We start from the raw sequence: 427,648 nt of genomic DNA on the forward strand, positions 1-427,648 counted from the left end.
AGGCCAGTGTTCTTTAAAAGTTCACATGCCTTCTATTTGCTCTCTAATTTAGACTCCTTCTGACCAAACAAAGGGAGGGGCAGAGGAATGAAAAATCATAGCTGTGTCAGTAAAAAATTCTAAGGGTTAACATAACATGATGTAAACTGTTTCATCTGTTCTTCTTACTTGCCCATTTAATCAGAAATGAGTAAGTAGAGCTTTTATGCACTGAACTTGAAGAATGCTAATGGGATGCCTGCATCATGTTGTACCCAGAGTACTTATGCCAGAATAGGAGAGCCTTTAATTCTGTAATTCTCTGAGGCAAGAAAAGCTTTCTGAAGAATTACTTTAAATTTAAACTCTCATTCTAATGTTAGGCAGCCTGTTGGATCTGAGTTAAAAATTGCTTCAGCTTTAGTTACTAGAGCCAGATGTAACATTGACCTTAAATGGTAAAAGCTCCCAAGAGTGAAAGAGAGGCTGGCCCGAGGGGAAAGAGAGGAATAACTGAAGTTTTAGGTAAGTAATCTCTGTAACCAGGAATAAGCTCTTTTTCAGCCTGAAACAGAACAGAACCGTTTTTCCTCCTTAAAGGTACAGTACCTTGTTCTTGTGATACTGAGGAGCTGCTTCTTTACTTCTTCTCCCCCACCCCTTCAAATTCTACCTCTTTGTCAGATTTTAGCTGCCTAAAAACTGAGTGTAGTCAATGCAACCTCGTTCTGCTTGCAAACTGTTTGGGACTATACAGGAATGAAAAAGGAAAAGCTGTGTTAATTATACTGAGACTTGAATAATAAAGGTATGTAGTCAGACATTCAAGGTAATCTGATTCCCAGATATTGTCATCTGTATTGTACTAACCAAGAGGGAGTCTTAGGAGCAATCCATGTTAGAGAGAAACAGATAAGTCACAGATTGCTCTTTTTCTTTTTATTATGGCTTTCCTTCCCTCATGCTTTTAACAGTGCTGGAGTGGTTCATGTTGGTGGATTATCTACTTGTCTGGAACTTATCTTTTAAAAAGGCATTTCCAGAGCCATGTCTTCATACAGTCTCTGTTTGAGTTTAGTCCTGTTAGATGTAAATTAATACCACAAAGTTGTATTTAATTGGAATGCTGTAAAGAGAAAAAGAAATATCTTTAAAGTGTTAAAACATGTTTCCTTTAGTACAAAAAATCTCATTATTTGCTTTTCCTGGTATTTTGGTTTTCAGTTTTATCTGTGCTATTTAGTAGCTATACTGCATTAAAGTGTATTTAATTTCCTTGATAAATTAAACCACATTTTTGTCTTACTGTTATGTATATCAAGGTCTTCTTTTGCTTTAGACAGCAGAATGTAAACAACATGAAAGAATGAGGTCAGTGCAAGGAAGTGATAACTGAAATTGGGGACTTATGTTTCTGTTACTAACATTACTAGCAACTTGTCTTAGTGAGTTGATTTTTCAAATCTGCATAGCATGGCTTCACCTGGTGAAAAATTCTCTGCAATCAGTAGTGAATTTCCATCTCTGCAGAGTGATTAGAGCATAGTTTTTAATTTCTGCCATACAGCGATTGGGTGAATTTAGAGTTCTGAGTGTGGACAGTGTTCTTGTGAGTGCTGACAGTTACTGCATTTATGTTTCATATGGTAGGTGTTGTGTACATTTTTGTGAAAGTTTTCTTCATGCAGATTCAGGAGGCTGTGAGAAATGAATCTTACTTGTTAAAGCATTTCAGATCTTATTACAAAACTTGTAATAGTTTTATTTTTCTCTGGACTGTCATTAGTGAACAGCTTAGTACATTTAAATTAAACTTCTAGCAGACCTTCATGTTTTACATCAACAGTAATACCGCAAATCAACAATTATACCACACTTGGAGCCTAATAATCTAATGATACAACTCACAGAAATCTAAGTTTATTAGAACAGTGGAAATTAAGAATCAGTCCAGTATATGAAATGCTGAATACTGAAGGTCCTCACTTATACAATGTTCTTGTATTTTGGGCCTCCAAAGACCTTGTTCTGATTTGTTGATCTTGCATGTGTTATTTTACTTGTGAAGTTTTATGTCACCCTTCAGCTTCTGCAAGGGTGTACAAGTTTAGACTGTATTCTAGAAGGTGTTTAAGTTTCCATGACTTATTTTTAACAATGTCTGAAGGTTGAGATAACTAATCAGTGTCTAACTCTTCCAAATCTGAACCAAGTATATATTTCTAATACATGATATGGCACTTCAACAACTATTATTCTTGTGTCACACAATTCTTTTATTTTGTAACTTAGAATATGTAATGAATTTACCTATGTGTAAATTTATCTTCCATAAAGATATTACGATGATAAAAGTAATCTAAATGTAAATTAAAATGTAAAATGTAATTTAATACATAAAGTACAATTTGATCATTTGTGTGCGGTGAACATTGTGTTAACATCAGCACTGATAAGTACCTAGGATTTTCATTGTATTTAACTTTTAGAAATCCATCTGCTTCACATTCTTCTGGATTAAGTTCTAAATTGTCTGTGAAACCTGTATGCCTCCCCGCCTCCTATCTTTTTATATGTCAGAGACAGTTTTAATGACTACTGTTCTATTTATCTAGGGCCAAAACATTGGAAACTAAGAATTATCTAGCAACCAGATTCATAACTCCAATGTTTAGCCCCAGCTGCTTCCATTCTCCTTTCAATCAGTCTGTTTCCTGATAGCTTTTAAGAATAGTTTGGTGTCAAATAACTTTTTAAAAAGTTATTTAGGACAGCGTACAGCAAGCTATAGGGAGTTGGACCTGGGAGAGACAGATATGAAAGCTTCTCCTTTCAAGGGTTGTATGTCTATGTTCCTCACATGGAGTTCTCCTTCCTCATCTATTTGCTGTTCTTAGACAAGTGTCTAAGTCCAGGAAAAAGAAGGATAAAATGGTTTGTGAGTGGAAGGGGAAAGAAAATCCTTGCTGTTTCAAGGTTTGTGGGCTATTTAAAGATCTGGGGGATTTGTGAGCAGAGATACATCTTTTTGTTGTCCTAACTTGCAGCCTTCCTGTAAAGTAAGCAGAAGAATTTCCTTGTGATGTGCTCTCTGCCTGTGCTCCCTTTGAAAAGTGGGTCAAAGAGATGTTTTGGATCTCAGTATCACTGACAGAAAGGAAATCTGAGTGGGTGATGGATCTCTGTAAGCTTCTAAACCAATGACTCAAGACGTGAATTACTGCTTATGTACAAGTGTAGAGCTGTTGTGGAGAGCTAAGACTGTGACTTATGGTAGTGCTTTAAATAATAACTCACTTTCCCTCCCTGGAAAGTAGATCCCAAGGATTCTGAAGAGGAGAGAGGGATTTGTTATTTAGAGTAAGTGGACTTGTAACCTCAGGTTTTGATGGAGAGCTTCAACTCTAATAGCATCCCTGGATTTAATTCTCTAATCTAAGTAGGTAGACGTAATGGATTTTTTGCTTTATATTTCTTTTCCTTTAGGTTAATTTCAGCGTGTCTATCATTAATTTTACAATCTTAAAAAACAATCTGAGAATTAAATTTTACTTAGGAATTGCAAAACCTATTAAATATCTAAAAGATTGAAACAAAACCAACAACAAAGATCACACACTCCCCTCCATTTCATAGCTGAAATCAAGAATGCCTTACCATGTGCTTTCACTTATCCTTAAAATGTGAGAAACACAAAACCTTTAGGTATCACAAGTAATCTGGAACCTGTAGTATTTTGGATATCTCTAGAGATCTGTGGATTTGGACAAGTAAGGCCTTTAGAGAATGATCTTTCCTGTGCTGACAGGGATTGCTGGGAGAGGATGAGAGGAGCAGGGAGGGAAGCATGCAAACCTGCCAGCTAACATATGTCAAGTGAGTATGTAAACCCGTAAGTCTTTTCCCCAACTGAAGCATATTCTGTTGTGTTTTGTTGTGATGCACATACATACTTTAGAGTCACTGTTGTCCCCTAATTTATGTGTGAATATGTCTGGTGATTGTCCAAAGAGAGCTGCAATCTCATGGCTATAAAATACAGCCCACTGGATTAGTTACTGGGATTTCTACAAAGAGCAAAGGAGTTGAAAAGTTGACCTAACAAACAGCAGTGGTGGGGAAAGCTTTTTATGTTGGAGCTGCGCACTCTTTTCTTACCCACTGTCACGTTTTGCATCCCAAAAATGAATGTGTGATAGAAATTCTGGGCTGCTGGGGCAAGTACAATAATTGCTTTGGGGTAGAGACTTGCCTTCTGAGTAAAATTATTGCTGTTTACATAATTCTGCAGAATGTTTTGTTAGGCTGAAGTTATACATGGGGAATTTGTCTCGGAGTCTTTGCTTTTGAAATCGTCAGCAAAGTTTCCATTGACTTCAGTGTTGCCAGAGGAGGGACTTAGTGAACACCACAAAGGTAAAGACTCTCTCAGGGCAATCTCAGTAGGAGAAGGTCTATTTTCATCAATCTTATTTTGGACTTAATTTGTACTAAAAAATTACAAAACCAGTAAAATGATAGCTTTTTCTGAAATTTTGGACAAGAAAAATCCTCTATTTCACTTTTAAATGTTCTTCCAGTTTCTCCAGTGTCTTTTAGAAGGTAGTAGAATATAGTAAGGTCTCACATATCAATTAATGTTTCCTGTTAAAACTTCCACACTTGTGCTGTAACTGCTGAAGAGAAAAATTAAAAATTAAGCTGAAGGAGAGCTTGTGGAGAGGAAGGGAAATAATTTGACAGTGTATGAAAATTGCTTCCCAATTTCAGCCGCTGAATTTCCCGTATTTTTATTTATAAATAACAAATGAAAGGCACTGATCTCTGGGCTCAGGAAAATAGAATTACATGACTGGGGCCTGGTTGCAGTGGAGGGTGGAGTTTGTCCCAGGGGGAGGTGCTAAATCAATCTGATGTTCTGCACATCACCTCAGACTGGAAAAGTCTTGGAAGCAGCCCTACATATTGTGCCATGTTCCCTTATGCCAGTGTAGTGGTGCCCATCCAGACTTCCCTGAGGGCTATTGCAGTTAAGAACTTATTTCTGTTTTCTGTAAGATAAAATTTTCAGCCTTGCTGCAAAAGCTCGTTTTAGTAACAGCAATAGTCAGTGGGGCAGACTGTTGAAACCAAAGCAGATTTATGAGAATTTCGAAGTATCTTAGGAACCTGAAGCAAGGTTAGGAGGGCTTGAAAAGGACTCAATGCATTAAGTAAACATATCTTTAAGGGACAGGGAGAAAGAATGTGTGGGATATAGTGTAAAACTCAGTTTTTATCTTTGTGTTGAGCTTTTGGGATCTGTTTGAAATGTCTTCTGCATAAAACACAGCATTAAAATGTCCCTTCCAAACCTCATATATTATGTGCTAATGGAATAGAGTCTCTGGAGTATTAACAACCTTGAACCCTTATAAGAAGCTCTTGATATTTCCTGTTGGATTCATTTTTTGTAGGACCTTGACATTTTCTGTTTAACAGATTGTTTTTCTTAGTAAAATGGCAGACATCAACCATCTCACTCTCTACAAAGCTGATGTATAATTGTAATGGAAGGGTGAATAATACCTAAAGATCCCCAAAGAAATCTGTCCTGTTGCTGTTTGGTATTTCTCTGTCTAGTAATGTGTTCAGAAATTACATTAAATACCAAGTGGTGGATTTTACTGATCACATTAGAATGAGGCTAAAATTAAGGACCCAGAGGAAAAATACAGCACACAAGAAAAATAGCCTGGGCTATCTTGGGAAGACTGTGGCCAGGAGGTTGAGAGAGGTGATCCTGCCCCTCTACTCAGCCACACCTGCAGTGCTGTGTCTGGTTCTGGGCTTCTCTGGACAAGAGAGACAAGGAGATACTGGATAGGATCCAGCAGAGGCCTCAAAGGGGATGTGAGGGGTCTGGAACATCTCTCCAGTGAGGAGAGGCTGCAGGAGCTGGGCCTGGTTAGCTGAGAGAAGGCTGAGAGGGATCTCATTAATGCTTATAAATATCTCAAAGGAGGGCTAAGAGCATGGTGCCAGTCACTTTTCAGTGGTGCCCAGGGACAGGATGAGGAGCAATGACCATAAACTAAAACACAGGGAGTTCCATCTCAACATGAGGAACTACTTCTTTACGTTGAGGGTGTCAGGGCACTGGGACAGGATGTCCAGGGGGATGGTGGAGTCTCTCTGGGTACATTCAAAACCCACCTGAATGCTTTCCTGTGTCACTGCTCCAGGTGACTCTGCTTTGGCAGGGAGGTTGGACTGGATGATCTCCAGAGGTCCCTCCCAGCTCTAATTATTCTGTGATTCTTATTATGAAAATGATGAGTTGTATTTCCTTAAACCATCTAGCAAGTCAGACTCTTGTAAATTGCTGTTCCCATTTGGATTGTGTGGAGCTTTACCCATGTACATGGCCTATGAGTCTGTCTCAGTGGACTTTGATCACTCCAGAGAATCTGGCTCCACTTAATATGAGGACAGTTTCTCTTTTTCTGTTGCTTAACAGGTAAAGATCAGAACTGATGGATATTTTTCCCTTCAGAGCAGGACTTGGTAAATTTCTTGTACAGCTTTTTACAAAATGAACAAAAATCCACCAGGTTTTCCACCTAATGTTATTCTTAGGTAGTAGTTGCTGATATGTTTTCTCAGAACAAAGTCTCTTAAACTCATGACAGAAACCTCACAAGTCACAATGTATCTTACACTCATCTGTCAGCTTATATGATTCAGAAGTTGTGAAGCTGGGAGGTTTTTTCTTCCTTTTGAAGGTGGGTACTGCACAATCATCCTGTGTACTTATCTTCTGAGCATCTGCTTGGAAAATAAAACAACGTGCCTTTTTGACATCCAAGAAAGTGCTATAAAAAGTCTGTTGCTATGTTTAAATGCCTACACTCAGTTGCTATAGCAATAAAAATATCAAAAATGATGTACAAATTGCCACAGTGCATTACTAGCCCTTTCCTGGACAGGGAGATTGTGGGACTGAGATTGTGACAGGGATGCTCAGTGTATTGGAGAGCAGGATTGCCCCATAGTTCCAGGTGCCCTATGGTGTCATCTGAGAGCAAAATGTGTCCCATGACAAATGTATCCCAAAATGTGTGAATCCCAAACTGGCTGGGTCAAATGGGACAGTTGGGTCCCTACTGAATTCAGTTGCTTCTTCATTACTTGTATGTTGAATATTTGGACCAAGTTCCCATTTCTCTGCAGGATAAACTGCTGAAAATGTTGACCTCTCTCTAAATTCTTTCAGTCCCATGAGAGCAAGTGTGAAAATCAGCTTACAGACTGCATCAGCCCATGTAGATTTTTCTCCCTGTAACATCCCAGTGGTGAAATGTCCTTGTTTCTTAGGCAGTTATGGGCACCCTGCTATGCAAAAGAAAAGAAATTAAATAGTAGCTAATGGAATCTTTAGCATCTCTCTGGGGCTCAAAGCCTTGAACATTCAGTTGCTTCTTGAAGAGAGCAGGAAATTCAACTTCCTTCATAAAACACAGCAAGCAGAGGAAGGCATGTTATTTTGGCAACTGTAAGTTTGGTTATGGAATTGAATTGTTTCCTCAGACATTTCTATGCCTCGTTCTCTTGTCTCCTGAGGAATGTTAGAGGAAAGTCTTGGAGAAATGGTAACCATGTTTGAAAGCAAGATAACTGGTTCTCTTTATTCCAATTAGCTTGAAGAATCCTCAAGGTTCAAATGAGATTGGCTCAAACTGCAGAACAGTGTACAGGTTAATTTGCATATGGTAATTCACAACAGTCAGGTAATTATTTCAAATATTTTCTTTAACATACTCTTAGAAGTCCATTTGAGAGGTCTGATATCAAGAGTGTATCAGTGGTAGAAATACATATGTTAAATTTTGGGTTCAGTTGTTATTGTTTAATGCTCTTTTTTCAAGAGTGTTATAAACATGTTTATGAAGTGATTCTTAGAGGCAATGATGATGCTCTGTACTTTGAAGGCCCACTTAAATTCTGCAGTACCTCTAAGTACATTTTGGGCTTTTTCATTTTTCTAAAAAAGACTGGATAAACTCCTGCCATGTACATGGATCACAGTTTTTCTCAAAATAAGGGCTGCAGTGTTGCATAGATAGTTGCACCCCTCTCATTTCTTCTAGCTTGTGTTTGCAATGTCACTACGGTATTTTTCTATAATGACTCTTGAGCATCTTTGGGATTTAATTGTAATGTTTCAGTTTTGGTTTTAAGTGTTGAAAAATGTGACAATTTGCAGCTTTACAGCTGCACAAACTCCAGTGAGTGTGGAAGCATGTCAACCTCTGTGGGGATTCTTTGTTTACTTTCCAGCTGTTCCACATGGAGTACTGGACAATAACCTGGGTTCATCCTTAAATGAGAAGGTCAACAGCACTGATTGTGGGTTTGGTTTGTTGATAGCTGCTTGGTTTTCAGGATTTTTTACAAATCTAATAGGGGAGTCCAAATGTTAGATCCATAAATATTTATTGATACTTGTTTATTGAAGTCCTGTGTAATTAAAATTCCAAAGGTTATCCTGTTATGTCAAGCTTGGGAGGTGCTTCTGTGGCTGCACACTGTTGTGTGCCTGTAAAACCAGCACATCTGCACTGCATTTACAGTATTGGAACTGTGACTGTTGAGAATATGTGGTCATGTATATAACCTAATTGGGGAAGGGGAGAGGACAACAGAGATGTGTGGAACTTAAAAACTATAGCCTTTATTTTTCATGACACTGTCAAATACTTGAGAACAAGAGACCTGATTTCTCTTAGATTTGTGTTTATAGCACCCTTACCACAGTTATGACATCAGTTTATTCTGTATTTCTAAGGTATTCTATATAGTCTCTGTTTCAGATACTGTACATCTGAACTTGCATCTGCCATGGAAATACAAACTCCTAATATCTGTTAATTCCTGCATCAGCTTAGCTTCAAACTCATCACCAGCTTATGGCAGTGCAGGAGGAAGAGGGAGACCTGAACACACAACATTAGCTGCATAAGCTTTTTTCTAGAGAAAAAGTATTACATGGCTCTTGTTTTAGAAGCACATTTCTCTTTATATGTTGTCCACTAACCTTCTTTAAGTGTTAGCTATGCATTTATTCTTTCCAAATCTATTTTTGGTATTGTTTTCCTTGGAGTAAAAATTATGCTTTTATTTTGGTGGTCAGCCAACTAACTTTCCTCCTTCTTCCCTGCCCTCCCTTCATTCCCTCCCAGCACCCTTTGAACTTGTCCGAGTTGTTGAATTTGGCAGGAGAGGATTGCAGAAGTATTAAACTCCTATAAGTGAAAATCAGTGGTGTGCTAAGAGAGGAGAGACCCAGCTTAGTGCTGCTAAGAGGAAAGGCTCCACTGTGAGCTGAAATTATCAGTCATTTTGTTTGATCTGCCAGCTGGCAACCTGGCATGTGTGAAGCTTAAAACCAGGCACAGCAAACGCTGTCTCTTGGCTCTCCAGACTGGTAGGAGACAAGGAGACATGTAAGCTTGCTGTGAGGGAGATAAGACACAAAATCATCAAAATAAAATACCCGAAGAACAGGTTTTTATAGCTCAGCTGCTTAGAAACAACCCATTTTTTAATGTAGGGAGACATAGGTTACTAAATTGTCTGTTTGTGCACTGCTATCTTTATTTTGGAAAAAATTCATAAATGTCTGTGAAACAGATTGTGAAAGCTGCAGGCTGATAACTCCTGTGATTTCACACCAAGTTCTAATAGTTGGTGGCAGTCCATATGTTTGTCTGCTTTCCAAAGTGGTGCAGAGCACTGTTAGTTTGTAACAGACACCCTCATCTATTTTGCAGATTTTTCCATCGAGGCCTAAAAGGAAAAGGTCTGAGGTTTCTGCAGGCTTTGGGAACAGGCTATAGACTCTGCTCAGCCTGCTCTTTAGGCATGTCACTCAGGTTCATGGGAATGTTGTTATGGACAGGTTCTTCCCATGGCAAGTAAATGTCAACCATCCGGGTAGAGGCAGCCATTCTAATTAGGCTTTCCTTATGCAACAGATGTTTTGAAGCTCAGCCAGGGAGAATAAAGTAATACCCAGAGACAGCAGCCCTTATCTGCTTTCTGGTCATTTAAAGAAGGCAGTTGGGGCTCAGGAATCTGTTCCCTGAAAACTTCCTTGCATTTGAAGTGGTTTTTCCACCAATTATGTCCTTTTGTGCATGTTCAAAGTCACGAGGCAAGCTCTAAGGCTGATGGAACTCCCGGAGTTCCACATCATAAATGTTGCTCACTTGGACTCACTACTTTAGGTGCCCTTTAAATCACTTGTCATAGGTTTAGGGGTCTATTTAGTTTTTTAATATATAGAAAAATACCGGTCTCTTTCCCTAAAGACTATTCAGAGTATGAAGATATTTGGTTTATGGATAAGGAGTGGTTTTGTTCTTCTCATTTTTTTAAAATAACATTGGGAAAACCAGCAACACTAAATGAATGCTCTCAACATGAGATAAGGGATCCTGTTAAAGAACTCCCGTTCTGTCTTCCTTCAGCTCACTTCAGAAGTTTGTGGAGATCCTTTTTGTTGAAGTAAACTTCAGTGAACAATGGCAGAATGAGATCTCATTTGCTCTTAAGCAAACTGACTGCAGACTTTGTTTCTGTTCCTCACTGATTTGTTAGTCTGTGATTATTTGAAAGAAATTAACCTGTGGTAGCATCCTGTTTTCTTTCTTTGCCTGATCATCTGCTTGGAAGAAGTTCTTCATTTGGCTTGACCAAACTAAAAATCCCACCCTTTTCTAGCTAGTATTGAATTTGTTTCTCTATATTTAAAACAGGAAGCTCCTGCTTACAGCATTCCAGCTATCAGCCTGCTGAATATTCATTATCCTTTTTTCACCTGTGCTGCAAGGCATTATGCTGACCATGAGAATTCCAGACCTTTAATTCCTCTGATAGGTAATAAGCTTTCTGCTTGCATTTTAAATTTTACTTCTGTAGTTTGAAACAGTTGGGCTAATTTCTTGATTGTGGGTCTCATCCAGTGCAGTGAGTAAGGAGCCCTGTACACATGAGAGTTGCACAGGTCAGTTGTTATTCTGACAATTTTCAACATATTTCAATTTTTTTTTCTTGTTTAACATATACATTACCCACTTGCTGTTTTTAAAAATAAAATGCTGCTTTATGAACAATTTCAATTAAACTGGTCAGTAAAAATTAAGGCTGGGGTCATAGATGAGAAGATATGAAACCCTAAAAAAATGTTCCTAGAATATAAAAATCATTGTTGGATTGCCTAACTAATATCCAAAAAGATATACTTTTATTTATATATCAAGCATTATTCCACTGAAGTGAATGCTCCACCTGTTGATAAAACTCAGGATGTAAGTGTGCTTTCCTGGTGCCTGGAAGTGCAAAGTGCTTCGGGTATGTGACAAAAGAGATTTAGTTTAGCAGTGCAAGAAATAAGACAACTATTTTTAGGTAACACAAAGAATTTTACTACAGTGAATTTAATCATTGGGACATAGCCTGAAGCAGTATTTATTCCACAGTGCCAACATCTGAGAAACAATTCAGGTGAAGAAGCAAGACTAGTGACCACTTTCACTTCATTGGAGTGATCATTTCTTCTTCACAGTAGTAAATCTTTGCTCTATTGGCAAGTGTTATTGGCAAGTGCTGAGATATTACATTCACAGTATTTTGAATGCTCTGAGGTTCTTAAAATGAAAAAAAAATCAGCTTTCCCAAAATATTTGTAGGACATAGTGAAAAATGTGTTGTTATACAGTGAAGACCCAAATCCCTTGAAGAGGTCAGGACTCAACTGTTGTATCCCGGACTTTCTTAAGCACAGTTCCGTTATTTTCTGCTGTGTTTGTGCTATGGAATAATGATTTAAGTGGGTGAAATTTAATGTTCTAGTCAGCTAATAAGATTAAATAATGTACCACTGCAAAGAATATTCAGCATGTTTTCAATATTCTGACCTTCCTCAGGAATATTAACCCATCAGAGTAAGGGCTGCAGCTGGGCAACTTTGTGAGAGTAACTGAACAAGTAACTGCTGCCTGTCTTTGCAGAGCAACCTGACTAGAAATCTTGTGTGATTTATAAATGCCTGACTTTTGGGTTGCTGTAGTTGAAGAAATAAAAATGAAGATGGAGTATGAGCCTAATGAGGGAACTAAATAAAATTCCATTACTCCACCTTGCTTAAAAAATGAAGAAAATTAAACTTTTAATGCCAAAAGCACTGATATAGTGTAATTGGTAACTCTATAGTTGAATATTTAATGAAGCTCTGCAGTCTGTTCATTGAAGGAACTGATTGTAATTCAAACAGTCTCTGTGATTCAAATTTGCTTTTTGCTTCACCTCACTTCAAAAGTACACTTAACACATTTAGAATTGAAGTGGATTTTTTCTGAGTGTGATAGAAAAGTGTGGTGCCATTCACACAGGTTGGCAAATTGTTATGGTAAGTACTGTAGTTGCCCTGTTTTTTAATCTTCGAAATTCCATTGTTTCTTCAAAAAATTGTTTCTGATTTAACTTGATAATGAGAATTTTAGAAAAAAAAAATCATAGCTGGCTCTGACTTTAAATTTGAATGTTTCCTTTAACAAAATTACATAAATGGCATGTTCAGTTAGTAACTTTATCCTCTTTGTTCTGTAAAAATATACTTTTTTGTTTTCAACAACCTTAAAAGCGCAACACTTGGAGGGAACACTTAGAAGATGAATTTGTAGGTTGTCTTTAAGTGCCATGGAAATTCAAATAAACATTATTCTAACTAAGAAACACAACAACAAAAAAGTTTGTGTTGGAAAAAATATTTACATGCCTTAGAAACCTGTTCAACACAATTTTATATCCTGTTATTTGCAGAGATCAAACCATATCATTGGTATTTATATTTAGATAGATTTAAATTTTTTTTTTTGCATAGGCATAGACATTATATATTTTGTTTGTTAGGCTAGCTTGGCAATTGTTACCTGTTTCTAGTCAGTTGTTGGATATAAAGAAGAAATGAAGGGAAGATGTGAAAAAAGATGAGTGGAACACATTAAATATTTCTAGAAAACCTTATAAACTTTAGTTCTAAGTTCTGGCTTTCTATTTCTCTCTTATTTCTTTTGATCTGTGAAGAAAAATATTGGGAAGATGATTTCCTAATTACTACAGCCTAGAATTTGGATACAACATTAATAAAGGGATTTAAGATTTTAGTTCTTAAGAATATAAATTCTTAGCCACTATAATTAAGAGAAGGATAGAAACTCTCTCTTTAGCTTACTATTCTTTCCACTGCCCCAAGAAAATTTTATGGAAGATAATCTGAAGTAAGTCACTTCAGGAAAGACTATTGTACAAAAATGATTATTTTTGACCTAACAAAGCTTATCTTGCTGGGCTTCTCTGTAGTCATCTGAGAAGCAAAATGTTCCTGCAGAATGTAATTCAGAGAGCCTAAATTAAATTCCTGATTTTAGGACAGGAAGTTAAGTTGATTCAAAAAGAAGAAAAAAAACCAACAAACCAACCCAAACCAATCTAACAGAAAAATTCAGGAGACAAATAGCCTTAGGCTAAAGTGAGTGCTCATGGCGGTTCCCTTTATACATATTCTCATGCCTGTCAGTATGTTGAAGGCAAGTGGTATTATCAATAATGCAGTAGTGAAGATGATGAACAGAATGAAATGGGTCTAGGCTCTTCTCTTGATCCTTCCCCACAAGGAACATCAACTTTGCTGTTATTGGTTTTGGTAGGAACACTTGAAAGAGTAGATCAGCATTTAGCAACTGTATCCAGCCGTATCCCCCCTGATGAATCTTTGAATGGAAACAGCAATTTCAGCTGACAAGTAAAAGCAGATATCTTCATTGTCTGTGAGACAATTGCTTCCTCAGCTTATCAAGTTTTAATTTTTTAATATCAACTCTAATAACTATAATAGGAGTAATGCAAAGGTAGTGTTCAGTTTTACTGAATTGATAAAGAGACACAAGCAAACTAGATAAAGTTTCATAAGGTTTAGCAAATCACAATACCGAAGGCAAAACTGAGCTTGAGAGCTTCAAGGGGAAGAGGGATGCTGAGGTGAGAATTTGGCTTTTGGGTGTTGGAAGAACTGTTTATGTTCCTTTACTTACCTCTACTCCCAGGATTTGATATTAGGGAGCTTTCTCTGCTTAGTCCTGTCCTGCAAGCCTTACAAAGGCAGGACAAGGTGTGACCTGCCAAGTTGAAGGCATAATTGTGTTGCAGCAAAAGAGCACAGGGAAAAGCTTCCGGTTTAGAGGCACACAAAATGTACAGTTTGTCTCTTCAAAGTAGAGAGTGGAAGCTTTGATTGTGCTTTGTGGAAAAAAAAAAGTAGGTTTCTCACAAAATTTTCTAGACAAGAATTAAATGTAGTTTGTTTTGATCTTGGGCATCTATGATGGAGTATCTAGCCATAGTGAATGAAAACTTGGAATGATATATATTATCTCTTTGTTAAAGCAACCTTATTGTGGAATTTGTTATAGATTGAGTTTTCTGGTGCACAAGGGAAATAATACTTAGAGTGTGAAATAACTTTTAGAATTGTAACATCATGTGGCCTTTTTCAAGTTTTTAATATCTCAGGGGGGAAGGCCATCCACTGTATCTTAGACAAATCCTCTATTTTTGTATTAAAACCTGATGTTTATACTGGCTGAACTAGTAAGAAATATTAGAGGAAGAGAAGAGGTATTTCAAGCCTCTATCCCAGAAAATGGATTTATTCCTACTGCTGTATATTCTGTAAGAGAAAACCAGTGGGAAGTGCAAGAGCATCTGAAAACATCTCCCCAGTTTGTACCATTGATTTGAGTTGAGATTATTCTCATGTTTTTTCTGACTCAGACACGTGTGAGGCTTTGGACCAGGAGTGCAGGCAGCATTGTACAGCTGAAGATGTGACGGGGAGAGGTGTCATCTCAAAATAAGACATTTTTGCAGTGAGAACAATCATTCACTGGTACAACCAACCCAGAGGTGTGGTAGTGTCCCCATTGCTGGAGGTTTTCAAAAGGCAGAGAGGATGCTCAATAATCTCATCCAGGCTCCTTTTCCCACAATGGATTGGGCAGGTCAATCTTTCAAGGTCCCTTCCAACCTGGGCTGTTCTGGGATTCAGTGATAATAAGTACAAAAAAGATGGACAACAGCAATAATGCTTTGTAATTGAGAGCTGTGTAAACCTTCACACCAGTCTCAGCTTCTGATTTTCTGGTAGTTTCTGTATTGATTTGCACCTATGTCTTCTATTAAAAGGCACTGAAGACAAATGGGATTTTCTTTACAGAGTCATAAAATGGGGGATGTCCTTTAGTGTGTGTGTAAGCAAATATGCCTGTGTGTGTAAGAGTGCAAATTTTGGGAAGTGCTGGTTTACTGTCATTTCTCCTGTGAAATTCAATTCTTTCTCTATGGTACATCTTAAAGAACTGAAAACACTTTCAGTGACCTGCCACCCAAATAGCCTCTTAAAAACATCTGAAGATTGCTCATCTGCAAGAATCTAAAACGTGACAAAGCAGGGAGATGCCAGACATTCTTCAGGCTGAGATATGTTTACTTCTTCATGGAAGCTGCTGAGGAATCCAGCACAGTATCATCCTGGGTCTTAGTCCTGGCTGTGCTCTTAGCATGTACTGTTTGTATTAACTAGAAAAATGTAAGAAAAAGTCCTTTTCTCCCATTGCTTTCTTCTGCGTTTTCTGTCCATCCATTTCTTCAGCATTGCCAATTTCACATGGTGAACAAAAAGGCACTTTTCCTTTGTTTACTTTCTCACAATCAGTTTCTTGCAGAAACTGAAGCTGCTTCCACCACTGAACATAAGGGCTGCACATCCAGGTCTTGCAAGCCATTCATCTGATCCTACATAAGGATCATGTTCATGCTATGCCAAAAACTGAACCCTTCTTTAGCACTCACTGTTCTCAACATCTGCAGCTCAGGCCTTTCCAGGTCCAGGGGCTGTATGGAATTACTACTGTACATCTCCTCTACATGCATCTGATCTCTGTTTGAACTGACTTCTGAGCTGCAATTATTTTTCAACTGTGGTAATAAATTCAATTATTTATTTGCATACTGTTGTGAAGGAACTTCTTTTCTACTCAAACAAAGTTGCCTAGTAACTGCTTTTGGCATTCTTATCCATATGTACTGTGAGGAATTGAGGGCAGGGCAAATAATTAATAGGCCGCCCTCTTCAGTCTATCAATCACTTTCTAACCTGTTTCTATCCAGAAGTGTATTTTTTACATGGAAACCATTAGCAATTGCTGACCAGTTTTTCTTCTATGAACCATTTGTTTTTATGTTGATGGGGGTTAGTTATTGTTCTTTTGGGGGATGTGTGTGCTTGTTTTGATTGTTTTTTTGTGTTTTTTGAGATGTGACTAGAACTGTTTTAAGGATTTGGTCTCATATTCTATGCTGTTTCCAGCACTTTCCTATTCTTGACATTTTTGCCTTTTTGGCTGCTGCTGAATGCTATTTTCAGAGAACTATTCAAAATTACTCTGAGCTCTTTCCTTACTTGTAAAACATAATGACAGACTCTTATTTAACTAAGTGTTTTTTATATTTGTTTTTTTGTCATGTGAATCTGCTTGCCTTTTTCACCTGACATTTTGTTATTTAGGTGCTCAATATTGCATAAACTACCTTGGCTGTCTTTAGCTCTGTTTTTCCCATCTCACCTATAATCAACTGTACAGACCTACTTTTTCGGATTCTTCAGGACTATGTTGAACACCTCGGCACCCATGGAAGTGTAATGTCTGCAGCACACAGAACTGCTTCTGTCCTTTTTCTTCCTTCAGTTACAGGAGGTATTTCTCTTTTGTCCTGTGGGAGCAGTTTCCTTTAGGTGCTTGATAGAAAGTTTTGTCCTAACCTCTCCTTGAAAAATACATGTTGCCTGTATTAAAATGCTTGTTGATTTCTGTAAAAGAATTTAATGAAATAACAAAGTTTAGACTGCTGGACAGTCCTGTATTAATTTATCATTCTTGTATCTGGATCTACTTAGTAATAAACTATTACATAAATTTCTTATCTAGGACAGTTATTATCTAAAAGTTAGGAACTAGGATGAAAGTCTTAAGTGATAATAAAGTTATAAAGCAATCAGTTCTCAAATCAGAAGTTTGTTTTGTTTGGGCAGAATAACAAAGCAGTTCAAGGTCAACATCAAAATATTGAAAGAGATGTTTGGAAAGAATGAGCGTCCTTCGTTGTGTGCCTTTATCTTGGTCTCTAAGTCTTTTTATTTGCCTTCCATTACCTCAGGTAGATATTGCACAGCATTTTTTTTCTTGGCATTTGTCAAAATGTTGTCCAGAGGCACTCTAAACCTCTAAAACTTTGATTAACAGTAGAACTTTGGAGGCACTCCAATTTCAGCATTTCTTTTGTTTACATTACTCTTATCTACGTAGATTTATGATATTGTTAAAATCGCAGTGAGTTCCTATATCTTCTTTTAAGAGATTTTCCAAATTTACCTGGTTTTGTATTTTTTATTCCATAATATATTAGAATCACTCAATCTTTTTTGTTCCCTAATTCTCTGCAAGTGTTTTAAATTTTAAATAATGGGTTCCATTACTTTAATGCAACCTTGTTTACTTTATTTGATATAAAGAAAGAAAAGAAAGGTAAGGTAATAAATCTTAATGTTTGTGGCTAATTTTATACTCATTGTTTATAAGTAGGCATATACTGAAGGCCATTTTGACTCATCATATATAAAGTTGTAAAATTAACATAATTAGATACACATGACAATTTCTTAGTAGAGCGATAAGAGCAATACTGAGTTGTAGCATAGTTTATACAGTGCAATAAAACTAAAACAGGACTAAGAAACATGAATTTGAGTCAGTTTAGCTCAGTATCGAGATGTGATTGCTGCTCCTTTCTCACTTTGTCTCCTTGCTCCTCTCCCAGGCTTTAAGCAGCTACAATGGAACAGGAGATGGTGTACAAACTCAGTCATTTGCTGGTAGTGAACTGAGGGACTGAAATGCAATTCTATGCCTTACTCACTGCTCTTACTGCAGATATGGAGTGCCCTGGAAAAACCAGACAATTGCAGTAGGTCTGATATTTTTGTGGCAAATCTTGACCCATGGCATGTCCTGGAGTTTTTTTAAAGCCTCATAGAATATGAATAACTCTGTTCCTTTTTATGCCCTTCTCACATCCCCTATTTTCATTTTAGGTTTTGAGGTAAAAATGTCCAAACTAGTATATGAAATGCAGCTCCCAAAGCATAGAATTCTTTCCCTGTAGAAATAGTTCTCTGGTTTAAGCTCATCTCTTTCCTAGGGCCTCTCTGTGCACAACACTGATTAAACCATTCCAAATGAATGTGGGGTTTTTTTAGATGTTGATGAGATGAGATTGTGCATAAAGCTGGTACATTATTTTTTGGATCAGCTCCTGGATATAATCAGGAATGGAATGGAATGGTGTTTTCTAAATAATTTTATCAGGGAAAGATTTTCACTGAAGGAAAAGAGGAACATTTTGCTCCACTTGGCTTGTGCTCTTCCAGAAGAGCAGAGCTGTTGTTTTCTTCAAAGCTTTTTTCTGAACTGTCTTATTACTCAGAAAAATGTGGGGTTTTGGTAAGGTATGTGCCAGTCAATGCATAAAAATTCCTTTCTTTTTCTGATAGTTTTGATTTTTATTATTAACTTTCCAAGTCCTAGGTTTTGAAAAACAGTAATTGAAAATGGCAGAAATAAGTTTAATAAACTATGTATTCTCAGAGTGTGGTATCTGGTAGCCTTCTGAAAGAAAATGAAGTTTTTTTCCTTACCATGTTTTCTAGGAGATGCAAGCCAATAAGGATAATTTTCCAATTAGAGTGCAAATTGTAAAGATCCTGAATCTAGAATTTTAACAAGCAGCCAAAATAGGCCTCATTTTCTTCCTTCTGAGAAGAGTTTAAAAATAAGAGGAATTCTGTGCTTCATTCACCTAAATCATCAAAGGTTAGCTTTGGAGATGCTGACTTCAGCTTGGTCCATATGCAGAATACACCACTGTGTCCTTAAAGTGAGGACACTGCAAGGAGATGGTTAAATTCTCCTTTAGGTCCTTGGTGTTAATACCTGGAAGACAAATAGAATGGTTGAGGTGCTTTTGAAGTGGAAGGTCTAAGAGAACATTCACTTCCTTACTTTTAAAGACACCTGAAAAATGAAAGGTTGAGTTGCTTTTAGCAATTTTTTGCTTTTTAGCATTACCATGTGCTCCCAGTCTTGAGATTCTGTGGGTAGAGGCTTTGTCAGATGTAGTGGAAAGGCAGCTCTGGAGCTGGTTTGGGGTGGTTTGTTTGGGTTTTTTTGGTACTGGCAATAATCTCGTGTCCCTTATTTTGGATTCTGATGGCATGCAGAACTTTGAGAACACAGGAAATGGGAACTTGCTTCTCTTTTCTCATAAACAACTGCTTGCTTTCATTTTCAGACCATCCTTTCTGCAAGTCAGCAAATCTGTTCTTTCTGAAGAGATGAAGCAGTGTGCTTTCTCCCTTTCCCCCACATTAAAATAAAGAGCTCAGGTTAAATTTTCCTGAAGCTACTGCATCTGGATTTCAAATAAGGATTAAAAAGGGCAAATTATTTACCCTATGATTTTGGCCAAGGATTCTTGATTGCAATCACTGGGAAGTCTCCTTCTGGCCACATATAGTTCAGGCCAAGTAGCTGATTTGGGGATCTAAAAGCAGGCGAGAACTGCAACACTTCTCAAGTCAGAGATGCAACCAGAGGTTACCTGAGAGAGGCTTGCAAGTGCTACCTGAGATTAAGAACCCCTTGGGATGCTGGTATTTTCAAACCAGGGACAGGAGGCAGAGCATTACTTTTCAGTAATCAGATAAAGCATCTGTGTAGTCACTCAGTTGTAATGGTGATATGATGCACTGCTCTGCTAAAAATTTTAGTCAGAACTCAGCTGTCCTCAGTCCTTTCATTTCAAGGCTTTGTTTGCACTGGGAGTGTGGACACTGTGTTTTCACACTATGAAGTTCTTAGAGCAAATTTTCCTAAACTGATGTACTTTTTAATTTAAATTTAATTTTTAGAAGTTGTGATATTTACAACACAATTCAATTTATCTACTATGTAAAGGCTGCTTGCAAAAAGGTTCATCTCACAAAGTTCACCAGATGTTATTTATGACTGAAGTTTAACTCAATGCTTGGCCTGTATTATAAAATAACCTTTTAAAGAATGCAAATTAACATATTACTGTGGGAGATATAATAACAGCCATGTCATGAGCATGCCTGATGGAACAGTCTCTGTGCTAACAGCTTGTTTCTATATGATGTGTGAATTTTGGAGGATTTATTTCACCTCTGTCTTAGTTACTATCATCCTGTCTATTGCAACACCTTCACAGCTCTCAAATTATTAAATCAAATATGCTTTGTTGGTTTCACCTTGAAATAAATAACTGCCTCAATTAGCCCAATTAGCAAAAGAGGGACTCTGAGGAATTTGTTGCTGATTCAGCATGTGCCTCACTGGAGGGTCATCCAATCCAATTCATTGCTAACTTGGCCAGGAAAATGCACATAGAATATCTTTGCTAAATGCATCAGTAACAAGGTGATCTTTCTGTCTCTGAATATTGTGGGCCTTAGCTTTTAAGTACCAGTTAAAAAAAACTAAACCAAACAAACCAACCAAGATCAGGCTTCATCCAAGCTACTGAAAGCCTGCCTTTACATAGTACATAAGTTGAATTGTGCTGTGAATATGCTGCCTCTTCCTATCACACCTTCTAAAAATTAAATTTAAATGAAGAAATGCATCAGTTTAGGAATGCTTACTGTAAGAAATTCGTAGTGTGAAAATAACACCGTGTGACTACATCTTGGGTTCTAGTCAGAGTATTTATGAGGTCCCAGAAGCACAGTCAGTAGCAAGGAATAACACAGCCCTCAGAAATCTGTAAATGATTCAGCAATACAGGCAAAAAAGTGTGTTTGCAGAATATTGTATTGCATTAATAGATCTTTTGAGAAAAAAAGAGCTTTTGGTTCCAATTTTGCCTTGACATCACACCTGGATGAGACACTGAGGACTTCTTCCCTCACCCCATCTCTTTGGGGAATACTAAAATTGAGCAGTCATCCTTTGTATGATTTTTTTTGTTGTTGTTTTTGTTGCTGTTATACCTGTTTTTAGAGCTAGATATTGATAAGAAGTTAGTGTTGCTGCTGCCCTCAAAATATCTATTTCTAGGAAAAAAGCTTAAAATGTGGCATTACAAAATATTACTGCTTTTTCACGCTTCGGTATTGTGGGCTGGCAGGAAGGAAGAGGTGACATGGTGAGCTTTGTTTTTTCACAGACAGCTAGGCCTGCAGGTTTCATGTATACTCTAGGAATAAAATTGGACTGTTCCTAGCAAAAGCAGCAATTCTTGTGACCTAACATACAGCATCCCCAGATCCAAACTGGGACATTGCAGCCTGGATGAGTGAACTAGCAGGTCTGTAGAAAAAAAGTAAGCAGTCAAAATCCACACAATGGCTGTTTATTTGAATAAGTTGATAGAGAAGATATTCCTGTCCTGGTGTACAGCAGTGCTTGAAAAAACATTCAGTGGACTAGGGGCCATAATTCTTTTCTCATAAAAAGGAAGTGAAACATCTTCATGCTCTTTTGGCGTGTGTTCATTTTTGCAATGCAAAAATAGATGTCCATGTATCACTAAAGTAAGCAAATGTCAATCTGATTGTGTCCAGCAAGGATAAAATGGGAATAAAATGCTTGTTTTGCTGCTTTGCCCTTTATCTATGCAAGATAAGAAAGCCAAGTATAATCTCCCTGATTGAAAGCCCACAATTGCATTTGAGATCCCAAAGAAAGCTATTTATTGTTGGTTTGTTCAACCAAGTTTGCCCTCTGGGATTACCCTTTGTGATTGGAAAAGAAAGAATTTAGTTTGATTTCTTCATTTGGAAAATTTTTTGCTTGACTAGCAACAAGACTCCTGGGTCACTAAGCAATAGTGTTCTGCCCTAATTGCCTTCAACTTATTTATGTTTCTAAGTCAGGCCATTGGTAGTAGTTTTTTCCAAATTATGCAAAGTTGATATCCTGCTGCCCTGCAAAGCAGAATAATTTATAGAATGTTTCTATGTAGAAATTGCTTTCAAACATTTTACTTCATATAGAAACCTTAAGGTTTTTCTTTAAAAAGTATGACTTGACACCAAGGAACACTGATTATTTTGTTTCCCCCCTAATCTTATCCATCTCCCCTCCACAAAAACTTATTTGTTCTCTTTTTACATTGACTAAGAATATAGACAAGTGGCAATTTGAGAAAATATCAACTCAATCTCCCAACTCTGCCTACACCGTAGACAAAAATAAATGTGTAACTAGAATGTGATGTATAATACATGCAGTCTATGAAACATATCTAAGTTTCTCCAAATCTGTGAGAAGGAGTAGAGGAAAGAAACCCAAGTGACTCTGTGTGACTGAGTACACGATGCTCATTTAGGCAAAAGCATGTTGGGTGGTATTATCATCTCCTGGTATTCTGAATGGTGCAATTTCTGTTGGGAGATCGATCAGTGCACAGGTCCTGCATCAGAGGGGTCCTTCAGCACCACACAATGAGACTGGCACTGCCTCCTAAACAATTCTGCTTTTAAATAGGAAGTTGTCTAGGAGGAGGAAGAGAGCAATGTTTTTTACTCACATATAGTTTCAACTTTTTTTTATTTATCCTGTTTTGAGTTCACTGCCTTTATGTTGTAATAAACTTTTGTCCAGGTACTTCCTAGCTCTGGGTTTGTTTGGAACTGTCCTCCTGAATGACATCAAGTGTACTGCTCTCCCACTCTTACCTTCACACTTCCTTATATGCTGTTCCTTATGCTTAGAAATCCTTGTTCTCCATGCCAAATATCCTCCCACTCTATCTTCAAGTTAAGAAATATAGCAACTATGCATTGAGATCTGACAGTGTTCTGATGATCAGATTTGCTACTGTTGGCTGAATTCTTTAACTTATACATAATACTGAATAAATCAGGGATTCATTCTTCCTTAATATCACATGTACCAGCTTTTTCACTATATATATACATATATATATATATATATATATACATAATTTTATTTTAAAGTACCTCAAAGTTCATCCCAATGGGTTTCCTAGAGGCCACCTGCCTGAGCAGTGCTTTTTGTTGTCTTCTCACTTTTCCAGCTGAAAGCCCATGATGAGGAAAAAAAAATAGGGCAGTAAGATGTCCTTCTCATAAGAGACCTGAGTCCAGTATCTTAGGTACAGACTTAACCAGATAAAATTGCCATTTTGGAGTTCTGTCTCAAAAATATTTGTTCAAAGAAAAGCCCCAGAATGAAAAAAAACTGCAAGTGAAGCAGAACATATTTTTTTCTGAACTTGTATGCAATTCTTAAAACCATTTGTTTTCATAGGGAGGTTGTGCTGCTTATAACCTCATTTCCTTATATTTTCATTAGTGCTAGATAAAAAGCCCTTGAAAATAAAAAAATTGCATCCAAACCAGAGTAATTTATAAAAGTTTGATTCATGCAACATTGACTCCTACTTGCCTCTAAAAAAAAGTGGAATTGGGAATTTTTCAGCCTATCTAAAATAGGCTTTCCTTAAAAGAAATATATATTTTAAAAATCTGGGTCCACTAGTCTAAAAAGCTAGTGAAATACTGAAATACTGCTCCTCAGTGTTTCTAAAATATGTACATTCTTCATCTGTTTGCTGATTGTCTGCAGCATAAAATTCAGCCTCGAATTCTTGCAAGGCAAAAAAAGTCATTGTAAGCCACTCCAAAAATGCTTTGCTGCAAGAGAAATAAATCTAAACACTGACTGCTAACAAAACAGAAACTGTAAAAACATTGTTAAAACAAATGAAGTTGACATTTTACAGAAAGAAAAGTGCTATTTTTGAGCACAGTTATGATCTTTTAGTAAGACTTAAATTTCCATTTAGCTATGTTAAAATGTTTGTCTGTGAGTGAAATAGGTCCAATTGCTTTTTCTCTTAATGTATCAAGGAAAAGCTAAAGCTGGGACCAGAATGGATCCTCTAGGAGTTAAGTGCAGAACTCCCAGAATAAATTTTCCACTAAATCTTTGGAATTAGTTTTCAGATTTCCTTAAACTCTGATGTAAATTTTTGATACATAATCAAACCAAAAGCCTTGTTGTAGGGGTTGGTCTTGTTGATAATGGAACAGCATCACCTTTCACCCCCAAACCTTTTGGTTTTCAGTCTTAACAGTGTCATAACTACCCATTATTGGAGATATTCTCCCAGGATGCATGTCAGGCTGGACATGCATCAAAACATTTTACTTTCTGCCTGACCTAACTTTTCCTTTCTCTCATTCAAGCAGATTATTGAAAGCCATCCAGTTTTATGTGTTCCTGAGCTATGAGGAAAACAGGAAGCAGAAAAGGAGATTCTTTCCTGTCATGCTGTTCTGTAAATCAAGTCCTACATGTGTAGCTTGTAGTTCCAAGGACATTTGTAACCACTGAGTTTGAGGAGAGTTTTTTAAAGAATTGTATTTTCTTTCAGCTTTTGCTAGTTTCTTCCTTTAAAATATTTTTGTGACAGAATTGTTCACATTCAACCCTTGTCTCTGAGGCTGCAACCTGGAAGTGTTCTGATTGTCAAGAAGTTTTATTGAAGTCACTCAGGAATCTCAATACTCAGGAATTAGTCTCAGAATGAGAACAGATCCTTTGAATTCACACAGTGGTTGCAGACACACTGCATGCCTCAATAGAATTGTTCTGTATCCTAAAAGCAGAAACACCACTTTGTCTTCCAGGTTTTCCCTCGAGCAGTTGCATGGATTTAGCGTGGCTGGAACTCATTGAAGTTATCACAGAGGTGCCTTATTTTTGTCCTGGGGCTGTGTCTCTGTGGTTTGGTAAATTGGCTGAAGCAGGATCTTGATATTTTGCAAAACTGGAGTATTTAACATGAAAAACCACTCTTTTGTCATAAAACTGAGATGCAGTAGGAAACTACTAGTCAATTTTTTTCCCCTGTGTTGCAGACAATAAAGAAAATGTCTCCCAGTTTCCATGTAGGACCTTTTGTCACAAAGGGCAAGAATGTACATGAGTCAGCTTCAGTTGTGGCATTCTTTTTCCTTTTCCCAGTGAATGTTCCTATTATACAAAGATCTTGGAGTCCTAATGCAAAATTTCAAAGTGTTTCTGTTTAGATATTCTGCATCTGTTTTTAGGGGGGTTGTTTCTTTTGTTGTGTTGAGGTTTTGGGTTTTTTAAATTTTAGGGGATAGTTAATGTATGCCAACAAACTGTATATCTTAAGCTATAATCATGCTTTGTGTTTGAAAACACTTTTTTGGTACAAGCATAAGAACACCCTGTTTTGCTCAGACTTTGTTTGAAGGAAGTTTACTGGGTCTTAAGTACGTCAAAGCTGCAAAATGTGATGTGAATTCCATGTGTTTTTACGGCTATACCAAAAGGAGTGCTAAAAGTTACCTTTTTAATTTGGTAGTGTTTTACAACCACTGTACAGGAAAAAAGTTGCAAAAAGCCACTCAGAATTGTGCAGTTCAGCTGCTGCACCATGAACAAGTAGCTCCTGTTTTGACAAACGAGACTTGACCACAGGCAGCATGAGGTCAAGAAATATTAATAAAATGCTTTCTTAAGTGTTTTTTTCTGCTCTTTTTTTGTGTCCCCTCATTAGGATGTGACAGAGCATTTCGGGTCGGGTGCCCAGCTATCAGTGGGGATGGAGTAAAGCACCTTTCTCTGAGCCCTTGCTGACATGGACTCAGCCATGACTCAGCCAGGGGAAGTTAACTGATTATACTTAACTTTCTCTGCTATGGTAAAATAAGTTGCAGAGAGAACACACTGAAAGCCAAAGGCCTCTAAATACTTTTCCCTTTTATGGAATAGAGCTCCCAGATCTCCATTTCCTGGGGATTGTACTCTAAGCCTACACAGTGGTAAAAGAAAGTTCTCTGCATTCACTGATCTGTATCTGACTACAAATTTGAGCTCAGGGTATAATTTTTTTCCTAACTATTTTAAGCAGTAAGTTTATAATAACAGACCAAAATGTTAGAAGCACTCCATCCTCTCTCTTATTTCTTTTCTTACTTTTTTTCTTTAGATTGTCTCCTCTTAGTGTGGGAATGAGCAGAATTTTGTGAAGTGGATAGGTAATTTGTTTGTGTGTTTTTTTCACTCATTTTGTAGGTGCACAAGGCTCGTGCATACTGAAACTGTAGATCTTCACCCACGTCCACTCTGCCTGTGACATGTGAGTTAATCTCTACAAGTATTTAATTTTAAAAGATAATTTTGAAGCTTTTGTCATTTCTGAAAGAGTTGAGTTTTGGGGGAGATCATTTACTTTGATAAAACATTAGAATAATCTAATTAAATCCTTTGATAAGATAGAGGCAGGCCAGCGGGAGCTTGATCAAAGAAGAAAAAAAAAGAAATAAGAGGATCTTGAAATTATCCCCATGCCTAGGATGCTAGTATGTGTTCATGCACCTTAACTGTTTTCAAAGTGCAGGTGTATTTTTTAAGTTCTCTTTTCAGAGTTTTCAGGGCCAATAATTACAGGTGTTTCAGTTGGTCCCTCACTGAATTGCAAATGTTGTTAACATCATTTCCTTCTTTGACTGAAAAGTGTCTGTTCTTGTGGAAAGGAGGCAAAGCTGGCAAAGCTCATGGCAGCACGATTCCAAAGGCTGTTCGGCTGGCAGGTGAGCCAGGTTTAGAAGCAGGCTAGTCAAACTCCACACATTCTAGCTCAGGGTTCAGTAAGGCTGTCAGCTGGTTTTGTAAATACAAGTGTGAATTTCTGTAAGCTCCAAGGCTGCACTCTGCCCTAATGCTCTGCTGAAAAAGAAAAAAATGTACCTTCTGGTGACATAAAATTTCCAAGGATATTTCTTTATCTGCTATCTACATTTTTGAGATGCAGATAAGCTCCTCTAATTCTTGGAGAGTGTTCTCACAAAACCTCTTATTTTTGTGCATTTTGACTCCATTTGACACTTACTGGGGCTGTTTTCATTGCCCAGCTAAAGGGGGCATAAGCTCACTTCAGCAGTGATGGAAGAACATTTATTCACTAATATTTAGATTTCCATCTTTTCTAAACCTTTGCCTTTCCTACCAGTGTAGGAGGCAGTAACTGATTAGAAAATGGCAGAACTCCTTGCAGACCATGGTATATCCACTTGCATTTGCAATATATGATGTTTGTGCTGGGTAAGCATCATAGTCTTTTAAAAATACGGGCTACTGACTTTAAGAACACTGCACAGGTTAAAATTAAGCTTTTAGTTTGAAAGTTAATTATTTTGGAATTCTAAATCATATAGTTTATTAATTATCACACATCCTTATACTGAAATACCAAAATGCAGTACCCCTCACTTTGGCAGTGTAGTGAACTGCAGAAATGCAGTTGAGATGTGCAAAGATGGTGTTTGATTCAAGAAGCCTAAGAATATGAATAATTATGTGTAAGCTTCCACTGCTCCAATACAGTCCTCAGCACTGGGGTTTTCTGGAGTGGTACTAGGAAAAAATGGAAAGTCAGAAGAAATTTTCCTACTGATCAGCACAGAGATTTGAAGCTTATTCCTATTTGCAAGATATCTCTGTAAGGAAATCAGAATAGGGTTTTAATTGTGTTGGAGACAGCCTGAACTCAGTCCACTCCAAATCTGGGGGTTGTTAAGGTGGCATAAATTCATCTTTCTACCCTCTGTTTTCCCTTGGCTGTACTTTCTGTGCTGCATCTCTAGGACAACACAGCTTGGGATTTGTCCCTTTCTATTCTTAGACAAGCCTGATGATTTATTTCTTTTTCTTTTAAAGTTTTTTTGCTTTTTAAATCTGAAAAATGAACTGAAACTTGATGTGCTTCATAGCTCTTTCTTGTTTCAAGATAAGTTGCATTACTTTAAGTTTAGTATGTACTAAGAACTCAGTTTAGACTGGGAATAAACCACTTTGGTGCAATAGCTTCTACAATTCCATGTAGGACTGCAAGCATGCTTTGGCCATGACTTGAAACATTCCTGATTTTTCAGGCCCAGCATTGGGTTGAATGTATCAGAACCATAATAAATTCATAAGGGAAACACTAAGAGGGATTAGATAAATAGCCAGATTTATATTTTTTCTTTCTCTCTCTTTTTTTTTTTTATTTGAAGTTGAGTTCTTGCAAACTCTGAAATTGCGTAGGATGGCAGAATTTTGTAACAGAGATTAAAAGTAAGTCTGTGTCCCTTTTTTTAGTTACCTTGTTTCCATCTCAGTTTCATGTGTTGCTAATAGTTGGTGACTGGGTTTGATACAAAAAAAACTTAATTGTTGAATCATACAGCTGTTCAGTATCTGTCTAACCTGTGGATTTATTAAAATATACATAATCATAAATAGGTCTTTTCCATCCTATTAGGGACTTTATTGTTTTGCCTTAATAGCCATTTAAAAAAAATTTATTCCTAGAAAGTTTGCTCTTATTTGAAGTCAAAGGGGGATAAAATCATGATACAAACACGAACTACCACTTTTGTAGAGTTAGAAAACCACCTGTAACAGGTACATGTCTAGAAAAGTTTGAAACATGCTCTCCCTACAGCATGCAGTGCTCTGAAAAATCTTTATGCCCACTGTTCAAAAAGAGTTAGAGTCTGTACCTTGGTCTTCATAACAATGTCACATGTGCTGCATCTTTTTCAGAGCTGTTATTGAGGAACTGCAATGATATAATTGCTTTTTTCTGAACACACGAATACTTGTGTAGGATCATTTTTACAATCTATTAATTCTGCATTATCATGTGAGATGGCCTTGTATTCCTCTTCTAGTGAAAGAGAAAATTAGGTTTCCAACATAATGTGAAATGAACATAATAAAAGCATGGGTCTTAGCTGCTTCCGTAGTCCAAAGTTTTCACACATTCTGTAGGTTTTACAACACAGATTTTCTTCTGTGAGAGCTGAGGTGAGGGACTTGTCACTACTGAGACTGCTTCAGTGTTTCTTGTGAATGGTTTCGCCTCTTTTTGCTTTAATTTTAAAGCAACAGATGTATTTTGACAAATGAAATTGGCAACCTCAATAAACCAGCATGTTCCTGAATACATTTCTTTGCCCACCCCTGAAATGGAAAGGAAAACTGTAGCAGGTTCCTTTCCAATGCAGTAGGCAGCAGTTCCTGGTGGAGACACAGTGTGGGCACCAGGTGGCCTCAGCTGTGTGTGTGTGTCCTGCAGGCACCGCCGGGGAGTGCAGTGAGGCATTCATGAGGACACTGCTGAGGACAGCTCCCTGACTCCTGGGCAGGTGTCACAGTAAGTATTGCAACCCATCCACTGCCAATCCAAGGACTGATTTGTGCTTTGCACTGCTGATCCTCAGACTTTGGTGCAGTGTTGCACTTTCATGCTGATGTTACCCTTGTGAATGCATTGCCCCCCTTTGATACTAATAATGAGAATTTTCTCACCTAATAGGCAGTGATTTTTTTTTTTTCCCCTTCTTTGGGCATTTCTGCTGTTTTGCTTTGGAAGTGTCTTGCACCTTGTTGTCTTGTGCAGAGGTACACCAAGTCTTTTCACAATTCACCTTGCTCAAAGGAGAAGTGCCACCCTCTAGGGTTCCAGTTTTGATCCTCTGAGATCAGAGATCATGCTCTGTAGCATTAAGGCTATTAGTTACTAAAGGCATATTATGGAAGAGATGACTGAGAGGGGACCCTAGCAGTGTCTGTCAGTATCTGGATGGAAGTGTCAGAGGATGGATCCAGACTCTGCTTGGTGGTGCTGAGCAATAGGAGAAGAGGCAGGGGCAGAAATGGATGCACAGGAAGTTCCACGTGAACATGAGGAAGAACTTCTGAGCAGATTGCACTGGAACAGATTGTCCAAAGAGGCTGTGGAGTCTCCTTCACTGGGGATATTCAGGAACTTTCTGGATGCAATTCTGTTCCATGAGCTCTGGGGTGACTCAGCTTGAGCAGGGAGGTTGGACCAGATGACCCTGTGGTCCCTTCCAACCTGAACCATTCTGATGTTCTGTGATATCCAGGATATGGTAACAGGATGCTGTTCACTTCTTAGAGGATATTTAGAGAAGGCAGTTTGGTCACATCATAATGACAAAATGAAAATTGTAAGATGGAGGAAAGAGATGGAAATAGCAACAAGAACAGAAGGTTGTCTGTTTTGAATGCATTTGCTAAGTTATACTTGACCTTGAAAGCTTTAGTTACTAAGACACAAGATAGCATTTTTAATTTAAACCCTAATACTGTTTGTTATTGTAAAGTGATCTCAGTTTTGGAGCATAGAGTTTTAAATGGATTTGATTTGTATTTTTGGAATCTAACCCAGCCTGCAGATCACGAGGCCTCGCAGAGCTTATGCCTTCAGGCTAACTTGAAACAGATACTGCCAGCAGTGCATGGTCCTCTTAGTCAACCTTGCAGCTCCACGTGCTTCACGCTGCCCACCATGCCAACCTTACCTGAAGACAAGGGACAAGCAAAAGAGGCCCAGCACAACAGCTCTCCTCCAGCCAAAGTAAGCTCTCTTACTTGCAAAGGTGTTTTCTGACACTTGCTGGAAACCTGAGGCTGAAACCTGTCTGTGTATATTTAGGGGTTTATGAAATCAAATCTATTTGTTTCTCTGTATTAGGGTGTTTTGCTTAATTGATGAAGCTATGAATGATCCTTCAGCTGAAATCCTTTGAGTTCCTCAAATATTTTATAGCCTAAGGGATGAGAACTTAAATTGCTCAAGTAGTTGTTTATCATTTTGAACTGGAGGCTTATAAATGGTTCAGAACAGACAGATATATATCAAAGCTGTCCAAAAATGACCTTTGTGATGTTATTAAAGCAAACTTTAAACTTTGAGAACAGAACTTAGGCTTGCACTTCAACAACTAGTGTTGCTTTTACAGATATAGAGGATGTTATGCAACTCATGTGTGTGTGAAAGATGGAGATGGGCTTTTTTGGTTTGCAGTGTTTCTCAGTGCTTTATTTGCCACAGCAGTAGATGATCAGACACTGGAACTAGTGAGAGGCAGGTGGGTGTTCCTCAGGCATTTCATCAGTTTGCTTCAAATTTGTGTGGCATCTCCATGTCTTGACGTGTTTTCATTCCAGATAAATATGAAAAATCAGTAACAGATGGGTCTTCCCTATTTGCAGTAATCTATACCACAGATAAAAAGTAGCTTCATGCTTTAATAAACTGAGGTTGGATTTTTTGTCTGTTGTTAGCTGAAGAACCTTACTGTGATTAGGAAATCACAGGCTAATCAAATAATTAGTTTTTATGCAAACTGGTGTAAAGAAAGAGAGGCTTTATTGTCTGGCACATCCTCAGTTAAAGATGAGACACTGCCATTGGTTTTGGGGACACTAAATTCCAGACTTTGGGTGAAAACATCCTCTACTTTAACATTGATGGAAAATACTGGCAGCAGTGAGCTCTGCAGTGATTTGTCCTGCCTTCCATCTAAGCTGCACATGTGCTGAGTGTTAATTTCCTGCCTTAAGATAACACCCCAGCTGGATACAAATTCATCAAGACTACCATCTGATAACATCTATTAGCTGAAGAAGATTTTATTGGGGGTTTTTAAACTCACCTATGTGAAAGGTATTTTAGTACAAAAGACTTGCTGTATAAAACCTATTTAGAGATGAAAAATATGAAAATCTAGCAAACATCAGTGATTCTAATCCTGAATGTGCTTGTCAAGTGGGAGAAATTAAAATTTCCAACCTCCTAATATAAAAGCATTAAAATTTTAATACATTTTTCAGGCCTTTTAGATGTAGGTCTTAAATGGGCTGTGGTAATGTGATCGTTCATGAATCAAGTCACTGTGCAATATGCTTCATTTTAGATAGTGATTATTTTTAGGTGCAAAATTGTGGTGGAATGATTCTAACCAAAACACTGCTCATAAGCCTACTTAAGGTTTGCTACTAGCCAATGCTGTGAAAATTTGGTCTTGTTCATAGCTGTTGTCACTCTTGGCCCTTGCTGCAGGTCAAGTTCTACAGCCTGACTGTAAGTCACTCTAAGTAAAACATCTTATTGTGAGGTAAGGACTTGCAAGCAAGGAGAGGGCATCAGAAGGAGCTGAAAGCTGGTGAATTTGTTTTCTGCCATTTAAAACTATTTTCAAAAAAAAGTTTGAAATTTCTTCTCATCTAGAGTGCTGTCTGGTGCCTATCACCTTCCTCATTCTCTTTCAGGAGAATCTTCCCCACCTTTTTCCTGCATGCCCAAATGCACAGATTGCAAAACAGTTCTGACAAAAAGAAAATGAATATCGCATGTTCATTTAATGTTTAATGTCAAATGTTACATCACATGTAGCTTTCTGCATGCTTCAAGTATGATCATGCTTTTACATGATGGGAAGGCCTGGGTTCTATGTCTCAAATTTATTTTGAGAAAACAAATGTTTTCATTTCAGTATTTCTTAATGCAGCCTGTGTTTTTCTGAAGTTCAGTCTAGACTTTTAATTAATATCTAAGAATATGGACAGGTTGCAGAGGGTTTTCTGTTTCCTAGTTTTCTGTTGTTTTGGGTTTTTTTCCGCAGTGCTTTAAAGAATTCAGGTGTTATGCAGTAAAGCTCTGTCACCTGGCATGGTAGGTCTTTCCGTAGAGTATCTTTGTATTCCTTCTCCCCTCACCATCCCGTTCATGTAAAAATCACCTGAATTTGTCTGGATTATAAACATTTCAAAAGCACATTCTCTGTATGCTTAGTGAGGGCCTGGTAGAACTTAACAGCCAGAATGTCTGGAGGTTCTACTTCCATCCCTGATCCTCGTGGTTGTTCTGTTATGGACCAAACTGCCTGTGCCACCCTCTCAGCCTTCCACATGCCTCCCTGCAAGTCTGGATGGCTCCTGGTCACCCATGTGGAGCAGTTCCCTCCTGAGCCACAGAGGTGGAGTCAGTTTTACCCCAATTTTTTTTTTTTTTTTATTTTTTTTTTATTTTATTTTTTTTTTTTTTTTGCGGGGGAGGGCTTTGGACAAAAAGGAAGCAAAGAGTTGGGTAGCAGGGAACCACTGGTAGTAGGAGATGAGGCAACTGTTGGGAATAGTTGAGGAGCAGACAGGTCTGGAAGCTCCCAAGGGAGCAGAGTTAAAGGCACACAAATAAGAAGATAATGGAAATCTTCTGTGACATCTCTGTAGGGTTGTACAGCACTGCACTGTTGTGAGGCAGCTTAAGCTTCCTGTTAAAGCTTCTCTTCCAAGGCCTGTGTAGGGCAGCCTGAGCACTGAGAATCTGTAACAATTCCTTGTGATTTGAGCCAGCTGGCCCTGCAAAGAGCTTCCTGCTCTGGCTGTTCCTGCCCCTCTCCTGGACAAGGCAGGCTTGGACAAACGGGGCCATGAGGTTTCACTTGTGTGGATCCTGAACTCCTATGGCTGCTGACCAGGATTAGTGTTTTCTACCTGACCTGAACTAGCCTTGACTGCAAACTCTTTTTTTTTTTTTTTTAATGAGCTGTTTTTAGAGTCCTAAAATGGGCTTGAGTGACTTCAAGGCTGTTACATCATTCAGAAGTTTTTGCTTTCTGGCAGTCACAAGATTAGTAAAAACACTGTGCATGTGTGTTCAGCTGCTTTGCCCTACAAGCAGGGGAGTCACCTGAGTTTTGTGACTGACAAAATATATTGTCACTTTTTAACGTTTTCAAGGATATTACTAAAAATTGCTTCCAAGCTATTGTCAAAAAATGTCACTTGTGCATTTGAATCACATATGCTTTGGGATTTTAACATTTTCAGAATTGCAATGATATTTTTCCTAAGTTTTAATCTTCACAGTGTTTTCTTGGCATGTTCCCCATCCTGCTCTCCTGTGACTGACAAAGTGAACTTGCCAAGGCAGTTCATATGAAAATTATGAGTATGGAAGTGTGAAGCTGCTTGAAAAAAATTTTAATAAAAAAAATTTGCTATTTACAGTAGAATCAAGAATCCTAACTCAGGTGTCCCAATCAAGGCCTATTTTTAGTTGCCTTTGAGAGGTAAAAGGGTTATGCTATGTATTTTAATGTTATGCCATTTCCCGTATATTGTAGAGTCCTTTTACTTGATCAGAAAATGTTCAAAAAGAAGAAAATGCAGCACTGGGAGAGATGTTGCAGGGAGTTCTATGGTAAATGACAGAAATTAGCAGTCAAGTAAGAATCAGCTTTCTTATGGAATAGAATAGAATGGTTTAGGACAGAAGAGACCTTTAAGGTCATGCAGTTCCAACTGCTCTGTTATGGACAGGGACCTTCCACTAGAGCAGGTAGCTCAGAGCTCCCCCCAGCCTGGCCTGGAACACTTCCAGAGTCTAAAACTGACTTACTAAACTGCAATTTATTCATTCTGTTAATGCCTAAATTAGTGCTATTGCCACAGATTTTTCTTACCTGCCTTACAAATTTCTTGTGAAGCTTTGGGATGTAGTTTCAAGGAAATTGTAGACTCCAAATAACAAACTAAAACAAAACTCTCATGTATATCAGTGCCTAGCAGAAGCAATTAGGATTTGAGAATTTACAAATTATTCTTTAAATTTTAGAAGTCACTTGACAGCAGCTCACTGCCTCTGCTGGGAAGCTTTCCCTTGAGCTGTTTTCTGGTTTTAATCTGAACACAATACTTGGGGTAGAAGTAATCATTTTCTTAGCACATATGAGACATCCACATTGATTTATGCCAACTTGATGCATCTCCGCTTGTGATATCTCACAGGAAATGGATTATTTTTCTTCAGCTGAATGGTATAATTATGCAGACGGTGTGAGATTAGGTTCTTGAGGCAAGGTCTCACATTTAAGCAGGCAAGCACATACTAATATTCAGTACCAGCTTGCCAGTTTCTTTTATCACTTAAAAATTATATTTTATTTAATTAAATTGTTAAATTATGTTTTTTTTAAATATGTTACCAAGTAATCTGAGGGAAAACCATGTGGTGCTCTTAACAAGATAACTTTAAATTATTTTCTGGAGTTTTGAGTATTGTGTACACTTAATACTGTGTTTTATTCAAGCTTTCATTATACATTACTATCATTTGGAGGGTTTGTGTGCTTAATTTAGCCCTGTTATACAGAGCCGCTTTTCACTCTTGCATTCAGCTCATAAATTCACCAAACTCTTGGACATGTACTTCACTAGAGGAATGGTTTGCTGTGTGCAAAACCAGTCTGTGACTGCATTTTTAAAGCTTTCTCATTAACTCCATGCTTATTGAATTTGGCTTGCGTGCATTAAAAGTTTTTAAAGAAAACAGATATTCCAGGTCTCCATCATGTCTTCAAGTTTGTTTTGTGAAATTACAGCTAATTATGTCTTTTTAAATTACTTTTTCTCTTTTAGGTAAATTGAGAAATACATATTGTTTTCCACACAGACAGTCAATGTTCAGTGGTTTAAATTTCTGTTTAACTTCATTTTTATATTTGTCATACACCATTCAGGACACAACTGTTGAAGGGACAACATGCAGCACACCTTCTATTGTTCTTCCAGAGAATGCTGTTACTCCAGATGTAGAATTTGATAAAAATCTGGTTAACAGGTACTGTATGATACATTACCAATCCATTCATCAATTTCAGGGGCTGTGTTTCTAAAACATTGCTCTGAAATGTATGTTGTGTGAAAATATTAATGCTGTATCTCTGTGAGTTGGTCATATTGCCTTTGCATTTTGAGAATGGTGTTTGGGATGCAGGTGGAGGAACAGGAATATAACTGAGACTAAAAGAGAAGAGTAACACAGAACATTGAGCCTGACAACCCCACTCACTGAGCTGGACAACTTAAATATCTAGTTTGACCACTGTGATACAATGGATTTAAAGCAGTTTTGGGCCCATTCACATAGATGGGACAAGAATACCACCTTGAGGTTAAGCATTTGTGAAAGTAAGTCATTGAATAGAAGTAGTAATCTTGTTTGAAGTTGAAAACTTCAATTCAGTTTTCAGTTATTATATTTACTCTGATAAAGCCTACTTCCTGACCTGGGCTTTTTAATTTTATTGACCTGCCACTAAACTTAAAATATGGGGAAAAAAACCATATAAAAATATATTTTGTAAATCTATAATTTGTTTGTATTTTAAAAAGTGTGCTGCTCCAAACTTCAAGATTAGGTTAGAGTCAGAATTTATCTGCAGCCCTTCAAAGGCAGAATTTTTGCAGGATCAGTATTTACATTTCTGCAGTTGTTTGAGACTTTTACTTGGTTTGCAGTTTAGAAAGATTCTATGGGAGTGTCAATGTGGGAGCCTAAGGAATTATTTTAGCCATAAAATTTAGTTAAAGAAGCAGTAAAAATTCAGAAAGACCAAGTCTTTTGGGGGTTTTTGTTGGTAATTGGTTTTTTGTTGGGCTTTTTGGGGTTTTTTTTGGTGTTTTTTTTTTTTTTTTTTTGTTTTTTTTGGGTTTGCGGGGGATTTTTGCTATATGCCATTTTTACATTATTTTTAAGTGATGGTAATAATCTACAGAAATGTACAGGTTTTTTCCAAAGAAATCAGGTTCACAGTGAATGAGATTAATAGCAAATTTTAGAATTTCTTTGTTGGATCAATTTCTGCAATTTTCCTTCTTTCCACAATCTCTTCCATTTTCCACTTGTTTGGAGATGAGAGAAACTGCAATACATGCTTTTTGTCTTAATTTTTAAATCAAAGGGCTTTCATTTTAATATTAATTTTTAATAGGTAATTATGACCTCTTTTTGGTGCCATACTCCATGATTTTTTTTTGTTCACTTTTCTCCATAGGCCTCGGAGTCCCCATAGGAGACATTCTAACCGTGCCACCAGGAATTCAACAAGTTCACTGACTTCTGTTGGTAAGAAGTGATTATTCATTTCAGTTAGGATGTATTCTCAGAAAATGTGGCATGCAATGAAAACCTGTATAGAGAGTCTGACTATTGACCACAATTTCTTTCTCTGTGCACACTGTATAATGCATGCACAGGGAACGCTGCTGGGATGTTGAATTGTGATCATGAGTTTGTAAGTGAACTGCATGCAGACCAATTTAGGGAAATACATACATTGTTATTTTCAGAAATTGTTAATTGGTGCATTAGCTTAACATCTTTAGAAGGCTCAACATATACATGCTTTATTTCTTGTAGAATACAAAATACTGGTTTTGCTACACTTGAGCTTCTCTTTTGTTGGCACAGGAAAAGTGTCATGGGACGTCTTGTCTCTCAAACTTCCAACACAAATTTGAGTTTAAACCAAAACAGATATTTCACTGAAATTAGATTGCTTTACATATTCAATCTATAAGTATGGTTTTTGACATCCTTGAAACTGAACTAAATTTAAGGAAATTAAAGCCAAAGGACTTCTCTCTCCCCCTCAAAAAATCAATCAAAAACTAATAGTGAAACAACTCCACACCCACAAACAAAAAACTCTTGAGTTTTTGCTGCTTGCTTAAATCCTTAACTTTTCTGAAAACTGATGGTTCTGTAATGGCTCTTGTCAAATTTTAAAATATTTTTCTCATATTACCTGATGACTTTCCTCCCCCTCATCCAAGCTGTTCTTTAGATGTTCATAAAGCCATTTAGACTGACTCACACAGAAAGGACCTTTCTGACAACTGCCTGCTTTCTTTGCTGCATCATAGGCTGGAGAAATGTAAAAATTGGTGCTCAAACTTTAGCGTTTTCAACCAATTTAAATGCCACAGATTAATGAAGTGTTAAATTAATTGTTAAAACTATCGTGCATAAATCTTTGCTGGCTGAGTTTGTGGGTTCTTAACCATGAAAAACTGAACATGAAAACTCCATGAAGAAGCTCAGTCTGCAACAGAAATGCCATTACTGTAAGTTGAGATGGATCTAATGGCACTTTTATTTAGAAATGAGAAAAACTGCATTGGAGACACAGCTGGAAAAGCCAGTTTCACATATTCAGAGAATTTTTCATCACAGTGAAATAATCTTAGTGGATTGCCTGTGGTTTTGAGGACTTGCTCTAAACTTGGGATTGTAACAACATAAGGAATGAGCAGACATTAATTTTTTGTTCCATGCAAGCTCAAAGCTAAATTTATAGGTATAAATTTACAGGCTTGCTTTGAACTTGTTGCTCTTAGATGCCACAATATACCTGGAAATGGAAGGTCCAGCTCTAATTCTAACATTTTCTACACAGACAATAGTGGTCATGTGATTGATCTGGTGAATGATCCACTACCAGATGTCAAAATCTCAGAGGAAGACAAAAAGAAGAACCTTGAATTGTTAGAAGAAGCAAAGAAAGTGAGTGAGAGGTTCCTAACACGCAGAGGCAGGAAGTCAAGAAGCAGCCTCTCAGAGTCACCCACAGGTAGGGGCAGATCCTGAAAACCAGATTTTATATTCTCCTTCAAACATCTCTAAAGGCAAACATCTCCTGCAATCTATACATTGCTGCTGTTGCCATACTCTTGGTTAATTTGAAGGTCAGAATCCCTCATGTCCTCCACAAGGTTGCACAAAAACAGAAATGCCCCATCCATGTACCCAGATGTGTCCGGGTAAAATGGTGTAAAGTTGCACTGCAAACAGTGTAACAAGGCATGAAATATTTCTATTGAAAAGTGAAAAATGCTCACAAATTGTTGTTTAAATGAAATTCCAGTGACTAGAATTCATCCTGGGAAAAACATCCCCTCCAGACACAATTACACTGCCTCTTATTCTGAACATAGCCATAAACTAAGGTAAATGGACCAGATCCTCCTTTAAAAACAGCAGAATAAACTGTTTTGTTCTAGAATGTCAGTTGAAATTACTTTTCCTTTTATTTGAAGTGTTTTAAAACTGGAACAAAATGCCATTTTACCATGAAATAGGACTTTCATTTTGCTTTGAAATGCCATTTCAAACTCTCTGGAGGAAAAAAAAAAAACCCCACAGCTATATATCACCTCTTTTTATCCTAAATTCCTCATGAATCGTGTCTTGTGCTGTCTCCCCTCAGTGCTTACAGTATCAGAAAACTGAAGAGAGCAAGGATTCCCTGTATCAATAGAAATTTATCAATTTTTGACAAGTATAAGACATGAAACATGCTTTAAACTCCTAATTGCCAAGTACAGCCTGGCAATTAAAATGACTTATCAGGTTCTGGACAAACACATGACTATGATGTTGAAGCTTTAATCTCATCTGAATTGTAAAAATACAGAAGGTACAAGCCTAGAAAGTAAAATCACCTTTTCATTTTGTTTATGCCTTTGTTCTAATGAAGCAGTTTCCCCTACTCTTAGTCCTAAAGTTGCACCCATAGCATCTCAGAGCAATTCTCTCTCTCCCACTTCCATCAAGTAAAATGATCATTAAGGGGAAAAAAAGACCTCCAAGATCATCAAATCCAATCATTTGCAGGCTCAAACTTTAACATATAAAAGCTCACAAAAAAAGCATTTGTTTAGTATTTCTTGAGAAGAGTAGATTTAAGCATCTGGTCCTGAATACGATGAAGCTCTGAATGCATACAAAATAGATTTTTAAATATACATATTTTTATTATATTTTTATTGCTGTGGTGTTGCAAGTTCACATGTTCTATTTTTTAAATTTTGTCAATACAGACTTTTGAGAAGCTTTAATGATGTTTCATTTGCTATGGGTTTGATTTTTTTTTTCCTGTTTCAATAGTATTTTTGGCATTTGAATTTTTGTCCATGTATTATTGGAAACTGTGCGATATGGATTTGGTAATGCTATGTTAGTAAAAATTTTGAGCAGAATACCAGGATATGCCCTAATTATATGTGTATCTTTCAGGATCTGATGCATGCACAGCCACTAGTATTGAGTCAGTGTCTTCAGGGCAGGTAAGAGCTGAATAGTCTGTGCAATAATCTGATTATTATTATAATATGTTGCCCTTTTAGTCCCTGATAAAAATTATATGTTTGGAAAACCATTTTATATATCAAAATTGGATTACTGGTACTTTCTCTGTACAGCAAGGGACAAATAAATATTTAGTCTGAAGACAGAAATCTATGAAGGAACAAGACCTGAAAGATCATGAAGATTTGTTAAGTGTGGAAAATAGAAAAAGATGCAATATAACCCTAATGTATGAAAAAGCTAATCCCTGAAGTTATTTCATAAATAAATACAATAAGCAATGTAAAAATGATGAGATTCAAAGTTCAGCTGTTAATATCTATATCTAATGTTAGATAGGTGTGAAACAGAACCTTGTAAGCAGTTTTTTCAATCTTTTTTGCTAGAATAACAGAATTGTGAAAGAGGATGACAGGCAAACTGCAGAGGTAAGTGTTTCACATTGAGAGCTGAACAGTGTGCTGGTTTGTCTTAGGACACATATGATTTACTGATGGGACTGAAAATGCTGAAAGATTGTTCACTGGGTGAAAAGAAAATTACACTGTTTTAAGCAATTATGAAGCATCTGCAAAAGAAGCGTAGGACAGTGGGCTTGCCATTTGATCTTTTCATCCTATCATGCACCCTGCTCTAGCTCAATTAAAATCAATATACTAAATAACTTTAAATATCTGCTATAGCCATTTTGGTGTATGTCAGTGGTTTAGACTTGCCATGACATTAACATGCTGAGGAGCTTGGCTTTAGGAGGATTGATGTAATTGACTCTGGAATGGGAGAGGTTAACTCAAAAGTTCAGAGAGGAGATTCCAAAGTCAATATTCTTTAAGTGCCTTTAAAAAATTATTTCTTTTGTCAAGAGCACATATTCAAAAGCAAATGTCACTGAAAAGGAAATGGCTTTTTACAATGAAAATCTGTCCTTGGGCAGGGGAAAAGAGGAATCTGGACTTGATTCTCTGTTTCATGTGTGTCCCTGTACTTTCAGAATGCTGCAAAAGGATTAATTGATCGAAGGCAGAATGATCAAAGAAAGATTTCTCAGGGAAGGTTGGTTCCTCGTTCTGTTGGCTTTGAAAACTCCAAAGAGAAGCTCTCACACCAAAAGGAAAACTTTGATCCACGTAAACATATGGATACTTTACCTAAATTCTCCCCTTCAGCTGGTGATGGTGGCAGAATGTCTCTTAATACTTGTGTGAATGTTTGTGAAAATGAACTTGGAAAATCATTCCTCAAGAAAGGGAAGGAAAATGATGTTCCTTTAAGAACCCATCTACCAGGACCAGGAATAGGAAATATGGACTCAAAGCTAAAAATTCCTGTTCCAGAAATGAGGGACCATAAAGTTCCATTTAAACCAGAATTTAAACTGTGTGGACTGCGTCCTCCTCTATTACGGGCTGTGTCCTGGGATAGCTTGGAGCCTGGACAGAAAGAGAAAAACCCTTTAAAATTACCCTCTGAGGAAGATAAAAGCTTTCTTGGTAATAAATCCAACAATCAGGTAAAAGCATTCAAAGACCTTCAAATCCAAGTTCAGCCAGTTCGAATGCAGAAGCTGACAAAGCTCAGAGAGGTAAGTTCTGTCATCAGCTGTATCCTGTTTTAAAAAGGCATTTTCATACCCTACTAAACTTTTAACTTGTTTAGAATTATTTTTATCACTGCAAGAAACAGACAGTGATAAATTGGGAAACAGTTTCAGCATAAACAACACAAAATTGATCATGTTTTTTCTTTGCAACTTTTCTTTACTAAATTGTAACCTGTAAGTAAATTCCATGGAATTACTCTATTTCTTAGTTCTCCTCAGGTATGCATCAAGTGCACTGTGGTACTTCACGGTGTACATATCCATGTGCTCTTGCATGTTTATATTTGAAGATCTCAGAGGACAGGAAATGGGTTTGTAATGATTAGTTGGTTATTGAACTGTCTCAGAAAATGTTTCAAAGTGTTCAGAGATGTAGAACTGGGCATCTCTGACAGCAAGGGCAGGTAGAGTATGTCCAGATTTACAGTTCCTAATTATAACCTGCTGCAAATCTGTCAGCTTCTAAATGAGTAATCTGTTGTTAAATAAATTCCTAAATAGTAAGTAATTAAATCCTAGGAAAAAAAGCAGAAACTTCATGAAATGATAAATCACCAATAGAAAGCAGTGAACATGTATCTATTGCTAATAATGCCTTTTGAAAGAAAAAAAAAAGAGGCAGCAGGTACTTTCCTGAACACCCTAATAAGGAGATTTTCCTTAACCCCCAGTAGTTAATATTTTAAGATGAATATAAGGCTGACAGGTGAGGACCTCAATTCTGAACTTTGATTAATTAATTCCTATTGTATTGTTTGGGAATGGCAGCTTCATTATTCATCTCTTCCTGTTGATATAACACACACATTCTTAGTGTGTATGTACTGGAAGTTTTGATTATAGGGCCCCATATAATTCCAGGAGCAATTCTTCCCTGTGAGGGGGCTGAGGCCCTGGCACAGGGTGCCCAGAGCAGCTGTGGCTGCCCCTGGATCCCTGGCAGTGTCCAAGGCCAGGCTGGATGGGGCTTGGAGCAGCCTGGGGTGGTGAAGCTGTCTCTGCCCATGGCAGGGGCTTTGTAACCATATGATCTTTAAGGTCCCTTTCAACCCAAGTCATTCTATAATTCTTTAATTCTATCATTTTGAATGACCTAGAAACTGATAAGCACAAATAAGAGAATAAAAAAAATTTTGCAACATGATCTATAATTCCAGTTAGGCAAGATTTGAGCTCTGTCTCCAGTGGGAATTGTCTACTCATAAACAAAACCAGGTATTTGTGAATTTAAACATGTGAGAATATGAAAGAAAATGAGGAGACGATAAAAGGAGAAATAAGACAACAAGGTTTAATCCTTGAGAGTGCATTTTTCCCTACCTGTAAGGAATAGAGGTAGAACACAGTAACAATGAAGTATCCCAAGTTCTGGTCTTAATAAAGTCAAAGTCTCATATGTAGGATTTTCTGAATTTATTGTGTTATCTGGGATACTTAGTTATTACTGTGGCTACATCAAAATTACTTTTTTATTGTCAGGTACTGAAGCTGTCACTTACCAAAATTCTACGTATCTACTTGAATAAGGGGCACATTTCACAAATCTCTGTTTGCATGACCAGGAATTTTTCTAAATAATGCCTGTATGGAATTTGAAATATGTAATATTCTAGAGTGTGTGTGAATTTATGAGTATCCTGGTATGTAGCATCTGACTGTAATGTAATGCAAATATCTCTATTATGTTTATTAACTAAAGTAAGTGTTTTATTTACATGTGGCAGGGATATTTAAATTGAGATTTGTAGTTTAGTTAGAAATATTGTTGTTTCTCTTCACAGGAGCATATTTTGATGAGAAATCAAAATTTAGTTGGACTTAAACTTCCTGAACTTAGTGAAGCAGCGGAACAGGAAAAAGGTGCAGTATCATAAAAACTGGAAAGAATGTTTGTTATATACTGATTTTTATAATTCACTGTTATGTGGGGGTGAGGAGAAAAAGTCTTAAAATCTTCAATTGCTAGAATAGTTAAAGCAGTCATGGAGAACAGCAATAAATTATCAACAAGAGAGACCAATAGTGGAAAGTACCTCATTTTCTTGATGATTAGAACCAAGAAGATACTGTAGGTATTATTACAACCAAGGGAAAAGATGCACATGTGGAATGGAGTCTGGCTTGTACCTAATAGCTGTAGGACTGAAGTTTCAGTAACTTTCTGTAAAAACATTTCAGCAGTGATGGACTAAATGGATGTAAGTTCTGCAAGATACTATGGTCATAAGGGTGAGTATTACCCCTGGGAGTATAAATAAGAGATGGGATGCTTTATTCTTTTTTTTTTAATTATTATTTTAGTGTATGTGTGGAAAGTATTGAAATGGCATTTTCACTTCTGGTCTACATTTCCATGTCAATGTCAATGACAAAATGTAAGGCCAGAAAAGAGTCATAAAGGTGTTTGAAGGACTGGAAAAATATGCCTTGCAATAAGTAGGATTTTTTTAACCTAAATTTCTGTGATTTTGAAAGAAAAATAAAGGAAAAGACTTTAAAACTCTACATAAATGAAGAAAAAAATCTGGCACCAAATATTTTCTCCAATCTAAAACAAGCAAAAAAGATTTGATGCCTGTAGCTGCATTTAAAAAGATTCAGAATAAAGAGTAAAGATATGAACCTGAGGATAATTCAACATGTGGAAGAGTTAATTAGCAGTACTGCTTAGCTAAAATATTTAAACCAAATATGTCAACCTAAAATATTTAAGCCAAAACTATATATTTGTTTGGAAGTAGTTAATTCAGAACTTGTTCAGTGTGACATTAACTGAAATGAAGATGGTTACTATGAAAGGAGCTGAAACTGATTGTCCAAGATTTAATCCAATGACAATTTCAATTTCTTTTAATACAGTAATACAATTTTGCTAATTCATACATTTGCACTGGGGCTAGCTCATCAGCTTTAAAGTTCCTGTTATATTCAGAGATGGTTGAGATACAACATTTCATGTTATGTCTGGAAATGGACTCATTTTCAGTGTGAATGAATAAAGATGAAAAAGGCTTCCTGTCCTCTATATTTAGTGATTGTATCTTTGAATTATTAGATATGATGATATTATTCCTGTCACTCTGTTAATGTATAATTTCCCAGAAATTATTTAGCAGGCTCTGTTTGAAACTATAAAATAGTTGCCATTTTACCAGCCTGCTACATAATTTTGGCAGATTTGGAAATCTTGAGGAAAACATTGTGAATAAAATAAGCATTTTTTTATCCAGCTTCTCAACATGGATCTCATGAGTATCAGAAGCTTTTTCTAGTCCAGTAAGTTTTCTAAATGGTAGCCAGAACTTTAAGGGTCAACTCCTTGTCCTCAGTGAGGAAAACAAGCAAGGGGTCAAATTCTTAGTGAATTTGTTAGGGAGACCTACTTCCTTACATTGTCATAGAAGCCACCTTTTCAACTGGAGTGGTAGTTTTGCTTAAACAATAGGAAATAGTCAGATACTTCATTATTACTGTTATGAATCCAATGTACTGTCTCCATCATGGTTTTTATCAATGACAAGTTACTGTCACCTGAGTAAACACAACTCTGCATCTACACCGCTAAGTGGAATGGATTAATTCTGGTGTCAGACTGGATTTTATGGGGATACATGTGACTGTTTTTAAGTAAATACTGGATTTTTTTTTAATATAAAGCAAATGCACAAAACTAAAATGTAGCTGGAAAGAATCTCTCCTTCCATTCCATCTTTCATGTTAATGCTCTCCAGATTGACACACTAATTACATGGCAAGTCTAAGAATTCTTCTGTTAAACTTATGAACAGGAGAACTGTTCAAAGATTCCTTCCCAAGTCTGGGATTCAGGCTGGGGAATCTGCCTTTCCAACAGGAGAGTCCTTCATGAAATTCTGGTAAGACAGAAGGAGATAAGGGAACTAATATATGTGAAATTAAATAGAATTAAAATATAGAAGCTAAGTAACAAGAATTTTAAAGAAGTGTTAGCCATGTCTTGGTCCTTATGAAAGTGACAGAATCAGAGAATGTAAGTATAACCTTTATATCCTGTTTCAATTGACATACAGTGCAAACAGGTACCTGATGAAATTTATAACAATAAATGGTGTACAAAATCTGTAGTATGGTACATTACACTACATCTTGGCAGGTGGCATTTAAAGCCTTAGAAAATTACAGTATTCCATTACAAAATCTCAGCTAAAATATTCCAGAAAAGAATGTGTGACTTTTCAAGTAACATAATTTTTTTTGATCTGAAAATGTCTTTAGGCCCTTCACCTCTGCCTTCACCCACTGAAGAGGAAGAGACAAAGAGCAGCTCTGATGTCATGCCCAGCATTCCTGATGTATTGCTGCGAAAACTAAGAGTGCACAAATCCCTTCCAGGAAGGTAAAAGCTCATTAGAAGAGGAAACACATCATCCAGGAGAAGGCACACTAATGGTCTCCAGCCAATTTCTCTCCATTCATTCATAGGGAGATAAATTATTGCATCTTAAAATGTGCAACACAGATTTACTGAAAAATTCTGGGGAATGCACCAGTTTCCAGTAACTGGCCAACTTTTAAAATTAGTTTGACAGTTCTACATAGGAAGCCTTTAACCTTAATTGCGTGCTACAAGTAGATTTTCATACAGATTTTTCCACTCCTGGTTTCCAGGACTGGTGCTGCAGATATGTACTCATATTGAAAATATTATTTCTCACCCCCATGAAAATTATCAGGCCAGATGATGCTTTCCAATGGTAGAATTTGGGCATGTAAAAGTTCTGCAATTTTTCTTCAGTTGACAATTTTTTAGAGAAACTGAGTTTATTTTGCAAATGTAGTTGAAGGACTCACTTGTGAATTCTCTGATTTGGACTTTCTGAAACGTTAAAACAATCCCAAAATATTCAGCCAAAAATGATTCCTCCATTCAGCCACATGGTTATGTAGCAAAACCACCAGAGCCTTCAATTTTCTGAGCTGTCAATAAGGATTCTCTGTGCAGGTGAAATAAATATTTAACAACTATGGTGAAGGAATTGTTATATACACTATTTTATATAAATGAATGCATGAGGTGAAGAACTTCTTAGAGACCATTGCTTGATTGTAATCGATACAGAAAAGTAGTGGAAAACTCTGGAAACTCAAACATAATTTTGTTGTTCAATTAAGTATTAGAATAGCTTTGTTTTTAGAGAAAAAACTCATTAAAATGTGAATTTTTAAATTTTTATTTCTAGCTCCCCACCACTCACTGAAAAAGAAGTTGAGGTAAGTATGCTATTATTTTAGATGTGTTCAAATTTTAAGTGCTTATTTTAAGTCAAAGTGTGGTTATTAGAATGAGGTAATTGGGTGATTATTTTTCCCCCAAAATATATTTCTCATTTAAAAAAAACCAATAACAAAACACATGGAACTCCATCAAGACAACAATTTTGTGAAATATGAGCAATAGAAATTGTAAAACAACAGAGTAGGAGTAAGCAAAATATTTGTGTTGTTCATAACAAAATAGTAATTCACTTTGGAAATAGTTTTAATATTCTAAAGTAGTAAAAAAAAAAGGAAAGAGATTAAATAAGACCAGAAACTCAGCAATTTAAATTGCATTTTTATTAGCTTTGGGGCATTTTTAAATAATATCCTGCTGTTAGTTTACATAATTTTTGCTTTCTCAGTTCAAGGCAATAATTTTGTTTGCAGGTCTCTCTTTATCTTGTAGCATTTTTTTTTTAATATTTTAAATCACATACCAGTGAAGAAAAAGATCTTTTTTTATAACACTGCAATTTACTGGAGCTGTTGGTGCCTTGTGCTTTGCAAAGTATTAATCCTAAGAAGTTAGGTAAAGAAAGAAATAATCTTTAAAAGCAGGGTGCAAGAGAATAAAAATGTTAATACTTCCAGGGGTAGGTGTTTATCCCTTAGATAAAACAATGCTCACGGTGAGCTCATCCCTGGACTTCCTCTGCACAGACTATCTGTTTAAAAACCCTGGGGACCCTTGGAGGAAGTCCAGCTAAAAAACAGATCCATTGTGAATTCTGGTGCTTCTGGTAGGCTGCTGCCTTCATTTTGTCTCTGCCCTACAGAGCTCCCAGAAAAACATTCAGGAAAAGAGGCAGCAACACATTTATTATTCCTATTTCAGTGGAAATAAATAGAAGTGATTTTTCAAAGAGAACAAATTTAAAAATACTTTCCATTTTTCTGTTTCAATACTTATTTAAGCGGCAAAGTTAGTTAAACATATACCTTATTCATAAGTTGTTATTGAAAATTATATTACTGTGGGACTTATTGGAAAATGTCTTTTTTAAATCCAACCAGAATGTATTTGTACAACTCTCCTTGGCCTTCAGAAATGATAGTTATACATTGGAGTCTAGAATTCAGCAGGCAGAGAGAGAGAGAAATCTTACTGAAGAGAATGCTGAGAAGGAACTGGAAAACTTTAAAGCAGCCATTACGGTAAGGAAACTGTGGGAATTCTTTTCCTGAACTGTAGTGTACCTGAGAGTGCACAAACATCACAAATGTGTTTGACTTGTAAATTCAGCCCCCAAACTTCATTTTCTGCTGCTCAGACTTCTTGCCACGAGCTGCCTACTACTCTGAGGGCATATTCTGCCAGAGTGGGCCAGCATTGCGGGAAATGCCTATGGCATGCTTCCCTGGTCTAGCAGATTTCAGGAATAAATACTAGGAATTTGCTGTTCAGTTCTTGAAATAAGCCTGTGACATAGCTAAGAGCATCCAGAACTGCAGTTGGAGCACTGCTCCATGCTCTCCTGAGCAAGACCTTCTTTACCAGTAAATTTGAAGTGTCCAGATATGAAAGATGCCAAAATAATTTGAAACTTGAATCCTGAGATCTGTAACTTGAAAGGCCTCTTAACTGCAAATACTAGAAGGCAGGCTGTGTGAAAGGAAACAGCAAGGAATACTTAGGGAATAGGTACAATCTCAGGCTCAGGTTCTAGGCCTGAGTACACTTTGATTCCAGCTGTCCCTTGGTGTTCCTTTACAGCAGTAGTTTCAGTCCTTCCTGCCAGCTTTCTCTAGGTTTTCTAACTGGAATAACAAAAAATTTGCTACAATGTGTCAACTGAAGTGCTGTGCGTGTCTTTGTGTGCAAAGGGAGGGATGGTTACACACCAGGCTGATAAATGAAATAGCCTTAGACCCAGCATGCATTATTGCAGGGAGGTGCTGCCATTCTTATGAGAATAGTGAGGAGAACATGTGATTCTCCCATTTACTTTATCAAGAATATCATCAGTTAAGAAAATATACAATTAAAGAAAGATTGTGGTCCCATCTTTTCATCTGGAATTCCAAATCTCTGTTTTCAAATTATTGTTTCTGTAAAAAAAACTATTGAGAATATTTTGCTGCTCTTCTCTCTGTTCCCTGTGTAAAGAGCAAGCAGAAACAGTCTATTAAATCTTAGGCTTTTCAGACTGAAACAAGTCTGTTAGATTTGCCATGGATTTCTGTCAAGAATCTCTAATTAGGCATCAAGTTTCATGTTGCCAGCATGGAACAAATGTGATTAGGATTTTCTTCCTTTGAGCAGTTCACACGCTACAGTCTGGCTTTTATAAGCTTTTTTACATGATTTATAGCAAAGTGGAAACTGCCTTCCCTATAAAAGCTTTTGTTCTGGACAATGGAATAAACTAAGAAGCAATTAAAAGCAGTGATGGCTTCTGTAAAATCTCTATCATACTAGACCTAGAGTTGTTCCAATCTCATTGAGAGGTTATCTTCATTTCTGTAGGACTGACACATATTTTATGGCTCAGTGACAGTTTTACCAATCTTTCTGATTTTTGAATCAGTCTTGTGATAATTGATGTGTTATTCAGAAACCTAATTTCAAGAAAAAGCTGATCTACATGAATTTCCAATGTTTTGGAGAAAATAAGGAGGTTACAGTTGTCAAGAAAGAAAAGGAAACTCTGATATTGTGTGTGTGATTTTTCCTAAACACATTCCCTTTTTCTTTTTCTTGCAGTCAAATTTTGGTTGCAATTTATTATCAAGGTAGCATTGCAATTCTTAAGACTGTCTTATTTTCCAAATAAGTGAAGTATCATGGAACTGAAAGAACACATGTGGCCTTCTTAATACTTGTGCATAGAAAATTAAAATGTTCTTTGTCTCTCAGCAATCATTTTTAAGTGCTAGTTGAAATGAACTTGGCATTTGTAGAGTTTACAGGTGGCAGAGCATGTTTCACTATAGATTTCAGAAGGGAAGTATCAGAAATGTGCTGAGCCCTCTCTAACTGCTCAAACTGTGTTCTTGCAGTGAAGCACCAGGGCAGCAGCAGCACTGTGAGCTGGGTGTGCTGGCAGTGCTGGCACCCCTTGAGGCTAATCTCTCAGTGGCGAGTTCTGCCTGGACATTTCTACCCCATTTTGAGGCTCTGGCCATTCCATTTGAACTAAAACCATGCTGATAGAGCTGCTGTATTTTTGCTTCAGTCTTCAGCTCACCTGTGGCACCACTATGAGCACAGGGAAGCATACCAGAGGCTCCTGGAGGACATCGCGGTGCTGCGGCGTTTGGCTGCCCGGCTCTCCAGCCGCGCCGAGATGGTCGGAGCCGTTCGCCAGGTGAGGGCATCCCGGTGTTTAACTCTGTCCTGGATCCACAGGTGCTCTCTTTGCCAGCCTGGGCTAGAGGTTGTGTTTTATTTGCCATTTTGACAGATTAAAGACATTAAATACAACATTGTATGTTGTATTGCATGAGGTAGCCTAATTGGACATCTACAACCTGTCCAGACACAGATTCTTACAGTTGTAGTGTCAGGTAACACACCCCTACAGCCTGGAAATAGAGTTCCAACAGAAGATTGTCCATTAAGCTATTTATTGTCTGTACAACAGAAACATATATTTTATTCAGAACGACAGCTGCATCACAAGAAACTAATTTCAAATCAGTGCAGCACATAATAAAAATATTAAGGGAAAAAAAAAGAAAAGAAAACTTATCTGGATCAAAAAACTCATCTAATTCAGTCACTTGCCTTTGGCAATAGCTCAGTCAATTACAAAGAGTGTGAGAACAGAATGAGTATAAGTAAGAACACATCATTACCCACCCAGATTTAAGAATGTTCCCTCTGCCCTCTAAAGTAACCAGATTGATGCCAGTGACTAAGACCTTTGAGAGTTTTAAAACAATTGCGGTATACCACATAAGTAATCAGATATACCCTGCCTCTGTGCCTGTGAATATATGACAACATCAACTGTTATGTTCTGTGAAATGCATATGAATTGGCATTTTCTTCTGTCTTAGGAATTTTCTGTCATGGAGGCACCAATATTTCCTTAAGAACAACAGCTCCAGATTTAGCCCTGACATGGAGCATATATATGGAGGCAAATGATTTGTTGGAGATGTGTAGAGGTTACCTGGATATTTCCCTCTTTTCTTCCTTAGGAGAAGCGTATGTCAAAGGCAACAGAAGTAATGATGCAGTATGTGGAAAATCTGAAAAGGACATATGAAAAGGATCATGCTGAACTAATGGAGTTCAAGAAACTTGCCAATCAGAATTCTAGCAGAACCTATGGTGCATCTGGTAAAGAAAAATAAAAATTTAGGGATTTGTCTTGCCTCTAATTCAGAGAGTTGTTGGTGCTATTAATGATTTAAAGTATTGTGAAGCCTGTCCATGAAGTTCTGATCTACAGGAGTAGATTTTCAAATGTTACAGAAATAAGATGCTTCATATGAGCCATACTTAATGCTACAGTACAGTAATTTGAATTCACTATCACTTATCAAATTCTGATGAGATTCAATCATATTTTCTCATGGCCTCTTGCAAATCCATGTACTCTGCACGATTTTAATGCAACTACCTTTTAGGTCCAGATGAAGGCAAAATTTCATTATTAAAAACACTTTTCTTTTTACAATTTCTTCTTTCCTTTGCTGGAAACTAAAACGTGAGGATTTTCCTTTGCAATTACTTGTACATGGAGGCCAACAGTGGGATTTTTGCCTGATTCAGTGAAAGTAGTACTGATTTGGTTATTTGCAATTATTTCAAATTTCTTGTGCATGTGTAGTTGAGAAGACAAGACAATTGAGAAGCTGTATGACAATAAATACATGGTCACTTACAGACCCTGTGTAAATATACTGTATCTGAGTTTGAAATATAAGCAAGGGCTCTATTAATATTGTTTAGAGATACTCACATAGTCTAAGACTGTTCTTTATCTTTGTTTCTGTGCAGAAGATGGGGTTCCTCGTTCATCTAGATCCATGTCTCTCACTGTTGGAAAGGTATTTCTGCAAGATAAAGAAAACTAACATTTTATGAAGTGAAATTTCTTTGTCTATACTCAGTTCTTTGTCTATTCTCAGTTCTTTAGGCTGTGGTCAAACAGTGCTGGTAAATTCTCAATATTCTTTATGCAATTTATTGCATGTGCTTTGCAATTTTGGATACACGACTTAGTATGGCTTTGTGCAATAATGGTAGTGCCTGATGTGAAACTCTAGTGTTTTATTTCTGCAAAACTTCCAAGTGTTGGAGATCAACTCTATCACAAAGCTTGCTAAAACAACCAGTGATTTGGGAGGCATGAGTCCCAGTATGACCATTATGAAATTTGGTGACCAGGTGCATTATACTCACTCTACTGTTTATTTTCATATTTTTATTTGATTGGTTCTTTAGGTTTAGTTTGTTCCTGCCACCTCTGAGTGTTGGGTATAAAGAATTACAACACAGAGCATGCAGAGGGCAAGATGGGATTTCAGAATGAGAACTCCATAGGTTGAAACAGAGGTCTCAAAAAAAAAAGAATAAATTTAACAGGGATGAGTCCAAATAATAGAGAGGAGACAAAAAAGAAGCCAAACACTAGAATGGACTTCCTACCATGGCTGCAGACTTCCCAAAGTATTTTTTCAGGAGTACATTAAATAAAACTGTCATTAATTAATAGATATGGTTGGTTTTGTCCAGAACCAGAATCATGGAGTATTCACTAAAGCTGTGTTCACTTCTTTCCTGTAAAGTTGTCTAAAGAGCAGAATCTTAGAAGTGTTTGTATATGCACTAAAACAAACCTGTTAGATATTATAAGTGTTTTGATGTTTTTACTTAGCTGGAAGCATAGATTTTACATAGATTTTATAGGATTAATCATTTGGCTACTTACCAAATGACAGCAAAAAGTTACATAATCTGTACCTGAGCTAGAATATAGCATGCAATTAGCATGTGTTTGGCATAAGAGAATTTTTATGGTCTTTGGGAAAGATAAGCAGTGTTGCACGATGCTATCTTACATATAATTAATGTTTACATGTAATTAATATATCATAGTGGGTACAGTATATCATAATAGGTACATAGAAAGATAAGAGTTTTATGTGTGACTTCATTATTTCCAGTCATTGTGACACTGGCACTTTCCCCAGTATCATTATGCATCTGCTTATCAAAGATAAAGGCCTATGATAAGAGCTGACAATATAAACTCAGAACATTTCTGTTGTGTGATTTAAACTGGGCTTTCAGTATGGAGGGAAAAGCATCAGCATCTCTGTGTCACATCTCATTTCACATTAAGCACTTGCCATACCAGGCAGTACAAGATGAATTTCTGGGAAAAACCATGACCTTTTATTTTACTTTTGCTCCCAACTCTCCTTTTCCCAAAGGAGACACTGACCTACATCTTTGCCCCACTAATTAACCCACAGAATTTTTCTTCATTCTGTCTTGTTGTATGGTAGAAAAAATAATTGTTGTTTCTCCCAGAATATGCCTCGAAGGAGAGTCAGTGTTGCTGTTGTTCCTAAATTTAACTCCTTGAACATTCCTGGTCAGTCACCAACAGCTTCACCTATACCTTCTATGCCATCCCTGGTAAGTAAAACCCACATTTTAAAGTTACCAGTTTTTGTCTAAACTATTTTTGCATAGGGGTAAGCCATGGTTACTGTAGAATGAAAGCTTTTTCATTGATTTAACTTGTTTTGGCTCCATCCTGAAGGGGGTGGACAGAGGTAATTCCTATTGTGTAAGGGGATATTGCAATCTACCTCCATGAATGATTCCCTTTAGGAAGAGCTGAATAGGGCAGGCTGCTGATCCACAGGCACTGGGCATTGGTGAGGCAATTTGCCTTTTAATCTGAAGTAACACACAGGAAAGAAATAATGAAAATAGCTGTACACTGTAGAAGAGAAATTTCAACCAGAAGCCACAGATCACAGCTGGACTGCTGTTCTTCATTGCCAAAAATCCAGCAAACAGCAATAAATGTAATTAATGTACAGAAATGTATGTGGTAGCAATTTAGAGGTTCTGTGATGATCTGGGATCGCTGGAGCCATCAGCCTCTATATTGAATTTTTTTTTGTTAAACTTTAATAAATTGAATGAAACCCTAATCTGAGCATAATAAATCCATACAAATGCTTTGGAGAAAACCTGCAAGACATACTCACTGTTCAGAGATGAGCTAAGATGGGACAATTAAAGTTATGGAGTTTTCTGTTAAAATATAGTGTTATTTAAATGAGGGTTTTGCTGAGAAGCTAAATCTATTTGTCTGTTTTACTTGTAAGAAAAGCATTTGTTTGCGCAATTTATTTATTATGTACTCCTAGTCAATTGTTTTTTTGCCGTGGTTTATTATGAATTATTTTTATTTAAAATTTCCCATTAAAAACTCAGCTAATAAATGCATCTTCTTAGGATAATAGGAGAGGAGCAAGAGAATAATTTTACTGTTCAGTGATCAATATATGAAGGAGAACATTTTCTGGGGAAAAATAAACAGGGTAGAAGGAAATGTCAGAGAAAATTCTTAGTGTGCAAGTCCATTGTTTGCTCTGGTTAATTGGAGCAATGTGGAAGCACCACATTAAAGATACTGTGCTTATGAATATGGGAAAGAAACCTGAGCAGCACACTGCCTTTGTTATTTTATTGAACACTCATTTGAAATTAATTAATAAATTTTAATTGGTATTAAATTATTTAGTCATGAATGTTAACTAATTGATGAATGTAACATTTATTGCTATGCTTTACTTACAGTCTGAATCACCCAGTAATGGAAGGAGCAGCCTAACATCTACTCCTGCTCTGCCAGCACTTCTAGAAAAGTGAGTTTTGTCTAGGTCATCTCAGTAACTATTAAATGATAGTACTAAATGATAATTTAAAGAATCATATTTTGAAATACTGTGATATTCCTACTACTCGTTAGAATGCTTTAAACATGCAAATTAAAAGCTTTCAACGTGTACATGACTACAAAATATTGAATTTCATGTATTTTAGATTAGTGCTGAGGCAGGACAAAATTTATCTTATGTCCTTGCTTTACCTTGTGCTTCGCTAAGAATGTAAGTATGCAACAACTGAGAAAACAAAAATGGGAAACCACAGCACTGGCTGCTACTATTCAAAAGAACTCTTCAATTTCTAGACCACTTTTGAAACTGCAGAGAATTTGTGAGAAAATACAACAACCAAAAAAACCTTATCAATATTTCATACCTAGGAAAACAAATCATGTTACCAAGTAACAGAGGCAGAACTTGAAATTCAAGTTTGAGCCTAAGTGTGTGTGCATGGACCAGCTGGTCTAGTAGTGTAGAATTACCCAGACCAGCACAGTTTTGTGTGTTTAAGCACTTCCAGCTTATACTCATGGTTTGTTTAAAGTCCAAGTGAAAATAATGTTTATTGTTAATATGACTTGAGAGAAAATCCATTGCCCACAGACTGTGTCTATCAGATTGAACTATTTTAGTGCCAGGAAAACAAGGCCTGTGAAAAGGGTGAGATTCCAGAAGTTGAAATGGGATCCATTGTTGAGCCCATTAAACCTTGATTTTGATAGATCTGCCATGTCTCAATCACCTAAACTTTCTGTCCCAGATAAAATAAATGACAGGAGAGCACTGCAGGAAGACAGCAATATAAACCAACTTATCTTCAGGCTAAATGCTCCAAAATTTACTTGAGAAAAGTTCTGGAAAGTCAGCACAGGAGAATACATAAAAGGCAAACAAAAACAATGTTTTGTTGAATTGGTATTTGACATTACTTCTGTTATGTTCCTCTTATGTGGCAGGTTACAATTTCTAAGATGAGTTTTAGAAAGTTGAGGGAAATGTTTTCATGAATAGCAAGTAAATGTCATGGATGAGCCAGGTAAGAAAGGTTCTTTTCTTTTTTAAAGAAGAATAAAAATGATAGTTTTCTTACCTTAGAAACATAATAATTACTGTTCTTAAATCACAACATCATGAAACAAATATTTTTCTTGTGTTCCACTTTTTTCTTTTGAGAGACATTTCTCCAATGTACATTAAAAAAGACAAATCATGACTCACAAAATTGCAGCGTACTCCAACTACAACACATTTCCCTGATGTTATTTTCTATCTGTCTGCTTCTTTTGTCTTGGCAGTGGGAAGTCAAACGGAGAACCTGACTGTGAAACCTCAACTCCTGTGCTGACACAGAGTGGGTTGGAAGAGATCAGTCCTGAAACTAAAGCCAAGATAGAAGAGGAAGCATATAACAAGGGGTGGGAATACCTGTTGTGAACTAAACCTGTAAAAATGTGCTACCAGATGAGGACATGTGTATTTAAAATTTAATTTTAAAAACAGTAGTTATGTTGTTGGTCTCACAAAATATTTCACAGAGCATGCTTTGGGGCAGTTTAAAACTTTGGGATCTATTGCTGAATGTCAAGCACAGAATTTTGCATTATGTGAAGAGTGAGACAAATTTTGATCCTCTCCTGCAGAATCCAGCATGCCATCTGACTTCAGCACTGAATTGCATTTATTCTCCAGGAAAAAAGAAGTATCTAGAGGATATTTAAAGTCATCTAGAGCTATAGAGAAATGTTTACCGGCTCCTTTACAATAGACAGAAATTGTTCTCTGTGGAGAACAACTTTTTTTGTTCAAAGTGATAAATTTGGTATCAGCTCTAATATAATCCTCTGTTCAGGAAGGGTGGCTGTCTGTGTGCCTTACTCACAGCCTTCAGCTAATTTTTACTCTTATTCAGGCGCTGCAACACTTCTACTTGTGTTTTATTACATGTAACAAAACATAAAGCTAATTTTTCATTAAGTAAGATCATGCTTATACATCCTATGCTAAGAAAGGTTTTATCTGCTAAAGATATCAGGAAGCCTTGAAGAAGGCCAAAGAACTTCAGGAACTGAAGGAAGAAGATGAAGAGACACCCAAAGAAAGTCATGAGGAACATGAAGAAAGTGAAAATGAAGATGAGATAAAAAATCTGAAAAGCAGGTGAGACAGTAGTGTACTATGTCCATATAAGAGAGGCCACTTTTTTCTACTTGTGATATTCAAGCAAGCGTTTTATCCTGTCCTTATGCCATGTTTTCCTCCTGGGGAAGCATATTAAAATAACAGTATTTCCACAGAAAGTAATATTCTAACACAAGATAGTTGCAAAACACAAAACTTTTGATTTTGATATTTCAGTTAAAGCTGTATGTTTACATCACGATGCTTCATCTTGCTGGGGTTTGGTTCTGATTTGAGGTAAAAGAATGGTCCATAAAAGTTCCTTAGATGCCAAAATGTATCCCTCTGTGAATATGTACTCCCTTATAAAGTTTGTAATTCAGAAGCACGAACTGGTGCTGGGTGTCATTCCTGTCACTGGAGAGACATTGCATCCATCTGCACCCAGTGCTCTCTGTCTGTACATTACAGAGGCATTGAATGCTGGCCAAAGCCAGTAATATGTCCAATCCCAGGTTAAGGCAGGGATCCTTGCCTAATCCAGAAGAATTCCTTTCCATTCCATAACCATTATAGCTATGAACGTCTGTTGGTTTGAGATTTCAGCCACCTTCAGAGAGCAACCATCTCATTAGTCATGACACTCTTGGAAAGAAATGTTTACCACATATTCCAATGTTTAATTTAGTTGATCAAGGTATGAACAGTGCAGAATTTTGCATGATACCAAGCTCTGAGATTTGCCAGCTGACAGGTGGGAGAAATAGGAGTCAAGTTTACAATCCCCAGCTGTCTCACAAGTATTACTCACATGGAATAGTTGGAGTTGAAATATCTGAGTGTACAGCTCTCCATAAAAGAACTCTACAGTTTGATTCTTCTTTGACAAGGTGTTTGTCTAAGGAAAAAAGATGGTGCCACCTATGGCATCTTCCAAACTGAAAAGCTCAAGATGAAAATATTGTATTTGATTAATATATAATAATTTTCTTTTCATTTTACAGCAGACTTGAAGTCATCGTTAATTATTTATATATCCTGTACCCCAAACTGTGCAAACACTGGAACGTGGTGTGGCTTGTGGTGGCTGCAATAGTCATTTTTGCTGTGGTGTTGGGAATCTACCACTCCTACAACTCCTGTGGTGAAAAGTCAGAGGCAGCTGAAGGGAAGGCCAGCTGCTCTGCGGCCCAGCAGTATTCCTGGTGGAGCTCAGGATTCCGACAGCCCCGACGCGCGGAATAACAGAGGGACAGCCGCGCCCTTGTGGTCCCTGAGCGAGTTTGGGTAGTAGAGCACCGTGTTTAAAGGTAGTGCTTAGTCATCCCTGTGGCTGCTCCGCTGATCCCTTAGGCAAATGAGTTACTCCACACCACCAGGTTTGGGATCCATGGTGAGCATTCCTTGCTAAGATGCCAATCTGATCAATAATCCTGCTTTTCCTCTTATTGTCAAGGACTCGTAGAAATAAAGTAGTGTTGAATCATGGTAAGGTTGTGGCAGTAATCAGCAACCTGCAAGACATTTAAAAGAATGATTTGCACAGGACATTGACATTTTGAAGACCATCATAAAACCCACATTTGCAGTTAATGCTTTACTTTTCATTTCCTGAATTTACTGTTGATTGTTGAAGTACTAATTGCATTTAGTCCTTTGGGTTTTAAGAGGCTAATTCATTTCCTTATTCATGACTATTGGGCAGAAATAGAAGCACTTCCATGGAAGAATATAATTATATTCTAAGACCAAATGCCTTGCTGCTAAAGTCATTTTATAAGAGGAATTATCTATATGATTATTTAAATGGAATGCTAAGTACATGCATAAATGTTTTTTATGATATTTTTTAAGAATGGGACCACCACTTTTTTTAAATGAGATACTCAACAGAACCTAAAATGGGGTCTAGGTGAAATAGGTGGCACAGCTGATATAATCCAATAAGTCTGGAAACTTCTGCTATATAAAAGTTTCCAAAAATGAATGTATGCCACTCAGTGTCAGTACTGGTTACAGCCAAAAGTGGTAGCTGCCTGGAAGGGTCCATGTGCTACCCAAGCCCAAAACACAACAATCTTGGACATGGGAAGCAATCTTCAATTCTTGATTGAAAATGAAAACAAATATCTTCAAACCTCTGTACAGAGGTGACCACAGCAAGTGGACTCTGCCCTCCTGCTAACACTGGAATAGGCATTCTTTGAGATCTGCAGCAGGAGCAGAGCTCTGAGAGCAGCCAAAACCCAACCTGTTCCTGCATGAGTCAGGCCATGGTGGCAGTGAGGCCTTAGGAGAGCTCACTGCATGTTTTCAGTAGTTCATTTTCAGAATCTGATGCCAAGAGCAAAACTGATCTGATACACTTCCAAAGCTGAGCTCATCTTTTGCCCAGATTTTTTGCCAGTTCTTCCTACTTGGGAGTTGTGAGTTCTTACACAAGAACATGAAAGCCTGAATTTTTCGGACAAGTAATTTGAAAATGGTGAAGGCATTACCTGTACAAAACCCAGCACTTAGGGCTGGGACCAAAATGTGTGTCAGTGGAGGTGTGTCATTTGTACCTGCTGAGCACCACTTCTGAGGGAAGGTGAACCATGTTTGTCTCTCCATAGCTATGGCCGCAATGGCAAATCCAGTGTGACCCTCGATTGCACTCCTGTCCTGCATCCTCCTGGCATTTTCTGGTTGAGAAATGGGTCTGTTTCCCATCAGAAGGATAAGAGTGTTATGAAGTACTGTAATTTCAGTTCTGATACAGTCAATATTGTCCTGTCTTCTTTTGGTGGGAACACTGAACTTTAAGCTAACTGTCAAAGAAAATAGGTTTCTAACTCAGTCAGAAATTTAGTTCACATACCTGGCACTAATAACAAATATCCTGCTGGTGAATTTTTGTTGGCCATGTGTTTCTTAGAAGATATTTATATGGGAAAAGAAAAAAAAAAAAAAAAAAGCAGACCACTACCACATTTTTAGGGGGTGGGGAAGGGAGTCTATAAGCAATTAAAAGGTGGGGTTTTTTTATTTTTTTTTAATTTTAAAGTATATATATTGAGGAATAGTGTGCTTAAGGAAGTTCAAAAAGGATAAAGGGGAAGTGTGATTTGGTCTAAAATTGCAATTGGTAAAGAATAAGGAGAAGGTTTCTTGCAAATTACTTGGAATCTGGTTTAGTTAGAATTTCTGACTATGAAGAACTACTGTGACCTTTCATGTACTTTCAGTATTTGAAGAAACTTGTCAGTTGTTTCTTGAATACTGTACTAAAATCAACTTCTTTAACTTAAGATTCTTTACAAATAATATTGCTATCTTAATAAGGCAATAAAATTGAAAGTAATTTCTCCTAAATATTTAGATTTTTCTATGCCAAAAATTATGGCACATATTTATGTGATTGTGGAAATGTTGGGCTGCCCTGAAGAAAATTAATTAACAGTGCCTGTAATTGAATTAATTTGTTTTTATTTACATCTGCACTGTTGTGAGTCCAACAACTTATTTTAAATACACATGGAAAGTTGTTGATATCAACAGAACTCTCTAATTGCTTAGTGTTAAGCGTGTGAAAAGGTCTTTTTGGTCAGTGGGGTGAATGAAGTCTCCGTCCACTCTTAAAATTCAGACCACTGGCTTTTTGTGGAATCAGTGCAAAGGGACAATTCCCATAAGTAGTTGTACTGATTTGAGCTGAACTACTTGCATGTCTGAGGTAAGTATAATTTAGTCACAAATGAACTGAAAGAGGCAAGAGATTTTAATGGGGGTGAAAAAATGAAGATAAAGTTTACTTTAAAAAAAAGTTCTTTTTATAACTACTTTGAGCAAACTGTCCACTAAAAATAACAAACCACAATGACTAACAGCACACTAAATAGCTATGCTTATATTTTTCAGTTATTTAATTAAACACCTTTTGTTTAATAGGAAACTAGATTAAACTCAAAAACTATTCAAACTATAATTTTATCTGTTGGATATTAGTTTGCTTTATCTGGAAAAAAAAGCCAAACAACCTCTTCCGTGTTCAAAGATCACATCAGATAACAAGAAACAGACCTATTATTTATGCTATTAACACTGAAATAGTTTTCTTGAGGTGCAATATTTATTTTTATGCTTTAACAAGACACATTTATGGTTTCTCTTGCACAGCACAAATGTTTCTAGCAAAAGGAATTTCAAAAGGGCACTATTTTTGTGTATCATATTTAAATTTGTAATATTGTAAGATTTTGCACAAGTGTGCTGGTATTGTACTGTATAGTATCACATACTTGAGTTTTGAAATAAAATTATGGTTTCAAAGTACTCAGTGTTTTTACCTTAAAGATTTGGGGTGCTCTGTCTGCATATTGATGGCCGTGTCCTCATGAAATAAGTCCTGCCTTGTCTACACTGTTACATGTTTGGAGGATCTTGCTCTTAGTCTTCCAGTTCTTCAGGAAAATGGTACAGAAGAGGAGAACGAGCTCCTGTGTCAATGGAGAAAGTGTTTGGAAGCAGGATCATCATCATCCCTGCCCTAGAAACCAGCTGAGAGAGGAAGCTGAAATATCCTGGGGAGAGTTTAACTCCTGCTTCGGAGGGAGGCCACGTGTCCCAGAGGAGGCTGAACATGGGAGCCACAAGGGAAATTGTAACCCAAGGGTTCTGGGTGTAAGGTCAGGAGTCTTTATTTGCTTTGTGGACTTGGGAGGTCTGGGAAGTCTAGTGGGGAGCAGACTTGCCTGATAGTGGGTAGGAGTCAATCCTAAAGTTCTGAATCTCTGATGGTCCCCCCAGGGACAAACTCTGGGACATCAACAACCTGGAAAAGAATTACTGTTTCCATGGACAGACACTGATATTTGAATTTTCTACATGAACAATTTTTTTGTTTCCTCTACTGTTGTTCAGATTTCAAGGTTCCTTTTGAAATTATTGTAGAGAACAGTTACATGTGTTCTGCCTTATCAAAAGTTTTCTGTTTAGCAATCCTCATCAGCGTTTTAAAACATGCTGACATAAAAGGTCAGGAATTTTTCATATAGGTTACAATAAGTATTTAGGTCAAAGACTAATTAATCATTCAGCATAAGTCTGCTTTTTTTTTTTTTACCACACTGATTATGAAGAAGACACACCAAAAGGTTAAAGACCTTTTGTACTGTTACAGTCCAGATAAGTGATCTTCCACGCAGTTTTGGAGCAACTGAACTATAAAAAGGAAGAAACACACAAAAACCAAAGTTATTTCAGTCTTGCTTTGTCATTCTAAAATTCTGTTCTCCCTCTCCTAATCTGGAAGACCTTGTGAAGGAGCTTGTATTGTTTGGTGTTGAAAGGTGTTTATCTCATTTTTACAGCCAAAAATCCTACTAAACATCAAGAGTTTGACTAAAGGAACTTTGCCACAGTACAAAATGTTGCGATCTGGCAGGACAAGTAGCATGCAATTTTAAAATGTCAGAAACCCAGCTATTTATTAGTTTTCATGGCAGGAAATACTTAGCAGATCAAGGTAAGTTTTTTCAACGGAAAGATTTCATTTAATGTTCTCAGTATTTTACAACCACAGTATGTAGTCCTTGAGACCTACAGAATAACTAATAATTTTTTCTGCTTCTACCTTGTAAATGCCAGTGAATCCTCTTACAGCCTTCTTCAAGCAGGAGCTAAGTCTGATTACAGTATCTGACTTGGCCATGGCTTTGTAGAAGCAGGTGAGTACAGCACAATAAGGGAGGGAAACAGAAATTGGAGCTAGAACTTTGTCTAAAGATCTCACTGAGTTTTACCAAATTCAGTTCCAAACCACAGCCCAAACACAACCCAATTTTCATTTCATCCTTGCTAATGGAGACATGATCTCACTGACCCCCAGCATTCTCTTCAGGCCCTGTCTGTGTTACAGAGCACCATCTAATAACCCTGTTACATGCTGCTGCAGGAGATGTGCCTGTGCCCCATTAAAAGTTAATATCCCATATATCAACTCTTTAACCACAGTTAAAGAGGTAGCTTTACACTGTTACACTTGTGTTTATAGGACTCTGAAAACAACCTGGAGACAGTGGACATCTGAAAGTTTGCTGAATCACAAGTTGAACATGATGTAAGAAAATCAGACTGTTGCAAAAATAAAAAGACTGACACCATTTTGAACTGTAAAGCAGATATAAAGCAATTTATTAATTAGTCTTGATATTGGCAAGGTATCGCATGGAGCAAGGGAGTGAGGCAGCAGGGGTTTCTCAGCTGAAAGAAAACTGGGAGCAGAGGCATAACTCTTTAGAAACATAAAATAGTTGCAAAACGTGAGGGAGTAAAGTATCTTCCATGTCCACTGCCAGCAGGAAATAAGTGATAGGCTTGTACCAGAGAATAGCTAAGTCAAGTTAGTGTAGGGAACACCTTTGAACTGTAAAGAACAGCAAGGCACTGAACAAGAGCATTAAAGGAAATGTTAGGAATGTGTCACTGGAAATCTTTGAGAGCAGGTTAGACAAACAGCTGTCAGGAATAACGTAGATACAGCAGACATGACTGACACTAAAGGAATTAGCCCATCCCTTGAACTCAATTCCTGCTTTGTGTTTATTGGAACCTCTGAAAAAAAAATCTGCTAAGACTTCTTGAAACTTTTAAAATTACAGCTGTGAGGACCATCTGTGTTTTGAATCAATCCAAGGGAATCACTGTTTGTTGGAATGTCACAGAAGGCAGCCGTGATTTGAAGTGGCTGCAACCTCTGTACCTATGGTCTCAAGGAATCCCATTTACAGTAGTCTATCTGCAAATCTCTTAAAAAATAAGTTTCATATAACATCTGTGTTATGGGAACTACTTTTGCATTGGAACTGTAAGGAAAAAAAAAGTAAAACTCCATCAAGGCAAATAGGACAATGGGGAATGGATGCCCTTCCAGTTCCAATAAAAAAAAAAAATCTTGTGTGGCATATTTTGTTACGATAGAAGATTTGTTTTATTTACCAGATGAATAGACAAACTGAATAATCTGTTCATCAGTAAACCAGGAAAAAACAGCAAAAGAAAACCTTATTTCGAAGTGTTTACTGACTTAGCAGTGTAACAGCCTTATCTCCCTTCCTCAGCCGTGCTTGTGAATCAGCAGCAGTGACATTTTCCAGCAATCCCACATGAAAGCTGGAGGAAAGGATGATGAGGGATTTCCGCTCCGTGACCTCGCCCTGCACTGGGACAGCCACCACGCTGCCTCTGCCATTCTTTCTATGAAGCACTGCACTGACAGCTGGAGTTGCTTTCCAGAAGTCATCTCATCATCTGACAGCATCCAATACCTTAACTTTCTTCAGCACAGGAGACAAACTACCTTGAATTTCCTACTTTTCTGAGTTTTCCAAGCTGCTGGCAATGGCAAATTATCTTGGAGTTACCTCAGCAGTGTCTTTCATCTGGGTTATGACATTCCTGGCTCAAAATTACTTTGTAACAGGTATGTAAAGTTCCACTTTTTAAAGTCTTGAAAAAAGTAGCTGGATTTACCAAAAAATGTGGAGAAGGAGCGTATGTAAATGTGTTTCTGGCAGAGAAAAATCACAGGGTTTTGAGAATACAGTGCAACAAAAACTGGGATATAGGGAAACTTTCACTGTTGATCTAATTCAATTGTTGAAAATGCTGAAGCCTTTGAATCTAAATGCTACAAAACTGCTTATTTCAAAGTATGGCATTTAGGTATGGCATTTAGGATTAAGCTCAGATCCATTGAAATGTAACTTCATTTTGTATCATTTTAAATACTAGAGCAAAACATGACACCAGTTCTCTTTCAAATTCCATTATTAACTTGACAGAATCCATCCTTACTGCAGTAGCTGCTGGGATATCTGCAGATGCTCAATGCATCCAGAAGCCTCCAGATGCTTTGCTGTTTTTTAAGGATTTAATATTTGTTCTATTTGTGTTAAAGATCATATACAGTTATTGCAGACAATTGACTTTTCTCACCTACTGAAAGACTTCTGGACTGAATGAATTAGATACTCAAGTCCTGCTGAAATTCCACAGGATTGGAGTACCTAACAACAGTAGTGTCCTCCAGCAAAACCAACACTGTACAACTTCCACCAGGGAAAGGGAGAGCTTGAGGAAGTGCCCTTCCTTGGGACACCTTCTCATGCACCCTCATGGCTCCAAGAGCTCCAGCTGAGCTCAGGGCTGATCTCCAGCTGTGTCTTGGAGCTGTTTTGTGGCATGTCCTATCCCCTTCTGTAGTGATTTGTTGTCTGGTCTTCACACATGCACTCTGGATTTAGGCTGTAGGTAACCTTGTCTCCAGGACAGACTTTCAGGCATGTGTAGAGCCATCTCCTGCTGCTCCCAAAGGGACTTTCTGGGTGTCTGACTCGTTGTCTTGCTCTCTGAGTGGCAGTGAAACCTGCCACCATCCCCACTGTGGTGCTGCTGAGATGCTGTGGGACTGTGCCTGTCACCCTGTACTCATGGTCCCCTTCCTTGTGGAGCAGCCTCATGCTTGCTGCTCCCTGACACCAGCAGCCAAAGGGAACTCTAATAAATCAGAGTGAAGGTTAGACACAAGGCAAAGAGAAAAACAACAGCTCCCCTCCAAAAAAAATCTAAAAAGGGAACTAATGCACATCAAGGCCAACATGCACAGCTTACAAAAGCTGAACAATTTTCTTCCTGTTCTATGGTAACTTTGTCTTGCTGTGATGGTCTTCTGTCTAGGTCTTCTCACTTATTTCAGTAAACCAAATTATTAACCCAAGACCAAAATACGGAGCAGAATGTACCAGTACTATGTTACCTAAATAGAGCAGAGCTTAAAGTACAGCTATGTGCAGCTCATGGACCAAAAAGGATAATGTACTTCTAAAGGATTAATCTGCCTCCTGTATAACTCAGTCATCTTCAGAACAGAGTTCAGAGGTGATTTAATGAGCTATGTAGAGACTTGAAGAGGTTACTGTTCTCTTTTTGGATTCCTTCCTCACAGTGGGAAATTCATATCTTTTACAAAATGTATCAATAAATCGCTGTTTTGTTTTAAAAGGCCTAGCAAATTTTAAGACACAACCTAGAGTCACTTTTCTTGCAATTTGCAACCTAAGTTTCTGGCACTGAATTTCTGTATTATGCTGTGTATCTATCCTGCAATACACATGTGACAATATTTGTCCTGTAATTGGATGACTAATGAGTGTAGCAGTTCACAAGTATCTAGGTAATTTTCTAAGATTTCCATATATTCCTTTCAGTCAGCTGTTCAGCTTTATTTGAAATTTGTGAAGTTGGTCGTTGAGAAGCTTTCTTTCTCAACATTACATTTTTTACAAGTTGTGTTGGCTCAAATCTGAAGACAGGAAAATAATAGACTGAAAAAGGTAGACTTGAAGTCCTTGCTAACAGCACACACACCTTCATGGAGCACCAGGGTTCTCTGCATCCCCCTGCAATGTGACTTATGTTCAGCTCAGGGCTGGATGCAGCCACAGTTTGTCTGAGAGGACTCCCCAAGGCATCAGTGTCTTTCCCTTTCTGCTGAGAAAAAGCCACCTGATTCAAAGATTGCTCTTCCAAATATTTAAACTAAATGTAAGGACAGCAGAGGCATCATTTTCCAAAAGCCATTTCCAGCCATTTCCCACATCCAGAGGGAGCAGGGGCTTAAAGCCTGTCTGCTTTCTTAGCACTCCATACAAGCTTAGTCATCTTTATCCCCTTCTCATCACAAGAGTAGCTTAGCTGCCAGTTCTATGTTTTCATTCACAAAATTCGGTTTAATTTGTCTTGTTAAGAAGTCATGGGGTGAGTATGGAGGCATCACTTCATCCTGTCTTGAGAGTTCATGGACTGTCTGTATTCTGAAGCACAGATTTTATGAAATACACATTAATGTACACAACTAGTGAGTACAGTCTGACAAACATATTAAGCAAGGAAGTATCACCTGTGGTTATCTGACATGTCTGCAATGAAATGCTGAAATGTTTCATTTGACAGGGCAATTACTGTATGCAACTCCAAAATAATTTTTTTTTTCCAGTAAATGCTCCCAGTAAAATATGGAGGCAAAATAGTAATACTCTTTTTCCTTATTTGTGCCAAATCCTGAATTATGTCCTATGCCCTTAACACAGATGAGAAAGAAGAGCTGGTGTAACCTGAGCTATGCACTTGCTGGTGCAGGTGTCACAAAGAGTGTGACAGCAGTGGCTATTTAAAAAGCTGCATGAACTGCCTGGAAAAGTGTTAAATTCACCTATCTCCTCTTTTCCTGCTCCCTGCCAAACACAATAAATGGAACACTTGACAGTGGCTGGGGGATGGAAGCATCATGCAAAGCTAGGAAAAGAAGAAAAAAGAGTTTAGAAGGAATAAGGAATATCAGAAATTATCAAATATTTTTTATTTTCTTATTGGTATATTAATTCCATGAGAAAATATGTGTATCTCCTTTTCTGTTATATACCTTACTATCTCAATAACAAGGGTGTAATAACAGTATGAATGCCTTGCTGCAACAGCTAGCTTCAATTTATTTTTAAAAAGAAAATAAAGTAAAAGGGCTGCATCTAGTCTAATGACAGTCAAACCATTTGAAATCCCAGACTACTATGTTTAAAAAATACATTCTATTTTTAAAAGGTCTTTTATGCTATAAATTAGTTTTCTGTTATCCTCAAGCTAGAAACTTTAAAACATGTTCAATTCAGTTGATCTTCAATTATTCAAATACTAACCTTGACTATTTTATGGCTCAATTACAGGTTCCATTAATTCACCTTGCAGGATCAAGGGTATAGGAATTTATCTTGATCAGAAAGCAAATTTCTCAGAAGCAAGTGATGGATGTAATCAATTCAACCTAGAGCTGGCCAGTAAAATACAAGTGGAAGAGGCTTTGAAACATGGCTTTGAAACATGCAAGTATGTGCCATCAGCTAGTGGCCCACTGCCTTTAGTGAGCACCTTCACACCCAGCTGAGGCTGGTGACAAACCTCACACTAAAAGCACTGATCCTTTTTGTTGCAGCTATGGATGGGTGAAAGATGGATTTGCTGTTATTCCTCGGATAACATCCAACCAGAGATGTGGTCAGGGAAAAACTGGAATAGTAAAATGGCACGCTAGCAAGGATACAAAATTTCATCTCTACTGCTTCAATTCCTCAGGTATGTAAGCATGACAACTGCATTGTCTGTGTGTTTTGGGTTATATTAGATTTTTTAAATCTACATGAAAAAATCATAGAAGTGAGTAATTTCCTATAATTTGTTGACCCTTTCCCCCAGTCTTAAATATTGTCAAGCTGTTCTTAGCTCAGAAACTTCCAAGAAATGCAAAAGGTGAATTCAGTTAATCCAAATTAATAATGTGGTGCTGCCATTAAAGCTCTTGAGGAAGAGTTGTGTTTACCATTATATAATGTTGACACAATGTTTTTAATGTGTTTTGATTATTTGGCATTATAATTTAAAAGAGCGTGATTGAATCTTTAACTAGGGTATCTGTGTGTGGCGTGTCTACTCTTGCAAAAAGGCTAGAGTGGGGTACTTCAGGAAAATTGGAATTTTTTTATAAAGGGAGGTCTATCCATTAAGCCAAATTAAATGATAAGCCAGATCTGCCAAGAGACCATAAAATTAATTAGATTCCTAATTGGTAAAATCCAACCGCTCTTTTTAATTTGCATCACCCTAGGTGTGAAAAGACCTGCCCTTCCCCTCACTGGCTATTTACAGACTGAAGTCCAACAGTAGAACTTGATATAAGTTAGATCTCAGCACAAGAGATCAATATTGTTTCCTAATGGCTTCTGTGGTATTAACTAAAAATAAGTAACTAGAGATATTATGTTCCTACGTGTCTCATATCTATGGTTATTACATAACAAATATTCCAATAATTACCCAAATAAAGCATCATTTCATTATTTATAATCAGTTCCTAGATTTGCCAGTGAGTTTTAGATAACAAGAGCAAGAGGATATGCAAAAAATCCTGAAAGTTTTGAGGAACACTGTGTGAACAAGGGTTGGAAAGTAGGAGAAAGATGGAAATGCAAACATGTAAAGACCTGTGATCCTGTGAAGAGTGGAGGCTCCAAAGAGACTGAGGATAAAGGTGTAGAGAGAAGGCCTCTGCCACATGGTGATTCACTGCATGAAATGTGTTATTCTGCACTGAAAGTGTTGGGTAGACTGGGTAATGCTACAGGGGCAGCAAGTAACTCCAAATTATTTGCTTTGTTTTGCTTTAATTAAAAGAAAATAAATACATATATGCTGTAAGAGTGTGTGAAGAAAGTTAAGCTTGCTCAATGGTTAGAAATCCATTTAATGTATATTTCACATTCTGCAGTCCTTTATCTTAATTTCCAAACTTTTGCCTGTTCTAGGCATTTCTTTGCATTCCATAATATTTGTCAGAAGCTCATTTTGTCAATTTTCTTGTGCCAAAAAACTTGCCAAAAGCTCTTGAAAAACCATAGTGGAAAAAGTGTCAAGGCCCTGCCCTTTGGCATTTCATTCTGTAAAGGTGACTGCGTCATCAGGCTCCCCATGGGGATTCACTTGGAAAACAGCACATACATCTTTTCCCTGTTATTTATGTTAACCTGGTTGTTACTTCAGTGAAATTTTTATAGCTTTACATAATACAGAATTTCACTAGCAAAGTAGAATTTTCACATTTTGACAGGAGCCTGATTCAGAGCTTAGCTCTTCCAATTCCATATAAAACTTCACTTGCACCTACATTTTTATATAGACAACATCCACTTCTATTAATTTATTTAATTTCTGGAAATTACTTATTTTTCTTCAAACCTGAAATTTTTTACTTCCCATCTTCTCCTCCCCACTTACAATCAAATCTTTTTATTATCTCACATTGGTGCCTGATTTATTTGGAACTTTTATGGGCTACATTTTTTTACAGGAAATCAAATTAATTTTCCAAGTATCAACAGTACATGCATATATTTTGAACATATATATAACATAATTGAAATATTTTTGCATATTGGATCTGCAGTTAAGTTGCTTCCTTCTCTGTGGGAAGTTATACTGTTGGGTTTTAAGTGCAGTATTACTCTGAGTAGTTTTCATGAGGGATATAGTCATTGGTTTGGAATCATAAAATGAGTACCATGGTTGCTCAAAGGAGTGTGTAACTATGTGAGTAATGATAAAAGCTGTAAAATCTAGGTTATAACCACATACTTGAAATAGGATGTATTTGCCTGGTTTGGGTAAAGCTTTTGTGAACAAAAAAATAAAAATTTCCAGAAGGGAAAGACTCAGGAACAATTTCAATAAATGTGTGTGCTGTAAGTACAAAACTGGCATCTAACAGAAGTTTTATGGATTTCTTTTCCCTGCTGCAGATGTCCGGATTAATTCCTGTCAACCAGACCCAACTACACCTCCTTCATCAACTGCATCAAGTGATGTAACTGCATCTTCAGCCTCTGATTTGACTGAGAACACCACAGCAGTGTCTGCTGAGGCTGTGACAGAGGCAGGACAATTCCTGAGAAAGAGATTCCGTGTGGTGTGCGTGACTGAAACGCTCTCACCAACAGAGGCGCCCACCACCACACCAGTGCCAGAGGAGCCCTTCTCCACTGACTCTCCCAAGCTCACTCCCCACCTGGCCTTTAAGAATGATCCTGTTGTTTTTGGAGGTAAAGGATGTGGTAGATATTTAATGAAAAGAGCTATTTATGTGGAAGTCAGTAGACAAACTGTTCACAGCTATTTTTATTGCTGCTCCACCATCTATTTTGATATAGCTGAACCTAGAAGCAGAATAGGATTATTTTGGTTTTGCAGAGCAAGGCTTATAGGGCAGAGGATTTAAAAATCATTTTTAAGAAGAACTAAGATCTGATTTTATACTTTATGATAAATTTTAATGTGAAATTGTGTAAGTTCTTTCTGGTTAATGTGATTTGAGGTAAAAAAAATTCAGAAAAAATCTTGGCAAACACTTTCAGTGTAATGGAAAACTCACCAGCAGGCTCTTTAAAACCAAAAGAAGCCAAGAAAGTTCGAAGGCTAATTGTTCTTGAGATACAAGGTGAATAAGCAATCCTAATGCCAGCAGTGGAGAAACAGACCAAACATGAGGAAAGGCATGCTAACTGTAAGGATAGTTAATAACAAGAATGTGTTCTCCAAACAGGTTGTAAAAACTCTCCAATGAGCAGATTAGACAAATATCTGTCAGGGATGTCCTAAACACCAGTTTTAGGCTATCCTGAAAGAAATGAACAGGAGTAACTCAGCTTTTGATCTTACTAACATTCTATTCTTCAGTTCATGTCTATGTACTGTTATATGAGGCTGGTTTTAGAAGAATCCAGATTTTTGTTCTTAAGTCTTCAGGACATCAGCTTTAAGTACATAAATAAAAAATCTGTGCTTGTATCACTTTTATCTCCAGGTATCCCCACTGCACTTCTTGTACTGGCAATCATCTTCTTCATTATCTCAGTTGTTCTAGCAGTCTGTTATATCAAAAAGTAAGTTGCTTTTTTTTTTTTTTTTCTCTTTTGGAGTGAATTAATACCTAGAGTGCAATCACTGAATATTTAAAATATATACTAAAGAACAGAGAAGTAGTCATGATAACATAATAGTGCTGCACAAATTTTAAAAATCTTAAACCCTGTTTTTATGCAGATAAGTTTGTTGTTGCTATAAAAAAGGAACACAAAAAATATTGCCTGCTTTTAATTGGTCAATCATGCCTAGTGTGAAATATTTCCAAATGTGTTAAAATAGCAACACTGAAATGTGCATCAATTCACACATAAACCAGTTTTATCCTTCTCTTTTTTTTAAATGTCATACTCAAGGTGAAAGTTTTTATTATTGCACTATGATTTTGCTCAGAAAAAAATAATTGTTGAACTCATTTGTCAAACTTAAAGACCTTCAACACAGTGCATTATTAAATGTTACTTAAAAGTGTGCAGTTCTCACACCCTAGCCCAGACAGCTTTATCATTGTGTACCACAAATCCTGAATATGCCTTGTCTGTTTTTAAAAAAAATACCAAAATATTTCTTTAGAAAGCACACTGCTGGAAAAAGTACAATGATCTAGCATGCCACTATCCTCTGAGAGACTTCTGCTTGAGTATGGTAATTTAATTCTAGCTGTTTGAGTGATACTACCAAACTATCCCAATATTTCTGCTTTACTGTCTTTTTTTCTTTTTAAAGGTACAAGAAAACCTTACCATTTATAAACAAGAAGCAGCAAAAAGAAACAGTTGTAACTACCACTCTCAAAGAGACAAAATCCAATGACCAAACACCTGAGAAGGAAACACAGAATAATGGAAATAAGGTAGAAGAGTGTAAAACTAAGCCTGAGGGCACAGTAAAGTGTCTAGAAGCAGAAGTTTAAAGGAAAGAATGTACAGTTCCTGATGGAAGCATAAAATAAAGCACACAGAACTTGGCAGTGCTTTTAAACATAAGTGATTGTAAATACTCATATTTTCTCCATCTTTAACATATGAAACCTTGTTTTTTTAATGATTACATCTTTGGCAACAAATATTCTTGCAGAAGAACATGGTATCCTATTTACTTGAAATAAATTCTACAAATTCATATTACAGCTCATTTTTCATATTTAATAAAGAAGCAATTAGGAATATGCTATTAACCACATGCACTACATTAACTATTTGCATGGAATTTAGATCAATATATAACAAAAAGGTTTTTATGTCTGGCTGGAGGATGTCTGCTAGCTTAATGCCTAAAATAAAAACTGGCACTGTAGTTCTTCCTCATGTAGATTAGCTTATTTGCATTCAGTAGTTGCATGCTGCTTTAAAAAAAAATGTCTGTTTACAAACAGAAGAAACAGTTCTGTTTACAAGGGAGTAAAAACTCAAAGGATTAACCCACTGTCATTCAAATGCCCAAAGAAGGGTACAAAGATGCTGATGTGTGTATGTGTATATACACACAGCAATGAATAACTTAGAAACCTCCATTGTATCATAAGTTACTGTTTTATTTATTGAAACCATTATCATTCTTCTACATGAGATATTTGACAGAGGGAGACAAAAAGTCCTTGAACAAGACTTATACTGGAGATCTTTTTTGTGTATTTATGTGTGGCTTTCATAATAAAGGTCTCAGGTGACATGGGATGTCTACAATACTCCCTAAAAAATAAACTATGGTGGATATGTTGGTCTGGACAATTTAGTCTCATGAAAACTGTCTCATGGTAAAAAGAATTGATATAACCATAATGTTACAGAAATAATTAGTTGTTATAACAACACTAGCAGTTTATCAAATATTTTTCTGAATAAATAATTTAGATAACTTATCTTTATGTTTGAAGGAAGTTGTTATGCCAAAGGAAGTTTTCTTCCTTCATCAGGCAGCTTGAGAAACATAGTCTTAGTTAATAATAATTTTTAAAATAGCAAACTAGCAATAGAACTGGTCACATATATTGTGTTTTCAACAGTGTAGGATACTGGGTTATGAACTTGGATATTTTTCATTTACATAAATTTTAACATTTCCAGTGTTTATACGTTCCACTAGTAATGACTTATAGTGTATTTCTAGCATTATGCTTACATTATAAATACTTAAGAGATTCCCTGGGTTGTTTTTTGTTTTCTCTTTTTGCCTTTTTTTTTTTTGATAGTTCAGAAATATTTTATGGCTCCAAGTGATTCAGTGCAGCTCTAAAAACTGCTCATTTCAGATGTCCATCAGCAGAATTTTAGCAGAAAAATGTGCAACAGAGGACAGCACTAGTTACAGCTTTCCCAGCCAGTTAAGTAACTCCCCTCCTGGCCAAACATCACAGTAACACCTTGTGTCCTGAATGAAGTGCTCTGTGAGGAGTAGCCAGCACAAGTAAGGCCATCAGGAGGAGCCACAGCCAGCAGTCATGAAGGTGCAGAGTAGCAAATGGGCCTGAGGGCACAGGCAAACGTAGTGGATTCCAGGTAGTTTGGGAAATTTTTTAAATCTTCCTTCTGCCTCTCTTTTCCATGTTTTAGAGATTAGAAATTATCTGTTTCTCAATTCTTTTCTCTACAGCCAAGAGATAATTATAATGTTGCTTCTGTTTTAGAGCTAAATAAGGGCACTTTTTTCCTCTGAAGTGTTTACTTGCTAAAAAACATGTATTCTGTTTTAATAATATATTGTCTTAATCTTTAAGTGTCTTATTTTATCATGCACCTTAAAAACTCAGCATTCATCCTGACCTTGCTACTGCTACCTGACCAATGCACATGGTTTGATCTGCCTTTCCATTTCACTACACAATTTATGCCAACACCACAAGGGCTAAAGGAGCTGTTACATTGTTCTGTATAGAATTAAGGCAACTGTAAGTACTAATCAACAAGTTCTCTATTTGATATTGTCTCTATGTAGTTAGCACAACTCAGTCACATTGGAAAGTACAAAACATTCCTGCTCATTGTTCAATGTAATTGCAAGGGATGCACCTACTACAAGGCAAACAGGAAACATTTATTCAAGTATCTAGATCAAGAGTGTCAAACACCAAACCCTTAACTAGAGGTAGAAGAAACTTAAGAGAAATTCTTCATTATGTTTCTGATTTTTCTCAAGTGTTGTGCTCTTTTTTTTTTTTTTTTAATGAGACCTTCTCAACAGTTCTGAAGCTCCTTGATGTGCCAGAGCTGCTCAAGCACCATGGACTAATAACTCATCCCACTGAGCAGGAGAGCACAGTCTGTTCTTGTCACTTGGTGGTAACACCACTCAGATTCCCACACTGAGGCTGCAGATGTCTGCTGACCTTAGGCAAAAGGGGTGCTTGGCCTGCAGGAAACACAGCAAGGTTTCCAGTCCAGCCCAATCCCTGCCTGGAATATAGGGATGCCTTTGGCGTGGGAAGTACGTGTGTCCATGTGTGAACAGAAGCAGGCAGGAAGGGGAAGTACTACTCCTTTTCTCCTCTTAAAATTAAGAAAAAAAAAAAAAGTAGAATTAAATATTACAGCATCAGGATGTGCATGACCCATAGGATGTTCCAGGATGTCTGTTTCTCAATGGCTTGTTGACGTTTATGGGTGTTGGGTTTTTTTGTGAAGAGGTCAGCCAGCATTGACCCTTGCCACTCACATCCACCGCCCACATCCTCCCTGCAGACCGGGGTTTGCACCAGCAGCTGTGGCCTGGGATGATCCCACTGAGCCAGGCACCCAGACTCCATTAAGCATCATTTAAATCACTATTTAATAGAGCTCATAGTTAAGAGTGAAGGCACTGTGAATCCAGGACAGTGCAGCACTGAGTGTGCATCTCCTGAGGGTGCAGCAAGGCAAAAAGTGATCCTGTTATTGTCAGCCCAGCTATTACAGAGTTTTTCTTACACAAACCAGCTCTATACAGCACTTCTGCTGTGTATCAGAATGGATAATAGTGTTGCCAGCAGGGCAGGGACTGTCCCCCTTCACTGGGCACTGGTGAGGCCACACATTGAGTGCTGTGACCTGTTCTGGACCCATTAGGAAGGACAGTGAGGGACTGGAACGAGCCCAGAGAAGGGCAGTGGAGCTGGAGAAGGGTCGGGAGCAAAATTATTATGAGGGAGCTGGAGGTGTTTAGCCTGGGGAAAGGGAGGCTCAGGGATGCCCTTATCACTCCCTACAACTGCCTGAAAGGAGGCTGTGACCAGGAGAGGGTTGGTCTCTTCTCCCAGGAAAGCAGCGACAGGATGAGAGGACGTAGGCTGTGCCAGGGGAGGTTCAGGTTCGACAGTAGCAGGAATTTCTTCACAGAAGGGTTGATAGACATTGAAATGGGCAGCCCAGGGCCGTGCTGGAGTCACCGTCCCTGGAGGTGTTTAGGGAACGACCTGGACGTGGCACTCAGTGCCATGGTCTAAGTGACAGGGTGCTGTTCGGTCACAGGTTGGACTCGACGATCTCAGACCTTTTCCAACCTAATCGACCCGATTGATGTTTAGGCGGGGCCCGCTCCTCTAGGCGACAACGCCACCGCACCGCTGGGTGCAGCGGCCTTACAGCCGGGACCGGGACAGAGGGAAGGAGGCCGAGGGCCGTGAGAGCGGCGGCGAGGGCAGGGCCGGCGGGGTCCCGCCGTGAGAGCCGCGGCGAGGGCAGAGCCGCCCGGGCCCCGCCGTGAGAGCGGCGGCGAGGGCAGAGCCACCCGGGCCCCGCCGTGAGAGCGGCGGCGAGGGCAGAGCCACCCGGGCCCCGGCGTGAGAGCGGCGGCGAGGGCAGAGCCGCCCGGGCCCCGCCGTGAGAGCGGCGGCGAGGGCAGAGCCACCCGGGCCCCGCCGTGAGAGCGGCGGCGAGGGCAGAGCCGCCCGGGCCCCGCGTCCGCCGTGTCCCGGCAACAAGGGCGCGAGCCGCGCGCTTGCGTCACCCCCGCGCGCCGCCGCCGAGCGCGCGCCTGCGCGGCGCGGGGGAGCGGGCGCGGCGCTGCGGTGCCCGTGGGGCGGCGGCGGCTCCTCCGCGGGACGTGTCGGGGATGCGGTGAGCGGGGACCCGCCCCCCGCCGCCCCTCGGCGCCGAGCGCAAGGCCCGGCCCGGGGGAAGCCGGCGGGTGCAGGCAGGGCCGGGCGGGGGGAGCGGGCGGGGCGGCCGTGACGCAGCCGGGCTGAGCGCGGCCCGTCCCGCGCTGAGGGCCGGCACCGGGGGAGGGCGGGCGGGGCGCGCCTGGGGCGTGAGGGGCCGTGCCGGGGCCCGTCCGCGCTGCTGGGGGCGCCTCGTGGGTCTGCGGGTGACGCGGGGTGTGTGAGGTCTTGAAGGGTGAACAATAGGGAACATTTCATGGAGTGCCTTGTCGGAAGGGATTCACAGGGATCAAAGTCCAGCTCCTGGCCGTGCACAGGACACCCCAAGAGTCATCCCCATGTTCCTGAGAGTGTTCTTCGAACGCTTCTTGAACTCTCTCAGAGTCGCTGCTGTGATGACCACTTCCCTGGAGAGCCTGCTCAGTGCTCGACCACCCTCGGGTGAAACTTTCCCGATATCCAGTTCTGCAAACGCCCTCGCAGGTGTTTCTCCCCGAACTTTTCAGTGCTGCGGTGTAGGTGCTGAGCTGGGCAGCCCGCAGGAGGCACGGCGCTCCCTCAGGGGCTCGGGGGAGCAGAGCCCGGCGGGTCCGGGAGGAGGTGTCCGCAGGTGCCAGGTTGTGCTGCTGACGTGCGGGCCTGGCCGTGTGCTCACCGAACCCCGGAGAGCGGGGCAGGAGGCGCTGGAGCCTTATCGGGAAGGAGAAACGTCACTGGAGGGGGAGCATGTGTGGGAACAGAATTAAGTCACAATTCCAGCCATTAACTGGAACCTTACTGTGGTGAAATTGCATAGTACTTCAGTATGCTCGCTTGGTGTGCTGTGTTTTTCTCGCACCGTGCTGAGATCTCAACAGCTGTGAATTTTGTTCTGGGCGGGGTTGAGCCCAAGTGCTGCTGCAGCTGCCTGCAGGACAAAGTGCTGCTTTCTCTGTGGTGCCTCCCTTCAGGAGTTTGTAACGCAGCTCATTCAGACTGCTCCTGTGTGAGTTTAGGTGGATGTTCTGCAGTTCCCTTGCCCTCACATACCTCCGTCTGTAGAAGTCTTAAAAGGGCCTGACACAACTGGTTTGCTTGACGAACAATGAACTCTGCAAAGAGGCATTTTGGGGGAAGTCAGATGCAGGGGGATGAAGGGGAGTAAGTAGATAAATACTCAGAGGGCATGGCATTGATCCTTCGGCAGATTTTTGGGGAAAAAGATTTGGGTGTGAAGGAAAGGTGAAGTAATTCAGAGTTGGAGACATTTGAGCAAGTCAGTTCTGTAATACAGCCTGAAGTTGAGTGTTTTGTGTGGATAGGGAGGTCTCTAAATTGGTTTACACTGACACAGATTCCTTGGCTTACCAGTTTCAGAATGCCATGGGAGTTCTTTTGATCTGCTAATGTAAGTTTGATGTAAGAAAGCTGATTCCTAATGTGGTGTCTATGTATAAAGAGACATTGATGTGCCTACTTGCAAACATTCTGATATTCACACTCACAAATATTTAGAATAAACAAAGTTTGTCATAAATTACCATTGTCATCTTAAGATTTTTTTTTCCCATTCCATTGAATGTATTTATATATGTGTGTGTTGGAGCTGAATCTGTGTGGAAAGTTATGTCAATTTAATATAAGTATTGCTGTAAGCAAAACAGTACATTTTTAGTAAGATTATAATGCCACATTCCAGACTCTTTGAAGTGTTCTGCATTGTTTCTGATGTAACTATTCAGTTACTTGTGGAATAATTATTGTAGGCTAAAAGAAAGTGAGGGAGTAGCCATTCACAAACACACAAATGTAACTCTCAAATATTTTTGGCAGAGACTCCACAAGTGAATGAGAACTTCTCTCTGCAAAACTGAGGTGAAGAGCTTCACCATGGGTCAACAGATTTCAAACCACACACAAACTGTAATTAACAAGTTGCCAGAAAAAGTAGCAAAGCATGCCTCTTTGGTTCAAGAAAGTGGTTTCCTAACCTATGAAGAGTTTCTGGGAAGAGTAGCTGAACTCAATGATATGTAAGCTTTACTTTGCTTCTTTTTTTTTTTTTTTTTTTGTATTTTACAAAGACCTTGTGTGCAATATATTATTGTGTGCTGGTAAGCCAGAACTGGCCCAATGGTTTTGAAATTATCCTTCATTTCTTTATGTTTTTATAATGGTTGTAATTACACTCCAAACCCAAGCCTTTTCTCCTTAAATTCCCTTCTCTGCAGTCCTCTTCTTCCAGCAAGTGTTGCTCTCTCTTAACAGTTCACAAGAGGTGGTTTAGAGTCATCTTTGTGTTAGTGTCACCTGTGTCCCTTATTGTTCTCCCTTCCACCTGAAGAGGCAATGCTGCTTCCTCTCTGCCTGTCAGTTTGGGTGGGAAGGAGCAGCAGGAGCCTGCCAGGGACAGCAGATCCACGTGGGCAGGGTGGCACCTGGGACAGAGCTGTTGGTGACCATCCCTGGCACCTCTGCAGACGTGCCAGGCTGCTCCTCATTAAGGATGAGCTGTATCTTACTGTCCCAAACCAGTGACCTAGATAATCCCAAACAACAGGCTGCTTTTTTGTCTGATTTTTCATAGCCTGCCTTTTGCTAGAGCAGCACAATGACAGTAAAAGGAAATGAGCAAAAAAGCAGTGTTGTCATGTTTAGCCTGTATTTATGGTACACTGTGAGAGTGATAAAATGAAGTGGAAACACACACACACTGAATAAGGGCTTTGTAATGTTTGCTGTTTAGCTAAAATGTGAATTTGTATTCAGTTTAGAAATTATCTTGGAGAGGGTCACACTTTTTTGAATGACCTTGAAAAACACACAGCTGTCTTCTGGGTAGGCACATAAATAGATTTTGAAGAACGTAACCTGATGTTTTGCCTGAGACTCCAGGCATATATTAGTATAATTCACTCTAAATTACTGTCATTCAAGTAGTTTCTTTCTTTCCAGTGTTTACCTAAACCTGAAAATACTCTGATTCTTGTGGACTAGAATGTTGTGTCTGTGTCCCATTAAAGAAACAAGTCTTAGGTCACCTGACACGTTCACCTGACTACTCATTATTAATATATACTAACAAAAAGTCACCTCATCAGCATATGCTGGTACTCACAGGCTTTTTTTTTTACATACCTGTTGAGGAAATAACTTTTCAGATTGGAGAAGAGATTGTGTGATTAGTGTAATAAACAGTGAGAGTATATGTGAATTTAAATGTCTATGAAGTACACCTGCTTGCTGGTGCTGGATCAGAAGACTTGCTCAACATTTTCTGAAGTTTGCTGTGCAGTTTAAAATGAAATGGATTGAGTATTCAATGACATGCTAAGAAAGTCATACTCTATAATTTGATGCCCCTGGGCAGTATTGCTAAAATCTCTTTTAGGGATAGAGAGGAGACAGGTGAACCATAAATAATCACACTTGGCTGAGGCTGCTGATCTTTGCAGGTCCAGCACATGGCTTTAAACTGATGTTGCTTTGTTTCAGTACTGCAAAATTGGCTTCTGGACAAGACAAACATCTGTTGTTTGAAGTGCAGCCTGGGTCTGATTCTTCTGCTTTCTGGAAGGTGATCGTTAGGATAATATGTACCAAAGTAAGTGTGAACATTTTAATTTGATGCACAGATTTGAGGACTGTCAGTTTTACTTGTAAAATCCAACACCTGCTTCAGGTGTTTTGATACAGATGATGCATTCAAAGATGCTGTTGGAGATAAATTAAGTCTAAATGCTAAGTTTCTGCAAAAAGCACGACAACAAAAACATAGTTATAACTAAGTTTAAAGGAGTGATGCCTTCCAGTGGAGCTCTTACAGCCTTTAGTTACAAATGCAGGTGATTTGTGAGGTCAAGTAATCAAATGGTACAACAAACTGCCAACTGTAGATTTTGAAATTAGTAGTAGAAATTAATCAGGTTTTCAGGCATTATCAGTTGAGCTAGTGTGCCTGTACATAGTCTGATCCCTTAGAAAACCAATCTAAAGATTAAATGTTTTAATTAATGACAAAACCTTATGAAGTTTGCTCTGTCTAATGAGGAGATTTTCCCCTCTCTATCCTGTCCTTAAAGGTAAAGTCCTTTAATGATCCTGAGTGCCCTGAGCAATCTTAATGTGTGGTTAAACAAGGCAAACTCTGTTTGAAACCAACAGTTGGTACTTTGCTGTTTACTCCTAGTTTTTGTTAAGGCAGCCATCACTGTAGGCAATTTTGAGTTCAGATATTAAATAACTGATTTTCCTGTGCCTGGTTCTAAGTTCAGCCCATTTCTTTGGATGTTAGGTCCCTACTCACACCTGAATCCATTGGAGTAGTGTTGGAAATGTCCTTGCCCTAAAATTGTGGTGCTGCCTGTGGTGTTCCTCACTCTGCAGCTGTGGGCAGTCCTGACGTGCTGAGGCAGATTGCAGCTTGTTAATGTGGTGAAGGGCACTGAGGAAGGAGGCTGCTGCCTTACATGAGAACTGCAGGGCTGTACAAACATTCTGAGCAATGCCAAGTTAAAACCTGATAAGTAATTGTAAACAATTCTCATATCTTAAGATAAATAAAACAAGTGGCATCGTGGAAGCTTCCAGAATCTTGAACTTGTATCAGTTCACTCAGCTTTATAAAGACATCACCAATCAAGCAGCAGGAGTTCTTGCACAGAGTGATACTTCTGAAGAAGCTGCTGAGAGCTGGAGGTCTCTGTCTTCGTGTCAGGCCAGCTTGTGGATGGGAAGGTATTTGGATACACAGTTACAGCATAAGCATTTTGGGAGTTGTGCTTCAAACCTGAACTGCAAATACCTGCTTGTTCTTGATAGCTGCAGAGCTTTGTACCATCACAAACAGGAACAGACACCTTCCCTTGCACCAAGGGAGCTGCAGTGCACTTGGGTTAATTCCTGAAATCTGGTGCTACCACACCTTAGCTTCAGCAGAGCCCTTTTAGAGATCAGTTCTAGTAGGAACATAGTAAATGCTGAGTGTCCTGAATAAGGGAACAGGAGGAAACGGAATCAGCTGCAGCTACAAATCCAGGGGGTTTGACAGTGTTTGTTTAAACACATTTTGTTATTGTTCCACTTAAACTTTCTCTTCCTCTTACATTTGGCATGTGGAAGTTCCCATCTGTTGCCACTAGAAACCCATCCATTATGGTAATAATTTAACTTGCAAGACTGGAAAAATGTGAATTGTCTCACTCATGCTGACCTTCTGCTTTGTTAACCAGAGGAAAAACAAAAGACTGAGGTCAACACCTGCAATAACTTGAGTTCAAACTGAATGTAAAAGCAAGAAGCCTGTCACCCTTTCCCTGTGTGGAAGTGTTGCTGCTACCAGTAGTTCCTTACTTTTCCTGAATAAGTTCATGGTCCTAACTCAGTTTAAAGTGAGGTAGAGCTAGGTTTTACAGGAAAAGGTAGTAAATGGTAGAGTTCTCTGTGTTCACCAGTGAAGAGCTGGCAGCCAGGTATTTTCATGAAACAGCCTGAGTGTCACTCTTCAGCTGTTGAAAGGAAAAAGGGGTCACCTGTGTTGTCACTCCATAGAGCCCTTTGGTTTTTCTGTCAGTGGATTGCAGAAGGTATTATTTTATTTTCATTTAATTTCCTGTAAATTGTGAACATGTTTGAGAAAGAACAGGAAAATTGCTTTCTCACACATTTTTCTGGAAATGGTCTTTTGCTTCAAACAACAAATCAAATAACTTAGACCTCAGTTACTTTGGCAAAACAACTTTATATATTGCTAAAGTCAATAAGGAGAATAAAAGATTTCCTATATGAGTTTCTTTTTCAGTTTTTCAGACTTGGAGACAGAGGAGATCCTTCTTGTTTGTAAACTTCATTACTCGAGGCAGTATCATTCACAAATAAAAACAGAACATACTTTGCTAATATGATGAAGTTTGGTGAGCTTGTGTCTTACCCAAGTTTTGCAAGTTACTAAGGAAAATATAAGCTGAAGCACCTTCAAGTATTCTGCACCAATGAAATCTTCTGTATATTTTTCTGTGAAAACCACCCATTTGCCTAAGTTCTTCTCACCTTCAGACATTTTTCAGCTCTGCAAAGTTAGCCTTCACTATCTAAAAATAGCAAGTGTTATCTGTTCAATTCTTAACTTTTTCCCCTGGAATAATACCCCATATCTCTACAACATCCACTTCCTATTCAGAGCATTCAAAATATGCCTAAGTGGTTTATACATTCTGATAACAAAGAGATAAGCATTTCCTTTGTCTGTCACTCCTTTATTTTACTGTTTCTTCAGGAACTTAGTACTGTGACTAAAGCTGACTTTGCAGAAGCTTTATAAATAGGCCTTTTATAATTGCTTGTGTAGACACCAGCAAATCTCAAAAATTCAAGTGCTATTGAAGGTTAGTACTGAGAATTGCATGGGGGAGAAAAACGAGAAGGGAACAGGTCTAAAGAACCCAGTGAGCAGGCTTCTTGGAAATTGTTGTCCTCATTGTATGCAAACTGCCATCTGTAAAAAAAAATCTATCACTTTAAAGTATTTCTCCAACAGCAAATTAAAAAGGAAACCCCAAGGACTTACTGAAAGAGAGAACAAAGTCATGTTGACTGCTGTTTAGTAGCTGGCTATTCTGTACAGGTCAAAAATGAATCTGTATTTGACAAGCTCCCTTAGATACCTAAGCAAAAATTGTCTGGTCAGTAGTCATTAAGGTGGACTAACTCCTGAAATGCCATTTTTTTCTAGAATGCTATCTCTGTCCCTCAGGTCAGAACAGGGATTCCCAAATTAGGGTTTTTGGAACAACCCATGCATTTTAGAACAGTTCCTTGGTTGTTTTGGAAGTGAGCTGTGACCATAAAATTGCAAACTTTACATGTCTGGTTAGGCCAGTGAAAGCTGAGGATGCTCTGCATCTTTTTGCCCTTGAGAAGTCTTGATGGTGCCAGCATTTGAGATACTCCTGCTAAGAACATTAGATAAAGATACCTCATATTTGGGGAAAAGATATAAAATGTCAACATCTGTCTTTGGTAGTGAGATAATTTTTAAGCTTCCCCACCAACAAAAACACCAGGGAGTTTAACTGGAAAAGCTGTGGTAACAATCATCTTGAGAGTCCTAATTTGGGGAGCACTCATATGGAGCATATTGCAAGCTAAAATCAGCCTTTTCAATCTAGTGAGTAGTTCAGCCCCTGGCATTTTGATGCCATGTGAAATGAGTGAAGCTGCATTCTGGTAGTGATCCTCTTGACGTGCATGTTTTTGTCTAGGATATAAACCAGCACACAGAAATTTGGAAAGTGCATTATGAATTAGTTCAGCCTGAGGTGCAGTGACAGGAAGGAAGGCAGGTTCTTCTCCTGCCTTTAATGTAAACAGTGTTTCTGTTCTTTTCCCAGTCATGTGATATGAAACAGTTACAACTCCTCACACTTCCTTGTTGATATGAAAAGGAATTTACAGAACCCTTGGCAACACCAAAAGCAGCTGACACAAATACTAACACAAAAAATAAATGCACATTCTGGCTTAGTTTAGTTCACTGCTGACATAGGCTGGGATGACATAAGTAGCCCATTCACAAATTAAAAGCACAGGTGTTTCTTTCTGGCCATCAGTAATTATTATGAAAAATGTAATAACTGATGTAGTTACTGGGGCATAAATATCAAACATCTGGAAGAAAACAGTGTCTTCTCTTCTGCAGGGTTAAACAGCTGACAGATGAAGAGGAATGTTGCATCTGCATGGATGGGCGTGCTGATCTCATCCTGCCGTGTGCTCACAGTTTCTGCCAGAAATGCATTGATAAATGGTAATATACACAAAAGAACATTCATTATTTTATAGTATGCGTGTTTCAGTTTGATTTGACAGATTCTGTGGTTGCCAAATAATTTAAAATTGAGTAAAAGCAGACTGAAGCAGAAGGAAGGCAGGAAATTTTGTAAAAAAGAGATGTGAAAATGCTGTTCAGCATTTGTTTTGTAATTTCTTACATCTTTTTATTCTTCTAAAATTGAATTGTTACAGTCTTGCTCAGAAACTTGAGAAGATGGTATATGCAATGCTGGCATGTTATGCTTCACAAATCTCATTTAAGGCTTGTTAAGACTGTGCAAGTATGAAGGCAAGTTGGACTGTCTGTCACTTACTTGGGAAATAACTATCAGGGAGGTTTTTTTCCATATGTTATGCTTTCACTTCAGATAAACAGCATACAATTTACTCATTTAACTATATCAGACTCTTCCAGGAAAATATTTCTTCTCCATGGCAGCACCTTCAAATTTATAACAATGTATATAATGTGTACCTTACAGTGTTCAGCTTCACAGTAAATTGAACACCTTTTCAGCTTCTGCATCTCTGATACATCAGTTCTTGGAAAAGTGGGAGAGAAGAACTTCTTTGTGGAGGAATACAGCTCTTGTCTGACCATACAGGCCTTCAGGGATTAGGGAAGTGTCCAGGCAGTCTAGCATTAGGAGACACAGACCTGCTCTGTTCAAAAAGGGTTTTGTTGGCTAGTTAATGCAAATGGATTTGCACATAATTTGTGCATAAGAATTTGTTTTGTGGCTTTTTGAAAGTCTTACCAGGGAAGTTACTCTTGTAACAAACACCAGGCTTCCACAAGGAAAAACATTGTAAAAATCATTGGATCTCAGAATACAGCAAGTCATTTCTCTCGTCTGGGAAAATGTCCTAACATCGATCAGCAGGACAGGGCTTAGTTTAGTGACTGTGCTGGAGAGTGGATTATACACTGCTTTGGTTGATGAATCAGCTGAACTCCTCACTAAATTCCAGCTGCACCAAGCTTTTTTTTGGTCTGCAATTGTTAAGGTTGATCTCCTCTTAATTAAGGCATAATGGAGGCTCCCAGCTCAAAAGTTGGGATTCCACGGGACCAGTTCTAAACCTCTGTGGGCTGCATGACCCAGGAAAAGGCTCCTTCTTCTCTTTATCTTGGAAGCCTGTGGAGATGGGTTTCTAAGGACCTTAGCTGAATTCCTGAAGATAGGAAGAATTAATTTAGACAGTGAATTTCCATTTAAACTTTCTGGCCAGGTAGCCAGATGATCCTGTCTGACCTGAGCAAAGGATTAGGAGGAACATGATTCCAAATTTTCACTCAAAGAATGGAGCTGCATTCAGAAATCTTCCTCACAAAGAAAGAAGTTTTTAAACAAGCAAAATAGATAGGTGGCTTAATCCAGTTAATGTGATCATTCTTGAAGTTCTCACTGGGCTGGTTTTTGTTTGGGTTTTGTTTGTCCTTTTGGGGGCTCTTTTGGCTTTTTGTGGCCAGCGAAAAGCACTCATTTCTGTGCCTTCCTAACAGGAGTGACCGCCACAGAAACTGTCCCGTGTGCCGCCGGCAGGTGACTGGGGCAGGAGACTCCTGGGTGGTGTCAGAGGCCCCTACAGAAGATGACATTGCCACTTACATCCTTAACATGGTGGATGAGGCTGGGCAGCCCCACAGACCCTGACCCTGCCCACAGGCTGATCGTGGCACAACCACTTGAAGCTTTTCTTTTCCCCAGCGTCTGGTTTTCCCCCTCCTTGCCGTTCTTCACAGTCTGTCCTTCCCTTCTCCCCTCGGCTGCTGTGAATCTGCGCTGCTCTCCTAAAGCACAGGGGATCTGAGCAAGTCTCTGTGTGTGCAGTCCTCGTTATTGAACTGTTCTTTCAGCAAACTCTTGGATCATTAACACAGTTTACTTTAACAACAACGTTTGATGTTAATTAACAGTTCAACTACTCGACGAAGCAACTTGTAACAGCACAACTACAACTGCAAACTGCTGTTTGAGCATCGCAGTGTCCTGCTACAGAGATGAACCGTGGCAGATGGCTTGACCTCACAGTTCCTACCCTTCAAAGCAGTCCCTTATTCACAACTAATGTGAATAAAGATGATGAGTTAGCACTAGTGGTTATTAATTTGAAATTTTACTGTTGAAACTTGAAGATGTCCCACTGCCTGTTCTTCAGTAGGAAGTTATTGCTGCTCTTAGTGTTTACAGATACTTAATCTGATCTGTTATAACTTTTAGTATTAATTATTTTAAATCTGTTTTTGAGAGTGTAGGCAGGTCTGTAAATGTACTTGTGCACTTCCCCTTATTCTTCTAACAAGACTTATCTCTTAGAATATTTTTTTAAATATGATATTTAGCATAGTCTTATTAGCTTGGAAACATTAAATTCGTACACAATCCTAAAAGCAGTAAATCAGCTTCAGTAGTTTTTGATAAAGAACAGCTATAATTATTTCTAAACATTGGGCATATCTGAAGAGAATGCCTTTATTTGAATTAGCACTTAAGGTGTAGTTTAGTGTGATGCTGTGGCTTTATCTGCTCCTCTTGAGTTTTTGAAGTGATGAGATCAGAGTTAAAAGGTATATGAAGAGTTACAAGTGATAATCTAAGTAAGGGTGCTCTACTTTCTATCTACAAGTGCAATATGCTTTTATGTAGCAGAGGGAAACTAACAATAGTGTGGCTTGGACTGAGATGCACATGTGACAGCTTGGAAAAGGGATATCTCAACTGGAGTGCAACAGTATTTTGTGTCTAGCAGAATAAAGCCTTTAAGAGCTGAGTTTAGACAGTCTAAAATTGTTAGTATTCAGGAAACCCATCTTAGGCCTCTTTTGCATAAATAGTGTTATGGAAATGAGTGGCTACTGTAGAGAATTAATTTTATATATATATATGTATATTAACAAGTATTACTTTTTCTCACTCAGTAACCTCAAGTTAAAATATTCAAGTGTAGCATTTGAAGGAATAACAGCATAGATCTTGCTTACTGTGAGACTGCATTTTTCCTTACCATACCTGTTAAAATTCCATGATGCCCTAAGGATTAAGTCCTTTTATCACAGACAGGTTCTGAACTAAAAGGCATGTGTGCATGTAGATATGCACATTTAGGTTATTTTTCTTAATTGGCTACAAAATAACTTAATTACATCAATTTGTTAAAGAATGTGCACAGAGTATGGCACCTGTTTGAGCTTGGCTTGTGACACCATTGTCAGATTTATCATAGGTTTTATGACAAAGGAGCAACGTACCCTTCATGTTTCTGTCACCTGAGAGCCAGTATGGCTTAGTGTGTAAATCTGTATTTAGCTATGGAAAAATCCTTTTAGGAGTGTATACAGCTGAGAACTCTTTTTTTTTTTCCCCTTTTCTTAAGCCGTTGATAGCAATGAGATATTCTTCAGTAAATGTATAGAGTGTTTGGTTGCATAAAGGCAGTTGTTGTTTGGGCTGGAAATCGTTTCTGGCCCAGGATTTCCCACTAAAACATGTGCAGGTGTTCCTAATAATGCACCAGTTTGGTTTCTTTTTGTGTTTTGAGGTTGCATTAGTCCATGTTCAGAACTTTCAGATAATCTTTGAATTTTTTAAACTTTTTATATCACTGGAACAGAAAGAGCATCTAAATGAAAGACTCAAGCTAACTTTATTTTTCAAGTACTTCAAGAATTATACTTCTGAACTGAAATTTTATAAGTTGATTTTCTGCTGAGAACTTACATGAACTTCTTAAAATGTAATTTTATAATGATGCAAACAAGTTAATTGCAGCATAATGACAATTACAATATAAACTAATGCAAAAATTATTTAAATAGTGCAAAAGTAAACTTTGTATTCTGTACAGCTTTTTTAAATTAAGTTGCTGTAATTCACACTGCTGTGATGTAGATACTGTAATGTGTGCCTTGTAAAATAAATGTACTGTATGTTATATGGAGAAATAGATACTTTAACACTGAAAACCTAGTTATTTGGTACTGGTTGGTATTACTTAGTCTGAAGTGCAACATTTAGCAAACAATTTTGGAAAAGGAATCCATTGGTATGGACATGGCAATGAGTTCCAGAAGTTAGACCTTGAAAATGTGAATTACTGCAAATAGCTGTTGGTGGGGGGCATTAGAATAAATTAACTTTCTTGTGTTAAGTGAACATTTCTTACAGGTTTAATGTGAAATTGTAACTTAAACATTAGAGATGGTATTAATAGCTAAGAACATTCCACTATATTAAACTTTGTCTATGAATTGTGCAATAAAGTTACTTTGGAAGAAATGTTAGAGTTCTTTTAAGCTTAAGGAATCTCTTGGCTTTGGTACCAGAGAATTGTGAAAACTGAGTTTTGATCCAAATACAATTGCATTGTACAGGTGGTGTGGTTGAAAGTGTGGTGAGTCAGAGCTGTCAAACTTTGAAGGGTTGTATCAACAAGGTACCTCAATGCAGCTCTGCAAAAAAAGAAACTGGCTCTGATTTGACCTCTTCTAGGGACACAAATAAATTGGAACATTCTGAGATTATGGGAAAAATTAAACAACTCTAATTCTTACAGGACAATATTGAGGAACATGTTTGTTTGGGGAAAGGATTTTTATTTTCAGAGAAGTGTGGTACACTTTTACCCCAAGTAATTTCATCATGTTTCTGATGGTATTTTGAAGTTTAAGAATGCTGAGGTTTGGAGTATTTTTTTCTTAATTTTTCCTTGTTTTATGTAAGAATTAAAATATGTAATTAATGTAACTCTTTCCTCTGTCTAGTTACTTGGCTTATCTGTTTGGATCTTTCGAAGCCAAGGCAGAAATGGGAGCAGAATTCATTAACAGATCAGGAAATTAGAATGGATAAAATGACCAGTTGACAGGCACAGCAGGAGGTAGGTGTACCAGAGCAATTAGCAAAGCTTTATATTTACTAGGTTTCAACTTTAGGCACCATATCAGTGTGATGATAGGCTGCTTTTTTGGGTTTTGGTTTTTTGTTTTTTTTTTTGGAAATACACCGTTTCCCACCATTTTGTGGGAAATGGTGTATTTAGCTTCCTTCTCTTTCCTTTAAATAAAATTCTATACATAATTAGAAAGGTTTTTTCATCCATACTCTTTCCAGTTCTGGAAACCAGGCCAACCACTGAGATCTCTGTGTTACAGGTTTGAACTGAGCTGTTCAGTCCCACCCCTGTAGAGCTGTATGTGCCAAATGGTTTATTTTTGGAAGGAACATACTGGCCACGGTTATTTGTGCTTTGCATCCAGATAGATCCTGGAAGAACAGCCTGTCAGGGAGCCCTAAGGATGTTTGATGTAAGTAGGAGCTGTATGTTAACCTGCCTGGCCTTAATCCTTACACTGCATATACAAATGCTTTGATTTTGTATTCACACACACTCTGGAATGGAAGTAATATGACAGTAATTATTTTCTTTGGGCTTCTGTTGTTGAATCATCCCTGAAGATAACTTGCCAGAGGTTTTATTCTCACTGTTTTAAGTGTGTGAACAGAATTTTGCTTTATGAGTGTGTCTTAAACATCAGTCATTTCAATTTTTGTTCGCTGTCATTTCTTCCAATGCTTGATTCCAAGGCATAGAATTTATCATATAGCAATATTCTTTAAGGACTGAAAACTTTTCCTGCTGGATGTGTCACTGGAATTAGCCTGGATGGGGCTGTGTGCTTTCCAGTGACCACAGTGTGTGACCACCAGGTAATGTTTCACTCTGAGCCAGCCAGTGTTACAGCTGTGAGGGATAGGACAGCACATTCTGCTTTTGTGTCTGAGCTGCCAAGATGTTCATTAGCAGATCTGTACTTACCTCACTAACCCATCAAAATCCAAATAGTAAACACTGGGCATGGGATTTGTAGGTTTAACATTAGAAGGAATGATCAGTTTTGTGAACCTAGATAGAACTTTGCACTGTGTGTCTGCTGGAATGAAGAATACAATCCAATAGGTGATTAAATGAGCACTCTTCTTTAGTTCAAAGTGCTATTTAAAAATGCTGGGTGTTTTCACAAAGTAAATCTAAAGTATTTGGAAACCTGCACCTCTGAAATTTGTAAGTGTAAGAAGGTAGGAGTTTGATACAACAATCTGTGCTTCCATGCTGATGTGGTTCTGACCCATTTTAACAGCCCTTCAAAAACATTTGATGTGAGACCTGTCAGTCATGGTGCGTGACTAATGAAGCAGTGGTGTTGGTGTCTCAGTTACATACAGACTGTGCTGTTTAACAGTGGTGTTCAGTGCTTTGAGAGGTGTGGGGGAGAAATGCACATGTTGTCATATAGTGCAAGGGGTCCATATTGCCAGAGTTTTGTACCTTCTTGATGTTTCTTGTAGGCATCTCCTCTAGACACTGACTCTTCCTTGTCCTCACAGCAGCCAACTGACTCCAGTCCCCTCAACCAACCAATCCACTCTTGTATAACTCTTCTGATTTGCTACAGGTGTGGCCTGTTAAAATCAGGCCTGCTCCTAATCCTTAATAATTGGCTCAGCTGCAACTCTTTAGGGGGCTAAGATTACTTTCTATACTACCTTTATTTACTTATGTTCTATCCCCCTGCATGCACATTTCTCAATTACAGACGAACTGTGCTCCTGTGCTTCACCAGTGCTGCTCGTGTACAGAACTAAAGTTTGTGTACAGAAAGGGATGATTTTCTAATCTTAATCCAAAAATCTTGACTCCCTTTCTTATTGAAGTGGTTTGTGTTATGCTTTTCCTCAAAAGTCATGGTGACTGTAGCAGGATATCTGTGTTGATACTATTTATTTAAATGTGTCACTTGTTGGCTTCTTAGTTGGGTTTTGTCAGATAAATCTGTTGTGCATGCTCACAAAATCACAGAACCTTGAACTGCTCTGCCCTGAGGGTCAGGGCTGCTTTCCTGCTCCCAGGCTGGGTGCCTTGACTCTCAGTTCAAATCCACATGAGGCTCCAGGATCAGCAGGAGCTGCTGCATGCCCTGCCCTGGGGCCCAGCTTGGATGGGCATGGAAGCAGGGGGGGCACCAAGACATGGTGGGGGCAGCAATGCAGTTTCACTTTCAGAATTTTATGGCAGGTCTCGGTGGTTGTTTTGCATTAATACTGAATTGTTTTAAGCCAGATAAGCCTTTAGCCTCTTCTCCTAAATAGTGCTCACTGTCTTCCCTATCTCCACTGTTTGTTTTTGTTTTTAGTTTTCATGCTTTATTTAGGTTTAGTCAATTTAATTGTGATGGTTTTAGTTCTCCTTAAATGTGGGGATTGGGAGGACCTACACTTCTTTTGAGAGATATACACACAAAATCCATAATCATATTCTTTTACAAGTCATTCATTAGTGTAATGTTTAATGCTTCCACAAGTGGCAAAAGATAAACATAATGTAACTTAGGCACAGAAAGAAAAAGCAGTTTTTACAGACACCTTTTCAGACTTAGATTTTAACTAGGCAAAGAGAACAGAAATGTTTAGCCACACATAAAGAACAATGATATGAGACAATAAGGTGGCTCTGGGCTGTGAAAAAAAAAGTATTCTCCAGTCGCAGAGAAAATGCTTTAAGTTTGCTAAAGTAACAGAACAGAAAGAATTGTTCAGGTTGTAAACATCAAATAACCATAATTAACCATTTCAGGTTGAAAGTATAAAATGCTTTTGAACCAACAGATTTAAGGAAGCCTCGAATAATGTTTGAGCCTCTCTCCTAATGAAGCAAAGAGTAAGTAGGATGTTCTTCCATCCTGCAGCAGTACTTACCCAGCTGCCACCTGCAGTGATGTTCTTCCAGCCCCTGAGTCAAACCAGCTGTGTTCTAACTGGGTTTGACCTCAGCACAGCTGGGGGGATCAGCCACTGCCCTGTCCTGCACTGATGTCTGTGTGTACAGCAGTGACTTGTGCTGCATCTGTCTTTCCATTCCAGCCACAGCCTGAGCCCTCAAGATTACTCTGAACAGCCTCACATTAGTAAAAAAGTGAAACTTTCAAAAAACAAAACAAGGCAAAGCTTAAGAACTGAACTTGGCAATCAGTAACATTTGCCCAATTAAAGGATGACCAGGAGAAATGTAGTAGTGGAAGCTTGAAAGGATGTCTGTTTATATTTCCCAAATATAATGCTATAAGCCCAATTTCCCCTTAAAAGCAGCACACAAGAAAGCAGAACTTGTGGTCATGATCACTTATGTGTTACTGTGGTTATTGTCAGAATCACAGTTACTGTTCATTCACTGGATATGCAAATCCAGCTGGTTTTTTTTCAATAACAGCTACAGACCTATTAGAACCTGAGGTAAGGAAAGCTGAAAAGGTATTAAATATATACACAAATTTGGTGTAATTTTAAGGAAACTAAAAAAACGTATAGTGACAACAAAAGCAGCACTAATAGGTGAAACTACCCAAGTAAAGCAATGTTTATCTGATGGAAATACTTAAAATTGAAATTCTTCATACCAAGCATGTTGCTTATTTAGCCTGGATGCAGATGTTTTTTCCAAATAATGTTATGTTGATAACAGTTTATTAGGAAGTTGTACTGATTACAAAACAAGACATTTGCATTTGATGCAGCTGAACAGTTTAAGCCACTTTCTCAGACTTCATCCTAAACAAATGACACCAATCCTGAGACTGCATTCTGTGAGCTGCTAAAGTTCCCAACAGTGAGGCCAACAGGAGCTGCTGACTGAGAACTTGGGACAATTTTGCTCTCATACAGTTGAACAGCATAGTGTGGTTTCACATAATTTTTAGGGGTACAAGGAATACAAAATGTGGCACATTGCAGACATTAGGATGGGCACTGAAGAGCAGAAGTAAAATTCTCACCACCTGTCTGCAGCCCTGGTTTTGGATGAAAAGCCTCTGCAATCACTGCAGCTCCCTCTGCATGACATTGGCCAACTGTGATGGTAAGTGGATGGCCAGAGCTCTCCCTCTTGTGCCTTGGATTCCCTCAGAGCAGCCTTAATTCCAGGCTGCTTCCTGACATCTTTAGGTTTATCTCTGTCTTGGGGTGTTCTTGCAAGGCTGCACAGCTATAGGAGGTGATAAGGAATTCATCCTTCCCCTGCTTTAGTGCCATTTCCTTGCACAGGAGAGGGGCCTGGCCTAGGAAATACAAGTGGCACAAGACATCTGGCTGAGCACAACATGCAGGGTTCAAAGGCAGCTGAACCTTGATGGGCCAGTATCAGTTACTGGCTTTTTATGCATTAATGCTGAATGCCTGTTTGAAGAAGCCCAGTGTCCCTATGCAGGATATTAGACAGCCATAACCCTGGCCTCAGATCCTGCCTCAGGGACTGGAGGCCTTTGAGCTGAGTTGCTCTGCTGGACTCATAGGCATCCACACCCTCTGCTTCCCCAGCCTCGAGTCTTTTTTGGTGTGAAACTGTGCAGCTTCTACAAGGCATAGCTGCCATCATGTTATCACCTTTAATCCTTTCTGAAGTACTGTGTCATAAAGATGATGAAACAGAAAAAAGACTGAAAGTGATAAATACTCCAGTAGCTGTATTTTACTAACCACTTCCTCATAAACAGATAGTTTAACATAACATACCATGATTTGAAATGACAGATTTCAAGTGGGCTGGCTTCTGTATAAATAGACAGCTTGACTTCCCATTCAGCTGTAGTTGACTAAAATACAGACTAAAACAAATGTGTAAAAATATGTCAGAAGTAGGACCAGAACCAGGTCTGGCATTTCTACCACTGATTCATAAGAACACTTCCCTTTTTCAAGTAAAAAATTTCTTTTTACATGCAACCAGAATTATCTGCATAAATTTCTAAGTAATTGGAATGGGCATATCCACATATTCCCATTACAAAGCAATAAAAAAATGTTCTCAACTTTCAAGGCAAAATTTTTTTGATGTAATTGGATTCATTACAATCTATAATAGTGATTTTGACACGATGCTTTCCATTTGCTAGATTAAAAAGCATTCATCTGCTGTTCTTCACTGACATCCTACATAACAACAGCAATTAATTAGTCATTGAACAAGATTACCCAATGTTGCTTTTTCTTGTTTTCCAATGTAACTGCTGAAACATTGAATTAAAAACTATATCAGAACACCTTCCAGAATGAAAGGGCAGCCTCAAAATTCTGCACCCCATAAAAACTGGTAATGAAAAAAAAAGGTTAAAATGGTTAAAATTAAAAGTGTTAAAAGCCATGACTGGTACTGAGACTTGCAGAACCAACTCAGGTGGGTGCATGCTGTCAGCATCTGTGGGATCCTCAGGTGCACAGCACAGCTGCTCTACAGATACGCTTTCTGGTTTCCCAGGCTACGCAGCAGGGCACAGTTAAGACAGTATGAAACAAATAGTACGTGATTCTGAGTTTGCATTTAATATTTACAGCAATCTTAAAAAGCCTAATGTTCGTAGAAACCGAAATCTTTGCAACGAGAATAATGCAGTAACAGGTGGTGGCAAACGCTGTTTACCTTCCACAGATACTCCCTTTGTCTCTGTACTGTTCAGTTATGTCTCTGTAGCATCAAAGACAGGTGATTTGAGGTTAATTAGCATCTTATCCTGCTTAAGAGGAACATATTCTGGTTTCTCTGAGTTTGTAACTACTTGGACAGACTAGAAATATCTTCTGTTCTCATGGCATCAGCCAGGAAGCTGAGTTCATTGCACAGAGTCTCGTACCTGAAGGCCATCCGGATCTGGGCGACATTTGTCTTTCGAATGTCATTTCCCTCAGGCCCTTCCTTGCAATAATTCACCCCTAAGAATTTCTGCTTTTCCTGTGAACGGGATTAAAAGTCAAAAGGAAGAAGTCAGTTCAACTGCTTTGACTTATTGCAGAAATAAGTGTTAGCTGAATGAGTCCAGCACAAGTGAAAAGAGCAGTTTCAACCAGCTGGCTGTTGAACTCTTCCTCAGAGTCTTAACCAGTTTAGGAGATTTTAAGGCCAAAGTTTATCCATATAATCACTGAAAAGTACACTCAGTCTGGCTTGCTAAAACCCTCTGTGTTAGTGTTCAGCCTTCACTGCCACATCTTGCATGTGAGAGGGCGAAAAGAGGCTTAGGTCTCTTCTGTTGGTTAAATGTCACACAAGAGGAAAATGAGTAGTTGTCAGCAGGGAATACTGGAAGCAACAGAATATACTCATGAAGCCCTTTCAAATACCAGTTCCTTCAGAGAAATGTTCTAAAGTGACACAGAAGAAAGAACGGTCTAAAGTAAGTCCTAAAGAAAGCCTTGGCTCTATAGAATTTTAAAGCCAAAAGGGAATTTAATCTAATCTGACAGCCTATTTAAACCAGAATATTTTCTGTAGTACTCCCTTTTAAGTAAAAAACCATGTCTTACTTATGACAGGCAGTTTGTTTTTACTTAATGCTAAGACATGGTGCAGAAAATCACTGGCAGAAGGGTATTACCCAAATAATTAAAAGTTTGTGACTGGAAGGACAACTGAGTATAAACAGACATCTGGTCTCTCTACATATTTTAAGAATTCCAAAACAAAGCTAATGGGGAAAAGTAATATTAATACTTTACTTGTAATGTAAGACTGCATAGCAGATAGTTTGTGACTATTTATGGAAAAGAGGACAGAAATGAGCCCAAATACATCACTCAGCACCTGCCATTCAGTGCTCAGACTATTGACTTCTGGGATCCTGCTTGCCTTAATATTCACAGGAGAGGTTTTCCAGCCATACTTACCTTATCTGACAATCCACTCTGTAGAACGCTGTTTCTTGCTATTTCACACAAGTCACACGTGCTTAGTTTCCACACCTGAGCTGCAATAGCATATTCTTCCATGAGAGCTTCCTGCAGCACCAAAATACATTTGAGAATAAATTATATGTAAATAAGATATAAATGGGGATACATACTCATTACTAGTAAGGATTTTATCCATGCTCTTTAGACAGCTGTGAAAAATTAGAAGTTTGAAACTTTAAAATCACAACTACTATGAAAAGAATTGTTCGTGTCAAATTTCCCAAGGACTACTGGTTAATAATTAATAGGCATTGGGTATCCAGTTAGCTTAGTCTAAGAAATTGCAGCCTGAAGTCCAGATCCTTGGAGGCATTTCTTAGGCAGTTCCAAAGGAGCCCCCAGGGTACACAAACCCCCTGGAGCACCCAGTTGTAAAGCCTGAGTGATTTTGCACATGGACATGTAGCAGGGCAATTTCTCGCTCCGGCCCTGCCCCGTGGGGCGGGCGGGTGTGGCCCCGGCGGGCTGGCCCAGCCCAGGCCGGTGCAGGCTCCGTGGGACTGCAGCCGTGTCCGGGCCGGCAGCGGCTCCGTGCCCCGGGCCAAGGCTAGCGGGGCTCGGCTTGTCCTGGGACACGGAGCTGAGCGATGGATGGGCCTCTCTGGGCACAGCTCAGATCGGTGCCAGCCACAAACCAGGGCATTGCAGCCAGTGACCAGGCACTCCTGTCCTGCCAGACCACCCAAGGGCAGGAATCTGTTCCAGCTCACTGAGCAAGCACCTCGTATGTCATCATGAGATTCCACATCGTGTTTTTGTTATGTACTTCCCCAGACTTATTAGAGTAAGGAAACTGGACTTTCCTGGCACTCTAGAGGATTGTTTATGAAGGCTCAAACCTCCCTTCAGCCTCATCCTTCATTTTATACTTCAACAGCCAACACTGGAGAGGCAAGAGTACAAAAGAAACATAATTAGGAAATCAGACATTTCCTTCTGAAGCCTAACAGTGAGTAGTAGACAGAGAATGAGGAGGGAGAATGAATGAAGTGACTGAAAGGCATGACAATATGTCCTAAGCAATGAAATAAAACAGCTTTCAGGTCATTTTGGACCCTTGTGGTGCTGTTGCCAAATTCAAAGCTGGTGCTTTTTGCAGTTCCTACCTTTGTATAATGAAACTGCATAGGATCATCTGTGGAGAGGGAGACATGCAGGCCCTTATGGAGAAATTCCCGTAGCGGATTTTTGGAGTACTCCAGGAATAGGCTGTTGTTACTAAGTGGGGACATAGCAATGGGTATTTGTGCAAGATAATACAGATACTGGAGGACAGGACTCTGAAAAACAAAACACAGTCAGCATTTAATGGTACTATGGGATAATGGAAAAGAGAAGGATTTCCCTTGGATAAAATGGAAATAGCAATACAGGGGGAAAACCTCAGATCAAAAAATTTAGGTTGACCATGACTTCTCCAGGAAATATTTAAAAGTCTGAATTTTAATCTTACTGATCTTTATAAAAATAATTTATGTTCTTAAATTAGTCTGTTTAAAAATACAATGACTATTATTACTGTAGATTAGTAAGTGTATATATGACCATTATGGGCATTGCATTTGATATCAGCTGCTTATCAGCCCCAAAACCTGAAAGTCACAGAAAATAAATGGGGAAGAACTGCTAAGCAATTTTTTATTTCCAAAGCTCCAGTCCAATAGATAAATTTTAGGAGCAAAAGAAGTTTTAAGTTACAACAAGTCATGTGTTGCTGTTGTACATAATCTAAATAATCTGTGATCACATCATCTTTATGACTGTTTTGCCTTAGCTAACCTATGAACCTCACAAGTGCCTTTATTAATGTTACTATTATTAGAACCTGCTATGCCATCTTATCACACCAGGCCATGCAAGAGAGAGGGAAGAGGAGAATGCTTTGGTCACACACTGCTTTAGTGCTATTCTGTCTGGGTCTAATTTTATGAATTATTATTCTTGAGCATAGTATAAGACATGATTTTAGGTATATTTTTTCTCTGTTCTTGGTTACGTTGAAGAATACAGAGAATTTTCCAGCATTAACCAGAAAAAACTCACTTATAAAGGAACTACTGAAAAATTACAGTAAACTCAGTACAAGTCTGCCACCCACTGACCAATTATTTTAATTATGAAACAGTGCCCTGAGGATGGGATGAGTGATGGTTTTCATTAACTAATGTGCCAGGAACAGCATTTGCTCTGTCATAAAACATTTGTTCTATCTAGAATATTGTTGTGTCAAACAGCTATGTTGCATTTCTTGATCAAAATAATCAAATCCTTAAAGCACTTCTGAAAGAACCCTGAAGTACAGAAATGCCAATCAGAGAAAATGACCTTTGTTCCCATAGAGAAAAAATGAGAGCTTTCCTTAACTTCTTCTGGGACTAAACCAGGGAGCAGTAGCAAGTCTAAAGTTTTAGATTTTGTTCACATAATTTTAACTCTGCTTGGAGTATCCAAAAATGGGTGCTGCCAAGTCTTTGACATATCTGAACAGTTGTTCTTCCTTCCCTGTGAAGACAAAGCTGTCTTTTTGTGCCTAAGGAAGTTCAGTAAAACTTATTTATTTCATGGAATCATGAAATAGTTTGGTTTATAAGGAAGTTCAAATGAGCTTATTTATTTCACTGAATCTTGAAATAGTTTAATTTGTAAGGGACCTTAGAGATCATCTGGTTCCAACCCCCATCAGTGGGAAGACACACCTCCCACTGGACCAGGTGGCTCAAAGCCTCATCCAACCTGGCTTTGAACACTCCCAGGGATGGGGCAGTGACAGCTTCTGGGCAACCTGTGCCAGGGCCTCATCATCCTCACAGTAAAGAATTTCTTTCTAATATCTCATCTAAACCTACTCTCTTTCAACTCCCCCTTGTCCTGTCACTACCTGCCCTTGCAAAAAATCCCTCTCCAGCTCTCTTGTAACCCCCATTTAGCTACTGGAAGGTCTCCCTGGAGCCTTCACTTTTCCAGGCTGCACAACCCCAACGCTCTCAGCCTTTCCTCACAGGAGAGGTGCTCCAGCCCTCTGAACATCTTCATGGCCTCCTCCAGACTACCTCCAGCAGGTCCACGTGTTCTGGTGTTGGGGGGGATCTGGGTGGAGTTTCTGACCAAACTGAAGAGTTACTTGTGCCTTGCTAAGAAAGTGAACTAATGAAAAATGCCCATTTGGTGCCTTCTGTTTGAACCAGTGATGGATGTCTGAGCACACAGTGATTAGTTTAGGAGCAATACCTTTTTCAGGAGCAATCCATGAGAGATGTTGTCTGCTGTCAGAAAGGCAGAAACAAGGTGTGTGATAGACCCAGCTTCTCCACAGTGAGGTCGAAACAGGAAGGTGCACATGCCTCTTTCCCTGAAGAGATTAAAAGCAAGTTTCACTTAAAAGAAAGCACTGTTCTTTATCTATTTTGGTATATAACTGCCAGTAATATGTAGATTTAAAAAGAAGAAAATTAAGTTATATATTCTCATACAGTTTGATGTGACATCTACCCAAGTTCTGCCTGTAGTGGGCTGCTCAAAAGGGCAGTTCCTTCTGCCACCAGACATATTTGTGTCTTCTTGCCTTCCCCAGTTACACCTCATTTAGCAACTGTCTACCCATTGGCTGAACAGCTACTGAATGGATTTCAGTGGAGTGAACTGACAGATGGAAAATTCAGTTAACCCATGCAACCTGTGGCTGCAGAATTCCTGCTTCAAAATGAGGGAAGAAGGGGAAGCACATTGCCAAGAGTTAGCTAACAGTACCTGGTGTGATCAGAGCCTGCCATCTCAACAGGTTTAGTGTAGCATAAAACCACACCTTCAGAAACAGAGGTGATCTAGGAATGTTAGTTATTACACCAGACTTCCACTGTAATTTCTAGAATTACTGAATTATTACCTGCATTAAAAATGATGCTGGGTTTGAGATCACAATGGACCCTGTTACTCAGTGCAGACAAATGTCCCACAAATATTTGGAGATATTCAAAACAGAATTTCAAAAAGGAGTGTTAGAATATAAGGCAATTCTAGGGTGGAAGTCAGTAGCATTGCTCCTGATGTGAGGATGTAATCCATCCTTGCTGATATTACCAAAGATATAAAACAGTCTTGTCAGGGCTGTGTTGACTCAAGCAGGGTGATTAACAGGGTGAACAGTTAGTGACTCATTGGTGAGTTCTGTCAGTATCTCAGCTGTAAGGAATATTTAATGATTATCTGGGGGCATTTTAATACAGTAGTCAAAATGATCTTGAGGTAAAAAAGAAATGCATTAGTTCTGGCAGAATCTCTCTTTGGAACAGAAAAAGCATGTAGACTACAGAGAATGTAAAGGAAGTCAGGAGAAAGGGATGACTTTCCTGCAGCTACCTGCTGTGTGTCCTTTTCATTATAGAATTAAAACAGCTACACCTGATTGTTGCACATATGAGGTAATTTGAGGTGGGTGTTTGCATTATGAGTTTTGATCAAATAGGATGATTAAAAAAATGCTTGAAGTAGCAGTGGGAGAGGAGAAATAACATTTTGAATGCTAACTTGGATAAAACTGTAAAATGACAAATCTGTGCACCTTCTATAAGAAAATCCAAAAATGTTTTCTACATAACTAAAGTAATCTAAATAATGAAATGAAGTGAACCAAATCCCTTCAGGGTAAGTGATGACACTCTCACACTAGTGGATAACCTCACTGCCTTGGCTGGAGCTGTGCAGGTCAATGAGTCAGCTGCAAATTTAGCAATATAACCTCACATTGAATTTCAGGCGTTCCTGAGCCTGATGCCAAAATCTGCTCTGACAGGCTGATGTCACGTAACTCTCTGCATTACTTGCCCAGACGTTGGTCTCAAAAATATTAAACTGAGTTGAGTCAAGAAGCCTGCTAAAGGAAGTTAGCTGGATGTGAAGTTTGTAGTTGTGTCCTACTTGGTCTGTCTTAATTCAGCAGCCCCTAAGCCAGTGTGCCACAATATTACTTTGTGTCTCAAATTACCAGGAGATAGCCAGGCACCAAGAGACAGGTGCACTGTATTTGGGAATCTGCTGCAAAGCCAAGCAAAGGGCAGTGAGTGGGTTTTGTGGGGTTTCTTTTGTTTCATTTGGTATATGCAGTTTTAAGGAGTTAAAAACCCCCAAAACACACAAAAATATCAAACCAAGACCTTAATCTGATGCCTCTACACCTTCTGAATTCTTTGTTTGAATTAATTCTATCATTAGTATTTTCAAAATATCTCAAGTACTCAACTCTGTAATTCAAAATAACCCTTGCTTCAGAAGATCTGTAATCTAGACACTGAAATTCTGAGAGAAAGATACTGATTTTCTGGGAGCTTGTAAAATACAAAAGTGTCTACTTACCTTCTAAGGTTGTTTAGCAACATGATGTTGACATACATATAATACAAATAATAGCTATATGGGGGATTCTTCTCACTGGTCCAGAGGTCAGGGTTAAGGCTCTTGTCAGAGAACATATGGCCACTGTGTTTGGATTCATCATCAACACTGTCAAAGCCAGTCACCTGGTGGGAGAAGAAATTCCCAGAAATAAGGGGCTTCAAGAAGTAAACTTCAGCGCCACTTACTCTTGCTTCAGGACTTGTTTGAACAAGCATCCAGTCCCTCCTCCTTCATTTCCATCCCTATCCTAGCAGTCCTGCTGCTCTGCATCCTACCATACCATGCACACAGCAGGAATAACATGTTTTGTCAAAGTTTTACCCTGAAACAAACAGGAAGCCCAGGTGCACAAAAGCCTTCAGGCTCCTGTGGGGGTTTGCGGAGCTGCAAAACTCCCTAAGATCCAGACTAGAATCCTTTGAACTCATCTGCTGTCTTTGATAAGCAGCTGGAAGCAGGAGGTTCCCAGCAAACCTCAGAGCTGTGATCTGAGGCACACTCAGAAATGTCTGTGTTAACCTTGTCCCAGCAGCAACATCCCACTTCTCTCCTGAGATCCATCACAGTCCACACAAAGCTTCCTTCCAGCTGCCTCCTTCTTGGAGACGAGTTCAGAAACAGCTCAAAGTGCCCATCCTGGATGATGATGCACAAGAGCATGTAAACATTTTTGGTCATTAATGAAAGGACAAATAAGTAGCTGCTGAGCTGTTTCTGAAGAAATAAACAGGTTATGTGACAATAGGACCTCACACAGACTTGTACTAAATTATGTGTCAGGGCTTTGAATCAATAATAACACAAGCAATCTGTGGAGAAGGAAACTTTTTTAATGTGTGGGAACAGAAAAATAACAGTAGAGGATCCATTTCATACGAGAAAGAAAACCCAAACATACTTACATATTTGAGGAATAGGTGCAATTCTTTGTGGTCTTTGGGATTGATTGTTGCTTCAAATAAGGGTACAAAGATGTTCTCCAACATCTTCCCAAAACTAGGCAGAATATTTTTGGACCTAAATATGTCACTGAAGGGGAAAAAATAGACACATTCTTTAATAAGCTTGTGTTGTCCTTCACTTTCGTATTTTCTGTTATTTGTGTACATTCTAGAGCTTCAGTTCCACCAGGATTCAGAAATTCAAAGTTTATGTCAGGGCAGATTGTCTCTGTGCTCTGTTTCCTGCACTGCCTGGCACTCTGCTTCATCCAGGCTCTACTGAAGCTCTCAAGTGCTCCAAAAATAGAGACAGCATGCAGGGGCAGATGCTGCTTCAGAGCAGTGACCCTGTCCTTCACAGACATCCAGTTACTACCAGGGAAGATAATGAGCCACCTCTCATGAAGGATTCTGTTTCCTAAAGCTGTAACTACTCCAAATGAAAGCAGAACACTGTGCTCTGGTGAGCCTCAGAAATAAGGGATAGTACTACCACGTGCCACTAGGTGCAGGGCTTATTCCAAGTGCTGACTGTACCATGCATGTCAGAAATTGCTATGTAAGAAACTGAAGGAGAGAAACTTTCTCCCCAGTGAAAAGCACACTCTGGGGGGATATATGTGACTATGACAGCTCCTTCTCTACTCATACCCCAGCTGAGACTTTTCAAAACATGAAGCTCAGCTATTAAGTCTGACAAAATTATCTGGGGAGACTGTATTACAACACACAGTATTGGAAACAAAGAAATAAAGTCCCAAAGGAAGATTAAAAACTGAAAAGATCTGACAAGGATTTAAGTTTGGAAATCATCAGTCTGGGTTGTTTCCAAGTTCACTGTCATTTAGTCACTAAACTTGATGATAACAATTTGACAGAGCATTTTCTACTCCTTCATGGAATTCAAGAGTTGATTTATTCTTATTACTAATTGTATTTTAATTGGCCTTTGAATGCAGCTTGATTTCACCCAGTTGTAATTTTTGGTTTCAAAGTCTTCAGACCTACAAATAATTCACAGTAGTTTTGAATTGCTTCATAAAGAGTAGATTCAATCCCCATCTCCTGTCTTCCACCCCCAGACTGTCAGGAAAACTGCACCAATGTCAAAAATAAATCTCCCAAACTATTGCTTATAAATAGAACTATAGGACAGCTAATAAGCCATCTAAATATTATCAGAAATTAAGTCAGTGGTATGATTTCAAACTATTAAGATTACCAAGAGCTCCTGATTACTTACTAGATTCTGGGAACCTGAATTATCCAGCGCATATTAGGGGAATAAACTTTATGCTTAATGAACCATTTTGCCAAGTTCAGCCATTCATCTGGAGACCGTCCATAAATGGATAAGCGGGGTTCTGTGTACTGGTACTTACTTTCTTCTAGTTCACGGGCTACTTCCTAGTAAGTAATAAATATATTTGCTTTAATATGGACACTGAGATCATTTACAGCTAGAAATATATGTATCATTGCATTTTCCTCAGAGCAGACATAACTGTATTGGCATCCCTTTAAAGAAAGGGAATCTCTTGTCTTTCAATCTATTGTTTTATTTTAGGCATCTAAATACTCTACTGGCAAGCTAGCTCAAATATCATGTGAATATAACTTAATTGTACATATAACTGGGAATAACTCTAACACCTCCTTTTAAAGGACAATGTTCTTCGGCAGTCCTTACTAAAACCTCTGCCAAACCTACTTTTAAGAGAGATAAATCAGAATTAGACTATTTAAACTACAGCAAACATCTACATAAAATACAATGGAGAACAATGGAGAATCTGACTCACAATCTATAGTAGCAAGCAGTTTTACAGCAATTAATTTTAGACAATACTTCTGTATATTCAAGAAGAGCTGACATCTACTACTAATTTTTTTGTTATAAGAAATTATTTGAAGCCTGTTGCATGCATGTGCAGATGCAGATTTATGCAGAGGCACTTCCCTAGCAGCTCCCTCCCTAGCAACTATCAGTAGCCAAATAAATCCTAACAAAATACTAAACCAGTGAATTGACCCTCAGCTCCTCTCCATTAGTTTAAAACTACCCACAACTCAACTTTGAACTCATACACAGTTTATGTGTACATTTCTACCTCATAAAACTGTTCAGAAAGCAGCAGGAGCTGGCTTAGCAGAGGTCTTCCTCTGAGGAATTGCTGGAGCAAGCCCAATACTTGGAATCACTTAACCATACTGTTAGGTCTGTATGCAATTATGACAAATCTATTACAAACCTTCATTTCTCTACAGCTGGAAAAGCTTGAAACTTATTTACCTTGACCATCCGAGCAAAATATTCACCACCAATATAATTCTCAGTCTTCAAATACAAGTCCCTCAGCTCACTGGCACCAACTGGATTGTACTTGGAATTGAATTTGTCAAATCGATGGAATGTTTGACGTCCCTGGAGGAGGAAAAAACCCCAAATAACCATAGTTTTAAGAACACACAATAGTTCATAAATCAAATTGCCCAGCATTAAAAGGCACAGAAAAGAAAAATCCTGTGATAACTTCTTTCAAACACGCACTGTAATACATGAAGTCAAATTCTGATTTAGTAAGTTATCATGCAAACATTGTAGGAACTAGAATTTTACACTTGGAAAACTTAGCTTTTTCCCATTTGTTTTGTCATTTCACTAGACTTACTGCATGGACATCTAAAGAGTCTACAGTGAGGTCATAGGGGTCCATGTGAAGGCTTTCGAAGACTTGCTTTAAAGTCATCTTCTTGCCTTTTTTCTCTGCAACAATCCTGTCAGGCTCCGTTTGATACGTGTGCTTAATGAACCTCAGTAAGTGCTTCTGGTTCATGCAGGCAGCAGCATGGATATGAGTGTCAACCTGAAATCAAAAGGTTATTTATGCTTATCATCCATCTACATAGACTTAATTAGCAAAGTACCTATGTCACTGACAACAGTAAAGCCTTATAAAATATTCCTTAAGCAACAAATGGTTTAGTGCCTAAGCAAATCAAAATGTTTCAGAACCCTGAGATTTTGATTTTGGTTAAATTAGTCAGTAAGGAGAACTGTAAGTAAAGTAGCCCTCAATTAGTAGTTTCCTATTTAAATAGGAACATTTTCAACAAGATACATTCTGAGTGCTAATCAATGACCCTGGGTTCAGATTAAACTTGATATTCCTTAAAGGACACCCTGACCCCTTAGTATCCTTTTACTTCATTAATGAATCAACAATGCCTCTCTAGTTATACACTGTGGTTATAACTATCCTTACCGACTGAAGGGACTTGGAATTCTCAGCCATTTCCAAAAGCAGAATTCATTTTTTCAATGATATTTCAACCATATGAAACATCTTACGTCACTAGTACTGAAGAATATTCATCTGAGATTTTTGTCACCATTTTTTCCAAGTTTAATTATAATACAGCAACTCATAACACTGACAGACTGTTCAGATCTTTTTTCTTAGACATCTCTTCACACTCTAAGGGGAGTGCAAATTCACAGAAGGGCTGAGAGTACTCCTTCAGGTTTTGTTGACAAATAAAGTATTGACAAGAAACAAATTATTTCCACAGGTCTTCTTTGCTTTTGCTCAGAAGCTTGCACTGCTACCTGAGCAGCCTCTATTGGAACGCAAACCAAAGAAACAACTCACAAGATATGAGGGTGAGTTGCCATGTAAGTTTTCCCTGTGTAAGTCCTTAGTTAACACTAAAAGAACTTCTCAAATAAACCAAACACTCTGATAAGCCAGCTATAAGGAGCCACTGAACTAAATGTCTGAAAGGACTCTCATGCAGGACTCCTCTGTCCAGGAAACTGCAAACATGGACAGGAAAAAAGTGAGCCCAACACATTCCCCTTTGTGCAGTGACTCTGCAGTTTCACATTCTGCCAACAGAACTAATCAACATCCTTATCTGCTTTTAAGGATCAGCAGGAAACACATCACAGAGCACATGAATAAGCCACCCTCCTGCAGTGTAAACCTGGGTTTATGCTATGACATCCAGGCCACAGGAATGCCACTGCTTCACTTGACACCTGGAGTAATTTTATTTGCATATTATATATACACAAGTTGTTGCAGCTTCACCCTGTGAATGTCAGTAGCATAAATAAAGACCAGGACATAAAACTGAATCCTAAACGTTTAATTGTTAATCACTGTCTAATTCAAATATACCAGACACATTAAAGCTAAATGAAAAAGCAAGAAACATATTGCTGTCTCAAAGTACAGAGCATAATGTACATTATTAATGCACAGGAAACAATGATGTGTATAAACAGTAAACACACCTCCACACAATGTATTCTCACTCTCCTCAGAGTACTTGTATAGACATTTGAGCCCAAGTGCATTTTATACATGAGCTTACTCAGGTTAATAAACATTCTCTGGGTTAGGCACTAATGTTGTTTACTGTAAACTTCCTGGAGCAGTGAAATACTACTAGGCTTGGTCAACTTGTTCAGTGAACAGCAGTTACCAGGCTTTAAATGCTAATGAAAAGCAAGTCATAAACAGAGAATGCAGGTGCAGGGACCCTGAAAAAGTGTAGTTTACTGAATTTCAGAATGCAGTGGTTCCAGTAGTGGCTCAGCTACTGGAATTAATGAGTCCTGAAAAAAGTCAGAACAAACAAGACACAGCACTTCCTCCTTATGTAAATCAGCATGAATTCATTGCTGTTAGGAGGACAAGGATGGAAAGCAAGGAGGCTTTTTGTTTCTTTTGTTTGCTTGTGTGCAAAGATCACATTGCTTTTAAAATCCTGCTTCCTGTTGAGAAATAATTCGCTGGAGTGTACATTTGCTGTTCAGTGAGCTCCTGTGACATCTTCTCCAGTCCCCACAAACACATCACACACAGCCCTAGAGCTGAGCTAACCACAGTAGGTTTATTCTGAGAACAAAGATCTGCCTTTATATATTTACTTTTTTTTGTTTTTACCTCTTCCTCCTCCTTCAACCTAAACATACATATCCACCAAAAGTTAAGAGACCCTTCTGGAATCTCCTTCATGCTTTTTCCAGAGAATATTCACTACTTTAGCTACCTTTTTTTACTACCCAGTATAATTTGACCTTAAAGAAAACAACAACTTCAGTAACAAAAAGTCATAGAAGACTCAAGTCTAAAGTCATAAGAGTATCACACAGCTTTTCTTCTCTATTGTATTTTTAGCATAAATGCAACTTTTTGGAAGGTTTCAAGGACTTGAGCTTTGAACTACCCTAGCACATATTTAGTGTGTATGCTCTTGTACATTTTTACCATGCAGGGTGCAATCCTACCTATTGAGGTATCTGAATACAGAATCATCAGGCAGAGCTTAAGTGGGCTGATTTGGTTAGGCAGGTTATTGTCATTATCGTTATTGTTATGTGAAATGTTATAATGCTAAAATATTGTTACTAATTTTATTGCTATTTATTATGAAAGGCTTCTACTAAAACAATTTGAACAGACTGAATTCATACAAGGCTGACAAATACCCCCTTTGCCTCCTTCCTCCCCCCCATAAAAGACAAAGCCACTCCCAGTTTAAGATGTTACTATTTTGTTCCTCATACAATACATAAAATAAGCTGATGCTTTTCTGGACCATGAGTAACACAGCCCCACCACAAGGTTTATTTGTTTCTATTTGCAAACATTCTCCTTCCATTTTCAAATTCGCTTTAGTGCCATTGCAGCCCAGTTTCTCCTTAGTGGAAAAAAAAACCCCGGCTGCATTCCCTTAACCAGACTTCCTGTTGCACTGCTTATTGTCCCCTCCCCCAGCAGAAAACCTTTCTCTCAAGGTCACATTAATCTTCCATGGAAAGAAAAACAGAATGACTGACAGAAGCCTGTCTTGGAACACAGTATTATACCTTCAGTGAACTCACCCTTGTAACAAAAGGAAACAGTTGTTTACATAAAGGTTAAATTCTTGTAATTCCATCATTCAAGTGATGGTGGACATCAGCTTCCTTGCACTTAAAGGATGGTAGAATTCCCTTCACTCAGCAATTCTCCATGTAATGCAGCCAGGCTTTCTTTCTCTGCAGATTCCTACTGTGTACAACTTACAGCTTGAAGGAGTTCTCCTTGCCCTCCACATCTAAGCAGCACCAGCCTCCCTCAGCCACTCTGCCTCCTCCCTTTTCTTCCTGCATTCCTCCTCTTTCCTTCCACTGTCACTCAGATCCCCACAAAAGCTCCATCTCAGATCTGTTTTATGGATGCTTGTCTGTGCATATCACAGACAGTGCTGCACTGAATTGGGCATATGAGCTGGATTCAGACTGATAAATACAGCAAAAAGAAATGCCAAGGCCAGCCCTTTTAATAACACTGAACTTCTCCAGGGCATGGATTAGTAGCATCCACAGCTGTAAACTGCCACATTTTCTAAACACGTACACTTTCATTTGTAAATACTTCTAACCCAATAGCTATGGGCTGTATGAACTGGACACTGAATCCTCTGCAGGCTTCAGTGCTGATGTGAAGGGGAATCATTCCTCATCCCACTGCTAGATTCCCTGCTCGTCAATACATTCATACTGCATCAGCTTTTCTGACAGGATGCAAAGCTTTATACAGTGGGATTGATTTTCTCCTTGCAGTTCTTTAACAGGCATGAGAGTCAGAGGCACAAAATAAAAACTCTGTCCTCAGGTAGTGCAGGAATGCTCCTGGCAGCAGAAATAGTCCCTAGAGCTGTGCAGAGCTCCTTGGGAGCTTGTCTAATTCATATTTATGCCATGCAGAGCAACCCAGAAACCAGGAGAGATGAGAAGAGGATCTCTGCAAATCCAACTTCTTGTCTGGCTGCAGAATCCAACCTGAGTGTTTGTATTCACACAAATACAGAAATACACTGCTGTGAAGAGAAAATCTCCTGTTCTTTTAATTACTAAAAGAAAAGAGAGAGGAAGAGCTTTCTTTATGGTCTCAACAAAATTTTTGCATCATAATCATTGGTGCCTTTACAACTGATTGTATTTTGTGCTCACTTGCAAGACTGAGGGTAGAGACAAGAATTTACCTCAGCATCTCTGCAAGGCAGGAGGGGAGAAGCAGCACTCAGAGCTCTGAAAGCACAACAGCATAAGAGCTTTGCTACCAGCTAACAGTGGCAAGGCACCATTCCATGTCATGCTGAAGGGACATTCCCTTTGGATCTGATGCTAACCCCTAGGTCTTCACATTCACTGTCATTTACATGATGAAACTATTTCATCACCTAAGTCAGTTAAGTAGCTACTGGGGGAAACAAAAGAAACCAAAAAAAAAGCAAACTTAGAATGAATCAAAGCTTAGAGAAGATGAGGTATAGGTTCACTGTTCACTCACAAGGCTTGTAATCAAATGTTTAAAAAGCAGACATCTGCTACTTTCATTCAGCATTTTTTGAGATCTATAGGATTTAGTAGCATTTAACCCCACTCTAACTTTCCTTCTTACAGGTACAACTAGTGGTATTTCAACTCTGTGGTCATAAAAAGCAGCTAGAATTTACTTCCTCTTTGTGTAACCAATAATTAAAAAAAAAAAAATCGGTTGCAACGCCCTCGTCCAATGGATGTCACAGCAGCTGTTGCAATGACATTCAGTGAGCATTCAGTAGGGCTGTAAATGCAGAAACTGCATTCTCCCACGCACAGCTTCCCACACAAGGTTGGGCACCTGCACTAGTGAGCCTGCAGGCAGGAAGGTGATGTGTAAAAGTCACTGCTAGGACATATCCTCAGGTCTAGTTTGCTAACACACTGAAATAGTGGCTATAGAAAGAAAGAATATCCAAAGAGGCTTAGGCTGGGATTTTTTTCATCTTTAGAAACTGTATCAAAGCTATTTGCAGTGAAGGACACCTGCAATTCAGTACATGGATATCCATTACAAAGGTAGCAAATAATGTTAGGTAAAAAAATCTCTTGGCTTCACCAAAAAAGAGAAGAGGTGTCTGCTCTGAATTATCTGAGGCTGTTGGGCCCAGAGGTCTACAGGAAGCCCTTCTCAAACAAACATATAGACAAGACACACGCTGGTACGCTGGTATACAAACACAAAAACACAAACTCAGTTCTGAGTTTGTGTACCATAGAGCTAAACTCTTGTTCCTTCATTTCATTCTTCATGCAGGCAGTGCTATGTGGGAAATGTGTGTTGCCTGCACTTTGCTGTGCATCAGCTGGAGGACATGAGGAATCCTGCTGATGGCAGACTCAAGAGTCTCCTCTAAAGTTAGTGTTTTCCTCACTGACAGCTGTTCACCTCCTGTGGAGAGCCAAGGGCAGCCAGCCACACTGTCTCACCACCTGTGGGTTCTTGTCTGTCTACAGAAATACCTGTGTCCTTAGTAAAGGGCAGTTTTCCAGCTCCAGCTTGCAAAACTATGCAAAACATATCTTGGGCTGCATTCCAGTTAAGTTCAATATGCAAGATATAAACATGCATGTCCCTTATTTAAGATGAGCCTTGTCTTGGGTTTTAAGAATAGATGATCTCACTGGAGGAAAACTCCTATTAAATCAGGAAAAAAGTGGGGAAGGGGGTAGGAGGCAGGGGAAAACCAGTAATGGTTGGTTGTCATGCTAGCAATTGTTCCTGGCCAGCCTTGTACTGCACCTTTCTAAATGCAGCAGTGCACGTTCACTGACTGACCTTGCCACTCCATTCATCTGTTCTAATTTTGGCATTTCCCAGCCATTACTTCGGCTCTTTCATATAAGCAGATTGTACCAGGACCTCCACACTTGTGTCTGAGGGATGTGATACACAAACTTCACCAACAGCCTTTGGGAAGGTGAATCCTGTTCCTTCCTTTCCTTGTGAGCAGTAAGCACTTAGGATTGACTTAACAGAGACACATGTTGTAAACAGAAGCTGAGAAGTGTGGCTTTCAAATGTTTCACTGCTGATACTGTTATTAACAAGGAAGCACTCCCGGGAAGTTACAGTTCCAAACATTACTGGGGTTAGCAAGACACAGGGAAAAAAGATCATCTGGGGGCTTACAAGAATTGTGTCTACAATGCAGTTTAATTTCCAGAAAAGTACTACTTGTGAGCTTGCTTCACAAAAATACTTAGGCAAGATGAACTGTGTGCAGCAGGAATTTCTCAAGCAGTACCTGGCAGTAGGAATGGTCTCCAGCACAGCAGAGCAGGCTGGTTCCTGCTCTCTGGAACGTGCTCATTGCCAGAGGTGAAGCAACACGCATTTTGGGCTTTTGAGCAATATGAATCTTTTTGTAGAGTGGCTTATTCAACAGCAGGTAATTAAAAAATAATTAAGATATGCCCAGAGACATTGAACATTTGCTTCTAGATCAAAAGCTGAACTTAGCAAGTACAATCCTGTTAATTACAACTTCTCACTAATCAAACTGATTGTGGTAGTCACCTAATCCACACCTCTGCATGCCTCAGTCACCATGTGTTTTATTATTAAAGTCTCTGTCAGCTACTGAAGTGTTTTCTCTCAATGTGGCACGTTGCAAATGTCTTTCCAGGGTTATGCAAGAAAACTGTCAGGCTGGGAGCTGAGTCTCTGCCACCTGAGTGAATTAGCTGACAGATCTCCCATCCATACATTTAACAGTCAGAAGGATGAAATCCATTAGAACTTGCCTGACAACTCATCTGCTTCCACACTTGTGATGGACCCTGGGACAGTTTATTACCACAACACTAGCATTTTAGGGAAAAGCCAAGAGGACTTTTTGATGAACCAGTGCTAACCAAAATGTAACAAGAAGGATTAGTAAACCCTGAAGTTGCAAAATAGAGAATTACCTGTTCCACTTGTGTAGAGAAACAATGCAAAATGGACCCAAAGTGGTTAAAACCACCAGCAACAATTGTGAAGAAATTTCACCTATCAAAATGAAGCAGTAACTCCAGTAACTTCTTCTCCACTTCAGGAAAGGGAAGCAGCCTAACACTGTTGCTTCCATGCTTTGAAGGGAATGCATCTCCCTTGGGTGTCAGGAAATTAAATCAGCTCCTTGATTCCCCTACCTGTCTCCTCATTATAGCCCAGTGTATCTCAGAGGGAGCCAAGAATACAACTCAGATAATCTTTTTACTTAATATATCAGAGACTTTTTTTACCAGATACTGATGGCAGCATGAACCCTCAGTTTAGTTTCTGTGGGAGGTCTTTTGACATGTATTTAAACATCTATTTTCAATATGAAATGAAATTATCATCTAAAATCTATACAGCTATTCCTACTACAGTCTAGTAGGACGTACCTACATGAAAGCAGAAAAATGCACTTGAATGTCTTTGAGTTCATTAAAATTAATTAAACCTCCATAAGGATATTTTTATTCATAATCCAAATGAGCTTCATTTGTTTGACTCTGTTTCACTCTTTTAAAGCAATCTACACACAATTAAGCCCCTTTGATTCTGAATAAGTAAACAAATTAGTTTGGCATAATCCAATTAACCCACGCACATTCAAGTTCATTTTCCTGGAGAGCTCCCATGTAGAAAAACATTAACGTTCTTAAAATAACTTAATTCAGTTGAGTGGTATGCACACACTACTTTGTGCATGTCATCTACACCTCCCATAAGAAAAGCAAAACTGCTGGAACTCCTACTAAAACCGGTGTCATGCCTTTAATCCTTGTCACACTTACCTTTCTCACATTATAAAAGTCTCGATGGGGATTACTCTTCAGTTCTTTAAATTCCGACATCTCATTTAACATCTCGTGTAAGCTAAATTTAGATTCTAAAAAGTTAAGCCTCCGATGACAATATGTTTTTCTGTGAAAGAAAACACAAAAATGAACTGCAACTTAAAACTAGTTGTATTTCAAATTCATAAAGAACATCAGAGTTTCCACAGTAAAAACAAAGTTGGGGTGTTTTATGAGGTCCAAGACAGATCCATTCTTTTTATCCTACTGGTTAACAAAAATGTAAGCAAATTTCAGACCAAAGTTACTAGTGAAATCTCTAACAGAACTCTACATAAGCATGTTATGTCCTTCAACTTGTCCAAGTATTCATCACTATACCTGTACATAAACTGCAGTCCTTTTAGTAATAATGACCAAAGCATGAAACCTATAATCAAATGGATGGATGGCAATTGCAACTTCTCTAAAATGGTACCTCCAACAGAACAATCTTCTCATGTATAACAGAAACAACTTGTCATCCAGCCTTACTCATTATGAATTTTTTTTAATCTTCCAAATTTATTTGCTTTTTCAATTTAATGTGAGAAGCCAAGATAAGATCCAATATGCTTTCATCTTTCATGCCTTGAGAACATGTATGTTGTGTAGAAATACTTTTTTCCAAAATAATTTCTTGTGCCCTTTATAGAAAATATGCTTTTTTGTTCCTGCTTGCCTACTCAGAGCTCCATCTTCACTTTCATCTTCTGTCATGTTTCTCCTTCTATTTTTAACCAATGACATGGTTTTTCTCTTCACCATCTGTCAATTCTTATTGACTCCACAATATTTTGGTAGCACTGTTAATGTAATAGCCTTCTTTTTCCTGCATTATTGTTGCCAATCTCTCCTCAATAGAACACAAATCCCATTATGGTTTTGGAAGCCTGTTTCAAACCCAGTCTCACAGAACCCAATACTAATCAATACCTGTTTGTCCATGCAGAAAGTCTGTTAAGTCATACTGTTGTCAAAAGAGCACAAGTCTGAGGAATAGGGGTCAGATTTCATCGCTTTACCAGCAGCAAAGATTAAAGAACAATGGTTCCTGATCTCTGAGCAGCTTCACATGTGATGGGCATAAATGACAGGAAAGCACTTGCTGCAAACAGCTAAACAACACCAAAAGAAGAGCTTCTGCAACAGGATTATGGGAAAGACCTTTTTCTTTTGGGCTGTGCTTTATTAGAGAGTGTGGACAAGCCTGCAAAAGCTTACTCTGAATTAGAGAAATGAGCAGGTGAGTGACCTACATTCACCACAATGCTGAGTGTTCTGACTTGTCCTACTACAGCCCCTCTTACTTAGGGCTTGCTGTTACAACTGTGAGGTCTAAGGCTTCAGTGCAAACTGCAGAAGGGCCTTCAGCATGACTCATGTTTCTGGTTTTTCTCCTCATCCTTTTATCTTCATTGTCTGTCTGGGAATGTAACACCCTGTAACTGGAATGTATTTGCCCATTGCTCTGTAACCAAAGCCTGGCACTGATTTGGGGCTGATAAGGCTGGCAGGAGCACAGGAGCTAGCTCCTGAGAAAAGGCTTAGGGAATGGGCCAGGCTTATTCTGCCACTGTCACTGCATGAGGCAGACAGACTGACAGACAGGGGAAAGAATGCACCAGGTGGGGGCTAACTGGCCACAGTGTCAGTGATGATCTTTCCCAGGCAAAGGATCAGCAATGCAGTGCTGGCACACAGGGCAAATAGCTCAGAACAGTTCAGGTTCCTGCTTAGTTCCATCCTAGAGTGGATTCTTTTCCTTTCCTGGTGTTGAGGCCATGAGAGATGGTGCTGTTTCCAATGCTCAGCCAGGAAGTAAACTTCAAACTGGATGCACGTGCTTTCATCATGCACTAGGCAAGGACATTGCTCTGTCATGAGTGTCACTGACTAAAGCTGTACTATAGTTGTTACATTTCTAGTTTTTAGAGACTTCACAAGAATTTGGCACTTCTGGGAAATTTTGGACTTACTTTGATTGTGCATACATAGGTCAGTTTTGCAGCATATGAGCAGTTAATTAACATCTGGAACAAATCAGACAATATTTATGTTGCTGATATGTATGCTCTACATATGCAGGGTTTCTCTTGAAGCAGCCAGAGCAGAACAGACATGAAGAAATTTAGGACAACTGTTTAAAAACCTCAGGTTCAGCATAGGCCAAAACAAAATTAAATTAAAAAAAAAAAATTCAAGTTTCAGTTCCCATGCTTCAAGAAGTTTGGGTCAGATTTGACTTGAATGGAAACTCTTGACCAATTTCTTGATGTTTTTCTGTTAACCCCTTTTTGCCATGGTTGATGCTAAGAAACCAAATGAATGAAAGGTAGCCATAGGTGGCATTGTATTTTTTCCTTTTTAAGATTTTTCATTGTGCATTAATGCTTGAGAAAGGCAAAACAAAACATTACTATAGAATGGGTATGCTGAGGAATTAAATGTCACAGAAGTGAGAAGTACTAAGCCACAGGTAAGCAGCAGCCTGAAGGGGCAGAGTAACAAAAGAGGAACATACGTGGGGCCATCTGCAATTAGAGCAAGAACGTGGCTCAGGTCAAGGGTGTAGGTCTGCAGGTCAGGATATGGCAAACTCCGAGGCTCATTGAGCTCCATCATCTCTTTGCTGTCATAAACAAAGGGAATGCCACCTTTCAGCTTGATAACATAATCCAAATTGTCTGGAGCATCATCCAAATTATAAGGATCTTCATTTTCTTCTGGGGGTGAATGGAAATCTGAAAACAAATTTACATTCCAGTTAGAAGAACTAACTTACACAAAAGGCAAAATAACTACAGAAAGAACTTCCTGCTTCTATAAAGCTTAATTTCTAACAGATCTCAGTATTTTCATTAAAATCACATTCAGTTACTATAAAAATCTGGTGTTACAACAAAGGTTTTTTCTGACAGGCTTTCGTTGCAGCCCCTCTCTAAAGGGACCTACCTTAATTCAAATGTTGTATGTTATTAGAGTTCTCTGAACCAATGCATACAGATTTAATACTATTCTTTATTAATGTGTGTTGGAATGAGTTTGAAAATGAGTTGGCAGAAGTATTTATAATTAGGATGGTTGAAGTACAGTTGAGATTTTTGAACAATAAAGTAGTTGATGCCTTCAGACCCACATTCATTATTTTCTTTTCACATTCTGACTCATTGTAGCAATTTTGGAAGTTTGTATTTAAGCATAGAATCAGTTGGGTTTGTTATGTTTTGATTGGAGTTTTTTAGTTTGTGGGGGTTGGTTTGTTTATATGTGGTTTTCTCGGGTGAGTGTTTTGTTTGAGGTTTTTTTAAGAATTTTTTTAATAGACTCAAGAAGCATAGAAGCCAAAAATTGTACAACACAAACCCACTTTATCTCTTGGCCTTCTGATCATAAATAAAATCACAAAGTACCAGAAGCACAATTGGGATTTGTTCAGTACAGTTTTGTAAAGCCTTTAAAAAGTTCACACACACTTCCAGGAGATTTAGCTAGTGTGAACACTCAAACATTGTTCATAACAGGAGTGACAATCATCACTTCTTTTACAACATCCTATTAAAGCAACCAGCACAAAGTGCCCTGACTGCATTTATATCAACTGAACTATATTCTTTGGCTCAGTCTTAAGGAGTTTCTTCTTTTACCTGTTCAGTTAAGCCACCACAGAAAAGTAATTACCAGTCCTTTTATTCATCTACATCACCTGAATGTATGTTATAAACTAATATCATCCTTATCTCTAATATTCATAACTATCTAGTTCAAACTTCTGCTAATTAAGACATTGTGTAACAAGATTTCATTTTTTGTGTTGCAAGTTTAAAATCCTAACTGTAAGTAAGTTATTAACCTAATAATAACTTGGAAATATCTCCCTGGCAGCTGTTCCAAAATATCTTCCCTGTCTTGAATATTCAGTATACTCTGTCCTCTTTACACTCTTCCTGGAAAACAAACACTTGAAAACATATTTAGTCACCCTCTTTCAACCACTAAGCCAGTAATTGATTTAAAATGTCACTTCAATGCTGAAAATCAGTTGTCAGCACCATGGACACAACTACAGTGGCCCATCTGTACAGACCAAAGGTTGCTCCTCACAGCCTAATCCAGAAATGGGCAGTGCAAACAGTTTAATGCACAAGCAAAGCTTTCAAGACACAACCCACCTAAAAGACAAAAATAATTTGTGACACACATAGTGGGGAATATGTTCCCCCTAATAAGCCTCGTTGAGAGATCAGTTTATTTACCCAGGCAGAATGCCCAACAAATATGACTCTACAGCTTCCAGTCTTGACCTGGCAAGTGTAGCCTGCCTGTAAAATTCCTGACTCAGGGCTTGCTAACTGCCATGTCTGTATCATGCTTCAATTTATGATGTAGATGAGCTCATCACCCCTTTTAGTTCCATATGCCAAGATGAGGAGGAATGACTTCACTTTAAACCACAGCCATACAGCTTTTTCCTGAGGGAGCATAAGCATGCTACTTAACATCCCATTTGCTTAGGAAATAAAGTAATCAATGAGAGTGTAGTCTTGGTTTTTAGGTTTTGACAGCTTTAAAGTTCCAAATTAGATACAGGATTTATAACTTAGGCCTGTTAGTGATTCCCCACTCAATAACAGAATAAATTACAGAGACAGTCAGAAGATATCATCACAAAAATACAACTTTCCTTTACTACAGTATTGCATGGATTTAATTCTATATTTTAAAATAATGTTTGAATTTTTTAGAACATAATTGAATATTTTTAAAAGGCTATTCACCTGGGTACACCTCATCTTCAACCTTCCATTTTTGATCCCTCATGCTGCACAGGTACTGGGATGTTGTTCTCGGGAAGCGATGGTAGGCAAGGCGTGAGTACTTCTCTCGGATGAGCAGAGCTTTCACCAGGCTCTTGGCAGCTTGTTCATAGTCATCCACTGTAACCTGGAAGGAAAACCTGGATAAATACCGGGAAAAAATAGCAGTTCTAGCATAGAAGTGTGTGGGGTTTGACCATAAGGATCTTGCCCAAGGTGTCAGTAAGCCAGTGACAGAAGCAGAATCCAAACACAATATACAAAACACAAATGTTTTTATTCTACTGTATATTACCTATTTATTGAACATCTGATTATGTTTTGATCCAATTTATTATTAAAAAGAGTATAAAACAACCTGACCTTCACTGTCTAACAAATCCCTGTATTCATAAAGCCATTTAGATTTTATTGCAGAGAGCCATCATATTGGCATTTTATACTTGATGTACATATATGGGACCTTTTTTACACCCTCTAGATACAGAAAGTGGGAAAACAATTTCTTACCCCTGCACAGTAGTCCCCACTAATTGAAACTCTCTGGAATTCTGGTACATCATATGGCACTTGGACTGGCACAAAAGCACTTGGAAGAACTGGTGTTGCAGGAGACAGCACAGGTTTGGCCGGTGGTGCTTTCCATTCCTGAGGTGGAATTTGTAATGACAAAGACTGGGATCTAATCATCTTGAAACTTTTCTTCCTAAGAATTTATGGTATAAAACATAAAATAAGCCATGGTATAAAACATTTAATACACCGGAAAACTGATTACAGCAAAGAAATCACCCCCTAGGAAACTTTACTAATGAAAAATACAACAGAAAAATGCTGATTTTTTTCATACCACAGAAAAAACACTGCTCAGAAAGTACTTGTGCTTTTAGCTTCTCTGTATTGACATTTCACATGATCTACACCAGACACAATTGCATTTACCCTCTAGATGAGTCCAATATGCCACAATTTATTTACAATTACTCTAAGATACCCTAAGGTTTTTGTTTCACTTCTCACAACTTCAGTTTCAGCAGAAGTGACTGTGCAGAAGGAAAAGGTGATCACTGTGCTCTCTTTGGTAAGGGTCAATTCTTACAGACTGACAGCATCAGAACTCATGAAGGATCAGACAGAAACAAGTCAATGCTACATATGGAAATTGTTCTAAGTTATCATGCTGTTACACACACTTCCCATTCTTCCCAAAATTTGCAAGACCTAAAGCTCATCTAGTTGTCAGACAAGAGTAGGCAACAAAATTTCACATACAGTCATTCAGTTCAACTCTTAAGGAAAAGGAGGAGCACCTATTTATTCCTTAGGCAGTGTTTGATGAGACTTGAGCAGAAGGCTGATGTGGTTATCAGAGTGATACCACAGCATGGTTTTGATACACAAGTCCATTCCTCCCTTCAGGTGGAACTCACATAAATTTAAAAATGCTGCCTTTTCTCATGAAAGCTGTGATAGATGTGCACCTCAGATAAACCAGCTAAAAAAGAATGCTGTGTTTTCCAATGAAGTAATTGTAATACCTCAAGTGGAGCTTTGGAATATCTCTGAAGATGGAATTAATTTTCCTTACTCAGTTTAAATGTGCTCATGTGTATTTTAAATGTTCATATAATATATAAATAGTATGTTATAAATTACCTGTGATAACCATTTCTTTTGCACTGAAATGGTCCCTACTTTTCTAAGTTAGATACCAAAACCTTAAAATGTTAGTAAGAATCACTAACAAAGAAAAAGGAACACTGGAACATTCTCTAAAGCTTCATATTACTTCTGTGGTATTCTTAAGAATAAGAACATGCAGTGCTGGTACAATTAACACCCAAATTTCATCCTCTAAAGTACTTGTAGCCACCTTGGAAATCAGCATCAGTTTTGAAAGGCAGTGTTTGATCAACTGAAACTGGAAACAGCACAAGCTGTACTTGTGTCACTGTCCCTTCAGTCCTGCAGGACAGGGATGAACACTTGTTCTGTTCCTACATGTAAACAAAATACCTATAATACCCTTTCCTGCAGTTAAACCTGTACAAAACCTGAGTTTGTTTCCATGAGACAAATTTTCCAAATTAAAAATGAAACACACTACTTCAGGAGGAAATATATACCAAACGTTTGTTTGACTGGAAACATCTGGTTTTCCCTTCTGTGCCTCTTTATGTCTATGAACATGCCAACTGGGAAATCCACTTGCACAATTCCAAACCCGAAGTCTCAGCTTGTATCATCAGTGAGTCATACCTTAATTTAACTAAATTGACTCTTCTCCCTTCTGTTCCAGAAACATGATTCCAAGTGTTGCCCAACTGTCTTTCTGCAGCTAACCAGGTACATGTGTTTAGCTATCACTTTCAAATGCTTTCTTGCCTGCCTGCTTTTTGAAGAGTCTGTACACGTCCAGCCCATTTGGTGTCAGGCTGCTGCTGAGCTCATGCGACTCCAGAAACAGCCCAGCAGTCCTGTGAAGCAAGACACTGGAACAGGCTGACATCAGGAGAAAGCTGCCTCTCTTACAGAACAAAAAAAAAACCCAAACTCACAAACCAAAGCAAGTCTGCCTTTATTAAAGCCATAGGTAAACCAAAGGTAGAATGCAATTTTTTTTTGTTTAACGTGCACTTTTGTGGCTGACAGTGGTTAGATTTTATCTCTGTGAGTAAAGGAAACCTACAAATAACCTCATTATGCCAATACCACTTTTCACCTTACCCCTTGATCTTAAATATAAATTCTTTGCTTTCATCTATTTTTGCAGAGACTAAAGGAAGTATCATGCCACTGTCATTTTCTCTGTGTTAAAATTTTCTGTTTCTCTTAATGAAACTAGAAAAAGAGGAGGCAGTGTTTCTTTTTCTGACTCTTCTTACATTAAAGATTCTTAGGGCTTTGTTCATTTCTACCCAGCTATGCTGTTTATTAAATTTGCATGAGCAATATCTGTGCTATTGCTGGGAACAGAGCTGAGACAACCTGACCACTCCAAGCTCCCTGGGGCCCATCTAATACCTCCATACCTCCTTCACAGGACAGAAAGACATCCCAGGGGGGGTCCTGGTGCCTGCTGCTGACCCTTCTCCTGGAGCAGTAAGAGGCAGAACGCTGTTTGCCGGGTATTTCAATACTAACTCAAACTCATTTCAAAAACTCTTTTCCATGAAGAAAGCAACTACAGAACAAACCTTTTAGCTGTTTCCACAGACTGCTGTTCTGCCAGCTCCTTCTGCAGCTCCCTCTCCTTGGCCTCCTTCTGCCCAATAGGGCAGTCTTCAGGCACGGTGAAGAGTGACAAGGCATCCTTGCTGTCTTCTTCTCGCAGGACTTTGGCAAACACCTTCTCTGCCAGGAGCCGCACCTGCTCGTCCACCTCGGAAATGTTCAGCTTGGGAAACTGCCGGGGCATCTCGCCTGAGAGGAGCACAGGTGAGAAAGTTAGAGCTACAGCATGAGGGATGAGGAAGATGTGCAAGAGATTGGGGGTTTTTCCATGGTATGCCTATCAAAATTCCGAGCTTGGAGCAAAATCAGAAGAAAGTAGAACAGCTCTGCAGAATTTAAACTAGCATGCAGTACACAAGAACCACAAAGCAGCTCTACTTTTGGAACCATGCTAATTTGTGCATCAGGAACCTTGTGGTATACCCACAAAAATTCCTAAGCAATTTATGTAGAGATTTACCAGGAGATTTCACTTACTTGCACAGTCAGACAGACACTTATTTGTGATACAATGGATACTCAGCTGTGTGTCCTTGCACTGAACCTGGAAATCACACTCACTCAGTTGCTTGCCTTCTTCCTTGCTCAGTGACTTCAAGCCAATAGACAAGTTAGAAAAGAAGGTTGTACATTTCCACCTCACCCCATCCCTTGCACAAATCAGAAAGTCACAGAACTGCTGGGAAGTGGAATAGTTGCACAACAAGAACAAAGGTACTATAGTTAACTCGGTGACTCTTTTTTCCATTTGTAGTAGTTCATATCACATTTTTGAGTGCATGTGGCATGCAGATACGTCATGGACTTCTATTCTTTTTGAAAAGTAAGATTTAAATGCCAAGTAGAAATGGGTCTTATGTTTTAAAATTTTAAGTAGCTAGGCTTTCATCATAAAATATTTCCGTTTTATGCTAGCATCACTACTAAAATGCCATCTTTATTGTTTCTTCTGTGGTCTCCAGGCTTTACTTTTATCCCATTTTCATACAATCCAGAATGTGCATTTAGCACAAATGGAAGCATTCCAGAGAGGAAAAAACACAGTGCTGATAAGCTACAGACCAGCATTATTTGTTATGTACTATAAAGCTTTCTGAATGCCTTCAGTATGATGGAGTTTATAACAAATAAGATTAAATTCTTATTACATAAGTTAAAAATAGCTGCGAACATGTCACAGCAAATGGATCCAAGCACTGCCAGAATGTGAAGTCTGGGTCCAAAATTGGCATTTCAGAATTTCTAACCATTTTTTGGTTAGAAAAATGCAAATGTATTTTGTGAGATAGCCTTCATTTAAATAACGACACACCCTGGAAGCATGGAGTGTGGCAGTTTTTTCTCTCTCCAGGCACAACTTATCAGGGCCCCCATTACAATTTTTCTGTAGGCATGCTGCAGGTTTCACATGTTGATATGTGATCCTTTTGATATGTGATCCTGTTGGTTTCAACCTAAAAGACTCTAATTAATGTCCACCTGTTTTCACAGTTGCTTTGAGAACATTTTTGCTTTCATTCTAAAAGCAAATGTAGTATGAAAATGTGGCAAGAATTAAATTGGACCATAACACAGCAATTTAGCGGTCCCCTACATTACTTTGCATTCTTATTTTATAAGAACCCATTCACATCCCCAAAGAAAAGCATCTCTGTTTTTAAAGAGCTGTGGATCTGACTGTGTTGTTTTCTGCACAGGAGAGTATTTGTTTTGCAATTAGTATTTATCTTTGTAAAGTCTTTGTAAAATCAAGTATAGCTACATAGGAAATTTAAAGATACATATATTTTTAGCTGAATAATTCAGTGACAATGCACTACCATATCTTAGTAGCATCCAAACTTAGGTTTGGTTTCTCAACATCAACCGCCAAGGAAGTCATGGGAGTCTGTCTCCTGACCTCACTGAACACAGTTCAGTGAGGCTCAGCAGCAGAGCCTGCCACACATGCAGCTGCCAGCAGCAAGAGCCTTTTGGGCTGCTTCAGCCAGGGAAAAACTCCCTTTATGCTTACTCAACTACAGTAAGAGTGCTAACAATACTAGTACAATGTGAAATAATAATGTGTTTTCGACTGAGCAGAAAATGCTGAGCATTTTCCTAATTTAAATAGACTTTTTCCCAGAGAATTGTGATCACAAACAGAAATGCAGTAAGAAACACACTGCCTGAGAAGCCACACTGTGTTTTAAATCCTTACAATATGCTAGTGAAGAGACAGAGAGTATAGATGGAAGTACAATCCTTTACTGACACCAAAGTTTTTTTTTTTTTTCTTACAGAACCCAAGCTCATGCTCTCCAGTCGAGCATAAGATGCTAAGACACAGAATAGTTTGAAATGTACATTCACCCACATCACTGCTAGCTCATGGCACTGAAATGAGCCGAATAAACCTAAAACAGTCATGAGGCACCTCAAGCAATACTTGTGCAAGCTGTGCCATGCTGAATTGGAAGAGAGGCTTTTGTATCCAGTATCCTTCTATTGAGCTGCTGTCCTTTACCCAAGGTGAGCAACACCTAGACGTTTTTATGGGATGGGAAATGATATAAATGCCACCCAGTAAATGCTCTTTTCCTAAATATCTCGATCTAATAGAAAGATTGGTTGCTCATTAGGTCTGCACCTATACAGAAGAAAAGAACGCTTGAAACATGCTGCAGTAAAAAAAATATTAATAGATGGCATGATTACTTTAAAAGCAATTATCGATCAGGCATTTAACGGCCTAGAACCTATACCAAGCACATGCCAGAGCCGCCTCCGAGCCCCGCGGGCAGCGCCGCATCCCAGCGCCGCGAGCAGGTGCGGCCGGGCCCGCGGGCGCTGCCGCCGCAGGAGCCCCGCACGGCTCCGGCCCAAGGTCACCGCCAGCGCCCCGGGCCAGCCCGGCACGGCGCGGCACTTACCGAGCGCCCCCGGGAGAGCCATGCTGGGCAGGGCCGGGCCGCCGCCGGCCGGAGAGACGCTGCCCGGAGCCACCGGCGGAGGAGGCGGCGGCGGCGGGGGAGGAGCCGCTCCCGCCAGCTGCCGCCGCTCCCCGCTGCCGCATCCACCCGCGGGCCGCCCGGTACCGCAGTGCCGCGCCGCCCGTGCCCGGCCCTTTATGGCCCGCGGGCGGAGGAGCCCGCTCGCCGCGCCCCCGGCCCCGCCGGGCCGCCCGGCTGCCCCCGGGGCGGCTGCATCGCGGCCGGGGCGGCTCCGCGGCGGGCGGGGGGCGCAGCCCGTGGGGCGGGGGGGCTGCCCCGGTCTGTCCTGCCCCGGCCGGCCCCGCCCCGGCGCGGGGGGCGAGCGGCGGGCGGGGCGCCCTGTCCGTACCTCTGTGAGCGCCGGCGCTGTCGCTCCGGGCGCCGGCTGCACCTGTGGCGGGGCACGGGCGGCGCCTCTCCCGCGGGGCCGCAGCCTCAACGGCAGCCGGAACACCGGGGAAAGTGTGGCCCCTTCCCCTTCCCCTTCGGCGGCTTGAAGGCAGAAGTCGCGCTGTCACATGGCCCCCGGCCGGCGCGACAGGCAGGCAGGCAGGGAAGGAGGGGCAGGAGCTCAGCCCCACCTGGATTCGCCTCAGCGGTGCCGCCTTCCCGAGCGGCTGTTTCAAAACTCCTCCAAAAGCGCTTTAATGTAGAGAACTTGGGTTCGAGACCAGAAAGTCGTGAGGCCAGTGCAGAATGACAGCCGGTAAGTGTGCTGGCGATGTGTCCCAATCAGAAGTGTTTTCAACAGCGTCTGCCCTTCAGTGTAGCAACGCGGTCCAGGTGCTCATCTATATTAAAAAATAAACAAACAAAACCCCAAGAAATTTTCCGGGTGCATAGGCCAAAGTAAATAATTGAAGCTCAAACCCAGCGTGACTCAGCAGGAATGAGGATATTAACATGTAAAATAATTTGACCTTATTTCAAGAGATTCTGGGCCCTGAAGCTGAAAGTTCTAGGGACATTTTTTGTGACTTTGGGTTACAATTCTTGGGGACTAACCTGAAAACATTTAGATATAAAAGTATCTTTACCATGCAGGAAAGCACTGGGAATTCAGTGAGTGAAAGTAGTTGGTGTAAAAAGGCGAGCAGAGTTAAAGATAGATGTCCCAAAACTGAGGGAGCAGGTAATTTTGTGTCCCCCCAGCTTGGTAGGCATAGAAATGCTCCATGTGTAAACCTCAGGGGATTTTGGCTTTGGAAACTCCTTTACTTCACACAGCTAGTGAAGAAATGAAGTGAAAAGAAAGGAGTTTTCCATCCAAAAAGTCTGAGTTGCAAAGAAGAGCGGATATTTTGATTCTTAGACAAGTGGCAGCCCCTTCACCCTGGTGTGGTCATAAAAAAGGCTAAGAATTATGGCCACAGCTGTTGTATGAGACACATAGCAATCCAAAGCATTCAAAAATGAGTCAGCCATAATAATAAAAGAAATATTTAAAAACAATATTAATACTACAAAAATAGGCATTGTTTCTCAGCATGGAGAAAGGACTTATGCTGCGTGTACGTGCTTTTCCCACAGTAACTCTGGATGTCTTCATCAGCTGCTGCTGGCAACACCCTGACAAAATATCTGCCACCCAGGAAACCACATACTGTAAGTGTCTGTACCTGTGACTCACAGCTGCCCTGCCCATTTGAGATGTGAGTAAAGCACACCTGTTGCTGCTGGCCATTCAATACACCCCTTAATTCCTGTTAGTTCTGCTTCTTTCCTTTCTCCCAGCCAGCTGTCTGAACTTGCTCAAACTGCTATCAGGGCAGTTTGTCTGGAAGGTTAAGCTTGGTGTCCATCGTATCATTATTCTGCCCTGCCTGCTGGATTCAGGTGTCCCACAGCCTTTTGGTTTTCTGTCCTCAGCTTGGCACATCAGCCTTGCCTCTGCACTTGATTTAATCTCTTCTGTGGGATGCAAGAGCTTGGCAGAGTTCCGTGTCGTGCTGACTTTGTGCCAACCGCAGTGAAAAAATAACGGTTTGGGAGATAACTGTTTCTCAGCTTTGTTACACACAAACGGGCAGCTCCACGTGCCCCCAGTGAAGAGAGAGAACGTTGCAGTGTGAGCTCACATGTTGGCAAAGCTAGAAAGGAGAACTTAAAATGCATTAGCAAAGAAAAGGCTTCTCTGACTGCTGAAGTACAAATCCCTAAGTGTATAGGATCCCTAAGTACAGGGCACTTGTTGTAGGTGACCATGAGTGTTTAAATGAGCTTTCCTTTTGTAACAAATGGGAAAACTTCAAAAGCAAACTGACATCATAGCTGAGTAAATGCATCTACAGTAATTGAGGCATTAAGAAAATACTGTTGCAAGATCTCTAATAAGAGCAGGATGGATTGTAAGGGTAGGGTAATGGCAACAAATTAACAAGAAAATACTTCAAGTGCTCTCATATTTTGCAGAAACAATTACTATGGTCAATTACCTAAGAGCAAACATTTGACTGGTGGGTCCAGTTTCCTGTCAAGTCTCTGCTCTCCTAATGAACAGTTCACATGCATGCTTAGGGAATGGCAGTAACACTGAGCTGACGGTGAAATAGACACAGATGTTGTTGTTTGTACTCTTCCATTGGCACCTACAAAACCTCAACCACTAAACCTTAGAATGCCTCAGTGATGCCACTCAGCACCTTGTCTGCCCCATGAGGAGCCTGTCTGCCAGCCCTGTTTGTAGGTAGGCTGTACTTTTACACACCACATGCTGAAAGTAGTGCAAGTGTCTCCGGAGTTATTTTAAATGTTGGGATTTCCACTGTAAAATGTCAGTACTTTCTGAAGCCACCTGGGTGTTGGTTCACTTCTGTTGTGCAGCAAGCACTGCAGGTAAATTTTGCACTTTGTAAAAATGTGTTTATTTTAGTCTTTTAAATCTTGCTACACAAGAAAAAGTTATCCATGTCTTTACCAAATTACAGCTGATCACATTTATTTTTATTATTTTTTAAAATATGTATTTCTAGTATGCCTTCAACTTACTTTTAGTCCTACTTTACAGACTATTTTGGTGACAGTAATACATTCATGATTATTTCAGTGCACATGGTATTTTCTCTTCTGCAGTCTGTCTATTTTAACAAGAGGAAATGCAGTAAAAGTTTTAAATGTCAACATTTACAGAGGAATGGAATAAAATAATAAACTTCCCCTAAATTTACATCTGTATTATTAACATTTATTTTTAGAAACAGACAAGTCTTGTCTGGGAGATGATTACTGCTGGAATGCATATTCATCAAAATGGTCTCTCATTTTCACTTGTAATTGTTTCAGCTGTTGTAGGAGACTGCTTTCATTTGAGCAGTGCCTTAAAAGCTAAAGGAGTTTGAATTCATTTTGTAAATAGATTCATACAACTGCCTGTGGTATTGATAACAGCAAAACACTAATGGATCAAATGAAATGTTTCACTCTATAAAGTACCCATTAGTGGCACCCAAGTGATCTTAGATCTAGTATTGTTTTTCTGATCTTCAATCAGTTCAGTTAATGATATGCTTGGCACACGTGCATTTACTTACTGAAGACTTACTGATATTCCAACAGAAAAAAACCCCTCACAGTTAAATGAAGTTATCTCCAAAAGCTACAGGGGAGGTTTTTGCCAAATGTGAAATGCAGTTGAATTGTGTTATCAAATATTCTTCACTGTAAAGGAAGAATGATTCCTTTTTTAAACCAAATAATATAGGAAATTTTACTAATTCATAAACTGGGAAAATTGCTCCACTGAATGATTGAATGATACAAAGCCAATCATGTCTGTCAGTTTCATGAAGTCAGTAAATCAAAAAGCATCATGTTTCTTATCCACTGCTTTTCAAAAAGCTTGCAGAAATGAATTGGGCATATGAGTATTCAGTCCTGTAATTGAATTAGAGCAGCTAAGAACTCTTGGTACAGATGTTTTGGTCTTTCTCAGTATTGAGTTAAGGAAGAATTTGTAAATCTAGAAGTTTGTCTCCTACTCTAAATAAAAACAACAAATTTCTTGTGTTTTGGAGATTGTTCAAGGCCATCCCAGAAAGTGGGATATGAGATGAGAACTAAGAGGAGAAATTTTGATTAGACCATGCTTTTCCATAAACTCCATCTTCAGTAGCTGGAATATGTACATACAAGATACTACTAGGCTTATATAAAATGCAAAATGTTTTTTAAAGTATTTGTAGTGACATTAGAACTGAGATTTCTAGGTGTGGAATCCACTTCCTGGGGGGTTTTCAGCCAAGTGACATTCTCCCTTCTGAAAGGATCCCTGTGAGTATAATTGATCTGTAGTATAATTATTATAAGGTAAAACACATGGAGTATGCAAACATAAACCAGAAATGGAAGTGAGAACCACAGAAATTGCAAAAGGATGTGACTGTTCAGCCACTGCTTTAAAAATAAACTGGGAAAGTACCTAATAATTAGTGCAGTCCTAATAATTAGAGTCTGAAGCAACATAAAAGAAGTTTTCTGTCAGTTTATAAATAGAATACACTGTAATACTTTGTTGCACAAGAAAGGTTTACAAGCAAGATGGGACTCTGATATGTTTGGAATTGTAAGTCATCATGTGGATGTTTGGAAAGATTTCTTTCCAGCCACTTGGCAAATTCTTTGCTGGCATCTGCTAACTGCCTTTGGCACAACAGCCGTGTAAAATGCTGGTTTAAAACCTGTTTGTCTCAAACCTGCTTAGCTTGGACTTTGCAAGTAGTTACCCCAGATGGAAGTCTGACTTTTTCTGACTTTATACATAATTTATCTGAAATTCTGGAGCTGTTCAAAGAAGGAGAGATCTGAATGCAGCAGATAAACCTGTACGTGTAGCTGAGTGACCTTAAATCTGATTTATAAAACAGAATTTTCTGAAAGTTACATTTCAAATCTATCTCTACTACATTTCAATGTAGTGGAAATAGTTTTAAAGCATAACTCTGATGTACAATGCCCTTTTACTCAACTTTGTTTTAAGAGGAATTTTATTTGCTCGGAATGCACATAAAATAAAATATTCAGCAAGCAACACTCTAATAAATTAGACACTGGCAGTGCATGATAAATAATAAAACAGTGTAATTACAGCTCACAGAGGAGAACTCTGTGGTCTGTTTTGGGGAACCCTAAAATAAAAGTATTCTGAATTAGGTGATTCCTGCAAAAATCAGTACAGAAATCTAACCTGTATGTTTAGAATTAGTTTACATATTATGTTTGTAGGGAAATGCAAACAGTTAAGTGCTACTCAGTTCTGCATTTGTATTATTATTGGCCATTAAGTTTTCTGTAATCATTTGTGATAAGAGTTTGCATCTGGGTCCTTTGGCCCTCACATTGGAAGTTTCCTTCCCAAAGAACAGGTATCTGTGGGATGCAGATGGAGCACGTAACTGCCCAGGAACTGGGAAATGCAAGATAGGGTTTAAACATGACTTTACACAAAGGTCACATATCCTTAAATAAACCCTGGGCTAAGTGTTGCTGAACTTTTGTCCTTACATCAACTCCAGGCAAGGTGCTGCTGAACTGTAGCTTTCCCTGTCCCCAAATTATCCCCCATCTTCTCTTTGTTTTACAAGTGTATTTTTCAAGGCTCTCCTTTCCCAAGTGTCAGTGAAACTCTGCAACCTCCAACCTGAGTTCATTTGTACATGGGGATTCCTAGTGACCATTTACAGCCCAAATAAACTTTCTCTGTGTTCCTTGCCTAGTGCTAAGCAAGCAGAGTTGGCAAGAAGTCCAACAGAAAAATCTCTCATTCTCCTGCAGAAACTTAAACTTTCACTGGGAGTGGGAAGTGTTTTGTCCAATCTGCCTGTGTAAAATCGCTGTGGCCAGGCCTGTGTTGTATTTATGTTTTCACTGTTTGGATGGTCAGATGTTGGAATGGATGGTCAGATGTTGGAATGGGCTGTCCAGGGAGGTGGTGGAATCACCTGGAGGTGTTCCAGGTGTGTCTGGGTGATGTGGCTTAGGGGTTACAGGGCAGTGCTGGCATTATGGGGGACCAGATGATCCTGAAGGTCTCTTCCAAACTTGATGCTTCCATGATTCCATATGAAAAACTAGTTCAAAACCTCCTGTCTTCTTTCCATAAAGCCCATCTAACCTATCAGCTATGGGAATCTGCAGTCTGGGACATCTCCCATCTTTTTTCTTTCCTTTCCTTTAGGCAGAACCAGCGCGTTTCCTTTGCGGTGTGGCGGGCAGTGCCGGGCGCTCCGCTCCGCTCCGCGGGTGCCGCTGCCGCTGTCCCCGCTCGGGGGCCGGGGCCGGGGTTATGTAAAGAGCCGAGTTACGCAAGGAATGCAGATTTTCCCTTACGTAACCGCCCGCCCCTGGCGGAGCCGTCCCTGTTGATGCCGGCGCGGATATACATTAAGGGAGGGGAAGGCGGTGCTGGCGGGCTTGGAGCATCTCTGGCTCCATCCGCACTGGCTCTTCGCTGCGGTGGCTCTTTCCACTCGCGTTTCGTGAAAGTCCCGCCTCCTCCTTAACCTGCAGGACATTTCCTTCCATTAAAATAAACAGCACACATACTTACGTCGTATTTGTCCCCTATTCTGAGTCTAGGAAAGACTTTGTTAATTTCCAGTTACTGCACGGAGTGAAGTTAATCAGTGTGGACAGAGAGATGTTACAAAGTTCTGTGACCTCCAGATCTGTGTTTCAGCTGCAGCCACAATTGAAGGACCTGATTCCAATGCCTGTGTCCAAAGACAGATTTCCAAGCCACTTCAGTGCCAGCAGGGCTAGAAGAAAAGAGCCCCATAGCTCAGAACTCTGTCTGTAGCAGATATGAGGGAAGATTGCAGAGATGCTGGGACCTGTTGCTGTTTGCTTGTCCCCTCATGTGCAGGCAGAGCACCATCAGGTGGGATCATCACTTGGGATCCTGTCATGGAGCAGTAGATGCTGTCAGGGCTTCTGTGCTTGATGCCTTACTCAACTCCCTCTATACTGATTTCTGATCCTGCAGCTTTGCACAACTTCCCTTTCAGATTTAGTTACCCTGATAAGTTGGGGTGGGTGGTTTGCTCAGGGGTTTTTTGGTTGCTTGGGTTTATATTAGTTTCAGGGGTTTTCCCCCTTTTCCTTGCCCTTGTTTCTCCATGGAAAGGCCTTGAATTTCATGGACACCTTGAAGGATTGGTGTAAAGGAGTGCTCTGCTGAGGGCTTTGTTCTACTTGGACATTTTTGACCATACACTTTCATACCCCTTCCCTTTTTCATGTGTTCCTAAAGCCCAGGATCTCTGGGAGGGTCTCTGTATGTAATAAACTCTTTGCTGGATCATGTAGTAGAAAAGAAGAGATTTCCAAAGGGAGCAGCTCCAGCATGGATAAATCTCTTGGAGTGTAGCAATAGAGGTTGGAGCAGATGGCAGAAGGTGTGGAATGGAAGGTGACCTGCAGGATTAGTCAGTGTTTGAGTGGCTTATTCCTATCACCACCTTTACAGTTAGCTGAGGATAGGGAAACAGCCAGGCTTCTCAAATCTAGACTAAAGGGGAAGACAAGAAGAGGTGTTGAACTCAATATCTGCCTTCCCTAATATTTAATTTCTCAGTTTCAACAACCTTTTGTTTAAAAAAAAAAAGGAATATCAGAGGAATTTAGAACTTAAATGAGTAGATGATTTAAAAAATGAACTTATCATGTTGGCATTGCTTCAACTTTGTTTTTTCAGATCAATTTAGTTTTTCTTCATATGAATGAAGGATACATTTTAGTTATATCTGCTACTCCAAAACAATGGGAAAAGGTAAATTTGCTGTATGGAAACATTCATTTAGTAATCTGGTACCGAAACTGGATATTTGCTAAAAGAGCAAGAGTAAACTTCACCATCCCTCAAGATAACCTGCCAGCATTTTGCAGTGCAGCAGGAAGGAATGGCTGCTGCCATGACTTTTCCTTGTGCCAGTGTGACACAGATAGGTGCAAAAGGTTGGAAGAGCTATCAACAGCTTAAAACCACTTTTGCCAACTCTCTCCATGCAAGGGGCCAGAACCCTTTGTTTTCCATCCTTAGGCACTTGCAGGTATCCTGTGGACAAAATTAACTGTGAAAATTCCGTATAATACAGGGGAGGAACTGAAAGCCTTTTTGCCCCTTGTACTGGCTATCAGTTCCACATTGCTCAAAGGATAAAGACAATTATTATTTTTTTCTTTTTTCTTTTCTTTTTTTTAGTGGTATCTGTGACTGTCAATGGAACACACTCTGAAGGTTATTTACTTTTCAAAACTCTGTGCAAGCGTGGGAAAAGCTGCGTTTAAAAATCCAATGGAGCCACCTAGCGTTTAAAAATTACAATTCCACGGTGTTTGGACTTGTGTGTGCAAGACAACAGGTACAGTCTTCATGGTCAGAGAGAGAAAACAACTCACAATATTTCATATTAATCCCTGGGAGCCCTTGATTCTTACAAAATGTACAGTTATGGGTGCCAGAATTGACAGTGTTAAATTGCATGTGGTGATTTCCATTACTTCACTAGAGACACTCAAGTCTAGACAAAAAGGTTTGCTTATATTTATGCTCAGCCATATATCATCATATATCATCATTTTCAGTTATATATTTTCATTTCTGCTTGGCATTTAGAACCTTCCAATATCTGTGCTGCTCCCTTGCCTGCTGTTTCAGGGCATGCACACAAGACACATTCACACAGCTCACAATTTACATTGGTTTTTTTTCCTCATAATGTCTCATGCTGAGCTCAGATATAATTCTTCACATTTGTCATCCACAGTCCTTTCCCCACTACACATTCACATGGTCATTTTCTGCATTTTTGGATAACTTCTAGAGACAAAGAAAGACGATTGTTATATGTTTAAATAATTGGGCTGGCTTTATTCTCCTAATGTAACCTAGGAAGGTGATTGCAGATCAACTACTCAACAAAAAGACTAAAGAGAATTTTGCTGCTCTATGGAGAAAAAATTGACATCAAAGCAGAGACTGGGCCAACCTGTCAGCTTCTGCTGGCATGGCAGATGTAGGACAGAGGACAGGGGGTATCACACCAGGGAGAGCCACTGATGTTTTCAGACAAACCACCTCTTCCTGGGTCTATGGCAGAAGTCAGTGTCCCGTAATAATTTTTCTTTTTCTTCCTTTCTTTCTTTTTCTTTTTTATTTTTTATTCCTGTCCAAGTCTAGTCTAATCATGCAAATTTGGTAGACATAATGCAGTGATTAATTTAAATCCTAATGTGCACTTAGCAATCTAAAATATGTATAATTCAAAGGTAGGGCAAACTTCGGGCATGGGAGCTGGCCTGACCTAGCTTTGGATGTTTGAAAGATAGGGGCTAAATTTAAGCTGGTGTTCTTTATAGTCCATAAGAGGAAGCAACAGAAGGGTTTAATCAGATCTCCAAATAGGTGCCTAAGAATCCTGGAGCCAATCCCACATGGCCAGCAGTAACTACTGAAAATCAGCTGCTTACCAGGAATCTCAGAGTGAGTCAGAGTTATCGTACTTCGTTTGGAAGCTACTTCTGGATGGCCATCTTAGGCAGGAGAGGCATGATTCTAAGAATCACTCAACAGATGGATTCCTTTCAGTGGTTGCCCAGTGTGGTCAGGAAAGAAAACTGAGTCTTGTGCTTTATAAACCTGTTTTGGTTATTATTGGTGGTTCTTCTGTCCACTATACATTTTAAGTTTTTTAAAACAGTGTTTCTTCACTGGTAATTTTGCCAAAAAGTCAAAATTAAGGCCCTGATAATACCACAGTGCACTGCTGCTGTATTGTATTTACTGAATCCCTTCAAAGGGACTATCATATTATCACTGTGACCTCAAAAAAATGTTAGTCTTGTTTAATCATTAGAACAAAGAGCTGGAGGCCAGAAAGTTCATAATATCACAGTTAGGGGCAGAGGAGAGCCAACAGTGTGGTTTAGAGAAAGGAGACCAGAAAAGACCTGTCTGAGTCAGTGGAGTGTTTCCATTCTCCCCAGCTGATGTAGTGCACAAACCCATGATATATCCAGTTTCTCCAGACTTTCAGTTTACATTAAAGCAGGTCCTGTGCCAAGCTGTCCTGTTTACAAAGCTTCTGTCTGCACAAGGAAATCAACTGATAGAGCTCTCATGGCATAAAATGAGCTTTTCTAAAAGCTGTAACTAGATATTTAAGGGCAACTATTGTGGAATAGCTTATGCTACAGTGGTTACACCCATCACCTTCCCAGGAGAGAAGAAAATCCATTTCAATATTCTAAACATGAACTCATTGGACACTTTTGCAGCATTTTCTTCAGAGCTCTACAAATAGGCCACTTAAAATAACATTCTGAATTACATTAGTTATCTTTGAACAGTTAACTCTAAAATCCAATTACATGACTTGGAATGCTTAGCAAAACTTTGATTGGAGGCAATTAGAATTAAGAATGAGAAGAAAGAGGAATTATCAAAGGGAGGAAAGCTCCAAAGGACAGGGAATGAATAGCAACAAAAGGAAAACTCTAAAGGAGAAAATCAAAGCCAGAATTAACAGTCAAAATGGGAATGTTTCCTCAGCTGAGATAAGATGGTGGTTGTAAGCCTGAGTGAGCTACAGCAGCACAAAAGGATAGGATATCCTGTAGATCTTAATGCCTGTACCCCACTGATATCAGTGTGCACCTTGCTGGTTTAAGTGCATCACAGAGTCCTCAATTCAGGCAAGCAGTTGTTAAACATGGAATCTGGCCTTCTCTGCAGAATGACTTTTCATATCCCCAGTGCCAGGGCAGTATTTTCCCCACATCATGGCCATGTTTGTTCTGCCAGCCTTTTCACTGCTTGCTTCACTTATTCCCAATCTGTCAGAGCCCAACTCTGACATTTCACTCTGAGGATCTTTTAAAAGAACTGGGTTTTGCATCTGGTTTGAACAGGACAGAGCAACCTGCTGGTTGTTTCCCTCCCTGTGGCAGACACTTCTGTCCTCTAAGCAGACTTAAATACTGTGACAGATTTAAGGAAAAGTGAGTTATTTCCAGATGTGTGGCAGGAGCTGTGGAGCAGGGGAAATGACAAGAACCTGAGCTGTGCGACAGGAACAAGCTGTGCAACAAGGACAGAACAGGGCAGCAGAGCCTCCTCTCTCAGACCTGCCCTGAGAGGCTGTCTGAGCTGGTGTGCATGAGTCTGTCAGTCTCCCACACAGTCCACAGACAGGATTTTCAATCCTTGAAAGACCAGGAACTAAAATGATTTTACAGAAATGTTGCTTCTTTTATTGTCATGATTCAGGAGCAGATAAAAGTTACCCTGATCAAAAAAATATAATTTTTTGTGATATTTGAGGGAATGTTATCTATGTAATGGAAATTTATCTCCCTGTTTTTAATGTTCAGGTGTGTTTTTAATACCTGTACATGAATGTGTATCCACATCTGCTAGGAAAGCCTTTCTGTCTGACATTAGGAATGAAAGGGAGTACTTTGTTTTAAATCTTAGTTTCACCAAGTAAGACAAGGAAGTTAGAGGAGTGTTTTACTCCAAATGTTTCTTCAGGGGAACAAAACTTCAAAAAATTGGAAACATGGGACAGGAAGTCTGAATTAGCTGCATGAAGTGAGACCAGAGCAAGTGGACTGGACAGGAGAGACTCTGCCTGGAGCTTTCAAAGCCAGGTTCTAGATAACTCCAGACAATGTGAAATGATAAATGTATCTACTTGTAACAAGTGACTTAGGAGGCGTCAGGAAAATGCACAGTGTATTTCTTGGGTTATCCACATGAAGAGCAGCAAAGTGCTCCAAGTGACACGAAATCCAGCACAGCAGTTTGGGGGGCACACCCTGGTGCAGTTTGGACAGATCTGTGCACCAAGGGTGAGGAGATTGCTCCACAAAGAATTCCTTTGTGTGAAGTTATCACAACACAACTTTAATATTGTGGAAAGAGGTAAAAATGAGAGCCAAAGGCAGTAGGGGGAAAGCAGCAAATTCAAAGTATGAGAAGCTTGTGTGCTATTTATCAGTGTGTGTGATTAATAGGTGTTGAGGAAGGTGCTGATTGTTCACCTCTTGATGCTGTCACTCCAAAGCAGCAGTGTACCTTTCCTGAAGCAGAGCTTCAGCTGAACAGAGCTGTGGATCTCAGCATGGTAATGAATGGGTAAAATGGAATTGCCTTCACGAATCAGAGAGCTGTTGTTCCATCCTGCCCTTAAATTCTCTCAGTCTGTGAAATTTCTTAGACAGTTTTGACTTCCTCACCCAAGATTTCATATTGCTTCTTTCTGCATGTAGTTTAATGTTCTAAATTTGTGCCTGAAGGCCAGAGGTGCCTTTTTTGTTCTTGTTCCTTAACACTAACTTGAAGGCTGAAAACATTCCTGTTTTTCCAAATCTGGAAAAATGCAAAATGGTCATATTACCAAAGGGAGAGAGAGGAGGGAAAAAAAAGAAAAGGAATACTGTGTACCCAACAAAATAGAGGCAAGAATGCAAGAATGCAGGAATGTAAATGTGTTACAGGCTGTTATTAGGATTTTGGATGCAAAATAAAACTTAGAAAAGACTGAAGATTTGAAAAGGCATAATACAATCCAATTTATTTAGACTAGGAATTGCCCTCCCTAGATTGCTAAGGTGACAGGAAAGATTATTAAAAGAAGATAATCATATTTGTTTCAAGTCTGGCACTTTCCACTGAAATGCCTGTCTCTCCATAATAGTTTTTTTGAAGGAAGTGCCTTGGGGAATTACTAGAAAAATGATCTTTATTAAGTGTTCATGGCCATCTGAACTATCCACCCATCCAGTATAAATGTGTTCTGGCAAAACAAGTGTTTGTGTTGCCATGGCCTTTCCCATGATGTTATTTTCTTAAGCAAAAGCATTTTTCTAGCTGAGATCTTAACAAGGACACAGGCAGGGCGCCATGATTCAGTCCTTGAAGAGAAAAATAATGATTTGGAAGGAATGGTGAAGGAAAAAGATGGTCTCAGAGGGGGTAGAACACAAGACTTGGATATCTGGTGTCTCTTTTGCCCAACAGAAGCAGTGATTCCTTTCACTAATCACCCCAGTTGTGCAGGAGAGCAGTGCAGCCTCCACCAGCTCTGCAAAAACGCTGATGAGCCCAGTGCTGAGATTCTCCTGAGGCATCCTCAGGATAGGGAAAATCTTCCTTTAAAATAGCAGCTCAATTATTATTTGCTGAGCAAATCACATGCCTCAGATACAGGCTTCCAAAAATCAGGTCATAGGGCCCTGTGCTGTGCAAAGGTGCAGAGATTCTGCACAAAAACTATTTTCCCAAGGTCTGTGTGGATCTGGGTGTTGTGTTTGCAAGGTTTTAACTGTGCTGTGTCCTTGGGTTTGGGGTTTTTTCTGCCTTTGTCCTGCAAAATCTCTTTGGGAAGGTGCTGCCTAAGGGTTTCTAGGGTGCTGCCTAAGGATTTCATTTGCCAAGGTGCTGCCTTGGTTTCTGTTCTCTGGTGAATATCTCTGCAAATGAAAGTGATTGAATTTTACTTTGTTTATGGATTTATGCTCTGGGTTTAGATTAACATCAAAGTGTTTTAGCATAAAAACAGGTGAACAGATCTCATAAGCATTGAACAATGTTATTTTAAAGTCACAGTGATTAAAGCAAAACTAATGAGTGTTTATATAAAGTGAACAAGGAGAAGGCAGGTATTGAGTCCCCCTTTCTCTGCATATCTTCCCAAATTGCAGTAATCACCACTTTCTGAGGCAGAGGTCATCTCTGAATCTGTCTGCTTCCCATTCCCCAAGTGGCCACAAATTCCTTTCAAAAGGAATAAAATCCAAAAAATGAAGAACAGCAGGACCAAAGGCTGGGGCTTAGCTCTCATGGGGTTTTGATTAGATTTGGGCTTTTTCCTTCCTTCAGCTCCTGTGAGACACCTCTCTCAAACTGCTTTTATAACCCTGTAGCTCCACAAGTCACATCAGAATACCGATCTCAACAGAAAATATAAAGGGAATAAGGTCCATGAGTACTGAATGTAGGTCCAAATCCAGTTATGTATCCATTTGTAGATGAGAACAAATTACCAAAAAAACAAACCAAAGCAAACAGAAAAAACCCAACAAGTAACAAAAAATAGAGTAGGCCTGTAAAAATAGAATAAGCAGGGTCATCATGAGAGGGTGAGTTCACATCTCCCTGATACCTGAACACAGCTCTATTTTAGCAAAGAGATCAATTACAGAACTATGACAAAACAAATAAAGCAACACAGATCATTTTATTTGCCATTAAATGCAACTTCTTAGTGTGACACTAAGGCAGCAAATAGCATTTGATGTAAAGAATAGAATATGTTAGAACTTTGCTCCAGTGTGTAATGTGTTCCCCTGACTACTGAGACCCACTCACTCTCATGCTCCTGCACTGAAATTACTTTCAGAAATCCCAGGAGCAGAGCTCTGCTCCATCTTCTGGGAAGGAATTCCTCAGCCTACCACCTCACAATAAGTTCTTCCTGTTCAACTCAACACTTATTTGCCATCTCACTGATATTGCTGAAGTACCTTCAATAACATGTACTTGGCATCTTTCATATTGACACTCACTGAAAAAAAATCACAAGATATCTAAAGCTAAACATCCACAGAATCAACATGAGGAGCATGAGTTAAATCCAGTTTGCTTTATGCAACTAATTCCAATGAAATTAAAAGGCTGTTATGGGGGGGGAACAAGCTTACAGCATTACAAAACACCAGTCATATCTTTTTTTAAACAACCTTTTGAAATTAGATTAGAGAGAAAATTCCAAGTTAAAATTGATTCAATTAATTCTCTTGCTCTTGCAGTTCAAGAGGGACATGTCTGATGCATGAAGCAATAATGGAGCTGCATGCTGAGGGATGGATCTGGCTCATGACTAAATCCTAACTGGATTTAGTTGTCACAGTGTGGTGCAGGGAGCTTGCAAGCTCCATTCAGCAAGAAAAGGGTTGACCTGGATAGTGGTTCTGGAACAGAGGGAAATGACAAGGCTGGCAGGAGAGCAGCAAGGATCACCCAGAATGTATCACTTAAAGGGAAGCATTCCTAAGTTCATGCTGACAGGAATTCAGAGATGTGGGTGAATCAAAAAAAATTAACAGGCTTGAGATAAGGCTCTAAATTGAGTTTACTGGTGCTTATCTGCTGCTACAAATATTGACAGTAATTTATAGGTGTGCCTATCATTTATAGTTGTCAGGAAAAAATGAGTTAAAATAACCCATGAAAAATGAAAGCTTGTGAAATAGTCCACCTTCAAGAAAATGCTGGATAACACAATGTAATTACAATTTACTTCCAAGTATGTACTTTATTTTTATGAAAATTAATAAGACATTTATTTAATACAGAATCATTAGGAACTAAACATTTTACTGAGGAAATAATTATGAATTTCTGAATATTAGATATAAATTATGTGGTGCCTGTGATAAAATATTTTAGCTGTTTATCTTATGAAAGTATTTAGAATTGTCCCAGTTGCTTTACTGGTAAATAATTTATTTCATTAAATACTTTAAAACTCTTCCTCCATAACTTGTGGAGAGCACACCAGTTCTCAACCCTCCTCCCTGTTCACTCATCCAGTCCCCATTTCCTGAGTTTGCCTGTGAGGATGTTGTGAGAGACAGTGTCCAAAGCCTTGCTGAAATGGGGGCAGACAACATCCCAAAATCCACTGCTCTCCCCTCACCTCTCCAGGCAGTTATTTTATCATAAAAGGCAATCAGGTTGGCCAAGCAGGATGAACCCAAAGTGAATCCATCTGATTCCACCTTCTTGTGTTCCCTGTGGAGAGATGGCCTCCAGAATGAGGCTCTGTTTTCTTCCCAGGGATTGAGGTGGGGATGACTGGCTGGTAGCTCCCTGGGTTCTCCTTCTTGAAGAGAGGGGTGACATTTCTTCCAGCCCTGAGACACCTGTCCTGATCACTGGCACTTCTCAAAGATTATCATGGGCAGCCTCACTATGAGGTCTGCCAGCTCTCAGCACTTGTGGATGCATCCCATCAGGGCCCATGGATTTGTGGATGTCAAGTTTGTTTAGATGTTCTCTAACCCAATCCTCCTTGAGAAAGGGAAGGTCTTCCTTCCAACATTCCTTTACCCTGGTCTCAATATTCTATGATCTTTGCAATTTAAACTAACATTTAAAATTTAAATTATTCAAAATTCTCTTACTTTGCAATGTGTTAGCTTCTTCCCAGTATGCATTGGGCGCTAATCAGACCCCCAGTTCTCTTCATATTTCCAAATAAGTTATGTGATTCAAAATTTAGAGTAAGATTTGACCCAGAACCTTGTTTATTATGTAAATTAACAGTAACTTAACTCTTTTTCTTAGGACTTGAGGATGGGCAGTGGGAGACATGGATTCTAATTTACAACCTGACTGTTAATCACGAAAAAGCTGTTAAGAACCAACATTTATTTGATGTCTTGATGGTTTGTCTGTCAGTCAATTAGCTGTCCTTTATGATCTACTATCATGGCCCTTCTGATGCAAGCTGAATGACAATAATCCAGTTGTATATCTCTTATGTTTTGGATAAGAATGATCTGGCAATGTATTTCACTTTTAATTAGCAATTGAACAGCACAAGTTCATTTTTCCACTTTTTTAAATGCCAGTACCTGGTGTAAATAGCTTAAGAATGACTGTCATCATTGGTCTGTCACAGGGAGGTATTATTCATGTCCTGAGTCCCTGGGGGAATTAAATTCTCTGCTCAGATTCATGAACAATAAGTTGTTAATGTTTTGCATGGAAATTAAGACAGTTGTGAATACCTAGTTGACACAGTGGGATTCAGCAGCAAGGAAAGGCCTTCCCAATGCCTATGACTTGCTTCTTCAAAGATTCTACACCTCTGCTGTAAGGACAGTTGAACTGCATGAAAAACTGGTCCCAGATCACCACCTTCTATAGCACAGAATCAGTGGTTTTGGAGTCAAACAGCTTAGAAACCATAGAGTCATAGAATGACTTGAGTTGAGAAGGTACCTTAAAGATCATCTGGTTCCAACACCTCACCATGGGCAGGGACATTTTTCACCAGACCAGGTTGCTCAGAACTCCACCCAGCTTGGCCTTGAACACTTGCAGGGATGGATGGATTATTCAATTTCCATTTCCCTGCTGTGGGATGGATTATTCCATTTCCCTGTTGTGTGAAAGAGCAAAGGACAATCATAGAGACAGGCAGCTGAAGGCCACCATCAGTTAAATCTGCCAACTGCTACATGTACTGGATCCCTGCTTTCCAGAAGGTGGCTGGGCATGGCCTGCTGTTGGGAAGTAGAGAATTAATCTTTGGTTTTTCCTTTGCACACAGCCTTTAGTTTTGCTTTATTAAGTTGCCTTTACCTTGATCCACAAGTTCTGTCCTGTCTTTACTTTCTCCTCCTCTGTCCTAAAGAGATCGGTAATAGAGCAACTTGGTGGGGATCTGGCTGCCAGACAAGGTCAAACTCCTGCACTATCTGATAGATTTTTTGCAAGTGTTGTGATGGATTTTATTTTGGTTGGATACATTTTTATACCTGTAGAGATTGTGATAAGACCAAGAAATGGAAGTGCATTCTTGTCCAAATCCTGTGTTTATCCTCTGTGTTTGAAGGACTGAATGAGATTTGCCCAACTATTCAGTTGTTGGTCAAAAGTTGGAGGAGCTACCAGAACATGCTCCTCTAATAGTTATGAACAATATGATTTCAAGCATCTTGTTGCCAGGATTTGAAATAGTGCTAAGGTCTCTAAATCTCTGGTATAATCCAGAAATTAACTAATTGTGAATCTAATCAGTTCCAGAAGGAAATCAACTGCCTTAGAACACTGAGGCCCCTCATTGATGTTATTGAGAAGATGTTTGTGGCAAGTGGTCTCTGATTTGAGACTCCTAAGAAAGGATTTGAGAACAGGGGTCACATATCTCTAACACAGTGGTGAAATGGGAGAAGGGGGTGTTTATTTGGGGGTTTCTTAAGTTATTTTTGCCCTAAGCCAAATTAGCTATCAAGGTGTTACCAGTTTTGTGAAACAATGAAACCTCTTGTTGTGGCCTCTGGGATTTCCTGTAATTGCATGAATGGAAGACAAAGAACAGGGGCTGTGTACATTGGAACCTTCAGAAAGGGGACTGAGGCCAGTGGTGGTGTCTCCTCCTTTCAGGAGGTTGTGATGTGGTGATGAGACCTGGAGATTGGTTTGTGTTCCCATACTATCTGAGAGACAACCACTACAAAATTCAGCCATGTCAGTGTTGGTATGCACCTGACAGCCAGGCTGCTTGGTGCTGGGCCATTCTGCAGAGCCTGCCCTGGGAGATATCCCAAGGATACCCACGGAGTATGAAAGGAGCAATCAGCCAAGAAAAGCAAGAAAAAGTGTTCTTCTGTAGTGGGGGAAGGGATGCTGTTTGTTTTCTGATTTTAATCTGCAGAAGTCCAAGAAAGGGAACCAAAAAATTACAGAGTGGGAGGACTGAACTGGAGGGGAGGAGAGTAAAAGTATCTTTTTACATTAAGAATAGCCAGACCACTGTTTAAGCCTTGGAACTTCGTTTTTCTTCATCCAGCTGGCAGTGTGTTAGAAGAATCCTCCTGACTCCTGGGTATACAGATTTTGGAGAAATGCAGGTTTTCCCATTTCCACTGTTGCAAGAGTAACAATTTCCATGCCAGAAACACCAACATGGGGAAAGCTATGTATCTGGAACCCTAGAGTAAGGTCAGAGAGAGCTCAGCTGCTGCTTCAGGAGCCCAGAGGGGACATCCAGGACAAAGCCAAGAACTGTCAGTGTTGGTGTTAAAGACAGGTAGCCAACTGCCCTGTGTCTCCGTGCACAGAGATTCCCTCAAAGTGCCATATTAGCCACAGCTCTGCTGTGCTGTCCAAGTCAGAACTCCAAGGGTTAACTGCTCTCTGGCAGGAGAAGCTGGTTTCTGTCTCCTGGTTTCCTGCAGAGCGTTCAGAAGCAGAACATAAGCTGTCACCGGAGCGGCAGGAAGCGTGTGGTTTGTCCTGTCTGGCAGCCCCTGCAAAGCCACATCTTCCCTGGTGCTTTTTGGCCTAAGTGGTTGAAAACATGTCACTGAAAGGTGCTTGCAGGCAATGGACATTTCTCTTTACTGCTTCAGTAAAAATGTCCATCCTGGCAAAGTGCACTGAGACAAGCTGTGGTGCTGCCTGAAGAAGAAGCACCAGCCATGGCTTTGTTCTGTGGTCAGTGACAAGGGGAGCAGAAATTACAGCTCTCAAGGTAAAGTGTCTGCATCTTGCTTGACAGCTGATCCAGGCTGAAGTGTGCCTTGATACTGCTGTGAGACCAGGATGTCTTTCTCTTTATTGTCTGTGCTCTTTTCAGTGCCTTGTAGTAACCAAAAAGACAGGCAAGAGATCCATCCAGTGGCATGTGATAGAGAGAAAATGAAATGTGGGGCAGAATTAAACACTTTTCTGGAGAAAAACTGGGGACTGGGGGAGATAAACTGAGCTTGATTTTGTTATTGTGTTAAATTCAGCAATATAAACCACAAGCCCGTAACTTTTAAATATAGTTCTCTTTTGTAATATAAAATAGTCTTTATGAACTCTCTTACCACTTTGTATTTCAAGGCATTTTGAATTTTAAAGTCTTCAGCCCAAGCAAGAGCATGTCCACATGCACTACCTAACCTGTTTAACCATGCATATAGGCAACTTTTTAAAGAATTGTATATAGAGGGGAACTAACCAAAATAATAAAAACAGATAGTCCTGAAAACCTAACACTGTAGATTCAAAATTTATGCAGTTCCCATTTTCTTACATTTCCAACCAGCTTTTTCCAAAGTAAAAGAGAAACATCAGACACTGCCATGCATGTGTAGATTTCATTTGGAATTTTCAAAGGTCAGTGCAGAGCAACTATGTACTGTGGAAATCCATTTAGGGGCACAGATACTGTTCTTAAATAGTAAACAAATGAAGATGGACTCCTATGCCTCTAGCTAAACATTCCACAAATTTACAAAGAAGTCCACACCTAAATATATCTGATACTACATATTGTGGTATTCTGAGATTCTATATATTTTATCACTTCTTAGATACATTTATTTAATTCTTGTTATCAATAAGAGGTGTCCCTGTTCAGATATGTCATTTCCCAACTACTCAGATCTGGGTTAGGCATTGTTGTCCATAGTGCGTGCTGTTACTTGCACTTTTTTTTTTTTTTTGACAACTTTTATTGCACAAGGAACCTGAATTGTTGTTCTGTGAAGTGTACACAACACAGAAGTACAAGAAACAGGAAACAATGTTACCAAGCCCAGTAAAAGTAAGGTTTTGGTAAAAGAAGTAACTTAATTCAGGGGCAGAGATGCTCCCACAAGCTCACAGAACAGGAGGGCCCCATACCAGCTCATCTTTCTGATTCTGTGGTTTGTGAAATTTTCATCAAATGTAGCTGTGTTGAAGATTGGTTCCTCAATCCCTAGGTCATCTCTATAGCCACATTCTTTATAGGTAGCAGTGAGGCAGGAAAGCAATTGTGATTTAGCATTTGGGAAGTTGGCACATGCTTTTATATCAGCTTCCCTTTTTAGGTAAATGCTGTTTCAAAACTCTTCCAAGCTAGACGTGGATAAAAATAAATCAAAGATTGGAGGAGTTTTTCAGACAGGAGTTAACTAAACAAAAAAATCCTGCTCTATCTCTACCCAGGACAAGCAATATTTGAATATTCCAGGCATTTTCACAACAGTTGGAGTTGCAGAAAATCTGTACTGAACACAGACCATAATCCTTCTAATGGCATGTTAAATTTGTTGAGCACTCTGGCAGTGAGCCAGCTGTCTGCTAATGTTAGGAAGGGGTTAGGTCAGAATGACCTAGACACATGCAGAGAAATCATTACCTTCCCAAGGCATTCTGCTTGGGATAATCATTCTGAAACCTCCAACAAGGAATGCCATGGCAGTGAGCTTAGACAGGAACAACTGGGCTAATAAATGCTACAAAAGAGACAAAAGCCCTCTGCTCTGAGAGTTTCTGATATATTTACTTTTTTATCTTGTTTCTGTGGCATTAAATATTTGAGAGAAGTCCCAGGAAATCCAGAACAAAACACTAAATATATCATGGCAAGCAAAAATATTTTTCTCCTCCTCTTGATTCCAAGGCTGTGAGCTAAATCAGGATATTTACTTTCCTTTGCCATCCACTTCTAACACATAAATAAAGCAACCACTCCTCTGTTGCAATGTCTCTGAGGTAGCTGTAATCATCCTGTTGACTGACAGTAATTGGTATTTGCTTCGGTCATCTTTAAAGTCATGCTAATTAAAAGTGATCATCCTACTCACATATTGAAAGAAACCAGTATCTGGAGGCAAGATCATCTGGGGAAAATGTTAATAAATCCTCAGGCACCAGTGTGTGCCTCCCTCAGAGCTGGCAGCAGTGGTGTTCCTGTTCCCGAGGGACACTTTGTCATGGTGCTGTGGCTTCACCCCAGCCACCACCAAGCCCCAGGCAGCCGCTCCTCGCTGTCCCATGGGGTCAGGGAGAGAATCAGAAGGGGAAAGGCTGCAAAACTCATGGGGTTGAAATAAAGACAGTTTAATGGAAATGCAAAAGCTGTACAAAACACAAGCAAAGCGAAAGGAGGAGTGAATCCCCTTCTTCCTGTGGGCAGGCAGGTGTTCATCCATCTCCAGGAGAGCAGGGTCCCCTCACAGTACCAGTGACTTGGGGAGGCAAAGGCCATCACTCCAAATGTCCTCCTGTTTCCTTATTCTTCCCCCTCTTTCCATACTGAGCATGATGCCATACAACATGGAACATCCTTTGGTCACTTGGGGTCACACAGTCCTGGGCTGTGTCCCCCTGCCAGCTTCTTGTGCACCTGCAGCTCCCTCACCAGCAGGGCCTACGGAAAGAAGGCCTCAGTTCTGTGCAAGCCCTGCTCAGCAATAACAAAAACATCTCTGTATTATCAACTTTGTATTGATAATCAGCACAAATCCAAAGCACAGCTCCATTTCAGCCACTGTGCAGACAATTACCTCAGTCCCAATGCAGCACACATCTTGTGTAAGCTCTTGTCTTCTCCATGTGCATCAGTGATTCTACCATTAGGACCAGGAAAGCTGATTATGCTGCATAACAAACCAGCACATATTGATGGCCATGTGAAAGCCAAAGATGTTCACGTTTTTCTTGAAGTTTCCTTTCTCCAGTTCTTCATGGGAGCATTTCTTGATCATCCCCAGAGACATGCAGAATAGGGAATAGAAAACACAGAGCAGGAAGAGCTAGGGAATACAGTGTGCAATTCCTCAGGTGTGAGCCTTAGTCAGGACACTGGGATCAGTACCAAATGCCCAATAAACTCTTTAATTATGGCATGGTTTAGCACTGCCTTGAGGTACCCTCAGCAGTGTGTGGCAATGCTAGCTGAGCTGGTTTGTTACGGAGTCAGCGGGAAGTGCTCACCTTGGAGCCCAGCCTGTGGCTGGCTGTGCTGGTTCAGCTGGTGCTGGCCAGCCATCACTCACTGGCCACTCACGCTGGGTCAGAGGAGACTGCACTCAGAGGTGCACAGCAATAGCATGTCCTTGTTCTCTAGCCTCTGTAAAGGCTTCAAGGTGGTTTGAAATCAGGCAGCATAGTTTTCAGAGGATGACTTGCAGTTTCATAAGATGTTACGTGCTTTCCCTTACAAAAATGTGAAATAGCTGCCAGGAAAACTGAAATAAAGAACTTGAAAACCAGATTAAATAGATACCAGTGAATTTTCCAGGATTCTTCCATCCTTCTTTTTCTAACTTGTTAATACAAATGCATTGCAAGTAGGTCAGCACTAACAAGAAAGTTATAGTGTTTGCATTTTGTCCAATTTTAGCTAATGCTGTTATTTCATCAGTGTTTTTTGTAAACCACTGATAAAACTAAAGATGTACTTGCTTTAACATCCTCCATAAGATGTTGCCAAACTCACATTAAGTATATACAAAGATTTTGTAACTAATGATACACGTGCATCATTTTATGTATGTTATCATTTGACAGCATTGTCATAAAATGCTACTTCTAGTGCCACTGTTGTCTCCTTTAGTAATTTTATTTTTTGTTATTCTGGCAAATGCAAAACTTGTCAGAAAATATACAAAGAACCACAAAAATTGTGGGTTCCAAATGACAATAAAAGCTACAAGTTGTCATGATTAATCCCGATTTACAACATGAATGTTAGCTTTTCATTACTCTGTAGTAGAGGACCATACAAAGAAAATAAACTTATTATGTTGGTGTCAGACATTTTGACAGCTTAGTAGACATTGCATTCCTATTTTCTTTCCTGTCTCATGTGGCACTGCTGTCTTCCATACCATTTAGCAGTTGCATAATTGTTCCCTTTCAAGCATACAAACAATGAGGTCAACTTGAGTCATGTCAAATAACTGGAGCAAATACCACATATGAAACCATTTAAGATAACAAGTCATGTAATCACATATATTACCCCTTGCCTGGATTTTCTGGATCATGCTAGAAGTGTACTAGAATGCACAAAAGCAACAGAGCTCACCAACTCTCTGTTTTGCCTATGATAGGCAGCTAATGAGCAATTTATTTCAAAGTATTTAATACAGACAAGCTAGAATTGAAAGTTACCTTCCTCTACATCACCATGCTGCTTCTTTGCTCTGACCTTTTCAAGGCAAAACCTGTGTTTTCCTGCAGAAAAAAAAAATGTGACAGGGATGAAGGTTTAATTTTATATTAGTGGTTTTAATAACATGCAGCTATGTTACATTTTAAAGCTGCCTAATTATCAGATGTAACATCTGGGATACAGTATCTATTAGACTGTGTTTTATCCAAACTGGGCACAGATACAAGGAAGTGTTATTTGTGTTTATTAACTCGAACATAGAGAGAAAGGTCAACACTTTCCCTATTCATCCTTCATCATGCTGAGAGGCTGGTAAGAAAGCAGGGTAAAAGTAAAACCCTTAATCAACAAAAACTTTTGCCTTCAAATATATGCAAGGCACATGAAAGCAAAGAAGAAGCTTCTCACCTGTGCATTTTTTTCTTTTATTGAATCATTCAGTTAAGCTACAGAGCACATCACAGATCTCTTCTGTTCTCAACTGAAGTCAAAAGAAGTGGTTTCTCTCTTGCTACAGTGGTTGACAAGAAGCCCTGACACACTGTTCATAAACAAGCAGCAATTAAGAGATAGCAGAACATGGCTAGAATAATTCCTATTCATATGTTTTATTCCACTCTGCAGCACTTTTGAAGTAGTTAAACAGTTGTTTCTATAATCCTCCCAAGTGCTTGTGACAGTAGTAACAATTACTGACTCTTCAATGCCAGTTGTTCTGCCTCCAGAGATTTTGAGTCTCTCTTTTTATCTGCACTGCAAGGCCTCACTGAGAACAGGTAACTTTCTTCTAACCTTTCAGCCCTAGGGAGTTTCAGGCTGCTGCTGGAGGGTGTGTGGGCACACAGATTGAGCAGCCCTGTTGGTATCTGTTATGGTGTGTGTGTTTCTAACCCCACACACCCTCATTAGCCAGTTTCCAGTCATCTGCTACAGCCCAGCCAGCATTCACATTCTCAGTAGAGCACAGCAGAGTGGCTCTTCCTGCATGGAGGGGATGCTCAACACAGGGGCTTTATTCACAACAACACAGAATTGTTGTTAGACACTTCTGGCTGGGTTAGAGCCCCAGCCTGGCTGGGCCAATGTGCTGGGCCAGTCTCCTGCAGTGGAAGCAGGTGCTGTTCAGGGACATTGTGTGAACCTGGCCACTTCCTGTGGTCTGTTCTCATCCTCTCCCAACATCACTGGATTAGGAGGCACTCCTCTGCCTATTGCCTGTAGCATTTGCTTTGGTACTGTTATCTGTGACACCATTCCTCTGTTAGTTTCAGTGCCTTCTCCGCCCCCCAGCTCCGTTGTAATATTGCAGGATTTGATGAGTGACAATTCACATTCATTCACCTCATCTAACACCTTAATGATTCTCAGTGTGTGTCCTGATGATGTCCAACATACTGACTTCTTGCTGCTGCTGGACACTGAGCTGGAAGGTCACTTTTCTCCCTCAGCATCTCTGATGTGGCCTATCACACAACTCTGGTCCCTTTCTCCATCATAGATTTTTTTTGTCTCCATTCCCATTTACACTGAATACATGAGAGCTGTCAGAGTTAAAATCCAGTCTAGTTTAGCAACTGGTGGCTTCAAAGTGCTGTGGTTTTAGTCAGAAAATAAAATGGAATCTTAACTGGAAAATAAAACAAGACCTAGAACAGAATTTGAAATAGCATTTTGAAACCCTTTCCAGCCATACTTATATATAAAAGCTAGTATTTCAAAATTCTAATTTGACTGAAATGTGGATTCCCCTAGCAACTATTTTTGCAGTAGAAGGACTGTTTAGACTGGGTTTTGCACAGGCCTTTGTTTCAGGACTGAAGGAAGGGTGCCCTGGCTGCTGAGTGCTGCTCTTTAGGCTCTCAGTGGGCTTTGGGTTCTCACTTGGGGGCCTCCTCCAGTGACCTCCAGGCTTTGATGGAAGAGTGCTCACATATGTGTGGGTTGCATGGCTATTACTGATGCCATGCCCTGGGGGTGACAGCAGGCCTGTTTCTCAAGCCTGGGCAGGTGTGTTTACTTGTCTGTGTTTGTGTGCTTCCATGATCTATATGAAGTCCATGAAGTAATGTCCTGGCTGCAGGTCCATGGTGTGCCCTAACTAGTGAATGCCTGTGCATCCAGGAGAGAGCAAAGGTAACCAGCACTGATTCCAAACCATTTCAGCTACTATTTTAAACCCATTATGAATAAAGGGTTGAATCTTCTATATCAGCATTATGCAGAATACAATTTTTGATGAAACTCTACAGTCATAGAGATTAAAAGAATTATGTTGATGGAAGGTCCATTTTCTGATGCCTGGTTGAGTTACTAGGCAGGATTAAAAATAAAATTTAAAAATCCCTCATATCAGCCAAGAGATCTTTACAATCTTTTAAAAGCCATTTCTGCTGTCTCTAGCTCCCTCAGGTAGAATTCAAAGCAGCCTTTCTTACCAGATATGATATTTCCTTCTTGTGTGTTTTTGGATTATATGTTATAATGAAAATATTTTGCAACATGCCATTAATTAAAATAAGAGTACTTGTATTAGATTAAGTGTGTATAAGTTACATAATTATGTAGAGTAAATACAACTGTGATTTCAATCCAACACAATTTTTTTTCTGAAATTAATCCCTTCTGTTTATAACAGTTAGATGTACAACTTCAATTCTTTGTGGAAGCTGACAGCTCATACCTGACTACTGCTGAGATGATGTTGTTTATGCCTGAGGCAGGGAAACAGGTCAGTCTGACTCAGCACACTGTCCTAACTCCTGCCTTTGAAAGAGCTCTGTGTGTAGAAATGAAGCACATGTGCACATCTCTCTGACCATGACTTCTCCTGAAAAGGCACTTCTGGTCTTTTCTAACTTCAGCCTTCTTTACTCTTTGGTAAATAGGTCCTTCCTGCAGCACAGGAGTATGTGTTCTCTTTTACCTCTTCATGTCACACCTTGAAAGCAGTATTTTCTCAAAAAATGCTGCCACTGTTCTCTTGGTAGCCCAGAGTGGCAAAAGTGGTATCAGGATAGTTCCTTTCTCCATCTTCTCAGAGTATGTAAAGGTATTGTGCTGTTCCTGCTTTTTCTGAGTAAAGCTCAGCAGGAATGAAAAATCTGAGTCTCTGCCTTACTCAGCATATTGAGTAACCAGCCCAGGGCAGCTATAAAACACTTTTAAAGCCAGGCCTCCCTCCCCACTGGCAGCAGCTCCGTGCCACTGGCATCCAGCTCTCATTTCAGAGTGATTTGTTTGTCTTCAGGAGGCAGCAGATGGCAGCAAAGTTGTACAGATGCACCAGGAGAAGGAAAATATCTTTGTGCACACACTCTAACAACATTCCATGGAAAAAACGTATCATTTGTTTCTGTCTGTCTTGCAGTGTGGTTAAGACAATAAATCAGGTTTATTTGCCCTTGTGCACTTGTAACATAAGGGGTTGTTTTTCCCCCATTACCAGGAGTTAATTAAATCAGGTTGGGGTGAGAGGACATGAACTATTTCCCAGTAAATCATCTTCATCTCTGTAGGACTCACTTCTTTGTGCAAATCTCTTTATATCCTTCATTAAACAGATACTGATGGCCTTGTGCAAATATTGTAACAAAGTGCTGGTGTGTGCACTTTGATTGACTGCCAGTCTCTGCTGTGAGCTATGGAATTCCTCTCTCACTTGGGCTGTCCAGATACATCCTTTTCCAACACTTCAAAATAGGTAGCAAGATTTTTTTTTTCAAACATAAAGAGAAAAAAGAGGAGGAAGGAAATGCTACTGTATAAAGTCTTACTGTTTAAAACACTCCAAAGTCCCACTGCATTAAATAAATAATGAAGTCTGGGTTTTGGACAAGAGCACTGGAAGTTTCTGGGATTCCATCTCTGCTCATGAACACATTTAGTGACGCACTTGACACATGTATGTTTGCTGAAGTTGTCACTGCCAGCAGCACCACATCCACTCAGAGCAGCAGCAATAAGCATACATTGCTGAACACATTTCAGATTAAATGGAGAGTCTGGATTTGTGTTGCTTCTTTTTGACAGGGATCCCATTCCTTACTTGTATCTTTTAGTAGTTTCTTCAGTGTTCAAAACCAGAAATTGGGAATAAATTAAGTATAAAGCAAAATTTACAATACAGTCTTTTGGTATAAAAATAGACATGTTTTTGAAAGAAAGCTGGAGCTTAGATTTTCTTCCTGCTGAAGTCAGTAGAAGTTTTGTTTCAATTAGATGGGATCAGTCTCAGGTCTGGGATTTGTTGCTAAGATTCCTATCTGGCTCACCAGTTCATCACACCAGCATGTCTGATGTCTCTAGGCAGTAAGGGGACTAATGATATATGCCAGTTACATATTTTTCATGTTGTTTATCAATAAAGGCCAGACTATGAATGTGTTCCTTATGCAGAATGAGATGCAAGGCTGCACAGCCTCAGGAAAAAAAATACTTAGGAAAAGGGACTTAAAATCCCTTAATTTTTCCTTGTCTCTAAAGAGAACAGACATATTTTACAAGGTGCAGCTGTCCTGTTCCAGTGTGCAGCTCAGACCTGCTCCTGAGCCCTCATGGGCAGGCAGGGAAGCGTGGTGGCCTCTGAGAGTTTGGTGCTTTCCAGCAGAGAGACACCAGGGCTGGGTCACATCAGGGGAAAGGAGGAGAGCACACACCCTCCTGTGCTGGGCTGGAACAGCAGGGGGATGAGTTACACGGTGCCTTTCAGTCTTGGAGTGATTCAGCGTCATGGAACTCCTGTCACAGTAAGCACCTCTTAAAAGGACAATAAGCATGTTTGTTTGGTGAACTGCTCAGTGTGCTCCTGAACTAACAGATAAGATCCGGTTTGTTTGTTCTCCCATTTCTGCCCATACTGCTGGACATCAGAGATTAAGACCCAGACATCTGTTTGTTTGTTTTTTACACCCTGTTAGAAAAGTATGAAGAAAATAAAATCTTTTTATAACTGATGGAAAAGTTGAATGTAATTTTCAAAGAAGTGTCAACTTACTGAAAGTATTGGAAGAATACTCATTTTGCAAACCTCTTCTCAGAGTCAGAATTTATTACAAAATATGTGCCTTCAGTGGGGAGAACAGATCTTTCTTGACTTTGGAAAACCCCAGGATTTTCTAAGTTGATGAGAGACTCAAGGAGGTCTAGTTAAATATTTTGTAAAAGTTATCACAGAATCAAAAAAAGTTTAAAAATTCATTTGGCATCCTCATTGCTGTTGTGTTTGCTGGGAACGTTGCATGCAAAACACTCCAGTCTTATCATTAACATTGATTCCAGTCTAAGTGGAACCATTTGTTTTTCATTTGGAGACATTACCAAGCATTTTGACTAGTGTACATAGCTTGCAGTAAAAAGGCTTTTACATAGCAAAGTTTTTTACCTCATGAACAAATTATGCTCCTTCTTCTCATGAAGGATACATGGCCTCACTCCAGAGTATTTAAAGATTAAAACAATTTCAAAGCTGACACAAATTATTTAGTGAATAAAAGCCCTATTCCTTAAACAATATTTGGATAATAAAAGCAAACTCTTGTGAATGCAATAAATAGATTTTAATTAGGCATAATTGGATTTACTTATTGGTTGTAGTCAGTCATGCTGGAATTCTTTCTCCTGATGCCTGTGTGCTCCACACTGCTTAAGTATGATGTGAGATAATATGAAACGGTGAATTGACGGCACAAGGAAACTATTTGGATGGCTGTCTGGAGTTGCCATTATTGGCTTTAATTATGACTTGCTGTCCTTTGGGTACTCAATGAGCCAGAAAAGGCTTCATATGTGCCAAAGTATTCATTAGTATTCCCCCTTCTGTCATTGTGCTTGCAGAAAGAGTTTCTATCTGGCACCTGACTGCAGTTCTTCCTAGCACGGACCGAGATGCTTTGCAGATTCTGATAATCATCTGAAAGTACACCAGTGTCTCTACTTTTTGGATGCAGTAGAAATTGTTCCTAGGTAACAGTGGAAGAACTCTGACCACTTTCTGATGTAACTGGAGAACAAACAATTTTTGCGGTTGGTCACGTGACATGGCTGCTTAAAGAAAATTTTGTGGTACCAGCTGGAGAAAGAAAAATAATTCCTTGTTTTCCTCTTCCAGGTTTGGGGACCTGTACAAGGGCTTCATGGGGAAGTCCTTGTATATATCAGCATTTTAGGCACTTTGCCATCATTCCATGTAGAACAAATAATGAAGCCCAAAAAGCTTCCTGAAATAAAAATAGCCATTGGAATCCATTTTGGTAATGAAAAATTGTCTATAGTGAAGAATTTTGGATAGAATAGAATAGATTGATTAAATAGAATAGAATTAAATGGAATAGATGTTTTGTCTGCCATAGGGTGTCCCTAGGGTAGGTACAAAGTACATTAATCACTCCTAAAGAATACTCCATGAACTCTTCTGTGCTGAGAATGGTGACCACTCCTTTGGGATCTGCTCTTGAACAGACTGGTGAACAAGGATAAATTCCTGCTCCAATACATATTTACCATTGCAAAACTTAATTTTAATTTAGAGCCTTGTTTGAACTTCAAGTCTTGTTTTTAGCAGCCTTTGAAATACTGTCCTGTGGGACACCAGACTGTTCTTAGAAACTAATATTTTAACTAAGGTGGTGTGTAAACAGAGACTCCTGATTTGGGAGGCATTTGATGACATCTTCCACTTCTCATCTGACACATTACAGCATAAGCTGGCTTTGAGCTAAGTACAGAGTTCTTGAACTTCTATTATAGGAGGATGCTCTCTTTCATGTGCTGTTTCACAGTCCTGCTCTCCCTGAAACCCCAAATCCTTACACTTGTCAGAGATTTTAATCTAGATTATGGATGAATTTCAGCCACTATTTAAGCATTCATGCCCAACATTTTGCTTTATGGGATGAAGTGAAAAGCTGCTGCACCAGGGTTTTTCAGTATCATCCCCTGCTTGGCCAGGAGGAAGAGCTTTCACCTGGGCAGGTTACACCTGGGGCTGGTGCAGGAATTGATGAAAAGAGAGGATGCTGTCCTGATATATTCTGCCCCTTATAAACCCATTCCCTGAAACCTAAAACTGAGGCTGGGATATGGGAAAGAGTCCCTGCCTGCCATTCTCCTGCTCTGCCCTTCTTCTCCAGCTTATCTAGCCTAGGTTAGCAAAATCCACTGACATTGTGTTTCCAGGGTTTCCTTGTCTGCTCTTTCCACTCAAAGAGTGTGCCATCTTTGGGCTGCTCACTACTTTCTGACTTCTCTCCTTCAGCAGTGCTTTAAAACACATGGTTTCAAAGATTGGTGGGGGAATGGAGGGAACAAAAAAAACCCCAGTCTTTCTTTTCTTTGCTTGCTGTTTATTGCAGAGAGTTTTGCTTCTCCTTACAGGCGCGGCAGGTGGTGCTCTTGGTCCTTCCAAACACAAGCTGCACTTCCTAAACCCCAGTCAGATCAGAATTGTGCCATCCTGCACCAGCTGGCTGGTTTGAGCCCTGTCTGGTTCTGGGCAGGGTCTTTCAGCTTTGAGTGAAGTGTTTTCCACCAGTGAAGAGGAAAGGAGGGAAGAAAAGGTACTCTGTGTGGGGTTTTGGCAGGAAATGAAGAAAAGATCAGTACAAACAAAAGGAACTAGTTGGCAAGTACATACTTAACCACACTGTAGCCCAATCCAGCCCTCTGTCCCAAATTTAGATGGTAAAAATATTAACTGTGGAATTTACAAGGAAAACGTTGTAGCTATTAAATGGGATGGTTCTGCTGCCGTTGTTTTCTTGTGCTGTGTACATTGAGTAGGATCATGCTTTCACCTACACATTGTAACTTCTCACTGCAAGCACCACAGAACTTGTAACAGCAACAATTTTAATTTCCACTTGTTTGTTTCTCAGCTGGCAGCTATACCTTGTCCATGGATTTGTGTCATCCCTTACATCTTGCAAAATCTGGATCAGAAAGGCCAAGGGCAGGAGACGGGTAAGTTCTCTTCCAGCTGTTAACAAACAGGTAATTAAAACTGGCAAGGTGTCATTATCTTTGATTTTCTTTCTTTTTTAAATAATGTTTCAAGTGGAAAACCTACCTCTCAGGATTTCAAAAATCTTAGTTGAAAGTGCTTAGAAAGTAACTAAAAATAGGCAATTCTGAGCAGAACTTCAAAGTTTGGAATGAAAAATCATGAATACTAGCCAGCTATCTCATCAATAGATCTCTACCCAAGGTTTTTGCAGCAGTTTCCTGGAAAGGTGTCATTGCCAGTTCTTTTCAATTTTTCTCATAAACATATGTTCTTGAGAAATTTAATATTAGGTTAAAAAACAATTAAATCCCCACGTCATTTATTCTAAAGGCACAGAGTTCTGCTGTTCCCTAGTCCTCTCCTGTATATGTTAACTATGTTCAGAGATATGGTAAAATAGAGGAAATGCTTCATTTCACCCAAGAAGTTATTCAAATACACATGCAAATATTTGTTTAGGTTTTAGGTTTGTTTTCTTGGAGTGCAAGGAACAGGCACCAATAGATGGTGCTGGTGGTGCATTAATAAGGTTCAGTTTCACATTTGTTTTCTGGTCTGTGCTTGGAATTTGTTAAAAAAAAAAAAAAGAGAGAACAAAACAAAACAACAAAAAAGAACAAAACAACAAAATCCCTCATGCTAAGCTTTTATCCAAAATGTTCTCCCTGCACTGAACCGGTCACCGTTTAACTTTAACCTGAACTGTGGCCCAGGAAATCCTTCAACATAAATAACCTTGGAAGCTGCCATGACCATTTTTGGAACGTGCTGCCTCAATAAATCTGTTACTTTGTTGTGCAATGTTGAAGTGTGCAGTTGTTTCTCTGATTAATTAGGGCAAAAAATAAACTTGGACGATCAATCCAAGCTGTGACACGTTTCAGCCCTGGCTTGAACGTGTGGGCAGAAAAGAACCTTAGAGCCTTCTCCACAGACCTGCCCTGGAATTTTAGGATGCATTGCTGGCTCGGAGTTTACTCCATTTGATGAGATAAGGTGGCTGCTAACAAAATTCGCAAGGGAAGAGTTTTGGTCTGTCCCAGGACTGCCATTCTAGCTTAGCATGAGTAGGACTGAACACAGTGAGAAATGATTCATCGTGACCACTGCCCCCACTAAAGACAACATAACTGAAGTGTTTTATGTAATTGTGTTTATTTTATTTCACATATTACCCATGGAGAACAGCTGATACATTCTCTATATCTTTCACCAGTCTGGAATGCAAGATAAAAAAGGTATGGATAAAGAGTTTAACGTTTGACATTCACAATATGAAAAATAGAGGGGATACAATGTTTTAAAATGCCCTTATGCAATATATATATATTTATATATATATATATAAACCGTATAAAAATAAAATATATTTTTTCCAAAAAAAAAAAAAAAAAGACATGGCACAGAACAATCTTAAATACCAATGCATATCTCGTGATCCACACACACCGCACTTATAATTAACAAAAACCACGTACAATTGCACTTTTCCTCTCTGTGACGTTCAAGTATATCGCAGTCCCCGCAGGGACTAATGAGTGTCCGATTCCCTGCCGGGTGCACATAACGCAGAGGGTAGAGCAGATGTGGGCGGCCTGTCCGTGCCCACGGCTGACGCGCACCCTCCAACCCTCGGGGGCGGAGGGCGAGGCCGGGGCCCGTCGCCCACCGGCGGGTCCCCCCCTGAGCATCCCCTCCTCGGGGCGGCGGGGCGCGGGAGGGCGGCCAGGGCCGCCCGGCCCCCCGAGAGCAGCGGCGGCGCCTTCGCGTCGCGGGCGGCGGCGGCTGCGGGAGCCGGCGGTGCCCGGCCCGGAGTCCGTGGCGGGCGGGGGGCGCAGCGTCCGCTGCCCTTCTCAGCTCCCCGCGGAGGGCGCGCCGGGGTCCCGCCCGGGCAGGCGCTCTCCGCGATCCTGGCGGATCTCAGCCCGTGCCTCAGTCCATCCGTCGAGGCGGCCTCGGCCGGCTCCTGCGGCGCTTCAGACTCCGAGGAAGGCGGCGAGGGGCTGCGCCCGGCGCGTCCGTGGGCGCCGCCCGGAGCTGGGGGAGCGCGCTGGGCTGCGGGGCTCGGGCAGGGAACGCCGCCGGCGGCCGTAGCCCTGGGGGCTGATCTTGTTTGGGGGGGCGGCATCGTTCCTGTCGTTGACGGCCGCCCTGTGGAGCTCGTCGACCAGCCAATGCACCGTGCACGTCCCGAAGCGGCACGCCTTTGTTTGGAAGTGGGGGAATCTGTTAATGCTCTGGCGGTAGCGCTTGACGCGGATGTGAGCATCCTCCCGGTTGCTGCAGGAAGAGAGAGAGCGGGCATGAGAAGAGCGCCGTGGGGGCCCGGAGGAGGGGACCCGGTGGGCGAGGGAAGGGGAGGGTCTGCAGGGCAGGGAGCCCCAGGCTGGAGATGGGCTCGTCCCGACGGTGCCCGGCTGTCCCCCAGCAGTCCCGGCTGTGCCTTGCGCGGGAGCGCCGAGCGAAGCCGGCTGCCCATGCAAGGAGAGGCCCCGCCGGTTTACGGCTGTTACTTTTTCCTAAGCATCCAGGGCTCGAGTTACTATTTATATCTGACTTTCGCAGCAAAGGCGCTACTATCTCCCGCCAGCTAAAGAGCGCGGGGAAAGGAAGGCGGGAGGCTGCTTTCAGCGCGATGGGCAGCCCGGGCAGGACCTGCCTCTGGGGCGGGGAGGATCGACAGCAAGAATAACCCTGAACACACGGAAACCTGGGGACCCCGAAACTTTCTACTGCCTCGAGCAAGTGCCCGAGCCCAGGAAGGGCTGGAATTTACCTGGGAGGCGAGACTCGGGAATCCTCCTTCACGTCCTGGGTGCGGATGAGAGGCAGCACGTCGGCGGCTGCCCCCAGCCCTCGGAGCAAGCCCGCAGGCTTCACGTCCCTCTTGGCTCGGCTTAGTGCCCATTTCGTCCATCTGAAAGAGCACAAGAGAAGAGGAGAGCCTGTTATCGCAAGTCTGCAGGGCGGGAGCCAAACCAAATAGATTCGAGCGAGGGGCGAAAATCTTTGCCAGCGCCGAGATTTTTTTCCTTTTTTTTTTTTTTTTCTTCTTCTCCACCCCCCCCCCCCCCCCCCCCACAATGTTTTCTGAAAGGGCACGAGGCCTTTAAGGAGCTGAGCAATTCCTGCAGGGAATCAGGGAATCCAGTGCCTCTGACGGCTGCCGGGGCGCTGGCAGGAGGGCGCGCTCCGATACTCACTTTCTTTTGAACTCTGTCGCTACGTCCACCCTTGCAGCATCCACCCCGAAGAAGGTCACGGAGCCGAGATAGAGCAGGGCTATGTGAACTAGTTTCATTCTGGCTGGGCTCCTGCTGGAAGGAAAAGAGAAGAACTATAAGCATGCTTGCTAATAAAAGTCAAGTAAGGACTGTCCTTTATTCCTGGTGGTTCCAGAGAGCTCCTTCCCTCGCAGAGCCCCCAGGCTACCGGGGACTTTGTGTCTGATATGAACCAGAAGCTAATATTTGCTCAACAACTTATCACAGAGTAAATAACAGAGCCTCCAAAGTTTACGTTTGTCGAGAGTTTAGTTGCAGAGGCGGCTGAAAACCAGCAGGATTTCCAGAATACCCCCAGCGGCTTGCACTAGGATTTAGCAAACCCATAAGATCAGAGAGAGCTGGCTATCGGACACATCGTTTCCAAACTCCAGCAAGTGTTTTGCTGCCGGGAAGTTTATTCCCTGATAGCTCCTCTTCCCACTTCACATGCAGAACCAGCTAGGTCTGGATCTTATGTTGTAAACTGCAGCTGATGCCAAGAGCCAGTGCAAGACTCCACAGCATAACTCCAAACTCTTCAAAACAGTCCAAATTTAGTAGAGTTTTACTTGCGTTCCACCTCCCCTGAATCTTTTGTTGTTGCCAAGGGCGGGAAAAAAAAAATAGTTCTTACCTGACAGTGAGGATAATCCACTGAGACAAATGTTTTTGTAGTAGCGATCCGAGCTTGCAGGGTTTCCTGAGGAGCGAGAACTCCTCCTTTGTGTGTGTGTGTGTGTGTGTGAAGTAATCACTGCCGAGCTCTGCGCTCCTCTGCTCGCTTTTATAGAGAGCGCTGAGAAGTGGGTGGACCTTGGCGTGGCTGGGCGAGCTCTCTCTTGGCACCCCCCACCCCCACATTTCAAGCACTCCTTAAGCATTCTGACCTGGATTGGGGGCAACACTGGGGGGGGGGGGGGGGAGTAAGAGGATTATTGGAAATTATCTTAAACAACCCCCTTGGTGTTTTGTTAATTATAACGGCAGCTTTTAGGATTCTGAGTCATGACACAACTTGCAAAATCCGATGAGCCCCTCAGCCTGTTTTACTGGGGACAGAGGTTTTAACCGCCAAAATATAATTGTATTTATGCTGTCTGTAGAATAATTTCTCATTCTAGACATCTTAGCCTCAGGTGGGTGAAAGCAGGGGAGTGGAAACCATATTCAATCCATTCCAAAATCCATGAGAATCCATCAAATATCAAAGTTCCAAAAATAAACCCATATTTGGACAACGTGAATTTATAATGAGTAACTGGAATGACAGCCTTCTTTACATAAGTAATGAGGTGGCAAATCGGGCATCATTAATATTTATGACTAAACTTGGGTGCATTTTTTATCTAACAAAATGAATTTTATTTACTTGATCGATTCAAGTAGATCACGATTCAAATGGTTTTGGCAGATGAAGGTCAGAGCCCAGTTCTGCGCCTTGGAACAGAGCAAGTGGCGTTGCTTTGGGGCGAACACGGGGTCACTGAAACGCCTGGGGTTACGGGGCTGGGAAGATCCTCCGTGCCTTGTGCTGTTCCCAATCCGCAAACCTCACGGATGTGAGTGCAGTTACTTCCCGGTCAGAAAGCTGAACCGGTGCAGGATCGGGATCTCTAACAGCATTCTCTCGGCTGGCCAGCAGCAAAACCTTAGTCTGACCACCTTGTTATTGGGTTTTTTACAGTCTTTAGCGTCTTTGCTCCGTGACGCTTCAGAAATGCAGCGGTCCGGCTTGGCAGGGGGTGCTGGCAGCCAGCAGCGGATGCACCGTGTCTCCGCTGACTTGTCGCGGTGCAAATTCGGCGGCACCGAGGGAAATGCCCCGGGAGATCTGCGCCCTGGGGCAACAGGGTCCCCTGGCCAGCGAGAGACGCTCGGCAGGAAGGAATGAGTGGTGAGATGCTTCTCTCGCATCTTGCCCCAAGCAAAGTGTTTCAAAAGTCAGGTGAGTGAGCGTCTGCTCGTGACTCTGCCTTTCTAGATAACCGCGGTGTATAACAACACCCCGGAGAGGTATGTGCAGGGGGATGACGGAAACTTTCCTGTGCATGGCTCACTCGGTGCTCTCTCCCTCCCTCCCCTGGCTCTCCAGCAGCGTCCAGACATCTGGAGCCTTCTGTCTCCGGCATCTACCTGTGCGGGACAGGCTGGCCGGGGAGCTGCCACCGCCCGGCCGGCGGGAGGGCAAGCGCTGCCTGTCGCTGCTCCCCATCGCATCAGCCGGCTGCCCCTCTGCCCCGAGCCCCTGCGCGGCTCCGCGGGGCGAGGCCGTTCCCCGGCCCGGTTCCGCTGCCCGCCGCACGTGCCCGGCCGAGCACCGGCGGGGCTGCCCCGGCTCAGCCCCGTCCCTGCCGCCCGCAGCTCCGCCGAGCCGCAGCCCCGCTGCCCGCGCCTCGGACCGTGCTCCGGAGCGCAGAGCGGGAGGCTTGGGGGCAAAACAGGGAGGAAGAGATGGGAAAATAAGTGTTCTAGAACGGGACCGTATCATGCCCGGAGCTGCACGACTGGCTGGATTTTAGAGACCTCATGAGGCAGCTCAAGCTCGTGCGAGTTCAAGCATTTCCTTGATTAGCAGAAGTTGAAACTGAATCTAACTTTTTCCGAATGAGAAGGCAGGATTTTATGTGATAAGTATTGCTTTGACTCAGATTAAGTCTCCCATTCCAGTAAAAAAAAAAAAAAAAAATCACACGTTTCCTCAAATGCTGGAAAATCCCTCATTAAAATCTTTGGCTTAAACGGGAAGTGTATTTTGTATACTCTGAGACAAACAATGCAGAAAAAAAAAATTCTATGTTGATTTAGGAATATTAATAACAGTAGTAACACAACTCTCACGTTTCTTCCATACTGACTGTAACTATCATCTCAGTGATAAAAAATTACTTCATGTAAATTTATGAGGTGGCAAACTCTGACACATAAATGATCAGTTTGTTGATGATGTGATTTGTGAAAGGGCGTCAGCAGGTAAAGCTGGTTCAAATCTACCACAAAACATCATGTTCTTTGTTCAGAGGCTCATTTTGTTCTTTCTATGAACTTGCATTCTCGTGCAGTTTGGAAATGAGCAATAGTCACTGAATTGGTACTGTGATGTAACAGTGACCAATTTTTTTAAAATTATACCACAAATAGTTATTTCCTTAAAAAAAAAAAAAAAAAAACAAACCAAAAAACCACCCCAGCTTCCCAAGCTGTGAGTCTGAGGCAATGCCAAGCAGTTCAGCAAGAGCAGTGTGTGATGTGAAGTGCAGGGTCTCCCAGATGCTGCCTCATCCATGATGGGAAGCAGCCAGCTCCTGTTTACTGCCTATCTTGGGTGTACCATTCAACCTCTTGGTGTTCTGAAGACCTTACAGCAAGTATCTGCTCTGGCAGAGACATGGTGAAGATGAGTTGCTGTTTATAGAGCATTTTATTCAGGCTGAGATTTGTTCAAAAAGAAAAGGTCTAAAATCTGTGGCTAGCAATGGGGAATCAGTGTGAGGCAAATATTCTGTGCTGATGATGGAAGAAAACTGTTGTTTGAAGCCAGTGGAAGTGCCTTTGCATGTTTCACTTTGTTTAAACAAATTGTTCTGAATTCATATGCCATGAGTATGAATAGACCTGATTGTATTTCAGGCTGCGTGAAATCAGCAGAAAGATAATACTAATAGAAGAATGGCACCCCCTGAAGGGTCTAAAACCTCGCTCAAGCTCCACACAGAAAAACCTCACTGTTAGTACCTGCACCAGAGCTCTCCGTGCCAAGAGCACAGTGACAAAGGGGTGATTCCATTTCAATAGTCCTGCTGGAGGTGCTCAGTGTACACCAAACAAAGCCTCCCAAGTGAGTGAGGGATGTCTATTGGTAGGGGAAATCTGGTCAGGGTCATGGCTGCCCCCCTGTTCTGGCATGGGTTGGCAGAGTGTGAATTCCCTGTTTCCTGAAGGAGGAGGGAACTGTAGAAGGTATTGTGAACATTCACACCTTGTTGTTGGCAAGGGCACAATGTGAGTGTGGCAACCCCTTGAGTGCTTTGGGGCTCTTGGGAGAGGCTGCAGCCTTGCAATTCTTCCCCTGGGGGAAGTCCATGACCAGGGGCTTGTGGAGACAGGTCCCTTGGTGTCCTCTGTGAGCCCCTGCTTCTCCTGTGAGGAGCTAGGCTGCAAGTGAGGGAATTAAGCCTTGGTGGTCTGGATGAGCATTCAGTTTCACTTTTCATTAGAATTTAGGTGAGCAAACACTGTGTCTGCTCCACTTCTTCATTTGTCCTATAAGAACATAAGATTGCTCTATTCTTAAAGGAAGTTGCCCAGAGAAATTGTGGATGCCACATCCCTGAAAGTGTTCATGGCGTGGTTGGATGGGTCTGAGCAACCTGGTCTAATGGCATGTGTCCCTGCCTGTAGCAAAGGGGTTGGAACAGGATGATCTTTAAGATCCCTCCTGACCCAAAACCTTCTGTGATTTTGTAAAATAAATAAGCTCAACTACACTTCCTATTTCTTATTTAAGATGTGCCATTTCTTATAAACTTTACAAAATTTGGCTGTACTGATCTAGATGGCAGAAGGAGCAAGGCTGTAAAGTGAACACTAGCAGTACTGGGAAATCACTAAATAAACATCTTGCTCTTGAACATTTATTTATTGCTCTTGAGCATTTATTAATGCTCTGGGAAAGGTGTGAGTGATTCTCTCCTACTAGAGATGCTGTGTTAAAAAAGCAGTGAGATTTCACTATTGAGATTTGTAATTGCATATTGAATCTTTTTATCAGTGTAGATATGATAACACTAAGGACCCATTTCAGCTCCAAATTAGGTAATTTCTCAGTGTCTTTAAACTTTGTCTCCAGGTTTAGCTGTACAGAACATTATCCTTTGCTTCTGTGAACTGTGTCCTGCAACCAAAATGCCTATGCATAACTTAACAAAATCCTGCATGACTTAACCTAACTCCTACGTAGAAGTCACTGACCCCACAGAGTGCATCTCTTTCTCAAAAAGTATGGTCAATCTTTTTGATGTACATATGACACATTTTTCTTTACTCCTAAACAAGGAAATGTATTAGGATTGGATCCTTACACATGTCATTTGCTTCAAAACAGCTAAATTACGAAGCTGATGACTCCCAGGAGATGTCAACCTCTGCCCTCCACTGAGAAGGCACAAGCGGGAACACTGCTTGAAGCTTCCTGACCAATTTGCATCTGGCTTATCAGCAAGACACTGCATCACTATGTTCCAGCTAAGAGGTGTAAGAACGGTGTGTTTGAAACAGAAATGTCTCTGAGACCACTTCTGACTGTCTGCTGGGTCCCTCGTCAGGGTGGATCGTCAGGAGCTAATCCAGTTTGCTGCACTTCCACACTCAGCCCGGCACCCACGACTGGTCCTCGCTGGAATGCCACCCACGTCCTCCGCGCTGGTTCTTCTCTCTGTGCTGTCAAACGGGACGTCCATGGAAGCTTATCAGAGTGGTTTTTGCAGGCTCTGCCAGCTATCCAAGCGCTGTACTGTCCGCTCCTTTATCCTCAGCATCTCCGCGACTGCTGGCAAAGTCCACCGAGCTTTCGAGGGCCACGGTCCAGAAGGTGCCTGCCTCATCTGCACGTTATAAACAGCACCACGGCAGCTCCCGGCGCGGCTCGCTGAGCGCCCCAGCGGCCACCGCCCGTGCCCGGGCCGGCACGTCCGGGGCCACGCGGGTCACGCCGAGGCACCGCCGGCCAGTGCCCTGCCAGCAGCAGGGAGCAGCAGGGCCGGGCCGGGCCGGGCAGCACAGCCCGCTCCGGGCCGGGGGTGCTGCTGTGAGGGGGCCGGGGCCGAGACCCCCGCGCCGACCCTCGGCACCGCCACAGAGCCCAGCGGGGCGGCGGCACGGCTCCCCCCGCGGCGGCACGTCCCGAACACCCCGGACAAAACGTGACCGGGACACATTCGGGACGCGCAATCCCCGATTCCCCGGGCCGGGCTGGCGGGGCCGCCGTTATCTGGCCGCCGGCTTGCATATCCGCGGAGCCTCGGTGAGGGCGATGCCCGGCCCCGGCAGCTCCAGGCGGGAGCGGCGAGGTGCAGCCCCGCTCAACACTTGGGTCTCCCCGGGCACGGAGAGCGCTCCGACCCGCCGCGAGTGTCTTTTGTGAGGGGAACGGGCTCCGGACCCGCTGCTCCCCGGGCGGCCACCGCACTGGGGGAGGCTGCCGAGAGACAAAGCCCCGCTCGGGCGGGGCGCGGACCTCCCCCGCCGGACCCTCCCCGCCCGCGGGGGGCTGCGAAGGGAGGCCGCGGCGCTGGCAGCGGCGTCCCGGCACGGCGGCCGGCCCGGGGCAGCGGCACTGCGGGACAGCCGGGCCGGGCCGCCCCAGCCCCCGCCCAGCCCCGGGGTCACGGCGAGCGGTCCGGGCGGCGCGCAGGCGCACGGCGTGCCCGCGCCTCCAACATGGCTGAGGTGGTGCCGTTCCTCCTGCGGCGGGCGCGGAGCGGAGGATGCTGAGCCTGCCCCGAGCCGCCGCCGCAGCCGCTGGGGTGGTGAGGCCGAGGCGCGCCCCGCGCAGCCATGGCCAGGCTGGCCGACTACTTCATCGTGGTGGGCTATGACCACGAGAAGACAGGTAGGTGTGGCTGCGCGCAGCGCTGCCCCGCCGTGCCTGGCCGCTCCCCGCGCTCCTGCCCGGCCCCGGCCCCCGCCCGCCTCCGGCCGGGCCGCGGGAGGAGGAGACTGCGGCGCGCACGGGGCGCGCGTCCGGCCGGGGGAGGAGGGGGTGAGGGCAGCGGGGCGAGCCAAGGGTTAATCCCCCTTTCCCGAGGGGGGAAGCGGAGGGACTCCCGCACCGCCCGGCCGGGGCAGCCCCGGCCCGCCCCGCCTGCCGGGAGCGGCTGCGGCTCCTTCCCCGAAGCGCGGGCAGGTTCAAACGGGGCCCGCGGCCGTGCCGGGCCCGGCGGCCAGAGCCGCGGGGCAGGGCCGGAGCCGCCGGTCCCCACCTGTGTCCCGGCGGCTGGGGCGCGCCAGCCGCGCCTCCCGGGAGAACAAAGGCTGCGTTCCGCCGGCGGCGGGGCTTGCCCGGCTCGCCGCTCATCCATCGCCTGTTGAGCGGCGCCGCGAGTCCCCCGGGCAGCGCCGTGGCACCGAACGGGGATGGAACGGGCGCTCCTCCTAAAGCCTCGGGATACCGAATTCTGTGTGCTGGGGGGAAGGGAAGTGCTGTTATCTGCTGTCGTTTGTGGGCAAAGAGAGAGTGGTTTGTGTTACGTAACTCTCCGTTATGGTACCAGCTTTGTTGCTGCAGAGATCTCAAATCAGTGTTTAAGCTGACTGGAAAACGAAGTGATTGTCAATTGGAATGTGTTTGTGCTGCGTATTTCAGAGCGCTCCTTTGAATGTATGCTGTTAATAAACAATATTTGAAACAGTCGAATGTTCCCTAATTTATTTGACTATGCATAAACCAAACAACACTCAAGTTTGTTACTCAGAGTAATTCTTTGAAGTAGCAATTGCGTGTAGTCTGTATCTGTTCATTCAAAAAGTGCAGCTAATAAACTCGGACTGTGAGATTTTTTTAAAAGAAATATAATTTTTAGAGAAACTGTTACATTTGCGTGTTTAAAGATGCAGTGTCTCACAAAGTTCTGCTAAGGGTCTCTTGGATTTTACTATTCTGCAATTGTTATTCCATTGATTACATCCTGGTTACCCCTCCCATCCCATTTGATCGTAGGTTTGTCCTAATTGTACTGTCAAAATCAAGCCATGTGAAATGGGAAGGATTTTATTTTAAAAATAAAGACCTTTCCTTTTGCCTCTCCTGTTTGGAACATTTTCCCTGACAAAGTAGAGAAAACCCAAATCAAAACAAAGAAGCAACCAAAAAACCCAGATGTGCTTTTAAGAAGACGAATCAAATAGGCTTCTTACTTCATTGAAGTGAAATTACAGATTGCGTTGGAAAGCTTTATGTCTGTAAAATGTCTTCATCTGTAGGATTTAAGTATGTGTTTAACTTCCCATACATAAACTCTTTCATGAAGTTTGGTAGAATTGCTTGCCTGGGTGAAATTGAGCAGATTCAGAAATAACTCCTGAACCTTAATTGAAAAAGGTCGTGCCCAGAAAGTAATTGTTTAGACTTTATTATTTAAATGACTTGTTGCTACTTTAATGCTTCATAAGAAAAATGCTTGAAGGAACAACATTCTGTTGAAGACTAGGCATGCATTGTTTTCCAAATTCCTTTACCCCCACATGCAATCCCATAATACATGGAGTACTGACCTTTATTTTTCTTATAAAACTGTAGTTTTTTGATGCATTTATTATGCTTCCTTCTATATGAAAAGCAGGGACAAGCATTTCTAGGATTATAGACTAGCTACTCTTGAAGCATTTATATTTTTAAGTATGTTCCTTTTCTTTCTATCCTATTTGTTTTTCATCAGCAGCTACCTTCTGGCCTGGTTTTAATGTGCTTGATTTTAATGCTGAGTGTAATTATGTTTGTAGTGTTTTTTTTTTTTTTCTTTTTTTCCCAGGCATAATCTGTGGAATAGCTTTGTGTAAACAAGCAAACAAAAATGCTGTACCCTTCCCCCCAATCTGTGTGTCAGCAGCATTTGGATGATAAACACTTGTGGTTTGTAGGGAAGGGTGTTTATAGTAGTGACTGCTCTCCCAGGAAAGCCCCACTGGGTCTGCTGGCTCTCCCCTCACTGCTTATATGGATTTATTTACATGGGCCAATATCTTACCCCTGAAAATGGGATAAAGGTGCTGATTTTCTGGCTTTACTCAAAAAACATTTGCTGTAAATATCTAAAATGCAGTGTTTATGCAGTTTAGGAGCAGATCTGTAGATTTTTTCTTGTTTTGGAACAGCTTTGTAAGTGATGCTACAAGTTTTTATCCAGCATAGTCTTCAGGGGAGGTGAAGGGTTTTATTGTCCTCAAATAAACCAGAGTGTGTCCTTTGGGAATCAACATGTGAAAGTCCATTCCTGTTCTGGTCCAGGCCTGTGTAAATTGATGTTACAGCAGTCCTGGTGCTGCCATTCCTATTGTGCTAAACCTTCCTTTGGATCCAGCTCACTTTAGGATGCTGACCCATCCAAAAGACCTTTCTTGCTGGGTGTGTTACCTGTGTTGCTGTATTGTCCTTGGATTACTTTCCTGCTCATTTTTCAAACAGTGTTGGCTCACCAGGATGTCAGATGAATGCCAGTACTGGCATAAAGGAGGGTCAGGAGCATGCTGGAAGACAGATCAATGCACCCTGAATTTCTATCAGCTGAAATGTTCCTAGAGCCTTGGGCACAAAGATGTTAGTGAGGTGCCTTAGTGTCCTACATGCTCCAAGGAAACTGATGGGAGCCCTTGGATAATTTGCCTCGCAGGCAGTTCATTCATGCTTGGCGAGTTGCAGAGGCTCTGCCTGAGTGGAGAATGAGCTTTGCTGTTGACAAGTGTCAGAAGAGTTGCAGGCACTTAGGAGCTGAGAAGTCTTTGTGCTGTGGAGGATGACCTGAATCACCCAGCTTTTTCTGTCTTTCAGGTGCCCTGGTCTGTGTTCCCACTTAGGTTGCTCAGTCTGTGTCTCACCATAAAACAGCTTCCATGGATCATAGTTTTAATGGCTGTTGTGTATTTTAAGCACTCATTCTGAGCCACTGCTCAGAACTGCAGCAGACAGTAGCTGCTGTCAGAAGTGCATGTTGAGTGTCCTGACAGAGTTATAGAAACCAGATTTGTAAATCCCCCAGCTTTACTAAACCCTTTTCTTTTTTTTTTTGCTCTAACAGTGATACTTTTTCAGAATAAAGCAATCAACCTTGGTGTATTTTGTCTTCAGCTGAACCTTGGCTGAGGTAGACAACCACACTTTCCCCAGCATATCAGCACAATATAAAGCTGTTACATAACTGGCTACAAAAGGCACTTACAGAAGTCTCTGAACGGAGCAAAGGTGCTACCAAATGTAGGCATTCTGGGTTAACAGCTAGGAGAAATCCCAGGAGCCCTTACTGTTCATGCATTTTATTTTTTCATGGATTTTGAAGTGTGTCTGATGTGCTTCACCAAAAAATTCTCATTTAATATGTCTGAATAATGGAATGTGGATGGGATTTAGGAAGAACACAGATGTTTGTAAGGATCACAGAAGGGCATGAGAAAATGCCTTTTTTGTTTTGTTTGTTTTTGGTTTTGCTGGTATAAACCCTAATCATAAATCTATCCTTAGAATTTACATACAGTGCTTCTTGGAAAAGGTAAAAGAGAGAACATTCTGTGTCTTCCTTAGCTCAGAAGCTGAAAGGTGAGAGGATAAAGAAGAGAGGATCCAAAGACTGGATTTGATTAATTTTCCCATACACCCGTGGCAGCTTTCCTGTAGGATGCTGTTTTAAACCCAGAAGTTAAAGGAGAAAACCTGTGAGGTGAAACAGGATGTTTTCTGCGAGGTTTGGTTGCTCTAAGAGGACAGAGGAATGGTTTGTTCTTGATTCTGTGTGCAGTTGCAATGTGTAGGACAGAAGGCTTCCAACAGTATAGCAGTTTTATTTGGCTGTTGTCACAACTGATAAATGCTGGTATAACATGTGTAGGCTCTGTTGTGGTTGTTTCTGTTCTGATTTTTATCAACTCCTCTTCAGGGAAGCCTTTATTATGTAACATAGCTTTGTATCTCAGAGGATTTTGAAACAAGACAAGTGATTGTTGATGGAGTGGGAGAAATTTCTAAATGGAGTTGTCTGATTCTTTTATTTTTTTTTCCTGTGAGCAGATTTTTCCTGTGAAGAATATAGTATCATTAGGATTTTCTGGTGTATTTGCTGTATATTCACAGGCATTTCACTGAGCTGGTGTGTGTATAAGGAGTGAATGACTGCTTGATGCCATGGCATGAAATCTCTGTAAAAACAAAATGTAGAAAAATAAAGGAATAAAGTTGTTACTTCAGTGGCTTTCTTATCTGTGCTGCAGTTTAATTTGATTCAAATGCAATCCAGGGAAATCTCAAAGGGATTAAAAAAAGCAACAAAAACTAAATCCTTCTTATTGTGGCAGGGGAATTCTTGTAGGTGCAGTGGAATGAAGCATCAAGTGCAGTGCTGGAAGTGGAGCAGGATGCAGGAGTGAGCCTGGGACATGGCTCTGGGTGGCTGTGGCTGCGTAGGGCATGGCACCCCAAAGACTTGTAAACAAATTAATTGCTCCTTTCAATGAAATCTCTTCCTCCAAACCTTGTGCTTTACTTTTCAAATGCAACAGGTTCCACAATACCGTGCTGAAACAGAATGAGGAAGAAATATTTCCATCGCACGTGGTTTTGTTTGTTTCGATTGTGGTCATGTTTATTCCTTTGTTTGTTTCTTTGTTCGTTTCTTGGGGTTTTTTGTTTGTTTGTTTTTTGGTTTTTTTTGGGGTGAGATAAAGCTCTCTTGAAAGTCTGCTTGGAAGACCCCCACTATTTTTTGATAGCATGTATTCCTAAAAGATATCCAAGCAGTTTCTTCTAGTAAATAATGTGGGCTTAAAAAAAAAATTATTTTGGTTTATGGATTTATCATTTTGGAGAAATCTTATAATCAACAGAGATCATGGAGATCTTCTTTCCCTCGCATGTCTGTAATGAATATTTCTAAAGAACTTGGATTTCAGACTCTTTACTCACTCAGTCTTGCCATCATAGTAACAACAACACTAAAAATACTTCTTTTTCAGCCTTTAATTTTAAACTAAAATATTCCTGGAGGCTTTTTTTCTCTGCAAGCTGTCTGCATTTGGTCTGAAATAGAACACAGATTATGTTGAGGGAAGTAGCATTTCCTATCTTTGTGACTAAACTGCAGTCAAGGAACTCTTTCTTCCCTGTTCTGTCCTGGATTAACTTTGTGGATTATCTGACAAAAAGTCACTTTTCCTGCAGCTTGTTCATGGCAAACAGTTTGTTATGCAAGACTGAATACTGTGTAAGCCCTGGCCTTCTATAACCACAATCATATTTTTAAGTGGAGGGACAATGAGACTGACATTTAACTTCTCCAATGCCCCAAACATAACACTCTTGTCTTGTAACAGCAAGGAAGAGAATTACACTGCTGTGGTAGCTCTCTTACATCAATTTAAAGAACGAACTACCTCCCCAGTTACTGCTGCTCACAAAGGAAAGCCACAGTCACTGTGGAATCATTTGTAAAATGTGTAAAAGCAGACTCACACTCCAGCCTTGATAACTGCCAGTGAAAGTTGTAGCCTGCAAATATCCACTGGTGAGTGGGAGGTTTTCCTTTGGTTCATCTCTCCTCTTACTCCTCTTTGCAGTAGCATGAGACTTTTGGGCTCCTTGCTTCCCTAGTGAAAAAAATGATTTCTAACAATAGCATTATCAGTATTGATGAGATTCATTTTCTTCTGCTCGGCGTTTTGGGAATTGTGTTCCATTTATATGTGTTTGTTGAAATAAATCACTCCTGTGGTGTCAGTGGTACGTTCTGAAGTCAAGGACAATCCAATTAGTGTTGATTGGGATTTGGCAGCTAAATCCCTGCTCATTGAGCCAAGAACATGCTGGTTATTGCTTATCTGCTAGTGACTAGATAGATCCTGATTTTATGTCTCTAATGTTTACAGTTCTCAGTTTTCAATCTTCTGCAGATTGAATACTATGAAAAAATGCAATCATTGAACAGAGCTTGAATTCTTTGTTTCCTTTCTGGGAGTGTTGTGTTCTAGGTGTCAGAGTAACCACAACATTTGCACTGAGCTGGACGTGGGTGATGGGCTGTCACTGCTGCAGCCAGAACCAGCACTTGGTGACAGTATGGTCTGGGATTGTGTGTAGCTGTTGTGGGGGAAAGCTGAGAGACAGAAAAAACAAACTCATCATAATTCTGGATACAAATTCAGGATAGTTGCATGCAAAACCCCATTGGATCATGGGAGACCTCAGTGGATAAAAAGAGACAAAGGAATGTTACTGGGCTTATAAAATCAATCACTCAGGAAGAAATTCAAGGGGGGAAAAAATAGAAGATAGGAAAAATGTCCTTATCATGTCCTTTTACTGTGGTTCATGTGTTGTTTTCTAGGATTTAAAACTCCAGAAAATCCATTATCTGACACTTGGATTGATCTTCAGCAAGATAGAAAATTTCTTTTTTAAATGTTAGAGTGTCAGGTTGGGTCACTGGAATAGCAGCTGGAAGGAAGATGAGACATTCTGGCAGAGGATTTCTCAGATGCTTGTCGGGGAAAAGGGATGACAGCTCTTCTTTCTGGAACCTTGACTTCAGCTGTTGAAGGTTGTGGATTTTGTTGAGCTCCTTTTGCCAGCTGCTGTGGACAGTGATGCCAGGAGTGTTGTCAGACTCTGTAGTGGCTGCATGTCCTTCCTTGTGGCTCAGGAACCCTTTACAAGACATTGGCCACTCCTCCTGCTTACTCTATTTGGCACATTCTGGTATTTCAGAATGCTTTCTGTCTTCTAGTTTTATTCCAGAAGAATCTCTGCCTTATCATCTCTCTCACTTTCCCCTTCCTTCTCTCACTCTCAGTATCCATTTAACTCTCTTTATCTACTCTGTGGTTTTCTGAGATGAAGTCTTCTTGGCCACTCAGTCTGATTTCTTATGGTTTTCATCTTTAAATAAACAAATTCCAGTTCATCACGCAAACACCAGGGCCAGGTTTTGTCCCTTCTGTAAATTTTGGGCCTGAAAGCGTGTTTGGCAGAATTTTAGTTTAGGCCAAAAAAAAAAATCCTTTTCTCTCCAGTCTTATTTCTTGGAAGCAGAAAAAGTATTTGGTGTGAAATTTTACTGAAATAATTGAGCTGGAAACAGATGCCAACCATTGAGACTTTGTATGGTGCATTAAGTTTAAGTAAAAAATAATTGAAAATAGTTACAGAACAAGATAGAGCCCAATTAGAAATGCCTATAGCTGTTAGTTATTTGTGTATCTAAAAACATCACTCTCTTGTTTCTTAGTTTGTTATAACTGCACCAGTTAAAGTCCAGTAAAACTTTTAGTTTGACCACTGTGTTGTTGAAGTCTTCCACAGTTTAGATTTGTACATTTAACATGTGTATTTTTGTTTTGGACAAAGAAATGCAGACGCTGGTCCTTTTTTTGTGACTATTGTTCTCTGGGCTGTAAATCTAATTCCTAAATGGCAGTGAGAATAAGCTGTATGTGTGACTAACAAAATACTCAAGACTCAAAAGACAAAGTTGTGACCTTGTCATAAATTCAACTGTAATGGAATTTTAATTCTTGAAATATTGTTGAATTGGCATACTGTACTTTAAAAAAAAAAATTAAAGAAGCTGTGTTTTTGAATTCTATTACACATACTGCTTTTCATAATCATGCAAATTGCAATTGCATAAAAATAGAAGAAGGCCACATGCTTTGTTCCTGTGGAGCTGTTTCTTCATAATTAATGTATTTTCCCAGAAAAACACATAGTTGTTTTATGAAGCTTGTGTGATGACTGGGCTGTTACTGGTCTATATTGTTGGTGTGCTATTTTTAAACTAGGTTTAGTACAAAACATTCCAGTAGAACTTAGAAGAGGATTTCCATTTTCTTTCTTCTTGTTTTATAGTTTGTGAAGAGAGAATTAGTAGGTTTGGTAATTTTTAAGAATATATAATTTTTAAAAGAAGATTTCAAAGAAAAATTGGTGATAAAACCAATTTTAAAAGCCTTCCTAAAACATGCATTTAAACCCACATTTCCCCCCATAATTTTTTGGGGCAATTTAATCTATTTAGAGTCTTCCTCTTTTGGGCTGCAAGTTCTTAGAATCTTCATCCTGTGAGAGTTTTTTTCCTTCAGTGTATTTTGTTCAGTGGGCTGCCAGGCAGAATTTGCTTTTTGTGAAGTGTCTTAGCCTGGGGCCTCTGCCTGAGCCATAGGTTGTGCCCAGCTGCAGCTGAGGAACAAGTTGGAATTTCCTGTAAAGGGAGGGAAGAGCTGCTGCCTTTGGGATTCACCCTACATTTCTTACAAGTGCAATTATTGAATTATTCTTATTTTAGAATAATTCCTTTAATGCCTTTCGAGAGCTGCTTGCTTTTGCAAAATAGGAAGCTAATGAGCATGTGTCTCTCATGTTCAGTAAGTTTCAGCAGTGGTAGAAAGCCCAAGGTTTGAATGGATGCTTTTAGTGATATTTCCAAAATAAATAAGATAACGAGGCATACACACAGAATAAAAGGATGTTTTCTGTGGTAGTAAGTATTCAGTTTGTGTTCAGAAATCCATGCAAGTGTTCAAGGTGTTGCAGAGGAATGTTTCTCCCCATGGTAATTTATAGTGACTAAAACTGAAATGCTGATTTTCAGTGATAAATTCTGGTCCACTTTGCTGCAGTGAGTTCAGAGAACACCTGTGGAGGTCTCAGGTTTGCCCTTTAGCTGGAGGCAGCGATTTCAGACCCTGGTGCCAGTTCTGTGCTGAGGTTTGGACTCAAGCTACCTGTAAGCATGCTTGAAGCTGAGGCACCTGGGTTTGGAGTAGTGACAGTGTGTGTTCCCTTTTCCAGCTCTGAGGGTTGGTTCTTTCCAGCAGAGAGAGCTGGAGCATCCCAGAGCCCCTCACTGAGAGGGTGTGCTCAGCCTGCAGCTGTGGCTGCACTGCGCTTCAGCAGCACAGCCAAAGCAAGTGGCCCTGTTGTTTCAGCCACAGGCAACTGAAAAGAAAACAAAGCCATAGAGAGCCACATGTTTGTGATTCGGAATTCAAAACTCTTCTTTCAAAAGATTCCCTTTCCTGTTTGATCAGCGTGCATAAATAATGATACCGGGTTTGCCCCTGAGTAAACGGCGTCCGCTCAAGTTGTGGTGCTCCTGTAAGGTTGTTGTTTCAGCACCGTGTTTTCCAAATATTTTGTTTGTAGTGTTTATTATTAAAAGAGATGAGATCATACATGTTTAACAAAATAATCTCCTGGAGGCTGTTTTTTATCATTTTGTTCTCTTTTGCCACATGGCATCTTTTTGGAAGAGGCAAGACTGTCACTAATTTTTTGTGAGAGAGAAAAGACCTCAGAAAACATGCTTTGTGCCTTTCTGACTTTGTAAGATGTTTTTGCATTCTTACAAAATTATTTACATGCTTGTTTATGGGTTTCTTTATTATTATTTTTTTACTTTACAAAAATGTGGCCAGTTTTAGTAAATAGCCTTTTTTGGAAAACTGCAGTTCAAAAACATGGGGGTTCCCTGGTCTAGTCTCTGGCCATAGTTATTGGTAATCAGAGCTGCTCTTCTTGCTGATAGCCTAGTAGAAGACAGAAGGTAGCAGTTTACATCCATACTTAATTCTAATAAAAATGAGGATTGTTGCTCTTTACAGTGAGGTAGGATTTGAGAGGCCTAACTCAGAAGACCGTTGTTTTCATAATCTTTTGTTTTCTTGTGAATATGCCTAGCATTATTTGACATTAGAAAACCCAGAGGTAAGATTCAGATACAAGTAATAATAACAATAATATTTTTTTTTAAGAAAGGCCTTAACTGGTCTGCAGCTCATTGTTTCTGTCTTGTGGAAGAGACCTTGGAGATGTTTCAATTCCCAAGTTGTGATGGTTAAGGAGAGGATGCTGAAAAGTAAAACCTATGGATCTCCTATCTTCCTTTGTAACTGAGTTGTGTGTTCTGCTTATTCTCAGCCACTGTTCTTAAACTTATAATAAAGTCTGTGGGTTGAGTTGTTTCCTGTCCCTAACTTCTTTTCTCCTTCTCCTTCCTGACTCCCCAAAAATCAGTAATTCTTTTTAAGTTTCATATGAAAACAAGAAGAGTCATGGCTACTAATAAAATTCTGAAGCAGAAGACTCAGAATATAGTTCTGTTTAAAAATCCCCATATAAAGTCTAGAAATGAGCAGTAGAAAACCCTCATTACTTACTGTCTGTCTGGTATGTACTCCCTACCTAGTCTTAACTGTTCTCTTAAAGCTTTGAAAATAGACTTGCAGAGACCAAAACATAAATTGTATGTTTTATTAGATTTGATTTATGGTCTTATGAAAACTCTGGAGTTTTTTTATTCTTTTGCACTTGATGGTTACTGAGAGGAGCTTTGGACTTCAGTGATCTTCATGTAGTTGTATAAAGCACCATATGCTTTCTGCAGTTTTCACAGCAGATGGACCAAGGTTTTGTCCACATGGTCTTGCCAAACTTAATTAGCAGCAAATTTTCATGTCTGAATCTAAGCTATTCCTGATTTAATGGTGAGAGTCCCAAGAGTTATGTACAGATTAAAGGATCATAGAATGGTTTTGGTTGGAAGGGACCTTAAAGATCCTCTGGTTCCATGGGCAGGGTTCCCAACTTTCCACTGGATTGGATTGTCCTTCCTCTGTTGGGACCTCCAGAGGTGGTGGAGCACCCCAGGTGAACTCTCAGGAGAGCAGAGGAGGAGGAGGGAATCACCTCTCTTGACCTGCTGGTGAAGGACGGGTGCAAGTGGTCACTGTTCCTGGGCAAAATTGGTAGCATGGACCCCCAAAATTAATTTTGCAGACCTTTTTTTGTTCAACCTGTAAATATCAAGTAAAAAAGGAAGTGGAATGCTTAATGCTTAAGACTTTTAGATGATTAAAAGACAGTAATTAAAATAATTCTGAATAGCTGAATCTAAAGCTTGTGGTGAAGGGCTTCAGACAGAGCTCATGATACTGAGTGACTAGAATGTTCAAATTTCATTCAAATGAAATGCATTTTTATAAATACAAGCCAAAGTACATTTAGTGGTGAGAAAGAATTCATAGCAATGGTCTCTAATTTAGCTGTTGTCACTAAGTGGAAAAGTTCTTGGAATTTGTTGGGACAGTTCTCTGTAAAACTTCAGCCTGAAGTCTGGTATGGCATTAGTAAACTCAGAAATAAACAGTGTGGAATTGTGAAAAAACCCACCCAAAACCCCTGTGGTGTTGGGACTTGCAGCTCAGGGGCAGGAATGGGTTAGGTGAACCCCAGAGGTCCTGCTCAGCCCTGATCTCTGTGATCCAGACCCCTAAGACTGCACAGGACCAGTGGCAATTGCCTGGTCCCTTCTCCTCTCCCGAGGCTCAGCTGCTGCAGCCTTTGCTGCTCTGCCTGGGCAGACCCTGACTCATTCTTAGAGCCCTCCACACCAGCCCTTCACACCTCCTCTGGCAGCCTATTCCAGCTCCTCTGGCTGACTTTCAGGAGACTTTTCAGTGTTTGAGTCCTGTGGGTTTGGGTACAGTTGTCAGCCTGTTACTGCTCTTCTCCTTGAACTGTGGGGACCCAACTGGATGTGGTAATTTACATGAAATCTTACCAAAATACAGAGTGAGACTGGTACTTGCTGGTTTTGTGGGCAGTTCTGTGACGTCACTCTGAGCTTTTTATTATTATTATTTTTTTTTTTTAGCTCTCAGCATCACAACACTGAGGGTCACTTTGTGGTCTGCATTAAACTCTGCATCCCTTTTACCTAAACCACATTTGGGCCTTCCCCTATATGTGGAGTCAGGTGTTCTGGCCTAACTCTGCAGCTTTGCAGTTCTCCTTAGTCACACTCTTAACATTTTTTCATAACTTTTTTCCCCAGTCTTTCAGGATCACTTTGAATTCTTATCTTGTCCTCTACTCTATTATCTTCATTTTCAGAAAAGAAATAATTTCTGTATATATAAATATTTTTGTAAATATATATGTTTATATATTAATAGAATAGGTGCAGTTATATTCTGTGCTTCAGCCTGCAGCAACTTCCATCAAAACTAAACCAAAACCCACTTCAAACCAAAACCCAAGCATTGGACCCCACAATGGCTCACATATCGTGTCTGAGAGATAGAATTAGTGCTGCTGTAAATATGATTGAGTGTGTGTAGTGGATAAATTTGCAGAAAGCACATTCAGATGGTGTCCCTAGGCACACTAAATTTTGGGTTGTTTGGGGAGCATTTAAGTAGGGTGATATTTTAAGAGTCAGAGACTTCAAGAAACAAGTTGGCCAATTATTTCCTGAACAGCAGAACTAGTGACGTGTTTCTGCACATTTTTGTCTTTTGTCTGGAATGGCCCTGGTAGTGCTGCTCCAGACAAGGAACAGGGTGTCTTGAACACTAACTTTTCTTCAGCTCAGGGTCGCTCTGTGTTTATTTATTTATTTGGGTTAAAGGCCATTGGTCACACAGACGTCGTTTCTGTAGGAAACCTCTCTGCAAGGAGCAGCTTTACTTGTGAGAACACCATTTAGGAGAATGTTTGCCTGCCTTTGTGGCAGACACATTATAATATGCTCCAGTTAAGACTCTGGGCCTGCCACAGCCTCAGAAGGGAGAGGTTGTGTTCTATTAATTAATTACGGGCCCATAGTCAAGTGGCATTTAATTGTTTGCTAGGACATGGAGGTGACTCTGTTTTCTTTGTTTGTGCTCTCATTTTAGGCAACCAGTTCCTTTGGTTTCTTGCAATTGCAAAATATGCATTGAGAAGTTAAAAAATTACTATTTTTACTGCTAATGGGGCATGCACTGGAAGTGCATTTGGATGTGCAAAATCTTGGCAGTGTAGCTTATTTATGGGGCAGGAGATGGCAGTAAGGAAATAGGTGATTTAGCAGAAGCACAGAACCATACTCTATTCTTACATTATGGTTTCAAGAGAACTCTCAAAACCCCTGAAATACCATAATAATCATTCAAATTTACACGTTTATGTTTATTTTGTGCCTTCCTGTTTGATTTTTTTTGGGGGTCCTTTTCCAATCAGGTATTTACCAGCATTTGCAATGCTTGTTTAGAGATCAGGTGAAATATTCTGTGCTACGTGAGCCAAATGCAATTCACAGTTCAGCTTTAGAGAAAACTGCTGGAGTTAGAAGTAATACAAATACACAGTAACACTTGTGATGTTTCAAAGTTTGTGTCTGTGGATTTCAAAGAAATTTGCATACAGCATTATTTTTAACGATTCACATTCTTTGTGCTGATTTTTAATTTAAGTCACTCTGGCAGCTGGTTCTGCGGGCAAGGAGGGAATAGGGAATGAAATGCTGATAACCTCTGTGAGCCAGAGCACAAACAAACAGTGTTTAACTTGGGGACAGCTGAGGGTTTTCCAGACAATGGTGTTAATTTTGATTGCCTGTTTGAAGTAGCCCCATGCTTTTTGTTCTCATTTCGGAAGCCAAACACGTTGTTTGGAACTGGTGTGCAGCTGTGAAGAACAAAGTTTGTCATGCAGGAGCTGAGCAGGATGACATCAGGGGATGATGGTGGCTGCTGTGGCAGCGTGCTGCTGTTTGTCCCTGCTGTGGGAGCGTGACCACGGCCATGGATTCCTTTCATTTGGGGGCAGGCAGGCAGGCAGGGTGGGATTGCATTCTCTGGTATTTTTGGACCCCTTGTTAACGGGGGCTGCTGTTGTTTTGGGGCGCTGTTGCAGGGTGTTCCCCAGGGCAGTGCTCCTGCAGGGGCAGCTCAGGCTGTTTGCATGGTGACACTCCAGCCCTTTGCAATTTAGCCATAATTGTGGAGCCTTCTCACATCCCCTGCACATCCCCAGCTTATGGAGTGCTGCAGAACGTGGAGCAAAACGTGCCTAAACCCTCAGGGCCCAGTTCTCTTGAGGGAGAATGCTGCTTTGGAGTCCTGGCTTGCACAGGGCAGTGTGGGCTCAGCTGGTACCTGGGCTGAGCAGCCTGAGAGTTGGCACTGGTGCCATTCAGGCAGGTGGGTAAGGAGCTGGTTTTTGCTAAATACATATGGGCCATAAGATATGCTCAGCTTACTGGAAGCTCTTTGTGTTTTTTCCCTGTTTTTAGTCTATAGTCAGTCCAGACAAAATATTTGGCCTACCAGGATATGTGAATCATTCTTCTTTGTAAAGCATCATTTATCATCTGTGTTCTGAAAGGGTTTTGTATGAGGAAAACATTGAATACACTCAGAAATTTTTATTGTCAACGTGCGTTTTTACAGCTGTTGTATAAAAATCTTGCTTTGTTGAGATCAAAATATTATTTAATTGTTTTAGCCTATTGGGATCACAGGAAATATACAGGGTGGGAAACTCCCAAATGACTTGTCACTCTCCATCATCTGTAGGTGAGCAGTGGCACGCAGACTTAAATAAACAAATCTTAGCAGCTGGTTAGTTCTGGGAAAAAAGAGAAAACTTGCTTCCTCATCCTTTATCATTGCTTATACTTATGTGTTGAGTAGAAGAAAAGCTTTGAAACTTACCTAATCAATGCAAAAATATATGTACAGTACAAATCTGTTGTTAAGGATTGAGTGAACAGGTTGAAATCAACTTCTGTTGATTTTTTTGTCTTTTAGTCTTGTTTTAAATTAAACTAAGCCAGGTTTTGAAAGAAACTAATGCACGTGAGGAGGGTACTGTCTAAAATTCTGTGGGGACTTTCAGTGAGCATCTCAGTACCCACAGATCTGTGGCAGCTGCTGTGAAGTTGAGGGAAAAATAATGTTGTAGTAGACAGTTGAGATGGCCTTCCAGTCACAGAATTCTGTTTGAACAGATTTTGTATCGAGTATGATGCAAGGAAGTTTGCTGACGTGATACATGTGAATGATACCTGCTGGGTGGGAGTTGTATGGATCCATGTTCCAGTTCCTTCATTAAAGGGCTGTGGCTCTGCAAATGCTTAGAGGCAGGAAGCATTATGGAAAAACAGTTTTTAAGTAACTAAGGAATGGAAAAGGGCAGCGGAAGAGGAACTGTGAGATGACAAACATTGTCTATTAGAGATCAAGAGTGCAGTGTACAGAGGAACAATCCTGTGAGGGTGGTGGAGAGGGAACAGGGACTTGGAAGTTGGGGCAGATTCTTATTGCAGAGGACTGGAAAGTAGATCAGGAGGAAGTGAGTTGCAGAGCTAACATCTTGCATGTTGGGGTTTGCTAAGTAATATTTACAGGTTGGGTTGAGATGTGGGTAGTTTGTGCAAGCTCCAGAACAGGAATTTGCAGTGAGGTATGGGATTACAAATAAAGACTGCATTTAAGGCTAAAGAGAGGGAGTTGGAGAAATGAGTTGCATGTTATCTCTGCAGCGCTGTCACTGCGTGGGATGTCAGAAGGGCTCTTATGAGGAGGATTCTCCTTTACACATTTCAGATTTGAGGAGGATTGTTTTGATCTGAGGCAGATGAAAAAGAGATGTGTGTGAATATACAGCTTTTGAAAGAAAGAAGTGAGGACAGAGGGGATTTATCTGTCTCTGCTGCCTGAATTGTGTTGTTCACAGGCCCTGGGTTGAAAATTTCAGATGAACTGGCTTAGTCATGTATTGCAAGAATATCTTGAATTTATCAAGATGTTAACTTTTAACACAGTTGGCAAATAGTATCCAAAAGGGATTTTAAATTTTTGCAGGACCTGATAATTCCCTAGCTCTAGGGTGACAGTGTGTCCAGTGTAAAACATCATTAAGTTACATTTATGTTGCAATTTAGCAGGAAACGTGCATCTCTCACGTAAGATCTTTCCTTTGATTCCAAGCAAGTGCTTTTTACTAAAATCAATGAGGTTTTATTTGATATTGTGGAAATACTTTTTTATTGATCAACTACCCAACCTTGAAATGCTTTCAGAAGTGATGATTGTTTTGCTTCAAAGTGTGTCACACCAACTTTAACGAGTTGCACTCTGCTGTTTATGTGGAGCGTCTTTCTGGTATTGAAAACATCAACCCACACCATGTCTAATCTTAGAGTAGACTGAGAGCTTTGGAAACCTTCACCTTGAAAATTTCAGAAAGTTCACTGCCTTCTGTATAAAGAATGTTATTTACAAAGGATTTTTCCACGTATTTGAGAGCAAGATGTGTGCTGTAATGCACGCTTACTTTGCTTTCTGGTTTCTTGGCTTCAAGGAGGAGCTGCTTTTTTGCTGCTGTATCTTTTACACAGATGTGTGTTTTGCTTAATTTTACTCTAATCCTTCATGTATACTTTTGATGACAAAGAAGTAACAGATCCTCCTTTGCAAAGCGTTTGGATACTTTACTGTGTACAAAAGCATCACTTTGAACTCTGAAAAAATTACTGTAATGAAAGAGCTGAGTTCCAAACGTGTCAGGGTTGAGCTTGAGAATAAACGTTCTGCATTTTTAGCTGCTCTGTGCAAAGACAGTCTTTTTGAACATGAAATATGTGATTACTATGTGTGAGAAGGTGCAAAGCACTTTTTATTTGATGTAAACACTGTCATAATGCTGCATGTTCTGCTTTACTCCAGTGTTTATGATTACACTTTGTATTATTTGGTAAGGAGGCATAAAGATCTTCTAAAGAAGCATCACAAAATAGTCTAAATTATGTCAAGGATAAAATTGATTGAAAACCAGAAAAAAGCCTTTGCCTTTTCAGTCATTAAGCAGACATTAAGCCCAAATGCTCAAGCTGAGGGAAGAATAGTGCTCTGGTGTAGGCACACAGTTTGTGGGAATTGGGAGTGGGGCTGTGGCTGAGCCCCATCCCCAATGGGCTGCAGCTGTGAAAGGCAGGTGAGCAGTGTTGGAGGTGCTGAGCCAGGGAGTGCTGAGGGGTTACTGACCAATCACCAAAGGGAGCACAGGGCTCACAGGTGCAGTGCATCAGCAGGTATGAAGGGTATGAAAGGTTGGGCCAAAGAAGGAGAAGGGCACAGGCTTGCACTCTTCTGAGGTGAGATGATGTTACTCTGTATGGGCAGATACCTGAAGCCTTCTGATGAGGTAGGGTGATACTGTGAATGGGTTGGAGCTTTCTGAAATTATTTGGTGATTCTCTGTGTGTAGTGACCCTCTCAAGTGTGACCTGTGCTCTGGTGTGTGCTGTGGCACTCTGTCACAACAGAACTTGCCATCCTGGTATGGAGAGGTCTGTAGAGCTTGTGAGCGCAGTCCATGGCAAATCCTGCCCTGTCAGTGGGATGGTGCAGAGGGACAGCTGAAGGAATGTCCTGGAGGATAGGCCTGCAGAAGGTCTCCACTGTGGGTGTTGCCATGGAGTATACAGTTTGCATGTGGAAGGCTCTGCAGAAATACCTGGAAAATCTGGTTTAAAACTCTGATCAGTTCCTTTCTGCCTATAAAGATGCAGCTCTGAGGTAGCAGATGTATGTGGAATTCCTGGGCAGCGCCCAAGAGAGGGTGTAGGAATCCCAGGTGTGCACTGCTGTAGGTGAGGCCCTTCTGCTGCAGGGGGAGGTTGCTGGGGCTGTTGAGAACTGCTCTGGTAGATTTGCTCTACATCTCCCCTCATCCTGCAAGTAACATGGGTTGAACTTGGGCATTCAGGCTGCGGAAATACAGAATACATTCTAGGTCCTTTCTTTTATTTCTATAGGGCTGCCTTGTTAGGTTTTGCAGCACTGAACTGATGTTTTGTCCTTAGTGGAGAACATTAGAGGAGTGGCTTTGGGCTCTTCAGTTTAAACTGAAGGTCATAATTAAACTTTTTCAATAGTTGTTCTGTTTGGTTATGTTCTGGTTTGAGTCATGAAGGAGTTGCCGAGTTGCCTTTTTTATTTATTCTGATGGACACAATAGAGTTGGGGTCTGGTAGGATTAGTAAGACAAGAAAAATTCTTGTTGGCGATATATCCAGAAATTGGAGGTTTTTTCTTTTTTTTTTTTCTCCTGGAGGAGAAAGATGTTCTTAAGAATAAATCAGGCTCCAGACATTTAGCATAAGTTTTATTTTTTCTTCTTTTAAATTGAGGGTACTTATCCTACTTCATGTACCTGCATCAGAAAAGTTGGGAGTTTGCCATTTTAGTTCCAAAGCAATGGCTAAGCAGTCTAAAGTTTCTCTTAGTGCAAACATGGGATTTTTTTAATTCAGATTTTGAATGTCAGTTTTAAACTTTGAAAGTACTGAAGCTTGAGTACTCAGTCTCCAGCAAGTTCTTTTTGCCTCTGCTTTTCCATTGACAATCAACTTAACAAGAAAGTCCATGAGGCTGAGGCTAAATAAATAACAGCAGGTACAAATCCAGGGTAAGGGTAACAGGATGATATGTGCAAATCTTGTAGCTCTTTTTTGCACATTTCTGTTAAAATAAGTTCTTAAGTAATACAAGTCCTCAGAGGTCTCCTCTGTGTGAAATGTGTATTTAGCACTTGAAAGTCATGGTGATGCCAAAGAACATAGGAAGTTCTATAAAAATTAACACCATTTACTGTTTAATAGGGCACAAAATGTACTGTATAGCCAGGGATACAGTTTCATGATTGCTGGGTTTTCCATGTATTATCATTTGAGACTTCTGAAAAGCAGCTTTTTACCAGCGGCTAATAAATTATTTCTGTATGACTGTGTTGCTAAAACAAAAAAATGGCAACAAATTATGAATGTTCAGTAGCAGGTCTGTATCTTCTCTATCTTCAGGTGTTCTCAATAATTGTCAAAATACTTTTATTCTTTAGAAAGCTTTAAGTAACTTTCCTATTCTGCCACTTGAACAGAAGTCAACCCCAAAAGCCAGCCCTGCTGAGCTGCATGAAACCAAGGGAGGCAAACAAGTACACAAATACCATCTCAGAAAATGTACCAAACCACAACCCACAAACCACCACCCCAGAAAAAAACTGCTCAAAACAAACCAAGAAAACTCCCCAAGTAAAAACCCCCAAACCCCAGGAAATGACTTGTTTCATTTCCTGCATGTTTTCTAGAGAAGTTTGGGGCTGTCAGACTCACAAGTGGGTTCTATCATTTCATTTGCTGAGGGAATGGGTAGCAATAGGTTTGATAATGTTTGTGTTCAGTCACCTGAGGGGGTAATGCATGGGAAGGATAAAAAGGTACCGCCTGCTTCTGCCACACAAGAGGGTTTTTACCTCTGTGCCAGGAAGAAATTTTTGTTAAATATTGTTCAGTGTTTGGGCAGTGACATGCATTGTCTTATGTCCAACTTCTCTTCTGCAAGCTGCATAAGAAAAGTTTGTGCCTCACTTGGTGATCTGTACTCTGCATGTAAATTGAAATAGTTCTGTGTTTCCAGGATAGGGGAAGGAGAAAAACAGTAGATATACATATATATATGGACATCTACATGGTGTGTATATATATATATACTATATATATAAAAATAATTTTTTTGCGTGTGTGTATGAACTGCTTTTTTAGGGAGTGCTTTGGATATTTTCCTGTTTTATTTCATTGTACCTCTGAATTGAAATCTTTCTCACTTGTGTTAATTTCAAGTTAATGTGTTTTTTTGATTGTGTTGTGCGTAAGTAGGGCACAGCCCAAAACCTGGCTGGAGTACATGGAAATTTGCTCCAGTTTAAAGACAAATGATTGCTTTGTAAGTTGCACCTTTGAATATTTGTGCTGCCATATTAATTGTGGTTTTGTCTTAGTAATAGACTTGCTGTGGCCCAGTAAGTCTGTCAAGGGCCACCTTACCTGCTATCCACAGCACTTTTAGGATTTAAAGAAAAAATTCAAAGTCATTGGTGGATGTTTTTTTCCTCTCTTACATTCTTTCACAGTGTATGAGAAAGTAACAAATGGTGAAGCTAATCTAGCAAGTTTTTTTTTCCTGATTAATTTATTAATCAGGAGTTAATAAAACTAATTATTCAGTGCCATACCAGTTAGAGATTCAGAACTGAAGAACAGGTTTGAAATGGTAACTCAGACTTTGCTGTGGCAGGGCAATAATAGTGACTCTGTCATGGGGACTGCACAAAGGTAAGAGGATGAGTAATGAGATGGGTTGGGGAAGATTTCCTTGGGTAAAGTTGACACTGGGGTTAGGTGGAAAATAAAGATGTGCAGGTTGTGTGCCTGGGGGAGCTGGGTGGGTAGGAGCTGTGCTGTTACCTTAATAACCACTGAAATCAACTTAGATTTTGTACTTTCAGGTAGCTCCTTCTGTTTTGTTACTAATGATGCTCTTCAGACTCTTCTTTCATTCTGACAGAGAGGTTCTGTTTTCCCCTCAGGTCTCCATGGAGACTTTTGGAGTTCAAGTTAGGAGAGGTTATGTACACACAGTGTTGTCTTGTCATCCGTAACTTCTCTGTTCTCTAAACTAATCCCAAGCACTGAAGTGTGTGATGGCTCCACTGCAGCCCTGTACGTAAGAAAAGACATGCTGGGGAGGAGAAGGCTGTTTGTCTTGGACACTGCTTTCCTGCCATGCTCTTTTTGTGGTGTCAGGCTTCTGAATAATGCCAAATGCTGACTGGATTAGTAAAAAACCTTGCTGTTTATAAATTCAGAGAGCAGCTCTCATACATATCTCAATTATTTGGCTTACTAAGCCAGAAAATCAGATAAAGAAATCTCAACGTGTTGGTACTTTGGCTGGTTAACAGAGTGATAAAAATTTTTACTTTAGCAAACAGATTGTTTACAAGATGGGATTTTTGGTTTTGCTGACAATATTGATCACATACATTACCTGCTAATTCTTTCTTGCTGTGGCCCAGGCTTACATGCTAAAATACCTTTTATACAAAGGCCAGCAGAAGCAATTTCCAGTGTATTATATGTTGTATATTCTGAGTTGTAAGTTTACAGTCATTACTTAGTTCAAAAATAAGATACTAAAATACGTATTTCAGTGTATAATGTATATTTCTATATGCTGTGTATGGATGTATTTTTGGATAACACTGTCATCCTGAACAAACTAATAGACTGTAGTAAGTTTTTTTTTCCTGTCATGGTGCCTGTATCAGGTGTCCCAGTAAAAGAGATGTAGTTTGAGAAATTTATCTGTGTTGTAAAGGGATTTTTTTTTCTCCTCCCCCAATCCTTCCAGTAGCCACTGGTTATGTAGAGAAGGAAAGGATAAAGTGTAGTGTACCTGAAAGTGTAGGTCATTTGCCTTACATTGTAAAAAGAATTTCCTTAATGAATAAAGCAGTTAAACAAGATCTTGCAGGTCCAGTGAAGAGAAATTCAGGCTTGATGATGCTGACAGTTATTACTATGGAATTATAAAGCTGGAAGCTTTCACATTACATCAGAAGTAAATGTGACATGAATATGCTGGTTGTCAGTGGATTCATTAACTTAAAAAGGAGAGATTTTACACTGGCTGCTCCTGCTGATGTGTTTGGTTGTAGTTCAGTGGTAGAAGAGTTTTGTACTTAGGTTAGGGAAGGCAGAGGGTTGGAATTGTGTGGATGCACAGTAATTTTATAGCTGATGGATCACTGCTGAAAGCAGCTCTTGTGCTGCAGTGCTGTCCTGGCAGCTCTCAGCTCTCAGAGAGCCCCTTGAAGGGCAAGTGTAGGAAAGGTCTAGGAACTGCCCTTGGGCTTTCTGAGCACAACTCTGAGGATTGGTCTTATTCCTACCAGGCAAAGGGTAAAGGAAGTGGAAAGTGGCTCATAACCAACTTCCACTTGCCCTCTGGCCCTGTGCTGCTGCTCTGGGGCTCTGGGCCAAGCATACATCATGTGGAAGACGTGCTAGTAAACCACATCATTTGAAGATAGAGAACGTATGCCATCTGCAATTTGCAACAATTTGTACAGATTGTGGAGGAAGTTGCATTTAATATGTAGCTTACAAGCAAAGTTATGTTACAGACTTGTTTAAGTGTGTCAGTGTTTTATAATAATGGGCAGTTTGCATCTCAGTAGCCTTTAACAAAATAGTCCAAGTGCTTCCAGACACATTAGTCTCATGTGACAGACTCTTCATTCATCAGGAGCTGAAGTCTTGCCTGTCTTTCCCCCTTACTAGAAAGTAGTAGCTCCCTTGTAAATCCCAAAGGCATTGTGCATTCTAAAGAATGTGAAAGGTATTTCTCAAAGTAAATTCTTTCGTGCTCAGAGGAAGTGTTTACCTCCACTGCTGAAATGTTTAAGCTTGACTGAGGAATAAAATAATATTTTAGGATTGTTTGTGATTTACTTGGGTTGTGTCATTTTGGTGGTTCTGTACATCTGATGTGCAAGACTTGAGATGGTTACCAGTGGAGGATTATTTTCAGTGTATCAAGACCTAATTTTGCCTTTATTCACTATATTAATTTGTGTCCTTTGAAGCCAGTTTTTAAGTGTGTCCTGTCTTTGGCATGCTCAGCTACAGCATTAGCTGTTCTCCAGAATGTAATTAAATGATTGGAAGTTATTGCTACTAAGGGAAAGAAAATATCTACCGTTCACCCAGAACTAAAACATTATAACAATTCAAGCCAAATAGGATAAATAGCCCCAGGCTATTCTTCTTAAAATGTCTAGGTCAAATGCCTAAGCTTTAATCGTGAAACTTGTTGGTATGTATGGAGATATTTACAGATATTTCTCTGTTTTTCTCTTCAGACCTGACTTAGGTTTGAAGGTTTTTTTTACTGTTAGTGAAAACAATAAAATTCTGTGTTGGTATGCATTGGTTTAAATGTATAGCATATTTATGTAATAACCCAGCTTTTATGAGTTTGTTTTCTTGCTTTTGTGAAATGCTGTGTGATGTAAAATATTTTGATGCTTTTACTCATGCAGAAGGGCTGCTGAAGTTGAATCTGTTGCGGTTACTGTGCAAATTGGAATTGAGCCAGTAGAGAAATCCTTCAGGTAGTCCATCAGAATCCATGAAGTTGCTAAAAAAATTACTGTATTTAAGCTAATGAGTAATTGCATCACCTCTAAAAAAAGAGTAGCAAGATATAGGTGAGAATAAAAAAGAAATCAAAGCTTAACATTTTTAGGAGTTAAGTCCATTCCTTTTTTTGTGAACTGAAAAGAAATGAAAAGTTTCATTTCTTAAGGTAATGTTTACTTTTAAACCTATGGTAACCTTCCTCTAGAGTGTGCATTGTCTACTTCAAAGCAGCATTAGGTCATTCATTCTTTCATTAATGAATCACTAGAATTATTTGCTTGACAATGAATCACAAAGCAGGTTTGAATGAAGCTTTTGAGGAGTGTATTATTATCAAATTTGCATCACAAATGCTGCAGCACGTATTTCATTTGTGCTCATTGACTTCCTGATCCTGTTTTCCCTGCTGCTCCTTTCCCCCCACCCTGCCTCATTTTATCTCATTCTCTGAAAGCACAGCTGAAATTCAAACTTATTGCCTTTTATAGCAGTTTCTTTTTCTTTTCTATTGATTTTATGGGATAATTTTTCAGCCCATCACTTCTGTAGATTAGAATCTGTCTTGGCTATACAGTACATCATTTACTAACAGTATTTCTTACAAGTGAGGTTACAGGTAGGAATGATTACACTGAAATTACCTGGGTAAATGTTCAGAAACCTATAAAATGCAGAATTTTACAGCCTGAAATTAGCCAAGAATGTAGATATTATTTTCTGAGTCATATTAAAGAAAATATGAGATGCCTGGAAGCAGTCTACACTTCTGTGTAGTTTGTGGAAGTCTATTATTCAAGTTCAGTTATTATTCAGGTAGTTTATAATACTGCCTTTTTGGGGTTTTCTGTATCAGAAGTCAGTTTTCCTGTGTCTCAGGTTTGAGTTACAGGTGTGTTTTGACTTTCAGTAAATTCTTTGTTATTTTCAGGAGCTTTCTTCTGTTCTTCAGACTTGCAGTAGTGTCCCTGTTAGAACAGTGCCATGGGTGGCATTAACAGCCCATCACATCTGTGAGAAATAACATTCTGAACATGTTGGCCAGTCAGGAAGCCCCCAAAATATGTCTGTCCAATCAGTTCAGCATCTCTGGCTGTTTCTGGATGCACTTCATTATTGAATGAAGAACATTGGCTAAGTGGAGTAGTGTTTGGGGGGTGACCTGGAAGTTAATAATGTGTTGAGTTCCTCATTTGTCCTGCTTCCTTTTGTGTGGTTCGTAATGCCCTGGGCAGTTGGCTGGTGGATGTTCTCAGTGGAGTAGTGGGGATTTAGTGCTAAGGACACATTCAGAAGGGCTGCACGATCTTTATTTGCCTTGGTATTTGGTTGAGTTTGTTCTAGATTTTGTGTGATTGTTCGGTGGTTTTTACTTTTCAGAAAAGGAAAAACTTTTAAAAGTCAAAATAACAGAAAAGATTTGGCACAATATAGAATTTATGGATGAACAAAAAGCCAAGTGTATATGTATTCTATTGATAGGCATTCTGTTTTGGTTTACTGTGTGGCAATATTTGAGTTTGTGTCTGAACTGGAGTTTTTTTCCCTGAAAACCTGTGAGCTGTACGATGTGCAGTCAGGCTGTGTACCTTTTCCCCATGTTCATACCCTCCCTTTTGTTTCTCCATGCTCGTGTCAGGATGTCCAGGATGCAGCCCTGGAGATGTGGAGCTGTTTCTTAGCAGGTGTGAGGTTTGAGACTGAGCACAGCAGCAGCCTCTGCTGCCCTCTCCTGCTGTGCTTTCTGGCTTGTGTGCTTGGAGCAGGCAGTGACTCCCAGGGTGGAGCCAGGACAAAATGGGCTTTCAGCTCTGGAAACTGATAGGGCAGAGAGTTCCATGCACCCTGATGATCTGTGAAACAGAAATATTTATAGCTTAATACAGGGTACCCAGTCTCCTCCTCAGTGTTCATTATGGGCTGGGGAGAAAGTCCTCAAACACATTACTTAAATTATCATGGAGGGGAATAAAATCCATGTAAAATTCTCAGGGTAGTTGTCATGGGGATGTAGTTTGTGACACTTCAAGTAGACTAATCTTGCATGTTCAGTGACTTATAATGTATTTTTTGTACCCATGGGTCACAGGTAGTAAAAAACCTTCTTAAATATATTAGTGGTACAAGAGAAAAAGATACTGAGTGTATATGTTCATAATTTGAGTGATCTAGGCAATGTTTGACCAGATGCAGGCTAGATTAACACTTTACTTTCCTTTTAAAAATGCCATAATCTGTCATTTCATAAAATGTTTGCATAGCTGGATATGCACTAATAAGGGAATAAGAAAAATTTTATTTATTGAAAGGTTTGAAAATGAAAATTCTATGTAAAAATATATAAGATATGAATACCTCTCTGGTAATTCCTTTCTAGGAATTAATTTCTCTGAGGATAGTTGGTGGGAGCACTAAGGAAGGGATTAAAAGTGTCATGGAATAAGAGCCATGTGGGATTTTGTATGGATGCCATTAAATGGTTTGACAGTAGTTTAAGGGCTCCTGTTTTGGATAACATAGAAGCACAGTTTGGAGAGAGTGCTTGAAAACTCATTTAACTGAGCATTGTATATAATAATATATGGACTGAAAACAACTGGGACTTGGATGACATTGCACAGGACAAAGAATACTTTAAGTGCAGAGCTCTGTGTTAGAAGTAGTGTTTATTTCAGAAAGGATGGGCTGCCAGTTTGATAAATAAAGTTTAACTAGTGTAAATTGCTGTTATAAAAGTCTCCTTATGTGAAGGTATTGCTGGCATCTAACTGTGTAGTGAAACACATCTGAATCTGAGGTGGTGAGTATCTGTTTGCTCCTTTTTATCCATCTGTCCTAGCCAGCTGTATTACAAAATGTTTTATTTTTCCAGCATACTTTTGGCTTTCAAATTCTGGTACAAAAGGCTGCCGCACACTGTGCTAATTCAGAAGGCATGTGTCCTATGTGGAAATAGGTCTGACAATCCTGAAAATAAAAATACCTTGTAAGTTGTTATCTTTCCTCTGGGGAACATTGGAGGTGCATTTATGATGTTATCAGTGGCTGTTGGCAGGTGCTTGCCTGAGATCACAGGATCATGTTCTTCCCACAGCCAGACAAGTTTGTTTTCCTCTGTGCCGCAGGTGATGAGGACTCCCCCAAAGGATTTGGGAAGTTGTACATTCTGCAGTAGGTGTTGAGTCATTAGCTGGGTGTCTAGTGCACACTGATTGACACTCATTTTCTGAGTCTAATTTGGGTCAAAACTCATTCTAGAAGAAAAGAGTCTCGATGGTTTAAAGGTAAAGCTGGGTAAAGTCATGTTTAACTCAAGGTGCTTTGCTGAATAGTGTGACTGTGCCTGTTGGTGTGCTGTGCCCAGTTCTGGGCTCCTCAGGACAAGAGACACAGAGCTCCTGGAGCAGGAGAAGGGAAGGGTGACAGAGCTTGTGAAGGGGCTGGAGCATCTCTCCAGTGAGGAGAGGCTGAGGGAGCTGGGCTGTTCAGCCTGGAGGAGGCACTGAGAGGGCACCCAGCAATGTCTGTCTGTGCCTGCAGGGAGGGCAGAGCATGCACCAGGCTCTGCTCAGTGGTGCTGGGCAATGGGACAAGAGGAAAGGGCAGAAACTGATGCACAGGAAGGTCCATGTGGACATGAGGAAGAACTTCACTGTGCAGTGACCAAGCACTGGGACAGATCACCCAGAGAGGTTTTGGAGTTTCCCTCACTGGAGATGTTCCAGAACCATCTGGACTCAATCCTACCCCATGTGCTCTGGGATTCCCCTGCTCAAGCAGGGAGGTTGGACCAGGTGATCAGCTGTGCCCCATCCTGTGATTCTGTGACAGCATTTGGTAGGTTTAGGACAGCCCTGAAACTGAAAAAAAATCCCCACTGAATTAAGGTTCGAATGTGTGAGGAAGGATATCTTGGAACAGTTCAGTGTGGCACTTGCAGCATACACAGGAATTCTTGCCTCTTTATAGTTGTGTTGATCTGGAAGGATTCATTTAAGAGCAGTTGGAAATAATTTGGCAACTTGATGCTCAGACTGTACTGCACATGCAAATCCCACAGGATTTCGGAGTTTGTAGGGATTTTGCACTTGAATATCCTTTTGCATGTGATGGCAGGGCTGGATAATAGCACAGCACTTGACTTTGGAGGTTACATATTAAAACCAGTGGTGCCTGTAGCCCCTGGAGGTCTTCAGTGATAGCCTTCTAGAGCAGGAATCTGTGAAGCAATGCCATACTAGTTTGCTTTGATTTTGATTTTAGTGTTGTAAAACCAGGAGAGCTACTTCTGATTGAGGATTTCTAGTGGAGTTTCAGTTTAGTGATAGAGCTCTGAATAAAAGCAGTTGAATGCTCAAATGTATGTGGTTCTGGGTAATGACTTAACATTTCTATGGAGTGTTATGGTTGTTGCATGTGGTGAATCCAATTAATGGCAATTATTGTTGGACTTGTACATGTAGACACTCAGGAATGGCCTAAAGATGAGCTAGAAGGTGTGCTAGAGCCACAGCCAGTAGTGGGATTGGATATGGTAGTTTGTCTGCAGACATGAATGCTATTTTTTTCTTTTTTGTTTATAGATAGCATAACTTTAATAGTAACAAATCTGGTGTGCCACAGTTCTTCACCATTTTGCAAAATGTGCGTATGGGTTAGATACAAAAGTGAAGCAATCCCTGCTTTTGCTAGTCATTAATCATTTATAGCACTTTTGTGTTTTTTTTCAGCGTGTTTGGATTAACAGCTTAGAGTTTAAGATGATTCTAGCCTAAGTCAATGCTCTTTATATACAGGTGATTCCTGTTTCTGGAAGAGTTTTATGATAAGTTTTTCCACAGTTGAACTCCTGTCCAGTGATTTTCCTTTGAAACAGTTGCAATTTTCATTTAGGGACATAAGAGTGGAGTCTTGGCTTTGGTTTCTTTCTTAGACTAGCTTTTTTTCCCTCAGGTTTTTTTTTTTTTAATGCTTTAAAGTGTTCTCTCTAGTGACTGTGGCTTGTCACTGATAGATAGGCAGCTCTCCCAATTTTAAATATTTAAACTTTAGTCATGTTTAGTCATGTAAAGCAGATACTGCTGGAGTGTGCCAGAAGGAAAGGACTTGCTCTGATACATCTGGTTCTGTTTCAGTATTGAAATTCTTGTAGGGTTCAAAAATAAGAACAAAAGGTAACAGAGAACACCAGTACAAGAACAGTTGTCCCTGGTTGTAACTCTTTGCCCTTTGTTCCAGAGGGGTAAAAATCCTTTTGGGCAGAATTGATAAAGTTTTTTTATGGAGTTAGTGTAGAAGGAGGGCTTCCTCAGACTTTCAATAATAATATAATTTTTTAATAATACACTTTTCATTTTAAGTGCCACAGAATTTGTAGTTCTGTATCTGAATGTGGCTCACATGAATCTGAACATGCCACTGACACTTGCAGACTTGAGACAGGAGAATGTTTTCCCTGTGCAGGCTCTGGAGATGGAACATTCATGCTCCATGCATGGAGAATGAGAACACATGGACACGTTAGCTGGAATGCATCTGGCACGGCTCTTCCTTGGGGAGATGGAGTGTTCCATAGCTGTGAGTTGTTTTCTTTTCGGAGTGGCAGAAAGTTGTTCCATATTTGTTCTTTTTCCAAGATGTTCTGGCTTCCCAAATTCTTCTTTTGCGACTTGAGAACTGATTCCATCTTGTACTCAACATGTGTTGTATCCTTATTTCCACAGAGATGAAAAGGTCAAGGTACTCCACCATTCATCTTTCATCAAAACAAAAGTGGGTGAGACCTTTACCTTGGAAGATTTTTCTCCTTGAAAGGGCATTGAAGGGCCCATGGATGTCTCAAGGTGGCATTGCCTAAAGTCAGAGCCTTTAGCAGTGTCTTTAGAGGCAGACAAGTTCTTGTCAGCCAGCTCCTTGGGTGCTGCCATCCTAACAACTCCATTTTTTGAGGGTACTCCCTCTCTGTCTACATGATAAATTTGACAACTGTTCAGCACTGGGTTATTCAGTAAAATCCAAAAGACAAAAGTTAATGTATGCTCACAGTGCTCTGTTCTTGTGTCTTGGAGGGCATGGCTGCTTGTGGCAGGGACATGGAACTGAGAAGCCAGAATTGTGGCAGGAGCAGTTGTCCTCATTCCCTGTGAGCTCTAGATATGCCTCCGCAAGACTTGTGTTCCTTTTCTGTGGCTACAGACCAGGCATTCAGCCAGTGCATGTTTGTATAATACACTTTCACAAAGAAAAATAGTAAAAATTTATTTGAAGCAGGTTTATCTTTACTTTTGCAATGAGAATTCCCCACCTTCATGGAATGAGTATCTCAGAACCTTTCCAGTGGTCAGTGTCTGTCAGAACCATTATGTTATTCTTGGGAAAGGTGTGCTGCAGTGATGAAACTTGCTTAAATAAACAGAGGATCCTACTGAGAAGGAGTGCCTCTGTGTGGAGGTAGAGCCATGCTTTGTGGTGTAGTTTTGTTATCTGCCTGCAGCCTGGAGGTCATTGCCTGCAAAGGAAATCTGATCAACCTTCTGAACCTTCTGTGGTGGGTTGACCCTGGCCAGGCTAAGTCCCCATCCAGGTGTTGGCTCACTCCTCTACAGCAGTATTGGGGAGAGAAGGGCAGAAGTGAGTAAAAGCTTTGTGAGAAACAAAGAAAGCCTTGGTGCTGCGCTCAGAGTTTGGTTTATTATCAGCACTGCTGCAGTCACTGTGTCTGAAAGACAGCACCATTCAGGGACTTTGAAGGAAATTCACTTCACTGTAACTATACCCTGTACATTCTGTCCCTGAAAGTCTCCAAATTCTGTTACTTCACTGCTCACAGAGTAAGTGGGGAGTACCTGTTTTTAAGCAAGTGAGCACTTGCTTTAATCATTCTTAGCTAAACCCCCCCAGGTTCAGAAGCATTTGCAGCACGAGGCTGATTTCAGTAAAGGCATTTGTTCCTTTGCCTCAGTGCAGTTGGGCTGTCAGATTATTTCACACTGCTTTCCTGAAGTGACCAAGCTGTTCCTCTTTGACTTCCTGCCCACTGAAACCAGACAGAATTACTACTTCTTCCAAGTTGTCTCCAGGGCATTTCTTCAGGAGCTGTTAAGAGACCTAGATGGTGCTGCTCTGTGGAGTTAGCTGTTGTGCGAAAGCTTAGACACTGTCCCAGTGCAAGTTGTGGAGCAACTGGATGTATTCTTGATTCCTGGAGAGGAGAGGTCTATTTCCTATAAAACTGATAGCAGTCTGTGAGTTTGATTGTGTGATTGCATACTCAGCTAACCACTATGGTAAATCAGAATGTCCTCCTTCTGAAATAGATGACCCATTTATCCTATGTGACTCATTGCACCAAATGTTACCTCGGATGACTTGAAGTATCTGGAATTGTTCTGAGTATTTCTGGCAAGTATTCCTTTGGTGAATGGGTCAACATTGTTGAGATTTGTTGTAGTAATACTGTTCAGCACTTGAACTTCCCTGAATCCTCCAAAGAAGTGACATCAGATTGTTTTGTGACAGTTGGGAAGCTCATTTTCAGTGATGTTGTGCAAGGTCTGTGGTCGTGGTTGGAAGAGACATTTTGCATTTGCAATGCTGTGGAGCTGTGCAGTCTTGGAAATGGGTGGACAACCTCACTGCCTAATACCAGACTGACAGGTAACAAAATGCAGTCATTTCTCTTTTAATAAGAAAATTGGGATTTGGGATAGGTACCTGGAAATTTGCTTGCCAGCAGTGCACACAAGTGAAGCTTCAAACTCTCATATGTAAATTTGAGGTATCTGGTTCCTTGGCCATGAGCTGCAGATTCTAATTAAAATATAGAAAGTGAGGTATCAATCTGTTTTTCTTCCTACAGCAACTGGAGGCTCTTCTGCTCCTTAATGAGTTCTCAGCCGAATGTTCTTGGATATGCTCCCAATGACATCAGGGTGTCTGGCCATATTTGTTCTGGTTCCACTGTTGCAAATCTTTCTAGCCCAAGGAAAGACTGTGTATGGCACTGGTTATCCATTTCTTTTTATATAGGTGAGAAAATGTTGATATTTGGACCCTCTGCTATTTTTGTTTTGTGTGAAAGAGTAGAGAAAACTTAAGGCCTTGCTTACCCTTGTGGTCCTTCATGTGTATTTATGTGCATTATTTTTCAAGACTGGTTGAATGCATTTCTTATTGTATGTTATAATGTTTTCCAGACTCAGGTGACAGCGTATTCAGCACTGCATGAACACTGCTTAGGTTCTGGTTCTTGATCTGTAAACTTCCTGTAGAGTTATTCCATCTCTGTTCTTCCCTGATGTTGTGTGGAGTGTAGAAGACTGAAACAGTCCCAGTAGTTTGCCTTATTCTGTGCCAAATAACTGAGTTGTGAGGCTTTCTATGAGTCAGGATTCATATTAGGATTCATTTAATTCATATCCTGGTAGGAATTCAGAGACATTTAAGAGTGTTCCTGGCTGATGTTTACTTCAAAACTACTGCATAACCAGGAGTGTTATTGGAGAATCACCATGTAGTGCCTGTCGTAACACTGAATTCTTCTGCATCCTCTATATGGGGCCTACATAAGAAAAGCACAAAACTTAAAAGAATCATGTGTTAAAGCTCTGTTTTTAGGCCACAGTTGAGAACAGCTTATGACAAGAATGGTTTTCTGTGTAGTACTCATTAATAAAAATGGGTTTTGTAAGAGTTTATCTCAGTGGGGACACAGACACTTAAACCCTTAGTGGAAATATTGCAGTTGGATGTAAGTAGATGTAGTGCTGTCATTTTTGGTGTTCAGTAATTAATCTGACACAAAATGGGGGTGTCCCTGTTCTGACAGGTCATTTGTCTTTGGCTAGAAGTGTTGTGATACTATGATGGAAAGTATTTTACAAGTTGAAACAGTAATTTTGTGTTCTGACATCTGGCACAAGGAAAATGTCATTTGAGAGCAGCTGTTAGGCTGAAGAAAAATGAGTAGTCAATAACTTGAAAATTAAAGTTTCTCTTTAAATATGATAGTCCAAGATAATGATGTATTTAGCAGGCCAAAAAAAAAAGTGGAAGTGATGAGCTATTAGCTTCTGTCTCTGTGAGTCACCTGTGACAGAAGAGCCTCATGGACACTTTCTCTTACACCTCGTGATGTGGCCACTGCTGGATCACAGCCAGTTTTCTGCCCTGAGGTTCAGGGCTGCATCTGCACTTGGTGTGGGATAGGTATTTTACATCACACTAATGAAGCACCCCAGTCATCATGGGAGCTGTCATTGTGAGATTTGGAAATAAAGCTTTGTTTTATAGGAGCTGTAGTAGTAAATACAGATGCTGCTTCTTTATATAGAAGTTACTAGAAGTAAAATGTTTCAGACCTGAAGCTGATATGATTCTGTTCCTGTAACAAAAACCAAATTCAATAACCAGTGTTAGATCTGTGTGTGCATGTGCTGATACAATTTAACTAAAAGGATTCTGCCTATTAAAGTTTGTAAGGTCAAGCTCATCTTGGGGAAAACAAGAGCTGAGGGATATCTTATATTCCTTCCTACTTATGAGTACCTAAGCACTGCATATTAAATCTGAGCCTTAAATTTTTGCTTCTGTTACTTTCTAGATTTAACACAGAGCATTCCTGCATTCCTTCCCCTTGACTCTCCTTAAAAATCATAGAATCCTAGAATGGTTTGAGTTGGAAGAGACCTTAAAGGTTGTCTGTTTCCAATACCACCACCATAGATAGGGAGACCAGGTTTCTCGAAGTCCCATCCAGCCTGGCCTTGAACACTTCCAGGGACAACCCTCCACAGCTTCTCTGGAAGAGAAGCATCCTTAATAAAGAATTTCTTCCTAATAACTAATTGAAACCCACTCTCTTTTGGCCTAAGGCCATTCCCCCAGGTCCTGTCACTACATGCCCTTGTTAAAGGACCCTCTCCAGCTCTCTTGTAGCCCCCTGGGGTACTGGCAGGTGCTGTAAGGTCTCCCTGGAGCCTTCTCTTCTCCAGGCTGACCAGCCCCAACTCTGTCTTCATAGGAGAGCTGCTCCAGCCCTTGGAGCAGCTTTGTGGCCTCTGGACTCACCCCAACAGGTCCATGTCTTCATGCTGAGAGCCCCAGAGCTGGATGCTGTGTTCCAGCTGGGATCTCAGAGAGCAGAAGAGAGGAGCAGATTCACCCCCATCACCTGCTGTCCACTCTCCTTTTAATGCAGCCTAGGACATGTTTGGCTCTCTGGGCTGCAAGTGCACATTGCTGGGTGATGCTGAGCTTTCCATCACTCAACACTCCCAAGTCCTTTCTCCTCAGGCTGCTCTCAGTCCATTCTCTGTTTGTGCTTTATGCTTGGAATTGTGTATGTTCAGTTTAAAACAGGATAAAAGATTTCTGCTTTGTAGCAAAGATTAGTCTTCAAAAATAGAGTCCAGATCTTCTGTTGCAAATATGTGAACTTGGCATAGCTAGAGCTGTCTTCTGCTGCTGTGCTTGCTTTTCCTCATGGGATGGAAAAATCTTTCCAGAATCGTCCTTTTGTCTCTCAGAACTATCCTCTCTGCTCACTTGTCATGGGTCTGTGTGTTGGTGAGCCCTAGGTTGAAATGCAGTTATCAGCCAGCTCTGGGAAATGCTTTGCTTACTCTTTTGCAACATTGCATTCCCTGTTAATTAGATAGATCCGACTCTCTGGTGCCTTTGAAACAAGTCAACGCTTGAGAAGGCACTTTTGGCCTTGTGCAGTGACAGTTTTCCTCATCAGCAGAATTTTCAGGTGATAGTTCACACTGGTAGTCTAATTTTATCTTTTCAGATGTAGAATGTGGTAGGAATGAGATTGTTCTTGCAATCTGAGTGTTTACTTGGAGTCCTGACAGGGTCTAAATGATGTTATACAAACTTCTAATTTTTCAAGCAAAAAATATTTGTGTTCTACTTAGTGCCTGTTAACAGGGAAAGTGTGTAATTTCACACAGCTTTTGAGAACCCATTTGCGTGTCATTCCTTCCACTTTTTATTTTGAGATACAACAGGCATGAAGACCTTGTCTTTGCTTTTGGAATGATGTTTCCAATCATTTTTGAAAGATTTCATTTCAGAGCTCTCTACTTTTTTGTCTGAATTTGAACTCTGTGACTGTCTCCCTCAAAGGCAACCACTTGTTCAGACCATTGGATACAAATGTGAGCCTCAGGGGAAGTTTCCTTGTTTGCCTTAGAAAACTGTCTTTGTCCAGGAGTTTATGCCTCTTTTACAACACAAGATCCAACCTCAAACTTGGTGTGGTTGGGGTTGGAGCTTATTCTACCCTGTGTACCCTGCTACTCCTAATTTACTCTTCCAAAGAGACCAGATCTAATATTTTTCTGTTAGCATATGCATCACTTCTGGAAGAACTTGTTGAACTCGAAACCCTGTCTCTGTAAAATGATTTTCCCTACTCTAATCTTAGAATAAGCAATAGAATAAGTGTGATGATGGGTTGAACTGAATAGCAACAGTGATGTATTTAATGGTTTGTGTTCCTGCTTTGTTGTGAGTGTGTTGATGGCTGAGAGCTGAAGGGAGTGGGGAGAAGCTGTGGGCTGACCCAATGTGCCCTACAGAAACCTTTCCTTAGGAAAGCAGCTGGGGAGGGTGGAGAGATCCTGTTGGAGCAGAAAGCTCAGGGGCAGGAGGTGCTGAGAGCACTGAGCTCTGATGGGTTTTTGGGAAGAAGGAAGACCCAGCAGCAGAACTATGCAAGTGTTCAAAGCCTGCCGTGCAATAACACCAATGCTGCTGTGGAGCAGGTGCTGCAGGGACGGGAAAAATTGATCAGAGCCATGGACTGAGGTTCTGGGAGGGATCAAGACCTTTAGGAATTTAGGAATTCAGGCATCAGTAGCTTGGTGCTCACAGTATGACTTTATCTTCCTCCCTGTCCAGTTTTTTTTTGGGTTTTTTTTGGTAGTTATTACTTTGATTTTTGACTTTTTTACCTGCCCCCCCCCCCTTACTTTAAATTCTTATTGAGCACTTTTTAAAATACAAATAGAACCCCACAGGGAGTGGGGTTCTTCAGGCTTTTTGTCGAGGATTTAGTCTGCAACTTTCTTATATTCATCTTATTAAAATGTTAATAAGCCTGAAAAGGCTTATTAACTTATTAATTTCCTGATCAGATATATAGGCTTTCCAAATAAATTATTATGGCACTTAAAATGAAATTACTTTGAGCATAATTTCATTTTTTACTTTGTCATGTCACTCTCATTTTCCCCCAGGATGTCATAAGAAGGAATCTCTTGTTATCAGTGTTCACACAAGTGTGAGTGAGGAGGATTTCCAAAAACCACTGAACCATATTATTAACATTTTTAATAGAGCACAGTAGCAAATTTCCATATTCAGTTGAATGTGCCAGAATTTTGTTTAGTATTTTTATCTGTATTGTGCCTCACATAGATCTAATTATGACTTTTTCTGACTAGAACCAGCCATGATTAGACACTTCCAGAAGTTATTTTGTGTATCTGAACAAATAGTGTAGAGTCAGTAAAATGATAAATGTGGGATTCCTACCCCATGGCCCCAGATTATCTCTGTAGGTGCTGCTCCTTGGAAAAAGAATTACATAATAGGAAAAAACCCCAAACCATAGTAGAAGATAAAACATGACTGTACTTAAATAGTAAACCAAGTGTTGAAACATCTTTGTTTTAAGTATTGCATTGCAAACTTATGTTTTACATAAATTACATTGCAAACATTACAAACTTACTTTGCAAACTCATGTTTTAAGTGTTGCATTTAGACCTGAATCTTCATATTCAGGAATCCTGTACATAAATATTGATACAGAAGAACTGTTATACATAGACTGCTTTACCTATTATAGTCCAATAAAGTGATTTAGAAAAGTAAGTTTTAGCACATGAACAGACTTTTAAAAGAGAAAATGTAGAAAGCCTTTTCATGAAGTTGTTTCTTTGCTAAATTTTAGAGTATGAATAACTTTCCTTTATACTCCACAAAATCAGGTTACAGTAACAGCTACTTACATCTCTGGAGTGTAAATATCTGAAATCTGATTCTAACCTTGCCATCTGTGTTTGGTTAAAAAAAAAACAACTATGCAAAAAGTAAAAAAAGGTATAAGAAGTATTTGCACAGGCTGTTTTTTAAATGTATTCACATGTGTGCTGATTAAAATGTTGAAAGTACAATATTGAAAATGTAAAAATTTTTTGGTAAAATTAGAATCTTACATTTGTGTTCAGGAAATTTTGAAGTGGAGCTTTTTAAAAATTCATTTGGTATATCAGTTAAAATAATCCCAAGGGATGGTTGCAGAAGGAAGATAACTTATTGAAAAGAGTAATCATATTTAGTAAATAGAACAGGGTTATTTTTAAAGCTGGGCAAGTAAACATAAGAACTGAGAAGCTGCCTAATATTTTTTTAACGTTTAAGACATTGATTCAGGGTACAAAGCTGAGTATGGCTTTGGCATCCTGATTTTTATACCTTCCTCGAAAATAACTATTTTCTCCAAGACAGTTGGGAAGTCTTTTTCAGTTTGGTGTGTTCAAAAGACTGTTTGTTTAATATAGAGTGTTTATTTGAAGTCTGATCTTCTCTTCCTATGCAGAAGCTGGCAAAAGTGATTTGTTTGCAAACAAAAAGGGGAGTTGTTGATGAGCAGGAAACTTTCTCCCTGCCAGCTGCCCAAGCCTTTTTCATATTTCTTGAATATTATGCCAACTGTTGAGTACGGAGTTACTTGAAAATTTAACATTCATTGTTGTTTTCTTGTCTGTTATTTTTTAAGGCTTTTGCAAAAGCGCTGTCCACCCAGCAAAAATAGAGTGTTTGTCCAGGAGTGTGTTATGTCCCAAACTCCTGTCTGAAAGGAAGAGTCCTGAGGTGCAGCTGTCCCAGCCAGGCTGCATTCATTGTACCAGTAACTTATCTAGATAAAATGCTGTGGGAGTTGGAATCCTGCTGAAAGGTGGGGGATGATGGTCTGAAAATGGTTCTTCAGGAGCAGCTGGCACTTCACAGGTGAAGGCCAGAAAAGCTTTTCCAAGGACGGCTGGTGCCTGGGCAGGAGTTCCACTCTTGGAAATGAGAGATGCAATGGCAGCAAAGTCACGTCGTAACTTTGTACAGAGCTCTGCCAAGGGCCAGTGAGTTCATTGCCACTGGTCACTGAGGTTTTGTTCTCAGAAGTGGCCTTCAGCATGAAGCAGCACTTTGCAGACAGTTTTCCAAGGATAGTACTGAGTTTGTGGCATTTGGCACGTTTCTCCACAAGGCTTAGAAGCTGGGGTGGGCTTGGCTGACCAAATCCCTGGTTAGAGGATTAGGGGGACACTGCTGCTGCAGCTGAATGGGCCTCTAACCTGTGGTGCTGATTGTAACATTCCTATTCATTCCTCATTCTGCTTCCCTTTGCTCCATTTCCTTCCTCTTCTGCTCTTTATGGTATTTATCTGTTTTCATTTCACTTGGCACTGGTGCAATTTCAGTGGATGAAGTTCATCCCTAAATGTCAAATTCCCCTACAAGATCTGTTTTAGAGTACCAGTGGCTAACCTCCCTTCAGAAAAAACACCAACTTTAGTGGATTTAGTGGAATGAGATATGGCATGTTTTGCCATGTTCCCACTTTACCTTAATTAAAATACAAGCTAGAATATTGTCCCTCCTTTATTTACAAAGCGCAGAAGTGATTTCTGATAGCCAAGAGCAAGGAAGATGTTGGCCTGCCTAGAAGAGTATCTATTGCAATAGTGGGAAGGATGATCCTGCAATTAAGATGCCAATCTATGGTTTGGGTGGTAATGATTGAGCCTGTTTCTTGTACATCCCTTTCTTTGTGCTCTGCAAATTACAAAAGTACAAAAAGCAAATAAATACCAAGACATCCAGGACTTTGGACCATCCCAAGTATTTCAGGTAGTCCTGACTGCAGTGCCAGTACATTTGGGGGAAGATGGAAATGCTTTTTTTTTTCCTGCTAAGTTCAACAAATTTTTCCTGTTTACAAAGAAAAGAGCCTGAGGGTTGCCTTATCCCATTATTTGCTGCATCCTTGATGATCCTGCCAGCCTCCAGAATGGCTGTTGTTCAGATTCCCAGGATTGTTGTGTGCATCTCTTTGACCTGGTTCAGATGAACTGACTTCTGAGCTGTGCCAGTTGTACAAAGACTGTCCTTGGTCTTGGTGGAAGCCTGTTTTCATTCCTAAATGTGCCAGCATTTTGTCTAACCTTTAGTGGCCATAGACTGCAATAAAGTCTTTATTCTCTTGAATAAATCAGAATTAAATGCTCTTAATGTAAACTTCCATATCCAGACTTTAAGATGCACATGGCCTGTGATGTGCTGGTGGGGGTTGGACAGATTTTTTTCAGAATTTCATGTATTTTAGGCCTATCAAAGAAATATTTTTCTTTCTAGGTGTTTAATTTTAGCTCTCCTTTGGCTTCTTGTTCCCTTTAGTTTCAGCACTGGCTTCTGTATAGGGACTGAGTTAAAATGGGGATATCTTCTGTAGTGTTTTCTGTCTTCTGGCATCAAGATTTGTTGTGATGTTTGTAAAGGTACAGATCTCAGGTACATTTGTTCCCAAGGTGGAACATCAGTTGTCTTCATGCTTCCATGAAAAGCATTTCCAAAACACCTAAAAGTGACAAGAGTCCTGAATAGTTTAAAACTCCTTCAAGGTTCAAATTAAGAGCCTTGCTATAAAGAGAATTTTCCTTCAGAGCAGATTTTAGGGATGTCTTTAGCACTGGGTCCTGTTTTGAAAAGGTTCAGAGGTTCTGTGCTCTGCCACCTGCCTGTGCATCTTTCACACTGACAAGGGTGTTCCCAACTCTGAACATGTAAAGTTGTACTTCTGAATAATTGAAATTATTTCTTACCTTGACATCACCTTTATACTTACAGTGGTCATTTTAAACAATTTTCCATGCCATGAGCTACTGATGTTCTTTGTGATCTGTTGTTTTTTCTTCAGGCCTGGAAATGATACCTCTTGTAACAGATCACTGAAGTGCTTCCACTCAAAGCTTTGCATGTTAACAATACTTGGTGCTCAGATGCATTTTTATCAGGGGTTTGTGAGTGAAAAGACAGTGTATCGCAGTCCTCATTAATTTGGAATGTAAGTTACATGAACAGCTTGCTTCTGGAATTTCAAGGGCGAGCAAGAGATGGCATGTGACCTTTCCTGGGGAAAGATTTATATAAGAAGGGAGTTTAGGGGACTAGGGTTCAGGAACCAGCAAATTATGCCAGAATTTTAATGTGTTGCATGTTTGTACTGTTTAAAGAAAAAGATGGGAAAAGGAGAAGGAGAAAGAGGGCAGATGAGAGGAAGTTAGCTGGGAAGACAAGTTGCTTGTCCCTTAGTAGTTTAAGGTATAGACTGGCATTCAGAATTCCTACAGGCTGAAATTTGGGGTTTGGTCTTGGCAATTCACTTGGTGTGTGTACTATACATGGCAAAGAATGTAATGTCTGAAAATATGAAGCCTAATTTATTTTGTGGTCAACTGTGATTCTTAATGGATTAAGGAGTTAAGCTCTCTTAAAGGCAGCATAACTATTGGATGAGGGTGATAATGATTATTTTAACCTGGCACCTTTAGTGAAAATGCAATTCATTGCTATAGGTGCCAAATTACGGTTTTGAAAAATGGCTGCAATGTTTTTACAACTTTTGTATTTCACTTTATGCAACAAAACTTTACAACAAAATGAAAGAAAAAAATTGCAATTCAGTTGAAATACAGGAATAGTTTTGCTTTTTTAGGAATGACTATTAAGGTAACAATATGAGTGTTTAATGACAATAATAATATAATGGCAGTAGTTTTGTTAGGAATATGTCTCCTGTTACTGCCAGGCACATTTTGTAGATGTAATTAATAATGAGAGCAATTCCTATTTTACATGGAGCATGCTTTTAATGTGCAGTGATTGCCCATGCTGTGCTCACACTCACAAATACTGCATTTGGTAGATTGTTGTCTGAGTGATGTCTGGAGTGCATCTGAGTTGAAGTGGTTTAAAAACCTCCAGAAGCTTCTGTCTGACTGCTCTGAATTCAGAGAGCAGTGCTAGCCATGGGCTTTCCACCATGTGCTGATGATTGTTGTGGTGATGATGGTTTTCCACCCATGGTTTTGGGCAGGTTGTGTGTTATTTGGAAGGACACCAAAAGACAAACATTCCTTCATTGCTGATACAGGGGCTCTTCCTGGTGGCTGTGGCTCTCTGAAGCCATTGACACTGCAATGAACAAGTTTTCCAGGTCAGAAACAAGGTGTCAGTGTTAATGAGTTAATCAGTTCACAGAATCATTTAGGTTGGAAAAGACCTTTGAGATCATCAAGTCCAACCTGTGACCACAATGCCAAGCAGACCATGGCACTGAGTGCCGCATCCAGGGATGGTGACCCCACCACCTCCCTGGGCGGCCCATTCTGGTGCCTAATCACCCCTTCCATGAAGAAATTCTTCCTAATGTTCTCAAAACCTCTGAAATCTTGGTAGGTCTGTAGAGCAGATACTATCAGGCACAAACTGAGGAAGTTGCTACTGGTGTTCACTGTGTGCATGTTTTTAATGTGGTGTCACATTTGTTTAATTAGCTTTAGTTAACAGGAATTTCACCAGAATGCTGAGGGAATGTCCTTTGAGTGTTAAGAATTAATAAAAGGGGCTCGAAAGAAGACTAGATGCAGAGTCAAGGGGTTGTGGTCAAAATGTGAAGTTATTAATAGGAAAATCTGAATCACCTTTATAATTTTTTCCTCATGTGGTTTCAATATTTTTGCAAAGTTGTCAGTAGTTATCAGTAGCATATATTGAAAAAAATGATAGTTTTTGAAATCCCGTGACCTGATATTTTGTTTCTTCCTGTTGTGCTAAAGCAGTCAAAAATGCAAATTCACTTGGGTGTTGAGTTGCAGCCACCTCTTGAATAATCTGTTATCTTCAGAGACAACTGCTCTGCTGAAAGTTGGATGATTTAATAAAAGTCAGCTGAAGGCAGATAGTGTCCACACCCTCTCACCCCAAACCATGGGCTTTAGGCACTTACTGTAATTCTGCTGTTATTTTGAGAAATTCTGCTGATTGGATTGAAAAATGTCAACAGAGAATCAGCAGTAATTGAAGTATAAAGTATTGGGGAAATGTGGTGAGCATATGGTACTGAACTGGGTTTGTTATTAAAGGAAGTGCAGCTGCTGGGTCTTCTCTTGTGCAGGAGATTCTTTCAAGTGCTCTGGGTCTCAGCTTTTCCCAAAGAAGGCAACTTGCAGTTCAGTAACTTTTGTAATTGACAAGAATAATTTTATTTATTTTTCAAATTTATAAAATTACAATTAATTCTGCCTTGTGATTGCAAACATAGAAAACTCTGAGATCATGAAGAATTGCCCTAATTTTGAAGGAGTGCAGATTCATTTAAAAAAGCCAACCAAACAATCCCCCCCAAGCTAAACCAAATTTTAGTGGGATGGGAAGAGTGTTTTCTACCTATCTGTATTGTATTCAACTTAAGAAATCATGTGAAATAGTTAGATTTTATGTATTATAAGTAGATTTGTAAATCTGTATCACAGGACCTTTCTGTTGAAGGATTAACAGTGCTCCTTCTGTTGGTGTTTTTTTATTTTTTTACTCATACCTGGTGGATGTGAATACTCTTCTAATCCTTGTATCTTGAACACAGAACTATAGGGAAGTGATTCCCTTTTTTTCCCCTTTAAAATATTGCATTTCTATGAAGCATCCTTCAATTACTGTTCCATGAGCTTTTTGAGAATTTTAGTCTTTCTCTGTATTTAAGTTGATGTTTTCCTGAAGATTCAGCTTTACTGCTGTGGGCCTGAAGTTTGTTGAACACCTGTAATGTTTGTGAGGCTTCTGTGAGCTGTTCTGAACAGGATCCTTTTCCAAATTATTTGAGAACTCAGGTACTAAATCAGTTGGGCCTGAACTAGAGGGAGACAGAAAGTGTTTTTGGTTTCCAGGTGTTTTCCCAGCAGTGGGGACAGGCTGGGGACACAAGGAGGAATGTGGTTCTGCACCTCCTGGAGGGAGCTGCTCCCTGGAGTGGTTTCTCTCTGGTCCCAGAGGTGACCCTAAGTACAAGTTCAGGCAGCATGAGAGGTTTGTGTGGCTTTCAGAAAATGCTCAGCAGTACATCATTTTCTTCAGGGAAATCCCTATGGAGGTTTAGAATCCTTCTTGAAAGCAAAATGGAATTACATGCAGCAAACTCTAACGCTGGTGGCCAGCGTTAGTGGCCTTTTAAGGAAAGCAGCCTAAAAAACCTGGTAAGCTTTTGACATAAAGGAGAGAATATGAAAAACTTTAAAAAATGTACATCTCTCAATTCTGAATTAAGAGCTTCCTATACTGTGATGTAGGGAGAGTCTTTGTAGCAGTCAAGTAAAAGGAGAACTAGAAAAGGGTTGATAGCTTCAGAACATGAGGAAGTAGAAGAAATTTTGAGCTACTTTCCTGGATGTCATTATATATAACTGTAGTTGGTAGTGTCAGAGGTTTCAGTCTCTTGTAAACTGAATTCAGAGTTAAAAAGTCACCTGTGTTCCCACAGAGAAACTTGCATAGTAGGCACTGTTTGCTGCTGTAACTCTCTGATATTTCCTTTTCCAGAAGTCTGGATACCTCTGTTCAGCTCAGTCCTGCCCTTTCTGCAGGCTGAGCTCTGCCTGGAGGATGTTTGTGCTCACCCCTGCTTTGGGTGCATTTGTTTGCTGTCTTTATGCCACATGCCAGCCCTAGAACAAGTGCAGGAAGAAGAGATTTGACAGAGATATTGTGACAGTGTTCACAGGGGCTCTTGGATGAGGGAAGAGATGAGAATGTTGACTCCATGTTTCAGAAGGCTTCATTTATTATTCATTATATATATATATTACATTTTAACTATACTAAAATAAATAGAAGGAAAGGTTTCATCTCAGAAGGCTAGCTAAGCTAAGAATAGAATAGAAAAGAATGAAAACAAAGGCAGCTGGCTCGGACAGAGAGCGAGAGCCAGCTCTGCCATGTCTGGTCACTAAATACAAACGTCCACATGAGACCAATCACAGATCCACCTTTTGCATTCCACAGCAGCAGATAACCATTGTTTTCATTTTGTTTCTGAGGCCTCAGCTTCTCAGAAGGGAAAAAACCCTAAGGATTTTCACAAAAAGATGTCTGTGACAAGATATGACTTAGGATGAGCAGATAATGTGGTAATTTGAGACTTGAACTCAGCAAGGGGAGAAGTTCTGACACTGAGTCAGTGAAGGAGCAGCCCCTTTGTGCAGTCACCTACTCCACAGTCACTGCTACTGTCTGCAAAAAGGAATGGAAATGCTTTGGTAGAGAACATGAGGGGAACGCTTAACAGTGGATCAGTGGCTGGTGACCCTGTTCAGTTATTGCAGTCTAACAGAGAGCTCCTTTCCCTTACACAAACTTCAGCTGGAGCCACCTCTGAATTTGTTCCTCAGGCTCTGGCACATCCTGGCTCTGCCTTCTGAGCATCTCTGCAGCTCCTCTAGAATGTGATACTTCCTTTGCCTTTACTTTCTGACCTCCTGCACAGAGCTCCCAGCTAACCCTGTGTGACTGCAGTCTGTGAGCAGGCTGCCCTTGGCAGCCACACTGTGTGCTGCCTTGGGGCTGAGATTGCTTTTGGGACTCTCACTCCTTGTAGTTTGTATGGCCATTGTACCAAGAACATCTGCTCTGAGGTTATTCCCAAGGCACAGTCACAGAATGTTAAGTGTAAATATGCACAAATTGGAGAAAATTCTGCCTGCTGACCCATCAGATTGTTCTGCCCAATTGTCTTGTAGGATGTTTTGTGGGTTTTAAGATAGCAGCAAACTCAAACTGTAAATTAGCAGGAAGCTTAGAGGAAGCCTGTTTTTTTTGTCACTGTAGCACTGATTTATGCTAGCGGACTTGAGTTGTGTCAGACTGAAAATGGTTTTTTGTGGTAAAGCCAGGAGAATAATGTATTCACTGCTGCTGCCTGGGTGTCTGCATAGGAGGCAGCACATATGGACTGCTACTACTAATACATCAATAGGACTGCTTCATAATAGCAGAGTACAGCTTTGAGAAGATGATCTTTGAGAAGATTGTCTTCGACAAGAAAATGTTCAACAATTTTAATGCTTAACCTCAACATTTTGTGATACAACTTTACAGAAAAGATGATTCAATTAGATAGGACAGGTCAGCTATTAAAAGGTGTTTTAAATAGTTGCAAATTTCAACTTTGCCATTGATGTATGGACAGATTGAAGAACGAAGACCCTGCAGAGCAGCCCTGTGGAAAGGGACCTGGGGCCATTGAAGTTACAGCTTGTTCATGGTCTCCTCTCTGGTGGCCAGCAGCAGACCTGATGGAATGGCCTCAAGCTCAGTCAGGGGAGGTTAGGTTGGATAGCAGGGAAAAGTTTCTCCAGGATTTCAGAGGGTGAAGAACAAAATTGCTGTTTGTAATTCTGTGCATTCCTGGACCATTCAGGGTGACACAGTGCTGCAATTTTGGGGTATTTGTGGTGTTTCCAAAATTGATCTATAGCACTGTTGCTTCCAAAAAAAGGAACATGTGAAAAAAGAACACAGTTGCATCAGAAAAGTTACCAGAAATTACCAGCTTTTCTTCACATCTTTCTGTGTGGAAAACCACTGCTGACTTGTCCAAGGAAATCGGTGTGAAATACTGACAAAGAGCAAGTGCATCCTGCATCAATCATGGGGGATTCTAATCTGCAGATTTATGTCAATATATAGGCTTCTTTTGGAAGACTGCTTCTTGAGAAATTATTGCTTTCTCTTTTAAATATCACATTATCCATTATATTAAACTCAGTGCTCTTTGTAGAGAGAGACCAAAATTACCAATAATCACCTGTCATTTTAAAAACATGAAAGGTAGAGGCTGGATGCAGCTTGTATCTTCATTTCATGTAGTGATTCCTGGTGTTAGTGCTGGAAAATGTTAGGATTGTCTTTATTAAATGACTTGCAGGACACATTTGAGGAGTGTGTTCTGCCTCTCATGGCGAAAAACTTACTAATATTGGGTATATTTTGAAAATATTCTCAAATGTGTGGTGATTTCAATTCCACCAGTTTGCCTTTAAGTAATTGGATTTTATCTTTCAGCAGGACCAACAGAAGGTTTGGGGAAGATAATACAAAGGTTTCCCCAGAAGGACTGGGAAGACACTCCTTTTCCACAGGGAATAGAGTTGGTAAGTTTGCACTACATTTCGCGAGTTTTAGCATTTCTTTTGCATGCATTTGGAACATAAATATCCCTTCATGTAATGATCTGTATTGTTTAACCCAACAGGGCATGGGTAGAAATTAGTGAGCATAGGGGATAGATTGTAGGTTTAAGAATAACAATTTTGGCTAACAGAAGATAATTTATTCTGGTATGCACAGCTAAGTAAATATTCCTTGAATATAGAAAATGTCTGCTGCAGATTTATAAACTGTGTGTTTAAAAGAAATGCTTATTTGTGCTCCTGTGTTTTGTGAGCCTTCAGATGGCAGATGACTTCTCATTATCATGTTCAAATAATTACAAATGCATATTTGTATAATGTAGATTTAAAAAGAAATTAATATAATATCCCAATAAACTGGATTTACTAAAATGGTCAGCAAGGCTGGTGTGCGGGGATCTATTTTAAACAGGGAATTCCCAAGGTGCTGCTGTTTTCCCTTCCTTGGTCTCTTCTTGTGGGATGCAATGAAAAGGTGGATCAGGGATTCACTCAGCATATTGTCTCTAAAAATCCTGAAGAGAAAGGAAGGACTGTGGTCATATTCTGAAATGAGGTTTCTGAGAAGTCAGAGCGAAACTTTTACTGGTGTGAACTGAGCAACATCTGGGGCAGGATGAGCTGTGGGAGGAGATGGGCTCTAGGAAATGTTGCAATGGGAGTCTCTGTGCTGTGGGGCACAATCAGCTGCAGAGGACAAGGACACCAAGTCTTCACTGAATTTATTGCACAGCCAACAGAGCAGGCTTTTCCCAGTCTGGCACCTTCCAGGAGTGTTCAGCTCCCTGCCCCGTGCCACTGCCACGTGCTGTGCTCTCATGAGGGACAGGAAGGGGACTGGGCTTGGCTCCCTCCCTGAGCTCACGGCCACGCTCTCCTTCTCTCCTCCTCTGGGCTTTCATTTCAGCCCCAGCCTGGCCTTCCAGGGCTTGCCCTGCCCTGCTCTTTGGGGTGAGCAGGATTTCTCCCCCTGTGGTGGGGAATTGCAGCCTCTTGGTGCACTTGCACAAGCCCAGGTTTGGCAATGCCGAGCTCTGCTGAAAAGGGGGAGCTCCAAGGTTCAGCCAGGAGGGTTCATCTTGCCTCAAACAACCCCAGGGGCTGAGTCATGGGGAGGTTTACTCTGTGCCACAGATCTAAATCTCAGATCTTCCTGGCCTTGTTCAGAGAGAGCAGTGGGTCTGACTAGCTGTGAAGATGTGAAAAATAAATAAAATAAATAGGCACACCTTCTCTTGAAGCAGTGAATCTTAATCTGTGCTCAGGTGTTTTCTCCCATTTAAGTTTAATTGTAGGATTTTAGCCCTACAAGAAACACCTTTCTAAAGAAATATTTATTTTTTTTTTTAATGAGACAAAACGTTATTTCTGTATTGATTCTCAAATGACTCATTAGGCCAAGCCATTAAAACTTTAAACTTTCCAAATAAAACAAAATCTGACAATTTAACAACATCAATTCAGCCAGTTGGCAAAATCAGTCAAGTTTTGATCTGCTTTCCAAGTGTGGCAAATAAAATTTTAGTTAATGAAGATTGAGGAGTTAGTGCAAAGATCAAATACTGAAGTAAATCACTTAGGAGAGTCAGATGTTGGCAGGAATTTTTTTCAAGGTTTTGGATGTATCTAACAAGAATCAAAATTAATTCATGGAAAGGAAAGAAGAAAAGCGGTGTTACCATGTTCTGTCATCTCAAGATTTAATATCATTAAGGGGGTAATAGGCACACCTTAAGAAATGGGGAAAAGGTTGAGAATAGATTAGTTGACAAATATATACGTGACTGAAGAGAGACATATTTATTAATAGCACTTAGTTCTGTGGTAAGTTTGAGTTAATATCCTCTTAAATGTACTTGCTCTTCTTTGAAAGACCTGTTTGGTTTCTGTTAAATGGAAAAAAAGCCATGGTTTATATCTGAAAAACGTGTCAAGCTCTCTTCACTGTGTTCTCATGAAGGAAAAAAGCCAAAGCTTTTCATGCTTAATGATAGGATTGAAGGGAGTGTTGGTTTTTTTTGAGCCGAGTTTTGCTAAACAGGCACCTGTGGGACAAACTGGGTCTACTGGACTTGCCCTTGACTAAATGAAGAGGGATCATTTTGAGAACATCTCTAGGAATGATGACTCAATTTCACCTTTCACTTTGACTGTATTTTGTAGTTTTGGTAGTTTGACAAAAATATAGAGAATTGGGTCATTATAAAATGTGATTTCAGTCTGAATTTCACTGAAGGGTGTTGTGTTTGGTGTGTATGTGTTCTGGATTAAAGGATTAAGAGTTATTCAAATGTGTCTGTTTTTATGTGAGCAACATGATAGCTGTGTTCTGGTCACAAACACATGAGCTGGGAGTAAGCACATTGTCCAGAATTCAACAGAAATAAACTCTATTCCATTTTATTCAAGTCAGGTACTTTAATTTATCTTGTTCAATAAATTGTGTGTCTTGTGGTTGTCAGTGGTGAGCAAAACCATGAGTGTCTGCTGAGGGGATGATGCTGTCAGGAGGTGTTGGTCAGTGTTTTCTTACTCCTCTTACTTGTCTGCATCCTCTGAAATTACCTAAAGAGGTTTTTCTTAATATTTTTGCATTTGCTACTTCACAGAGAACTTCACAGCTTTAAACTTTGTTCTGTTTGTAGCTGAATGCAGAAACTTTGATAAGACCTCTGCAAATTGCTGTGAAACATACCTGAAATCTTCTGCAATGGATTATTGATAATTATAGTAGCTGTTAAGGGGCTGAAAACATTTTATTGTGTGATGTAACTGTGAATAGGATACAGTATTTCATAATGTTATATATATATTGAGTGTTACTTCAAAAGCAATAAAATCCACTTCTTCCATTTGTTAGAACCTTTTGTGGACTATTCAAGAGAAATTTAAGGAACAATTTCAGTTTACAATCTGAGGATCTTCATTTTACTGACCAAGAGCAGTCCATCTGCAATTTATTGACAAATGCAAGTCAGAGTGAGTTTCTTCCAGTTCCATGGAAGTAAGCTGACTTTGAGGGGTAATGAGAGATTTATGCTCATTCTTAAAGATAATAAAATATTTGGCTCAGAAAAGCATTTCAGTCACTGGTTTTTTGAAAGCATGCAGTTACAACACCCCAATCTGATAGCTGCCCCCCATGATATTTAAAATTAACATGTTTTGGTATCCTTCTCCATAGTTTGTCTATTTCTGGAAAGTTTTTTTCAGATGCAGCTTAAGTGTAGAAATAACCCTGTGAAGTCAGCTGAGGCATACAGAGCAGTGTCAGGTTAGGACAATCAAACTTCCTGATCTTGCTTGTAGAAAGAATGCTGGAGAGAGCGTGTTGGTTGAATGAGTTAGCTTTACATTTCCGCACATTTTTCCTATTTCTAATGCAGTTTTAATTTCACTGTGTAACTTTCTAGACATCATAATTAGTTATGCATCAGAGGAAGCTTTGGTATGTAATGTTATATTGTAAAGTCATTTTTGTCCCAGGGCTAAATTAGCTAAACTAATTCACCTGCATTACTCAGGGTTGGGAGACTGCTCTTAATGAGGCCAAGGGAAGTCATACCTAGAAACTCATCATATCCAGTTCCAACTCCAGACAAGGTAACTGTTCCTGAGTAGCAGGGAAGGAAATTTCCCACTGTAACTGCTGCTGGTGTTAGCAGTAGTGTCATGATTCAGTAATTTGAATTTCAAGTGTGGTCAAGTATAGAAATTAACATGTATTTCTAGACAAGATAATCACCTATCCAAAGAATGACTTCAATTATAAAATGCATTTTTAATTGGTAAAAAGTGCTGTTTAATACAACCATTTGAAGACCACTTACACAAGTTATGAGACTAAGAGAGAAAGGCTGCAGGTATCCCTTTGGGATGTGTAAGTTTGCCTGCTTCCTTCTAAAGGAGGAGTTGGAGTTGTTGGAATCAGTTTATTCCTCCTTTGTGTACAGCCCTTGCTGTGGAGCTCAGCATTTCTGCACCCTTGTTTTGCTTCAGACATAAACTCTTAAATGGATGTGGAATATGTCTTTTATGAAAAACTGGATTCAACTTTTAAATTCCAACTAACCTGAGATACAAGAAAACCCCATGAGTTTTGTAAAATGAGAGCAAGGAATGGCATTTTCAAAGTGTATTTGTATTCTGACTGATCTAGTTGGTCTTGTACAAATTTCCACTTCATTTTTGCATACATGATTTATGAGTTACAGCTCTACCTCTGAGATCTTAACTGATATTTACTTCTCTTGAAGCTTTACACTTGGAATGGGGAGAAAAAATCTGTCACGAAAACCCCACCAAAACCGCTCATTTGTCTTCCAAGTTGCACTCTACTGAAGACATTTAAAAGAAGGCCAAATTTTAAAGTGGAAAAGTTTTTCAGAACTCCTAAACTTCTGAAAATTTCCACTGCAGAGTCTCTGGAAGTCATTACACATTCAGTCAGAAGCAATACTTTCAAAATTCAAGTGCTGATCTCTTAGTTTTGTTTTGCCACCTTGGTATAAGGCATCTTTTCTGAGAAAAAATCTGATGCTTGACCATTCCACTACTTATTTTAAATAAGACATAAGAGACAACTGGGGGTGCAGATTAGACATTTAAAGCCTGAAGTGATTAAAGTTTTAAAGGAGTTAATCTTTGAATGCTTCAGTCTTAGCTAGCTGATCTGTAAGCCAATTTTTCTCAAACATTAATGCTTTTAAGGACCTGAATAAAGAGTTGTCTACAACATCCATTTAACCTTCAGTGCACCTGCTCAGCTGCAGAGATTTTTTGTTTGGTGGGGGATTTTTTGCTCCTCTTTCCCCTCAAACACTTTTTACCTCTCAAAGCTCATTACATATGTAATTCTTCAATGGACAACTGCACTGCAGAGCTCAGTGAAGCACTTGGAAATGTCTTGTGTTGTTTTTATTCCCATATTGCAGAACAGGTGCTTTCAGCACTTAGTAGGAAACAGATGATAGCCAAACTACAGAGATTTTTTTTTTGGTCAGAGTGTTTTTGGACTCAGCTTATATTCTTTGGACATATTAGCCTCCACTAGACAACTTAGAGTGCCCTTAATGTGGTGTATTTTACAGTTGCATTTCTGCTGTGCTGTAAAACAACTACATTGTGGTTTTAGAATCTAGTCTTACTGAATGGATGTTAGCTTCTGGATTTTGTAAACTAATGTGATAATTTGATTTTGTACCTAAGCACATGGAAGTAGTCCTTGTGTAGTATAGCTTTGTCTCACTTGACTAAATGCTGTCAAAGAGTTCAATTAATCTGCTTTATCCACTCTTAGTTTTGTTTTGAGTTGGAAAAATAATCACATCAGAGCATACAGTCAGCAGTTTTGGTAGGAATGATAAAATATTGAAGTGACACCTGTTTGGAATTTCAACTTTTCCAACTCTCTAATCTTTCAATGGAGTATATTGAAGTGTAACCTTTTTTGCATCTATCACAGTGTTTTAGAACCACATACTTGCATTTTAAGTTAAATTCTTTTCAGATCCCTGGAGGAGAAAGCCATTTTTACAAGCTTTTTAAAGAAATACAGATATTTTTAGACTCACAGAGTGATTTGGGTTGGTTTTCTTCCTTGTCCAGTTCTGTCATCTCCACAGATAGTACTTGACTGCCTGAGATGGTTTTGTCCACCCAAGCTTTTTGTGTGATACAGCATCTTTCTTACCTCTCCATAAGTTTTTCTCATCTTGTTTAAAAATTAGAGGCAAGACTGCAATGTGGGCTTCTCTGAGTCTCTGCTTTGGGGTTTTTGTGTAACAGTCTGCAGAGGAGATTCTGAGACCCCCCCAGTTAAGCCATGAGGTGTTGTAACATTCACAAAATTCTGGGAGTGTTTTGGTATTTCCACCTTGTAACTTACAGACTTGTCTGTGTACAGTAAGTCTCCTGGGAGACCCTGCTTTTCCCAAAGGTTCTGAATTTTAAATATTAAATGTTTTTTGTTGTTCCTTGGTTGATTTTTTTTTTTCAGCTCTTGAAAAAACTCTTGACTAAAAAGGGAGAGCAGCATGCGTCTCAAACACGTGATGTGAAAATGGGCTGTATCCCCAGAAACCAAAACTGAAGAGCAGAAATCCTATTGTTTTTCATGTGATATCAAAAATTGTGGAGGAAAAAATAATGGTTTTAATTATTTTCAACTTTATGATTAGCCTGGTTACAGATGTGCTTTGTGTTTTTAAAAAACATTAGTTTATCCTTGAAAGTTCACTTGGATGAATGCAGCACATGACTGTGGAGTGACACATGTTCTTGAAAAGCTGAGCATGTCCTTAACATCAGAGGAGGTTCTTTAGCCTAAGTGACCTGTTCCACTTTGGACTAATCATCACTGATTATTTCAGAATAATTCTATATGATCATAAATCCATGGAAGTTTGGGATGCAAACAACAAAAGAGCAATTTATCTGGAGAGCCACAAACCAATGTCCATTTCTAAGGCAATTAAAACTCCTGTGAGTGCTGCACCCTCTGGATTTACTGTTTTTATGTTGGCCCAAGCACACAGAAATGAATTGAAATGAATTTTTGTGCACTATAACATCAGTTGTGTTGCTATACAAAGCTCCTGTTTCCAGTTTTGCCTCATGCCATGTGCAGATGTACCTCTCCAAGTTATTTGTGTAGTGTCTACATTTCCCCATCTGTTGTCTCCACAAATTAAAAAGTGGAGCTCAGCATGAATCAAAGGAGTTTAACTGTTGAATAAAGGTAAGCACTCTTCTGAAATGGCCAGAGGTTGGACTTGAGAAGACTTCAGATAAATAAAATGAAGAGGATAAGCTGTTCTCCTTGTCCTTTGAGAATATGGTGAGTGAATGGATTCTCTAGCAAAGGAGATTTGGTGTAACCAGTAACAAATATTTAAATAGATGGAGCACATGCTATTTAGAATGAAAATTTTGAGCAGTCTTATTTGTTTCTGATGGAGAATGACATGTGTGAGGCTAACAGTGTGGCATGGAAAGGGGAATTGCTTGGATAATCTCCTGAGGTTCTCCTTAGATCTGTTAATCTGAAAAGCAAAGGCCCTGGCTCTCTTGTGTGCCTTCCATGGGACCAGGCTGGGGCATCAGAATTGAGTTGAATGAAGAAATATTGTGGAAAATGAGAAATACCGTGGGAGATGAGACCTGGTCTCTGGGGGGGATTGTCAGGTGTTTCTCTCTCTGTTAAGTACAGCAAACTCTGACACCACTGGGTCATCTTCCTGTAAGTGCCAGAGAGGAAGAGAGAAATTGGACAAATATAACAATCCTGAAAACCACTGAATTACCTCAGAACCACTTTGCAGTTTGTTGTTTGAAATCCTATGTTTTGTTTCAGCTCCTTATTACAGATTGTCTGTCAGCTTTCTGTAAGAAGTTGGAACTTCTTTTGCTCTTGAAGTTCTGTAATTGAGACAATTGTTGGGCTGACGTTTCTGGGGTTTTTTGTTTGGTTGGTTTGGTTTTTCTGTGTGTTTGTGCAGGGAGCTGAGAATTGGTGTGGTTTTGGAGAAAACCAGCCAGCAAGAGCATTGTGTGTTGAATTTACAACTCTATATCCAGTTGTCACAAAGGGATCCTCTCTGGGGTTGTGCAGAAAGGCAGATGATGTGCAGCTAATCAAACACAGCCTATTGGGCTGGAGACAAGATTGTGAAACTTGAACTGGGTCGGTGAATGTGTTCTGGGAATCCAGAAATAATTTATCTATGAAGTTGATTCCTATGACTGTAAATCACTTTGGAATGTTTTCTAATAGTTCAAGAAAACAGATTAATGGAAAATAAGGGTATTTTATTTTTTTAAAATTGTTAGTGGTTTGTTAAAACTGATACTTTTCATGCTAAGAATTTCTAATCAGTAGTAATTGTAAATCATTATGTTCCCCCAACTCCCCAGTTTGACCGACCTTTTAGTTTGTACTCTATGTAAATTTTGGTGTGTTTTGATGCAGGTTTCTTCTGCTGGCTTGAATCATCTTAGTGGTTTTAAAGCTTGGCTTCTTAAACCATGAAAACTTTTTTGAAGCCTTTATGCAGTGTAAATGCTTATTAATAATAAATTATAAAAGGGGTGTCCTAGTTGTGCTCACCAAAGAACAGAAAAGAACATTAACAAATCTTGTGATGATACTTCACAATTTTGTGCATTCCATGAGCCACAGCTCATTTAGTCATTGCATTATCCAGTTTGAAGGCAAGCAGAAAGAGCAGAGTCTTTCTGCACCTCCCAGTTGGTGTAATTCCTGATTTCCAGATTCCATGAAGGTCGGAGTGGCTCCAGGCATGCACCTGACAGCACCAATGCAGAAAGCAGCAGCTGATTCCACTGTTCCAGTGCCTGGCTGGGGCTGTGCCATGTGGAATTCCTGGGAAAGGACTTGGACCAATATTTTAAATTTTTCCCCCAAAAAGTAGTCCGTCAGCCTCCAGCACCACTACTAACTGAAGTCTCAAACAGAGCTCAGTTTATGAATCCTGAGGTTGGGATGTTTTGTTTGTTTATAAAGCAAACACTAAATGTTGTTTCAGTACAGCGTGGTGGTGCTGGCTTTTGGGTGGTTGCATGGAACTGGCAGAACCACTTTGAAACTTGCAGGTTTTGTTGTCCAACCTTTTTGAACTCTTTGTAGATACCCCAGTAACATGTAACAAATTGTTTTCTTTTATACAAAACCTGGTGCTTGGAGATGGAAAAAAAGTAGTTTATGAATGAACTTCAAGGTTAGAAGATACAAAAGGTGGCCAGGCTGTTTACATGGCCTTTTTCTTCTAGTATTATTCTTTAGTAATAAAGTGGTATTTTATACTATCTGGTATGCTTCTGATCCTGATTTCAGTATGGATTTGGTGACTATGAGAATTTTACTGAAGAAATCTTATTTTAAGTAGAAGTCAATAAATGATAATTTACTGTATTTTTGTTATAAGAGGAGTTTAGGCATGGTCATAGTAAGGTAAAAGAGTAAAGAAATAATGTGCTTTTATATGAAAAATACAGCTTCTATTAAGAGGAAGAAGAGAAATATAACTATATTCAGATGTGATTTGTAAGTGCTGATTTTAGGGCTAGTGACCAAGAAGAGTTTTGTCTTTGAACTTTTCCTGAGTGGGGATCTGCTACAAGCAGGACTTCTTGTAATGAATTCCAAGTGTGGAACCAGTAGTTTTGCCTGCAGTTTACCTGGACTGCTCCTAACAAAACCTTTCCTTTTTTCTCACTCCTCAGGCATTGCTCTGTGGATGTCAGAATTAAATCAGTGCAGGCCAAAACTCTGAGAAGTGATAAATTTTTCAGATGAGTGCTCATGGTGCAGCTGATCCACGGAGTGTTAGAACTTTATTAAATGTTGCTAAGAGAGACCTCTCTGGGCTCTCTGGGGTTGCAGTGTCTCTGTTTTTCAAGGACACACTGTCAAAGCATCTCTTGAGCAGGTGCTTTTATTTAGCTGTCATGGATACCAGCACAAACTAAAAAGGGAAAAAAAAAATCAAAAATAGAGTAATAAATGAGGCATTTCAACTGGCTGCTAATGCTGCTAATGTGAATCAATGAAGCTCCAGCTTGCAGGTTTGGACAGGAGGCACTTGAGGCTTTGCTTGTGGCTAAGGCTGCTTGTGTGGTGATCCTTGCAGAGTCTGTAGCTGTTGCTCAGCCTGCAATTAATTAAATCTGAGCTGTGCAGTGAACCTGGGCAAGGAGGGAGAACTCTGACACCCAAGTCTTCTCTTGGATGGTGTTTGGAGCTTGAGCTTCCCTGGCTGGATATCACAAATCTTGCAGGTTTGTGTCCTTTAAAATATCACCTGCTCTCAGCATGTTTCCCTAGAAAAGAGCAAATTCCTCGTGCTCCCTGCCCTGCCCATCCTGGGTTTATGTTTCTAACATAAAAGTTACTGCTGCTCTAAGGTATACTGAATGCTTTTGAAGAAATTTTTCTGTCCAGATTTTGTCATAAAGCTCTCCCCAACTGCTTGCACATCTTTCCTTTACATTGGCTGGTTCCTTCACTCGGATGTGAAATGATCTTTTATTTATGTCAACAAAAGGAGATTAGAAAAACAGATCATGCTCTGTTACTCACCAGTCTTGGTTATACTCAAGTCAAAAATGTCTTTTTTCTTTTTTGTTGAAAGTATATTTCTGATTTGAATCTCTGCCAAGTTACTTGGACAAATGCAGCTAGTACATATATATAAAATTGGGACTAAAGTAATTTTAATATAATACACAATAGTAGTCACACCTCTCAATAAAATGATTTGCTGTTTTACTGAGCTGCTAGTATTTCTGCTGTCAGTCTGCCATAAGTTGTGGGGAATTTAATATAAGAAGTGGCTTTAACTTTGTGCTTGTGTCCCTTTCCCCCTTCTCCCCTGGTCTGTCTTCAAAGCTTCATTTAGCTGTTTATCTAAGTAAAGGCAGTTGAACACAAATCCATTCTAGTGTGTGTGAAAGACTGGTAGGACAAGGCTGGATTATGTAACTACTTTGTGTGGATTCATGCAGTACATTACACTGAATTATAAGCAATCAAAATATTCTTTTAGTAATAAAATGCCCAGTGCAGTTGTGGTTTTGGTGCTTTTTCTTAGGCTTACCTGTGAGCTAGGAGTGCAGGGAGCATTATTCTAAAAAAATGTAAATAAATTCAAAGTTTTGATCCAAGAGAGATGATCTGGTTTTTAGTTTACTGACAGATCTATGGTGTGATGTATTATTTTAAAAACAAGCAATACTCCTGTTACGTACATGGCATATGCAGAATCAACTTCACTTCATTTTTTAACTATATTGTTTCTTTTTTGACATGTGTTACAGCAGTGGACAAGAGAGATGTTCATTAAAATCACAGTTTATAAGCTTAGAATGAAGAATGAATTAGATTTAATGTCAAAATAGTGGGATAAGAAGTGAGTACTAAAGTTACAGTGTGCATTCGTGACCTCGATGTTTTTAACATTCCTGGAATACCAGATTTGTCCAGTTCTCTGCATCACCTCATGATTATTTGCTATAACTGCATACCAGAAAACCTTATTTCACAAGGATTTTCCTGCATTCTGGCCTGGTAATATACTTGTAGAGACTTGTTGGCATTTGCAATTTTGAAGATTTGTTGTTGGACCATTTTCATATCTGGCTCATGTCTTGTATATTGGATTTGAGCTGCTTCTCCTAAAAAGCAGAGGAACTGGCAAGACCTCTCAAAAAGTGGGTGGAGAGTGCATTCTCCCCCTCCTCCCAATTTAAATATTTTGCTCCTATGACCAATGTGTGTTCACAGCAGCCACTTCTGCTTAAGCAGATTTTCAGCATCCACAGCGAGTTATTGAATTGGCACTGAGGAGCAAAAAGGACTCTGAAAAGTTGCTTGCTGCTTTGGGTTATGGCTGAATCATTTATAAAAGCATGGCTGAAGTTTTCTAGTTTGAAATTCAAGATTTGATTCTTGTTACACTTACAGCCTTTTAAGTAACAATGTTGATGTGTTTTGGTCATTTAATGTCTGAATGTCTTTCATCCAAAAGATTAGCAGCATTTCCAGCTGTGTAGCTGGAAAACTGACTATTGTAATAATTATATATATCTACAGTTTTCTCTGGGTTTGGGTAATAGAATTATGAAAAATTTACATTATTTGGGAAACTTAATAACCAAAGAATGATGGATTGAATGGAAATATGTTAAATAACAATAACATTGTGAAGTTTGATGCGGCCTGAAAGATTGTTGATATCGTTTTTTTGTACTAAGTGTGCCTTAGCTGGAGCAAGTAACTATTTGTGTTCCTATGTCTGAGAAAGATGTTTTGCAGTAATAACTTCTGTGGAATCTTATGCAATTAATAAATAAATATATTTTAGCTTGGTTTAAAATGAAGGCAACACCACTGTTAAATTTGGTTTATTTTGGCTGCCACAAACATAATTATATTTGTATTTTGTGTGGCAAAGTAGATAGTATTCAGTGAAGTGTTCAGTAATATATTTTCCAAAAGGTTTCAGTTTGTTCCAAGGTGAACAATGATATAATTAAGGAAAATGTAGTCAAATGTCAGATTTTTGTGCTGACTTTGGCTTTAGACTGCAAGAAGTATTGTGTATGAGAGTTCAGCTAAAGCCACCTAACTCCAGCCCCTGAGTTCAGACAGAGAATTAACAGAGATAACCTAAGTGGGATGTTTTTACTGAACTATTTCTTTGGTTGCTGAAATGGAAAGACAGAAGCAATTTAACAAAAAAAAAGGGAAGAACTTAATTAACTTTCTTTCAAAATTCCTCATTAAGCTTTCAAGAACACTTCAAAATTACAGAAAATGAAATTTTCATTGGCTCTCCTTCCTTTTTTAACTTCTTCTTTTCTTCTTGCAGGATCTGAATACGTTTAATGATGCCAGTATTTTTTAACAGTCTGTATTTGTAGTTTGATTATGAAAAGAAATGGCTGGAAAGCATTACCTGAAAAGGAATATTTGGTGGCATGTTTTATGTATTGGCTGGGTTTTTTTTTAATGAAACATTTTGAGCTTATCAGCCACTAAATAAACATCTTTTCTAAGTATCCTAATTTCATTTGTTAAATACATAGATGGAATCTATGCTGAAGCATTTTAGGGTGTGTAGTATGGGATAATAGTTGACATACTTCTTATATTATTAAGGTGTGTCATTATTACAGCATATGCACACCCTCTTATGTCTTATTGCTTAAATATGATAGTGCTTATAAGCTTTCCTTTTAAAGTATGAATTTACTACTGTGAATTAGGTAACAGCATTTTTATGTGCACGATTTCACCTATTATGGGTAATGCCTTACGTGTCTGTTGCAAGAGCCTCACTAGAGTGGCAGCAGTATTTAAATGAGGGATTGAATTTAGTGGTGGTTTCTGAAGTTCAAAGAAGGAAATGTAATGACTCCTGTCTCTTCAGATGACTGGCTTTAAGTGTGGCAGAAAAGAATGTGCTGTTTCAGTTTCACAGTATGTGATGTGTTGCACTGAGTGAGGCAAGAATGGGGTGCCCAGGAGTTGTCTATAATTTCCTTTTAGTTTGAGGAACCCTTTCTTTGGGTTTTCCTGTTGGAGAGGCTGCACTGATCCACAGGGAGAGGAGAAAGGAGATCACAGGGTTAGAGCCCCTCTCCTGTAAGGAAGGGCTGAGAGAACTGGGGTTGTGCAGCCTGGAGAAGAGAAAGCCAAGGGAAACCTGGCAGCCTTCCAGTGCCTGAAGTGGTGCTACAAGAGAGCTGGAGAGAGACTCTTTACAAGGGCAGGTAGAGATAGGACAAGGGGGAATGGCTTCAAACTGAAGGAAAATGGGTTTAGATGAGGTGATAGGGAAGGGTCACTGAGGGAGTGGTGAGGCACTGGAACAGGTTGCCCAGAGCAGCTGTGGATGCTCCATCCCTGAAGTGTTCAAGGCAGGGTTGGATGGGACTCTGAGCCACATGGGGGAGTGGAAACTGTCCCTGCTCCTGGGCAGGGAGTTGGATTTAGAAGATCTTTAGGAGATATTACACTGTTGATAGTTGAGCTAATGTGGTTAAAGTGAACCATGTTTCAGGTTCCATTTCCTGAGTGGCAACAAGAGGTCTGGTTCTTCTGAAGATGCATATGCATCTTCAGGATTCTTTTTTCATGTGCTTTAGTTTCTTCTTTGCACTTAGGGAACTGACTGCTTACCCAATTGCTTGGTATTGTAAGACCCTCTATGTACAAACATAGAAGACTTTAGTATTGACTGTTCCAGATTCTTTTACTGTCCCCAGACTTGATGAATTTACTGTTGAATGTTTGTGATATGTTCAGAAATTATGTGTAGGAAACAAACAATAAACCCCCTAAGTAAGTCAGCCCCTATGACACATGCACAGGGCCCAGCAGAGATCTAATTTGCATCTCTTGGGGAAAAACACCCATTTATTACTTTTAAAAATAGCTTATTACTTCAAAAGAGAACTGTTCTCCCATACCATGACAATTTAATTGGATTGAGAGTTCTTTTGAATGTTCCTTCTAAAAGACTTTTTACTAAGTGACTCTATTGTGTGGAGTGCATCAATTTGCTTTTGTTGAAGAGCTGTTAATAGATGGATGATTTATGATCTAGCTGTAGAGAAGCCTTTCTGATTCTTTTCCAGTGTAATTTGCTTTTCTGTAGGGTTATGAGTTCTGTAATTTGATGTCTTCTGCACATTTGCTGCTTGAAAGCAAAGATTCTGGATAATGCTTTTATAAACAGATTAGACATTTGCCTACTTCCAATAACCCTATGTTGTCTTGTCTTCAGAAATCCACAATTTAGAGTTACCTAATTTTATATTTTGATTACACAGAACACTTGGAATCATGCTCTCTGATACTTTCATTTTTATTTTCCAAAATCTTTTCTATCTTCCCATCCAAAATACAGTTTTGTACTGGGAACTTCCCCAGGAACCCATCTGAGGAACTATAACATAGAAAGACTTCATAGAGGGTTTTTTTCATTCCTCCTTGAGGGATTTTACCTTTGCTCTTATTTTAGCCATTGTCATCATCAGTTTTCAGAAGCTTTCTCCTTCTGATGCATGATGAAACAAATCTTAGTAGTAATTGAGGGGATTGTTCATTCTGCTCTGCACTGGGGTGACCTCACCTCGAGTCCTGTGTGCACTTTGGGATCTACAATATAGGAAAATTATAAAGTTATTAGAGAGTGACCAAAGGAGGGTGTGAAGATGAGGGACTGGGAGGTGGGAGGGGAGGCTCTTTGAGGAGTGGCTGAGGTCACTTGGTCTCTTCAGCCTGGAGAAAAGGGTCTGAGGAGAGACCTCAGTGCAGGTAAAACTTCCTGAGGAGGGCATGAGGAGGGGCAGGCACTGGTCTCTTCTCTGTGGTGACAGTGAGAGAAGTGAAGGTCCTGGCCTGAAGTTGTGCCAGGAATATTTGGGTTGGATATCAGGAAAAGGTTCTTCACCCACTGAATGGTTGGGCACTGGAACAGCTCCCCAGGGCAGTGCTCTCAGCACCAGCCTGACAGAGCTCAAGAGTGTTTGGACAATGCCCTCAGGCACATGTGGGACTCCTGCGGATGGTCCTGAGCTGGGCTTTGGTGATCCTGATGGGTCTCTTCTAACTCAGAATATTCTGTGATTTGAGGATTCTAATCCTCATGCCTTAGCAGATTTCTCTGCCACGTTTCTCAGTAATTTTCAGATGTAGTTTTATATGTAACTTGCTGGAGTTTTTGTGTACTTCCATTTTCCTTATCTTGGACAGAACTTTTCTCCCTCTGACAGTTAATTTATTGTTTTCAAAAGATACTTATGACTGCTGAGTGATGCACTCTGACAGCAACAGGCTTCAGACTCATCACCGCTTCCTAGACTGAAACCAGTCAAGTCTACGTGAGGTTTATCACATTTTCCAACAAACAAATTGCTACAGGTTCTTGCTGGTATGAGTTACAGTCCTACTCCCCTGCCTTTAGAACTTGCTTTTCCTTCCAAGCTGGGCTCATTGCTACTGTGAGAGTGTCCTCTGTGCAAAGAGGGTCAAGGCTGCTGGTGGGGTTCTATCTTGGAGTAATGCTCTCTTAATGTGAGACTTCTCTGTGCTGAGGGAGAGCCAGGGCTTGCAGTGGGACTGTGCTGTGTGGCCTGGCTGGCCCAGCACGCTCTGACCTGCTCCTTTCCTGGCAGCAGCACAGCCCAAGGAGCAGTGCCTGGGCACAGCTCCCCAGGGGAACTATGTGGGCCACCACTGGGATGTGGCAGGAGGAGGAGGGAATGGTTATTGTGGATGCTGATCTTTCAGTTTGTATGTACTTGCTGTCAATTTTTTTTTTTTTGACTTTTCAATTTCTGTCTGATACAGGAACATGTGATTAAAAAGTGTGGAAATGTTGAAAAAAACCGACTGTTTTAATGAAGTTTTCCAAGCAGGGGTTTTGTCTCTAAACTTTTCAATCAGGCTGGCAAGTGTGCTTTAAAGGCCTGTGGCCAGCTCACTTGTGTTCATTCGGAGCAGAACTCTGGAGCTTGGGTTGCTGGTCACTGCCTGAATGTTCCTAAGTAGGAGCAGTATTGGAATTCCCATACTGAACCTCCTGTGGTTATCCTTCCTCTTTGAAATTAGTTTGTGCATGTTTTCACTGCATATTGTATATTTGTACTGTGCTTACATTTTCTTCAGGTTTTACTTGAAGGTAATGTACCTTTCCTGAAAATACCTGAGGTGATGTAAAGGATGTTAATTTGTTTTGCTCTGGTAGGTATTTCAGGTATTTTAGTAAAGGAATATCACACATTTTCATAGAGTGGGAAGACTGTACATGGTGCTGTTAAACTTGAGTGCTTGTCCGTACTTGTTTATACATCCTCTTTGGGATGCAGCTGTGCCACACTTGTGGGAAAACACAGAGGTCTTTCTTAAAAGCTGTGGCAATATTGGGGCACAAAAGTACTGGTTTGGGGGGGCTTTAGGAGGGGGTTTGTTTCTTTTAAGATTACAGGCTCTAGTTTCACTGCCACATGCCATAAATTTTGCACAAGACTGCAATTTATGTGCAATGTTTTCAACTACAGTAAACATTATTAATAACCTCATCTAGGAAAGAATTAAAATGCTCTGAGGTCATGAACCTAATTCCTTGGAACGCCAAGGGTCGCAGTTGGAGTTGACTTTAGTCAGTGTGATTGAATTAATATGTGTATGAATAGATGTAATATAAAAATCTGATAGTTTTTATCCCTTACTTTTTAGAATTTCTGCGTTGGGAAAGAGGCAGTGACTTTGAAAGTTTTATTGTGTTTTTACCATGGCTTTTAAAATGCATATAAATAAGTAATATCATGCTTTACATGGAAGCAACATCAATGCACAGAGTGCTCTTTACTATTTTTGTCTTACATACACTTTCTCAATATGTTGTATTCAATGAACACAGTAATTTCTTCACTCTTCAGAACAGTAGCAAATATTTTATGTTTAATTTGATTTTATTTTGTAGCAAATCAATCTTGGTCTTTAACAGAGTTTAAGACAAAAGTCTGTGTAGTACTATGGAGCAGGGGGGAAAAGCTTGTTAAAGGTTCTTCGGTGTTGATGGTACATTTCCACAGGGCTTTGTGAACACTTTCATGTGGATTCTTTGGAAATGACCAGGCAGAGTATTTTTCTTAGATTTTTTTTTTCCTTTCAGTTGGCAGTATTTCCTTCTAAGATTTTCCTTTACTGAGGATACTATTTCTATTACAAACCCACAAACCTGCTGGCTCTGGAAGCAATTATTTCAGATGAGGCTTTAGAATTATAGATAAATATGGACACTTCAATTTTTTTCTCAACTATGAACACTTGATAATTTACTCCTTATATATTTTGAAAAGTAAGTTTACTCATTACTCTTGATATTATAATTTGCTCTTTAAAACATCATTATTAGCATGAGTTTTGCAAATAGGTTAACAGGTATTATGGGAGTCAGTCATGAGTCCTGGAGGCACATTTTTTTAATAGGATGTAGTGCATTCGTGACTATAAAATTCTCTCTTGTGCTTTTTTTGTTTCTGGTGTTGGCATTAAAGGCATGCATTTAGTCAGGTATTTACCATCTAAATTTCGCTGTTTTCACTGTCTCATTTCAAATATCTGACCAGTTGGTGCTCCAGGCTGTCTTGATTGAAGTGAATTGATATTTAAGAAGGTCCCTGCTGCAGCAGCCAGTAGAAGTTGGTTAGCACTGGTTACAGGAAGAAACCACAAGGCTCTGGCTTCCAGCAGATACTGGAATCTGGTGCTAGAGGATGTTGGAGTGGATACACTCAGGGGCAGGGATCCCATACAGAGAGCTTGTGCAGGCTGCAGGAGTGAGCCAGGGAAAGCACTCTGAAATGAATCAGGGAAAAATGCAAAGCCCGTGTTTGGGAGGGAAGAACCACGTGTCGTGTTTCATGCTGGAGACTGGCTGGCTGGGAAGGCTCTCTGCTGAAAATGACCTCGAGGTCCTGCTGGACAGCAAGCTAAACGTGAGCCAGAGTGTGCCCTGGCAGCCAGGATCCCCAGCAGCATCCCAAATGGCATTCACAGGATCACAGCCAGGAGCCTGAGGGAGCTGAAGTCCTTAACTCAGCACTTTATTTACGATCTGAAAGGCTGCATCTGGTTTTGGGCTCCCCAGTACAAGAAAGATGTCCATGAAATGGAGCTGTTCTGCAGGAGGGCAGCCAAGAGGGTCTGGTCAGGGCCCAGAAGACTTGTCCCAGGAGGAGAGGCTGCAGGAGCGGGGAGAGTCTGCAAACTGGAGAAGGGACATCTTTGGGATGACTGAACAGCAGCTTCCCAGTGCCTGCATGGAGGCTGTCGAGATGGAGCCAGGTTCTGCTCAGTGCCACGAGATGGCAGAACAAGACACAATGGGTATAAATTAAAATTATAAAGAGAGATTATTAGCCAAGCAGTGGGAAAGCTTGCATCATAAGGAGAGTCAAGCATTGGGATAAGTTGTCCAGGAGACTTCATGGTCTCCATCCTTGGAGGTTTTCAAGACTGACTTTATAAATCCATGAGCAATCTGGTTTGAATTTGGTGTTTATCATACTTAGAGCAGGAGGTTGGACTGTCCAGCTCCTGAAGTGCCTTCCCCAGGACCTCCAGTTGTCAGCAGCCTTACATATCACCGTGTGCAGAGGCTGATGAGGAGAAGGAAGAGCTCAGTGGGATTACATCTCTGTTCAAGCAGCTCCTGCTGCTGAGCAAGAGAGGCAGAGCTGCATCCCAGCACACAGCTCCATTCAGCCAGGTCACACACATACTGGGGTTAACTTTGCAGTTGATTTCTCACAGGTAACTCTGAAGAGTGGTTTTCCACCTCTGTGCCCAACATCCTGAGGCTGATTAATCTGGGAACTGGTTCTGGATGTTGTCCATCAGTCTGGCCCTCAGCACCAGGAGATGTTCTTCAGCTGCTGCATTCACTGCTAACAAAACCAAAGTGTGCATTGTACCTTTTAAAAGACCTTGTTGGAAATAATTACTTTTTAAAAATATAGGAGATGGACCTGTTTATTGCAAGATCTCCAACGTTTTGATCTAACTTGGTTGCTTAACTGACAGCTCTGCATTTGAAAAAAGATGGGGAAGAAAATGATTAATTTTAAAATACATTTTTTCATCTTAATATTTAAATTAGTGATAGGCTGTGGTATGGTTTTCATTACTCCATCCAGTCACTTGATTTCTGTCACTTTCTCATGTGTAGAGCCAGATACGCAAGATGTTTTTGTTGTAATTTAGTGCCTTGGTTCTGTGGTATTCGTCAACAGCATCTGTTTTATAGCAATGTGCATGTTCCTAGGAACCTGTAGAAGCAGAAAAGCCCCCTCTGACTTGCCAAATCTCTTGATCAAAAGTTATTAAAGGTCTGGAAGTTCTTCCCTGTAGACTGGCTATCAGCTCTATCTAGAAACAGTAAATATGCTTCATTAACTCAAGGTAGCTGTTCTTATGATAAATCATTCTGATTAGTTGGTAGGGTGGTGTTTGTTGGGTGAGCATGGTTGTCTGCTGAAAAGGCAAAGGTGAAAATGAACAGGTGGAAAAAGTTAATGAACAATTGGTCTGAATACGTTTTCACGTTTTGCTCTAGAAGGAGTTGCATGTTTTCCATGGAAGAGGTGAGGGTGGTGGTAGTGTACAGTGTGGCCTTTCTGTGCATCACACATGTATTGCTTTTAGTTATGGCATTTGGAATGTGAGAAACAGCAGCTGCAAAGAATGGAGAAATAAATTTGTCTGCTTTATCACACAGTCATTTTATTTTTCAGGAAAAGAAATCCTAAGCAGAAATTTGTTTTGTTGTCAGCATGTCAACTTGCTAGTTTTCTTTGCCCCTTTATTGACAGTATTTTTCTCTATAAAAGTATTAAATGATTGCTCTGTTCATCCTTCACAGCAGTATGTTTGGCTTTCACAAAATGCCTATGTAAAGTTCTGTGGGAATAGCTTTGATATATATCTAAATACCTTAGAGATGTAAATTGTGAAAATGTTCTTACATCCTAGAGTGGAAATCTAATTAAACTGATGTTTTCTCGTTGAAAATAAGTAGTTTTTTAATATGCTATCTTGAAAAAGTGGTTTTAAAAGTGAAAGCATTTATATGAAAATATCTCCATATTCCATTTGTTAGTACTAAAAGATTTCTTTTACTCCAGAAAGGAAGTGCTTAGCTTCAGGCAAGACTCTATTCCAGGCTTAATTTGTGTTTCAAGAATTTCAGGGAATTAGAAGTTCCATGAGGGAAATGAAAATCAAACTCAGACTTGCACCCCATTGCCTCAAACAAGACTGTGATTTAGATAAAGGCAACTTTACAGGTTATCTGCAGTTCATGTAAATATTTTTTTTAAACCCGCCGTGTTTCTGTGTCTTATTGCATGTGAGGCTTGCAGGGCTAAACCTGGCTGGGGGCTCAGCAGATAGTTGTGCATGGAGGTATTAATCTGACAGAGACTGCTTGACTTTTTAAACTCAGCTCATTGTTGCAGCTCGGTCCCAGCTGTAATGTGGAATGCAGCCGGAGCTTCCGGGAAGTGCTGGAATTCTGCTCCAGCCCGGCCTCCATGGGAGGCAGAGCCGCACCGGTGACCAAGGGCAGCTGAGCTCAGCTTAGCAATTCCTCAGTTCTGCTGGTTTCCTGTGCTCTTGGCAATGGCTGTGGTGATAAAGGAAAGGAAAGGTGAAGCAGCTCCTGGAGCAGGAACTGTGGGAGGCTGTGTTTGTTTCTCTTTCTTGTTTGGTAATGAAATCTGTTGTTGCAGGGAATAAGCACGGGGCAATGACATGCAGACTCGCACGTTCTAGGGAGACACTGACCTGCCAAGATTCCTTTCATTTATAACATATTCCAGAAAAAACTTTAGACCAGAAGCATCATGTTACTGCTTAGAAAGCCCATCTCAGAACACGACAGCCTAGTATTTCTGTGGTTTTACATCTTAGTGTAAGAGGTTGGTGTGATGGTTATAATCAGCAGAGTTGGTTTGTTTATGTACTGTTGTAAAATTCAGTATTTTACATGTTGTTTTAGTTACTGCACTATGTACTACTTATAGTTTTAATATTTGGTCACATTGTAGTAAACTTGTGAAAGTTCATTTTGATTTTTCCACTACTGTAGGATCATTCACGTGAAAAATGGTACCTTTGATTTTTCCTTGCACCTTGAAAGGGGTTATTTTGGTGCTGTTTTTACTGATGATTCATTGGAGTTGGAATTCATTTTAGTTGATACATTTATCTTGCAGATGGTGAATTAAGTCTTTTATTTATGTGAGTAGCAATGCTTTCATGACACAAAAGAATTTATGGTTATGTGTATGAGCTGCTTACTTTCTCCTAGTAATACACTCACTGCTTACATATTTCTAGTAATTAAGAACACAAAATCATGCAGGAAGGACATCATTACTACATAAAATACACTGAATGATTTAATAAGTACTGTACATGTCAGGCCTTAATTGCACAGGTGATTAGAGCTCTGGATGGAGAGTGAAATGGGCACTATTCCTTAGAGACCATTTAGTGCATTCCTTTTGTGTTAATAAAAGCTTCAAATCTTTGAAGTGTGTGCACTGAAAAGATGGTAGAACTTAACCAGAACAACTAATGAAACTGATCAAACAGCAGATTTTTTTTTTTAATAAAGATAAAGAAGATATCAAAGAAGAAGTTAATTGTTTCAGAAAGGAAAACTCCCTGTGAATCTGTTCCTGTTTGAGTGCACATTCAGAACTGGATCCAGCTGCACTGTGGATGGAGAGGCTGCTCAGTCCCTGCAGCTCATCCCTTTATCTTGTGACCTGGAGTGTGACACAGCGGATAAGGGATTCATTCCTCTGTCCTGCATTCCATGGCAGTAAATCCTTCCATACCCAGCACCTCATCCAAAGCACTTTTTTTTCTCTCTCCTTTTTTTTTTTCTTTTTGTCGGTTTGAAGTTATTTAGGGAAAGCCCAGAAACAACGTAGGATAAAGGAGGATGCATCCTGCTGACATCTTCTTCCTTTTCCAGGAACTGACGTGCTCCTTGCGTTGAGTGACACACGTTGAGTTTTTAATAATCGTGTGAAATAAAATCAAAAGGGGGAGGGTGAACTGCAGTATTTGGGAATTTGGAGGAGAACTTCAGTTCCAGTCTCAGGAGTTGCTCCATTTTGCAATCAGGCTGCTAATTAAAATATGCAGTTTCAGAAAACTGTAGCTGAACAAAATTCTCTCGGTTTCACAAAGCAAACTATGCTAATCTATTAATATTCTCTGAGTGCATAAAGCAAACAGTGGATCCAGCTGAATCACTGGCATCGTTTATTTGAAGATTCCAAGTCCTTTGCCAAACCCCTTCAAAATAGGTCAAGGAAATTACAAGGCAAGGGATGGTCAGGAATCAGGTGCTGACCAGGAGAGCTGAAAGAAATTGAAAGGTGCAAACCAAAAGTGTTCATCACAGCAGAAGTGCTCCTTGCTAGAGATGAGAATGTTTATATGCAATAAATATCAGTTACACGATTAATGAAATCGCAGATATTAGAACTATTTATCTAGTTGGGATCAGAGGAAACCCTTGGGAGAATTTTGTGAGTGCAAATCAGTTGGATGAGTGGCAAGATGGCAGATGAAATTCAGTGCTGATGAATGCAAACTCATGCATAGTGAAGGAAGTAATATGAACTGTGCATAAGCTTTGCTGTGTTAGGAATTAATTTGACAAATTTAGAATACATCTGAGCAATGTTTTGGACAGCAGGGTTGGAGATCTCTGGCTCAGTAAGCAGCAGTTTGTGAAAAAAAGCAAAAGCTAAGATTTATTAAAGATAGAATTGTGGAAATAAAATGCATAAATAAATAGTTCCTGTGTTGTCTGGAACTGCACAAACAAGAAATTTGGGCATGATTACTTGAATGACAAGGTAGATGAAAAGCTTGTGGAGATGTATAACAAATATGTTGGATATGTCTTTCTTCACCTTCTGGAACCTGGTATATTTTTCTCTCTTGTAGAACACAAAAGTTGGAAGCAATGTTAAATGCTCAGAAAAACTTTTTTTGGAGAAGATATTTTTAGGGGAAGAATAAGTTCCTTCTTTTCACCAATAGATTCTTGCATTTCCATTTTCATATACAAAGCATTCACAGTTTAAGGATTTGCAGGTTAATGAACAAAACCTTTTTTAGTTCAGCAGTAGTAAATTTTTCCAAATCCCTTAACTCTGATAAACTTATTTTTGGAGAGAAATTCTGCATGTAGGGGAATGACTTTTTTTTTTTTTTTGTATTAGCTGTACTTCTGTAACAGCCTGTGAGATTGTGTATTTGCAGTGAGGTACCTCTTGTCACTCAGGCTGGAGCTGAATTTTTGTTCATACACTGCCTCCTCAATGTCTTATTTAGTGCCCATCCTTGTGCTTTAGACTGGTGCTGGAGTCTTTTATATAAAAGTTGTAGTTTATTAGAGGAATTGTATCTGAGCATCTCACACAAACATTAACAAATGTTTTTCCTGCTTGGAACAAGTAAAGCAGAAATCCTTTTAAAAAATTACACTGCTAATCACTGAGAATGGGTGCTTTTGATTTAAATAATGCCTATAAGTAAATCCTTTTTAATACTAATCAATCTTGGTAGATGGATGCAATTAAATTTGAGGTTCACAGTGAACTTTAGAAACAGCCAGATGCAGTAAATATATTAAATTCATTTCTGAGCAGCAGAAGAACCAGTTTTAAAAAGCTTTCTCTGGCTCAAGTGAATTTCTGCCAATAGATATTTTCTGGTTGCCTTCTCAATGTTGAGAATGGTTGTTATTCAGAAATACAGAGTGCCATAGCTGTTGCTTGTCCTTCTGATTCAAGGCTCTCACTTGGCATCAGTTCTGTCAGTGCTGCATGGAGAAAGAGACCAACCCCACCTGACGACAACCACCCTTCAGGCATTTGTAGAGAGTGATAAGGTCACTCCTGAGCCCCTTTTTCTCCAGGCTGAGCACCCCCAGCTCCCTCAGCGTTTCCTCACAGGGTTTGTGTTCCAGGCCCCTCTCCAGCCTCGTTGCCTCCTGGGTGTGCTCCAGCGTCTCAATGTCCTTCCCAGACTGCGGGGCCAGAACTGGACATGGCACTCAAGGCCAAGTTCAGGGGCTGAATGACCTCCCTGCTCCTGCTGCCCACACCATTCCTGATCCAGGCCTGGTCCATTGCACTTCTTGGCCACCAGGATGCTCTGCTGGCTCATGTTCAGCTGGCTGTCACCAGCACCCCCAGGTCCCTTTCCTCCTGGGCACTGTCCTGCCACACTGGCCCCAGCCTGTCACATTGTAGGGGGTTATTGTGGCCAAAAGGCAGGACTTGGCACCTGGACTTATTAAACTTCATTCTCTTGGACTCTGCCCATCCATGCAACCATTCCAAGTCTCTCCTGCACAGCTTGCCTATCTTCCACCAGATTGACGCATGCTCCCAGCTTAGTGTCATCTGCAGATTTACTAATGAGAGACTGAATACCCTCATCCATGTCATCAGTAAAGATGTCAAACAGAACAGACCCCAGCACAGAGCCCTGAGGGACACCACTGGTGCCTGCCCTCAGCTGGATGCACCATTCACCACCACCCTCTGGGCCCAGCCAGTTCCTAACCCAGCACAGAGTGCTCCTGTCCCAGCCCTGGGCTGCAGCTTTTCCAGGACTCAGCTGTGGGTGACAGTGCCAAAGGCCTTGCTGGAGTCCAAATAGACAACATCTGCAGCCTTTCCTGCATCCACCAGGAGGGTCACCTGGTCATGAAAGGAGACCAGGTTGGTCAAACACAGCCTACTCCTCCTAAGCCCTGCTGGCTGGGTCTGATACCGTGGCCATCCAGGGGGTAATGAATAAGAGTTCTCAAGCTCAATGAATCCTTCTATTTGGTGCTGTAAAACTGCTTTTGATATCCCCAAAGGCTACTTTTCAAAGTGTCTTTTCTGCATTTCACAGCATGAGTTTAATGTATGGAGTACTGACATGTCTGGAATGTGTTTTTGTGGAAAGCAAAGCCTGCTTATCCTGGATAAAACCACAAATGCAGTAGCAAGTGCAGAGATTTGCAGTTAGTAATAATGCTCCCAGTGCTCAGCAGGTGCAGGGTGTCCCCTTCTCTCTCCAAGGGCTGGGGATTGGGAGCTCTGTGAATGCCCCATCACTCAGCTCAGCTCTTCACTCTGCAGCTGAGCTCTGACGCTTCTCTCTTCAAAGCAGCTCCTCTGAGCAGCCTGCTGTGCTCCTCATTAGAGAGCTGCCCTGCTTAGGTGGTCAGCAGTTTCCTGAAGAAGGTACTGGCTCTGCCTCTGTGCCTAAAGCTGGATGGCCCTAAACATCAATCCCTTTTAATGCTGGTAATAACTGTAGTAAGGGAGGTTTTTCTGCAGCGAGGGGTTATGTCAGCAGGTTACTGTCTCAGAGGCTACAAATTAAAAATGCAACAAACCAGAAAAGCCTGCCACCAGCAGCCAGAAAACCCTTGAAAGTCCTCAAGGCTTTACCAAGCCTCATTAGGCATGGCATCAGTAAGAGAACTTAAGGGTGTGGATGCAGCGCCTGTGCCAGAACAGGAACTCATGCACAGAAACGTGTGGAATATTTGACATCTCAGCTGGGCAGCACAAAAGCACTGGTAAGCAATGGGTGGCAGGTTAGCTCAGGATTTTGGTGTTGGTTAAATGCATTCGGCTAAGAGTGTACAGGGAGCTGTGTTTGTTTGTGTGAAAAAGAAATTCTTTGGCTTATGAAGCTGAATTCAATCTATATATGCTTGTGTGTGTTTAAGTCATGCAGAAATGATCAGCTTTTGTGACTTGCCACCTGTTTTGAGTTAGAGAAAATCTAAGGTTGTCTGAAGGCACATATTTCAGGCCTCATTTTCTTTGGCAAAAATGCAGGCAGGAGATGCATGTTCTGTTGTAAGAATACTGGCTGGTTACATTTAGGCATTTTCTTTAATTCGTGTATACGCTGTGTTTGACTACATAGCAAAACTTCAGTCTTTTCTAGAAGACTAAATACTTTTCTCTGCAGAGCTGGATAATGTCTTAATGCTCTTGTGGATGTCTGAATTTCAGTTTTGTCATCTAGAACATTTATTTGTGAATCATGTTCAAATGAGGGTATCACATTCTAGCTTTGACTCAGTTGACAAGTTCAGGATACGAGAATACATCTGTATGTGTAGTTTCATATATGTCTGTCTCTCTAATCCACGCTGTTATCAACCTTTATTAATGCCAATATTTTTACACATTATAATTGCATTTTTAAAAATCCAGTCCTCCTTTCAGTCTTGTATCAGTTTCAGGCAAGAGTGACTGCTACTAAAAGCGCTCTGCTAATTAAAAATAACTTCTCTGTTTAAATGCTTACAGTGCTTTATCTTGTACAGACTGGTGATTTGCACTGAAGTGGTCATACCAACATTTTCATGCCAGTGAAATACTTTTAAACACCTACATTGCTTGGAGGATTAAGTGTTCCTTATATCATGAAGCTCTTCATAAAACAAACAAATAAACTTCAAGGTTTGGAATGTAGTCTCTAGTATCACATTGCCTATTTGTCTCTGTACTGCTTATGCAACTGCTTATGCATTGTGCTTTTTTAGTCAGAGGAATGTATGGTGGTTAATTTCAACTTTTGTTTTCAATTTATTTGTTTTATAAGTCTAACCCAATTATTTGTCCTTTTGAAAGAGGAGAAACTAAAGATACATATACAAAAATTAGAACTATGCTTTTAATGTACTGTACATTAATGTACATGGCAAAACCTACTAAAAATTGTAATTTACTGAATTATCCCACATGTCTTTGTTTTTCATGCTGAAACTTGTCCCCGTTGCCTAGAAAAATATGTATGTTGTGTCCATCATCAAAAACTGTGAAAATCAGTGTCTGGAGAAGGCAGACTGTAGCACAGTCAGATTTTTAGATGATGCAAAACTGAGGGGTGCAGTTGAATGCAGAGATGTCATTCAGATCGACCTGGAGAGGCTGAAGGAATGTACTGACAGGAACCCCAGGAAATTCAGCAAACATTTTTGTATGGGTCATCTCTCTAAGTTTATAGAGCTAAATGAAGCCACCATTCATGTCCAAAACCTCTCAATGTTAGACTCTGATATCTGGTTCAGTTACTAATTCCATGATAAAGTTTTTGGGGCAGCTCATCTTGGTTTCTTTATTTTGGGGTATAGAAACCTGTGAAAGAGTCCTGCTGAGTTGCTGTCCTTTTTGAGAACAGCCCCACTTCACTGATCAGCAGCTCCCAGAGTGTGGGCAAACAGCTGAAGGTGCCAAACCCTTTGGATTTTCTGGGAGTGTTTAAGGCCAGGTTGGATGGGGCTCTGAGCCACCTGGTCTAGAGGAAGGTGTCCCTACCCATGGCAGGGGTTTGGACCTAGATGATCTTGAGGGTCCTTTCCAACCAAAACTATTCTATTTTCCTATAAAATTTTAGAAACTGCTGGCTGCTAGGTGTGCTGCATCCCTGTGTAATTCTTCATAGAGAACCATTTTCACCTTTTCCTCTCTTGGGTCTGAGTTTATTCTTTCACTTCAGCAGCTGGAGAAGCAGTGACCAGCAATGCCTGGTGTTGCATGCTTCATCACTGACAGAAGGCACTGGTAATGCTAAAAAGTAGAGATTTCTGTAGCTGTGAATGGTTCCTATTAAACAGAAGGACTTTTCTATCTGTTGGGTTTGACTGACTAAAAATAACTGTCTGATAAGCAGAATTTATAGTCATGGTGTAATTTTTGAATTTATAATGCATTTCTGTTGATACTAAAAAAAAGGAAGTTAATTTTTCATCTAGATATACTGACCTCAAAAGTTGCGGAATGTAGTAAAGATTACAGCAAGATTATGACATTCTTAGTCAGGATAAATATGCACCATGATGGTTTTATGCTTTTGTAAAGTCTGCTAAACCTTCAGCAGTGCATTGACAACCATCCAGAGTGAATTTTCATTACACTTATCCAAACAATTTTTATAATCTTAGCAAGCATACTCCATCTCGGGGTTTATTTAGATGAATAATGCTTCAGATTTAGCTGATCAAGATAAGTGCTTGGGAAAAAAATAGCTCTTTATGTGGAAAGATTGCTGTCCTTTTCACTGCTGGTCTCTGTGTTTGCTGGTACTGGGCTTAATAAAAATAACCTTCTTCACCACTCCTCACAGGGTAGGTGTGTGTTTCAAAGGCCTGCGAGCCCAGCACTGCACTGAGTGTGGAGCCAGCTGTAAGAATGCAAACTTTTCCAGCTCAGGGGAAGTTTCCAGAGCAAACTGGATAATCTCTCTGTTGTCTCTTCACAGACTGACTAGGCTGGAAGAGATCATCGAGTCCAACCCATGCCCCAACACCTCAACCAAACCATGGCACTGAGTGCCACATCCAGTCTTTTTTTAAACACATCCAGGGGTGGTGAATCCATCACCTCCCCTGGCAGGCCATTCCAGAACTTTATCACTCTTTCAGTAAAAAACTTTTTCCTAATATCCAACCTATATTTCCCTTGGTGCAGCTTGAGACTGTGTCCTCTGGTTCTCCCACTTGCTGCCTGAAGAAAGAGACCAACCCCCACCTGACCACAACCACCCTTCAGGGAGTGTAAAGAGTGATAATTTCACCCCTGAGTCTCCTTTTCTCGCGCTCACTCAGTGGTTCCTCATAGGGCTTGTGTTCCAAGAGCTCTTCAGCTCTTCTGGCTGTTTGGTGTTTTCTAAATTTTCACAGGAAACTTCCCCATTGCTTCCAGTTTTCCAGGATTCATCTGTGGGCTACCCCTGGTAGAGCACCGAAGGATTTTTACTGGGGAACATGGCTTTAGCCTCTCTGGCAGACTCTAAACTTTAATGTGTGGTTCAGGAGATTATTTTTCTATAGGCATTTTCTCAGTTTTAAAAGAAAAGCATATTCTTGGGAAAGGCTGTTGTTTTCAGGACTTGTGCCCAGAGGACTTTGGTGTCTAGGATCACTTGGGAGGATGGGAGGTGGCAGAGCTGGATGATTTTGGGAAATTGGACCGTGTTGGAATGGTTCTTCTTTCAGACTGGCTTCCTGTCCTCTGCTGTCCAGCAGAGATTGGGGTTGTGACAGGGAGAGTGTTTGTTCCTGAGGTCACTTCTGTTCAGGGCTCCAGATATTAGGGTATTCCTCCTCTTCCTGCTGGTCTGGGGGCTTGGGGAGTACCTGTGTGCCTGCTGGGCCACCAGGAGCCCTGTTGTCAGCTTTGGAGCTGCACGGGGCTGTTTGCATTGCCAAAGATAGATGGCTTTCCAAAATTGCAATTTGAATAATCAACAGGAGGCAGGTAGTGAAACGGTAGATTTCATGTGAGCTGAGGAACTGAAAAATAAGGCATGACAGTTTTATTATGCATTCCATAAAAATGGAAAAAATTCTGATAAAGTGGCCTGATTTGCATCTCCAGAGATGTTGTCCTGTTTTAAGCTTTATTTACAATAGAAGAGATTCTAATTCCTGTACAGTGAGTGAAGTTAAACTGCCTTGCTGAGAAGCTGAGATTCTTTTTCTTTGTATTCTTACATCCATGTTTTATTTCTTAGAGTTTTATGCCACAGCTTTACTGCTTCACAGAGCTTTGGTCATTTGTGGTACATTTTCTGTAGGAACAGAATTGTTCCATCTGCCAGAGAAATGCAATTTAGCACAAGTGCAAAAGGATTCAATGCAAATAATGTGGAAGGTTCCATATGATAAGCTTTTTGCAAAAAGGAAATCGCTAATTAAAAATACAGCTGTTAAAAGCAGATTTATTGATTCAATCAAGATTCAATGAAACTTGATAATGCTACCTCAGATTTATCAAAAAGATACGTATCTTTCTATTTGCATACCAGTTTCTTATTATGGCAGGACCTTGGATGTGCTTCCTGGGAAAGCAGAGTAAGAATGCTTTCCTGAGCTGCACAGGTGCTCTGACACTGGACACTCATATCCTTACCCAGAGCTGTCCAGGCTTTGAGCATTTGAGTTACTCATTGCCTGTGTCCTTGCTGTTCCCGTGAAGTGGTCACTGTCCAGCTTCCATGTTGGCCTGCTCTGGGAAGCAGTCCCAGCCCTTTGTGCCTCTGTGAAGGGGAAGTGATGCTGGCCTGGGGCTGGTTCTGCCTCCAGTCTCTTGGGAAGTCTGCATGTTGTGTTTCTAAATCTGGAGCAGCAGCACGTGCAGCGTGGAAATGATTGCAGCGGTTTCTGCATTGTCAGCTGCAGCCTCTCTGGGGTTGTCAGGTTCAGATATGAGCTCAATCCCTGGGAGAATATTCCCACAACATTCACTTTGCAATGCTCAGACTCAGGCAAGCTGTTCAGAATTGGGGTCGCTCTTGAGTGAAATTACTAAGTTCCACCCTGGGGAAAATGTGAAAGCTCTCCCCAAATGGCAGTGGTGTTATGAGGCTTATTGATCTGTAAGAAATTTTGTCATCAGTTTGTAACCTAATGGGGTGAAAAACAGAAAACTTGAGTCTCTGAGTGAAGCTGAAGGAGGGTTGTTGTTTTGTTGGTTTGTTTTTTTCTCTTTTGTTTCTGGGCTTAGGAAGGAACGCAGTCGATTGAATTCACATCTGGTTGGCTGATTTTCTTAGTGGAAAAACTCCAAATTCATTGTGAAGATTAGAGTAAGCGTTTATGGGTTTTCAGGATTTTGAATGGAATTTGAAGTATTGTGTTTTCAAGCAGTGGACAAATCAGTTTTCTCATAGGTATTTGTTCATGTTCTAATTTTGGCATTTCTTTGTCTATTTTCTAATTCTAAAAATTGTTTTATGCTTCGTGTTGTGTCTTGGGATTTCATAATGTGCTTGCTCTTTTTGCAAAAAATGCACACAAATTCATTGAAGTTCCTCATGGCAAAAAGTTTCTTATCTAAAAATCGTTGCCAAGTTAGTTGGAATCAACATATTTATCAAAAATAAGCTGCTTGTTAATGAGAGTGGAATTTGCAAATAATAAAAATTGATGAGTGTGTTAATATGGAAGATTTGCTTTAAAAGAGTACAAACATGCTCTCGTACCATTGCCTTATTTTCTTTATAATAATGGTTAACAAATGTATCTCAAAGAGGTCTCGTGAGCAAGATAAAGAAAAATTGGTTAGCCTGTGAAAAGTGCTTGGCAGCTAAAAATGTCTTTTCTCTCAAGTTTTATCAATCCCCTCTTCTGCATTTAAATTCATAAATTGTAAATTATATGGGTTTGGGGTATTTTTTGTGCAAATTCCTCTGGAATTTTAAATGTCCAGCATTGCAAAACTTCAGAGTTTTTTGTAGTTTTGGGTGAATGTTATTGACTAGTTTCTGGCATATCTCTACATTTTTATTCATATTTATTTCCTATAAGTGTTCTGTTTTCCAAGAAATTCAGATTCTGGAATCTCCTGATAAACTCTTCTTGATCTTCTCTGTCTGAAAACTGAAATTTTTCTTTGATTATAATTATTTCAAAATACCACTTCACTTAGATTCTTGTGCTTTGTGTTTTAGATATTTGTTGTTTTAAAGTGTAAGACTGTGTGGAAGTTGTTGTCTGGTCCATGCATCTCTCTGCTTATACAGTAGCCAAAAATTGTGTTTGAACCTTGCTGCTGTTTTATGCAGGCAGACCAGTTAGACTACATTATTTCATTTCAAAAACCAACCATTTTAGCCATCAGACTGATAAAAAAATCATAAGTATCTTTATAAAACAAAACAGCTGTGTGTTAAGGATACACAAGAATGGAATGCAGGTATCACTAATGTACTTAATTACTCGTTTTAATAATTGTGGTACAAATGGCAGCCATGTAAAATGATTATGTGGTCTTATTTGAGATTTTAATTGGTTGGTTGAAGACATTTTCTTTATTCTTGCTAAAGAATCACAGAATCACAGAATGGTTCAGGTTGGAAAGGACCACAGGGGTCATCTGGTGCAACCTCCCTGCTCAAGCAGGGTCGTTCCAGAGCACATGGCACAGGATTGCATCCAGATGGTTCTGGAATATCTCCATGAGAGAGAGTCTCCTCTCTGGGAGATTCTCCTCTCTGGGCAACCCATTAAATGCTTGGTCACTGCAGAGTAAAGAAATTCTTCCTCATGTCCAGGTGGAAGTTCCTTGTGGATCAATTTCTGCCCATTGCCTCTTGTCCTGTTAAAGAGGGTACCCCTTTGGGAGTTCAGTTCCTAAGGAGCCTTGACAATTTTCTGGCTTTTTTCAAACTATATTTTATTTAGTTTCAGCAGGAACTTGAATATTGTCAACAGCTTGTTGCGAAACATCTGTACACCTGAAATCGAAAGACTTAGCTGCAGTTTAAAAGTCTGACTTTTCTGCCAGTGCCAACTGTTTTTGTGCGGAAGACTTGAGGAGGTTTAATTACTTTAATATTTCTGGGGCTTTTCTCCCAAGTCCTCCATACACATCATAAAGCCATTGTATTAATTTCTCTAAAACTCCTTGGTTAACCTTGTCAAAAGAGAAGAATCCTCAGGAGACTTTTGTTGCAATTCTCTACAATCTAGAGACAGGGCTACCCCAAACAGTAACCCAGTGTGCTTTCTAATTTCATTTTAATTTCCACCCTCTCTTGAAAGAACATTTCCAGACTTGTTTAGACCTTGAGGTAATTCAAGTACGGGGATACCAACAGAACGATGCTGTGCTGGATTGATGACCAAGTCCACATTGCACAAATTCTCTGGTGTTGATCTGGTGTCCCTAAAAAGTTGTCACCATCAAGCTATCATAGTTGATGAAATTAACCTAAAATATAATATTTTAAAATTTTTATTTTCATTCTGCTTAGAAACTCAAGCAGACATCAACAGAATGAATTCATTTCGGTCATGCTTCCATGTATTTGGTCATGCTTCCATGTATTCCTCACAGTTCTGTGGGGATGTAAAGTTTTTGTTCCAATAGAGGTAGAGAATTGATTTGGTTCATATTACAACACAAAGAGGGTATTGAGGTGTGACTAGGGCTGTAACCTTGTTCTAGAAATGGGTTTCACCACTTTGTCCTACAGTTCACTCTTTTTTATTGTGTGTGGATTTTTCCCCTGAAGATAAGAACTAGAAAGTCTTAACTTTCTGTTGATTAGAATAAATTTTACTTCAATACTCATGCTGAAGTAGTGAATCCCTTAGAGATGATCAGGAATGGGTAAGATCACTCAAGGTCCTGGGTAAATCCAGATCATAATTTCTTACCACAGCCTCTGATGTGTTGAAGGCCATTGTGGAAGGGTCTGAAGTTACTTTCTTTCCTATAAATTGCTGTTCCTGATGCAGGAACAGTTCCCTGGGGTTCCTGTACTCGAGGCTCAGACCACATTTTTTTACTGAGATTTGACAATTTTAAGTCTGCAACAATTTTGCCAAATCTGAAATATCTATGACCCAATTTTTCAGTACTACTAATATTGCAAATGAAAGCATTCTGGAAAGAATGTCGGCTCAGCATTTCTGAGAATCTGGCCCTGACTGTAGTGTCCAGCTGCAGCAATTGGGGAATGCTTGTAAGAAGTGTCTTCACAGCATCACACAGAAAATTGGTGGCAGGGGCACGGGGTTGTGTGCTGGTTCCCAAAGCAGCAGCTGGTCACCTGTGTGGCTGATCAAACACAAGCACTGTTTACCATACAAACGCTTCCCTTGGTTTCTTTTCTGCTTATGATTCCCACCCATACCTGTTTTCCTCCTTTCTTGGCAGCAATGAATCTTCTTTGGAGTGGTTGCATGCTTAGCACTGGAATTAGAAAACCATCTTTAAATTTCAGCAGTGTCAACTCTCAGCAGGAACTTCAGTGATGCAGAGGAAGCTCAATGTCTATTAAATGTCAGTGTTTTCTATCCAAATCACTTCACCTCTTCTTTTATCAGATGATGTGCACAGCTTTTCCCTGCTCCTTCTCTTCTCTGAAGCTTGTTTTGCTCACTTACAAGTAGCACATTTACAGGGGCTGAATTTGCAAGTAAAATTGGTGTGCTGGGCAACAAGGAATTGTGAAGTCATTTTATAATCCATCTGAATTCCCTCTTTTCTATAAAATGTTTCTAGTAAAATCATTAGCAAATGGATGTAGTCATTTGTTCAGGGAGTTGGGTAATTTTCCACTCCCAGCTTTCTATTACCGGGAAGTAGTAGCAGTATCAGTTCATACTCTACTTTCTGGAGTTTGGAAATGTTTCCAAATCAGTGTGGAAATACTGGATTTGAAATAGTTCCCTGGTTTTGTATGGCTTTCTGATAGGCTGAAAGATGCAAAGTACGTAGCTGAACATCATCTTGTCTCCTTAAACTTGTTTAGAACTATAGTTGCGAAATATAAAAAAAAAACAAAAGAGAAAAGAAAAGGGGGGGAAGACATTTTATAATTCTGTAATGGTTTTAGAGTAGTGCAAGCCATTAGAGCAATTGAGAACAGTTCTTGTTGCATTTAAGTAGTGCAGTAGGTGGATGGCACTTTGCAGACACAGTTGATTATTGAAAATGTTAAGTAAAGGAGAAGTATTATGGTGCGATTTTTAAATATATACTGAAGATACATTTCATGTTACTTGAAGATTCATAGCTTTTTAATCCTGAGAATATTGGCATCAAATCACAAAGTGCATCATTAAATATGCATTTCACTCATGAAATGTGTCTGGTAATTACACAGCTGTTAGCAAGTCATGGGGTTTATAGAAACAAGGATATGATCCAGACTTGCTGTTTAGCATTTTTTTTTTCCTTCTAGTAACTTGTTTTGCAAAATGTTGAGTTGCAAGCTGTCATTAATACTGGACACTTTTTTAAGGCGTGTACGTAACTCATAATATCAAAAGATATATCATTCCATACATCATTTTCTCCTTTAGCTATAAAGTTTCTTCTTCACTGTGGACAGTTAACTGTTAAAACTTGGAAGAGTACCTCTCAGTGTAATAGTCCCTTTTTTTTGTTTAATTCCCAATTTAAATCCTTTGTAGACCAGAGTAGCTACTTTTGCAATTTTCTCCTTTTCTACTCTGTTATAAACAAGACATTGTTCTTGATCTTTGTTTTCTACTGCACTTTTTACTTTACCCTTCAAGCACAGCTTGATCTGCTGTATAAGCTGTCTTGGTGGCTGGTGCTGAGCAGTTGGAAGCAAAAGGAGAAAAAGGGCAATAGAATGGTAGTTTTGGGGAAAAAGTGGACTTAAAGAATATTGTGATAAGAAGAGCAACTCTAGTTTTAATTGTAACCACATTTATTGGCTGTCATGCTTTAAACATCACTGTGTCTGGGGATTTCAATTAAATCATGTAGAAATAGATTCATTTGAGTTTAGAGAAAGAAGACTGGGGGAGTTTTTTTAGGTGCTGCCATTGCACTGGTAGCTGTGAATACATTATAGAATATACCACATTCTCAGTGCTGGAGTGTTTTGCTACATTTTTACCACCAAAAAAATCAAATAATTAAGGAAAAACCTTTAACAATAGAAATTAAAGATGTTAGTGAAGATCTGCCTTACTTCACCTAGGAAAATTAAGCAAGTATTCTTAACCAGAAAAGCCTTGAAGCATTTAGCTGAGCCCAAATGCACCTCACTGAAAGCAGAGTCACAGGGCAGGGGAAGAACGCCCGGATTGTGAATCCCCTCCTGTCATTCCAGAGGTTGGAATCACTGCTGTTCCGGCTCCAGGGTGCGGTCAGTGCTCCAGGCACAAAGTCACGAGTCACACTCTGCTCTGCCAGTTTGGTGGAGATGAGTTTGCAGATGTGGCCAGCATCAGGCAGTTTAAATTGTCCCTAATTTTGTTATTAATGTGTGTTGGAAGATCTGTGCCTTGTAATCTGCAACTAAAGAAGTACAAAATGTGATGGCGTTTGCTTCTTGATGTTTAGATTTTGTGTTTAGGAGATTTCCTGGTTTTCTTTCTGCAGCATACCAATTTCACTTTTACAAGATGAGAATTCTGTTAAGGAATTGCTCATCTCTGAGACTCTGTGGGGTAGGGTACTCAATTTAGGCAAAGAAACATAAAATAAAATTTACAATAGTAAAAGGGAGGGAAAAGATGACATTTCCCTCAGGACTGAGTTATGGCTACAGCATCGCTGTCTCTTTGTGCTTTTGGGGCAATGTTTTTTGGAATGACAGCTTTCAGTGAGTCAAAAAATTGAGATATGCCCATTTTAGGCACTCAAGAACTGTCCATGCAAAAGTAGGAACATTATTCAATTTGTTTTACTTATATTTCTTTCTTGAGTAATGATGTTCTCCCTGTATTTTTCCAGCAGCTTTTCTGTGAAATGTGTTGTGTCCAGCTTGAAAACAGTTTTGAAATTCCTAAATTGAGGAAAAGGTTTCAACAAGGGCATATTAGTTGCTCTTCATAAATGGGATGCCTCCAAAGTCTCTGATCAAAGTGAGCACTGTTGAAACTCAAGCTGAATTGAATTGGAAAAGGTTGTGAAGAGAGTTCTTGAGCTTTCCAGATGGCTACAAAAGAAGAAAATTAAGAAAAGGAATACCTGCATCAAAAAAATGGGTTATTCTTAAGTGTGAACAAGTGTAAGAGTTTGTGGAAGGCATAAGTAAATTCTTGGTCTAGGTATTAAAATCTTAGCATGGCTGTCCAAAAGGTAACACAAGAAAGGATTCTGCAAAGGAGCTGATGCAATTGAAGCAAAGAAAGTTGCTGAGCAGTATTTTTAAGAGAATCAGTTCAAATTATAGGGCTTGACTTCCTCAATACACTGAAGAACTTATGTAATTATAAATAGAATATAAAAGAAAGATATTTATTAGAGGTTATAAAGGAAATGGTACAAGATAAAGAAATTTTAGTGTCAGAGGTAAGCGAAGAATGGGTCAAAAAGATGTGAGTCAGCAGTGACAGGAAGAGTAGGTGGTCAGCTATGGCAGAAAACTACATTTTCTTGGATGCGGGTGGGAATACCAACTGACAGACTGTGGATAGTGACTCAGGTTTTGGTCTGCCACTCACTCTGTACATGTTTGTATATCCAGCTCTTACTCTGAAGTGTTGAGAGATCTTTGTACATTGCTTTTGTGGGGTTTTTTTTTTGGATTGAAGGTAATGAAATAGATGACATGTCTTTGACCTTTCCCTTTTTCCCTGGTTTTGCTTTTTATCTCCCTGGTTTTGAAGGGTAAGTTATCTGAATCAGTTGGTGCATGGAGAGCAGGGGATGTCAGTTGTGTGCCTGGCAGCCTGGAGGGGGCTGTTTCACAGCCCTGCTATTCCATGTGACACTTGATGGCAACTTCTGTGACTCGGAGGTGCTGCTTAGCTGTGGTTTACAAATGAAGAGCGCCAGTCTGTGAGCTCTCCCATAACCTGCAGTTCCAGAAAATGTTGTCTGGATCCTGGGAGAACTGTTCCCTCTGCCTCATTTTGTTCTGGTATTGTGGTATGTTTTTCTTTCCTGTATCCGGTGCTTATCCGCTTAAGTCACTTTTCTTGTGCTTCACTGTTTGATTTTAATTTTCTTTAGAAAAACGGATATAGGAATGTTTTTAAAATGCGTCAGTTGTTCCATGGTAATACAAATTACATATTTTCTGTTTTCATTATGAAGTGATGAGAATTCAGAATTTTGATAATGTAGTATGTTGCAGTAATTTCTTGGGGAAGGCTACAAACATTTTGAGTAGGCTCTTGTGTCAACCAATCTTTGTTTGCTGTAATGGATTCCTTTCCATATCTTCAGGGAACAGAAAGTAAAACTAGGTAATTAAAAATCACTGCACAATAACAAGTCAATGTACTTGTGTGGTTTTCTCGTGAAAAATCCCTTCCCAGGTGAAGGACTTGGCATTTGCTTTGTTGAACTTGATGAGAACTTCTTTATGTGTAAATTGATTCTGGTCACTTTTTAAACATCACCTCCTAAAGGGCAATGAAGCAGCAATTCCCAAATGTCACAAGTCAAGCAGATGAGGCAGAAAACTGGCTTGGCTGAGCAGGATCTTCTCTTGGAAATAAGGCAGAAAAAGGAAGGTGTGCAGAGTGGAAGCAAGGCCAGGTGACCTGGCAAGAATACAGCAGTGCTGCTTGCCACTGGAGGGAGGAAATTCTTGTGGCCAAAGCTCAGCTGGAGTTGAAGCTGGCCAGAGCTGTGGGGGACAATTAGAAGAGTTTTTTAAATACATTAACAGCAATAGGCAAAATAACTGGCCCATTACAGGATGAGGAGGATCACTGCAAACAGGGCCAGGGACAAGGCAAAAGTGTTTAATGCATTCTTTGTCTTTGTCTGCAACCAGGATGATGGACCAGGGGAGGATGGTGAAGGCTCTGAAGGGGAAGCTGCATGAGGAGTGGCTGAGGTCACTTGGGCTGTTCGGCCTGGAGGAGACTGAGGGGAGACCTCAAAATTCCTCCTTAGGGGAAGAGGAGGGGCAGGCACTGATCTCTACTCTTTGGTGACCTGTGACAGGACCTGAGGGAATGGCCTGAAGTTGATTCAGGAGAGGTTTAGGTTGGGTATCAGGAAAAGGTTCTTCCCCAGAGGGTGCTTGGGTGCTGGGACTGGGCATTGGTCACAGCACCAGACTGACAGAGCTCAGGAGTGCTTGGACAATGCCCTCAGGCACACGTGGGACTCCCAGGGGTGTCCTGTGCAGGGCCAGGAGCTCGACTCCATGATCCTTGTGGGTCCCTTCCAGCTCAGAATATTCTGTGATTCTGTGATGTATTTGAGAATTGAGCTCAATGAAAAATAGATTAACATGTAGTTCTGGCTCTGCGTGAAGAATTCTTTTCGTTTTGGGTGAAATGTAGCTTTCAAAATGAAGTGCAGTGACTTTCGGACCATTGCAGAAGTGTGTAGGCCTGTATTTATGACTTGAGCTCTACACCAGTGTTTTCAAGCTGTAGCAGCTGAGATTTTTAAGGACATAGTATCCTGAGTACCTGGGGGGTAGGAAATACTCTTTTGTGAAGAACAGTCTGTTGGTTTCTATTTTGGTACAAATCTGTGCATAATCAAAAAACCATTCTGGCAATCTACTCTGAGTTCATCTGTGTGGGCCAAAACCATTTGATAAAGTATCTACAGCCTGCTGCACCTTCTTGTAAGAAAATGAAGGCGTTTCTTAGGTCGCATGGTGTTGACTAGGAAAAACAGAAATAGCAGGACATTTTTGTGATGTTTTACAGGGTCCTTGAATCCCTAATTACTCTGAAAGATTCCTTCTTTTCTGTGCTGCTGGAAGTTGTGCGTAGGACACTGTTCTTTGCTGTTCAAGTGTCGTAGGTCAACACATGTTTCCTGGTATGCAACTGTTGAAAAGGGGGGTGTTTGCTTGTTTTTTGGTTATTTTTTTTTTCTAATGTAACCCATACACACATTGTCAAAACTCATCTATTATTCTTTTAATGTTTGTCCAGTACTACACAGTTATTTTCAAATTTTCACTTAATTTGTTTGGAGTTTGCAGCGAATACTTTTCGTATTATTTTTCTTTCGTACGATCTGTTTCATATTTGGGAGACTCAGGAATGTAGGAAACATTGATGCACCAGGAAGTGCTGCCTGCACTGGGGTATTTCTGCTCATCTTGTATCATTTCTCCTGAGACAAATGAATGACTGTGCTAATATTTGTAGGCAGCTCTGCATCCTTGCTGCTCAGACAGGACCATCATGTCTGAGATGTTGTCATCGTCGGCGCTTACGCCGTGCTCGCCGTCCTACTGTCTGTGTTCAGACTTCCAGCCTTCCATAAACCAAATTTTAGTTTTACTAGCTTGAATTTTAGTGTTACTCTGAGTGTATTGCTAAGCTGTATGTTATGATTTCTCTATTGAAGTGTTACCAGCCATTTTCTGTTGTTTAAAGCAAAGGCTTCAGACTTTTTGTGGCACCGTAGATGTCCATGTTGAACTCCTTGATGCATTTTAGACCTCAGGTTTCAGTCTCTTTTCAAGCCAGACCATAGCAGCAGTGATTTGCTTGGCTCTGGGTAACTTCAGACAGTTTCAGAGTCTTCTAAAGATGGCTTATGCCAATATATTAATATTTTATTTTAGATGAGGAGAACAATAGAAGAGCCAAAAGTAGTTCAGTGTTTTACTGATCTAGTGTAGTATTTATTTTTAGTAGTTCAGAAAAATCCCAAACTTTTTCAGGTGATTTTTGTGTTGCCTGTATCATGAAGGAATAAGTAGTCATTCTTTTAAAAGAACATGCTGTCCTTTTGGATAGCTGTATTGCACAAGTGATGTCCAAGGCAAAAGAGTGGGTTTTTTTTCTTGTTTTACTTTTTATTTTTCCTGCAGATGGCTTCCTCTTGGGTATAATTTGGAATAAAATTCAGTACTGTTAAGTGTTTTGGCTCTTTATTTTATTCAAAGTATGTAAGACATTACAGATGCCTTGAAATATTTCTATTTCCTCTGAATGCTTGTGGGACAATAGAAGGGAACCCCCCATGGTCGACTGGTGTTTCTATTTTTATATAGAAGAGTACCACTAACATTTGATTAATTTGGGGAAGGAAACATGTTAGTTATTTAATTTTTTTCAATGAGATCATGATATTTACAATGTAATTTTCCATGTATTAATTCCTACTCTTCAATAGCCTCTTCTATTGTGTAGTAATTATTTGGTAATAATTTGACAGGCAGAATAATAACAATAATGTATTTTCCCCACCTCTTGTGCAATTTAGATGATAAAAATGTAGTTTATGTTTCTGCTCCCTGTATTTTATGAGAGGATCTGTAATTGTTGATGTTCAGTAAATGTTTACTTTCAAAGAACAATAAGGGCAGCCCAGGTCCCTTTGGATATAAGGGACTGGAATTCTCCCACCAGTAAAGAGGTAAAGAGAAGGCCCTTTCTGGGCATCCTGACCCTGCAGAGGGCACTTTGATGCAGCTGAAGTGCAGTGCTTATATTTTGTCTGCACTTGTTAACCTACTTGGGACAGAGGGGGAAATGCATGGTTTTTCTGAGCAGTGAAGTTACCAGCTTACATTTTTCAATTCTCTTCACATGGCATTGTTTTAATTAATTACCAATAAGTGGCATTTATAAGCAGTAAACCCTTTTGCAAGTATAATTTGCAAGTATAATTTGACCAATTATTTTGCATTAAATTATGAAGACAAGATAGAATTATCTAATCCCTACCAATCCATTTGAAAAATATTTATTCCTTCATATACAATCCTACTCAAATCTTTCCAAGAACTAAATTTTATGGTATGAAATGATATAATGTTTTGGATATGTTGCACACAAGCAATGAAGTTTGCTGTCCTTTTAAAACATTTCAGTTTATTTTTAAAAACTTCCACCCCCCCTCTTTTTGGCTTCATGGAGGAGACCATATGTGATACATCAGCTTATTTAGTCTGACCAGGGTCTATTAATTAGCACCACTGATTTGTGATACAATGTCCAACAATTCTAGTTATTCCAGCTAGTTTCAGTCCTGTCCAATTTGATAGTGTTCTTGAGATTAGGAGGAAACCAGAGCATCTCCTGAGCTTAGGGGAATTGATTACACTGATGATGCTAACATGCCATATGCTACAAAGGAAAACAAACAAGTTAAATAAATCCCTGAATCCCTCTCAGCTTGATTTGGTAGAAAATTCCATCTCAGCCCTTGATTTGGCATGTAGTTTATAGTCACATAAGCGAGACAGGCCAGCCAGAGCTCTCTGGGTACCTGCCAGCCCCACGAAGTGCTGGATGGCTGCCACTGGCTCTCCTGCAAAAACTCCCATGTCCAATTAGGTATCCAGGTGGAAGTGCTGTCTAAATCTCTCTGCTTGAGTGGCTGAAGCTCTGAAGTATGAGATCTGATTATAGCTGTGTAATCATGGAAAGCTGCAAGTGTTACGAGCACATCCAGCCCCTGAAGTTTCAGAGGTTTCATGTACACATTTCCAGGTCCCTCACGGGTCTGAGCTGACTTGTGCTGACACACATGGACAAAAGAATTTCTTCCAAAAGCTGTTCAGTTTTACTTGAAAGACTCCAGCTCCAGCTGAGGAGAGCACAATGCTTACTGTGATAACCTGACTTTATTTTCCATCCCCTTCACTGACTAGAGTATGAGTATTTAGAGATTTGAAATTTTATGATAATGAATTCTGAACACTAATCTGAAATCCTCTTACTAGCAAACACCTTATCTGCAAATACCCACTCTATAATGTGTTTCTCAGCTCTCTGCAGTGAACTCCAAAAGCTGAGCTCTTTTAAACTCATGCTATGACACTTGTTTTCCAGCACAAGTGTTGGGGCTTTTTTTTGTCTTACTTGGAAAATTCTCTTTGTATTCTCTACACCATGTTCCAAAGTGATTTTTTGGCAGGTCTGTGCCTGCCCAATTAGGACACATGGGACAGGATGAGACTTTTTGGCTGGGAGCAGGGCTGGGTATTAGATAATGCTTCTTCAGTAGAGGTGCCTTCACTGATGTGTGTCACTGGTAACAAAGATGGGTTATCTTTTCCAGTCCCTCAGCAGGCTTGTCTTTAATCTGTGGAATGTGTTTTTAAAACAGTAATTGCCACAAAGCATCAAATCACTTTAAAGAAAGAAAAAAATTCAGGTATACTTATGTAATTATGATTGTATTTGTTAGCTGCATTGTATTGCTATTACCCTACCCTGAAAAACCATTTTAATGCCTTGTTTTTTACAGAAACATATTAGTCATCATTCTGTTTGTATCTTGATTTTGGCTCTGATGCTGCTTTAAATTACCTTCTGCTAATTTACAGAGTTGACTGTTGTGCTGAACTAGTCAGTAATTTCCTATGGACATTCTTTTTTACCTCCTTAATGCATAAAAATTATTCCTTTGGTATCTGGGCCTCTGGGAATTCCTCCTTTTGGAATAGTGAGTTTAGTGATGAAGAACTCCTCAGTTCTTTTCTGCTGCATGCAAGTTGCTTGAGCCAGTTTGCTTGACAATACTGACTTTTATCAGAAGTGCTCACATTCTCTATTTTTTTTTTGTTGTTCCAGTAACGTCTTACATCAGAAGTCTGCTCCCCATAAAAAGTTGTGATGCTCTGTTTTAATTGCCATATAGTGGAGATCAGAGCACATGTGTGTTTGGGGTACCAGTTGTTGGTTTCTCTGGGTCTGCACTGAGGGCACTTGAGACAGTAGCTCATGTTTGGACTCAGGTTTATTATTTCTTATCACTAAAACAGTCTCACCACCATGAGTTCGGCAGCTTTTCATTAGAAGGCGCAAAATGGCCAACAATCTCTTGTTACAAGGTCTTTTAAGGCTAAACTATCCAATTAAGAACTGACGCCTGGATTATTTTCCCTTTTAACCCAATAACTGATCCCAGAGAGCTGCAATGCAGACTTTTCTGCCCAATTACAAAATGCCACCCAAACCCATGAAGAAGAAACCCAGGTTGCCATCCTGTGCCCTCCATCTTGCTTCCATCCACAACATGCTAAAAATCCCAAAAGCTGAATTTCTCACCAAGTGCTACACCTCCACTGCTCTCTATAATCTATTTCACACTTTTATGGATTCTAGTCTATCTTGAAGTCTAGGAAGCTTTCTCCATGAATGAGGGTCTAAGTCAGTGCTTCCCTGGGGGTCAGGGCACCCCAGAACAGACAGGGAAATATTCCCAGTGCCCTGGGTTTCCACACATGCAAGCTGCAGTCCCGTGGTGATTGTGCAAAGCTCCAGTTTTACGTGTTGTCCAAACGTGGGGTGCACTGGAGAGCTGCCAGAAGGGAGGAAAAGTGGCTGCCATGAATAGATAGGGACTTAGAAGCACAAACTTCCTCAGTGCCAAACCTCTCTCAAGCTTCATTCTGATGAGTTTTTGAATCTTGTGCTGCAGAAACTGCTAAATTCAGCAAGCCTACCTGGAGGAAATAGTCTCTTGCTCCAAGTAGCTGTTTCCTGCCATGCCAGCTGTGCACATGGAAGCATCTGCAGTGGCACAAAGGCTTCTTGTTTACACTGGGGCCTTTGGCAGACACGCTCTCCTACCACAGCCCTGAGAGATATCCTGTAGTCAGGCCAGCTCTAATGCCCACTCTTGTGTGACAATAATAATTCAGGCCCCAGTGTTGTGGGAAGAGAGGACGAGTATGTCTCATGTTGTTGATCCCAGTTCTCTGCACAGGAAACTGAAACTCAGTGGAAAGCACCAAACTTTTCAGCTGTCTTTTCATGCTACGTATTTGACTGTGTTCCTGGTGAGAATGCTGACAGGAAATACATTCCATATTTTTCTTAATTGGAAGCTGTGGAAATGTAGAATTCAGTAGTAGCAACCAGTGTACAGAACTTCATTGGTGGAGTATGTTCATATTGCAATCCAGTTGTTTGGTATTTTTTATTTTAGCTCCCAGCCCAGTCTTTCACTTATTTAAGATGTTTCTTGGTGGGATTTTTAGTCACATTTAATTTTTCTATGTTTATGCATTTTTCTGTTCCTTTGTAGAAACTCACACCTGCAAAAGGGGAAATCAATTGTGACCTTAAGTGGGAAACAATAATATGAGTCATGTAAGAAGTATTGTTAAATTCCCAAAATACCAGACCAGCAATGTACTCCCTTTCTATAGTTTCCTTTGTTTATTTTTAATTTAACTTTTCCTGGCTGAGTCAAGCTTTTGGTGCAGGGAGCTGCTGTAGCTCTGTGTGTCCTTTGCATGTCTGTGGATGTGAGGCTGATGGAGCAGTGTCAGGTGTGCTGCTGCTGGAATGGCTGCGTGTGACAAGGGGGAGGTTTTAGGAGTGCCCTCCCTTCAGACCTTCCAGCCCTGACATGGCTACAGGGCTCCTGCTGGCCTAGGCCAGTGCTGAACCTTTTAAACTTCCCCAGCTGCATCATGAAGGGATAGATTTCCAAAAGAAATTGGTTATCACTTTGCACTGAGCACTTTTTTTTAGGGAGTTTTAGGTATGTGTTACCCTTTTTGTGGTTTGCTCCACAAGTGTATGTTCCAGTTGAATTTCTGCTATTTTAAAAGCAAATTCTGACATCAAATGAATTTGCCTGTTTCAAGACTTCCTGTTCTGTATTCTGTCCTCTTGAGGCTGTTGGCATCTCTTTTGAATCTCTTAAGTCTATTTTGCTGCAGCAGTCCCAGGCCTTTCGGTGGTTGGGTCTCTGTCAGGTCACATCAATGTTCTCTCCAGTGTACACTGCAGTGCCATGTGCTTACACACACTGCCCCCAACTCCCACGTGCTTTTTTCTGAGTGTGGAGACTTGAACACATCTCTGGCACATTATTCTGAGGAGTTTTAAGATGATGGATACAAAAATCCTAACATCTATTAGCACAAAGCTGCTTTTTTACAATTGCTAGAGAGCAGCAGACTATCTCGAAACTGTAGCATGATATTATCAGTGTGGTTTAATGTCTGATTGTGCAGGTGTGACTGGTAAAAATGAGATAATGAGGACTTTGTGTATTATGGTAGTATTTTATAGAACATTGACCTGGAGTAGTATTAATCATTAACATAAATAAAACTTTATGTTCCTGTAAATTGCTTACTGGGTGCCAGTTGTAATTGTTGAGTGATGTATGCTAATTACCCTGCTTTATTGCTATTTTTTCTTTCTTGGACATTCAACCAATGCAGTAATTGCACATGCTGTTGTGTTTCAAAGCTAGTTTATGGTTTATCTAGCAAATGAATTAGGCAGTCACTGAAGACTGGGAAATGTTTATGGCTGCTGTTATAACAGGGCTACTGCTGCCAAAAGAGAAAAAGAAAGAGGAAAGGAGAGAGAGAAGAGGAGCAAAAGGAGTGCAATAGGCAAGGTTAATATTTCGTGCTTCACTGATAATTGTGCATAAAATGCTCAATTATGTTTTTAAATAGAAACTGTATTTCTAGGCTTGTCTACTTCAGATGACTACTGATCTTTTAAAAGGTCAGGGGTCATTACAATAGGAATAAAACCAAACCTCAAAACAAAAAAGCAAGCAAAAACCCCTTCCCAAATGAATTAACCATTAGTATAATGTCACAATGCATTTTCAAAACCACTCCTGAAAAATGGTTGTGGAAAAGGTTAAGAGGGACACAGATGCTTCTTTATGTACTTTGTGATGAGAATTAAAACACAGGCATTGAATACAAGGAATCAGTTTCTTTGATAGTATTATCTTTTTATAGTCCTTCTTTAAGTATTCTTAATATCAGAAATTCTCCTTTCATACTGTCGTTTTTGTCTATAACAAACACAGTGCACACTAGAACTGTATTATTCTGTATTCACTGAACTGTGACTGAAGTATAAATTGCTAAAGTCATGTCTTACTTGGATTTATTGCTGTGTTGTAGTTGTCTTTTCTGCTTTCATGTTGAACAATTAATTTCCAGACTTCTCTTATTCCTTTGACCTGTGGTACCATGAGCAGCAGTTATTGCTGACCAGCAAGGATTGCCTTGTAAAAGGAATTCTGAAGGCAGGCCCTGGGTTCCTGAATTTTGGGTGCAAGACCCAAGTTTAAATTTATGACTTCTTAACTGTTTGATGAAGTTTAAAATGTATGGTTTGTTTTTTTTTTAAAGTACCTGAAATTCTCTGGTGTAATGTATATGCTTCAGATACTCAATGTATGGATATTTGGGTTTCCATACTGATGTACATCTGAGAATTCCTGGTGGTTGTCCACAGCTATCTGAGATAGCCCAGAGCAGTGTTGGGTTTTGCTCTGGGTGGGTGAGGTAAGGAAAGATTCTGGGTCCAAGGGTCTCAGAGTTTTTAAATTTCCGTAAGATTATCTTGGTAACACTTGGCTGAAATCAACAGGATGGACCACTGTTTAAATAGGTTAAAAAAAGGAAAAAAAGTTGCACAAGCCTGCCAATTCCACATTCTTACTAAATTTCATTAGAATGGAGATGTTGGAAGTTTTTTTTGTGAAGAAAAACCCATTCAATGCCATTATTAATCCTGTACTATTTCTGAAATAAAGGCATTAGCTGGCAGTACTTAGTCATCAATCACCATTTCTGTAGACTAGCCTGGTTTTGTTCAGAAATGGTCAGAAGAGTATTTGACAGCTTTTTGTTGTCGTTGTTTTAAATAAGCCACTGGAATGGCAATACTAAGTGTTCTGAAAACACAAGAAGGAGCTGTTTTCCCAGTGGGTGCAGTTTTCTTTCTAAAAGCCAGTTCAGTTTGTTTTATTTTTTCAGAAGATAAACTAGGAGTACAGTTGCTGCACAAGTGCTGTTCTCCAATTTGAGTTTTCATTATAGCAGCTCATTGAGGAAAGGTGTTTAAATGACACAATGTTATGTTATGAGGTTTTAAAAAGGCAAAGCAATGAACTTGAAACTGATTTTTTTTCCAAGTGCATGTGTAGATGTGCACCCAGAATTATATATTTACTGGTGTATTGGGAAGATTAACTGATGAATTTCAGAAAAATACTTTTCTGTCTTTGACTTTGGAGGATGAATTGACTGTTTTTAATTGAGATGTTCCTGCATATTTTAGGTTTTCTTGCTTTGTGGAACTTTGCTGCAGGGTCTCTGTGACAAGCTAGGGCTGGTTATTGAGCATCACTTTAATGTGCAGCTCCAATGAGAGAATTCCCGGTCTGCCCCTTTATGCAGGATTAGTGCCACTGAGAGATCTTCCAGCAACTTTCAGCCTTAGGAAGATCAAGGATGTGGTTGTGGATCTTTCCTCTGAAAGGAAATGTTGCTTAATGTCTGTTTTTATGTGGCTTTAAGGGTTTGAGTGAGGAGCTGAGGTGGAAATGTCCTCAGCACCTGGGCAGAGAGGGAAGGATTATTCACCTGTAATACATATCATTCACAGCAGCACAGCTCACAGGTGACTCCAGGTGATTATGTAAAGGTTTCTCTTGGAGAATGCTGCATTTCAGTTCCTTCCATGGTAGAAATTTTAAAAAGGCCTTTATTTTTTATTTCTTTAGAGTTTTAGGATTAAAAGCTGTTGCTTTGTTTGTGAGTTTAATTGTTTACAGTTGATCACCAGAACATTATGCAACACTGCAAATGGGCTTTTACCTGGACATAATTTGGATTGTATCTTAAGTGCCCTGGCTTTATTTTAGACCAGGATAAGGACAAATACATGGTTTCTTGGATACAAGGTATTGAAAGGCAGGAAGCTGTTACAAAATTCAGTCTATACTTTGTGTTCTGTTTACATCCAGAGATATCCAAAAGCTCCGGGCGTTTCTTCATATTTACAGCTTCATAACATTGCTTTTTTCATCATGCCAGTGAACATTGTAATTGTTTTGTTTTAAGTAGAGGTATGCATCTGAGAGAGAAAATTCCCTTTGCCAAAATTCCATACATAAGTGAACGGAGAAATGGTGAAATACTCAGCAGCTGGTGCTAGGTCATGCAAGTCCAGATGGAACAAACTTCCTTCACATAATGTCCAGAACATGGTTCTTTATTTTTAGGGAGGTTTGCAGGAAGGATGATGATGATACATGTTAAAAACAAAGCACAGTTACTTGAATAATAAGAGCCTACAGAAGCAGGCTTAATGAAGTGAATCTTTGTGCCCAGAGTGGTTCAAGGGAGAATTCAATGTTTGGTGAAAGAGTTGAATTAGAAAGGAAAGTGGATATCTCTGTCAGATGTTTTAAATTTTAAAATAATTTTGGGACCTTTTAATTCAAGTTTTGTCAATAAATCTCAAGTGCTTTCTATTTTATGTGCATCCTAGATAGCTTTGGATTTTATTTGATGAGGAACAAGTGCACAAATATATTTTGAAGAAAAAAATACATTGTGAGAAGATGTCTTAAATATAATTATTCAAGTGCAGGATTCTGTCACAGAATCTGTCTACTGCTCTGTGTAAACCCTTCCCAAAATACTTTCCAAGGATGACTTGCAAAGAATATTTCATGTTGTAAACTTTCTGAACAAGCTTTTTTTCCCTTTCTCCCTCGGTCATGCCATCAGAGGTGGTGGATTTGTGATGGAAAGCTGAGCAGCTCATTGATACAGCAGACAATGTAAAGTGCAGAGGGAGCAGTCTGTGGCTGCACAGACCCAGCTAGAACATTGGTTTGGGTTTTTGTTGTGGACTGGTTGTGCTCAGGCTGCAAGGCCAGAAGAAAATGATGAATTTCTAATGTGCAGTTCAGCAGCTGGGTCATTTCTGATCAAATTTCTGACATATAGATATAATGGTTTTGCATGGTAAGGATACAAAGGACTGAAATTTTTCTTTTATGAAACTTGAACACTTTAGAATTACTGTTCATTATCATGATATTTAATCTTCATATTTATGGTAACCAACAAGCCTTCTTCCTCCAGTGCTTTAATAGAAACTGTGACAATTTCAACTTTTTCTTCAATTTTTCAACATGCTTTAAAGTGCTCCTTGGGGAAGTTGTCATAGCCTCAAACCACTGGGTGTTCAAGCCCATCTTTGGATAAAGTCCAGCATTTCAATGCCCTTTTTCAAGTGAGGGCACTCAGGAGGATCTGTTTCATGACCTGTCCCTTCCCATTCAGGATGTCCCAGGATTCTGGACACCAAAGCTGTGTACAGTATATCTAGGAGATATGCTGATTTATGCAAATGATTTATTTCAAAAGGGAGGGACAAGACAACCAGTAGCAGTACAGCTCTAGCTCTAGGTTAGAGAGAGGGAACAAATCTGTGAATCAAGCAAGGATGATGTGTTTAGCTTATAAAAATCAGAAGTAAGAAATGTCACTTTTAAACTGATTAATCATGTCTAGACTTTAGCAAGAAGGCTTGTGGTGATGACATACAAATTTTTTGAAGGTAACAAACCCAGTTACACTGGTTTAAAACGCCATGCGTCATTTTAAAATCTGTCTGGTTTCTTGTTTAGTCTGAAGGCATTTGTGGGAAGAACTGAGAGAAAGTTCTTTGCTTCAGTGGGCACCTGCAGTTTCAGACAATGTGTAAAGTGTAATTTCAGCACCTGCACTGTAAGATGTATTGCATATTGTTCAGTGCAATTTCTGCATATCTGCAGCAAATGTTAGAAGGCAATCAGTTCTAACATGGAGTCTGTTGGAAGCACTCGCCCAGCATTAAGGGTTTGTTCTTACAGATTGTGAGTTGGACATTCTGCTTCATTCTTATTTTCACTGCCTTTGATAGGAGTTGTAGTCTGTTTCCAAGAATTCTGGCAAATAAGTGAAACAATATGGAAGGGTGTTGGTTTTTAAACTGTTGGGGTTTTTCTTGTTTACTGGAGAAGCCACATGACCTTTGGCTTATATTCACAATGATGCTTTTGTCTGTTTTGGTGAAGCATCTGGTTTGGTATGGAAACATTTTCTTCTTCTTAGTAGCCAGAGAGTGCTGGTAATCATCCTGGAGGGTAACTTGTATTTATACTGGTTTGGAAAGTTCTTCTCAATGTTGCTTGCATTTCAAATATTGCGCTAATATTTATTACCTTATTTTAAGGAAACTGAGAAACAGTCATTGTTTAATCTCGTGGGGGAGCCTGTTGTCTTTATCCTCCATCTCTTTATTTATAAATTTCTTGTAGTTTATTTGAAAACACAGACTCTCTGTGTAGCCAGTGGATGTACTCTACTTCAGCTGTTTTCCTCAACAATCACTAATTGTTGTTTTCTAGTAAAATGGTTAAATGTAGAATGCATGTTTTGATGCCTGATGAAGGCTGACCTAGGACAGAGGCTAGATGGAATTAAAGAATAAAGTAGGGACTTATTATGAGGCCTCAATGGATCCACCTTGGGCAGCACAAGAGCCCAGCCAGGGCTACACCCAAGATGAACCAAAATGGTCACAAAATGCACAGCCGGTCACGGGGTCTCTCACTTTTATAAGTTCTGGTCCATTTGCATTGGAGTTAATTGTCCAATTACAGCTTTAGCCCATGAAGTCCCATCCTTCTTGTTTTTCTCTCTTCAGTCCACTGTGGTTTATGCCCTTGGATCTGAAATTTGGATCATTTGTCCTTGGTCCCCAGCTAGAGCAGGAATTGTTTTGTCTCCTACTCTGTGAAGAGACCTCACCATCCCCTAATATGAACTACACAGCAAAGTAGTACAGAACCTGAAAAACATAAAAGCTAAAGCCTGAGGCATCATTTTGTGCACCAGATCACTTTGAAATAGGGGAGAACTCTCATCTGTGATATGAGTAGGTTTTAGACATGCATAGATTGAGAGGTTGCTATTGACAGCAGCCTGCCCATATCCAAAGTCTCCGCTGGCAGTTCGAAGTGTAGCTGTAGGGTTTCCCTTTGCATTTCCCAGTTTACAGGGCAGATGTTGGAATAGATTTTATGCAGCAGACCTGCTAATAATGTATTTTCCCAAAAAAGAATTGTTTTCAAACAATACCAAATCGCTTCTGTGCCTTTAGTAGGGCAGGGCTTGGAATAGGCAGAGTGGGGCTTTGTCCAGGAATTCCATACTCTCAAAAATCTGAGATTGTTGTTTCCAGGTGTGAGATGGGCATCACCTGTGAAGCTGAAAGGCAGTGGCACCAGCAAGGAGCTCCTGTCAGAACTGGGAGACTGGGCAGATCTGGAGGAGTGTTTGGATCTTACGAAGCCTGAGCTTCATGAACGGCCTTAATTTGACCGACCTTGTAGGAATAATTTGGTTTTAATGGCATATCATGGAAAAGCTTTATTTATTATTAGGCTCTTGCTCCATTCTTTGCATTTTGGCTCATATTTGTTGAGCAAATAGCAAATCACAGTTTTGGGGGTTATCTTGTTGAACTGTGGATTCCAGGCTTCATTTATTACACAGACACCCCTCAAACTCTGCAATTCATGGAGAACTCTTAATGATTTTTTATTGTCAAACTTTTTAATGATGTTTTTGTTATAATGTCTGTATATATTGGCCATATTACATTATCTTTATAGCAGTCCTGCAAGATTAATAGCAGTATCTTCTTATTTTTAACTGACATGGGATGAAAAACAAAAGGAGATTAAGCCAGTATTATCAAAATCGTGGACTAATACTGGATGCTTAACTTGGAATGACTAGGATGTCTTTCACAGAGTACTTTTTGATGTCCAGAGCAGTTATTCTCAGATGTAGAAGGGAGCACTTAGCACTTCTAAGGATGCAGACTCACAAGTGTTAAGCCGACTATCTAGAATTTGAAGAATGTAACATGAGAAAACTTTGGTTTTGAAGATTTTCCCAGGATCATAAAAGAAACTGCATATCAGAGGCAGAGTTTTAACTGGTGTTCACCTAAGACTACCCAGGTTTTATGGTAGAGGTTCTAAAGATGAATCTGTAGAAAGTGTTTGTTTACAACTTACTCTTCATGCTCTTTCAGTCTTTTAACATCTGTCTAGAGGAATGAAGTAATTCTGGAAACTTGAGATTTTGTCCTATCTGTTTGGTTCCTTTGGTATCTGCATTGTTTAACAATTCTAGGAATTTATTGTGGGTTTTTATTATTGTTACTACTCCTAATACATACAGGGGTTATTGCTTTTTTGTCTAAATTTTAGGTTTATAATTTTGCTATTAGAAATGCACTTGTGATTTTTTTGTGGATGTGATCCTAGCCTTCAGTAAAAGAAAGGAGGGATAAAGGCCATCCCAGGTATCTTCAGCAAACTGATGCCTGAATTTCAGCACACTCTTGCATTAGGGACTATTCATTTAAAAAAGAAAAAAACCCTCACAATTTCCACTTTGCTGTTGAGCTGTAGTTCTGTTTGTTCATGCTGCTTGTGTGTGTAAAATTTCAAATGTTTACAATGAAGTTTACAGAAGTAATCAATAAATAGGTGAAAAATATTTTTCTGTAGTATTCTTTTTAGGAATGAGTATTGAGCTCACTTCCCATTTTGCAAGTAGGTGCAAGGGATATATATCTATGTTTGATTAGATAAATTATTAGTGAAATAAGTGAAGAAATTAAAAATGTAGAGTTGTTTTGAGACACAAGAATTTTAGCTTCAGATTCTAACCTTTTATCCAAATGAAATCTGCTTCATGTGTCAATTTATTCCTGTTATTTCCTGTTCAACACCACAAAGATGCTCTTAAATGCTGACTGTATTTAAAGGAATACATTTTCTTTTTATAGTGTTTATTCTCTCCCTAATGTTTATAGAGCTAAATTTTTCTCAGTCTTACCAAGTTCAAGACATATTGGGTTTTCCCCATTTTCTTCAAATTTTGCAACCCTGCATATGTTCACTTTAAACGAAATGATCCTTGATGATGCAGAAATATTTTTCATATTTCTGACAACAGCAAGTGTCCCTGCTCACCTGTGTGTGTCTGCTTGCTCCCTTAGTTTTGCCAGCCTGGAGGATGGCAGCTCTCCAAGGAGAGGAAGCAGCCAACGTTCTTCGTGGTGGTTCTGACGGACATCGACTCGGAGAGGCACTACTGCTCCTGCCTGACTTTCTATGAAGCAGAGATCAACCTGCAGGTAAGACATTTACAGCAAGGAACAGAAATGCAGGAAGAAGTGCCTATAAACTATGGATCTGTGTCATAGGCAGCAACTTGAGAAAATATTTTGGTGTTCCTGCTAAGGGTGCATTTCTCTGTCCTATAGAATTCCATGTGTTCTTGCAAAAGGTGAGCTCGACGCAGTTTTTTGTGTGTTTGGAGTTTTCATCTGCTATGAAACAAAAAAAAAACCCAGCCAAAACTACGTCATAGAATTTCCTTTTCTCCACCACATTTTTCTTTAAAAATGGGATAAGCAATATGGTGTTGGTTTCATTTCCTTTCGTGTTTGACATAGCATGGATGAGTCTCAGCCTTGTTCTAGGAGAGGGTTTATTAACTTCTGCTCCCTCTGCTGGCCTGCTCTGTCAGAACAGATGTGCACTCCAAAAGGATGCTGGAGCGTGCATCCATATTTCTGTAAGTGCATTTATTGGCAAGATTTTAAAAACTGATGGAATAATTATTCAGTTTTCAGTTGGGTCAGATTGGAGGTGTCAGCTACTTGGCACTGTTTGTTTTTAAACATGTATTTCATTTTTATTTGGCAACCTGTCTTTCAAAAATAGACATTTTGTTTCCCATTTGATGTAAAGTACTTCCCAGAATATCTGCTGTGACTTAATACTTGAAATCTTTAGAATCTAGAACCTAGGGAAAACCTAATCCAATATGTAATTGCAGACTGCCATTGTTATGTTTTGAAATATCTTCTTTCCTACGTGAAAATTAAAAAAATAAGTAAAACCTTGGCACTAAGCATAATGGAATTAGCTGAGATTAAATAAATAGCTGAGTAAAGTAATTACTTGTTCTTTTAGGGAAGAACTGTATCATTATTGATTATTTTAAGAAAATGTTTTTAATAATCCAAGAGCACTATGTTCATTTAATACTGGAGCTGAAAGATTACCCTGTTTGTAGAATAATTGAAAGATGTGTTGTAGTAATAATAATAATGGTGTGTGTTTTCTGGGCACAGTTGGGAGCCAGAGAATAATAGTTATTCTCATTTCTTTAGTGCTGCAGTTTAGTTGGATGTTTTTGTGGACTTTTAGAAGGATTTGAAACCAGAAATGTACCCCAATATTAGATGTACTTTAGTCTTAAGCTTTAGTGTAGATTAGCTGACACATTCCTCTTAAAAATTTCATGTCTGTCATATTTCCTTTATTTTATAAGTAGAGAGTGAAATATTCTATAGTAATTCTTTCCCAGCTGATAAAAATTTACAATGGCTGACTCTTCCTTCACTCTATGTATTTCATAACATAAACTAAATTTAGCAAACTTGTTATTTATTCTGTGGTTTCCAGCAGCTGCTTTTGATTCCCTATCCACATCTTTGAAGTAATGCTCATCACAAAACATCCAGTATTAACTAAAATGTTTTTTTTTTCCCTTACATTGCCTAAGTATTAATACAAAATAACCCAATGTAAAAAACAATAAAAAACTGAGTGCAGCAGGATGTTGGTTCTCATAATGCCATTCCTGGCTGTGTTGTAAAGAATGCATATTTTTCAGATGAACTTGCTGTGGTGAAATTTATTCTATGACTGCATTGTTTATAGCAAAACTTCCTGTTTCTTTCTGAAACCCAAAGAGAATAATTGAACGTGCCCTGTTCCATGGTCATTAGACAAGAATCCAGCACGTGTACAATCTGTAATGAAACCTGAGCTCACACAGCATTGGGCTAGGGCACTACTATTGATTTAACCATTCAGATGCATGCTTAATTAAATAATCTATGAAACATCGTGGCCAGGAACTTGAAATGAAATCTAGACAGTGCTTTGCACAGATAAATACAGATCAGTTTTTCTTTAACTGACAGATATAACTTACTGAGGCAAAAGGAAGTTTAAATTTCAGTAAAAAACCCACAAAACCACTTCTTTCCCAGTAGCCTTCACCAGGTAGACCTTGCTGATACATGAGGCTGGTCAGAATTCCGCCAGAGCAGCAGATGAGATGTTTGACTTGGCAGAATCATCTTCACAAAAAAGAATTAAAAAAAGGAATAAACCACTTGGAAGTTTCTGTGGTTAATTAAACTGGGAATTGAAAACAAACTCATTTCTCAGCCTGTGAATGCTCCAAGAGAACCATCAAACGTTTTTGGAACCTTCTGCATAATAATACAAACCCTTTAGACACAGTTGAGTCTGAGAAGACTCAAGGGAGGACTCAAGTCAAGAAGACTTCTGTTGTTTTGGTTCCCTTCATCCCTGCTTCTGTTGTTTGTTGCAGGATAATTTGTAAATAAATGCTACCAGAAGTGTAAGGAGTTTGTATTCACATGGAATACATAAGTGATACCATGATAACCTAGGGTGCAAGATTAATATAGCAGCTGTACAAACTACACAGTCTACAGGAAAAAGTATCCTCCCTGCTATCTCTGGAACTCTTGGATTCAGTGTGGTCTCTTGGCAGTTGCATGCCATAACAAGGTTTCCAGAGGAAAGCACAGGCTCCAGTAATCAATCAGCTGATGGCCTATTTTCAACTTCTTACCCCTGGCCAGAAAATAGAATGCTGTTTTCTTTGGTGGCATCTCTGAATCATCCTTTGCATTGTTGCAGTTCTGACTGACCTAGAATTTATTACCTGCATGGGTGCTGGTCAGATTGCTTACCAATCAGCTCTCAAAAAAGTGTGATAATATAAAAAAATATTATTGTTAACTTTAGTCTGATTAATTCTCCATATCTGTAGGCACAGGTGAGATGAACACACTCCATTGAACAGGGGAATGGAGCTCCCTTGGTGCTGTGTGATTTCAGGTGACACAGCTTTGCCATGGAGTCCTTCACGAGTTGTTCTGGTTTGGGGTGCTAGTCTCACTTATTTGTCCCAGTAACATTTGCTAAAGCTAAATAAGGATATATTCCTCATCTGGGTTTAAAATGAAGCAGTAGAAAGTTTGACCTTAAGAGCAGAAAAGGTTGGATTGTGGGCAGACACTTCCAGAGGCAGTTCAATTAACAGTGATAGAGCTGCTGTCATTCAGAGGCATCCTGAGCATCTTGCAGGGCAGTTCTGTGTGCAAGGTTCCCCTCCCACCTCAAGTTCCTACATGAGTGTAAACAAATCTGAGCTACTGCTCTGCTTCTTGGTCCTTCCAGCTTCTTGTGTTTCCAGCACGTGCTTGGCTGTATCCACGTTTCTGTCTGGCTTAAGGTGCTGTTTAGAGACTCCAGCAAACAGAGCTGGGGGCCTCATTCACTGCCATGTGCCTGCAGCAATTAGGAGGAGGAGAGTGAGTCAAAATATCTCTGTTTCCCTTCCTCTCACAGTGCCTTCAAAGTTGGCTGTTTTTTTCAGAGGGGCTGGGAGGATGTGGAGGTGTGTGATGTCCCATTGCTGCATTTTGATTGCTTTTGTGGACTTGAAACTTCCTAGGTTTGAAATCCACTTGAAATGTCATTGATTTGGAAAAACCTTGTTCTACCAACCAGAAAAAAAAAGTCTATTAGTTTATTTTTCTGGCAGCTAAAGCAGAAACTGTTGAGCAGCCAAAGTGTGTTCAGAAGAATCATAACCTACATCTACAGAATTCACCCATAAAACTCAGTTTCTCTATGTTTGTAGCTTTATTAATAATTTTTAAAAGTATATATTTGTATACCTATATCTGCATACATTAACATGTTTAGTTCTGTGGGGTGTACACATTTTGCTAAAATGAGGTTCTTATTTCTAACAGCAATTTCTGCATGTTACTACTTGAGGAGACAAGGGCTTGATTTAATACTTTTGACTCAGCAGATACTTGCAGTGACCTCAGTTGTGCTTCTTACCAGTTGCACAGTTGAATTTATATTAACAATGTTTGGAAGAGCACCACAGATAGAATCTTTCTTAAAAAATGTTGACTCAGACAATTTAGGAACATAATGGTCAATTTGTACATTGCTTTGCACTTGGAAAGAAATTTGCCCTCTCTTCCCAACCCCACCATCAACAAATTAGAGGATGATTTATGCCAGCAATTGAGCCTGTGCAACTGCATTTCTTGCATTGCAGAAAATCTACTCAGTGAGATCAGCACAACACCCCAAACATTTGTTTATAACAATCTTATTACAAGATTGGCTTGTGCTTGTGTGTTCTCTCAAGTGTGTGTGTGTTTGTGTTAAAATATTGCAATCACAAATATAGGATTAAATCTATTGCTCTGGAAAATTGGCATAAGTAATAATTCACAGCTCTCCTGTTTCCTGCCATTCACATTCTCTTCCTCTCTCTGCCCTCCCCTGCAAAAGGAGGAAAAAGAACTTGTAAAAATCCCAAACCATAAAATGGCAGATTCACAACATTCATAGATATTTCCTGAGTCAAGGGAAAAACTGCCAACAAAATGATTGTGCTTCAAAAAGTTGTGATTTTTCAGCTTGGACTGGAGCTTTGGTGATCCTGCTGTGCTCAGGCAGGAGCTGCTCAATGAGTCACTGATGTTTTACCAGGGACTGAGAACACTCAGTTCAGTTGTACCTGTTTTGTGTGGGAAATCTGACCCCCCCTTTGGATATTAAATTAGTATGTTCTTCCTAAAATGAAGTTTAATAATTTTTTGTTAGTATTCCAAATGCTGAATTTATTCTGAAAGTTTCTTCATATAGTCAATGCCCCAAAGCACATTTTGGGTAAAAAGCACCCCAATTTTAAGAGCAATGTTTAGTATGTTGTATCATCATCTTTCTGAATCTACTGAAAAATGACTGTTGTGACATTGTATGGAGATTTAAGTAGTGCCTTATTTCCTTTCTGGTCTGGTGTAAAGGCCAGATTGCAGATAATTTTCTATATAAGAAACAGACTTGTATTTTAATGTCCTTTTATACATTTAAGATAACCATCAGAACTTAAGATGAGAATAGTTGTACAGAGGAAATCATATTTCCATCTTAATAACTCTGGCAATAATTTCTCCTGCCCCGTTCATCCCCTGGCTCGTGCATTTGCACACACATCCCCAAGCTGAACTCGTGCTTTTGCAGGGTACAAAAACTTGCGTTGGGTAAAGGTCACCTTGTCCTCTTAACTCCTGTGTTGTTGAACAGAGGCCCCAAGTTCAGCTCACAGACAAGGAGATGCTATCTTTTCAGCAGAGGCATTTCTTTGTCAGTAGAGATCAGATTCAGCTGACTTTCAAACAGTAGTGTAATACTAATTCAGCACTTCACTGGAAGTCCTTCAATGCATTTCCCCATATGCAGTTCAAAGGGATTAGTTGTTTTAATTAACCAAAACAATCTGTGTTTGTAAAATTTTGCCTTGGTATATGTCTATATATGCTGTTCTATATTATTTATCAAAAACATTACAGTGAGTTCAAATAGGGCATGAATTACAGCATTCTTAGATTTGAGTTTTGCCTTTTGTTCTGCGTGTATTTCATAGGTGTCTGCAGTTTTCTCACCTTAGTTTAGGGGTGTGTGTGAATTCATGAATCAGGTGAGCTGCCTTTGGGAAAATTCAGAAAGTTTTAGTAAATTTGAAGCTTTGGAATGATGTTTGCTTCTGCATAATTCTTGCTGAGGACCTGGTGCTGCAGTTCTTTGCTACTCCTCAGGGGTAAGGTTAACACAGTAAAAGCAGTTATTAATGCTATCGATTATTGACATTCCAGCAGGGCAACTCAGTGGCATCATCTTGGACTTCCCAGATCCTTTGGAGCTTGCACATCCTATTTCAGAGAGACACTTTGGCTGGAAAGCTGCACTGAGATGTGCAAAGTGTGGGTGTGAGGTTACTTTGGTTCCAGAGTGCTTTCAGTGGTTTTGTGTGATAATCCATATCAACACCTTCTGGAGATTTTCAAAGTGAGGGTATTAAATGGCAAACATCTAATAGATGGTGGTGGTGTCAATTTTGTGTAATGCTGGAAGGTGCATTGCAAACCCTTTCCTATCACATTTGTACTCTGAAGTGTCAGTAGTACACAGGGAGTGAGCCAGCTGACCTGTCATAAAACCTTGAGATTACTCTATTTGATAAGTTTATGATCTTCAAGTAATTTTCTGTCTTTGATCCTTATCTTTTTTTAGTTGATAGGCTCCTTACTGTGCATTACTACATTGTATTATCCCCATTTTGAAATAATTAAATCAAGATAATGGCTTTTATGCTGGTTTAATTTTTTCCAGGATAGGTTTAGCTGCAGTGGTATGGTTCTGTGCACACGGCAAACCACAAAGCAGATCTGTTCACCTGTGGTTTTAGCTCAGTACAGCACATTGCAGGCAGGCTGCAGATTTGACTTCTGGCTGCAGGCAGCTTAGTTTATTTTAACTTTCCTACATGTGTTAGAATTTATTGGATACATGCATTTATATACTCTGACAAGTAAATAAAATTAATTGATGCTGAATGTTTTTTGGCCTTTGATTGTTAGTAAAGCAGCTAGGGCTGTGTTTGGCTGCAAATAAGACAAACAGAGACCAAGTCACATAAGGAGAAAGGGATCTGTCCCAAATGAGTAATTGGCATAAGATTACTAAAGTAAACTCCAAATAATTTTTCCTAAAATAAGAAATTGAACATGGTCTCTTAATCTTTGCTGGGCAGTTAGTAGAAAAACAACAGGCTTGGTGAACTTGGCATAATTTCAATGCAGAATTTTGCATAGGGCAAACTGGTTTTGACATAGTGAAGTACTAGAGAGCAAGTTTTGGAATGAGAGAAATTTGTTCTCTTTCGAAGGGTGAACACATTATTAAAGCACAACTCTAACTTCAGTTTCTGCTCACATTTGATTTCCTTTGAGTTTCAAATAATGTCTGCCAGCTTCCTTCCACCCTCAGAATAGCACAGCTACCTCTAAAGCCTCGTGTTTCTTCTAACTTTTCTATTAGTACCTCAGTTTAAATTGCTTTTCCTCCCTCTGACATGAAGATAAGCCTAATTTTTCTCTGCTCAACATGGATCAGAACTAGCATTCCAGATTCTGAAGACTAGGGTGAAAACATAGGAGAAGGGTGGCTGTGGTTCATGTGTGCTGTAATTCAGCTGCATGTTGATGGAGCAAATGATAATGCTGCACAAATGATAAGCAGGGAGAATTTTTTTTGACCATATTGGTAGGTCCTTTTCATCTTTCATAATTGACTTTGGTTCCTAATGTTGATTTTGGCTAGATAGCTATCTTTAAGTTAAATGTCAATATTTAGAAACAGAAACGACATCTTAAAATAATGTGATTGTTGTGGCAAAATCAGGTTTATAAAAGTTCAAGAGGAAACCTTAAAGTTTGAAGGCTAGGTCATGGCAATTACTATCTCTGTTTAATAAAAGAATATAAGGTTAATATGAGTAAAGTTGGTTTTAAAACTCCATTTGTTTTTTGGCTGCCCCATCTGTTGCCTTTAAAGGAGCTGCAGTTTCTCACTGAAGTAGCACAAAATCAGTCACCTTTTTCTTCTGGAAGTTTTAACAGTTTTTTTAAGCAGAAATTGAGACTTGCATGAGAATGTCTGGTTTTGTCCTGATTTACCCCATGCAACATTGAAACCCTTCCAGTGTCAGCCAGATGTGGCTCACAGGAAATGCAATTTCATGGAAGTGAGTGGGAAGCACAGAGATTTCAGAGTCCATTGCCACTCAATGGAAAACTTGGAGTGTAAGCTCAGCCTTGATCAGGTAACCCACAAATGTGTTAACATACACATAAATGTACATGAAATAAAAATAATTAGTGGCTGTGAGTACCTATTTTCTTGTTACATGCAGGATGCAGCTATTTATTAATATTTATTATATTTAATTTATTTAATATACATTTTGCTGTAAAGTATTTTGCTCTTGATCAACTCCCATTTATTTGAGGGAAATATGCAATATTTTATTATCATAATTACCTTTTGTTTAATACTTTTTTTTTCTAATACTAAGCTTTCAAACTCTTCTCTCGTTACTTGATAAAATGCTGCAAACTTTTTCACTTTACACTGCTCAGCTTTACACTTTTTTATAGATGTAGAGGGATTTTTAGAGCAAAAGGACACTGATTAAACAAAGCAATACCTGACTTAATATAAGGTATATAAACCCCACAATATTCAATTTTAACTACAATGATTGAGAAGGTATTAAAGCTTTTTCTAGGATCTGGGACATCATGCCTGATCTGCTGGTGACTGCAGTTGTCAGTTAACTTCCTCATTAAAAAAATGTTTGAATACTAAAACTGAATTTGTCTAGTTTGGGCTTGATGCCATGTACATCCCTTGGCTAACCTGAGGAACAAATTGTTTTCAGAAAACAAGGAAACAAACAAATAGCAGAGTGATGATGAAGAGTGGTTATCACAGTTAATTTTTCTAAACTGTTGGTTATCAGTCAGGGATCAAAGCTGCTTTAATGCATTTATTAATTCAGCTGCTTTATAGAACAAGTTCATAAACTATGGAGTGATGCTGTAAGTTCAACTGTTTGGTTATTGCATATTTTAATATACCCCTTCACTTGAGGTCACAAATATGTTCAGGGGCTGCTTCTCCTATAAAAGAAGAAAGGCCAACAATTGCAATGCATACGCTCTCAAGTTCTGTGCTCTCATTTTTGTAATAACCTGTGAAACTGATTGTTGTGTCGTTATGGGAATTTTATGTATGTATATATATCTATATTTATTTATTTATTTATATACATGCATATATTTTAGTGTAGATGTGGATGTGAACATTTGTTAAAATAGAAGAAAACATTTGAGTTTAAATATGTGAATTGCTGTGCTTTTAGTGTACTGAGCACACACACAGACATATTTTGGCCAGTCTTTTAAGAGACCACTTTATGGCTATAGCAGCCAAGGTAAGCAGAATGAAATTGCATCCTGTGACATTTAAAAGAGGTTTCACCATTTTCTGAGTTTGTTTATAAAATATTATTAATATAATTAAAAAACAAACAGAAAAAGAGATGGGAAGAAAAAACCCAGCAAGTAAATAAATCAAACATTTTGTTGTAAAACCAGGTAAGATTTTTCTGTTCAAACTTATGACATATCTTCAACCATGTTCAACCTATATAAGAAATAATTGCTTGTTTAATTGTATTTCATTTTTTCCAAGGATTTAATATTGGTTTTAGTTTTAAAACTGGCTATCTTAATTTTTCCTATACATTCTTTTGATCTCGTGTGACATAAATGTTAACATTCAATACTGTCATGTTGCCTGTAAGTTTTTGTGATAGTTTGTAACATTCAGGAAATTTTTTGGGAAAACTTCTCTAAGGAGATATGTCAGCCATAGTTTACAGATCTCTGCATTATATTCTTCTTTTAACTTTAGAAACCATGTCAGGGTGCAGAAGAAAAGAGGATTCTGGGTGTGACAGGCAGGGAACAGGACCCTGATGGGCTTTGGCTTTAAGTGCAAAAGACTGAGTGTTTTAAGCATGGTGAAATTGTGTATAACCACAGCTCGTGCAGTTCTTTGATTCAGTTAGATCTGCCTTAGTTACCTATTCTGTAGTTTATGGAAAAGTTTTTTTCAGGACTTTATTAATTGGATGGTAAAAAGACAAATTATTAATTTGCCTTCTCAAGGCACAGGTATTTCTGGATTAGATTTTAGATGTTTATCACCTGTTAAACTAAATGGATTGTTAAGGATCTGAAACATTGGTTTGCTCTCTAGTGGTACTATTTTCTAAATTCAGCTGTTCTCAAAGTTTGCTTATTTCAAATAAATATAAAGAGAAAAATGGAAGGACAAAAAAAAAAGGAATATTTTTCAGTATTAATTAACCAAGGCAAATTCAGGGGAGGGCAGTAGGGCTGGGAAGGGTCTGGAGCCCAGGTCTGATGAGGAGCTGCAGGGGCAGTTGGGGGTGTTCAGCCTGGGGAGAAGGAGGCTCAGAGGGGACTTGACCACCCTACAGCTCCATGGAAGGTGCTTGGGGAAGCCAGGCGGGGATCAGTCTCTTCTCTCAGGCAGTGAGTGCCAGGATGAGAGGACACACCTCGAGGGGAGGTGCAGGTTGGACATCAGGAGGAATTTCTTCACAGAAAGGGTGATCAGACTCTGGAATGGGCTGCCCAGGGAGGTGCTGCTGTCACCATCCCTGGAGATGCTCCAGAATATGCTGTGCATGGCACTCAGTGCTGTGTAATTGGCAGGGTGGTATTCACTCAGAGGCTGAACTCGCTCATCTCAGAGATCTTTTCCAACCCAAATGATTCTGTGGCTCTATGATTCTGTAATTTAAATTCATCTTTCAATCTATGTATCCTTAGCAAGCTTACCATACCATCCATTTATTCTTAGGTAAGTTGTAAACTGAATGCGGCACATATAAAATAAAAATTTATTGTAAAAAGACCCCAACATAACAAACTCTTTCATTTTGTTATTTTTTATTGGACAGTATTTTTTCCTTAGGTGGAAAAAGGGATAAAGAAAGATGAAATGTGTGTGTGTCTGAACAGAAGTGTAAATACAATCACATTTGTGGCTTTAGTGCTCTGTAATTACTTTTGGTACAGAATGCTTATGTTGTTAATACTTTGCTTGAGAAGTAGGTTAAAAGTCATGTGTTTGAAATGATTATCTACTTAGTCTAGTGACTCCTAATAATGTGCCTGTGTGCCTGTCAGAATGTTGAGCTGGGTAAGAAGCACAGCAGTCACATTGCATTTTTCTGTAAATCTTTAGTGAAGTAGGAGAGAGCAGTTGAAGAGTATAAATGCTTTATCAATCAATATTGTGCTGCTGATGTGCCCCAAAAGCTTTACATCTTAATTTTGAATTAATTCAAGACTTGGTCTGAAGTTGTCAGATTTTATTAGAAAGGTCTTGCATGGAAAGCTCCTCCCTGCCTGAGCACCCTGAGGTTTCATTATCTCAGTACCATGGAATATGGAGGAGCTTCCATGTTCCCTTGCCTTGAGGAATGTGGAATGTGTTTTAATTTCATTTTTCCTAATGTAAAAGCCCACAATTTGTCAGATATCCAGAAACTGTTGTCTTTATGCCTGGAACTCATACTTGCTCTTTAGAATGGTTGATACAGTAAACTTCTGCTGATAATTAAAAAATCTGGGGATTTTGGGGGCAGAGGGAGGGAACTGTAATTCCTGTAAAAGCTCTCCCTGTCAGGATTAAAATGGGTGAAAATAAATGAACCTGAGTGGGATGTGTGACTGTTGAGTTACTGTGTTTCTTTTTTATTTGTGAAATTTGTGAATCACAATTTTATCTTAGAAATGAAGTGCAGACTCAACCAAGAACATACAATGCAAATGCATTGCTTGATATTTAGGTAAAATTCAATGTACAAAGCCAAGCGTTTGCCCATATGTGTATGTGTACTGTTGAACTGGTTTTATTTTGGTATGAAAGTATTATACTGTATTAACCAAGGTATTCTGATTAAAACCCAAGTACTCACTTTTTATATCATTTTAACTTGAATTCTGAATTGTGGGTTAGCATTTCTGTACATTCTGAATTGAAGTTGTGAAATAAAGCTCATGAGTTTGTAGCATTCCTGGCATTTAAGAGCATTTTTATCAGATTTCGTCCATTTAGGAGAAATGTTGGATTTTTTTTTAAGGAACTGAAATGATGAGTAGTAATGTGACAGAAATAGAAGGCAGATTTTTCATGTTGTCATATGAAAATGGACAAAATTTTTCTCGTGTTCCTAATTAAGATAATGGAGTGATTTTTGCTTGGAAGAATGCTTGGTCAGAAGAACAAATAAAAGAAATTTGGTGGGTGGTGCAAGGTTGGAGAGAATTACATCCAGAAATTGGAAAGCAAGGACATTCTGTCATCTGAAAACTTGAATTGTCAAAGAATGTATGGAATTTTAGAAATGAAAATATTTAGTGACATCTTCAGTTTTGGCTATGAATAATAATAAACTGTTTGTGATTGAATAAGTTCTGGCAAGAAGGTTATAGCCACTTGCACAATATCATGAGCAACTGCAAATTTATCTGCACTGTGCTGTTCTCTCTCTTTTTTTTTTTTTTGTAACCTTAATGGTTCCTAAGTGTGAGCGATTTTTTTGAGAAATCTGAGCCAGTTTTCTGGTGAAGAAATATCTTTAAATTCCAAATTCTCTAGGTCAAGCTGGAGATGACATTACAGATAATTTCAGCTGTAATGTTAATGGGAATTCTGTAAGAACTTGAATTATATTAATATGAGGAGGACAGCCATTCTTTTGTGAAATGCATGATCTCTATATTTGGAGAGATTGCAGATCAGCCACACTTTGATGTGGAAGGATCTTGTTCTATCATCCACTTCACCATCTAAAATGTGCCACAGGGAGTATTTAATGTGGAACTGTGTCCTGTTAAACTGTTGTTTAAGAGAACTTTATTTTAGGTACATTGTGTTTTTTAGGTAAATTGTGGGGGGTTTTTAGGTAAATTTTTATTTTAGGTAAATTGAGTTTTAATAAACTGAATTACATCGAGAACCTTCAGGGAGTTGGGGCAACCATTGGAGTGTGCTCCTGTTACCTGATTTTGTTTCCAGTTTCAAATAATGCAGTACTTTTCTGAAGCTCTGAGAAATGCTAACTTCTGGTAAAAATGCTAACATTGTGGTTTGAGTTTTCTTCCTCCTTATTAATTGAAGTGTTTCTGTTTTCAAGGGAACAAAAGAAATTGAAGGTGAAGAGGAGTCTGGTTTAATTCAGCCTGCAGAAGTATTTGCTCCTAAAAGTCTGGTGCTGGTGTCCAGATTGGATTATCCAGAAATTTTCAGGGTAAAGAACTTGCAATTGCTATTTACAATATATCAGAAAAAAAATCTGGTTTTAAATGAGTAACAATGACAGCACTTTTGATGAAACAGATCTCACTCAGGATTGATCTGGGAATTTAAAAGCAAAAGTAGCTTTAGATTGAACTAGATAAAATTCAACATCTGTGACAGTAAATAGCCCCTATAGGTTCAAGTAGTGCCTTTTTACCCTCCAAGCATTTTTAAAACTGCACAGAAGGAGTAGTAGAGATTTTTTTGGGCTCAGTGACTCTCTAATGAGAGGAGTTACTAGGACAAAAGCAGACAATATTTGACTAACTATATAATGGTAAATTAACAGTGAAAATCTAGCTCTCCTCCCTATATAATTGTAAATTAACAGTGAAAATCTAGCTCTCCTCCATATATAAAGCAAAATGTCCAAGCCTCTTCCAGACCAAATTAAAATGCATGACCAAGATTTAGGACCTTGGATTACTTTCAGCTGGTGAAATATGACTTATCTGGGATAAATGAAAAGCTTAAATTTCTCCTAAGCTAATGCATATGAACAGAAACAAATAAAGTTCAGTTTACAGATGAAGGGAGGAAATCATTCAGCAGTTGTCTGTAGACATTAAGGATGACTGCACCATGGGAGATTAAAAGTCCTCGGAGCCAGGATCTTGTCTCTCACAGTGGCCCATGGCAAGTGCAAAGCAAAGGGGGTAAGAATAGAGCAGGCTGTAGAAATAATTCCATAAAATGCTTTCCTCATTCAATGTGAATAATAGTTAAATGACATCCTGAACCAGAGGTGTTGTTCCTGTGGATTTTTCAGTAATTAGTTCACTTTCTTAACATTCATATTTTACAACAACCCATGGCACAGAGTTTCACTGTTTAACTATGTGTGATATGAAAAGTTACTGTTGGAATTGTTTCTGAGTAGAGAACTACTAAAATATTTGCTGATAATCAAAGTTACAACAGTGAAAAGGCAAAAGATGCTGTGGAGGAGTTATTTCCTTTTGTCCAAAGGCTTCTTAGAGTGTCACGTTGATCTGGATTGAATTATTAGTAAAAATGCTAAAGCTGTATCTGTGATTTCTCAATCAAAATTTGATCCACTAATAAAGTATGTTGAAATATTAATGTAATATTAATATAAATGTATTTACATTGATATAACAAAATTAGGGATGTAAGTTAGATAACATATGGAATTGTTAGTGGTTTATACTAGTCTTAAAATGAGCCTCAGAAGCTCATTGATTAATCAGTGTTATACCCTGGAAACCAGTCAGGTTTTAGTCCATTAGAGTTCAAAGCACAGATGAAGCTGTGTTGATTTTTATATTTTTTAACAGTAACTTATAATAAACTTATAACAAACAAAGCAAAAACGTTATACCTAGAATTTCTTTTAAAAAACCATACATCCCTTGCAAGTAGCCAAGCTAATTTTTAAAAATGAATTATTACCTCTGTGGCAAATTACTTTTGTTGGAGGTTACTTCACTGCACTAGTAACTATTAAGAACTTATTTTTTTGAAGATGATATACATAGATCTTTGAATAATTTGACCTATATTGCAGTCTGATATATTTTGTCAACCTTTCCAGGCTTGCCTTGGTTTGATCTACACCGTGTATGTGGACAGCCTGAATGTGTCACTGGAGACTCTCATTGCAAATCTCTGTTCATGCCTTGTCCCTGCTTCTGGAGGGTCTCAGGTAAGTGGGGAGGGGGGCTAGGGGGGAAAAGGGTATTTTTCCAGTTAATTTAATTTATGAAGAAAACAAAAAATAAATTCTTGAGATATTTTTGAAGAAAAAAAGATCATAGTTCAGCTGAGTGCTTTCCCTGTGGCCTGTGAGCGCTTTCCCTGTGGCCTGTCTTCTAAAGACAGCAAAAATTCCATTCCAGGATAAGGTCAAAGGGTTAATTTTGTCACTGAGTTGGCTTTTACAGGGCACATTAACAAATTAAGCAGTTTGTATAAGTTTAGTTTTTAAATAATAAAGTGTTCAAGAATATTTTTGCTTGCTACAGAAATTTTTTTAAAGGCATTTTTTTTTTACCATTTTCTGACATAAGCTTCATATCTGTTCATTTATGCCTGTTTGTTCCTTGATGGAATTTAGGATTCCACTGTCATTTCTTTGATAACTCATTTTAATTTCTATTTTCATGATTTGTTTTTGAAATGGTAAAAAGTAACTCAAGTGGGGTTTCCTCAGAGGAATTAAATATTGCAAATTGCCCATGTTTTCAAAAATTAAAGTTTTCTAGCTAGCAGACTTCTTTCTAATTTTCACTTGTGCTTTCTGTGAGCAGAAAGTCAGGTTTGTTTCTTGATTTACTTTTTATAAAATATTCCTGTACATTTGTGAGGTTTTGGTAAGCCAGTTGAGTCTTCTGTGTTTGTTTTTTGCTTTATGCTGTGACCCTGATGGGAAATTATGGTCCTTACTATGAAACATACCAGAAAACTATATGTGCAGATGGCAGCATTTTAAAGTCAATTACATACACAACTTCCCCCTCAACCTACGGGGTTTTCAACCCTCCTGAAATCCTATAACTTCCTAATTCTGTTCTGGTTTTGCCCTGTCCCTGGCTGCTGTGGGACTGCTCTTGGTGCAGGAAGAGTCAGGGTGTCCTGTCAGCTCAGTCAGGCTCTGCCTTGCTGCTCTCCAGGCTGCCACCTCTGCTTTTTCTGTCCTTATTTTTGGTTTTGAAGGGGTGTAATCAGATTTTAACTCCTCATCAGAAACCCTCTTTTCCAGTGGTATTCGAGCCTCTTATTTTTGGTTTTGGTGATCCACTTAAACTTCTGGCTGTGCTTCTGTCCTCACTTTTTTCTCCCTGTCCAGGAATGCAGCTTTTCTCTGTGGCTTTGCTCTGTTAGAAGGGGAAGGAAAAGTCTTGCTGCTGTGGTTGTTCTTCCTTCTGCTTTCTCTCTTCTAGTAAAATGCTCACTCATTTCCAACTAAAATTTGCTACTGTCAAACTATCATTTAAATCAGAAATTAAGTGTTTCTGCTTTTTAAAGCTTTATGCTTGCAGGACTGAAGGTGAATTATAGTGAATTATATCTTTTAGGGTGGGAACAGTCTTGCAGCATTTATTTCCAGAAACAATCAGCTGTGAAATGGGTTACTGACCTGCACCCAGGCCTGCTGCTGCAGTGCTGGGCAGAGCATCTCTGCTACAGCTCAGGGACTTGTTTGGGTTTGCTGGGGAGATTTTTAAATACCTGCTGTGCGGCAGGCAGAGCTTGCTGCCTTCCTACATTCCCCACCTTTGCTGCCATACAGAGTGAAGATTTACACACAGAAATGCCCCCAGCCCATGGGAGTCTGGTGAGAGGGAGCTGCTTGGCATCACTCACTGCCTGAGTGCCATGTGGGTTTGCTCACAGCAAAGTGAGGGTGTTTTGCAATTGCAGAGCTGTTTGGGATGTGATACTCAAGTGCACTCCTTTCCCTCCCATTTCCTGCCTCCCTCCAGGGAGTGTTCTTGTGCTGGAAAGGTAACTGAAGCTGTGATTGTGCTTCAATGTGCAGAGCAGGGGCACAGGAGTAGCAGAAGTGCCCTCTTCAGTACCCACATGTCACAAGTATGTTCATACTCAACACACACCTGAGGATGGTAGAGAGCAAAGTAATTCAGTTAGTAGTACTGCGCATTTTTCTGATTTAAATGGATTTGAAACCTTTTTATTCCCTGGGAGATTTTTTATTGTATTAATAGAAATGTTTTTATTGTATTAATAGAAATGTACTTTTAACTGCCTTCAAAGCCATAACTCTTTAACTAAGTCAGTGTAAATGCAAGGGAGACACTGTCATGCTCTACATTCAAGGGGACATATCACTGTGGCCAAATTATATTTCAGATCTCTGTTTGACTTTAAATTTCTGTATACAAAATAAATAATTTTTGCAGTATAAATCACTTGTCTGTATGTTGACAGCTTGTTCATTCTATATAAATTAAATTTTAAAAAATTCTTTCTACAGAAATTGTTTTCTTTGGGAGCTGGAGACCGACAGCTGATACAGACTCCTCTACATGACAGCCTTCCTGTCACAGGCACCAGTGTGGCTCTTCTCTTTCAGCAACTGGGTATGTCTAGGCCTGCTTTGAAAAAACCCTATTTTTCTAAATTATAAAATGAGGTATTTTCTGTTCTAATTCAATTCTAATCATGTGCCAAGAAAGCTGCATGGTAAATATTAATTTCTTTCGAATGAAAGAATGACTGACTGGCTTTAAACCCCTAATCAGACATTCAGAGAACCTTTTTGTGCAGCCTGCCTGTGGTAAGTTATCTCCAGTATTAGAGAATCATGGAATTGTTTGGGTTGGAAGGAACCTTTAAAGGTCATCTAGTCCAATCCCACCATGTAGTATCTGTAAGTTACAGGGGGCAGAAGTGAGCGTGGCCCCTGCATAATCACAAAAACATTCCTGTAAAAAGATTCCCTGCTCCACTCCCCTTGGATACTGTACAAACTCCAGAGAACACCAGGGAGGTTTGTAAAAAAGCTGGTGAGACCAAAAAGTTCCTATAGTGCTGTTGTTGTCTGTTACTGCCAGTTAGAGCAAGAAGATGCTCTAACACAACCCTCTCCAAATGTTTTCTTGCTCATGACAATTCCAATGCTGCATCTCTGTTATCTGGGTACCTCAGTCCTGGTCTTGTCTGTCATTAAATCCTGACACTTTTAGTCTTCATTCCATTGGTTTGTGAAGGGACTTTGAATCATGAAGGTGTAGCAGCACTGGATAAAGGCACAATTAATAATCTTTTCTGATCCTGTGAACCTCAGTTTTACTCTCAAGCAACCAAATGGCCTCAGGATGTGTTGTCATCCATTCTTCTCTCAAACAGGCAGTAAGAATGGATGGAAACCACAAAAACATTGGTGAGCAACACTAAGCTTATGCCACAGAAAGCAGTATCAGATCTGATGAGCTCAATGCCATCTCTTACTAGGATGATTTAATTGTATCCTTCCAAAAAGAATATCATTCCAAAAGGAAGATTTTCATTTTTTAAATAGTAGTTTAAACAAAAGCAAAATTGTGGCTAAAATGGTATATAGGTGCTACTTAACTGCTCACTGAGGTTTTACTTATTATGTCAAGATTCATTAGGATTGCTCTGATCAGATTGCAGGCAATGTTTTGAATGTGGACAGACCTAACTAATTTTTCCCCTAACTTTGCTCCTTTTTTGAAGACATAAAATGTGGTGTGAGGTACCATAAGTGCAGCAGGTTACACCATGTGGTGTGGTATGTTCTTCTTTAAGTATATTGTATGTGATAACTGATTTGAGGCAGCTTTTTAATCAGTTCTACTGAAAGTTGCTATAAATGCACAGTTCAGAAGATGTCAAAGAAATTGAGGCTTTCAGTTAGTTCTTAGGTGGTTATCCTGTCTTCTGGCACTTGGCTTTTGAGTGGCAAATTGGGATTGGAGTGTTTTGTCACAGGATCAGGCTGAGGAAGCCAATGAGGACAAATCTGAAAAGTCATTGTATGCATGAGATTTATAGAGGAAGCCATGAAGGTGGAGTGGGAATGTAAATATATGGAAAACTAAAGCCAATCTTTTTTTCTTGTCTTACTGAGAGCATATTTTGCAGGGCAAGTTTTTTAAATTCCTCTTGTTGTGTATAGAAAGGAATAATAAAGGAATAACATATGAGAATTTAGCATTCTTTCCAACACATACGGTTTAATTTAATGTTGTTAACCACATGTTATTAGAGGGTTAATGTATACAGATGGATGTCATGTAAATTCCTAAACCCACTGTAGCAGAGTAGTGAAGAGTTTGGAGTTTAACTAGGACTAGATTGTTGTGCTAACAATCAAAAATCCTTTACCTTTATATTTTGAATTTGTGTCATTTCATATTAGTTCCCATATACTTTTCAATAGCTATACCCCCAATTTACTCTTTGTCTACCATCTCATCCTTCTTTTCCCATAGTCCATTAGCCTTTTTGCTGTCTGTGGTTTCGCTGCTCTTCTGCCTTATTTTGTCCTCCTGACTTCCAGTAAATGTTTGGAGGTTTTGTCTTTCTGGCTTTTTGGTGCCTTGTAAGAAGTATGAGTCAGTAAGCCCGTGTTCACCAGATGTCCTTTCCAGGGCACATGAGGATATGAAGATCAGCAGAAGGAGGGGGAGAGAAAGGGAGATAAGGAAGGAAAACTCAGTGCTCGGTTTTCTAGTTACTGATGCTTCAACTGGCCTGAAGAAGGGAGAGACTGAGGAAAGTGCATGGTTATAAAACTTGGCAAATCTTGTCACGAGAAGTTTATAGGCTCACATCCTGTTTCCCTGAAGGGGATCATGTAAGCTCCTGGACAAAAAGAAAAGTTGTCTCCCTTAATTTCTGTTGCAACTTTGTCTTTTTCAAGACTATAAGAGCAATCAGGAATAGTTTGTCTAATGGCCTTGTGTGGACCCTCTTGTTGTGTCTCTCTATTTTTTGGTGTGGCAAGAGTGGAAGAGCTGCCTAGGAATGGGCCTGGTATTAGTTAAGGAATGTGCAAATAAGTTGGCAGGTAGATTTTTTTAAAGCAAGTACTTGAACTCTTTGTAAAAGGCTGATTTCCCCCCCTCCTAATATTGACCACTGATTTTTTTTTTTTTTTTTGTTTCTTTATGTTTTGGGGGGGTTGTTTGGGTTTTCTTCCCATATGTGCCTCAGTTGCCAGTTGATGTATTTAAGTATCTGGGGATACAGCACAATGGTAAAATTGTCTTGTGTCTCAAAGGACACAGATTAGAAAATGTTTGTGTTTTCATAGTGAACCTCACTTTTCCAGAACAGCCCAAAATTCCATTCCCATGTAGGTGATGGGCTGTCATCATGTTCTTAGTGCCAAGGCTGGTTAATTCCAAGTTTCTGTCTGGATTTACTAAAAAAAGAGTTGTTAATACAGCTACACGTGCCTGTTTGCAATGGTTGCTAACACGAAAAGGAGGACCAGGAAATATGAACTAACTGTTTTATAAATAAATTCTTATTTATTCTCACCTTTCATGTAGTCTTATGAAGAGTTAAAGGCAGTGAATCCAGAGGAGTGTGGTAGAAGCCACTGGCTCATCCCTTTGAGAAAATTTATTTTCCTAAGATAAGGCCTAATTCTTTCTGCTGGAGATCACAGCTGAACTTGTCAGAAGTTTTTGTGCTTTTTGGAACAATATTCACACTTGCTTTGTTTCCCTTGCCTGGTTGGAACAGGAGCTTAATGTGTATTTGTCTCTACAACCTGGGTTAAAGCTTTCTAGTATTTTTTTTTGTTCAGTACTTCAGTAGCAGCTGTTGTCCCCTCCAGTCTGGTGTTCAGGACACAAATATTGACCAGAGCATTTGTCCAATAACGACACATTCAGTGATTTCTCTGCTGGCACAGGCACTTCATCCTATCTCAGTGATTAATAGAAAATTGAAGAGTAGCTAGAAAAATATTTGTGAACTGCATAAATCACCTTTTTAAAAATAGCTCTTTCTCGGAGAAAGGTGGGCAGCAAGACAACATGTATCACTATGAATAGATACAAAAGTAATTTCAACATTTATTTTGAGAAATATTGTGCAATAGTAGCCTCATCATGCTTTTTCTGCTTGGCAGGATAACACCATGTCAGCAGATGACCCTCCCTGCATTACCAAGTGCACAGCATATCTGGAAACAGACCTTATTTGTGCTTAGGCGTTAAACTGCAGTTGGGAAAAATATCCCCAAAGGTTTTAAGCTTAGTAATAAGGAACAGAAGTCTTTGACATTTTAAATCATACCTTCTTTTTTTTGTTTTTTTTTTTTTTTTTTTTTTTTTTTGTTTTTTTTTTTTAAAGCGTAATATATAGGAATAGTGTGACAAAAACCAGGCCTGTAGCTGGATCACTAGAAATTATTTAATCAATAAAGGATTAGGTAGAAAAACAGGAATCATAAAGTTACTTTTAAAAATAATGTGTGGCAGCAAGAAGACTTTCAGTGCTCTTCTATTTCTTGTTGTCTGTTGGTAAGATGGTAGGTATCTATAGAAGCTTCAAAATGCAGTAGCTTTCTTCAGGCTCAAAGGAGATTTAGGTTATATTGAGGTTATATTTCTCTCCTGTCTCACTGCATTAACTGTACATTCCTAAGTTTCTGCCTTAAGCTCTTTTCTCCAGACTCCAACCCTACTTGCCTTCTCCATGTGGGTATTCAGCAGGGATGTGTTCAATCCTTTGAGTCTAAGACATACACCTCCATCTTCCCCAAGAGACAGCTTTTTACCCAAAAGAAGCCAGGACAAAAAAATTAGTGACCTAAGGAGCAAAACAAAAGCCTATGGTTTAGCCAGCATATTTCATTTTTGCACATTTCAAGGCCTGGTAGCATGAATCACACTGCTAAGCTGAGAAGAAATTACAAACATTTATTTTCCTGAAGAATTTCTCTCTCCTTTCCAAGTAATTAATCAAAGACAAAAGAGTTTTCCTTCCTTTCCTTCTTGTTTAGACTCATATCAGGTCTTCTTTCCTATGTCCTTATTTCCCCTGTACTGCTTTGTTTGCTTGTGCTTGTTTTCCTCCTATCTTAAATTCACCACTCAAGTATTTTCTGTAAAATATTATAGACTTTGTGTTAAAAAGAAAGTAATTTTTTAAGTGGTGAAAATGACACATTGAAGTAAATTCTGCTTTGAATCTTCTGGATGAAGACACAAGGTAAGGGTGCTTTGGAATCCAGGGCTGTGTAGAATAGATTAAAACATGGAATGACACAAACATGAATGGTCATGGTAGGTGGAGCCAGGTTGGTTGCTTGGCAAGTTTGTCTTTGATTTGTCCAAACTGTGATGAAACTGGAAGTGTTAAACACCATTATCCTTCAGCCTTTTTATGTGTCTTAAAGTATTTTTAACTAGAAATTGAGTGTGTGCCATTAGACAGTATATGGAGCCTCTGAAAAAGGGTACTCAAAAATAATATAGTATGGTTGAAGACTGCAGTGTCATGAAATATCTGTAATTCCAGATCTCAAAAGTGATTGATTGATTAAACTTCTAAAGATTATTACAGTTGCACAAAATATAAATACTAGGGCAGATGTTTGTGGTGATGGGGGAGTTGCTAAGCAGAGAAGTACTTCAGTACAAGCACTTTAAATGCTCCACTCCAGCACTGATGTATTTTCTTAATGTGACTGTTCAATTCCAAATTTCAACACTGTGACTTGGGACTCAGAAGTTCAGAGTGTTCTCTGTCCTTTTGCCCTGCTTGCATGTTCTTGCCCTTCTTTTGCATCAGAGCAGATACTTCTCTTATATCACAGAGAGCTGCTTAAAATTAAATAATTAAACAACAAGAAGCAAGCAGAAAGAAGTGAATTATTATCCATGTGTCCATGGAGTGACACTGACACAGATGACTTTTGTTGGTTTAAACAGTCATGGAGCCAAACCCTGTTACTGTTACATGGTGATAAATCCAGTCAAAACATAATGATGGGATTGTATATTAGCTGTCATACCTGTTTAGAATTTTTTGGAGTTGTGTATTCAAGTGTACAGAAGTAAAGGAAATGCTGTGTTTTCTAATTTTTCAAATTTGCTAAAAGTTAATGAAGAATGGTGGAGATGTATGTGGATTTTTTTTTAAATATAATGAATATACTGTAATTATTTTATGTTCAAAAATTTGTTTGGACAAAATCTTAATTGCAGCAGCATTATTTTAATTATTTTTTAAATGACATGTGCTGCTCCAGCTCTGTTTAGAAGTAGATATTTGTATGTGCCAAGGGATTTGAAGCTGACACGCTGCACTTTACAGCTTTGGCTAACTCATGAAAACCACATTTTTAGGATGGTTCTGTAGTTGTGCCAGTATCACACAGCAGATGTTCTGCTCAGAAGAAATCTGTGCACAGGCTGGAGCTGAGCAGGCTCTGTCCTTGGTTCTTACAGGTCCTGTTTCCTTTGGAAGCTGCTGTGGCACTGGGCAGCCCCAGGCCCTCCTGGCTGGGAGGGCACCGCAGCTTCTGGTGTGATTCATTCTGGGGAAGAGAACAAGATTTTAAAATTGTATTATTTTCTTCATCTTAAAATGTGAACACTGATCAGTTTCTGCATTCTGCACTAAAAATGCCTCCATCTGTTAACTGTCTTTCCAATGTTTTATTGCTTCCCAAGCCCATGCCTCAGAAATTATGATGTGAGCTACGGGGGCTATAAACAGTGAAAGTGTCCAGCCTATAGAGTAACATAAACAGTGTCACCTTACTGTGATAATTAGAAAATAACCTATCAAATCAAAAGGAGAAAAACTGAATTGTGGTGTGCCTCAAATGAGTTTATTTTTGTGGTAGCTAATTTTTAAGCTCACAGTATTTGCAGGACATGCAATGCTTTACATTTTTATTTTGAATGACAGTAAAAGTAGCCCTACTGCTTAAAAAGTGTAACTTCCTTTAGAAAACATAAATACCCAAATAAGGTAGAGTCTGAAATTAATATTTAAATTGTTGGTCATGTTACAGCTCATACTGGATTCTAGGGACTGCTGTTTGAGCAGTGTTAGGGTTTTCTGCTGTACTCTATCTTTGTAGTTTACTCTGTAACATAGCCCATAAGTATTTGCCATTTGCTGATTTTTACATCAGTATTGTTCAGGGAGAAGTCACAAGTTAGAGAAACAGGTGAGCACCAAGAACAGGCTCATACAAAAAGATCATGAGTTATTTAAGGTTGGAAGTTAAAAGATAATTTCTAACTGTAGGACAAGAAACATCCTGAAACACCTCCTGTTGGGAATAGTAATGCAAAGCATTATCAGTGTATTTAAGATGAAGCTTGATCAGTTTGGGGTTGTCTGATATAGCCATGATAGGAAAAGGCTGGAATCTTTCACTGTTTATAGGCCCTTCAGTCCCATATATTCTAAATCCAGGATATATTAAAATACCCAGAATTTTTGCTTTTGGCTTCGTTTGTTGACACTTTGAGTAATGTTTTCTGTAATAAAATAACTTCTCATTATTTTAATTCTGGTTTAGGGGAGATAAAATGTTCAGCCTCTCATGTAATGTATTTTATGCCAACAGATGACAATACCAAATTACTGTATAAATGGGAAAAGACATTCCTGATGAATATATATGTGTATTTGTATGGCTGGGAGACATTATGAAAGGGTCACTGCACAGTCAGCACGTGAGCTGGCTTATACTTGTTGACTAAGAAAATCCTGGTGTCTTTGACATACAGCAAGAATATTTTAATATTTCATTATGTAGGGCAGCAAAGCAATGAGAGATGTAATCTGCAGAGCATGTGAAGAGTCCAAGTGCAGGCATTTTCATACATCAATACCTATAACAGGGAAATGCACTAAGGGTCGATGTGGTGCCCTTTCCACATCTTATCTTTATGAGATTTCAGTGATATGAACCAGAACTTTTTTTACTGTCAGGTTGTTTACAAACTTCTCACCCAACTCAGTCAATTTCTTTCCTTTCCATGAAACATCACGTATCCTGTGATGGGAGCATATATAACTTTTGTTGGTTTTTAGCAGCATGTGTAAAATGGTACAAATATGTTAAATGTTTAACACACTAAAGCATGTTAAATGAGGACTGTTCTATTTAAGTGTATACACTTCTAATCAGTGTTTGATCTTAATAAATTGTAGACTCTCCAGCCTATGGGACCTGGCATCACATGAGTGGATGCTGTTGGCTTATGTTCCAATTTCAGTTTAAATCCCACTGGCTGGTGAGCTGCAATTAGCTCCATAACCCAGCCAGAGAGAATTTACCATTCAGGCTTTCCAAGTAGATTTGTGTAGTCCATCAAAGAACAAATAGATTATGAAGGGATTTGATGTGGCATTTACTGCTAATGGGGCCTTACTGCTGCAAGAGCAGAACAAAAGGAAAGTGTTCTTTTAGATGCTGTTGGAAATAAAGGGACATTGTCATAGTGAGTTTTGTACAGGGACTCTTCTGCCTTTCCCAGTAAAGGCACTTTGTGGACAGTCACTGAGGCTTCATTTCCCCAGCAGCCAAGCAGATGATCCTGTCTGGAATGTCCATTTCCAGTTGCACAGTGCTGCCCCATCTCCTTTGCTGAAGTGGTGCTTGACTCAGCCATGCCGAGCAGTTTTAGCTCACCAGGTTAACAGAAAATATTTGGAGGGTGGAAGGAGGAAGGATCCCATCTGTTTTGTGTCAGCAGTCTCAGGTTTGGTTTGATGCTGTGGTTAAATCCTGATGGCCCAGGGCTGCAGTGGGAGCAGACCCATCCCTCTGCTGGCCTGAGCTCACTCACTGCTCTGAGCTGTGCTGCAGGTGCAAGGGAAGCAGCAGCAGCAGCATCCCTGCCAGGGAGAGCCAGAGATTCCAGGCAGGTAATGCCAGACCATTCCTTCAGTGCATCCTGCTCTGGTTCTGCTTGTTTGACACCCTGGGGGCTTGGTCAGCCCCCCCTGAGATGCTGCTGCTGTGCTGGCAGGAGTCTGAAATGAGTTGGAGGCACTGGAGTTCTTATATCAAATATTTCTTGCAGTGTTCCATGTTTTTCAGCCCAGCCAAGCACATAAGATGCTCACTTATATCCACTCTGAACTTTTATTACTCTTTTACTGAGACAAATCATGCAGTAGTTTATTTTAAGCAAATTATTAATCTAAGAAAGAAAAGTTATCTGGCATAAGTTAATCAGCTTAAAGCTGTGTATTTGATAAAGTGCTGTAGTTAATGAGCTTTTTTTAAAAGAAAACATTTCAAATAAGAGAAAAAAAAATTACAGAACAGCTCTATAACAATTCAATGAAATTTATTTAAAATATTAGGTGAAAATTTGTTTTGAGGTATTTGAGAAGAGAGTTATTTTCTATTCACAGCAGGACTTCAGAAAGCGCATCTCCGAAGAGTGCAAACAAATAATTGTTTTTCAGAGATGAGCAAAATGTAAGTTCCAAAAAGCAAATGTCTAATAAATAGACAAAATTTAAAAATACACAAATAAAGCTTGTCTCTGCTTATAGAAAATACTGAAAGGGATCCTCCTGGGAACAGATGGCTTTTCTTTCTATTTTTGCTGGTATGAGTGCAGGCAGAACTTTTCTCACTATTCCAAAGCAGGCTTGGTAGTTGTCATACCATCAGAACTTGCAAAACTGCATTTTCCAAACTTTGGTGTTAATACTTATGGTGAGAGGAAAAGAAAAACATTTCTATAGACCTTTACTTCCATACATTTGGTATTGTAAATTCACATTTAAAGTTCTGCTCTTTAGTTGCATTTTGGGCTGAAGTATCTCTGTCTCAGGAGGCCAGGAAAATCTCAGAGAATTTGATATAGAATTTTTAAAATTTCATAAATATTTTGAAGCATGATCTTTAAAGAAAATAAAGAGATTTTAAAAATTTTTCGTGGTCACACCATTTCACAGTTTCTTCAGTTGAATATTTGTTCTTTATGCTCTCTCAATATCAACCAACAGTGGCTGAAGATTGCTCTCACAGAATATCCTGATCAGCCACATCTGTTCTTGTTGGCTTTGCATTTATTTGGTTATGTTCACATAATGCTTCTGTAGTAAAGTTCCTTGAGAATGGCTTTGTAGTCCTCAGACAGGAAACAGGTATGTTTGCAGTTCCTTCTGTATCCTTGACCATTTTTCCTGTGTACACTTCAAGACAGACAATACTCTTCTCATTCTTAGATACTTACTTTCTAAGGATCCTACTGGTATTGCCCTCACTCTGAATTGCTTTGTTGAAGAACACTTTTTCTGCTTTAAGTGAATCCAGACAAATTATACAATCTTAGAGACAAATCAGGTTTCTTAAGAAGTTTTAATGCTCCTTTTGAATTTTAAAATGTCTGTTGGTGGCTGAACAGAATCCTCCTTTACTTTCTACCATGTATGAATCAATTTGGAGGTATGGTAAACTGCTCTGGTTTTGATTACTTAAATACATCAGCAGCTGCAAATAATTTCTCAAATCTCAATTTTAGATTTGCTCTCAGGATACAAAGAGATAATTTTGGCTAATCAAACTGTTATCAATAATTTTTATAATGTGTGCTTATTTTTATGACGTATCTTTTGATGTAAATGGGAAAAAAAGTTTCACAAAACATTTGGTTCAAACAATAAAATCATCATTCTTGAAAGGGCAATTCTAAAGAATGAATGAAAGAAGTTCACCTTTAAAAATTTCTAGAAATGTGGGACTCTTTCAGTAGCACTCTTCCACCTCTACTCATGGAAATTGGGCAGCATTTCAATTCATTAGTGTATATACTTTATCTCAGTCCACTCAAAATTCTTTTACAGAATTTCATTGAGTTTCTGCTAGTGTGAACCTGTGAGGGTTACACAGAAATTCTATATCCTGATATCAGTAATTATCCAAGTAATTAGCAATTAGTACACAGATTACCAGTAATTATACAGGATTACTGTTTACCTTTCTTTATGATTTTGGGATAATAGATATTTATGGGATTAATATCCAAAACAAATAGCATCCTATTTTAATTGCCATCCTAGATAACTAAATAAGCAGAAGATGAGATGGGAAATCAGACAAGAAATGAAACCATATTTCAGCAGAATATACTATTACTCAAATCTTAACACCTGTGTGCATAACACACTGTAGGACAACAGAACCTTCTGGTTTAATTTGATATTTAACAGTTCAATATTTAGAAATACTGCTTGCTGCCCTCCCTCTAGGAAAAAAATTTTAGTCTCATATCTGATTTCTGTGAAGATTCTTCCCCTTAAATAAATCTATTTTTTGTAGCGTCATTCAAATATAACCTGTTTATATGGTCCAGACATACAATCAGTAGCAAACTTTTAACAGGTAATGCAGGTTATGTTTGTAAATTTGTGTAATTCAGCTTACCACCTTCACATAGAATTGGCATTTACCTCCCTGCTACATGAATACTTTCTGTATGTGAAAGGGTTATTTGTCTGGTTTACCTTCCTATGTCTTTTCTGCTTTGTCAAGAAAATTCACTTAACACAGTCATATTCATCTTGAGCTTATCAATCTCCCTTTGGGTATGTAAAGCTTTAAAATACATATAAGAAATGGTATTGCTCTTATCTTTTTCAGGAATGAAAACCTTATCTAAGTCTTCTACTAAAAATTGTATTTAGCTTTATCATTGTCTCTGGAAAATAAAAAATTAGTGATTATTTCACTCAGTGTATTGGCACAGTTGTATTTGGAGGCTCAAGAAAGCCAGAGGTTTCTGCTGCTTCTTTGAGTAGGTCTGCAGAGGGATTTAAGGAAATTGGCAATAATGGGGTGATATCAACATGCAAATGACAGACAGACTGACTGTTCTCTGAGCAGATCATATGCTGTGCTTAATCCCTGTTTCTTTGTGCCTGTGTGATTTAGGGTTTGGAGAACAAATACCTGCTTGGCTCGGTGTAGACAGCACAGAGTGGATACTGTTGAACTTTGGGGGAGTGATAGCTGGAGGAATATTTATCCAACAGCTGAAGACATATTTTTTATATATATCTCCTCATTTTCACAGTCTTTTTGATAGCTTTTAATGATCAGTTGGCTTTTGTGGTGTTTGTACCAGAATCTCTTTATATGGTCCCTCTGTTTCCTCTTCCCACCCTCCCCAGCTGCTGGTTTGTAGGGAAGCCTTGATTCCACCCTTCTTACAAAGAACATGCAGAATTCATGGTTCAGTTTCTGAATTGCCTTCAGTTCAGTTCTCAAATCAGAAATGCATCTCTAAAAATGGAGGTTGGCTTCAGTAGTGCATGTCAGAGCCATGTTTCCTTCTGTGGGCTCAGAATTGGGGATGTATTCATGAAATGCTGGATTCTTGGAGTGAGTCTCAGCTGAAGGCTCCATGCTCTAGGGATTGCTTCTCTTCCTCCTGAGTCAGACAAAGCCCAAATAAGTTAATCCCTTGGGGTTCTCATCTGACTCATGTCCTCTGTTTCCCAGCCAAAAGCAGGATAAATTCCCCCTCCCAAAGCTCTCTGCTGGCACAGGCAGGCTGCTCCCCACTTGTGAGCAGGCTTGGCTGGGGTTCAGCCATGAGTGTGCGCTCCTGCTCTAACAGCAGACCTGCATGCTTTCCTAAATGCAGATTGATCCTCAGATGAGTGACATAGCAATTTGGGTTTCACTCTGTGTAGTTGATTGGAGATACTGTTTGATTTTTGGGTGGACAAATCAATGGAATTTGGCACAGATTACCTGTTTGAGTGTTGAGTACAGTTGTTGCCTCTTATTTACTAGTTAAGCTTGTATTTTGGTGATTAGCAGAGTTATGCAGCCACATCTAAAAATAAATATGAAAAGAGTTTTGTTTTTCTCTACTCTTTTCCTAGTTATCTTTAGAGCTTGACACTGCCTGGCACAGAACTTGTACTATGCAGTCTCCAGTGGCCTTTCAGAAAGGCTTTTCAGGCTTTGTTGACCCATTTCCTGGATTAGTCTGGCTAAGTTATGGATTATTTTGTCTATTAAGCTTTTTCTTGTGTCCAGTAATTCAAGAATGGCATATTGGCATAATAATGTATTCAATTAGTTGAGTTTCTGAATCCATGTTTATAACTCTTTACAAAAGTCTCAAGAAGTAAGTGGTAATAATTTGATTTCATGCAATGTAGAAGACAGTAGCCTGTCAAGTAGACTTTGTGTTTGGTGGGTTTTTTTTAATCATGCTTAAATAAGTACTTAAATTCTAGAACAACAGGAAGCAGGCAGAATGATACATTTGTTGATGTAGGATGTCAGATAATTTAGTACAAATTACAGATTCTTTAAATACTTGAAAACAGTGAAGGTCAGGAAGCCTCCATTCAAAATTTTCCAGCGTATGTATAATATTTTACAGGATGTCTGTCTGTGGGCTGCAAAGGAGCAATCTGTAAAAATCAACTTGTTTGTTGTTTTTCATGTTGTCTATTTATGCCCTGACAAATGAGCATCGGATGTAGTGTGGAGTCTGCAGAGCAGCAGAGGGTTCAAGGTTACAGCCAGCCACGATTGTGTCCTGCAGCACGAGGAAACTGGGCTCAGGCTGTCATTTGGAATGGTTTGGTTTCAGTAAACAACTTGGAGGGCTTGGAACAACACCTTGGTGGCTTCCTCAAACAGATTCATCAATGGTTTAGAAAAGGAAAGTAATCAAAAGTCCTGGTGTGCATAATTTGTTTGATTCTATCAGACAAAAATTTCCCTGATATTCCTGAAAACATGCATTTCAAAGTGCATGTGGAGCAACAATTTTGTATTGAGTTAGTGGCTGTCATCTTGAAAATAAGAAAGTTCCAGATTAGCCGCCTGTATTGCACACTTAATTTTATTTATGTTATGTATTTTATATTCTTCTGTATTGCATACACAGCATTTAAAGAAAGAACGAAGGAAAGAAAGAGGGAAAGAGAAGGTAAACATTTGATACAAAGAAGCTGTGTGGGCTCCACAAGCTTTTCAGTCAGTGAAAGGTGGTTAGCCAGGGTTTTATTGCCCAAGTGTGTTGGATGCTCTCAAGTTTGGTCTCTTCCATAGGTTGTGCAAGTCAAGCAGTGTTTTTCTCTAGCTCAGCACAGCTGGGGCTGCATCAGGTGCATTCACATCCCAGTAAACATTCCAAATTGACCTTCCATGGCCAGCTGGAGTGTAGTGAACATCTGGGAGACCAACTCCCAGAATGCAGTGAAAACATTTGCAGTTTGTGTTCTGCTCTGGGACATCAAGTTAAGCTGTGGGAAGCACTTGCTGAAAGCAGTCATTTAAATATCAGCTTGGAGTGGTGCTGGTTAAGATGCACTGACAAATGCCTTTGTGGAGTACAAACTGAAGCTTTATCTGTGGCCACTAAAATGCAGCAAAACCAGATTTAATTTCCCTAGTGAAACTATGAAAGCCTCACAAACCATACCATCACTGCTGAGTAATTTAAATAAATTTCTATTGACTGACATCCAGAACCTTCTGTAAAAAATGCTGACAGAATCCATTTTTTGCAGTGGTAAAAGCAGATAATAATCAGACAGATATACCCTTTAACACCATGCAGGAACATGAAGATTACCTTTATTATTTATACAAAAGTGTATCATTTTACTAGTCCCTAGGAGAGACACTGTCATCTACAACTACTGTGTTCAAATACTGTGAAGTACTTGCAGGTGTCCTCTTTATACATAAGAAAAATTCTGATTTCCTCTTCTTTTGTGCTTTTTGTTTGTAAAATTTTTGCAGAAGTGTTCAGTTATTATGTACTCTGCAGAATTGAGTGTTGTTTTGTGTCTGGTGAGGAAGCCTGTATTCAGAAGAGATTTGAAATTAAAAATGCTGATACTGGATAAGTTTTATGACTTTCAAAGGTGTTAGAATTAAAATACTCCTTCTAGACTCTTGAATCATCATAATTCACAGCAAAATAATTTTTCACAGCTTGGTTTCAGTTGAGTCTTCTACATTAGTAAATGAATGTTCTAATTCTTTCCAAAACAAAGGTGGAAGTCAGTGACATCCAGAAAGTATTTTAGAACTCTTACCTTTCAGAACTCAGGTTTGGGTTTTAAGATGTGCAAACTGAAAACCATCGCTTTCAAAAATTTTCAATTATATTGGAAGTATTTTTATGACAGGAAGGGCTTTTTTAGAGCATTTTATTGTACCGAATATTTTGAATATTTGTGAGGGGTTTTGGAATTATTTTCCTCAGTAATACCTGCCAAAATGTTATAGGTTTTTAGAGCACTGTTTGAAAATCTTTCTATCTGATTGTAGGAAAAAATTGTCAGATGTTTAATAAATAGCTATTCCTAGATAGCTATTTATTGTCTTCAGACATTTGGTGTGGAATGGAAGGGAGTGAGAAGCCCAGTTGAAAACAAAAACTTAGTTTAAAAGAGAAAATATACTCCACAATATCTATTAAAAATTTTCTGGGAAAGAAACAAGGGCAGTTGTGCATAAAAGGGGCAATTTGACTTTTTAAATTTTTACTGAGATTTTTTTCCAAGCAGGCAGCAGTTTCTAACCTTGTGTTTAAAGGACACTTTTCCAGTTCCCTTCTAACCATTCACTGCTGGGTGCTGTTTCATTCACCTGAGGAAACAAATTGGACTTTTTATCATCATCCTTACCTTGTGTGTGTGTTCCTCAGCAGTTTGTTTTCTATTAGCACAATATTAATTATGCCACTGACATTAATATCAAACTTTTACAGCAGTAATTCACTGAGCCTTGTAGCAAAGCCCTCTATCCTCAGCCCTCTCCTTTGGTTGTGTGAGTTCTGTGGGACTCTTGGAGAATGGAGTTGGAAGCACAAGCTGTTATTTTGTGGTTTGACTTTTTTGTCCTTAGAATGAATTCTTCTTTTCCTAAACAACCCTCTCCAAATCTTTGTCCCACTGTGTTTATGAGCTGAGCTTTACTCCAGCCAAGAAAATCTGCATACATTATGGAAGAAAAAAGATTTGTCAAAACATGTAATAAAAAAAATTACTTAAAAAAACAAAGTGTTAATTATCATGTGGATATAGTGGCACTCCACAGTCACACTTCTTTTTGGGGACATTATTGCTAGATAAGCAGTAGCTTTGGGAAGGTAATACAGGCTGTCTCACTGATAACACAAGCCATGTCCTAAGGGAAACATCATACATTCCAGCATATTTCAGGAAATTTCATAAATTTCAGCATATCTCACATGTGTCAGGCATGTCTGCTTCTCAGGATGGGACTTTTTTTTCTAAAGGAAATATATTTTTGGTTTTCCCTGAAAGCACATGGCTTTGTCTCCTAGGTAAATTACACTGTCTTAAAAAATCCCCAAAAGCATCCCATCATCTGATTCATCAGTCTTACCCTAAATCTAATGGGATTTTTTAAAACATTCAGATCCTCCTTTAAGTATCTCTAAGGATGAATACTCCCTTACTGCCCTCTTTTAACCTCTTGACTCCTAGAATGGATAAGACATGAATGTATTCACTAGGAATCTTTTCATTTTCTTTGGAACTTGGCAGTATGATTTTATTTTTCCCCCCCCTGCTTGGAGTTACAAAGAGGTTTAGAAGTTAAGCCTGGATCAGTGACCAGAATTGAGTGCTGCAAACACAGAAGGCTGTGCAGAAGATGCTCATAATGCTGTTTGAAGCCATGATTAAGCACTGCTGGGATTTGTGCTGAGAAGTGGAAATCCTTGCAAGTGGTATTGAAAGGGAGATGTAATACAGTGTATCTGAAATGTAGGAATACATTCAGATATTGTTACAGCAAGGTGGAAAACAGAAGCTGCACTAGTCAAATAAAAGGTAGAATAACTTGGAACTTGGCAATTCATGTGTTTATCATATGATTTTTGAAAATCCCTCCAGAAAATGCTACATTTTAATGTAGTTTTGAATTTTTGGCATGTTGTTACAGTGCTTTCTTATTATTTTGTTTTTTTTTAAGGAATCCAAAATGTGCTCAGCTTATTCTGTGCCGTGCTTACAGAAAATAAGGTTCTCTTTCACTCAGCAAGTTTTCAAAGGCTCAGTGATGCCTGTAGGGCTCTGGAGTCTTTGATGTTTCCTCTGAAATACAGGTGAGTTAAGTTTGCTTTCCTTGAACTTGTTAAATAATTTTATGACTCATTTTGTAACTTTTATTACAAACACAAATACAATTTATTACAAAAACAAATTACTTTTATTTTTTGTCTCAAACAAAAGGAGTTGTCCTATACTTGGTAAAATAAGCAGAGCTTTTAATGATGCAAATCCTGGTGTGTACACATATTGACAAAAATCAGGTTGCATTGTGTCAATGGAAACAATTAAGGGAGAAATTCCACGTGCAAGTGTAGGGTAGAAACACTCCTCACAATCCAGAAGATTCTGTGACTCAAAGATAGCAGCTACATTAGGGTGTATCAGTTTTAAGTCACTGACAAATGTCCACCAGAGAATGAATTTAAGTCAACAAATCCTCTCTGAAGTCAACTGATCCTCTCTAAAAAGCCACAGGTGGATCCAGAATTTTGAAATGGAAAACTTAATGTCAATCAATTTGGTTTTTTTTAGGAAGAAAACATTTAATTGACTCATCTGTTTCAAACTATGCTTGTATTTTAATAGCTTGTTTTATTTAAAATATTTCAGTTATTGATTTCATTATAATATACAATAAAAAGAAAGAACTGCAAATTTAGTTTTGGAATATGTTTCTTAATGTTTAACTAATAATAAATGTAAACTTCTAATAACTATAAATTAGGTGTAGAAATTCATTGATCAATTTAGATCCAGCTCTTGATGTTGTTTTGATGAACACACAGAGTTTTTAAAATTGTCAAACCAAGTAAACAGTGCCTGAAATGGTGTTGTTCAGTTGTCATTTCAGGATGAAAACAAAATATTTCCTTTAAAGACTTCTTATAAAATTATATTTTACAAAAGGCTGAAGTGTAGGTATATGGCCACAAACAAATCATGTTTTTAAAATGAATGTATTGTTTATGACTTGAGTGTCCCTGACTCCTAACAGGAAGATTTTTTAAAGAGAAAAAGTTGCCTTATGCCTTATGAAAGGATACTCAGAAGCTTTTATTCTATTTAATTTATTCTTTTCACAGTTATCCCTACATCCCAATTCTCCCTGCCCAGCTGCTGGAGGTTCTCAGCTCCCCCACCCCTTTCATCATTGGGGTGCACTCTGTGTTTCGCAATGACATCCACGAGCTGGTGAGTGCTGCTGCCCCGCCAGCCCAGAGCCTGCCCTGGGCTCAGCTCTGAGCCCTGCTGGGGGCTTTGGAGCTGTTTGTGGGAATAATTCACATCTCTTTTTTGGGTTTTTTGTGATTTTTTTTTTTTTTTTTTTTGTAAATGCATTGATTCTGTAAAGTGGAGGGAAATTATTTGATTCTAGTGCAGGAGGAGGAGGAGGAGTGGATCCATTTCTGGCTTTGTCCTCTATTTGTCCTGAGTTTGAACAATTCACTTAGGATTTTCAAGTGTATTTTCAATTGTTTTATTTTACCCTTTTTAAGTATGTGTTTGAAGAAAGTGAACCAGGGTTGCAAAAGGTGCTTAGAAACATGAAATTATACTTCTAGTTGCCCTCACTGTATTCCTTTGCAAGCAGCTTATTTGATATCTCATGTCTCTGAACACAGACCTGGAACATCCAGAAACAAAAGTCAAAGTCACTTTTGAAAGTTTAGCCTAATTTCATTTTCTTTGGTTTAATTTCATTTTTCAGGGCTAGATTCGGTAATAGAAAGTATTTGGAGTATTTCCTGTATCAAAAACATTCTGTACATTAAAGTTGGTACTGTTTTAATTTGTTTTAGTAAACTTATGTGCAGATCATTGTGCAGAAATTTGAACTGTTGTGCTTTTTTAAGCTATGCTCACTCTATGCACTTTTACTATTTATCCCTTACAGTTAGATGTAATCATAGCAGACCTGGATGGAGGAACAATTAAAATTCCTGAATGTATTCATCTGTCCCAGCTGCCAGAGCCACTGCTACATCAGACTCAAATGGCACTTTCTCTGGTATGTTTAGATAAAATCCCCACTTTTCACCCTCTCACCTATTTGTAAAGAATGAAAAATTTCAATATTAAGCTTTCAAGCACACTGGAAATGAGATTTAATAGAATGATTCATGCAACATTGGTGTTTTTAGAAGAGTTAATTCTCTGTAGTTCAAGTTAATATTTTCAGTAATGGAAATCTAAAATGTCTTTTCACTGTTCAAGAGGTAGAGATTTTTCCTTTATAATGATTTTTAATAAGAGTATTTGAGCAGCATTATTACTACTCTGTTCTGCTGCCTTTCTGTGTTTATATATTCATTTAAACTGTATATTTTCTTGAAATTTAGCAAATTAATAACCCTTTAAATTTTATCTGTGTGATTCCCCTGTTTCAGAATTTAGGAATGATGAATTCTTCATTAGGGAATTGCTATAAAAAGTACATCAGTTTGTCTTTTTGCTATCATTGTAATAACATAGAAATCACCTTATTTGGAGGCTTCTGAGCAAATCTTGCCTTCAACAGAAAAGTTTTTAGTCTGTTAATCTGTTTCAGATGAATTATCTCTAAAATCCCTAATGATATTGATCAGTTTCATGGACTGTGGTAGGAGTTTTTGATAAATAACTCCCATATAGAATCCTGAAGCTGAGAAGTTAATTCCGTCTTTATTTCCATATAGTCTTCACAATTTAACTCAATTTATTATTTGAGGTACTCAATGTCAGTGAATTTGAGAAAGGGGGAAAAAAAGTCTTTTTCTCAGCAAAATGAAGGGAGAAAGATTGAAAAAATATTATGTTTTCAAAACTCTCTAGGTTTTGCATCCTGATTTGGAAACAGCAGATTATGCATTCCCTCCCCCACGAACAGCTTTATCACACTCAAAAATGCTGGTAAGATTTCTGTCTTATTTTCTGTGTCTGACTTTCATAAGTGAAAAACTGTTGAAATTTTAGACTAGCTTCCTTTTAAGAATTTGTGTTTGCTTTTCCATATATTTATAGTATTACTGGTGCGGCCAAGAAATGCATTTTTCCCTCTAATGGCATTCTGACGAGTTAGAAGTTATATAAAATTCAAAAGCCAATTCAATTTAGGAACACGCATTGGGGCTTTTTGGGTAGATGTTCTTGAAAATGTGAAACTCTTAGGTGGTACAATGTATTTGTTGTACTTATTTCTGGCTTTAAGATTGAGATTTTTCATTGCTGAAGACAGGGAATGTCATGCAGACTTCATCTAAACTAATGGAAGAATTCAGCTAAGATCTCAGTTTGAGTAAGAAAGTTTCAAATTAATATAATTTTGTATCAAAATAAGAATTTTGTGAAATTTGAAAGAAATTACCATGTTTTCAAATAGTCAAAGAAGTCAGGGTACAAATGTACCTGTTAAAATCCTAGAGAGCAGCAGAAAATGAGCGTATCTGTCAGTAAAGTCAGCCATACAGAATTTGAGTTAAAAATAGAACAACATGGATCATGTTCCAGTGCAGAATAAACAACCATCTAGTAAAATACTCCAATAATATATTCCAGCTTTATATCATTTTATATATTCCTTTTATCTCTAAAAATAAATTCCAGGCTGTAATTTACTTAATTTGGTTGTTACTTAACTGATGAGCTGGTTATCTGATAGTAAATATTGTGTGTAATATTTAAAGTTACAGTTTGTAACATAACACCACAAAACCTGAGGTAATAAAGGAATTTTTGGGACCTCAGGTTTTTTGAGATGGCTGCTGAGGTAAAATAACAGGGTGGCCCAGGATTTGATGTCAGTCTTTAGTGGCATCTGGGCCAGGTGGAGATGTCACTGCCCCAGCTGTTCACATAATTTCTATTAATCTGGTGGTGTGTATTTTAACACTCTCTTAAATAAATAATCCAGAACTTTAAAGCCCTAGTATTTTAAACTTTTTACAGTAACTGGTGGCAGCAGCAGTGCCTCCTCAGGCTCCTGCTATTCCCTGCTGCCCCTGCCCTCTCTGAAGACACTGCCTGTGTAGTGCTTCAAGCCACAGTTATTTTAGGGAATGAATCCAGGCTAAAATAGCCTTTTTCCTTTATTTCACATCAGGTTTCTGTCATGGCAGCTCGTTTGAGCACCCCTCAGTCCCCCTGGCTTTGCCCAGAGCCTGTGCTGCAGGCACAGCAAACACCAGCAGGGGTGGAGGGTGCAGAATCTGCCATGGCCATCTGGGGACAGGGCAGGGCATCCTGGTGGCCTTTAAGGTCCCTTCCAGCCCCAACCATTCTGTGACACAACCTCATCCCTGTGCAAATATCTCTGCTTCATGTGCTGCACTGCTGCACTCACGGAGCTGTAGGCATTTCTCATACAGATTCTTACAAAGTCTGGAGAAATTTAGGATGTGAGGACGCTTTGACAATTCAGTTTCTGCTTGCAGGACAAAGAAGTGCGAGCAATCTTCCTCAGGCTCTTTGCACAGCTCTTCCAGGGATACAGGTCGTGTCTTCAGCTGATCAGGATTCATGCTGAACCTGTCATTCACTTCCACAAGGTAAAGGAGGAGCAGTTCTGTGTATTTATGGTGTTCCTTTGTGCCATGTTATTCCCACAAGCCTGCCTTTTGAAAAACTGTTGAAGTTTAAAAATGTAAATAAAGTTATCTCCATGTGATAAGCACATCATTTTGGCATAGCACAATATCAGTCTGTTTTAGTGGGACTAATTGCAGGGACAGGACAGAAATGTACAACAAAGTTAGCACTGAAATTTAATACAAATAAACATTTGAGGAATCACTGTGGAATTTTGAAAACCTCTATGTGTAATAACACATTGCTTGAAGGTACTAGTTTTCCTTTTTATTACCTGTGAGATTTAAAAAATGTGTGCATCAAATTTCAAATTTTTAGGTATAGAAAGGTCCTATGTACAGTAGAAGATTTAATTAGAAAGCACCACTTACTAGCATAAGCTGATAGGCTGGTGAAAATGTTTAACTAATATGTAACAGTTGTTTGTAATTGCAAGTTTGATGCTGATTAAAAAAGGTGAATTTTTTTCTCTTTTTGTTGCAGGCAGCCTTCTTGGGCCAGCGAGGCTTAATTGAGAATGACTTTCTAACCAAAGTGCTCAATGGAATGGCATTTGCTGGCTTTGTGTCAGAGAGGGGTCCTCCCTTCAGAACCTGTGATCTTTTTGATGAGGTGAAAACTCTTTCTGTATTCCCAAATGAATTACAATTTACTGTCATATTTCAGCATGGGAAAAGCTACTGGAATGCTTCTGAATCCCCAATGTTTATTGTATCAAGTTTATACTAATCATCTCAACTCTTATTTTCTGCTAAGGAGATATTTCTAGCTTACTTCCATAAAATTATACCCCCTCATATGTATGAAGCTAAATAGTTGTATAAACTTTGGTAATGCTGTTCCTGTTGTCAGATCTGTAGTTTCACAGTACATTGCATGTGCTAGTACAGAATTATTTTCAATAATTTAATTATATTCTCTGAAATGTTAACAACCTCAGGGAGACATATTACATTAAATACATATCCAAGAATGTAAACTGAGACAAAAAAATTTCATTTTAAAAAGCAATGTTGTAGTTTTTACTGTGTTGGTTTTGAGTTAAAGGTAGAGTAAAAATAGAGTGTGATATAAATTCTGTGTTGTAGTAGTAGTACCTATGAGAAATTTGGATTGAGGTATAGAAATGTGAAAGGATTGATTTAGGTAGGACTTTCTGTCTGGTAACAAATGCTGCACATGGAACTGAAAATGTCTCATGTTCCAGAGCAATGTGGCCTCACACATTTTTCACTGTTCAACTTTCTTTCCTTGGTTTCAATTTAAGATTAACATTTCATAACTTAAATAGGAAATAATTTTTTTTAGTTGAATTATCAACATTTTTATTCTTTCTTCTTTTAAAAAAAGTTGGTGGCCTTTGAAGTCGAAAGAATTAAAGCTGAAGAGGGCAATCCACCAAAAATGATAAAGCACGTCAGAGAACTTGCAGAACAGCTCTTCAAAAATGTAAGTTGTAACTGTTGCATCTGGAGAGTTGAGATGGTAACATTGAAAATCTGATTTCTCAGATTGAGCCAGTGTCCTGAAAATGGAAGTGACTGCTTGTGTAGTCATCATCTTCATTATGGCAAAAGACTTTGGGACTTTAAAGATCATTAAATTTGTACATGCAAAGGAAATTCAGTATGATACTATTGATTTATTAATGCTAATATTGATTTAGATATAGCTACAACTACTAATCTATTTCTAGTGTGTATCACATAAGGTCTATAAACTGCTGTTTTTCTCTGCTGCAGCCTATGCCAAATACATCTCTTTTCTTGCTTCTTAACAGTTTTCCATATGAAAATTATACATTTGTAATGTGTGTAATATAATATATATAATATGTGTATATGATACAATGTGGCATAATGTGTACTTTCAGCAGTTCTTTCCTGACCCAGTCACCCTGGTTTGCGTGCTCAGCAGGCATTATTTCATTTTTTACAGCCTGTTTCTTGAACAACTCCATTTCCAGTTTTAATTTTTGCCTTCATATCATGTTTATTTTACATAATGCTTTTATAAAGTCTCTTGCCATTCCATTAGCTGGTTCTGGGATGGGTTTTTTTGTTTGTGGGTTTTAGATTTTTTGTTTGCTTTGAGGTTTGTGGGCTTTTATGGCATAGACTGATCTCCCGCCCCCTCACGCTTCTGTGGTTATTCAGCTCCACAGAGCATTATCTATTACACCATCAGCTGACACCTTTGTCACCCTTTCTTTTCTACATCCCACTTCCCCAAAACTGTGCTTTACATCTACAATTCTGAAAAAATCCCACAAGAACTACCAAATGCTGCTAAGTTCTGGGATTTCTTTTGTGTTCTGTGTGTCTTTTCTGATTATGAGCTTTATTTGTATCATTGTGACTGACCTGCTCCTTCACTACCACTAAGTCAGTGACTTCACAGGAGCACACACTGGTATTCACTAACTCTATGGCTTTGTGCATTGAGAATTCAGATTTCTGGTAGTTTGTGCATGGACCTGTCTTTGAGTAAACATAGGTGATGAGTAACACTGCTGAAGCTGCGCCTGGAGGTGCCTGATTTTAAACAGATTGCTTGATGTGTTTTGACATCTTGTTTCACAGTTGTAATAATCACAATATTGTAGCTGTGACAGTTTAGATACAAGGGAGAGACAAGATCTGTTGGGGAGGGATAATGTTTGCATGAGTCTTGTTGGCACAGGTGGACAATCCAAGGCATTGGACCTTTAGTTAGCCCAATAGCATGTACATCTGACACGACATTTGTGATGTCCAAGATAAAAGTAACTTTTCCTGTGTATTTCTTCTGAATCTTTCCTCTCACTGAAATGGATTTTGGAGCAATTACTCTCCTTTTCTGGAGTTTTCTGCCCTCTGTCTTCTGTTACTCCCTCCTGAGTCTGTGTTCCCTTTCTCTCTCTTGTTTCCCCTGGCATCTGCTCCTCTCATGCCCCTGGATTCTTGGCTTGTTCCATAAAATTTTCCTTTGCAGAGAATCCATGTGGCTAAGTAACTGCTCTGTTTTGTCTGCTGTTTCTCAAGTTGATGCACTTGATCTCCTTGTTGCCTTTTTCTCCTGTAAACAACAGTATTAAGCTCCTGTTTACAAGTTTTCTTCCAAACTTTTTGAGCATTTACAAGAGAGCCCTCATTGATGGATAGCACTCTTTGGCAGTGGTATGTAGCCAGTAACAGCATAGAGTCAAATTGGACAGCAGCAAATTCAGATGTGATTAATGGTAACCCCAGAATAACTGAATGAAGAGATGAAAACACCCCATTTTGTTTGATTACTGCACCCTGGAAATGTGAGCTGTGATCCTATGCATGGTGTAAATAGCGTCTCTAATGAGGAGCTTGACTGTCGCACCAGTTTATATTCAAGTCATTAATTTGCATAAAATCAGCATAAGTTAAGCAGGGATTTTGTTTTGCACTTGTTTTGAGTTTTGCACATTGACAAAAATAATTTTATAAAAACCTTTAAGAAAGTTGAGAATATTAATGAGTCAAGGGCGATATGAATATGAAACATTTTATTGATCATCTGCATTAGATATCTGACTTCTTAGTCTTTCAGGTGTGGGAGATTGTCCAGACAGCAGCAAAACTCGGTGAGGCAGACGGTAGCACTGCAGGATTGCTTTGGTGCGTGACGCTTTGCTCTCGCCCTGCAGGAGAACCCCAACCCGCACATGGCGTTCCAGAAGGTGCCGCGGCCCACGGAGGGCTCGCACCTGCGCGTGCACGTCCTGCCCTTCCCGCGCATCAACGAGGGCCGCGTGCAGGAGCTGCTGCAGGAGGGGCTGGCCAGGAGCCAGGGCGCTCCCCCTGCCACCCGCGGCGACAAGAAGTGCGTGGTTCCAGCGGGTCCCCCCGTGGGTACGTTCATTTGTGCCTGGTGCTGGTGATTAGCATTTCTGCTAATGTGTGGTGCTCCCTATTTCGTGTTCATGTTGTGTTTTTAGTGGTCGTGGCAAGCTGGTGTGTAGACTCCAGTGGCCTTTGCCATTCTGAAAGCCCTTTTTAATCTGCCTTTACTAAGGCAGATATTGTATTATCTGCCTTCCTCTTTACTAAGAAGTCAAGCATCCTGAGAGTGAGGGGTGTAACTACTAATAACGAAAGTGAATTTGATCTGAATTAGATGTTGAGTTGAACAATTAAACTAGATACTGAGTTGAACAATTAAACCAGATATTGTACTCAGCCAGGCCTGTTTAATATCACCACAGGTCACTCATAGCACTGGCTGAACCAAGCTTTGAACCGTTTGAGTTCCTCTTTGATACCCAGTGAAAGGCATGTAAATTACTGGGAAAAGGCAAAGAGCAAAGCTAGCATCTGTCTCAAAAGAAATATGCCTATATTTAAGCATAAAGAGCAGATGAGGACATTGTAGGCCTGTCGTTTTAATTTTAATGCCAGAAAGTTCTATTACTCATAGTCATACTCATCCTTGTGAATGGTGGCATAAACCAGTATGGTTAGTCAACTTGCACGTGAAGAGCTTGCAAAACTTTTGAAGGATGGGCTAAGAATTCAAATCCATCTTTGAAAATTACGTATCTAACCACAAGACTCCAATGAATTTTTTCCTTCTCTACTGCTTTTCTTCAAATAAGGTATGGCACTTGCATAGGCAGGCTCGCCTGACTAGGCAGCAGCTCTTCAGAAATTAATTTGGGAACTTTAATGACTGTAGGGCAAACATGACCCAGCGATATCAAGCTACTGCAAAAAAGCCAAACATCTTAGTGGGATGTATAAACAGGAGTGCAGTCAGTGAACCCCATGGAGGAATCTTTTCATTGTGCCCAGTAAGACCTCAGCTGGATGTTTGTGTCCATGTTTGGACACTGGAAAGCTGTCTCCATTTTTGGCTCTGTTGGAGGGAGTCCATAAGAAAGCAACAGGAATGACCAGTGGTCCAGAGAATGTGACCTACAAGGAAAGATGGGGAGTTGTTTAGACTGAAAACTAGGAGACTGAGGGGACACAGAATAGCAGGCTTCAATTATACAAGAGACAGAGAGAAAAAGAAGGGGAGTAATCTGTGATGATAAGAAATAATGGGTTTAATTGCAGCACAAAAATAGAGTTATTTGTCAGCAAGGCATGGTAAAATGAGGATGGTGAGGCAGTTGAGTGGATTTCTTGTGCAGCCATGGAGTGAGTCTCTCTTATCACAGAACATTGGGAACATATTAGACAAACATGAGAAATAACATAAATAGAGTTGATCCTGTCTAGGGACAGCAGGGTGAACTAGATGGCCTCTTGAGGCCCTGCCCAGGCCTGTTTCTCTTTGGGTTTATGCAAGAAGAGGATGAACTCTCTTCACCTGCTTTGCTGTTGACTGTATCATTGAATCTGATACTTACAGAAAATTTAAAGGATGTGTGGTTGTGTTCTGTTGTCTTTCTTGAGAAGGCTAGTTGCAAGAGAAGGGGCTTTTTTTAAATAAATTAATTTCTGTGTCAAAGCAGGAGGTTTGCTGGTTTTTTGTTTTTTTTTCCTGAGGAACAACTTTCACTATTACACTCCCTACTGAACACTGTCTCAGAATCCTTGGATATAAGTAGCTCATTATTATCTACTAGAAAGGCATAGCCTGAATTAAGTTACTATTTATTTGATATTATAGAGAAAAAGAGAATGTTATTTCTTGCTTTCTGAATTTTGTTGTAAAATCAGGGTAAAACAGTTGATTAAGAAAATAAGATCTCAACAGTTTGGAATCAAGATAAGAGAACAGGTTTGTCAGGTTTAATTCCATGTTGCAGAATTCTTGTCATGGCCATCTAAAAATAGTTATCTACTGCTACAAAATATGCAAGGCTATGTAACTCACTGCAGATCACACACATTTATTATTAATTTGTGTTTTTTTATGTATTTCATCAGTGTGTTAGAGGTCATAATCTCTTTGTGCCTGTATGAGACAACAAGAACAAACAGATAAGAGAATCAACTAATGCAGTTACAGTTCAGAGCACTCCCCTTTTCAGATGGAATAGGAAAACCAGAGATTTGAGATCTTGTGTTCCCATCTGCCCGCAAATGGTATTTACCTAACAAAATAAAAGGGAGGACACAGTAATTATTTTTTTCAAGAAATTTGTGGTATTCTTTGTGGTTCTTGCAGGCATTTCACAGATGTATATTCTTTTTCTTTGTTAGTTTCCATAATGGAAAAAGGAAGCACAGTTTTCAACAGTGCTCAAAGGCTGGAAGTTGTTAGAAACTGCATCGCATTCATTTTTGAAAACAAATTTCTGGAGACTGAAAAGGTAATAAAATGAAATTTTAACTCTCCCAAATTACTCTCTATTCTGTTAATGAGCAAATGGAGACTGACCTAATCACAAAGTACATTTTGAAGTCTTGCTACAAATGCTAAGGATTATTTTGGCCATTTAAATGAATGAACCAAGCAATAAAAATCATCATCTAAATACAATATTGTGTGTAATATGAGGCTAATGGATTTGAAAACCTGTTTCTAATCCTACATGGGCGAGTTGAAAACCCTTTTTGCAAAATTCATTACTGTTGTAAGTAGCATTGTCCGCATAACTTTTTTTAAGAGGTGGATTGGTCTAGCAGCATTAATTAGAAGGAATGCAAACAAAAGGCATATAAATGTGCTTTGGTGTTTAACAGCCAATGCTCCTTGGAAATTTTCACTACAGTCAATTTTGCTGGTTTTAAAAGCCAGTAATATGATAGAACTCAGAGATGAATATAAATATTTGGCATGTCTGCCTTCACTGAAATGTGCTAGTGTACTCTTATCCCTGAGATTCTTATTTTCTCTTCACTGAGAAGTTGCCAGGTTTTGTACATGCTGTCCATAGAGTTTTCTGTTATTGATTGTAGAAAAATCACTCAAACTTACAATCAAATCTAATTCTACAAATGAAATAATTATACACAGAATTATTTTAAGAAGTACCACCTGTATATCTCTGATGCTGTGCAGATCAAGATAGAAAATGAGCTTTGCTTAATTTATGAGTTATGGTGTCACATGGGAAAAGTCCTAATCAAGTGTGTAACACTTTTAAAGAGTTTTTACCCAAGCAGAGCACAGTAGTTTTTAACCTCATTCAACTTCCAGACACATGGGCAAGTTCAGTGGGTTTTTTGTCCCTCTATATGGTAAATTTTTCCTTAGCAAATAGGCTGCCTTTTCTTACTTACCTGGTACCTCCAGCCTAAAGGACCACAACTGATAATCACTGTTGTAGCATTTGCTGCATCTTTAAAACTTTGATATAAATACTCTGGTGGCCCTGGTTTAGGATAAACTGCATGACAATCTAGTGGCCTCACTGCTATGAGAGCTATGCCACTCCTAACCCATTTGTCATTCGTTGCTTATCCCAAAATGTGCTGCTCAGCCTTGACAGGCAAACTCCAGTCCTGGCCTGGCTGTACAGAGCAGAGCACTTGCTTTCATCCACAGTAATCCATTTCTGATTTCACATCCATTGAATGCCTGGATTTCTATTTACAGATGTAGGTGAGAAATGCTGTTTAATGCATTTGGAAAAAAAAATGGGAAAAATTTAGTACTTGGTAACTCAGGCTAAATCACCCATTATGTGAAAGTTTGATAGTCAAGCTAATGGATAATTTCCAGAGCTGTTCTTTACTGTCACTTGCAGTTTTTTAATAAAAAATGAATGCTGTTTAGTATGAGTAGTGCCATTGAATTCCATTTCCATCAGTGAGATGTTGTTCTCTGCAGACCCTGCCTGCAGCCCTGAGAGCCCTGAAGGGCAAAGCAGCTCGGCACTGCCTGACCCAGGAGCTGGGCCAGCACGTCAAGGAGAACCGAGCCATCCTGGACCACCAGCAGTTCGACTACATCGTCAGAATGATGAACTGTGCTTTGCAGGTACAGCATGGCAGGGCTTTGGTCTTGGTTGACTTTCTCTTCTTTAGGATTAGGACAAGCAAAATTGCTTAGAGGAGCAAATTTGCTTCTTGTGGAGAAGCAAAATAATTAAATTACTCAACCGCATCCTACAGTGATGTGGGAGATACTGCTTGATGGTGGATTGAGGATATTTTGTTGTTGAAAGAATAAAACATTCAGGTCTGTACAGATCTGCTTGATATGACAAGCAGACAGAAAACTGTTCCTACTATTAATAACTTAGATACAATTTAGTTTTGATACGTAGTAAAATGATTTAACTTAATGGCTTGAAGTGCTTTATTTTAAATGAGTGGGTCTTGGCTTTTTCCAGGTCGCTTTCAACCCAGAGTTCCTAAAATGTGTATCAACCACTGGTCACTTAAAATTCTCAGAAGTTTGCCTTCCTTGTTTAAACAGAGTTTAAGAAAGCATAGTTTCTGCTTCTGTGGCTCATGGTGCAGTTCTGCTTGTCACACTTTGTCAGAAACTCACTGCAAGTGTTTGCAGTTCATCTCCAAATTTAATTCTACTGACAAATTATTATGTGCTGAATAAGCATCAACATACGGGGCAGCTACCTATGAAAGCAAAATATGTGGGTGACTTCTTTTGACTTTCATTTCAATATTTTGTCCTTTTTACCTTCACTTGTTCTCAATTCATCATCTGAAATATTTTATAGTCTTAAATGTTTTCTTACACGCCTCTTGTCTGAGAATGTAGAGGTATATTTATTAGTTTGTAATGTAATCACATTTGGTTATAATTTTTCTTTTGTTGACCCTGTCTAAGTTATTGTATCAAATTAGGGACTTGATGGAGGCCTTAGTATTTTAATCCCACTCTCCTCAAACCTAAAACCCACTGAAATTATTCTGCAACAATTTATAAGAGGTTGACCCACATTTTTTAAAAGGTGAGTGCTAAATGCCACTTTCACTGAAGTGTAGAAATAAATTAACATTAACTGAGCAAATGCTACCTCAGGTCACCATCAAATGCAAGTTTTGCTGTCTGTTGCCTTTTTTTGTTTGTTCACAGTAAGGTATTTTTCTGCTATTGTGAAAGAAGTCCATCTTTGAGCAGTGTTCCTAAAAGCAAAACTACTGCAGTCAGCAGATGAAAACTGAAGTTGACTGGCTAAAATTACACAGCACCTAGAATCTGCTTTTTGACACAGTTCTTCACCTTTTCCAAGACCTAAATTTAGCCTTAGAGTTGGAAGAAAAATTGAATTCATCTGTGAAACTCTATTTCTCTGTCCAAAATCATGACTAATGGAATATTGCACCTGCTGTGTATTCCAGAGCTAGAAATTTTCTTTCAAACCAGAAGGCAGGATTGTCTAGACATGTCACAGATTTTGCTTTTACTTTTTCAATCATTCCTTGGTTAAAAAAACATCCAGATGTTTTTAGACAATACGAACAAAATACAAATCCCCTTTATTTCTGTATCTTAGAGAAATGATAGCAGAAGAAAACGAAATTTACTTTTCTGAGGAAAGAAATACTGACATCACCTTTTAATAAAATAATTAAAGCAAATTTTGCTCTGGAAGAAAAGCTTTTCTTCCCATCTCAGTGATTTCAAGGCCCAAGAAGGAGCTCAAGTTCCAGGAAATGAATGTGACTAAAGAGTTACTGAAATTAAAATAGGCTTGTTTTTCTTCAATAAAAATTAGGCTCATTTTCCTTCAATAAAACTAGCAAATATAACTCAAATTATGCAGGGGAATTACTGGAATTGTAGATCAAATAAGGAGGCACAGTTTCTATGTCTCCCTCCCCGCACCAAGAGTATTTTCATATCTTTGAAAATATGAAATGAAAATTTTCATTTCTCAGAAGTAAGTATGGCCAACATGAAAACATCTGAACTCCTGACACTGGGCAGTGAGTTGGAAGCAAGTATTTTTAACATCTACTTCTATGACATATGAAGTTATTTATTAAGATAAAACCATGAATTATAATTTGTCTGTGCACTTTGCTCAAGTGTGTTACTTGAAACAATGTGTAAATTGTGACATTTTGGAGCTTCCCTGTATCACTTCAAGAAAAAAGAAGTTAAATAAGTTTGCCCTTGCTGCAGTGGGCTGCAGCAAGTCAGCATTTTGCTGTAAACACATGAATTCTGTTAGCTGCAGGTCATAGGACCAAGTAATTTAAGCAGTGTCTGTTAAAAGACACAAAAACCTAAGAATTAGAAGAGATGCAGGTTGTCCATGTCTAGGAATTCTTTGTCTTACTGTGAAGTGCCAGGTGTTACAAAATCAGGAAGATTGCACTCTGCAAGTCTAATGCAGAGCCCTCCATTGCTAGTCAAGATTTTTCTGATTGTCTAATGGCAGGTGTTTTCATTTAGTAGAATTTAATCTCTTTTTTAGTGGAGTCCACAAAAATAAAGGTCAGATGCTTTTTCAGAGCCCCTGTATACTCATTTTGTGCATGAAGAGCAGTATGTTAACAAAATGCTTGTGATAATCCCACCATGTATATTTTTGCTGGTCTCATGTCTGTCTGGCTTGAGAAGAGATTAAGGAACTGGAATAAATTGCTCCTACTATTGCTTCAAGTGAATAGCTGTTTGATTTTAGTGAACAATTCCTCAGGCTGTATTTCCCCAAGGATCTGATCTAGCCATTTTGCAGCTGGGAAGAAGTGAGGGTGGTATTTTACCAATTTCGCTAGAGATGGCAAAACTTGAATTTGCCACATCTCTGGTGGTTGTCAGCTTGAGTTCTCTCAGTCCAAGAGGGACATTGTTTTAAACTGTTTTTCTTTCAACTGATAACAGGTAGAACCTGCAGATTGTAATAGGCTTATGATTTGTGGAATAATGTTTTAGAGTTTCATGTTAATCTGCCTTCTTTAGCACCTGTGGTAGACTGTAGGAGGCCTTACAAATAAAATTAAAGTGAGGTATGATGCAGCAAGTCAGTATTCAAGTGTTAAACATGCTCTTCTGTGTCTGAGAGGTATTGGCAATTACTGCTGCTGCTAAAATAGAAAAGAGAGAAGTATTTCTGATAGATTTTAGTGGTAGGAAGATCAAAATTACCTGGAGATTGTAATGGTCATGGATGAAAGCAGATACCTTCTGATGAGGACAGGTAAATTCCCAGTCACTTTATTTTATCTCTGCTAGGAATTATCACTGACTTGCTGAAAACTTTGTGGTCATGCTCTGATTAAGACTTTTTCCCCTGAAAAATCATGTCCTGTGGCAAACATTTGAATCAGCCTGTCTTACCAGAGTGATTATTACCTTTGCTAGAGGAGCCAGGAGCATTGTGTTCTGTTCCATGTATTCTGTTCCACTGTATGACTAAACTACTGATAAAAAAACTGCAGTGTTGTGACAGCTTAACATTGATTGGCAATTCAGTTTATTCAAACAGATACTACTGCAGATAAAAATGTGAAATTATAGCTCTAAACACTATTTCAGTCAGACTTGCTCTCCTCTGCTGTGGTTACCTCAGAAAAATTTGCAGTTCCACATAAATTGCTATTTCAAACATTTTTCTTTATGTTTTAATTTTCTATAATAACATCTGCAGAAATCTCAGAAAAAAATACTTAACTTTTTGCAACTAAAAAGCCCTTTTTTTTTAGCAGAGAAACACTTCTATGTAATTATATTTTCAACAACACATTGTACTTTTAATACTTGTTCAGAAATCATGGCAGAAACCATCTCAAGGTTCAATTTGCATATTTCTCCATTTATTTATTGCAGTCATAACTTGTCCAGAATTTCATTTGTCTCTCTAACTTTCATCTGGCAGCAAAAGTGAACGCTGTATTTTGAAATGTAGTTGCACTTAATTTGGTAAATTAAATGGTAGTAAAAGCAAGAAGAGGCCTGAATACTTTGTGGGGGTTGTATTTGATGACCTGAAATTATTTTGATATTAAAAGGATATTCAAAGCAATTTGCATAAAATATTTAACAGTAACAATTAGTCTTGCTAAGAAAATTTATTTCTGGGGAAAGATTCTCTTCAGATAATGCAGGACACCTTTGTTGGGTAGTTGGAACAGATGAAACTTTATGTTTCAAAGGAAGAGCTCCAGGATGCTGCAGTACAACACTGCCTCTAAGATGATGGTCAGTAATATTGCCTAACTGCATATTAATGCTTTTGTTTGGCAAATGTGAGTCAAATTGGAAAACACATCTGCCCCAGACATCTGGATTCTCAATCTAAATGTGGTTCAAGTGGAAAAATTGTGCATAAAACTGATAAATACGTAAATACTCAAAATTCTGGTCTTAAGCTGCAGGGAAGGAGTGAGGTCTTCTTGTGATGTGATTTAATGTGACAGTTACAGAGTCACCAGTGCTGCTTTGGGACCTGCTCCAGAGTCACATCTGTGCCAGTAAACACATGGTGTACCTCTGTAACTGAGAGAATATCTTTAATAGTCAACTAATTAGTCATTGTTTCAGTGCTTTAGGTAGATCACTGTGGCTTTCCATAGTGGCAACAACCAGGTGTTTATCTTTCAAATAGATTATACTGAATATTCTAGAAGTATACTTGTAGTGTACAGTGTGAAACACAACTTAATAGCAACCAGGACAAAATTAAAAATGTAACCTGTATTGGGTTACAACAAAGGCACATCTGGGCCATCATGTGTTCTCCAACATTGGCCAGAAGCAGATGGAAGATAATACTGATTTATTTTGCCTCTAGAACTTTGCTTGTGATTCTTCTGTGTCACTTCAGTGACTTCTGTCACTTCTGTGCCACAGTGTAAGAAGGGCCTCTTTGTAGCACTTGCTATGCAGTCTGTTGTGAAAGAAACTTTGATAAGCAAAATTAAAAACAGTGGCATTCTATAACTAATACTAAATTTATTTTTCTAAGGCAAGTGACTTTTGTATTGTATTTTGCCACCAGATATAAAGTTTAAAAACCTATCAGTCAGTTCTCAGAATTCAGAGGTTTGCAAATACTGTCCAATAACAAGAAAGATTTTATTATTCCTGAGAGAAAATCAGCTCGGTGTGTGTGTCATATGATTCAAATTCTTGGCAATATGAAGGTTACATGAGATAGCATTTCTCATATTTTATGTTGAAAACTATGTTGCTAAACATCTTTATTTTGGAGGGTTACAGTAGATTTCTCCCCTTTTGGATTTTTATTTCGTGACCTGTCTTTTGTTACTCATTTTGACTTGCATTCCTGGAAGCAGAGTCTCAGAATTCATGTTTGAAAAACAGCACTATTTAAAAATATTTAGAGGTATTTTAAAGCATAGAAGGTCAGACATGAAGAGAAATCCTGAGAGTTCAACAGGTCCACACTTAATTCTACTAATTCATCAGTAATTATCAGTTTGAACTTTCTCGTCATGTTAGATGTAGTAATGGTATTGTTTAAGTGAGGGGAAAAGGAGATTCCAGTGTTTAAGGCTTGGGCTTCAAGCTTCCAGGTTTAATTCTGTATTGTGCTTAACATGATTTTGGTATGGTTTTTTGGTCACATCATATGGTTTAGACAAAACCATGTATCAGAGGATACATGATTTCCAAAAAGTTGAAATAACAGCATTGTCATCCTGATGACTTTTTAGAGATCTACCTGTAAAATTCTGGACTTAGTAAAATAAGTTGCTATTCTTGAATATTTCTGATAATGTCTTTTTCCCAGGAGGTTGCACAATACCAGAATGTCATTGTACTGACATTGAACTGATAGTGCTCACATAATTTCTCTGAAAAAAACAAATGGAAATACACTGTAAAAGATTGTATTGTTGATCAGTTTTCATTTTTCCTTCCTTTGCTCTGAGGAACATTCTGTTTGTTATACTCAAATAGGATGGCTGCAGAGTTCTGGGAGATTGCCGTCAAGGGTGTCTCTTTGTCAAACCCAGAGAACAGAGTTGATTTCTTGGCAAGGCTACATCATGGAGTGGGTGTGTGTGTGCTGCTGTCATGGCACTGCTTCCCTACCCCTGCTGGAAGGCCTGTCACTATTCCCTACACTGCAGGTGCCAAGAGAGGTGACCCCTTTGGCATGGCAGCAACATTCCTTGGGCCAGGACTCTCCCTGTGTCAGTGACAGTGTCCAGGTAATTCCCTGTGGCATCCTTGGGGACATTAGTGTGTGCAGGGGTGTCCCCAGCGAGGTGTCTGGCTGGTTCTGCCTGTGTCCCCATGCCCCAGGGGGTGTCTCCAGCTCTGTCAAACTGCCTCTGTGGTTTTAGCAAGGATGGGTTTTTGATGACCAGGCAGCAGAAAATCATGGCTGCTTGTCACACTGGGGCTGTGTCAGCAGTGCTGTTCAGGAATGAGCTCGTGTGTGGCAGGGAAATTCTTAAATTGCTTTTTTCCTGCAGATTTCCAAGCCCCTGCTTCTGTTAATCTTGACTTCTGCACGGGCCTGCCCTGCATGGCTATTGCACAAGACTCTTACTTAAGGAAAGGAAAAGAGAGGGATTAGCAGAAATGAGAGTCCCATGGCGTGCTGTCCATTCCTGCATCTGCCTTCAACTTCGCTCCCCTTCCTCCTGGCTTCTGCCCACAACATGTTGTGTCCACACACTTCCTCCTGCCCTCAGTGTGTGCACATCATGTGTAGAGGCATGCCAGAGCAGGGCCAGCCTTGTTTTAAGTGTCTTTTCTTAATATGGTACAAAAATATCAAATGATAGGGGTGTGGTTTCTTTAATACAAGCACAAGCAGAACTACACATGAGCAGTGGCCCCAGCAGCTCCTCTGGCTGGTTGCAGCTTTGGGGCTCACAGGGGAATTTCCCTGAGCAGGGTGAGGAGGATGCTACAAACCCATCCATCCCAGATGGGTCTCTGTGCTGTTGGGCAGCTGGAGCAGGCTTTACTCAGGCTTTACTCTTCGTGGATGTCTCCTTGTTGCTGGCCTTCAGCAACCCTCTCCCATTTGCTGCTGGTGCAGGATGTGCTCCCCTGTGTTTGCTCACACACAGGTACCTCACTGAAGCCATGGAGCTCCTTGGAGTGTTGGCATGGTAAGCTCTGACTGCTCTGAAGTGATCATTGCTGCTAATTGTGGCCTTGTGGTTGCCAAGTGTCCCTAATAACTCCATGTTCTGAATATTTTTGGTCGTCGTGATGAAAAGCAGACATGTGTTTGTGCTCTGCTCACTGCTGTAAATAAAACAAGTCTGGCTTAGGAATTGTGTTGGGCTGCTGTGCAGTTGCTCTCCAGCCTGGCTGGGAAGGAGGTGAACTGATGAAAGGTGGTAAAAAACAAACCAAAACAAAAAGTCTTTCATGTTGGAAAGAAGAGGCACTTTGCTGATATTACAGGCTATGTGAAATCAGTGCCTTCTGTTTTTATAGTTTTTATATCTCTAAAAAGGAGGAAGTAACACATGGAATTTTGGTTTCATCTAAGATGTTAGGTATGTTTATAAAGTGTATTTCAGTATAGGTCCATCATTCCTTATAGAAATGTGTATAAAACACTGTTAATTATGTGTACATGCACTTCATCTGCTCTGAGTGCCATTCAGTGTGTACAAATGGCAGAATATTGCATGGTATTGATTTGCTGTACCCATGCAGTGACTGCACCACATGTGCACAGTCTGTTTTTAGGAAAAGGAATTCCTGTGTGTTGTGGTGTCTGCTCTTCCTTCCCCTGCACTTCACCCTTCAAGCAGCTGGTAAGCTCAGGTGGAGAAGCTGCAGTGAGACATTTCTGCAAAGTGTGCTGCCCTGGCCACCAGGAGAAACATGCCAGGTGGACATGTTTACTTTGTTGTTTCTATAAGGAATTTTATGAAGTTTCTAAGTGTTTGATTTTACAGGAATTTGCATAAAAATTCCTAATGGGTGGCTGCAAGAGCCTCATTATTTTTCACATGCAGCCATTTCTGAAGCAGACAGAAGATGGAATATCCAAAGCCTTCTAATCATTTGGCTGCTGTCATGTTTGCATAACCTTTGGTTTAAACAATTGAGATCTCAGCAACTTGCATTCAAAAACTGAAGTGTGGTGCTGAGATAAATACCATAAAACACAGCCAGTTCTGGGGTTTGTCAGTATCTTGTGTAAACTTTGACAAATACATTAATATGACAAACAAACAGTAGTGAACTGTGTGACATTTTAGAATGATTTCTAAAGAAAAAGGCATAAGGATCAATTCTTTACAGTAAGAGTTACCTCTGCTGTTACATTAAAAGTGTGTGCCATTCTAGAACAAGAGCACAAAATAAAGGTGTAAACAAAAGAGCATTTGACAATCTGCACATGTTGTAAAAAATTCTTGCAGCTGTTCACATTCTTTTTCAATATTACAGCCCAGAATTATGACTTAAATTAATTGGCTTTTAGGATTCATGGAAAATGCCATGTAAACATGCTTTAATGAGGATTATTTTTAGTAATTCCTCCCTGTACTCAGTCACGGGGGCAGGCTTTGGAATCTAGTGATCCAACAAAGTATTTAAAAATTACTTTACCTAATGTCTATAGATAAAACAAACAAACAAATCCCACAAGCCCCTTTCTCCGCCTCTCCCCTAGTTCTTGAACTCTGAGGTCCAAAACTCCACTTGGGAGCTAAGAATTGGAATTGGATGTTTAACAGTCTAAAGTCCCACAATGTTTGTAAATAAACAAATTGATTTGATTTTCTATACAGATTATTTGACTTTTGAGGACAAACCCAGCTTCTTTTGATTAAATTAAGTCCTTTAGTCAGTTGAACACCTTATAAAATCTTTACTTGGAATGTTAATTGGTTAAACATCACTTTAGAGAATACAAATCCTTTGTTATACCTAAGTAAATTCCATACAATTGGCATGTAATATTCTCTATCTTTTTCGAGTATATGGAATGAAATATCTTTCTAGATCTTACTCTTACTGTAGTAATAACAACAACAACAACAATAATAATAATAATAATAACTGTATTATTAGTAATAATAATAACTGTAGTAATAATATTAATAATACACTTAAAATCAACTTGGATTATGAGGGTGCTATGATTTTCAGCCCTTCTTCTTTAGAAACTTTATATTTTTCTTTGTCTGCATTATAATACATTGTTAGTAATATTCTAATTTCCAAATTCAAGATACAACCTGCACATGAAAACAGTAGGCATCAGAACTGCTTAATTTAAAATCAGTCCAGCAAATAATAATTGATTATTCCAGCCAGTTCAATGATAAGGTATTTTGTAGAGATTTTCATCAAAATTAGGTCTGTAGCACCTCTGCTGTTGTTAAAGCAGTGGTGAATTTTGGCTGCATCATCACATTCATGTCTTGTTGCACCAGTGGGCTCCAGCAGATGACACAGCAGCATCGTGCTGATGCAGCCAGCTCTCACGCTGTGTATTCATTTAGAAAATGCATGAATTTAGTTTCTGTGCATAAGAGAGGATTTGAAGAAGAAAGAAGGGTGGTAAGTAAGAGTATTTGAAATTTGGAGTAAGTTGTTGACTAGCAGCACCCGGCAGGATGTCTCACAGGACTGAACCAGAAAGCTGCATTACTAAATGTCCTTGAAAAACAGGAAAGAACAAGATCTAAAATTTTAGCAGCATGAGGAACTTGGACAAAAAGTGGCTTCAACACAAGTGTGGTACTGAAAGAGAAGGTGAGGGGTACTGTGGGATTTATGTGAGCTGTGATAGTGATGGTCTTCCTGAAAGCTTGAGGGTTTCTTTGCTACTTAGAACTACGGTAAGATAAAAGGAACAAGAAGATGGTCAAATGCATCAGGATATCTACTCATATTTCTTGTTAGGAGGAGATACAGATAAGAAATACTTATCATTGGAGTCATCACATTTATTGTACATGGCTGATAGTTCTTGCTGATACAGGGTGTTTCATTCAGTATGTGCACACTGTAATGCCACACTGTCCAGAAATTATCTGTTGATCTTCAGAATTGTGTTCTGCACTCATTGGTGATTTGCTTGTGTGTTCTCTGGAGTTGGAGTCATGCTGGTTTTGGGATGCCAAAGCCATTGCTAATGCTTGAACTTCTCAGTTTTTGTTTTCGCTACCCATTCTTTTTTATCCAGCCATTGCAATCTGGCTCACCCTTCTGAAAGCTCTAAATATGAATTGTGAGGAAAGAATTTCAAACAGTATGATTATAATTTGGACTTAGAACTTCACCAGTATTTCACTGTACCCCAAGGTACAGAAGTTTTTATTAAACTTCTCCTTGCCATGTACTGTAATTACATAGCAGAACTACCCTTTCTGCATTTTTTCTTGAAATGTCAATGAAATAAGAACAAAACAGGTGTTTGGAACAAAACCTTCTGGAAGGAAGATCAGATAGCCTAGGAGAAGATTTGTCAGGGTTTTAAAATGGATTCGCTGGCAATCCAAAATCTGGCAAAGATGGCTTTCTCTGTGGCTAGTTAGCTGGCTGTTGCTACTAGCAATGGTTTAGAAGGCTGTGGAACAGAAAGGGATTGTACCAAGATTTCCTAGAATTTGTACCAAAGAAATAATTTTGCTGGAAGGAATGCTAGTGCACTTCTGCCTCTTTCGTCCCAGCAGCAAGCTCAAGGATGTCTTCTTTCCTTTGGCTGTGTTTGCCCTGCCAAACAGTTTTTACAGAGAACAGGAATTTTTTTAAGGACATCCAAACATGCTTCTTTAACTAGATGACCAACTAATATGTTTTGGGAGTTTACTTTTTCACTTCTGTAACCAAAGTTAGAGCAATTACCTCCTGGAATTCTAACCTTATTTCCTGAAGCCATTTTTAAATGTATCAATTCAAAGAAAAAGATCAATTCAGCAAGCTTTAAGACTGAAGGATTCTGAGGGTAGTTCTACAATTGCCAGTTCACAATTGGTTTACTGATTCTCCATTGCCTTTATCTCTTACAAAAAATGCTTCATGCTTGATTTCACTTGGATTCCTAGAAAAGCAAACATTTCATTAATTACAAAGAAATTAATTTTTAATAAATGTTTCATAATAAACAGTCCCCACATCTCCTGTACATTGAACTACCAAAAAGTGTAAGATTTCAAATAAAACCTGTGTCTGTATGAAAGAGGTGGCTGCTGTCAATGTAAAAGTAGAATCAGAAAGTTGAAAATACTTAACATTAAGTTAAATGAAAATATTTTATTTTCTGTGTTTTCCTTTTTCATAGTCTAAATATTTGTATTAGAATATATATTCAGTTGATGGATGCTGTCTTGGAGGGAGCACTTTACTAAATCAAGCAGGCTTGAAATCTCAGAATCTCTTGGGCTTTTCAGGCTTTGTAGCAACATTCTTCCTTGATCACACAGATTTGATGTGTTAATCAAGGTGGACACTGCTCTACAACATGCTACTTAATCATGCACAACATATGTCTTCCAGTTCCCAAATTTGCTTCAAGTATTCTTTTCTATGAACTGTTTACCCTTGAAATGACTTTATGGCTGGAATTTCTTTTCTCCAGAAAAATGGGATATGTCTGATGACTGCTCTAGTAACATGATTTTTTCATGATGTGCAGTGTGCCTAATTCTGGTTGTTGCTTCAAGGTTGGTTTTTGGATTAAGCAATTTCTACAGCAGCTTCCATTAACGCTGTTAAAGCTGCACTACTCTTTGAAGCATAACTGGAGATTTACATTCCAGCCTATTAAGGAGCAGAGAGGTCTGGCAGTGGAGTTGGCAGGAGGGATTTTAGGTTCTGTCAAGTTCACCAGCACAGCTAACTCGGTGTGTCATCTGTGCCTGAGCGTGGAAAAGCCGTCGCTGGCTGGATTCGAGATTCAGAACCTTTTAATCACAATTTCCTCAGAAAAACCCACAAAACGCCACTTGTCATCCTTGAAATTCTGCAGCCATTGCAGGTCATCCCAGAAATATCCTCTTCCAGCAGCTGACACTTGTTTCATGGATCCAGAAATGGGGCTGCACCAGCAGAGCTGATCCAAGAAAACTTCTTCCAGGAGCAGCTGGTCAGTGTCGGTCCTGTTGTCCTTTGGTGCAGCTGTGCACAGAACATCTGGTGCCCCTGCCAAAAGTGGAGGAAAGCTTTTCAGTAATATCCAGGTTGGTTTAAAAGGCCCAAAGCTGTCCTGCAGCATGATGTCAAATATGTACTGAAGAGACCCCACTGTGGGCAGTTGGTGGAAAATGCCTCTGCCAGGGGCAGTGCTACAGCGAGGCAAACATGGGCTTGGGTTCACCTGCCAGAACCCTGTGGATGCATTGGACCTAGATATAGATACATAAAACTGGCATCAGCTTTCTTGCCAATAATTTCTGTCTCTGTTGGTTGAACATGCTCTTTTTATATCTTTATTTAGGTTTTTGAGATTCTTTCAGTTGTGCTTTGTCCTGATAGTCTCTTCGTTCAGGTCCATAAACTTCCCCATTATTTTGTTCTTTTGCCCCTGCTATAACTCTGTGTGAGACTGATGTTGTAGGATTTTTGACTTGGTTTGACATGTATAGCACAGCTATACATGGCTCCTAGTGCTCTCCCTTTGTTGTCCATGTTTCCACATGGAGTTACCCTGTCCCTTGTACAGAACTTTCTCTTTGGGAGGCTCAGGAGGCTCTTTCAGTCTGTGTCTGCCAGGCTGTGATGCCAGTCAGCAGCAGTCCTGCTCTCCAGCATGTTTACCACTCTCCCAGATTTGGTGTCAGTCAGAAATGTGATGAGGGTGCATTTCAAGCCATTTTCCATGTTGTTGATGAAAACATTCACCACAGTATCAGGCCCTGAAAAGAGGATTCAGAACCACCTGCCTGCTAAACCTTGAGCCTGACAATGCAGTCAGTTTTCCACTCTTTCCTCCAGACTTTCTCTCCCAGCTTGTCCCCAAGGGTACCAAAGGAGCCTGCAAAAGACAGGCTGCTCTTTCCTTAGATACAGAGCTTGGTATTTCATTGAAGAAAATGATCCTGTTTTCCTTGGTCAGTTGTTTTTTTGTGTTCTAAATCACTTTTGTGTTCTTCCTGTGTCTGGAAATGCTCTCTATGAGGACTTGCTGCCTACTGTCCAGCCTGTAGCTCCCCCAAACCTGTTCCTTGCCTTCTTTGAATTTTTGTCAAAGGTTTTATTTCTGGTTCTCCAGAAAATCAATTGGCAAGAGACTGAGTCTCCCAAGGGGAGAACCTTAAGGATTAGAAGTTCTCTTTCCTATGATGTCATTGAGGGTTCTTAGCATAAATAAAAAATTATTTTGCTATCACGTGCTATTCAGTGGAAAATTTTCAGTGAGCTCTACTTCCAAGTTACATTTCATCAGAAACTGTTCAGTTTCTCCATGGTGAACTAGACCCAAAATTTTTTGGTAGCTGCTCTGAACTGAGCGTCAGCTCATTGCATGACAGAAGATGGATGCAAAATTCCATTTCTCTCCAAATGTTTTTCTTCTAAAGTGAAAAACTGATTTTTCAGTGAATCACTTTACCATATATACCCATATAAATCTGATTAATTTTTTTTAGGAGTTCATTCCTGTTAAGTTGTAAAAATTGTATAGAATGTGCTCTGATGATGTGATGCATTTTTATTAAAAGTATGTGAAATTGGAAAATCACATGAAACTTAGAAAAGAACAGTCAAATTAAAGTTAAGCAAGGTGAATGTATTAGTACATATTTGAAAGTTCATGAAAGTATATATATTCGCAAGTTTTTGCTTTAAAATTTAGGAGAGGAGATGCTGCTGGGAGTAAGGATGTATCCTGTGTACTTGTGAACTGATTTGGAAATATGTAATTGGACTATACTGTAATAAGGCATCTATTTTATTAGTTCTTTTAGTGTCTTAAGCATTTCTCTGTTCCCTAACTCAATTAAACAGGCTGTCTGTACAGCAGTTTACAGAGTATCCTATGTTAATGTTTTGCAGTGGCTGCAGAAGTGTTTTGGTCTGCCAGGGCTCCAGGAGCACCCTGCAGTTCCTAGATATATTATCAATTAATCACCCCCTCCAACTGAGCAGTTAATGGATATTGATCACTTTTTTATCGTGAATTGCAATGTATTCTATCATTTGAGTGTTGTTTGTCAAAACTTTTTACAAATTGCTGTGCAGGACCTTGTATCACAGCTGGTGTAGTTTAAGGTTTGGACAGAGTCACTGTGAATGAAGCCCTGCTGTGAAATAAAAGTCAAAAGGCATCTTGGCATCCCAACCATTTCCTTGGGAGAAGATTACAGCCTGAGTATGTTGAACTTTATTGCCATGGGCCTCATGACAGTATTCAGAAACATGCATGGCATTTCTGTTAAAGAAACTCAGATGTGCTGAGACGCGAGGGATGGCATTCTTGTTTTTATCAGTATCTTGCAAAAAAAGTTACATGTTTTTAGGCTTCTAGGGTACAGAAAAATACAGTGACAAATGTGTAATTTATGCACATAAAAATGGAGGTTCCTGATCTCCTAGAAGTAATTTGTAAAGAGGAGGAGGAAATGACTAACCTCAAGCCTAGACGGAAATGTGTTTATTGAGAAAGCGTGGGGGTTGGGGCGCTTGACAGCTCTCCTATGAGTGAAATGTTGTTCCTTGTTTTCACTTGCTGTGAGATCAGGAGTAGGACGAGACTGCACAGAGAAAATCTGTAGCGTTTGCTAGCTTGTGAGTGTGTGGAGTAAAGCAAAAGGAAACTTAAAAATCATTGAACTCTATGTGCTTGTGTAATTGCATTTGCTCTGCCTTGACTGAATCCTGTTCCTTATACCACTGTGCTTCAAGGGCAGGCAAACTTACGATGATTCAGGGCCAGGTGAAGACAAACATGAAGTTCCTCAGGAAGTAGAATACCTCAAATAAAACTGGGTCTCCTGCCTGGAATGACAGCTCTACAATAACTTGCATCCTGTTGCTGACAGGATGGGTTCCTTAATTAAATGGTCATTGCAAAAGCTTCTGATCAGGCAGAAAGACCAAAAAGTCAAAACAAATTGGTGAGGATTCTCCTGGGTTGGGTGCCTTGGTCTTCTGCACTGGCATCACTCTGAGATGGCCATAGAGGGTGAAGGCATTGTTACATGTGGCAGAATTCAGAGCACGGGTCAAGTCTGAGATCTGGACTTGGTGTTCAGTTCTTGCTGTCAGCCCAGGCAGCAGAATGAGAAGCTGCTCATCAAAAGCCCAGAGGTCTGATCAGTGCTAAACCTGGAAACCACAGACAATAAGTGTGTCCTTGTCTTGGTTTTATTAACTGTGAATCTCTGCACCAGTGTTTAGGCAGAATACAAAATAAAATTAAAAGCTTGTGTTAATGAGCGACACATAAAATGTACTAGGGTCATGTATGAAGGAAGAGTTGGTTTTTGCAGATTAATACTTATGAAAAGCTCTTTACACTCTTATCAAGACAAGAAGTATTAAAAATAATGAGAATTTTGTAGGGCAGTATCTCCCAAATTTGAGTTTGTTCTTACAGTTCTGTCAAAAGATAAGGTAGTCAGCTCTGTGGACTTTCTCAATATGTCTACTTTTCATCCTGTTTCTCAGGTCCCAGAAGAGTTCTACTTAATAAAATTGTAGCTGCTTCAATAAGGTTTGATTTCACCTTTGTCAACAAAAAAAAAAGGAAAAGTTTGATCCCACTGTAAAGCAGAGCAGCAGCTGGCATTGATGGTGACTTCACTAGACAAAGCTCTGTATGAATATTAGCAAGAAAGCAAATGTGCATGAATTTTCACCAAAAAAAGCAATTTTGCTTATGATTCTAATAGTAATATTTAAACTTTCATGTTAATTATGGGATGCTAGTAAAGGTAATATAAGTGATTATTGTCATATTGGCATTTATTTCAGCAAACTCTGTAATTTTAACTGTGGCTTTATCTGTGAAGTTAAAACTTGTAAGTTAAATACTTTTAAAAGTTATTTTGGAAGTTCCAAGTTGGACTGTGGTTTTTCAAGGCAGCATATAATTATATTAGCTATAATCTGATATTTTTGAATTGGCAGTTTATTTACTTGCATTTTTGATTCTGCAAAGACTGAATATAAAAGACATTGATGGTAACATCAGTTTACATAGAAGAGGATTTCTTTGATGAAAACTCATTTGTAATAGTTCAATTGCATTAATTGAATGAAGAAGATGAATGAGAAGATGAATTTGTAGGTGAATGAGTAAGATCTATGCAGCTTATCTAATAAAAATGAAAAATAACCTCATTAATATTAAGGCATGATTATGAATAACACTGCAGTTCTACCTGATGAATCTCTATTCCTTTTAGCAAACAAAACATTTTTCCAAGCTGGGCTGTTGAATTCCTTTACTGCTTTAGACAAAAGTAGTAGCTTGTGCGTTAGGATTGACAGTTCGTATTTCCAAAATATAAACTGCATCAATAATAAAAATTCTGTGATTTAGTAAAACCCTGCCCACATAATACATCTGTTAGAATTGGGATTAAAACCTGGCACCAGTGAAGTAATCTGTTGAATTTGTAACTAATGTTTCACCTGTAACTTGTAGCTGATGTTCTGCGCATAGTTACACGTGCTGACTTAACAGTTCTTGGTTTAGTGCTTTAAAAACACATCTGACCCTAAAGTTTCTGGCTCTTTTTTTTTTTTTTTTTCTGGATTCATTTTGAGCTTAGTCCTGCAGGGTGATGAATGCTCTTTGTATGCCTGAAAATTGACTTCAGTTATTCTCAGGAGGGACAGTGCAGTGTTGAGCAGCATTTTTAACAGAGCATGCACGCATCCTCCTGTGCTGCCAAAAAGGTATGGATCAAGTGCTGCCATTTTCAGCTTTCTAGTTTTTTTAGTTTGGATGCATTCACTGCATGCTACAGTGATTTCATGTGATAGTCAGGCCTGTGGGGAATTCCATGTATTTGTGGTGTTCCTGAAAGTAAGGCAAAATTGGATCCCAAGTTTTTGGCATACTCAGATTTCTGCAGATTATTAAAAATGTGGGGTGTGTTTAAAAAGCTTAGTGCCTAAAGCAGAATGGGTTTTAATGCAGGAAGATGCTGTATCAGGTAGCAGTTAATGAGGGAGAATATCAAGATGAATTTAAGAAGAAAATTCCACCTCAAATGTTATCTAGATGTTCCATACATGTCTTCTAGATTTTTATCATGTGACTAAGAGAAAGCAGAAATCCCTGAGTGTAAGTTTATGTTTAATGGAAGAACAAAGGTCATTTTTCTGCACTGTTGTGGTGCTTCACTGGCTTGGGCTTGTTCTTGTGGGATATCAGAGGGGGCTTAGCAGCCTTCTTGAGCCTGCATGTCCAGGAGCAGATCAGGGAAGATCTTTTCCTGGGGTGACTTTCCCCAGCTGTTCATCACTAGGACCACACTGCAGAGGGTGTCTCAGCTTTGTGATGGTGTACAGTTCATGATTGTGTACAAGTCATGATGATGTACAGTTCCTGATGGTGTGCAGTTCCTGATGGTGTGCAGTTCCTGATGGTGTGCAGTTCCTGATGGTGTACAGTTCCTGATGGTGTGCAATTCATGATTATGTGCAATTCATGATGATGTACAGTTCATGATGATGTACAGTTCATAAGGATGTACAGTTCATGATTGTGTACAATTCCTGATAGTGTAAAATTCATGATAATGTACAGTTCCTGATAATGTACAGTTTCTGATGGTGTACAGTTCCTGATGAATTCCTGTTCATCACTAGGACAACACTGCAGAGGGCATCTCAGGTTCATGATGATGTACAATTCATGATGGTGTATAGTTCCTGATTGTGTACAATTCATGATAATGTACAGTTCAAGGTAGTGTACAATTCCTGATGGTGTGCAATACCTTGCTTTCCAAGCAAGCATTCCAACTTGTTCTGAAATCAAGAGAGAGGAGCAGAGTTGACTCTCTCCTCCAGCACCAGAAGCCTAAGCCACCTATCAGATTCCAAAAGCTCCCCCGAATCAGTCCCATGTGTCCAGCCAAGCAGCCAAAATCTGTAACTTCCAAGCTCTCAGCTCTACAATCTAATGGCAATATGGAACCACCAAAGTTTTGATGCATATTTAAACTGACTGGAGTATAAAAGTCATTCACGTGCGTTGTCAAAGTAAGTGATGTAAGGAAAAACATTCTGCTTTTATTATTCACTTGTCAATTCAGCGTAGCAAAGCTATTTCAAGTGTACATGAATTTCTGCAACCCTTCCAATCTGCTACAGAGTTCAGCAACTGTCTGGATATAGGATCAGTATGGCCAGAGCAATGTGCCAGGTTTTCACTCAATTAGGCATACATTCAAAGCAGTACTCTGCATATGTCATGGTGGAAGTCTGTATTTCACTGTCAAAGGACATTGGTGTTTTGGTGATTAATTTGCTGAAAATAATTTTTGTTCCCCAGATGTGTTTCAGCTTCCTTTTGTGCAAATTAGGTGGAAAAGCTTTGATTATTTTATGGTATTTGATTTTTGTCTACTTTTGTAGCAGCAGTAAGAGTATTTTTCACAATTGGTAAAGACATTATATATAAGGCAGCTGGATTGCATTGTTTCAGGGGTCTAAATTAATTGCCTACAACACATATATGACATTTCCAGTACTTTGGTTTGTCTGTAAAATTGAGAAGCTCAGATTTCAGTGCAACATCTCTTTTAACTTTGGCCTTCTGTCTTGCAGCTACAATGCAAGTAAACAATTAATTAGTTCCACTCATCTTAAAACAACAGTGTTGCAATTTAATCCTGAGATAATTTTGTATTCCTTGTCATATACAGGAGAAGAAAAAAATATAGAGAGGTAATACTTCCACACTACAAGTCCATGTACTGCTGACATGGAATATGTGGAGAATTTCATACTTGAAGGAAGGAATGGAAAAATAATCTAATGTGTTGTTTATATGGTGATGATATATATCTTTGAGACATATGTTAGCTCTTGGAGTATTGAATGCTCTCTAGGTGAAGATACATTGCTCAGTTTTTATAAAGATATTTTTATGTATATTTTGGATAAAAGCCCAAACTCTTTCAAATAATTTGAGCTAAGGGATTAAGTAGGTAACCTGAAATTGAGGATGGATTATTTTATACCTGGTTATAAATAATCATGTACAGAAATAAGATATTTATTTCTTTGAAAGCTGTTGCACATTTCTAAAGATTGGAAAGTCAAATTTTAAGTGGGAAGCATTCTTGTTAAGTGAAAAAGTTCTAAGAATATTTATCATATATTGAACTAAAAATATGTATGCTAACTTTCAAATGGGGATTAAGGCTGTGGATAACAATAGGGAATAATGCAAAAATGGAAAATTGAAAGCAGCTGAGGCTGTGTCCTTTAGCCTTATGCTCTGAGATCTTACAAACTAATTTGGGTTTGCTACATACGTGTTGCAATACCAAGAGGCATCATTGAAACATTTATTGAGTTTTTCAGTGTCTATTTTTGTTAGTTTTCCTCTGCCAGGTTGGAAGTGTGTTATGGAGTGTGAGCGCTTGCCAAACTCGTGTTGTCCATGCACAGTGAGCATTCAGGCATTTGTGCAGAGTTAGACACATTGGAACCCTCAGTAACTCTGTGCAGAAATAAACCTTCGCAACTGTGAACTGGTTGTGTCCCTTTTCAGAATTAATGTGTCAGCAGTTTTCTAAATGCTGCTGTATTTAACTATAATGGACATTGCTATTCCATTTAGGTGAGCTTGATTAAAGCAAAAGAAGATGAAGGATTAGTTATTGAGAAATCATAAAGGTTAAAATAGACTTTAAAATGATGAGAAGCAAAATAATCTTGTGAAGAGATTTTTGGTCTGTTGTTTTAAACCTCCAATCCACAGTCACTCTGCAGCCATTTAAGAAAAAGAATGAGATGGATACAAATAACATCCTAATAATCCATAACATTGTTGGTTTTGTAAAGCAGATTTCATAGTTCTGCTATCACAATTGGCTGGTGCCAGGTTTCTGCTAGTTGCTCTGTTTTAGATAACTGATATGTTGAAGTAATAAATGTAAATTCTGGCAGAGGAACACTTGAGATATTTCAATTTTGGCATTTGGTCGGTTGTTACAGTTAACAGGAGTGGTTTGAGTTGCAGGGTGCCCACTGTAACAATCATGTTAACAATTTTAAAATTAATTGTTCAACTGGAAATGTTGGTTGTCCATTGATCATCCAGGGGCACAATGGTGATACATTTGTCAACTGTATGAGTATGTGCATTATTGTGTTCTTTAGTAGTGGCAAAAAGAGCTACTGAAAAAACACCTGATCACGTTTTTAAAAAGTATAATTTTTAACTCTTGGGTATTTTTTGTTCTTTTTTTTATGGTCATAAAAATTCAAGTAGTTTGTTTTTTAAATATCAAGTTACATTCCAATTCTGCTTTCTTTTAAAAGACTTCCGTAATAAAATCACGACTTTCATCAGCACAATTACTGGTTGATTTACTTTGGCATACCCTTCTCTGCCTAGAGAGACATGAATGACACACTTGACTGTTGAATGAGGCATTCAGAGACTTGAAGAGAATGGGTTTTCATCTTCTTTTAAAGTTAACCTTGTGCCAAACTTTTGTAGAGGCTGTGGAGGTGATTATTTCATATTGCATAAATGTCACTTCCTTCATGTAGACATTTTGAAAGGGCATTCTTTGGTCATCACATCACTTCCATTTTAGTCAGGTTTGCTCTTGACCCAAATGGAAGCAAACTACCTTTTTGTTGTTTCCTAAATGAGGAAAACTTTCCTTATTATGTATTTCAGACATATGAATGAGAAATTGGGTAATAAATTTCTAAAGTGGGAAGAATCACAGCAATACCTGTCTAGGAGAAATCATGAGAAAGTACATTGATAGATAGATAGAAAGATGTATATATATATATATGTATACATACACATAAATATGTGTTATTTTTACATTATATCGAATGATTAAAGATTCCATTTTGTGTCAGGAGGATGCCAGAGGGACTCCATAAGGCAGAAATGAATTTGCAGTGCATAAACTGTTTTTTTCTTATTTTCTTCTTTGTTTTTTTTTCTTGCAGGATTGTTCATCTTCAGAAGAATACAGCATTGCTGCAGCACTGCTACCCCTGACAACTGCCTTCTATAGGGTGAGTGTCTATTGCAACTACTGCTATCTTGTATTTTTTTTACATCACATACATTGTTAAAATGGAGAAAGAGATGACAGGAGATACATGACAGGCAGGAATATTAATTCTAAAATTTATTAATGTCAATGGAAATCATCAAATGGACTGATATGGACATTACTCCAGAAGGACACTTATTAATGTTGGGTCATTAAGACTGTGAGACATCCCCAGAACTAAAAGCAGGCTATATGATGGGTTAGAGAATTATATTGAATTTTAGTCACTCTGATGTTACAATGTAAAAACTATTTATTGCAGTACTACTGTGTTTAATTTGGCATGTTAAACATGCACTGGCCAATATAATACGATGGTCACTGTAGTACAGTTGGCCAATAAAGTACTTGGCCAAAAGTACAAGTGAAGTTTTCAGGCTGTGTAGTTGTTAATTTTGGAGGATATTGTGACTGGGTTGTTTTAACTGTGTATTTGTTTTCAATTTCTTGTTTTGGTTTCTTTTTGGGTGGAAAAGTACATAATGTTTGATAGTGGCATAATACAGTATGATAGTAAATACAAAAATGTAAACAATTTTGTAAGTAATTATTTCAGAAGCAGAGCTCTTGTAGTATGACTGTACTTATTTCAATGTCCGAATACAATAGCATTTTCACCAGTTCTGGGTAGCTCCAATCCTGCTTTTTGGGATGTACATACCTGAGGAGATAAGTTTAGAATGTGGACTGGCTTGCAGTATTAAATAACTTTGTTTAATGTGCATGTTGTTATACAACCCAGTTTGGGAAATAAGTGCTTGGTCATTTGGTACACTGGGATAGTGCAAAACAATAATTGCTTTGACAACTTATCTACATATTAATAATATAGCAATTGAAAAATGCAACCTTCCACCTTCAGTCAGTCATTTTTGGTCTAAATTATATATTACAATCAATTTCTGGATTTTTTTAAACTAGAAAAAGATTCTGTCATGTTGTTTTTAGAATAAAAAATGTCAAACTTTTCCAATCACAGAAACCAGAATCATCTGTTGAAGGCAAGAGCAATTTTGACAAACTTAAGTGTGTAGAAGATTTCCTGACATTTCTTATTTAAATTAGTACTTAACAACGTGTATGGAGCATGAAGTGGCAGGGTTTTTTCCTCTTCTAAGTATTTGAATTGTAAAAATCTTTATTTAAATGTGGTTTAGTTTATAGCTGTACATACCCCACAACTGCTTTTAGGGAAGAGGGTACAGAGTATTTTAAAAAATACTCTGTACACTCTTCCCTAAAGTAAAGTAGCATGGTGAGATGCTAAATTTTTCAGTCCCAGCAAACTGACTTTCTCCCATCTTTAGATCCAAGTTTATATTTCCCTGTTCCCTCTGTTTTGAGTCCTTCAGTAGCAGAGTTGTTGTTTCACATTTGCTGCTGCCACAAATACTTAATTTTAGGGAGGAGATAATGAGCTATAGAAATTTGCCTCTTGCCTATTTTACTCTTACTTATTTACTGCATAAATTCTACATTTTTAAGAAGCTTCTGCTTTCTTTTATTTTCTGGTTTTTAGTTTTGCTTATAAGAATAGCCAAGAGAGTCCACATAGCTCTTTACCTTGAGAGTAGTTTGGGCTGTTGGTGCAGTTTGGTTAGATTCCTACCTTGGTAAAGTCTGATCAAGTAGGCAAAAAAAAAAAAGAGAGACAATAAAACCAGACTTTTTAATGTAGTATCAGGAGTTTTGAAATAAGCTTAAACAAGTTTTGATTTCACCATCAAGCAGGGCAAAAATCTGGATTGAATATAAAATATATTTAAGTAATTTCATCTACACATTTGTATTTTTTGGTAGAGGTACCAAGATCTCACACCATTTCTCTCGCAGAAAGTTCTCTGAAATCTTTTTTTAATAGCCTGGACTATTTAACTCTAAAAATACACTCAGGAAACTGTGAGTCCCTTGATGGAAGAAGCATGATGAGTTTTTTAATGTGTCTGACCTGAATTAAAAATTAAAATAACCTGACTATTAACTTGCAAAAGCCAGCTGTTAATGCATAATAGAAAAAGAATTTTGTTTTTCCCAGATCTAATCCTCAGGTTCAGTGATGGTCCCCTTTGGTATGTCCCATTAGATACAATTCTTTGGCAAAAGCACTTATTTTGGCATACAACTGTTCATACTAAACACAAACTGACATGCTGTTCGGAACATAAGATTATTGCACTGACTTTGCAGTGATTAGTTAAAAGTCAGATTAACAGTTTAAGGTTCAGTTTGAGTAGAACTTATGCTTTTGAGTAAACTGATTATTTTTGAGTAAAAAATTATACTTTTTGGAGGATCTTTCAGATTCTCTAGAGGTTTTCAAAATTGTGCCATAGACAAGAGTGAATATATTCTACTTGGCATGAGGCTGTGCTTCAACATGAAGAATTATCTTACCTGTTCCATATGATTGTGTTGATACTTCCCAAGGAGGAAGCAGTGCTTGGCAGGGCGCAGATGTTTTATTGGTGTTTCTGTTCTCCGAGTACCATGTTTAAGGTCAGCAGCCTGTTAAATCTCATTTCACCCACCCCTTTTGAGACTGGGCAATGTTGTTAGCAGCCAGAAATAGACAGGAGTTGTGCATCTGACAGTGGCACAGGTTCCATTTGTGTGCCATTGGTGTCATTGCACAGGCAGGGCTCCAAATCAAGTTATCAGTGACAAAATCTGTAGTAAATCTAAAAGTGCAGTAGAGTTCTAAGAGTTTATAGAGTTCAGGCCAGTCTGATATTTTACCATCTATGTTTGCTGTAGCATTTTGATGGGAAATTGTGATGGGATTTCATGTCACAGCATTTCATTGTCAGAGTAATTCCTCTTGCTTCCAATGAAGTAGTGTAAAGAAGTTGCACGACTTCACAGTTCCTTTATGGAACTACTGTTGTGTTCATGAAATGTTAGGTTTCATTTTATTTATCCAAGACAAAGCAGAGCACAAATGGAACAATTACCTGTTCTTCCTAAATAACTTCACTGTGTTTTACTGAACACAGTGCAGACAGCAAGTGTTTGAGGTGTATAAGTAATGAGAAGGACATGGTTGAGTCCAGCAGATAAGCCAAGAAACTGAGCAGTAACACAACTTAAAACTTGGAGGTGATGTTGGTAAGATTCTGGAATGGTTGTGTCATGCATTAGCCTTGAGGGATTTTAAAATATTTTTGGTAAAATAGCAGAAAATTTAAAGGAGGGAGCAAGCTGGCATGATGTAACCCATCTTGTCTTAATGCCTTTGCTTATTTAAAAACTAGTCTAGGGTATTTCTACACAGATCCAATTAAAATTACAAGAAACATCACGCTGTGTACAGCGTGCTAGGAGCTCTTGGGATGTCTGGTGAAATTTCAGAATTCTCCCTGAAGTCTGGTGAGTGATCTATTGTGAAACTTGATCAGGCAGGATTTGATCACACTCTAAGTCAGAGCTGATGGGATTAAAGTCATAGACAGGAAGTCAGCACTGGTTGCATATTTGTGGCCTGGAGTAATAATTGAATTTTTCTAGAAAAAATAGTCCCAATGCTTTTTAAAAATTTTAAATATTGGACACAAGCTGTTAGCAAAATGTGACTCATCAGTGACAGTGGACTTTGGTGTGTACTGTTAATGTCACAAAAACAAACAAATTTTTGCTTCTGGGTTAGAAAAAGGTTTTAGTTTACCATTAGTAATACCGTTGGAATTTTGTTTAAAATTGAAACAATATAAATAAAATGTATTTATACGTGACGATAAAAGAATTTTTCCATGTTTTCATGGTACCAGTGACCCATGCCTAATTGGTAGATGCTCACTTCTGCTGTGTATAAAGTGGAAATGCAGTATTCCTTGGTGCTGTGGAAAAGAGGTCTTGTTCTGCATGGGGGAAGAGAGGAGAGGAGGAAAGGGACCTGTTTTAATCATGTTTTCCTTGCATTAACCCATCCAGGAACAGTTTGGTGCTTGCACAACCAGCGCTGTCCCATCCCCAGGCTTTGGGCTCGCTGTTTGTGCCTGGCTCCCTGCCAGGCTGGCAGGATGTGGTGAGCCCCACGCTGCCTTTCTGCAGGCTCCAGGGCAGCCAGGCAGGAGCAGGGCAGGCTCCAGTTCCAGCCTGTCCTGGGCAATGTCAGGGACAATGGCACAGCCGCCCCCCCAGGGTCCCCAGTGCTGCCCCTCCGTCCGCCCTCCCCGCGGCTCAGCCGATCCCTGGCGCTCTGGTCAGTCCCTCTTGCATCCCTCACCCACTGAATGTTAGACAAACAAATGTTAGACACAGTTGTGTTCCCCTCTCAACTTGATTGTACAGATTATAGTAAAATTTTCCACCCCTCATGGATCTTTTCCAAAATTTTATGACTAAAATGTTGTGGTTAAACTGTGTATGATCATGTGTTCCCATACCTTTCTACCACATTGCACAGTCCACAGTAAGACGCTTGCAAATCTTCTGTTGTTTGGCATTTTGAAGTGTTTGAGTAAAGGAAATATCATCATAAAAGTACACTAGTCTAAGAGTAAAGTTTTCTCTGTGTAGATGTTATGAATGGGGTTCCACATTTATAGACAAGCATTTCTTTAAATGGCAGTATTCAAAGCAGGATTATTTTTCAGAATCATAGGTTAATTAGAAAATGAGAAATTAATAGAAATTAATTTAAATTCCTGAATCAGTTTTTTTTAATGGTTTGCTGTATGCTTGGAGAGTGCTGATCTAGTTTAGGCAAAAAATAACCCAAATGAAACAAAATTTCTCTCAGTTTCGATGTATTACATTCAAATTGACATTTGTCTTTTAGCAAGATGCACTGGAGACTGCTTTTGAATTTTTATGTGTCTAAATTATGTAATTCCTGGGAGGGAGAGAGGGAAAAACTGATTTTTTAATTGATTTTTTTTAATGCTTCTAAGCCACAAAATTTCAAATAAAATTTTAGTTGGATACTGATGTGAATTTTTTTGTAGAGCTTGAAATGGAATGAGAGAAATGAGTCTGAACTCCTTAGGAATGGCATCATTGGGCTGCCCATTTTTCATTTGTACTCCATGTTCCTGTACTTTTGTTGAAAAGGAAAGCAAATTACATAAAATCAGAGACTTTTTGAGAGTTTTTAAAAGAACAACATTTGGTATAAATAATTTAACATAAAATCTTTGAATATAGTACAGAACGTTTATTCAGGTCATCTTAAGAATTATCCTGGCAACATTTTTGTGAAGAAAAGGATTTTAGTCCAAGGGATTTTTTTATAATCTTCAAGGAGAATACAAAATTGTGGGTTAAGTGAGAAGCTAAATTAATAAAAAAATGTGAAGCTGGAAGTATTTTGTGTTAATGCACCAAAAGATATCATTTGAATGCTTTCCATAGTGAATTATATGTGTTTTGCATAGCACAGTAACAAAATGAAAGCAATTTGAGTGTGTACTTCCCTAGCTGAAATGGATTACCAAGTTTCAGTAACAGTTATGGCAGATACTCCATGGAAGAAAGCCTTTACTCCTTGAAATGCCTCCTGAGTAAATGACTGCTCAACTCCAGAGCCTGGAGCTGGGTGTAGGAGGGATTCCCAATTTCATGGATGAGTGCTTTCTCTGAAGATTGGAGGCAGAACTACTGAAATTCAAAACAGTTTATAATATTTTAATCATTATCATGAACCCCTCCCTTCCAAGAGAGAGACCCAATTCAAGGTTAATTATGTAACAGAAGCTTCATAATTTGAATTGTGCTCCTTGTTGTGTAGCAGCAGCTGTGAAGTCACAGGGAAGATACTCCACTCCATGAAAGGCTGATGGGGAAAATCTGTGGTGATGGGTGAAGAGTTGATTGCATTTTTGTGTCTTTCTCAGGCAAATTTTACACTTAGTGTCAGCTGGAATTAGTGGAATATTGGGAAACAGTGGCATAATTTGGTACTAACATTATCTGTGTTACTCAATGACAATATTACATTAGTGTTTATTTTAGAATTTGTGTAAATACCAGGGAATTGCATAAAGCTATTGGATGACGCAGGTAATTTAAAAAGCAAAATTAGTGGGGTTTTTTACATTTAACATGAGTTTTGATTTTTAACTTTAATTTCTGCACAACTGTGATTGTCCCAAGTAATTCTCATAATCAGCAGCATGCTTTTAGCCTCCTAGAAAGCTAGGAAGGCTTTCTGTAATATGTTAGCTGTCTACCCTGAAATATTTTCATTCTTGCACCTAGTTATTGTGCTTCCTTCTAAAACTTTCTGGTGTGCTTGGATTAAAATCACTTCTACTTTAAAATTCTTCACTCCTGAATTGCTGGCTTTAATTTAGGAAACTCCCATCGTGAAAGACTTCCTTTATTGTCTTGGCAAGGAGTTTTGTCTGCTTCCATTAATTTTCTTTTTGTATCTCTATCCTGCCAGTTCTGATACTATCTTAGTCTATGGAAATGTTTTTGTGACTGAAATAGTATTAAGTAACATTATTTTTAGTACTAAAATTATTTTATTTATCCATTCTCAGAATGCTAATCCCTGTAATATAAAAATACATTAAGTTGCCTGCTTAAAAGCAGCATGGCTGTTAGAGAATAAGCTGAACCACAAAGGAACACTTACTACATTTTCAAGTGTCTATATGAGCATTATTTACATTCCTGGAAAATCCTGGAGCCTTAATTGTGGACCAGAACTGCTGGTGTTGCTTTTGTACAAAAGAACAGAAAAATTAGGATACTTACCCTCAAGAGCTTACAACAAGTATTTGAAATAAGTGATAATACTTGAAGCGAGTTTGAAGTATTGGAAGGAAGCTGTGGAGTCATCATTATTGCTCATGATTCATGACAGTCATCATTATTCATAATAATCATTACTCTTGGTGATTCTGTGCACCAGTAGGTTAATTAGGGCTGGAGTTTTAATAGACATGACCTAAAAGCAGGGTTTTATTGACTTTTGAGAGAGAATAATGTGGTTTCTTGGCAGGTGCTTATGAATATGAGTGGGGTCATGGAAGAGCATTTTTAAGGCAATGGTCAAAGTTCTGTCAATATTTCCAAACACTCCTCCAGTCAAATTTTTATTACATCCATTAAAAGTTCTTTTCATAGAAATGTTATAGTCCAGTAAATTATTTTTGTAAAAGCAAACATACTTCTCATGTTAAAACAGGAATCTGAGGATTCTTGTTAGAAATTATGGAGTGTTTTTGCCTTACCCCTCACTAACTCAGGCACCCAAACGTCATCTCTGATCCTTAAGATTTTAACTTGTGCACTCTGCTTCTGATAGATGCATAATACATGCCTGTAGAATACATTTTATGTCTTTGCAGTAGAGAATAACTCACTTCCAAAATTATTTTTAGGTGAGAGAAAAAGATATTAAACAGGAATGTATAGTACAACAGGTTAGCATATTAATAGGGAAAAAGAAATTAAACAAGAAGATATAGTACAACAGGTTAGCATATTATTAGGGAAAAAGAAATTAAACAAGAAGATATAGTACAACAGGTTAGCATGTTAATAGGAGAGACTAACTGGAGAATGTTTTTAACATGTATCTTTACAAGGAATTTAGGAAATCAATTACTGTGGTAACGTTGCTCTGTTCAAGAAGCTGGCTTTTCCAGAATGATAACATAATGGAAAACATAATTTAGCAATCTGTAGTTCGTTTCCTTAGTGGTTTGTGGGAGGAAGTACTTGGTCAGGAAGAAAAAAAAGGAAATTTCCCCCAGTTAAAATGAGACATAATGATGAATTTTGTAGTAAATTTCGAGAAATCCTTCTGTTATATTGAATCACATCATTTGTAACTGATTTACATAACTCTGGTTTAAGAATTTTGAGTTCATTGTTGCCCATCTCTTTACGTTGTTACTTCTAGGGGGGATTACAGTGTTACAGAAATTCTGATTCACTTCGAATTTTCACCCTGAAAGAATTTCTGGTGGTTTAATTAAAATCTAGTAAAGCTTCTGAGCTTAATGTGAAGGAATGTAAATGAAGTAACTGAGTTCCCCCTGCGTTTTCCATATGTGTAAGTTCAGCTTTGCCTCCTCATCACCACGTCCTTATCCCAGTAGAACGGAACTTTCTGCATGAAAACACAATTTCCTTCATTGAGTTCCATTTCATTGTGGCATTATTCTCTGTCATGACTTGAGCACCACTATTTTGTGTTTCCATGAGAGAACAAATGCTTACAGATGGTAAGGGAGAGAAACTGCTGATATATTTGTGTGTATTGCCTGCTGCTCTGTGAATGTCTCAGTTGCCATCCTAGATAGCTCATCAACAATTTAAACTGAGTGTGACCAAAGAATTGAAGTGTCACAAATGCTTTTCTTCCTTACACAGCCAAGTGATTTAAGCCCATAATCAGAGTTTTTATCTCCTACTCTTGTTTTCATCCATATCCCTGCATTTTTTTTTTCCATTTGCTGCTTCTGTACCCTTCATGATGGTACCTGCAGTTGGATTTCTTGGTAGGATGCTCTTCTTCACTTCTTCTGATTAATCACAGCTGTCTGAACTTGTGAATCCCCCATCAGCTCATTGTCATGAGTTCATAACACTGTGCCAGTGAGAATTCACAGGGCAGGTGTGTGGCTCTGCTCTTCCTCGTGCACTGCACGTGCCCAAACTTCACCGTACCATTTGGCAGAACTGTTCCTGACAATATCCTGCTCTGTAAGGCATTTCCATTCAGCACCTCCACAGTCATTTTCTTTGTTGGTCAAACTGGATTTTGTTTGGTCTCTCAAATGGCTTAGCTCAGAGTGCAAGTTCAGTTTTCTTGTTCTTACTTTCAGAATTCTTCATAGTGTTGTGTTTCCTGATTTTGCTCAACCTCTTTCTTTCACCTGATCATGTAGTATATATATCATTTATAGTGCCAAGATGAGATCTACTACTGTTAAAATTTTATGTATTTGCAATTTATATTCTGTACTGTACCCTTACATCTTTCAAATTTGCTCATCCTGTTCTTGAGGGCTACTTGAGGACTATTGTTTTAATAGTTTCTTCAGATAAGGAAATGTTGCATATTGAGAGAAATTCAGAAATAATTTGACCAGTGAAGATAGAGAAAGCTCCCATAGAAGAAGGAAAATAGTAATTAAAGAACTACTAGAATGAAGTGACAGAAGAACTTAAAGTAGTTACTTTACTACTCCCTTGGGCATTACTTAGATGCTCTATTTAGCTGGGCTTTAAGTTACATATCAGTTCATCAGTAATTCTAAGAACCATTATTTGAATATGAATAAAACCCATAAACTTGTGAGATTTACAGGGTTTGTTTATTTCTGAGCACAGACCTGGATAACAGCTTTGTTGCTGTGGGTTGTTTTTGTGGGCAGAGCCAATGCCACCATTCCAGGGCACTCACAGGTGCGCACTCACTGCTGAACCACCTGATCCAAAGGGATTCAGTGACTTTTCAGGAGATTTTCAAAATATCCGTGTCAAAATAATTTGAAAAACTCTTCAGATGGATTCAACACTTCAACTGAGACTTTGTGAAATCTGTATCTTAACTAATGGATTTAACACACCAAAACTTCATTGTGATGTATAGAGAGAGAAAAATCAAACTATTTCTCATCCACTTTGTGGAGTTTAACCTTATTTAGAACGGTGAAGTTCTAGTATGAAAATGTCTTATCTTTTTTGTGGGATCTGAACATACATTGTTCTGGACGATTTTAGTTTCCTTTCTTTCTTTGTATAATAGAACTATTTAAATCTCTTTTTATCTCTTTGGAGAAAGAAGTATGTTATTATGTGTATTATTTAATGTTAGTGGGAACTTTGTATTAGCATATATCCATCTTGAAAAATCCATGTAGAAATCTGAGGTATTCTGCATGGCTTTAAGTAATGTCTAGTAAATTACACATGACCTTCAGGAATCTGGGATTAGAGATCATGAGTAATTAGATGTTTAAGTGACTTTTGCCAGAAAATGTATACAGTAAATAAAGCTCCATCCAGAATTACATCCCATTTTTGCAAAATTCTAGAATTCTATTGCCCTCTGCTGGTTTAGTGTACCTGGCTGTGATTTGGTAGCGCTGAATTATGAGTGAATTGACCTTCCTTTTATTTTTCATGCTGAAATAATAGTAGATAAACAATTTAATGGGCTACTTTACTACTCATTTTATTTTAAAATAGAAGTCAATCTTGAGTCTGGCTTGGTGGCAGGAGAGGGGGCAAATTGTTTTCTTTTTTGTTGCTGAGATTTTCAGGTTGGAGACGAAACTCATTTTAGTATTTCACCGTTTTTTTCTGAAGCAGTAAAATAGAAATCAACAGAAGCTTTGAAGCTCTTCCTTCATGCTTTTATGACATTTCCTCACATTTGTGTGCATAATAAGTGTGGATATAATTTTATACTTTAGACCAAATAGGAAAGCCATCCATTGAACTGAATTTTTTGACTGATGTTATCCATGCAGCACAGAGTTGAAAACATATTGATAAACAATTATGCTTGTTGGAGTATGTGTGTGTAATGGCTTTAAAGTGAGAGAGGGTAGAATTAGAATAGATAATAAGAATAAATTGTTAATTGAGATGTGAAGGAAGGTTGCCCAGAGAAGCTGTGACTGCTCCATCCCTGGAAGTGTTCCAGGCCAGGTTGGATGGGGCTCTGAGCCACCTGGGAGAGTGGAGGTGTCACTGCCCGTGGCAGGGCTGTTGGAACTGGATGATCTTCAAGGCAAGCCATCCTGTGGTTCTGTACTGCAGTGGGATCTGCAGGTGGGATGTAGATAAGGCTCTGTCCTGCTGGTCACTCAGTGAGGGCTGATCCTGGGGACAAATTTGAAGTTTTTTTGGCTTAGCAGGATCTGTGTGGGCACAGCATGGATGTGCCTGCAGGGCTGGCTGGTGGAACATGTTAACATGCAGAATTTGGTTTGCATCTCTTGGGCAGGGGTGGCTGCAGTAACTGGTACCTGCTGCTGGTGTGCAATAGGTGCTGACTGGATGTTTATCTAAGCAGGGACAGGGACAGGGAGCAGCTCTTTAAATTAGCAGTGCACAGTGTCCTGATGACCTCTAAGCCTGCAGATTCCAGGGATAAGTGTACCCAGTAGAGAAGGGAAGGAGCTTGGGCATGCAAGGGTGCTACAGTGGCTTCCTCAGAGGGGTCAGATGGTGACCACAGCCAGTGATTCCTCCAGGAGCTGAGGAGGAAGCTCCTCTTTGCCTTCAGCAGCACCCTCCTTCTCACTTGTTCTGCTGCATTTTCTCAGCTGATTATCCTAATCAATAATTCAGGCTGTCAGTTGGAGACAGAAAGACTTTATTTCTGTAGTAAGCTGGATTTCTCCAAAAAACGGTGCACTGTTGAGTTTGCCCCTTCATTTCCATAACTGAGACAAAAGAACAGTTAGGTACTTGGGGTTTTATTCTTTTTGATTTGAAAACCACTTTTCAACTTCACAATCAATAGCTGGATGCTCTGCTTTGCTATAATAAACTTCCTTCTTTCAGCTTTTGTGGTGTAAAGGACAGTAACTGCTGAGTGACCAGCACAACACATGCTTTTCTTTATCTGAAACAAGCAATCTAGATAATTTAATGTTGCAGAGACATTCTTTGAGGGCCTGGACCCCACAGCAAGTTTGGGAGTCTTGGAACTGGTGCATGTTTCTTTCTGAGTTGCAAATATCATTTTCACAATCAGGAGTATCCAGTGTAGGGAAACAGGAAAAAAATTCTAGGCAGGTGTTACCCAGTACCTCTCATTAAGGTGGAAATAATGGCAAGATAATTCCTGAATTCAGGAAGTTGCCTGTATTGTCTTACATAGCAAGTCCCAAACCTACCTTGTGTTCTCACAAACTCTAGTATGTAATTCATTATTTTGATAGGGGTAAGGTCTGTTTCATACAGAATTTGGGAAGGGAGCATTAGGGGGTTTTAAGTTTCATTAATCTGTTTAAATGACTCAGTGTCCTTTGCAGAAGTTGACTGATTTTCTGCTGGTTGTTACAATTTACACCTCAATACTCTTTCTGTCATATTGACAGCTTTAGAATAAGGACTTCATCAGTTCAGAACTATTTTTATTATTTTCTTCTGGGGTCTCTTTTAAGCTCTCAGTCCCTAAATCTTCCCTTACAAGTAGGAAATTCTTTTGCTGCCTCCTGCATTCATCCTGTCTGGCAGGAGGGAGTTACCGGGACAGAGGGAGAGCACAAATATCAATGTTGTTTAGCTGCCCTGTGGAGAGCTAGGTGAAGATATGTTTTATATATGTAGTATTTCATGATGGAAAACCCCAAACTACTGTTCTACTTCAACTGGAGAAATTCTGAGCAAATTCTTTGGAGTGCAGCAGTAAACATTGGGGCCCTTTTGATGTTTTAGGTGTTTCCATTCTAGGGAAATGGGCTGACTAAGCACTCTCAGCATAGAAAATATAGACACCGCAAACTTCATGGAATGCTTATGTTTGTACCAAGAGTATTTTTAGTCCATGGGTTTAGGCTGCACAGGAACAACATTGTGCTTCTTGAGGTTGGTATTGTTACTGCTTTTTTTACAAACAAACTAACCCAAACAAGCAGAGAATTCAAAGTGATTTTGCCCAAAATAACTGGCAGAGCCTGGAACTGCAAGTCCTGATTTTGATTCTGTGCTCTGGCCACTATCAAGTTTTGCCATTTGTTTCAACACATGCAGGTGATGAGAAGGATAATATTTATGATCACTGAGCTTTTTTTGATGTGTTTTTTTTCATGCTTTTGTAAACAAACTTTTTTTATTTGGTCTAGGAGTTATTGTCAGTGTTGATTTATGTTATTATATGTGAACATAAATCTCCATTGTTTAAAAATTATGTTTTGTACATGACTGTTCATGGTTTTAAATTATGAGCACAGGAAGAGCTTCTAAAAGCTCCTCAGCTTTCCTGTCATATTTGTCCCCATGTGAAAATCATTTATCTCATTTTTATTTCTTTAGACCCTATTTTAGGAGTTTAAACTTCCTTTTGAGTTTGTGTCAAAGATCACCCCTTTTCTACCCAGTTTACCCAATTAGCTGATGTGGGTTGAGTCATCAAAGGCAACTGAAGATGTTGATAGCCAGCTCACTCCTTTGTGTGCATTTACTGCACAAATTGACATGAGTTAACCCTACCAACTAGCTAGGCTTGAGCAGACTTTTCATTTCCTTTCTCCTTTTGTTTTTCTTTCCCCTTTTTCTTCTCTTTCTTTTCCCCTTTTACCTTCCCCCTCTTCTTGACATTCATACTCCCTTTTTGCAGACCTGTTGTAACTGGGAATTCAGTCCCAGTGAAAAAACAAATAATAAATCAAAGTAAAAGTCATGACATGGCTTTAGCACTAACCTTTGCTTTCAAGCTATGTTGTCCATGTTTTTATTCCATGATTTACCCATCATCCCTATTCCTCTGTAACACAGGTTTTGTACATCTGGATTTTGAGGTAGGTCAATGATTGTGCCAGATCAGTTTGTGGCCCCTGTGGTGTTTTTTGTATGAATAGGTTTTTTTCATTGGAATGTCCAGCAGTCCCTACAAAGAGGAGTAGGACACTGTTTGTGCTGATCTGTTCTGGGATTTAGCAGCTGGATCAGGCTTGGGAGATCAGTTATCATTTCCTGTGATCTGCCATAAGCTGCACCACAACTGAAACTTAGGCATGTGGTAAACAAACCAGATATCTGCTCTCTCAGTCTGCACTGAATAAACAAAGTCACATTGAACATTATTTGAGTAGGTGTAGATTTCTTAACAGGTTACCAAGAAATTTTGATTAAATTGTTTATGATCAAATTAAAATGATACTGCTCACTTTTAGATGGCTAAGCACAAGAAGGCACTTCAGTGGGGTAAATTCTATTAGCATGCCACATAGCCTTTCCTCAGATATAGAATTTTCCAGAACCTTTGATAGGGAATAAGTGCATGGCACATGATCAGGACTTTCAGTTCATGCTGTGCTTGGAGGAGCCTAGTGAGGAAAACACAGTTTGAAGAATTGCAAAACCGGAAATCTGTAAACCAGACTGCAAAATTTTTGGTTGTAATTTCCTGCCCTTCCATTTGAATGCCCAAGTGCCAGCCAGGGAAATATTGTAAGTACTGGCTGTTCTGTACAATTCCACAGTTACAAATATTAAATGGAGTAGTATTCATGCTCTCCAGGAAAGTGGTTCACAACATAATCACTACAATAAAATCTAAGTTCTAGATATTGTATGTTTCAGATAATGGGTAGTATTGTGAGTGAAAGCCATTAAATGAGGCACCCAGTAATGTACTTTATTCTTCAGGTCTGCTGCAGAAATAATCATAAGCACAAATTCAGATTACCTGCTTCTTTGCTACATGCAGTATACAAGACATTGTTTTGTAGCCTTAGTTTTTTAAAAAGTAAGAATATGATAAAAGATTTAATTATTTGGGTCATTGAAATAAATTTCCTTTCTTTGTATGTTGTTATCAAGAATATTAAACAACTCCCTGGGAGACTAGTGCAACCTAAATAAATAGATGTACTTGAAAAAAATGGTTCATTCATAATGACTAATGCTGTAACAATTCTGGGTTTGTTTGAGACTGTACAGTGATCCAGACCCTTGTGACTTCAAAGAACATACTCAAATTAGCACTCTTTCAGGAACTGGATTTGGGTCATTCAGTTCAGTAAATAACACCGAAGATAAAGATTTATCTCATCTTCTGCTGTTGCAACAAATGCAGATTATAGGAAGGACTCAGCTGACACTCAATTTAAATTTCATTGCTACAGCTCTAAATAAAATGAGACATCATTTTCATCTGTTTGAATACTGATTTCTGTGTTGTACAACTAGGTTATTAAAAATACTGTGGTTTGTTGGCAAGGAAGATGTTTTATATTACAAAGGTGTTCTGTACTGTTATCACAAAGTTCTTACCTCAGTTCTCATTTTTCTATTCTGAATCAAGAAGACCATGCCTGGCACTGGCATTAGACTTGTATACAACCTTCCTGTGTGATAATTTCTGGAATGGCACTAAAGTTGAGATAATTTCTCTAGGCCATATTGCAGTACAAAAGTTGATATATTTCATATTTCAGTCTGTACTACTAATCATATATGTACACATATGTGTGGGTCAGTTCTGAAGTCATAGCCTTTAAAAAAATTGAATAATAGGACTGATTTGTCAACTTTGCACATTTTTTGCTTTCAGAAATTAGCACCTGGGGTTAGTCAGTTTGCTTACACCTGTGTACAAGATCATCCTATCTGGACTAACCAGCAGTTCTGGGAAACAACCTTCTATAGCAACGTGCAGAATCAAGTGCGCTCCCTCTACCTTACAGCCAAAGATGACAACCATGCAGTGCAGTTGAAACAAAAGGTAGGAGACTCTATTAAAATATTAAAGTAATATTTTTATTCACATATTAATTGTCTCCTCGGTTACAGAGAGTTAAGTTACGGTTTTTCCAATTTTACATGTTTTTCTTTCATTTTCTCCTGCATTACACAGTATACAATAACATGAGAAATAATAGAAATTTACATTTATCTGCAAAGCCTTATAATTTGATGTTAGCTCAGCTTAGTGTGGAAAAAGCATTTGCAAGATACCTAGTCATTCATTAATGTAACATCAGGCTTTAGGTCACTAATATCCGCTGCCAGATTCCTTTATTCTGCTTTGACTGTGTGCCATCTACCTACTTGTTTTAAGCTAATGCTAGAATTGGACTCCAACATATAAAAACATGAATGTTCAGCTGGTCTGGAAGCTATTTATATAAAAGCTTCCCTCACCTGAACATCCTAGGAATTTGGAGAATATTGCCAACATCTAGGCATGAGCTGTGTGTTATTTCTCCATCTGATTTATGCTTGTTCTTATTTGAGCTAAGTGGATAAGCTGAGGAGAGCAGCTGTGTTAAAATCAGTTAAAATCAATAAACCACTCTGAAGAAACATGGAAGATTGGATGGCATAAAAAACACCTTAAAAGCAATGATGTTATTTAGATCTGCCCACTTTGTGCTACTGGTGCATTTCAGTAAACTGCTCTCAAACCTCAGTTCCCATAACCATAACTCTCCTTAAAATCTGTTGAGGGTAGTTATTTGCTTTCTTTTTAAATTAATATATAATTTAAATAATTGAAGAAGTTTAATTAGGAATGTTATAAGTAAAGCTTTGGCGAAGCATTGTTTTTTTTTTTTTTTTTGTTGTAGCTTTAACTTTTCTTCTATGTGTTTATATTTCTTTCTCTGTGTCTTCTAGGAGAAACCTCCTGCAGACCAGGAGAAGACAGCAATGGACCTGGCTGCTGAGCAGCTGAGGTTATGGCCAACCCTTAATAAACAGACACAGCAGGAGCTGGTCCAGAATGAAGAAAGCACAGTTTTCAGCCAGGCCATTCATTTTGCCAACCTCATGGTCTACCTGCTGGTGCCCCTGGATACAAGTAAGAACAAGCTGCTGAGGACATCAGCCACTGGGGACTGGGAGAGTGGCAGCAACAGCATTGTCACAAACAGGTGGGTGCCCAAGGCCAGGGCTCATCCAGCAGGTTGGGCCACAGCTTGCACAATGGCTGTACTCTAAATATCAGATTGTTTCAGCGTCTTCACTTCCTTTCAAGTTCAGTAGTTGAGTAGAAGTCTAAGATGATTCCTCTCAAATAACAGAATTTTGTCTGGAGTGATTCCATGTAAAGGAACATTGTATTGTCCCAGTAAGAATTTTTAATCTACTAATGCAGATGTTGAAGACAAACATGGGGTTTGGTGAGAAAGAAAACAGCAGCCCCAAACCCACTCTGTTAGTTTTTATATAACTTGAAAAACCACTGTGTGAACCTAAAATCAAGACAGCATTTGTATAGCATCTATAAAATCATCATTTCTGTGCAACAGCTGCAAAGGAGGAAAGGCACTGATGTCACAAAAAGCAAGAGGACTAAACCACAATGGCAAAGGTTAAATTACTAAGGAAGCAGTAGGAGTATAACACCAGTTCCATTCATTCCCTAGCATGCAAATCCAGGACATTTCATAACAAGCCTTCCTCCCTCTCTGTTTATTGTCTTCATTATCACCTCTCTGTACAAATTCTCACTTGATAAAATTATAGAACACTATGTGAGTACATTGGCATCAAGTAAAAGACTATCAGGATGAAGCTCCCCATGGAGTTATTATTTTCTGCTGACTACACACCTCTAATCTCAGGCATTAGGATGTGCTCAGTAGACTGCTTGTGGTGTATGTTGCAATCTATGAATTTGGCCCCAAATATTATTATGGGAGGCATTTTTAGCCATTCAAAGTACATCTCCCACTGACTTGCTTGCTTATCTAATGCACAAAAATTTTCCTTATGATCTTTTTAGCTTTTGATTGCTTTGCTCTGTAAACTAAATATACAATTAATGATCTTCTCTATATAACTGGATATTTGCTTACCATGGATTGCAAATGCTTTACTTGACTTTATGAAGGGAAGACACAGAGCTCACTTCCAAAAAGCTGTTTTTTCTCTTCTGGGCCTATCTGTGCTGAACTCATGGAGAGAAAATTGTCCAGTGTCATCATTCATGAAGTTTTGGCAATGAAAGTACAATGTAATTGTGGTACCACCATATGCTTTCTGCAAGGTTTGTGAATTGTAATTAGGAAAAACTCACACAGATTGTCAGTGTCTGTTCAAGTGTCACATGTGCTGAATTGTTCACACTTGTTACTGCTTTTATTTGTGCCCTTAGCATTGCAGGCAGTGTTGCAGAGAGTTATGACACTGAGAGTGGGTTTGAGGACTCAGAGAACAATGATGTTGCAAACGCTGTCGTGCGCTTCATCACCAGATTTATTGACAAGGTCTGCACAGAAAGTGGGGTCACACAGGATCACATCAAGGGTCTGCACTGCATGATACCAGGTAGGAATTGTCAAAGAGGTGCTTTATAGTCTTTTTTCTTTTCCTGATCAAACAAATGCACTTTCTAATTTGAGTTACCTTCAGATAAGTTAGAGTGTTAGATTTCTTTTCCAGGCTGTAATTGCTGTTGAATGTCAGATAATTATTTCCTTGATGTCAAAATTTGAGAATTTCAGAATTATCAGAGTTTTGATTTCAGGGCAGCTTTCTCTTTCCCATTGTGTGAGACTTCATTAATGGTGTTCCTGCTTTTCAGGCATTGTAGCAATGCACATAGAGACTCTGGAGGCTGTCCATCGTGAGAGTAGGAGGCTTCCACCAATACAGAAGGCAAGTGTTATGAAACATATTTGTATTCTTTACAAGTAGTAGAATCATTAAATCTTGTCATCTTTTTTTTCCTCACGTAATGTTATGAGGAAATATCAAAACATTAAAAGAAAATTTCCACTAGTGATAAATAAAGTGCTTGGCTTTGGTCTCATGAAATATGAAACTAGTAGAGCCAGACTTCTGATCATAAACAAGCTGTTGCATGCCCACTGCTTTTTGTGACCCATTTCTCTTCCTTGAGTCCAAACTCCATCTCCCTTCTTTGGACTAAGTGTCATAACAATTTTGTTTTTAGGCTTTTAAAGCCAAATATTATTGCTAGCCTGAGGTATAACACTGATTTATACTTACACTTCCATTTATTTGCATCAGCCCAAAATTCTACGGCCAACTTTACTGCCCGGAGAAGAATTTGTTTGTGAAGGTCTCCGTGTGCTGCTGGATCCTGATGGCAGAGAGGAAGCCACAGGAGGACTGCTTGGAGGGCCTCATATCCTCCCTGCTGAAGGAGCTTTGTTCCTTACCACTTACAGAATTATTTTTAAAGGCACTCCTCATGATCAACTGGGTAAGAAAATCCAAACAGTGGTAATTGTGGTCCTTCAGATAGGCAGGATTTTGAGCTGGCCTGTCCACCTATTCAAGCATCAACATCATTAAACAGTTTTTTTCAGACTCTGGAAGCAAGTGAAAGGAAAAATATTCATGAGTTGGTATTCCACCTAAAATTATTGCTTGGAAATAACAGTATTTTCTTAATATGTCAGCTCTTCTGAATGATATTTTTTCATAGTTTAACAGTTCCTATTTCTAATCAGATTGTCAGTCAGAAGTATTAAAGTGGAAAGTTCATGGTCATATATAAAGGTATCAAGTACATAATTTCTGTTTATAAGTTGTGTATTGCATTATGAAGTCTGAATAAACTTGAAATTGTTTCTTTACTCCCTGCCAACCTCGGTTTTGGTGGTGCATTTCCATTATGTAGAAAAACTCAGAAGGAAGGAGAATATTTTTCTAATCATCACAGCTGAAATAGAGTAGAAATTCAGATTACAAATGGCGCTTTAGGAATTTGCCAACTTTTTGGGTATTTTGCCTGAAATTAGTCCTGTACCATCATGTTCATGTTGCTTTGTACTCATTCACCCTTGTTTATTCCAGTGACAGTGTGAGCAGAGGTTGTGTGGTCTGACAAGTGTCTGTGTTGTATCCTCAGTTGGGGAGCAGACCGTGATCCGGAGCTTTCCCATCGCCTCCATGACCAAGGAGAAGAAGATCAGCATCCAGAACCAGCTGCAGCAGAGCATGCAGGAAGGGCTGCAGATCAGTTCAGCCACTTTTCAGGTAAAAGGAAGTTTTGTGAAAATTTATGTGGCTGCAGGCAGCTCAGAATATTTATGAGCGGCGCTTTGCCCTGGTATTTGTGAGGTCAATAGACAAGGCAGAACTCATAGAAACCCTGGCATTTCTTGGCCTCTTGGTATTTACAGAGGGTTACTATTTTCACATTGGATTTCTTTCACTGCTTTCCTTACCTATTTTGGAACCAGAAAAGGGCTGGTTTTGGTCCAGAATCCCTGCATGTAAGTAGAGGCCTAGGGAGAACCTGCTTCCTCTGTCCTCCAGCTACATGGAATCAATATGGAAAAGCTCTGAGTGTTGCTTTCTCCTCAAGGTTTTTCACTTCACCAGCTTTCATTAAGATCCATGGCAGGAAGTCCTGGAATGTTGCACAGGGAAGCTGCACTTTCAGGAATCTTTAGGGTAGAACCAATGAGCCTTTATCTGACAGGCACAGATCCTGGAATTTTCTGTAGGATCCCCATCAGTGTGTTCTGCAGAAGTGTGTATTGCAATTGATAGAAATGAACTGGTAAGAATTGATAGAGATGAACTGATAAAAATTAGGAATCCTGCAGTCTTTCCTGAGTTTTCCTTCTCGGTTTTGATCTTAACTGTGGTCAAACCCTGAGAGATCAGAAGCTGCCAGCAAGGAATTCTGTATCATGGACTGAAAGTAGACTGCAGTGCTGAAGATATGAAATATTTTGCTGGGTTGAGTGACTGCAGAAGCGTATTTTCATTGAGAAAATAACTCCAACATTTGAAACCATAACAAAACAGCATTTTACTAATTCCTTACAATAATGAGCATCATTTAGCTAATCATCCTTCAGTATCCTCTTCAAAAACACAAAATTAGGAATGCCAATGAGTAAAACAAGCAAAAAAAAAAGCTTTTCTTGTGGACTTTTGAGAGGACTTTTATTTTCCAGAAATCTTTTTACCAGAATACTTAGCATGCTTCAATGATGTGATAAATACAGACACAGCTCAGTGTTTTCAGAGCTGGACTCGGGTCAAACATCATCTTTGCTTTTGTTTAGCATAGTTTTGTATTAGGTTATGTGAACAAAAACAAGCCACAAACAGTTTATTCCCTGTCCCCCATGTAACAGCCAGGGTTCAACACAGGGGATGAAATAGCCCCTCCCCTTTGTTTATTAATTATGATTTTCAGATGGGTTTGTGTGCAGCTATGCTGTTTGGTATCTTTAAAACTTCAGATCTGTATAACCCCGAAAGACTGAAGGGCTCCTTTCAAGGAGGTCCTAGAACAACAGAGCCATTAGTCATTTGGAAAGTATTTACAAAACAAGTGAAATTGGAAAAGCAAGGATGAAATCCACCTCCTAGATGGCAAGCAAAGGAATTTAAAAGGTGTCTAGGTATGTGCTCAGAAACAGAGCTCTAGGATATTTCTTTGTTTGTTTTCTCCACATTCTTAGAGTTCTTCTGGGCCTTTTTATGGATTCCGTATTTTCTGTCTCTTATTTGTTTTCCCCGAATTGTTGACTTGCTTTCAGCAGAGGATGATTGGATGGGATTTCCCCCCCCCCCGAACCTTTCAAAAAAGCATTTTTAGTCAAGTGGATGGATCAGTGTTGAATAGCACAAGGTTATTTCCTTTTTAAGGAGCAGGTTTCACTATCACCTTTTTTTACTAGCAATTTTCTATACTTTGCAAGGTGAGGCCAAAATTGGAACATCTTAGTAATAGAAATATAATGGTTGTGACATATGGATGCTGAAATTGCTGGCTTGCTGAGTCTTTGAAGTCCATTACCAGCCTCAGTTCCCAGTGTAGGGGCAGAGCTGGCAGGCTGTTTCCCAGCTAAGCTGTCCCATGTGACCAGAATTTGAACTGCTGTAGGTGTCTTAGTGCCAGCACTACAACTTGGATTTACCAAAATATTTTGTATTTGATCTTATGAGAATTCCAGATGCTGCCTAGTGAAGATACCTTAGTATTAGGACATAAATTTAAAAAAGGAAATAAAAAATTCTTAAAATGTGTAATAGCCGTCAAAATAAATGAGACATATGCACATGTATTTGTATTTTCTGAAGGGCATAATACTGTGAAAGTATGGGATTTTTGCTACTATATTTTAGAATCTTTCAATTTCTGAAATTCTCAGATTGTTTTCCAGTTTCTAACAGGTCATGTCTTTAATACACAGTTAATTAAAGTAGCATTTGATGAAGAAGTCAGTCCTGAAGTGGTGGAAATATTTAAGAAACAGCTGATGAAGTTCCGTTACCCTCAGTCCATCTTCAGCACTTTTGCCTTTGCAGCTGGGCAAACAGCACCACAGATAATTCTCCCCAAACAGAAAGAAAAGAACACTTCATTCCGGTACAACCTTTCTTCCTTTCCTTTCTTTTCCTACTGATGTTCTTGTCTTGTGTTATCCAAATGCACTGAACAACAATGCACGAGTGGAGATCATGTCAAAATAAGTGATTGCTGTATTGCATCTTTTGTATTTCCAGAGTAAAAATAGATTAGTAGGGTACAGATATTTATTTGGGATAGGAATTATATTCTTGATCTAAACTTCTGGCTGCAGTAGATTTGGATGAGCACCTTATTACATTTTGAAACACACAAAATAGAAGTAGCATCTTGAGCTCTGCAACCTCAACATGGAAAGAAGATTAATTGTGTATTACTTTATAATTAGTAGCCTAGCCACTTAAAGCTTGATGAGAATTAGGATTGGTTTTACCCTATGCATTTGTTCTACTGGTTTTTAATTTAGAGTTTGAGCTTTGGGTCTTCTTTCGAATTTTATGTTCCACGTTAATTTTATTGCACCAGCTGCATCATTGGTCTATTCCAGAGTGGTGGCTCCTGTGATTCTCTGTTAATTAGTGCATTGTTGACACAGGAAATAGAATCCCAAGCTAGTCATGAAATCCTAAAACTTAAAGGTAATTTCTATCTTTCCTGCCTTTACTTTGGCAACTTTCTGGATTTATCACATTACTAGCAAAATAAAAAAACCTAAAGAAAGATGACCTCTTTAATGATGATATTCATTACCAGTAGAAAAAAGGACACAAATCTATCTTAAAGTAATACAAATTTTGTTTAAAAATTAACATAGGAAGCAATTTTTCTGAGGTTTATAGTTGTTGTATTAAGTGAAAGACGATTAAATCCATTTTATTTGCGTTCTTTCTAGAAATCTGTAAATGCTATCAGGCAGAATCAAATGAGTGTTTCCAAATGCTTTTGTTGTTTTGGATTTACAGTACCTTCTCGAAAAGCATTGTGAAGGGAGCAAAACGTGCTGGGAAGATGACAATTGGGCGCCAGTACTTGCTGAAGAAGAAAACAGGAACCATAGTGGAGGAGAGAGGGAATCGGCCTGGCTGGAATGAAGAGGATGATATCTCTGGTAAGAGTGAGACTTCTCTGTCCATGTTGGTTAATAAATCTGTCCTGTTGTGCTTCCATTCTCATACTGAGTGAGAAATGCCTTCAACAAGAAATTGAAGGGTTTTCCTAGACAGGAAAGAGAAGGGTTTCAAATCTGTGCATTTAGTGAGTGTTTTCTTTTGCAATGAGAAGAGGAAGTTGACTTAATTCAGTGATACAGAAAAGTACTAGATTGTTTTTTAATTATCAAACTATTTAGATATGATATCTTTTAGATCATTTTTACATCATGCTAATGGAAATGAAACAGCACAGAAGCATGCTGCAGCTTCCATTTATCTCTAGACATCTGTCACCTGCAGCTAGTCTGTGATGAGGAAGCAGTAACTGGTGAGGTACAAGAGTGAGTAAATTCAAGACTTTTGTGGATGTGGAACTGACAAATGATTTCTGAAAGCCGCAGAATTCGTTACTACTGAAAATACCACTTCCCATATTTTTGGTTGAAATTATTTTGAGGTAGAAGGTAGAAAGAGGTTTGGGCATTTGGTGCAGTTTGTGTGGTGGTGTGGAGTTTGACTTTCCCCAAAAAGCCTCTTCTCCCAAATGCTGCTTGGCTATCCTGATCTGGACCACTGCTAATTTATAATAAACCACTAGAGGGAACCAGATTCTCCTGTACATAAACAGGTGTTGTTTTGTCAAAGCATTCTTTCTTTAAAAAAAACATAGCCATCTCAGATAATGAAGTGTTCTGCAAACACTGATAATTTCTGCCAAACATCAAACAAGCCGAATATTGCTGTTGAATGTTTGGTCACTGAGCAAGGCAACTCATGTGACTTAGGAACAGATGTATGAGAGCTGTCTAAAGCAGGAATGAAGCCTCTTTTCTCTCTGAAATGGAAGAAAGCCATTCCAGGCAAGCTTCAAAATACTGTTTCTCTTCTTTCATTCCAGATAAAGTGATGAGAAGTAAGCAAAAAGAAAGCTTTGGAAAACAGGGTGTCCTTAGAATGCTGAAAAATTACATTCTCAATTGAATTTCCAGCATCTTCCTGAAGTGCTGAGTTAGAATATGCTCTGATGTTATGTGTTCTTTGGGTCAGAAACAATTCTGCAGGCTGGACCTGGGTGATTTTGGGGTGGTTTTGTGTCATTCACCCAGAGACACCAAGCACAGTCATACCTGTGTATTCACAGTCTCTTGATGAAGAGCTTTGGAGAGTTTTTGCATCGCTGATACACAAAACAATAATATTCTTCCATGAACACAGGTGCTATATAAGTGACAGTCACTTTTTTCCTTCCCTAAAAAAAATCTAAAATTACAACTTGCGAGTCTCTAGGCCTGCTGCTCTCCAGGTGTCTTGGCTGGGAAGGTGTTAAGGTGACCAAAGGCTGAGTTTGCTGCTCTCTCCATGCAGCACTGGCACATCAGGGCAGGGAGCTGTCAGCAGCAGGGGCTCTGCTCCAGACAGAGTGCACAGGCAACAATCGCTGTGATTCCTTTGGTATTGACTGCCGTGGCTTTGGCTTTGGTTCTGACTTGTTTGCAAGTCTCAGAAACTGAAGTATAGGAAACTATGCAGCTCTGCCAACAATGAACTATCTACAGCAAGTGATGCACTTAAAAAAGAATTGTTAAAGATAGGGCTGGAAGGAACTTCATGAGATCAAGTAGTCCAACCCTCTGCCCCAAGGCAAGATCAACATACTTCATCTGTTCCTCATAGGTGTTGCCTGACTTCTTAAAAGCTTCCAAAGGTGAAGGTTCCACAACTCATACCAATACTGAAACCATCCTTAATGCTGGAGAAAACAAGCAATTTTCTGAGATTCAGGACTAAACATCCTCTTGCTGCAATTTAAACCCTTCATTTCTTACTCTGCCACTGTATATAGATAGATGATTCCCCTTGTTCTGATTGCAATGCATGATGTATTTATGATATATTGTAAAATTTTTCTGTTGTCTTCTCAGTGTTAAATATGTGCAGTTCTTTCACTTCTTTGTTTATTAGTCTTGATGGACTTCTGATCCCCTTCATTGCTCTCTACTCAGGCTTCTTTAGGTAGTCCACATCTAACTTGATTTTGAAAACTGGGCACAGTACTGTAGTTATGAGTTGTTGCCAATGAACATCTGATTTCCCTCAAATTCTTCCTCATCTCTTTGTTTTCAGAGTTTAGAATATCTCAATCATTAGTAAATTCTTTCTCTTATAGTGGTCATATGGGTGTGTTCAATAAAACAAGAGACTGAAACCTTCTTTTGAAAACAGTCATATCTCAAGAACAGTAAGACAGAGGGATTATTCCTTAGTTTTTCAAAATCAAATAAATCATGTTAAACTTGACGCAGCAGAATGTCTTCATCTCCCTCTTCAGCTTAAGGACATGAATAGGAGCTCTTATGTTTAGCATTTTATGCACAGGGGAGTGTTTTGCCAAGTCTGATCACCAATGTACCTGCTTTCATGGCAGAAAAATCCATTTAGGAAAAATACTTCACAAAAAGCACCCTCATCTTGAGTCAGTTATAACTTTCCATTCAAAACAGTTAAATACCAAGATTTTGTATGACTCAAAAGAATTATTTCTAAAGCTCATTTAAATTTGTTTCTCATTAGTGCACTTCATTCTTCAGATGTTGTGTGACTTTGTCTTACCATGACAAATATGAAAAAAGAGGAAAAAGAGGGGAGATCCAGAGTGTTCAAGTTTATTATTTAGATCAAATAGAGAATTTTTTTTCTTGAGCTGAAAGAGCAAAGAAAATGTTTCATTTAGCTTTTATCCTAAAGATGCACAGAAAAAAAAAAATCATAGAGGTACAACTTCTGTAAATTCTGAATGTTGTCTACTGCCAGTAAAATGTTAATTATAGCATAATTTTTATTTTCTCAATAAGTTTGAATTCCAGTTTTATGAAGTCCTGTTTTAAGTTTGAATCCTCATACAGTTTTCAGTGCCTCATCCATGAAGAAATAGGTCTCATATGCACATATTTCAATGCTTGAGGTGGTAGCAAGTAACTAATACATGCTGTGAGCAGTAAATCTGCTCTCAGAACTATCTGGAAATGGTTGAAAGTGTCACTAATAGGCAGGTGGCAGGTTTTGTACAAAGACCTTGCTTGACTTGAATTTCAGAGTAGTTTGAACTTGTGACATAGTTTTTTATCTCTCGTGGTTGGAGTTTTTTCTGCTTTGGAAAGGGCAGCTGATATGCACGGCTGAAGAAAGCTGCTGCCTGACACTGAAACTGAGACATTCAGAACCCAACAGTCATCTCTTGGTAAATTACAAAACTGAAACATTTAAAGCCATAAAAAGATTGTTACCTCTTCTGAAGATAGTTTAAAAAAATTGTGTAGTTCATTTTTATCTTGAATGTGTAATGACTGTAAAGAAATTGTAAATTGGTAAAGAAAGATTATCTGTCTTTAGTTCAGTTCAAATGAATATGTGAATAACTTTCTCTAGGATTTTAGCCAGAGAGATGTTAGTCATGCCAGCCACAAGCACAGTAGGTAACTTGGTGCTGTAGTCAGGTTTGCTGGCTAAAATACTATTTTAGTGTTTATAAATTCAGTAAGCTGTGGTTTGCATGTCCTGTACCTTGCCGTTCATCACTGAGAGCAGCACAAACTTGTTTGGAATAAAGTAGGATTGTTTGCTGTCTAACTGCTGGCCTCCCCAGGAAGATTATTCCCTTTAGTTTCAGATGACAGTGAGCTGCACACCAGTGGTACCCTGAAAGCATCAGAAAAATCAACCATGGAGCAGTTAGTGGAAAGAGCCTGCTTCAGGGACTATCAGCGTTTGGGGCTGGGCACCATCAGCACCAACTCCTCTCGCTCCAAAACAGAATACTTGAGAATAACTGCACTGAACAGGATGTATTCCCTTTGCAGGAGGTGAGTTTGTCAATTCCCTGAAGTAGCTGAAACTAGAGACTCATGTATGTATAGCTGCATTAGTATCTGCATTATATCCGTATTTGCATTTAGTGTCTCTTCTGTTCCTAAATAAAAAAGCAAGCGTCAGAAGCAATTCTAAATAACTAATTCCTTAAAATTAAATAATATGTGTTAGAGTTCACTTCATGAAAGTATTTACTTTCAAAGTTTGTCATGTGCTGAAAGTCACATGCTGTGTTTTAGCACATCAGTGTTACCGAGTCCTTTCTTTTTGTTGGGAAAGCTGATGTAGTTTGCTGACACTGCCCACAAAAAGTCCTTTTAATACAAAAGCCTATCTGCATGAGTCATATCTGAAGACATTTGCATTCTCTAGAGCCAGTTTAGGCTGGTCATTGCTTTCATTATGGACAATGGAATTGCCAGGAGGAAGGACACAGAAGAAAAATATTAGATCCTTTCTTGTTTCAGACTTATCTGGAGTACTGGTTTTGTTAAGTCACCATGGAGTACAAGGCAGATGAAGGCATGAAATCGGTCCATTTCCATTATGCTTTGAACATCATGCAGACAACCCTTTCCTCCCCTAAAACCATGAGTTTTTAATACTCTCTAGGCTTTTTTTGAAAATATAACTAGTATCTGACAGAATTACAAGTCTCAGTATATAAATGCTTACCTACTGCTCTATTACTCTGGTTGTTGTGTAGACTGTAAATAGCATGTACATTTATTTTCTCTGAAGGCAGTTGAATAAATGTCCAAGAATTGAATTTGCAGAAATAGTGTATATTGTGGAGGGAATAAAAGTTATCTACTAAGCAGTTATCTAGTATCAGCTGTTTCTTGTTCCTCATCTTAGTTTCTTCTTAACACGTGAAATTGGCACTTAAGTTGATTTTTTATTTTTTGGAGGCAATAGAAAATCATATTTTATATTGCTTGAATCCTTCTTTCACTAACATGAGCAAAACTACCATCTTGATTTGTTTTCTATCTTTAAAGTATTATATCAGTGAATTTCCCAATATCTCAGTGCATTGCAGTGTTTTAACAGAACACAAAAATGCAGTGTCAAGCACTCTGTTCCAAGGACTCCAACTGTAAAATTTAAATATATTTTTCCATAAACGAAAGACTATTGTTTTCATTGTGATACTTTAGGCAGTCTAACATTCTTTCCTTTCAATTCTCATATTTCATATACAATTGTCAAAATGGAACTACTGCCTCATTTATGTACCTCAAAATTGTGTTTTCTGTCATGCCTAAAAATACAGCTTTATTATAATGATAGATAAGAGATGCGCTAAGAAGAAAAATACTTCCAAGTAAAATGTAACCTTAAATGGAAAGTGATGAAAAATGAGTCTTACAAATTTTTCATAATTCAGTTTCTATTTAAAATGCAATTTGCTTAATGTATTTGCTAGGCTTGGACTAAAAATTACTTTAAAAATAAAAGTAGTTCTAACAGTTAAAGTGTATTTCATTAAGACTTAAAGTATTATTCATTAAGTTCATTACGACAGTTAAAGTGTATTTCATTAAGATGTGTTTTCAGCTTGTAATTTTAGCACTTTTATTTTTATTGCTGAGCATTTTGCAAGCAATTTTAATTGTTTAATTATTGGGGTTTTTTTCCCTTTGCTGTCCACGCAGCTACCCTGGGCTGCTGGTGGTGCCTCAGTCCGTGCAGGACAGCAGCCTGCAGAGGGTGGCTCGCTGCTACCGCCACAACCGCCTGCCCGTGGTGTGCTGGAAGAACACCAAGAACAGCACGCTGCTCCTCAGGTCTGGGGGCTTCCATGGCAAAAGTGTGGTGGGCCTCTTCAAATCCCAGAACACACATCCCACGGGTGAGTTGGTGCGGCCAGGCTCTCTGTAGAAGGAATTCCATGTGGAAAATCAGTGATTTGGTTGAACCGGAAGTCTCAGGGTGTAAGTGGTTATCTGATGTTATCAGTTACTGTGTGTAAAAATCCTGAATGGTATGAAAGCAGTTCAAAAAATATTAATTAGTCATTTAGACAGAGATTGGACCAACACAAGGTGATGTATCAGAATCGTTAGTTTTTTAGAAGGGTATAATATTAAGGTAACATTAATTTTGGGAATAACATTTGTTGACTTCCATCATTCACAGCAGTGTTTAGGATACTTCTGACTGCCTGGATTTCCATCTCATGCTAATAGCTTTTTCAGAGTTAAACTCATGCCAAGAATGAGTCAGTATTTTCTTTAATCAAACTGATAGTTGTTTAGAAATTATTCCAGAATTAGGCCATAATTTTTCTTTTTGGAGGAAAAGGAAATGTGAGGTCGAATTGGAGTACCAGAAACTCATTAAAGTATCAAGGAGATTCTTATGTCCTGTTTATGTTTGTATTTCTCCCCAGTAATGGCTAAAAGGCAAGTAAAAGTTTTCACTCTATTCAAGTATATTGTGTAGAATTTTTCAAAACCTGTAAGAAGCATACTGTACACTTATGTACAAGTGCCATAAAAGTAATTTGAGGATTATGATTTGAATATTTTTTACATAGTCCTCCATAATTTTTCCTTCACAGAATACCTTTATGAAAACCATGTCTTTCTTACTTTTAAGAGCAATTTTATCAGATTATATTGAGGTTTTGTGTGTGTCAAATGCACCTTTAAAATCTCATTATTTCACAGATATTAGAAAAATGTTTTTAATGTTAGACAGTATCTGGACTGACTGTTAAGGCTAATTTGTGAATCATTAATCATCTGCTCAATATTCATTGCCATTACACTGATTGAATGTATCTCTTCAGTGTTTTGTGGGAACATTTTTTTAGTTGTAGTGATGAGCAATGAAGGGAATTAACTGAAATTTATATAATGTGGTTTTTTTGAAAGGATTAATAAAATGAACCAGTGAAGTACCACCAATAGTTGACACAGCAGCTGCCAAAGCTAATGGCTACACCAGTTCTTCTACATCCTTATGGTGTGAATCCCAGGCATGGCAAGTCAAATGTTAGTCTTCAACTGATTTAATACTGATTGTCCTGGCTGAAATACAGATGAGGCATCTTTAACCTGGTACAAATAGAGAATAAATTGAAAAAAAGACTTTTTTTTGAGACTATTGCAGGAATAGTCTCAAAATTATGTAAAGACAAACACTTTGATGTTTTCTGTAGTAGTTTTCTGATGGCTTGTTTTCTTAATTTTATATAAAGTTTATATAATTCTAACTTAATTTTATATAAGTCTATATTTCATATAGACTTTCATATTGCCATTGCCATATGTCCACCAGAATATTATGGAGTAGATAAATGGATTGACAATATCTGTGTCTGACAGATACTTGCTTTTGGAGTTACTGCTCCTTTTAAGTGTGAAGAAGATGGAGACTTCCCTCAGGAAGGAAAATGGAGAATATTTCTAGCGTGTTTATCTTACTTTTAATGGAGTTGAAGCTTGTTGAAACAAGTGATCAGCAAAGGTGGTTGTACAGAGCTGCCTCAGCAGGAGTTGTGTGCAGCGAGGAGAAGTCTAAAATGGAAAATGCATTGTGAAGCAAACTAAGAGGACAAAGAGAATCTGAAGTTAAATTCAAGCTGACAAATTCATTCTGTCCTAAATAGGAGTGGATTTTTATTGTTCAGTTCTGGGTTGATACAGAGAAACAAGGGGGGCGGCTGGAACTTGGTGAACATTTTTGTGATTTCCTGTTACGTGGTGTGTTACGCAAGTTTTCAGAGCATGGTTGGAGGTCAGTGTGTTATATAAGAAGCATAGAACATAGTTTTTGAGAAATTATGCACATTACTTAATTTCTGTGTGGAAACGAAACTTCATGTGCCACAGAATTGTATTTTCTAATGTCTGTCCAAAAATAAGATTATTAACAGATGTTCAGATATGACATGTAGAGTATATAGGTCTTTTGAAACATTCCTTTGAAACTTTCAAGTTGGTTTCTGAATTACTTTGACCTCTCTGGGAATCCTGTTCCAGGGTACTGTACTTCTAAATAAGACATTCTACACCTAAATTAGCATTTATTGGTCAGCTACCCTATGGAAAGAGCATTTATGTATCTTGGATGTAGCAACACTATCCAAGAGATCAGTTATCTTGGTTCAGGCTGAATTATTGATTGTATTAGATAAAGATGTAAGATAAGATAAGATAAAGATGGAGCAACCTGTGACCAGGCATATAAAGTACATATTAGCAATGCAGGACTAAGCAATGCATTTCTTTCCTGAGACAAAAACAAAATTAAATGAGATAAAATTGCTACCAGGATCTCCATCCCCCATCTTTTGTTAAATCCATGTTTCTGTGGTGACCTTCCCATGGGACACAGCACATGAAAGGTGGTGATTTCATGGAAATCCCAGTTCATTGCTGGTAGGGGCAATGCTTTGAGTCACCTCTGTATGCTGCTATGATGGGATGAGTTGTGCTGAGGATGAAGGGACAGATTTTCCACCTCTAAACCATCACAAGGACATTTTTGCCCTCAGTCTTCAATTCTGGTTTCTGCTTGGTCCAATGATAGACTTTGATGTAAGTCAAGCTGTTTTCTAAAACACACACAGTACTCTTCACAAAATAAACCTTTCTAAGTGCAAGTGGTATAAACATTATCCTTTCATTTAGACAGCTCATTTCTTTTAATTTAACTAAATTGTTAAGACCTAAATTGACTTTTTGTAGTATTATTTCAATTGCTAGTGGACCCAGGGATCATTCCAGTAGATTTCAAGATGTTTAAGTCCTGCTTAGGAGTAGAAGAGAAAATAATGTTCCTGCTCAGCTTTTTCCATTTGCTCAGAAAGAAACAGCATGATATATCCTGAAGGAAACATCATCACTTCCTAATTGTACTTTCAATTCAGATACTAATTTCTATCTTGAAATTTCTTTTGCCACATCCAGCTAATTACCTAGCTGTCTATTAGTCTCCAGCATAGAATCTGATTGGATGATCATTGGAGAAAACTATTTACAAATTACCATTGTGTTTTGTCAAAATGTGCTCAATCAAGTTCTTTGACTCTGTCTCTTATTCCAAATGTTGGCTCTTGTGAGCAAGACACCAAGTCCTGGTTTAAGCAGCTGTGAAACTTTTGCCCCACACTAAGTCCAAAGATGGCTGCAATAAACTGGAATTTCAAAAATTTTGTTTGGTATTTGAAAAAAAGCCAAACTGACTCATCAGCACTGAACACCATTTTGTCATCATGCTATGGCCCAGGACCTGAGCTTCATCTCCTTTCCTTAGGTCCTTGCACCTGGACACAATGGGTGGAGTTTATGGTTGGGATCCCACAATGGTTGGGATTATTTGTTTTTCTCTTTTTTGAAGGTTTTTGGGATCCCACAATGGTTGGCATTATTTGTTTTCCTTATTTTTGAGGGTTCTGTGTTTTGTTAATGGTTTCTTAACTTTTTTAATGGGCACAGTATCCTAAGGAACCTCCAAGTACAGGTGAGTAACCTTTTCTAGAATGAGAAAGAACTGATTGAGTGTGGTTTTGACTTACTTTTATTAAAGAAATAATTCTATCTGTTCTCTGCACATTTTGCTGACAAGCAGCACAACCTTAGAAATGTTACTTTTTGTTTGGAGACTGAAGGAAAATCTGCATGATCTTTGCTCAGTTTGTGCTGATGTTATGGCTAGTGATGAATGTTTTAAGCAGTGCCCATGAGGTGAAAGTTTCAGAAGTTCAGCTTTGTGTGGAATGCAGGAGAACACTGCTGGATCCTGCTGTGCAGGCAGGTGATGAACAGCTTGTCATCAAAGGAGAGGCTTTTTGAACCTTTGACAGACAAACCAGGACATTTCCAATGCTCTGCTTTACACAGTAAGCCTTTTATTCTATGTATTTACAAATTGCATTTTTCTGTTTTAATGCATTCCATTCTTCTTGTGACTCTAGGCCCCACTTCTCTAGAATCTTCAAGCAGTATAGAGCAGGAGAAATACCTGCAAGCCTTGCTGAATGTGATATCCGTCCACTGCAAAAGGAATGGCAGTAATACCCTCACTGTCAGCCCCACCATTGCTCTGTCTCCAGGTAAAACTCCTCTGTACCGTGCTTTTCTCTGCCTCAGCTGAGACTTCTCTCTGATTTAGTGACAGTTCATAGGAATTCTGTAGTTTCTATATTGTTAGGCTTTCCAGGTAGCCTGTTCACTCTTAGTTTCGGTGAATACGTTTTCTCTGTGTAAAGGGTGTTTGTAATCTTTCCTGAAATACTTTCAATATTAATCTGGCAGTAAATTATTTTATAACTAATGAAGTATAAACTGCATATTGAATAAAAGACTACCAAATTTAAAAGGATGCAAAATCTCCTTTATTTCATTTAGTGAGGCAAAATCTGCTGTTTTGTATAATGAGTAAGTATGAGGTTGCAAGATCAGAACAGATTACATTGTTTAGCTGCAGCAGCAATGGAAGGCATAGAGGCCTCTTTATGCTTTACATACTCATAATGGGTTTCTACTAATGTAATTCCCAAATAGAGCTCTTTTTGCAGTGAAAATTAGTTCAAAAGACACTATTTGAGTTATGCCTAGGTGAAGCCATGAGGAAATTAATCCATGTTTTATTTCAGTTATTTTATGATGAAACCTAGTGAGGTTTAGGAGAGGATAACCCCAACATGTCAGGAAAGACTATGTGACTTGAAATTGTGTCTGTCTTGTCTCACTCAGTTGTAATTGCCCTAATACTGCCAAACAGTGGCTTTTCTTGTAAAGTAACACCATCCCAAAGCGTGTGTGCTTTGCTTCATTTGTTGTAAAATATGTTGATTGCTTAGCTGTATCTAACACCTTCATACTGTTGCCAATGTACACATTTGTGTTAAAAACTAAATCTAAAGTACAAAATTGGCAAGAATCAGCTGTATTGGGTGAAAAAGGGCATTTAATCAGTCATATTAAGTATTAGTCTGGTTAACACTGTAGCTTTTTTTAATCTTCTATTCTTTTTTTGGCTGACTTTAGGCACTGAAACGAGGGCTTCAAGAATGTCCACTGTGTTTAAGCAGGTAGTGCCAGGACATTTGGATGTAAATCTATCCAATAGCTTTTCTCGAGGAGGTTAGTAAGACTAGCTCAGTCTATTCTTTGAAGTAATAAATGATGAAAACTGTTAATGAAATAAAAATAATTATACTCTTTATTGATTCGGTGCTCTGTGAAACAGCAAAACAGAAATTAGATTGGCCTCAGTCCACAATATTATCTAATTTCTGTTCAAATCCTTTACTTATGCATTGAAATGAAGTTGGTTTCGTGTTGGAATTAGTGAAAAATTAAGCAGTCAGATAGGGATTATATTTCTAAATAATTTGGGATTCATCCATATTTTTAATTTGTCTATGTATGGCCTGAAAATGCATGTCTTTATATAAGAATTCTATAGACTTTAGAATCTGCAATTACAAATCATTCCAATATGTGTCTGAAGCTTTGCTGATGCTTTCCAACATTACAAATAATCTGTGAACAATTTTACTCTAAGTAGTAGGGACTTATGTGGCCACGTGTAGTAGGTAGGGAGATACAGTGCATTTTTTGGAAATAGTTATTCCTAGATACAGGGGCTCATCAGTGCCATTTCTACAAGAACATTTCTTTCTGTTAAGGGGATTCCATCTACTTCTACACATTTAGTCTAATGAAGTTGTGATTTTTTTTTTATGTGCAACATGTACATAAATTAGTGCAACAATTTCTTAAATGTAGGTTTGTTAAAATAGGGATGAATCTATTCCATAAAAGAGAGCATTTTATATTTGATTTATTACCTTTCAGCCATGAAGGCTCCTTCAACAGCTATTTCTGAGAATCTAAATGCTGTTTTTCTTCTCTTTTGATACTTTTAGCATCTGAAATTAGTTAGGTTTACATTGATCGGCTAAGGTTCATTGCAACCTAAATTTTCTTGTGGGATGCAAGACCTACAGCTCATATGGGGAAGGATGAAAATATTTTGTAGAGAAAAAAAATCCAGAAGAGGTGGGATGGATTATGGAAATGAAGGAAGGAATAACAGAGAGGGATGGAGGAAGGAAAATGCTCAGGGATGTGTAGGGAAGTGATGTGAGAGTTGTAGCAGAAGGGAAGAGAGGAGGGGCAGGAGAGGACATGGGGATCACCAAAGACTGGGGGATTTTCGTGAATCACAGGAATTCTGTGCATTTTCATTAATCACAGTCAATGCATATTTTTTATGTGAGAGTTTTATGTTCTGTGCTCTCTGTGCTGTTCCTGTGCTGTGGCTGAGCAGGGCAGGAGGCAGTGGGGTGAATGAATGGGGCTGTGCCCAGCCTGGCTGAGCCCTGCAGCCCTGGCAGTGCTGCCAGCAGAGCTTTGCTCCTGCCCCATCCCCTTGTGCAGCCCAGGGTGCTGAGGGGCAGGGAAGGGCTGCAGATAAGCCAGGGAAAGCTCTCTGGGTGCTGGGTGGAAATTGTCCTTTGAAGATAAAGGGGTTACTGAAATAACTGCTGCTGGTTTCTAGGATTAGAGCTCGTGCTAAGTGTGATGGGATGAGTTTGTTGCTACTCAAAGAAGAAAAAAGGAGCCTGAAGGCACAATGAGGTCACAGCCATGGTGTTTTGTTGGACAGTGGAGTCCCTTGGCTGGATTTCAGCAGTAATCAGGAGGAGGGCAGGGAAGTTATCTGGTGTCTTGCTGGATCTCTGCCACACCTGCCTTGTGTGTCTGAAAGGTGTCTGCTCACAGTTCAGCAGACACAGGAGGACTTGGCAGAACCATGAGAATGTTTGACAAGTACAGTGGGAGCCTGGGGAAGGTGAGAAGTTGACAGGGGAAGAGGGAACAGGGAAAGGGAATATCTCCCTGCAGAGAAGTAAACACTGGGAGGTTTAGAGTAGCTGACACAATTCTTCTAAAAGAAATTCAAAAATACACAGAGCGTATAAAATCTCTAAAATTTTTCTCAAATCCATTATCACAAAGTTCCTCGTACTTGTTCTCAGCTAGATATATTTCACATGTGAAGCAGCAAGCAGCTATGGATTATGCACTGTGCAAGATACAATAGCAGTGGTTTTGTGGTTTGGATTCTGGACCACTCTTTTCTTTCCTTGAGTTTATTATCACACATACCAAGGCTCAAAAGCCAGGTTCAGCTATGATACACCAGTAGAAAATTACATTTTCTATTTTTTTGTGCCAGACAATGTATTTGTAGTACATATAATTTTGAAATATAAGTTAGAATGTATGTTCCAGTGCATGAACACTATTTCTAATTTTTTAAAACCATCATTGTTCTGAACACTCATCAGTTGTTCTGAATATTTGTGTCTGTGTCAAGTGTGATTTTTTTACTTTATCTGGAACATTGTCACAAAGCATCTGCCCAAAGCTCAGTCAAGTTGGTTTTGATCTGAAATATTTGGTCAAATACTTATTTTTCATAATATATTTTCATTCTTTGACCTTTTCTTGGTTGATACTTTCATGAGAGCTGTAAGTTCACACCAAACTTAGAGCTTTTCCTCTTCCTTCCTTTGTAAGTATAAATTGGTTCTTCAGAGCAGCACTTCTTACCTGACATTGCTGTGTCATTTAGCAGAATAAAAAGTTTCCTCACTATGTTTTGCCACTATTGGAGAAATAGGTTATTTATCATATTTATCATTAAAAGCTTTTTAGAGAATTATTTCCAAATTTTAGAGAACTATTTCCAAAGCAAGAAACATTAACATTTTGAGTATGATTTAATAGAATATTTGTATTAAAAGGACTCAATTTTGTTGATGTGTGTTTTGAGCCAAAGATAAATGCACTGATAAACACATAAGGCTCCCATAGAAAATGATGATTTTTGCAAGAGGAGAGAAGATCTCTTTCTGTTGTAGTTATTACATGTTTTCTAAATTCTATACTTGTACACAAGCTTTTAAAAATGTTTGTAGGTGTACAGAACTAATATCTTGCATTCTGTTTTAATTTCGAAGTCCATCAAATTCTACATTTAATGTCCCTAGACGAAACCAGCTCTTTGTAACAGGCATTGATGTTGGGATTTTTAATTAAATTAACTTTCAGCTGGATAGAAACTTTCAATAAATTATTCAGTAGAATGATTTAATCATTACATTTCCTTTGGTATTACAATTATGTAAAAACACATGGTGGCTTTGCAATGTGTCTGAAGCTATTGCAATGACAATGGAAATGATTCCTGTTTGATGAATGGATACCTTCTTCCCATTTTATATTGGTTTTGTGGCTTGATTGATGTTTTGTCTTGTGATGCCTGAGATTTGTGCTGTCTGATAAATCATGTACTATAAAGAAATGCAATATATCCTAGATCTTTGGAAATTAATAAGTAACCCTTTTCTTCTCTCCTGCAATGTGTTTCGCTGCAATGTGCATTCCATTCCTCCTCCTTCTGTCTTTACTGTTATCTGCCAGTGCTTGGGCACAGAGATAAATGTTTCACTCATTCCAATTCCAAATCAGCAACTAAGGAAAGAGTCCACCAAGGTACTGTATTCTGTGTCCTGAAAGCCCATTCTTTTCTACCATCTGCTGCTGCTATGTCTTAATTCATTCTAAAATGATACTGACAGAAAGCTTTGTTTTTGCACTAACAAAATTTTGAGGGTTTTAGCTCAGTGTTGTGGATTTGTTATGTTTTGGAGGTTTTTGCCCATTTAAAGTGTGCACAGTGACTGTGATGTAACACAGAGTGATATGCAGAAAACTTTCTGTGTGAAAATTTTAAACAGCTAAAAATCAGTTCTGGAAAAGAGTTTAGTATTCTTACTGCTTTAAAAAATAGCTAAGAAACACTTATCTAGTCAATGAAGTTCTTTCCATAGTTATTATTAATGTTAATGAACAGGGGAAAATGGATTACTGTCAAATCAGAAAGTCATAATAATACAGTAATACATAAGCTACTGCTAACAAAAATAAAGTACTACGCAAAAGTACAGTAGAAACATAATTGTGCCTTTTAATCACTGCTGTCCATGCTGGCAAACATGTTCATCTGCATGTATTTGTAGCCAGTTTTGTTGCTTTTGATGTGCCACAAGTGCTGATGATGAGTGCATTTGTGAAATGCTCCAAAGTGTCGCTGTGTATTTTTGTACTCCTCATCTTTGGGGACAGCAGTTTGTGTTGGAAATTTTTCATACCAAATGAATGAGAACTTCTTTCTCTTACTAAGTGTTTGCTGTGATTTCTGCCTGCTAAAGTCTCTATTATTTCATGTGTAGTGGCTGAGACATGGAATAAAAGTTTGTACTAAACACCCTCCTTTACTGCTTGAGGTGTTTATAAAAGTGGCTGGCTGTGAAGTGGGAGCTTTTGAGAGGTGTTACTGCCCAGAACTCCCTGCCAGCCACTCTCAGTTGCTGCAGTTCATCTCACATCTCAGGGTAGCAGCCAGACAGGCAGACAAGCTAAGCTGTACAGACAAGTCCCTGTTGAGAGTTACTGTACAGAATTATTTTTTAATAGAAACACAATCCTGCTTCCAAAAAATAGAATAAGATTATTTTGCTGGTTGAGCTATCTCAGTGGAATTTAATGTTATCTGCATCTTTTTTCTTCTGTGCAAGAAATGTTAACTATGCACATTGTTGGATTTTCCTGAAGAGGGGTGGGTGTTGGTCCTACAGTATCTAAATTTCTAGTACTATGAGGTATTTCTGGTGCCTCTTTTGGATATCTTGCTTCACAGATTTATGGACAAGAGTCTCTTCTGGTAATCTGATTTACTGCATATTAGGATAAAGAATTTCACACTGCCATTTGGATGCCAAATTTAGTGCACTTTAAGGGATTTGATTTTCAAGTAGTGCTATTCATACTCTGAGAATCCAATACCTTTCACATGCCTCACATTGCACACACAAAAACAATCTCACAAAATCCTGGTTAATTGAGGTACGAGAAACAGAAAAATATTTACTGCTTGTCTTTTCTTCTAGCACTAAACAGGCCTTGGCAATCTGATTTTAAAAATCAGATTAAAAATCGCTACTTTCTTATGTTAAAGTCACCAAAACTTCCTCAAGCATGATGAGATGAGAGCATGGCTGTGTGCTGCAGAATTTCCTGCCCTGGCAGTGCCAATGGAACCACAGCAGCCAGGTGTACACTGTGCAGACTCAGAGTGCTGCTGGGGTGATGGGGTGATGCCAGTCTGTAGTAAAATGCAATGATTGGCACCTGACTCCATTGATCCAGAATGCTGAACAATTGCTTTATTAAAATAGATTATATTACATTATACTATATCAAAGAGACACATACTATACTGTACTGTACTATACTGTACTGTACTATACTATACTATACTATATCACATACTAAGGAAAAATCTGTGACTGTTTTGAGACAGCCAGGACACAGCTTTGACCCAATTAATATAAACAAGCATCACCAGAATCCAATTAGGAACTCCCTTCAGGTAAACAATCTTCCTAACACATTCTACATGTGCAAAAACAACAGGAGCAACCAGCAGAGATGAGAATTGTTTTTTCTTCTCTCTGTGCTTCTCCAGGAAAAAGCCCTGAGAGAGAGAATTCTGTCTCTCTGTTCAGAGGATGTGAATGCCACACCATCCAAGGATTGCTGCTTGCATATCCCACTGCACTTCATGTTGTTGCCAGCTTTGGGATTTCTGCACTTTCCTGATTTCTGTCCCTTCAGAAATTTCAGTTCCATGCACTTACATGGACATGGCTCTCTGCAAATTGTGGTTTATCACTGTGTCACTGAGATCACAGCAACTCTTTTCTCTACAGTACAAGGCAGAGTTAGATGAGGTCTGAGGTTCAGCCATGCAGCAGGATGGTTTTGACAATTTCTGTTACAAATCGATTTCTTTCCAGTACATGCTCTTAATTATGTCCTGTGAGGGATGCATGTGACACATTTAAGCATCTTTGTAAGTAAATATGATCTCCAGTGCCTCACACAAAATGTTTTTCAAATATTCTTCATCCTTATGAAGGTGTATGGGCGAGTCTTCGTTCGAGCAACCGATTTATCAACACTCAGACTCCATTCATTGATGTTGGTGCAAGGCTTGCAGGGAAGGACAACCCCCCTCCCTACAGCAGCAGCTCCTTTCTGCAAAGTCAGCTGCTGAGAAGACAAGCAGCCCTCTACATATTTGGAGAAAAATCTCAGTTACGGGTAATGACAATTTAATTTTTTTCATGTTTAATGTAGTTTTTATTTGGTTGAGTTTAATTATTCTCATGTTGTTACAAACAGTAAATGGTATGCAAGATAACATGGAAATCTGTTATGAAGGAAATAAAATGTTGTTAGCTGTGGAAGCAATTGAAAGAGAGGGAAACCTTCATATTGTGGGTAGCACTGAACTCACACAAAGCCAAATTGATGAGAATTGGCCAACCCAGAAGTCCTGATTTGATTACATAAAGAGGACCATGATGTCTACAGTTTTGTACATATTACTTGATAGATTTTAATGTTTTAGATGGAATTGTTTGAAAAAGAGGTATCCTCTAATTCTTAGTAGTTTTACTTGTTTTCTGGAAATGTTTTCCAATTTTTTTTTTAATCTCTGCATTCAAAGATTTAAAAACCTTGTTTCTTCTACTTTCTTACTCAAGATAGGAACATACATAAAATATTATTGCATTTTTTGAAATAAAAAAAGTCCAAAACCCATTATTGGTAGTAGGAAAGCACATCACTATTCATTTTTTTCTGAAATTATTTTCTATCAAGAGGTGGAGGAGACATACTGAATAATGCAGAATAATGCATCAATTACATAGAATTAAATTACTATACTCCACTAATAATGACTGTTTCTATTTGTTTGATTTCTTAATGAATGATAAGTGAAGGGTTCAGTCATGCATCTACAGCTGTGTGGCAGAAACTACTGCTTTATTCTGCTAAATATCACATGAAATAAATTGATGAGGCAAACAGAAATAAACATTTTAAAGAAATGGTGCTACATTCCTCATTTGCTTTTGTCATGCATTATTACCACTTGCCATTGTTGAGTTATTGAATTTATTTTTGAACCATGCAAAGTATAAACAGAATTAAAACCAGGCTTTCACTTTCCTGCATTTTCGATTGGCATTCTATGAAGGAGCTTAATGAAGATTATTTGCAGGCCAAGTTTAATTCAATGAAAGCAATTTCTGAAGAAAACTCCAAAAGTTTGGCATGCACATCTTCAGTGATGCTTCATACATGAGAATTGTTTTTCCTAGCAATGTTCTCCATATTATCCTTTTCATCATAATCCATTGGGGTTTGGTGGAGGTTTTTTTCAGTCAGCTAACTTGGTCTCTTAATTCAGTCCTCCTCTCTTATTGCTGAATGCAGTAAGTTAAATAAAACATGAGGAATTCTGCTAGGAAAACCATCCAGCTGCTGCTCTGTGCTGAGCAAGGTACTCAGCCAAGCAACTCCCTCAGTGCCCAGCGATGGTTTAGATGACTCAGCTGCTTTGCACTTATGGGGCTTCTTTTGGGGTGTGGGGGTTACTTTTTTCTGCTTTATTGAACTCCCAAAATGTGTCCTGCACTCTTCATATGTCATCCATACAGATATTTTCATTTTTATTTGTTTATTGTTGATTAGCTTTAAAAATGTTAAAGTACACTATGTTGTGTATAAGGAACTGAACAGATTGTCACTGGACTTTGGTTTTTCACCACTATTACTGCTAGAATAATTCTAATTACTATTGAAAATAATGACTGCTGTGCAGTACATTCTGCTGCTATGGTTATAGTTGGGTGCTTTATTGTGGTACCTTTTGCAAGGATTTTTATTGTATTTTTTATTATCCTGGGCAGGTGTTTAACTACACCGATTTTTCATGAGGAATTAATTACTTGGCAATAAAGCAGGCAAGGCTTTAGGATTTAAGGAGTCTGTCAGTGAAAAATATGCTTCCCTTTTAAATTACATCTGCTGTTGTCCTTTTCATACAGGGGTTCAAACTAGATTTTGCTTTGAATTGTGAATTTGTTCCTGTTGAATTCAGTGACATCCGGCAGACGAAGGCGAGCTTTAAAAAGCTGATGAGAGCTTGTGTTCCCAGCACAATTCCTACTGACTCTGAGGCAACATTCCTCAAAGCTCTTGGGGAGTCAGAGTGGTTCCCACAGGTAATTCATCTGACAGGTACTTCTGATAATCTATATGCAGTGCTGCTCACACAAAATAAATTCCAGGCTGTTGTGACAGAGGACTATTGTGTTCTAACCAGCTGTTCTTTGCTCATTGTAAGATCTTTGCATGCTATCTATTCTGGCATTACACATTACTGTTATTTTAATGCCATCATAATATTTACAAATATTATGGCATTTTTGTAACAAAATTTATGTTTTATAACATGGAACACACACACACACACAAGGAGAGGTGACTGGATTTTCTATCTATATAAATTCATGGGCTTGGTTTTAAATTATTTTTCTTATTTTATATATTTTAAAAATTAAAAAAAGAAAGTGTGGGATAATAAATGAGCTTTTTGATTTTAAAACCAATATTTGACTCTTCCTATGTGTTCCCACCCTGGATTTTGATATGCACAAGTTAAAAAACTAGCAAATATCTGTTGTGGGATATGGGGAAGAGAGGATCCTATGTGTGTTACCTCTTCTCTCTGAATCTGTACCTTTATTTCCCTATCTCATATTCCTTTACATAAATATTAGCCTAACAAAGGCAAGACTGGAGCAAACTTTTCAAGATTCAAATTAAGAAGGATGTGGAAAGCCAACTCTTTGTAAATCTAAAACCACTTTAATTACAGTGAATGGTTTTTAACAGCTGCTTGTTATGTTTGGAAATCCCTGCAGAATATACTTTTCTCAAATGCAATTAATCACAGAAAGCAGAATAGAATTATGCTGATTTCTTAAGGAGGAAATACTTGTGAGGAACTTGTCAGATATCACAGATCAGGAAACGCTCTCCTGGTTGGAATGTGCTGCAAGGAGGGCTCAGCCTCTTCCCTGGGCTGAGAGCAGGAGCTGCTCCTGGCTGGGGCTGCCCACCAAGGTTTGCAGCAAGGGGAAAAGTTGGGACAGCATGAAAAAGACTTGACTTCCTCAGCATGTGAGCATTTTCCATCACAGAGTGGTTGAGCAAGCTCATAAGTGTAGATAAATTATTCTAATGTAATTTCATCATTGAATTAATGAAATAAACTTGTTCCCTGCAGCAGCCCAGGGATGGAGGGCAGATAACAGTGCAGTTCTCTCTTTTGGCATATTTCAGGGGATCATTCCTTGCTTTGGCTGCTGAGGGCTCGGACATCTTGTCACACACTAACTTTGTTATATTTAAACCACATTTCTGTGGTTTAAATCATGTCATATCTGACTTATGTGATAAAGCTAATTTATGACTGATAAAGTTAATTTATGACTGATTTGGCACATTTTCTACTATTCCCATGAAAGAACATAGATCTGTCATCTCAGAAATGTTTTCATTGTGTTATGCTTTCCTCTTCTGGGCAATAGAAGTTTAAAATTACAGATTTTAACACTATATGGACTATATAAGAATGTGAATGCATAGGGGAAAATTGAACACTGCCCTATGAGCACAAATTATAAAAATAGTAGTTTGCATTGTTAACAATGAATCTGTAAAACCAGATTGCATATCAGTGTCCTTGTTAAAGATGGGAAGAAACAGCCTCTCTTCTAAGAAAGCATGGAAGAATAAACAAGCTTGGTCTTAAAAGTGGTTCTCTTTTCAGTCTTTTCTTATGAAAATTGCAGGAAAATTAGTCTGTTTGGGTTGGGGTTTTTCTCTGAGTAATGGCTATGTGAATGCTCAGAGGAGTCCAGGTTTTTCTATCACAATTTCCATGGCAATATTTGTCAGTTTTTTAAGAGGAAGAAAGCAGACTGCCATGAATAAGGATGAATTTTCTAGGTTTAAACTGTTTCTCTTTCTTCCTCTTCTTTTCTTCAATTTAATTTTCTTCTCATTTTCCTGTGCCTTTTGTACTTCTTGAACTTCTTTTCCTTTCATAAATGATCTTAGATGATTCTTACCATCTTTTGTTTGTTTTCCTGTACTGTTTTCTTCCTTCTTTCAGACTTTAATCTTTCCCATTGCTTCTGTTGGTTGGATTATATTCAGTGCTGCACAAAGAACAGTTTCACTCTGCTGTAAAACACTGAATTCTTTATGTATTTCATATTATGTTGTTTACCAAGAGTGCTGTCATAGTATACAAAAATGGTAAAATCATCATATAGATTTTTCTTTTTAGTAATAATGATGTGAAGTCTCATAGTGAGATAAAATTGCCCAGATTCACCTGAACTTCTTTAACCTGCTTATTTTAGCATCACTGTGTCATGAATATTGAAGTGCAAATCATTAAAGTGTCCATTTTATATATATTTTAGCCTGTCTGCCCAACTATTAAACTGTTTTTCTGTTGTTGTTATTATTGTTCAGTTCATTAGTTTTCAACTTCCATGGGACTGAGTATTAGTAATATTATCTTGTAAATATCCTGCATGGGTTCTCCCATCAAAGTACTCAGAGACTTTATGGAATCTTAATATTTCACAGGAAATTATTTTAGTGTTAAACCCAGGATGGAATTTCTCTCCAGTAAATCTGTCAACTGTGTTGTTCCCATTCTCCTTTTTATGACAGCTAGTTTATTACAGTACTCATTGGCTTTAATACTTTAAGTTCCTATCTTCAGAACTTCCCTTAGTTTTATTGTTGTTCAGATGGAAGTCCTTAGACTGTTGCATTTTATTGTTGCCTAATCAGCTGCATCAATGTATTTCTCTGTGCTATATGTGGATCCAGGAATGCATTTTTAAATATGAAAATATTCTGTTTATTATCTAAAGATTTATCTAGAGTGTGTTACTTATTCATGATATTTTATAGCTTCACAGGATAATGCAACTGGGTGTGATCATCTCTGAGCTCCTGGAAAATGGTTCTTCTGTTATGGTTTGTTTGGAAGATGGCTGGGATATTACTGCTCAAGTAAGCTGCTATAAAAACCTTGAAATAGTTCAATATTAAGGAAAAACACCAGGCAATACTTTTTTACACAAGTGAGAGATAATTTGGTGTGACATGAATAAATTTGTGTTGTGGCAGCAGAGAAGAAACCAGAATGCATGAATCCTTGCATTCATTTGCAATTTATTTAATGACATGGTTCCTTAAAATGAGTTCATTCCAAAGGTCCTGATGGTCTTCACAGTTCTAAGGCTTAGATGTAAAATCTGCATTCCTGCACCTGACCATGTGTAAGAATGAAAGCTGGAAGTTACCACAACTGTTCATTTATCATTTTAAACACAGGAGAAATTTATTCTCTTCCATTCAATTTCCATAAATAATGTTAGGAGACCACACAGGGAGAAAACTGAATTTGTGCCAAAGTGCCTCCAACACCTGCTGCAAGGGCAGATCATCCCAAACTATAAATCAGGTGAATCAAGATCTTCTGCCTGATTTAATAGATGCATTGTGTCCATGCTGCTGCTTCATGATTCAGAAGAGAAACACAGATATCCATCATTCTAGTAAATAAAACCTTCATGTGCACCCAGCATCATAATACCAGGTAAACAAGCACACACAAGAGTGTGACCATAATTATTGGAATCATTGCCAAACAATGCAGTGTAGAGAGGGGAGATACATGCCTGGAAGTGCAAGAAGGCTCTGCTGCATTTTAAAATCTCCTGAGATGCTGTGTATAAAAACAGACTGCAGTTGGCTGGAGCAGAACTTCTAAAGTCAACCTCAGGACCAATTCTTTAATGCTTTTACTGCTCAGGTAGTAGATTGTAGGGGCCTGAATATATGTATTGTTATAAAGGAGTCCTTGTGAATATATATATGTAGTGAGAGTCCTATGTATTAGATAGGTGGGTCCTGTTGCTCTGGATGAGCTACAGCTGTGGGATCCTTGGTTGGGTAGCAGCTGTAGCTCATGAAGGGCTCTGGGATAAAAGGGGGTTGGGTCGAGAGCCCAGGAGGAGCCCCTATGGAAGCCATGAGGAACTGTGCTGCAGAGAGGAGCTGCATAATAGGACCAGCAAGAAGGTATGGACTTTAAGATGGGACTCCAGAAATATGAAATACAATAAGATAACAACAACAATTGGTGACCCCGACGTGATGGAGGTATGCAGCCTGAAGAGCTGTGGAAAATAGGACAGCCGAGAGCTGTGGCAGCCTGGGAGCTGGGACAGATATGGATATTGTAACTGTGTAATTGAAAAATTGTTAAAAGAAAAGGGGGGAAATGTAGGGGCCTGAATATATGTATTGTTATAAAGGAGTCCTTGTGAATATATATATGTAGTGAGAGTCCTATGTATTAGATAGGTGGGTCCTGTTGCTCTGGATGAGCTACAGCTGTGGGATCCTTGGTTGGGTAGCAGCTGTAGCTCATGAAGGGCTCTGGGATAAAAGGGGGTTGGGTCGAGAGCCCAGGAGGAGCCCCTATGGAAGCCATGAGGAACTGTGCTGCAGAGAGGAGCTGCATAATAGGACCAGCAAGAAGGTATGGACTTTAAGATGGGACTCCAGAAATATGAAATACAATAAGATAACAACAACAGTAGATACTATCTTTTAAATGTTTATTATAAAAGGGCTTTTATTTCAAACATAATTTAAATGTAGTAAGCATCTTAATCACCTCTCAAGTCTGTAGGTGCTTAGGTTTAACTTCTACAGATACCATAAAGTCTCAATGCAATTGAAGCTTTTTCATGTGGAATACTTGGTTTGTTTCATAAAAATGTGTGTGATAAAATACTTGTAATTGAGTTTATACGAAAGCTTTTGTTTTCTTGAACAATGAACAGTTACTGAATGCTTGCATTCATCTGCTAAAGGTTTCCCCTGGTTTCTGTCAGTGGTAACACAGAATATCCTGTCCTGTGGTGCAGGTGGTGTCTCTGGTGCAGTTGCTCAGTGACCCCTTCTACAGGACCCTGGAAGGATTCCGGATGCTGGTGGAGAAGGAGTGGCTCTCCTTTGGCCATAAATTCAGCCAGCGCAGCAATCTCACCCTCAACTGCCAGGGGAGTGGATTTGCCCCTGTTTTCTTACAGTTCTTAGACTGTGTGCATCAGGTGAGCCAATCTCTAACTTCCATTTGCAAGAAGGTTTCCTGAAGAAGTGTGTGTATTCCAGTATTTCAGATGTTATGGGTACAGGTTTGGGAGAAGATTAGTAACATCATTCCCTAGGTGTTAATAAAGTGGATGGCTTTCACCCCAAGAAGAGCTGGAATGGTTGTCTAGAGGCCAGATAAAACTGGAGTTTCTCTCTGTTGGCATACATAGAGGAGACTCAGGGGGATGGTTGGGAGTACTTCTCTATTAAGGTTGTTTAAGTAGAGGCTCCAGTTAGAAGGTTTTTAAGCTATGAGTGGCTTTTAGAGTCCTTTATTCAGAAAGAAGAAAGGACTGATTTCTAGGACCTGGACTAGACAGTTTTTAATTTTTTGTGCCTGATTATGAGCCTTGAAGAGGCCTTGTACTGCCTCAGTTCTGGGAACAATGACAGCTATAAACCAGGGGTTCTGGGAGGTTCTGATTTTTATGTCTAATACATGTTCAGAAGAAGATGAACACCAACAATTGTGTTGTGTAGGAAGAAATTAGATTAAGAAGATTATATTCATTTTGGATTAATTCTGAAGTCTGTCCCTTTCTCCATCTCAAGCCACTAAATGTAATTTTTTTCAGAAATTGTGTGTGCAAATATAAGAGGGGTTCTTGCATAGTTCCTCTTGTACATGTGTCCTTCTTTTCCCTCTCCTCTATTTTTCCTCAGAGAAAAAGCTGAAAGTTTCCTTGACATTGTTAACCTGTGTTAAAATGTATGGATGACTGTGTATCACAGAAAATTAACTGTTAAGGCACCAGCCTTTTCACTGGGAGCACACATTCATAGTGAATACTTGCATGAAAGAAGAGTCTTTGAGTAATCCTGCTCTGCTACCTGAAGAAAACTCCACAGATTAAATACTTTGCTAAACCAATGCAAAGCAATCTTCATATATATCCGTGTGAGATTGATAATAAATGAGCTTAGAAGAGTGAAAAACATGTTATGGAAAAAATCCCCAGCTTTGTTTGTGTCCCAGTGGTAAACACAAACAGCCATCATTATTGCTGTCTCAGGAGTTAATAAATCATATTCTTGGAATTTGCATTGATTGCTACAGCACTGCCCTTATGAAAACTTTAGGAATATTTGTCACATCTTCTGTTTCATCCATTTCCCAGTGATTGTAATCATAGGATTGTTTTTTTTATTTGAAATTGGGAGATTTCTCTAAAAAGAATCAGTACTGCATTTTTTGTTCAAATAAGTTAATCTGCCCAAATGTCACACTTTTTCTTACAATAGGCTTAGAGTTACTGCTCCTTTTCTGCAATAGAAAAAAACCCATGTTCTTGGTTGCAGTGGCTACAGCAGGACAAAATTGCCATGTGCTCTAATACTGAAACCCATCTGTCTGGTGGTTCACTTAATTATGTAAATTAATAATTTGTCTTGGTCATGGTGCTGTGTTCTCTCTGTTTTCAGGTGTCTTCTCTAAGTTTATATTGGCTGATTGGATAACACCATCCATTGGTAGAATGGAGCAAACCTACCTCTGATTTTAAGCAGTAGTGTAAATTTGGAGCTGGAATCCTCCCAGCATCTCCCCTTACCATGTTTTGATGCTGTTCTGGTGCATATGTACTACAATTTTTTGGGAAGAATTTGAAGTTGCACCAATGATTTGTCACTTAGCTTAAAACCATTGGGGTAATCAATGTAAAGTGGAGTCATCCACTCAACTGGACTAAATCCAGTCCAGGTAAAACCACAGATGTGTGGTACGGCTGCAGGGACCTCAGCAGCAGCTCCTTCAGTCTCTTTGTCTACTCTGGGTTCCTTCTGATTTCTTGCTAATGTAGACATAGCCTACATCCTGTTTCTGCCCCTGGAAACACTTTGCTTCAGTTTTACTGTAATAAATCTTAGAAAGTTGTCATTACAAGGAAATTATCCTCACATGCCCATGCAGTATTTCCTTCTCAAGTCATTCAGAGGTGACACGGGTTTTGGAAACAAATGGGTTATCCAGAAGAAAGTTAAAAATTAAATTCAAGGAGTTGGATTTATTGCCATGAAATAGAATGGACCATGTTCTCTTCATGGTTTTTCTTTAAGATTTGTTTAACAAAATCTGCCGTTCTAAGGACATGGAATAGTGGATTATAGTCATCCCACCTTTAGAAGTTGGAATGAAATGCAAAGTGGGACAAATCCCTGCTGTTCACAACTGTCAGGTGCAGTTTTGCCTCAGGCTGCACACATGTGAATGTGTCAAGGAAATACAGGAACATGACCTTTGTAATTCACCTCAGGGAGCAGCTTCAGTGCCTGCCACTTGTTGGAATCCAAAATGCAAGGAACTCTCAGAATTTTGAGCCTGGAAGCCAAAGCTTAGAATTAAACACAGGATTTGGTCTGAGACCTTGGAAAGGGCTTCCAAACTTAGGGGCTAGAATGAGGATTTATAGTTTAAAGCAGAGACACATTAAGCTAAGTAAAGAAAAGTTTAGAGTTTTAGAGTTTAAGATAGAGAAAAAAATAAAATATTTATTTTGTTTAGTGCATCATAGCATGATTGGCTAAGAAAGCTTACATTGTAGCATGGGTACATAAGACAAAATATTTAAGGATTGGGTCAAAAACATAAATATCCTTGTTGGCAGTGTTTTATTGGTCAATAACTCCTTAAAAGGTCTTGTAACTAAGGGTCTTGTGACCTTCTGAACCATGCAGTGAAGATGCGAGCTGAATTCACCCTTCCTGACTATGTAGAAGATAAGAAAAATAAATCCCATCATCAAAAACAAATCAGAGGTCCCATCTCAAATTCCTTCCAAAATTCCCCCCAAGTGAATTATCACAGTCACTCAGCAGTTATCTGCCTCTGTCTTAGGCAATACACAGGTTATTAGGAGATTCATTTTCCAGAGAGAAGAGCATTTTGTATTTGTGGGTTTGAGCTGTGTGCCCTGGACTGGTACCTCCTGCTGCCCACCAGGAGCTGTTCACTGCTGCTCTGGAGGAGAGAGCACCTCCAGTCCCTCAGCCCAGGCCTTCTTGGCAGCTCCCAGCCAAAATGTTGGGGAAAATTTGGTAGAGAAGGCCATTAGAAGCAGTTCAGCTTGTCCATCTGAAGGAGACAGTAACTTCTTCTGAGGAAAGATGAGGCTGTGAAGGGGTTATAATTATTTTGCCCAGTGTTATCTTCATCCAAGACAGGGCATGGGAAGCACAATCAGTCCAATATTGATAATACAGACTTGTCTGTAAGCTAAATGACCTACAGTCCCATGGAGAAGGAAATTCTGAGTAACTTTTCTAGAACTAGAGTTAGATTATCCTTCTAATGATAACTCTTCTAACTCATAGTATCGAGTTACCAAATTCTAACAGTGTGGTTGTAATTTCTAGGAAAAATGATTTTGAAGTCAAATTATTGGTTGAAATTTCATATGAATTCATCATAAAAAATAAGTTTTATCAACATCCATACCTGAAAATTTTTGTGAATTTTCATTGGTTTCTGTGCAAATTGTTACACAACTACAGAATCCAATTGGACTGCAACTTGACCCAGAAGTGTAATATATTATGATCAGTTTTTTAAAATTACCCATTAACTGGAAGCAAACATTTGGTCCTTTCAAAGTACTTTTACCCTTTACAATCCATATACTAGGTGCAGTAAGAAAATTACCACAGAGCCAGTACATGCATTAAATATCAGGGGTTAAACTAAAGATCCAGAGAAAACAAATGAAGCAGTGATTCCTAAATTAGAACTGCATCATCTTATAAAAAGTCATTGTTTATGCCAATATCTCCAGGTGTCAGCTGAATTATTAATGCAAAACCAGTCTTTCACAATAGCAGCATCTGGCAGATGCTTTCCCTGCTTCTAAGGAGACAGAGTTTATGCAAGTGATGTCAGTGAGGAAGTTTCTCTTATTTTTCCTCTGAATCTGTTTGGTAATTTATTAACCATAATTAAAACAGGATGATTTTCTAGAGCTGACATCTTTTAAGGCCAGTGAGGAGCTGTGTCCCAGCATCCTGTGTAAGAGGAGGTGAGTGCTGCTCCCATGGGAGGTGTGCTCAGGCATTCCAGGGTTTGCAGGAAAACCTCGTAGCCATCACCAGCACAGGACTTTGGGAGTGCTGTATTCCTCATTCATGCTAAGGAAAAATTGATTTTAAAAAGCAAAAATCTATTAGAAATCTAAGGAAAGCTGATAGATCTGTAAGATTATTAAATACATTTAGGAGCTACTTCAGTAGGAACATGGTAATTTTAAAAACAACTCCAGAATGCTGAGTTTCTCTAGTCATAATGGTAGAAGCATTGTACAGGTTTAATCAGGTTTTAAATGTTCATATATTATGGAGATAAGACAACAATAATTACTACATTGCTTACCTCTATCAGAGAAATGTTTTATAGATGTTTTCTCTTTAAAAGTAAATTATAATTATCATAACTTATCGTTATTACAATATTTCTGCATCCAGAAATCTCAGAAATGGAATCACCCACAGCATTTAGAGCCATGACAGAATTTTATCAGCAGCTTGTTCTTGTAACTCTTACATGTATTAAAATAATTGTTGGACTGTAAGTAGAAGTTAAGACCCTGTATATATTTCATGTCAAATAGCAGAATGTTGCCTCTCCTTCTTACAGTATATTAAAAAAAAACTACTCCTAGCTCAAGGAGAAAATATGCACTAAAGAAGATATGGAAAAAAACCTCTTTTTTATAAATAGAGCTAAATATTTAATTTGTTGATAAAATTGAAGTCCCGAAATTATAGAAAAAAAATTGCTTATTCTTACATCTTTTATTCTTACAAATCAGTGCAGGAATGTAGTATTTGTATCAGAGGAAAAATGGGGATTACATAAGAGTAGGTATATTGAACTGACATGTCTTAAAGTATCTGAGCATTTAAAATGCCCAGCCCCAAGATAATATTGAGATACAATAACAGCAAATTCTCTGACTGAAATGCTGTGTGGGTGTTTGTAGGTCCTTTCAAGGGATTTTCCTGTCACTGTTGTATGTTCAGTAGAAAACTTCTCCTTGCTAAACACTTATTTCCCCCTTTATTTAGCTGGTCTGTGTGGAAATATAAATGTATGGAGCTTCAAGTAATCTTAGTAACAATTCCCATAATTACTGAAAAAACCTCATGGAGTAACTGACAGGTTGAGAGAGAAACTGATAAGAGATTAGAGAGAAAATATGGAACAGAAAAAGGAGTGGTGGGAATGCAGAAGACAAGGCAGGGGTAGATTGCAGAATTAAAGGTATATTACAGGTTTGATGTGGAGCTAGACAAAGAACAGTGGGACTTACTTCAAATGTGAAATTCAGTCAGCAGTTTCTTTTTCAATTGCAAGCTGTACTTATTTCCACTGCAATTAGGAATTTTCAGTGAATTGCTGTGTTTATTCTGAAAATAAAGAACATGAGTCATAAGCTTATTTGAAGAGTAAATTTTAAATTAACACACAAAATTTCTCCAAGCACTATCTCATCAAGATTTTTAGAATCTTTCATTTTGTATGGATATCAAGTATAAATATCAGTAACTAATGCTAAATTTTTTGCCATGAATATTAAACTTTGTGCTTAAGATCCTACATCAGGCTCTTTATGATAATGTTAAAGAGGAACTGCTGTGAAGAACCAGCAATTTCACAGTGCTGTACTCTGATAATCTTGTATAGTTTTCTTAAATAAAGTCTCCTGACTCATGTTGGAGTCATTCACTGAATCAGACAGATCCTCAGCCTAATGAGGGTAACAATTTAAGGAATGACATGGTTTTTACTGTTTTAAAAGAATAATGACAGGACACCTCCTCATTGTGGGTTTTTTTCATACTCTAGTATTTTTGGTCATATTTTGAAAAGGAAGAAATATGTGTAGACTAGTTAGTACTTGAGGAATTGGCTGTTTCAGGAGTGGTAGGTGGATTCTCATTTGCAGCATTGTCTCTGTACTTGTCTGCTTCGTGGGGTTCTCAGCAATAGACAGAAATCCAGTGTGAAATCTTTCAGTTAAAGGTTGAATTCCAGCCACATCCAGGAGTAGCATCTTTATCTGTGAAGTTATGTGGTGACTCAAGAATTATCATAGAAGATTTCTATCCAGTTGGATTTCCTGGAAAAATCATGGGGATTGTTCAGAGTATGATACTGCTTATACACTCTATCTGCTCTGAAATGTTCTTGCAGCATAGAAAATACATGAATTTATTTAGCCAAAAAAATATTCTAGGACAAAATGTTAGAAAGATTTTTGTGACACTTGCAATTTGTTTTCAGCCTTCATGGGGGAATTGTTTTGCTGTCATTTCACTTTATTATTTCTTACATATCTATTTGTATTATCCTCAATGTCCACTTTTTTCCTTTTTTTTTTCTTAATTTTATTTTTTAGATTCATAACCAATACCCGACAGAGTTTGAGTTCAATCAATATTATCTGAAGTTTCTGGCTTTTCATCACATATCAAATCGATTTAAAACATTTCTTCTGGATTCAGATTATGAGAGACTAGAACATGGTATGTGTGATCTTTGTGTCTTGCATACTGCTTGTGTGGTTGTTGATATTTTTCTCCTCAATATTTGGTCTACATAATATCTGCCTGGGTTAAGATGGTCCAGTAGCTGTGTGGTGACCACATAAGGAATTTCCATGTCATGAAATTACATTTCAGGTGTAGAAAGGAAAATGGAGGTGAAGAATATGTAGCATTTCCTGCATCAGTGATTCCTGAGCCGTGCCTCTGAGGGCCCTAAGAGGAAGTACAAGCAATTAGTGCCATGCCTAATTGACATAAATTGCTTAGTTTTTAGCAATTTTCCAGGTAGTTCCATTTTCCCTACTAAATACCTTCTTTTAACAGAAACAAAGGCTCTGTGAGTCCATCAGAGAGTGCACAAAGTTTCAAGAAAGAAAAGCCTTTCCATCTATTTCCTCCCACTTCTCCCTCGTGCATTATCTTCAGTGTTTCTCCTTTTATATTTTCTGTTTTACTCCATCTGTCATGTGCAGCCCAGCTGAGGCTGTTCTTGGGACTTGTCCACTCAAACATGCTCCAAACTTTTCTGCTTTGAGGGCTGCTTCTCATGGCCTATGATCAATTGTAATGCTTTCTTAAACACTATTGTAGCTGTGCAGCAGATTAGACTTGAGCAACCATTTTATTCCAAAACAATGTTAGTATCTATTATTTATCTTCTTTATTTGTTTCCTCTTGCAGTGGCATTTGATAGTAGAGTTTGCTATACCTTCAATCTGTGAAATTCCTTTAGTCTGTGCTTTAGCACTTGTTGAGCATTATCCCAAAGCCATCTTTTTGCTGCTCTTCTTTTCCCCAGGGACATTGTTTGAAGATAAAGGAGATAAACATGCCAAGAAAGGAATTTGTATTTGGGAATGTATTGAGAAGATGCACAAAAGGAGCCCTGTTTTCTTCAATTACCTCTATGCCCCTGCTGAAGTTGAGGTATGATTTTTGCTAAAATACAGGTGGTTTGTTATTCTGAGAGATTCCTTGAGTACTTTTTGGTATCTTAATTGATCTGAGCTGAGTTATGTATTTGGTGGACAAAATTAACCTTACCTGATTGACTGGAGCAGTATCTGAAAGGCATGGAAATGTAATTTAAAGGGCCAAATTCTGGAACAGGTATTCATGCATCCTGGTAAGCTAAATTAGGTTCCCTGTTTGATTTAATTAAATTATATGAATTATTATTAAAATTGTCTTTAAAGGGGAACTGAGTTTAGAGTACTAATGGGATACATTTCACATTATCTACATCTCTGTCTTATATGACAATGTCTGTGCCCTGGACTGGGCTGTGTCTTGAATAATTCTAGAAAATTCACAGTACACTCAACATTGTAGAACTCAATTTAGAATAATCTGGTAAATGCAGGTATTGTTTTGTAAATCTTAAATTCAAAGGCTTCCTACATGTCATTATTCTAACACTTTGTTTCAAATAGGCACTGAAGCCAAATGTAAATATGTCCAGCCTCAAAAAGTGGGATTATTACGTAGAAGAGATTTTGGCTACAGGTCCTTCCTATGATTGGACCATGGTACCTGCAAAATGCAGTGTTTCAGAAGAAAATGACCAAGCAGACGGTTCAGCCTCTCAGACTAAGAGGAAAATAGTGTGGCCATGTTATGATGATGTAAAAAAAATACAGCCTGATGCCATCACCAGCCTTTTAAATGTGAGTACTTGGGTTGCACAGAACAGTGACTTCTCTTATGCTCATGAAATTCATATTTACTTTTTACTGAAGTTATTGCTTTACAGGTGTACTGTTCATAAAGGATCATGATAGATGTCAAAACAGGTTTTAATAAGACTGATCTAGAGATGTGGTGGAGATTCTGGGAATCAATCAGACTTCCTGCAAAGCTGATGTTGTTCTGGATGCACACTTCCCTGGGAGCATGCTTTAGTTGTAGTCAACAACTACTCATGGATTCATTTCTTCATTGTCTGTTTTAAAGAATAAATAAAATTGTAGGTTACCTTTCATAGCAAATGCAGGAGCAGCTATTTTCATTTGGGTAAATGGTGAATCTTGCTTTCTTGACTTCTTTCTCCTCATTTTGAAGTAGGTGTGTGGTAAAATAACGACCCAGTTTCTTGGACAGATCAGAAAATAGAATCTGACACTTGTTGATTGTAACAACTGGGAAGCAGATACACAAACATAAACTGAACATCTTGGCCCACATTTCACAAAAAATCTTGCTGTGATTGCTTTTAGTTTATTCATGTTTACTAAAAGCAAACTGATAAATTTAGATTTCTTCAAAATATTTTGGTACTTGAAATAGATGCTTGAATTTGGCTTTTTCTTCTTTGGGCTCACTTAGGCTGCTTAGTTTCTGTCCTCATTAGAAGATGAAAAATGATCCCATTATCATCATTGTTAGTAGTAGTTATTTAGAGTGATTTAACATGTCTTCTCTTAAAGATGAAGATGCTTGTTGGTTACAATTAATTAACGGCCTAACATTTGGTTATCATCATAATTGATAGTGCAGGAAAATGACAAGGTCACTCTTCACTTCCATTGTTTTGAGCCAATTGCATGTCCAGATACATATCCCTGTGTGCAGTGTTTTATTTTGAAAACTCTTTGCAAACTTTACCTTAAATTCAGTCTGGGATTATGGAGCCCACTATTGCAATGCTTGGAAAATCAGGATGTGCTCTAGGCCCCCAGTTCTCCTGATTCAAAGATGATTTTTAGCAAGTCTTAAAGCAGAAAGCTTCTGAATGGATGTGAGTCCTTGAAGATTTTGATAGAGAGTTAGCTTTATTCTGGCTTTATTCTGGCACATTCCTCAAATTCCTTTGGGCTGCTCCTTTCAATCCTGATTGATCGAACGCAGGAACGATGCTCAGTTAAAAAAAATAAATAGAGAGAATCTCATGTAAAACCCTCCACCTTGACTCAAAATAAGAGAGTCAGAACTGCTCAGAGCTTCCAACTTGCCAGAGGCAAGGGAAGAGCAGCCTCTGAGCAGGGAACATTGTGGGGATTGTTCAGCAAAGCACAGGGAGGTTTGTATCAGGTAACCAGAGGCCAGGAGCACATCAGGAACACAATAATGTTCTCCTGAATTTCTTCCCGGGGTAGGTGCCAGACTGTCCATGTCCACAACTGTGAGAAAGTGCCATGTAACAGGGAAATTAGCCACATTATAGGCTAAAGAAATGTGGGTCAGCTTTTATAGAGTTTGAATGTTATTTGTGAATTAGATTATAGTAATAAAAGATAGCAATGGAAAGAACATTTGGAAGACTTTGGAGAGGTTGTATAAAGGTTACAAAAATATTCTTCTAAGTTTAAAAAGCAAAGTGAACGTTCTTTTAAAACAAGTTGTTAATTTAGGGCTATTGCTGATATAGGAGAAAGACCTCCTTTAATCATAAATCCACTGAGAATGTGTTGGTATCCAAAAAATGTTTCAATTGAGACCATATTTAGCATCGTAAATTACTGGGGAAGATTGAGTCTTGCTTAGTTTATAATGATAAGCCCAAATTTGTTTGTTCTAAAGATATTTTTCAATTGAAAACTAGATAGTGCACTTCAGGATGTAAAGCTGAAACGGAGAAGTTATTGAGTGCCTTAATTCAGAATTTTCAAGGTAGAATGTGATGCTCTTCTTTTAAGAGTGGATCCTGGTATTTGTAAGAATTGTGAGAAATGAACCTGTGTGCATTCACAGACATATTGTGGGTGCAAAAGAGGAGATCAGCCTCCAGAGTTCTGGAGCTGCTGCAGATCTAACTCGTGTCTCTACCATTCAGATATTCCAAAGCAGGTTATTTAGCAGATCTTCTGGAAGGCACAGTAATGCTAATTGCTGGTTTTTAATTGTAGGAAACGGATATTCTTTATATATCTTTCTTTATCCTTTCTTTATGTATGTGTATTTATTTCTGCTCCTGTAAGCCTGGATAACAGCAGATCAACCAGAGAGATCAATTTAAAGATTTTTTTTTTCTTTCAAGGAAATGCATCTACTCAGAATCCATTCCACACATGGAAAGCAAAAAAAAAAAAATCTGCTGCTTTCCATAAAATTTAAAACTGGAGAGGCAAGAGTAAATCTTAGTGATTTATTGCCATGTATGTTTTTTTACATGGGGTCTATTAAAGGAGAATTTAGTCCTAACTTTTCAAGTTATATACAGGAGATTGTTGAAAGTTTTTCGTGAAAGTTTTTCATTTTAAGTTCTGGAAGCACTACTCACCATGGAGCCAAAAAAGAAGGAATGTGACCCAGTTGCTAAGTAACAAGTTTCAGTTACTTCCAGATTCTGCAGAGAAGGACTTGTACTCAGAAGTCAAGACTAGGGCAGAAAGAGAATGATCAGATTAAACTGCCTAACTTAGGGCAATAAAGACTTTGTATCCTTTTGCAGAAATTTGGAAAGGATTTTATTTTAAAAAGTGTCTGGTAAATTGATTCAGTTTTATGCCCCCAGAAGTGTTTTCCATTCAGCACTTTCAAAGACAAACAAGTCATCTAGAGAAGCCTTTAGTCTGGCTTGTGTTCATCATTCCTTATTTTTTATCTACCTGAAGATACTCCAAACAAAAGTATTCTGGTTTTATTTCTTAGCAGAAGGAGAAGCATATGTGACTTTCAGCTACCTTCAGTATTTAAATCTTCTTGTTTGATTCTTGCTGTTAAGCTACATTTCTTATATTTAGTTTCTCTTTGGAGTTTCCTAATTTATCTTCAGCAAGGAAAAGTTTGTAGAAATATTTTGTTCCTGTTACATTGTCAAATGCTGGCTTTTTATTTTCACCTAAGAGTTCAAAATTTAGTTCAGAAGTTCATTTCCTTATCAAAATGTTTTCTTACTTTAAAAGTATAATAATTTTCTGTCTTTCAATTAATAGCAATTTCCTGAAAAAAAATTCAATCAAAAGATCAATAGGAATTGGACAATATTATGAAATCTACTTTAATTATTAAGTATGGTAGAAGTAAGTAGAGACTTTCTCTACTTCTAAAATAAATGTCTTAGGTGCTTAGTTAGCTTCTATATAGCATGAGAAGCCTATGTCCCGTGGCAGTTTTTTATCCCATCAATTCTTTATCAATTCTTAATTGAATTTGCAAAATAGAGGTTTTAATTTTATTAATTAATAAGAAGATTCAATATAGCTGTTGAAAGTAAAAATGAAGAAAAGAAGCATTGCAAGGAATATGGACCACCCTTCAAAGTCTTGACAAATGTATTAATGAGTGTCCACAAGTAAACATAAACTCATAAAATTGCCTCTTCTTACTTAACTTTGCACTGTCTTATTAACAGGAAATAACCCTAACTGGAGGTTATCAACATAGGTCATATTCCCAAGTTCCACAACAAGAACATGTTGTTACAGTTTGGCATCCAGATTGAATAAATCTTTCTGTTTCATTTCCTTCTTTTATTACAGCTTTGTATCACATTTTATAAACCAGGGTAAATGTTAATATTGGCAGTGTCCAGTGTTGGTGTCGCAGCACAGAATTTGTTCTTTGTAAATATTTTCATAAAATACAGCCTGTCCTTATCAGTGTTGTGTTTCTGTTATGGCAGAATTTTCTGTTGTGGGTGTTGAATTTTGTGTGTTCAGGGGAAATGGGGGAGAATTGAAAGCCTGGTGGCTCCTCCAACCTGGGACATGCAGGAGGAACAAAATGTGGCTGGTGCTGTCCTGGGGTGCCTTTGAGTCCTGATTCTGATGGCTCTCAGTTCATAGCTCGTGTGACAGAGGGGTTGGAACTTCACTGGGTGAAAACACTGACTAGAGAATGGCTGTATAAAAATGATTGCCAGGGAGTGATCAGTTAGAAAGTTTATTCTTAAGGAAACCCTTGTTACTCATTTCAGGAAATCGAGAGGTTGGAAAGTAAATTAAATCAGAGCCCAGAGAGGTGGCAGCTTTTGTGGGAAAGGGTCAAAATGAATCTCAAGGATGACAGCAGACAAGACAATGTAAGTACAAAAGAGCTTGTCCAATGGAATAATTCCATTCCTGCTATATAGGCTACCTGAGGCACTGACAAAATCACTGTATTTCTTGGAGTGAAATACTGTTTTTGAAAAACTGAATATGTTGTTCTAACCCATGATATTGGCTTTTGATTTCTTCATGTTGAAAAATGTATTTTTACTTGTGCTGTTTATCTAGTTGATTTTCCAAAGTAGTTTAAGGCATACAGATAAAATGAGCATTTGACTAATGCAGAAATGTATGATTTTATACATTTGAAAGATTCTTGAAGTGCTAAAAAAGCTCAATTTCTGAAAGTAGCCAAAAGGATATCACAGATTCTCAGAGATGAGTAAAGACATTTCCATGGCTGAATGGATTTATAATTTTTAAGTAGAGATAAGAAATATTCATGTTTGTGTTTCCAATTCCTGACTGTGATAACAAGAGGAGCTGACAGTATAGATACTTTCTAAATCAAAGGCTTCCTCTTTGGTCTCTGTGTGCACCAGGAATAATGCTAGATGCTGTTTTTGGGAGCTTGGCCTCTGAATTCTGCACACTGAGTTACCAGTTCAAGACTGTATCTGTAGAGTGTTGTCATTTAGAATAGACCCAAATACAGGGTCCCTCTTGTTCCAGGCTATTGAGATTCTACTAAAATTATGTGGATCTATAAAGTAGATATTGGAAGCCGTAGTTTTTCATTTCCCCCCTTCCTTCCCTTTGAAATCAGGGAAATGGATTGTACCCAAATGTCTGTTCAGTTTTAGATACTTCTGAGAGAGCAAGGCAAACACTGTTCAGTATTATGTCACTGGAATATATGAATATGTCACTTTTCTGAAATACTGATTTCTCCCACCTTGTGAACCTTTCTGCCTAAGAAATGCAAGGGCATTGCCATCCCTGTGGCTTCTTCTCTGAGGCAGCACTGACTTGTAATAGTAAGATTTTTTTTGGCCTGACAATAGTTCCCACCTTACATGTTGTAGCATGTATTTATTATGAATACAGCACTGAGACCCTCTCACAATTAGAGACACATTGCATCACCTTTTTTCCTTTATTTCCCTTCTTTTCAGCTCCGGAGACATCCTTCTGGCTCCTCAGGGATGATGTCACCCAATCTGCATTCCTATCAGAAGAGGTCTTTGTTGGAAATACCTGACAGTGGGCTGGGTGAGGAGCAGAGCTCAAGCATCTCTCCCTCCAATGGAGTAGACAGAAGAGCAACCACGCTGTACAATCATTTCACATCAAAGACTGATGAAAATAGGTAAACTGAATAATCAGACAGTAGTTAGCAATAATAATCACATAGAATATCGCTGAATAATCAGACAGTAGTTAGTCATATTTTATTACATTGGTAAAAGTCTCTGCCTTAGGAAGCAATTAAACTTTCATGTGCCCAGAATATTCTGTGGCTACCTTATTCCTTCTTTTTGGATTTGATTACTTTTATTTGTCTCAATGGGTGGGCCTCTATCTCCTACCAGCATCATTCACCCTTCCCTTTCATTGGATGCACAAGCAAATTGTAGTTGTACATTTAATGCACCCAAAGTACTAAAAGGGTGTTTTATCTGCATATCACAGTTACCAACAGCTAAAATATTGGTTTAAATCTTGCTGGTTTTCCTGCAGGAAAATAAGTGTTTGATATGTATGTAATAAGTGTTTAATATGTATCATTTTGGGGCTTTTATTTCTCAGCAGTATCCATGTTATGGGATCAATGCCACTGTGTTTTCTGTCCCTCTCAGATCTTTTGAAGGTACGCTGTACAAAAGAGGAGCTTTGCTAAAAGGTTGGAAACCTCGCTGGTTTGTGCTGGATGTGACAAAACACCAGGTAAAATTCTTTTAGATAATGGATTTCTTTTATTATTATGTTGCTCTTTTTTTATTGCCTGGGTTTGTATATATTGGTCTTACAAAGAATATTAGTAATGATGATTTTCAGATGTGATGTGTGCTACATCATTCATGACCTATCAATGTTTGTCTTGTGTATCTTGTAGCTCATACAGAATTTTGTGTGGATGGAGGAGTTTTAGTATTTTGCCTTTTTTTTTTTTAGAAAGAAACATATAGGAATCTTTTATTGAAATATATGATTGTATTTTAAAAATGTATAGGAGTATTTTAGATTAGTCAGAGTCCTGTAGTTAGTAGCAAAATTATTCCTAAGTGTCTACCTAATCATTGTACAAAAAGGAGGACCAAAAATAGACATCTGTTGGTCTAAACTTTTTATCCAATTTACAATATATGCCAGAATTCTGCAGTAGAAATTTATGGTCTTGTTACTTCAAATAATGTTGGGTCATCAGGCAGTAAAATATTGTGAGCCAAATATTCCACAAAGTGGGGGTTATAACTTCTCAGACTCATGTATGCTTTTGTTTAAAAAAATTAATTTATTGTAGTCCATACACTTTAAAATATGTAATATAGATAAAGACAGGCATCTCTTGAAATGCTAACTGAGTACTTTGAGATCAGTGTGGTAAATACCAACAAATGTGCTGTTTATAATTATTCTTCCTAATATATCCTATATATCTTCTATATAGGAGAAAAGGTTCATTTTGCAGGAGAAAAATAAACTTTTACATTTTTTGTATAATCAAATAGCCTTCTGAGTATGATAGATGTAGGAGTAATACAGGTCAATCCTAGCTGGAATTCTGTTGTTTGACATTTGCTGTGAAAGTTTCTGTTGCTATTTTGCATTGGCTTATGGAAATTCGTTGGGTTTTGTTATGGGGACTTTTTTGGAACTTGTTTGCATGTTGGAACTCACTTTACAGAGTGATTAATATCCATATCAAAGTATCTTTGCAAGGACAAAAAAAAAAGGCACAGACTTTGTTCAACCTCTATGTGCACTATAGGAAAATGTGAGCTTTCTGTGTGGTTTATAATTACCTAAAATTACACTTAAATTTCTGCTGATCACTTTGAATTCTTGAAATAGAGAGGATAATTGTTCTATCAATGCCTCAGTGAAGTAAAGCTTTCGTGTTGGTTTTATGTAATGACCAGTGAAGAAATGGTTTTGCTTTCCTGCCTCCCGTGCCCTCTGCCCAGAGCAATCCATGACTATTTGCTTCTCTGCTCTGGAGCTCTGGGGACAAAATACTCTTCCCCCACCTCCTCAGCTCCTAGTCATCTTTGTGCCTCCCACCCTTAGCAGTCAATGCCCCCAGGCTGTATCCAGGAGAAGGGAATTGATCTGAAAGGTCCATCTAAAAGCACATCTGGGTTTTCTTTTCTCTCGCGTTCCAGCTGCGATACTACGACTCTGGTGAGGATACGAGCTGCAAGGGACACATAGACCTTGCAGAAGTGGAAACTGTGATTCCTGCTTCTCCAACCATTGGAGCTCCAAAACATGCCAGTGAAAAGGCCTTTTTTGATGTAAGTATATCTGGTCTTTATTTGATCTTTATGTGAAACTTCCTTCCTGTCGTGTGTTTAAGCTCCTGGTTCCAGTCCTGCTGGAAGGTGTGAGCTAGGAAAGAGCTGTTGTGCCGTCTCAAGACAAAAAAATGTAATGTACCTGGCATCACTCTCAACAGCAACAGTTCAAAAATGTTACATTCAGACCCAATTGAGTATTGCAGTTTGAAGTCTGCAGGTTTTCTTTTCCATGTGATGACCTCTTTGTGTCCTTGTTTTTCCTTGCAGCTGAAGACAAATAAACGTGTGTATAATTTTTGTGCCCAAGATGCACAGAGTGCTCAGCAATGGATGGACAGGATCCAGAGCTGCATTTCAGATGCATAGAAAGGAGAAAAATGTTCCATGATAAAGTCCCGTTTAAAGCACCTCATCCTGGAAGAAACTGAGTTCTGGATTGTTACTGACACGCAACCAGCCTTCCTTACATTTCAGCCATTAAAGTTCATAATAAGTTCTTTTCTGTTTAATAATTATAACCACTGTAACTGCTATTTTTTTTCTGCTGGGAGGACTTGAAAAAATAATAATCCATTTATCCTGAATTTCATCTTTCTTCAGTACAATTCCTAGCTAGAAAAGTGGGCTGTATTTGCACTAGCATCTGATCCCGGTTTTCTGATTTCAGAGCTATTCTGTTAGGAAATATGTCCAAAGGAAAGTTTAGAAATTTTCCCTTCAACCAGAAGTGTATTTCCACTTTATTTAGATTTTTAAGCAGAATGTTCTTATTTCCAAGCTAGTCATGAATAAGAGGGAACATGTCTACAATTCCTAAAAACAGATAAATAAATGAAGCTGTGAGTCCAGTGACATACACACCAGGTTGCCAATGTTTATAGACAGTCGATATTTTTAAAGACCAAAAAAGTGAAATGCCAGACTTTCAAGTGTCTTCTCAGTGTGCAGGTCATTCTCTGTCTTGTGCTCTGCTGAGTGCTTCTGCAATGTTGTTATGGAATTTCAGAATCTAGGGATTACCTGAAGACCATAGATAGCACTTTTATTTTCAATTCTGTTTGCAATTCCCATGGGATAAACAAAAGAAAACTGGCTGACACTACCCTGGAGCAATGGAAAACAACAAACTAGGAATTCAGTAGATGAAGGATCTCTTGTGTGTGAGTTGTATGTGTTAATTTATATGCTGTTCTGCTCACTGTAAAATAAAAAATAACAAACATGATAATGCACTAAACAATGAAGCAAGCACTTGCACTGAAATCTTTACAATGCAGACATTTTGCAGGACAGAGGTAAGTTATTTGTAGCAGAACAAAACTAGCTAGTTAACAGCATTTACAGATATTAGATATGTACATAATGAAGTTTGAGGTGTCGTGATTTGATACTTTTTAAACATTTTTTTGCACATTAATTGGAAGACTGTTTATAGATTTTTACTTTTGATGAACTTTTGTTTGTTCTGCTTAAAATCCTGGCGAAACATTTTTAATAGCCCCAAATTAGTTGAAATTTTACAGTCTACAAACAATGAGGACTTGAGTAGAATATGTAGGTAATTAAGCCATTGTTTTTACTTTGAAATGTTAATATGTTAAATAGCGCACTAATATTACAAAAGGTCTGTAAATATGATTCACTATTTTCTCATTTTTCCAGACGTTCTGCTTGTAATTTAATGTCAGCCTAACCAAACTGACTATACTTACAAGATTTTTCAGTTATTAAACTTTGTGGGTTTTTTTATAACTAATGTATTTTGTCAGAAAGGAACATAAATTTCTCACCACACACAATAGGAAATGCAGCTGTTTTTAATGCAATTGCAATTTCAAAACAAAAATATGAAGGATTTTTCTAGCATTTTTCAATTGACCAATTTCCACCTGTGACAATGGTGTTTGCACATTTGTATTTTTCTTTGTATATGAAGTACTTTTATATGTACTTTGTAAAATACTGATCCTGTTCTTAGGTTATATGAAGATATACATACCACTGCTTATTTTGTAACTGGTCAATTTTAACGCTTGTATGTTATGTGATATATGTATGCTAACCATCTTGTAATAAATACACTCCTTAAGGAAAAGTAAAAACTTTCCTTATACTGTAAAAGAGAAAAAAAAGCAAGACCCACCTGTTGAAATATTCCACAAGGGCACAAGACAAATCCTTATTTACTCTGTATTAAGAATAGTGGGTGTATTCAAAGCTACATGGTCTTTTGTATACTTGTAAATATTCTGACCTAAAAGTTGCACTTGGGCATCCCTAACTCAAACACTTGTCAGCAGTAACGCGAAAGAAATCAGAATTTAAAGCAAAATTACCATTCTAACAAGTCTCAATGTGTAGCCTTCACCAAAAGGCTAAATACACATAATGTTCATATTGAAGTCATTGAATACTGATGTTAAATATATTTTTTAAAGAAAAAGATTCTGTATGGTATCACCAACATGAGTCAACTGCATAATTTCACCCTGAGACGTATCTCACTCATATCACCTTATGCAAAAATGATCTAGTTCTTAAACAAGAAACTATAAAAAAAAAAAAAAGAAAATGGCAAGGTCTGACTTGAGACTGTGCATGTAAAAGGAATTCCTGAGTGGTGTGGGACAGCAGAGTCCAAAGGGAAAGGGAACGTGTGACAGAGTGGGGACCCGTGGCAGTTCTGGGCGCTGTGGTGCTTAGAGGACCTGGTTTGCAGATTGAGCTTGGCATGGATGCTAATGTTGCCTTAAATGTTGATCTCAGTTTTTAGTGTCTGTATTGATGGAAAATGGACTTGAGCAACTTAACTTAAAAATACCCAAATAAAAGCTGTAATGAGAGATGTGGTGTTTGTGGTGTCTGTGTAGGGAATGTGCAAGGGAATGGTAGGAAAAGGCTCTCGGTGTGAGGACACAGAGTTTGCAGTGTCACCCTGGAGCTCTCTCCTCTGCAAAATGAAGATTCCAACTTGGAAAAAACGTGGACGAGTCAGCATAGCTTAAGTTACAGGGTTTGCCACTGTGCTTGAGTTGTAGCAGCAGCAGAGTTAGGAACTGAGAATTTGTTTGGAAAAAATGCTGTGTACAAAGGGATTCAACTTCATATTGGAACATTTTCTAGAAGAATTCAGCCAGGATTTGGGATGAGTGGATGTGCTCCCCCTGCTGCTCCATCACTATTGCACTCTGTGCATCAGAACATTGCTGCTGTAGAAAGAGAATTACAACATCCCAGGTCTTACAGGAGGGGAGAGCTTTGTTTGTCCTTCTCTGTGTGCAGTAACAAAACATCCACGGCGTAGGTGGAGGAATGAGGCGAGTTTGGGCTTTGAAGAATTGTTACTGGGGTATTTTATCAGTGATTCTCTTCCCTATCTAACAAGTGTTTTCTATAAAACCCCTTTCTTTTGATGGAGCCTTAGAATTACTACGCTGAAAAATAAAATACTTAGCATGCCACACGTGTGGGTCACTGGTTATGTAATGGTACACAAACAGCTAACAGACCCAAGAACAAATGTTCAAAATTTTGTGTCACATCCCACACACATTATTTGTATCTGATATTTTGTGAATTTCAGACATAACAAAAATGCAGTGATCTTGTCCAAATACTGTCATTTTGCCTTTTCATCCTGTAATATTCTTGGAGAATATCGAAGTGGCTGCACCACATTTCTCATTTTTCGTATTTGTGATCATCCAAATATTTTGTCTGTTCATGATTATCCTGTGGTTGCTTTGGAGAGTCAGAAAACTGGAATTAATCTACCCATTCCCCAGTTATGCTGAAGTTCATGCTGAGTATCACTGTTGCACCTACTTTTGGGGGTTTGTCTCTATTTGATCAGTTTCTTCCCCAATTTTGGCTACTGTGCAAGCCAAAGGCAGTGGTAGCATTCACATTCTCGTTCAGGGAATTTTCATCTTTGGGTTTTTCCAAATCCAGCTTTTCATTAATTGACTGTCAGTAAGGATGCTGGAAGTTCAGTATTGTTTCCTCTCTTCACTTACCAGTCAACATCCAGTGGGAAATTACATTTTGTCCAGTTTCAGCTTACATTGTGTAGTTCAGGATTCCTCCTTCCTCTTCAAATTCTGCTTATAAGTCAGAATTTGCCCACTTAGAATAGGAAATGTTGCTTAATTTTGGCACACTATCAGTTTTTCCACTGCCTACTCTTTGGTGAAGATGTGTTTAAGTGTCTTTTGGGAGATTCACAGGTTCAGATTTTACAGATTCAGATTTTATCTGAAACAGGCAATGGTAGGAGATGTAAATAGTTAAACTTAAAGCACCCCAGTACTATCCTGGAAGGAGATGCAAAGGCAGCAGTTGTTTCAGGTATTGAAGAGTGCTTCTTTCAGGTATTGAATAGTGCTCCTTCTTGCCCCTTTACTCACCTAGAAAAACCTGAGGCATAGTCTTAATTTATTTTATTTATGGATGCCTTGTTTATCAGTGTATATTCAGCAAATAGCAATGAACACTTTGTCGTTCAATGAATTTCTCTCACTGTTCAACTCAGAATTCCTGGAATTCAAGCCTGTCACTAAACAGGAACTCCAAAACTTTGTAGTATCCATCTGAATTCTGTTATCTGTCCAAGAGTTATGCAAGGTGCAACATCCCTGGTCATGTCGAGACCTCCAGGAAGTTCACATTGATAATATCGTTAAATTGTGTGTAATTATCAGAGAAGCTCAATATAATGAGCAATAGTGCAGATAGAATGCTCTCAAGTTTAATTAATTTCATGCACAGGCTTTGCTTGTGTTGCATTGCTTTTGAGCCATACTATAGTTAATTTTGCTTCTGCTGTACTCACATTATCCCTTGCATTAAATATTTTGATGCAAGTGCTTGCACTGAATTTTCAATCAAAAATACTTTGACTGTTTAGTATAAAGCATTCAAATCTTTGTAGTATTTCATGCAGTCAAATGATTTGGAATTGAAACTTTAAACAAAATACTGTTGAAGGGTTGGTACTGGAATTGCCATTGATTTTTTATGAAGTTGGGCAGCCTGTTTCTCTGGGATGCTGGTAAGATTCTTTTTATATTCTTTTTTGATTTTCCAAGACCTCTCATTTTCAGTGCTTCCTGAATTAGGGTAAATCATGTATTTGCTTCAAAGCAAAATTAAGTTTTAAAATCTCTTCTATTTTTGTACTTAAAACAACTAGTTTTCTTCATCTTTAAAACTATTTTCTGAACAAAGAACAGTCAAAATTTAAATCAAAATTAACTTTATTTCTTCTGCTTCAGGCCCCTGACTGAAAGGCAAGCTGGGAGAAAGTCTTTATCTGGTATGAGTATGAAAAGCTGGAAAATATCCCATCAGTGCTAATGAACCAGAGCCAGGAATTAACTGGGGAGCTGCTTTTGGAATGTGGGATGGTGTCAGTGACCACTGAGTGTGTGATGTGTGTCAGCAGTGTCAGGGCAGGCTCTGGGTCTCCAGACAGCCTCAGAAAGTGGCATTCTGTTCCTACAGCAATCAGACATCTGCTTTTAACCAGAAATCTACAGTTTGCATGCCCTTCTTCATGCATGGGCTTTGAGGCTTTGTTTCTTCAGTGCCACAAATTTCTGGAGAGAAAAATAATTTTTCAGATAAACTGGTTTTATCAGTTATTATTTCAGTCATTAACACCACACAGCTGACCACACAGGGGCAGGTGTGACAAGTTTCTCAGCCTGGGAACAAAACCCAAACATGTAGATATTTCCTGTGGTGCTGAATGTGTTTTACTTCAAAGACTGCTGCACACAGGTTTTTGTCATGCAAGCAGACTTTCTATTTTTGCTATCAGAACTAAATGTTGCTGTCAATAAGGTCATGCATTCCCCAGCAAGCTGCTATGGAGTGCCACTAAATTCTTTGAGCTGTTGTCTGAAAGGTCTCAATTGAAAAATGTTTCTCCCCTGGCCTAGGTCACTGCATGCCTGTTGCCTTTTGGTGCTCAGGTATTTCCTGGAAAAGGGTTCTGTGCAACTTTCCCACTTTATCTTTCCTCAGACCTGCTCCCCATTTCACAGTGAAACATTCTGCATATTTTAGTCTTTTAAATTAAATTCATTCAATACTTGAGATAAAGAGAGCTTTCCTTATTTCGTGATAGCATCTCAAGAAAACAGATAACTTTATTTGAAAAATATGTATGTGCAACCCAGACAGACAGTTCCTTCAGTTCATATTGGGATTGCAGCCCAGCAATTTCTGTTCATTTTCATTATCAGTTTGAGTTACTGGAGTGCATTAGAAGCTGGGATTTTAGATAAAACCCTTCTCACCAAGCCATGATGAGCTGAGATTATGAAAACTTTGCATGTCAGGAGTGGAGAGGGGCACAGGAGAAGCAAACCCTGGCTGGCTGCTGGTCCTGACAGAGCAGGGAGTTGATGCCAGGGTCCAGCAGAGAGGCAAACAGCGATGGGAGCAGCTCAGAGCACGTGCAGCTGGCACACAGGATCAGGGACAGGGAAAGCTGGCACACAGGATCAGAGCAGGGACAGGGAAAGCTGGCACACACAGGATCAGGGCAGGGACAGGGAAAGTTGGCACACACAGGATCAGGGACAGGGAAAGCTGGCACACACAGGATGAGAGCAGGGACAGGGAAAGGCACTGCCTGGGACACAGTGGGCTGGGGAAAGCTCCCAGTGCGCATGGGAACAGCAGCCCTGGCAGTGGATCCATCCAGCCACACCTTCAGCAGCACAGGAGGCCTTCCCATCTCCTGTGCCTCCCCCTGGGCAGTTGCTTTATCTGTTCCCCAAAACCTCTCTCCAAACTTGTCTCACTCTCTGCTTTGTTTTTGACCTTTACTTGCCTGACCAGATCTAAATTTAGCTGAGAAATTTTTGAGAAGCAAAGTTGATCCCTGTTAGCTCGTGGCCTAGGGGTGCCTTGAATGCTTGCAGGTGCTCTGAAATGCTGCGAGACAAAAGAGAAAAGTTCTTTGTTTCTCTAAGTGCTCTGAACCAGTGGCTCGCTCAAGCTGTGCATGTGTATTTTGGAATTTTGGGGAGCTGAGTGTGGTCTGCTGGGCTGCCATCAGGGATAACACTGGATCTGAGCCTGGACTTCAAACACCCTCAGCGTTTGACAAGTGATTATCACTCTTTGGAATTAGATTTAACAGCACTGGGGAAAGAGGTCAACGTGAAGGCAGCATCAAGTGTGCTGATCTCTGCTCTTTGGAAATCCCATGGCTGATGCTGCTATCAGTGTCCCTCCAGGAGAACATCACAGCTTTGTTTATCAAGAGCCCACTGGGCCAAATTGTTATCAGCTGCTGGAGATGGGTACAAAGGATGCACTGTCAAGTCTCTTCTTGAATTTCCAAATTCTTTCCATGATGTAACATACTTATCTGCTGTGTGTGGGTATTCTCAAATGTGGAATAACTTATAATAAATACAGGATTTTGTCATACAGTAAAATATGGGTGCCTTTGCCTTCTGTTGATTGCTTTAACCAAAACAATTTGATTATAAATTTTCTTGGCTTTCTTCAGTGTAGCTGAGCTGCCCAAAAATTGCTACTGCATTGCTGTATCCTATTACTAATTATTGCTAATGTTATTTTGAGATATTATGTAATTAATATTGTTATTTTCTGTGGGACAGAATTACTGGCAGTTTGAAACACCAACACCACACCTAAAACAGTCTCCCTTGGTACATCCAGGGAATGTTTTTTCAACCAGAAGCCATGTAGCAAACATGCCTGCTCCATTTCATCTGCATAGAGGAAAAGAAAAATACATTATATGGCAGTAAAAGTGGGCTCAAATAGCAGTATATTTTAATAAATAATATAATATAATATAATATAATATAATATAATATAATATAATATAATATAATATAACATAACATAATATAATATAATATAATATAATATAATATAATATAATATAATATAATATAATATAATATAATATAATATAATATAATATAATATAATATAATATAATATAGTATAATATATAAATCTCATATTATTTTATATTATATATATATATATATAAAATATGCTAATAAATACTTGAGGAAAGAAATGCTACTCAGAACTCCTACCTTTGCTGCTCTTAAAGGAACTTGGTAGGTAACACAAACACTTAATTTTTGGACTGCTAATATGTGGTTAAAACAAATCTGAGCTTCTGCTGCGTGAGTTAAAGCTGCTCCTTTTAAAGACAAAAGCAGTGACACTGTGCACTTCAACAAGAAATAGTCATAAAGCCCTTGAAAAAGAGGACAGTAAATATACAGGATTTCTTACCAAATCAGAAATTAATGTTATCAAACTCTGCAAGGCTAGAAGAGAATGTGAGAGGAGAGAGAAACCTGTGGTTAATTTTGAGAACAAACATGAATAGCAGTTGCAAAGAGAGGTGAATGCTTGGGAAACAAACCCTCATAGCAGCCAATATCTGAATTCTTCACTGCTGGATTAATACTAACATGGCACAAAATACTTTGAAATTAGGAGTGTTATTCTGCATTTCTCTATAAAATGCAAAGTCTAGACCTTTATGAGAAGGCATTTACAGACACAACATGTGCAAAATAAGAAAAGTCTAAAGCAAATCCTAAAACTCTTTGCCCTTGCCTTGTTACATGAGGTGGCATTGAATGAGGAGAGTGGGCAGGGCAGCAGCCAGGCAAATGGAGAAAATGGGAAAATTGTTCTTTATTACAGAGCTTGAAAAAGGTTCCCATTCTACTTGGAATTGCAGAGGTTGGCAGAGACCCTGGGAGAATGGAAGACTAAAAATCTCAAACCCAGGAAGGACAGAAACTACAAACTGTGTTTTTATCTGTTGTCAGTGCCTTTGAGTTATGTTTCAGGAGCATGGCAGCATTTTCTTCTGAAGGGAAAGACTGAGAACAAAATTGGGGTAGAAAAAGATGCAATTTGCATTAAGGTTATCATTTTAGTGTCTGCTATTCAGGTTGATATTTTGCTACTCTGAAAGGGAGAAGAGGATGGCCATGAGATCCATAGGCGATGAATGCCCTTTGCCAGAAGCACATTCAGGACGGATGAAACGGCAGGAGGGAAATGGCTGGAGCCACCAAGAGCCACCAGAGCTCCAAATGGGATTCTGGTGCTCCAAAAGGTAACTGTGGAGTTTGGGGAAAGTGCTGGAAGTTTGGATTGATGGTGCAATTCCAGGAATTGTTGTCCTCTAGGAACTGCTAAAATATGGAAGGCTTTGAACAGTAACAGCTCAGTTTGCAGCAGTGCTTTAGCATGATATTTTGGGAATCTGAGATTGCTGTGCTTGAGGCTGTGTTCTGCTCTGGGTGGTTTGTGGCAGCCTGAATTGGGAAGGTGTTCACAGGTGTCTCTTGTGCTAATGGATTCCTGCGTCTGGAATAAAAGGTTCCCTGGTGGGATTTTGTGTGCCATTTAATGTCACCTTCAGCCAGCTTCACAGGGAGCTCTGAGGTGTGTGGGGCAAGACTGAGATGCCATGATCCAGGTGCTGAAATCTGCTCTGGGAAGGGAAGCTTCTGTGAATTATTCAAGTCATTGTCCCAAGAGCAGCTGCAGGACTCAGTGGAGGGTTGGGATGTGCTGCACCGGTCTCTCTCAGCACATTTTATGCAGAGTTTGTGGACAGTGCATCCTGCTGGAGCTGATCCCTGTCAGCTCTGAGGTAAATTCAGAGGTGCTTTCCCTTCCCTCTGAGTGGTAACACCTGGAGCTTTGCCAAGTCCTAGCAAAATATGCTATAGAAATAGGAACAAGCCAAAAGGTGTCTGCAGCTGTTGTTAACAGCATTATTGCTCAGTTTGGTTCCATATGTGCCTCTGTGGAAAATAAGTGCTTCAGAATCCGCAAATAAAAATTAAACAAACTGGAGAAGATAAGTGAAGCTAACCCACCTTCAGCATCTCATTTGTACATTACACCAGAGCCTCTCTGTATCCAATCCCAGCCTCCCAAAGGATTTGGGGTAGGTCAGAAATACCTCTGAGCCTAATCATGGCAGTGGAATTCTTCCACATTAAAATAAAATACCAGATCTGCACATATGCTGAACGTGTTGAAGTTGTGTGGAATAAAAGACAGTTTGGACATTCTGTTAATGTGATGGAGAATATTTTGATGTTGTAATTTGCTCTAAAAGCATGTGTAAGTAATTGCTGCATGAGGCACTCATGTCAGACTGACTCTTCACAGATGCAAACGCTTCCATCTCCCAACCAAGAGTCTTGACTCATTTTGCAGTACAGTGTGTTAGAAAGCATTGATAGGTTTTCTTAACTATGTTTTATATTTTATCTGAAAAAAATCATACTTGTGCTATGTCATAAAATATTTTATTTTTTTAAATTCTGTTACAATTATAAGCAACAAGAAATCTCCTGTGCTCAGAAGAAGAGATAAGATTCCCCTATTCTGACCCAGGGAGGGTGTATTTGCACACTTTGCATTTTGTGCATTACACATGTCAGTGACATGTGTGTGACATGCCAACAGAGGCAGAATCTTTTTTACATGGTGTTAAACAGCTCCTGCTAAAAACCACGATTTATGTGTGGCAAACTGGAGAATTTACCTGTGAGCTGCAGGTGAATTCCATTCAGATGGAATTTTGGGAGGTGTGGAACAGGATGGAGCCTGCAGTCAGCTCTTTCCCTGTGCAATAGGAGGGATTCATCATCCTGAAGCACTTTTTAAGGATCCCTCAGCTACTGTGGTTTAATGGCTGTGGCAGCCACTCCAGACAAGCCAAGCACCTTCCACGAGCTGGATCCTTCCCTGCTCTGCTGCAGCACTTCTGGATTTAGCTGGCTCTCAGAAGGGATCAATTCTCTGCTCTTGACTGATACCGTGGCCAGCTAGAGCATTTCTCTGTGATTACATGGATATAAACAGCATATATTGCACACTGCAGCACTTAGTTTGACTTATAACTAACTTCCTGAATAGCACTGTCAATGATAAAAATATTTGGAGCTCTCCATTGTCTTGGCATGTTGTTTGACAGGCCCATTTCTCTGCTGTCATAGGTAGCAAAATTCAGGAAAACGTGCAGCTGAACAGCTGTCCTGTATGTGGGACCAGGAAAAGGGCTATTCTTAGTTCCTTTGTTTTTTACTGTTATTCCTGAAGTCTTTTTCAGGGGCTGAAATCATGGCCTGCTTGGCCACTGTGGCCTAACTATTTGGCAGTGCTCACCCTGAGTTCAGCAAAGCAGAGGCTCCATCCCTCATGAAGGTTATCATATCTGCTAAATTGAGTTTGAGCTCTGGTCACATGGAAACCAGCATTTGCTGTTATTATTAAAGCTGCTTTTCTTTCAGCAGAGTACTTTGGAACCATGTTTCTGTCCTCTCTGGATTTACCATCATCATTTCCAAAATGCTGTGTTCTGGAAAAAGAACAAAAATAATACATGTTAATAACCATGGGATGCTGGGAAACTTCACATGGGTTTGGAAGTGACACCATAAATTGCTTTTAACTCAGTGGATTTATGATTTCACAAAAGAAATTATGAGATTGTGTTTGGTACAAGCAGTAATCAAGATGAATGTGTGATGCAGGAATTATTTTATTGCAGAGTCAGCTGGCCGGGCTGTATCTCCTCAGTAATGCAGCAGCTATAGAAACTGGTGCTTCCTGTAAAATAATCAAAATAATGCAAAATTTTCGTGTCACAGCATTCAGCAGCCTGAGAACACAGCCTAAGGACAGATCTCCCTTGGGCTGGTTGTGTTTGCTGTGTTAAATGGGGCTCAGTCCTTCAACATTCACCATTAAAGACAGAGCTCAGAATAAACTGGTGCAGAGTCATAACTTATAGCATTGCCTGCAGAATTTTCCCCAATTATCTCTGGGATTATTTAGAAGTAAAGCACATATTCCTAGCTGCTAGGTGTGATATGAGGTGTATGACATTCCTTGCTATGTGTGATGAGCAATTGCCCCTGGGAACAGCAGAGCCCTGAAACCGCCTGCCAACCTCTAATTCCTTTTCTTTTCTTTTCTTTTCTTTTCTTTTCTTTTCTTTTCTTTTCTTTTCTTTTCTTTTCTTTTCTTTTCTTTTCTTTTCTTTTTTCTCTTCTCTCTTCTCTCTTCTCTCTTCTCTTCTCTTCTCTTCTCTTCTCTTTTCTCTTCTCTTCTCTTCTCTTTTCTCTTCTCTTCTCTTCTCTTCTCTTCTCTTCTCTTCTCTTCTCTTCTCTTCTCTTCTCTTCTCTTCTCTTCTCTTCTCTTCTCTTCTCTCTCTTTTCCTTTTCTTTCCTTCCCAAGCTGCATGCGCAGGCACATAAAGGAATGTCCAGTGGTGCTGATTTCCTGCAATAAGCCTCAGGGTGTGTTGGTGCCTCTCTCGGTGTCCCTGCCCACTTTAGGATGGACAGTTCCAGCCCTGGGAATGGGAGTGGGACAGGAAGCTGCTCCTGAAGGGCAGGGCAGCTCTTTGCTCCTGTGCAGCCTCTGGGAGTGAGCACAGTTACTCACAGCCAAAGGGGAACTTGAGCAGGGCTGTTTGCTCTCCATGCTGTGAGAGATCCACCTGGAGAAGGAGCTCAGAGCCATTTCCTCCTGTCACAATCCAAGGCCAAGCTTGATGGATCCCTGCTGCTGAGCTGAGGGCCAAGGAATTCTTTAAAAGTGCAGGAAATGGAGATCTGTTGTTCTGGTTCAAACCAAACTGCAGTGAAATCACCTAAAGCTGGAACCCTGGATGCTGAGAATTTTAGACTTCCTGTGCTGAAAGGCACAGACCCACAGGAGAACACTGCAATCGACCTGAGGCTGTGGAGAGGCTTCCAAAATGGATTGATAGCACTGGGATTATGGGTGTGGAGTTGGTCAGAAGTGTGCAATATCACAGGGTGGAAAACTTAAGAGTTTGGGGTTTTAGAATATAGTAATAAATATGAAGCAAGATGGAGGTTTTAGGGCAGAGACAGTTCTTTACCTTCTTCACCTTCTTCTTCCTTTTTCTTCATGGCTTTGGGTGGTATTTTGTAGTTGGACAGAAAAGTCTGCATTGCAGACCTCGAGTGATCAGTTATTGGGTTAAGAGGGAAAATAATTTAGGTGTCAGTTCTTAATTGGATAGTTTAGCCTTAAAATACCTTGTAACAAGAGATAGTTAGCCATTTTGTGCCTTGCTAAGGGAAGACTGCAGAACTCACAGCTGTGAGGTTGGAACATTGAAAATAAACAATAAACACCTGAGGCTGAACGCGAACTATCGCCTCAGGTGCCTTCAATCCCAACCCTGACAGAGGCAGGAAAAGGAAGCAGAGAACCCACAATGGGATGTAACTCACAGAAAATCAGCATTGCAGACCCTCAGTGGAGCTGGCTGGTGTTCCCAGGAGCTGGAGGGGCTCTGCCCTGTGACCCAGGCCCTGCTCCAATGGGTTTGCCACGACGTTTTCACTGTGGGAGAGGGACATGCAAGACTTCCAGACTCAGTGCTGCCACTGTTTGTCTGCCTCAGAACCCTCAGATGGAGGCTTTTCATAGGGTTTGCACTGGAAAATTATTTGCATTGCATTTTGTATGGTTTGCAATGCACATCCTGCTTTGCTCTCTACTTAGACATGGATTTGTATTGGTCGGTGCCAGGGCTCCAGTCAAGTTTTCTGGACTATTGTTACACTGTGTCACAGACAAAATTGCTTTGTCAAAATACCACAAAAATGCTTCTGTGTCTTTGGCATTTGCGCTCAGCATTCTGGAACCATTTATTTAATTTACATTTTTTTCCTTTTTCCCACTATCCACTATTTAGAATGTAGAAACAGTAGCACATCTTCCTTTTAACTCTGGTTTTGGTAAAGTCATGATCATTCCTCCTGAAGGGCCTGTGGCTCTGTTCATTGGAAAGAGTCCTAGAATGGGCTGGGAGGGACCTTACAGATCATCCAGTTCCATCCCCTCTGCCATAGACAGGGACACCTTCCACTGTCCCTGGCTGCTCAGAGCCCCATCCGAGCTGGCTTTGAGCACTTCCAGGGATGGGGCATCCACAGCTTCTGTGGCAACCTGTGCCAGGGCCTCACCACCCTCACAGTACAGAATTTCTTCCCAATATCTAATTTAACCCTGCCCTCCTTCAGTTTGAAGCCGTTCCCCCTTGTCCTGTCACTATCTGCTCTTGGAAAAGTCCCTTTCCAGCTCTCCTGGAGCCGCTTTGGGCACTGGAAGGTGCTCTGAGGTCTCCCCAGAGAGTTCTTTTCTCCAAGGCTGGACAACCCCAACTCTCCGGTTTGATATTTCTTTCATTTTTCCAAAGACACAAATTTAGAGACATCATGAGGTCAACTTCATGATTTAAAACAAAACCAAACCAAGGCATGGACACATAGCAAAATAAAAGTGTTATCTTCTTTTGTTATTCTGCAGAGTTATTCTGTAAAGAATTTGCTCTACAGCCTACACAACCTTGAGGTGAATATGAATTATTTGTGGTTTTAACCCATGTTAAAAGTTATTTCTGGAAGTGCTAACTGAAACCACTGCTTTGTAACAGGACAGATGGAAGATCTTGTGAACTGAGAGGCAGAAACAGCACAGAATTGTACTTTATATCTTTTTTTCTGTCCTCTTTATCTGCTTTTTGTCTTGGCAGTCCATTATCTGAGGAACCAAGCACATCTGTGTCCCACCATGAGCTGTGAGGGAGCTGGAGCAGAGAGGGATTCCGTGAGGAACAGGACATGGAGGGATGCAACTGCTCATGGCCAACGTCAGGAGGAGCATCCCACACCTGGGCTCAGACACAGGGACAAATACTCTGTCCTTCTGCCTGTTCCATAACAAAATACTCTTGTCCATAATACCAGAGAGCATTTGCAGTCCCTAAAGTCCTACAGAACTATGCACCAGGGTCAGGCTTTCACTCTTGCAATGTGATAGTTTACTCCTACATTTTTTTCGTAGTTATCCAGATGTTCTACTTATTCTGATTATCCTGAGTTTCTCAGCTTGTTGTGATTATCTGGGGAAGTTCTTGGCTTGACTAAAGCAAAAATTTACACTCTGTGTTGTTTTTCTGGGTGGGCATTTCAAAATTATTTATGTCTCCTTGTTCTAGATCTTCTGGTCCTTGGTGTAGTAAGACCAAGAGGACAAAGAGTGTAGGATATTTTTTCACTCTGTGCACAGTTATCTTTTTGCCTGCTCTGGTTTAAAATACACAGGAGGTCACCTAATTTACAGTGAAGGTGTCTGCCAATTTGGGGTGTGATTCTTTTTCTTCTTGAGACTTCTTTGCCCTTCTTAATGCAGAACAACTTATGGACTGCAAATGTGACCTTACAGGATCTGAGTGCTAGGATGACAAGGATTTGGGAGTAATTTTTCTTGTTTTCATTGATGTGGGGGATTTTGTCTTTAGGAATCTTATTAGAGAGATACTCTTGACCTAAAAATTCCTCTTGCTGTTAATAATACCTCTGCTGTAATAATATCTCTGCTATTGAGCATTTATGACAGCGCTGCAATGTTTGCTTTGCAACCCAACTCCTGCTCTTTGGAAGATGAACATTCTGTTGAAATACTGCTCGAAGTTTTTGTTTTACTACGCTGTCCTTGGGTGTAACAAATACTGTTTAGATGGGAAGTTAAAAGCTAAAGGTTTGAGAGGTTGGTTTTATCAATGTCTTCCTAAATGAATCCTAGGACTACAGAGTATGTTTCTTAATGCTTTCATGAGAATTCCTAGAAATTATTTCAGATTGCTAGACAATGTCCTTCAGAAAGTATTCAGATGCAATATAACTTTCTACTAGTGAGGGAAATTCACTGCATGCTGTTCAATAGAAACAACTAATCCTAAATTCTACCTTTGTAATTCCTAAAAAAAAATAGGTTTTCTGAAGACTCAAACCAATTCCTATTTAACTTGATGCCTTATTCCAGATGGCAACTGCTTGTTTTTATGCCAAACCCTGAGGTATCTGTAAGACAGGATTCCAAAATGTCAATGCTATTGTAGTGTATACATTGAATTTGGGCAGGAGGGAGGGAGGGAGGGAAAGAGGGTCTACATGAACCTAGTTTGTTTCTGAAGGACTTCACACACTCCCGTGGCCTTTGGTAATAAATTGAGTTTAGCTTTCACTGATAATATAAAGACTGATCTAACTTGTCTAGACCTGTGAGGAGTTTTTTCCTCCACACTCCATGCCTCACCCCCAAATAAATGCATTTTTACACTGGGTATGGACATTGATGTGTCAGCAGTGCCTTGTGGTATCTTCCACAGCAAAGTTTATTCAGGAGCAGACCATTTGAGCCTAATTCAGTTTCTTGTTTTCAGTTTGCTTGGGAGCTGTTATTCTGAACTCTGCAATGTAGAAATAGGATTGGCTTTTGCAGTGTTCTAACCTTGTCCTCTTCCTGCCTCTTTCAGTAACCTCATTTAATGAACTGCCCCAGAGCAGGAGGGACAGGAGCCCAGCCATGCTCCACCTTCTTCCCTCTGTTTTTGGGACCCAATGACTCTTGTGGGTCCCTTCCAACTCAGCCTATTCTGAGTGAGGCAGCCTTTAAATTTCAATCACCCTGCACGTATTCCTATTTTAATTTATCTCTGTATGGCTCCTTCCTGTGGTGATCAGCAAGAACGAGCAAACCCTCAAGGTCTCCCAGCAGTTCTCCAGAACAATCCAGGGAGTTAGAAGGCTGTTCCTGCCCCATTCTCTGGTGATTGCTGTCAAACCCAACCTTAACTGGGCCTCCCCAGGTGTTACTTTTCCTTGAAAGCTGCTAAGCAAGAAAACAGCTTTCAAGGAAAAAAGCTGCTTGGAAAAAAAAAAAAACAGCAAAAAACCAAATTATCAATTACACAAAAATCGTTTTGCATCACTTCCCTAAATTCCTCCCATGTCAAGCTATGACATTAGTAAAGAAGGATGCCAAATTAATCATGTTGGTGCAGGACTGCCTGGGCATGGGGAAAGCCTTCAGGTGGTGTTTTGGGTGGTTTGGATCAATGCACAGACCTGTGCTGACCTCCTGAGCCATCTCAGGTGGTGTTTTGGGTGGTTTGGATCAGTGCACAGTTCTGTTCTCCTGTCCTCAGCTCTGCCCTCCTTTGGGGCTCACTTGTGCCTTGGTGTCTGGTCCTGTGAGCTGGTGCCAGTGGATGGAACACCTCCCAAAAAAACTTACCCAACATTGCCTGTGGTTTCCAAGAACATTTTCTGCTACAGTCTGAAATGCATCTGCAGTACAGAGTTTGCTTCTAGTTTTATTCTGGTATCCTTTTTTCTAGAGTAAACTTCACATATCTTGTGCTTTATTGAGCATAAATGCCTTGGCCATATCATCACAGGGAAGTGCTCCTCTGATTTATTTATACTTTGATAATGAATTTGGAATTGTTTTTAGCTCTCCACAGGGCCCTAATTGTAAGAATAGATGAAAATGCAAATGTTCTCATTCAAAACAGCAGTAAATATGTTTTTAACTTGTTAACTCAAGTGGAACTTAATTAGGGTAGACATGTATTTACTGCTGTCCTGGACTGAGGTCAGTGAGACCTGGCACTGTCAAGTTTAGTTTTTTATTTGGTTGCTACAAAATGATTTATATAAGTGAAAGAAAAACTTGTTTTTGTCTGGAGTGCGAGGCCTCTCGATGCTCTGTGATTAGCATCCTGGGAGCATGGTTTCCAGAACATTCTGCGGGATTTGGTGATAAATCTCTTTTGTGTCCTTGCACACTTCTTCAGGCTACCCCGATAGGTACAAACTGCTTGTGCACACCTCCCCTGCTCTTAATTCACTGCAGTCAAGTGAATGCCAGAAATGTGCCCCAGGTGCATCCAAGCTTTTCCAAAGCGCAGGGATACTCCTGAACACATCTAGGGCTGGAGAAGCTCAGTTTCAGACCCAAACGCTTGGGAAGAGCAGGCAGCAGCTGAGAGCCCTGCAATAAACCCTGGGGACAGAAAGTAATAAACTGCAATAAACCCTGGGGACAGAGAGATTCTGGTCAGAGCCGTGTGGAGCTCACTGGTAAAGGCTGTGGCTGCTCCAACATGTGGGAATCCCACCTTGATCCATGAAGCAGAGCCTTGGCTTTCAGGAAAGGAAGCCTGTGGGGGGAAAGCAGAGTCTGGCTGTGCCCCTGGTGAGGGAGCTGATCTTGTCAGGCTGTGGTTTGTCCTGAGGAGCTCAGGCCTTGCTCTCCCAGGGTGGCATTTCCCCTGTTTATTTGTGCTTTGTCTCTCCCTGCATTGTTGCGTGCTGGCTGCAGGTCAGGCCCTGCCCAGCCAGCAGCTGCGCTGGCCAGCTCAGAGCCACCAAGCTCAACTGCAATGTTCGCTTCTCTGCTCATCCCCAGGTTTCCCAGGAATTTCAGCAGTAAATCTGGAAAACACATCTAATCCCGCTGGAGCGTTCTACAGCCTTCCTGACATGAAGGATTGTGTGGTGGCCGTGGTGGTTTGTGAGCAGCAGTGCAGGGAGTCCCTGGGACACAAACCAGTGATTAGGGGCTGTGTGGTTTGGGGGGAAAGAGGAGAGCTTGTTTGCTATTTCTGGGCTGGGGAAGGAAGGCAGTTAAACTTTGCATTAATGAACTGACTAGAGGAAACAGACCCAAATCCAAAAATCCTGCCAAATATTAACTTTTTGTTGACGGTAGAATTTGTTCAGTTTATACACCTGCTATAGAAGGGCTTTTTATCAGCAGCTGGCTCATTTCCAGAAATGAATATAAGCCTCTGGCCAATAATAGACAGAATAATACAGAAACACAAACAAAATCACAAGCAAGTCTGTCCCTAATTATTTATTCCCATTTTCACCCACATGGAAAGCAAATGTTTTGATTAATTTGCTGAAAGTTTACTTGTCTTGCTTTCCTTAACATTTTTCTTTATTATTGGATTTACATCTTAATACAAATAGTCTGCTATATATTTAGATATGTTGTTTAGTTTATAACAGTATAATGGAAAGAAAGATGAAATTGAAGATAGCTACTGAGGTACAATAAATTAGAGTTTATCAGACTTGTTTTCAGATCTCTGCTGTCTCTTAACTCTGAAATGTGGAAAACCAAAATTTCATCATCATATTTGTTTATTTGTAGTAGAGATGGAGGTGCTGACAGAAAGGTTGATGATGGCTGAGTAAACTTAAAAAAGGAAAAAAGAGAAAGAGAGAAATAGTGGTGATTCCTTAAATGGAAGGAAAGGGGATCTGTCCTGGTGTTGAACAGTACCTTTCTGTCCACAGATATGGTACAGGATGGAAGAACCTGGCTCCAGAATGGTCTTGCCAAATAAACCCAAAAGGCATTTGAGGTGTTTGCCGTGACTCCTCATGAAATTGGACTCCCTTGCAGAGCTGGCGCAGGAAACTGGGAAGGTTCTGTGCAGGGGCAACTGGACAGGCATTCCTTGCTACGCTTTGTTAATTTATGTGTTCTGAGCTGCTGGATCCACTTTGGAACAGAGGAAGATCTCAGAGTGGTATTAAGAGCAGTTTGCACAGAATCAGTGCAGTTGTGTGTTTCCCACACTGCAATGAGCACGGGGCCTGTTGGGTGCTCACCTTTGGGAGGAGGCTCAGGGCATCCAGGCTTTCCCCTGGATCCAGGACATCCAGGACGAGCTGGCCCATCCCCACCACCTGCTCCCATCCCTGGAGGCAGCGCTAATTTCAGTAAATGAGGCACATCTGACTGTGCTGTTTGCTGCTGGAAAAGCTGGATCCCATTTTCCATGGCCTGGCTCCTCCTCCCACCCCCAGAGCAGGCCAGCGCTGCCACCCGGCACAGCAATCACTGCAAGTGGCCAGTTCAGGACAACTGGAAAGGAATTTGAGCCATTACTGGAATTCTAATCTCAGACTCTTCTAGAAAAGAGCTTAACAGCTTTTTGCTTGTCCTCTTGGGTCTGATGTTTGACAGGAAATGAGTTTGAAGGGTTCAGGAGCAGGTCACAGAACTCGCCTTGCTGCCAGCTGCTCTGCCGACCTTAACAGTGTGTTTGCAGAAATCTGATACACTTGCTTGTTATTAAAGCCTTTTCTCTGAGAAAAGTTCCTCCCAAAGCCAGGTCCTACCAGACGTATTTCTAGAATATTGCATCCTCGCCTCTCTGAATTCTTCTCCACTGACACTTGCTATGACCTAAGACTCCAGCCATGTAAAAAATGCTGTTTTGTAATTCAAGGCAGAGTGAACAATTGTGTTTGCAGGCGTGTTTATGTTTGTCTTTTGCAGCACTTACTTTGTTTGTCCTTTATGTGCCCATCTGTGGGACCTCAAAGAAACTCAGTTCCCCAATCTTGCATAATTAATCAAACATACCTCATAGACTTCATAAAATACCTCAAATCTGGTCTCAAGAAAGCAACTGTAATGGATGGGCCGACTGTTTCCTGTGTAGCAGCTGAGAAGTATATTCCCAAGCAAATTTAAAAATAAGGCAGCCTCCGTGCGTTCTTGGAATCCTGTTGGCAAGTCAGGGTTGCTCAGAGTAGCACGAAGTTCAAACAGGCCATGGAGACCAATGGCATGTCCCTCTTTCTTCACTGTGTTTCTGATTTAGAAATCACTTTCCAAATTAAAAATATCAGAGCAGACAGACCAGATCAGGACAGCAGGGAAGCTCAATAATGGGGCTGTGCTGGCAGGAATATTGCAAATAAAAATGGCAGAAGTACACCACATCAGTCTTGGTCACCTGCTTTGAGAGTGCTACATCTTCCCAAAGGAACAGCTCTGCAGCTTTGTGTGTTTCCTTCTAGGAGGCATGTCTAGGCAATAATCCTTGCTCAGAGCCTCTACTTCCAGCCTTGCTTTTCCCCTCCTCTTCCTCCTGCCCAAGAAGGTTCTTGCAAAAGTACTTAAGGAGATGCAACTAAAACAGCCCAAAATGGGTAAGACTAACTGGCTATATCACTGCATTTTTTATTCTCTTTATTTCTCTCTTATGTCTTCAGTTCTGTAAGAACTTGGCTCCTCTGCAGCTTCTGCTGCTTTAATATATTGGTCAGTTTGCACTTCAGTTCAGCCTTCTCAAATGTCTGCTGTCTCTCCAGAACCAGCGTGTCCTGGAAAACAAAATGTGTGCAAACACACTGACAAAAAACAGACACATGGAATACACAAATGTACCATTATTTAGTTCAATCGGTGAAAAGTCTTCCAGAAATCTTGAACAACTGAAAATGGACTTGGAAGCTCCAAAGACCCATCATTCATGGCTAACAACTCCTTCAGCCCTAATCATTTGTGGTTTCTGCCCCAGTTTGAAAATTAATGTGCAGGTCAGCCCACTATTAATGCAGAGCTAAATTGTAAACCTCTGATTCAGTGGTGTGATTGCCAGACCTGGTAGCACTGAGCAAAAAGAAGATAATATACTGTTTACTCCAGTGCTACATATGTGCATCACTCTCCAGAATGGAAAAGTCAGGGATTAATAACAAGTAAGATTCTGACTCAAAATGTTTCTGGTCTCCTTGTCTTCCTCAGGTGTTCCTAAGAGCCCTGCTGCCTGTCCTTAGCTGCACTATTTGAGAGGATCTACTTCTGTCTTAACAGGAGCTCTCACTTAAAGAAAGAGGGGAAACACAGCAAAACTTTTCTATTACTTATAGTGCAGTGACTGCTGTGAGAATGGCCAAGCAGATTGGGTCATGTATGCTCAAATAATGCCAGCTGAAGGAGCTGAAACTCATTGCTCAGCACCTGCTCCTCACAGGACACAGTCAGGGTTGGCCGGGCAAGAGCTGGAAAGGGGCAGGGGGGAAGAAACCCACTGTGTTAAAGCAGCAGCAAAACCCATCAAAGCGCAGTGCTCTGGTCCTTGTGCAAGTTCATCCTCCCATAAAAGCAGAACCAACTCCCTTGCTGTCCATGGAGGAGCTGCAACTGCATGGCTTTCCAGAAGAGCACTTGGATTTAAACACAGGGAAGAGACACCTTGGCAGGAGCACCCTGTGTCCCCCTGCTCCTGGCTGCATCACCCCATGGCTCCATCACCCCCAGGTCAAGCCCAGCAGGGTCAGGGCGAGCTCAGGTCCCCTGGGATCCAAGCATTCCCTTCCACGGCACGGCTGAGCTTTTGGAGCACAGGACATGTGGGCACAAGGAATCGCTTCTCTTTTAGGTATTTGTGAGCTGCTATCCTTTGCTGTGGTGTAACAACAGTGTGGGGTGCTGTCAGTGTACCAGGAGAGGTGTGTTTAAAATGTGCAAGATTAGAAGATTTTGGGCAGGATGGGCAGGGATGAGGCACCCTGATAGTGGAGTAAGTGTACACATGACAGACCTCAATGAACCAGCTCTGTTAATTGTTTTTCTGGATGAGATGGAACCTGAGACCAGCCTTAGCAGCAGGAGTCAGTACTAACCTTAGAACAGAAATGGAATTTTTTCTTTTTTTTCCCCTTTTATAATTGCTGAAAGAGAGCTTGTTGAGATAGGCCTAATGAAATTATTTCCCTCTATAAACATCACTATTCCTAAGACCTGTCTGAGTGCAGACATGGGAGGCAGTTTTTGCTCCACATTAATTATAAATATTTTAGGTTATTCAGAAATGAACACATCTGTTAGTACAGCAATGATGGAGTTGTACAGTATCTCTGTTCTAGGGCTGGTTATATCTGGAAGACCACCTGATCCAAAAAAGAGAAATGTTTATTTTCCAAAATAACAGAATCATCAAAATTATCTTAATTAGTTTTAATGACAACAAGAAGTTAGTTCAATCATGGAAAGGTTAAAGCCAGGAATGTTTGTCAAGATCTTCAGAGCGCAGCAGCTGCTGACCCAGTGAAATCACCTGCATGAACTGCTGAACATTTCTTCACTGCACACACTGTGGCTCTGGGGGATTCTTCTGCTTAGGATTTTGTGTCTTTGTTTTCTTAAAGAAGAACATTCCATTTTACCATCATGGAAGCTGAGAATCCAGTATTTTTCTTGACTCGGCCTTTGTTTCAGAAAGTTCCTATCAGAAAAAAAAAAAACCAAAGCAAACCAAAAACATGACCCAGAAGATTACAACTGCAAGAACCATTAATTTCCCCCTTCTGGACAGAGACCTGTATAAAAACTTGCTTATAAAATCAGAATTTCAGGGGAAACTCCAACTTAAGGAGTCATCATTGACTCACAAGCCAAACAACTGTAAATGATGGATTAAGAGCAGTTTAAGTGAAATCTGCACGTGGATTCTCTCTTTTTTTGTCATGTGCTATCAGCTTTTCTCATTTGCAGATTTTCCTCACTGTTGTACAAGAAATAACATAAAAATTCAAGGAAAGAAGGAGCCTGAGTGCACACAGTGAAGGTTCAAATGTGCAGGTTCAAATGTGCAGGTTCACGGGCTGGAGAGAAGGAGCAGAGAGCAACACTATTTTCTTTTATCACCTCTAGTCATCCTGGGCATGCTAGCAGTAAATGGGTGGAAAAAATGTTGAAAACAAATATTGTTTTCTTAAATTGCTGCTATTCACAGCAATTCACCTTGGTGTGCTTTGTGATGCATTGAGTTTTAACTGCCCCGTGGGCTCTGTGATTCCTTAAAGGAAAATGCTGATTAATTATGTTTTTCTGAAATTAATTTGATCCTTCATGCTCAGCCACTTTAGGAATCATCTCATGTGGTCTGATTGCAAAAATCCAGTGGACTTGGAGTAGGATTCATTTAGTTGATTACAATAAGCTTTGGATCAAACTCATGAGGAAAGAAGAGTGACTTTCCCCTAATCACTTAAATTCTTCTCCTCTCCTGTTCCAAAGCAATTACAAAACTGGTAAAATGGAAGGAATGGTTTCTCCTGGTCTTGTGTTCCTCATCAGTCTTCAGGTTTATTTTAGGCTATAAAGTGCCCTGATCATGGATGCTTTTTTGTTTTTGTCTTACAATGTTTAGTTGCAGAAGGCCATGTTTACTGCCTTTGTGCAGCTGCTGTTGTGCTGAGATTGTTTATCTGCATAGTGCCTGTCTGCTGTGGTTCTTAGGTATTTCACAATCTGAAAACCTCCAAACTCTTCAGTAGTTGATAAGAGAACTGAAGCACAATGTTCTCAGAAACAAAATCTATCAGACTGAAAAAGCTGAGGGTTTTTTTTCCTCCTTTTGTGAAGGCATCTCTGAGGGCCAGCATAATAAAAGCCATTTTTTTGTGGCTGTGCTCTCTTGTGGGGCTGCATGTCCCACTTCAGTGCGGCCAGAGCACAGCTGTGTGTAGCCAGCATTTTGCTGAAGGGTTTGCATGAGGCTGGCAGCAAGATACAGTGGGTTTGTGGAGTTGACTTGTACATCCACAACCATTGAGCAGGGAATGCTGCTGCTCTGCAGCCAAAGCAGATTTAGTGCAGATCACTGCAACTGTGCAGTATTGAAGTGTAACCAGGCTTCCCCAGACACATTGCCACTGCTATGAAAAGTCCTGGGACTTTACATACTCTGTGTGGTGGCATCCAACTGGAAGAAGATGGAATTTTGAGGCTTGGAGTGAAATTTAAATTCCCATGATTCCTCTTGTCCTCACATCCATCTTGTTTTTTTGCAACGGAGCCAGCACCAGTTTGAAAACATTGGCAAGCCCCGAGCTGTTCGTGGGGATGAATATAAACAGGCTGTTGCAAGCATGTCTGAAGACATGCAAGGCTGTCAGGAGCAGGGCAGCAGGGGCAGCAAGGAGGAGTCTGCACCAGGCATGCAGGATGTGCCCCTGCCCCGAGCAGACAGCCCTGCCCCGTGCAGTGGGGTCTGTCTGCACAGCCAGTGATGCCTGGCAGCAGGTTAGCTTTGTGCATCTGCGACTGGAAATGGTAAAAAACCTGGTGACCAGAGTCCTCTGCAGGGCTGAACGAGCCACAATGGGTACTTGTGGTCTGTGCATCTGGGAGCCCTCAGGTTGTTTGATTTAGATCATTCTGCTGCTTACACTTGCAGCCCCTGGAGCAGTCCATAAAGGAGAGCCCACACAGCCTGCCCAGCTGAAAGGTCAGCTGTATTAAAGCATGAGGGTCTGCAAAGCCCCTTGTGCCAGACTTGCCCCAGCCACTCTTGTGGCTCTTGCAGGCTCTGGCCATGTCCCTCAGTGCCACTGCAGGGAGAGACTCTGTCATTTGTGTGCCTGCTGTCATTGGTGTGCCTGCTGTCATTTGTGAGTCTGCTGTCCCCGTGTCAGGCACGTCACCTCCGAGCTCTGGGGTGGCTGCAGGGGCTCTTCTGCACAGCTTGGCAGGAAAGGAAGGGCTGCAGCCCTGGGGGACACGTGGGAGGAGAAGGCTGATAACCTTGAAGGCTGACTTGCCCTTAGTCCAACCACTAAACAAATGCTGCCACATCTGGGCTGTAGTCATTCGTGCCCCTGCTTTGAGGATTAAGACTGCTGATGGAAAAATGTGTGCTGTGCTTTGTTTGGAAGGCACCCTGCATGTTAAGGTTGTGATGTATAGCCCCCATCCTCCCCTGAAGTGTGTGCCTGGAGTGGTGAACATGCAGAAATGCTCTGGATGGGGGAAGAGTTCAGGCTCTGTACGGAAAGAGGAGATTTCTAACAATAAACACATTTTGTGTGGGAGTGTGGTGAGTTGTTTGTTTGCTGGATTGTTCACGGGCTTTTAAAACAATTTTTGGTGAAAGATCCTCAGTACGCGTCCTCAGTGCACACTGGTCATTGAATGCTTGAGATAAGCTGTCCTGTGGGCAGGATTCAGGAAAAGGGGCTCTCCCAGTGCTCAGAACTGTCCTTGCCATCACCTCATGCAGAAATGAATGCTGATGGCTGCAGTGTGCCCCAGAAAAGTGCAGTTGCAGAAGTTGGGGCATGACAACAGCCTGGCATCTGTGGTGACTCCTAGAGCCCGAGTCCCTGTCTGGGTCAAGCAGTCTGATCCTTCAACCTCTGCAGCAGCTGCATCTGCAAGGCCACTTTTCTGTCCCCTGTTTTCACTTCAGGAACCCTTTCCTCCACTGCTCTGTCTCTTTATTTGCCTCCTGGGATGCCCTTGCGAGCATTTTGAGCATTTTGAACATGTCGTCATCTCTGGAGCTCTGCTTTTCCCTACGTAGATTGGACAGGAATTTGCTTAACGACAATAGCAGCCCTGTCCTTAGCTGCCATGAGTTGTCAGCTGTTGGGGGGAAGGAGAAAATGAGCTATTGTAAGAATGATTCCTTCATGCCAACTGGAACAAAGAGCTTGGGTTGCTCCCCCTTCCCCCTTTGTTTCAGCTTTCTGGTTCTTCCCAGTCTTGGAGACAGCAAGACATTTTCCAAATGTTTTTTGCCTTTAAAGAATGAGGGGCATCAGTCTACCTTGAGGAGAGGAGTTTAGTAAAATTCAGCACAAATCAGACTAATGTCTGCATCTGTTCTTCCAGAGCTTGTTGTGGCAAAGGGAAGCAGTTTTGCCTGCAGAAGCATGGTGGTGTTTGTTTGCACTTTGGTACTGGCTGTGCTCACTTCAGCAGGTATCTCTTTTCCAAAAGGCAAGGGACAAACAGAGCTTTGCACTGGAGTGGAAGGACACCACTGGCTCTGAATGGTACTGCCTGTTGTGAGTCACTTTGAGAACTGCACTGCTGTGCAATTCTCTCCCCTAAATTAGATTTCCTTAAGGTTGCTTTTATTGTTTGGGTCTCTTACCTTTCCCAACCACTGCAGTCAGCACGAATTGCACAACAGTTAAGTGACCCAACAGCCCAGGGAGAGAGGTATGTGAAACCCTACTGGTGCCTTGAATCATTTGTATTTTTGCAGTCTCTGGCTGGTTTTTTCTAACCCTGCTTTGCCACTGCAGCGAGAGCTTGTTCCCCTGCCCAGTTACTGCAGCGCCGCAGCCTTCAGTCAGGCAGGTGGCTGTGGAGGGTGGGGGCAGAGGAAGGCTTAAAGGAAGGTGGTGTGAGCAGCTGGATTGCACTGGATGTGAGCAAGTGAAGGGGTCATTCCCATCATTAGGAGGAATCCGGAGCCTGAAGTTTCTCCAGTCTGGCCTCCACTTGGAGCAAGTTAGAGATGCCACCTTTAGTTAAAGCAGAGGGTGGGGGACAGTGATGAGCACCTGCAACAAAGCTGCTTTAGTGACACAGCTGGTAAGGCAAGAGGAGCTCTGACACAGCTGAAACATTCCCATGTTCAGCTCTGTGTCCATCCTGTTCCAGTGCTCAGCACCTCTGCTCTGGCTGAACGTGCTGAGGCTCTCACTGCTGCATGCGTCCTGCTTGCCTCCCTAACCCCCTGCAGGGACAGGGGTGCCCACAAAGGGATTTACTGGAGGTGTTTCCCAGTTCAGGAAGCAGGAAGGGTTTGGGTTTCTGTGAGCACTGGGGTTACCTGCGCTCTGTTCATCCTGCTGGCACTGCCATCAGGGTGTCTGCCTTTGGGCATTTGTTCCTCACAGTGGTTGGTGCCTGGCAAAAATCACACAGGTGCTTGGGGTGGGAGCCAGCCTCCAGCTTCACTGCAAGAAAACTGAGCTCCCATCTCCTTGTGCACTACTGTGAGAAAGCTCCTCAGCAGCAGAATTTGTATTCACAAACAGCTTTGGGGTGTTTGAGGTATTTGTTATACTTCTTTGGAGTTTGTTTCTATTTAAAGAGAAAGAGCATGGTAAATTACAGCTCCAGCTAAGTCCTAACACAGGATACAGTGTAAGTCACACAGCCTGCTGATAGAATCCTGGCATGGGGTCATGCTGAGGATTTGTCAGAGACTCATCATAATTTAGACTTTATCCACTACAGGTTTAGGTCTGACTCCTAAAACTGTAACTTGTACATGTCATGTACTAACATGTACATCCTTTCCCTCCCTGAAGCCTCATTAAATGTACACTCTGCTAAATTGCTTCATGTTTCTGATACAGTTGAGTGACCCCTAGTGCTTAATGGAATTTACCAGGAGAGCTGGAGCTGCAGAGGGTGATGGATATCATCAAACTCCAGGACAGATGAGAGATGCAGCAAATGTGAGCTCAAAATGTGTGCACGTACAGGGGACAAATGGACTCCAGCAGCAGAAATAGTTCCCTAATGCCATATGAGTTACTATGTCACAGGAGCATTAATCAATAAACTTACTCCAGGAATTATTCTGAGGCTGAAGGGCAATCCAATCAACAGCAGAAGGATATTGATGCTGCCAGAAACAAAGCTGCAAACAGCATAGGAATTCGAGAAAATGCATTCAATGCTGTATTTGTAATGGATTTACATATTTGTATAACTGCAGAGTGAATTAATTTTATTCCCACTGCTTATGATACAAAGAAATCTGGGAAGATAATATTTTCCACTGATGGTGATAATAAATGTGATCTGTACTAAGTAGTTAAAATTTATTTGAGCCAAAATTCCATAAAAATTGGCAAGTCGTGTATGGGCAGTTTTTCCTGAAAACTGGCAAGAAAGTGAGCTCAAGGAGTGTTGATGGAAATCTGCATGTTTATCTATGCTCCTAATGCTGTTGGAAAAAGCCAAGAGGTTTTATACTGGCTTATGTAAAAATATGTAAAATTATGAAACCCTCCAGGAAACTGAAACTATTTCCCCACCACCTTTACATTGCTCAATGCAGCTGCTGTGCCACCCACCTCGTCACTGGGGCCAGGGGGCACGGCCGCTTTGTCACTTTGTCACCCCGGGGTTCCTGTGCGCCAGGGCTGGGCAGGGGGCTCTGGCTGCCTCTGCTCTGCCCTGCAGCCCCTGGCACATGGGAATAGCTCCTCAAGGACTCTCTGGATGCTTTTGAGTTGGGAGGCAGGGATATTTCTTCCAAACTCCTGGGAGAATTTTTGTATGTCCAAAACAAGTTGTTTTTCCCTCATTGTTTGAGAGGGGAAGATTTCAAAACCTTGTGAGTATTTATGTGGATATAAAATCAAAAGTATCTCTTAATATATAGATATATTTACAGCAATATAAAGATATCTCTGACCATACATATTTAGAGATGAGTCTGAAGCCAAATCCACCTTCTAAGCCCCAGACTGGCCCTGTCCCTCTGCAGTCAGCAGACAGCAGCAGAGCCAGCTGCAGAGATAAGGGGCAGGGTGATTAAACCCTCCTGATCTGGACTCCCATCCCAGCACTCCTGCTGCAGACCTGAGCCTGGTGGCACAGGCAGCCTGCAGCAGCAGGGCAGATAGCTGAGCCACTCCAGCAATCACAGCTGAGCCCTGGAAAATGGAAGGGGTGACTCACATGAGGGAGATGAAAGCCAGCACTAAGTGCTGTGATTATTCTATCAAAACCAGTGCTATAAACATGCAGTTAAAAAAAAATATATATATATCCCTAGCTAAACAATGCCATCAGGTGACATTAACTGGTGACACTTTCTAATCTGGGATTCTGAACTGGCTGTAAGCTTTGCTTTGCTTTGCTTTGCAGCAGATGGGAGCAGAGGGGTAGCTGTGCTCGCCAGGCTGGGCCCACTGAGGTTCAGAGCCCAAAATGGGGCAGTTTTGGGACCTTGATGGGCTTGGTTTTGTATTGCTTGTAGTTAGAAAGCTGTTGGTGCACTTCTGCACCCACTGCACTGCCACGGCTGGAGCTGTGCTGTCACTGTCACAGGCAAAGCCAGGGTCCTGCTGTGGTTTGGGTCAGCAGCCGTGGCTCTCACAGTTACAGCCACTGCAAAGGCAAAAACTCCAATTGCTGCAGGGTTTGAAGGGTGGAGGAAAGCCCCTCTCCTTGGCTGTGGTGGCTGCACTTGCAGCTCTCCTGGAGCCCTCTGTGCTGTGCAGGAAGGGTCTGTGTGTCACCAGACACTGGCTGTGCCCCTCACAGAGCTCCAGGAGAGGAAAGGAGAGGTTTCTCTCACACCACTGACTCTCTTCAGGAGACCAGGAGAGTTAAACCATAAAAAGTCCTTTTAAATGTCAGGATGATGTAAGGTACCTGTGTCCCACCCTTCTTGGGTGTTCTTGGCTCCACTGTCCTTGACCCCAGTAATTTCAGTACTATTTGTTTTGAGTAATTTTGGGTTTGCTGCTGCATGTCCCTGTGAATAAGAAACAATGTTTCTATTGGCAGCAGTCAGTCCTCCATCCACCCATGTCTCCTCACAAGCACAATAAAAGTGCAGCACAGGCTCTCAGTCGCTGACCTGCCCAGTGAGTTGCACTTTGTCACCCAAGTGCACTGAGAGCAGCATTCCCTCCTCTGAGTGTTTATCCATGCCACTGGCAGGAGGTGCAAGGTCTGTGTTTAGGCTTTGAAGGCACCTCAGGACCTGGGTTTGGAGGCTTGCTTGATGCCACTTGTAAATCCAGCTTCTGTAATATGAGAGCTGCCTGTGTGAAGTCACTGGGAGCTCTGCCATGCTTATTTGGGCATGGCAGCTTCACACTCATAATTTCCTGGGTTTGGGATTCAGTGTTTCTATCCCAACCAGCTTTAAGCAGGGGGAAGAGGATTATTAATAAGGTTAGCTCTCCAGGGCTCGGTGGTTTTTTTTCTTTGCACGTCGCCATTTCTGGGAACTCCACGCTGCAAAGCTTTGGACCAAAGGTCTTCTCAGGTTTTAAAAAGCTAGAAGGTTCCTGCAAGTCTGTGGGAGGCATCTTTCTGGCATCCTCATGTGCTTGGCTGCAGCCTTCAAACCTCCTGGGAAATGAGTGAGAGCCCAGCCTTCTGCAGGCAGGGTCAGAATGCCTGCTGGCTTTAAGGTTAAGGGGCTTTTAAATGACTGAAATGTTTTCTGCCTAGGAAGAATGAGTCTCCCAAGAAGGATGTCTGCTGCAAAGGAGAGGACTGCACTTCCCATAAGCTCCTCTAAAGCCTGGTGGAAGTTCCCTGCTAGATCTTTAAGCACACCCTATCAAGTTCTAAGAAAATATCTCTGAGTTCAGATTTCAGGACCATTTGTTCACCATCATTTGTTTACGCTTCACTGAAATGTTGGATTGCTAAATTCATAACATCTGCTGATGCCACTGGCTGCAAAAGGTAGAAGCTGTCACTTACTAGAGTGTGAACAGACATGTTGGATGACTTTGTGGGATGCCTAGTTTGTTTTTCTTTGGTACTGCTCAGCAGGCAATGGTTTTGCAATGCTCCTAGAACCAAAAGCAAGACCAGCCCTTGCATCTCCTTCTTGGCCTAGAAAGGGAAGTGTGGTGCTGCTGCTGACAGGGGAGCACAGCTCTGTGGTAACAGGGGTGCAGGGGGACTAAAAGTCCTCCTCGACTGGGTGTCTGCCCCATGGCATCCTCAATCCCAAGCCCTGGTTTCCTTCTCCTTGATGGGATACTCCCAGTCCATGCTAGAGTAGCTGCTTCTTGGTGCACAACTGTAGCAACATAATTCTCTTCTAATGTGAGATTCTTGCTTGGGCTGTGCCCTGAACAGAGATTATTATTATTCCAGAATAGAGAAGTATGAAGTTTATACCTCTACAGTGTATATAAAAAACACAAATACCTGAACAGAAAATTACTGATGCTGTTTGCAAGTGAAATGAAGTGAGGCTGGAGGAATTGCTTTGTTGTTGTATGCTTACCTGCGTCTTGTTTCCTTTTTTTCCTCCCCTTAAGAAAGGCAGTAAGAGCCTACACTAGAGAAAAGAACCCTCTGAACTTCTTGTCAGGGTCACACAGTGGTTACGTGATAAAAAAGGAATGTATATCCTTGAGCAGACCATGACTTGACCTGGTGAAATGTTAGGGCCTGTGATCCCATGAGAATCAGACAAATTTTGGAATTTGGACTTTTTCCTATGCATCCACATAGTTTTGGTCAGGTGTTCCTTTCACAGTGCTGTTGCTTCCATGTGACCCTGCACAAATCCCTAAATTTCTCTAGTTCTTCCCTCTCCTGCTTGGTGTGAAATACAGCAAAGGTTCATTTATTGCTGCCTTAGAGGGCTGAGAGTGGCTGGTTTGTAGTGTGTGCTGTGATGCCCTGATGAAAGCTGCCATGTAAGCCCTGATAGTGCAGCATGCCCACACTGAAAAGCATGCAGCCTGGAGAGCTAGACAAACTTTCTTCTCACTTGCAGAGAAGACAAGTCTTTCAACATGTTTTGGTTTTGGATTTTGATCTTTAACCTCAATACTTATGATGGTTGGAAGAGGGAGAGGGTTGGCAAGAGTGTTTTTGTAGAGATTAAGCAGAGCAGGAGCAGTGGAGCAGCTGGGGGGGATCCCAGCTCCTTCCTGCACAGCACACCTAGCCCAAGAGCAAAGCCTGTGTCATGTCAGGCAGAAAAGATCTGCCTCCACTTGGCAACACAGCCTGTAACACTAAACTTGCTTTCTTGCTGTTCTTTCTCTCAGCACTGCTGGTATTTTCCTCACCTTCCTATGACAGCTCTGTTCTCCAGGCACAGGGGGGTCACCACTGTGTCCTCTTAACAAACTGGAGATGAGGAAGTGATGCCAAAAGTTCATCCTTTAACAGCACTTAAAAATCCTTCTTTACCCCCTTGTGAGAGGGGAGAAAATGATGTGAAGACATTTTGGGGTTTTGTTTTGCCCTTGATTTGCCAAGGTGTAGAAACTACATGAAGCAGCCCAGGGTTTAGTTTCATTTGTTCTGTCCTCTGGTTTCATCATTTTGGAAATGTAAACAATGAACAGAGGATCTTGTTGCAACATCTTCCAATAAGAGCAGCATAAAATCACCCTGGCTACGTGACTCTCTCAGGTCCCTGCTGCCTGTAATATTCCTTCTGATGAAGTAATTCAGAAGTGTATGGGCAAATCAAGAGGTTCTTGATCTCTGCTGGTGCTATAGTGGCATCTACTGTAGGAAAGACCAAGCCTTGGCTCTTTCTGCAGTGGTCACCTGCAGAATGTCCATGCAGGGTTTTGAGTGCAGCTGATACCTTTGTAACTGTGGGGAAGGGCTGCTCCTCTCCTTGGCTCCAGGGCAGTTCAGGGTGCACAGGCAGGGTCCATCCCTCCCAGGCTGGCTCCTGGATGTTCAGAGGAATGCTCCCCAGGCATGCTGTGAATGATTTACACCTCCATTCCTCCAAGGCTCTTTCTGGGTGAGGTTTTGCCCGAGTCTCAGCAATTTCCTGGGCAAAGCCCTTCCACTGTAAATTTGGTACGTGGTCTTTGCACCAGCAGTGCTGCAGTCATAAAGCAGTGACAGCTCTCACAATTAATGCCAGCACATGACTGGACTCCTTCAGTCTGAAATAAGTGATTCCATGGTCCTGTGAGGGCCAATATGAGGAAAGAGATTCCAAAATACTGAATACTTGAGGGGATTAGCAAAAAATGCAACCATTTGTCTTTCAGGTTAATAGCCTGTGTGGATGCTGTCATCCTGCCCCTGGGAACCTGTGGGTTGGCATCAGGGCTC

General features: G+C 39.4%; 6 protein-coding genes and 1 long non-coding RNA gene across 19 annotated transcripts; 5 read left to right on the forward strand and 2 right to left on the reverse strand.

Moving 5' to 3' along the window:
* The first annotated feature begins 524 nt into the window (after positions 1 to 524).
* IRAG1 (inositol 1,4,5-triphosphate receptor associated 1) lies at positions 525 to 61,489 on the forward strand. Of its 5 annotated transcripts, none has more exons than XR_009418661.1 (23): positions 525 to 579; positions 26,292 to 26,355; positions 28,274 to 28,334; positions 29,341 to 29,418; positions 30,460 to 30,648; positions 35,597 to 35,697; positions 36,914 to 36,984; positions 38,318 to 38,491; positions 39,937 to 39,986; positions 40,395 to 40,436; positions 41,000 to 41,590; positions 43,390 to 43,468; positions 45,863 to 45,983; positions 46,828 to 46,858; positions 47,921 to 48,061; positions 50,083 to 50,214; positions 51,053 to 51,194; positions 51,858 to 51,907; positions 53,397 to 53,504; positions 54,684 to 54,751; positions 55,729 to 55,808; positions 56,068 to 56,187; positions 56,798 to 56,808. XR_009418661.1 is itself a non-coding variant. In XM_059474868.1 (23 exons), the coding sequence occupies exons 5-23, from the start codon at positions 30,580 to 30,582 to the stop codon at positions 58,133 to 58,135; spliced, it is 2,463 nt and encodes an 820-aa protein (XP_059330851.1). In that variant the 5' UTR covers positions 525 to 579; positions 26,292 to 26,355; positions 28,274 to 28,334; positions 29,341 to 29,418; positions 30,460 to 30,579; the 3' UTR covers positions 58,136 to 61,489. The 5 variants fall into 5 exon arrangements, 4 of the variants coding, with proteins under 4 accessions (XP_059330851.1, XP_059330855.1, XP_059330852.1 ...); XM_059474868.1 differs by lacking the exon at positions 55,729 to 55,808 and adding an exon at positions 57,895 to 61,489 and having other exon boundaries at positions 56,798 to 56,929; XM_059474872.1 differs by lacking the exon at positions 55,729 to 55,808 and adding an exon at positions 57,898 to 61,489 and having other exon boundaries at positions 56,798 to 56,929.
* A 2,090-nt stretch (positions 61,490 to 63,579) lies between these two features.
* Positions 63,580 to 72,514, forward strand: LYVE1 (lymphatic vessel endothelial hyaluronan receptor 1). Its single transcript, XM_059475112.1, has 6 exons — positions 63,580 to 64,352; positions 67,651 to 67,810; positions 67,917 to 68,056; positions 70,273 to 70,572; positions 71,334 to 71,412; positions 72,119 to 72,514. The coding sequence occupies exons 1-6, from the start codon at positions 64,271 to 64,273 to the stop codon at positions 72,303 to 72,305; spliced, it is 948 nt and encodes a 315-aa protein (XP_059331095.1). The 5' UTR covers positions 63,580 to 64,270; the 3' UTR covers positions 72,306 to 72,514.
* Positions 72,515 to 76,351: 3,837 nt separating this feature from the next.
* Positions 76,352 to 89,020, forward strand: RNF141 (ring finger protein 141). 3 transcript variants are annotated; one of them, XM_059475190.1, is made up of 7 exons: positions 76,356 to 76,422; positions 77,814 to 77,850; positions 78,276 to 78,475; positions 79,938 to 80,046; positions 80,998 to 81,179; positions 84,139 to 84,246; positions 85,780 to 89,020. In XM_059475190.1, exons 3-7 carry the CDS (start codon positions 78,291 to 78,293, stop codon positions 85,928 to 85,930), a joined length of 735 nt encoding a protein of 244 aa, XP_059331173.1. In that variant the 5' UTR covers positions 76,356 to 76,422; positions 77,814 to 77,850; positions 78,276 to 78,290; the 3' UTR covers positions 85,931 to 89,020. The 3 variants fall into 3 exon arrangements, with proteins under 3 accessions (XP_059331174.1, XP_059331173.1, XP_059331175.1); XM_059475191.1 differs by lacking the exon at positions 77,814 to 77,850 and having other exon boundaries at positions 76,352 to 76,422; XM_059475192.1 differs by lacking the exons at positions 76,356 to 76,422; positions 77,814 to 77,850 and adding an exon at positions 76,916 to 76,946.
* A 2,568-nt stretch (positions 89,021 to 91,588) lies between these two features.
* Positions 91,589 to 124,199, reverse strand: AMPD3 (adenosine monophosphate deaminase 3). Its single transcript, XM_059475189.1, has 15 exons — positions 124,038 to 124,199; positions 121,089 to 121,314; positions 118,402 to 118,597; positions 117,853 to 118,018; positions 115,599 to 115,818; positions 113,033 to 113,162; positions 105,054 to 105,248; positions 104,675 to 104,806; positions 103,625 to 103,788; positions 102,343 to 102,469; positions 101,399 to 101,562; positions 99,278 to 99,398; positions 97,156 to 97,329; positions 95,984 to 96,094; positions 91,589 to 95,051 (listed from the first exon to the last, which is right to left on the reverse strand). The coding sequence occupies exons 1-15, from the start codon at positions 124,057 to 124,059 to the stop codon at positions 94,875 to 94,877; spliced, it is 2,325 nt and encodes a 774-aa protein (XP_059331172.1). The 5' UTR covers positions 124,060 to 124,199; the 3' UTR covers positions 91,589 to 94,874.
* Positions 124,200 to 124,779: 580 nt separating this feature from the next.
* LOC132075045 (uncharacterized) lies at positions 124,780 to 132,446 on the forward strand. The gene is made up of 3 exons (XR_009418706.1): positions 124,780 to 124,803; positions 125,628 to 125,702; positions 132,295 to 132,446. It is a non-coding gene; the product is annotated as an uncharacterized LOC132075045 (long non-coding RNA).
* Positions 132,447 to 156,901: 24,455 nt separating this feature from the next.
* Positions 156,902 to 159,777, reverse strand: ADM (adrenomedullin). 2 transcript variants are annotated; one of them, XM_059474365.1, is made up of 4 exons: positions 159,666 to 159,777; positions 158,969 to 159,079; positions 158,542 to 158,682; positions 156,902 to 158,045 (listed from the first exon to the last, which is right to left on the reverse strand). In XM_059474365.1, exons 2-4 carry the CDS (start codon positions 159,064 to 159,066, stop codon positions 157,742 to 157,744), a joined length of 543 nt encoding a protein of 180 aa, XP_059330348.1. In that variant the 5' UTR covers positions 159,067 to 159,079; positions 159,666 to 159,777; the 3' UTR covers positions 156,902 to 157,741. The 2 variants fall into 2 exon arrangements, with proteins under 2 accessions (XP_059330348.1, XP_059330347.1); XM_059474364.1 differs by having other exon boundaries at positions 158,969 to 159,082.
* A 5,737-nt stretch (positions 159,778 to 165,514) lies between these two features.
* SBF2 (SET binding factor 2) lies at positions 165,515 to 397,191 on the forward strand. Of its 6 annotated transcripts, XM_059473899.1 has the most exons (43): positions 182,710 to 182,753; positions 210,775 to 210,863; positions 214,427 to 214,505; positions 264,281 to 264,418; positions 277,069 to 277,182; positions 278,788 to 278,898; positions 281,191 to 281,296; positions 297,670 to 297,802; positions 298,832 to 298,940; positions 299,644 to 299,757; positions 300,561 to 300,638; positions 302,159 to 302,272; positions 302,796 to 302,924; positions 303,663 to 303,761; positions 305,971 to 306,175; positions 308,477 to 308,586; positions 310,050 to 310,199; positions 331,200 to 331,268; positions 346,503 to 346,673; positions 347,567 to 347,823; positions 349,050 to 349,222; positions 349,479 to 349,552; positions 349,928 to 350,123; positions 350,775 to 350,902; positions 353,083 to 353,258; positions 354,161 to 354,306; positions 358,011 to 358,209; positions 359,875 to 360,071; positions 364,146 to 364,283; positions 365,221 to 365,316; positions 368,671 to 368,742; positions 371,231 to 371,415; positions 373,212 to 373,388; positions 376,165 to 376,266; positions 378,195 to 378,380; positions 384,810 to 384,936; positions 385,757 to 385,884; positions 386,391 to 386,624; positions 390,815 to 390,919; positions 392,003 to 392,196; positions 392,687 to 392,774; positions 394,214 to 394,345; positions 394,616 to 397,191. In XM_059473899.1, exons 3-43 carry the CDS (start codon positions 214,446 to 214,448, stop codon positions 394,712 to 394,714), a joined length of 5,619 nt encoding a protein of 1,872 aa, XP_059329882.1. In that variant the 5' UTR covers positions 182,710 to 182,753; positions 210,775 to 210,863; positions 214,427 to 214,445; the 3' UTR covers positions 394,715 to 397,191. The 6 variants fall into 6 exon arrangements, with proteins under 6 accessions (XP_059329885.1, XP_059329879.1, XP_059329880.1 ...); XM_059473896.1 differs by lacking the exons at positions 182,710 to 182,753; positions 214,427 to 214,505 and adding an exon at positions 165,528 to 165,638; XM_059473897.1 differs by lacking the exons at positions 182,710 to 182,753; positions 214,427 to 214,505; positions 368,671 to 368,742 and adding an exon at positions 165,529 to 165,638.
* Positions 397,192 to 427,648: the final 30,457 nt, after the last annotated feature.

This window comes from Ammospiza nelsoni, chromosome 6, assembly GCF_027579445.1.
Source record: "Ammospiza nelsoni isolate bAmmNel1 chromosome 6, bAmmNel1.pri, whole genome shotgun sequence".
NCBI classification, from domain to species: domain Eukaryota; kingdom Metazoa; phylum Chordata; class Aves; order Passeriformes; family Passerellidae; genus Ammospiza; species Ammospiza nelsoni.

What these genes read in the sequence shown, in the direction of transcription:
- IRAG1 (XM_059474868.1), top strand. Translation starts at nt 30,580, where the DNA reads ATGCCAACCTTACCTGAAGACAAGGGACAAGCAAAAGAGGCCCAGCAC. An exon ending in AAGTTCACTGACTTCTGTTG is followed by an intron (nt 36,985 to 38,317) that starts GTAAGAAGTGAT and finishes TTTTCTACACAG; the next exon opens with ACAATAGTGGTCATGTGATT. An exon ending in CACAAATCCCTTCCAGGAAG is followed by an intron (nt 45,984 to 46,827) that starts GTAAAAGCTCAT and finishes TTTTATTTCTAG; the next exon opens with CTCCCCACCACTCACTGAAA.
- LYVE1 (XM_059475112.1), top strand. Translation starts at nt 64,271, where the DNA reads ATGGCAAATTATCTTGGAGTTACCTCAGCAGTGTCTTTCATCTGGGTT. An exon ending in TCAAAATTACTTTGTAACAG is followed by an intron (nt 64,353 to 67,650) that starts GTATGTAAAGTT and finishes GCTCAATTACAG; the next exon opens with GTTCCATTAATTCACCTTGC. An exon ending in CATGGCTTTGAAACATGCAA is followed by an intron (nt 67,811 to 67,916) that starts GTATGTGCCATC and finishes TTTTTGTTGCAG; the next exon opens with CTATGGATGGGTGAAAGATG.
- RNF141 (XM_059475191.1), top strand. Translation starts at nt 78,291, where the DNA reads ATGAGAACTTCTCTCTGCAAAACTGAGGTGAAGAGCTTCACCATGGGT. An exon ending in TTAGGATAATATGTACCAAA is followed by an intron (nt 80,047 to 80,997) that starts GTAAGTGTGAAC and finishes TCATATCTTAAG; the next exon opens with ATAAATAAAACAAGTGGCAT. An exon ending in CAGAAATGCATTGATAAATG is followed by an intron (nt 84,247 to 85,779) that starts GTAATATACACA and finishes CCTTCCTAACAG; the next exon opens with GAGTGACCGCCACAGAAACT.
- AMPD3 (XM_059475189.1), bottom strand. Translation starts at nt 124,059, where the DNA reads ATGGCTCTCCCGGGGGCGCTCG. An exon ending in TGAAGATGAGGTGTACCCAG is followed by an intron (nt 115,819 to 117,852) that starts GTGAATAGCCTT and finishes ATTTGTTTTCAG; the next exon opens with ATTTCCATTCACCCCCAGAA. An exon ending in TTGCTAAACAACCTTAGAAG is followed by an intron (nt 99,399 to 101,398) that starts GTAAGTAGACAC and finishes TAATCTCTTCAG; the next exon opens with GGAAAGAGGCATGTGCACCT.
- ADM (XM_059474365.1), bottom strand. Translation starts at nt 159,066, where the DNA reads ATGAAACTAGTTCACATAGCCCTGCTCTATCTCGGCTCCGTGACCTTC. An exon ending in GCGACAGAGTTCAAAAGAAA is followed by an intron (nt 158,683 to 158,968) that starts GTGAGTATCGGA and finishes GTGCTCTTTCAG; the next exon opens with ATGGACGAAATGGGCACTAA. An exon ending in TCCCGAGTCTCGCCTCCCAG is followed by an intron (nt 158,046 to 158,541) that starts GTAAATTCCAGC and finishes CTCTTCCTGCAG; the next exon opens with CAACCGGGAGGATGCTCACA.
- SBF2 (XM_059473896.1), top strand. Translation starts at nt 165,584, where the DNA reads ATGGCCAGGCTGGCCGACTACTTCATCGTGGTGGGCTATGACCACGAG. An exon ending in GCAATGACATCCACGAGCTG is followed by an intron (nt 298,941 to 299,643) that starts GTGAGTGCTGCT and finishes TATCCCTTACAG; the next exon opens with TTAGATGTAATCATAGCAGA. An exon ending in TGACAACTGCCTTCTATAGG is followed by an intron (nt 331,269 to 346,502) that starts GTGAGTGTCTAT and finishes TTTTGCTTTCAG; the next exon opens with AAATTAGCACCTGGGGTTAG.